Source organism: Hippopotamus amphibius, chromosome 4, assembly GCF_030028045.1.
Source record: "Hippopotamus amphibius kiboko isolate mHipAmp2 chromosome 4, mHipAmp2.hap2, whole genome shotgun sequence".
NCBI lineage: Eukaryota > Metazoa > Chordata > Mammalia > Artiodactyla > Hippopotamidae > Hippopotamus > Hippopotamus amphibius.
Window position 1 is genome coordinate 4,715,879 of NC_080189.1, and position 497,727 is coordinate 5,213,605.

A 497,727-nucleotide genomic window follows, 5' to 3' on the forward strand; every position below is an offset into this window, starting at 1 on the left:
GACATGGGTTTGATTCCTGGTCCAGGAAGATCCCACATGCCCCGGAGCAACTAAGCCCGTGCACCACAACTACTGAGCCCATGTGCTGCAGCTACTGAAGACTGCACACCTAGAGCCCACGCTCCATAACAAGAGAAGCCACTAAAATGAGAAGCCTGCACACCCCAACAAATAGCCCCCTCTCTCTGCAACTACAGAAAGCCTGTGTGCAATAATGAAGATCCAACGCAGCCAATAAAATAAAAATAAATAATTTTTTTTAAATGATTGATACTTTAAAAAAAATAGCATGTATATATTAATCCCAAACTCCTAATTTATCTCTCGCCCTCCCCACCGCCATGAACATGCTTTAGAAACCAATGACGCACTTGTCAAATGTTAAGCTTTTACAACTGGTGCCTATCACAGTGTAGAAAACAAAATAAATGCTCAATAAACAGTAGAATATGGATTGATTATTACTTGCCAGCCAGCCAGGCTGCTTCAGGGAACCCTAAAAAGACACATATTCAGTACAAATTATTTTTAAAACACTTCACTGTCAACACCAGTACCAAACTGTCCATTTTGTTTAAATTTCCAAATCAACCTTACAAAGAGTCTTCACATGAGAGTCAAACACATGGTCCACCTATTCAACTGGGTCGTGGGCCAGAATGGGCAGGATTAAGTCAGAGAGAAAAAAGCCACAGCTGAAGTGTGGGTGGAAGGCAGTCCTCTCCGCCTGACAGCAGGTTACCATGAGCAGGGAGAGATGGGAGCAGCTGGGGGTAACGTGAAGACCATGCCTGGGACCTCGTTTAGCAGAGGAATCTTTTCCCATTAAGGTCAGCTTGACCCTGGCTGTTGAACAGAGATATTTTTTTCTCATATGCATGTTTTCATCTCTCTGATTTCACAGTTCTTAACTTTAAAAAAATATCTCTGGTATTTAAATTCTAGCTCTTCTCTACGGTAATTTTTTTTTTTTTATTGGCTATATTGGGTCTTCATTGCTGTGTACGGGCTTTCTCTAGTTGCGGACAGTGGAGGCTACTCTTTGTTGAGGTGCGTGGGCTTCTCATTGCAGTGGCTTCTCTTGTTGTGGAGCATGGGCTCTAGGTGCATGGGCTTCAGTAGTTGCAGCATGGACTCAATAATTGTGGCTTGCGGGCTCTAGAGCACAGGCTCAGTAGTTGCATCGCATGGGCTTAGTAGCTCTGCAGCATGTGGGATCTTCCCACACCAGGGATCGAACCTGTGTCCCCTGCATTGGCAGGCAGATTCTTAACCACTATGCCAGCAGGGAAGCCCCTCTCTATGGTAATATTTAAATCCAAAAGTTTTCTGTAAAAAGAAGCAGTTGTAAATCTGAAGCTGCTTGAGATTTGATGTCCATTAATAGAAAATTTTCTCCTTCTTCTTTTCTCTCCTTCCCTTTTCCATTCATTATCCCTCTTCTTATCTCCTATTTCCTCTATTTCCTAGGATCACCAGTCCACTTAAAAAATTAAGGTATTATGCACCACAATGTTCATGGCAGCACTATTTACAATAGCCAGGACATGGGAGCAACCTAAATGCCCATCAACAGAGAAATGGATAAAGAAGATGTGGCACATATATACAATGGAATATTAGCCATAAAAAAAGAACGAAATTGAGCTATTTGTAGTGAGGTAGATGGACCTAGAGTCTGTCACACAGAGCAAAGTAAGAAAAACAAATACCGTATGCTAACACGTACATATGGAATCTAGAAAAATGGTACTGATGAACCGAGTAGCAGGGCAGGAATAAAGACACAGATGTAGAGAACGGACCTGAGCACTCAGAGGGGGAAGGGGAGGCTGGGACCTAGTGAAAGAGTAGCACTGACATACATACACTACCAAATGTAAAACAGATGACTAGTGGGAAGCTGCTACATAGCACAGGGAGATTGGTTTGGTACTTGGGGGTGACCTAGAGGGGTGGGATAGGGAGGGTGGGAGGGAGGCTCAAGAGGGAGGGGATATGGGGACATACGTATACATACAGCTGATTCACTTTGTTGTACAGCAGGAACTAGCACAACATTGTGAAGCAGTTATACTCCAATAAAGAAGTATTAAAAAATTAAGGTATTGCTTACTGATGATTAGAAAAGCTTCTTAGTATCAACCTCTTCTGTAAGTAGACATAAGACTAGAATTCTCCTTCTGCTACTCACTTGACCCTGATCAACTCACTCATCCTTGCTGCCAACAGGGGGGCTGAGGATGCCTCCCCACCTACCTGAAGGGATTATTGGGAGGTCAAATGAGATAACAGTCGTGAAAGTGCTCTGATGAAATGAGAAGAGTGATACAAATGTCAGGTGTTATTATTAATAATTCATGAACTGAAACACTGGCTAATATTCTCTAACCAGAGAAAATTGGTTCTTGGATTTAGATTTTTTATTCCATTTAGTCTTATTAGACAATGGCTTTCACTCAAAACTGGCGACGTAAGGGTGGCTCATTCTCTGCAAGTTGTTTGCATGCAAGACACTACAAATTGAAGACTTCATATGTCAACAGAGGCAATTAACTCAAGGCTAAAGCTTATTGTACAACATCCAAAAAAAAAAGTTAGAACAAAAGGCTTTTAATAATCTTCTGTGTTGAAGCTTTTGGGAAGGTGCTGATTGCCAAAGGGAAATCAACAGTCGTAGAGCAGGATGTGATGACATCAGTGTGAGTCAGACTAGTTTTACATACTAGTATGAGGTCATTTTAAGCTAATCAGATGGGTGGCTGGAGAAAGGTGCTATTCACTATTTATTACCTCAACCCGCAACAAAAGGACTGGATTTAGCTAATGGAAACCAAGGGCTTAATGAAGCGGACTAAATGAGGAGGGTGGTGGTAATTGTGTCATTAGGGCCCTAATACTGAGAATCTGTCTACCTCTTCTATTGGCCCTAAGGCAACTTTTCCAAAGGTGATTCTATGGTCATTTAAAAAGCTTTCTGCTTCCAACTGTAGAGCTTTTCTTATAGCAGTCACTGAAAAGTGGTTTCTGGGTTACTGGGAGTTTGTTCTGGGTCATTGGGGATGTTTGTGACTCGTTTGCAAAAATGTTGGTGATGGTCAGATTCTCTTCCAGTGCTAGGTGTCTAATCAGCCAGTTGAAGTGACTACATAAAAAAACAATCAAAAGCTGGTTATACTGAATGGCTTCTGGAAACGAGTTTCATTTTCTTCCTGCACCATCACACCAGACAAGCACACAAATTATTACAATTCAAGGAAGGCGCCGTAAAAGACACACAAAGGGGTGTGGGGGAGGGGGAGCCCAAAGGACCGAAATTTTTTTTATACCTGATTGGTGGGCTCTGGAACTGCTTAAAGTGACGCTTACAGACATTCTAGAGTTAAAAGGCTAGAAGTAATAAGAATCTGAGAAACCTGGTATTTGGGCTAGGAGAGCGGGATGCAGGAGATTGTATAAGGTGATATAGATGGGGTAGCAAAAGCAACAAAAGCCAAAGAGAACTTCGGATTTCAGTTTGAGTATATGGGAAAGAAGTGAAACAATTAACCAAAATGAAGAAGCGAGGGAGGGTCATGTTTGAGGAGGGGAAAAGGTGGTTGGGGTTTGGGACATGCTACTTGAAAAGGCACGGATACCCAGGGAGAGAGAAAACAAAAAGGCAGGGACTCAGAACCAGGATGCAACCTGCCCTGTGCGGTGATGTCCATATCCTGATGCAGCGGGAGTGAAGAGGGCATGATTCTGCTTAGGGACCATCTCAGGGTCCAAAATCACAGTTGCCAATTCCAGGAGGTAGAGAAGGCAGACAGGGTTGTACTACAACATGGTGGGAACAGTGGTTCTCAAACTTGAGTGTCCATCAGAATCACCCCGAGGGAGGGTTTGTTCAAACCCAGATTGCTGGGCCCACCCCTAGAGTTTCAGATTCAACACATCTGGGGTGGCGGGGCCTAGAATTTACATTTCTAACCAGTTTCCAGGAGCTGGTCTGGGAACCACACTTTGAAAACCACTGGTGTAGAGGAAGAAGCATGGGCTTCTGGTTCAGAAGAATCTGAGATCGGTTTCTAACTCCACCAAGTTACCTAACCTCTCTGGAAGCTTCAGTTTTCTCAAGTGGAAAATGAAGAAATAAACTACTGACCCTGAAGACTGAAGAGTATGTCGTGTATAACCTATTAGTAGTGTCTGGCACAGAGGTGGCGTGTAGTGTGTGAACTTATAGGCAGGTAAGTAGGAGGAAGATAGGTGGGCTGGTAGGTAGGTATGTAGGTAAGTAGACAGTCATATGGCAGAGTGAAACCTGCCAGACACGGGCAGGAAGAGAGGATATGACAAGTTGTACAAAGAAATTTGTGTTCACAAGGAGATATGTCAGTAGAGAACAGACTTGTGGCTGCCAAGGGGGAGGAGGCATGGGGGAGGGATGGATTGGGAATTTGGGATTGGCAGATGCAAACTGTTATATATAGAATGGATAAACAACAAGGTCCTACTGTGTAGCACAGGGAACTAGATTCAATATCTTGTGATAAACTGTAATGGAAAAGAATATGAAAAAGAATGTACATATATGTATAACTGAATTACTTTGCTGTACAACAGAAATTTACACAACATTGTAAATCAACTATATTCCAATAAAAAAAATTTTTTTTAAAAAAAGGACATATGTCAAAATAGTAGCCTGAGTCAAAGAGCATTCAGCCAAGGTGCTTCTTTACCTGATACCTTGGTTTGCCAAGCAGTGTTACTGACTGTTTAAAGATACAACTGGGAAGCAAGAATAAACATGGTAGCCAGACAGGATCCAATAAGAGACGATGGGTCCAAACTGTGATGATGCTTGGGTTTCTCTGTCTAGGCTGTGGGGTGACCACAGTAGGTGCGCTTCAAAAGAAGACACACACTCTTAGTCTCAGAGGCTGGGGTTGGGAAGCAAAAGATGGGCCCAGACTACCATCACCAAGACTCTTCTCTTTTTCCAGACAAGGCTTAGGGTGTAGCAAGATGCCAAGAACGTAGAGTAGGGGCAAGAAATGGGGAGAAAAGAGAGAAAGGTAACAAACTCTATTAAATGGAGGACCAGCTACATAATTTGCAGGTCTCACTGCAAATGGAAAAGATGGGGTCCATGGTTTGGAAAGTATTAAGAATTTCAAGGTAGCATCAGCAAGGTGAAACCATCCTAAGTGAAGAGCCTTGTGTGAACCGGTCATGCATCCTGGTTACAAGACCACAGTATCCCTACCATGCTGTGTGTCTGTGGAACGTGTGGACTGGCAAAACAAGTAGCCTGTATTTGCAAACTCTGGAGCTCAGTTCACTGGCTCTGGGAACCTCTTAGGGAAAAAAAATCCGCAAGAGAAAGAAAATCTCTTTTCTCCCTTGAAGAATCCTTTAAGTGCAAACTGGTGACTTAGCATCTGATGTGGTCCTCTAAAGTGGGCTTCATGGCACTTTAAACACTGAGAAAAGTGAATGCCTTTGTAAGGGGCAGGCCTCTGCCACAGCTCCTATGATCTCAGCCCTACCTGCCAGGCTCAGGAAGGGATGTGAGTTGGAAGACCTGATTTGAATCTTGGTTGTGAAAAGTCAGAAGTTCCTTGTTTGGGATGCAGTTTTTGATCAAACTTTTATCATCATTAAGGGTGTTGCTGGCGGATATATACACACTCAAACCTACTCCAGAACCTCCATCTGCAGCCCACGTTGGCTGCCTGTCCGTGGATGTGATGCAGTACCTATACTAGACACTAGGACGCAGTGTTGTCTAGTTGTCTGTGTGAGGCTACATTTCAAGGAATTTTTTTTCCGTCTCGGTTCGGTTCCACGTGCTAAAGGACTTTGAACCCTTGCTGTAAAGAGATGAAGGGACACTCAATTGTCTACTTCACAGCAATTTAAATATATTAGCTTTAGGAGGCGCACTGCAAAAAAACAAAAAGGCAAAGATACTTCTCACTGCCTTGTGCCTTTATTAACTCGATTACAGAAACCATTCGACCTAAAACCACTGGGTCAAATTCTGGTTTCAAGACAGGCTGAAAGAGGTTCTAGTGAATGACAGTCCTGAAGCTGAAGAAAAGCTCAGATTTTCTACCCCCAACCCCCACCGCCCCAGGTAAATTTGGAATACAATGTAGCCCAAGGACTGGCTTTCTGATTCTTATGGCCTGAGGCTGAACAGCTTCCTTTGTTGGCAAAACAAAGTAGAAGTGATACATCCTAGGCTGTTCATTCACCCCCACTGGGGCCACGTGTCCCTCCCAATCCCACTTCCCAAGAAAGTCAGCACTCCTTGTCTTCTGGAAATCCTCATGGAGTTCCTGTGACGGGTATAGAAAGAGCCGCACACAGTTTTCTGCCATCTTCTAGGGTATGAAAGGAGATAGTTCACGTACACAAATAACTATACATGATAGTGTATTTAGGAAATAACATGAATTACACTCTCTGCCACACGATTTCCAGGCAGAGTAGCAAGAAATCCCTCCAGACAGGAATAATCTAGCTCCACAAAAGGGTGGCCCTTGAGAAAGGCCTTTGGGGCAGAGGAAACAGAAGAGTAGAAAAAGCACAACTCGGGTTCAAGGGGCAGTATAAGGGTCCGTCTCTACGAAATAATCTAGAGCTGAGTGGGAACGTATGGTCAAGGCGTCGAATGCCAGGTTAGAAATGCAGACTTTAACATGTGCAAATCAAAAGCCAGCTGAGACTTTTAGAAAGGAAGGATTCGATAAGTGTCTTGTAGGAAGATGTGTAAAATGGAATCAAGGAAATAGAAGCAAGGAAGTACTTTAAAAAAATTATCCCTGGGGACTTCCCTGGTGGCTCAATGGTTAAGAACCTGCCGGCCAATCGATCCCTGGTCCGGGAAGCTCCCACATGCTCTGGAGCAACTATGCCCGTGAGCCACAACTACTGAGCCCTCGTGCTGCAACTACTGAAGCCTGTGTGCCTAGGGCCGGTGCTCCGAAACAAGAGAAGCCACTGCAACTGAGAAAGGCGCGCACCAAAAGGAAGAGTAGCCCCCGCTTACCGCAACTAGAGAAAGCCCGCATGCAGTAAGGAAGACTCGACGCAGCCAAAAAAAAAAAAATTATCCCCCAAATACCCCTGAGTTGGGGGTGGGGAGGCCCAGGCTGTTTGCCTGTGAATTTCCACTCCCTCACTTTGGGCTCTGTGACCTTGGACAAGCTAAGTCACGCCTCTGAGCCTGTTGTTCACCTGTAACACAGATCCTCATGCACTTGGTGTGTACATTACTTAGATCTTCTCTGTAAGGCACTTAATACGGTGGCTGGCATATAGTAAATGCTCACTAAATACTAGTGTAGTGATACGATGCAGATAATGGTATTGTGAGGAAATTGCAGCTCAAAGAGATAAAAAACTAACAAGAGGTAAATCTGGGACACAAACCAAAGTCTTCTGACTCAGATCCAGTATTTTTCTTCCTTGCACACACATTTTAAGAATTTGAGAAAGTCCTAAAATATCTCCTGCAATCTTGTGTTTTGATCGTTGTGTCAAAGCACAAATTCTTTCATAAATATAGATCCTGTCGAAGCTCCATTTTCAAAACTGGGGAGGAGAGATGAATTAATTCCTACAGTTAAATGATTTCCAGTTCATAGAGATTTTATATAGCTGGGAATTTAAATCATCTTTCAATGGAATCCATTTATTTGCACTTCAATAAGAAAATTTGATAGTATCTATAAACATGCTATACAATGGAATGCATTTAAACTTTTTTCCACTTTAGGAGATACGCTCTATACTTTTTTTTTAATTGTCTTGATTTTGAAAGTTTACTTGTGCAGCTGCAAAAAAAATCACATGGGTATCTGACTTATTTATGCAAGTGAAACAGATAATTGTGATAAAGTCTTCAGAAGATAACCATCTATAATCTAATGCTATGAGAGCATACTATATGCTATATAATGGTATAATAAAGTTATAATAGCAAAAACAAAGCTTTTACAAAAGTGATTAACTCATTTTATTTAACTTCAAGCAAGCTTACTACTCTGAAAGTTTTTCTTTGGCAAGAAATATGTACAGTTAGTTTAGTTCCACAATGCCCCATGAGGAATAAAGAAACTCAAAATGTTTTGGCCAGAAATGAATTGCATGGTAAAGGGGTGGGTGATGGGAAGGATAGAGGTGCAACCACCGCTCACCACTCAGCAGCTGATAGAGGGGCAAACTTCAGTAGAGAAGAAAGGTGCTTTACTCATAAAGGCCAGCAATCTGGGGAGAAGGTGGACTTATGTCCAGAGACCAACCCCAAAGATTCTGCTCAGTGATGACAGATTTTTAAGGGAAAAAAATCTCATTTACTCATTAAGGCAGAAGGTCAGAGTGTCATTTTTCCATTGTGTGCAGGACAGCTGACTTCTCCCAACCTTCCTTGGGATGCTGTCCTCCTCACTGGGCCACCTGCAATTGGATGCTCTCTTGCCCACGTGGTCCACCTGCGTCTGCGGGGTCCATCTACAAACTTACTAAGTGGAAGCTAGGGGTAGAGGGTCATTCTCTAACTGTTTAATTCTTCATTCTTATGCCTTCTAATCCAGGAAAGGAATCAACAGGTTAAGGTGTTGTGTATATTTAGAAAAGCAGAAATCAGGAGCTACATTAAATGTTCCTAATCATCTCATCTTTATGATTAAGGTCTAAGGAAAACAGGGATGAACAAACAGAAGAGGGGCAAAGGAGCCGCTTACGGAGGATTGGAGAAGATAAATGAGAGAAGATCACAGGCTTGAAATTCTTGCAGAATCATCATTGCATAGAAGTGTTCAACTCATTCTGTAAAGTTCTAAAAGCCCAAACAAGGACTTAACCATTTGAAATTCACAGAAATTCCAGTTCAATTTTAGGTACAACTTTCTGTCAATTAGAGTGCTCAAAAAGGAACTTAATATAGAGTTAAGTTGTCATTTGTATTAAAAAAAAAAAAAGTATGTGTGGGGCTGCTTGAAAGAAGCATATGTACGCACATATGAACACACGTACAAAACACTCCCGTGACGATACAACAACAGTTCCACGAGGAGGAGGCTGAGGTAGGATGCAGAATTACCCTGTTCAGCGTACTCTTTTGTTCTGCATGTTCTTTTTGTTTTGGTTTGGTTTTGTTTTTTGTTGTTGTTTTTTTGTTTGTCTGTTTGTTTTGACTGCACCACACAGCTTGCAGGATCTTAGTTCCCCCACCAGGGATTGAACCCATGCCCTCGGCAGTGAAAGGGCAGAGTCCTAACCACTGAACCACCAAGAAATTCCCTGCATGTGTTTTAATACAGAGTAAAATGAAAATAAAAAGAATCCCCTAACAGTTTTTCAGACATTGACGTCGCTTAAGCAGACTCTCGTCAATGAGTCGAGGAGAATGCTTTACGAGGAATTCCTGCTTTGGGTAAGGCCCAGCTCATGGCAGCATCAGTACACGGCCTTCTGATTTAGAGATGCTATGAAAGAGGTAGAGGAGGCAGGGGAGCCAGGGAGAGCGGGGAGCCCTTGATCTACCCCATTTCCTTCCAGGCTCCAGGAGAGAAGGTGCCTTAGCTTCTCAGATGCACAACCCAGACTCGGCAGTGGTTATCAGAGGCAGACAGAAGCCTGCAACCCTGTCTTGATTTTTTCCTTATGCTTTTCTGCTTGAACATTTAATCCCTCCTTTAGTTTCACATCAGCACAGTGGCAGATATTATCAACAACCATTATCCCTGTCCTGAGGTAGTTGTCAACCCAGGGAGAGAAACAGGATCAGCTCTGGGGAAATACTGCCTGGACTTCGCTTCTGGAGGCTGTAATTGCCTCTGTCAGGAGAGGGATAAAATTCCACTTCCCTCTCTGCCCACAGAAACCAGTGTGAAATTCTCTTCCTTGGCATTCCTCTGGGCTGGTCCCATTGAGAATGAGGCTGGGTCTGGGCAAGAAGGAAATTCAAGCAGGCTGCCCCAGTTACAAGGTCTCACCGGATCCTTCCGGCTGCCGTGGCCTCTCCAGGTCTGCTGACCTCCCCTGGGGGACCACGGTCTGCTGACTGCCAAGGCCATCGCACATTCTTAGCTCGTGTCCGCCCTGACGGACTTACCTGGCCCAGGTTGGACTGATGGGTTTGGCACCGATGCCTGACTTGACCATAGTCTCTCTGATGAGGTCACCTGCCTGGTTTTCAGCTTCGGCCTGGTGCTGCCTCCCCGCACCACACCCCCCTCACACCGCCCCCGCCCCCACCCTGGGGAGACATATGGTGTGCGCAGCCACAGGTCGTTGAAGAGGCAAGCTCTGTCCCTCTTGATGAAATACCTGATTCCTTTAAGCTTTGCATAAAGAGAAATTTGCTTCAGGGAAGAAATAACATAAATGCTGAAAATGGGATTGCCTTTTAAAAATGAGAATGTCTGTTCAGCCTAATTTGGGGGATGTTCCTCTTATCACCCATTGTTCAGGCTAACTATACAGTTTGTGAGTTAACTAGATCTTTTCCTTTCTCTTGTTTGGCCATCTGCCTTGCTTCTCAGTTATTTAGAAAGTGTTTTAATAGCATCTTCATCAATGAGTAAAGAAACAGAAAGTGACGTTTTTTTAAACAAAAGGTTTTTTTGTTTGTTTGATTTTTACCGTTAGGTTATCTAGGACGAATAACATTTTACTAAGGATTGAATTGGAGATCTGAAAATGGCAGACTAAATAACGGGGAACAACTCTTTCGCTGAGAACATCTAGAAAAGCTGCACAAAATATGAGAATACTTTGCTTACAGGCATCAAGGGAACTAGTGGCACAGTTTGGACTTTACAGGGCTGAGATCTAGACAAGCACTGAACCAGAGGAGGAGCATTCAGCTGTAGGCCTACTATTGTCCCAGGGCATCTGCTAACTCCTGAGAAAGTAACCGAAAGATTGAGCCGCGGAGCAGACATTGTGAGAGCCTTGTGCAGGGATCTCCCCTCTTCATGTCCATCCCTGTGCCTTCAGTGAAATCCTGCATACGGCAGGCTCAGTGCAGACTTAATGACTGGTGAGTGCAGGTCACTGATCTGAGCTAGTCTAGTCTCCCTTCCTCCAGCATAACTAGAAAGTCAGACTTTGCTCTAGGAATACATGGTAGGTCCTGGCTAAGCTCAAACTAGAACTCAGAGTAAGGGATGGGCCTCTGGGAATTCCTCCAGGTGTCCTACTGGCATGAATTGGTCTGCACACAGGCCTTGGTCTGGGGGCTGGTGGGGGATGAAGGGTGGGATGCGTGGATGCCCGGGGAGGATGGGCAGGATGAGGATAAAGAGTGAGGGTGGCTAAGCGCGTGTCCCCATCACTCTTCTGTTGTTGTTGTTGGAGTGTAGTTGATTTAGCTTGTTGCGTTAGTGTCAGGTGTACAGCAAAGTGAGTCAGTTACACATACACATGTATACACTCTTTTAGATTCTGTTCCCATGTAGGTCATTACAGAGTATTGAGTCGAGCTCCCTGTGCTATACAGTAAGATCTGTCTAATTATCTGTTTTGTATATAGTAGTGTATGTGTGTCAATCCCAGTCTACCAATGTACCACCCCCCCCCCACAGTCCCTATGGACTGAGGGGTTAGACTTCAAAGAGTTAGAGATGTGCTCCCAAAAGGCTCTGAGAGCTGTGAGGCTCTAAGGACCAGCTGACAGACTGAAACACAAAACTGGTGGGAGGTCCATCCTCTACCATCTGCACATTTGGTCCTCCAAGGACTCAGTGTGGCCACCTGCAGAGGACAGCAGGACCCAGTTGAGCTGGATACCCAACTAGGGTACCAGCTGCAAAGGCCAGGGCAAGGTCCCACAGAAAAAACCTGGGAAGAAGGATATAACCTAACCCTGGTGGGTCCCAGAAATTCCCTGGGGAGTGAGTGGGGGTGGGGAGAATAAAATGTGCTAAGTTATTTCCTGTGTGAGTGGGAACTGAGGCTCTTCATGTTTGTGGTGTTAATTCAGTTACACCCTGAGTGGGGCCTGGGACCTTCAGCACTGGATAAAAAAATAATAATTTTATGAATGAAAATTTTTCAGATAGAGATCACTCATTCATAAAGGTATAGAAATTCAAGTTTTAGAAATTATCCCTTTTTAATTGGGTTATTAGGGTTTTTTCTATTGAGTTGTAGGAGTTCCTTACGTATTTTGGAAATTTACCCCTTATCTGATGTATGATTTACAAATATTTTCTCCCATTCTGTAGGTTGACTTATCATTCTATTGATTGTTTCCTTTGCTGTGAAGAAGCTTTTTAGTTTGATGTAATCCCACTTGTCTATTTTTGCTTTGTTGCCTGTGCTTTTGGTGTCACATCCAAGAAATCATTGCCAAGACCAATGTTGTGAAGCTTTAAAAAAGATGAGCTAAAGAGTCAAGTAGACATTTTTCCAAAGAAGACATACAAATGGCCAATAAGTATATGAAAAGATGCTCAACATTACTGATCATCAGGAAAATGTAAATCAAAACCAAAATGAGGTATTACCTCACACCTGCTAGGATGGCCATTATAAAAAAAAGAAAGAAAGAAAAAAGATAAGTGTTGGTGAGAATGTGGAGAAAGGAAACCCTTGTACACTGTCAGTGGGTATGCAAAATAGTGCAGTCACTATGGAAAAACAGTGTGGAGGCGCTACCAAAAAAATTTAAATAGAACTACCATCTGATCCAGCAATTCTACTTCTGGGTGTTTATCCAAAAAGAATTGAAATCAGGATCTTGAAGAGATATCAGCATGCCAGTAATTGATTAGCACAGGAATTCTGGGAATTCAGAAGTGCAGCACCACGGCACTATTCACAATAGCCGAGACATGGAAACAATCTAAACGTCCATGCTGGACGAATGGATAAAGTAAATGATGTAATGGAATATTATTCAGCCTTTAAAAAGAAGGGGATTCTGAATGTGTGACAACATGGATGAACACGGAGGACATTGTGCTTAGTGAACGAAGCCAGTCACAGGGCAACACTGCATGATTCCACTTACATTACACTACCCAAAAGAGTCAAACTCATGGACTCAGAGAGTAGAATGGTGGTTGCCAGAGGCTGCAGGAAGGGGGAAGGGTGTTGAGTGAATCAGTGGGCATGAAACGTCAGTTTGCATGATGAATAAATTCTTGAAATCTTCTGTACAACGATGTCCCTATGTTAACAACACTGCATTGTACACTTAAAATTTTATGGTTGTTAGATCTCATTGTTAAGTGTTATCATAACGAAAGTTAATTTTTAAATCAATCTTTTTCTTCAATCCATTTTGAGGTTTCTGCTCTCAACAAGATTTTGTTGAAATTAGAAAGGAAGATTCTATCCTCAAAGAGGCTATGGTCTTACCAGAGAGACACGTAAGGAGTTTTTTTGAGAATAGCAAGGTACACTGACTGTTTAACTAGCAGTGAAACTGACAACTGCTATTCCTCTGGCTGCAGTCCAAGTCTCATACTTCTAATCCACAATGTCACTTCACTTCCCGATTCCAAGTGACATCTTTTTGATGTACATTTTGGGTTGATGCCTAAGGACATTTAAAAACAATTTAGCGCTGAGCATAAGCTGAATATATTCCCAGAATTCCTGTGCTAATCAATTATTTATCCTTTACAAATGCTAAGATCAAAAATGAAAAAAATTCTATATTTCAGCTTGACAGGAGGTTTTAGGAGACTAGCAGGAACAAAATTTTTTTCAAGTCTTAAGCTGGTAAAAATGAGCCTCCCAGTTCACTTATACTTTATCTAAACAAGGCAAAGAATATTCCTTTGCCACCAGTATGTGAAAATAAATTTATAAATTATGAGGAGCTTATAATTTGTATGGAATGTCTTAGTCTTTTAACATGAGAGTTATCGGTATTTCCTAATACAACTAGTAAACATATTGTGTTTTTTAATTCAAAAGCTAAGAAAAATGCTAAATTGCCGCTTCATAGCATCTTTTTATCCATGAGCTTCTTATTTTCGTATATATACATTTTTTTAAAAGACCTTATTTTTTTTTGGCCACACCCATGGTACATGGCATCTTAGTCCCCCAAGCAGGGATGGAACCTGCGCCCCCTGCACTGGGAGTGCTGGGTCTTAACCACTGGACCACCAGGGAAGTCCAATGGACCTTATTTTTTCAAGTAACTTTACATTCACAGGAAAATTGAGAAGCTACTACAAAGAGTTCCCATGTCTCTGGCACCACTTTCACCAAATATTAACATCTTACTTTGGTATATTTGTTACCTTTAAATAAATCAATATTGATACATTATCATTACCTAAAACCTATAGTTTTTTGGGATTCTCTTAGTTTTCCCCAATGCCCCTTTTCTGTCCCAGGATCCACCCAGGAAACCACGCTGAATGTACTTGTCATCTCTCCTTAGGCTCCTCTTGGCTGTAACAGTTTACAGATTTGCCTTTTTTGGGTGACCTTGGCAGTTTTGAGGAGTACTGGTCAGGGATTCTGAAGCATGCCCCTCTACTGAAATGTGGCTGGTTGGACTGAGGTTGTGGGTTTGCGGAGGAAGACCACAGAGGTAAAGTGCCCTTTTCATCACATCGTATCAAGGGTACATGCTGTCAACGTGGTTCACCACTGCTGATTAGATCTTGATCATCTGGCTGAGGCGGTGTTTGTCAGCTTTCTCCACTGGAAAGTTTTTTTTTCCCCTCTGTGCATACTCTTCCTTCTGGAAGGAAGTCCCTGTGCACAGCCCAGTCCTAAGCAGTAGCGAGTTACACTCACCCTGAGCACAGAATATCTACATAAATTATTTGGAATCCTTCTGTAAAGGAGATCTGTCTCTTCTCCCCCGATAAGTAGTTTATTCAATGATTTTTTTTTATATCAGTATGAAATCATGGATATTTATTTTATACTTTGGGTTATAATCCAGTACTACTTATTCATGTTATGGCTCAAATTGCTCCAGTTTTGGCCACTGGGAGCTCTCTCCGTTGGCTCTTGTGCACCTCTGACACCCCTCCATCAATGTGTGGATTCCTTTTTTTTTTTTTTTTTGAGCACATTCTTACTTTTAGCACAACAAGATGCTCCAGGCTCATTTTGTATATTTCCTGTTAGAGTCACAGAATCAGCCGTTTCAGCCATTTCTCCAAGGAGCCCTGCTTCCTTTTATAGCAGAAAGGTAATAACAAACCAATATACATGTGATCATTGCTGCTGCAGTGTCCTTTCTTTCTTTCTCTCTCTCTCTCTTTCTTTCTTTCTTTCTTTCTCTCTCTCTTTCTTTCTTTCTTTCTTTCTCGCTCTCTCTTTCTTTCTCTCTCTCTCTTTCTTTCTTTCTTTCTTTCTCTCTCTCTTTTTCTTTCTTTCTTTCTTTCTTTCTTTCTTTCTTTCTTTCTTTCTTTCTTTCTTTCTTTCTTTCTCTCTTTCTTTCTTTCTTTTTTCCTCTCTTCTTAGTTCCCTGACCAGGGATGGAACCTGTGCCCCGTGCAGTACAAGCAAGGAGTCACAACCACTGGACTGCCAGGGAAGTCCCCTGTCACTTCCTTTACACCCTCATACGTGAGTATACTAACCTCTCTGTCTCTCTCTGCATTTCATATTTCTGTATGTTACTATCTGTATCTGTATTAAGCTAAACATGAGTGCTTACTAATGTCTCTGATTCTCAAGCATCACCGCATTGATGACTCCAAGACTAAGAAACCTGGCTGCGATCATCTGCCACCCATGGACTTCACTGTTCAGTTCCAGTATAGACACCAGACCCCTCACCCCCACGGGAAACAGCTTTATCAACTAGACTGCAACACTTAAGTGCAATTCCCTTTGGCTTTAGCCAAAGAATTACTAAAAGCAGCACAAATCTTCCAACCTCGTGGGTTTTTTCTTGCCTTTTAGTATGCTTTGTACTTTTTTATTGAAAGTGAGACACGATATATTGGGAAATAGGAACAGAGGTGAATAGGCCTTTAGTGTGAGGCTTTATGTTAATCTGTCTAAGAATTGGCTGCGTTCAATGCTTGCTACAGTTGTGATTGAGTCTTCGATTTCCTCCAGTGTCTTTTTTTTTTTTTTTTAGTTGCAGTGAGTGGGGGCTACTCTTCATTGTGGTGCTCAGGCTCCTCCTTGCCATGGCCTCACTTGTTGTATAGCACAGGCTCTAGGCGCATGGGCTTCAGTAGTTGCAGCACATGGGCTGAATGGTTGTGGCACACAGGCTTAGTTGCTCCGCAGCATGTGGGAGCAGAGATCGAACCCGTGTCCCCTGCGTTGGCAGGCAGATTCTTAACCACTGCGCCACGTAGGAAGCGCTCCTCCAGTGTCTTTGATTTTGTCTTTCCTGTTGGCTTTGGTATTCCCTGGAGATTCCTTTTTTTTAAAAGTATCTTTTATATATTTAATATGTATGTTTTATATTAATATGTAAAATTTATATTAATATATAAAATATATTTATATTTTATAAATATGCGGGGCCTTCCCTAACCAGGGATCAAACCCGTGCCCCCTGCAGTGGACTGCCAGGGAATTCCCCCGACTCTTTCTTTCTTTTTCTTTTTTTTAAATTAATTAATTAATTTATTTATTTATTTTTGGCTGTGTTGGGTCTGCCTTGCTGCACACAGGCTTTCTCCAGCTGCGGAGAGCAGGGGCTATTCTTGTTGCGGTGCACGGGCTTCTCAGTGCAGTGGCTTCTTTTGTTGTGGAGCACGGGCTCTAGGCCTGCAGGTTTCAGTAGTTGTGGTGCATGGGCTCGGTAGTTGTGGCTTACAGTCTCTAGAGCACAGGCTCGGTAGCTGTGGCGCACGGGCTTAGTTGCTCCACGGCATGTGGCATCTTCCCGGACCAGGGATTGAACCTGTGTCCCCTGCATTGACAGGTGGATTTTTAACAACTGTGCCACCAGGGAAGTCCCCCCACCCCACCCCACCCCACCCCTCACTCTTTCTTAAGGCATATTCTTTGCCTCTTTTTTAGCTGTTTCCACTGTGTTACACTGGAGCCTATTGATATGGTGGGAAGATGTCAGGAAGGGGAAGGTCTCTATAGTCTTATGATTAAATATGTTTGTTTGTTTGTTTTGGCCACACTGCATGACTTGTGGGATCTTAGTTCCCCAACCAGGTGTTGAACCCATGCCCCCTGCAGTGGAAGGGCAGAGTCCTAACCACTGGACCACCAGGGAATTCCCAGATAGTAGTCTTCTGGTGAACCTATATTCACAAATCTTTTTTTAGCTTCCCTCTACTCAGTGTGACAGGAAGGCTAGAGAAACTGGGAAATGCCCTTTCCCAAGGCTGGATGAGGCTCTGGTAAAGACTTTTACCCTGGAGAGTAAACCTCTGTAATGGAGAATGTTGTATACTTCACAAGGTTACTTTTTCCCTCCCCCTGCCAGAAACAAGAAGGGATCTTTCTTGAATCTTCACTATGAGAATTCCTGGAGGTAAAAACCTACAAAAGTGTGGGAGTCCTCTCAGACTACAGCCCCTGCAAGTTTCTAATTTTCACACTAGTCCCCACTCAGCCTCCAGCAAAGCGTCAAACTTACCAGAGTTTATGACTTTGGCAGCTGGGGGCCCAGTAAGCAGATCTCAGCTGTGCCTCTGCTTTTACCCGCTTCTCCAGATTTCAGAGGGATTTCCCCCTAATATTTTAGTTCTTTCACGAGTCTAGGAGAAGTTATTGATTTTCAATTTATTCAGCTTTTTTCTTGTTGTTGGGATTGCATGGTGACTTCCAAGAACTTTAGAAGTCGGAGCTGAAACAGTTAAAGCTGAATTACTGTATGTTTTCATGGAAGCTAAGTAATAAATGAAAAGCAGTGCGTCGTAGAACAGGAGGATACAGATTCCCAGATGTGGCCCTGCTTATGGCTGTCAAAGAAATCACTGTCCCCAAGGCCTACCATTAGCCGAACATGAAAATAAAAGACTTGAAGCCCTCAAGGACCCACATCCTTTCTCTTCCTTCGAACCAGGTCATACTAAATATTTCAGCCAAATAAAAACAGGGCGGTCTTGGGAGTAATATGTACACACTGCTATATTTAAAATGGATAACCAACAAGGACCTACTGTACAGCCCAGGGAACTCTGCTCAATAATATGTAACAACCTAAATAGGAAAATACTTTTGAAAGGAATGGATATATGTATCTGCAAAATTGAATCACTTTGCTGTACACCTGAAATTATCACAACATTGTTAATCGACTATACGCCAATGTGAAATAAAAAGTTAAAAACAACAAAAATAAATAAATAAATAGATAAATAAATAATAATGGCATAGTCAATGTAGTGTGTGTATGTGTTTTGCGGGGGCTGCTTACAAGTAAAAGAAAAGCAAACTGAAACTGGCTTGGTTTCTGTAACAGAAAGTTGAGGTCTAGATCCAGGTGAGCTAACTGCAGTATTCAGATGATGTCACCCGGGATCCAGCATCTTCCTGTCTCTCTCTGCAAGTCTGGGTTCTGCCCCAGGCTCCACCGCCAGCTGCCCTCCCTGTCGTGCCTCCTAGGCGTCCCCTTTGTGGTGACAGCGGCTGTTGTTTCAGAGCTCAGACCCTCTGACCACGCCATGCTCTGCCTCTTGCTTTTCTACTGAACAATATTGTGTTCATATCTTTTTCATATTCATATATAGGGCTACCTTCCGCTGTAAGTGAATCACCATAATTTATTAAATAACCACCTATTTACGAACATTTGTATCATTTTACTTTTTTTCTATTACAAGCAAAGCACTAGTGTTATCCCTGCAAATATTTATGTACCTTAGCTGGTATTTTTGAGGACAAAGTCTTACAGGGGAATTAATAGGTCTAGGGGTACTGGTCGTACTCCTTTCAACCTCCCAGAGATAAAGATTTGACAGCAGTGAACCTGTTTTATCAGTCAGCTTTTATTTCCCTATTTTATGCACAAACTACTAAATGCTTGGTTTAATCAAAATGTATTGGGTTGGCCAAAAAGTTCATTCGGGTTTTTCCATAAGATGTTACGGAAAAAGCCTAACACATTTTTTGGCCAACCCAATATTGTGTCTATGACAATTCCACGATGTAAGGGACTTAGTCATGTTTGGAGACATCTTCCTCTGGTCTTGTTCTCTTTTAAATTGTCTACCCACAGGGTTATAGTTTTTTTTCTCCTCTAACATTCTACTATTCTTAGGTTTAGGACGTATCTGAGGAGACCCAATGTTTCCTCTACGATAACGTGGTCATTTTCCCACGTGGTCAGAACTAAGCTCTATATAGCAGTTGCTCTCATTTAACATTTAAATGTGAACAGCTTGGGAATTCGCTGGAAGCCCAGTGGTTAGGATACGTCGCTTTCACTGCTGGGGTCTGGGCTGGATCACTGGTCAGGGAACTGAGATCCTACAAGCTACACGGCATTGCCAATTTAAATACATACACACATTTTAACAGTTTAATTTCCAACCAGGAAAGTTAAGGACATATCTGATGCTCTGCTTTCAACAGAATGAGACTTTCATCAATGAACAGACGGTTCGATCCTCTGTGTTTCTTGTGCTGGTTTTGCATCTCATTTTGGGAAAACATGACTCATTTTCTCCAAGGGGTCTGGTGGTCTCCCTACAACAAAGCTCTGGCACCCCTCCCGCCATTTCTGCTTCCCCAAATGCTTCCCATCATTCCCCTACTAGAATGTGTATTTTTCCAACAGGTGTGTAAGTTTTGGATAGAAAGTACCAAGTCACATCTCTCTTTTAATAAATGTGGTTTTTCAGGACAACGTGTACTCCCTTATTTTCTTATTCATGTCATGAATTTGATATACCTCATTCTCAGTGACTTTTGAAGATCATTTTCCATATCCATGTATTCAAAGTTTACTTTGTTTGGTATCCAGGGTCTGGATCACTCAGCAGATCACGTGTTTCAGAGGTATGGATTCATTTAGACCCTGTTGTCTTGTCCCAAGAATTACTGGAACAAGTGTTTCTGCTCTTTTGTCCTATATGACTAACATCTGAACTAGCCTGGAAAGAAATCTGCCTCTTTGCTGCTGTATTTTCAATCTGTCACACAAGGACTGAAAACCATCATGGGCTCCTACCAGAAAGCGTACCCAAAGTTGAGTAGAAATGCGGCATGCTCTCCACGTGGAGTTGTCGACTGCAGACTGTCAGGTCATCCAGAGGGATTTTCCTCCCCCTCCAGCCATACCTCCTCCGTGACTAAAATGGTTTCCATGTTTTCACAGAGCGAAAGTAAATGTTTAGTTTCGAGGCACAAGCCTTATTACTTAATCTTTGTACATATACCTGGGCATCTGTGCACATATTTTGAAAGGTAATTATTAAATAATGATCCTATTAAAAGAAAATGTGAGGGACTTCCTAGGTGGTGCAGTGGTTAAGAATCTGCCTGCCAATGCAGGGGACTAGGGTTCGATTCCTGGTCCGGGAAGATCCCACACGCAGCGGAGCAACTAAGCCCCTGAGCCACAACTATTGAGCCTGCATGCTGCAACTACTGAAGCCCACAAGCCTAGAGCCCGTGTTCTGCTCAAGAGAAGCCACCGCAATGAGAAGCCTGCACATCCCAAAGAAGAGTAGCCCCCACTTGCCGCAATTAGAGAAAGCCTGTGGGCAGCAACGAAGACCCAACACAACCAATAAACAAATTAAATAATTAATTAATTAATTTTAAAAAAAGTGAAACCTAGTTACAGGAACTGCTATCAGGAATTTAGTGAGCACTAAACCCCCAGTTCCCACAGTATGATCTAAGAGCCCTGGGGAGCCCCAAGACCTTTCAGGGGTTCACAAGATCAAAACTATTCCATGAAAGGACTAAGCTGCCACTTTCCTTTTCTGTGGTGTCTACATTTGCGCTGAGCTCACATCACAACAGATTGAATTCAGAAGCAGGTAGGAGATTCTGTCATTTGATTCAGCCAACCATTACAGAGATTTGCAAACATGTGGACCAATGCTCCTCCTCTCGCTGGTTTTTTATTTTAGAAAATAGTTTTTTAAATAAAATACATTGACATGTAATGGGTTGAGTAAATATATTTTCAAAACTGTTTTCAAGTTACCTTGTAATACAGTAAATATCAATAGATATAATTCACACAAACAAGAGCTCTTTAGGGTCCTTGATTTTTAAGAGTGTAAAGGGTTCCTCAGCCTCCAAATTCTGAGAGTATTTGCAATAAAAGGATTATTCAAATTCAATCTAGATAGTTATCTTAGAACGTCCTTTGAATTTTTTTTCAGGTCACAAAAGTGGGAAAATTCTATCTACTGTTTTTATCCTCACCTATATCATAGGCTCTTATAACAACTCTTGTTCACGTATGTCATGTATAAATATAAATAAAAAGGAAAAAGGAAAAGTGATTTGGAAGCCCCATCCCATAGAACCCAGAAAAGACAAACACATGAGTCAGAAAGCTGTCTCTGAGAAGCACAAATTTCTTCTGCTATGAGCTGAAGTGTACATAATTGTATGTCAAAATAAATAAAATGTTCCTTTTTTAAAAAAAAAGAGGATAATGTCATCCTAGTCCATTCCCAACTACCATTTCTCTAAAGTCACAATCTCATAGCCTTTTTTTAAACAGTTTTCCTGAAATATAACTCATATGTCATACAGTATGTAATTAGACGGCTTTTAGCATATTCAAGAATTGTGCATCCGTCACACAATCAATTTCTGAGCATTTCCACCACCCCAAAAGGAAATCCTGGACCCACTGACCGTCACCCCTCAACTCTCCCACACCCTCCAGCCCGTGGCAACCATTAACCCACTTCCTGTCTCTACATTCACCTATTCTGGACATTTCATGCAAACGGAAGCATGTCGCATGTGGTCCTTTGTGACTGGCTTCTTTCACTTATCATATTTTCGACATTTGATGTAATATGCGTCAGTATTTCACTTCTTTTTATTGCCAAATAACATTCTACTGTACGACTATACCACATTTTATGTATTCATTCATCAGCTGGTGGATATTTGGGTGGTTTTCCACTTTATGCCTATTTTGGAAAATGCTGCTGCGAACATGAGTGTACAAGTGTTTGCGTGAGCACGGGTTTGCATTTCCCTTGGGTGTAGACCTAGGAGTGGAAGTGCTGAGCCAGATGGTGGCTCTGTGTGTGAGATGTTGAGGGACTGCCAGGCTGTTTTCCACAGGCGCTGAACCATTTCACAGTCTCACTAACAACATGCGAAGGTTCTAACTTCTCCAGACCCTCATCGACGCTTGTTATTTCCCCTTTTTTTTAAGTTCTAGCCCTTCTGGTGGGTGTGAAGAGGCATCCCATTGTGGCTTTGGTTTGTCGTGGCCTTTTCATTGGGAAATGAAGATTGTCAACTGGTAAATTCTAGCATCTCAGGCTTTAGATGCCCTGATTCCTCAAAACTCTTATTCTAATAGGGATACTAATCTCAACTGTTTCATCTCTTAAACAATTAAATTAAGTTTAGCGCAGTTTTATTTCTCTAGGTCATTTTGATAACCCTATTATCTGTCGGCATGATCTAGAGAATTCAGAAGCCCCACGTGTAGTCACAAGCTCTTTCACTTGGTTCTTTGCTCTCCCGGACACAGAATCTATGAGGCAGCATTGTGTGAAGTCAAGAGCACTGGCTTTTGGTCAAACCCAAGGTCCAAATAATCTCTAAATCTTCCCAGCTATGTGAACTTCATCGTGTAACTTATTTCCTCTCTCCAGTCTCAGTTTCTTCATCTATAAAATGGGTCATCACCACCTATCTAAGAGCAGTATGCTGTTACAGTCAGTCACGAGCTCTGGAACGGATCTACCTGGCTTTGTAATCCAGCTCTGCAATGTCTCAGCTATGTGACCAAGCTGCTTAACCTCTCTGATCCTTTGTTCACAAATTGGCACCTATCCATAGAACTGGGATAAGGACTAAAGGATGAAACTACGTAAAGTGGCTGGCATACAGTAGAGCATTCAATAATTGCTAGTTAGTGCTATTATCTCATACTAGTATTATTATGAAATTAAATAAGGCAAAAAGTGGAAAGTTGGATGACACCAAGAGTTGGGGATACAAGGAAAGAGTAACTTTTGTTGACCAACCTGGCAGAACTTAGTCAGGTTAAGCATGTTTACTTTATGACCCAGCCATCTCATTCCATTGTATATATTGCAGAAAGATTCTCAGAAAAGACCCACGAAGGAACCTAAGTATGAGAATTTCATCAAAGTGCCGTGTGTGGGAGAAGGAGTTGGAAGTAGTTGCTATGAAGGATGGATAAATAAAACGTGGTGGATACAGTGTGGTTCACCATTCAGCAGTTAAGAGAGCTACATATACAAATAAGAACAGAGATAGACCTTAAAATGTGGTGTTGCACAAAAAAAGGGGAAAACCAAATGTATTGGCTGGGGATTTAACCAGGAAAGCAGAAAACATGTTGGGCATTTTAAAACAGAGAGGGAATTTAATGTGGGGAACTGGTTACACAGGTGATGAAATATTTTAGAAACCAACACGGGACAGGTGAGGCAGCCTATGCTTCCACAACAGCAGAAGTCATCACCACCTCCCAAGGTTGGAGGGACAAGAGGATGAAGTGATGTGACCTGAGTCCAGGGGCCGAGGTCCCTGGGCAGCAGCTGGCCCTGTGGCTGGGTTGTGCTGGGGAACTGGAGCCATGGCGAAGACACAGCTGCTGCAGGAGGAGAGCCTGAAAAAGGGAGACGGAGGCGCGTCCACCGGATTCTCCCTTCCTCCGTCCTCCAGTCTCCCGCCGTGCCTCCCACTGGCTAACCTCAGCCAGAAGCTGACCAGGGAACCTGGCGATGCAGCGCGCAGAGGTCCATCCACCGCCACCCCCTCCCCTCACACCATCCTGCACTGCCCTGTGGTACAAAGCAGAGCAGGGAAAGAACAAGGGATGGATTTGAGAGTCAAAGATACCAGCCAGCACACAATTAGTTATGTAAATTACAAATACATACACATTCAAAACAAAACTACTTATGTCACAAGGAACCTACAAACTGAGGGACACATAGAAAACATAGAATAATTGCCCATGCAGGGATGCGCAAGGGAGTACGAAATGGGGCTAAAAGGGAATAAACAAATACATGAAACAAGAGCAGGGCTCTGCAGGAGCAGATAGATAGATACCTGCTAACAAACCGAAAAGTACAATTAACTCACCCCGAGGTACATTAAAAAGAGGTTGAGCTGAAAACGACTACAGGGTAAGGGAATGTGATACTCATCAGCTGTTGTGTAATTCCCGTAGAAAAAGAGAGGGAACATTTAGATTGTGAATTATCAGCGCCTTAGCGGATACATCAGTTCCCACCATCTTCTTGCTTTTTGATAAAGAATCACAGAATGTAGAGTTGTAAAAGAACTGAGAGGCTTTGCATCTTCTGGAAAGAACTTAATGTGTTAGGAAGACCACAGGCTTTACCGTCAGGTAGACCTGGGTTCTTTCTAGCTGGAGGACTGTGTGCTTCCTTTACCTCTCGGAGCCTCAAAATCCTCACCTATAACATCAGAGTATGATAAATACCTTGCAGGGAAGGGCTGGGAATGGTACACATAGAACAATAAGCAGTGTCTGGGACACAGTGGACTTCAATGAACGCGAGCTATCATTTGGTCCAAATCCCTCACTTTGCAGAGAAAGAACGGATGCTACCATCTTATGGAAGTTGGAGGCGTATCCAAGAGACTAGAGGCAGAGCAGAGTTGATTATGGATTTTACTTATTTGTTTTTATTGGCTGCGTTGGGTCTTCGTTGCTGTGCACAGGCTTTCTCCAGTTGTGGCAAGCAGGGGCTACTCTTCATTGTGGTGCACGGGCTTCTCACTGCCATGGCTTCTCCTGTTGCTGAGCACCGGCTCTAGGCTTGCAGGCTTCAGCAGTTCTGGTGCACAGGCTTAGTTGCTCCTTGGCACGTGGGATCTTCCTGGACCAGGGATTGAATCTGTGTCCCCTGCATTGGCAGGCGGATTCTTAACCACTGCACCACCAGGGAGATCCCAAAGCTCTGCAATTCTTTTAATATTGGCAGATCTAGGACCATGCTACCATCAGGTAGTCTATAAGTATTATTATCTACTCCCTTAGGCAGGGAGGTAGAATCAAGACTCTCCTTTGGTCAGTTTTGACTTCTTTCCCACTCCCGGTTTCAGGACTTAATGAAGTTCAGGTTCTTGATGGCTTATCGCAGAAAGAATTCGGTGAGCAACAAAGTGATACTGGATAGTAAGAAGTGGATTTATTTAGAGAGAAACACACTCCACAGAGTGTGGGCCATCTCAGAAGGTGAGAAAGGCCTGATTATGGATTTTAAATATCCATATATAAAGTCTATTTAGGGAATTCCCTGGGTGGTTAGGACTTGGCGCTTTCACGGCTGTGGCGCAGGTTCAATCCCTGGTCAGGGAAGTAAGGTCCCACAAGCTGCAAGGCACGGCCAGAACAACAACAACAACAACAACAAAAAACCGCGTGTATGTAAATAGATTTCGTGAGTATATATCTAGGACTGGAATTGAAGGTGTGACTTTAGGATAAATTCCTAGAAGTAAGATTGCTGTGTCAAAAAGTTAATAAACGTATAGTTTTATTATTCCACTATTATTATATTCCATTCATTATAAATTCCACACCCCCAAAAGACTGTACACGTTTGTATTTCTACCATAAATTTATGAGAGTGCCTCAAACACTTTTTAAAAGAGAAGTGATGTCTCTAGAGCGTGAAAACTGAAGTAATTTCAAAACCATGTTGTGCAGGACGGCGCACACAAACAGGTGTGCACTTAATGGACCAAACTAGTTCAGATGACTTGTCATCTTCATTAGGGACAGTGTGAGGGCCAAGACACTCGTTTAGCACAGAGCAGCTATTCACTTGTAAAGCTTTCTTTCTTAAATATTGATTTCCTTGTGTGTGAGGGACGATCTCCTCTGTAGAGAAGGAGAGGAATGGGGTGGGGGTGACCTAGATGTGCGGCTTTGTAAACACGCATCCTCTTTACGGAGGTTTAACGAGATGGAGGCTGCCTCCCAGCCCCCCGCCGCCCCCCGCTTCTCCTAAGGACTCTGATTGTGTTGTTGTTTTGCTGTTTTTTGTTATCCACTCCTGTCCCCAGAGCCCTTATGCTTTGAGAGAATTCACCTCTGCTCCTGGATGTAGGGGTGACCCATGTAACTCGGGCCTCAGCCAACCAGCCCAATCTTATTCCCTGATTGTGTAGTTGTTTCAGGGGTGGACACATAGCCCCGTGAGGGCCAAGGTAGAAAATACGAATCTGACAAGGGAAAAAAGAAAGTAGGCACGTGTTTGCCTAACTGAGCCTCTCGATAAATTAACCTTGAAGCCTGTCTTACCTCTGGACCTCCATCTGCATGACCCAATAAATCCCATTTATTATTTAAATCAGTAAGTGTTGGGTGTTCTGTAAATTGCAAGTAAAAATGTTCTGACTTATACAATGAGCAACATCAGTATTACCTACAAGAAATATTTCATAAGTACATGGTATTCCCTAGGTTTTTTAAAGAATAGGTGGGTGAAAAAATATATATATATATATTTTTAATTGAAGTATTATTGATTTACAATGTTGTGTTACTTTCTGCTGTACAACAAAGTGACTCAGTTACACATATTTACATCCTTTTTTTAAATTCTTTTCCGTTATGGTTTATCCCAGGACATTGAATTTAGTTCCCTGCGCTATGCAGTAGGACCTTATTGTCCATCCAGAAAAATATCTATCTTTGCATGAAGCTTTTTCATTCCAGAAAACAGTCTGTCATCTTGATACTAACGGCCAATGCTACTAGTTCCAGATTCCTGCCTCTTAGAACTTAAAGTAGGGGTTAATATTGCTAGGTCTCAATTTGTAGTTCTCAAATCCTAGAAGATAGATTCAAAACTTTATCAAGAAAGTTTAACAAAGCATGAAACATCTTTAGGTGAGAATGAAAAACATATACATCTATATTGGCTACACTTTCCCACCATTGTGAAATAGTCTTCCTGCCATTCTCAGTTACAATTATCTCCCTGCTTCTCTGAGCTTCTGCTTTGCCCACTCAAAACCCTTAACCTATCCTGTTACAGATTGCTTAGTGTGGGTTGTCAAGACCTATAAAAAGCCTGAGATTTTACTCTTCCTACAAAGCTAACAAGTTAGCCTACCACAACTTCATGGATGCTGACGGACCACACAAAAGTCCAGAAGACTTTATTAGTCACAGTAATAGCAGCAGCCAGAATACCAGCATTTCCTGACACTGCTCACCAGAGCCCCAGCAGCCACAGGGCAATGGGGGAGGGTAGCTGTCACCTGCACGTGGAGTGGGTTGCATTACAGGAGAGGAGCCTTTGGCTTAAGGAACCCAAATCTTTTATAATGGGCAGTAAACATGGCTTTGCTCTGTTAACTCTATGAATAACTTTGACATCTTGTAGAATTAAAAAAAAATAGATTTAACTTTTCTAAGACAGGAAATCTAGGATCCCAGTACAAAAGGGGTTATAGCTCAAGTCACCACCATCATCAATACCATCTGAATCAGATTAAGATTTACAGGACTTCCCTGGTGGTGCAGTGGTTAAAAATCCGCCTGCCAATGCAGGGAACACGGGTTCTATCCCTACTCTAGGGAAGATCCCATATGCCACGAGTGACCAATCTTGTGCATCACAACTACTGAGCCTGAGTGCCACAACTACTGAAGCCCATGTGCCTGGAGCCCGTGCTCCGCAACAAGAGAATACACCACAATGAGAAGCCTGCACACTGCAATGAAGAGTAGCCCCCTCTTGCTACAACTGGAGAACGCCTGCACACAGCAACAAAGACCCAATACAGGCAAAAAAAAAAAAAAGAATTAATTAATTAAAAAAATATTTATGGACTTGGTTGGGGGAGCAAATAATATAATTTGGCATCTTAAAAATATTTGTCTATTTTCTAGAGGTTCAGAATCCTGCTTCCACGTGTGGGAGTGGATGGGGAGAAGGCTGAGGAGGTGAACTTCGGTGGCGGGAATGCACCAGCTTGTTGACCTCGCCGTTTATCCCAATCTGCTAACCCTACACATGGCACTCTGCTGTAACTCAGGCACATCTTTTCTGGTGTCTCTTTCACCCTCTTCCAAGTGCCTTTTCCTCGTAACTGCATACAGTATTCTCCTTGAAAAGAGTTGCAGTAAAAACTGGTTTTTTTTTTTTCCATATCATATTTCTGTGGCATTTTGGTACCTAGAGAAGTTTTAGCACTCTTTATCGTGTGCCGCTCTGGACAACTGCCAGACTGGCTCAGCTCTTAATCTGGTCCTAATCAGTACCATCACAGTAAACAGGAGATAGCTACTGAATATTTATTGTCTCTTTGGTGCTATGTTAAGTGACTATCTAAGAAAGGTAGGGAGGTAGGAAGGGAATTGGTATTTTGTGGGAGGTGCTGTGCTAGCCATTTTAAGTATTAATACATGGTTTCACTTTGTCATCACAGCACTATGCTAACTAAGTGACACAACCAGGCTCAAAATTCTAGGTTTATCTGACATCAAAATCTGTGGTGAGTTGAGAAAATTCATCTTGGAATTCAAGAACAGTAACTCAGGGAAGAGCTCTGTGCAGTGAAAGAATATATGTTGAATATTAAATGTGATCATAGACAATTACATGACAATTCCCTTAGAACAATTACTGCCACATTGTACTGTAGTGTAGTAGTTAGGTCTATCACCCACTGCTCTGTGTACTCAAATGGACCAAGAATGGTTTTCTGAGGAAGGTTTACCAGAGTGCATCGGTGGGTAACATTTTTTTCGGGATTTGACTTGGATGCTCACTTTAGTTTTCACAAGAGGAATTTAAACTTGAATCTTGGATTTCTACCATCTTGCTTTTTACCTCAGAGAAAAAAACGTTAAGTCCTCAGATTAGAACTTCTTCAACCTCTTTGAGCTCTCCACCCCAAACTGTATCCGGCATCTGCACCCATTATTTTTTAAATTGAAATATCATTGATTTACAATGTTGTGTTCATTTCTGGTGTACAGTAAAGTGATTCATTCTATATATAATAGTGTGCATCCGCTAACCCCAAACTCCCACTCCATCCCTCCCCCACCCACTCTACCTCCTGGCAACCACAAATCTGTTCTCTATGTCTATAAGCATGTTTGTGTTTTGTAAATAAGTTCATTTGTGCCATGTTTGAAATTACACATATAAGTGATATCATGTGATATTTGTCTTTCTCTGTTTGACTTACTTCGCTTAGTATGATCATTTCTAGGTCCATGCATGTTGCTGCAAATGGCATTATTTCATTCTTTTTTATGGCTAACATCCCATACACACCATCTATTGATGGACATTTTGGTTGTTTCCATGTCTTGACTATTGTGAATGGTCTACACCCATTCTTGACTCCTTGTCCCTACTCACAGTGGAGAGATGCCCTTCCCCATCTAAAGCTGATTCTTAAACCCACACTCTCCTTCCTCTCCCAGTCCAACTACATCAAGTATCCTTCCTCAGCTGGTGTCTTTAACCATTAGGTCTCTACCAGCTCTTTCCTATCAGCATTTAACCGTGAACCAGGCTTTGCCTTCTTAAAAGACTCTTTCTCTAGCCTATATATTTTTTCCTATATAGTATGTTATTTCTTTCCTTCAAAGCCACGTTTCTTTGAAGAACTGCCTGTATTCCTGGTCCATGCTTCCTACTTCTCATTAATGTGTTGACCCACCACAATCATTACAACAAAGTAAAATGGGTCAACATGGTGCCTCAGTTTCCTCACCTGTAAAATGCAGATAATAACAATACCCACCTCAGGACTGCGAGGATGAAACAGGGTATTGTATATAAAAGACAGTGCCTTAGGACAGGGCCTGGCACATACTAAGCTCTGGAAGTGTTAACTATCATTACTAATCATATAATCATGTCTTAATTACACATCTGCTAGTGTAGAGATAAGAAAAAGAGAAATTTAGAGTGCCAGCCTCACTGTTTTGCCCAACTACACAGCTACAGCTCTTGGGAAGCGAGTTTTTTCAAGACACATTCCAGTAAATGACTTAATAGGCTGTAAACCCCATTCAGGCATGTCTCTTATTCTTTGTTCTGTTCCCAGAACTCGGCGCAAGTTCTGGCATATAGCAAATACTCAACACCCATCTATCTTTCTATCATCTGTCCATCTAATATTTATCTATCTTAAAGGATAGACACTTGATAATAAGTAGTAATAGATTCTTCTACTTCCAAAAAGAACGGGATATATCTGCTAGCTCGCTATATGTTAAAAATTCGTTTGAATTTAGTGTACTGTTTTCTTTTATTCGGAATCAACCGTGAACCACACGTACAGCCAGCCAGCGGGTTTTAACCCAAGAATGAACAAAAAGGCCCGCTTGCTCAGTAAACGTCCTGTTAATACTTGGGGAAAAAAAAAAAGGACATGCTGCTAGCTTTACCTAATAAAAACAAATTGAAATTTACGAGCGAGAAGAAAATAAAACCCCCAGCTGGTCCCCCGGTCTCCTAGGAGACGGGGTCTGACGTCACCGAGCGCGGGGTGGCCCCCCCGCCGCGGCCGCACGCCCTACTGCGCATGCTCGCCGGCCCCGGGCGCGAGTGGACGCGGTGCGCATGCCCGCGCCGGGGTCATCGGGTCAGCGTCTCTGACTGGCTGCGGGGCGGCCGCTGCGCGGTACGTAGCGCTGCGGGCGGGAAGGTTGAGCGGCCGGTGCGCCGAGCCTGCGGCGTCATGCGCGGTGCCTTCCACAGGGCTGAGTCTGGGACGGAGGTGAGCGGCCGCCGGGGTGGGGGCCGGGGAGGCGAGGACAGGGCCGCGGGCGGGCGCGGGAGCCCGCCCCGCCACGCCGGCGTCCCCGGAGCCGCCCCCGGGCCCGGCCCCGCCCGCGCCCGTCGCGCGCGCAGGGCGTCGCGGGCGCGGGGCTCGCAGGCTCTTCCGGGACGGGCGGCTCCCCCTCCCCGCGCTGCTGTGGGCGTCGCGGCTCAGCGCCCCGGGCCGCGCGAGCCCTGCAGGGCCGTCGAGGGTTTCTGCGGGAATCGAACCGGCCAGCGGCCAGCCCTTGCTGCGGGTCAGCCGCCGGTTAAGGAAAGCGAGGAAGAGACGCAAGAATCAGCTTCTGCTCTTGCAGGGCTTGTCAGGGTAGCTGCCGTCCAGCCGAGGGGCGGGCAGCCTGGAAGGCTTATCCGGGAGGAGGAGGGGACCGCTCCTCCTGTTGAGGTTGTAGGAACCTTATGAAGGTGGCTTGTCAAGGAGGGGGTGGCATTCGGGGCGGGGGGCTGCAGGCATGCGGGTCCTGCCTTAAGCCAGAGCATCGGTGAGTCAGGGCAATTGCAGGTAGTTCTTTGTAGTTGGAACAAAGCTAGTGGGGAAACAGTGTTGGGAAATAAAAAAGCCCTGAGAAATGGGCAGAGGCGGCCGACGGAGGATCTTTTATACAGAGGAGGGAGAGAAGAAGCTATACCCTAAAATGATCAGGGTGAAGGGCCAGGTAGTCTGTGTTTAGGCTTTGCGGGCCCTTCCGTCTCTGTCACGACTACTCAGCTCTGCTGTTCTCATGTGAAGGCAGCCAGAGGTGTGTAAACAAATGAGCGTGGCTGTGTTCCAAAACCCTTTCTACTTGTTAAAATTCAGAGTTTGGCCTGCTGGCCGTCGTTTGCCAACCTTTGCTCCTCCAGAGTAGAGGCACTGCTCCCTGTAAGAAACTGCTGCAGTTACAGTCTTACTGATTGAAATAATTTGAAACGCAGGTTCATCTCAGATGACTGTTGCAGTCAGAACAAGCCTAGCATCCGAAAAAATGAGAGCGAAGCACAGTCGAATGACTGAACAAAGACTTCAGCATCGTGTGGTTTGCCTGCCACGGCTGTCTGGAGCTCCTGAGCGAGACAGCCTCACTCCTGTGACTTCGGAGTGCGGTGGGGTGCCGGCAGAAGAATAGAGAGCTGGGCAGTTGGTGCTGCTTTATTTTTGCTTTTTGTCAGCAAAACCAGCTAAGCAGGCCTGTTTTCCCTTTAGTGCTGGGCGTTGTGTGACCATTGCTTAATTCGTTTGGATTCTGTTTTCTTTCTTTGTCCGTTAGTCTATTACATGGATTCTACTTGGAGGCATTGTGTTGAGGAAGATACCTGAGGTCACAGACTATCCCAAGAAACTGAAATAAACGACTTCAAGTTTTTAATTCACAAGAATAACCACCTTATTTTAATAGCTAACACTTCCTACATCTAGTGAGTAGCAGGGAAAAGACATTTCCTACAGGGTCTTCCAAGGAAACAAAATGGCAAAGAATATTTTCATTTAACAGATTCTAGGGATGTAGTTTAGGGTAGGCCAGATAGTGAGTGGAAAACTTACGTAATGAGCCCTTGATTTAAAGAAGACACACATTGGAATGCAGTTTACAATAGAATGAATGTTCTTTACCTAACTTTTGCACAGTAGCAATGGCATTTTTACTGTTATATTCCTCTGAGAGTATTAGAAAGATTTTGGCAGTATTTTGGTATTATCCAGCAAATGGCTTCATTTGCACGTAGTTGTTAAGTAGTAGTGTACTTTATATTTTCTCAGAAATGCTAATATGCCTTGAGTTTAAGAGGAATCGATGGATAAAGAATTCATAGTGTCCAGTTTTGGTTGTCATGCAGAACATACTGTTTCCTCTCTTTTCTTTGTTTATTATAGTTTCTACTATGTTTATTATTAAAGTAGTACATGCTTATGACAGAAGGTTCCAGTAGTACTGAAGTGAAAAGTAGGAAACTTCTCCACCCCAATTATCATTTCCCAAGGTGAATTTTTGTACATTTTCCCCAAAGTTTTCTAATGTCATCATTTTAGAGGCTGAGATGGAGTGTGCTGGACCATGCTTCTGGTCTTGGCTCTGCCAGGAGCAAGCTGGGTGATTTTGGATAAGTTATTAAACTTTGGCTTCTGCCTTTGTAAAAGGAGGGCAGTAGTGGTGATTTCTCAGTTCCCTTTCAGCTGTACTTCTAGGAGGTGGGTCTTTATATTTCTTTGTATCCTTTCACTAAACACAGTATTCATTGCATAGGAAACACTTGGTAAATATTCATTAATAACAGTGACTGATTTTCTTGTCTTAGAAAAGGTACGGGGTGGCCTTTTCACCAGAGGCAAATATTTTAAAAAAAGATAAATATTTAGTATTTATTAAACAGTAATATCTTGGTCTAGTGGCTTAGAACAGCATCTGTCCCCTTCTCTCTTTGCTTCCCTTTTTGCCCGGGATAGAATCAGAGCTCCATCCTTACTGTTACGCCATTATGAGTACCTTCAGTTCCTGTCTCTCTACATCCTAACCTACTTCCTGACTGGTTAAACCCAGCTGCTTACTTTCGTTGTCTACGCACTCAGCTGGATGTTGCTAGAGAAAATCACAACCAGGCTGACTGATTTCATTTTAAATCAACTTCAAGTGGACTCCCAGTCTACCTGTGTTTTTATAGTAGTTAGTTCACTTTCTCCCTACAAAACACTTGTCATCAGATCCAACCTTACGCCTGAATTCTAGCCACATGTGTTCTGGTATCTTCTTGACCTACCCACATGGATGTCTAATAGGCATCCCACACGTAACATGCTCATCATGATTGACTCCTGGATCCAGAGAAAATATGAGGAAAACTTTAATATGCCCGAAACTGCAGTCTTAGTTTACCACCACACATGTACACCCGGCCCCAGCCTGCTTCATCCCAAGCTTTCCCTATGCTGTTAAATGGTGAATTTGTTCTACCTGTTGCTTAAGCTAAACACCTTGAAGTCATTCTTGAATCCTCTTTTTCCTCTCATATCAGCCCACCTTCATTAGCACATTCTGTCTTCTCTGCCTTCCGTATAGATCATGGATTGGACCACGTTGCACTGCCTTTACAGCAGCCCTTCCTACTCCTAGTAACCATCCCGGCTTGGTCCCAGTACCCTGCTAACTGGTCTCTGCTCCTTGCTGTTCGCACTTGCTTATTCTAGTGTATTTTCCACGTGGTGTCCAGGGTGGTCCATTCACAACATGAGCAGACGCTCTGCTCACAGCTCTCCAGAGGCTCCTGCATTATGTGTAGTAAAATCCAGGATCCTGTATCCTATGTGACGCAAATTGTATGATTTGCCCTTCAGCCCCAGCCGTAACCTCGGATCTCTTCTCCTGCCTTTCTGACCTCATCGTTCACTCTCTCCCTCACTCTTCCTCAGACACACTGTTGTCTTTGCTGTTCCTTGGATGTGCCAAGTCTGCTTCAGCCTCAGAGCCTTTGCAGTTCCTGTTGATCGGGCTCCCGGAGACATTGACACAGTTCACTTGTATCTTTTTTGATGGCATGCCAGCTTAGAGGAAAGCTTTCCTAGCCAGCATATTGGAGGTCCTTCCTGCTATTAATCTTTATCCCTTTTACCCTGTTTCTTCTTCACACCAGCCCTGTCAGACACTTTGCATTGTTTGTGATGTCTTCCTCCCCACCTCCCACCCCTGCCATTTAAGAATCAGGATTGCAGATTTTGTTCTCTGTTGTGTTTACTCCGTTAAGTCTCAGTGTTTAGAACAATATTTAGCCCACAGTAGGCGCTTAATAATTGTTTAATGATAAATTTCATGCCTTCCTCCTCTTCCTTGTCCCTTCTTTCTGCTTTGCCTCATGTGTCATTGAGAAAACAAAAAAATTCACAGGAACTCCCTTATGTTTTCCGGTTGTCTGTCACTGATGTTTAGTTTATTTCCATTACAGTGGGACACACTCTGTGTGATTTCAGCTCTTTTACTTTGGTTGAGGTTTGTTTCATCACTCAGGGTGTGATCTGTCTTGATGAGTGTTCTGTGGGCACTTGAAAAACACGTGCATTCTGCTGTTGTTGGGTGGACTGTTCTATATATGTGAACTGGATCCTGTAGGTTTTCTTGTTCGCATCTTCTAGTAAGTCTGTTGGTTGCTGAGAAGTGGGTGTTGAAGTCCCAACTCTAATTGTGGATTTGTTAGTTTCTCCTTTCAGCTGTGTGAGTTTTGCTTCATGTATTTTGAGACTCTGTCTGATCTGTACACATTTAGGATCATATGTCTTCCTGGTGGGTTGGCCCTTTAATCATTATGTAGTGTCCCGCTTTGCCTCTAGTAATTTTCTTTGCTCTGAAGTCTACTTTATCGAATGGTAATATAGCAACTCCTGCTTTTTCACCAAGTTTCTGTTGATAAAAGTGTATGTACCGATTTTCTCTGAATTCCCTCCTGTAAAAGAGAGTAAATATTTTTGTTTCTAAGTAAGGGCAGCTTCTCCACTCGTGATATGGATTCCATCCATTCCATTCCCCTCCTCAAGGACATCACTCCTGCGGGTATTCCTGCTCCTATGACCATTTTTCTCTGTCTTCTGCATCTTCAGTCTTCTTTCTACCAGTCATTTCCATCAGTATCCTAACATAAAACAGTAAACACAACACAAACCAAGGAAACCTCCCTAGATGTCAAATCCCCATCCAGCCCCATTCCCTCAGTGCTCAGCACAGCGGAGTTGTTTGTGCTCTGTGCCTGAGCTTGCTTTTCTCTCATTCCCTCTTTAGCCCACTGTAATCTGCTTCTGTCTCCATCTTCCACTAAAAGTCCTCTCGTCAAGGTTACCATCGAACTTTCCATTGCCAAATGGTCGTTTCTAAGCACCCCTCCTCCTAGACTAGAAAGAGCAGAATATACACTTCCTGCAGGCAGGCTCTCAGGACCCAGAGAGGGGCTGATCATTGTGAGTCTAGTTCTTGCTCTCAAAATAACCCAGTAGAAGAATCTCTTTCCCTGGGGAAGAGAGAACAAGAGGATGGAGAATACACCAGAAGTGTTTCTCCAGTGGAGGTCCTCACGTGAAAGGGCCGGGCGGAGGGTGGGGAGTGTTCCTCTGATGTTAAGCTTCTGCAGTTTTGATTCTGTGCTCTGTTGTCTCTTTCTGGGATCTTGCATGTAGTTGATTTTCTGTCTAAATGAAAACTTGAAGCACAGTCTGATATAACTTCCTAGAGAAATCTTAACTGTACATTTAATGAAATTACTAATTTGTGGGATGTCATAAATTTAAAATTTAGTCCTTATTAATTCTACTAGAAGTTAATTCTGCTTAGTCAGGTACATAGAGTAGTTTTTACTTGACTTTTTATATATTTTTCCTTTTCTTATAGGATGATTGCTTTTTTAAAAATATTATTTATAAAGGGAGCAGCTCTTCAGGGAATATACTTAGAAACAATGGCGTTTACTATGTAGTATTTGCGTAACAGTTGTCTATTCCATGTAATTTAGATGAAAGCTGTGTGGAGAGCCAGGCCCAGTACTCTGCTCTGCAGGGCAGTTGAGCTTTCTAAGTGGTAGAGGAGCCTGATTTCATGAGGGAAGAAGAATTAGGCCTCCCGTTCAGGGACCGCCATGATGAGGGCCGGAGTTTGCATTGGTCACATACGTGTTAACACAGCTGTGCTCTCCCTGCCGTCTGTGTTACAGTTACACATACTTGCCGGGAGTGAGTCTTCTCCATGTACATGGAGTAAAACTACTAAGAATTGTATCCAGTGTGTAGTGAAAATCCAGCCCTGTGATAGGGCCGGGGAGGGAATATTTGGTTCAGTGTGTTTACATCTTTAGGTAGGCTTTTACACTTAACTGGTTTGAAACAATGCTGCTGGGATCCATCTGCAAAGAGATTTAATCACAAAAGGTCAGGGGAAATGAGCCTTTATCCAAATGACAATTACATACACACATTTGCCTTAATGTCATTCATTTCAGGTTAATTTGATCCTTAAGCACTCCTTCCTGCTGTAGTGTAAGCTTTTCCATAACCAAATGATGTTTTAATATAACATCTGTATGATATGTATTCTGCTTAACAGGCATTGAAGGTACGTGACTGTCTGTAAAACAGACTTTTGTTAATGAGTATTAAGAACTTTGTGGTAGCTGTAAGAATACTCATGGACTTTTGTTTAGTTGAAGTTTGCATTGATTGTCCAAACATACGAAAAATCTATGTAGTTTGAGGTTCTTTTTACCCTCCATCCTCCCCTAATTCTACCTACCTGTGTCCTGTTTACCTTCGGCGTAATAGGCAGCTACTAAGTTTCTGCCAAATGGAAAGCATTTTGGAATTGGTGGTGAGCAGAGGTAGATACCTCTCCTTTTAAGCTCTTATGTGCAGATAAGGGAGACTGGCTGGTAATGTGTCCTTAAGTATAGGAATCGCTTCTCAGAAGGAGGTGGCGCTGACTGTGAGTAGAATTTTCGTTCATTCGGCAGTCTAGGCCTTAGAGCATTTGACTGAGAGACCCGGGAAAAGACATTTCTCTACCAATGAACATTTTGTATGTGCCTGAAAAAACTACATGCTGAATCTCGCTTTCATACAGTTGCACAGATTAGAATTGACCATCCCTTTTTTATGCCTTCACAGTGCCCCATTTTATTTCTGTTATAGTACCTATAATACTTTATTGTACTTTTTAAACTTTTGACTCTCCTGCATTAAATTCTTTGAGGATAGGAACTCTGTCTCTTGTATCTCTGTATCCCCAGCACCTTAGTCAGTTTCTGGAATACACTTGACTTGCCTGAAATATTTACCAATGAGTCTATGTATAATTGAGTATTACCCCTTTTGCAGACTGTATACTTGCTCCAGTATTGATGTTGCTGTTGAGAACACTTGGGCCTCCTTTTGGTTTTAGAGGGAGTACTAAGAGAGATGGTTGAGAGAGACCAGATAATTGCCTAGACAGGAGCTCAGATTGGTTTGATCTTCAGCTGAGTAGGTCCAAAACTGTCATCCCTGTACTCAGATTTTGTCAGACTCATGGTGCTGACTCTGAGGCTCTGTAGCACAGGGGAAGGATTCCAGGCTTGGGGAGCCAGAGATCTCAGTTAAATCCCGACTCTGGCGCCTACTAGTTTACCCGTCTGAAAAACAGAATGGTAACAAATAAAGTTAATGTGACAATTAAAAGAGATAATGTATATAAATTATGTACCACTGATACCACAGCAAGTACAAATAGTAGCTATTATTAGATAGCTATTGTTATGATAATAAAACCTGGCAGATACTGATTTACTAACCAAGTGCCAAATCTGTTAATTTACAATATTAATGTAACTGCCAAATAGACTAAAATTGTTGTGTCCACTGTGTATTCTTTCCCAGTTAGGAAATTTGGGCTCTGAAAGGTTGCTTAGAGAATCAAGAGAAATAGTTAAATTATCTTAATAGCTACCATCACCAAGCTACGTTTGCCTGATGTGTTAATCTTCACTAAAAGGACTAAACTATCATGTCAAGCAGGACTTACTTGGGATCTCTTTACCCTGGCTTAATTTACTCTTTGCCCTTCTGAAACTCTAGATTGATTGATTATACCTTGCTCCCTCAAATCTGGACAGCGTCATTCATTGTAATTTATATAACAGGTTTATGCTAGATTTTTAGGGTATTTCCTGCTCAGGTTTGGAAGATATCTCATCCCATCAAGTGACTTCTATAAATTGTTAATATTATCCATTTTTAAGGATTAATCTATTTCCAAGTTCTGGGAGGTACTTTCACTCCCTCTGTAATTCAGTATACTGTGCTTTTGGCATTGGAAAACATTGTTTTGAAATTTCTCAGTGATAGTTAGTTTTCATCCTTTGTAAATGAATTTGGGGCTTCCCTGGTGGTGCAGTGATAAGAATCCACCTGTCAATGCAGAGGGTATGGGTTTGATCTCTGGTCCTGGAAGATCCCACATGACGTGGAGCAACTAAGCCTGTGCGCCACAAGTACTGAGTCTGCAACTCTAAAGCCTGCGAGCCACAACTACTGAGCCCGTGTGCCACAACTACTGAAGTCTGCTTGCATCTAGAGCCCATGCTCCAAAACAAGAGAAGCCACCACAAAGAGAAGCCTGCACACTGCAACAAAGAGTAGCCCCTGCTGGCCACAACTAGAGAAAGCCCATGTGCAGCAACAAAGAACCAATGCAGCCAATAAATAAGTAAATAAATTTATAAAAAAAGGAAATGAATTTGACTTTTTAATAATGGTGGAAAGTCAGATGCAAATTGGCAAAGTCAGCTGGTTTGGTAAGAGGAGTAATACCGTCTTTGTCTAAGAGTCATGTCAATAAAATCCTAACCCTTTTTGGGGAATACTATCTTACAAGAAATTCTCAGAGAGGATTCTAAGATGTCTTGGGTAATGACAGTAAACAGTGGAGTAACTTCTCAAGTTATTGATTCTGGTGATGATGTTAGTCGTTTGTGTACATGCTTTTTAAGACATTTTATGGTCATTTCATATGTTACGTCTCCTCCACGGAAGTTTCTGTCTCCTTCAAGCTGCATCCTCAGCCTCCTCAATCCATCTCAGTGGTTCTCATCCTTTTTGGCCTTAGGGCTGCATTACACATTTAAAAATTATTAAGAATTCCAAAGAGGTGTGTGTGTGTTTTGGCCATGCTGCATGCAGGATGCCACTTCTCCCACCAGCGATTGAACCTGTGCCCCCTGCAGTGGAAGCGTGGCATCTTAACCACTGGACCCCCAGGGAAGTCCCTGTTTGTTTGTTTTTTGAGTATAATAGGCATAACATTTATGTTAGTTTCGGGTGTACAGCATAATGGGTCAGTATTTGTATGTACTGAGAAATGATCACCACAGTAGTTCCAGTTAACATCCATCACCGAAAGAGCTTTTGTTTATGTGGGTTTTATCTGTCAGTGAAATGGAGAAATTTAAAATATTTACATTTGTGTACTAGTGACAGTAATAAACTCATTGAATATTACCATAAATATTTTTATGAAAAATAGCTATATTTTCCTAAACAAAAAATGTAGTGAGGAGTGATATTGTTTTACATATTTGCAAATCTCTTCAATGTTTGCTGAATAGAAGGTAACTCGGTTCTCATCTCTCCTTCTGTATCCAGTTACTATATGTTGTTCTGGTTAAAGTATATAAAGACTGGTCGCTCACAGATACGGAGTTGGGAGGAGTGTTTTAAGATCTTTTCAGACAATTGTGGATACTCTTCCTTGATACTATACCAAAACGTGACAAGTAACTGTTTTCCTAAATGCAACATAGGATATGAAATTATATCAGTGAACTTTTCATACATTACAACCCACTGATCTTTTTTTTAAAAGATTTATTTATTTATTTATTCTTGGCTGTGTCAGGTCTTAGTTGCGACACATGGGATCTTCGTGGGGCATTCAAGATCCTCCACTGCAGAGCTTGGGCTCCTCGTTGCGGCACGAACACTCCAGAGTGCATGGGCTCTGTAGTTGCGACATGTGGGCTCTCTAATTGTGACCCAGGGGCTCAGTAGTTGCAGCATGAGGACTTAGTTACTCTACGGCATGTGAGGTCTTAGTTCCCCAACCAGGGATTGAACCTCCATCCCCTGCATTGCAAGATGGATTCTTAACCACTGGACCACCAGGGAAGTCCCCCATTAATCTGTCTTAAACTCTCTGGGATGTTTGCCCAGGAATGATTGGTCATTTGGAAATACTGGTTCACTTAGTTGTGTCCCTCTTCCAAGTATTTACACATTTTGTTAAATAATTATCCCCCCAAAATCACATTCATTAAAACCACCAGTGATTTCACCAGTGCCTTAAGTTTGGGGATGCTGTCAAGCTCACAGTAGTAGATAAAAGTTTTCCAAAATTCACATTTTATCATTGGCAACAAATACTGTCAGTTATTTTCCTTAAAGTGGCTGGCTCACTTTCTTCATTTTCAATAAAATGTCTGCCAGGTGCCAAAGGCTGTGTAATCCTAATTTGTCAGTCATTCTTTCAAAAAATGTGTTCTGTGAAAAAGTATCCAGTTCAGATAATCACACAAGTGCTTTTCCTAGAGATAAACCATTGCATTTCAGTTTGGAGCAAAAGTGTTTTCATCGGCTGTGTGTGAAGTTAGGGGAGATCCCCAAGACTGCCTTCACTTCAGACACCAACTGCAGAGTTCCAGGTCCCCATGACCTCACTTGTTCTGACATCAGTTGCATGTTAGGGGGTCCCCAAGACTACCTGCAGCTTTAGTGGTTTAATCAGCTGGAAGGACTAAACAGAATACACTGAAAGCTTAGTCATGGTTACAGTTTACTACAGGGAAAGGATACAGATTAAAATTAGCCCAGGGAAGAGATACAATGGGACAAAGTCCAGAATTCCAAATATGGAGCTTCCAGTTGTCCTGTCCTGGTGGGGTGTGGACAGTGCTAGCTTTCCCCAGCAACAGTGGGGGACAGTATACCAACCGAGGAAGCTCCCCTGAACTTAGGTGCCCAGAGTCTTTATGGGGGTTTGTCATCGACATAGTCACCCACCCAACCAGCTGGTCTCAGTCTCCAGCCCTCTGACAGAGGGTGAGCTGGCCCAAAGCCCTCACCTTCACTCACTGGTAGACTGTCTGGTGTGGCTTAGGGCCCCCAGGTAAACAGAAACACTTTTATCTGCAGGATATTCCAAGAGGCTTGGAGATTATCTCCCTCCCTTTGCCAGGGGCAAAGGCCAGACCTCTTGTTTGGTCAAGGTTAAATTCTTTCCTATTAGTATGCTTCCCACATCATTACAGGGAATATTTTTAAAAGTACTCAAAGGTTATGATTTAATAAAATCAGTACTTCTTGCTGCTGCATCAAAAACATCCTTATGTACAAAGTTTTGCTTGTTTTTCTGCGAGTGGTGAAGAATACCGTGTATACTAATGTGGATTGATGCCGCTACCTTGATTGTGCCGGAGGTCGGCAGTTTTACCCACCTTTGCTGCTGTACCATCAGTGCAAGTGTCAGCTTAGTGAGGACGACAGATGATGTCTTAGTGTTTATGAAAATAATTGACCACAGGTACGCCCTCAGAATCTCTGCTGTAACTCAGCACGCTTCATTGTAGTTAGCAGTCTTTGCCTTGTTTTGTAATAAAATCTCATCTCCTAGAGGATCTGACTGCAGATTCTCTGAGGGCAGCTTAATTATCTTCATCTCTGTAGTCTGCATTTTACCTGCCATAGTGCTTTGTACATAACACACATTCAATAAATATTTGCCAAATTAGTGTATAGAACCTTTCCATCATTGCAGGAAATCTTTCCAAAACTTTTGCTTCTATTTAAAAAAACAAAAAACTTCATTTGTGATATGTTTTTTTGTTGTATAGAAGGGTTGTCAAATCTGTACTGTTTCCCAACTTTGATTGTATTTCCCACATTGACATTCCAGTCTGTCTTGGAATTCTGCTTCCTGTAGTTAGTTCTAACTCCTCCTGTCTTGGTCCAGACGCGCCTCCTCCAGGCTAGTGGATCCATCCCCTTGTAGCCACGAAGATGATCTGTTTGAAATGCACATAACCATAGCTCATGCTTACCCTCTGCCAGGCATTCTCAGAACACGTTGAATCTTCAACAGTCTTTACTGATGAGAAACCTCAGGCCCAGAGACCTAGCTCTCTACCCTTAACTGCTCTAGATTGCTGCTGCTTTTCTTTTCCTTTTTTTAAAAATTTATTATTATTTATTTATTTATATTTTTTGGCTACATTGGGTCTTCATTGCTGTGAATGGGCTTTTCTCTAGTTGTGGCTAGTGGCTAGTCTTCGTTGCGGTACAAGGGCTCCTCATGGCAGTGGCTTCTCTTGTGGAGCACGGGCTCTAGGTGCACAGGCTTTGGTAGTTGCGGTGCATGGGCTCAGTAGTTGTGACTCACTGGCTCTAGACCGCAGGCTCAGTAGTTGTGCACGGGCTTAGTTGCTCCGAGGCATGTGGGATCTTCTCAGCCCAGAGATCGAACCCGTGTCCCCTGCACTGGCAGGCAGATTCTTAACCACTGCACCACCAGGAAAGCCCTAGATTGCTTCTTAAAACCCCTTGCTCTTATCTACAAGCCCAAGAGCAAACTCCTAAAGGTGACATCCAAGACCTTTTGTGATCTGACTTCTGTTCTTTTAGGACTTCATTATCTCCTGCCTGTTTTGTGCCACAAGCTCTGGCAATTCAAATCTGCTTATAGTTCACCTACACCCAGTTTACCTACACATGCTGCTATTATAACCTTTGCACCTTGGCTGCTGTCTCATCTGCCAGATACGCCTGCCTGTGCCCTGTTCATGAATTCAAATGGGAGCATCTCCCTACCTTTCTCCATTGTCCTCTCCCCTCCCCTAAGTATGAAGCTGGCAATACCGTGGGCAGCTGGTACCTGTGTGGCAAGTGTGGTAAGCTTAGAGAGAGATAACTGTCACGTAAGGAAGGTAAACACTGTGCAATTAGCAGTTTGGTCCTGTGTCCCAGACTACACTATCAGCTTCTTTGAGGGCGGGGACTCATATTATACCAACAGTATTTTGGTACATGAACAATAAAGTATTTTCTGAATAAATGAACACAACTTTTCTCCTAAATTGTATTTCCTGTTTCATAATTTCCTCCAAATCCTAAAAACAATGAAAAGTCTCTTACAGACTTTTTTTTAAATAAATTTATTTATTTATTTGGCTGGGTTGGGTCTTAGTTGCTGCAAACGGGCTTTCTCTAGTTGCGGTGAGCGGGGGCTACTCTTCATTGTGATCCACGGGCTCCTCATTGCCGTGGCTTCTCTTATTGCCGAGCATGGGCTCTAGGCGAGTGTGCCTCTGTAGTTGTGGCACATGGGCTCAGTAGTTGTGGCACACGGGCTTAGTTGCTCCGCAGCATGTGGGATCTTCCTGGAACAGGGATCGAACCCGTGTTCCCTGCATTGGCAGGTGGATTCTTAACCACTGTGCCACCTAGGAAGCCCTTATAGACTTTTGGAAAATTGTATAAGTGTCAATTTCTAGGATTTTATATTTTTAGATAATGAGTTTTCTTTCTCTTTTTTTTTTTCCCTTTTGAAAGCTCCTTGCCCGACTGGAAGGTAGAAGTTCCTTGAAAGAAATAGAACCACAGCTATTTGCTGATGAAGATTCACCTGTGCATGGTAAAAAACACAATATCAGGCCAAAATATAGTGTCATAAATTAGGTTTTATAAAACAAGTTCACCCCCCACATGTATTCATATATATACATACACTTCTAGCAAAAGCCTGTATAGGTTAAACTGTGAAATTAAAAACTGAGAAAGAGATGAAGATAGAACACTTTTAAGCCTTCATTATCTGTATCAGATGGGGAGGAGTTTGGTTTATCTGCAGTAAGTCTTCAGTATAAACAACTTTTTTTATCCTAGCACAGTATTTGTGGGAGTTTTGTTATTTATTTTTTATTTACAAGTTTGAGAATCACAGGAAAGTACTTAGGTACTTGGTAGTTACGTTAATATTTTACAGTAGGGAAAATACCCATTTGTTCTATTAGCACTTCTACACTAGGTAAAACTTGAAAAGAAGGTAGTGTGTTTAGGTGGTTTTTCCCTTTTTTAATGTAACAGCCTTAAAGAGGTATAATTCACCCATTTAAGTGTACAGTTTGCACACTTATGCATCTGTCGGCACAATCAATTCTAGAACGTTTTCTTTATCCTGAGAAGAAGCCCATACCTAATAGTAGTCACTCCCTATTTTCTCCCACATCCCTTACCTTGAGGCAACCACTAGTCTACTTTCTGCCTCTGTAGATTTGCCTTTTCTGGACATTTCATATAATTGGAATCATACAGCATGTGGTCTTTTGTCACTGACTTCTTCCACTTTGCTTAATATTTTCAAGATTTATCGTGTTGTAGCATACATCAGTTCATCACTTTTTATTGAATAATATTCTGTTGTATCCACTCACCAGTTGATGGACGTTTGGGTTGTTTCTACTCTTTGGTTCTTATGAATAATGCTGCTGTGATCATTTTGTGTACAGGTTTTTCTGTGGAGAAATATTTTCAGTTTTCTTGGATAAACCTGTGAGAGGGACTGCTAGGTTATATGGCAACTCTGTGTTTAACCTTTGGTGAAATTGCAAGACTGTTTTCCAAAGCAGCTGCTTGGAAATTGCCATGTTTTACTTGCCACCATCCCTGAATTGTATAATTGTTTCAATTTCCCCGCTTTCTGCAAACATGTTATTGTCTGTCTTTTTGATTATAGCCTTCCTAGTGAGTATGAAGGGATACCTCACTGTGGTTTTGATTTACATTTCCCTGATGGTTGATGATGTTAAGCATGTTTGCATGTGCTTTTTGGCAATTTGTAGCTATAATTTGGAGAAATGTCAGCTCTTTTGCCCATTTATAAAATTGGGTTGTCTTTTTATTATTGAATTGTAAGAGTCCTTTATATGTTCTAGAGACAAGCCCTTATCAAATATATGATTTGCAGGTATTTTCTCCTATTCTGTGGTTTGGCTTTTCACTATCTTGATGGTCTCCATTGAAGTACAAAGTTACTAATTTTGATGACGTCCACCAATTTATCTATTTTTTCTTGCTTATGTCTTTGGTATCATAGCTAAGAAGCCATTGCCTAATCCAAGGTCAAGAAGATTTAGGGCTTTTGGTATTACTACAGATTTCTGTTTTCATTATTTTCTAATCAAAGAACATACTTCTGTGATTTCAGTCTGTTTACATTTATTGAGACATGTTTTATGGCCAAACACATGGTCTCTTCTGGAAAATGTCCCATGTGTGCTTGAGAAGAATGTGCATTCTGCTGTGCTTGGGCCACATGGTTTATTGATGTCCCTTAGTTCTAGTTGGTTGTTAGTGTTGTTCAAGTCTTGTATTTCCTTGCTGGTCTTCTGTCTTATCATTCTGTTACTGAATGTGGGGCATTGAAGGCTCCAACTCTCGGTTAATTGTCTGTTTCTCCCTTTGGTTCTGTTGATTTTTGTGGGCTTCATGTATTGCTGGGCACATGTGCGTTATCATCATTATTAGATCTTATTGATGGGTTGACTAAGATGTTCTTCTTTGTCATCTCATACCCTTTAAGATGGCTACTATCAAAAAAACAAAATCACAAGTGTTGGTGAGGCGGTAGACAAATTGGTACTCTTGTGCACTGTTGATGGGATTGTAAATGGTGTAACCACTATGGAAAACAGTCTGGAGATTCCTCAAAAAATAAAAATAGAACTACCATAGATCCACCAATTGTACTTCTCGGTATATTTCCAAAGGAACCGAAAGCAGGGTATTGAATAGATATTTACATACCTGTGTTCATAGCAACACTATCACAATAATTGCCCAGAGATGGAAGCAACCCAAATGTTCATTGACAGTTGAATGGATAAACAAAATGTATGTACATATAATGGAGTATTATTCAGCCTTGAAAAGGAAGAAATTCTGACATATGCTGCAACATGGATGAACCTTGAGGACATGCTAAGTGAATAAGCCAGGCACAAAAAAAAAAAAATACTTTCTGATTCCCCTTATATGAGGTATCTAAAATAGTCAGATCCATAGATTCAGAAAGTAGAATGGTGGTTACCAGGGGCTGGGAGAGGGGAGAAAGAGAGTTGCTGTTTAGTGGGTACAGAATTTCAGTTTTAGGAGATGAGAAAGCTCTGGAGAACTTCACAGCAATGTGAAAGTATATAACACTACTGAACTGTGCACTTAAAAATGGTCAAGATGGTATAAACTTTGTTATGTCTTTTACCACAGTAAAAAACAAAATGTCCTTCTTTGTCTCTAATAACACTTTTTGTCTTAAAGTATATTTTGTCAGATAGTAGGCTGGCCACTTCAGCTTGTGTTGATTACTGTTTGCATAGTATTTCTTTTCTGTCCTTTTGTTATCAGCTTTGTAACTTGGGATGTAAAGTGTGCCCATTGTAGACCACCTGTAGTTGGATCATATTTTTTTATTCCATTTTGTCAATCTCTGCCTTCTGTTTGAACTGTTTAATCCATTTATTATTATTAGAGTTTATGACTGCCATTGTGCTGTCTGTTTTATGTGTGTCTTGTGTCTTTTTTGTTTCTCTATTCATCCTTTACTGTCTTCTTTTGTGTTAAGTAGGTATTTTCTAGATATTTTAATTCCTTGTGATTGCTTTTACTTTTTTTTTTTTTTTTTGAGTTATTTACCTCATGATTGCCCTGAGGATTACAATTAACATCTTAATTTATGACAGTCTGGCTTGGATTAAATACCATCTTAATTTCAACATTTTATAAAAAAAACTTTGCTACCAGATAGCTCCATTCCTGTCCTCTTCCTCTGTGCTGTTATAAATTACATATTTATACACTGTATGCCCTTAAACACACTTATAATTTTGTTAAGTTAAAATCATTAAAATTACTTAACGTGGTTGTTTCTTAAATCAGATGAAAAATAATTACAAATATAAAACATTTATACTGTCTTTTATGTTAACCTGTGTAGTTATATTCTCCTGGGTTCTTTATTAACTCATTTGGATTTATTACTGTCTACTGCTGCCTTTCATGCAGCCGGAAAGACTCTCTTTAGTATTTCCTATAGAGCATATCTGTTAGTTAAAAAAAATCCTAAACTATCAATAATAAATGACAAGTTTTGATCAAACATGTTAGACAAAAGATTGAACTGTCTTTTTATTCTATTAGAAAGGATGTTATTAAGTTGCACTTTATAAAATGGACATTAAAACATGGATTTGAAGCACAGCTTATACATTTGAATGTTACATATTTATAGAAACTTTAAAAACACCATTATGTTCAGTCACCAACACAAAAGTTTACCTAAAACTGTGATAGATCTTAGAGCTATAAAACTGCTTCAATGAATACTCATTGGAGCAACAGCCTGTGTAAGACTGGGATCATGGGAGTCATTTATCAACAGCAGCAGTTTCTCGGAAGCTGTTGTAGGGAAGCTCAGGTTGAAGCAGTAAGAGCTTTAGGTGTCACAGGAGTCTCTACTGCTGTTGTAAACCATCCCTTAAATGCTTTTTTGGATAGCAGTTATTCAGTACATATACCAGTGTACGTATTACTCACACAGTGTAATGCTTGTACTCTGCAGATTCAACACATTTGTTACACAGTTAGTAGGTTGGTACCTAGATGATGTATTTTTGGCTTTTCTTTCTTTTTCTTATCTTGAAGGCTCTTTAGAATCGTAAACTCACTCTGACAATCTGTTACCCAAACCCCTTACAGCATTCCTTTTGTGAGAGTAACTGTCAAGGCCAGACCTTCCAGATTTCCTGATTTAGTTTAATTTGTCAAGTGTCTAACTTTAGAGGTGATTTTGGGGGGAATTTTTTTGTTTTTGTTTTTCTTTAACTACCGGTTGTCATAGTCAATACCTTGACTGGACTAGGGTGAGAATTTTGTAACAGCTTGCAGAAACTTAGGAGACAGTGATTCAGATGCAGTTAAAAGGACTGTGTCTCCTCTATAGAACATAATGTTTGCATGTTCTTTTTGTTCTTATGATTAGATAGTACATGTTTACAAAATCAATGAAATTGATTTCAGTTCATCAATAAGCATATTTGTAAGGAATCTAGTTTAAGAAATTATAGTATTCATGTGTAATTTCCAAGTTTGCAGATTTTACTTACCCAGTTGTTACAAATCACTGCCCTCCCCCCCCCCCCCCCCCCCAGTGCACTTTGCTATTAATCTGTAAAAATGAGAGGAGTATTTCTATCTACCTAATAATCTCTGAGCTGGTCTTAAACTTTGCCTCAGTTTAATTCGTGCTGAACCAAGGCTCTAAGGAGTCCATATTTACACCACACCGGCTATTCCTTAGTTAATGCGTGAATTCAGACAGCCTTGTTAAACCATGCAGGAAAATGCTCCCAAAGCCTTAGTACTGAGTTATGCTGAAAAATGGTCACGAGCACCACTCCTCTCTCCAAGAAGATACTTGACAAAGTTTTCACTTTTTTCCCCTATTCTGAGGATTCCAGAAAATATCCAGAGACCCCTCACAGTTACCCTCTGACCAGCCTCAGGTGTCTCTAGCTCCCTGTGGAGCCCCTCCCCTTGTACTACAGAACATGTTACATTTCTCTTACCCTAATTTATCTACATTTGACTCCCCAGCCACATGAAACTGCTGTTGAATTTTTTACTTTTTAAATGAGCCTAAACCATTGCCTTCTTTTTCTGATTCCTCATGTTTCCCTACCTTCCTCCAGTCTGATTTCCATCCTTGCTCTTGCTCTAAAGGCAGTGACTGCTCCTGTGGTGCCTTTTCAGCCTATCTTCTGAGTATCTCAGTTTTTAAAGTTTGGTTCGTCAAATAATGTTTATAGTAAATGTGCTTTTGCAGACTAGACGTTTACTGCTGCAGCATTACTATGCAGGACTAGTCCAGTGATCTGTTCCCTACCTCTCCCCTGCCATCATTTAGTACTGTTTCTATTAACTTTGTTTTATCTGTCTTTACGCCGATTCCTCTAACTGTGGATTTATCCCAGGAATTGAGTTTTGCCCCTCTATCTTAGTTTTAGGTTCACTCCCACCCCCGAAAGAGTTTTCTGTTCTTAATTTCTGTGTAACTTATTCCTAGATTGCTATATCCAGCCTCTTAAATCCTAGTGGCTGTAAGATGTGTTTATTTGTGACACCTAGAGATACATCTTAACATGACATTTTGAAAGCTAAATTATTGTTAGAATATTCACACGATTATGTGAATTAAAAATTTCTACTCTGCTTATGTATTTTTTTTTTACATAGTACTTCCAAGCCAATCTCTGAGAACTTTTAAATTACTACCTTAGGTTTACCCTTACCTTCTAAGTGAAGGAGGCTGAAGACTTGATAGAAATGAAGTGTCAGCACACTTGGGCACAGGGGCAGCTGGCAGGGTCTGAACCACTCTGGACAGCTTGTTCCTGTTCTGGCTTCTCTCTCGTGTTAGCCTCTCATGCCAAGCCTTGATCACCGGCCTTCCCACCTGCCGACTCTACTGACCAGAGCCACACCCCTACCTGCAACGCCCTGCCACACCTGCTCCCTTTCAAAATGCCATGTTCGAAAGTTGACTTTCTTTACCAAATGAGAACTTACGTTTTCATTTTTTAGATTACTTTCAAGAAGTTCTTAAAGAGAAAGTAGTCGATGCAGTGCATTCAGAAGATACTGTACTTTGTGCGAGGGCTAGAGTGTTCATGCTCCCACCTTAAAGAGGCAAACAGGAAATACAGTCAACCCAAGCACATCGTCAGAAATGATGTAGCACATTTTTTTTTTTTTTTTTTTTTGCTGGATAAAAGTTGAGAACATAACTTTTATTTTATTTATTTTTATTTATTTATTTATTATTTTTGGGGGGGGTACACCAAGTTCAATCAGCTGTTTTTATACACATATCCCCTCATTCCCTCCCTTCCTTGACTCCCCCCCCCTCGAGTCCGCCCCAGTCCTCCAAGGCATCTTCCATCTGATGTAGCACATTAAATGTAATGGTGGGAGACGGTACATTTGCTTTCCCACCTCAGAGTGTGGTTGTTAGGATCCAACAAGACGTGCAGCCGCCCCTTTGTGTTTGGAGAGCGCAGTAGAAAGGTCGACTGCTGCTCCGCTTGGGCCTCTTGGGCCGGCTTTCCCGGGGAAGGAGAGAGGGTGCCTGTGTGCGGTCTGCTTCGCAGTCTCCGTGTCGCGTTTCTGCGTGGTCCACTGTGTCCTCCAGACCACCCTCAGATTAGTCTTGCTAAGCTGTGTTTCAGCTTTCCTTCACTGCAGTTAGTATTGGTTTGGTGTTAATGTTTCTTCACCTAGTGCATGTGGCTTATTCTCTATTATATAGGGTGGTGACGGACTTTTATTTGGGGGCAGGGAGGATTTCCACTTAGCTCCTCAGTTATATGGTGGGAGAGAGTACCTGAACATCTGGGTTGAATATAGTTTTAGTCACTGTTCACTTTTAATAAGAACATCCACGAACAACTGTTAACGTGAACATAGTTTTACTCCTTGAGGCTGGAATCGTGGGGGTGGGGGCGAGGGGGATCTTTTTAATTAACTTTGAATTGCAAATTGTATGTAAGATTGTAGTGGAAATTGGCTGAAGTTTTATACCACCTTCAGTGTGGTCTGGTGGCAGATTGCTAGCTTTCTCACACATCGTGAACGTCCCAACATAACAGTGGTTTGGTAGTGGTAACAGGAAGTAACGTAACTGGGTTCTCAGATAGGCTTTGTGGTTTGTTTAGGGCCTTAGAGTCTGCGTTTTCACGCGGTGCTTCCAGTTATGTAGTTCAGCCGTGAATTAAATGACAAACAAACAAGAATTGAAAGGCCACAGTGTAGGGTGGATTTTGAAAAACTCTGGGGCCAGGACAGTTTCCTCAGGTGTTGTATGTGTGCTGTCCTCAGTGAAAGAGAGTTATTGAAACTTATACAGAAAGAGATTTGGAGTCTTCAGAGTTCAGAGTAGTTGACTTTGATTTATAATGCTAGCAAAATAATTCACAATGCAGGTGTCATTTCAGCAAGACAGTGGCAAGTGATATTCATATAGCAAACTGAAGGCAGTTTGGAAACATGCAGGGGTGTTCTCAGCTGAGGGATGCAGTTGGCACTCAGGGCCCGAGAGCTGTGGGCCCTCACTGCCCTGCGTGTGGGAAACTGCAGTCAGGAATTGTTCCACCTCGAACGCCAGCAGCTTGGAGGATCCCTGGTTAGGGATTGTTTCAACCGCACGTAGCAGAAGCCCAGCCTGCTGGCTTACTTTCCTCACGTGGGTGTGGAGGCAGGCCGTGCGTGGCTGGCGCGCGGGGGTCCGTCTTGTCACTGAAGTCCCAGGTGCCTCCTGTCTTCCTGCTCCACCCTCTTGAGGGTCTACCCTGTTCAGCGTGTACCTGTCGTCCTCGATGTTTCAAGACGACCATTAACCTCCAGAGAAGGGAGCGGCAGAGCAGAAGTGGTGCCTGTGTCAGGACAGCACAACTTAGAAACCCCAGCAGATATCCACCTGTGTCTCATCGGCTACAGCTGTGATACCTGCAGGCCTCTCTTTGCAAGGAAGACTGAGAAAAATCATTTTTAAGCTGGACACATTGCTTTTCTCCCCAAATTTGGGTTTTATACTTAAGGAAAAAGGAGAAACTGGATATTGGATAATTAACTACCAGAAATGGTGTGTACCAGTAGTCAGTAGCTTTTTAAAAAGCCCTACTAGGTCTGTGGCACTTTACCCTTAGTGCTATAATATCACCAGTTCAGGTGTGAGGGTGTGTGGGTCCATCTCAACCATGTTATTTTGTTTTTCAAATTTTCTTGGTGTTAATTAATAGCCAACACCTTTCTCAGAGGTGAAATTTAATGATTTAATTTCCTTATTTATTTGTATTTGCTTATACGAACTCATTTTGGCAAATGGATTTAGATTTTCTTTCAAAAGAAAAAAATTTCAGTATATGTGCTTTTAAACATTTTTTGCAGACTTTTCATTTTGAGCCTGTTGTTATTGTGCTGCTGCATTTTAACCGACATTTTTAAATTTTACACAGGTGATATTCTTGAATTTCATGGTCCAGAAGGAACAGGAAAAACAGAAATGCTTTATCATTTAACAGCACGATGTATACTTCCAAAATCGGAAGGTGGACTGGAAGTAGAGGTCTTGTTTATTGATACAGATTACCACTTTGATATGCTTCGGCTTGTTACAATTCTTGAACATAGACTATCCCAGAGTTCTGAAGAAATAATAAAAAACTGCCTTGGGAGATTTTTTTTGGTGTACTGCAGCAGTAGCACCCAGTTACTTCTCACACTGTACTCACTAGAAACTATGTTCTGCAGTCACCCCTCTCTCTGCCTGTTGATTTTGGATGGCCTGTCAGCTTTTTACTGGATAGACCGTGTCAATGGAGGAGAAAGTGTTAACTTACAGGAGTCTACTCTGAAGAAATGTTCTCAACTCTTAGAGAAGCTCGTAAATGAGTACCGATTGGTTCTTTTTGCAACAACACAAAGTATAATGCAGAAAACCTCAAACTCAGCAGAAGGGCCTTCTTGTGCCTTTAATCGCCAGAGCGATGTGGATGTAGACTATAGACCTTATCTCTGTAAGGCGTGGCAACATGTGGTAAAGCATAGAATATTTTTCTCCAAACAAGATGATTCTAAAACTAGCCACCAGTTTTCTTTAGTGTCACGTCATTTAAACAGTAACAGTTTAAAAAAACATTTTTTTATTATTGGAGAAAGCGGTGTTGAGTTTTGTTGACATATATCATAAAATGGTCTTCTTGTAGGATATTATGCAAATTTTAAAAATGATTTGTTCCAAAGTTTTCAACTCTAAGGGAATTTAACATAACTGTGTCTCTACACAGAATGGATTTCTTAAACTATTGCAGTAGAGCCTCACGCTGTTCTGTCCCTAGGTTGTTGGAGGTTATTCAGGGTGATAATAACAATGCAACTACATTAAGTCGTTTTAACCTAAATAAAATATTTATAGATACATTTCAGTCCAAATAAAATGGAATTTTATAACTTTGTGTCACATTTCTGGAATTTAGTTACATACTTGTTTAGGAAAGTTGAAATACATGTCTGATTTTTCATATGTAACTCCATTAAGAAGCTGTGAATTTGGAAAATGATTCTGTAGAGCTGTTATTTCTGTAAAGGGGATGAAAACAAGGAGCCCACCCAATCTGCCTTTCACACCAAAGACCATGGAAAGTCAGGGAATGTCAATGTGAGTTGCACTGAATTCTAGGATGGGGCTGCGTTGTGGTTGCATTTCTGTATAATCGTTAAAACACAAGGAAATAAGATACCCATTCAAGGAATTCTGTGAAGACTGAAATTTTCATCTTTCTTGTTAAGTGATAGGTAAATGCTAAAACTATATTGTAAGAACTGTATGTTACTGGTGTTTTCTTTCCCACTTAGAATGTAGTTCAGATATACCCTGAAATGAATCACAATGTTTCCAGCTGAGAGTTGCACAAGGTTCTGGATACTTTGGTCCAGTAATGGCCAAAGAGGGGGGGCATGCACCTCCAGGGGCACACAAGGTCGTGTATTGTGAGGAGGAAGAAACTGTTGGAACTTTGATTCATATATTTTAATCTAAGAAAAGGTTAAATTATATCAGCATTTGATATTTGGATTGACCCTGGCACTCACTCAGCCTGTATATCAGATTGCCTTACGTCACATGTACGTTTGAGGTGTCCTGTGGGAAAAGTGGATAGAATTGACTGTGGTGTTCTCAGGGGTCTGCTCATGTATGTGTAGCCTATTTAGCTTACACTAACTGTAGGTTCACTTATCTCACACAGATTCTTTATAAGGGCTTAAAAGATCATCTTCATAACGCAGGCATAGCAGATGCAGCACATGCTGTCGGTACCTGGGGCTCCTCCAGCTTACCTGCAGTTCCCAAAACCCAGAGACGTCTGAAGGTGTTTTCTGAACGCCAGAGGCTGCTGGGCTGCATGTGGGCCAGGCTGGGCAGTCCTCAACCAGTGAGGGTCAGGTTGTGGTAGATGAATACTCCTGCCTCCTCACCTCTCAGTGAGGACACCTAGGTATTTCCCAGGGTGGCCCTGGTGGGACTGATTTCCAGTTGCTCACAGCGGTAATCTGCTCATCAGCTCACCATGTCTCGCCTTCCATCCTTCCCCCTCGCTTCCCCACTCTCACGGCGCCTCCTGGGGTTGTCTCCTTAATGAACAAATCCTTGTCCAGGAACTACTTTTGTTGTGGGTTGAGGGGCAACCAAACTGTCAGCAGGCAATAAAAAAGTCATCAGACTAACAGCCCTTCCAGGCCCGGTATTTGCTTTTCAGCCACATTATGGGATTTGGGAATGACAGCATTCTCATTGGCAAGCGAGTTAAATTACATTGGGTCATGTTGCTGCCATTCACAGCCACTTACTGTGTGCCTTCAGTGCTATCTTGCCATTAATATACTTTAGAATATTTACATATTTTATCCATAGTTCATCCTTTTCAGTTTATATTTTTGTGTATCTTATTACATGCACTACATGTTACACATAAGTAATTTATAAATATGTTTGTTGGGGAAATACGCTTATTTTCCTCCCCTGATAAGAGTGTGTAATCAGTAAGAGTGACAATCTCTTGCTGTACTTGAGAGGTCTTCTCCTTTTAGCTGTTGAGATGTGAAAATTCTGTTTGTTACCTTCCCTGTGAAGCTCTGGGCATGTGTTACATGTGTTTATGAAAAACTTAGCAACTCTTAGCAGAATTATGGCCTTGACTATGATGAGAGTTTCCATTTCTCCTCTGTATAAATGAAGTGCTAATTTAATGGACTGTATTCACAGATTTGTAACTTATTCCTCAGGAACATGATTAAAAAATAATGAACTTTTATATTAACTTAAATTATCAATTATATATTAATGTGTCAGACCAAAGACTTAGTTATCTTAAAAAGATTTGTTATCTGACATGTTGGAAGGAATTAAGAATCCTGGTTAATAAAAAATTCTTTTAAACTAAGTTATACCAATGGGATTTCTTGAACACTGTGGGAACATTAATACTTGTAAAGAGAATCAGCCTTAGAGAGAAAGAAGCGGCACATCTTAAGTCACAGATGGCAGATAACGGGGATGCTGGGTAGAACCAGAAGAACAACAGGAGTGAGGGGTTACAGACCTTAGGACATTTATTCCATTTAGCTGTTTAAAAAGGCGGGGCGGGGGGGGGGGGATCATAAAATACGCTTCTTATAGGTGAACAGGAGGGTCAGTGTGAGATTCTGATTTTTTTAAAATGTGCATGAAAGATATTTCAGACATGCATCGGATACATGCTATACAAAATCAGATAGCGCTCACCTTATCACTCCCTTTGTATAAAGTTTTCAGTTTTCAGCTCTTAAATGCTGGATTATTAATATCATTCCAGAAAACTCTGATGAAGACCACTTTTCTGTGTGGATTGTCTAAGAATGAGGATGAACAGACATTGTCACATGAACAGGAACTGAGAATTTCCCACAAAAGTTGTCTTACTAAAGAAGCTTCTAAAAGATGGACTTCAAGGAGGAAGAATATTATCCCAAAGCCTGAAATGTAAGAAGTAATAGTGAGTAGAGAAAATAGTAAGCACTTGAGTAAATCTAAAGAAATATTGATAGTATAAAACAACATCTAATTTATGGGAGAAAAAAACAATATAAAGTAAAAATTCTAGACAGTCCATTGCCTATAAGCCTAGTACGTATAAGGTAGGTAATTGAAGTTATATCAATCTAAGTAGCTTGTGTTATTCTGAAGGAGAGTAAAGATAAGGACCAACTTTAGACTTAAGTATTAACTTAGTTTCAAGAGCTGCCTCTTAAACAGATAGAATGTGTTGAGGCAAAAGGGAAATGAGAAAAACAAAAAAATGAATAAACAGGAGAAAAGTGGATAGGACAAATGAGCACTGGATAATACAGTAAGGATAAATCCATTTATAGATGTGTTGAACTCTTCTGTGAAAAGTCTTGGGTCATTAGACTAGATTGTTAATAATCTGCTATATGCTTTTTAAAGAAATGCATCTAGAACAAAGATACAGAAATGTTGAGAGCCTAAAGATTAAAAAGACCAGAGAAAAGGAAAAAAAAAAGAGGTTGAGAAGAATGAGTGGGAAGAGGCCCTATTTAGTATAGTGAGATAGTAATGTTCTACATTTTGTTTTCGGTGGTGGTGACATGAAGGTCCTCAATTGTGAAATCTCCAAGAATGTAGTTCTGTGCAATTCATCCCTTGATAACTGCATCTCAGCAAAGTAAATTAATATTATTAAAAAAAAAAAAAAAAAACAGAGAGATATCAAAGGAAGCTCTTGTGTAAGTAGACTTTACCTGTGGTAGTATTTTCTGCTTTAATGAATATCACTAGATAATGATAGGAGGTTAAGTTTATATGTCCTTTGTAAGGTAACTTCAAAAATATAAAGCAAAAGTGTAGAGAACTACAAGGAGAAATTGTCATCATCTTGGTAGATATTTTAATATACCTGGTAGACCAAGCAGTTAAAAAAATGAGTTAAAGATAGAGAATCTAAGCACATGATCAGACTTGATCTAATGAACATATGTAGAACTCTACAGACAAAATAAGAATGCATATCTTGAACACAAAAGGAAAATTTATGAAAACTGATCACGTGCTATGAGAAGACATCAAATTTAAAAGAATCAGTATCATGGAGTCATTTTTCTTCATCATAAGGTAGTTGTCAGAAGTCAACAACAAAAAGGATAACTAGAAGTTTTCCAAATTTAGAAAAAAGTGCAAATTTCTAAATCAGAGGTTGCATAAGAAATCATATTCACAATTAGAAAATACTAACATACGAATTGTTAGAAAAAGAATAAACTCAAAGGACACAGGAGAAAAACTGAGTAGAAATTAATGAAATAGAAGACACAGTAGAGGGACTTCCCTGGTGGTCCAGTGGTTAAGAATCTGCCTTTCAGTGCAGGGACGTGGGTTCGATCCCTGGTCGGGGAACTAAGCCTGTGTGCTGCAACAAAGAGCCCACACACTGCAATGAAAGATCCTGCATGCCACAACGAAGATCCCCCATGCCATAACTAAGACCCGACACAGCCAAATAATAAAATAAAATTTAAAAAAACAACAACAAAAAACAAGAAACAACAAAGTCAAATGACCAAGAAGAGCAACAACTCAAGTTTTAGGAATGAACAAGAAGACATACTATAAGTAGAGCAGAGACTTTAGAATATTAACAACTTATACCAATAAATTTGAAAACTGAGACAATGGACACATCAAAACAATCTCAACCCCCCCCCCCCCAAAAAAAACCCCTGAAAAATACTATAATCATTACAAGACTTGAATCAGTAATTTGAACTCCCCCTGCAGTCATTTAGGGGGACTTCCAGTAATAGCAGAATGTGTCCCTACCGAAACAGAAGTCCTCTCTGGAGGATGACAATATTATTCATAGGTCTCAAGTTATTTTTAAAAGTGAATTCTTAAATGCAGTGTCCAAAATACAATCTAAGGTAATATGACAAAAAAAACAAGTCTCAATGGGTGAGAAACTGCAGAAAGAAATGGGACCCACCCCCCCCAACAGACATGCATGTATCTCCACAGTCCTGCGGACTAAGAGCACGTGGGAGGGGCAGCATGAGGCAGGAACGTGGGCAAATGGTGTGGGTGCTCCACGGTCCTCCCATCGTCTGGGGGCAGGAGAGGTGTCCGTGTTCGACGCTGATAAGAGGTTGCATCTTATGACTCAGAATAACCGTTCAAGAATAGAAAAAAGGTGAAATTCTTCACATTAAAGGAATGGACAGACATCCTCCATTATGCAAACCAAGAGGTAAAATACTTTTTTTTTTCTTACAACTTCCATAACAAAATGCAGAGCTATCAGATACCCCTGGAAAAAATATGTATATTATACATGTATTTCTATAACGTTACATCATATATACGTAATATATATATGCAAAAAATTGAAGACTTTATGGAAAGTGGGACATCTAAAAGGCACTGCACAATGGAGTTAAGATTACTTACATTTTGGGCGGCGAGGGGGCGGGCCAAGCGCTGGAGTCCATGTGGGCGCCGGCGCCACTGGGAGCTGTGCGGGGTCGCCATGGCGGAGCTGCAGCAGCTCCGGGTGCAGGAGGCGGTGGACTCCATGGTGAAGAGTCTGGAGAGAGAGAACATCCGGAAGATGCAGGGCTTTATGTTCCGGTGTAGCGCCGGCTGTTGTGAGGACAGCCAGGCGTCCATGCAGCAAGTGCACCAGTGCATTGAGCGCTGCCGTGCACCTCTGGCTCAAGCCCAGGCCCTGGTGACCAACGAGTTGGAGAAATTCCAGGACCGCCTGGCCCGATGCACTATGCATTGCAATGATAAAGCCAAAGATTCAATAGATGCAGGGAGTAAAGAGCTTCAGGTGAAGCGGCAGCTGGAGAGTTGTGTGACCAAGTGTGTGGATGACCACATGAACCTCACCCGAACCATGACCAAGAAGATGAAGGAGTCTCTCTCATCCATTGGGAAATAGATGTCTGCTATTGGCCATCAGGACTGAGGGCAGGGATCTGTTTTAAAAGAGGAATGGGGATTTGGATCCTTTAAGGAACGTTTATGAATAAGGAAATGAAGGATGGCAGCAAGTTTAAGGCCTGTGTTACTTGCCTCTGGACACTCATTCCTTTGTGTTTCAGTTCTAGAAAGTGCAATGGAAAAAAATGGTGCTAAAGTTTGGGTCAGATATAGCACAGGAGAGTTTCTGTGAGTTTGAATTTCATGTGGCAAGTACTTATCCTGGCAATAGGGAGTCTTTCTTGTACCAAACCAGAGCCCTCCAAGGTACCAAATTCTCTTAGTACACAGATACCAACAGGCTGGCGGGTTCACGTAACCTGCTTATGATCTGATGGAGTGAGGAGAGATGTTTCTACTTGTTGCCAACCTCCTTAAGGATCACTACAGCATTTTCCACAAACAAAATTCATGAGGTCACTAATTTAGAAGTGGAAAGGGGGTTTCTGAGGTTTTGTTTTGCTTGGTATTGTTTTATATGCAAGGGCATGAGGTTAATTTAAAATGTAGAGTTGGGAGAGGTAGTTTGGATAAAAACTTTGAAAAGGTCCTTGCAGATATTCATTTCTGGCCATCAAGATGTGGATGTGCATTTCTTAAATTTCTCACACATGACCTCTCTCAGCCTGGAGACCCTGCAAAAATACAAGAAACACTACCACGCCCGTAGGGGAAGCAAACCTTCCCTCTCACTGACAGCCATGATGGGCCTTGAGGCTGTCTATAGCAGAGTCAGCCAAGTGACAAGACAATCTTGCAGTGACACTCACCCTTGAAGGGAAAGGGGATTTTGATTGTGCTATATGCTAGTGTTCAGGAATGAACGTTGAAAGAGGAATTGTTAGCTGCGTAGTTAAGAGAGTTATGAAGTACTGGGTTTGGAAAAATCTAGTTTTCATAAAACAGAAGAGAATGAACGCCTGAACCCAGTATTGCTTACTTTGCCCCCTGAAATAACAGAGCTCTACTGAGACAATCCCTTGGCAACACAAAGGTCAAGGGAGAAAAAGTCAGCAACTCGGGGGCAAGCTGTGACTCCTTTAGAGCAAAACAGGGACAGCCCTCCGTTACCAAATCCCACTTTTGCCAGGGTCTTCACGACATGCGTTGTTCTTCCCCCAGTTCTGGCACCTTATCGTTTTGATAAGGACCTTGTTGTCTTTTACCCACTTGTTACTTGAAATGATAATATAGCCTGTTTGCTGTTTCAAGACTGTGATATATTTTCCTAGTGGTTTGGTTTTAAAAATAAATAAGACTTAATCTTTAAAAAAAAAAAAAGATTACTTACATTTTATGTACATATACATTATTCTGCTTAAGCGGGTAACAAGTAAAGTCATCTTTCACATATGAATTCTCAAAAATCCCTGCATCACAGTTTTATAACTCAAAGAATGCCTAAATATTTCAAAACAAATTAACTCGTAACTTTTTTTCCATCCAAGAAGAAACAAAAAATGAAACAGTTCTTGAAAGATTGGGTCAAAGTTCTTTTTATTTTAAACAAAATTTAAAAGTATGTTCCATTACTGTCTATGAAACAAAAAACACAAACATAATTATGGAATAAATGAAAAACAAGGGACAAACAGCCAACTGACTACCCACTTGGTGAGAAGTGATATACTTTCAAATATTTTTTTACCTCAGAAATTAAATTAAAAAATACTTTGAAAAATGCAAACCAAGAGAAAGCTGGTGTATGTATAGTAATATACAAAAGATACCAAGGTAAGAAGGCTGGAAGGTATCTTTACTAGAGGTGATGAAAAAGTGAACTTGCAATTCACCGGGATAATATGAAGTTTACAGATGTGTAAGGGGAATAGAGAACTTGAGAATTGTGTCTGGAGGTTTTAACACCTGAGTCATTGGCAGACAGTAAACAAAACAAAATCCATAAGGATACTAAAAGAGCTGGATGAGCCTCAGACACCACACCACTCATCACGTGCAGGAGATATTATTTCCAGCAGGCTCACAACATGTTTTAGTGACCGTATCCTGGGCCATAAAGCTGTGCCAACAAAATCCAGAGGAATGAAATCACAGAGTAAATTCTCCAGTGATGATACAATTAAACCAGAAATCAATAATGAAAAGATAATTAGAAAATCTGTATAGATTTCAAAAGTAAGGAATAAAACTTCAAGCTAAAACAGATTGGAGATACCACAATAGATCATGTAAAATATTTCATTCACTAATGAGATTTTTATCAAATTTGAGGCATATCATTAATATTTAGGGGGAAATTTATAGCTTTAGACCCTTTTATTAGATGAGAGGGAAGGCTAAAAAAGGAGCTAAATAAGCATTTCCTTAAAGAAGAAAATGAATAGCAAATTAAATCCCTTTCCCCAAATAGAAGAAATGTAATAACAAAAGCAGAGATTAATAAAATGGGAAAGGGACTTCCCTGTTGGTCCAGTGGTTAAGGACCTGTGCTTCCACTGCAGGGGGCACGGGGGTTTGATCCCTGGTGGGGAACTCCCGCCTGCCAGCGCGATGCAGCCAAAATAGAATAAAATGGGGGAAACGTAAGGGGTCAATAAAGCCAATGCAGAGGAGGCAAGAGTATACAGTGGGGAAAAGCCTCTTCAATAAATGGTATTGGGAATACTGGATTACTTTCTCACACCATGCACAAAAATTCAAAATGAGTTAAAGGTTTAAATGTATTGATAAGACCCATAAAAATTCCAGAAGAAAACAGGCCTGATGCTCTTTGACATTGGTCTTAGTAATATTTTTTTTTTGGATATATCATCTCAGGCAAGCCAAACCAAAGCAAAAACATATGGGACTACATCAAATTAAAAAGCTTTTGCACAGTGAAGGAAACTATAAACAAAATGGAAAGGCCACCTACTGAATGGAAGAAGATACTTGCAAACAGTATATCTGATGAGGCGTTAGGTTAATATCCAGAATATACAAAGAACTCATACAACATCAGAAACCCAACACAATTTAAAAATAGGCAGAGGATCTACATAGACATTCCTCCAAAGAAGACATACAAATGGTCAACAGGAAAAGATGCTCAACGTCACTATCAGGGAAATGCAAATCAAAATCACAATGAGATACCAGCTCACACCTGTCAAAATGGCTGTTATTAAAAAAGACAACAAATAAACGTTGGCGAGGGTGTGGAGAAAAGGGAGCCCTCGTGCACTGTTGGTGGGAATGTACATTGGTGCAGCTGCTATGGAAAACAGTGTGGAGATTCCTTAAAAAATTAAAAATAGGACTACCATATGATTCACCATTTCCACTCCTGAGTATTTATTTGAAGAAAACAGAAACACTAATTAGAAAAGATATATGCACTCCATGTTCACTGCACCATCATTTACAATAATCAAGACATAGAAGCAACCTAAGTGTCCATCAGTAGATGAATGGATAAAGATGTGGTATGTATACGCACATACACACACAAAACAGAATGTTACTCATAAAAAAAGAATGAAATCTTGCCATTTGCAACAACATGAATGGATCTAGAAGATATTACACTAAGTAAAATAAGTGAGACAGAGAAAGACAAATACGGTATAATTTCACTCATGTGGAATCTAAAAAAAAAATGAACAAACATAAAAAAGAAAGTCATAGATACAGAGAACAAAGAGGTGGTCGCCAGAGGGGAGGGAGTTAGAGGAATGAGAGAAATAGGTGAGGGAGATTAAGAGGTACAAACCCCCAGTTGCAAAATAAATGAGTCACAGGTATGAAATGTGCCGTGTGGGGGATACAATCTATAATTAATATCTTTGGCGATGGGTGGTAACTAGACCTATCATGGTGATCATTTTCAAATGTATAGCAACATCGAATCACTATGTCATGTAACAGGAACTAGAATAGTGTTACAGGTCAATTATACCTCAGAAACAAACTTGTAGAAAAAGAGATCATACTTGTGGTTGCTAGAGGCAGGGTGTGGGGAGAGAGGGAATTGGATGAAGGTAGTCGAAGGTACAAACTTCCAGGTATAAGTACTAGGGATGTCGTGTCAATATGACTAATTAACACCACTGTATGTTGTGCATGAAAGTTAAGAGAGTTCTCATCACAAGGAAAAAATATTTTTTCTATTTCTTTACCTTTGTATCTATATGAGATGATGGATGTTCACTAAACTTATTGAGGTAATCAGTTCATGATGTGCGTAAATCAAATCCTTTCGTTGTACATCTTAAACTTACACAGCGCTATATGTCAATTATATCTCAATAAAATTGGAAGAAAAAATATATATATATTCTTTATATATGTACAAGAACACCAAAGACAGTCAAACAATTCAATGAAATGTAAATAGCATCATGACCAAGTTGGGTTTATCCCAGAAACACAAGGTGGTCTAGCATTTGAAAATTGGTAGTTTGCCACATAAACTAGATTAAAGGCGGAAAAGTTAGGATACCAAACAATGCAGGTAAAGTGTTTGATAGAATTCAGTTATTTCATGATAAGTTTCTCACAGATTAAAGTAAAAAATAATGTGAGTACATCAGTAGATACAGGAAACCTTTTAATAAAATTCAGCATCTTTTCACAATATTAACTTTTACTGTGGAATAGAAGATAACTTCCTTGAACTGATAAAAGGTATCTACAAAAATCCCACAGTAAATATTACTAAATAGTGAAACAGTGGAAGCATTCCCTTTAACATCAAGATCAAGACAAAAATGTCTGCTGACACTTTCAACATTGCACTAAAAGGGTTAGCACAGTAAGGCCAGGAAAATGAAGAAAAGGCATGAGGAAGAAACAGAGTTGTCATTGTTGTAAGATTGTACGATTGGTACGTGGAAACCCAAAAGCCATCTATAAATAGATATTAGAATTAAGAGTTCAGCAAATCTGCTAGTTAAAAGATCAACATTTAAATATTTCTAAATACCAGCAACAGGATTAGAAAAAAGGAATTTTTAAAAGTATGCAATTTCAGTCATAACTAAAAATATACCTAGAAATCTCACCAAAATATGCAAGGCCCTTCTGGAGAAAATCACAAGGCTATATTGAAAGAAACTAAAGAAAACCTAAACAAATGGAGAGTAGAAGCATGCTCATAGACTGAGAGACTCAATATGATAAAAACATCAATTCTGCAACTGATAAATTGATCCAACGCAATTCCTTTCAAAATCCTAACAAAGTATTTTTGTTTTCTTTCATTTTGGAACTTAAATGATTCTTAAATTCTTAAATGTAGCAGAGCAAGGAACCAAGAATAGCCAGGACCCTTGTATCAGTTGAGGTCTTCTAGGACACCAATGCTAAAATGTGATTAGAAGTATAAGATGTGGGACTTCCTAGGTGGCACAGTGGTTAAGACTCTGCCTGCCAATGCAGGGGACTCAGGTTCAAGCCCTGGTCAGGGAAGATCCCACATGCTGTGGAGCAACTAAGCCTGTGCGCCACAACAAGAAAAGCCACCTCAATGAGGAGCCCACGCACCACAGTGAAGAGTAGCCCCCACTCACCACAACTAGAGAAAGCCTGTATGCAGCAATGAAGACCCAATGCAGCCAATAAGCAAAATGAATAAACTTATTTTTTTTTAAAAAGTATAAAATATAAAGGATAAAGAGAAGGCAGGGAACACCTTCAGTATGTGCTGCAGGTCTGACACTTGTGGGTGGAGGAAGGAAGGAAGGAAGAACTGGCAGGAAGAGCTTCAGGCTGGCTGCACAGCTCTGAGAAAATCTTGGCCTGAGCACATCGAGCTCCGGTGCAAAGATTGTAGAGGGGGTCCCACATTGGGCCTGGCCTTAGTACTCCTGCCTTGCTCGGGCATTGGTTAGCTGCCTGGGAAGGACCTCAGCTCAATTGCTACAGCAGATCCAGAAGATGCTTAAGGTGGAGGCTGTCAAAGGAAATCTGAGCTGTGCACTTCTAATGCTGCTCTGTGTTGTAGCCTTACCCTATTATATGGAAAGATATTATGTGGCTAAAGTAATTAAGATTGTGTCTTACTGGTGCAGGGATAAACAAATAGAACAACACAGAGCAGCAGAACAAACCCACCCATGTATCAAGCTTAATACATGTCAGAAGTAGCCAGTCACTGTGGGAAGAATGGACTGTTCAAACTGTAGCAAGGATGCATGACACCGGTGGGAAAAAATGAAATTGGATCTTTACATTATATATACATTTTTTAAAAATCCATTCCAATGATTAAAGACAAATGTAAAAGCAAAATATTAAAAACTACAGAAGACTGTATATAAAAATATATTTGTGATCTTGGAGTAGGGAAGCACTTCTTCAAACACACACAAAAGCAATCAGTAACCATAATGGAAAAGGACATTTTGACAACATTAAAACTTGGAATTTTTATTCATCACAAGATAAAGTGAAAAGCTACAAACTGAAAGTACATCTGCAACCCATGTGAGCAGTGTATGTTTAATATCCAGACCAAATTAAATACGTACACATAGGAATATACACATTATAATTTTTTTCTGTTCATTAGCTTTTCTAATTTATTATAACTGTGTATACATATGGTGTACACACAAATCAAGAAGAAAATTACTGCATAGAAAAATGAGCACAACATTTGGCAGCATTTCACAGCAGGAGAAGCAGGAATAGTCAAAAAACATGAAATGAGGTTCAGTCTCATTGGTAACTGGAAATCCAGGTTAAGATCTTCATAAGATGTCATTTCATACACACGTGGATGACAGGAACTTGAAGGATGACAATACTAAGTGCTGAAGAAGACAGGCAACAAAGAGAAGTCCAATTCGGTGCTGGTGGGAGTGCAAACCCAGGTGGAACAGCACTTAGCACACACAGCCCTTCCGTCTTCCATATGTCCTTGAGAAATTCTTGCTCATGTGCAGCAGGAGAGATGAACAAATATATGAGCATTGTACCAGCAAAAGCCAGAGCCGACCAAAACATCCACTCACCGTAGAATGGGTAAACAAATGCTAGTATATCCATACTGTGAAGCTCTCAACGGCATTAAAAACAAATGCACTACTGCAAGATGCATAAACGTCAGAGAAATCTTAGAAACCTAATGTGGAATTTTCTTAAAAGATTGCAGAAGAATACATTCAGCATAGTACCTTTTTTGCTAGCTTTATTAAGATATAATTCACAAAACATAAAATTCACCCACTTAAAGTATACCCTGGTTGTTTTTAGTTTATTTAGAGTTGTGCAACTGTTTAATTTTAGAAAATTTTCATCATCCCCAAAAGAAACTCCATATCCACTATCAGTCATTCTCCTCAGCCGCTGGCAACAACTAATCTACTTTCTGACTCTATAGATTTGCCTATTCTGGACATTTCCTATAAATGGAATCAGCCTTTTGTGAGGCTTCTGTCACTTAGGATAATGTTTTCAAGATTCTTCCATGTTGCAGCAAGTGTCAGTACTTCATTACTTTTTATTGCCATATAATATTATGGAAATATATATAACACTTTTAAAAAGATTCCCTCAGTTGCTAGACATTTAGGTTGTTTCCCGTTTGGGGCAATTATGAATAATGCTGCCATGAATACTCATTTGCTTTTATGTGCAAATTCTTTTAAAAATAAGGTTCAGAGAGGGAATTCCCTGGCAGTCCAGTGGTTGGGATGCCAAACTTCCACTGCAGGGGGCCTGGGTTTGATCCCTGGTCAGGGAACTAAGATCTTGCATGCTGCACCACATGGCCAAAAAATAAAAAATAAATAAACCAAGTATTAAAAGAAAAAAATAAGGTTCAGAAACAAGCAAAACTAAATATTGTATGCTAAAGTTAGAAAAAGAAGGGGATGGCAGAGTGAGATTTGGGGATGTTCTAATCAGTCCACCAAGGTTCATTTTTAATGTCTCTTAAGTCATCCTCATAGGTTATGGTGATTATAACATATACACACGAACACATAGGAATAGGGCGCTCTGGCCTCAACATTTTGTAGAAGTTTAATGGTTGGATGTGGGGGAGACACTAGCCTCTAAAGTCTCCTGTAGGTTCAGATTTCTGAGGGAGACCTGGGTTCTTCTCGTTTTCTCATATAAATTCCTCCACGGCACTCCCACTTTCCAAACCTGTTCATTTTTTGAGTATGTTTAGCATTCTGCTGAGTCAATAAGCCTCTTTCTGGGCTGCCTGCTGAGCTCTCCGTGTCACCTGTTTCACCGGATCCGCAGACCCGCCTCCATCCACTGCTTTCTAGCTTCAAAGATTGTGTTGCTGTTGTCTCCTCCCCACTCTTGGTCTTCATGGGTTTTTCCTTTTTCCTCTTTTCTGTCATTGCAGTTGGGTTTCAGGAGGAATTAGAAGGAAGTGGGTATGTTCGACTGCTGTGGTTACCCAGAAATTTTATAGTATAGGTTGTCAGGGTTTTCTATTACCTGCAGCTAAGGAAATCCTGATCTGACATGTTGTCAATAGTATTTTTGCACAGAAGTATTCTACAACATGATATTTAGTATTCCCTCTTATAGATATATAATATATAATTAATCATTCTTGAACATGAGTGGTTTCCAGTTTCCTGAATATTTTAAAAAACAGAACATAGAAATAGATTTGCTGCAACGTTTTCATATTATCAACTGTCTCAAAGAGGTTTTTTCCAGTTTATACTCCTGCTCTCAGTGGAGAAGAATATCAGTATCTTCACACCGATAACATAGAGTACTTACTTTATTTACATCTTATACTTTATTTTCTAATATTTATTTGAAAAAACTCAGAAAAATAACATCAAGAGATAGAGCAGTCATAATCCCACCATCCAGAGATCTCTACTATTAATATTTGGAGTATGTCATTCTAGACTTTTCTCTGTACATGTATACACATTGTTTGTGAGATAGTGTTTGGCTTTTTGTTTCTCTTTGTTCTGGTTTTTCCCTTACTGTACATGCTGTTTTATACTTGCGTTGTTTACTTGACAACGTGCTAAGGAAACCTTTCCACATCAATATTGATCTAGTCATTGTCAAAGGTCTGTGTACTGTAGTATGCTTAACTTACCCTATTGATAGACATTTAGATCATCTACATTTTTTTTTCTAAATTCCTATACATATAGCTTTGTAGTAGTCCAGTTTTTTCCTTTAGATAAATAAAGAGATATTGCTTGGTTAACAGATGTTTACTTTTTTGAGTTCTCAGTACATTACTGTGTACTGCTGAAGCGTGTAGAAAAAGCAGAGCCAGGAGGGCTCTGACAGTATCGTTTGATCTCCTACATAATTCAACTCCTGGACTTTTAACTTGTGTGAACTAATGAATTTACATTTTGCCTGTAATTTCAAACTCTTGCTAAGCTAAAGAGAAGGGCAATTGACTCTGCCTATATTCTTCTTTACATAACATAAAGTTCAGATTTCAACCGTGATGGAAACTGCAAAATGCTATAATTCATGTGAATGCTATTAAAAACACAAATTATTCAACAACAGATTATTCAAAATTTAGGAAGTTTGCATCTGTTTTATGTAGTATGTCTAAATTAAGAATATAGGTTAATATTTAGCGTATTCTTAGCCTGATATATTATATTACATTGTATATGAAGTCTTAAATTGACATGAATTAACCTATACATCTTTAAATATTTGCAAAATTATATTTTATATGAGCCTGTAATAAATGACCATATTACAATTCAGAAGCTGAAAAGTATAGTGAGAGTTGCCATAGGAACCTTAATGTGATATCCCCTTGCTTTCATTTAAATTTCATTTTTAATATTGCATTAACATTTTTGCATTTAATGGATAGATATTGGAATTAATATTGAAGTGTTCTCTAATATAAATAAAATATAAGAAATGAAAATGTGATTTTTCTTCCAATGAACAAATGAACATATAATCCAAGATCTCATAGAAATAACAGCACTTGAGTTTTAAATTACTGGATTTCATTCATTGATTTTGAAGTTTTTTAAGGATACCTTTTAAAAGATTAAGAAATATTTATGAATAGCCACAGAACTCATGTCTTTAATGTTTCAAAAATGGTTCAGAATTTCCTGAAGACTATTTGCAGGCAATTTACTTCACTGTGCCTTAATTTATTCTGTACTTTTCAGGCTAGATGACCTCTGCAGCCTCTCCTATCTCTATAAGTCCGTATTAGTGTACTTATCATTTATAGGTTGATACACTTAATCTTACTTAAAACAAAATACCATATTACCAAATACAGATTCATCTATTTAAGTTTATTATATAAAAATCTAACTTATGCCAGAGATATAGGGTATTTTTTTATTACAAAGGATTCTTGACTATACTAAGTATTCACACAGATTATACGTGAATAGTGTGGTTAAAATTGAAATAAATGTATAAAATTTGTGGACAACAGAGTCTGCAGTTGGAAAGGGCTCTTAGGTATCAGGAGTCTTAGGTTCTCTTTGATGCACTACAGTCAACTAGGTCTTGACTATATGGAAATCACTTAATCTCTTGTGTATAAAGCAAAAAGAGTAGGGAATTCCCTGGTGGTCCAGTGGTTAGGACCCCACACTTCCATTGCTGTGGCCCAGGTTCAATCCCTGGTCAGGGAACTAAGATCCCACAAGCCACACAGTGCAGCCGAACAAACAAACTAACAAACAAATCACTGGGCTTCTTTTCTACTCCATACTCCCTAAATGAAATTTGGAAAACTAAGTATTGCCTTACACCTTTTGAATTGACATTCAGAACTTTAATTCATAAGTTTAGATAGTGGCAAAAGGTTTGATTTCTGATATACTAACAATTTAAAATAAAATATTTATTAAATATATCCAATGAAATCTACATATCATAGGAATTTTGTACCCACCACCATTTTTTTATATACAAAAGTACAGCTTGTATTAATACTGTGTGATTCCACTTACATGGGTTTTGTAGAGTGGTCAAATATGTAGAGACAGAAAGTAGAAGGGTGGTTGTTAGGGACTGGTGGGAGAGGGAGATGGGGAATTGTTTAATGGTTATGGAGTTTCAGTTTTGCAAGATAAAGAGTTCTGGAGATTGTGTGAATGTGCTTAACACTACTGGACTGTACACTTAATGATGGTAAAGGTGGTAAATTTATGTTTTGTGTATTTTAGCACCTTTTTTTTTTTAAGAACTTTTATTGAGATACAGTTAACATACAATAAACTGCATATATTTAGAGTGTACAATTTGGTATCCCAATCTCCCAATTCATTCCCCACCAACCCTCCCCGCTTTCCCCACTTGGTGTCCATCTGTTTGTTCTCTACATCTGGGTCTCTATTTCTGCCTTGCAAACCAGTTGATTTGTACCATTTTTCTGTAGTCTGCATATATGTGTTAATATATGATATTTGTTTTTCTCTTTCTGACTCACTTCACTCTGTATGACAGTCTCTAGGTCCATCCATGTCTCTACAAATGTCCCAGTTTCATTGCTTTTTACAGCTGAGTAATATTCCATTGTATATATGTACCACATCTTTTTTATCCATTCTTCTGTTGATGGACATTTAGGTTGCTTCCATGTCCTGGCTATTGTAAATAGTGCTGCAGTGAACATTGGAGTGCATGTGTCTTTTTGAATGATGGTGTTCTCTGGGTATATGCCCAGCAGTGGGATTGCTGGGTCATATGGTAGTTCTATTTTTAGTTTTGCAAGGAATCTCCATACTGTTCTCCATAGTGGCTGTATCAATTTACATTCCCACCAACAGTGTAAGAGCGTTCCCTTTTCTCCACACCCCCTCCAGCATTTACTGTTTGTAGATTTTCTGATGATGCCCATTCTAACTGGTGTGAGGTGATACTTCATTGTAGTTTTGATTTGCATTTCTCTAATAATGAGTGATGTGGAGCAGCTTTTCATGTGCCTCTTGGCCATCTGTATGTCTTCTTTGGAGAAAGGCCTATTTAGGTCTTCTGCTTATTTTTTAATTGGGTTGTTTGTTCCTTTGATATTGAGCTGCATGAACTGTTTATATATTTTGGAGACAACAGACTATCCTTTGTCTGTTGATTCATGTGCAAATATTTTCTCCCATTCTGAGGGTTGTCTTTTCGTCTTGCTTATAGTTTCCTTTGCTGTGCAGAAGCTTTGTTTCATTAGGTCCCACTTATTTATTTTTGTTTTTATTTCCATCACTCTAGGGGGTGGATCAAAAAAGATCTCGCTGTGATTTACATCGAAGAGTGTTCTTCCTGTGTTTTCCTCTAGGAGCTTTATAGTGTCTGGCCTTCCATTTAGGTCTTTAACCCATTTTGAGTTTATTTTTGTAGCACCGGTTTTTCAATTATAGATTTAAAAGTAAAGCTTCTATTTAGTAGTCAAAATTTTACATTATTACTAGTTTCTTGAATTCCCTCCCCCTACAGAAGTTTACTCTAACATACTTTTTATACTTAAAAGTCCATTACTGACTTTGTTGGCCTGATCATGTGTCTGTAAAAAAAAATATGTATATAAATTTAAATTAGAAGCGATTTTCTCCTGTGATCTTAAGGCTCCAAGTATTAAGTAATTGAGTAATTACTACAGTTATTAGTAGAACACAGTTGGTTGAACAACCTACGTATTTCAAATATTGATAAATAATGGGTAACACAAAGTAAGTGTGTTGGAAATACGCTTCTTCATAAGCTCTGTAAGCTGAATCTACATAGAATGAGTACATAGTAGTTCTGAATAAATGAACAGCATTAGTTGATAAGTAGCATCAGGAAGGAGACTTGCCCCGATTTAAAAAATAAGTATGGATTATAAAATCCAGTAATCTAAAAATTAGTGAAACTAGAACATTAACATGAAGCTTTAACTTAGCTTGAGTATATGTTTCTTTCACCGGAAGTTCATGTCAGAAGTAAACATGGAAATATTCATCCTTCTTCTTTGAAATAGACAACTGAGACAGGCACGTGGCCAAAATTCCTTCCCTTTGTCAAGAACTCAGAAAGTGCATTCTGTAACAGACTGAGATTTCTCAAGATGATGTTTGCAGATCTTGACTTTTTGAATTATTGGATGGATAGGTAGGTAGGTAGGTAGGTAGGTAGTAGGTGGGTAGTAGGCAGAGGACATAAATCCTTGCCATTTTATTGCCTGGATGAAGGAAGCATCCTCTGCCTTCAGTATTTTGTGTAGATGCCTCTTTGTTCACTTTATTTTCCTTCAGAAGTTATGTCTTCTCAGTAATCAGAGGTGTTGGTTAGGTCATTAAAAGAATTGTGTTTTCTCTGCTGACACAGTCTGTAAGCTATCCCACCATTAACAAATAAGAGAGGGGAAAACATGAAACCCTGCTGTGGGTTTATGGTTCTTTGATTAAAGGAATCCTCACAGACACCAGTATTTCAAATTGATCCCCCCAACACCAACCGCCCACTCTTCTTTTTTTGGGGGGGGGTGCAATGCCTCAACCGCAGTGTACTATAGTATGCCTTTCTTGTGTAAAGTGAGTAGATACACGTTCTTGTATGAAAGGAAGGTATCTTGTGATGTTTCCATGCCGCTGATAACTGTACATGAGCAACTGAAGCATCCATGGCCCAACAGGACAAGACAATGGTTGGCTCAAACCCTGTCCGGTCAGCAACTTGGGACCAGCCAGGATGCTGGGCTGAAGCGGAGGGCAACCTGGAGTAGGTGGCAGGAAATGACACCAATACTAGTTACAAATTTGGGGCAGCTACAGCAGCAGAGAGTGGGTCTTGGTGTGTTTCAAGGAGATGAGTGGTTATTACCATTAAGATGACTCTTTCCTTTCTTCTGGAGAGGAAGTGAGGGCATCTTACTCTGTCAGGAGCTCTGGATCTCATGAGAGGATATGAGTAGATCCAAGTGGTGCAAGGGGTGGACTTTACCATACTCTGTGCCAAGCAAAAGCTGCACAGCCATGCCTGTTTCACTCCACCACCCCCTACCGCCACTACACATGCACACTTGGAGCAACACTAGCCGTGGCTGCTAACTCTCCGTGGTTGTGGACTCAGTAGCAGCTGCTGCCACCAGAGCCCTACAGATCAACCTGACCATGAAGACCATCTGCCGTGCCTGCCCACTGGCCTCCCCAGTAACTGCCTGGAGGGGCCACGTAACACACCCCGGAACTTTACGGGCCTTAAGTCCTCTGAGGCTGACTGGCCAATGAGAGTTCAGGAAAGGAAGGGACCTGTTATGTCAGTTGTTTTCCCTCCCCACCCCCCAAACGCACTGCTCCTAGACGAGTGCTTTATATCAGTGCACGGAAGACACCTGTGAGTCCAAGCCGACTCTGTTAGGATGCTGTTAGGATGCTTGCCACGCGCCCCTGCGTATGCTTTCCGGACTCCCCTCGCCCTCACTAATAACGTATCAGCAGGTTCCTCATGTTCTTCTGGGGAACATGGGCTAAGGCAGTGCTTGTACAAACATTTCTCTGTATATCTGTGATTAATTCTTTAGACTAAATTCCTAGAAGTGTTAACGCTATTTAAAATCAGGCCTTGAGAATTCCCTGGCGGGCCAGTGGTTAGGACTCCGCGCTTTCACGGCTGAGGGCTTGGGTTCCATCCTTTGTGTGGTAACTAATATCCCACAAGCCATGCAATGTGGCCAAAAATGAAATAAAAATAAAATAAGGGCATTTTTTTGCAATTTGTAAATAATTGTTTGTTTGCTATTCTGATTTTAAAGTAATATATATTTATTGCAGACATTTTACAGAATAAAGAAAATTAAAAGTTGTTAATTTTATTGGTATATATACTCTGTCAGATTTTCTTAAGCATTATAATAGTTAAAAAAGATTATTTCACTAGTTGATTCCAGAGTTTCTCATAAGGAAAAAAATGTATCAGCTTAGAATTAGATCATTGTTAAATGTGGGAGATGAGCCCTAAAGGCATAATCTGGAAACAAACAGGAAAACAAAGATCCTTTTTTTCTTTTCGTTTTAAAAATCAAAACTGGAACCATGTTGACTGACAGACTTTTATACCATGCTTTTTTTCCTCACTTAATATTTTGTAATTTTTTTCACATCATTAAATTTTATGTGATTATAATTTTTAATGCCACATGAGATTTCATGGATCCATAATTTATCAACCAGTCCTCAACTTTTGGATATTCTTTCTTTGCTTTTTCCTTTTCAATTTTATTTATTTAATTTAATTAATTTATTTTTGTTGGCTGTATTGCGTCTTTATTGCTGCGTGCGGGCTTTCTGTAGTTGAGGAGAGTGGTGGCTTCTCTTGTTGTAGAGCATGGGCTCTAGGCGTACGGGCTTCAGTAGTTGCAGCCCATGGGCTCAGTAGTTGTGGCTCTCAGGCACTAGAGCATAGGCTTAGTAGTTGTGGCGCATGGGCTTAGTTGCTCCGAGGCATATGGGATCTTCTCAGACCAGGGCTGGAACCCGTGTCCCCTGCGTTGGCAGGTGGATTCTTAAACCACTGCGCCACCAGGGAAGCCCACTTTTTCCTTTTAAAAATTGGTTTGTGTTTTGGTGACATTCATACAGATACAAGCTTTGTACTACTGTGTAACTATTTTCATAGGATAAATCCTTTGCAGTGGAAATGCATTTCTAAAGGAAAAGTTGTACCCGTTTAAATTCCAAATAACTGTATATGAGGGCACTAGTTTCTTTACATACTTGCCAACCACAAGTATTGTCTCTCGCTGTAATCTTTGTCATGCTGCTCTCTGCAACAGGGTGTGTCATTCTACTGTGCATTTCTGTGGTTATTAGCAAGACCAAATACGATTCTGGGTGTTCATCAGCCATCACTGTTTCTTTTGTGAATTGTCCACAGTGTGGGTCTGCCTTTCGTAATATTTTTAACCTCAATTTAATCTCAACCAATTTGTCACTTGTCTTTGTTGATAGTATCACATGTATTTTTCTACATAATTGGAGTCCTTTTGAGAAAAAAACATAGCAATCCTTCACTTATTGACAGTCATTCCTCTTAGAGAAATTTTCAGTCAAATGCATATTAAATCCTTCAAGGCCCAACCTAAATGTCCCTTTCTCCATGAAGTCTTCCATGACTTCCTCTAATTTAAGTCTGTCACTCTTTCTTTCCTGTGTGTTTCTACATGTGCACTAACACTTCATTCAGACTTTCTTGTATTCAGTGTGTTTGCAAAGATATCTCCCTGTCATAAGCTTTTAGAAAGTAGGACCAATATCTTATTCCTATTAGTGCAACTCAGGGCCCAATAAGGTATCCTGCTCACAATGTATACTCAACACCGGGGGTTGAATTGATTTGTTAGCTCTTTATTTTTATTTATTTATTGGCTGTGTTGGGTCTTCGTTGCTGCACACGGGCTTTCTCTAGTTGCAGTGAGCGGGGGCTACTCTTTGTTGCAGTGCGCGGGGTTCTCATTGCTGTGGCCTCTCGTTGTGGAGCACGGGTTCTAGGCGCGTGGGCTTCAGTAGTTGTGGCTCACAGGCTCTAAAGCACAGGCTCAATAGTTGTGGCACATGGGCTTAGTTGCTCCGTGGCATGTGGTATCTTCCTGGGGCAGGGCTCAAACCCGTGTCCCCTGCATTGGCAGGTGGATTCTTAACCACTGCGCCACTTAGGAAGCCCTGTTAGCTCTTTAAATACCAACACTTTTACATTTGAAAGTATTTTCGATAGAAGTAGTTTTGAATTATATGTTTGCATACCTTCTTGAGTAGAGTTTATTAAAAAGCAATTTAGGGTTTTTGATAACTGAGTCATATAAAGATGATTTATAGGACATGACTATAAGACACTGATGCCTTCAGAGGTTTATAGTGCTAAAGCCTTTAGCTAAGGGGCCCTAGGTGCTTACAGATTATGTTTTCCTCTCTAAAGGCGCCTCTCTGCTAAAGTATGACAGTGTTGGGCTTGTATTCTCCAGACAAGCAAGACTGTTAGAATTAAATCTAAAATTGGACTTAAATACCCTTTAAATTTATATCTATGGGTTCCCAACTGGGTTCCAGATCACTGAGGTTGCCATGTAGACGACCTCTGTGCTCATTAATATTCACTGGAACATTTTTTTGTGCCCTACTTCTCTAAGTCTTGTCATCACATAAATCAAATCATATTATCTCAAACTGTAAAGAATGAATACCTGGCCTAACAATGTTCTTTTATAATCGCTACTATGTCATATGCATTATAAAGATCTGCATACTATTCTGTTGTGATGCTGGACCTTTGCCATTACCTTTGGAGAGCCTCTTCTGAGTGTCAGAACACTTATTCAAAACTGGGAATATGGGAGGGAGTCGCAGGAGGCAGGGGTTATGGGGATGTATGTGTAGATACAGCTGATTCACTTTGGTGTACCTCAGAAACTGGCACAACAGTGTAAAGCACTTATATTCCAATAAAGAGCTTAAAAAAAAAAAACTCGGAAAATACACAAGAGATGTGATTACTGGATGCTCTTCCAATGCACTGCTGGGCTTGCACCTTTGACTATCTGTTGACTAGGTTATTTGACAACTCTGTAGGAGCAGAGATTAACTTGTAGACTTTTGTCTGGTTAGAGATACAAATAATTTCTGTCCAGTGGGAAAGATAACCCTAGAGGTTGTGGCTTGTGGCCCTTTGGGACATTAACTAGTTTTATATCTAACCTAGAAATCTTAGCCTAACATTCCTTTTTCAATGTATTAATACTTAGCTCCTCCAGTTCTTATCTGAACCACTTTTACCATTTCCCTCATTAACTGAGTTGAATACAATCATGCACCACATGTTTATTTTATATATGTATGAGATCATGTTTTTAGCCTTTTAAAAATTATTCTTTGGCATAACGTTAGGACCCCTCATTTTTACTTTAGCCTCCAAGTAGTTTAGGTTGTTTGGTGAACAAAAAAATATACTATTGCTAACAAAGGCAAGTCAACTGGTAATCAAATCCCAGCCTGCCTTTTTTTCTCCTTCTTCTTTCACTGTTGAGTACTTTTTCTGCTTTTAACCTAGGAAAGATGAGCTAGAAAACTGCACCAGGCTCATTGTTTTTGTTATTCCATCTGCCAGCAACATTTATTAAGCTCCATGTATGAAGAGCATGGCCCTGGAGGACACAGCGAACATGCAGTAAAAGGGGGTTATTGCTGCATAGTTTCATGTTATTGTTTTCAACTAGAATCCTGCTTGGCCAAAGCAGGAGGGAAAAAAATCCACGAGGATGGTGAAGTGACGCTAATTCATGAACATTTTGCCAGATAAGCAGACAGAGCTCCATGTAGCATTCGCTAAGCTGTCATCCAAAAATGATCATTTTGTTGCTGGTTTTTTTTTTTTAATTGAATGGCTAATAATATAGCGAGACTAACACATTTGGACCTTAGAATCAGATCTCTGACATGAGAGAGTTCCAAGAAAATGTTTCTTTTGGGAAAAGCACTACGGGAACTATGGCTGACGGAGACTGTTTTACTCCAGACAGATATCAGTTCTATCATTTGATCCAACTTAGACTGAGCTTCAGCGCCCAGCTCAAATCCTGTGTGTGTGCTCTGTGACGCTTCAGTGATGGATGCCCCAAGACCAAAGTCAGCTTCTGCACACTTGTCCATATCCCTTATTTGAGACATATATACTATCTTGACACTTATTTTTATGTGCATCTAGTTTTTCTCTCAGTCTAGACCATAAATTCCTGGGGAACAAGTTTTCTTTCCCATACTTTTATATCTTTCACAGTGTTGACTATATAGTAGCCACTCAATGATCAGTAGCTGTTGGTTGGTTCGTAGGAGAGCAGATTACACTTGGCATATGTAGCTAGAAAAAGTGCTATAAGCCTGACTTTTTTTTTTTTTTTTAAGATAACCAAATTCATTGGCAAATGATACAGTTATTTCTCTGGACGATCTTGAAGTAATACACGCAGTCTCCTGCACAGCATTTTCTAACTATGTATAGCCATTATTGCTATTTTCTTTATACAGCAGTATGCTTAAAATTGGAGTTGTATTTATTTAGCAGAGAGCTTATGAAACTACTCTTGAATTTTCAATGTAGTATTTAAATTTGGCTCATCTAATGAAGAGCAGGATGTGCACAGGGAGAACAAATCTAATTCCACAGAACAACATGCATTTTACATTTGGTTGAATAAAACACTTATGAAAGCAACATGCCTTGTTTCTCATGGCAGCTGGCTAGGGTCTTAAAAAGTCTTTTACGTTAGAGAATTAGAGTAGACCCTCACAGGATACGTGGGTTATTTCCTATTTTAAGGATAGCCCAGTCATAAAAATTAAGGTTTTGTAAAGGCTCTATATCCTGCGTAACACATATCTTAGTACTTTGCTCATAGGACTTTATTAAAAATTCCTTGACCGAGTCATTAGGGTAAGCTGTGAGCTAACACAGGGACAGCATAAGGGACCACGTTATCCTATGTGATCAGGAACCCTCTTCCAGGTATTTCCAAAGGCCAAGTACATTTTAGGGTGACTCTATTATAAGGGTTCTAAATAAGGGAAGAACATTATGGCATAAACGGATAAAACTCTTGGTGTTTTTCAACCAGTGATTCTCAAACTTTACTGTGTATACAGATTACCAGAGGATTTTGTTAAAATGCAGATTTTGATTCTGTGTGTCTGAGGCCCAAAATTCTTTATTTCTAATAAGCTCCCAGGTGGTGCTACTGGTGTTAGTCTGGGATTGCACTGTGATAATCATTGCCTTAGAGAATCTGGGACTTTCAGACCCCGAAGTGCTGCCCTAGAATCTATCCTCTTCCTGAAACTCTTTATCATTTTCTCTTCTTCAGGTTCTAGCCCGTAGGGCCATAATAACTTCTCCCTACCAGGGATCCCTATTATTTCACCAACACAAAATAGGACTCAGCCCCCTTCCTTTTCAATAACAAGCTACTTGTGATGAAAAAAATGGAGCCACATTAGAAAGTGAAGTATCAGATGCTCCCCATGCATGAAGTCACTGCATTTGAGATTATTCAAACAAAAAAATGTTGGCTATTTTACATCATAGACAAGGATTTACCTATAACCCGTAGTAGAATTTAATAGCAGTTACTGGGATGAAACATCAAGCTAAAATTCTGTCCTACAGTATGGTTTTGTTCATATGGAAAATTGGAATCCTTGGAGGATAGTAACCAGAGGACAATTTATCTGTAGATTTTCATTTGGAAAATAACTCCAAGTGTACTACAATAACATACAAGTGGAAAACCTCCTTGATGCCCTTTAAAATTCTGGCTCCAAATATAAATCTCAAATATGTTTTAATGTGAGATAGTGAAGAAGAGCCAAAAGAATGAAAGAACAACACTAAATAGTCTTGAGCTAAATAAGTGCTTTCTTGCATGGATATAGGTTTAATTTTAAGCTTCTTTATGAGCTACCCTGGTTACCTAAGACCTAGAAAACTTTGTGAACAGTCTGCACTGTGATCCTTCTTTCGTCTTTACTAAGAAAAAAAATTGAAAACTAAGAGCACTCTTGCACTGACATAAGGAAACATCTGAATAAGAACTGGGAATCTCCCCTAGAAAACTCCCCTCACCTGGCCTCATACTTCTTTGGTTTCCACTGGTACTCTGGAACTACCTGGGGGAGTATTGCCGTGTTGAACAGAGTACCCATAAGATATTAGTAAGATGAAGTTTTTCTACTTTGCCATTTCCAAACACAGAACTTGGACCTGGCACAAAATAGGCTTGGTAAGGATTTGCCACAGGTGGAGACACATCATACAAGTTCAAGGTCTTCCTACTTCTAGGCCTGTGCAAGGCTGGGATTGAGCGTGACTGTGCCTCCCTCATCCAGTCTCTTCATCTCACCTCCCTCTGGTCATTGCAGCCACTCACATCCTTTTCCCCTTTCAGATACTCATTGTCCAAGCCGAAACTTCTAGTTCCACACATAGCTTCCTCTACTTTGCTTCCTTTCTCTCCACTCACTACGGTGTGTGGTTAAGGAAGATGTGTGATATAAACGCTTCACAAGATACTTTATGTGCATTTTCATAATCCCCCTCAACCCACCAAGCATCCTTCGGAAAACAATACCCTCTTTTAATAGTTTGCTATCTGAGATTCAGAAATTAAATAATTCATCCAAGAATAGCAACTAATGAATTGAGTTAAAATAAAATGTAAATTCATTTAAATCTAAGCGCTACCAGAAGAACTTGGCAGTCCACTTCTGATGGGATACAAACCCCTGGGCTAAATGTCAGCACTTTTCCCTGACATGGTGCCTGTGTTAGCTTTCCCCAAGATGTTGGTCTGAACTCTGTTACTGAGACAGTTTCTAGGAGCACACATCCAAAGAGATTACATTCACATTTCTTTTTTTTTTTTTAATTTTATTTACTTTTATTTTTGGCTGCGTTTTTTGGAGTCTTTGTTGCTGTGCACAGGCTTTCTCTAGTTCTAGAGAGCAGAGGCTACTCTTCATTACAGTGCTCAGACATCTCATCGTGGTGGCTTCTCTTGTTTTGGAGCACCGGCTCTAGGAGTGTGGGCTTTAGTAGTTGTGGCACGTGGGTTCAGTAGTTGTGGCTTGCAGGCTCTAGAAACCAGGCTCAGTAGTTGTGGTGCCTGGGCTTAGTTGCTCCGTGGCATGTGAGATCTTCCTGGCCCAGGGACTGAACCCGTGTCCCCTGCATTGGCGTGGATTCTTAACCACTGCACCTACCAGGGAAGTCCCTACATTCACATTTCTACAGGTGTCAATGCAAGGTGGACACTGTTCTGGCCTCTCTCAGACTCACCTCACACCCATTTCTCAAGTGAGGGAAAGGCACATTTCATTTCCCCAGAGGTTTTTGAGGGAATTGGTAAAGTGAGTTTGTTGGAGAGCTGAGTTCCCCAAATTCCAGCTTTGAATATTACGTTCACTCTCTTCTATTTTGTCCTCTGCAGTTTGAGCAAATGTATTTTTGAAAGGTATTAATCTAATCATCTGTCTATGTATATTGATCTATTTATCCATCTGTTTATTTCCTATCCCTCTGTACTAAAAATAATAGTCTCATACACTGAATTATTTGGATCACATTTAGGTTTTCCTACTTAATTTAGACGAATCTTAAGAGAGACATTTTTTAAAAGTGGCTATGACGTTTAGAGGTTCAGAAATTTCCTCATTTAAAGAAACATTGGTTAACTAATTTTAAAAAGAAAAGAGTAAAGGGAGATTTGATGCCTAGTCTCGAATATTTGAAGAACTGTTTAACACAAGAAAGATTAGACAATTTATTTGCTTTCAAAACTGTTATCAATTGCAGGCATATTTCCAGTCAAAATGACCTTCTTTTGGGACTTCCCTGGCAGTCCAGTGGTTAAGACTCTGTGCTTCCACTGCAGTGGGTGCTGGTTCCATCCCTAGTCAGGAACTAAGATCCCACATGCCCATGCAATGTGGCCACAAAATAAAAAATAATAACCTTCTTTTAACTTAAGCTGTCCAGCGTCAAACCATTTGCCTGTGTAGGAAGTCACAAACTGTCACCAAGCAGAGATTAAAGGACTGTGAATCAAGGATGTTTAGGTACATCTTTATTAATTGGGAAGTTGACCTTACTGACAATTAGAGGTCCCTTCCAAATTTTAGGATTCAATTTAAGAAAATGAAAACACTAACTTTAAAAGATAAATATACCCCTGTGTTCATAACAGCACTACTTACAACAGTAAAAGATATGGAAACAACCTAAATTTCCATCAACAGATGACTGGATTAAGAAGATATGGTATATAAATATGATGGAATACTACTTAGCCATAAAGAGGAATAAATAATGCCATTTGCAGCAACATGGATAGACTTAGAGATGATCATACTAAGTGAAGTAAGTCAGAAAAGACAAATATCATATGATATCATTTATATGTGGAATCTAAAAAAAAAAAAGATACAAATGAACTTATTTACAAAACAGAAACACACTCACAGACTTAGAAAACAAACTTATGGTTACCAAAAGGGAAAGATGGTGAGGGAGGGAAAAATTAGGAGTTTGGGATTAACATATACACACTACTATATACAAAATAGATAATCAACAAGGACCTATTGTATAGCACAGGGAACTATACTCAATATACTGTAATAACCTAAATGGTAAAAGAACCTGAAAAAGAATAGATATATGTATATGTATAATTGAATCACTTTGCTGTACACCTGAAACTAACACAACATTGTAAATCAACTATATTCTAATATAAAATAAATTTTTATAAAAAAAAAAGAAAGGAAAGGGGGGAAGGAAGAGGGGAGAAAATAAGTGATGTAATTGCCAAACAATTGGTTTAAAAGAAAAAAATTATGTCATTACATTAAAATACCTCTTTATGTGAAAAATATTCAGCTGTAGAGAGATGAAAAAGTTAAAAAATTTAAATACCAAGTAAAAAATATAAAACATATACCATCATGTTGTAAACTAAAAAAAACAAAAAACAATTTTATCCCAAACAAAACATGAGATTTAAAAATAAATCTAGGGGAATTCCCTGATGGCCCAGTGATTAAGGACTCGGCACTTTCACTGCCAGGAATCAGGTTAATCCCTGGTCAGGGAACTAAGATCCCTGCAAGCCATGTGGTGTGGCCAAAAAATAAATCAATAAATAATAAAATAAAATAAATAAAATAAAAATAAATCTAATCCATGGAGATGATTTCTGGAATAATGGCATGAGGAACTCTTCCTAGTGAAACCGCTGTAACAGGTAAAAACTACTTTTAAGAAACCAACTATGTTAAAGTCTCTGGAAATGTATTAAGGGCATACAACAAATGAAGAAACATTGATTCAAGAAATCTCAATCTTTCTAAGAGAGCACTTGAGGCACGACCTACTTCCTTCCCCCTCCTCCCTGGCCCATTTCAGTATGATGAAGCTCTACCCTGGGCAGATACAGACAAGAACCTAAGGCTTTCTCTCCCTCAGCTCCCCGTTATCAGCTATAGTATGTTTCTGGGAAGGACAAGGCACCAGCGTTTCTCATTTCTCCCAAATACATGTTAAAGAAGCTTGATTCCTGGCAAAAGTGGCTGAGAGATCTGGGTCTTTCTTCCCTACCTAGTAACTACTGATAGGGTGAAAACTCTACTCCCAGGCACAACAAGCCAAGAACACTGGGGCTCCAACAGTCTTCACCCCAGCTCATTTAAAGGGCAGATGATTTATGCCAGGAGAGAAAAACCACGAAGACCAGAAACTACTGCCTCACCCAGTACCCTGCTTTTAAAGCAGGGCTGTCACTCCAAGAGAAGCTGGCACTGTCACTCTGAGAAGAGCTCCAGAGTAGTGGTACAGAGGCAAGCTATAAGAATAGAGAGCTCCAAAGGAATCTGACTTTATTTGGAACAGAATGTGAGGGAGTTCAAGCCAAAGGGTGTGCCCCAAGATAAAGGAGTTTTTGATGGTAAACACTTAAGAGGAGACTGGTAGATTCAGTAGAGCAAAAAGTTAAATTATAAACCAGCTATAAGTTTACCAAAAAGAACCAAAGAATGAGACTGCTAAGAAGAGCCTTCTGGGATAAGAACAAAACCCAAAGACTGACCTTAAAGACTACTCCTGCAAAGTGGCCTGAATTTAGTTGAATCAGAATGTGGCAAAAAGTATGCCCCAGGCCATTACTAAAAACAGTAGAGCATTTTGCCAGCATTTATTGAAGAGTAACAGCTGGGTGTGATACCAAACATGGCAGACAACTTTAAAAAGATCAGAAAAAGAGAGATGACTATGTATGCCTAAGGCTGTACCCCCTGATGAGCAACTTCACAGGGTGCACATAGTGAAGGAAAATAGACTTAAGTAAAACAGCCCAGCCAAGTCATTGAGAAAGCAAGCAAAACACAACTTTCCTTTAGGGGTGAGGGAGAGGGAATTAGCACTGGGGCTACCATAATATATTATCTAAAATGTCAAATTCTTAAAAAGTTACCATCTATGCAAAGAAACAGGAAAGTGTGACAAATATACGTGAAAACACACACACACACACACACAAAAACAGGCAACAGAAATTGCCTATGAGAGGGGACAAATGTTGGACTTCGCAGGCAAAAATCAAATCAACTATTATAAATGTTCAAAGAACCGGAAAAAAAAAAAAACCCAACAGAAAAACAAAACAAAACAAAAAAGGGCTTCCCTGGTGGTCCAATGGCTAAGCCTCCACACTCCAAATGCAGGGGGCCCAGGTTCCAACCCTGGTCAGGGAACTAGATCCCACATGCCACACTAAGAGTTTGCATGCAGCAACTAAAGATCCTGCATGCCACTACTGAAAGATCCCACATGCCGTAACTAAATATCCTGCATGCAGCAATGAAGATTCCATGTGCTGCAACTAAGTCCCAGTGCTGCCAAATAAATAAGTATATATATATATATTTTTAAATGATTAAAGAATTAAGGAAGATATGCTCACACTGTCTAATCAAATGGAGACTATCAATAAGGAAGTAGAAATCATAAAAAAAATAACCAAACAGTTCTATGAAATATTTAAAGAATTAATACCAATCCTCACACTCTTCCAAAAAATAGAAGAGGAGAGAACACTTCCAAACTCATTTTATGAGGCCAGTTTTACCCTCATATACCAAAACCAGACAAGGACACTCCAGGAAAAGAAAATTACAGGCTAATATCCCTGATGAACATAGATGAAAAATCCTCAACAAAATATTAGCAAACTGAATTCAACAATGCATTAAAAGGATCATACACCATGATCCAGTGGGATTTACTCCAGGGGTGCAAGGATGGTTCAACATCAATCATTGTGATACACCACATTAATAAAATCACATGATCATCTCAGTAGATGCAGAAAGAGCATTTGACAAAATTCAATATCCAATTCATGATAAAAACTCTCAACAAAGTGGGTATAAAGGGGCCATTCCCCAATGTATCAATAATAAAGACCATATATGACAAGCCCACAGCTAACATCAAATTCAGTGGTGAAAAGCTTTTAGCTTTTCCTTTAAGATCAGGAACAAGAAACGATGACCACTCTTGGCACTTTTATTCGACATAGTACTGGAAGTCCTAGCCAGAGCAATTGGTCAAGAAAAGGAAATAAAAAGCAATCCAAATCAGAAAAGAAGTAAAACTGTCACTATTTGCAAATGACATGATATATATAGAAAACCCTAAAGACTCCACCAAAAAAAAAACTGTTATAACTAATAAATTCAGTGAAGTTGTGGGATACAAAATCAATATACAAAAATATTCTGTGTTTCTATACACTGACAAACTGTCAGAAAGAGAAAATAAGAAAACAATCCCATTTAAAATTGCACGAGGGGACTTCCTAGGTTGCACAGTGGTTAAGAATCCACCTGCCAATTGCAGGGGACAGGGGTTCGATCCCTGATCCGGGAAGATCCCACAGGCCGCGGAGCAGCTTAGTCCATGCACCACAACTATTGAACCTGTGTGCCACAACTACTGAAGCCCTCATGCCTAGAGCCTGTGCTCCACAACAAGAGAAGCCATGGCAATGAGAGACCCGAGCACCACAACAAAGAGTAGCCCCCGCTTACCACAACTAGAGAAAGCTTGTGTGCAGCAACGAAGACCCAGTGCAGCCAAAAATAAAATAAATAAATAATTAATAAAATAAATCTTTAAAAAAGAAAGAAACTATATTACAAATCTATAGTAATCAAAACAGTATGGTATTAGCATAAAAACAGACACATAAATCAATGGAACAGAACAGAGAGCCCAGAAATAAGCCTGCACATATATGGTCAATCAATTTACAACAAAGGAGCCAAGAATATATAATGGGTAACGGTCAGTCTCTGCAATAAATGGTGTTGGGAAAACTTGAACAGCTACATGCAAAAGAATGAAACTGGACCGGTATTTATACCATATACAAAAATTATTATATACAAAAATTAACTCAAAATAAATTAAGGACCTGAGACCACAGAACTCAGAAGAAAATATAGGCATAAGCTCCTTGAAATCAGTCTTGGTGATGATTTTTTTGATCTGACAGCAAAAGCCACATGGCACTGCCAAAAAAAACAAAAAACAAAAACAAAAAAGAAAACAATTGGGGTTTTTAAAGGAAAAAGAAAGAAAAAGAAGAAAAGAAAGGAAACTGAGAAGCCCTGAGGTAGTGGAAAATAAGCCAATCAAAAGGGAGACTGGAATAAAATAGACTTTCAAGGATCAGCTTAGTCCTACAAACAACACAGCACGGGAGTGAAGACCCTCAGCTCCAGAACCTTTAAGAGTTGCCTAGGATTCAGAAAGGCCTTCCAACTGCAGTTTTTACAACAGCCAGCTCTGTCACGTCTCCTTGACTTCCTGAGCCCAGCGGTTCCATGTTTCCTAGCTTCTGAGGCACACATAACCTTACCCCCAAAATCTTCCTAATTACATGAGGCTTACCCAAATATCTACAAAAATACAACATAATGTTTTCTTCAGTCTCTGCTCAAGAAACCAGTACCCTGTGTAAAAACACAGTTTACTTTGATGCAGAGCAGAGAACTGGGTGCTAGTTTGGTATTTCACAAATCTTAGCTTGGCCATCAAGCAATATTACCTTCCAACTCCTTCATCCTGAGAAATGTCTTACTTTCCCACCATGTCAAACCTTTGGAATTAATGCTGCAAATCAACAAACAAATTTTTAGAATTAGACATATAGAACAATGGGATATAACTGAGAAGCCAGGACTTCACATTTTTGGTCAAATGAATTCTGACAGGGTGCCAAGATAATTCAATGGAAAAAGAATAGTCTTTCAACATATGGTGCTAGGACAACTGGACTGGTGAATGGATAACTAAAATGCGGTGTATGCACGTAATGTGATATTGTTTGACAGTGAAAAGAAATGATCTTTTCCTGTAGAGCACTGATACATGCTCAGGGCCCGGGTTCAGTCATCCCTGGTTGAGGAACTAAGATCCCACAAGCCAAGCAGCAAGCAGCCAAAAAGAAGAAAGGTTAGTGATTGACTGGAGGTGGGAGGTGGGGGGAAATGGGAAGTGACTATTAATGGGTGTGAAATTTCTTCTTGGGTTGATGAAAATATAAAACTGATTGTGATGATGTTTGTAGAACTCTGAATACACTAAAGCCCATCAAATTGTATACTTTATTTTATTTTATTTTTTGGCCGGGCCAGGATCTTTGCTCCCTGACCAGGGATCAAGCTGGGCCCCGGCAGTGCAAACACTGAGTCCTAACCATTGGACCACCAGGGAATTCCCTGAATCGTATACTTTCAATGCGTGAATGATACCTCTATAAAGCTGTTAAAAATGAAAAGTATAACATGTGATACTGTTTAAGACAGTGGAGAGATATTACCTAATCTTTAATCAGCATTCCGCTTTTCTCAGATGTTAAAGAGGAGTGTTTTGCCAGGATTTCAGATGTTCAGTGCTGCAGTTGCCTTTCCCAGCACAGAGGCAGACCCTCTTTGTGAGCACCTGCGCGCGCTCAGGGCTTGGTCCCAAGCTCTCTGCCTTGTTACTTTAGTGTGAGTCTTCTGAGCCTTTGTTTCCCACCAACTGCGGGGTCTGCTGCTGTCACTTAACCTCATACACTGAAGTGGGCGTTTCTGAGTCCGGAGTCCTCTTTACTGTGAAATGAAACCATGGCTTTAAGGAGGACTTGGGGATTCTTAGAACGACAAGAGTTCAAATAAGGACAGTGGAATCAAAGCAGAATACCAAGTAGCCAGCAAGTCCTGCTCTACCAAGGAAGGTGAAGTACTCCTAAAAAGAGGGCAATTTAAATACCAGCTGGATTTCAGAGTTGTCCACTTCAAACTGAGATTGCCAGAGCTCCTGAAGTACAAGGACTTCCCTTAAAAGTTAGGTGAAAATAGAATGTGAACGTTTAAGATCAAGACCTCTTAGGATCTAGATTTTTATTTCAGAATTCTTCCTTGTTAACTGCACAAAACTTAAGCATAACCAAATATATTGAGTTTGAATGATATTCTAGTTACTAAAGTGGGATTCTAGTTACTAAACAGTAAAACTGTCCTGCAGTTTTGACGTAGCAAAGCCTGTAACACCCTGATACATCTGTTGATGCCTTTGTCAATGCCTTCTCATATCCAGATTTCCAGGTAGCTCAGCAATTTCTGGATTACAGGACATTTACATAATTGAAAGGAAAAGAGAAGAAAAAGTAGAGGGGAGAAATCAAAAGCATCCAACTGAGGTAAAGCATAAATAAAGAATGAAAAAAATAAAAAAGGAAATAAAGAATAAAGAGACCAGGAACTCCCTGGTGGTCCAGTGGTTATAGGACTCTGTGCTCTCACTGCAAAAGGCCTAGGTTCAATCCTGGTCTAAGATCCCAAAAGTCACGGGGTGTGGCCAAAAAAAAAAAGAACAAAGACTAATTTAGGAGAAAAAGAGCAAAGTCAAGAGAATAGCAAAGGATAAGCAATGGATTAGAAACTGAGAGAATTAGATTCTAGGACCAGCTTTGCGATTAGTAAATTACATAATCTAGGGCAAATCACTTCCCTTCTTCCAGCTTTACTGGCCCATATGTAATTAGTGATACTTGTCTTTCTTTGGGTCAAATGACTAAGTATGAGTTCTGAGCATAAAGGAATGAGATTTGTTTTCCTTTGCAGTTTATAAAACCAGTCTCCTTACTCTATAATTGGGCTATTTTATGAAAACACTCTGAAAAAAAAAAGGTACTTAAAAAAAGTAAATTTACTATTCACTGACAAATTCTCTTCTCTTGACTGCTTCCTGAACCTAGTCACTGAAATTTATCTGTCACTTTCAGGTTCCTGCGTGACCTCACGCCAACTCAGCAACACAACGTAAAGGTAAGAATTCCCTCCTACCAGTCTTCTAAATGGGAAGAGCTGTGATAACCAGTAACCTTAGAGACGTAACTGTACGGCAGAGTCCGGGTCATTCCCTCTGGGCTGTTTCTGTTCCCTTCTACAGCACTTCTCCTAAAAAACAAAAGCAAAAAACAAAAGGCCTCTAGGAAGTTTAAAGATTTCTTTATAATGTGGTTATGGCATTTGAAATCATCTCAAGTCTAAATTGAACAGCAGTACAGTACTACTTTGGGAAAATCTGAATCTTAGACTATTTTAATAGAAAGTCAGTGAATTATTACTTTCACATATGCACAGGGGCTTCAGTGGGTTGTTGATGTCTGACTTTAATAAATGGATCCTTTGTAATGAATCTGATTTTAACACAAATGAATACTCTGAAGTGCTTTAAAAAGTTGTTCTAGATATATTTGAGGTAAATAACAAGTTAAAAACACAGCAGTCCTTCTTTTACAATAGTTTTTCTTTAATGCCTTTCAGACTTTTGCATTCAGTGCAAGAGGATCAAGAATTCGCATCTGCACAAAGTTGCAAAATATTAGTGTGGTTCTTCTCTTGTCTGATTTTCATAAGCTCTTTAAAAGAGGCATTTTATTTCTGGAGAAACAGATTCACATTAAATTCGCTTGAATTTAATCTAGTCTTTATGTACAATACATGGAGGAACTTTTAGTTCCTGAATACCAGGTAAGCAAGGACTTTTGTCCTACTTGTGAAACTTATCTAAAGTAAGCTCACAAATGTATTTTCTCAAATAATACCATCCAGACTTCATTATAATATCCTTGAATTTCAAAATAAGTTAAAACTCAGAACTCCTTGTGTGTATGTGTGGTGCGTTTTAACAAAAAATTCAGTTAAATGAGAATATGTGGCGGTGGGGTTAAAAATCCTCCTTATTTTGTTCTCATGAGCAGTTTACGTAGTCTTTCTGTGATCTCTGTTTTTGAATTCGCATAGATTGTAGGATTCCTTGAGTGTAAGGACCAGCTTACACATCTTTGTACTCTCAGAACCCAGCATGGAGTCAGTTGAAATCGTTCCCATGAAAACTGCCATCATCTCTGGTGTCCAGTCACAGATTTCAGACTGGCAAGGATCTGAAGTAAGTTTTTTCAGTAGCTGCCAACGAGCCCCTAAACTGAACCTACTTAATGCAGAGGAACTGTTTTTGAGTAAACTCAGAAGCGCGCTGAAATCCCACACCTGCGCGCAGCCTGTCCGGCTCCCGGGCCACCGCGCGCTCCGACCGCACCTTGTATCTCCAAGACACCAGTCCCGATGCCACTAGGGCGGAAACAAGCTTTTTTCAGTGACAGGCCAAAATCAAGGGGGAAAGAAGATTCTCTTCGGGGGTCCAAAGGAAACCATGAGAGGGTTTCACAGTGTAGCTTCCCAGTGACGCCGGCAGGGTGGGGTGCGTTTGGAGCGCTCGGGGAATCCTAGTAAACACGCCTGCATCGCCGCCTACGTGCGTGCTCACCAGAAGGCAGTCTCTCCCTGCACGGCCTTTCCCTAATGGATTTCCATTTCTATCGATCGGGGACTTAGATGCTGGCTAGCAATTAGGCCTAATCAGGCAGCGGGAGTTTCCTAAGGGGACTGCCAGCCAGCCTAATTGCGCGCAGCCGCGGGCACGGGCTGTTAACCCCTAGCGTCCCAGGCTCCACGAAGATGCCTGACCCAGCAAAATCCCCGCCGTGTGTGGCAGGTGTTGGGATCAATGGCTTATGTTTATTTTACTCTGACTTCATTTCACTCACAAGTGCTTTAGTGTATGATTCTAATATAAATATATATTTTTAACTGTAACCACAAAACTATTACTACACTCAACAAAATAGCTAATAATTCCTTAATATCACGCAATATCTAAGCAGCCTCCTGTTTCCACAGTGCCTCAAAAATGCCTTTGGGTTTGTCTGAATCAAGAATCTAGTCAAGGTCGCACATTGTATTTGGTTGTGACTGAATTCTGTCGAGCATTTTTCCAATAGCATTTCATACTCTAAATCTGGCAGGTTATATCCTCAAGGTGTTCTTTCACGTGTTCCCCATATCTTCTGTAAGTCCACAGGAAAATCTAGAAACTTCATGAGAATTAGATTTGGGTTTTTTCCAAGAATACTTTACAGGTGGTGCTATGAACTTCCTTTTGCTTCTTACTCAGGAGGCACAAGTATCTAAATATCCAGTTTCATTGATGTTAACATTGATCAGTGAGTTCAAATGTGATCAACCTGATGCATCCAGTACAAAGTACCCCCCCACCCCCCCCCGTTAACTTTACGTGATCGTTCTAGCAGACATTACTAATCATTGCCGAGAATGATTGTTTCATTAAGTGATGATATTCTTTTTTTTTTTTTTTTTTTTTTTTGGCTGCATCTGGTATTAGTTGTAGCAAGTGGGATCTTCATTGAGGCATATGGGATCTTTCATTGCGGTGCACCGGTTTCTCTATACTTGTGGCACACAGGTTTCAGAGCACATGAGCTCTGTAGTTTGCAGCATACAGGCTCTCTAGTTGAGGCGTGAGAGCTCACTAGTTGTGGCATGTGGGCTTAGTTGCCCCGGGACATGTGGGATCTTAGTTCCTCCACCAGGGATCGACTCCACGTCCCTTGCATTGTAAGGCGGATTCTTTACCACTGGACCACCAGGGAAGTCCCTGAGTGGTAGTATTCTAATGTTTTCATTCCTTTGGCATGTATTAGCCATGATCCTTATAGAGAAGGATTTCCCCCTCGTGTTTGTAAAGATAAGATAAATACTTGATTCCTTTCCTTTATTTATTTATGGGATTCTTCTACACATATAATCGTATATTTCTCCTTTGTAATAACAATTCTTTGGCTTTCAGCCGTAAGAATTGCCTTTTTTAAAAAAATAATAAATTTATTTATTTATTTATGGGCTGTGTTGGGTGTTCGTTGCTGCACGGGCTTTCTCCAGTTGTGGAAAGGCAGGCCATTCTTCACTGAGGTGCACCGTGCTTCTCGTTGCAGTGGCTTCTCTTGTTGTGGAGCACAGGCTCTAGGCACATGGGCTTCAGTAGTTGTGGCACATGGGCTCAGTAGTTGTGGCTTGCGGGCTCTAGAGTGCAGGCTCAGTAGTTGTGGCACACCAGCTTAGTTGCTCCGCGGCATGTGGGATCTACCCGGCCCAGGGCTGGAACCCGTGTCCCCTGCATTGGCAGGTGGATTCTTAACCACTGCGCCCCCAGGGAAGTCCTGACTCCTTTCCTTTATATCAGATTGATTTCCTAAGCCACCTCATAATGTAACCATGAAAAAAAATTTTTGAGTATTATTATGAATTCATGGATTTTTATGTTTAATGTATTTCAAGCCAATGTAATCCTAGTTTTTTTTAATGGCTAAAATTATCCCAGATTTAATCAATGGTGCTTTTCAAATGCACCCTTTTGACTTGTCTCTATCAGTCTATGAAATTTTTCTGCCCTACGCCTGGAGTGACAGTATTCCAAGGAACCCTGGTTCTTTAGTAAACTAGGCATGATGGGTATTCCTTGCTAATGGATTGTCATGGCTTCTAGTCCAACGCACTATGTTTATTTGCTTATTTTTTTGTCTTTTATCTATCTGTTTATTGGCTATGTGTTGCTGCATGCGGGCTTTCTCTAGTTGAGGAGAGAGGGGCTACTCTTCCTCGCGGTGCTCGGACTTCTCATTGTGGTGGCTTCTCTTGTTGCAGAACACGGGTTCCAGGCATGTGGGCTTCAGTAGTTGCAGCAGGTGAGCTCAGTAGTTGTGGCTTGCAGACTCTAGAGCGCAGGCTCAGTAGTTGTGGTGCACGGGCTTAGTTGCTCCATGGCATGTGGGATCTTCCCGGACCAGGGCTTGAACCCATGTCCCCTGCATTGGCAGGCAGATTCTTAACCACTGTGCCACCAGGAAAGTCCCCAACACACTATGTTTAAAGAAACGAAATGAACCTGTATTAAATTCAGGTTGGTATTAGTCTCCTACAGATGTATATACACCTGTACTCATCTTAAACTTCCTCCTTTCTGTCCCAAAGGAACAAGTGTGTGATTACACTGCTGGTATCTCCAGTCCCAGGACAAACTGTCAGTTCCCTCCTCACTGGGCTCCTTCTCCTTCTTCATCAATGAGTCAGAGGTGGCTACCATTGCTTCCCTGTCCCCTCTCTTCTCTCCCAAACTAGACTGAATGCTTTCTGAAAGCAATAATGTTTTCTACTCATTTTGGAATCCTCCGTAATGCTGAGCACAGCATAGGTTTTCAATAAACTTTTGCACTGTTGTCGTCACAGGTGCCAATCTGTGCTGCTAATTCAGTGGTGCTATTCCTTTCTTTGCTCTACATCAGTCTCTCATCCAGGGACTTTTTTTTTTTTTTCCAACATGAAAGAAGCATCATTCCACAACCATTTTATAGTGAGGGAATAAAATAAAATTCTGTAATTGATTCTGTTGCAAAGAAGCCATGCATTAAGGAAGAAAAATCGTGCCTTGAGGAGCTGTCGGCTTCATCACAGGCTCTGTGGCAAGCACGTGGGAGGGCAGTCAGACTTTGTGGGAAGGGGCCAGTTAATGACCTCCACCGGTCCCGAAGCACACTCCAGCCCCACACCTCCGTGGTGCTGACAGAAGCCAGTGGGGGCAATCTTTGCTCAGTTCCTTGATATTTCAGAAACAATATGCCATTAATGATTTCTCATGTTTTCTAACTCTGTATTTAAGATTATTTCATAGAGCCAAATAAGATGATCCCAAGATAAACCATCTGTATACCCAGATAGCCACTGAACACTACCTATGGATGTCCAGTGTGGGTCTTAGCAGTGGGAAGGCCTCAGGAGGAGCAGATAAAAAGAGCACCCAGTCCTCTACCACAGAGTGGCTAGGACCCCCCAGGTAGGAGTTCCATAATTAACCCCCATTGCTAGTTCTTCACTGAGTTTCTAATCAGACTCTTCGACCATTGCATTATTGATTTTTTTCCTGTTTAATTAGTAGGCAGAGTCTTTATGTACTGTGGATATTGTATGCTAAGGACAGACAGCCCTTCCAAATTAGCTTAAGAAAAGAGGGAACTGTGGACTCTCACAATTGGGAGTCCAGGAGTAGCTCTAAATTCTGACACCAGTGCATCCAGGGACCCAAACAATTCCGTCGAAACTTTTCTGCATTTACCTTTCACTTCTGCTTATCTCTGTTTGCCTTGGTTTGATCCTTCTGAAATTAGGTTTTCCTTATGTAGCGAGGAACATCCATGGCAACAGGAAACTTCAAACCCCCAGCTGAGGTATGTTTTTCTCTAGCTGGAAAGCTTAAAAGACTCTAATTAGCTGACTTGATTCAAATGTCTGAGGAATGATGGGACCAAGGATGGGGGTCCTGGACAACTCAACCTATTACAGATATCAACCCTTTCAGTATATATATGACCTTTCTAAGCCTCAGTTTTCCCACCTGTAAAATGGAATAATCAGAATCAGAATCATAGCCATCGATTGTAATTAGATACTTCATGTAAAATGCTTAGCATACTTCGTGGCATTTAACCACCCCCATATTAATGTTGTCTCTTATTATTTTTTAATCATTGTATACTTTTCCTAGATGGTCATATTTTAATGTTATTTATGGTATCTCCCACTGAACAGAAGTTTAAAGTTTTTCTGTTGCCAAATCTAAAAATGTTTTCTTTATGGTTTCTGCGTGGTGTCTTGCAGGAGCACAGCCTTCCCTATACCCCCAAAGTACAAAAATATCTTCCTGAATTTTCTTCCTGTATTTTTGTAGTTTTTAAAGTTTGAATCTTTACTTCATGAAACTAATATAATATGTCCATTATACCACAATTTTTTAGAAAGAGGAGGGAAAAAAATTCTTCACCTTCTTTACCCCACTAATTTGAAATTTAATCTTTATCCATTGCTAAGTTCCTGCTATGAACTGACTTGTTTCTAATGTATTCTGTTTGATTCTTTATTTCTTTCTCTGTCAGTTTTCTCATAGTTTTATAGTAAAATTTGAAATTTAGGAGGGCATTTTCCCCACCATCGTTCCTCTCTTTAAAAATGTAGTTGGCTGTTCTCCCACACTCTGCTGTTCCAAATAAACTTTTTTAAAAATATTGATTTATTTATTTACATTTATTTTGGCTGTGCCAGGTCTTAGTTGCAGCATGCGGACTCTTAGTTGTAGCATGCAGACTCTTAGTTGAGGCATGCAGATTTTTAGCTGTGGCACGTGAACTCTTAACTGCAGCTGCATGCGGGATCTAGTTACCCTACCAGAGATCGAACCCAGGCCGCCTTGAATTGGAAGCTCAGAATCTTAACCACTGGACCACCAGGGAAGTCCCCAAATAAACTTTAGAATCAACTTATAAAGACACAATTAAAAATCGTTAGGATTTTATTTAAAATTGCATTGAATTTATGGAACAATTTGGAAAGAATTAGTATCTTCATAATAACAAGACTTCTTTTCTAGAAACCAAAATAAATCTCCATTTTTTCCAGGTATTCTTCATGTTCCTGAGTAAGTTTTAGAACATTCCTTTACAGGTAACATAGGTAACCTATTATTGTTATGCTTATACCTAAATACTTTGCTTTTTGTGTTTTTTGTGGGTTTTGTTTTTGTGTTTTTGTTTTGTTTTGCTTTTGCTACTGAATAGAATTCTTCTTTTCCATTAAATTTTCTAACATGTTATTATTGTCATGGCTATTAATGTTTGTGTTTTACTTATAATTGGTTACCCTGATATGCTGTCTTTATCTGAAAGTCTTAGTTTTTCAGTGGATTTTCGTAGATTTTGTAAGTCAGGTGTCAATAATGATAAGGAGGCCATTCCCTTCGGTAGATTTCCTACCCCTCCTTGTTTTACCAAGTCGTCGCTTGTGTCCTGCAGTGAAACAGTGGCAGTGAAACAGTGGCAGTGGTCGTGATACAACATTCCTGTCTTGTTCCTGGCCCCGTCTTTTCACCTTTAAGTACGGCATGTGTGTTGACTTCTTTATCAAAGTGAAGGGAGTTTGTCTATTCCTAGGTTACTAAGTGTTTTTCAGGACTGATTGTTGCATCTATTGAAATACTTTTGTTTTTCTGCTTTTCTTTAATAATACAGTGAATTACATTGGTAGCAGGTTTCACAACTTTATGTCTCCCTGCATACTTATCTTTTTTATTTTTATGTTTTATTGAAGTATAATTGACATACAATGTTACATTAATTTCAGGTGTATAACATAGTGATACAACATTTATATACATTACAAGGTGATCACCACGATAGGCCAGTTACCATCTGTCACCATTTAAAGTTATTACAGTATGATTGACAATGTCATTTGCTGTTCTCTAGGTTGCGACCCCTATTTTGCCCTGCACTCCACTCCTCTCTGGCACCTACTAGTTTGTTCTCTGTATCCGTAACTCTGTTTCTGTTCTGTCTTGTTCATTAGTTTTATTTTATTTTATTTTATTTTATTTTTTAGATTCCACATCTAAGTGAAATCATATGGTATTTACTAATCTTTTAATTGATTCCTGGATTTGATTTGTTAATATTTTATTTGACATTTTTGCACCTATGTTTATAGTTTTCCTTTTTGCATCTTCAGCCAATTTTTTTAATCAAAATTATGCTAGCCTTGTAGAATGAATTGAAATTCTTTCTGTTTGTTTTTTGTTTTTGCTACGATCTAGAACTGCTGAATAACAAAAGAATTACACTATCTATAACTCTTTGGAAGATTTGATACAGTTTACCCATTATAACATGAAACTGACTTGGAGTATTTTGGGGAGATAAATCTGTGACTACATTTTCAATTTTTTTCTAAACTTATTAGTTTATTCGTGTTTTCCTAAAAATTTTGAAACAAGCGTATCTATATTTTCAAATTTATTGATACAGAGTTACAACAGATTTCCTTATCTACTTGATCTTTTATAAGTTTTTTAAAGATTTAATGTCTCTACTTGTCATTGCCTTGTGGAATTTTAGTATTTCTAGCAGTTTTTGCTTTATGATTTTAAAGCTATGTTGCTCAATTCATAAATAACCATTATTGTTATATCTTCTTAATGAATATCTTTTATTAATATATCTATTTGTAGTCCCATTAATGCTTTTGCCCATTAATGCTTTTGCAAGTCCTACTTTCTTTGTTTTTCCTTGTCTTTATCCATCCTGTATTTTCAACCCTCTTGTGGTATTCTTTTTAAATTTATTTTATTTTATTTATTTGTTTGTTTGTTTGTTTTTGGCTGCATTGGGTCTTCATTTCTGCGAGCAGGGTTTTTTCTCCAGTTGTGGCAAGCAGGGCTACTCTTCATTGTGGTGCATGGGCTTCTCAGTGTGGTGGCTTCTCTTGTTGTGGGGCATGGGCTCTATGTATTCGAGCTTCAGTAGTTGCAGCGCATGGGCTCAGTAGTTGTGGCTTATGGTCTTAGTTGCTCTGCAGCATGTGGGATCTTCCCAGACCAGGGGTGGAACCCGTGTCCCCTGCATTGGCGGGCTGATTCTTAATCACTGGGCCACCAGGGAAGTCCCCTCTTATGGAATTTTATTTTGGATGTACTTCTTGTAAAAAGCATATAACTATTAAAAATGCAGTTTAAGAATTTTTGTGTCTTAATAGAATTTAGTCTATTTAATTTTTTACTTAGCCTATTTACATTTTTAATGATCCTCGATATGGCTGGTCTGATATTTAATATCTTTGTGTTTTCTATTCCAGTGTGTGTCTTGTAAAAAACGTATAACTTTTTAAATACAATCTGAGAGTCTTTGTATTTTAATAGAATTTAATCTATTAAAATTTTTAATGATCCTTAATATGGTTGACCTAATTTTTAATATCTTCATGTTTTCTATTTATCGTGCTTTTTTTTTTAAAGATTTATTACTTATTTATTTATTTTTGTGTTGGGTCTTTGTTGCTGCATGTGGGCTTTCTCTAGTTGTGGCGAGCAGGGGCTACTCTTCGTTGTAGTGCATGGGCTTCTCTCTCGTTGCGGAGCATGGGCTCTAGGCACACGGGCTTCAGGAGTTGCAGTACACGGGCTCAGTAGTTGCTCCATGGCATGTGGGATCTTCCCGGACCAGGGCTCGAACCCATGTCCCCTGCATTGGCAGGTGGATTCTTAACCACTAGCGCCACCAGGGACGTCCCTGTCTTGCTTTTTTTTTTATACTTTTGCTTCTTTCCCCCCTGCCTTTTGCTGCATTAATCTAATTTTATTTATCCCCTTGCCCCCTCAATTTAGTAATTCTATTTCATTTTCTTATTCTACTAGCTATATTGGTTTCCCTTGTGTTTGTAGCGAAAGAGAAAAACACTGTATACCAATAAGTACTTAGTAAATTCTCTTAAGCAAAATGATGACTACAGGGGCAATAACATCAACAAAACTATCTAAATCTTCTAAATCCACTTCACTTCTTTGGCATCATCTAATACAAAGCTCCTAATTTTAAGGTTCTCCAAGTTGACTATCTCCTTCTGATTCTCTCGCTGCCCACTTGAACTCTGCTGCCTTTCTTAATGCCTCTTCCCACACGTTGCCCGTGACGTTACATATTTGGATGCTGTTCTTTGAAATGGAATTCTCTTATCATCTATCTTATCACTTAGCTTCCTCCATTGCTGACACAGTCGATTCACTCAAACTTAAAAGTGGAAAGCATAAGTAGTGTCAAAAATTCATTCATTTGGGACTTCCATGGTGGTGCAGTGGTTAAGAATCCACCTGCCAAAGAAGACATACGGGTGGCCAAGAGGCACATGGAAAGCTGCTCAACATCACTCATTATTAGAGAAATGCAAATCAAAACGACAATGAGGTATCACCTCACACCGGTTAGAATGGGCATCATCAGAAAATCTACAAACAGTAAATGCTGGAGAGGGTGTGGAGAAAAGAGAACGCTCTTGCACTGTTGGTGGGAATGTAAATTGATACAGCCACTATGGAGAACAGTATGGAGATTCCTTGCAAAACTAAAAATAGAACTACCATATGACCCAGCAATCCCACTGCTGGGCATATACCCAGAGAACATCAGACTTCAAAATGACACATGCACTCCAATGTTCACTGCAGCACTATTTACGATAGCCAGGTCATGGAAGCAACCTAAAGTCCATCAACAGAAGAATGGATAAAAAAGATGTGGTACATATATACAATGGAATGTTACTCAGCTGTAAAAAGCAATGAAACTGGGACATTTGTAGATACACGGATGGACCTAGAGACTGTCATACAGAGTGAAGTGAGTCAGAAAGAGAAAAACAAATATCGTATATTAACACATATATGCGGGATATAGAAAAATGGTACAAATCAACCGGTTTGCAAGGCAGAAATAGAGACCCAGATGTAGAGAACAAACACATGGACACCAAGTGGGGATAGTGGGGAGGTTTGCAGGGGAGTGAATTGGGAGATTGGGATACCAAATAGTACACTCTGAATATATGCAGTTTATTGTCTGTTAACTGTATCTCAATAAAAGTTCTTTAAAAAAAAGAAAAAAAGAATCCACCTGCCAATGCAGGGGACATAGGTTCGAGTCCTGGTCCTGGAAGTTCCCACATGCCATGGAGCAACTAAGCCCGTGTGCCACAACTACTTAGCCTGCTCTCTAGAGTCCTAGAGCCACAACTACTGAAGCCCATGTGTCTAGAGCCTGTGCTCCACAACAAGAGAAGCCACTGCAATGAAAAGTCCATGCACTGCAACGAAGAGTAGCCCCACTCACCACAGCTAGAGAAAGCCCGAGCACAGCAATAAAGACCCAACGCACCCAAAAAACAAGATGAAATAAAAAAAAACAAATATTAAAAAAAATTCATTCATTCAACTAATACTGAATTTACTGAGCAAATGAGATGGCCAGATGGTGTTCTAGGTAGTGTAGGTACAACAGTGAACAGATGAAGGTGGGGTGGGCAGTAAACAGATAATAGCAAAGACATAAACAAATAGGCACATAAGACGATGTCCAATGGCAACAAGTGCTGTGAGGAACAGAAAAGAAGAGCAAGGTGGTGGGTGATGATGCAAGTTGCTGTTTTAGATACGGTGGTGAGGAAAGGCCCCTCTGAGGAGGTGACATTTCAGCAGAACCCTAAATGCAGTGTTGGAGAGTCTTGCAAATATCTGAGGAGAGAACGTTCTAGAGAAAAGAAGCAGCAAGTGCAAAGGCCCTCTAGGGGGAGGTGAGCTGGCATGGTCCAGGAAGAGCAGGACGTCCTCAGCACACGCGAGGGTGGTGGGAGGTTAATTCAGGGGTGAGTCCGGGTGGGGCATGGAAGGTCTTGGAGGCCACGGGAAGGATTTGGGGATTTTATGTTAACTGTGATCAGAAGTCAGTGGAGAGTGTTGTCCTGCCAGTTACACAGTTACACTGTCCGAATCATGTTTTGGAAGATAAGGCTGGCTGTGGCGTAGAGTAGATGGCCAGGGGCACGAGTGGCACAGGAGCAGTTAGGAAGCAAGTTCAACAGGGAAGATGCGTGGTGGTGGCCCAGACAGCTGGGAGCAGGGGGCAGAAGAGACATCGTGCGATCCAGCAGGTATTTGTAATGTTGTGCTGATGATTTTGACGTGGAGAGAAATAAAATAAATAAACATTTTGTGAGAGAAAAATAAACATCAGTCAGAGATGACGCCACAGTGTTTTGTTTTGGGGTTTTTTCTGTTGTTGTTTTGTTTGTTTTGGCCATGCCACACGGCTTGCAGGATCTTAGTTCCCCGACCAGGGATTGAACCTGAGCCCTTGGCAGTGAAAGCCCAGGGTCCTAACCACTGGACCACCAGGGAATTTCCAATGCCAGAGTTTTTGACCTGAGGAAAATGATGATGGCATTTACTCAGCAAAAAAATGATAAAGAAAAAGCTGGCTGCATGATTTCATAATCATGAAAAATTTGATTTTGGTATACATGTGCCCAAAGAGGATGATGAAAAGAAAAATCAGAAAAGAAAGAGGGCTTCCCTGGGGGTGCAGTGGTTAAGAATCCGCCTGCCAATGCAGGGGACACAGGTTTGAGCCCTGGTCCAGGAAGATCCCACCTGCCGTGGAGCAACTAAGCCCGTGCGCCACAGCTACGCCACAACTACTAAGCCTGTGCTCTAGAGCCCTCAAGCCACAACTATTGAGCCCACGTGCGGCAACTACTGAAGCCCGTGTGCCTAGAGCCCAAGCTCCGCAACAAGAGAAGTCTACACACTGAGACAGAGAGTAGCCCCTGCTCACTGCAACTAGAGAAAGCCTGCACGCAGCAACAAAGACCCAACACAGCCAATAAATAAATAAATAAATAAATTTATATTTAAAAAAAGAACAAATTTTCATTTAAAAAAAAAGAAAGCAAGATACTGGCAAAACAAAACTCTGGCAAGATTGTGGAGCCACAGGAACTGTGGGAATGCAAAATGGTGCATAGATAGCTAGTGGGAAGTTGCTGTATAACAAAGGGAGATCAACTTGATGATGGATGATGCCTTAGAGGGCCAGGACAGGGAGAGCGGGTGGGAGTCACGGGAGGGAGGGGATATGGGGATATATGTATAAATACAGCTGATTCACTTTGGTGTACCTCAAAAGCTGGTACAAGAATGTAGAGCAATTATACTCCAATAAAGAGCTTAAAAAAAATGGTGCAGCCACTTTGGAAGGCTGGTTGGCTGTTCTTACAAAACTAAACATACTCTCACCTTATGATCCAGCAATCACACTCCTTGGTGTTTATACCAATGAGAAGAAATCTTATATCCACACAAAATTTGCATATGAATGAGTATAGCAGCTTTATTCATAATTGCTGGGACTTGGAAATAACCAAGATATCCTTCAGTGGGTGAATAGATACACTGTGGTATATCCATACAAAGGAGTATTATTCAGTGGTAAAAGTAAGTAATGAACCACAAAAAGATATGGAGGAAGCTTAAATATATATTACTGAGGAAAAGAAACCTATCTTAAACAGCTTCATGTGGTATAATTCCAACTACGTGACATTCTGGAAAAGGCAAAACTCTGGTGACCATAAAAAGATCGATGGCTGCCAGGGATTTGGGAAGAGAGAGGGAAGGATGAATACGCAGAACAAAGGGGAGTTTTAGGGCAGTGAAACTATTCTATGTGACAGTATAATGGTGGATATGTGTCATTATACATTTGTCCAAACCCACAGAATGTACATTACAAAGAGTGAACCTAATGTAAACTACAGACTGTAATTAAAACTCAACTATGGACTTTGGTTTTATATATATATATATATATATATATATATATATATACACACACACACACACACACACATTTTATTGCTGTGTTGGGTCTTCATTGCTGCACACAGGCTTTGTCTAGTTGCGGCGAGCAGGGGCTACTCTTCGTTGTGGTGCGTGGGCTCCTCATTGCCATGGCTTCTCTTGTTGCAGAGCACGGGCTCTAGGCACGTGGGCTTCAGTAGTTGTGGCACGAGGGCTCAATAGTTGTGGCTCATGGGTTCTAAAGCACAGGCTCAATAGCTGTGGCACACAGGCTTAGTTGCTCTGCGGCATGTGGGATCTTCCTGGAGCAGGGATGGAACCCGTGTCCCTTGCATTGGCAGGCAGATTCTTAACCACTGTGCTACCTAGGAAGTCCCTGGTTATATATTAATAATTATAAATACTGGCTCATCAATTATAACCAAAACAAGAAAAAAAAAAGAAAAAGAAGCAAGGAAGTATTATGCATCTTCCATCTTCTGTTAGGTTCACAACCAGCAAAAGCAAGCTCACTCAGTAAATGTGGAAGACTGGAGAACCTGCCCCAACCAGTGCTTAGAACTTCCTGAGAGCTGACCAGGAAAAGGAAGTGCCGTTACTCCAGTCTGACTTGGTGCTTTATCCTCTGGCCTCTTTTAAAGATCAGCTTCAGATCCTTCCAATCATTGCCTAAACAAGGCCACATTCTTCTTCTTCTTCTTCTTCTTCTTATTATTATTATTATTTTTTTTTTTGGTACTAAAAGCAACCTTTTAGAAATCAAGATCTTCCATGGAGGCCAACACCTTCATCTGTAATTCACATGTGCTGTCCCAGGCCTTTGAGTCGCTCCTGAGACTCAGATATCCTACTCTTTACAGAGAAAGTGATCACTCATGATAGGCAGGCCAGGCTCTTACGTCCCCTACTTTTTGGTAGTTTATCACACAGAAACATCCCTCAAATATCCTGTTGATGTCAAATCTGAGAAAATTAGTAGATATAGTGGCTTTGGGACTGTATCATTTTTCAAAGACAATAAATTACTTATAATTCCAGAGTCTAAATAAAACGGATTTGTTACATCACTGCATAAAAAATAAATTTATGATATTGATTCCTTCAGATTTAACATATCAAGCCATGCAAGCAGAGCACATTTTAAATGAATTGTAATTTATTATTCCCACTGTTTGAAAAACATGTTCTTGCTACACAGCCTTTGCTTGAGGTCTCTGTGCATGTAAACGCTGTCGCGTCTTTACTTTGGGATTACCAGAATGCCTTGGGGGATAGGGTAGCAGTCCCTTGCTATGACTGCCAGATGGTTTCTAAAGGCCAATGGGCAGGTTAGAATGGGTGCAGTAGCACAAATTGCCTTGGTTAAGAGTTTTTATAAATTAATAGGAAAAACACTAAAACGCAATAGAAAAATGAGTCCAGTGTATAAACAGACAATTCTCAGAAAGTACACAAATCACTTAAAAAATCATTAAAAATGATCAGCCTAACTGGTTATCCAGAAAAGCAAGTTAAAATAATATAGAACATAATTTTTAGTCAATTAAAGATAATAGTCAATATTGGGGAGAGTGAAATTAAATTTTCAAACACTGTAGTAGAAGGGAAAGTCAGTACAAATGTGAACAGCACTTTGGAAATCCATCTCTAGATCCTTAAAATCCATATCCTAAAGGATTCATCTCCAAAATATACAAGCAGCTCATGCAGCTCAATATCAAAAAAACAAACAACCCAATTCAAAATGAGCAGAAGACCTAAATAGACATTTCTGTAAAGAACACATACAGATTTCCAACAAACACATGAAAAGATGCTCAGCATCACTAATCATTAGTGAAATGCAAATCAAAACCACACTAAGGTATAACCTCACACCAGTCAAAATGGCCATCATCAAAAAATCTAGAAACAGTAAATGCTGGAGAGGCTGTGGAGAAAAGGGAACCCTTCTGCATTGTTGGTGGGAATGTAAATTGGTACAGCCACTATGGAGAACAGTATGATGTTCCTTAAAAAACTAAAAATAGAGTTACCATGTGACCCAGCAATCCTACTACTGGGCATATACCCTGAGAAAACCACAATTCAAAAATAAACATGCACCCCTATGTTCATTGCAGCACTATTTACAATAGCCAGAACATGGAAGCAACCTAAATGTCCATCAACAGATGAATGGATAAAGAAGATGTGGCACATATATACAATGCAATATTACTCAGCCATAAAAAGGAATTAAATTGAGTTATTTGCAGTGAGGTGGATGGACCTACAGTCTGTCATACAGAGTGAAGTAAGTCAGAAAGAGAAAAACAAATACCATATGCTAATGCATATATATGGAATCTAAAACAAACAAAAAAATAGTACTGATGAACTCAGTGGCGGGGGAAGAATAAAGATGCAGATGTAGAGAATGGACTTGAGGACGCGGGGCCGGGGGTGGGGTGGGGAGGGGAGGAGAAGCTGGAACAAAGTGAAAGAGTAGCACTGACATATATATACTACCAAATGTAAAATAGATGGCTAGTGGGAAGCAACTGCCTAACACAGGGAGATCAGTTCGATGACGGGTGATGACCTGGAGGGATGGGATAGGGAGGGTGGGAGGGAGGCTCAAGAGGGAGGGGATGTGGGGATATATGTGTAAATACAGCTGATTCACTTTGTTGTACAGCGGTGGAAACTAGCACAACATTGTAAAGCAATTATAATTATAGTCCAATAAAGATCTGGGGGAAAAAATCCATATCCTTTGATCTAGAAATTCCCCTTCTCAGACTATCTCCAAAATTTTTTTTAATTATGAAAATCATATATAAAAATGATCTTTATTATTTATAATAGCAAAATAATTGAAAACCTTATTTAAAAATAAAAATTGGATAAATAAGTTAAAATGTGTTCATATAATCAGATATTATGCAGCCAATTAAAATGATGGTTTTTAGCTATTTTGCTTTTGATGATTCCCCAAGTTTCTGCCATCTGTGTAACACCAAGAGTCTTCTTCTCTAAATGTACCATAATAAATTCAGCCTGTTTCCTGTTTAGGTTCTTTCCAAGTTTTTTTCTTTTCTTTTCTTTTTTTTTTTTTTGATGTGGACTTTTTATTTTGTCTTTATTGAATTTGTTACAATATTGATTCTGTTCTTTTATGTTTTGGTTTTTTGGCCTTGAGGCATGTGGGATCTTAGCTCCCCAACCAGGGATCAAACCCACACCCCCTGCACTGGAAGGTGAAGTCTTAACCACCGGACCGCCAGGGAAGTCCCTTTTTTCCGTTTTAGACAGCACTCAAGAAAGAATTTATGTGAACATTCAGATGCACACTACGGACCAAGAAACATCTTTAAAGATGTCTCCTAAAGCAGATCTAGTCTTGGGATCCCTCGCAGAGCTGCTGGGTCTCTGAGCCAGTCCCGCAAGCTTGACGAGAGCCCTAGCCTCCATCACTCCTTCCAGACCCAGAAGAAATGTTTAGTCACTCTTATGATCACAGCTCCCAGGACGTCATATTTGTATCAAAATATGTTTATCTTCCCTAAAGTCTCCACAAGCAAATCAGGAAACTGCTCAGGGACAAGCGTACTTGCCCCTGGGAAGAGAAATAAATCCTTCTGAGGTGTTTGCGGGCGCCTGAGCCACAGGAGACGAGGAGCAAACACCGAGTTCTTGTCTAGGAAGGAACTGAAGGATGCCCGAGTATAGTTGAAGATGCAAAGGGAAATAGGCAAACGGGGTTACCTGAGGGGGGCCCTGGGCAAGACACCACATTAATACCCTTGTACCATTTATGTGCTTTTCGGTTGGTTCGTTTCTTGTGCTCGCCAACTGTTCTGCCCCATCCTCTGCCAGCGATGCTAACCTGAACTAGGAGGCCCGGGGAAAGCAGTAGGTTAAAGCTGCGAGGGTTTCATTTTGTTGTGCTTTGACAGAAGAGCCAGCGTTACAGCAGGAGCCTAAACGTGGCATCTCCTTAGTTTAGGGCTCTGGTTGCAAGTAAGAAAAACCAATTCAGCTAGGGACAGGCTGGGAAGTGAGTGTACTTACCAGTTTAGAGGCAATAAGGGGAACGAAGGTTTAGCCTGAAGAGGACTAGCTTACTTTTGCGTCTCTTTTGAGTCCATTACAGGGTCTCCCAGGCAGAGGAGAGGGGCAGCCTCTTCTGGGAAGGGGTGCTCAGTGAGCTAGGGGTTCAGCAGACTCTGAGGCTCCCAGATTCCCTAGGTGGCCCCGTTCAAGTACAGGATCCTCGACTCTCCTGATTGGAGCCCTGACACTCATGTAGTAACAGTGCTTGGCCCGTTGCAGGTCGTTCATGATAGGACCAGAGCAGAGGCTGCAGAAACCTGGCAGCTCCAGCTGCAGTTGTTGCAGGGGAGAAATCCCCTGGTCCTTTGAAATGCCTTAAGCCAAAATGTAAGACTTTGAGTTTATAGTCTCTCTCTTTTCTGTCCCCATTGTATTTAAAAGCACCTGTACAATGCTGCAGGGTTTGACCTCCTTGTTACTGTGTATTGTTCCATGGCTGTGGCCATTCATTCCCCCAGACCTCACCTTCCTGGACATGTCCTTCCAGTCAACCACAAAGTGATCATGAAAGTAAGAGTTTTGCCACTGATGCTGTGAGTGCTGGAGCCCCACCTGTAACACTAAATGCCTTCTCATTGTCCTCAGACCACTCAGATCAGACAACAAACCTTGGATCCCCATTTTCTCAAAAGTCTGTTGCCTCCCACCGCTCCTGGTACCAGTACTGTAATTACCAAAAACCAAAAAAAAAAAAAAAAAACCGAATCCACCATGGCTCATTTAAGCAGAAGAAGACATAAGCAGAAAAGGATTTACTACAGGCATCAAGTGACTCACAGGCTCATTGTGAGGCCGGAGGAATGGATCTGAGGCGAGGCTTCCCGAAGCAAGCATCTCTCAGAGCCATCTGCCAGCCCCAGCCACTACTGAGAATCAAATGCGGGAAACCCGACTCCCCTGCTGGCAGGCGTAACAGCTTCCCACACAGATGCCACTTGCGCATCTGGGACTCACTTTCAGCACCGCGGCTGTACCGCCACCAGCATCAGAAAGCAAATCCGCACGCAGAGCCTATTTCATCTACGGGTCACAGTCACGTCAGCGCCTAGCAGAGGTGCACCTGGCGGGTGCAGCCTGGGAACTCTGTCCATATATCCGAAACGGAGAATAGGAACTTGAGTTCTGACTCTGGGGAGGAGAGGCACGTTTCATAGGGTGGGAATTTATCCGACTGGAGGAAGACATTCCAAAAGTAGTGGGCAGCCCCAAATACGACAAACATCCACTGCCGGGACAGACCTGGAGCAGCTCACGTCAGCACTGCTGGGCGCAGTCATGCTCAGGTTGCATTATCCTTTGGAAGACGGCACGCTGTGGGGAGCCCTCGGGGTCCTGCTTCTCCCCAGCAGTGCGCTGCCGGGCAGATGCTTGACCGCCCTGGGTAAGAGGCCTCACCTGTACATGAGAAATCTGAATTAGATCGTCTCCACAGGGCCAGAGTTCTACTATCCGATACGTCTCTTGACGTAAATCCATGATACTGTCATTGTGAATGGAAGGGACAGCAAGCCGCTATATTCGCCCTGTCACTGTCTCTGGAACTATGCAACTTGTCCAAAGCAGACATGAATCTTTCCCTCTAGAGGTCTGCTCAGGGACCAATGATAATTACGAGACAGGGACACTGGGGAAATGCGTGGTACAGCTATGTAAGGAGATGAAGCAGTCATTGTGAACATCGCCCTAACAGAGAATTCAGTGATGGGACTTGCATGATGAGAGGAAATACTGTTTTCCCCCCGTTCATGGGGCGTCACAGGTCTCGTTGCTGGAGGAACAGCCTGGAGCACTGAGGCAGCCACTTTCCTGGAGATGTCACGGTGAGGATTCCAGCTGTAGATTGTGTGATCAATGCACCAAGATAACCTTACTTTTTCTGGGAAGCATAAAAGAGGTGAGGGAGATGAATGCACGAACACGCAGAGGCAAGGGAAGTTAAAGGGCAAAGGCCAGTTTGGGGAATAACTGGAGCCACTGAGCCTTCAGCTGGAAGGCACCAGAGAACTCCACCTCCAAATACCAGTCCAAGCCATGGACCCTAAATTTGCCCCGGGCTATTTCAGTACACCTACAGATTACCAATGACACGAACGTTAATATTTTATGGCTCCAACTTGCCCTCTAAAAGTTCTAATTAATCTCACTAGATAAAAACTGGCAGGCATGCTGGTGCAGATGAGAAGTGCAGCCTCCTCGCAAGGCCGTGTGCCTGCTCGTCTGGGACCCTGCAGTGACTTGCCCTCACTGTCTCAGCTCCATAAAGGGGCTAATAATTAGCATTTGGAGGCTAAGTCACACGTCCCCATTGGATGCCACTTGCTGATTGTTAATTAATTAATTGATTGATTGATTAGCAGTTCTGCTAGCACTGGCTAGTAAAGACCTCCGAGGCACTCTCCCCCTACCCCCACACACACCGTGGTGGGAGGAGAATTTCCATAACCTCCTTGAAAGCTGGGCTGCATCTTAGACGTGTGTGTGTGTGTGTGTGTGTGTGTGTGTGTGTGTGTGTGGCTTGCACAGTGCTCTGCACACAGAAAACACTTGTGGAGTAAATGGATGGATATATGGATGAATAGCTAGATAGACATATGAAAATATATGATATACATCCTAGTTTTCTTCCATATCATAAAATTATTTTTAAACTTTACTTTGAAAGAGAACTTAATATCACCCAATCTGATCTCATTTTAAGGCTAAGGAAACAGGAGAATATATACGTGACCTCAGCTATTAAGAACACTGACTAACCTGTATGGGAAAACAATCTGTAAAAGAAGAGATACGTGTATATGTATAACTGAATCACTTTGCTGTACAGCAAAAAACTAACACAACTTTGTAAATCAACTATACTCCAATATAAAAACAACAACAACAAAAAACCCCACAGACTAGACCATAAATTCAGTCTTTTTCCACTAGAGAAAGGTGCATGACCTACCTACCTTGAGCCCCTGCACAATGCTGTGTAGACCCTTTGCCTCACCCAAGCTGGATATCCTGACACTCCTACAGCAGGCGATTGGAAAACGAACCAGAATGAGACAGAGGCTGGGGGTGTGGGAAGATCACTCACAGAGGAGTACCCTGGCTCATGGGCTGCACTGACCATGAAGAAAGGTGAGACTTGCAACGTTCTGAAGGATTCTATAAACCTTTCCAGGTAATTGCAACATAGAAATGAGAATGGCCCCATCGCAAGACTTTCCATGCAACTGCCCCTGCATTTGAGAGCTATTTCAGACTATTTTCAGACCATTTCAGAGTCTCTAGTTTTAGAATTCAATATCATTGTAGATTATTTAAAACCTATAATGGAATTAATTTTAAGATGATGACTCTTATTCAATGAAAAAAAAAGTTAAATTCAAATTAGCTCATTGAGGTTTCCTAGAAGATTACAAAGATTTAAAATTTTAAACTGTTGACCAAAATTAGGGAATGCAGCCTGGGAACATTTACCTTTGCTTCCATGAGGCACAGATGATAACCACTCAGATGGATATTGCACTTTCAACATTTCAAGTGTGTTCTCTTATTTGATTGTCTGAGATGGATACAGAAAATGTCACTGTCCCATTTTAACAGATAATGAAACTGAACTCTGGAAACAGAAATAAGTTCATCATGAAAACACCAAGTCAGAGTTGGGTAGTTAAAATGGGAAAGGACTTGAGAAGTTATCTTTCTCAATACCTCTCTTTAGAGATGAGGAAACAAATTCCCATCCTCTTTTTCATCTTAAAACAGCTTTTCTCTGGATATCAACATCTTCACCATTTACAGTAAATAACCTTGTATATCATTAGCAACTAACCAACCTCATATAACACTTTGATTAAACAAAGCCTGTACCATGAATTCTCGTCACTCTGTATTAAAAGATAATTTTAAACGTATTATTATTTTAAAGGTATAAATTATTATTCTTGGGCGAGTCTAAAGTGAACACATGTCAAAGTTTCTATTTAACAGGGAACCAGTAAGGTGTTACAACTGATTCAAAGGATAATTCAAAGAACAAGAAATCATATAAAAATGATTTTATAGAATAAGCAAAATAGGTCTGTCTGCCAGGCAGTAATAAATTACATTCCACCAGACACAATTAACTTGCATTTCTGTGGAAAAGAATCATTTGCATTATTACCAGTTTTCTGCAATTTACAGTTGTAAAACAGCTCAATAGCAAAGAAAGTCTAAGAGAGCCTAGAAATATGAGCTACACAGCACACACCCAGTAATCTTTGGGTCCATTTCAGTCTTCCAAAATTTTTTCCTATACTTGTAAGAATTCAGCTTGAATACTACCAAATATTGAAAGGATAGATATTAGTAATTCTATACAAACTTTTCCAGAAAATCAAAAAGGAAGGAACATTCCCCAACTCATTCGATGAGGCCAGCATTATTCTGTTACCAAAGCCAGACAAAGACATTTCAGAAGAAAAACTATCAACCAACATTCCTCACGAACATAGATGCAAATATTCTTAACTACCTAAACATACCAATATATAACAAGGATAATACATCATGACTAGGTGGGCTTTCTCCCATAATGCAGGTTTGGTTTAACATTCAAGAATTGATTAATGTAATTCACCAAATTAACAAATTCATTAAAAAAATATCATCTCCATATTGAGATGCAGGAAAAGCATTTGACAAAATCCATGATCCATTCCTAAGAAGGGCACTTCTTCACACTGAGAATGGGCATCTGTGACAAATATACAGTTAACACCGTACTTAATGGTGAGAGACTAAATGCTTTCCTCGAAGATTAGGAAAAAAGCAAGGATGTCTACTCCTATCACTTTTTAAAATTAATTTATTTATTGGCTGCATTTGGTCTACGTTGCTGCACACGGGCTCTCGCTACTTGCAGCAAGTAGGGGCTACTCTTTGTTGCAGTGCACAGTCTTCTCAGTGCAGTGGCTTCTCTTGTTGTGGAGCACAGGCTCTAGGTGCACAGGCTTCAGTAGTTGCGGCACACAGGCTCAATAGTTGTGGCTCACAGGCTTAGTTGCTTCACGGCATGTGGGATCTTCCTGGAGCAGGGATTGAGCCTGTGGGCCCTGCATTTACAGATGGATTCTTAACCATTGCACCACCTAGGAAGTCCCCCATCACTTCTTTTTAACAGTGTACGGGATGTTGCAGTCAGGGCAGTACGACCCAAAAAGTAATAAATAAAAGAGAGGAAAAAAAAAAAAAGAGAGAGGAAGCAGTAAAGGAAAGGAAAAATAAAGCTCTCTCTATTCATAGATGACATGATCATCTATGTAGAAAATTTGATGGAATCTATAAAAACTAATAGAACGAGTAAGAATTTAGCAGTATTTTAGGATACAATATCAGTTTACAAAAATCAACTGTATCTCTGTATGCAAACAATAAACAATTGGGATTTGAAAAATAATAACATTTATGATAGCACCAAAACATCTGAGACATTTAGGGATACATCTGACAAAAGATGTGCAATATCTGTACACTAAAAACTAATAAAACATTGCTGAAAGAAATTAAGGAACACCTAAATAAATGGAGAAATATATTTATTTGGGAGAGTCAATATTGTTAGCGTCAACACAATCCCAATCAGAATCCCAGCAGGCCTTTTTGTAGATATTGACAAGCTGATTTTAAAATCCATATGGAAATGCAAAGGACCTACGACAGTTGAAACAACTTCAAGGAGGAAGTTTGAGGAAATGCATTACCTGACTTTAAGACTTATTATAGGGACTTCCCTGGTGGTGCAGTTGTTAAGAATCTGCCTGCCAATGCAGGGGACACGAGTTCAAGCCCTGGTCTGGGAAGAAGATCCCACATACTGAGGAGCAACAAGGCCGTGCTCCACAACTACTGAGCCTGCGCTCTAGAGCCCAGGAGCCACAACTATTGAGCCCACATGCTGCAACTACTGAAGCCCTTGCGCCTAGAGCCCATGCTCCGCAGCAAGAGAAGCCAGCGCAATGAGAGGCCCACGCACTGCAATGAAGAGTAGCCCCCACTCGCCACTACTAGAGAAAAGCCTGTGTGCAGCAATGAAGACCCAACACAGCCAATAAATAAATTAGTTTTTTAAAAAAGATTTATTATAAAGCTACAGTAATCAAGACAATGTGATATTCGTGTAAAAGTAGACAAACAGATCAATAGAACAGAAGTCCAGAAATAAACCCATACACTTATACAGACATCACTTGATCTTCAACAAACTAGTCTTTTCAACAAATGGTGCTGAAACAATTTGACATCCATAAGCAAAAACAATAACTTAGACCTTATACCATACAAAAATTAACTCTGAACCAATTTGCAAGGCAGAAATAGAGGCACAGATGTAGAGAACAAACATATGGACACCAAGGGGGAAAAGGCGGGGCAGGAGTGGGGGGGCGTGAGGTTGGGGGGGGTGAGGTGGGATGAATTGGGAGATTCGGATTGCCATATATACATTACTAATAAAATATCAAATTGTAAAAAAAAAAATTAACTCTGAATGTAAAACCTAAAACTTCTAGAAGAAAACACAAGAGGGATTTCCCTGCAGTCCAGTGGTTAAGAACTAAGATCCTGCATGCCACACCAAGCAGCAAAAACATAAAAAGAAAGAAAAGAAAGCACAGGAGAAAAATCTATTGACCCTGATTTCATCAAAGATAGAAAACCAAAAATATAATCCACAACTGAAAGAAAAAAAATATATATATATATCTGAAAAAGGACATATATATATATATATTTTTTTTTTAAACTCTCAAAACTCAATAATAAGAATGTAAACGGAATTCCTTGGCGGTCCAGTGCTTCCACGGGTTCGACCCCTGGTCGGGGAACTCAGATCCCACAAGCTGCCCGGCATGGCCAAAAAAAAAAAAGAAAGAAAGAAGCCAAATATAAGAGAATCCATGTAGCCTGATTATATTTATACAGATTTCTGGAGAACACAAGCTATTCAGCAAGGAGTGGGGAGAGGCAGGAGGTCTGGTTTATAAGAGGGCATGAGGGAACTTTGGAGGGGGGTGCATATGCCCATTATCTCGTGTTGGCAGTTCACAGTATATGTCAGAATTTATCACATTGTACCTTTAAGTATGTGTAGTTTATTGTCTGTCAATTATATCTCAGTAAAGCTATTTTTAAATAAAACCTGAAATTGGAAGGCTTTGCTGCTTTTTTGGTGCAATTTAGATTGCCATTCCAACCCACCGCACAGTTTATGAAGCTTGCTTTGGAATTTTAAGATAATTTTAAGATGATGTAAGATGACAGCCCCATCCCCAAATCCCAACGCCACGCCCATTTCCTTACCTTTGAGAGTGGACCCATGCTGCTGTCCCCCCGCGAAGGGTGGGGTAGCCTTGAAGTCATCACCGGGGACGGTGCCTACTGCAGCCCCTAGGGAGGGGCGACCCAGCACAAAGTCGCCTTCCACCTTGGTTTCCTGGATGTACTGAGCTACTCTAGCTGCTGTGGCAGTAACTCTCACGAGTCCTCATCTGAAGAGAACCATGTTCCCTGATGGAGGAAGACTGTTTCTCCGCAAGAATATGACTCAGCTCCACTTCAGGGAGGTCTCCAGGCAGCCACCACCATCATCCAAATGGAGACTGTGGAAGAGATGGGCCTGGGTGGGGAATCAGGACAAGGCCCGGGCCCTACGGTTTGGAGACTTTCTGTACTTGCCATGGCTTTGGAAGGTGGAAGTGGCCTAGGGTACCCGTTGGAAAAGGAAAAGAATGAGCTCAACTGGATTTTTTTTTTTTGAACTTGAGCCTCTTCGATATAAAATCAGCCCAGAATGTTTGTCACCAAGATAAAAAGGTCGGACTAACCCTACTTCCTTTCCACATATACCTGTCAGATTGAGTTGCTCGGTTTAAATTTTGTTCCCTTCCATGTACTTTTTAACTGTTTTCTCCTGATGAAAAGGTTGGGAAACGTGATGGCCACACAGTCTACCCCCCATGATTTTAAGATGAGGTAAGAAGACAGCCCTATCCCCACATCCCAATGCCATGTCCATTTCTTTATCTCTGAGACTGGATCTTTTGTCTGCAACATTCATAAGCAGAAAAAACATGCAAGACATATATCTGAGTGGCCAAGTCTGAGGTTTTAAAAAGTCAGCAAGGATATCTTTCAACATCCAAAAGAAGTGAAAATGAAGAGAAATCATAGTGGAAATGAAATCACTGAAGAGAGCGGGCTTAGGCTGCCAGAGAAATGCTTCCCTCTTAATTAGCAGCCAGCCTAGGACGCTTCTTCCCAGCTTCATGAAGTCATTCAGACCGTGATTCCCCTAGTAGCTGCATCCACGAATAGAGAACACTGGAAATTAGGCAAACAGTCCTCGTGTCCCAGAGATGAGCAGGGTCCCTCCCTGTACAACTGCACATCCCCGTGTCCAGAAGAGCGCTGCTCTAAGGGAAAGTCACAGACAAAACTGCCAGAACAGCTGATTAACCACAACCACAGCAGCTACAATAAAAGCTACTTACTGATCATTTACTGCAGCTCAACACCGTGCTAACTGCTCCAAATACATTCTTTTATCAAACCTCAGCAATCTGTGGAGTTGGCATTGATGGAAAGGACATCTCCAGCTCTATTTCCAGATGAAGAACAAGAAACGAGAGGGATTAGGATGGTTTTTCTAACTCTGATTCCAGAGGAGTTACGGAGAGCAACCTGGTGTGGGCGTACAATAACACGACACAGTACGGATTTTTAGAGAGTTGCAAGCACTTAGGAGGCAAACAGGCATCACAATAAAGGCAGGTGAGATGCAAGGGAGGTGCTGGGCTGGTTTGGCATTTGGACCCAAGCCAGACTGCTCTCAGGTCTCAGTTTCTCTGCTTATCTTCTTGATACAGAGATGTAGGCTCTGTCTTCTCCAAACCAAAAGCCGTGATAACCACAGACATGTAATTACAAATCCCAAATTAATTCAGTTCACCGACTTGTATGGAGGACTCACTTTAATTCAAGCCCTGCAGCAGGCACAAAGTTACAAATATATGTAAGGACAGCTTTCCAGGCTTGCTGTGACTGGAGAAGACACAGAAATAAGCAGAGAATCGTGATGCAGTGGGATGAGTAAGTGGGCAGAGCCTGGCTTGATGTCAGGGAAGCCGGCTGGAGGTCCCGGTATCTTAGAGGAGGGGGATGCCTTAGGCGGACCTTCTTGCTGTTTGGGGGGGGGTGGTGGTTTGTTCAGTCTGTGTTCAGGGGGAGCGGCTGGAGGAACGGATTAAGCCAGCGAGGAAGTGCAGAAACAGCAGTCAGGTGCTGCAGGACAGCTGACTGTCACCAGGGTGGGGAGCCGCAGGAATGGGGCTGCTTAAGACCCACTCGTGGAGGACCTTCTGTGCTCTGTTAAGAGGCTCTTTTTTCTTTTTCTTTTTGCTTTTAATTATACTTGTGTGGTTTTTTTTTTTTTAGTAAATTTATTTATTTTATTGGCTGTGTTGGGTCTTTTTTGCTGTGTGCGGGCTTTCTTTTCGTTGTGGTGAGTGGGGCTACTCTTCGTTGTGGTGCGTGGGCTCCTTACTGCCGTGGCTTTTCTTGTTGCAGAGCATGGGCTTTAGGCACATGGGCTTCAGTAGTTGCAGCACATGGGCTCAATAGTTGTGGTACACGGGCTTAGTTGCTCCGCGGCATGTGGGATCTTCCTGGAGCAGGGATCGAACCCATGTTCCCTGCTTTGGCAGGCAGATTCTTAACCACTGCGCCACCTAGGAAGCCCTGTGTGGTTTTTTTTTAATTGAAGTATATTTAATTTACAGGGTGTAGTTTCAGGTGTACAGCAAAGCGATTCAGTTACACATATATGTAATATTATATATAATTCCGTTATATATATTCTTTTTCAGATTATTTTCCCTTATAGATTAGTACAAGATGGTGAGTATAGTTCCCTGTGCTATCTAGAAGGTCCTGTTGGTTATCTGTTTTATATATAGTGCTAGTGTGTATGTTAATACCAAACTCTTAATTTATCCCTCCCCTCCTTTCCCCTTCGGTAACCATAAGTCCTCTTTGTCTGTGAGTCTATTTCTGTTTTGTAAGTAAGTTCATTTGTATCATTTTTTTAGATTTCACCTAAAAGTGATATCATATGATTTTTATCTTTCTCTTTCTGACTTAATTCACTTAATAATATTATCTCTAGGCCCATTCATATCGCTACAAATGGCATTATTTCATTATTATGGCTGAGTAAAATTGCATTGTATATATACACCACACCTTTATCCATTCATCTGTCAATGGACATTTAGGTTGAAGAAGCCTTTTTTCTTAAGGGCAGGGGGAACCTTAAGAATTTTAGGCAAGGAAGAGCTTTAGGCAGATAATTTTTGCTTTAAAATGGTCACTTTGGGGACTTCCCTGATGGTAGAGTGGGTAAGACTCGGTGCTTCCAATGCAGGGGGCCTGAGTTCGATCCCTGGTTGGGGAACTAGATCCCACATGCGTGCCTCAACTAAGAGTTCAAATACTGCCACTAAAGATCCCAGTGTGCTGCAACTAAAAATCCCGCATGCCGCAACTAAGACCCAGCGCAACCAAAATAAATAAATAAATATTTTTAAAAAAAAGATCACTCTATTGACTGTGTATAAAACTCACGTGAGAAAGACTGGCCACTGCATGATTGATGATGGAGGGAAAGAAGGTGGGTCTGGAGGTGGCTCGGAGACTTGTCCAGGAGGGGACAGAAGGTGCGAGGCAGCCAGCCCCTCCCCCACCTCCCCCAACACTCCCCCCCCCCACCCCCAACTCGCCAGGCCAAGGTGGGCACCAGGCCACGTGGCACTGAGTCTCTGTCCACCCTCCCCGCTGGGCTCATTGCAGGCCTTCCTGCTCCTCCAACAATACGAGGAAACTCCTGGTAAACAGTCAGAAATGCTTTTGAATAGCTCAGTGAATGGAATAATTAATTGGTTAATCACTCTGCTGGGTAAATCACAGCTGAACATAGTCCTTTTTTTCCCCTTTTTGCCAGCGTGGGCGCGGTGCGGAGAGAGGCTGAGAGTGTGTGTCACATTATTGTGACGGACATTAAACATTTATGGGGTTCTCTGTGGTTGCAGAAAGGGGCTTCTCCTGGGGGAAGCAAGTAGACAGGGCAGGGATTTACTCTCCCTATTGTCTGGGTAAGCTTGCCCAGGGCAGCCTGGGTCTGAACCCTGCAGGGCAGATGTGGGTGGGAGGGTCTGGGGAGGGTCCAAGGACTCCCTGGGGTAAAGGTGGTGCTTAGGTGTCTCCACTGTTTTTCTGTTTGGCCTCAGGTGGATCATGGTACCATTGAATTTTAGATCCTCTGATAGGCTGACCCTTTGTTTTGGGGTTTGTTTGTTTACAGCTGAAAGAAATGAGGCCCAGAGGTTGACTAGCCCCAGGTCACAAAGCTAGTTAGTGAGGCAAAGAAGCCTCAACTCCAGGATCAGCAAAGGCTTCATAGGCCAAGGACAAGCTTTCTGGTATCCTGAAAGCTGTCTGAGTCATTAAAAGAAAAAAAAAAAAAAAAAAAAAAGGAAGATAAGAGCCCAGTGCAGTTATTTTGTGATCTATGCAAATCCCTCAATGCCCGCATTGTAAGAAGCAGGGCAAGCCAAGAGCCAGTGCTCTGAGCACAGCTGTGTCTGGGGTAGGGGGCCTCAATTGTCCCTAACAGTCCTATCTGAGCAGAGATTACTGTACTGTCCTTCGGTATAAATCATAGGCAATCTGGAAGAAATCTAAAGGAAGGGTACCTGATGGACAAAGTAAAACCACCCACATCTAGAGGCAACTGTTGTCAGCATTCCAGCCTACCCTGTGCAGTGATTGCCAAGCCCGTATAAGGCCGTATGCTTTTAGATCTGTAAGAGACCTCTGAGGTAACCTGGGCCAGCTCTCACTTTACGGATGCAAAAACCGAGGCGTCAGGAAGTGACATGGCTGTGATCAGTTCTGAGTGTAGTGGCTGGCAAGGACCAGCATCTCAGGACTGTCACCCAAAAAGTGGATTTGCTTCTTGGTGTGTCAGCCAATAGACACAACCCAGCCAAAGCGTGGGAGAAGGAAGGTTTTATTACTTGCAGCAAGTAAGGAGAACACTGGGATCTTTCCCAAAGCAGGGTCTCACCAAACAGCAAAATTGGGGAAGTTTTCAGCTAAGGGTACATGCATATTCATGAGGGGGCTTGAGCAGAGGAGAATTCAGCATAGAACTGGGTCCAAGCTTTAGCTGATTGAAGTCTGGATAATCAGCATATCATTCCATCCTCCACCTGGGTGGGGGCCTTAGTTCCACAGTAGAACTCAAAGCTTTTGTTATGTGCATCCCTTGAGGAGGAACCAGGACCTTGCCCCCAAGGCTGCACTGTTGTTTTTTGCCTGCTCCTCCCTAGTTTCTGCATCCCCTCCCTTAAGATCATTAATTCCTGAGACCTGTTCTGGGGCAAGCGTGGAGGCCAGGCTTACATCCCAAAATGGCTTAGGCCAAAATGGGTTCTCCTAGGTCAAGAAAGCCATGCCTGTGTTTCTTCGGGGACCCCCAACCTATCTGCTTATAGGACCTTGGGGTGAGAAGGAAACCCACGACTTGGCCTCCCCCGATGCAGAAATGCCCCTCTCTGGCTACTTTCCTTGTCACTGGGGGCTGGGTGCCTGGTGGAGATGAAAGAGTGGTGGTCCGAGTCCCGTCCCCTGTCGGGGAAAACGTGTCATGTTCACTTTCCCGCACTTTATGCTCAGGCAAAGCTTAAAAGTGTAAAAGGTAACTCCCCTTCCCAAGAAAAACCCTGAGATATGCTCCAGCATATTTCATATATGAAAATTATAATTTTTCTATAGCTCTGTAAAAATTATTTTTAGTAAGCTCAGAGGCTAATCAATAGGTTATTGGGGAGAGAGTTCGTAACAGAGAAAACAGTTGAGCCGCAGCACAGCAAAGACCGGAACGTCCTCTTAGCTCCTCAGACCTTTTCTTCCACAGGAAGGGGACTTAAAGCAAATGTGCTCACACTGTGAGACCCTCCTGATACATCTCACACTCAAGGGCAACACGGGACAGAGGCAGGCAGCAGAAAGTGGAATATACATATCGGGAAAAACAAAGATTTTGGTTTTTTTTACAAACCCTTCATTAAAATTTCCTTGGAAAGAAATACTAAAGTTTTTAGCAAGCAACAGATGGTAAAGAGAATTTAGTTGTACTTTAACCACCATCACAAATTTAAGATGCAGACAATGTCATTGATATTCTGTTGTTTGAAAATGCTCCCTTTGATGCTTGATCTTATTGAAGGTAGGAAATATTTATAAGGTTTCATATAGATTCATTCAAAGTTTACATCCCTCTTCTCCGTTTTCGCTCCAGAGGTCTCACGTCCTCAAGTGCAGGTTGTAGAAGCTGTAGAAAGATATTCTACCTAAAATAAGGACAGTTGACAGAAATTCTCATGTATCAAAGGGAGTTTGAAAATTACCCAGCTCCTGTAGGCAACTGCCAGTGTTTTGAGTAGGCAGTGAAGGGATTAAAGCAATATTTTAGGAAAATTTAATCTCCCTCAATCTGTAGAGTGGATTAAGTGGGGAGGGGGAGAAGCTAGAAGGAGCAGGGTGGGGTTTGGAGGCACAGCTACAAGAGAGGGGTATTTTTCTACTATTAAGAGACAACATGGGGGAATTCCCTGGCGGTCCAGTGGTTAGGACTCAGCACTTTCACTGCCGAGGGTGTGGCTCCAAGAAAAAACAACAAAAAAAAAGAGAGACAACATATTATAATGATGATGAGAACAGGCTTTGAAAGGAACTACAGCCTCCTTCAAATCCAAGCTGTTCCCCTTGCTAATCATGTGACCTTGAATAAATTACTTAACCTAGTGCTTCGGTTTCCATTTATAGAAATGGGTAATAAAACCTAAAACTTCTCTCACAAGCTTATTATGAGAATAAGAGAATACATTCTAAAAACCCGAGCATAGTGCTTGGAACATGGTTTTTACCCTTAAGTAAACTGGAACTTTTTATTATAGCTATAGTGCCGTTTATTATATTATGTAAAACCTTAGAAAATTCTCTTAATATTGCCAACAATAATAACAAAAATGTTCCCCAAATGCACCCACCTATAATCTATTTTTTCATGTCAGTTCCCTATCAGAAGGAAGCACAGATTTTTACTGGTCTGGCCTGATTACTGCCCCACAGCTTCCTCAAGTTAAGCATGGACCCTTCTACTCCCAACAGCTCAGTCCTCCCTGACTCTGTAAGTTTGTCCTGGAAAGACTGAAACAGGTAGAGCAGCAGTCCCCGGAGCAGGCGTCAGGCCTGGGACCCCAGTCTCCCGGGCTCCCAGCAGAAACCTTGTGCAGGGGTTCAGGTTTTCAAGTCTGGGTGAGAAGGATGAAACATTTGGGGGTCGCACTCCATTCTCTTCCTGAATCTCAGAACAATGGGTGGGTGTATCAGAGTCAGCTACATCAATTACCTGTCAGATATCCAATCAGCAGTGACTGTTTGCAAAGCTGAAAAAGATAATCATTTCCAGTTCCAGCCACGGGCTGATTGACCTAGCACCAGGCTTTCAGATGAAAATGGGGGAAATCAACTAAGGATCCAAATATCATTAACTCATTTAAACCTAAGCAGTATGGTAATGTTTATTGGGTAACTATTCACGCAAAGTAACTGAAGTTTGCATGTATTTGCTTAGTTTTGTTTTTTTCAACTTGTTAGAAAACCAGTAACAGCTTATCAGAAACGCCTGCAGAACAAGTGGAGTAGCTGCAGGCCCCATACACATAGAAGATTCTCTCTTTAGCAAGAGGAATACTTGGGCCTGATAATCTCAGCTTGGTTAGCACGGTTTGACTTACAGGCACCCTGGGCCGTCGCCCCACACTGGCTGGGGGTGGGGCCTCTTTTGTGCAGCCATGTCCAGGCTTTCTGAAAGCGTGGTTGGCGGGTGCCACGCATTCTCTGGGCTGTGACTGTAAAAAGAATCTGTGGGGTGGAATCAGACATGTGTTCAGTCAACAGTCATTTATTTAGTGGAAACTGTCTGCTGGAAAGCCCCAGAGAATGCAGGAAACAATCTTCTTCCCAGGGCTCCGTCTGTAAAGGCACAGATGAATCCCCACAGCAGGAGCGTAAGTGATGCGCAGGGCACCAGGGCCAGTCGCTGCAGATACAGACCAGAAGCCACTGTCCTCCCACTCCCTTTTTTTTTCAAGTCCCCATAAACGCTTTGAGCCTCAGTTTCCTCGTCTGTGAAATGGTAATGAAATACCTAATTGGTCGAGTTACAGTAAGTCCTGAAACATGTCTAAGACGTGGTGGGTGACGACCATCTGTCATTTCCGATGATCATTTTAACAACAGAGGGATGGTCGAGGCCCTAGAGGGAGGAGGGCTCGCAGGAGCCAGAGAGGCTCAGTAGAGAAGGTAGCATTTGAAATGACTCTCAAATAGGACTTTAACCTCGGGTCCACGGGCCTCTATGGAGTTCAGGTTATAGACTTCGGAGAGCATATGGCGCCTCTGCAATTGCATTCTAGACCGCATGTTGTCTGCATCCCCAGTTGTGGAGGGGCAGAGGGCCCATTCTTTGCAAAATATTCTTAAATGGATTAATGACCATCTCAATAGGTTAAGAACCACCATGCTGGTCTAGAAATATAACTAGAAGTTTGCCACGTAGGCAGCGTCAGGAAAGTCATTCCAAGCAGAACAAACAGTTCACAAAAAACACAAATGGGTGGAAGAAGTGGAGAGGCTTCATGGATGTGCAGGGCCCAGAGACCCATGCTCAGGAGGGTCCTGCACTCAGGTTAAAGCTTGGCCGTCACTGCCTTGAACTTCTTGGCTTTAGTTTTTGTTTTGTTTGTTCTGTGTGGCGTGTAAGGTCTTAGTTCCCCGACCAGGGATTGAACCCATGCCCCCTGCAGTGGAAGCCCAGAGTCTTAACCACTGGACTGCCAGGGAAGTCTGAACTTCTTGGTTTTTTAAGAAGAAGCCCTGTGTTTTCATTTTGCACTGGGCCTCGCAGATTATATAGCCAGTCCAGAGAGGAAGCATGATATTTTCAAAGAACTCCCAGTAGATGGCAGGGATGGGGACTTGGAGAATGGCTTGAGATGAGGATGAAAGGTAAGAATAGCCACATGAAGGATCTTCTATTCCAGGTAAGAAACTTTAAAATTGTTGTATGTGTGGAGACATGGAAGGATTTAAAAAGTAAACTAGCATGGCATTTTGCTGTTGAAGAGATTCATCCGGTGTCTTATAGAGGATGAATGAGGGGTGGTGGTGAACAGTTGTAGACTGTGGCATCAAGGAGGCAGCTCCCATGGTAGCCCAGGCCAGCAGCAGGAGGGCTTGAATTAAACAGTAGCCACAGGAGAAGGGAGGAGGGACAGGTCAGGAGGTAGAACCAGGGGAGCCAGCGGCCCCCTGGATGTGAGTTTAGTGGAGGAGACCAGCATGACTGTCATGGACCTCACCAGAGGGGTGGATTTTGAAAGAAAATTAATTCCGGTTGGGACCACGTTGGGGTGTCTCGGAGCATTCCAGGTCGGGAAGTCTGCTGGGCAGTGGTGTCTGAAGGTTGGAGAGGGAGGGCGGCAGACGTCTGAGATGGAGAGTTTTGAGTCATCAGCAATAGTGGCAGCGGACGCGCCGGTTGTGGAGAACATTCGAGATGCCCACAAGTAAGAGCCTCGAAGACCCAAGCCCAGAACCCTGGGGACACCAGTGAGGGTGGAGGGGCCAGAGTTCGAGACTCTTCCGTGAGGCAGATGGACCAAGGGGCCTAGGTCCCGACAGAAGAGAGACGCCTTTTCAAAAAGGAGACAGCGGCCATCTAGTCAGAGTTGAAATGAGAGCAGAAAAAAGCCCTGTGGGCCTGGCTGCAAGAGGGTCGCTGGTGATCACGGGCAAGAAGGGCCTCCAGACAAGCCAGCCCAGGAGTGAGAGACGGTGAGAGCCACGGAGCCGGTGAGCGGGGACCACCTATCCTGCCTCTGGGCTCTGAGCGGAAGGGGCGCACGGCACAGAGGGACGCAGCCCCGGGCAGCGGCTGTGTGTGTGTGTGGTGGGCACAGCCCTGAGGGCATCCACAGGGCGCGGCACGAGGGAGGGCCAGGACGTGAGCCGCCCAGACCTGAACGTGTGCAGTCGATGCGGACACCTTGTGGGGCAGGAAGTGGCGAGGGTCACCGGGGTGGACCCACCGCACGGTCCCCCGCAGGCAGGAGGGAGCAGGCAGGACAGCAGGCTTCCGGAAGGATGTGCCGAGCGTGTGCAAGCTCAGCAGGGACAAGAGAAAAGGTGTTGGCATCAACTGAGGATTTGGTCCAGATGGAAAATGCTCCTGCGGTTTTCTTCCCAAGCGACCAGCAGCAGTGTCGCGTGCCCCATCGGGTGCTCCTCACCTTCTCCGGACTCACCTGAGCCCAAGCTGCCGTGACCTGTGGGCTCCCCCTGCGGTGCAGCCCTGCACCCCGGGCAATGAGTTTTCCAAAATATAAGTCAGGTCACATCACATCCCTCGTTAAAACCATCCAGTGGCTTCCACTGTACCTGGACTAAAACCTGAAGCCCTCACTTTGCATAAGGTTCCAAGGTCTGTGTGCTCTGGACGCTCGCCCACCTCTCCAGGCCCCTCTCCACGTGTCCCCTCCTTGAGCCCCGGCCACAGCGGCCTTGCCTTCCCTCAGACATCCCGAGCTCTTCTCGTCCCAGGACTCTGGTGGTTGCTGTTCCTCCTGCTTGGAACGTTCTTCCCCTGGATCTCCAGCGAGGCTGCTCGCTTCTCACCAGTCACATCTGCCCCCAGTAGTAATTAATACCTAAAATTATTCGGTATTTGTTTACACGCTTATTGTCTGTCTTCCCCCCAAAGAATATAAGTTCCTGGCAGGAAGGGCTCTGTTGCTTTGTCTGTGGGCTCACACTGTTTGGCACAGGACAGGCTATAGGTGAGTATTTGCTGGCCGGTGGCTGTGAGGAACAGAGAGGGCAGGTGGTCCTGCTACAGCAGGAATGTGGTTTGAAAGTGGCCGTGGAAGTTGTGAAATTCTTGCCAGAGCGCATTCAGGTGTATTTAAAAATGAGTAAATGAACAGGTGCAGCAGTGGGAAACTAGGAAAATATTGCAGCCAGAATATGGTGAATCATACAATTTTAAAATTGGAAAGAACCTTAAAGATAGAGTCACAATGTTCTCAACAGATAGCTTAGCAAACGGAGTCTTCTCTGGAAAGGTAACTGACATGGCCCCTTCACACTGGCAGTGAGGTGCCAAGCCAGGCCAGACCTCCTGTTGGTCTTGCCTTGATTTTGAACCCAATAATTGTGTTAGAAATTAGTTGGGATATTCAAGATTTCTCCCCACTCTTTCTAAGCGATTGCAATGACCTCTTCCTGGGAAATAATGGGTGGAGTTTTCCCTCCCCTGGCCTTCTTCCACCCCGAGTTAGGAGAATGTGAGTGAGTGGCAGCTTCGTTTGGACTTGGCATCAAGATGCTTCCCTCCATCTGAAACCCATGGTGTTGAGGTGCAGCCCATCTAGGCTCCAGGTGATTATTTCTTTTCTTTTCTTTTCTTTTTTTTTATAAATTTATTTATTTATTTATTGGCTGTGCTGGGTCTTTGTTGCTGCACACGGGCTTTCTCTAGTTGCTGAGAGTGGGGGCTACTCTTCATTGTGGTGCGCAGGCTCCTCATTGTAGTGGCTTCTCTTGTTGTGGAGCACGGGCCCTACGTGCGTGGGCTTCAACAGTTGCGGCACATGGGCTCAGTAGTTGTGGCTCACGGGCTCTGGAGCACAGGCTCAGTAGTTGTGGCGCACGGGCTTAGTTGCTCCGTGGCATGTGGAATCTTTCCAGGGCAGGGCTCGAACCCATGTCCCCTGCATTGGCAGGCGGATTCTTTACCACTGCACCACCTAGGAAGTCCCTCCAGGTGATTATTTCTTGTGAAAGCTCAAGTTCGAGTGTCAGAACCAGATGAGGTGAGGAGACTTTTGATTCATTACACGGCTTTTGCATGAAGCAAGAAGTGAGGCTTGCACAGGAGAGGCCGACCTGTTTTGTGAAGAGAGTCTAGACCTGATCTGGAACATGGAGAAAGAACGCCCGGAGTGGTGCAGCGAACAGGAGGCATGTGCTCTCCAGACACGCGGCTATCCTCTCCTGCTCTCACTCAGCAGCAGAGGGTTTGCTCAGGGGTTCTTGGCCTCAGGCCTGAGATCAGGGCTGCCAGACAGAGGCATGTTCCCAGGAGCCTTGGAAGCAGCGCAATGCAGACTTGTGTCTAGAAGAGGCAGGCAGCGAGACCCTCCCTGGCCGCGCCTGTCCCAACCCACGGCTGTCGTAACCTCAGTGGAGTCATGGAGGTGGTAGGTCTCGCTCTACGCAAAGGCTAAAATCCTGGAAAGGCCACATACTGACAGAATCATTCATCAATCCATGAATTTCCTCTTGCAGCCAGCAGTTGTTAAGCACACGTTTTGTGTCCGTCCGGCCCAATGCTGGACGCTGGAGGACAAAGGTCTGCAAAATAAGTGGTTAGATGCTCTGACTTAGTAAGTGACCCTTCCTCTCTAAACCAGTTTCCTTCTAGTTACAGACTGTAATTCTGAACCCTCAAAACAATTCACGATCAATACTTATTGCACAAAATCCCTTTTGCTAATTTCTTAGCACACGTTGGCTTCTTGCAACCCGTTCTCTTCCAAGATTCCTTTTTCTTCTTCTTGGGGAATGTTCATCATTCATTCTCTCAGAGAGGGTTTGTAGGTCATAAAACGTCTTAGCCTCAGCAGGTCCAAAGATGTCTTCATTTTCCTTCTAATGTTGAATGGGAGGTTGAGAATGAGAGTCTAAGATCGGGAATTCCCTGGCGGTGCAGTGGTTAGGACTCGGGCTTTCACTGCTGCGGGCCCGGGTTCATCCCTGTGCAGGGAACTAAGATCCCACAAATCACGTGGCCAAAAAAAAAAAGATTCTAAGATCCAAGATGGCTTCCTCAGCACTTTGCCACTATCTCCCCATTATCTCCTTAGGGGCCAGGTGGCTGATAACGTGTCTGATCCTCCTTCTTTGTACATAATCTGCCTGTTTTTCTCTGACCGCTTTAGGATTTTCTCTTTACTCTTAACATGTCTAGATGTGGAGATTTTGGTTTGTGTGTTTGTTTTTATTCTTCTCAAGACTCAGAGGGCTCTTCAGTATGAAAACTCTGTATTCTGGGACATTCTGTGGTCCTTATTTCTTTAATTCCCATCTCTCCCATTCTCTCCTTCTGAAATTCCTATTTAAGGAATGTTAGAAGTTGTGTATCCTTCCTGCGTGATTCTTACCTTCCGCATAATAATAGTGTCTGTTCTTACACTGTTGTTGTTGTTTTGGCTGCGGGGCATGTGGGATGGAACCCGGCCCCTGCAGTGGAAGGGCAGAGTCTTAACCACTGGACCACCAGGGAAGTCCCAGTAGTGTCTGTTCTTATTTTTGCTGTGGTCTTAGAGAATACTTGCACAAGATCTTCCAGGTTTACTCTTCAGCCCTTGTCCAGCCTTTTGTTTATCCTATCCACTGACTTTTAAATTTTAAATTTGTGGGTTTTTTTGTTTCAAAGATCCTCTTTTTAACAATAGTTTTTGTAATTACTTAATTTCTTTCTTTATTGGATGAGATTCCAGCTTTTCACATACTAACAATATTAAATGTACTTGTTCTAAAGTCCTCTTCATTTTGTGTTAACTCTGTTTCCTGGGGTCGAAGGTCTTCTATTTGTTGTTTTTTTCTCTTTAATGGTGTTGATGTGCTCAAAAGTTCAATGATCGGTGGTAGAGATTTGGGGGAGTGCGTTCTTATCTTTAGCAGCCTAAGCTCCTTGTACCACCAGCCTGTCCTGGATGGGCAGGCACTTCTTGCCTTAACCTCAGCAGCTTCCTTCTGTCGTCTTAGGGCTTTCCTGCCATCACTGGGGCCTCCTGTCTCCTTTCCTTCTTTTAGGGATCATCATAGTTTTTTGTCACAAAATATTTACTTACTTCCTATGTGACAGTGACCATATACTTACTGATTTTTACATCTTTCCCATCTTTTTTTTTTTTAATTGACTGTGCCACATGACTGGTGGGATCTTAGTTCCCCAACCAAGGATCGAACCCTGGCGCTTAGCAGTGAAAGTCTGAGTCCTAACCATTGGACCGCCACGGAATTCCCTCCCATCATTCCTGTGTATGTGAAGCAGAAAGAGATTTCAGTGTGTGACTCTCCACCTTTTTGAAACAGAAAGTCTGTCATAGGGTTTGGGTTTTTTCAGCTTGAAGAGGGAATACCAGGTATGTGTTTTAGAAAAAGTATTCAGTTGGTGTTGATGGTAGACTCGAGATAGGCATAAAGTCTTAAAATAGGAAGTCATGTCAATAGCCCAGATGAAAAACGATGTGTCTGAATAAGGGCCATGCCGGTGGGACTAGAGAGGAAGGAATGGACCCAAAATTTGTAGAAATGACAGACCCAGGAGCCTGGTTGGGAGAGCAAGGGTAAGGGGGTTGGTATGATAACCGTCAGATTTCAGACTTGGCCCAAAAGGTTAATAGTGATGCCATCCTCTGAGAAAGATTATACAGAAGAAAGAGCCACAGTGAGACGTGAGTTCAATGTTTGCCACGTTAAGTCCGAGTTGGCGGTGCCTACAGCGTATCCATCTGTAAGTGTAACTGGCAGTTGGAAGGGAGGGTCTGAGCCGGAGACTGGACGTTGGGCATCATCAGTGCACAGGTGATGACTGAGGTCCTCAGTGTGGAGTCAGTCAAGCGGGGAGAATGCGCAGACTGACGAGAAGAGAGAACACAGGAGACACCAGCATTCTGTGCGTGAGTCAAGGAAGAGAAGGCAGAAAGGCATGGCTTGAGGACCAGGATGGTGATACCGAAGAAGTCAAGGAAGGAGGGATTTCAGGGAGGGAGTGACCAACAATGTCAGGGATGCAGAGAAAACTAGGCAGATAAGGACTGAAAATATGCATGCCCTTTGGCAGCTACGAGGTGTTGACATTCTTTTTTTTTTTTTTCTATCTATTTATTTATTGGCTGTGTTGAGTCTTTGTTGCTGTGCACAGGCTTTCTCACTGCAATGAAGAGGGAATGGGCTACTCTTCATTGCAGTGCACAGGCTTCTCATTTTGGGGGGTTCTCATCGCGGAATATGGGCTCTAGGCACGCAGGCTTCAGTAGTTGTGGCACATGGGCTCAGTAGTTGTGGCGCACAGGCTTAGTTGCTCCAAGGCATGTAGGATCTTCCCAGACCAGGGGTCAAACCCATGTCCCCTGCGTTGGCAGGAGGATTCTTAACCACTGTGCCACCTAGGAAGTCCCCGTTGACGCTCTTAACGAGCAATTGTAGTGTATTTGGGGGAGTAAAACCAAATTTCAGTGGACTAACTAGGAAATGGAAGGTGATCATGGAGAAAACAAGGGAGGGATGCTCTTTCCAGAATCTTGGCAATGAAGAGAAAAGAGCCAGGGTTAGAAGCTAGAGGGAGAAGCAGAGTCAAGGAGGATTTGTTAAGTAAGGAGAGGTTGGGACATATTTAGAGGCTTATGGAAGGTAGATTTTGAAGATCTAAGAAACTAGAGGAATAATGTTGGAGCAGGGTCACTGAGGAGGTTGTAGGGAATGAGGCTAAGGTATAGGAATTAGCCTTGGGAAGAGGGAGAAAAACTTCTGAGATGAAGTAAGAAGAGGTAATGTAGGTGAGCTAACAGTGGAAGGATTGATGGGAAACCACCCCCAGGGTCTGTCTCCTCTGTGAGGAGAGATCGGTCCCCTGCTTACATCCCATCACCTCTTCCAACCGTCTCTCCTCCCTCCTTCTTCAAAAACCTCAGCTCTTTAGAAATTCATTCTTTCCTCCCTGCTCCCCCTCTTCTCTTCCGCTGTGCCCTGTGGGATTCCCACCCTCTGCCGTGGCACTCCAGCCATCAGATGCTAATGACCGTCACACCTACCTCCAGCCCTGATCACTCCCCGCTGCTCCAGACTCACGCCTCTAACTGCTCCTCAGCGTCGCCATGGGAAGGTCTAAGAAACAGTTCACACAGAGCATAGGCCAGGCCTGTTCTTCCCTTAGTTGTCCATGACTCCTCACTTTCTCCCTTCCCCATATTCAGTTCATCTCCAAGTCCTCTCAGTGCAACTTTGAAGACAGATGCTAAACCAGTCTATCTGCTGCTCCTCTAGCGTCTCCCTGGTCCAGGCCCATCTCCCGCCAAGACGATGGCAACAGCACCCAAGTGCGCCCCTGCTTCCTCCCTTTCCTTCTACAACCCGCAGGCTACACCACAGCACGTTACCTTCCGAAGTAGAAATCAAAGTTTGTCACAACCCCACTTAAAATATTCCACTGGCTTCCAGCCCCACTTGGAATAATACCTAAACTTCATAGCTCGCGTTACAAAGCTCTACCTGCCCGCTTGCCCAGACATCATCCTTGCTGCTGGTCCCCTCCCCACTCTGCCTAGAACGCTCTTCTCCTGAACTTTGAAGAAGTGGACCTTTTGTTCATTCAGAACTCAGATTAACCATGAGGTCCTCCTAGAGACCTTGCAGACCACCTGGTGTACAAGAGGCACACATCACTCTGTCACATCACTCTTTCTTTATCAACTTTTAAAACGTGTGTGTTTGCCTGTTTGTTGTCTGGCTTTCCCTTGGCCTCCACCGAGATCAGAAGCTTCTTAAGATCAGGAACCTTAGCCTGATGAACTGCTGTAACCACTGCTTCTGGAGCTGTATCTGGATGTAGTAGATGCTTAACAGACATTTGTTGAATGAAGACAAGGTCAGTTAGAAGAATGAGTTTGGGAAAGGGGTAGAAAAGGAGAGGAGCAAGAGAAGGCTTTGGATAGCACGTGAAGGGGGCAAGGGATCAGCGGGCAAAGGAAAAGGAAAAGGTTCCCGAATCACCCAGCAGAGCCGAGGGCCCAACTGGAGTTGACCCTCACTTTGGCAGTGACACCCATCCATCTGCTTTGCTCTGTGATTCTTTTTCTCCCACAGGGCTCAGGAGTCCTGGAATAAGAGGGAAAAAACAGATGGCCTCTATTTCTTCATTTGTAAAATGCAAGTGTTAAAGTAGATAAGCTTTAAGATCCCTCCAGCTTTAAAAATGTGTGATAGTTCAAACATACTCAGGAAGCTAGGTATTAAAAAACCCTTTTGTTAAATGAATAATCAAGGATTCCCTACCTATTCTCCTGAAGTTCTGAGTTTTACACATTCAGTTTCCTTGATAGACTATCCCTTTATACTTGTGGGTATATTTCCCCCCAGCTTTATTGAGGTGTAATTGACAATTTTCAATTGTATAAATTTAAGATGTACAATGTGATGATTTGATATATACATTGTGAAAATTCACCACAATCAAGCTAATTAAAATATCACCTCACAGTCACCATTTCCTTTCTTTCTTCCTTCCTTCCTGCCTTCCTTCCTTCCTTTTCTTTTTCTCTTTCTTTCTTTTCCTTTCTTTCTTTCCCTTTCTTTTTCTTTCTTCCTTTCTTTCATTCTTTCTTTCTCTTTCTCTCTCTCTCCCCTTCCTTCCTTCCTTTCTTTCTAAATTTTGTGCTAGATAGTCTTCAGATCTACACTCTTAGCAAATTTCAAATAACACAATGTTGCAAACTACAGTCACATGCTTGTACATAAGTATACTTTTAAAATGTTTTCACATGCATTCTAAGAGTAGGTGAGCTTTCTTATAGCAACATATTTTCATTTTGATTTGGCATGGATACACTTTACTTCTCCCTGTATGGTGCAAATTCCTGAAGGGCATATTCTGGGTTGAACAGTTTTCATCCAGCTTCCCCCATGAGCACTAGAACAGTGCCACTGTGACAATTGATACTCAGAAAAAAGAGGTTCCTTATGTCAGACTCCATTAGTAGAAGTGGTCCAAGGGGCAGGGGCCCAAGGGGACGCTGTGCTGTACAAATGGAAGGTATTCTCAAGCCAGAAGCCTTGGCACAGGACAAGCTTAAGTTTACAGGCTAAGAGGTAATATTTAATGGGACTGCTGGAGAGCAGCCTGAACTAGGTTCCTGATTAGAGGGAACAGATACTCAAAACACCAGGCAAACAGGTATTATACAATTATGGAGAACTTTCTATTTCTCAGTGTTGTCGTGTATATGTGTGTGTGCATGTGTGTATATGCATGATACAAAATGTACACAATTCATTCTCATATCTTTCATTGATTCATTCACTAAAGATCTGTTAAACATCTATAATATGTAAGACACTGTGGAAAGGGCTAAGGAGAATACAGATGAGTTAAATACACGTCCTTCTTTCAAAAAGCAAAAAACAAACAAAAAAATAAGAACAAAACAAAAGTAGGAGGAAGAAAGATGTACACCAATGACCAGAATATGCAGCCAAATGTGAATTGCTTATGATAATGGCAAATCCGAGAAAAAGAACCATCCGGGTCACCTGGCAGAGAGACTGTGTCGTCTATAGACCTGACTTTTCTGTGCAAAGATGATCAGATGGTATCGATAGTCATTGGAGGCTTCTAAGAGATCACATCCATTTGACGAATGCCATTACATTCCCATATTTGGGCTACACACACGCACACGCACGCACGCACACACTTGACTGCCACATGCCGGCTTCCAGGGTCCCAGAGAGGAAAGGGAGGACGCCCGGGCCAAGAGAGGAGCTCCGCGTTAGCGCCCTGGGGAGGAGCGCGGGGGCTGTGCGGACGCCCCGCAGGCCCTCCGGGACGCGGTCTTGCTTCTCCCCACGGGTCTCAGCGCAGACCGCGGTGCGTCCTGGCGCCTCCAGCTTCGGCCTCCCGCGCTTCCCGGCGCTGGCAGCTCACACGACGCGCGCTGACCCTCCCGTGTGTCGCTAAGCATCCTTACCCTCCAGACAGGACCCTGGAGCGGGATTCAAACCCGACGCAACTTTATTAACCGAAAGACTTGGCAGTTGAGGGGGAGAAGAGGTCTTGTTACAAAGTGGAATTTGTCCGGAGACCCTCGGTCCCCACGAAGGGATTCCCTAGAAGCGGCTGGGATGTACACTTCCCCTCCTCGGAAATGTTGATGGAGACAGAAACAGAGCTCACCCTCAGTCCTCCAGGGATTCCACACTCAGCTGTGAAACTCCGGGACGCATTTCAGGAAGGTTCCTGCCTGTGATTCCCTCAGCAGCAACAGTCTCCTTTACAAGAAAATTACTCCGTTCTGATGGGAGTTTTGTTTTAATGGTGAGACAATACCATAATCATCATTTCTCAGAGACCCCACCTCACCCCCCGTGGGCGCTGACAAGGCACCGTGGGGGACGGTAGCGTCCCAGGGGGGTCTTCATTTTAGAATTTTCTGCTTATCTTTGCCGTCCTATTTTTAATTAAAAATAACTTTTATTTTTCCTATCACTGCATTTTTTATGTGTTGACTTTAGAAAAAAATATTAATACAATAGACTCAAAGAAGCATTAACATAGCCATTACTCCACTGCTTAAGAGGTAACCATTATTCACAGCTTGGCATGTCTCTTTACACTCTCTTCTCACTGCATGTATAAACAATTGTTTTACTTACCAAAAAGAAGGAAATAGTGGTGTATTCCTTTTTTTTGTGAACCTTTTTTTTTTTTGTAAGTCTTTATTGAATTTGTTACAATATTGCTTCTGTTTTATGTTTTGGTTTTTTGGTCACCAAGCATGTGGGATCTTAGTCCCCCCACAGGGATCGAACCCGCACCCCTTGTCCTGGAAGGCGAAGTCTTAACCACTGGGCCTCCAGGGAAGTCCCAATAGTGGTTTGTTCTTATATAGAAACCTGGGTTTCTTTTTTCACTTACATCATATATATTTCCATGTATTAAAATTTCTTTTACACGTTTTTCTGTTGATTACCTGGTATTCCACTGCGTGAACATGTTCTGCTTCATTTGATCAATCTCTCAGTGTTGAACATTTGTATTTCTTTTTCTAACGTTTCCTGGGTTCCACCTCTGTCTCATTCATCAACTGTTGAGTCTCAAAGAGGTAACTGCACTTCAGTTTCTATGTCTGTAAAATGGGGATAACATGTACCTCATGGAGCCATTGTAAGAATTCCATGAGTTCATACATGCAAAGCACCCCAGTTCATGGCAAGCACTTCATGGAGTGTTACCTATTCTTTTCCCTTTTAAAAAAAACAGATGTATAAGAGCACATTATTGAGAATAATATACCTTTAACATATATCTTATCACTATTAGTTTAATATTTGCATCTCCTAAAGGATTTGGTCAGGAAGGTGAACTTAGGACTTGGGCTGGAAGTTTTTTCTTGCTGAGAGTGGGAGGGATACCCCTAACCTCAGCGGACTCGGTACAGCATGAATTTTCTTCCTCTGACTTTCATCTGAGAAGAGAGTATTTATAGGGACTAGTGACTGTCTTCAACTGCTGGAAAGGCAACGACGTAGAAGGAAAAGGAATAGAGTTGCTTTTATTACTCCAAAGGGTAAAAGTTACCAGGAAGTTAGCTTAGGCCTAACCTAAGAAGGGACCTTTTAACCCAGGCAAGCGCCTGTGAGGCCTGATTCCTCTTGAGCAGATGCAGGGTTGGACGCAGAGCAGGAACGGCGGTGGCAGGTGGAAGCTGGCTTAGAGGAGGCTCGATGTCTCCTTGTAACCTAAGATTTATGTTCCCCTAAACTCAGTCTGTGCTCTGATATTCCTGGCTCTTCAGCTGCCTGATCAGAAGCTGAATCCACCTTCTCTCATCTGCTGCTCTTGCTCCCCAGACTCCCAGACCCCCGAGGCCCTGCTGAGGCAGTGGGGTTTCCAAGGCAGAAGAGGGGACCCCCGGTTTTGCTTTTAGCTATTTGTACGCGACCACATTGTCCCAAGCTCTTGTCTCCATAAGTTTTCCCCAGTATTCCAGAGAGCTCCCTTCTTACCATTGTTGAAACTCAAGGAGGGCTTCCCTGGTGGCACAGTGGTTAAGAATCCGCCTGCCAATGCAGGGGACATAGGTTTGATCCCTGGGCCGGGAAGATCCCACATGCCGCATAGCACCTAAGCCCGTGCGCCACAACTACTGAGCCTGTGCTCTAGATCCCACGAGCCACAACTACTGAAGCCCATGTGCCTAGAGCCCCTGCTCTGCAACAAGAGAAGCCACCACAATGAGAAGCCTGCACACTGCAACAAAGAGTAGCCCTCGCTCACCACAACTAGAGAAAGCCTGTGCGCAGCAATGAAGACCCAAAGCAGCCAATAAATAAATAAACATAGAAAGAAAGAAAGAAAGAAAGAAAGAAAGAAAGAAAGAAAGGAAGGAAGGAAGGAAGGAAGGAAGGAAGGAAGGAAGGAAGGAAGGAAGGAAGAAAGAAAGAAAGAAAGAAAGAAAGAAAGAAAGAAAGAAAGAAAGAAAGAAAGAAAGAAAGAAACTCAAGGATTTCAGTATTTGTACCCTCCCCCCACAACAAAAGCCACAAATGACAAGCCAAGTAATTTATTTGTAGAGATATTCAGGAAGCGTTAGTTACATTCTCTGTATATGTACATAGTACAGTCTATGTAAGTGTCGGTAGAAATCCCAGACCCCAGAGAGCATCCTGTTCCTATCTCCAGTGAGGATAAGCTGAGACTAAATAGGGGGTTACTCCTAAAACCTCACTACTGTGAGTTCTAGGTGGGGTATCTACATGGTGACAGCTGTAACCCTGCTATTTCTTATAGCATTTAAAACTCCTGAAAATAGATACCATCTCAGAAAATGGATTGCCTTAAATCAAGTCTTGGGAACGGCTCTTGACAGAGCTATCCCTACTGTATAAGAAATGGGGTGATTGGATTGGAACCCACAAATGAGGCAGTTGAGCCCAGCACTGGAGAGGAGTCTGCAGGGGGGGAAGTGGTGAAAAATACTTCCCCACCCACTGCCACCGAGAGGTCCTTCCCTCCTTTTCATTATCAAGGCTCTTCTCTAAGCTGCTTTCTCCTTCACTTTAATCTGATCACGGAACATTAAAATGTAGTTAGGAAAGGAGGAAGCAAACAACCCTCCTCCAGAGCTCTGAGTCCTGGGGGAGCACAGGCAAATGTAAATTCTCATCCTCTTAACCATCACTGTGGCCTGGAGCCCCGGGGCCCCCCAGGGCAGCTCTTCAGTCAGTAAACAAGAGGATACAAACCCCCAAACATTTCTCGACTCATCAGAAACACTCACAGAAAACAATCTCTTGGAATAGTCCATCCTCAGCCAGGGGCACGCAGGCCTGGCCGTGGTCCTCCAGCTCCTCCTCCGCTGGCCTGCCTTTCTGTCACTCACACCCCCAGGTGGCCATCTTGCCAGTTGAGAATAATTAGCCTTTGATTAGCACTGGTTGTATTTTCATCAGCTCCATTTCCAAATTCCTGTAATTTCCATTTCATCCAATTAGTATATTTTGGTCCATTCTCTTCCAGCAGCCTGGGAACAGAGACATCACCCACACAGAAATAACAGCCTTATTTCTAATAAATCAGATGGCCCTGCTGTTTGGGGTGCGCTCCAGCCCCATTTTTCCAAGGCCTTAAAAATTACCTTTAGTTAATCAAATATTCTAATTCTATTCTGAAATGGATGCCATCTCAAGAAAGAGATGACCTTATGTCATGTTCCTGGGAAGACTATTTTGATGGAACTGTAACATTCTAGTTCTGGTTAAGAAGTCAAACCGCACATGCATGAGCAGCTTCTCATGTCACCCCTACCCCCACCCCATGCTTACATTTTAAGAGGGGCCTTCAGTACTGCAACCCAAAGTGTGAGCTGCAGGACTGGCCCTATGAGCTCTTCCTCCACTGCAGGGCGTGACTTACGTTCCATTTGAATGAGTGTCAGAAGCCTGAGCTTTGTTTAATCCAACATTTCTCAAACTTACTGGACAGTGGACCCTTTTGTGAAGGCAATACTTAGCCCACTTCCAAGCGCTCAGTAAACATCTGTCGAAGGAATAAATGAACCTTCCAAAGAATACACGCTGGGAGATGCTGCTTTAAACCAAAGCACTAAGTAGTATGAGGATATATTTTTTTATTTATTTATTTATTTTTTTTTTGGCACACGGGCTTAGTTGCTCCGTGGCATGTGGGATCTTCCTGGAGCTGGGATCGAACCCGTGACCTCTGCATTAGCAGGCAGATTCTTAACCACTGCGCCACCTAGGAAGCCCGAGGATATATTTTTTTAAAGGCAGGAGATATTTTTTCAGATAGGTGGCCTATTACTACCCCTTGAAGTCACACTCAAAGGTGGGTATGCCCCCAAAGTCATCCCTGCCCTGTTTCGGGCTCTCTTCCACTAGCATGCAAACCCCTTGAGGGAAGAGACTGTGTCTTTTCATCCTCACTCGTCTGTTTGTAGCATGCAGTAGAGGACCTGGTGGCTAGTAGATGCTCTTAAGAAATCAATAAGTTAATTAATAATTCAATTAATTAATGCTTGGGGGATGCAGAAATTAACAAATATCACCCTGTGTGTCAGAGACTGTCCCAGCTAAGAGCGAATACCTTCTAAGAAATCCTTGGAAGTCATCTATTCCAGCCCTTATTTTATAGTTGAAGGAGCTGAGACCCCTAGAGAATTGAGTGGTTTGCCCAAGGTCGTGCACGGAATTAGTCAAAAAGGTGCTTTATCACTGCTCTTCCCAAAATAAAACCTAATGCTAGGGCGCTTATCCGGCCAGCTTGGATTGTTTTCAGCTCTATACTAATAACATCCTACCATGGTACAGCAGCTGCTTCAGTTAAGCAAACACTGTATGTAGGAACCATTGTTAACCCCTAATTAAAATACCAACAGCCGTATTATACACACATGTATAGTATTATTAGCTCCCAACACAGAAATGTTCACATGTCTGAGGGATTTTTAACTTTGGTAGATTTCAACAATCAGATTATGCAGGGATTTTTCCCTTCAGTATTTCTTACATTTTGTGAAAGGCGCCCCCCCCCCCCCGCCTTTTTTTGGCTCCCCATTAAGTCCTTTGAGTGCTCAGAAGAACTCACATCTATTCCCTTCTGAGACTGACTGATTCTCCAGGGAATAGTGGGAGGTTTGTTTTGCTAGAAGAAGGATGAATGATCCTTGACAAACTTCTGGCCTTTTCCTGGTAAAAACTGAAGAGGGATAATTGGTTTGGTCACTGGAGTATTGAATTGGTCTACAGAAGGCCTGAGGGACGCTCTCTAACCCATCCATTCCAATTTTCTTACTTTCACAGTTGCCAAATCCAAATAAATAAGAGATCAGGTGATGAGGAGCAACAAATTGGCCCTTATGTCCAAAAAGATTTCCTCACTTATTTTCCTCAGTAACCAAATTCTGCAATACGATTTGAATAATTTGGATTCAAGTTTTGGCCATGCCTTCCAGTCCACAAAATATCATGGTGTGTGAAAGAAAGTTGGAAGTTTAGAGTAGTGGGTGAGAGAACAGCTTTAAGCCAGGCAGCTAAGAGTCTGTATTCTAGCTTTGCCATTTATTAGATGTGGAACTATGGGCATATCATGTCAGCCGCTGTTTCCTGCCCTGTGAGAAGTGGAAACACTGTGACGTCCACCTCAGAGAAATGCTGTGACGACTACAGACACAGCACCTCAAGTAAAATGATTAACACGGTTTCCGGCTCAATAAATAGTGGCTGTTGTAATCCTGTTTCTCTCTCTCTGTCTCCTTATTTTGCCAAATTGAGAAAAGAAGCTTTCAAAATTCCCAGCTCCATCTAGGATACACTGTAGAGCAGAGGTGTCAGTGTCCTTTCAACCTGAAAGCTGAACCCATTCGTCATATGTTTCCCAACCTGAGGACAAGCTGAGAAGAAGACCTTTTGAGAAGCAACTAAAATGTAAGAGGCTATGCAGGTGCCTGGATTAGTGAGAAGGCCACAGAAAGCAGGGGTGGGGAGCTTTCAAGACACACTTCAAAAGCAAAAACAGATGTCACCAACCTTGCAGTTTTGCTGAGGGTCTGCTCAGGCTATCTATGACTATTTTCTAATTGTTCAAGCCAGTCAAGGATCAGTTAAACCAATCCATTACTCATTATTCAAGCAAAAAAAATCAGTAGATATATGGCATTGGGTTTATGCCTAGAGAGACTGCTTATCTTTCAGATTCTTTCATTTACTATTGATTAAACAGGACTCGAGCATAGTTATAAAGTCTGCTGCATGCCAGGCACTGTGCTACCTCCTGGGGATACCAAGATGAACGTGACCTGAACCCTGCCTCACAGAGGTCACAGCAAACGATGGGACAGACCCCTAAACAAATCACTGCAGTGTAACAGGGTAAGCACTGCAGGGTTGGGGCGGGGGTGGCCACATGAAGTGCTGTGAGAAAGAAAAAGAGAAGTGCTCGCATTTCTTGAGCTCCTCCAGGAGACTAGTGACTGTGGAGAGTGTCTAGGTGAGCGAGAAGCTCTTCCCAATTAAGAAGGAGGAAAGTCACTACTGGAAGAGAGAGAAGAAAAGCTATCAGAACAGGCTATGCAGCCAGAGTGAAGACCCAGGCTCTGGTGCCAGACTGCCTCCGTGTGACGCTAACTAGCTGTGTGACCTGAGGCAAATCATTAACGTCACCGTGCCTCAGTTTCTTCATCTGCAAAATGGGAACAAAAAAGTATGTCCTTCGTAGAGTCACTATTGGAGAGAAAGTGCTCACAGTAGTGCCTGGCCAAGGAAAACGCTTACAAATGTAAGCCCTCATTATTAGCAAATAAGCTTGCAATATAGTCTGAATCCAGTGCAGTTTAGTTTGAATAAACAAGTAAAAGTAACAAGTTAAATAAGTTTTTAAAAAGTCTCATTTACTTATCTAAGTAGCTTGTATGTCTTGCCTAACTGGCCAGCACTCAATAACATTTAAATCCTATGTATTTTTACTAAAGAAAAAAAAAAAAATCTGGTATCTTGTATTGTCATGTTGCCCATAAACCCAATCATTCTTCTCGAAGGAGTGATGTAAATGGTTGTAAGCAAGTCTATTCAAACTCTAGGTCTGCTTTTCATCTATAAAGTGAGAAAATTGTACCGTTTTATCTTGAATGCTTTTTCACCTCTGACTTCCTATGCCCCTCTCTCTCTTTTTTTTTTTTTACTTTATTTTTTGGCTGTGTTGGGTCTTTGTTGCTGCACATAGGCTTTCTCTAGTTGTGGAGAGTGGGGGCTACTCTTCTTTGCAGTGTGCAGGCTCGGTAGTTGTGGTTCTTGGGCTCTAGAGCTCAGGCTCAGTATTTGCAGCTCATGGACTTAGTTGCTCCATGGCATGTGGGATCTTCCTGGGCAAGGAATGGAACCCGTGTCCCCTGCATTGGCAGGCGGATTCTTAACCACTGCACCACCAGGGAAGTCCCTACGCTTCTCTTATTACTGGGTATATTCGTGATTGTAGAGATAAGGCAAACCCCAAGTTTATGGAGTAGAGAAATTAAATATAAATTCCAAGAGAAAAGACAGAAAAAAAAAAAGAAATAAAACACATCTTAGAATGGTAGATTACATTTTGGTTTCCAAGATTTTACACAAATTACTCTCTAATAACTGTTTGGCAGTTACACATGGTATGTATTGCCTTGACTTTTAACAGGTTGGAAATGGTGCCGGTTCTGAATGCACTGATGGGAGTCCTCCATCAAAGAGCTCTGTTATGGATCACAGACTTGGGCAAGGAACCAAGGTGAGCCGCAGGAAGGCTGGGTGTGCCTCTAGGGAGGAGAGCATGGGAGTGGGGCAAACCCAGGTAACACCCAGGGGGCTGTGGCCAGAGGGGAGCCAGGGCTGCCGTCCAGGTTGACGCAGTGATGGCTCAAAGTCCACAAAGTCATAGGGACAGGGTGGCGGGTACAGAAGGAGGCACTGCTGTGTATGAGCAAAGCGCACGAACAGGAAAGCAGGCCACTGTCCAGCACCCACAAGGCGGGCTAGCATGGGAAACCGAAGAAGAACAGACTCCAAAGAAACACTGATTCTGACACACACCCCAGGGCCTGCTGCTTGGAGTCTTCCTGCCACACAGAACCAGCTTAAAGCCTTGGCCAGCCTCAGGCCTGTGAGCAAAGGCAACAACACAGTGGCATCCAGATAAAGCGTGTGGATTGAAAAATAGGGACAGACCTTCAGTGTTTCACAGCCAAGGGTGAGGCACCTGGTTAGACTGTTTGGAATGGGCAGCCCCACAGCAAGGAGGACTGGGGGGTGAAACTCAGCTGCAGTGGAAAACAGAGCCGCCACAGGGGAACGCGGGTGGACACGGGGCAAGAGCCGGAAACGGGTTAGCAGCCGTATGGATCCAAGTTTAAATTGAAAAACTAAAATTTAAGAACATGTATTTCCTCGTGCAATAAATATTGACTGAGCAACTTCTTTGTACAAGACAATTAATCCAGTGGCAAAACAGACATGTATTGTTCATGTCATCGCAAGACACTGAGGATTGAAGGGTTCCTTTTTACACTGGAGGATTCCGACCAAAAAAATAAAAAAAGATTATAGGGAATTATAATGCAATGTGGTAAGTGTCTTAATTCAAGTTCACAGACAGGGCTGCAGAGGATCACCTCACTCAAACCTGGAGGATTAGGGAAGAACCAAAACTAACCTGAGTTCTAAAGGATGAATAGGAGTTGGTCAGACAAAAAGCCTGGTGGGAAGAGTTAGAGAGGATGGACAGAGGGTTGGGAGAAAAGTGTTCTAATATTGAAGATGGCTGCAAATTTCAAAGGGGAGAGGCACACATTCTAAGAATCATAAATAGAAAACTAATAAAATAGATTCATGTTCTGTAATTAAATAAATAATTCAACAGAAATATGAGGAGAAATAGTCAAATCTGCTATTATTCTGGGAGATTCTAACACATCCCTCTTCAGTAGCTTATAGAATTTTAAAAATCAGTAAGAAAAATATGATTTGAACAACAAGATTAAGAAACTTACCTAAGGGACATAAATAGAACACTCCACTCACAAATTGAAGAACATATGCTAGTTTCGAGCACACAGAGAACATTTACAACGATTGGTCGTATCCTGCTTCATGAAGGAAGGCTCAACAATTGTCAAATGATTGAAATAAACAGAATGCTTTCCCTGGCCACAATGCAGTTATGCTAGAAATCATTAATAAAAGCTTTAAATCTCTATCTTGTGTGGCAAGTAAAAAAAAAAAAAAATCTAAATAATTCATGGCTTAACAAAAAGAAAACAGTGGAAACTACAAAATATTTCAAACTGAATGATAAGGAAAATACTATATGTAAATCTAGTGGAATACAACCAAAGCAATATTTGGGAAAAGACCTTAAATGCTATATTAACAAAGAAGAAAGGCTAAAAGTTAAGCTTCTATTTCTAAAGTTAGAACAGGAATAGCAGCAAACACCAAATGAAAGTAGAAGGAAGAAAATAACATGAATAAAAATATACATTTAGTGAAAAAGAAAACAAACAGAAAATAGAAAAAAATCAGTAAAGTGAAAAATTGATTCTTTAAAAATGTTTGTTAAATTGATAAATCTCTGATGAGGCTGCCCAAGGAAGGAAAAGGAGGAGGAACCAAAAGGTATGCTTGGAATGAAAATGAGACTTCACTACAGATCTTGCAGGCATTAGAAAGGTAATAAGAGTATACTATAACTTTATGTAAAAGATTTGAGGGCTTCCTAGGTGGTGCAGTGGTTAAGAATCCGCCTGCCAATGCAGAGTTCATGGGTTCGATCCCAGCTCCAGGAAGATCCCACATGCCGTGGAGCAACTAAGCCCGTGTGCCAAAAAAAAAAAAAAAAAGATTTGCAAATTTTGTTGAAAAAACTGACACAAAAAGAAATAGAAAACCTGAATAGTCCTATAACTAAAACAAATGAAGTTGAATGTGTAATTTAAAACCTTCCCCCAAAGAAAACTGCAAGCTGAACTGGCTTTCCTTTTGAACTCTATCAATGTGTAAGAAAGAAATAAAATCAACCTTACACAAGCTCTCCCAGATAACTGAAAAAGAGAGGACATACCTCAGCTCATCATATGAGACGATCATAACTTTGTATCGATACCAAAACCTGTCAAAGATATTACCTGAAAAAGCATAATTAAAAAATTGCAGGCCAAAAGCTGAAACTCACACATTATAAATCAACTATATGCCAATATATTTTTTTTAATTTCAGGCCAATATAATTCATAAGCATATACGCAAAATCCCAAATAAAATATTGCCAAAGTGATTGTGAAAATGTATAAAAAGTTAATGAATTCTGCCCGATTTGAGTATATCATGAATGTAAAATTTTTATTAAAATACAGTGTAATTTAGCATGCTAACAAAATAAAGGAGAAAAATCATTTTAATCAAGGCATTAAAATGTTTGATAAAATTAACCTATGCAAAAATACTTAACAGAAAAATGTTTAGTTTTCCCTTTGAAATTAGGAATAAGGAAATATGGCAATTATCACCACCTGTATTCAACAATGTACCGGATGAGGGGTGGGGGGGTGGGGTTGGATGAATTGGGAGATTGGAATTGCCATATATACATTACTAATAAGAAAAAAAATATCAAATTGTACACTTTAAATATATGCAGTTTATTGTACGTCAATTGTATCGCAATTAAAGTTCTTAAAGAAGAAAAAAAGTAATACAACCAAAGGGCAAGCCTTCAGGGAGCACGAGAAGCTTTATACTGGGGTGAATGTGTGGTGATTTGGAAGGCTGGTGGGTAGCAACAGCCAACAGAACACAGCTCTCGCATCCCTGTTACCAGGGGTTTGCATCAACAAACCACCTGACGCATCACAGTTCTAGAAGGAGCCTTTCATCACACACGCAGGTAAAGGGCTCGCCTCAGATGATGTGTGCACAGCGCCTTCCGCGGTGTCTGGCTCCCAGGAGGTGTTCAGTGAGTGGCGGCCAAGGGGCTCTGTGGCCAGGGAGGAGGGTCCTGATGGACGTGTGTCGCGGGGGAGGAGGCGCTCCCCAGCAGGAGAACAGGAAGGTAGCTGGGTGGTGGTGCCCGTGACAGGGATGTGAAGCCACGTGGAGTTATCTGACCTCACAGCGGTCCTTGCAGGTTCAAACCCTTTGGGGATAGTGTCTGGAAAACTGACCCCGGAGTCAGGTTCTCTCTGAGGAGCTTGTGTGGGCTTTTGTGTTTACTAGTTACTGAGTTCTTCAGTGTCCAGTTCCGGAATATCTCTTACGTCTCTTTTTCCTTTGTATTTCTGTTAACAACAGCAGCAACCCGATCCAGGCACCCACGGTTTCCATCCTGGGCTACAGTCGCCCAGCTGTTTTGTCCGCCTCCGTGTCGTTTCTTATAAAACTACTTCAAAGTTAATCTTCTGTCACTTCCCTTCTCAGAACGCTTCAGTGCCTCCCAACTAAAGTTAAATCTCCTCACTTAAAGGTCAAGACCTTCCACAACAGGCTAATACATTTTTTTAATATTCCATTGAGCGGATGGACCACATTTTATTTATCCATTTACAGGTGACAGGCATTTAGATTGTTTCTGCTTTATGGCTGTTGTGAGTAATGCTACAGTGAACATTCATGTGCAGGTTTTATTTATTTACTTATTTTTTCATTTGGTTGTACCAGATCTTAGTTGCCACAGGTGGGCTCCTTAGTTGCAGGAGGCAGGCTCCTTAGTTGTGGCATGTGCATTTTTAGTGGCGGCACACATGTGGGATCTAGTTCCCTGACCAGGGATTGAACCGGGGCCCTCTGTGTTGGGAGCACAGAGTCTTAACCGCTGCACCACCAGGGAAGTCCCCATGCTGATAATATTTTAATCCTTGGTTCCTACCATGTCACCAGTTCCCACTCACCATTCCCCAAATCAGTGTCTTATTTTGTTTCTTCCCTGCTTTCACTCGTACTGTTCCTCCTCTCTGAAACACCCTCTCTCTGACTTCTACTTGTCAAAATCACACTCTTCTTGTCAGGTTCGCTTAGGACACCAGCAAGCTTACGAAGCCCCTCATCTGTCACACACACGCAAGGATGATGTTGAAAATATTTAACCACTGCCACACTTAGGCACCATCCAGTCAGACAGAACTCCGGCCCTGGATAGAGCAGGGCCTCCAGGTCCCTGCCATGATGGGCGCTCACCCTTTGCTGCTGGACCGGCGGGCGTCAGTGGGTTCCAGGGGAGGAAAGGAGAGTGCGGTTCAGAGGAGCTGGGGCTCCACGTTCTGACCGTGGGCACGGCAGTACATTCCATGGGACATCGGCTCCTCGGACGCCCTCGTGCAACCCTCCTCTGTGGGCAACTTGGGCTTCTGCAGCATCTAAGCCACGCTGCCTCTCACATAAGCGGTGTCCACTTGTCCATGCCTTCACCCCACCTGCAACAGGAGGATAAATCCCTTCATCCCTGTGCCTCTTCACTGCCTCTGGCACATCACAGACACTCAGTGAACCAACAAGGGGAAATGGTTAACTTTCAAATGTCAACAGAGCAGGGTTCCAAAGGAAAAAGGAAAGGATAAATAATTCTTAATGAATGCCTGCTCTGTGCATGTTAATTCCTTTCATTCTGGCAGTAAACCTTAGAGGTTGGTTTTCTTATTCCCATTTTACAAATGAGTAAATCAAGGCTTAGACTTACTCGGTTGGTCCGGGACCACCCAGCTGGAAGTGGCAGAGAGGAGACTGTCATCCTGTTTGTCTTTAAGCCCATGGCCTTTTCAGAACTTGTGCGTCTCTTCTGAAGGGCAATCGTTTTGTTTATCCTGTGGCTCAAATCAGAGATTATATGGAATTTACCTTATTAATCTAGAGGCTCTTTTCAAGATATGCTTTTGAGATCCAAACAAATTTCTCATGTTGGACTAGTAACCAAAATGAGCCTTAATGACAGATTGAATGGAAAGGTCCCTGTATTCAGCCTTTTCAATGATCTTACCACCATTTTCTCTTTCACCAACTCAGTTACATTTGATAGGGTTCTCTTGAGAGAGATCTCTTCCTGAATCTTCGCAGAAGGAAGAATTGCAGCACAGTCGAAAAGTATAAAGGGAAACCGGTTTAATTTTTAAATTCAGGCCGTTATTAGCTCCCCTTGCATCAGCTTCTTCTAATTACGCAGAAGTGCACACATCTGACAGAGTTCCTGGCCCTGACTCATGACTTACTAATGAGATCATATTTTTCATTACAATTCCAGAATCCCATCAATCTTTTCTTAATTATTTTTAAGTGAATTTGCTGCTTTAGAAAGGAAAGGGCGCATGTGGCACTAGCAGGGAACTAGGAAAGTTTCATGCGATTTCAATTTCAGAAACTTTGTTGGCAGGATGGCCTGTAACTGTTGCCAATGTTAATAAATCAAATTGCGATGTCTAGGAACGGGTTTAACGCCATGCCCCCCCACCCCAGCGTGTACCAGAACTCACTCTCAGATTCAGTGAATCCGACCTGCAAGCATTGCCGCAGCAAAGTTCCTTCCAAGTATCTCTGCCAACCCATGTTATAGTTATGGGTATAGCCGGGGTGACACTCACAGCGTTTGACAGCGGATACGCGCTGTAACACGGACATGGGGTCCTGGACACCAGCTAAGCCAGGCTTCATTAACCCTTTAGCAGCTGGACTTGAAGAAGCTCCCGGAGGTGCTCAGAGGGGCCAGAGCAGACAGATTTTGAGGAGGTGGGAGGGAGTTGGCGGCGGCAGCCTTGTGAACGACTGCTAGAGGTGATTTTGACGATGTTACTGTGCGGGATGGTGCAGGCGTTGGCCAGTGTGAGCCCTGCCTGCGGCAGCCCAGGCATCTCAGCCCAGGCCTCTCCGAAAGCTGACCGGGGTCCCCATTCCCAGCATGTTGTTGAGCTACACCCAGCACTCTGGATGGGCCCTCACCGACCGTGTCACGCCCAGTAATTGCCCCCAGCTGCCCTCCACCCTTTTACATGTTTGTCAGCTGCCGAGTACGTGGGTCACCTACTCCCAGTCCTCACGTAGTACATGCGGCAAATACCCACTCGTCTGAGGTGTATGTAAAGAGGGGGAAAACCGAGGTGGCCCGGGAATTTCATCTTCCTTGTTCAGGCTGAGCTCTGTTCTCCATGTTAACTTTCACAGGTCCCCCACAAAATCTAGATCCTCAGAAATGAAACTCCACTTGTCTGATTATAAATTTAAAAGGTCTAATTTAAAAAAACATTTTAATGAAAAGCAGATGTTTGATGCTAATGCAATGGGATATAGCTCTTGGGGGTTCCAGAACCCTTTGAAAATGTGACTGAAAGAGGAAGGGACGTCTCAGGGTAGGAAGAAGGCCACCATGGTCATGAGTTCCAGGTGAAGCTGGCGGGGCTGGTTTGAGCAGAGAGGAGAGGAGCACCTCACTGCACTGATTCCATCCACAGGCAGAAAGCCCCCAGTCCCTGACTGGCAGCTCTGCTTTCATCTGCTGCAACAGCAATCCTTTGCCTTTAACTGGAGCAGTTTTCTTTTTTGTTTTCTTTAAATTTTTACTTCTTTATTTACTTATTTAGGCTGCATTGGGTCTTTGTTGCTGCGTGGGCTTTCTCTAGTTGCAGTGAGCAGGGGCTGCACTTTGTTGCAGTGCACAGGCTTCTCATTGGAGTGGCTTGTCTTGTTGCAGAGCACGGACTCTAGGAGCATGGGCTTCAGTAGTTGCGGCACGGGCTCAGTAGTTGTGGCGCACAGGCTAAGTTGCTCCGAGGCATGTGGGATCTTCCTGGGGCAGGGATCGAACCCGTGTCCCCTGCGTGGGCAGGCGGATTCTTAACCACCGCACCACCAGGAAAGTCCCAGTTCTCTTTTTCAAATGTGTTAATCTTATCTCTTGAACTTTCTGCCTAGGCTGAGGTTGAGAGGTTTGCCTCACAACCTCTCCATACTCAGTACTCTTTTTAGAAATGTCCTAGGCTGGCAGGGGCCAGAGCCTTGACAAAGAAGCCGGCTACCGGAGGACTGGCTCTGCCTCTACCCCCCGTGATGGAAAGGAGCCCTGGAAGGTGGGCCCAGGGTCCGGTCAGCAGCAGTGTGACCGAAGACCTCCCAGTGATGTCAGGGCAGTCCTGTCTGACTCCGGTGCCAGGCCCAGCCTCCAGAGTCTTTCCTGCCCCCGTCCATGCACTGTAATAACTAAGTCAACTGGAAAAGAAATACTGAAGAAAGACTAAAGGAGAACAGCGCACGGGGGCAGCTGGGGCCAGGAAGGAGAGCACGCAACGTGGCATAAAGGACCATTGTGCTGGGCTCCTTGGCCACGGCGGGGACTTGGCACCCTGATCGGCCGAACCCACGATGATGTGCTTTCCGTGCAGGGAGATCCTTGGATCGCAGCTGAATAAAGCGCAGCGTGGGGGGGGCGGGGCGCGTCGGGACAGCCGGGGCAAAGAGGGCTGAAGCAGGACAGAGCCCCGACTCTCACTGCTCCCTCACCACCCGCATTAGCCAGGTCCCGTCACCTTGACAGCTCTCGGCAGGAAGAGCAATTTTCCAAATGACTAGTCAACAAGTGTTAAAAGCATGTTCTCGCAGGAAGGGGGAGAAAAGGAAAGAAACTTGGCCTCCATTGCTGCCGTGGTCCATTGTGAGACCATGACCTCGAGGCTTTAACATTCTTTGAATGAATGTATAGGGAAAGGAGGAAGAGGACAGAAGAAGGGGGAGGGCGGGTGGGGGGTTGTAAGATGCAGGATTGTTTTTTACATCTTGAATAGCAGCAGCTCCTTCTCAGCTTCCGGGTTTGGGTACCTGCTCCCTGTCTGCCTCCTGCTTCTCTCTGGGGAAGATGAAATAGAGCCAGGAACTGTCCTCTGAAAGTGACAACAGTTGTTCAGAGCAAAATTTACTGAGGAATCAAGAGACTCTCAGAGTGAAGAGTCTAGGTAGGCCTTGAACTTGAGCTCCCCTCCCTTGTAACGGCTCCTTAGCCCCTCACCTCAGGAGTGGTGTGTGGGGTGACATTCAGCCCCTCCTGCCCTTCCAGGGAAAAACCCAACGCATCTTGGACCCATGATTTGCCCCACGTTGGGGGTGGGGGAGACTGGGACCAGCCAAAAAAAAAAAAAGTGTTAAGAGAAGGAAAGAGCTGGCACTGCTAAATGGAGAAAGGTTCCAGCAGCTTAATCCATCTTGAACAGAATCATTAATCAGGTGCAAACTCCTAAAAGGAGCAAAATTAGGACCCGTGCCTTCCAAAGGCAGCCTGCCAATTCCCCTGCTTGCATGTTCCTTTCCAAATCCTTGGTGTCTTTGTATCGGGGCTGGTCCAAGCCAGCCTCGCCAGGGGCCACCTGTTCACGTCCCCTCCCAGCTCCCTGACCTCGGAAGTGAGAGGAGAAATGATGGGAAACCCAGACAGCTGCTGTGACCCCGCCTCCCCGCCCCCCACAAAACAAGCCACCCGATTCTAGGAACTGGGCCAGACCCTGGCAGATGAGTTACTCTGTGGAAAATGCTTCTGTAAGCACATTAACTCTTTCCTTCACTGAGTAACTCCCTTGTTTAATAGAAGACAAAGTCAGGGTGGGAGGGACCTCACAGCACAAACCGAGCCCGTTCCCTGCTGTTCCAGCCCCGAGGGTTCCCGTGGCCCGCCCACGGTCAGGGCACGGCTTACTACCAGGGCCACAACAGCCAGCCTCCAAGGTGGTCCCCAGCGGCGCCTGCCTCCCTGGGTCCACAGTCTTCGCGTCTCCTCTCACAGTGACGGGGGCTGGCCTTGAAATCAACAAAATGCCGCAGAAGTGACCACGTGTGACTTCCAGGGCTAGGTCATAACAGACATGAGACTCCCGTCTCCTCTCTCCGCACCGTGCGGGGAGCCAGCTTCCGTGTCACAAGGACACTCAAGCAGCCCTGTGGCAGGGCCCACGTGTGAAACGGGAGACCTCTTGCCGACAGCCGGCGCCGTCCTGTCAGCCAGGCAAGGGAGCCTCCTGGGAAGAGCCTCCAGCCCCAGTCTCTGTGTCTTGAGAGGACTCCATCCAGAACTGCCGCCCAGCTGAGGCTCTCCTGAGCTCCCGGCCCGTTGAAACGGTTTGAGTTAATAAGTGTTTATTGTAGTGTCAAAGAGAGACAGAGCTGGACATTCATTAAAAGTGGCAAGACAGATTTCATGCAGACTGCTGCAGTCGGGGAGAGAGATAAACAGCTCAGCTCCGAGCTGAGCAGAGGGACTGGGGGTTTTGAGGGAAGGAGGAGGGTGTAGGGAGGAGGCACTGTCGAGGGGCCTGGGCAGAGCCAGAGAAGTGGAAGACTACAAAAAGGGGGGAGGGGGCTGCTTGCTGAGAAATGTTAGGCACGCTAGGTGTTGAGCGAGGGTAAGCCTCACCCAGAAAATTATTTTGGCCACCTGAGCTTTCCCAGGTGGGAACCCGGGAGGGCCGGGTCAGGCCAGGGGCACAGCTGCGAGCTGTTAGAAAGCAGACTAGTGTTTGTTCCAGATGGTGCCAAGGCTTTGCGGTTCTCACAGGTCACGACTGAGATCTGGTTGAGAAGCCTCAGAGACACTGGCTGAAGCTGGTCGAGGAAAGAGTCTTTGTCATTAGCTCTCATCTCTATGGGTTCCGGGGGAGTCTGGTTTGCAGCGATAGATAGCTACACCCAGATGTAAACGCCAATTTCCAGAGTCCGTGTCTTGTGCTTGTTCTCCCACGCTACCTAACCCTCCGTCGGAAGACAAGCCAAGAATGGGCCGCTCTGGTCTTGATACCAGACATTTCCTGTGTTACAGTAATTACAGGGCTTCAGCCCAAACACGCAAGGCCGTTGGAGGTCATCACCTTCCCACATACTCACGACCACTCAGGGTCCAGCAGATACTCCAGTATGTTTCTAGACCTAACGGGCACAGCAGGCTCCTTCCTCACAGCAGATACCTCCCCAGATGAAATCCCTCCAAGTCGGTGCGTATTCCTAGGAACAAAAGCAGTGACAGGCACGTGTCACCAAAGCCATCATATAACCAACTTGCTGAGCACTTTCATGTGCCAGGTGGCACTGATGACACAGAAATGAGCGTGCAGGGAGCAGAGTGCCGGAATCCAGTGAAAACCTCTCCTTTAGATTAGGTGTCAGAGCAGGAATCAGGGTTTGTCAAATGCAGCATGAATTCCCTTACCTATTTTTTTTTTTAACTATTTCATCCCAGCTGAGCTGAGGGGCCCCCAGGAGAACACTGACAGCCGGAAACACTTATTCACTTACTTCATGTTTTAACCGTGGGGCAAAGCAGCGACCAGCACCATCATAATCCCGCACAACTGAGCCATGACATGTTCACAACACAGACGCCAAACGGTCTTTATCTTCTTTCTTAATTGACGATGCTGCAGACAGGTATGTGTCTGGCCTTAGGACCACTGGACATCCATCCGTAAGCACCCGCATTCAAGATGGAGCGACAGTGGTGGTTACCAGGCGGCTTGAGGAAGCAGGTCCTCAACAAGACAGTGCAACTACCACTTCCTCTTGGGAGCCTCCTCCGGCCTCTTGGAGCAGAACTAAGCGCCTGCCCCTCTGAGCTTCAGGTCCCTGTCTTGCCTCCTCTTACCACGCGACTGTAACTCCTAGTCTCCATTAGAGCAGACCTCCGGTTTCAAGGACGCTGATGTTCATCCCGGTGCCCAGAATAGTGGCTGGCAGCTAGCAAGCCCTTAGCAACGAGCAGAGGATGAATGAATAGAAAGAGTGAGGGAATAAAGAACAAGACGCGTACAGGCTGAGAGCCAGTCATCCTTGGAAGCAAATTCTAAGTAGACAATAAGTATGCAGCCTCAAGGGCAGTCCACACATTATCAGAGCGATGGTCTAAAACTCAGGCCTAAGACCATGCCTTAAATCTGGACTGTATTTTTCCAAATGAAAAATGTAGTAATAAAACTGTTGGGAACACAGTGGTCAACCGACTCCTTCTGTTAACCCATGATTTACCTCAAAAAGGCACTGCTTCAGCAACACTTATAAACACTACTTTTAGTCCAGGTTCCAAACAACAGACTTACAAAATGGACTTCATTCCTTTGTTAATTAATTTAGCAACAAAAAAGAATGTGTCAGTTATTCATAGGAAACACCGCTCTTTGCCAGGGACGAGTGCTAGATGGTGGCCCCTGAGAGACGAAAAGCAGAGCTTCACCCCGAGGGAGCCCACCGTCCGCTGGGGAAAACACAGGTGTCAAATGTAGCACGCGGGTGATCCCAAGGTGCCCCGAGCAGAGAGGCCCCTGAGGCTGAGAGTCAAGGAGGTTTACTCGGAGAAGATACTTGAAGCTTAAGAAAAGCAGACAGAGGAAACAGCATTTTAAAAGGCATGGAGGTAAAAGAGAGTTCAGCGACGTAGAACCAAGCTGTTGAGTCAGACAGACGCGGGTTCCAGTAATGCCTCTACGTTTTCCAGCTGTGCTGGCTGTGGGTCTTTGGGCGAGTTCCTTAGCACTCCCAAATTCATTTTCCCACCTGTAAAGTGGGTGACACCAGCCTCACGGGGGTCTGAGTGCTTGAGCTGAGATGACACATGACAGTACTGACTGCAGCACCTGACACAGGATCTGCGCCTGCTCAGTTTCAGGGGAGCAGCGGCACATGGGATGACATCCTCTGGACAGAGGGCCGCCCCTCCGGGTAGGAATCAGGGCGGGTGGAGACCAGGCTGGTGACAAGCGTGGTCGACGTCATGCACAGAAAGGCTCACAGGCAGAGCGTGCAGGCAGCAGACAGGAGAGGAGACTTGGAAACAGAAGAACCTGAAACGCCACGTGGTGAAAATAAGCGAGCCGTGAGCCCATCGCCAGAAAAAGGAAGCCAGGAAAACAGAGGAAGGTTCTGTGCATTTTGGTCCAAAACCCTAGCAGGAGAAACCAGGGAACTACTGTTCTAGCTGCTTCTAATTTCAGCTTCCCTGCACCTTTATTTTAGGTGCAAATTACCCAAGTGATTGGCAGTTTTTCTCAGGGCCGCAGATAATATGCCAGAAGTGGAAGAATTAAACTTTGAAGACGAAAGATTTAATTAATTTTTAAGGTTCCCAAATGGGCTCTTAAAAATGAAACGGCTCAAAAGGACATTTAGATCACAGCCCGATCTCAAAAGGAACAGAAGATGGTAGAGGACGCTTTTCTGTTGGACTCAGGCTTCGCCTCGCGGGCCAAAAACTATAAAATTCATTATTACCTGTTTTGGTCACTTTCTTAAAAATAAAAGTGTCCAATTTCATTGTGAAAAAAGGATACCCAGACATGTATATGTAAATATAAAATCAGTACTGGTTACCATCACCAAGTCATCCTAGCTGCTCCTGTGTGGAGCCGGGATGGTAACGGTGCCGACACCATCGCGGTGCCGGGAGGATTAGCAACACCCAGTGACTGTGAGCAGTAATAATAATCTAACTCAGGCTGGCAGCCTTGCCTCCGAGATGTCTCCTGAGTCCAGCGTGTGTGGCCCGGGTGCCTGAGGGGAGGGGTGCTCCGGAGACCTTTGCAGAGCATCCACAGGCCAAAACTATTTCCACACGCATGCTAAGGTGTTATTTGCCTTTTTCATTCTCATTTTCTTCCAGGTGTACAGCAGAGCCTTCCAGAGGCCACATGGCAGAGAGACTGCGACAGATTAAATGCAGAAGCAGATACAGGGATTCTCCTGCCTACCACTAATCCAGACATAGAAGAGATTTGTAAAAACATAAAATAAGGTCACCTGTCACTAAGTTTTGTTCTGTTTGGGAAAACACAGTTATTATTTTTCATAAAAATTAACTTATTGTATAATGGGTTTATTGTTGTTCGTTTGAAATCAATTAATAAAGATTTAAATTTTTTCTCAGTTTTAATTTCTAATTTGGTAAATCGCGATCTCTGTAATCTACATAAACAGAAGTCATTAAGGGTCTCAGTAACCGTGGCGAGGTAAAGGGGGCCTGAGCACTGCTGTTTAGCCCTGCCTCCTCCCTCGCTTCGTCCCCGTCCCCGCCTCTGCCATCACCGCCTCCCCGCTGGGCCCCACCCGAGGTCCACTCTGACCCAGTCACCCTCCTACCTCCGGAAGTGTCTAAGCAGCCACTTTGCACCAGACGCGGTATCGGGCAAAGGAGATGCAAACAGCCATGGTCTTTCCCTCGTGGATCTTACGTGAGGGAGATTAGAAACAAACAGAAGTCAGATAAATAAAAGTATTGCAAAGTATAATAAGTGCGAGGAGGGAAAGACTCAGAGGCCTAAGGGAGAGGACAAAGAGGGCGAGCCCGGAGACCTCCGGGAGGAGGCGGCTTTCTGGTTCAGACCTGGGCAACCTGGTCCTGGAGGCGGAGCTGAGCAAAGGCCGACCACGTGGCACCACCAGGCTACATCCTCCCGTCTCCCATGTTCCTGCCAGAAGGCCCTTGCACCTGCTCAGGTCACCCTGGCTTCTTTCGCTGGCTTCCTGTTGTTCTTACAAAGAAGAAGACCCTTAATGTGGCCTTCAAGACCCTTAAATCTGATTGCTGCCTACCCCATGCTTCATTTCACACTACTCTTCACACTCTCCACCACTCAGGGGTGTGCCCTGCTATCTTCTCTCAGTTCCCAGAAGCCAAGCTCCTTCTCACCACAGGGCCTTTGCATGTGCTCATCCCTGTGCCTTGAAAGTTTTCTCATCTCTTCTCTCCAAGTTGCCCAGTTAAATCTTTACCCAACCTTCAGAGAAGGCCAAGTGCTTAACATCCTGCACTTTTCCTTGACAACACTTAACATATTTGGGGGGTATTTTTTGGTTTTTTGTTTGTTTGTTTTAATTTATTTGCTTTATTTATTTATTTATTTATTTCATTGGCTGTGTTGGATCTTTGTTGCTGCACATGGGCTTTCTCTGGTTGCAGCGAGTGGGGGCTACTCTTCATTGTGGTACGCGGGCGTCTCATTGCGGTGGCCTCTCTTGTAGAGCACAAGCTCTAGGCGTGTGGGCTTCAATAGTTGGCGGCACATGGGCTCAATAGTTGTGGCTCACGGGCTCTAGAGCGCAGGCTCAATAGTTGTGGAGCACGGGCTTAGTTGCTCCGCGGCATGTGGTATCTTCCTGGAGCAGGGATTGAACCCGTGTCCCCTGCATTGGCAGGCGGATTCTTACCCACTGCGCCACCAGGGAAGTCCTGACGTTTTTTGTATTATGGAGCTGTGTAATTACATAAGTAGTATGTCTCCTCTACTGAACTGTAAACATCTGAAATGGTTCCTATGTCTACTTTGCTCACTGCCATATTCCTGGTACCTAGCATGGTGCCGGGTACACAATGCTAAATACATAATTATTGAATGTGTAAATGAACGAATGCCGTTTTATGCTATCTTTAGAGATCCTTTTACAATAAATTCACTCTTTTTTTAAAAAAGAAATTTATTTATTTTGGTTGTGCCGGATCTTAGTTTCAGCACACGGGATCTTCATTGCAGCATGTTTACTTGCGGCATGCATGTGGCATCTAGTTCCCTGACCAGGGATTGAACCTGGGCCCCCTGCATTGGGAGTTTGGAGTCTTACCCACTATGCCACCAGGGAAGCCCCCATAAACTCACTCTTGAAAGCATTTAATTAATTGGATTGTGTGTCCCATCAAGATAATCACAGTCTATCCATGTTTGTATCACCAGCCTCTGATCCTGTGCCTGGCATGTAATAGTCAGCAAGTATTGAGGGAATGAATGAATGTGAACAAATGAGTGAAATACTAGCAAATGCTTGCAGATTTTTTTGAAGTATGGTTGATTTACAGTGTTGTGTTAGTTTCTGCTGTACAGCAAAGTGACAGCTATACATATACATATATCCACTTTTTTTTTTTTAGATTTTTTTTCCCACATAGGTCATTACAGAGTATTAAGTAGAGCTCCCTGTGCTATACAGTAGCTCTTTATTAGTTATTTTATATATAGTGGTGTGTATATGTCAGTCCCAATCTCCCAATTTATCCCTCCCCTTCCGCTTCCCCCCGGTAATCATAAGTTTATTTTCTACATTTGTGACTCTATTTCTGTTTTGTAAATAAGTTAATTTGTACCATTTTAAATTATTTATTTTTTAAATATTTATTTAGTTATTTTTATTTGGTTGCACTGGGTCTTAGTTGCAGCACGCAGGCTCCTTAGTTGTGGCATTCGAACTCTTAGTTTCGAGGGGCTCTAGTTTCCTGACCAGGGATCGAACCCAGGACCCCTGCATTGGGAGCATGGAGTCTTAACAACTGCACCACCAGGGAAGTCCCTGTACCATTTTTTAGATTCCACATAAGTGATATCATATAGTATTTGTCTTTCTCCTTCTGACTTACTTCACTCAGTATGACAAACTCTAGGTCCATCCGTGTTGCTGCAACTGGCATTACATTCTTTTTTTATATCGTTTTCCATTATGGTTTATCCCAGGTGTAATGGGACTGAATACTGAATATAGTTCCCTGTGCTGTACATTAGGACCTTGCTTAGCTTGTGGGATGTGGAATGGGAATACAAAGAAGTCGAAGTCACATTCTCGGTCCTCAAGCAGGTTACAGTACAGATCAGGGGACAGGTCATGGAAAAAAGGTTTCTACAATGTAAAGAATATGATGAAGTGTGGAGTTCACAGTGTAGGCAGTTTTAGTCCTTTGGGAGGTGAAGGAGAGGCACTGAGGTGGTTCCACGAGGGGAGGACGTCCCACCTGGTGGGCAGCCCTGGGCGGGTGGCGGCAGGAGCTGTGCCAGCCGAGGGGTGCAGGGGAAGGATAGAGCCTCTGGCACGGACTTCAGGGCACTAGTCTCAGAAGGAGGAGGGTGTGCTGAGTGAAGATGCAGGGAGCGATGGCAGGAATGAGCAGAGGTGCACAGGCTGGAGGGTTCCGGAGCACAGCTGGGAGCCTGTGGAACGTGCCGGATTCTCACGGCCCACCTGCTGGTTGTGAGTAAGCAGGGCTGGGTCCAGACTTTGCACTTAAACAAGCATGCTAGGTGCTTCTGAAACAGGTGTTCCACAGGCCGCACTCTGGGAGACACTGACAGATTTAGCTCGGGTCCTGGGGCTGGGTGAGTGAATCCCTTCCTGGGGGCAGAGCCTGAGGCAAGGATTCCGTGCTGGGATTTGTGGAGGGATGGGCTTCAGGGGGAGCCTGTGAGGGAGAGGGAAGCAGGGCAGGAGGAGGCCAGCGGGCAGAGATGTGAGTTTTGGAGTCTATTCTTGAGACAGAGGCAGCCTCTGTGCCCCGGGCCAGTCAGTAGTCACTGCCGGTGGGTGACCCTTTGTTTGGGAGTGGGGACAGCAAACACCCAGGCAGGGGCTCCCCTAAGAGAAAGGGGCAGTTGTGAGATCTTGGCAACCACCTCCCTCACAGCGGCCAGGGTGGGCGCCCTGGCCCAGGAGAGGAATCTGGGTGGGCACCACGGCTTCCAGCCCACTGACTGAGAGAACAAAGTCCTCGTGGAAAATCCTGAGGAGAGAGTGAGGCTAAAAGATGCAAACCGAGGAGGCCGCCGTGAACATGCCCTCTCCCAGTCCTGAGGGGGATGTGCATTCTGTGTCCCTTTGAGGGTAGCTATCCCAGCTCCTGGCCACCCCCCGCCTCTCCCTTTCCCTCCCAGCACCTGCCATCTCAGAGCTGAAACCCGACTTTCTTTCACACACGGGGACCTTGTCTCTCGCAGACAGAGCCAAGCGCCTGGGGTAGCGACTCCCCCACCCCCCATCCCCCCATTCTCCAGGGCCTGCGTCTGGTTATGGTGGGCACGGTGCTGCTTCTCTTGCCCTGTGGCAACTCCACAATTCTCAGAGCAAATGCCAAGATGGAATTCCAGGTCTGAGAGGCAGACGGTGAAGAATGAAGGGCAGCGGGGGGGGGGGGGGTGGGGGTGGGGAAAGTCTTCACACCACATGCAGGGCGGACACCTGTGGACGGATGGCAGGAAGGCGAGGTCAGGTAGGAAGTGAGCCCTGAGAATCTCCACCGAGCCGATGGGGGCCCAGAGCCGAGCTCTCGTACCTGCGTTACCTCCTCTGATTCCTGTTACCACTCAGGTGTAGGAGCAGTTCCTCCACAGTGGAGCTGAGGATACAGGCTCTCAGGGGTGACGCCCTCTCCCCCCATCGTGCAGCTCAGCTGGGGCTGGCATGCGACCCAAAGCCCCAGTCCCCCAAATCCGTGGCTAAATACTTGTTTCTGTCTTGTTTTTGTTGTTGTTCATCTGTGGATGTCCTCATATTTCCATTAGTTTGTGTATTTTTTTAAATTGGAGCATAGTTGATTTACAGTGTTTCAGGTGTACAGCAACGTAACTCAGATATACATGTATATTCTTTTTTCAGATTCTTTTCCATTATAGTTTATTATGAGATATTGAATATAGTTCCCTGTGCTATACAGTAGGACCTCGTTGTTTATCGATTTTGAATATGGTTCATATTACCATAGTTTATAAATTCCTTGAGTTTGGGCTCTGACTCCTGCTTCCTTTCTAAGTGCAAAAGTGGTTCTTCTGTATGTCTCCACCATACAGCGAGTTTAACGAGGCAGAGCAGGAGAAAGCCTGAGGGGTACTTCGTCCTGGCTGCTGCTGCTGAATAAGGCGTTTTAGTGTCCCCACCTCTTCCTGCACAGTCCCTAGTCCTTGTCCTCAACGACCACACCCAGAGCACCTCGATTTCTCTGGTGGCCGCTCCTTCTGTAATAGCTTCCCAAGGCACACTGACCTCACCCAAGTGCAGTAGCACATAAGCATCCCAAAAAAAGTTGGCTGCAGATATGAGGGGACATTGCAGAGGGCAGCCTGGGGGTGCACGGGAAGCTCGTAGGAAAGGGTGGTGCCGGACCAGCTCCCCTGGAGCAGTGTCACTGTCCACCCTCTAGAGGCACTTGCCTAACAGATGCAGGTTTGTTGTTGTTTTTAGTTGAAGTATAGTTGATTTACAATGTTGTGTTAGTTTTAGGTGGTGAACAGCAAAGTGATTCAGTTATACATACATATATATCTATTTTTTTCAGATTCTCTTCCATTATAGGTCATTACACAATACTGAGTATAGTTCCCTGTGCTGTCCAGTTGCTTATGTATTTTATGTATAGCAGCTTGTATCTGTTAATCCCAAACTCCTAATTTATCCCTCCCTCAATTTCCCCTTTGGTAACCATAAATTTGTTTTCTATGTTTGTGGGTCTGTTCCGTTTTGTATATAAGTTCATTTGTACCTTTTTTTTTTTTTTTTTTAGATTCCACATCTAAGCAATATCATATGATATTTGTCTTCCTCTGTCTGGCTTATTTCACGCATTATGATCCTCTCTAGGTCCATCCATGTTGCTGCAAATGGCATTACTTCATTCTTTTTAATGGCTGAGTTATATTCCATTGTATACATGGACCACATCTTCTTTATCCACTCATGTGTCAGTGGACACTTAGGTTGCTTCCAGCAGGTATTTATTTGAGTTTGCACTTTTAAAGGAGTGATTAGGCTGTATAGGCTCTGGATTCTTCCTGCCCGGGTTTGAATCTCCATTTCACCCCTTATAAGCTGTGTGACCTTGGCCAGGTTCCTTCACTCTCTCTACTTCCTTTTCTCATTTGTAAAATTGGGATGACTACAGAATCTTCCTGATTACGTGCGTTAATAAAAGAAAAATTATTGAGGGCGCTGCTTGCAGCACAGTGATGGCGATTTATCATCATCCCCAGGGAAACGTCCTCCCCAAAAACGCAGCAGAATTTTACACACAAGTTAGATATTTGTCCCTGTCCTGTATTCCACCCGAAATTGTCATCTCTATACTTTCTCTCATATGTGTTTCAGATTTCTTTCCTCTTTATTTTGCCTTGAGTATAGAGATGAAGTTATTCAAAGTAGGAAAAGGAAGAAAATCTTCAGAATGCCTCATGACCCTTATTTGTATTGTTTGCTCTTTTACTATATACACTTGGTAACTCAGGAATTTTTGCTTTGGTTTGGATTTTTTAATCCAAGAGAACATAAATCCGCACATTCTTATTGTAGACGATTCAAACATAACACGAGCCTACCGGAAAAAAAAAAAACGTGAGCGTCCCCTCTATACCCCCCTCCTTTGCCCTGTCCCCCCCCCCCCCCAGAGTTAGTGGCATCCTCACCTGGGGTGACTCGCAATCCACACTTTTTGTGTCCCTACATGGATAGAGCTTAGCTTTTTCCCTACACATAAAATTATCTGAATACTGATCTTTCAGCTTGCTTTTTCCACTTCATACATCATATAGAGCCTTCCATCTCAGGATCGACTGATTGACGGATTGATAGGTAGATATTACTTCTTTAACTACCGTTTAATTCATAGGTATTTGTTTCCAGTTGTTGCTATTGTGAGCAGTGCTGCAGTGAACATCCTTGTGCATATATATCTGCCTCATTCTGTTTTACACTTTATTTATTTATGTGCTGCTTACTACTAAAAAGGATTTTTAAAAGCTGAAAATTATTTTCTAAGTTGAATCCAAATCGAAAAAATGCCAGTTGTGATTTTAGATAACAAGAGTGGGGGAAATCAAGTGAATGTCAGGAAATTCATAAGTGAATTAAGCGAAAATGCTAATTTGGAGAGGATAAAACAGATGGGGCTTTGTAATACGGGATCCAAAGGTTTCTGGAGACACTTATGTTTGAATTAGAAGATACAGCATGAGCTTTCTTGGCAGCAGAAATTGAAAGCAAAGTGATGTTAAATTGATTTTTTTTTCCCCAAACAATTACTCCCACCAAATCATCCTTTATCATGCTATTTTTAACTAGCAACAAGAATGATGTACACATTGAAAATAAATGAATGTTATTTAATGAAGTTTTTATTTATGCACATTTTCCTTTTTTATAAATATTTTTATAGTTTTTCTATCTTTTCATTTCTAATGTTAATACTCTCCTCAATATTAGAAGTGTGACGAGAGCTTTGCCCTGTCCTCCAAACTAGCCAATTCAGAGAAAGGAGTAAAGTCTGCTCCTTTCTCCCCGCAGGGAGATATTCGCCCATGAAAAATCTATCCAAAGGCATATAGAACAGACTCAATCAAATGCGTGCCTCCTGCCTGCTCCCAAACTCTATGAAGAGGTGTTTGGTAGAGATGTCGCCCTAAAGGGCAATCCTTCCAAGAGTCAGTAAGGGCAGAGTGTGAACGTAACGCCATAGTCTGAGGATACACAGTAAATCCCAGCAAGGATGACGCCAGCGGTGAGGATGTTGGGGAAAGGGCAATAGGGGGACATTCGAGAGAAATCCAGTTAACAGTCAAATGGGTTTTTTTTTTAATTGAAGTATAGTTGACTTACAATGTCATGTTACTTTCAGGTGTACAGCACAGTGATTCAGATATATATATGTACATATATATACATTTATATATCTATATACACACGTGTGTATATATACATATGTGTGTGTGTGTATGTGTGTATATTCTGTTTCAGATTCTTTTCCCTTATAGGTTATTACAAAATGTTACAAAATATTGAGGATCGTTCCCTGTGCTATACAGTTATGCAGTGCAAATGGGATTTTAATACAAAGGAGGGACAAATATCTTCTTCACTATTATACTTTTTCTACAATTAAGTTAAATCGTTTGTCACTTGTCCTTGTTACCCTCCTGCCCAGTTACTCCCTGTCTGCAGGCCCAGAGGTCCCCTGCCCTGGGACCTGCTCCGCCCCTTTCAAATCACACCATCAGGCCTCCAGTCACTCCTGCCTCCTGTTCTCAAGAGCCCCCCTCCCTAAAGCCTGTGGCCCTCGGGGCGGCCAGCCTCAGCCATCTCCGAGCCAAACTCATCTGGGCGACTGCGGCTGGACGCTTTCAGCATCACGCCTGTGTGAAGTCTGGGTCTTTGCCTGGCACCTGCAGCAGACTCCTCTGTGCTAGAGTCTTAGTTCAACAGTAAAATCGGTATTACTAAACTAGCTCCTTTTCCTTGTCCCCCGGTCATGACGGCAATGACGACACTCACCTAAACCCCTTCGGGATGCTTGAAAGAACGGCTGTGCCCGCCGGCACGCTGGCACTGGGGAATGTGCTGGCCCCCCAGCCTGCAAGAGCAGACTGGTACAAGGTCAGGTATTCTGCAGGCAGGGGCACATCACCCTGGTGGCCGAAAGTCAGCCACGGTGTGGTGTCTATGCCACAGAAGTCATCAAACTGCAGATCAAGGCCTTAAAAAAAATGCATGCCAGAGAGCTATTTATTTAAAATTATCTGCGTATCACTGGTTATGTGTACGTCATTGCGACAACTTTCCTAACTTCCTTCTCGAGGATAACAACAGTAACTATGGAAACGCGGATGGGCCAGGGGAGTCCGCGGTCCTTTTGAGACTATTTTCAAAGAGCCTACCCTCTTCCGGGGAAGTAAACCAGAAAGCAGACAAGGGCCTGTGGGCACTGAAGGGCGCTGCGGTAAAGCTCTAGAAGGTTCCTCTAGGAGGTTCCTGGCTGACTCTTGCACCTGCTCATGACGTCCCCCTTCAGCCCAGTTGACCAGGGTCTTCACTTCACGCCAGACTGTAAACCCGCAGCAGGAAGCCGCTGTGCTGCTGAGCTAACTGTCGAAGGCAGGGGCGGAGGGGCAGGCCCCAAACCAGCCCGTCCAGTTTCAGTTAACTCCACAGGGAGGACAGAGGCCCTCAGGCTCCTAAACTCATACCTCACATGGTTTTAATGTTCCTATTTCTGTTTTGGGAGAAAATTAACAACAACAGAAAAACAGTTTTAGGTAGGAAAAAAAGAAAGAAAAACTACAGTGGGGACAGGGCTTCAATGCAGCTAGACTAGAATGAGGCATAAATATTTGGCTGTCTGTTCTGAATTTCTACCTTGTGCACATATTCTTTTTTTTTAATTTAAAATTTTTATTTTTGGCTGCGTTGGGTCTTCATTGCTGCGCATGGGCTTTCTCTAGTTGCAGTAAGCGGGGGCTACTTTTGGTTGTGGTGCACAGGCTTCTCATTGCTGTAGCTTCTCTTGTTGTGGAGCAAGGCTCTAGGCTCGCAGGCTTCAGTAGTTGCGGCACACAGGCTCAGTAGCTGCGGCTCACAGTCTCTAGAGCACAGACTTAGCAGTTGTGGTGCACGGGCTTAGTTGCTCCATGGCACGTGGGATCTTCCTGGCCCAGGGCTCGAACCCATGTCCCCTGCATTGGCAGGTGGATTCTTAACCACTGCACCACCAGGGAAGTCCCTTCAATATTTATTTATCTGGGAGTTTCAGTTAAATTTCTTGGTGCCAATTTTATTTTGATTTAGTCTCCTTTGCAAATCGTGTAATAGTATAGCTGCCATTTTTCTAAACATTCATGGTAAGAAGAGTAATTTGCTGAAAACATCAAGGGCTTTAGAGACAGGCAGAGCTTGTTCAAATCCAAGCTTTCCCAGATTAGGAGCTTATTAATGTGTCAGGAAGGTGGAGATAATGACACCTGCTGGCAGCGAGGAGAGTGAGGGTCAGCTGCAAGGGACAAGTGCCCCTACAGTGGCTTAAGTAGAGAGAGCTTCATTTCTCTCTCAGGTGAAATCCCAGGTAAGTGGCTAAGGCAGGGGTGGTGCTCCGTGGTGTTTAGGACGCAGCCTCCTTCTACCAGGTTCTCTGCTGAGCATTGCCAGGTTGGCCTCAAGGGTCTAAGCTGGCTGCTTCAGCTCCTGCCTTCTCCTCTGCAAGTTGGTTAGAAGCCAGGGGGGAAAAAAAGGCCAGTTTCTAGAAGCTGCACACACTAGTTGTAAGAGGATTTGAGCTGGGAGTTCCCTGGTGGTCCAGCAGTTAGTACTCCACACTTTCACTACTGAGGGTGTGGGTTCAATCCCTGGTCAGGGAACTAAGATCTGGGGTACCGAGTGGTGTGGCCGAAAAAAAAAAAAAAAAAAAAGCTGAGAAATGTAGTTTCACAGCCTTGTGTGCAGCAAAAAATCAGGGATTCTGTTGCTAGAAAAGAAAAGGGGTGGAGTGGGGAGGGATACATTAGGAGATTGGGATTAACAGATACACACTACTGTATATAAAGTAAACAAACAGCAAGGACCTGCTGTATAGCACAGGAAACTATTACATCTTGTAATATCTATAATGGGAAAGAATCTGAAAAAGAATAGAGAGATATAAATATGTATAACTGAACACTTTGCTGTACCATTGAAACTAACAACATTGTAAATCCACTCTACTTCAGTAAAAAGTCGTTTGTTTTGAGAAAAAGAAAAGGAACACATATTGGGAAGAACTCCTTTAGATTATATCTGTACGATACCACTATGAAGCTGTACAAAGATAGTCACACGCAGGACGCTAATCTTTACTACCTCCACTGTGTGTACTTCTGCGGCCCTTAAACACCTAATGAAACCCTGACAAGTCAGCCATCACTCTTACTCTTGTTTCTTTGGACGTGCCACGTCACTGTCTCTCACCACGTTTACACTTTCTCTTTTACCTTAGTTTTATGTGCCTTTATTATGATGGGCCTCCACGCTTCAGCAGCGCCCTCCCTCCCCCACGGGTGAGATTTCTTATTTCTTTTGCTTGGGCTTCATTGTGCTTCTCGCGTCTGTGGGATTACAGTTTTCATCAAATTCAGAAGGTTTTTGGCCGTTATTTCTTCAGGTTTTTTTTTGTCCCTTCCTCTTTTCTCTCTGCTTGAGGACTCCTCTTCTATATAGCACTGAAGCTCTCCCATCTACTGAAGCTCTCCCATGTACGGATGTTCTGTTCACTTTTTAAAGACTTTTTACTCTCTGTGTTTTGTTTTGGATTGTTTCTACTGATATCTTCAAGTTCACTCCTCTTTTCTCCTGTAGTATCTAATCCATTTATTCCTTCCAGCGTGTTTTTCATCTCAGATGTTGTAGTTTTCATCTCTCCACATTTAATTTCAGTCTTTTTTATTTCTCTTATGTCTCTCCTTAACATGCTTTTGTTTTCCTCAACCTTCTTGAACATATAGAATTCTGCTATAGTAACTGTTTTAACGTGCCTGTCTTCTACATCCATGTTGTCATAGTTGGTGATTTTCCCTCACTATTGCCATTTTATCCTGTTCTTTGTATGCCTGATAATTCTTTTTTTTTTTTTTTTAATTTTTATTTATTGGCTGTGTTGGGTCTTCATTGCTGCACAAGGGCTTTCTGTAGGTGCGGAGAGTGGGGGCTGCTCTTTGTTGTGGTGCACAGGCTTCTCATTGCGGTGGCTTCTCTTGTTGCAGAGCATGGGCTCTAGGCACATGGGCTTCAGTAGTTGCAGCACACAGGCTCAGTAGTTGCAGCTTGCGGGCTCTAGAGCGCATGGGCTTAGTTGCTCGAAGGCATGTGGGATCTTCCCTGACCATTGCTTGAACCCATGTCCCCTGCAGCATTGGCAGGCGGATTCTTAACCACTGTGCCACCAGTGAAGTCCTTTTTTTTTTTTTGAAATATTCTTTATCTTTGATCTGAGACACAGGTAAGTTGCTCTGGGACAGTATGACCCTCCCGAGGCTTTATCAGTTAGAACCAGAGCAGCCATTAGCCTCAGGCTGATTTTTCTCCACTTCTGAGGCAGTCTCTGGGTCCTCTACCTGATGTCCCCATACCTTCTGTTGTTTTTCTTGCTGGCTGGTGGAAACACCACTTATTCCTGGGCCTGTGTGGACTTGGATTCTTCTGTGTGCTCCTTTCAGGTAGTTCTTTCTCTGGCCTCAGGCAGTTGTCTCACCTACATGCTCTGGTCAGTGAGGTCAGTGAGGGGACTCTGCAGATCCCTGCAGGCCTGGCTCTGGGCAGCAATCTCCTCTCCAGCACTCTGTGTCGAAACTCTGTCTTGGCTTCTCTGCACTTTCAACTCTACATCCTCAATTTAGACAGACCTCCGAATTTTCCAGCTCCAGTTAGAGCAGGACTCACAGCAGGCTCTCCGCACATCCGACCCCCTCTGGATACCTGCACACCAGCCTCAGCTCGCCTGCATCCTGGAGACTGTTTCCAGAGCCCTGCTGACATGACACCAGGCACTCTGGGCTTTGAGCTTGCAGCAGCCCCCTGGCTCCCCGTGCGTGTGCCCCCTCTGTGCCCACCTGTGCGCTCAACCACCATCAGGGTTTCTTCCGCTTACCTAGAGACTGTGACCAGACCTGGTCCAAGCAATCCCAGAACTTCTCTGCCATCCAGTGGGCTACAACCATACCTTCTTCAAAGAGGTCTGAAGCCCTCTTCCAAGTTGGTCCATTTGGGTGTCTTTTAGAGCTTTCTCCCCATCTTAACAGTTTACTCGCCTATCATAGCCTAATAAGCCTTTACATTAAACTTTCCCCACTGAAGTTGTTATGAGCTGTCTCCTGGTTGTCCCTAGATTGATAGAGACACTCATTCTTTTCATAAGTCAATCTTGAACCTGGCATCATTGCTGAATCACTTTGTTATTTCCAATAGCTCATTGATTGTGCTGACTTTTTAATAAAGGTGATTATATCGTCTCAAATACTGACAGTTTTAATACTGTCAACGCCTCTTCCTCTTATTCTTATCTTTTCCATCCAGTTCCACTCCTGTTGTGTTGGCTAGGGTCTCCAATACTATGTCCAGTGCTGGAGACGGTGGACAGTTTGGGCCCTTGTCATGTTCGCTTTCTTAAAAAATGCATCTAAGGGGCTTCCCTGATGGCACAGTGTATAAGACTACGTGATCCCAATGCAGGGGGCCCGTGTTCGATCCCTGGTCAGGGAACTAGATCCCACACCCATGCCACAACTGAGTTCTCATACCACAACTAAGGAGCCCACCTGCTGCGACTAAGACCTAGTGCAACCAAATAAATAAATATTTTTTAAATGCATCTAAAATTTATCTATCACCTAGAATATCTGCTACAGATTTTTGGTAGCAGGTTAAGGAAGTTTCTTTCCATTCCTAATTTTATAATAATTTTTTTTTATCACAAATGGGTATTCAATTTTTTCACATGCTTTTTCTGAAGCTTTTGAGATAATCCTGAGGATTTTCTCCTTTAGACTACTGTAGACTTATTGATAGATATTCCCTTGATTGGGAGAAGGACAAGGACTTCAATAAACTGTGGAGGAGATGCCAGTTAATATTTTAAAATATTGTCTTGTAATCCATAGCTGTAGAATCTAAAAAGTATTAACCTATTCAAGAAAAGAGGTTCTGCTGTATTTAGGATCTACACCTGCTTTAAGATCTGACTCTTGATTTTAAAATATCCACTGGGAATAGTTTTTATTTCAAAAAAGTCCCTACTATAACAGTATAGTATTATAGCTAACACTTTGAAGTTAAGATTATTTTTTCCAGAATAGTATTCAACAATGGGGAAATTTTTCTTTTTTGATTGAAAAGTCTTGATTACAAAAGCAAGGCTTGCTTATTGCCTAAAAATTGAGGCAGGGGCTTCCTAGGTGGCACAGTGGGTAAGAATCTGCCTGCCAATGCAGGGGACATGGGTTTGATCCCTGCTCCAGGAAGATCCCATATGCTGCGGAGCAACTAAGCCCATGTGCCACAACTATTGAGTCTTCGCTTTAGAGCACGTGAGCCACAACTGTTGAGCCCATGTGCCTCAACTACTGAAACCCACATGCCTAGAGCCCATGCTCCACAACAAGAGAAGCCGTGGCAATGAGGAGCCCTCACACCACAACAAAGAGTAGCCCCTGCTCGCCACAACTAGAGAAAGCCTGTGTGCAGCAAAAAAGACCCAACACAGCCAATAAATAAATAAATAAATTTTTTAAAAAATTGAGGCAATTGTCAAGGGACAAAGTAAAAATGGAAAGTCTTGAACCTCCTATTTCTACCCTCATTCCTGTTACAAAGGGGTGGTTTATAACCTAGAACTTGGGAAAATCTTTTTTACTATGCCAGTTTGACAGTATTACCCATCAATTTTCTGAAATCTAAAGAGATGTCATAGCAAAGAATGTATACTTGAAAAATGTAAGGAAAGCTCTACATAGTAATCCTTTAAAAAAAATGTTAAGTTATTATCATCTCTGTTGAGCTCTTATTTTTATATGATAGCGATAGCCCAGAGGAGAGTAGGGAGGACAAAATTATCTTTTTCAGCCCCAAGGAAACCTGAAAGTATGTGAGAGAAATAGTAGTACCTTGCACTGGTACGAGACGTGACAGCATTCCCCAGACGGGAAGCCGAGGTGTAAATAGAACAGAGGGGTAAATGTGGAGAAATTCAACAGAACTCAGAGTCCTCCTGTACAAGCCCTCCACAGCGTGAGCGCATTATTTTGTTTGAAGGATTATGATTTCCCCAAACTGTAGACAGACTCAAACTCTTATGCAGTTATGAAGAATACTTTACCAGCCAACGATAAATAATTTATGATTAGCTGACACTTTGGGTTTACCCACGCTGCTGTAAACACTGCAGTAAGATAGAAGCCAAGATGTGTCGGTGAACATTCTGAATAGTGTCAGCCCCATTGTAAACACTGAAATAAATGTTACCTCGTAGCAGCAGCAGCAAACAACAGCCCAGGAACCCTTGCTCCATAGCCTTTCATTAGTGATGAAACGGGAGCAGCTTTTAGCAGGGGCACAAGGCAGAGGGTTTGGGAAACCTGCTATAGGTTCCCATTAGTCTGCATTGTCCAGCTTCCTTCTCGTCACGTTCAAAAAGAGGATAGAAAAATACTTGGGGCTTCCCTGGTGGCGCAGTGGTTAAGAATTCACCTGCCAATGCAGGGGACATGGGTTCAATCCCTGGTCCAGGAAGATCCCACATGCCGAGGAGCCCCTAAGCCCGTGTGCCACAACTACTGAGCCCGCACGCCTAGAGCCTGTGCTCTGCAACAAGAGAAGCCACCGCACTGAGAAGCCCGCACACCGCAACAAAGAGTAGCCCCTGCTCTCCACAACTAGAGAAAGCCTACGCACAGCAATGAACACCCAAAACAGCCAAAAAAAAAAAAAAAAAAAAAGAATTTAAAACACATTAAAAAACAAAACAAAACAAAACAAAAGAAAAATACTTGGAAGGAAAGCCAAAAAGATAGGCATGTGTTTGAAAGACTCCCAGATTACGGTGGAGGCTCCACAAGATTAGTTGTTTGTTTTTGTTTTTGTTTTCTTAATTTTTAAAAAACTTTTGGGACTTCCCTGGCAGTCCAGTGTTTAGGACTCTGCACTTTCACTGCCAAGGGCCTGGGTTTGATCCCTGATTGGGGAACTAAGATCCGGCAAGCCGCATGGTACGGCCAAAAAAAAAAAAAAATTATTTTATTAAAGTATAGTTGATTTACAGTGTTGTGTTAATTTCTGCCTAACAGCAAAGTAATTTTCAGTGGTATGTATATATATATACACACACACACACACACACATGTATATATACATTCTTTTTCATTTTCTTTTCCATTATGTTTTATCACAGGCTATTGAATATAGTTCCTAGTGCAATACAGTAGGACCTTGTTGTTTATCCATTCTCTGTTTAATAGTTTGCATCTGCTAACCCCAAACTCCCAATCCATCTACCCCTCCACCATCAGTTTTAATTCCTGACCTTTATTTACCAACCAGGTTATCTTAGATAAGTCAGATATGACTCTGAGCCTCAGTTTCTTTAACTTTAAAACTGGGGTAAGAATTCCTGACTACATCACTGAGTTGGTGTCAGACTCAAAGAAGCTAATGTTTGAATATGGAAATGTTTGTAATATATGAAATGCTACACAATCGAAGGGTAATACTACTAAATCCTACTGACACTGCTCTATGCAGTACATTTCTTTTTTTTTTTTTTTGAAGGACATTAACATTGTTTATTGATATTTTTTATTTGATGAGATATTTTCATCGTAACTTCCTATAATTATTTTTTTATTTATTTTTTGGCTGTGTCAGGTCTTAGTTGCAGCATGCGGGATCTTTCATTGCGGTGCATAGGTTTCTCTCTAGTTGTGGCATGCGGGTTTTCTCTCTCTAGTTGTGGCATGCAGGCTCCAGGGCACAGGGTGCATGGGCTCTGTGGTTTGCAGCATATGGGCTCTCTCATTTAGGTACGCGAGCTCAGTAGTTGTGGCACGTGGGCTTAGTTCACCTGCGGCTTGTGGGATCTTAGTTCTCTGACCAGGATTGAACAGGCTACTCAGTACATTTCTTAAACTTGCCTCAAACTGCTCACTTTGAGTGCGCCATGTTTTTCCTACCAGGAGCCCAATCAATTGACACTATGTTAACATTTTTACTTTTATCCTAAACTGCAATGGGGAGCTATTGAACTGTTCAAAGTAGAGGGAAAATGATCACATTTGCACTTAGAAAAGATGATTCTGGGAGTTCCCTGGGAGTCCAGTGGTTAGGACTCCACACTCACTGCTGAGGGCTGGGTTCAATTCCTGGTCAGGGGACTAAGATCCCACAAGCTGCAAGGTGCGGCCAAAAAGGAAAGAAAAGATCATTCTGACTGCAGTGCAGTGAAGGGTGGAAAAGTAAATGAATAAATGAGGGGGCCTCAAATATTCAAAAAAAGGGACTGTGGCTGGGACTTGAGTGGGGGGGCAGCGGGGATTTTCTGAGGATGCCCTCTGTAGTGCCCCCGTCCTACATGGTCCTCTGCACTGTTCACAGCTCTGTTTCGTCCCCCATCCCCTTGAGCCGGGGTGGGCACTGGGATCGCTGTGACTGTTGCAGTACGGTGGAAGGGACACTGCCAGTTATGGGCAAAAACTGGAACTGGCCTGGCCGCTCCCACTGCCTGCCCTCTGGGGTACTGCTCTCAGCCCTCGGCTGCTGTGCTGTGAGCAGCCCTCGGCCAGTGGAGAGGCACGTGGGGACTCCCTCCCCCCGACAGCCCCGGCCAAGTTCCCGCCCACAGCCCTGTGGGGGCCCCATCTTAGACCAACCCAGTCAAGCCTTCAGTTCTTCTATTCTGGGCAAGAACCGCCCTGCTGAGCCCAGTCCACCCACCGGCATGAGAGAGAACAGCTGCATTAGTTTACGGGGCTGCTGTCACTAACAGACTGGGCGCTGAAACCACAGAAATGTATTGCCTTGTAGTTTTGGCAGTTAGGAGTCTGGACCTGTGGCTGTGAGACAGGGTCTGTGCCAGGTGTCTGTCTCTCTGTGGCCTGTAGAGGGCCATCTCCTCATCTTCATACCATCCTCCCTCTGTGTTCCAATGTCCCCTTTCTAACAGGACACCAGTCACATTGGATTAGGGCCCACTCTGATGACCTCAGTTTGACTTGATTACCTCTATGAAGACCTTATTTCCAGATCAGGTCACATTCTGAGATTCTGGGGGTGAGGACGTCGACATAGGAATGTGAGGGATACACAACTGACATGTAACTATAATAAACTGCTCTTTTTTGGGGGGGGGGGGCCGCATTGCATGGCTTGTGGGATCTTAGTTCCCCAAGCAAGGATTGAACCTGGGCACCTGCAGTGACAGCACTGAGTCCTAACCACTGGACGGCCAGGGAATTCCCAATAAATTGTTCTTTTAAGCTACCAAGTTTTGAGGTGGTTTGCTTTGCTCAGAAGATAAGTAGAACAGATAGTTGTGGAGATGGAAGGGAGCACACATTTCAGGAGATGTTAAAAATCCCTAAAACATGGAAATTGGGTTGGACGTGAAGAAAACTCCACAAGACACCACAGGTTTCCTACCCAGCCCCCATCCTTCTTTTTCTTTACTATAACTTTGTTGGGTTCAAGCCTCCATTCTTTCCTTCTGGTTATGTCTTCACTAAATTCTGGTCCTATTTACCTCCCAAAAGAGAAACCCTAAATAACCTAAGCAAATCACAATAATTACGTTTCTAGTCTCCGTGATTGGATTAAGGCATGTGGCTCAATGCTAGGAGAGAGAAATGTGCTGCAGGTGCTTCTGGGGAAAGTTTCTTATCTCTTAAAAGAGACACATGGAAACGATGATCCTTTCCCTCCCTGGCATCTTCCTGTGTGAGGGTGTGATGCCTGGAGGTGCCCAGCAGTGCACTGAGGACGGCAGAGAAGAATGCGGGCGGCTCCCAGGTTCTTGGTGATATTGCAGAGTCACTGCACTGACCACTCTGGAGTCACTCCAGCTCACGACTTCTTGTTATGAGACTCTAAATCCCATTATTGTTTAAGCTCAAAAGCTGAGTCATCTGTTATTTACAGTTTACACTTGTTTGTCAAATAGATAACTGACTATTCAGGACCTCAGACGTTTGAGATGGAAATAGAAAATTTCTGGTCATTAAAATATGAATGGATTTGGGTGCTGGTAGGACAAACATCAATAGAAAATACACAAAGGATGTGTATGGAAAGTTTCCATTCCTTTACCTAATAAATATTGACCGAGTGCCTAGTATGTGCCAAGCACTCTTCTAGGCTCTGGGAATAAAGCAATGAACAAAAGCATGCAGAAATCCCCCGTGTCATGGAGCTTCACTCTAGCATTGCTATTCAGTGGGGAAAACGCAAAAGCACACTCGTGTCGCCTGGAAAAAAATGCACAACCTAAGAGTTGAGAATTCTGCTTTACTTGGTGGACAAAACTGAGGACTTAAGCCTGGGACGCAGCCTCACAGATAGTGCTGTAGGACCACTCAAGTAGGTAAGGGAGGAGCCAGGAGAGATAGGAGTTTTTGCAACAAAGACCAGGTAGTTGGAACATCAAAAGATTACTATTAGTTAAAGAAAACCAGACATCTCAAGGTAAGGGATTTAGTGCTTCTCTATGTATGGGAGGATGCAAAAGTCGGGGCTCATTGAAATCATTCCTTTGATGTGCACCTCAGATATCTGGGGCCAGGATCCTGTGCTTTCTCATCCTGAGTGTCCTCAAGGTGCACCCGCAGGGGTGGCTGCAGTGGCTGATGGCTTGATGGCTGGCATCCTATTTCCATCCTGAGTTCCCTCGGGGCTCACCGTCTGGGCGGCTGTAATGGGATGGCTTGACGGATGCAACATCCTTTGTTTACTGATATGGCAGGCAACGTGTTGTTCACTCACACTAGAAAATGCTTGACCTCAACCATTATTGAAGAGGTACAAATAACTTACATATTTACACTCACTTACTTACCAACTTGGCAAAAATGTAAGCCCTTGATAAAATCCAGCACAGCTGGTGGGACTACAGCCTTGTGCGACCTTCTGGAAGATCAACTGGGCAACAGTTCTCAAAATCGCACCAGGATGTTCATTTTAACAGTAAAACCCTGGACACCAGCAAAGCATCCAGCAATACAGCACTGGCTGGAGAGCTTATGCATGGTACATCTATACCATAAAGTAGATCTGTATATGCAAATTTAGAAATGCTTAAAGATATATTATTAAATGAATAGCACAAAATGCAAAACAGCATGATTCCATTTGTATAGCAATTTTTAAAACACCATAGAAATCATATATAACAACATAGGCCTTAAAGTTTTGTTCCCCCCGCCCAGAAGGAATAGCAAGAAGGTGCTATCAGCGTTTATCCTTTAGGGACAGGAAATCACGTCTATTTATTTTGCTTTTAATTGTAGCCAATTCTGTGGCTTGGTTCCCTGTGTCATTCGTAACCCCCGCCCTGTTGCCTTCCCCTCCAGTAGAGGTGGGAGAGCAGAAATGCTCGTCTTTTAGATTCCCCTGCAGCTAGGCTGGCCTTGTCTCTCTGCAAATGTTCTACCCAGGACAGGAAGGAAAGGGCTGTGGGAAAGCTATTCAGAAGGGACTCACTTGAACTCCATGCAAGCACTTCCCTGCTTTCTCCAATGAGCAGGATACGGAAGAAGGACTGACCTTCGCTCCCGTCATGACTTCCCGAATGAATCTGGATTACAGCCACACCGGAGCCTCTGGGGAAGAGTGCAGAGGCAACTGGACCCTCCACTGCTGCTGAGCCCACCTGTGATGTGTCAGCCACAGAGGCCATTGTTGAATTTGATGCCATTTGCACAGAGAATATTGGAGTGAAGATGGTACAGTTGAAGTTACTGTGGTTTATTTGAAAGAACCAATGGCCAGAGCACCCAGAGGAAATTCAGCATCTCTAGGGAAGCAACAACAGCACCGCCAGTCATCCTTGAAATGCAGCAAGTACTCTGTTAGCTGGAGCCACTAGCCTGCTACCCACTACTTTCCAAGAAGATTCTGAGCTTCAGAACCCTACGTCTACCAAATACAGTTGATTGGTTTTTAGTGTTAGTAAAGTATTACAGAATAGGACTCCCAACTGAGGAGACACATTTTTCAACAAGGCATCCATCCTGGAGAGGATGTAGGGTTATGGACCTTTCCAAATTCTTGGGGAGACAGATATTTCTGGACTATGTTACACAAAGATGGACTTGACAGATGCCTATTTGAACTGAAAAGAGAGAGGCTTACCTGTACCTGCAGCCTTTGCCCCTAGTCTCTACCCTTCTCCCTTTCTCTTCTTGGAAACAAGAACACTCTACCTTAAGGTCCAGTAGCCAGATTAAAATCCTGGAGACCAGGACTTTCCTGGTGGTCCAGTGGCTAAGACCCCATGCTCCCAATGCACGGGGCTCCAGTTCGATCCTGGCTCAGGGAACTAGATCCCACATGCATGCTGCAACTGAGAGTTCACATGCCGCACCTAAAGATCCCACGTGCCACAAAGAAGATCCCGCTTGCCCCACCTAAGACCCAGGGCAGCCAAAATAAATAAATAAATATTTAAAATCCTGAAGACCCAAGTCCAGTGCTAAGGATGGCAGAGGAGGCAGGGGAAACAATTTGGAGCTTGGTGACACCCTGGACAGCCTGCACCTGTCCTGGACGGCTCTCCTCCAGAACCTCTCTGTTTAAGGCACGCTGGCCTGGTTTTCTGATGCTTGCAGCCAAGCGTGTTCCTAACTACACGAGATGTTTTCTGTTTGCCTCTCCAGGTCCACGCTCCAGCCTTCTCTCCTGCACCGCATCCCAGGAGGACACCCTGTCTGGACTGCATCAACAGAAACAGGCCCACTTGCCCTTCAGCTTCTGCTTGGGCTCGGCCCACAGATTCTACTGCCAGGGGTTTACACTGTTTAAATACTTGTAGGAGTCCACCAAGATCTATTTACAAGGATGATCACTGCAGTATTGTTTAAAATGGCAAAATATTGGAAGCAGCTCAGATGTCCATCAATCAGGGGACTAGTTAAATAAAATATAGCATAGCATACATTGGAACACTTTACAGAAATTAAAAAAGAGGTAGCTCTGTGGGTGCTGACGTCGAAAGTTCTGCAAGATATATTTTATTTATTTATTTATTTATTTTTATTTATTTTTGACTGTGCTCCACATGGCATGTGGGATCTTAGTTCCCCGACCAGGAATCAAACCCATGCCACCTGTGTTGGAAGCTCAGAATCTTAACCACTGGACTGCCAGGGAAGTCCCAAGATACATATATATATATACACACACACACACACACATACATATATATTAATAAATTTGTTTATTTATTTGTTTATTGGCTGTGTTGGGTCTTCATTGCTGCATGTGGGCTTTCCCTAGTTGCAGCAAATGGGAGCTACTCTTCATTGTGGTGTGTGGGCTTCTCACTGCGCTGACTTCTCTTGTTGAGAAGCGTGGGCTCTAGGTGCATGGGCTTCAGTAGTTGTGGCATGTGGGCTCAGTAGTTGTGGCACACGGGCTTAGTTGCTCCGCGGCATGTGGGATCTTCCTGGACCAGAGATCGAACCCGTGTCCCCTGCATTGGCAGGCGGATTCTTAACCACTGCGCCACCAGGGAAGTCCCCAAGATATATTTTATATGGGAAAAAAAAGTATAGTATCAACCAATTTATATAAGTAAATAGGAGCATATATGGATATATATATATATATCCTTTCTGAAAGGATAACAGGAGACTATGGAAATACTTAAACATTGTTTGTGTTACTACTTTAATTTTTTATTAATACGTTTCTGAACTGTCAACAGGGCTATCTGTTTAAGGACTGTCTTATCCTTGGTTCCCCAGAAAGTAGAGCCGGAAGCAAAGGCTTAGCGCTCCTGCTTTAGTAGGTGATGTAATCCCAGGAAAGGGGGAGGGAGGGGCCCAGGAAGGAGGCAGGGAAGGGGCCGGTGTCCATGTGTGTTATCACACTGACCACGGAGAGCGACGGATTGCTCAGCCTCACGGAACATTCTCAGAAAAGCTACAGAATCTGCACCTCAGGATAATCTTCCCACGGCAGAGAGAGAAGAATTTATTCATTGAGTCCAAAGTCCCACCTTCGGGGCTGTGTGTGCATTCGGTGCTGAGCAGGGCCACTTGACAGCATGGACAAGGAGCCCTTAGGACAGGAGCTGGGAGCTCCTGTGAGGACATGAAGGTGTTCAGGGCCCTTGCAGGCCTGGGTGTGGGAACAGGGGCAGCAGCAAGAAGCAGAGGGGTCAGGAGAATTGGAGGTAGCACACGGCAGCTGATGCTCGAGCCTTCTTCCATTGCCTTTTTTTTTTTTGGCCGCACCACACAGCTTTCGGGATCTTAGTTCCCCAACCAGGGATCAATCCCAGGCCCTCAGCAGTGAAAGCACCGAGTCCTAACCATAGGACAACCAGGGAATTCCCTCACTGTCTTCTTGAAATCTGTATTCGTTTCTGAAGGCAGTCTTAACAAATTATCACAAACCGGGTAACTTAAACTCAATAGGAAGCCAGCGGGGTTGGTTCCTTCTCGGGGGCTGAGACGGAGATTCTGTTCCATGCCCTTCTCCTAACTCCTGCTGGTCACCACCAACCCTTGCTGTTCCTCCGCCTGCAGTTGCAGAATCCCAGCCTCTGTTCTGTCTTCACACAGCATTTTCCTCTCTGTGTGTGTCTGTCTCTGCATCTCTTCTCCTCTTGTAAGGATGCCAGTCATATTGGATTATGGGCTCACTCTATTCCAGAATGACTTCATTGTAATTTGACTAATTATGTCTGCAATGACCCTGTTTGCAGATAAGGTCACATTCTGAGGTTCTGGGAAGGACATGAATTTAGGGGGTGGGGAAACACTATTCAGCACAGGACAATATGTTTAGGTACTATTTTTGAAACTAAACAATACTACTTTACTTTTTTAATTTTTTAAGAAAAATTATTTATTTATTTATTGGCTATGTTGGGTCTTCATTGCTGTGCACGGGCTTTCTGTGTTTGTAGTGAGTGGGCTACTCTTCATTGCGGTGCGCGGGCTTCTCATTGCAGAGGCTTGTCTTGTGGAGCCCAGGCTCTAGGCGCGCCAGCTTCAGTAGTTGTGGCACACTGGCTTAGTTGCTCCATGGCAGGTGGGATCTTCCCGGACCAGGGCTCAAACCCGTGTCCACTGCATTGGCAGGCAGATTCTTAACCACTGCACCATGAGGGAAGTCCCTAAACCATACTATTTTTAAATTGAAATAAAAAGATGTTACCAAAACACAAACTCCCCAAAAGGAAATTTGTGTTGGATGTGAGGGTGATTTGGTTGTTTCGCCTGTCACCCCACTGCTTCCCTGGACAGCATGCATCCATCTGAAGGGACACAAACTCTCCTTTCTCTTATCACTCCAAGGATCTATGAATGGCTTAGCCTCCCACTAATACCCACCAAATTTTTGTTTCTAACTAAAGTTTCAAGCAAAAATTAGTTTACTTAATGGAGCTGGCAAAATAGTTTGGGAAAAAATCCTAGAAGCAGTAACCTAGACCAGTGGTTCTCAAAGTGAGAGCTCTAGACCAGCCGCAGGAGCACCACCTGGGAACTTGTGAGAAATGCAGATTCAGAAGCACTGAAATCTACTAACCTGGAAAATCTGCTAGAACAAGCCCTCCAGGTGACCGTGATGCACATGTAAGTTTGAGAACCACTGGTCTAGATGCTACACCACGGCAAGATCCTGCTTGGAGCTGGAGGAGAACTCTTCATGTTACAGTTTTGACTTCCTTCCATCCAATATGAAAACCATTTGCGATGTGGTAGATGTATCTGCTGGAGCAGAAAGTTCTCAATAGAAAGTTTTCAAGTTTTTGGTTTCAGGACACTATACACTGTTAAAAATTACTAAGTCCCCAAGGAGATTTGTTTATGTGGGTTATATTTATCAATATTAGAAATTAAAATTGAGAAAAATGCAATACTTTTGTGTATTAACTCATTTTAAAGGAAGAATAATAAACCCCTGGTGTGTTAATTTAAATAACACGTCTTATGAAAAATAATTATATTTTCCAAAACAAGAAAACATTGAGAAGAGTGGCATTGTTTTACAGTTTTGTAAATCTTTTTGCTATCTGGTTTAATAGAAGACAGCTGGATTCTCATATCTGCATTCAATCTACTGCAGTATAATGTTTTGGGTTAAATTATGGGAAGAAAATCTGGGCTCGCACAGATACATAGTTGGAAAAGCGAGGCCCTCACAGACCCCCTAAAAGGGTCTCCAGGATCCCGGGGGTCCTCTGACCACACACTGAGAACTGCTGTGCTGCAGAAGGGTACATCTTAATAAAAATCAGACAGTGGTAGGGAATGGAAAGATTTACCATGAGAACTTTGTGTTAATTACAGTTCACAATTCAGTCACTTCCATGATACTACAGTTGGAGGTTGGAAAATTCTCTACTTGTCAATTCTTCCCCATTTCCAGCACACATAAAAATATACTTCAATATCTTAAATAATAAAATGAAATAAAGGGCTAAATTTAATCATTTAAAATACTGTTGTTTGGAAATTACTTGGCTGTCCAGTGGTTAGGACTCTGCGTTTCCACTGCCTTGCAGCGGGCATGGGTTCGATCCCTGATCGGGGAACTAAGATCTTGCAAACCTGGTGGCACAGCCAAAAATATAAAATAAAATAAAAATACAGTTGTTATTTAATGGAGAAACTGTATTTAATCATTTCTCTGAAAATTAAAAGTATGAATAAATGTATACATATTTTTCAATCTGTAAGGTAGGTAAGACATATTCAGACATAAACTGTCATTCACATTTTAAACATTTATTTTTAAAATATATGAATTGAATAATAAAAATAATAAAATTGTAGAACTAAACAGGCTAAAGATTAAAAAAAGGCAACTTCTTTAGCAGATAAGGAAACTACCTCAGCAAGGTTCCAATACTTGACCAATTTAATTTACAAATTAGTTGAAACTCAGCTTATTTAAAAACAATTTGCTTAATAAAAATTATTTCATTGCATAAATCCTGAAGTAGATAGAGCCAATGGAGAAAATCTTAAGGGAGAGGGTTTTATGAGGCTAATTTTGAACTCAGTAACAATAAGAGCTGATATTTAGTGGTGCCAGGAATCTTACAAACAGCATATGATTCAATTTTCACAAGAACCCAAGTAATATGTGTCTTGTTTAGTTCAGCTGCTCTAACAAAGTACCGTAGACTAGTAGGCTTAGCTGGTTCTGGAAACTGGAAGTCCGGGATGAGGGTGCCAGCATGGTTGTGTCCTTACGAGGGCCCCTCCCAGGTTGTGAGTGGCAACTGTGTCTTCACAGGGCGGAAACAGAGGGAAAGGGCTCTCTGGGGTCCCATTTATAAGGGCACGAATCCCATTCATGAGGGCTCCACACTCATGACCTAATTGCCTCCCAAGGCCCCACTTCCTAACACCATCACATGTGGGTAATATGAATTTGCGGGGGACACAAATTCAGTCCATAAGAATATAGATATATTTACCCCATTTTACAGACCAGAGAAGTGAATGTAAATAAGTTTAAGCAACTTCCCCACAGTCACACAGTCTGAAAGAAAGGCCTGTCCCTCAGATTTCCAGATCCATACTGTGGACAACACTGCCTCTCAACACAGTGTTTGTTTAGTTTCATATTTTTTAAAAAAATATTTTATTGATTTATTGATTTATTTGGTCATGTCAAGTCTTAGCTGTGGCAGGCAGGCTCCTTAGTTGCAGCTCACTGGCTCCTTAGTTGTGACATGCGAACTCTTAGTTGCAGCATGTGGGATCCAGTTCCCTGACCAGGGATTGGAACCAGGGCCTCCTGCATTGGGAGCTCGGAGTCTTAACGTCCCTAGTTCCATATTTTAAAAATCATATAACTCACATAACTTTCCTGGATCTTAGTTTTTGCTTCTGTAAAGTGAGAGGTGGACCCATCTCTAAAAAAACGTAATGATTTATGAAATCCTCAAATAAGCTTGTCACTTCATTTTTGTAGACTGCGTTTGTCAGTTTATAGATAAGATAATGTTGCATGTCACTTCTGCAGCAAAACAAAACAAAGATTTATTCCTATTTATACTTCAGTTATTAAATTGTTGGTTTAAGTCAGAACTGCAAAGGCTGTGTCAAACCTCACAGGGTTTTGTAAACATAACCTGGTAGTATCACATGAAAGTCTGGATTTCCAGCTCGATGGGAGAATTGAAAGACCAGGCCCTGCTTGCTCCTCATTCTGAAATGGAAATAACTACCCAGAGGTGAACAGCAGAGACCCTCCTGAGTCCAGCATAGTCCTACCACTTCTTGTGACCTCCACAACACGGAGGTCGAATTTGACCTACTTCACTCATTTACTCAAACTGCCTGTCCTTGTACGTCATGTAAGTTTTCAATCCCCTGTGTAAGAAAAACTTTATACAGTTTTCAGGAATGGTAACAATATGCTACTCTAGGCCATGCTTGGAATTATATTATGAAATTCCAACAAGTCAGCGTATTCATGGACCCAACTGACATGAGATAGAAAGACCTCCTACCTCAATAATGCCCGAGTATGGTCTTCAGGAACACCACCTGTGTATGTTTCTGCTAGAGCGTCAGTTCTCAGACTTTGAGAATCTCTGGATATTGGCCTAGGAATACGCATTTTAACAAGCTCCCCAGGTGACACTTATGTATACTCAATTTTGAGTACCGTTGTCCTGGGAAAGCAAGTAAGTAGCTCTGACTATTAAAGTAAAAGCAGAGAGAGAATTCATTAATGTGCAAATTGTTTTCCTTGCAGTGGTCCTCTGACAGGACATACTAAGTTGGAAGAAAATTCAGAGGAGAAAAAAAAGTACTCCTTGCTGGAAAGATCAGGGAAGGCCCTTGATGAATATGTAGGATGCAGACGTGTGGGGTAGAAGGAAGGGTGTTTCAGCGAACAGAAACTGTGAGCAAAGGCTCAGAGGCAGGAAACTTGACAGCATGTCCAGCGAAGGGCAAGCAGTTTGTTTTGGTCATCGTAAAGCGTTCCTTAAAGGGAGTGGGGATAAGCTTGATCAAGACACACAGCAGCTGGAAGGCTTTGGAAATGAGGGCTAAAATGGTCAAAACCATGTATGAGGAGAATTTGTCTGGTATGAGTGGAGTGGAGAAAACAAGAGGTGCTTTAATGATGCCTAAGCTAAAGGGAGAATACTGGGACAAGAAAGGAGGAGAAAGATCTGGAGACACTCTGGGGGTGAGTCACAGACTGGACTTGCAGCTGCTTGGTTGCAAAGGGCAGGGTGAGTGAGGCAAGGCCTGGAGAGGCGGTTCTCAACCTGGGCTGCAGGTTTGAATCATCTAGGGAACTTAAAAAATGCTGATGGTTGCACCTCACCGCTACAGATTCCGATACAACCAATCTCGGGTGAGGCTTATGCACTTTTTCAATAAGATTTTCCCCCATGCCATCCAGTATGCAGCTGAGTTGAGATCCCCCTAGAGAGAGCCTGGGTAACCAGAAATGTCAGAAGTCGAGTCACGGACAGAAATCGGGAACACAGGAGTTGCTGCTTTGGAAGGAAACAGAAAGTCCTCTGGGCTCCGTGAGTCCAAGGAGTTGGTGGCATTTCCAGGTAGAAGAGCCCAGTAAATGTTGGAAGCATAGACCGGGAGTTGTTGAGAAGGTTAAATCAGAAACGTAGATTTAAGATTCACTGCGTAGAGGTGCTAATTGAAAATGGCTGCTCTGAATATTGTTTGAAAGTAGGTCGGGCATTTGGCAAACAGTAAGTAACTTACAAAATTGTCATGGGAGACAGAGAGAGACAAAGATGGGCCAGTGCTAGAACCTGAGGGGTATCGGTACGTAGGGACTCAAGAAGGTAGACCACTGTAATGTTTAACACTTGAACTCCCTCCATCCCTCCTTCCCTGCCGTCCTCCCTTCCTCCCTTCCTTCCTTCCTTTTTATTTTTTCTCATTTTGAGGATTTGTATGTTAGGAAAAGTAGAAAGTGCTGAGTTACACGCTTACATAATTAAATTCCCAACTTGCACCACTTTGGCCTCTCTCCTGGGTTGACTTTCCCAAAACATTACACCATCCCTTGAAAAAAACCTACTCTTTGCCATAGGTGTGGAATTGACTGTGGACATTGGCCAGGGTGTGCTGGGCTCAGCTGAAACCCATTAACCTCTCAGATGCACAGCGAGGAGAAACCCAGCGCGTTCTGGGGCTCGGTCACGGAGACCAGAATTCACTTGTATTGGGGAAAACAGTGGCCTGTCTGTCGTGTGTTAGCTGTGCAGTCAGGCCACTGGTCCGGGTCAGAAGGGGCCTCTCCCTTCCCTTCCGCTGGCTCTCCTGTGTCTGTGCTGGAGGCGCGGCCAGACTTGGCCTCGACCCAGGCTGTCATTACTTCTGCACAGGGACTTCTTCATGGGCAAACACCTTTATTAATTGTCTGGTGGGGGAGTTCCTGAGGGGAGCAGGTTCTGAAGGGAGCATAGCAGCGTCTGGAGAAGGAAGTCTACCTGCCACCTCTTCACCCAACCGTCCAAGGAGGTGAAGGAGCACCTTTAGGCACCTTGGGGTCGTAAGAGCCACCTCTGCCTGCGTAACCATTGTGAGTGAAGCCAGTCGTGGCCTAAAAAGCCACCCCCACACAAGTCAGTCAGTTTTGCCAGAGGCTGACCTGGGTGCAGCCACGAAAGGCACCACAAAGGGGGGCAGGGCCTCATCTGTTTGTCATCCAAAGGCACGTGGGTGCCCTGTTCTCTGAGACCCAAATGACAAGGTTGAGACTTTTATGATGGCTCTTATCGACACTGACGTTTTTTAAAATTTATTTAATTAGTTAATTTCTTTTTGGCTGCATTAGGTCTTAGCTGTGGCACGTGGGTTCTCTTGTTGAGGCACACGGGCTCAGTAGTTGCTGCACTCGGGGGCTTACTTGCCCCATGGCATGTGGGAGCTTAGTTCCCTGCAGGGATCGAACCTGCATCCCCTGTATTGGAAGGTGGATTCTTAACCACTGACTCATCTGGATTAAATTTGTTATAAGATTTTAAAACCCTATGCTCTTTTTTTAGTGTCCCCACACTCACCTCAGCCCTAAGAAGTGTGTAGGGCAGGTCCTGGTAGAAACTCGCCTTACGAAAGAGAAATCCCAAGTCTGGAAAGTGCTGAGTGATTAGCCCAAGGTCACACAACTAGTTACCGCCAAATTGAAATTGGAGAACAGATTTCCAGGATCTAAGCTCTGTACGCTATTCACAACAAACAGTAAGTTGTCATATACGTGCTTGTTCACCATCATCGTCTATTAATTAACCTGTGAGCAGACTGTGAGCAGATTCTCTTTCCTACCCAGTCTGAGCCTGTTTTTCTTTTTAAAGGTTTCTACTTTTATTTTATATCTATCTATCTATCTATCTATCAATCTATCTATCTATCTATATCTCGGCAGGGAGGTCCCGAGCATATTTTGAATGAAGTAGAGAACCAATTCAAGAGAGCCCCGACTCACTGATTTCAGAAGTTAACTGTCTAACCTACATTTTAAAATATTTGCTGCTGAGACATCCCTGGTGGTCCAGTGGTTAGGACTCCAGGCTTCCATTTGCAGGGGGCGCATGTTCAGGTCCCTGCCCAGGGAACTGAGATCCCACGTGGCAGGGCTCGGCCAAAAAGAAAAAAAAAAAAATTTGCTACTGTCCTCACCTAGTAAATGTCCTTCATTGTGACTGGAAAACTAAAAAAGTCCTCAGGCCCTTTTTTTCACCGAAACGGGCACAGTTGCAGTAAAACAGAGCATTTACCTTACTGCCCACTGCGTGCTGGCTTCTGCTTTGCAGTGGGGACAGGACAGAGGGCAGGGCAGGGGCGTGGCAGGAGGGTCCCTGTGTTGTGAATCCTCCATGCTGGTGTCACTGAACGTCAAGAAGTCAATGAAAAAACGCGATAAATACAGACTGCAATAAATGCTTTTTAAAAAGTGCTCTGACAAAGAAAAAGAAGGAACTTATTTTCCCCAGGGTGGCCTGGGTGGAATTTCTCCAGAAAAGAAGGTAATGAAGAGGTAATTAAGGTGCAGACTTGGAGGCTGAAAAGGAGACAGTCGAGGGTTTAGACAGGTCGTTTGTATCAGTCAGCGTGGGCTGCCGTGCCGTAGACTGGCAGCCTGGACAGCATTTATTTTCTCGCAGCCGTGGAGTCTGGGAAGTCCAAGATCAACCTGCCAGCCGATTCAGTTTCTGGTTTTCTGGGTCCTGGCTTTCAGAAGGCTGCTTCCTTGCTGTGTCCTCACATGGCAGGAAGAAAGCTAGCTCTCTATTAGACACACTTCCTCTCAGTGTCTCTTCTTATAAGGACACTAACCCCGTCGGCTCAGGCCTCCACCCTATGGCCTCATTTCACCTTAGTTACCTCCAAAGGCCCTGTCTCCAGAGGCAGTCACACCGGAGGTTAGGGCTTCAGTGTATGAATCTGGGTGGATGTAATTCAGTCCATAGCATCATTGAAGCTTTCTGTGCCTCAGGGCTTCTGCAAAATATAATTCCTACGAGGCCTAAGTAAAAAAGTACAGTGGAAGAGAAAGTCAAAGTTGACCTAGTATAAGTCATTTGCTTATGCTGATTGGTTTTTTCTGCGTTTATACTGACGGATACGGATACCAAGCAGGTGTTTTGTTTTTTAAAGGTTTGCTTTAGTCCAACTAAGCAATTTAATATTGAAATAAGGACGAGGTTGCTGCTTGCATGTGCGGGTTTTTTCTACGACGGCAAAATATGGTGATACTACTTATTCATGGTACGTACCCTTGCCTTTTCCAAAAGGGACTGGGGGCTGCTACAAAATGAAATGGAGAATCCTGTGGTTCCAATTCAAAATTCTTTTACTGCAACAAAGGCCGTCAGGTTGGAATTTGCCTTGTTGTTTGTCGTTGCTATACTTGCCCTCGTTTTTTATTTTACCTTCTTTTTTTTTTTAAATAATTTTATTTATCTGTTTACTTATTGGCTGTGTTGGGTCTTCATTGCTGCACACGGGCTCTCTCTAGCTGGGGAGAGGGAGAGCGGGGGCTACTCCTCATTGCGGTGTGCAGGCTTCTCATTGAGGTGGCTTCTCTTGTTGCGGAGCACAGGCTCTAGGTGCGTGGGCTTCACTAGTTGTGGCACAAGGGCTCAATAGTTGTGGCTCACAGGCTCTAGAGCGCAGGCTCAATAGTTGTGGCGCACGGGCTTCGTTGCTCCGTGGCATGTGGGATCTTCCTGGGGTAGGGATCGAACCCGTGTCCCCTGCATTGGCAGGTGGATTCTTAACCACTGCACCACTTAGGAAGTCCTATTTTACCTTCTTGAGACTCAACTTCATCTTTCACTGTAGGCAACACAAGAAACGTGCGGGGATACATGGTGCTACTTTGCATTCACTCACATAGATGTGAGTTCTTCAAGTGCAGTTATTGGCTGGTGTTGTACGTTTACTTTCTAGTGGATCCCCCAGGTAGGCATGATGCAATTCCTATACATTAAATAAAAGGAAGTATGAAAAAGGTCATTTAGGATATTCAACAGATCTGCTATTGTCGCTATTGTCTTACCTTCCTCAGTCCTGATAATCTTTTTTTTTTAATAAATTTATTTATTTATTTGGCTGTGTTGGGTCTTAGTTGCTGCACATGGGCTTTCTCTAGTTGCGGCAAGCGGGGGCTACTCTTTGTTGTGGTGTGCGGGCTCCTCATTGTGGTGGCTTCTCTTGTTGTGGAGCACGGGCTCTAGGAGCAGGGGCTTCAGTAGCTGTGGTTCACAGGCTCTAGAGCACAGGCTCAATATTTGTGGCACATGGGCTTAGTTGCTCTGAGGCATGTGGTATCTTCCTGGGGCAGGGATTGAACCCGTGTCCCCTGCATTGGCAGGCAGATTCTTAACCACTGTGCCACCTAGGAAGTCCTCTGATAACCTTCTAAGTAAGTTTTTCATGACACTGTTGGAAATCCTATCTAGAGGTAGGCCTTAAAATTGTTTTCTTCCATCCTACAAAATTTAAATAGAACCAACTGGCCAAAAGTTTCTGAAAACACAGCTAACTGCTCTAATCAGACTTTTCCTTCTTTCCTCTTGAAGGCTGTCCCCCATTGTAGTCACACCACTTTTCTTTTCTTTTTAATCTTTCTTTCTTTTTTTCCTTCTTTCTTCCTTCCTTCCTCCCTTCCTTTTCTTTTTTCTTTCTTTCTTTCTTTTTCTTTCTTTCTTTCTTTCTTTCTTCCTTTCTTTCTTTCTTTCTTTCTTTCTTTCTTTCTTTCTTTCTTTCTTTTTCTCTTTCTTTTTCTCCCTTCCTTCCTTCCTTCCTTCCTTCCTTTCTTTCTTTTTCTTTTTCTCCCTTCCTTCCTTCCTTCCTTCCTTCCTTCCTTCCTTCCTTCCTTCCTTTCTTTCTCTCTTTCTCTCTCTCTTTCTCTCTTTCATTCTTTCTTTCTTCAGCTGTGCTGGATCTTAGTTGCAGCACACAGGATCTTTGCTGCTGCATGCGAGATCTTTAGTTGCAGCATGCAAACTCTTAGTTGCAGCATGTGAGATCTAGTTCCCTGATCAGGAATTGAACTGGACCCCCTGCATTGGGAGTGCGGAGTCTTAGCCACTGGACCGCCAGGGAAGTCCCACCTCTCTTCTTTTTAGTACCCAAGCAACCTCCTCTCCATCCTTCGGATTCAAGGATAATCACCCAAGTGTGTTGATAACTTTTGCCGCCTTCTCCAACCAGCCCCTCACCTTCTGTCACGGGTGCATTGTGCCACCCCAAAACTCATGTTCAAGTCCTAACCGCTAGGGCCTCAGAATGTGACTGGTTTTGGAGATAGGTCTTTAAGGAGGTAGTGAAGTTAAAATGAGGTCATTAAGAGGGGCCCTAGTCCAATCAGATTGGTGTCCTTATAAAAAGAGATTCAGGCAGAGACACAGAGGAATGACCACGTGCGGACACATCAAGAAGGCAGTCACCCACAAGCCAATGAGACAGGCCACAGGCGAAATGAGCCCTGCAGATGCCTTGATCTCAGACTTCCAGTCTCTGGAATTGTGATAAAATAAATATCGGCTGTTTAAGCCACTCAACCTGCGGTAAAAACTTTGTTATGGCAGCCCTGGCAAGCTGATGGAACTTCTCAGATGCTCTGGATCATGTACTAATCCTTCTTGAAAGGAAATGGGAGGGCTTCTCTGGTGGCACACTGGTTAAGAATCCACCTGCCAATGCAGGGGACATGGGTTTGATCCCTGCTCTGGAAGATCCTACATGCAGCGGAGCAACTAAGCCCGTGCTTACTACTGAGCCTGTGCTCTAGAGCCCGCAAGCCACAACTACTGAAGCCCACTCACCTAAAGCTCGTGGTCTGCAACAAGAGAAGCCACCTCAATCAGAAACCCACACATCAGAACTAAGAGCAGCCCCCGCTCGCTGCAACTAGGGAAAGCCCACGCACAGCAACACAGCCAATAAATTAAAAAAAAAAAGAAAGAAAAGGAAATGGGGGCCAACACACTTTAAGAGCTACAGTAGGGGAAGATATTATATGCCATCCTTCTCTGCTCAAAGCTGATATCACAGATGTGGCATCAGTAGAACATGTACTTCAATTTTCTTTTCCAGCCCTTGGGACTAGGTTCTGCTCAACCGTCTGTCCTCTCTCGCCCAGTCCTCTTGAGACCATTGGAAAACATTTTTGAAATCTGGAGATGGTAACATCTGTAACGGTAGTATAAATTTTTAGTTTCTTTCATGGAACTAAAACTCAGTAGGTACATTGTCAGCTTGATTTTTTAAAAAATATTTATTCATTCATTTATTATTTTATTTATTTATTTTGGCTGCGCTGGGTCTTCGTTGCAGCATGCAGGATATTTAGTTGCAGCATGCAGTCTTCTTAGTTGCGGCATGCATGTGGGATTTAGTTTCCCAACCAGGGATCGAATCCAGGCTCTGTGCACAAGGGGCGCAGAGTCTTACCCACTGGACCACCAGGGAAGTCCCTCAGCTTGATTTTCAATTTCTTCCCCTGGTTCTTAATTATTTTATCTTTTTTTGTTTATATAAGTTCTTTACGATCACTAGAAAATTTTTGGAAATTCAGAACCACTACTATTTTGCCATATTTCCTTCTAGCCTTTTAAATATATTTATAGAATATTTTAATCAATTAAAAATCTAAAACAGTATTTTAACTCCTAAATATGGGGTGTGTGTGTGTGTGTGTGTGTATTTGGGGTTTTGGACGGGGGGGGGGGGGGGGGGGTTGGTTTTTTTGTCAGTCTTGCAGTGCCGTGTGGCTCACAGGATCTTAGTTCCTGGACCAGGGATTGAACCCAAGCCCTGGCAGTGAAAGTGCCAAGTCCTAACCACTGGACCACCAGGGAAATCTCCTAAATATGTTTTTGTATATAATTTTATTTTTGGCTTTTTCTTCATCTGATAAGGTATTGAGCCTTATTAAAACTTTCATAAACATTCTATTATATGAAAGTACACATTTTATTTAAACTCTCCCCCATTGGTGTATTTGGACTCTACCTGAGTGTAACTCTGCTGAGTTGGTCTACTTCACACTCCCAAGAATCATCAAACACATAATCTGTCTGGACTCAAGCTTAGGGCCTTTTCTAGCTGCTGCTCTACTGGGTTTGCTGTTGATTTTGGTGGGCGGTGGCTGTTGTGTGTCTGTCTCCCTTTATCTGCCCTTAGTGCTATCCATCTTATTTCTCTCTCTTCCTATCACATTTGTTGCCCCAGTATTGGCCAATTCTCCCTCTTCTCTGCCCTAGAAAGGGAATATTTCTTGCTGAGATGAAAAGTGTGATTCTAATAGGAAGACACACAGACCATGGCAGGAAAAGGCCTAAGAGAGGACAAGGCTGGAGTACAGACAGGGAAAGGCAGAAAAGAAAGAACATCTGAGCACTTTTAGGACCAATAATAGCCAAAGGTTAGTGCCATCCTAAGCTACAGTAAATTAGACCCCTCACCTCATGCCCAGGTCTTAGAGGGTTCAAGGCAGCTTCAACAAGAAAAGAAAGATGAGGTAGAAAATAGGAAACTAAAATATAATTATGAGGGAATTCCCTGCTGATCCAGTGGTTAGGACTCTGCAGTTTCATTGCCAAGGCCAAGGGCTCAATCACTGGTCGGGGAACTATGATCCCTCAACCTCTGCAATGTGGCCAAAAGTGAAATAAAATATAATACAGTAACAAGACAGAATTCAGATAAAGCACTTACAACAATGTCCAGCACATGGTAATTGCTCAGTAATGTCAAGACATGGCTGTCATTATCATTATTGTTATTCTGTAGCCTTTGGGGGATCCCTTCTTGCACAATCTTTCACAACTGACTACTATTCCTAGGTTCTACTAGCCACAACCTTCAGTGAAATTCATTTTAACCAAGGCAATGACTTTTGTAAGTGGAAAGTTCAGCACAAAAAACATTATTTCCATTTTTAATTAACAATTTAACTTCATACAACCTGCCCTTTCCCTGTGCCAGGGAACCGATAAGTGGAATCATAGGATGCAGCCAGTTGCCACATATAATTCCACTAACTTTTCATTTGTGAGCTCATTATATTTAGTTAGAACAAACACGTAAGATCATCTCTTCTTCCTAAGTCTAACTTCTCTCTGTGGTGAAGACTTTCCAATTTAACATAACCTAGAGCAGGTATTCCAAACACTCATGCCTCCATTGGCCAGGTAGCTAAAATAAATGACTGCATGGAGCCCAACATATAGCATGTACACCCCGTCTAAAGGGGTTAGCAGCTAGTCAGCTAGAGCAGCATGTAACCAGGCAAGAAATGAGCCATATTTGTCTAATCTTCAAGAGAAGCTACAATTCTATAGATTTAAAGTCTCCCATTTTTTCTTTTTTTTTTCTTTTTTTCTTTTAAAGTCTCCCATTTTTTAAATCTTGGAAACTAATTTTAAAATTTCTAAACATTGTGAGAGGCAAGCAAAACACCTCTGCAGACCACTGGTCTGCAACCTTTATCTCAAGGCATATTTGCTTCCCATTTAGAATCTTCTACCTCTTTTGGTCCAAGCTGAATTTCCAACTACGTGGCCTAGGCTGCACTGCCGGGAGGATGTCTTTACCCTGTGGTAAAGCCACCCACCCTCCTTCCCAAAAGAGGTAAAGAGGTTGCCTACTCTTTCCTTCTGGTCCAAGAAGTGTACTACCAACTGAGAAATAAAACTGTTCCAGAACATGTGAGTAGGGAATGATAAAATCCTCCTTACAGGAGGGAATTACACATGAAGTGTTTAGACAAAACTGTGACTCCATTTATAAAGATAATTAATTTCCCCACTCTATTCCAAAAGAATTTGCTAGCAAGGGATACAACAGAAGAAATAACTAAGGCAGAGTGTTTTTAATTTTCATATTTGAGAGAAATGGAAGGAGTTAGCTTTCTTAGGAAATTAGAAGTTAAAAAAAAGATGTGACACATCATATCAAAACATTCATTTTAGGAAATGCCGTTTTTAACCCTTTGTTAAAGGACTGAAAATATACCCCCAGAGGCAGCAAGGTGATTGTTTTAGTATTGCACTTGTTTAAACCTAAAAATCTCTGCTTTCACTTATTAATGAGATATAATGTATTCAGCTCTAGTGGCTAAATTCCAGCATGCAAGTTTTGCATAAGGATACCGAATTCATTCTCATGTTTTCAGTGTTGATTTTCAGTAGACAATCCTGTGGTTCATTTGTTGAAGAAACACGTGGTTTTATTGTCTTCTTAGAGAGTATTAACATTAAAAATATGACCCTCAAAAAAAAAAAAAAAAAGACCCTCCCCTCCCCCCGAAAAAGACCACCTTTCAGTCAGAATTAATTAAAAAAAACCTTCTAAGTACAAAAAGATGATTACTTTAAAAAAAATATCCCCAGTGTTGGCTAAAAGCGTCTAACTCTGTTGGGTTGCCAATTGGTCCAAACAGAGAACTATTCCCTTTGGGAAATTAACTGGCAATAAGGTATTAGCTATAGTGAAACCTAAAAGGTCTTTTTTTGTTTTCTTAGATTTTAATTTTTTTTTTTTTTTTTTGCCACACTGCATAGCTTGCAGTCTTCGTTTCCCAATCAGGGATTGAACGTGGACTGCTGCAGTCAAAGTGCCAAGTCCTAACCGCTGGATTGCCAGGGAATTCCCAGGTTTTAATTTTTATAAAAAAGCTTAGATGTCTTTCCCAACTTTTGGTTGATAATCCTATATTATAGAATAATACAGTAGCTCTTCAGACTAATTAATGATTAGGTTCGTGTATGTTGAACTTAAAGGACATTTTACTTTTTTTTTTTTTTTTTACTTTCTCCATAGTTTTCTTTTTTGATGACCATGTTTCTGGTAAATGTAAAAAATGTACATCTGTAATTCTGTACATAGATGACATAGTATATTGTTTTCTTCCCAATGTGGTAGCTAATATGCACTTAAAGACTGAACTTTAAAAGGAAAAAAAATTATTTTACTGATGAAATATGCATTTGGTAAAATAAAAATGAGCACAATGCTTCGCATACAAACATGCAAATGTTCAAGCACAGTGCTTGCATGTATTCAAGAAACATTGGTGTAAAGAAATGTTAGGGGAATGAAAAATTTTCTTCTTTGTTCCATTTCACAGTAATATTGCAGAGAAACCCTTCAAATAATTGCTATGTCAAAAATTTAAATTTATTGTTCAAATGTTAACGTTTTTAACGTACACGTCACCCTTAGTTCATGTACAATTTGGGAAAAGAGTAGAGGAGTTGGTCATCGTTACCGAAAACAAGGCATCACCTTGTTCTGGGGCGGAAATTAACATAATGTGAATGGCCGAGCGGTAAAAATTAAACAAAGCCTTACATTTACTGTCCATTTAACGCAAACATCCTAAGCAAATGTGCGTCGAGGAGGATAACGGAGGAAATCGGTATGCGAACAGAAGCACCGCTCCACGAGCGTGCGCGTCCAGAGCCCGCCCGCAGGCCTCAGGCGCACGGCTGGGGGCTGCGTCCCGGGGCCACACGAGCCGCGGGCGCACGGCCCGCAGGACGCGCCGGGAGCAGCGCGGCCTCCTCACCGAGGCTTCTCCTCCACTCCCCTCACCCTGAGATCCCAAGCGCAGGGACGGGGGCCCGCGCGTCCCCGCCACCCGTCCCGCCGCCGCGACCCGGAGCGCCGTCCGCGGGCCGCCCGCCGCCCGACGAGGGAGGCCGCGGCCCCCCCGGCGGACGCAGGGGATGGGCACGAAGGGCTGCCCTCGGCGCGCGCCGTCGGGGCCGCGGTGGGAGGTGGGGGGCGGGGCTCGCGCGGGATCCCTCCGCCGTCCGCGGGTCCTTCCGCGCAAAGTAGTGCGCGGCCGGCCGCCTTCCGCAAACGCGGGCCCGCGGGGACGCGGCCGTGGCCTCCCGACCGAGCGGCGTGAGGACGGCCGGGGGCGTGGGGGCTGCTCGATGCTGAAGGGCCGCCCGGAAGACGCCTCTTCGACCGCTCAGCCGCGGTGGGCCCGGCTGTCAGGGAGAGACCGTACGAGCCGGCGCCGGGGAGCGGCGCGAGGACGAGGACGGGGCGGGCAGCCGGGACACCTGCCTGCCCGCCCCCGCGGCCGCTCGCCCCGCCCCCGCCGCCGGCAGGAAGAGGAAGCGGCCGGGCCGGGCCCCGCGGGCCACCCGCCGGGCCTCGCGGGGCGGGGGCGCCCCGGCTCGGGGAGGCGCGTGACCTGGTTCGTCCCACAGTGGATTTGACAGGTTGTCAGCCCGGCTCCCCGCCCCCACCGCCTTCCGGGTCCCTCTCCCCGGGCGCTGGGCCGGCGGCCGCCCGCGCTCCCCTCCTCAGCCTCCTATTGGCCCTGTCGCCTCCTGGCGCCCCGCCCTCGCCCCGGCTCGGATTCCCGTTGGCCTCGAGTCTCCCGGCGCCCCGCCCCGCCCCCGCTCCCCTCCCATTGGCCCTCGAGCGGCCCGGCGCCCCGCCCCCGCGCCAACTCGCCCTCCCATTGGCCTCGCGCCCGGCGCCCCGCCCCTCCGCGGCCTCTCAGGGCTCGCGGTCCCAGCGGGCGTCCGCGGTGGCCGGCCTCCCCCCGCCCTCCCGAGCGCTACTACTGTCCGTTGCTTCTCCTCTGCTAGTAGTTGCTGCGTCCCCTGCGTCCCTCTCCTGGCCCTGCTCCCGTCGCTCCGGGAGCCTGAGCCCCGAGCCCGGCGCCCCCCGCGCCCCCTGCCCCGCCTACCCTGGGGCTCCGCGCCCAGCGCTGCCCGCATGCTCCATCCGGCCCCTTCCCTCCTCCTCGCGTCCCTTCGCGTTTCCCTTTCTTCCCTGAAGTCGCTGCCGTCGCCAGGTTCCCTCCCGGTGTCCAATCCGTGAAGCCTTCCCCGCGCCCCCTTTCTCCGCCCCTCCTCCATCCGCTCCTTCCCCGCCTCCCACCCCGTCCCCCGAACTCAGCGTGTCGGGGAGAGGCAGGGATCAACACGATACATGTCAACGTTAAGATGGTTATTGCTTTGCATGTTTGAAACGGAAAGTGAACTGGAACGCCCAGATCAACCCAGCCCTGGGATCAAGATTGAGTTCTTAAAGGACCGTGTGAGACTGGAATGACAAACTTGATTAGCCCAGCAACATAGTTTTTTCCTGAGGAACCTACTCTTATATCGGTTGTTTATGCAGTATTGTTACTGTAACAGTTTAAATTTCGTGTGTTTTTAATTTGTGCTAGTTCTGTAAGTGAATGCTTTTGACTGTAAGGATGAGTTGACAGATAAAGCTGAGGGTTGGAGCAAATCCCACAGAGGTCTTTTGGCTTCAGGCAGGAGAAACCCTTGATTATTCAAATGGGAAACTCCAGTAGCTTTCCCAAGGTTATTAAAGAGGGCAATCTGAAACTTAAACTCAGGTCAGACTCCAGAGGTCCATCAGGAGACTGCACCATGCCTCATTAATAGCCACAGAAGAACGGCACACTGGTGTCTCCAGCTGCATTCCCACCTGGCACAGGGGGTCTTCACAGAGCTCCTGCATTGACCTCCAAGGGTCTGCCTTAGAGATTCTTGCCTACCTCTCCAGCCTCTGGTCACTACACCCCAGGCGCAATGACCACCAAATGCTTCTTGCCACAGGGCCTTTGCACTTACTGCTGTTTCCTGACCTGTCTGGATCAGCTGTTCTTCAGACTTCTCATGTGGTTTAGCTCATGTCAGCCCAGGAGGCATTTCTGACCCTGTGTCTAAAGTAGGACCTCTCCAGCCTGACCGTTTGCTCTCTGTCATATCACCCTGTTATTTCCAGTCTGCAGTCATCTTGTTTATGTACTTGTTATGTTCTGTTCCCCTCCACCTTCCCTCCACCATTAGGAGTGAGCTCCTGGACACAGGAGCCTTTTCTGTGTTTTTTTCCAGAGCTATATCTCCAGGGCATAAAGTAGGCACTCAGTAAATCCTTGATGAATAAATGTGAATGGTACATTAGCTGTGATCAGGTGAACTCCCCAAACCATCCTTCACGTCTGGTTCCACCAGAATTGTATAGACACGCCTATAAGTAAGTGAGTTGGAAAAATAGCTATTCTCTTGGTAACTATTCTGTGTTCCTTTGTGTGCTTTACATCTGGCAGTTCTTTGAAGAGAGTGAGAAACCAGGCCTGTTTCCCCAAAGGCCACCCATTTGCCCACCTCTTCTCCAGCTGTCACAGCGTGTTGTCACTGCCTTGCCCTCACCCTGACCCCAGGTGGGCATGTACTTGGCTGGCAGTGCCTTCTTCCTCCAGCACAGCCTGGGAGGTGCTTTGCTTGGCAGAGGGCTGGGTGGGGGAAGGGAAGGAGTCTCTCTTCAGTGTTGTCACCACGCTCAGCTGCGGCCCTGTCTCGGGTTCTACATCAGGCAGGAAAGCAGAGTATGAGGAAGCGCCTCCTAGATCCCTGCCCCCCTGCCCAGACATACTGATGGGGTTCTGTCCAGCAGGGAGCCCCCGGATTGGCCCCTGCACAGGGCTGCATCCCCTACCTGCTGAGGCTCAGAGAACCCTCTGTCAGTAGCTGGAAAGCTGAAATCTAGTCTCAGCCGCCCCAAACAGGTGGTGTGAGTCTGGCCAAGTCTAGTAATGCCCTGGTTCTCAGTGACCTCACAGGTCTTTACCTCTGTTGTTTGTTCATAGTTTTAGAGATATAGACATCCCATAGATTTTAGCTGTTCAAAACTATCAGCCCCAAGATGAATCCTGCGGCTTCCCCTCAGGGCACAAAGAGGCTGCTGGTGCCATACAGCCAGTGCTTCCTAACTTATGTTCAGTAGGAGAGAGTGCACTTGCTGTCACGTGTTCCAAGCCAGAACCCTCCAGTTCACCCTGCTTGGATGGCCTGGGCCCGGGCCCAGCCCTCAACCAGTGACTCTGGTCAGGAGAATAGAAAACCTTGATCGGGTGAAACCAACCAGCCAACCAGAGCATATGCTTAGAGCAAGGGTGGGGTCAGCTCCTGATAAGTGTGTGTGGAACTGAAATCTACGGGGGGTACTGAAGCGCGCAGCGGGGGTGGGGGTGCCTAGTAGGTATTCAGCGGTGCCCCTGCGAGTAAAGCACAGGGCCCAGTAAAACAGGGCCAGTCAATAAATGTTAGGCATTGCTGTTGTCAGCAAAGACAGCACGGTGTGGGGGAATTCGCCTGGCAGCCAAAAGCATTCATCTCAGATCCCTAATCCACCACTAACCACTAGCTTTGTGATTCAGACAAATTATGGAAATCGTACCATCTTAGAAGTGGAAGAGGCCTTAGAGGCCATAGGGTTCAAGACTTCATTGGGCACACTGGGAAACTAACACCCTCAGAGATCAGTCTCGGTCTTGGTTTCTTCGTCTGTGAAGTAGGCCATTAATACTGGTCCTGGCTCCTCTCACAGTTATCATGTGGATCAAATGAGGTAATGTTTCTACAGAGGGCTCAGGAAAGTAACAAAAATGCTGTTCTTATGCAAGAGATTTTATTTTTTATTATTCACATAGTAATAATGCCTTAATAAGAGGAGAAAGGGGGAGTGCGTTCAAAGGATAAGCTTACTTGGCTCAAAGAAATGAATATTAACACTTGCAAAAGAGGAAGGGGTGTGTGCGTGCGTGCGTGCGTGCGTGCGTGTGTGTGTGTGTGTGTGTGTGTGTGTGTGTGTGTGTGTGTCTTTGTGTGGTAGGTGAGGTGGGGAAGGTGTAAGGCTACAGTTCAGGCGTGGCTCTGTTCTTCCCTTAGGGAGTGGTGTAGGGAGTGGCTGATAGGGTGGGAGGTTGGATGAGGTAGTTGGTTATAAATTGAAGTTATCTCTCCTTGAATGACTTTTGAGACGAGGAGGGTCACTCACTTGGGAGGACAAACCTAGGTCTCAGAGTAATCTTATGTTTCTGTAGTCCAGGTCCTCTGCAACATCGATGCCAGGACAGGATTGTCATGCAAGACAGTGATAGGAGGAAATATCTGTGAGGGAAGAAAGGGGAGAGAGTTGGAGGAGGCGGGGAGATCTGACCCCTGGGAAGGGGAGGCGGGGCAGGCAGAGCGGGTAGGCAGGTCTCTACTTGCAGTGTGGCTTTGAGATGGCTTTGGCCAGACCCGCCAGAGTGCCAGAGCCCAAGTTCCCTTGCAAGGATCCTGGTGGTGGATTCCAAGGAAGGTGGCTGAGGTACTCAGTCAATGACTCGCCCTGCTGCAGAAGACATGAGTGGGGTATTTACACGGCCCCACCCCATCCCACGAAGCTTCAGGACAGCTTCATTTGTTCGTTCATTCACATTCATTCACTCAATACGCTCATCAGTTACCAAGTGTCACGTGTGGGTGGCTGCAGCAACAGAAGCATGTGACCCTTGTCTTTCCTGGGTACCGCCCATCTACTTTCTAATATTTCTAAATGGTGAGTTTGCCTGATGGAGATTTCTTGCCTGTTGGCCAAGTTAAATCCTGGTATCTGGGTAGGTCCTAACACTGAGCTGGCACTTAATAAATGTTCAAATTGCCATAATAAATCCAACTATCCCCCACTATTACTTGAAATATACATATTTACATTTACTTCTAGAACTCTCCACTGTTTCCTATGAAGAATGAGAGGACATTTTAAACTCTCAGCATTTCTAGAAACCTATTTTTGGATAAGTTCAAAATAAGAGTTTATGGAGGGTTCAGTAGAGGAAACATTTTATGAAAGAAGCTGAAGAGATCAGTAGAGAGTAGGGAAAAAATGAAAGAAGAGAAATTTAATTGATGAAAAGGAAACCCAGATCTTGGGGAGAAAAAAGGGAATTATCTTTCTGAAATTGCCAGGAAACAAATGAACAAACAAACAAAATTACCCAAGATGGAAAAAAATAAGGTTGAGCAGGCATTTCAAGAAGCCAGAGAAGAAGTAAAAGGCAAAGAAGATTAATTACTTGTTGTAATGAGAGCCCATAGGAATTGATGGAAAAGTAGAAACCATGGGCAAAGAAATAAAGAAATGGATGAGAAATATACAATTAGGGGTTTGAAATAAACTAGCGAGAAAACAACACAAAATAAAATGTGGGAGGGAAGAGAAAAGCAATTATACCTAATGAATTTGTAGTATAATAGAAAATGGAATAAAATTCACCAAAAGGCAAATAGGAATATTTTCTCTGAATAAATATTTATTGCATTACTGGGAGTTCCCTGGTTGCCTAGTGGTTAGGATTCTGGGCTTTCACTGCCATGGCCCAGTTTCAATCCCTGCTCGGGGAATTGAGATCCTGCAAGCTGTGCGGTGAGGCCAACAACAGCAAAATTAGGACTTACCTGGTGGCGCAGTGGTTAAGGATCCACCTGCCAATGTAGGGGACATGGGTTTGAGCCCTGGGCCAGGAAGATCCCACATGCCTCAGAGCAACTCAGCCCTGTGTGCCACAGTTGCTGAGCCCATGTGCCACAGCTGCTGAAGCCCGCACACTTGGAGCCTGTGCTCCACAACAAGAGAAGCCACAGCAATAAGAAGCCCTCGAACCACAGTGAAGAGTAGCCCCTGCTCGCTGCAACTAGAGAAAGCCCACGCACAGCAACGAGACCCAATGCAGCCAAAAAAAAGAAAAAACAAAATTTATTGCATGACTATTTCTATATTTCACATTGATGATAGTCTCATGCTCTACTACTTAGTGCCTATTATAGCACAGGGCAAAATAAAAATTTACACAGAAATAGGAAAGCTTGATTTCCGACTGCGGCATTAGGACATCAGTCTCTGTGGTTGCACCTGTGTGTTGTGATGCTGAACGTCTGAAGAGAGGCTTTACATTTCAGTGAAGATGGGATGTCCCTGCTGGTCCAGTGGCTAACACTCCGTGCTCCCAGTGCAGGGGGCCCAAGTTCAATCCCTTATCCGGGAACTAGATCCCACATGGAACAACAAAGACCCAGCGCAGTCAAATAAATTTTTAAAAAATTTAATGAAGAACTCATACAACTCAATAGCAAAACAAAACAAAACAAAAACAGGGACTTCCCTGGTCGTCCAGTGGTTGAGAATCCACCTTCCAGTGCAAGGAACTCGAGTTCAGTCCCTGGTCAGGGAACTAAGATCCTACATGCCACGAGATAACTAAGTCCGAGCCCTCTAGAGCCCATGCGCCACAACTGGAGAGCCCACGCGCCACAACTGGAGAGCCCACGCACCTCAACAAAAGATCCAGCATGCTGCAACTAAGACCCAACACATCCAAATAAAACAAACAAGCAAAAACAAAAAACCCAAACAATCCAGTGGGCAGAGGAACAGACTTATTTTTTCAAAGAAGACATACAAATGCCAACAGGTACATGAAAAGGTGCTCAACATCACTAATCATCAGAGAAATGTAAATCAAAAACCTAATGGGCTATCACCTCACACCTATTACTTGGCTATTATCAGAAAGACAACAGTAAGTGCTGGTGAGAATGTGGAGAAAAGGGAACACTTGTGCACTGTTGGTAGGAATGTAAATTGGTGAAACCACTACGAAAAACAGTGTGGAGGTTTCTCAAAAAATTTAAAATAGGGTTACCTTATGATCCAGCAATTTCACTTCTGGGTATTTATTGGAAGAAAACAATATCTCGGAAACACCTCTGCAACCCCCATGGTCTCTGCAGCATTATTTATGATAGCCAAGACATGGGAATAACCTAAGAGTCCATCAGTGGTTGAATGGATAAAGAAGAGGTGCGTGTATACACAGTGGAATATTAATCAGCCATAGAGTAGAAGGAAATCATGCCATTTGCAAAAACGTGGATGGACCTTGAGGGTATTATGCTAAGTGACATAAGTCAGAGAAAGACAAATAGTATATGTTGCACTTACGTGTGGTATAACAACAACAAAAGACAAAAACTAACTCAAATGTATAGAGAACAGATTATCAGTTGCCAGAGGTAGAGACATTGTATGTACATGTGGAGAGTGGGCAGAATGGGTACAAACTTCCCAAAAGGTACAGACTTCCAGTTATCAGGTACATAAGTCCTGGGATGTACTGTATAGCATGGTGACTCTAGTTACAATATTGTGTACTTGAAGTTTACCAAGAGAGTAGATCTTAGAAGTTCTTATCACAAGAAAAAAAAATTTTGTAACTATATGTGGAGATACATGTTAACTAATTGTGGTGATCATTTCACAACATATACATACATCAAGTCATTTTGTCGTATACCTAAAACGAATGCAATGTTATATGTCAACTTTATCTAAAAAAACAAAACCACTAAATTTCAGTAACATCTGGATATTTTGAAATGTTTTCTATTTAGTTACAGGAATTAAGGCATGTGTAGATTTTTCTCAAAATCTAATGTAAAAAAAGCATTGCAAGCTGTTTTGAAAACTATTTTTTCACATGAAACAATATTGCAATGGATTATTACAACTTTTGTAAACACATTACATTAATAAAATTGAAATAAAAGAAGATTTTCGATCAAAATGAGTGTAGGAATGAAATGTGAAGCACGTAGTATTTGGCGTCTACACAGGGAAGATGGAGAGTGGCTGATAGGTCAGAGTGGGGGGGGGGGGGCGGGGCTGCTGGTCCAGAGCTTGAGTGTGCCCCTGGGGGGTAAGCTCAGGTGATCAGCTGCAGTGGGAGCCTTCTGGAGTCAGTGGGCACAGGAGGCAGAACACACAGGGATGAAGGTGTTTTTAAAAATTTATAGAGATCTGGACGTGAAAATGTTTTCCATTGTGCATTCAGTGAAGTTTAGAGAGGCATATCTTCCTTAAACTCACTGGGATTCACCTCAGCTTTCTGATGCACTCAGTGAGTTAGAAAAAAACTTTTCAAGCCCCAAACGTGAGGGCCATGATTTTGTTTTGAACTTGTATAATGAATAAAACTGCATCTCAAATCTGTGCTGTATTACAGGAAGATTGCTGCTGTTTTGCTAACCAGCCTCTATTCTCTTACTTTGCTCCGCAGTAACCGACGTAAGCTCTGTTAGTGACTCATGCTGCAGTGTCTGAATTCCTCATTCAGTCTTTACATTTGTAGAAAGTTTGAATTTTCAAGCCCCCAATTCAATGTGCTGGAAGTATGTGTTTCTGTAATTAAATGATCTTAAAATTTCTTTTTCCAGCTCCCTTTCTGCCTGATAATAGAATATTTAATTTAGTTAATTCCAGGTAAATTTAGGCCCTTCATGGTTTTTCTTGATCCGTCCAGACTAAAGTCGTCAATTCTTTTTTTCTTTTAAAGTTGATTGAAGTGTAGTTGATTTACAATGTTGCATTAATTTCTGCTTTACAGCAAAGTGACTCAATTATACACATATATGCACTCTTTTTTTTTTTTCATTCTTTTTTTTAAAATGTTCTTTCCCATTATGGTGTATCACAGGATATTGAATATAGTTCCCTGTGCTGCACCGTAGGACCTTGTTGTTTATCCATCCTATATATAATAGTTTGCATCTGCTAATCCCAAACTCCCAATCCTTCCCTCCCTCACCTCCCCTCCTGCTTGGTAACCACATGTCTGTGAGTCTATTTCTGTCATAAATAACTTCATTTGCATCATATTTTAGATTCCACATATAAGTGATATCATATGGTATTTGTATTTCTCTGACTTACTTCACTTAGTATGATAGTCTCTAGGTCCATCCATGAGGCCACAGATGGCATTATTTTATTCTTTTTTATGGCTGAGTAATATTCCATTATATGTATATATGTATATGTGTGTGTTTGTATATATATATATACACCCCACACCTTCTTTATCCGTTCATTTGTTGATCAGCCAAGTCAACTCTTGATCCCCTCCTGGGGCACAGGGAGACCTGTCTGCTCTCCCCGGTGAGCCCTTTCTTCCCTGCCCTTCCCCCACAGTCATTTCTGCTCCATCCTGTCGGTACTTCCTGGGGGCTCCAGCTTGCAGATGGGAAGCAGAGAGCCCAAACTTTCCTGAGATTCTACAGCCTTTTTCCTCATCTCACTCCTCAGAGTCCCCGGGGAGGTGAGCAGCGCCATCTCAGATCCTGCCAGCATATCTCTCATTCCCCCACTAACCATCTTCCTCTCCCCTCCTCCCCTGTTAGAACGGGGATCTTTAGCTTGGTTGGTAGGGAGGTTGATTATTTTGGGAGAAAAGTTGACTTCAGCTGCTTTTGGAATCACAGAGATTCTGGGGTTTCTGTGTCTACTGAAGCTTTTAGCATTTTAGCACTTTGGGGACAACTTTCCCTGGGGTAGTTACCTTAACAAGGTAACTGAGTACAAAGGGAAATTTTCAATAAATCAGTGGGAAGTAGCCCATCAGTAAATACTTAACAATGCCACGCCCCTCACGTCATGGTGAAGCATCATCCGGAGTTGTTCTCTTCCGGAAAGGCTCAAGCAGAAATGGGAGGGGTCTGGGGCCACAAACATGTGCATTTACATCAGTCTAGGTGACAGGGTTTGAGCAAGTCTCATTCATCCCCAAAAGAAATCGTTGAGTCCCCCTGAGCCCCAATCTTCCCTTGTCCTCCCATTCAGATGTCCCAGTTTGGCAGTCTTCTGTTTTCTCTCCTGAGTCTTAGCTTTCTCTATCCTTTGGCCTCTGCACTAAAGGGACTTCAGACTCATAGGCCTAGAAAGCAGAGCTCCTGGTATAAGGGGATCTCCTGAGGAAGGCCTCTTGGGAAGAGGTCCGTAAATAGACAAAGGATTGGAACAGACCACTGACAGCTCTTTCTTGTTGTTTCAGTCTCCTTTTCAGAGTTTGGAAGCAATGACTTTCTTCCCTTTAGGACTCCAGGATCTGTGTAGGTCCCAGTCTTGGGTCTGTGCTCACAAGTGCCCGAATGGGTGGGGAGTTCTCCCAATTCAGCCCCAGTCTCCCCCACGCAAGCCAGGCACCATCTTCTTCATCCTCCAGGACTCAGAAGTTCTTGTTTTCCTTCCGTGTTTTCTCCCCATCTTATTTCTTTGCCCTCTGCTTTCCAGATCAACTCAGAATCCCACAACACAATGTCACTAAACTGGAAGGATTGGGGGATAGAAAAACAGACAAGGCCACCGGGTGCAGGTTTCACAGAGCATGTGCTCTCGAAATTGTTGTTTTTGAAATTCAGCTACTTCTGGAGCGGAAGACAGCACATCTTGGAAGAGAAATATGTAACCAAGTCCTTGGGCCCTCGGAGAACTTGAGACCCTGCATCCTAGGGGAGCTTGATCCTGGAACCTTGGAAGCAGGATCTGGACCCATTAAAACTGAGGTCAAATTCTGGCCAACTTCTCCATAGTCAGTAGGAGAAAAGACACAACTTGATGTCTGAGTCATATATGTTGACACTTAGAATATTTAAAGATGCTGTTAAGAGGATACTTGATTTCTAGGCATAATCAAGATAGAGCTACTGGGAATGTAGCTTAGATCAGTGCTTCTCAGACTTTAATATGCCCCCCAATCACCTGGGAATCTTGTTAAAGTACGAAGTAGGTTGTTGGGGCAGCGGGGAGGTGCCAAGATTCTGGATTCTAACGTACTCCTGAGGATGCCAGTGCTGCTGCTTCAGGGATCACCCTCTAAGGAGCAACAGCTTAGAAGGCTGTAGAGTAGGACATGACCCTCCACTGATGCTAAAAGGAACCGGACACCCAAACACTTTCAGCTTGTACTGAACTCTCCCTTCTGGTCCTATTCCCCAAGCCCTGTCTGCTAGCTGACCATGATAGTCACCTTAACTACTGCATGACGTTTCCTTCTCTTCTGGAGCAGCTAATGCTCTTTATTTTTCATTTTTTCATTTTTTGGCCACATTGCAGGGCATGTGGAAATTCCCCAACCCTGCAGTGGAAGCGTGGAGTGTTAACCACTGGACCACCAGGGAAGTCCTAATGCTCTTTAGATAACAGGAAGGGGAAGCCAGCTCTGGCTCAATCAAGCAGATGTATCTGAAGGATACTCTGCAGTTTACAGAACTGAAGAGCTGGCCAACCAGTCATGGGACAGATGGGAACCGTGGTGATTCTGGGGCCTCCTGAGCACAAGCCCTAGGACCTCGCCAGCTTTCCCATGAGATGCCCAAATTCTCTGGGTCTTTAGGTTTCAAATTGGGGTCAGGTGTTTTTACGTTTAAAGCTCTCAGCATAAGGCAGTTAAATTTGTATCTGCCGTACCTTTCTTCATCACTTGTAAGGCTGTCATTGCTAATTGTGTGTTATTGTATGTGTGTATCTGTCTGTCTGGGGAAAAGGAGATGGTAATGTTACAGTATGATTTCTCTGCAAATAAATTATCAAAAAAATCACTCATATATCAAATTTAGGGCATTTAAAAGATACTAAGTTACACTGTTTGCCCTGCGTATGTCTTGGATCTATGACTAAGATGTTTTCTGCAAGCAAGAGCTGTCTTTAATTATTTTGCAAAGTAAACATGGCTTTTTGTTTAATGTAAAAAACACTAATGGTAAATTTTCATGTTTTAATTGTACATTTGTACAGTTGTAAATGTACATTTGAGACATACTTTCTTCATAATCAGGGGTTATATCTCTGAAAACACAACAGAGGAATTTGATTGGGGCAATAAAATAACGAATAAGAGGATGGGTTTTCCTCTTCTATTTACTGTGTAACTTTGGCCAGTTACTTAAGTTCTCTGGAGCTCAATTGTGTCTCCTGCAACAAAAAGATAACAGACTTCTTTCTTGTAAGTTTGTTTTGATGATTCAATAAAATGAATACAAAGTGCTTTTGAACTGCTTTAAAAAGTTAACTCTCTCTACCATCATCACTATGATTATGGAATTTCAGACTCTATGAGAACAATATGGAACCTGAAGGCAGGGGAGAAATATGACAGCACGTAGTTATATTCGCTAAAATGTAACAATGAAAGACACATTGAGGATGTTGTATAGATCTGAAGTTAGTGATAACGAGTATAGTTCTATACATTTCAATCCTCCATCCTTTGTTCACTAACAGCTTCTCAGGATTTCACTTCTGGGTTTCAAAGAACCTTTGCAAATTTGTTTTGCGTTGTTGCAGCTGATATGGCTGCTGTAAGACAATTGTTTCTTGAGTCTTGTTCTCTCTCCAAATGCTTAAGCTTTTTTTTGTTTTGATTCTAAGAGACTGCAGCTTCCAGTCACCTCAATTCTGCCCCTAATTTCTGCTCTTTTCTCAGAGGCAGAGTAACTTGGATGGTTAAGTGGGAAAGGCTTTGGGTAACATGCTCCCAGCTGTGCTCAAACTCTCTCTTTACTGCCCAGGGATACCAGGTCATGATCACAGCCTGGCCAGGGCACCTTGGTGCCAGGTGCTTCCCAGCGCTCCTCACCCACACCAGAACTGTAGTGCGGGGCTAAGGTGTGTGTTCTTGTCTTTTGTTGTATATGCCAAGGATGCTTTTTACTATTTCTGCCTTCCAGCTCATTTTCCTCCTTTATATTTATTTTTTGCCTAAAAATAACATTCCCCTTTTTAAATAATCACAACAGGAATGGGCAGCCACTCTTTTAAGCTGAAACTCATGTTTTCAGATTGCTAAACTGACATCTAGATAGAAATTCACATATATTAGAATTCATGCAAGACTACCCAAAGAGTTGGAAAGAGATACCTGCACATTTTGCATGCCCAAAATCCAGGTACACAATTTAAAAATCTTTTATAGAATTGAATCTTGGAGGAAAGAACAGAATCTGATGGAGAGAAACAGGAAATGAAAAAAGCCAAGAATCTGAAAGGAAGTAAATCAATGAAAAGGACTTTTACAGTTCTTTGTGTTGTTTTTATCTAAAGAAATGGACCCAAATAGTAGCAAAGGTGGAGGCAATACAAGGCAAACATTCATTTTTGGGGTGAGGATGCCCTCCTTGGCAATCCCATTTTATTGAGGATGTTGCCACTTATTTGTTCCAAGCACTCATTTTCACAGGGGATGGGCGATCCTTTGCCTTCTTAGGCTCAGGGTTCAGGTCCTGCTGAGGCATGGGGCTTCTCTTGGCTACTACAATGTCATCGATAGTCAGGAGCTGTAGTACCACGTCAGCCACGGCTCGAAGTCCTTGGGCTTTGGCTGCCAGGGTGTCCCACACCTCTTCCTGGGCCACATTTATTATGCCTTCGACCCCCACTCCTATTAGGAAGTTTCCAGCTTGGTGAGCTCCGTTCATTTCCGCCATCACGTCTGAGACGGCTAAGCCTGCGTTCTCTGCCAAGGTTTCGGGAAGAGACTGCAGGGCCTGCGCAGATGCCAGGAAGGCGGGACCACTGGGCCCTTCCAGTTTGGCTCCTTTCTCTGAGAGCATTTTCGCCAGAGCCATCTCCGTGGCCCCAGCTCCTGGAAGCAGCCTGGGATCCCGGCACAACTGGAAGTAGGCATCAATGCCATGGTAGGCAGCCTGCTCCGCACCCCGCAGCCCCTCAGCGGCGGCCCCCCGAGGACCAAGGTGAGGGCGGGGGTGTCTGGACTTCCCCACTCAAATACCACAGCCAGACCCTCTCCCAGCTCCTGCCCGTACACCCTCTGACACTTGCCGGGCTCCAGCGGAGGAAGCAGACAGGGCATCAGAGGTGTGCCGAACACCTCGCTCAGGTACACCATTTCCCGCCGGGACTCCACCTGAACCACCATGAGGCCGTGCCTGTCAGCCTGCGTTAGGGTGTTCTCGTCCACTTCCCCCCAGACCACCACCACGTTGATGGCCGCGGCCGCCAGCTGGGCCACCCGCTTTCCTATCAACGTCTCGCTGCCTTTCCTGAACTGGGTCAGGTCGTCAGGACGGCAGAGGCGAGCCGTGGCCGGGGCCCGGGGGCTGGCGGGACCGAAGGCGCAGGCCAGGAGAGCCACCCTGGCGCCGCTCAGCACCGTGGTCACCCGGCCGCAGGGCCGGCCGCGCAGGGCCAGGCCGGGCAGCAGGCACGAGTCCTCCAGGCGCGCCCCTGGCAGCGCGCACACGCGCACGCGCTCCGGCCGGAAGCCGCCGTCCAGCTCGCGCGTGGCCCAGCACGCGCGCGCCCCCATCCTGGCCAGGGGGTCCGCCTGCCCCAGCAGGTGCGTGGCCGTCACCGCGCGCAGGGCCCAGGCCGGGTCCTCCAGGGGCCCCAGCGCCCGGATGGCCAGGGACGGCAGCAGGGCCAGCGTCTCGGCGGCCGCCGCGGCGAAGGCCTCCCGGAGCTGGGCGCACGGCAGGCCGGCCCGCAGCAGGCGCTCGGCCTGGGCCAGCAGGGCCTGCGCCAGGAGCACCACGAAGGCCGCGCCGTCGCCGCTCTGCTCCGCCTGGCTCTGCGCCGCCTCCCGCAGCAGCCGGGCGGGGGGTGCTCCAGCTCCAGCGCCCGCAGGATGGCCGCGGCGTAGCCCGTGAACACGGTTTCTCCTTTGGCGGTGACCAGGAGCTTCTGCCGGCCCTGGGGGCCGTAGCAGGGCCGCAGGACTCTGGCCAAGGTGTGCGCCGCGGCCAAGCTGCTCAGCAGGCGCTTCTCCTCGGCCGCCGGCATCCCCAGCCCCTCGGGCAGCTCCGGCGTCGAAGGGGCTCGGCCGTCCATCGCCCGCGGGGGCCCACCGGGCCGCAGACACGCTCTAGAACAGCCCCGAGGCGCCCCGGGAGGCGATCTTTGAAGCCACTCGAGGGGTCAGTGGGAAAAGCAGCCAAATGCCCATCAGCTGGTGTCTGGAGAAGCAGGCGCTCCGGGCCGGGCGCAAGGATGATCTGCTGAGAGCTCAGCCCTAAAACCACCCCCAGGTTGATCTGAAAAGGCACGGGGCCCTTGGGGCCTCTGAGGCTTAGTAGCTGAAACAGATCTTATCTTGATTAAGTCACAGAGTGGCACATGGAACCAGGGCAGGGAATGAGGTCACAGAAGGATGGACCGTGAGTTGGGAGGCCCTGGGGCAGGCGGAAGTCAGGCCCGGTTGTCCAGCAGAGGAGGGACACGAGTACACGGAGCCCCAGAGTTTCGTTTAAACTTTAAAGACCTGGAAGATGAAACCAGGTGAAAACCCACCCACGTCTAATTCCTGGTGAAGCTGTGGCTCCTGTTGTTTGCTTGGTTGGTTTGGGGGTTTTTTGAGAGGGAAGCTGTTTTGTTTACTTTCTCTTGCAGTGCTCTGTAATCCTAGCCACGTTTGGTTACCTGTATGCCTCGGCCTCCTTGGCCACCTTATTCGTTTGTGCTGCTCATCAGGTTTCTTAAGGTGTCTGCTGGTCTTTCTTTCCGGTTGCAGGTGTGTGAGGCTGCACAGCGTGGGACAGCTCTTCGCAATAACAGTGATGTCACTGAACTAGCAAAGGCAGGTCAAGGCAAGGGAGGGAAAGAGGCCGACAGCCTGCAGACAGAGTAATAGACATGGAGGCAGAGGAGTGAAAGTGACCAGGAAAGCAGCAAACCAGAGTGAGTGGGGCTGGGGCTTCCCACCTTTACCCTCAGCCCTTACAATTTGAGCTCCCTCTTTCCACCCTCCCTCCTTCCTTCCTTCCTTCTCTTCCTCCCTCCTGTCCTCAGATGGCACCTACTGGAGTAAGGATTACTTCTTTTTTAGTTGCACAAATATTTATGAGCATTCACTCTGTTCAGGGTACTGGGGTCACAAAGATGGCAGGGATGTGGGGCCAGTGAGGGAAAGAGGTTGGTACCAGGTGAGTACAACTTCCTTAGGTGTTGGGCCAAGCACCAGCTGGAAGTGATGAATATATCTATTAAGATTAGGGTAGAGACTTCCCTGGTGGTCCAATGGTTAAGACTCCACGCTCCCACTGTAGGGGACATGGGTTTGATCACTGTTTTAATATTTCCACAGACAAGAAGATAGTGAGAACGAAAAGGAAAAGACTGTCACAGTAAAATTTAAACATAATTAAAGCTAAAAAGGAGATAAATTTGGAGAAAAAACTTTTTCTTTGCAAAACAGCTTGATTGCTTTTGTGAAAATGATACCCATTCATTATACAACTTACAAGGAAAAAATACAAAGAAAGTAAATGTCATTTGGAACCCCAGCCAGAGACAGTCGTTGTTTATATTCTGATGGACATTATCACTTTACTTACATATGCGTACATAGATTGTTGTGGATTTACACAGGTTTTCATAAGTAGGTTGTATGATACATATTGTATATGCTTGGCTGTAATAATTTTCTCCTCAATATTATCTTGGCTGAGAGATGTTTCTAAAGATATATTATGTTGTTTGAAGACTGGACAATTTTTTTTTTTTTTCCTGAGCCATGCAACAGCAGGAGCTTAGCTCCCCCACCAGGGATGGAACCTGTGCCCCCTGCGGTGGAAATATGGAGTCCTAGCCGTTGGACCGCCAGGGAGGTCCCCGTGGACAACTATTTTCACCTCTTTTGATTTTAGAGACTCCCTTAGAAACAAACATAATCCTCCATGCCCAGGCTTCTGAAAGCCAATAACACTGAGAAGAGTGTCTCGGTTGGTTGCAGAGGGCAAAGATGACTTGCCTGTTTCCTTATGGAAAAGTAAAATGTAAAAGCCCTCACCAAATGTAGCAAAGTATAGGTGTATACCTTGTCTATAAAGATAGGGTTTCTTTTTTAAACATAGACTCCTGCAAGGGATCACCTTAGCTCTTTTTCTTAAAAGTAATATACATTTTCCCATTCATTTCACTTATTCAGCAACTCTGTTGAGCCACTGCTGAGTAATAGAGATAGAAGGTGAATAAGGCAGATAGCTGGGGTCGTCTCCAGTGGGCTTAGGCTGGGATTCAGACAGTTAAGGGGGCAGTTCATTACAGGCCATAAGAGCTGTGATGGGGAAAGCATCCAGGGGACACGCAGCCTTCATGGTGGGGAGAACAGTGGGCAGGGTGAGGTGAAGTCTAAAGAGAGCTGGAAGGGGCAAAAAACAAGAAGTGGGAATTGGCCAGGTAAAAGGGGCTGGAGGGGTGGGAGGGGTTGGGACAGCCTGGTGAGGTTTGTAGCCCACCAAAAATAGTCCTGAAGGCTGGAGCTCATGGTCTGGAGGGAAGGAGAGGGGCGCTTTGGCTGGAGGGTGGCAGGGCCCCGCCAGGACCTAGTGAACCCTGCCAAGGAATTTAGAATTCGACCTGCAGAGTGATGCATGGGACCGCAAGTTCCATTGCCATTGTAAAAGTAGATGATTTTCTGTTGTGAAATGTGTACCTGTTTAACTGCACAGCACAGGGGAAGGTGATGATGTAATCACTGTCTTGGACTCTTAAAGGCAGTCAGTTCATAAAACACCCCAAACAGTAAATTTTGTTTTTGTTTTGGCTGTGCTATGCAAGGCATGCAGTATCTTAGTTCCCCGACCAGGGATTGAACCCGTGCCCCCTGCAGTGGAAGTGTGGAGTTTTACCCACTGGCCTGCTAGGGAAGTCCCCAAACAGTAAATTTTGGACTGAAATTTTTTGATGTACCTCTAACAGAGATCAAACTAACCGAGGCTCTACTAAATCTCAATTTTACTTTTTTACTATGTGGACACTGTCATTGTTAAATTCACTTTGATTTTATGTATTCTTTAGATAAATTGATTAGATGTAAAATAAATGTAAATAATTTTTTTTTTGTGCCAAGAAGAGTCTGCATGCAGTTAATGCATATAGACGTTTCTAACAACATACATTTTGATCCACTAAGATGGGTAGGCATCACTATAGGTGGTTGGTGGTTGTATTGGGTTGGATATTACCCCCCAACATTCACGCCCTTCCTGGAACCTCAGAATGTAACCTTATTTGGAAATAGGATTGTTGTGGATGTAATTAATTAAGATAGGTCATACTAGACCATTAATCCAATATGACTGGTGTCCTTATTAGAAGAGAAGACACACACACACACAGGAGAACATCATGTGTGAGGACACAGAGACATGCAGGGAAGGTGGCCATGTGACGGTGGAGGCAGGTTGGAGGGATGCATCTACACCCCCAGGAACACCAAGGATTGTGAGCCACCACCTGAAGCTGCGAGGCGTGGAACAGATTCTCCCCCAGAGCCCACTGTGAGGAACCAGTCCTACTGGCACCTTGATTTTGGACTTCCAGCCACCAGAACTGTGAGAATACATTTCTATTGTATTAAGCTGCCTATTTGGGGTAGCTGTTTTGTAGCAGCCATAGGAATTCAATACAGTAGTCTTATATACTGATGAAGGAAGGAGCCTAAGAAAGTGTGTGTGTGTGTGTGTGTGTGTGTGTGTGTGTGTGTGTGCGCGCGCGCGCGCGCGCGCGCGCGTGAAGGGCTGGGGGGGTGCTGTTTGCTGACTTCTCCCATCCCTGCCCTTCCCCCCAAATTCCCAGATGCATTTCTGTGGTCTTGTACACAGTAGATGTAAATAATGATTCTATTTGTATGTTTTGCCATGTTTATTTTTCAGTTGCCCCCTTGCCCTCGCTGTTTATCCTGTTCAGTAGTGCCAGCTTTAAAGTAGAGACCCTTGGAGGGCAGGGTTCCTATCTCTGTAAAATGTGCTATAGAACATCTACATATGCCTCATACTCTCATACACAAATCATTTCTGGAGGTGATTGTTCCGTTTATTTCCTTATTGGACTCTTCCTTTAATTTTTCTATCACACATGTGCATGGTATGCATTACTGAAATATCTTATGTAAAGCAATATGAATTTATAAAGCTAAAAATGGACAATGGACTAAATAGGAACTAATTTTAAGTGGTTGAAATTCTTTTAAAAACATCTTTTCTATCGAAAAATAAAGGGCAAAAAATGATAGCCTATGACTGCAACTTTTTAAAGTGCATTTTTTTAAAGTGCAATTTTAATAGTAAAAATATGAACACAAATCTTATAAGATCTAGAATTTATGTTTTCAGTGGTCTTTTTACACATCTGTAAAAGTTTGGTTCCTAAAAAACCCTGAGGAATTTAAGACTTTACGCAAAAAGAAAAAGAGAGGGATACCCTTTAGTAGTGAATCTACAGGAAAGCCTTATAAATACTTTTACATACACTAAAACAAAGTGATAAAGACAGCTCTCTGAAGAAAGACATATCAATGACATTTTATAGGCCTTTAGTTAGTAAGAATGTCTACTGTACCAGGAATTTTTATTCACTGTTGCTTGTATGCTAGACTCTAAGAATCTCCTTTGCTTAGTTTCATGAGATGTTGCTTTTTCTTTTTTGCACATAACCCTCACTCCCCACTCACATTTGAAACATCTAATATATATCTATGATTCTACTACATGTGATCTGAGTGATTGATATGTTATAGAAACGTAATATAGAAAGTGAAAGTCCCTTGTAATCCAACCCTTTAGAGTCGATTGCTGTTAACACTTAGGTTCGTATCTTCCATATTTTTAAAGTGCCTGTTTAACATATGTACCTATTAGAAAGTAGACATTCTACTTTTTTTTTTCTTTGCATTTGGTCCTTCCAGATGCTTGTCTTTCTGATTTTATAAATTTGAGGAACCTACCTTAGCTACCTGCCTCCTGGATTTTTGCCATTGTGGGCTCAGAGCTGTGTAATTTGGATGCCAGAGATGGAAAAACCTTTGGAAGACCTTTATTTATGTTGAATGAGTATTCCTTGAAGACTTCCTCTGCATCCCGGGTCATATGTTGTTTGCTGTGCCCACAATAACTTCATGCTGAGGAGCCTCCTGTCAGTCCCTACAAAACAGCTCCCAACAACTTGTCTGCTCACAGTAGCCAAAGGAATGGAGACTTAAGGCTGGGTTTGCCTTCATCATCTTTTATCTTAACAGAAGCACCACGTCACAAACCTCTCTTTCTACGCTTCCATTTATTCTACCCGCTTTCCTGTTCCCAGCCCCTAGCTGTTTCTTTTTAAAACTTGTCTCCAGCAGGAGTGACTTGCAATTTGCACATCCTGACAAGTACACTGAAGTAAATTGTCCTCATGTGGAATTTTGTGCATATGAAACACAGCTGGAAATGACTCTTCTGATTTCAGTATTGAACACAGATAAACATTCGGATCCCTAATCCAGTTTTTGGAAGTATACTTTATTTAGTGTAATGTACAGAAAATGAAAAAGGGCGAGTAATAATAAACTTTAAATATGTCACTTCATAAACATCACTAGTCATGTATATGTTGTATTTCTGTGTATAATAGACACTTTTAATTTATTGTTTGCATTTACCAAGCAAGCTTCTCCCCAATCTCAAATGTTAAATTTAGTAAACTTGGAAAAAGCCAGCAGGAACTGAACCCTGAAGGAATTCAAACGACTATCATTGCGGTCCTCATTTCAGCCATTTAAAAAACTCTGCTTTAGTCAGAATAGGCTCTGGAAATCAAACTGTGTATATTCGCCCAAACATACACACATATTCGATGCAAAGTTTATATTCTGGCTCTTGGGAAGGGAAGGCAAATAGCACAGCAGGGAAAAACTGCATGTTGTCCTTACCTTACACTAGAACCGTGCTGTGAAGACGGGAAGAAATCAGAAAGTGCCGGGGGTGTCCGGCCTAGGGGGCATGCCTGCAAAGTGATCGTTTACCCCAGTCCTCTTGCAAATGGTTGATCGGTCTCAATCTTTTGTCCCCATTCAAACCTATAATTTTTTCACTCCCCTAGTGAACAGGAAGGGAATCAGAGAAGAGCACGTTGTCCAAATGTTGATCCCTGGGAGAGTTAAGAACCCCAGGATCCCACATCCGCAACTCTTCCCGGTCAAGTGCCCATTTCAGATTTCTGCCTCCAGCCCCATTTTTCTTGTACCGTTTTTAGGTTTTATGACTTGGACGTCTGGGTCTCCATCACAACGCACCCCGCTTGAACACCAAGCTGTCGGGGTTTTAGTGGTTACGTCTTTCAGCGTTTGCTCCCCCCAGGCGCCCTCGTTCTTTCTGCCTGACAGCTTTATAAACCCTTCCTGGAGCATCTGAAACACGACGCTGGGATAACGAAAGTATCCCTGCAACTGGATCAGAACGAAGTTGCGCTCCGTTTCTCTTCCTCCACAGACGCGCACGAAAACGAAACAAGGCTGAACGCGCGCCCGGCGCGGTCCCTCCGGGCCGGTGCCCGCGCCCCGCCAGGGAGGGGGAGGGGGAGAGGGCGGGGGAACGGAGGCGGGGGAGGGGGAGGCCCGCGGGGGAGGGGGCGCGGAGGGGAACCCGGCCGGCCGCGCGGGGCGGGACGAGCTCCGCAGCCGCCCGCCGCCCGCGGGGACCGAGCGCCTCCGGAGCGGGGACGCGGCCTTCCCCGCCCCCGCCCTCCCTGCGCGCACTCCCCGGACCCCGATCCCGGACTCCCTCGTCCGCAGCTTGGCGCTCTCCCGAGCCGGAGCCGGAGCCGGAGCCGGAGCCGGAGCCGGAGCCTGAGGCGCGGCGCGGCGCGGCCCGGCCCGGCCGCCGCGTCAGAGGAGGAGGGAGCGGGGGCGGGGGAGGGGCGGTGAGGTCAGCAGCGGCGGCGGCGCGTCCGCGGGCGGCGCATGCGCGGAGCGAGCCCCGTGAGTGGCAGCGGCGGCGCGCGGGGGGCGGCGGGGCCGGCGGGGCGGGGGAGGGGCGGGGGCGTCGCGGCGGCCGTGTGTGGGCGAGACTGCCGCGCGTTTGAGAGGCCTGCGGTGCGGGGCGCTCGGGGAGACCCGGCGCGGCCCCCGCGCGACGGCCGCGGCCGGGCGTGTGTGACTGTGTGTGGTACACGCACACCCGCAAAACTTCCTCCTCCCTCGCCCGGAGGGCGGGCGCGGGCGCTGAGGGGCCGGCGCTCGCGCAGCCCGGAACCCACCACAACAACTGGAGCAGCTGTCAAAACTTCGCCGCCGCCGCCGCCCGGCCTGAGGCCCGCGCGGGGGAGAGACAGCAGGCGGGGGCACGACCCCCTCCCCGCCCCGCGGGCCCGCCGCTCCCCGCGCCGCGGCTCCTTTCTCCTCCGTCCGCGGGCGGCCGGGGGGAGGGGCGCGGGCGGAGACCCCGGGGCCGGCGCCCCGCGAGCGCCCTCCGTGGCCCCGCCCCGCCCCGCCCGGCGCCGCCCGCCCCGCGCCCGCACCCGCGCCGCCCGGAGCCCGCCTGCCCGCCCCGCCCGCACCTCCCCGCCCCGGCCCGGCCCGGCCCGGCCCGGCCCCTCCCGCCCGCCCCGCCCGCCCGCCCGGCCGCCCCCCGCCCCCCGCCCGGCCCTGCGCGCCGAGGTGCGCGCGCCCGCGCGTATGTGTGTGAGTGCGTGTCCTGCTCGCTCCATGTTGCCGCCTCTCCCGGTACCTGCTGCTGCTCCCGGGGCTGCGGGAAATGCGAGAGGCTGAGCCGGGAAGGAGGAACCCGAGCAGCAGCGGCGGCGGCGGCGGCGGCCGCGGTGGCGGCGGGAGGAGCCCCCCAGGAGGAGGACCGGGATCCATGTGTCTTTCCTGGTGACTAGGATGTCGTCGGAGGAGGACAAGAGCGCGGAGCAGCCGCAGCCGCCGCCACCACCCCCCGAGGAGCCCGGAGCCCCGGCCCCGAGCCCCGCAGCCGCAGACAAAAGACCTCGGGGCCGGCCTCGCAAAGATGGCGCTTCCCCTTTCCAGAGAGCCAGAAAGAAGTAAGTTGAGTGTGAGCGAGCCAGGCCGGGAGCCAGCCGCGGCGCCGGCCCGGAGCTGTCACCGGCGCGCCCGGCCCCGCCGCCCCCGCGCGCCCCCGGCCGCCCCCGCGGGGTGGGGGTGGGGCCGCCCGCCCCGCGCGCCCCGCGCCCGGCCTCCCGCGGCCGCCCGCACGTCGCGCCGCCGGCCGGGCTCCGACGGCTCGCGCCGCCGCCGCACTTTACTTTAGAGTTCGGCCCCGGCGCCGCGTTTGCCGGGGCTTCTCTTTTTGGCGAGACGTGTGGTCGACGCCTCCGGGCCTCGCCGGGTCGTCTCCTAGGCGAGCCCGGAGCCCCGCCGGCCGGCCCCGCGCTCGGCTGCGGGCGCTCGGCCCGGGGACGCTCGCCGAGCTGTCAAAGCGCCGCGGCCAGGTGGTCCCCCGGCCCCGCTGGGCGGGGGCGCAGGACGCCACGCCGCCGGAGCCGCAGTTCTTTGTCAGCCGGTCGCTCGTTTAACTTTCCTCGCTGCCGGCCCGGTGCCGCGGGGCTGTGGCGGCGTGTTAGGAGGTCTCTCGCCCCCCCACACCCCCCGCCCCGGCCCCGCACTGCCCGGCGCCCGGCTGCACGCGTCCGTGCGGTCGCTCCGCGTAGGCGCGGCGCGCGGCGACTTTTGGAAGCGGCGCTCGCACCGCAGGCCGGACGCGAGGAGCACATTTGCTCGCAGGCGGACAGACGTAAATGTGGCCCAGCTCACCCCGGAGTAGCCGCTCCGAGCTGTGACCGGGTCGGGAGTAGCTTTCGCGTGCTTCTGAGCAGACGCTGGGGCTGTGCACCTCCGGCGATTCGACTGTGAGAAGTGTGTCTCTAGCAGACGGTGGTAGGACTCCTCTGCTTGCGAAGCCAGGACCCCGTTTCAGGGCCAGGGAGTCGCTGGGCGCGCGTGGTTCTCGAGGGTGCTGCGGGAGGTCCGTGGCTGGCTGTCGGAATTGCGGGATGGCGTGGGTTGCTTACTGAGTTCATTACATGCTTATCCCGTGGGGCTGGCGGTGCTGGAAGGCTGCACCGGGACGCCGAGGAGAGCAGCACGTTTATGGAGAGTCCGGTGTTTTGTTTTGTTTTGTTTTTTAATCCGGTGCATTCGTTTAGTAATAGCATTGTTACGTTTGGTGATGCAGAGTAAAAATAGTACTGTTAACCCCAGGCAGAGAAGAGCAGGGTTGTGGGAAACCCGTGAAGCCCTGGACTGGATGTGCTCTCTTTTACTTTGCCATCCTTTTACTATGAACATGATTCAGGGCCTTCAACTTCCCTCCATATTTTATTGCCAGCTCTTACCTAGCTGTGACAAATCGGGAGGGAAGCGAGTACAGGAGGTGTATATTATTACAGTAGCTGCTTTGTGATACAAAGTTAGGGTTTATTGTACCACTTGCATCGTAATGTCTGGTATAAAATGCCATTGTTATTCCTGTAGTAACTGAAACTTGGAGAAGGAAGGTGCAGTTTTAAGTAATTTTAAACTTCTTTGCAACTTCTTTGGTATCCTTTAAAGCAACACATATGAAGCCATAGTAGGGTTTTAACATGATTGGTTCCTGTTTTCACTGTTTTTTGGGTTTCTTTCTGAACATTAATTTGGGATTATTACATGTTTTAGGTTGGCTTTTCAATTCTTACTCTAGAAAGAGTAGACCTATCTGTGTTGCTGTGCTTCTTACCCCGACACATGCAAGTGTGTGCTTGTGTGTGCGTGTGCACACTTCCCCTGAGATTGCAATGAGCTCATTTGTATTAGTGCAACTCCTGGGTGCACCGGAAGAAAGGTTGGTTTAGGGTACTGTCACTTTATTACTTTAATTTTTATCTCTTATATTATGAATGAGAATAAGGTAGCGCTTGGAGAAGTTAAAACCTTTCTACAGAATGATACTAACATAACAGTATAAAAACCTCAACACTTTGGAAAATGTTTCGAACAACTCTAAGTCTTAAGAGTTTTCTTTTTTAGATTTGAAAACTGGTACAGCGTTCCTCATAGGTAACGAAGTCTAGTGGTATCTTTGAGGGTTCCAAACTTTTTAGTGAATTCTTTAAAATTATGTGTGTCTTTTGCAGGAAATGGAGTCTCCAGTTGTTTTAGAAACACGTAAATGGGAACTACTATCTGAAATGGAAAGCAAAGAGAGGGGTTTTCAATTGTGTATCTCTATACTGTATTAGGATACATGCAGAAAAGACCCTGTAGTTAGCTGGGTAGTGCAGACCCTGAAAGTGAAACTGAAGTGTAACGAATGTGAATTAGGTTTGTAAATGTTAAAATTATGTGGAATTGCAAATAATTACCTCAGAAATGAACATTAAAATCTTTGTGGAATTCAGTGGATAAAGGTGTTTAAAGATGGTCAATAAGTGGGTTGTTTTACCCTAGAGAAGATGTCTTGTGACACTATTTTTTAAAAGTAGGCTTGTGTATTTGTTTTTGGATTTAAAAACAAAAAAGGTGACTATGGACTAGTAAGTACACATTCTCTGAGTTTAAATGTTTGATTTTTTAATAATTAGGTGAATAAGCATTTTTTGTCTTACAGTGTTAGATAATTTTTGTGTTTTGTCATGTTTGAAAAGGATATGTGGTTACTGGTGTTACATTAACTATTATTACTTTAAAATTATGTTTACGATCTAAAATCAAGATTTTTGAACTGAAACTATTAATCTTAGAGGCAGAGTTTGAAAAGTAGATATGTAAATAGGGAAATAGCAAGTGGAACAGTGAAATTTGCACATGTCTAAAAGCTCTTTTGCACAGTAAGGTCTGTCTATTACTTGGTCTTTACCAGAGGCGCAGGTCTTCCCATTGGTGCAGAAGCTCCTGCTGCAGGGCAGGCATGTACTAGAGGTTGGAATTATTTTTCTATTAAGGTTAAGGAAACTGTTCCCAAAGCTTTGATTTTATCTTTTCTTCCTTAGAATATATCTTCACATTACTAAGTTGGGAAGCCAAGGAAACATCCTACCATGTTTCTTACCAAGAGGACAAAGTTGATGTTCAGGGTGGGGTGGGTATGGGGGTGGCGCAGAAGCAGCAGGTGGTGGGGATAGGATTTCTGAGGCACTATCCTTGACCCTTTCTGAATAAACTCTTTATACCCTGAATCCCTTTCTTTTCAGAGGTCAATTACTATTATTAGAAAGTCACCTTGAGCATTATTGTAGAAAAAATTAGGTACAGCCAGTGATGTCATGTAAGGGACCAGCATAAAATGGCTATGCTGCAGGGGACTGTTGCTATTCTGTATTTGTAAGCACTCCCCTCCCCACCACCAAAATTTCTCATTTCCATAGCTGTGAACTTGAAATTAGCGAAACAAACAAAAAACTGTATTGCAGTATAGTATATACCGTTTCGTAAAACAACAGTTTATATTTGAGAGACATCACTATTGTTATTTGTGCTTTTTGAGATGATGCAAATTTGTAATTTTTATAATATTCTTTTTCTTATTTTTTCAAGAAATTAGATGCATGGAAGTTTTCAGTAATTACTGGCCTCTAGCACTTAAGGTAAATTAAAATATTTCAGTGCCCATTAACAAGTTGGTCCTGGTCTTCTCTTATCTGTTAGGTGGCCTCGTAGTACTTTGCTGTTGTCCTGTTGCTGGCGGTCTTCATGGAATCGCTAGTCTTTGAGGATATGATGTTTTTAGTGTAAAATACAAATTATATTAGGTATAATGTGGTTACTAACATATAAACCTGATAAACATAGATTTCCATGTAAATGTAAAAGTATCACAACAGTTTATTTTCTCATTTTGAAAATAGTGTTTTAGTACCTTTTCCTATTATCAGTTAATTCGACAGATTTGTAGCCACTTTGCAGGGAGACAGGACACACTGCTCTGACTCTCTCCTTCTCCCCCACCTTTTTGCAAAACTGCATGTTATTCCCCAGGCCACAATCAGATTTCCTGTGGGCAGATAGTGATTGCGCAACCTTGTATTCTTAAGACACTTATGGTTATGACTGAGGGGCTTCCATGAAACTTCACTGACCTTCCAAAATGGAAATGGTCAGTTTTTAGTTATGGAGAATTTTACATGCTCTCTCATTGTTCTTACCCGGTGGGGAGGTATGTGAAACCCTTGATAGGATTTGATATAGTTTTTAATCTATGAGACATTTGGACTGAACATAATTTTTATTTTATTTTTTGTTTTTGTTTTTGTTTTTTTATGGCCACAGCCCACAGCATGTGGGATCTTAGTTCCCTGACCAGGGATGGAACCCACTCCCCCTGCATTGGAAGCATGGAGTTTTAACCACTGAACTGCTAGGGAAGTCCCTGAACATAATTTTTAGCTGATACAGAATAAACTTTCCAATCAGAGTGTGTGTGTGTGTGTGTGTGTGTGTGTGTATGTATGTATGTGTGTGTCTGTCCCCATGTGTCCGTCCCTCCCTCCTTTCCTCCATCCCTCCCTCCCTCTTTATTTATTTACCTGTTTTTGGCCCATCTTTTAATTTCAACAAACTGATTAATCCCTTCCTTTATTCTAACACTTTATCATGTTCCTGCTACAGGGGCTATTTTCAGAACTGCTTAGCGTATAAGTTCAAAAGTTATGAAGTGAGATAGGGATGATTTCTTCTTTCTCCTCTTCTCTCTTGCATGTAAATGTATGCTTGTGGTTAGTGTGAAAATCTAGTAGAAAGATTAATCTTGAGTTTGTAATTGGAAGTGTCAGTCTCTCTATTTGCGGAATTTGAAGGACTTAAGAACACAAGTTAAGAGAAGCAGGAATGACACAGCTCTTTTTGCACTTTCTCTAGAAAAAGCCTCCTGTAAAAGACAGGAAAATTGTTTGACTTTGCTTCTGCTATTAATTTTATGATAGCAATAACTATGTATGATGCACAAGTGCTGCAACTGTTTAAGTCGGAGAAATACTTTTCTGTAACTTTTAGATCTTTGGTTTGGTACATGTTATTCAGAGAGCATGTAAGCGCTAAATATATGCTGGGATGGACAGTCAACTCTGGAAGAAGGTTCACTGTGGCCAAGAAGGGTCCCCAAAGATTTGGAGGAAGCAGTACATGAATTATACCTTCAAGGGTCAATAGGATTTAGCCAGATGAAGTAAGAGGAAAGTGAGAGGGTATTCCAGGGTAGCAAGGTGAATATAATTATTGAGGGAAGTGTGAAAGGTGTTTTCTTGGTGGGGTGTGACTAGAACAGAGCCTTAATGTGGCGGTTGGGGCCAACATGTGATGGTCCTTGAATGTCAGGCTAATGAGTTTGGGCTTTACAGTCCAAGGGTTATAAACTGTTTACGGGACCAGGTAGGTAATTTAAATGAGTTGCATGCGGCTTGTAAGCTCCTGAATGACAGCTGACATTTTTAAGGCCTCGAGTTGGGGAGAAAATGGTGAGTTAAAAACAGCCTGAAGAGTCCTAGGAGTCTTTATGACTTGCTGAGGAGAAACTGATAGATAATTCTGGCTGATGTCTGCTAAGTGAGACTGTGAGATGTTTCTGTTATAGATACTCTGGGTTTTCAACAAAGGCTCGTAACTTGGACTTTAATGTGAAATCTCTTGATTTTTAAGTGTTTTCAATTGAGATCTAAAACACTGTCTAGAACTATACCTTGTGGGCTAGGTTTAATCTGTGGACCACCAGTGGACTACAGGTCTTCAACCTCTGCTTTATGCCTAGATTTAATTAATTTTAATAATCTGGTTTTAAAAACATTATTTTTCTTTTTTTGGCTGCATTGGGTCTTTGTTGCTGCGCACGGGCTTTCTCTAGTAGCGGCAAGCGGGGGCTACTCTTCTTTGCAGTGTATGGGCTTCTCATTGAGGTGGCTTCTCTTGTTGCAGAGCATGGGCTCTAGGAGCATGGGCTTCAGTAGTTGTTGCTCGTGGGCTCAGTAGTTGTGGCTCATGGGCTTAGTTGCTCTGTGGCATTGGGGTCTTTCCAGACCGGGGATCAAACCTGTTTCCCCTGCATTGGCAGACAGATTCTTAACCACTGCACCTCCAGGGAAGTCCCTATTTTATTTATTTATTTTTTAGAGAGACTTTCTTAAAGATAATACTCAAAGTTGGTAAGCGTGTTTTTTTTGAAATTAATTAATTTTTGGCTGTGTTGGGTCTTTGTTGCTGTGTGTGGGGTATCTCTAGTTGTGGTAAGTGGGGGCTACTCTTTGTTGCAGTGCATGGGCTTCTCATTGCAGTGGCGTCTCTTGTTGCAGAGCACAGGCTCTAGGCGTGTGGGCTTCAGTAGTTGTAGCATGTGGGCTCAGTAGTTGTGGCACACGGGCTCTAGGGCTCACAGGCTTTAGTAGTTGTGGGGCCCAGGCTTAGTTCCTCTGCGGCATGTGGCATCTTCCTGGACCAGGGATCAAACTCTTGTCCCCTACATTGGCAGGCAGATTCTTAACCACTGTGCTGTCAGGGAAGTCCCTATTTTATCTTTTAAATTAAAGTTTTATAAGTAGATATCTGGAGTCTTCCTGGGGACAGGAATGTTATTACATTATAATATTATGCTATTACATAATACTATTTTGTATTCTATGTCCATTTTATACGGTTAAATGTAGGTGCTCTGATACTTGAGGATTTGATGATGCCTATTTTAAGAAAACCATTCTTCATATTCATAATATGAAGAAAGGAGTTATGTGGAGGCAGAGATTCAGGATGTTGCGTAGTCCAGGTGTGAGGTGATCAAGGCAGAGGGTAGATTGTTGGTAGTGTGTGTGGAAAGGAAGAGAGATGTCAGTCAGTGCACAGGAAGAATTTGGAGTTTCTGGCAGAGGTGTCTACAAGATAGAAATGTCTGGGAGTATCTGGGGATTTCCAGGCAGAGTTTAGGAGCTAGATTAGGATAGGTGATTAAAAATGTGATTTGTTTGAAATCACTGAGAATATGGAGAGTGCGTGGAGAATAGTAAAAGGATTATGATGCTTACTTACCCTTAGGAGATGGGGAAAAAGGATCAAGAAAGCCCATAAAGATGAGAAAGGAATTCAGAATATATTCCCAGTACAAATGGACCAGTATATATGTGCAAACATGCTCATGGTAGCAGAGAAAAGTAGAAAACCAGAAGAGAAAAATTGGCAAGAACAAAATGCCCATGGGTGGACTATCATGTATTTTTTTAAACCGTTTTTCTTTTAAATTCAAGTATAGTTAATTTACAGTGTTGTGTTACTTTCAGGTGTACAGCAAAATGATTCAGGTGTGTTTGTGTGTATTCTTTTTCAAATTATTTTTCGTTATAGATTATAAAATATTGAATATAGTTCTCTGTGCTGTACAGTAGGTCCTTGTTGTTTATCTGTTTTATACATAATAGTGTATACATGTTAATCCCAAACCCCTAATTTATCATCCACTCCCTGCCCCCCCCCCTCCTCCCTGCTATCCCCTTTGGTAATGATAAATTTGTTTTCTATGTCTGTGAGTCTATTTTAAATTGAAGTATAGTTAATTTACAATGTTGTTATTTGTTTTGTAAGTAATTTCATTTATATTATTTTTTTAGATTCTGTATATAAGTGATATATGATATTTGTCTTTCTCTGTCTGGCTTACTTCACTTAGTATGATCATCTCTAGGTTCATCCATGTTGCTGCAAGTGGTACTATTTTGTTCTTTTTTATGGCTGAGTAATATTCCATTGTATATATGTACTGCATCTTCTTTATCCATTCATCTGTAGGTGGACATTTAGGTTGTTTGCATGTTTTGGCTATTGTAACTAGTGCTGCTGTGAACATTGGGGTGCATGTATCTTTTCAAATTAGAGGTTTTTTTGTTTTTGTTATCAAATTAGAGTTTTCACTGGATATATGCCCATGAGTGGGATTGCAGGATCATATACCATGTAGTTTTTATCAGGACAGAGAGGTAGACCTCTGGGTTCCAAAGTGGATGAGTGTCTATGATACATTTGTTGACTTGAGGAAAAATTTTCTGAGAGTTGCAAAGCAGTAAGTTTAGTACTAACTCTGTTTTGTAAAGAGCATACAAACCCAAACCATATGTGTGTGTGTGTATTCATAGAAGGATATGTAATAAGTATTAATATTGGAAGGATATGTAATAAATATTAATACATATACTTTTATATGTAGATCTATGCAATTTTTTTTTTTTTTGGTAAGGAGAGCTTTATTTGAGTATCTTCTTTTACTCGCCAAGATCTATGCAATTTTAAAAAGCCAATAAATTTAAAACTGTAATCTTGGTTTACAAATGAGAAAAAGTTCTAGGGACATCACTGATTCTGGAGCCAAGATTACTTGAATTCAAATCCAGGTTCTACTGCTTACTATTTGATCTTGGGAAGTGACTTAACTTTTTTGTGCCTTGGTTGCCTCATCTGCAAAATGGTCATACTAGCACATCTAGTTAAGGTTGTTGTGAATTTATATATGTGAAGAATTTAGACCACGTCTGGCACAGACTACCTGCTATCTTGAGTCTGTAGTATAAGAATTTGCTATCACTGTTATTGATGCTGTCATCAGGTATCATCAGATGTTATTCTGACATCATAGAATGTTACTGGTGACATGTAATGAGGTGCCAAACTCACTCTAAAAACACAATGGCATAAAATAATGTACTAGTTATGGCGGTTGAGGTGAGGGGGCAGTAAAGATTTTCTTTCTGCTCAGCTGTCCCTAATAAAGAGAAAAAAGATAAAAAAGCTGAGTCAACAGAAATCTCTATAGCGTGTTTCTTATTATGAATAACACATGAAAAACAACCAAAGCAATTCCCTAGGAGCTGTATATGTAGTAATGTTATTACAAAATCATTAAAAAAAATTTTTTTTATTACCCAAACTTGTTAATGTTATCATAGTGGTTTCTTCATATTACACCTCTGCTGATCATGGTTTTATTAGTAGGTCTCCCTAAATGAGATGTATTATTAGGTGGTTTTAAAATGATTTCTTATGTCTTTTTATACAGGATGACTTTTAATCTTTACACCTCAGTGTAACCCATTTACATTAGAAGCAACATAGTTGGTGGTTATAGTGAAGTTTGTGTGGTTTTGTCCTTAAATGTCATCATCTAGTGGAGCCTAGCAAAAACACTTCCCTGATTTCCTGATCTTTGGGAGCCTAATGACATGCACACATTGGGAGTAAGCACCCAGTTGCATAGGAAATAACAGCATGAAACACAGGAAACCTTTACCTTAAAACTCTCATCAGTGAATTATCCTGCTAGGGTTGAAGCATTTGGTTAGTATGGCCAGGTTTTTCTCATGTTAGACTTATGTACTTAGAGAGTTATAGAATATTAAAACTGGATGAGAATTCCAGGAACATTTACTCTAACCCCTTATTTTACAGATAGTTGAGCCCCAGCGAGCTTAAAGCATGTGCGAGGTCACACGTCAGGGTATTACCCTGCTCAGTAAATAAGTGGGGAGAAGTAGTCTGTTGTGTTGGTGGCCCCCAGTGAGCGCCTGTGGGTGTTCCTGCTGCTGTGTGTATAGTCACCTCCCCCTGTGTCTTGGCAAGCCCTGTAATTCAGTTGAATGCAGGAAAAGTGACACTGTGGGGACTTCCCTGGTGGCGCAGTGGTTAAGACTGTGCACTCCCAATGCAGGGGGCCAGGGTTCAATCCCTGATTGGGGAACTAGATCCCACATGCTGCAACTGAGTTTGCATGCCACAGCTAAGGAGCCCTTGAGCTGCAACCAAGGCGCCTGGCTGCCACAACTAAGACCTGGCGCAACCAAATAAATTAAAAAAAAAAAAAAAATGACTACGCTAGTTTGAGGCTTAAGTTTTATGAAGGCCTGAAACTTCCACTTTTGCATGCTTGGAGTGCTGTCACCATGCAAGAAGCTAGGTTCTACCTTGCTGGAGAGCCCAGCAGTCCCGGTGCCCCAGCTGAGGTCAGCCCCTAAGCAACTTGCCTGTTGAATACAGACAGCTCCAAAATGACGATCACTGAGACTAGCGGCGGGACCAACCAGCTGAGCCCAGCCCAGACTGCAAGGTTGTGAATAAATAAAATGGTGGCTGTTTTAATCTGTTAGATTTTGTGGGGTTTGTTATATAGCAGTATAGAATGGAAGCAGGTGATTTTGTGAATTAAGAGACTCTAAGAATAGAGAAGAATAAAAAGTGTTTGAGATACAAATGATAAAAATCGTTATTGTTTTACACCTTTTTTTTACTGAGATAGTTAAGTGAGGTTGCCCCCTACTTTCTGCCTCTCATTTCACTAGGGTATTTTGAAGTAGAGATGGATTTTTATTATTGAGGAATTTCAATGGTATTTAAAAATATAGTTGTCACAGTATAGATTGAATTTACACACACACACACACACACACACACACACACACAAGGGTGAGTCAAAAATTATCCGCACGCTGGCTGTAGAAATTCTGAGTGTGGATAATTTTTGACGCGTGCATGTATGTGTGTGTGTATTTCTTTTTTTAAAGAACTTTTATTGAGATACAGCTAACATACAATAAACTGCATATATTCAGAGCATACAATTTGGTATCCCAGTCTCCCAGTTCATTCCCCCCCAGTCCTCCCTGCGTTCCCCATTTGGTGTCCATATGTTTGTTCTCTACGTCTGTGTCTCTATTTCCGCCTTGCAAACTGGTTGATTTGTGCTATTTTTCTATAGTCCACATATATGTGTTAATGTATGATATTTGTTTTTCTCTTTCTCACTTCACTCTGTATGGCTGAACTGTTGGGCTAGTGGGATCTCAGTTCACCGACCAGGGATTGAATCTGGGCTGTGGCAGCAAAAGCCTGGAATCCTAACCACTAGGCTGCCAGGGAACTCCCTGGACTATAATTAGATAATGTATAATGGAAAGATAAAATAATTAAGAATATCATCCTTCAAAAAGGTATGATTTTACTTTGACTTACACAGAGATTTCACGTATATATATTTGAAGTATCATGAACTCTGTCAGAATACTTGGGTTCTATTCCTGGCCCTGGATTAGGTTTGTCTCTATGTGATAGAAAACCCTTGAACAATAGCAACTTGAACAGGCGTGTGTATTTCTCTCACCTCAGAGTCTGAAGAGTAGGCGCTAAGTGTCATGCCTCTGCACTGCAGACTTATCAGGGACTGGCTCCTTTTATCTCACTGTGCAGACATCTCTAGGATATGGCTTTTGGCCTCAGATTCCATGGTGGTTACTAGAGCCCTAGTCATTACATCCACGATCCATGAAGTCGGATGGAGGAAGAGTAGACCAAGGGCACAATCCCTCTGTTTTAAAACATCCTTCTAAGACCGTGTGCTTCAGCTTGTGTCGTATGGCCACATGTAGCTGCAAAAAAGTCCGGGAATGTAGTCCTTTAGCTGCGTACGCTCCTGCCTGTTCAGAACAGATCTGTTTATTTCCCTTCCAGTTTTATTGAGTTTTAATTGACATACAGCACTGTATAGTTTAAGGTGTACGGCATAATGATTTGACTTAACTATATTGTGAGATAATTACCACGATAAGTTTAGTGAGCATCCATCACCTCATATAGATACAAAGGAAAAGAAAAAGAAAAAATCTTTTTTCCTTGTGATGAGAACCCTTAGGACTTACTCTCTCAGTAATTTTCATGTGTAACATATAGCAGTGTCAGTGATATTAATCATGTTCTACGTGACCTCCCCAGCACTTACTTATATTACAACTGGAAGTTCGTACCTTCTGAGCACCTTCGTAGCGTTCCCCCTCCCCCACCCCCTTCCTTTGATAACCACAGATCTGGTCTCTTTTTCTGTGAGTTTGTTTTTGAAATATAATTGACCTGCAGCACTCTGTTAGTTCCTGGTTTACAGCACAGTGGTTCAGTATTTCTGTCCATGACGAAGTGACCGCCACTAGAACAGATTTGGGGCCTTGTTACTAAGGGTGGGGGGTGAACATTGCAGAAACAGGCAGCAGTCTCCATAGGCCGGGCTTTCTGGTGTATGAGAACAATGACGTTGAGCCACTTGGGATGGCAGATAGATTTCATAATGGATTGGTAGTGACTGCTTATAATGCTCTGTTGTACCCTGAGTCCCTGGTTTTCAGCCTCTGCAGTGAGAGGAAATAGTAGAAGTAGTTATTTTGGGTAAATAGGGGAGTATTAGCATGCTGCTGTTTATATAGCACCCCTTGGCGTTTTTAATGTGCAGTTACTTCAGTTTTTAAAATCTTTTCATTGAAAATATTTGACTCTTCTACTAACCTTTGGACCATCTTTTTATCTAAAAAAAAAAATCCTAGTATTTAAAAAAGCGTGCTAATAAACCTGAGTCCCATCTTGTGCAGAGCATTCTTAGAGCTGGAGATGGGAATGATGTAGAGAAATACTAAACTCCTTTTCGTGTGTATGCCAGAATATCTGGAGTATGCTAGGGTCATGAACAACCTCAGTTCTTAGTGGCTTCAGGCAACAAACATTTATTTCCTGCGCATGTGACGTGTTCATCATGGACTGGCTTGGGAGCTTTCCTCTACAACATCTGCATCCAGGTGGAAGGAAACACCATCTCTGTCTTTCACAGTTGCCAAGGCAGGAAAGGGAGAACATGGTAGGCTGTGCTCTGGCTCTCAGAGACTCTGCAGAAGGGGCACGTGTTGGTTCCGTTTACATTTTGTTGGCCTGAGAGAGTCATGTGGTAGCATCTAACTTCAAGGGGGCAGGGAAGTGAAACCCTGTCATTCTTCTGGAGGGAGAACTGGAAATATTTGGTGAAGAGCACTGATAAATACCACACAGAGTAACATTTATCTTAGTACAAAAATTCTTTTCTTTTTTTTTTTTTTGCTTTTTGTATTTTTGGCTGTGCCACTTGGCATGCAGGATATTAATTTCGCAGCCAGGAGTGGAACCTGAACCCCCTGCAATGGAGGCGTGGAGTGCTAACCCTTGGACTGCTAGGGAAGTCCCCCAAAATTCATATTTGGCTTTGGTGTCTGTTATGTTACCTATAATTGAATATGACCGTCTGGTGGACTGTTGTATTACAACATATTAATTAAAGGGTGTGTTTATTAACACCATTAAATATAAGAACCATTTTCCAGAGGTAGAAATAATACAGAAAGCCTAGGGCTTGGGCTCTTGATTCTTTCTTTCCCTACTGTACTTCATGCTTTCTTCCTTTCTCCCACCCACATGAAAGGAGGGGAGGAATCAAATAATAAAATTGCTATGTGATATTAGTGAGATGATAGACTTAAAATCTACCCCCCCCCAAAGTAAGTTCTTAAAGCATAGGTTTTATTTTCAGTCAGAGTTTCTTTGTCTATTTGTTTTCTTTCTTTTTAAAAATATTCATTCATTCATTTATTCATGTGGCTGCATCTCAGGTCATAGTTGTGGCACACAGGATCTTCGTTGTGGCACGTAGGTTCTTTTGTTGTGCTGCAGGCTTCTCATTGTCGTGAGCAGGCTCCAGAGTGAGGGGGCTCACTAGTTGTGGCGCACCAGCTTAGTTGCCCGGCGGAATGTGGGATCTTAGTTCCCTGACCAGGGATTGAACCCACATCCCCTGCATTGGAAGGTCGATTCTTAACCACTGCACCACCAGTTGAAGTCCCTATTTGTTTTCTATTAATCAGCCAAGCAGATGTTACTGAGCATATACTGTGCACTGCATACTGGAGAGACCAAAATAAGACACAGTCCCTACCCTTGGTTTCTACCAATTTGGAGTAAACTGTAATACAAAATGATAAATGCTGCAGTGAAAGATTACACGAATTACTGGGGAACTTAGAAAAGGAAGACTTTGAAGGCAGGGGAACTGAAAAAAGACTGCATCTGAGTTGAGTCTTGAATGAAAGCAAACTTGATTGAAGAGATTGGGAAGATAAGGAACAGTTAGTACATGGCCGTTGTGGGTGGCACTGTAGTGCTCACCAGAAGTTACACGCAGTAACATGCAGTTACAAGTACTTAACAGTAACATGCAGTGGAATCATTAGTTCCAGTTTTACAGATGAAGGAGCTAAATTTCAGGAAGATCACGTAGTTGGTATTTGATGGAGTCAGGATTTGAATCCAGGTGTGTCTGACTCTGGTTTCTGCTGTTTAAGAAACTCCAGTCCAACTTGCAGCTATAGGGTCTGAGGTTCTAATGCGCAACATGATTTCTATAGTTGATAACACTGTATTATATAATTAAAATTTGCTAAGAGAGTAGAAAGGAAACGTTCTCTCTCACTGTATATATGTGAAGTGATGGATGTATTAATTAACTAGGTGGGAGGAACCCTTTCACAGTGTATATGTATATCAAATCATCATGGTATCTTTCAGTTTTGTCAATTACACCTAAATAAAGTTGGAAAAAAATGCTCACAAAACAAAGAAAGAAGCTCCAGCCCATTTTGTGGGTAAATAAGGGTAAGTTGGGAAGTTTGAATTTTTACTGTAGGTGACAGGGAGCCATTGAGGATAGCTACAGAAGAATAGCCTATCTTTTTGTTTTTAAAATCTCTATTGAATTTGTTACAGTATTGCTTCTGTTTTTATGTTTTGTTTTTTTTTGGCCACAAGGCATGTGGGATCTTAGCTCTCCCGCCAGGGATGGAACCCACACCCCCTGCATTGGAAGAGGAAGTCTTAACCACTGGACTGCCAGGGAAGTCCCAGCATTGTATCTTTGTTAGAAAAACAACCTCATCAATAACAGTTGGGAAGATGGTGTGGAGGGAGTATAGATACCCCATTTGTGGTGTTACAGGGACCAGAATCAGTATTTAATTCTTTTTGATGCTGTTAGGAATGGAATTTTTTGAATTTTATTTAGAAATTATTGCTGCTATATATAGAAATACTTTTTTTTAAAAAAAGATAATAAGGCTGACTTTACTTAGGGGGGACTCTGCAATAGGTTTTGTTTTGTTTTTTTAATTTATTTATTGGTTTTGTTGGGTCTTTGTTACATCATGCAGGCTTTCTGTAGTTGCGGCAAGCGGGGGCTACTCTTCGTCGTGGTGCACAGGCTTCTCATTGCGGTGACTTCTCTTGTTGCGGAGCATGGGCTCTAGGTGCGTTGGCTTCAGTGGTTGTGGCACATGGGCTCATTAGTTGTGGCTCACAGGCTCTAGAGCACAGGTTCAGTAGTTGTGGTGCATGGGCTTAGTTGCTCCGCATCATGTGAGATTTTCCCGGACCAGGGATGGAACCCATGTCCCCTCCATTGGCAGGTGGATTCTTAACCACTGTGCTACCAGGGAAGCCCTACAATGGGGTTTTGCAGTAGGGGAAAGAGATTGGACTCAACTCCTGAAGTATAATTTACATGTATGTCATATTCTGTTATCTTGCTAAACTCACTTATTAGTTTTCATAATTTTTGGTAGGTTCTTCTGGATTTTCTACATCCTAACAGAAATCTTGTAACTGATCAGATGCTACCTTTTTTTTTTTTTTAAAGATAACTGTTTTTTTTTTAAAATTAATTAATTAATTTTATTGGCTGTGTTGGGTCTTTTTTGCTGTGCGTGGGCTTTCTTTTTAGTTGCAGTGAGTGGGGGCTACTCATTGCCGTGGCTTCTCTTGTTGCAGAGCCCAAGCTCTAGGTGTGTGGGCTTCAGTAGTTGCAGCACATGGGCTCAGTAGTTGTGGCTCAGGGGCTCTAAAGCGCAGGCTCTGTAGTTGTGGCACACGGGCTTAGTTGCTCCACGGCATGTGGGATCTTCCTGGAGCAAGGATTGAACCCGTGTCCCCTGCATTGGCAGGCGGATTCTCAACCACTGCGCCACCTAGGAAGTCCCAGATGCTACCTTAAAAATCCCAAAACAGGTTTTATCCTGGGACAAAATGTCTTTCAAATTCCTCTTTCAACACTTGCGGTACTTAAGGTCTTTCTTGACTTGAGTGATCTATCTGTGTAACTGGCAGCCTAGCTAAGATGTGTCTTTTGACAACAAAATCAATTTTCTGTCTGACTCAGGTGAGGGTTAGACAGAAAGACCCACTAGCTAAGAGGACTAGGAAATGTGTACACAAGTAAATAGTCATATTTCATTTTGAGAAGTTTTAAAATTTTCGAACAGAACAGCATTGTGCCTTTTGGCAGATGACTTCTCCCGCCCCCCAGTGGTGCTTGATATATTTTTTTAAGAATGTTTATTGAGATATAATTGACATACAGTAAACTGCATATATTTAAAGTGTACAATCTGGTATGTTTTTTTCTTAGTAATGTATATATGGGAATTCCAGTCTCCCAGTTCATCCTTACCCACCCCCCCACTTCCCTCCTCGGTGTCCGTATATTTGTTCTCTCCATCTGTGCCTCTAATTCTGCCCTGCAAACCGATTGATCTGTACCATTTTTCTACATTCTGCATTTATGTGTTAATACACGATATGGCAGATGACTTCTTGGTGCTTCAATTGCTTCATCTGCTAAGTGGGATAATAATAATACCTACTTCACTGAGTTGTAAGAATTGAGTTAATGTATATGAAGCACTTAGAATGGTGTCTGACATAATCACTTTATATGTTTGTTAATTTTATTAGCATTAAATAGGCAGGAATTAAGCAGGAGGATTATGAAAGGGGAACTGCCTAACGGATCTGAGTTCATCATAGTGCAAGTGCAGTTAAATCTTGGGTGGTTCTTAATCTTGTTTGGATTACAGATCCCTTTGGATAGATCCTCACTTTCCACAGAAGAATGCATACATGAATATAGGTATACACATGTTGTATAATTTAAGGGGGAGAGTTCAGTGACCCCCTGAAGCTTCACCAGAACCTTTGTACAGGTTCATACCCCGCAGAATAAGAACCTCTCCTCAGAAAGTAAAGAGCTGTCTGAAGGATCCTGTCTTGGATGTAGAAGGGGATGGAGGTTCTTTCCTCAAAACTGAGTTCTCCAAGGGAATAGTTTACGAAGTAAACACAGCATTAGTGCTTTTTTCTTGTAGGAAGTTACTTGATGATGATATTCAAGGGAAAGTTCTCTTATTAGTATTATCAGATTTCAGTGGACTGTGAGTAATGTGCATTTCAGAGTGTATATCGTGATTGTACCCAAGAAAGCATGTTGAAATGCACGTGAGTAGGAGTGAGGTTGTTACAGGGATAACCTTAAACTGCCCTAACTTATTTCTAAGTAAATTTTCATAAACTTCAGTACTTCAGATCATCAGATATAAGTAGTAAGAAAGTACTTGTGACAAATCGTATGTTGCAGTAGTGAGATGGAGAACTGCCATCAGGTTCCAGACTCTCACAGGTTGGCCAGGACACAGCTGAGGGAGGTGATAGATCAGACTGCGAGCTTCTTGAACGTGGTGCCTGTGGGTTTTCAGTGTTGTATCCCCCGTAAGCAGAGAGTGCAGAGTTTTGGATCGTCTCATGTTTTTGTTTTTGTTGTTTTTTAAAGAGTGATGAAGGTTGAGAGTAAAACCAAGATGTAGATCTTTTTTTCCCTCAGTAACTAATTTATATCAGGAATCATTCTCTCTTTGTATTGCTGGCTTCATTTCTTTTATTTTTCCTTTGTCTTTACCATTCAGCCCATTTATTAGTCTCTTTAGTGGCTCTTTACTCCTCCAATTAACCCTTCCTTTTGAACCCCTTTATCTTTTGGTCCATTCTTCCTGGTAGCTGATCTGTGGTGTAGTGTTGTGGCAGGTGCCCTGAGATTCTTGATGCTGTGCTTGGTACAGTGCTGCCATTGGAAAATGATACTGGATGAAAGGCTTAATGATCATTTCAAGTTTAAAAAAATTGTTTTTAGGCTGTCTTTATTGCCAGAATTTTGTATTGGATGTGTATTTATGAGATCTCATTATACTTCTCAATACTAGTGTTTTTGAATCCTAATACAGTTCATGGTAACTTTTACCTACCTGTGTTATTAAGAAGCTACTGTCAAATGTAGGCCTTTTCTTTGGAGTAAAGGTCATTGGAATCATATCGATAGGTTGGACTTAATTTGACCTTTGGTTAAAATAGAATTTGTTTCGTTTAAAATTAGCAAGACTGGGGAACTTCCCTGGAGGTCCAGTGGTTAAGAATCCATCTTCCAACGCAGGGGACTTGGGTTCGATCCCTGGTCAGGGATCTAAGATCCCACGTGCTGCTGGGGCAACTAAGCCCGCGTGCTCTGGAGACAGCATGCCACAACTAGAGAGAAGCCCGCGTGCCACAGCTAAGATCCCGCATGCCACAGCTAAGGTCCTGCGTGCCACAGCTAAAATCCTGCATGCCACAACTAAGACCTGATGCAGCCAAGTAACTAAATAAAAATTTAAAAAAATTAGCATGACTGGGATTATGTTATGATGTACATAATTCTTTTCTAAAATTTTGAAATAAAACTAGATTATCTTTTTACTTACTGAAACATGTCAAAACATTGCTGTCTTTTTTAGTTTGAGCCCGCATTTCTTCTGCTGTCTTCATATAACTTGTGGATTTCTTTTAAAAATTTATTTATTTATTTATTTATTTATTGGCTGCCTTGGGTTTTCGTTGCTGTGTGTGGGCTTTTTGTAGTTGCGGTGAGTGGGGTCTCCTCTTCATTGCAGATCACGGGCTCTGGGTGCGTGGGCCTCGGTGGTTGTGGAGCATGGGCTTCCTTGCTCCCTGGCCTGTGGGAATCTTCCTGCACCAGTGATAGAACCCGTGTCCCCTGCATTGGCAGGTGGATTCTTAACCACTGTGCCACCTAGGAAGCCCTTTATCACTTTCTAGTTGTTGGGCTTTGTATAAGCTATTCAATCTCTGTGTTTGTTTACTCATCTATAAAATGGGGATGATAATAAAATCCATGTCATAGGATTTTTGAGAGAGTTAAAGAGGGTACATGATCAGAAAGCCTTTAGAACAGTGCCTAACTCAGTAAGTTCCTACATAAATGTGAACTCTTATTTTTATTAAAACTTTAAAATGCTCCCCAAAAGGGATGTATCGAATTATGATGCCAGCAGCACTATGTGTTAGGGCCAGTTTCACCGAACTTTGACATGCATGGTGTATTAAAACCTTTATACAAATCTTTTTACTTCTTAGTTTAATGATTGAGAAATAGTCTGAAGTTTTAAATTTTTGCTTACTTGATTAGTAGGGCTATTGAACATTCCTGAATTTTGTTTACTTGTATTTCTTGTGTTTTGCTCAATCATGTTTTGTCCATAGTTTATTGGGAGGGGGGGTGTACCTAATGTTTTTCATATTATTAACTTAAGTTCTTTAGATAACATTTTAAGACATTTACTCTAAGTATTTTGCCTCTTGGCTGTATAGAAAATTATCTTTTGCATAGTTAGGGTCCTTATTTCTTTCAATGCATTATGGTTTTATTCAAGTCTTTGTAGAAGGAGAGAATTAGGAAAAAAATTTGTAGATTAGGATAATAACACCTTAGGATTTTTGAGTCTTTGGAAAGTCAAAACATTTGATTTATTGTCCTTTTTTGGTCAGTCTTATTCTCTGTCTCATTAGTAGGGCACAGTACTGGAAGGAGAAACTTCTTTAAGTTTTAATCATGGTATTGTTCCTGTATATATATATTTATATATATATATATTTAGAACTTTTATTGAGATACAGTTAACAGACAATAAACAGCATATGTTTGGAGTGTACAATTTGGTATCCCAATCTCCCAGTTCATTCCCCGCCAACCCTCCCTGCTTTCCCCACTTGGTGTCCATGTGTTCGTTCTCTACATCTGTGTCTCTGTTTCTGCCTTGCATTTCCTCTTTCATAGCTGTTAGCATTTGCCTTATGTATTGAGGTTCTCCTATATTGGGTGCATATATATTTATAATTGTTATCTCCTCTTCTTGGATGGATCCCTTGATCTTTATGTAATGTCCTTTCTTGTCTCTTGTAACATTTTTTATTTTAAAGTCTTTTATCTGATATGAGTATTGCTACTCCAGCTTTCTTTTGATTTTCATTTGCATGGAATATCTTTTTCCATCCCCTCACTTTCCGTCTGTATGTGATTCCCTAGGTCTACAGTGGGTCTCTTGTAGACAGCATATATATGGGTCTTGTTTTTGTATCCATTTAGCCAATCTGTGTCTTTTGGTTGGTGCATTTAATCCATTTACATTCAAGGTAATTATCGATATGTATGTTCCTATTACCATTTTCTTAATTGTTTTGTTGTTGTTTTTGTAGGTCCTTTTCTTCTCTTATGTTTCCCACTTAGAGAAGTTCCTTTAGCATTTGTTGTAAGGCTCGTTTGGTGGTGCTGAATTCTCTTAGCTGTTGCTTGTCTGTAAAGCTTTGGATTTCTCTGTCAAATCTGAATGAGGTCCTTGCTGGGTAGAGTATTCTTGGTTGTAGGTTCTTCCCTTTCATCACTTTAAATATATCGTTCCACTCCCTTCTGGCTTGCAGAGTTTCTGCTGAGAAATCAGCTATTACCCTTATGGGAGTTCCCTTATATGTTATTTGTCATTTTTCCCTTGTTGCTTTTAATCATTTTTCTCTGTCTTTAATTTTTGTCAGACTACTATATGTCTTGGCATGTTTCTCCTTGGGTTTATCCTGCCTGGGACTCTCTGTGCTTCCTGCACTTGGGTAGCTATTTCCTTTCCCATGTTAGGAAAGTTTTCAACTATAATTTCTTCCAATATTTTCTCGGGTCCTTTCTTTCTCTCTCTTCTCCTTCTGGGACCCCTATAATGCGAATGTCGGTGCGTTTAACATTGTCCCAGAGGTCTCTTAGGCTGTCTTAATTTCTTTTCATTCTTTTTTCCTTATTCTTTTCCACATCAGTGATGATCACCATTCTGTTTTCCAGGTCACTTATTCGTCCTTCTGCCTCAGTTAATCTGCTGTTGGTTCCTTCTAGTGTATTTTTCATTTCAGTTATTGTGTTGCATATCTCTGTTTGTTTGCTCTTTAATTCTTCTAGGTCTTTGGTAAACTTTTCGATCTTTGCATCCAGTCTTTTTTCAAAGTCCTGGATCATCTTCGCCATCATTATTCTGAATTCTTTTTCTGGAAGGGTGCCTATCTCCTCTTCATTTAATTGTTTTTCTGGGGTTTTATCCTGTCCCTTCATCTGGTACAAAGTCCTCTGCTTTTTCATTTTCTCTATCTTTCTGTGGCTGTGGTTTTCAGTTCCACAAGATGAAATACTGCTGATACTGCTTGATACTGCTGTCTGCCCTCTGTGTTCCTGTATATATTTTTAATAACCTAGGATTAGTAGTGAATTTCTCTTTTATCAGTGAAAATATTGAGAAGTTAACTTACTTCACAGTCTTAATGAAAAATGGTTAAACGTACTACATAAATGCAGAGCAGTTCTATTTCTTTATTTACTGCCACACATCTCCTGTTTTCTGTAAGTCTTATTGCTTTTTCTCTCTTAATATTTGTACTGGCAAGCTGCTAAAGAGCAGCCACATGCTTCTGCAAGGTACTTGACTGTGTTGTGCCTGTAGCTTGTTGTGTAGGTGATAGTTAGGACTTTAGGGGAAGTAGTGGGGGAAGTGAGGGGAAACATAAAGTGGGTGAGGGGAAGTGATAAGTTAATTAAAGCCAATACACTTGATTAACCTGCTGCTGCCAACAAGATTCTGTGCAACATATTAGAGTTTGTGCATCGATGGAAGGACACAAAAATGATTAAGTGAAGGAGTTCTGTTAAGTGATATTAGGAATGATTTCTCCAAATACTATATTTTTCACTAAATCTTATTGAGTAGTTTTCACCATTGACCAGTCTCTGCGCTTCATATACATTTTCTGAAACACTTTTGTAAATTTAATTTAATTAGGGTAAAAATCTTGAGATTAACTTGTGTAGAGTTTTATTCATATTTGAAACTAGGCTACAGTTGAAATAAAAATAGAAACTTTTAATTAGGATAAAAATCTTGAGATTAAAACGTGTAGAATTTTATATTTCAAAGTACATTACAGTGGAAATTAAAATAGAAACTTTTGCATGTGTGTTCTAAAACCATTTAGAATAATTCCAGAGTTCATTATAGATAATTCTTTGGAATGATATTATTTAACTTTGTGGTAATGAAAGAATAGACTTCTGTTTCTTAGTTGTTTTCTTCTGGCCACAGACAGCCTGGCCTGTCTGTCTACAAGCATCAGTCATGCATTCAGCATTTTTTGTAGAAGGGCTGCCTTCTTGATTGTGTCGTAAATCTTAACTCCTTTAATTTTATTATTCTGAATTCTATTGGGAGTACTGTAATATTGTAGGTTTGGAGAATATTTCATGGAAGATGATGGTCTATAATCAGTGAGTTGGTAAGATTTTACAGGATACCAGATCTGGAAAAATAAAAAAGTTTCTTGACCTGGCCTTTATGGAAACAATGCTAAGAACTTGATTCCCCCATATTGACAGTCTTATTTTAAAATAGGAATTCTTTAGTAACCAAGACTACTGTTAAATCATAATTTAAGCTAGTTTATTAAAACAACCAGAAGTAGACTGGAGTTACATAATGTTTCTTTTTATTTGTTCAGTGCCAGGAGTGGAAAACACTTGGCCAGCTTCATAAAAGATTAGAAAGTTTGAGGAGGAAAAGTAGAATTGTTTGTTTATTGAGCAGGAGGGTAATTGTCCATAATTACAGATGGTTATTTTGAGGCTTGGAAAAGGTGGTTTAAAAAAAACTTACATTTAAAAAAAAACTATGATAAACACCTATAAATAAAAGGAGTAAGAAAAAATGGTTGCAGCATCTTAAGTAGACTTACTACATGAAAATTCCTTTGTTAAATGAGGGGGTGAGGGAGGAGTGGCTCTGGTTTGGGAGAGTAAGACCCAAGTAGGACGTTTTTGGTAGACATTGAAGACCATTTTAGGTGGTTAATGTTTCAGTTTTGACTTCCTCACTCCAAATAGAAAGAATTTGGAGATTTACCCTTAGGGTTAACGTAAGGGTTTTTTTTGTTTGTTTTTTGTTTTTTAAACAGTAAACTGCATATATTTAAAGTGTATAATTTGATAATTTTTTTTTATTAGTAATGTATAAATGGCAATCCCAATCTCCCAATTCATTCCTTCCCCCAACCCTCCCTGCTTTCCCCACTTGGTGTCCATGTTAACACAAGGTTTTAATGTTGTGATGCAAAATAATGCAAAATGTGTTTGTTTCCCTTTGTTTCATATTCTCAGCTCCCAACAAAATTTCATTAAATAATATAAAATAATAAAATGGACTTGGTTTACTTGAAATTAAACGATGGAGGGGAAAGTTCCTGTAAATGGTTCACAAAGGGTTAACCCTAGGGGCTTTCTCTGTTGGCTGTCTCCAGCAAGGTTCCCGGTCTGAGCTTTGGAGAAATCCATCCCACCTTTTTGAGGCGCCTGCTACACACGGATCTACTTTCTCTAGCCGAGCTTTTTCCTCCATCTACCTTACCCCTCCTCTTTCTTGTAGTCTCCGCGCCGGGTGTGTGTCTTGCTTGTGTTTGGTGGTGGGTGTGTGTTGGTGTGGCGGGAGAGTCTCAGAGCTGTAGGAGAAGCTGCAAGAAAGAATCTTAGTGCTCATTTGTTTTGTCCTGCGAGGATGGGATCAGGTTGGCCGGTCTCGGGAGCCAGGGAGCCTGCCCTGTTGAATCGAGCTGCCGGAGGGTGATGGTGAAGCTGAAAGTGTCCTTATCGAGTGACTTCGGATCTGGCGGGTGATATGGCTGGTCGCAGCAGTGAGGCAGTTTCTGTAAGATGATTTAAGTACACGAATGTAAAATGACAATAAAAAGAGCCTGAACCCCACATGCCCTTAAGGGTAAAAGTTTTGTTTCTTTTCAGAGGAGCATGTTTTTGCATCTGGCTTGGCTTGGATTGTTACTGTTAAAAATAAAGACAGAACTAACAGAAGTATTGCATTTCTCTATTATGTGTTTAACTGTATTAAAGCATTAAATATGATGGCACTAGATATTGAGATGTGTATTTTTATTGTGGAATCAAATCTGGGTTTGTAAATAAGGAAAGAACAAATCATACAAGTTTTATATTCTGGATTTGGAATTTGATAGTGTGGTGGGAATAAAGTAACATCTTTAACCTCCCTCTGGTTCTCAAGATTTTTCACTTTGTTTCTAAAGTAGTTATTAGCTATTCGAGAATAATGCATCATTTTGATTCTAATTCTGTGTAAATTGTCTGTGTACATAAGAGTAGATATACTTCTGTAAAATATTTAAATCATAATATGAATTTGACACATTTTGAAATATTTATATAATTTGAAAACCCTGAAAAAACACTTGGACTCAAGTATTCGATGGCAGGTTTGAGGATTTTCAACATATTTCATCATGTGTGTTTAACTCCTAGTTATAATTAGAAAAGAAAAGGAAAAAAAATGAAATCTTTGATCCCTTCACCAGCATTTTAACATATTTCTTCTGGTAATCTACTAGAATTTAATTAGATAAGAAGAAGAGAAAAACAAACAAAAACAACCAAAACTATTTTGTAGCTAGTGTGTTTTAGAGAACTTGTTTCAAGCTGAGAGAAAAGCAGTTTGGTGAATTTAAATACATGTTCCCTTTTTGGTAAGTAAAAATATAATATAGGGTTAACTTCATTATGCTACACTTGAACTCATATTTAGACTGCAACTTATTCTGAGATACTTAACACATAACACGTTATATGTAATAATATGTTTAACCTCAGCTAGCATTAGTTATGCCTTTTTTTTCTTATAAAATCTTTTAGTATATGTTAAGTAAGATAAACTGTCTCTTCTGGAATAATTTTTATTATATATTGAAGCTACAGCAGTGCCTAATTTATAAGTAGATTTTTTTTTAAACCCAGGGCATAAAATCCTGCCTGGCCACTTTTCTAAAAGTAAAGTGAAATGATACTGAAATACATGTTTTATTTTCTGTAAGGTCCATTGAATTGGAAACAATGTATTTTAACAAGTGTAAATTTGAATTTTAACTATTTGATAGTATATATTTCAGAAGAAACAGTTGCTGCTTCCAATGTAAAATGTTATATTGGGTGGGCCAAAAGGTTCATTCTGGTTTTTTGTAAGATTGCTCTAGTAGCACTTACTTGTCTTTAGCTTCATTTGAAGCAATTTTGTTAGATTGTATATGACAGCTGTCATACCAGCATGGATTTAAAAAAAGACATATCAAAATTGGTGAATTTTTGTGTAGCCATTTTAATATTGAAGATGGAAGGAAAAAAAGCAACATTTTCAGCATATTATACTTTATTATTTCAAGAAAGATAAAAACACAACTGAAACTCAAAAAGATTTGTGTAGTGTATGGAGAAGGTGCTGTGACTGATCGAACACGTCAAAAATGGTTTGCAAAGTTTCATGCTGGAGATATCTTGCTGGATGATGCTCCACGGTCAGGTAGACCAGTTGAAGTTGACAGTGATCAAATTGAGACATTAATTGAGAACAGTCAACATTATACCACACGGGTGATAGCCGACATATTCAAAATGTCCAAACCAAGCGTTGAAAATCATTAGCACCGGCTTGGTTATGTGAATCGCTTTGAGGTTTGGGTTCCACATAAGTTAAGCAAAGAAAACCTAGACCATATTTCCACATGTGATTCTCTACTGAAAGGTAATGAAAACATACCGTTTAAAAAACAAATTGTGGGCTTCCTAGGTGGCACAGTGGTTAAGAATCCGCCTGCCAATGCAGGGGACACGGGTTCCATCCCTGCTCCAGGAAGATCCCACATGCCGCGGAGCAACTAAGCCCATGCGCCACAACTATTGAGCCTGTGCTTTAGAGCCCGTGAGCCACAGCTAGTGAGCCCATGTGCTGTAACTGCTGAAGCCCACGTCCCTAGAGCCCGTGCTCCACAACAAGAGAAGCCACGGCAATGAGGAGCCCACACACCACAACGAAGAGTAGCCCCCATTCACCACAACTAAAGAAAGCCTGCGCACAGCAAAGAAGACCCAACACAGCCAATAAAATAAATAAATAAATTTATTAAAACAGAACAAAACAAACAAACAAAAAAACAAGTTGTGATGGGCAGTGAAAAGTGGGTACTGGATAATGTGGAATGGAAGAGATCATGAGGCAAGCGAAATGAACCACCACCAACCACACCAAAGGCCGGTCTTCATCCAGAGAAGGTGATGTTGTGTATATGGTGGAACTGGAAGGGAGTCCTCTATTGTGAGCTCCTTCCAGAAAACCAAACGATTAATTCCAACAAATACTGCTCCCATTTAGACCAACTGAAAGCGGCACTCGGCTAAAAGCGCCCAGAATGAGTCAACAGAAAACGCATAACCTTCCATCAGGATAATGCAAGACCGCATGTTTCTTTGATGACTAGGCAAAAACTGTTCTGATTCACATGCTGTATTCACCAGACATTGCACCTTAGGATCTCCATTTATTTCAGTCTTTATAGAATTCTCTTTACGGAAAAAATTTCAGTTCCCTGGAAGACTGTAAAAGGCACCTGGAGCAGTTCTTTGCTCAAAAAGATAAAAAGTTTTGGGAAGATGGAATTATGAAGTTGCCTGAAAAATGGCAGAAGGTAGTGGAACAAAAGGGTGAATATGTTGTTCAATAAAGTTCTTGGTGAAGATGAAAAATATATCTTTTATTTTTAACTTAAAAAACTGAGGGTACTTTTTGGCCCACCCAATATTTATTATAAAATCATGATTGTTCTAGTTGTGTATCTTTATGCACATATGTTTTTAACATGTAGACATACATGCAAAATGTAAAGTAAATACAAGACTAATGTGATATAGCCAAGTGCTTTCCAAACTACCGAATGCCTTTTTTTTTAATATCAATTTATTTGTTTATTTTATTGGCTGTGTTGGGTCTTTTTTTTTTTTGTGCTGTGCACGGGCTTTCTTTTTAGTTGTGGTGAGTGGGGGCTACTCTTCGTTGTGGTACGCGGGCTCCTCATTGCCGTGGCTTCTCTTGTTGCGCAGCACGGGCTCTAGGCACATGGGCTTCAGTAGTTGCAGCACATGGGCTCAAGAGTTGTGGCACACGGGCTCTAAAGCACAGGCTCAATAGTTGTTGCGCATGGGCTTAGTTGCTCCACGGCATGTGGGATCTTCCTGGAACAGGGATCGAACCCGTGTCCCCTGCATTGGCAGGCGGATTCTCAACCACTGCATCACCTAGGAAGCCCTATCTAATGCCTTTTTAAAGAACACCGAACCATTTTTTTCTTTGCTTCATTTTAATGATAAGAAAGATGTAATTTCTCTGAAGTGTCACATTATGCAATAGCTTCCTGCTTTTTGATTTGAGAGGAGTTTGTTACATTATTATTATTTACAATAAACTGCATATATGTAAAGTGTACAACTTGATATTTTTTTTCTTGTTAGTAATGTATAGGCAATCCCAATCTCCCAATTCATTTCCCCCACCCCCACCCCTTCCCTGCTTGGTGTCCATATGTTTGTTCTCTACATCTGTTGTCTATTTCTGCCTTGCAAACCGGTTGATTTTGGTACATTATTTTTTAATGTTTCTTAGCTTTTTGTTATACTTCATGGATAATGGAAAAGTGTCTGACTTAGCTGAAATGTGATGTATGATGCACTCATCTTGTTCCATCACAGGCAGTTGGCTCTTAGTGCTGAAGTGGAACATGAACTGTTCTCCCTGCGAACAAGTGCACTCATTTATGCTGTTTAACTGGGACTGATGACACTTTGTGATGTTAAAAATGTCATCATCGTGTGGAAGCTTCCTCACAATGTAATTTGTATTTCGAAGAAGTTAATCCCAGTTTTTGTTTTTAGATGTTTTTGAAAAAACTGTTTCTTAAGTAGAATATTGTTAAACAAATGGTAAACACCATAAACTGTAATGCTGCAGCATTTCCCTTCAGCTGCATTCTTCTTACAAAAAAGAAGCCACCACCTCTAAGAACAGTGAAAAGGGGAAAACAGAACAAAACAACCCCCACCCAGAAACCAAAAGCCTTTTTTAATCTGGGAAAACTAATGGCTTACTTAACATTTTCCTATAGCCATTTTTGATATCTCAGTTGAATCTTCCATCATGGGTTAGAATTGGCTGTGTTTCTCTTAGAATTTGGTCTTATGATTGTATTTGGTCCTGCTATAAGCCTATTACTCTATAGTTTTGCATAAACATCCTTTGTTTTAACTAAATTGTCTGTTTTGAATAGTAGTAAACCATAACTTGTTTCTTTTTGTATCTTGTATTAAGTATAGACTTTAAGAAATACTTTTCCCTTTTCAGGCCTGACAGATTAAAAATAAATAATGAAATAAACTTTATATTACCTAAAAGTAAAAAGGACAAAGGAAAAGAAAAGATGGAATGAAAACTAAAGTAAATTTAGGTCTTTTGAATTTGAAATGCTGTTGTATATACTTCTAACACCAATAAAACCTAAAGCAACGTAGAAAAGGTGTTAAAAATGCATTTCCATATGTGTGGTAAAATAATTATTAAAATTGAGAGACCATAGATAAATGTGGATGTTTTGGCTTGTTTGAAGTACTGCAAATTAAATCCGTAGTTACATGTTACTTTGATATGGAGTGATGGTCTAATAATTTTGATGATAGTAATATATACATCCTGTAACTTGACTTATTAGGTTGTCTATAAATTCCTCTAAAGATGGTGGTAAAGCTTCGGAAATTATTTAACCTGGCACTTAGGAATATTAGGAAAAAGAAGTTTTATCTATTACATTATAGGGAAAAATGTAGGCAGGATGTGTTATTGTGTTTTCATGAAGAGGTCAGTATTCTTTGATGTTTTTTCAAATCCATTGGAAAATTTTACAAAGTTATCTATGTGCATCTGTTGAAAAGTCCAGATGCTTATAATAAAGGCCAGCACCCCCCTCATTCCTTAGCACCAGCTCTCCAAAGCAGACTTTAAAGTGTTTTTTTGTGTGGCTTTGTTGTGTCTAAACAATAAGCTTGTTTTATGATTTGTTGGTTTTAGATTGATTTCTGCGCTGGTAGATGAGGATTTGGTTCCTATTTTTACTTGCCCAGTACTTGCATCACTTTTAACTTCCCTGTTCTCTTTGCAGTTTATGTAATATAATAGACTTTTTCTTCATGTTAATATAGATTGTCTATTTTGATTTTCCGGGAGTAAAATTGAAGCTGTTACTACTTCTACTTTTCTTTTCACCTTTCCTTTCCCCTTTATGCCCTTAGGTCTGTCATTTCTACTTTGGTATTGTTAAGGCTGAGAACATTTACACTCTGTCCTGTACTCCTTTATATTTTGCCTGTGACTTAGTATTAGTAGTTGGACATTGATGAATAGTTTCTACATTATTGTGGTGGTATAAATATTGTTCATAGCAGAGGCAAGGAGAATACAGTTACATTTCCTGTATTGGTTCTTGGTTTTTGAGTCTGTAATTGCCTTTTTTCTTGTCTTGTCACTCTTCTTTCTTCCCTGTTATCAGCTTTCCATGCTGTTTGTTTTTATTACTGTTATTTTACATATGTGAGTACTTTTCCCCCTGAGGAAAGGTTTCTCCTAGTCTTTTTCCTTAGTTTGGACAAGATGTTATCTAGACCTGTTACATGTTGCTCTTAGTGCTGGACAGTTGCTTCACTGCTTTTGCACTTTGGCTCTGCTCTTATTGAATCTTTATTCTTTGAGTTACTTCCTTGTTTTAATGCAGTACATCTCTCACAGAAATTTCTAGAAAGAATATATGGAAGATAAATTTTTGAATCCTGGCATATTTTTGAGTCTCCATTAACTCTTTATGGTTGACTGGTATTATTTTTATTCCAGCCAAACTAAGTGAAAAATTATTTTCCCTCAGAGCTTTGAAGGCATTGCTCCAGTGTCTTTTAAAAAGTATCCATTGTTGTTGTTGAGGAGAAGTCTGATACAGTGTGATTCTTGTTCCTTTGTGGGTGATGTGTTTTATCTTCCTCTGTGGAAACTCTTTAGAACTTTCTTTTCATCCTGTTTAAATAGAAATTTCTCAAAGATGTTTAGGGGTGGTTCTTGTCTATTATTATTAAACTAAAGGCTCATGTAGTTTAGTTCTTGGCAGTTCTCTTATTATTGCTTTAATTCTCTTTGTAACTCCTTTTAGTTGGTTGTTGGGCTTCATTAATTCATACTCCCACCCGCTATTTTTGTCCTTTTGTTTTGTTCTTCTGGGCAGTTCCTCTATTTTATTCTCATACTCCTTACTTTTACTTTGGCAGTCATATTTTAAACTTTCAAGAATCCCCCACCCCCACCCCCAGCATCCTTTTTCCATTTCATGGGTTCATGATCTTCTTGTATCTCTCTGTTAATAGAGTTTTCTTTAAAGTCATCAGCCTTCCTCTTATCTGTTTGCTCTAGGGTAACTTTTGTTGTTTATCTTGGTCTCATTTATGTTGTAGGCTTTTTAAACAGACATCTGCCATCCTTATCACACATATTTAAGAACTAGTGGAGGGGCTCACAGTGAGCTCTTGGTAGGAATTAATGATTAGCTTGCAGCTGATAATCCTCCTATAAAGCAGTGGATTTGGGAGTCCATTGTTTTACCCCAAAGTGCCATCCCCCCACACTCTTTTCACCGGTTTCCTTCCCCAGCCCATGATTTCCTTTTTTTTTTTAAGAAAAGATCTCTCCATTTCATTTCATTTTTTAAGTAATTATTTTTCTTAAAAAATTTTTAATGCCATTTCAATGAACTTTTGTTGAAGGGAGATAACGTGTATGTTTGATCTGCTGTTTGAACCAGAGATTCTCCTTAAGCTTTTAAGTTGGACTAGACGAAAATCTAGTAAATATTCAGATGTATATTTACTCAGTGTTTCAGAATGTGTTAGGTTGTAGAAATATAATGGGAACTTTAGGTTGTGTACAGTGTCCTGGGTGTTTAGAAAAGAGAGTAGCCACTCTGTGTGTGTTGGGCCTTTTAGAGCAGGTGGAGGAATAGGAAAAAGTGTCGCAAAGTTATGAATGTGATACATGCTGGTGAAAATATGCAAGGAGCTCAGGAGAGCATAATGAATTAAAAAGTGTAAGGCTTTCTTCCCCTCTCTTCAGCCCCACATTTCAGAGAGAATCACTGTGAACTCTGTCTTGTATTCTTCTTGACTGTTGCTGTGCACATATGTTTTCTACTTTTACATAATGTGCTTACATTCATTTTCACACAAATGGGATCTTTTTATATGTATCGCTTTGTGATTTTCTTCTGTCACTTAACAGTTTATCTTGAACATTTTTCTGTTTTAGCATATATACATCAGTATCATTCTTTTCAAAAACTGCATGGTAGTCATCCAGCGGATACAAATTGAGTGCTTGCTTTACGCCAAGGAGTGTTTTAGATTCTGGGGATTCAGTGGTGAACAAGGGAGACCAAGCCCTTTCTCTCATTGGATGAATACTTAAGTAGTGAGAGCAACAAAATAAATGCATTCCTTATAATTAATTTCAGACAGTGAGAAGGACCATAAAGACGATAAAACTGTGGTAATGGTATCGAGAGTGTCTGTTAATGGTTCTGAGAGACAGGAATGCATGTAGTGAGGTTGTCGGGAAGGTCTTGCTGAAATGATGATATTGAAATAGACCTGGGTGATGCAGAGGCAGTTATGAGAAAATTTAGAAGAATGCTGTTCATTGTGAAGCCTCCAAAACAAGAACGAGTGAGTGAAACTCAGAGGACCCTCCTACCTCTCAAAATAAAAGGCTGGTGTTATCTCACATTGAGGAGCGCTTAGGAGATGATGTCTGAGAGGTAAGCAGGAGCCAGATCACGTGGTGCCCTGCCTGCCATGGTAAGGAGCAGGAATTTTATTCTCAGTGCGGTGGAAGCTTTGGAGGATTTTAAACCAACAAAGCTGTTGAAGTAATCTTGGCAGGTATGGCTTAGAGTAGGCTTGTGACAGAGGAGAAAGGTGATTAGGTTTCATATGCATTTTGAAAGCTACTGTGATAAGGTCTGCTAAAGGATTTGATGAGAGGAGTACGAGAAGAAGTAAAGCTGTTTAGATATTTGGCTTCAGCAGCTTGGGTGGACGGTAATGTCACTTAGATTAGAGAGCTTAGTGGAAGAAAGGGTTTTTAAACTAGCTTGGAGTACCCTAATTTATTTAACCATTCCCTTATTGATGGTCATTTAGTTGATTTACAGTTTTATTTTTATCTTTGTAGTGAACATCCTTGTGCTTGTATAGTTTTAGCTGTTGGCGTATTCTGGAAGGTAAATTCCTAGATGTAGAGTTCTCTTATTAAAGAGTCCTTGTGTTTCAGGTTTTGATAGCTACTGACCAGTTGCCCTCCACACATGGGGTATTGACTTGGACTCCCACAACAGAGTATGTCTTTTCCCTGGCATCCTCGCCAGCAACATATGCTGGGCAGGGCTGGGGTGGGGAGACAGGGCATACAGTTCTGAACATGGGAATGGTAGTTCTAATACAATTTTTCTTTACTAAGTCACTTAAATACTCTGTTCCCAGAATGAAAATCAGCACTCGTCCTTTTCTTTTTGGTAACTCCAAAGTGATAACAAGTCTCTGGCCATAGTTTCTTCCAGCTACCGGTCATGTAGTTGTTGGTCAGTCCTTCTAACCTTGGCGACATTTGTGAAGCCCGTCATCATAATTATGATAATATTGGTGAAAATAAAAACTGTTGGTTGTTTAATGTATCCCTTCCTAAGTGTGTCACATGTGCTGTATTAAGCTATTCAGTCATCACCAACAAGCCAAAAGTAAATACTATTATATCTCCATTTTTTTCAGTGGAGAAAACTGAGACAAAGGACTTCTACCAATCTTTGATTGTCTTTTCATTTTTATCTTCTTTTTCTGTCAGAGTGTTTCTTTCTGGTAAGTTTGGCACCGTCACTTGAATACCTTTTTTCAGTCATTATGGGTCAAAACACAGACACATAATAAGTGACAGAAAGAGAGATGCGGGTGGAACACGTGTGTAGCAGAACACATTGACTTTGGGAGAAAGCCCTGCTCGTTGGGTTCTGCTGTCAAACTGCCTAGGTGTAAATTCTCGCTTTCTGGTTAAGTAGCTGCTTGATTTGGGGCTGGCCATTGATCTTGTAGCTCAGTTTCTTCAGCTTTAAAATTGCATAACAGCAGTACCTGTTTTGTGGGGTTGTAGTGGGCAGTAAACGGTGCATGTAAAAGTGGGTGGCACATGGCTGGGGCAGGGTAAGTGCTTCATCAGGGTTAGCTACTGCTCTTATATTACTGGTCAGGAGTGAGCAGTCCTGCCTAGCTTTCAGAGCATGGGGAAAAATACAGGCAGTGGAATATCACACTCTTACGAATTGTATGTTTATGTGTAAAATTAAAAAATAGTAAACACCACTAGTGTTTTTAGTGAGTAAATGGGGACATACATGTATTAAACTTTTCTGTTTTGCCGGGTGACATGTTATTTCGTGGTTATTTTAATTTGCATGTCTTATGATTGTGTGAAATTGAGTATATTTGCCACTAGCATTTCTTTTTTTGCAAATCACCTACCTGTGCCCGCTACCAGGTACCTTTTGACTTCAGATAACAAAAACCTCAATTTTAAAATGGCTGAAATGAGTCAGATTTCACTTCATATGACCAGAGTCCAGATGTATTTCAGTACTCAGTGAAATTATCAAGGACCCAGGTGCTGTCCCCTTTCCTGCTCTTTTAAATCTTCAGCGTGTTGATGGTTGCTGGATTAAGTCACTTAAATAATTATTGAGCACTTGTAATTTACCAGGCAATAGTCTATAAGCATGGGAAATAACAGTAGTGAGCAAAACAGACCATGCTTATCGCCCTCAGAAAGCTTACCTTTTGGTGGGAGTAGGGGAGGAGGCAAACAGGGAGGTAAAATATGTTGTATGTCAGAAGATGTTAAGTGTTAGGGAGAAAAATAAAGCAATGCAGGGGTTAGGGAAAGGCTCGGTTGGGTTATTTTGATGAAGTGATCAGGGATGGCTTCAATTGCAGTGACATTTGAGTGGACTCTTAAAGGTAGTAAGAGTGCAAGGGCAGAGGTGCTGGGGAAGAGCATTTCACACAGAGGGCCTCTCCCAGAGTGTGCTGGCCCGTGGCAGGAGTGTGCTGATGTCTTCAGAGACCTGGAAGGAGAGCCTGGGCGGTGGAGCTGAGCGACGGCTGGCAGAGAGGGGAGCAGGGAGCCAGAGCGTGCAGGGCCTTGTAGACCATTGTGAGATATTTTGGCTTTTATTCTGGGTGAGATGAGATACCTTTGGCAGCTTTTGAGCAGAGGACTGACCTTATCTGGCTAACACTCTAAAAGGTTCATGCTGGCTGCTGTGTTGAGACTAGCATGAAGGGGATAAAGGCTGAAGCAGGCGTGGTAGTTACAAAAATATTGCAAACAGCCAGGTGAGAGGTATTTTGGAAAGAGAAGTCAGAGAAGTGATTCTGCATATACCTTGAAGGAAGAGCTGAGAGGATTTGTGGAGGAGTTGGGTGTGAGATGTGAGAAGCAGAGAAGAGTGATGGTTCACGTTTCTGGTAGTCCCCGTGACCACAGCTGTAAAGATGGGGTATATCTATTTGTGTATGTCTGTTTAATTTGGAATAAAAACCCTTCCTGGATGCCCTCAGCAGATGCCCCCTTGGATCCTGTTGGCTGTGGTTGGTTATGTGCTACCGTGGTAGGTGCACTTGAGGCCAGGAAAGCCAACATCTGTTCCTCTGAGGCCTTATAATGGGAGGTGGCCTCTGACAGCAAGGACAAGTTGAGGGGGGGGGAGCCGGGGTGCGGGGTGTGGTGGCTGTTGGTTGGGTAACAGCAGTGGCTTTGGTATGTCACTGCCCACTTTTCTGTTGGGTCAGTCATCCTTTAAAAAAATTTTTTTTAAAAAAGTGACTTGTAAATACTGTTTGCATGTTAAGAAAATAAGCAGTTGTAATAATAGATTCTAAATATTTCCAAGCCATGTATTTTAATGAGGTTTTTTACTCTGCGATCAGTTTTCTAATTTTGAAATAAATGAATCATTTCAAAGTTGCAAGTGGGGGCACGTGAACGCAGAGACTGATGTGTAATTTATAGTTTTTCCTACTCTAGGTGCAAGTGTCGTTTTAGCTTGAATGCTGGCTCGTCATTCTTTGTAAAACCATCATCTGTGGTCTTGTAAGGCAGCAGTGAGGTGGACACGAAGAACAAAACCACCTTGATTCCTCTGTTCCCCTGACATCTCTATTGTTACTGCCTCCCAGCACTGAAGAAGTACAGCTTCATCTGAGGCAGATTCTTCAGTAAGGTTTTCTTCTTACAGTTTCTTCTTCTCTCTTCATTGGTCACTGTGTACTGACTTCTTCCTCCCTCCCTCTCTCCCTCTCTTCCTTCACCAACAAAGCTGATAACTGGCTTATTACAACAAGAGATTTTTGTTTTATTATATGATTAATTGTTCATTCTTCAAGTTCAACATGGGAGGCAGTGTAGCTTTAAGATTTTGAGTGTGCGTTTCCTCATCAGGCACAGCAGCGTTTTGAGCCTCACCTCCACGACTTCCCAGTGGTGTGAGCCAGACTTCATTGCACAGCTCCATGCCTGCTGTGCTGGGGGTGGCATTCTCATACAACACAATGCACATGGCTGCTTCCTGGAGTTGTACAATGTGATGGTTCTGATGTGACTTTAGGCATGTTAATTAAACCGTGAGCTTTCAATGAGATCATGAATGTGGAATTCTAAGAACACTGCCTTTAAGAGACTTAAGAGGAAATGATGAACAGTCCCATAGACCTTTGGTTTTACATTTAACTAAGGGTTGATTACTAATAACTAACCAAGTGAGTTGTAAGTGGGGAAGTAAGGTCACTGTGAAGTAGCTGTGAGGTGTTATGGAAGGCATGTTATAAAAAGCGCTATTTTTCTCCACTCTAGCTACATACTTCATTGTTAAGAAAGAAACTGAGTATGTGAGTTTGGATCACTTCCACAGTTCAGCAGGAGGTCTGAGGCCTGTCCCAGGCTCGGTTGTGTTGATACACAGGGTGGGGGGCACAGATGGGTGAGATACATTTACAGTTTCTGCATGATAACTTATCAGGGCACAGCCAAGAGAGAATTCAGTGCAGGCAAGTGAAAATATAGTTGGTCTTCTTTTTCCAAAGCATTCATTTTAGTATACTTTTGGTACGATATTAGAATAATTTCTAAGTTGCAAGTTCTGTACTTAAAAACAGGAGATTCTCTAAGGAGCCCCTGGTTTAGTTTCTGTGCCATAATTCAGATAGAGTTGCAACACAATGACAGTAGTTGTTGGGAATTTAGGGTTTTAGGGCTCAAAATAAATGCACATTCACTTATGGCCTTTTTTGTGTGGAATACTTTTTTGGGGGGAAGGTTTAGGTGTAGATTTACAAGGAAAATCAATTTAGTGCATGTTAAATATCGTGTATTCCTTCCGATCGAAACTTGCCTAGAGGACTGTTTTTCCAGGAGGCGCAGGGGGGAGTGTCATCATAAATAAGGTGGTTTTATTCCTAACGAAGTCGTGTCTTAGCGCAGGAGAGAGGTACAGACATTCTTCCTTACAGCAGCCCTGTGTTGTGATTTGACTTCTAACCTCGTAGCTTTAGATTTGTAGAGTGAGTCCCAACCACCTGCACTATGCGGATCTGTAAAGACTCCATGGTCAGATGAATGGATGTTTGCGGAGAAGGGTAGGAGCTATGTGCTAGTGGACGTCCAGGCAGAAGGAGCAGCTTAAGGATCGGTGGCACAGACCTGTGAAATTGCTCAATCTATTTGTAAAGTGTTCATTGTGAATAAAGATACAATATACTGTATATCATAGTTCCCACATTCAATTTAACCGTAACTAATAATACAATTGTGGCTCTGAAGCAGTTGTCTCCAAACTTGTATTTGAATCATGCTTCCATTAGTAGGAATTTAAATCCTTGGTCTCAGCATCTGTATCCTGTTTATTTTTCTTTTTGAAATAAATATTATACATCTATCACAATCCTTGTATTAATGTGGGTTGCTAAATTTTAGGAGATCTAAAGTTAACATTCCTTATTCTCAAGTTCTAGGATTTTCAGGCCTATGATTACGACATTTAACTGTCTTGTGTGCAGTCTGCTTTGGAGACCACTGCTCTAAAAGACCATGGTATAAAGAAGATTAAGAATATTCATTTTTGTGTCTTGAATGTTAAGTTGTAGGTAGTGTAGATGGAGGGGATAGAGAGCGATGAGTGGGATCTTTGAATCCCAGAGAGGTCACTGAAGAAATCAGAGCATTGGGGAAATAAAAAGCTTGAGTTGAGTCCGCATTCTGTGAAGGTTGTAAATGAATATTCATGTTTCCTTAGCATTTATTTAGTATCCAGTGTGCGCCAGGCACTCGTCCAAGCAATTTCATATATGTTACTTAATCCACAATCCTTTTACTGATGAGGAATCCAATTTGTTAATTTATGTAAGTGGAAAAAAGCCAGAATTCTTCCAGGACTTTGACTCAAAGCTCTTGGTTTTTCCCTTTTTACTACAGCTCTTTTGAGGAGCTCTAAAATCTAGTTGAGGAGGTAGGAAAAATAGACACGCAACAAAGTGTTAAAGAGGAAATGCTAAGTCCTTGGAATTGTGACTGTGTTTCTTGGGTCAGAGCTGTATCTAGCAAAGTACATACAGCAGATGTTTAATAAATATCTGTTAAGCATTCAAGGGCTCTTAGTATCAAGCAGCATGGAATTTTAAGACATGTGGACTTGAGTCTCAGCACTTAGGTTTCCTAACTGTACACCCTTGGCCAGTTACTTACTTTCTCTGAGCCTGAGTCTCCTTATCTAAACAATGGGGGACTCAATCTCAGCTGCACTGGGTTGTTATGAGAATTAAATGATAATGTATCAGATTCCTAACTCACAGGGTCTGTTGTATGGTACCTAGCTTCTATAATGACTTTTAATACAAATAGGAGAAGGTTCTGTACTTTATTGTAACTGTTGGTTCTCTAATCTCCAGGGAGGTGGGTAACAACAGTGCTCTCCTCCAGTTTCTATCTCCACCAGTTCCTTTTGGAGCTGGTAAAAATTAAAAATATCTTATTTTAACATAGTATATTATTTTGTTTCAAAATGATAAATAGTAACATAAGATGTGGTTTTTGTGGCCAGTGTATGTAAACTCTGATGTCTGGGATATTCTGCTATGTCATTTAATTTAATAGCTTTTTTTGGGGGGTGGGTAGAGTTAAATTCAGACCAAGACGAAGAAGAAAATGGAAATGTCCACAATCCCACTGTTCATACAAACCCTGTTGGCTTAAAAATATTCTGTGATTAGGAAATTAAAATTCTATAAACCCGGAGCCCCCTCTATTAGTTTGGGTGTCATAACAAAATACCACAGACTGAGTGGCTTAAACAACAGAAACTTATTTTCTCACAATTCTGGGGGCTGGAAGCCCCAGATCGAGGTGTCGGCAGGTTGAACCTCTCCTGAGGCCTCTCTCTGTGCCTTGCAAGCGGCTGCCTTCTCACTGCATCTTTACCCAGTCGTCCCTCTGTGGTGTCTGTGTTCTTATCTCTTCTTAAAAGGACATACTGGATTCGGGCTTACTCTAACAACCTGATTTTAAGTGAATTACCTCTTTAAAGGCCGTATCTCCTAATACAGTCACACACTGAGATACTGGGTGTGGGGGCTTTGACTTGTGAATTTGGGGTTGAGGGGAGCACAGTTCAGCCCGTAACTGCCCTACCCTTAAAACCACTAATAACTGTTGTAGTTATATATTTCCAGAAAAAGTTCCTATTTATATATCTGTGGGCATATGAGTTTATATGATTGGGGTAATTAAATTAGTGTCTTTGAACCCAGTGTGAGCAGCATACAGAGCAGCAAGGAATTACTGTTAGGGCTGTGCTGGGCTGGGGATGTGAACCTGTTATGTGGAATCAGACATGATGGTATATTTTTGGGGGTGTGTGTGTAGTATGTATGAGTTGTGTATGTAAATACCAATATATTAAAGCCTCTTCAGTGTAAGGTTGACTAGTTTCATTCAGTCCTTATTGAGCACCCTCTGCTATGTCAGGTAGTCTGTTAGGCATTGGAAGTATGCAGATTTGTAAGATGAGATCCTTGCGCATCAGCCCTAAAGTTGGGTGAAGGGGCACGGGTGGAGAGACAGGTGGAGACACGGACAGGCTTCTGAGTCCTGAAAAGAGAAGGAGCCCTTTGTGCCCTGAGGGCTACATGATGCTTTTCTAGGGGAGGTGACACTGAACTGTGACGTAGGTTGTATCATGAAGGGTCTGTTATGCTATGTTAAGAAGATTGTATTTCTTTCCTTTTTTTTTTTTTTTTCTTTTTAAAAGAAGTTTGTATACCTGTCTCTAAGACTTGCAGTATGCAACTGTCATATTTCCTTTTTCAGAGTATCTGTCTGGCATTGGCATGAAGGGTAAACGGAGGGAGATTGGAAGTGGTTGGGTGTTGGCAGGTCAGAGAGGAATGAGTGCCTGAAAGAAGAGAGTTTGGGGAACGACAGAGAGGCTGCAGACTGAAAAGAGGTTTCAGAGGTAGGATTAATAGGACTTATTTAGGAAGAGGAGAAAAATGAAATGATTGAAGTTTCTAGGCGGATGGAACAAATGTGGGTAGAAGGCAGATGATGACGGGTTGAGTTTTGGATTTCTTGAATTGAAGATGTCATTCCCCAAATTCAGGCGAAGGCGCTCACTGGGAATTTGGATGTGTGGATAGTGGGTGTGGACTGGAGCCGAGACTGAAGGTGGGAGTTGAGGGCAGAAGAACCTGTCTAGTGGAAAGAAGCGATTGGGAGGAACTGTACTTCAGGGAGTGTTAGTGTTTTCACTGGTGGTCAGAAGGAAACACTGTGAAGCTGGCCAGGGAAGCCAGGAGATAGAGATTTCTGGCAGGACTGTGAATCATGTGCGTTGCCAGCTGTTCTAGGGAAAACTGGGGTAAGGTAAAGGTGTCTGATAGAGTTGACAGTCTATCTGCTATCAGTGGAATAGTGGGTTTGTTAACCAGATTACAGAAGTTTTTGTGGTGAATTAGAGATGAGAAAGAATAGGCACAAATAACTGACGAGGCTTTCTGAAGAAGGTAAAGTATGTGGTGTCAGAGAGGAAGGAAGCAGGGCTCTGGAATTATGGACATTTAGGGGTAGGTTTTAAGGCTGGATTTACAGGTGAGAGACAGTGGCGGGAATGGTGGTATTGGGGAAGGCTAGAGATAAACAAAAAAGGGAGGGCGTTTTGGAGAAAGGGGTTAACTTGGGATGCAGAGCATGTGCTGTTGGTAGCTATATAAGCACACGTGAGGATGGATACCTCGGTACTGCACTCATTTGATTTTTAAAACTGTGCTACTGTGAATGTTTTGGTGAGCTTTTGTCCTTTATGTTTTCTTCCTCTACTAAATGGTTATCTTGGATAAACTCTGAGTGTGAATTGGAATATCCTCAGTTTGTCTCAGGAACAAAGATATATTCTGGTATCAGGAACTAGGTTTTTTGTTTTTTTGTTTTTTGTTTGTTTCATTTTTAATTACACTTAAGTAGGAAAAGCTGAATTAGTGAATCTATTACATAGCGTTGAGATACTTTTCTGGTGATGGGGAAAGGAATCTAGCTAGCACTCTAAGATAGCCTATTACACTGGGGAAGATGATAGCTGTATAAATTTCCTAGGGCTGTTGCAAGAGAGTACCAGAAATTGGGTGGCTTAAGACAACAGAAATTTATTGTCTCACATCTGTTGCAGGTCTTTCTCCGAGTTTCTGGTGGTTCCTTGACCTGCAGCTGCATCGCTCCAGTCTCTGTCTCCCTTGTCACAAGGCCTTCTCCGTGCATGTCTGTGTCTCTATGTCCAAATTTCCCTCTTATATGGGCACTGGCCATAGTAGATTTGGGGCTCACCTTACTCCAGTATGACCTTATCTTAACTTGATTACATCTGCAAAGACCCTATTTCCAAATCAGGTCATCTTTCTTTTCATTCTTTTCTTCCTTCCTTCCTTCCTTCCTTCCTTCCTTCCTTCCTTCCTTCCTTCCTTCCTTCCTTCCTCTCTCTCTCTCTCTCTCTCTCTCTCTCTCTTTCTCTCCTTCCTTCCTTCCTTCTCTCTCTCTCTCTCTTTCTTTCTTTCCTTTCTTTCTTTCTTATTAATTTATTTTTGGCTGCGTTGGGTCTTCATTGCTGCGCATGGGCTTTCTCTAGTTGCAGCGAGTGGGGGCTACTGTTTTTTTTGTTGTGGTGCGAGGGCTTCTTATTGCAATGGCTTCTCTTGTTGCAGAGCACAGGCTCTAGGCACACGAGCTTCAATAGTTGTGGCACGTGGGCTCAGCAGTTGTGGCGCACGGGCTTAGTTGCTCCACAGCACATGGGATCTTCCCGGACCAGGGCTCGAACCTGTGTCCCTTGCATTGGCAGGTGGATTCTTAACCAGTGGACCACCAGGGAAGCCCCTCAGGTCACATTTCTCAGATTCCACATAGACATGAATTCTGGGGACAGTATTCAAACAAATATGGTAGTTTTAGAAATGAATTTCTAAAGTGAAATTTTATGCATTAAAGTTGTATAGAGGGTTTTACTGATGAAACTGTTAAAGCAGGCCCATTAGAATTGTTTTAACCTATTTAGGGCTTAAGTCGCTGATATTTGGTGTTGTAAACCAATTTCAGATGAAATCCTGTAAATCTAAATCCGAAATATAAATGAAAACTTCCCCAATTTTATTATTTGTAAGCATAAGAATACCATTATTATCAAGGAGAGATCATTGAGGATAATCTTTCCTGTTGGGAAAATGGTGAGAAATGCCATTGTATGTTTTAAAGTAGATGGTTGTAAAATGCTTACTGTAGATTTCCCTCTGTCCCCCAAATACCAGAGTGGTTTGTGGAAAAAAATAAATAAATAAACCTTTTTATTCTAAACATAGTAGTAGAAAGAAATTTAACCTAGTCTGGGTAGATATCACCTGAAGATTTAACTTTTTTTTTTTTGCGTTTCTCTGTAATTTCTGCTTTTTCTTGTGTTTTCAGTTCTCAGGTGTGGTGGACAGGTACATTTTCTTTGTTGTCCTGCCTTTTTTTAAAATTTATGTTATCCAGGTCTCTCTGCTGTATTATAGCCCAGTGCTGTCCCGTAGTGCTTTCTGTAGTGATGGAAATGCTGTGTCTGTGCTGTTCGCTGTGGTAGCTGCTGGAAATGGAGCTCGTGGGAATGAGGAGCTGAATTTTAATAGTATTTAATTTAATAGTATTTAATAGTATTTAATTTTAATTAGTTTAAATCTAAATAGTCACATGTAGCTAGTAGCTACTGTGTTGCCCAGCCCAGTTCTAGACTTCCATCTGTTTTCTCTCTCCAGTCCTGCCTTCCTTTTTTCTCAGGTGGTCATTGTTAATAGTTTGGGGTCTGTCCTTCCAAAACTTTTTGGTCTATATGTAAGAAATACATGCATATGTTTAAGTATATACTGTTTTTAAAACAAAAAATGTGATCATGCTCTGTACATTGATCTGCAGCTTGTATTTTTCACTTTGCTGTATCTGGATCTGTAGAACCTCCCTTATCCTTTTCAGGGGCTGCTCACTGGTCTACCCTGGATGGTTTTCTCAGTCAGTATTTGCCTTTGCTGTTAGTATTTATTCATCACTTTTAGTGTGTGATGAGTCTTAACTTGATGATCAGGTATGGAAGATCATTAATTCCAACTGAAATCTAATAGTAGAAATCACTCATTTTAAGATGTGAACCTCTTTATTAGACGTTGAATAAATAGATTGAGTAGTCCTCCCTGTTTCTTATATTTTGGCTTTGTCTTGCTCCCACAATTTTATTTCAGTTTACCCCTTTTTCAGACTATAGGTAAAACTCACATCAGAGCTTATTAATTCTTTTCAGTGAAACTTAGTTTTGAGTGATGGCACCCAATTCTAATAATCAGGTAGACGGCTTTTCCTGCTTGTGATAAAGTAGGACTTATAATCCAGACTTAAAGTTATAAAGCTGCTTGTTTTGGGGAGAGAGGGGAGCAGGGTCGAAGTAGAAGGGAAGCATATAAAATATTCTTTCTTTCCTCATACAGTTGCTAGAATCAAGGAGGCTGGGTTAGATTGAACCATGTGAAATTGCCCATTTTAAAAAGGATTAAAATGGTCAAATATTGGCAGTTTTAAGAAGTTGAAACTAACATACTTTACTTTTTCAATTCACATAGGAAGCCTTAACTTCTCTAACTTCAGGAAGGTTGCACAAGTAAGGTGATTCATGTAGCAAAGCTCAGTTGAAGGTTGTACAGCAGTTTGAGGTTCAGTTACTAGAGCCGGAAGCAGGGTCAGGACCATATTATAATTTATACCTTTTGCTGAATCATCTTTTTTTCCATAGCATAGCTTTAGTTTTAGACATATTTTGATTTTGGTTTTTGAATTTTCAAAATATCAGAATGTTTCTCATACTTAAGCAAATGGGTTAAAAAAACATTTTAAAGCCAAATATATTACATTAAATTAATTTATTTATTGCCCACACCCTGCAGCTTGTGGGATCTTAGTTCCCCCACCAGGGATTGAACCAGGGCCCCCTGCAGTGAAAGCTCAGAGTCCCAACCGCTGGACCACCAGGGGATTCCCCAAATAGAGTTTATTTTAAATGCTTGCTGTTTTGAATTATATTTATCATAGTCTCTCCCCCCAGTTCTATTAATATATGTAATAAAAATTTGTTTCTTGTTTCACTGTCATACAGTTGTATAAAGTTCTAGGTTAAGAAACATTTATCTTAATATATTTTAATTACAATAATAACTACTTCTGGGCTCTTGACAAATGCTATTTTTGATAAATGTGATGTAATTTTATATTAATGGGTCTAGAATAGTGCTTAAGACACAGTGAGGTCCTTGACAAATGATACTTCAAACTGCTCTTTTATCTTGAAGGGACTGAAATATTTGAAGAAAGCCTAAAACTAAAATAGTCCTTGCAGCATTATAAAGTTTGAACCCCAGTTGAGACTGCTTTAAAATTCTGATACTATTTTGTTTTTCCTGATGTAATCTGAGGTATTCTTCATGTTGGAACTACATTTCACAAAAAGGAATGTGCTTATTAGTTAGCCATTATCAAAATCCCCTGATTAGAATGTGCCTATTTGTGTATATGTGTGTGTTTGTTTAAAAGTATTAAAAGACATTTACTTACAGGTGTGTAAACACATGTGTATCCGTGTATATGAGTGAAATTGATCAAATGATATATACATTATAAAGGGCTACATTTTTTTTTTCCAACCTAGATGCTTCACTCTACACATAATGATAATGTGGGTTTTGGGGAGTTTAATCCCTTTACATTACTGTAAATCATAGATATGCATTTATTTTAAAGTATTTCTTATTCAAAAAGTACACATGCTCATCATAAATTCAAACTCTAACAAAAGGTATAAGTCACAAGCTCACAAGTAGTCACTGGAAACTTTCTTGAATTTCTTTCCAGATGTTTTTCATTTGTAGGTAAGAGATGTATGTGTGTAGGAAAAAAAAAAAAAGACATAGGTATATATTTTTTGCAAACAAATGGAATTATGATGTAAACACTGTTCTGTAATTTGCTTCTTTTGCTTAACAGTGTATCTTGTACATCTTTTCATAGGTACATGTTGATTAATAATGTAGGTACAATTCAGTGAAAATTGAAATAAAGTGTTTTTCTATTTACTGAATCCTATTTTTAAAAATTACTGATATTATTAAATCATGTTACATAATTGTCAGTCAATAGGGATGGCTCAGGTAAAATCTTTTCAAATGTATTTATTATTTTTATTTATTGGCTGCGTTGGGTCTTCGTTGCTCCGCGCGGGGGCTTTCTCTAGTTGTGGCGAGTGGGAGCTACTCTTCATTGCAGTGCCCATGCTTCTCACTGAGGTGGTTTCTCTTGTTGCAGAGCACAGGCTCTAGGCGCGTGGGCTTCAGTAGTTATGGAGCATGGGCTCATTAATTGTGGCTCATGGGCTCTAGAGCATAGGCTAAGTAGTTGTGGTGCACGGGCTTAGGTGTTCCGAGGCATGGGGGATCTTCCTGCACTAGGGATCGAACCTGTGTTCCCTGCAGGTGGATTCTTAACCACTGTGCTACCTGGGAAGTCCCAACTCAGGTAAAATCTAATACGGAAGGTTGGATTAAAATTTTAAACTTGTGGGATTTCCCTGGTGGTCCAGTGGTTAATAAGACTTTGTGCTTCCAGTGCAGGGGCCATGGGTTTGATCCCTGGTTGGGGAACTAAGATCCCACATGCCGCATGGCACAGCTGAAAGAAAGGTTGTTGGGTTTTTTTTTTTTTTTTTTGTAAACTTGTACTGTATATGGCTGTTTGCAAGGGTAAGGAAGTGTGGTCTTTTTAATGTATGTGGCCTTTTAAAAATCTTATTCTGATGTCTTTTGTCTATTGTAAAACCACACTGAAACTTTCGGGAGCTGATTTCTATCTTTTTGCTTTAAGGTACCACTGTTCTGTAGTTATTCTTCTGAGAGAGTAAAGTGATTTTTTTTTTTACAGGAATCCATAACAAAATTCTGTATTAAGTGTGTTCATTGTAAATTAGAATCCTGGTTCCACTTACTGGTTTTATGATCTTAGAAAATGCTTTAAGAGACTGAGCTCTGTATTAATCCAGTTCTGGTTTAAATCCTGGATGTATCACTTAATAATTAATTGTGTGACCATGATCCTCTCTATGCTTCACTTTTCCTGTTTGTAAAATGAGGAATAATGATTGTTGTGATGGGTCCATGAAAAGTGCTGTGTTAGTTGAAGTTATGTCAACTGCTGTAGCAGATAAACCCTGAAATCTCAGGGGCTTAAGAAAATAATAGTTTATTTTACTGGGACTTGAGTTAATCTGTTCTCTGATGTCTTCTACACATGACTTCCAAGATTGCCCTGGGCATTGATATTCACCTGGCAGATGGCGGGGCGGGAGGAGGGGAATGACAGGATTGTGTGGGAGGTTTGGAGGTAGGGCCTGGGAGTAGTGAAGAGGGATCCAGCACTTTTGCCCACGTTTCATTGTCTTGAACTCAGACACATAGCAGGGAGGTTGGGCAGTGTAGCCCAGCTGCTTGCCCAGGAGGACAGGGAAGCACGTTTGGTGACTAGCCAGCCAGTCTTTGCAGTAAGTACTCAGCCTAGAAGGTGGTTCTGAAGTTGTTGTAAGCTGGTCACTTTACCGCTTGGGGTCAGTGTTTCCATCTGTGAAGTGGGGAGGGTGGTGATGATGAGCGGAGCAGTTAACATTTGCTGAGAACTGTGATGAAGCACTGTTTTAGGAGGACTGTATATTATAACTGTATTCGTTCCATTCTTTACGAGGTCCTCTGAGGTAAAGGCTATTATCCTTTTTTTCTTTTTTAACATCCAAGGAAACTAAGGCACAGATGGAGTCATGCATGGAGTTAGGATTCGAACCCAGGCAGTGTTTACTGCTGGGTCTGTGCTTTTAACGAAAGTCCTGTGCAAACACAGCTTCATTTCACCTCCTGGACTCTGCTCTGTCCTCAGTCTTTCTTCTCTTGGTGTCTTCTCTTCAGCAAAGGTCTTCTTTGGGCCAAAATAATTTCAAGTTGCTGCCACCTCCATCTGTGATCTTTTTTCCTTCCCTCCACTTGCCCTGATATTCAGTCGGCTTATAGTCACCCCTTTTCCCTTTCCACCTGTTTTTTTTTTTTTTTAACTTTCTATTAGAGAAAATTTGCCCAAATCCAGGTGTGTAGAGAATAGTACAATGAACCCTGAAGTACCCATCTTCTAGCTTAAACAGTTATCAGCACATGGCCAATGTTGTTTTGTTTCTACCGTTACCCACTTCTCTTCTGTTATTTTGAAACATTCCAGGCGTAATATAATTTCATTTATAACTGAGAGTGTATCTAAAAAGTAAAGACTTAAGAAAACCCAGATATCACCATCATACCTAAAAATAGTTAACAGTTAAGTCCATGATACCACCAGATATTGAATGTTCAGCTTAAGCAGGTGTCTCAATTAAAACAAACAGACAAAACAAAACCAGTTTGTTTGAACCGGGAGCTGAATAAGGCCCACACATTGTGATTAAGTCTTTTTTACTCTATAGGTTGCTACTTCCTTTTGTCCTTGCAATTTATTTGTTGAACAAACAAGTTATTTGCCCAGTAGAGGTTCCTGCTGTCTGGATTTTGCTGATTGTATCCCAGAGGTTTAACATGTCTTTCTGTTCTCCATGTGTTTCCAGGTTCTACTTCACCCTTGGACAGCGCTGAGGTTAGGGCGCCAGTCCTCTCCACAGTTGAAATTCTGTGTGTAACTCAAGTCAGCCTTCGTGTGGTTCTGCACCCATAGGGTCACCCGGTTACGGATTGTATAGCATTGCAGTACCTATTCACTGAAAGACCTGTGTGGTTCAGGAGTCAACTAAGTAGTTGGAGCTAGAGGCTTGATCAGATTCAAGTTCAGTTTTATTTTCTATGACTGCTGCTTATGTGGTGGTGCATTCTTTTATCTGGAGGCTCATAATGTCTGGTTGTCTCTTTGCGTTACTGGGAGCTGTTGATGGCCACTGTCAAGGTCTGATTCATTTACTAGGTTGTAAAGTGATGATGTTCTAATTCTGTTGTGCCTTCATTTTATTAGCTGGAATGCTTTTTATAAAGAGAAACCCCCCCTCCCCTGTTATTTGTTTGTAACAGTTTATATAGGAAAGGCAGGGTAAATGTTTGATTCTCTTTACCAGTTTGTGGTATAATCAGTGGGTTCATGAGCATTTTCCAACCGTGCTTCGTGCGTTTTTCTTATTCTTATTTTCTTATGTATAAGTCACTGTGCAGGAAAATGTGTGAAAATTAACAGATAAAGGCAGGATCCCACTACAGAGTCACTGGCTGGTGGTGGACCAGTGCAGTGCGGCAGAGGTAGTGTTGTGCACATACGGGGAAGCCCCGGGGAGCCCGTAGCAGAGGTGCTTAGCTTGAAGGTTGGGAGAGGGCTCCGTAGTTGATCTTGAGCTGAGTTTTGAAGGTGGAATAGCAGTTTGCTTCTGGAGGAGGTGATTCCTTTCCAGGCAGAGGGAGCAGCACACCTGAAGGCTCTGGGGAGGGAGTGGGTTCGTAACTGTGGGGATTTCGTACGGCTGGAGTGTGCTTGGTGTAGGAGAGTCAGATGAGACTGCAGAGATAGTGGGGATTTTAAGTCATTTAAGGAAGAGTTTTGACTTAACTCTGAAGGCCATGGGGAGACATTGAAAGGTTTTTATCTAGGTGAATGACATAGGAAACATCTCTGGGGATCACTCTGGCAGCACTGTGGAGAGTGACTCATGGTGCCCTTTTCTGAACTGCTTATACAGATTTGGCTTCTTTCTTGGTATCACTCCCTGATTACCCCCCCAACACACACACACACACACACACACACACACACACACACACACACACACACACACACACACACACTGTCTCAGGCCGCCTTCTAGAGTCCTGGCTCTTGTTCTTTTCAGAGCTTGGGTAACTGGCAAGGCTAGAAAGGAGGCTGCGGGGGCGGGGCATGGTTGCAGTAGTTGAGAAGTCACTGCTGCTGTGCAGACAGTACAGCGCTGGGTGTCATAGTCATAGGAGAGATGATGACTGACGAGCACTTAACTGTGGTGCCAGGCACTGCTCCCAGCATGCTGCTGTCCCCATTGTGCAGACGAGCAGATGTGCGGGGGAAGTTAAGGGACTTGCTCAAGGTTGTACTCCAGTAAGAGGCAGAGGGGAGGTGGAACCTGAGCACTGGGTCTCATCCGAGCGTATGCTTTGTGCCCGACGCACACCAGCCCGTCCTCATAACGCGTCCTGTAATCCCTCCCCTCCCCCTTAGTCTTGTATCAGCAGAGTCTTTCCTAGGGTTTCTGGTGCAGTCGCTGCCTACCCCATGGCAGAGTGAGAATCCCCAGTGTGGCTGGTGATACAGCTTAATCACTGAACTGTGGGGGAGATGTTCTGGCATTCCTACTGGAAAAAAGTTTTCTCACACATACATTAAATCAAGTTTTCTTAGGTTTTGTAAGACTGCCATTCACCTATAAATAGTTGAGTTAAAAATGTTTATTATATCAGAAAAATATTAATACATCTAAATTATAAATGTTCATCAACAAAAGAAAATAAAGATGCCCCACTATCTTAAATTAAGGTTTACAAACACTTAGTGGTATATATTTTTTACATACACATACAAATTATGTATGCATATATACATGTATGGAAAACATTTAGAAAAAATAGAAAATAAACCACCAAAAACTAACTCATCAATGTAGTCATAAAGTTGCAGGATACAAAATTAATATACAGAAATCTGCTGCTTTTCTATACACTAATAGCAGACTGTCAGAAGGAGAAATTAAGAAAACATTCCATTTATAATTGAATCAGAGAATAAAATAGCTAGTGTAAATCTAACTAAGGAGGTAAATGACCTGTACTCAGAAAACAGTAAGGCACTGTTGAAAGAAATTGAAGACAACATTAATAAATGGAAAGATGTACAGTTCTCTTTGTGGATTGAAAGAATTAATATTAAAATGACCATACTACCCAAGGGAATCTACAGATTCATTGCAATCCCTATCAAAATACCAATGGTATTTTCCAAAGAACTAGAATTATTCTGACATGTTTTGGAAACAGAAAAGACCCCAAATAGCCAGAACAATCTTGAGAAAGAAGAACAACCTGGTGGAGGTATGCTCCCTGATTTCAAACTATATTACAAAACGACAGTAATCAGAAACACTGTGGTACTGGCACAAAAACAGACACATGGATCAGTGAAACAGAGTAGAGAGCCCAGAAACGAACCACACTTACGTGGTCAGTTAATCTACAACAAAGGAGGCAACGATATACAATGGGGAAAACATAGCCTCTTCAGTAAATGCTGTTGGGAAAACTGGACAGCTACATGCAGAAGAATCAGACTGGACTACTTTCTCATAACACACACACACACACACACAACAAATATATAAACTTAAAATGGATTGAAGACTTAAGTGTAAGACCTGAAACCATAAAACTTCTAGAAGAAAACATAGGCAGTATGTTCTTTGACATCAATATTAGCAATATTTTTTTTGGATATGTCTCCTCAGGCAAGAGAAACAAAAGCGAAAAAAAAAAAAGGTAGTAAGGGACTACTCAAACTAAAAAGCTTTTGTACAGTGAAGGAAACCATCAAGAAAACAAAAAGGCCTAATGAGTGGGAGAAGATATTTGCAAAAGGTATATCTGATAAGCAGTTAATATCCAAAATATCAATATACAAAGAATGCATACAACTCAACATCAAAAAACCAAACAACCCAAATAAAAAACAGGCAGAGGAACTGAATAGGCATTTTCTCAAAGAAGACCTACAGTTGGCCAACAGGCACAGGAAAAGATGCTCAACATCACTAATCATCATGCAAGGGCAAATCAGAACCACAGTGAGGTATCTCCTCACACCTGTCAGAATGGCTCTTCGCAAAATGACAACAAAGAACAAGTGTTGGCGAGGATGTGGAGAAATAGGAACCCCCATACACTGTTGGTGGGAATGTAAATTGGTGCAACCACTATGGAAGATAGTATGGACTTTCTTCAAAAAATTAAAAATAGAACTATCATACAGTCCAGAAATTCCACTCCTGGGTATTTTTTCAAAGAAAATGAAAACACCTACTTTAAAAGATATATGTACCCCCATGTTCATAACAGCACTGCTTGCAATAGTCAAAGATATGGAAGCAACCTAAATGCCCATCAATAGATGAATGGATAAAGAAGATGTGGTCCATATACACAATAGAATATTACTTAGCCATGAAAAAGAACGAAAGCTTACCATTCGCAACAACGTGGAAGGGCCTAGAAGGTATTATACTAAGTGAAATAAGTCAGAGAAAGACAGATACCACATGATTTTACTTATATGTGGAATCTAAAAAAACAAAAGAAAGGAAACAAACATGATAAGACAGTAACAGAGTCATAGATACAGAGAACAAACAAGTGGTTGCCAGAGGGGAAGGGGCAAGGGGATGAGAGAAATAGGTGAGGGAGATTAAGAGGTGCAAACTCCCAGGTACAAATTCAGTGAGTCACGGGTATGAAGTGTGCAGTGTGGGGGATACTGTCAATAAGTATGTAATGTCTGTGTGTGATGACAGGTCATAACGAAACTTATTGTGATTGTTCTGAAATGTATAGAAATATTGAATCATTATGTTGTGTAACAGGAAGTAACAGTGTTGTAGGTCAATTATACTTCATAATCAAACAAAAAATACATAGAAAAAGATATCAGATTTGTTATCAAGGGTGGGGAATAGGGGGAGGCGGGAATTGGAGGAAGGCAGTCAAAAGGTACAAATTTCCAGTTTATAAGATAAATAAATACTAGAAATGTAATGTACAACATGATAAAGGTAATTGACACTCTCTGTGTGTTATATATAAAAGTTGTTGGGACTTCTCTGGCAGTCCAGTGGTTAGGACTCTGTGCTTCCACTGCAGGGGCCAAGGGTTTGCTCCCTGGTGGGGGGACTAAGATCCCACATGCTGTGCGGTGTGGCTGAATAAATTAAAAAAAAAAAAGAAAAAGTTTTTAAGGGAGTAAATCCTAAGTGTTCTCATCCAAGGAAAAAAACTGTTTTCTTTTTTTCTTTTTAATCTGTGCAAGATGATGAATGTTCACTAAGCTTTCAGGATGTATGTAAGTCAGATCATTATGCTGTACACTTTAAACTTATACAGTGCTGTATGTCAATGATATCTTAATAAAATAGGAAGAAAAAAAGAGCATTAAAGATTGGCTTGGGAATGTAAACCCTCCTGTCCCCCACTCAGCTTACAAATGAATCAGTCCCAATTTTAGCTATGTGAATGTAACACAGAGCTAGTGAAAATGGCCTGAGAACCACAGGTACGGGGGGGGGGGGGGGGGGGGAGGGGGGGCAGGTGTGGGGGGTAGAGATGACTCTGTGTTCCTGTGATGTGGGAATTGTTTAAAAAGATGGCGAATTTGAAAGGTAAGATGAGTTCAGAGAGGGGGAATGGTGAACAGAGGATGTTTTGGATAAGGGCAGTGAGCCAAGGGGGTTATCTCTCATAAAAAAGACCTATGGGTAGATCAAGATTCCCAATAAATTGATCCTATAGCTGTTCTGAGTTGAAAGCTTATCTTTTAACTGAATGAAGCCTGAGTGGCTTTGGGTTTCACTGATCTGGAAGGGTTGTTTGTGTGCCCCAGTAACTCATTTTGCTGAAGAAGGATATTCCTGAAGGGAGTAGTGGGAAAAAGAATTGGAAAGGGGGATTGTGGCCATTTGAAAAAAAGGCCTTGAATGCCAAGCTTCAGGAACTGGGTTTTTATTTGCTGTGTTGTACGCAAACTTACGGAATTTTGAGCAGGCGAAAATGCAGTGTTAGTGAGTCAGATAGCTAGGGAGGGAGGGCGGGAGGCATAGACAACACCAAGAGCTCCAGAGAAAACATCGAGTGAAATAGTTCGGATGATGGCATGGGGCATAGAAGGGGATACATTGAAAGGAGAAGCATTACATGGAAGGAGGTGGCAGAACGTGGTGATTAACTGCAGTAGGGATGCGAAAGGAAAGGGGTAATCAAACATTACTCAAAGCTTTTAGCCTGAATTTTTGAGGATAGATGTCAGGAGAGGAAGATAATTTTATTTCTAAAAGTTATTCTAAAATAAAAGTAGCTTATAAAAATTTTTAATACCAAATCTTGAGATTCGTGGTATGTTTAGTTTCACTTGCCAAGTTATTAAAATGGTGTTGTGCATTTAAGATATTCGAAGGCCTCTATTGTAGAATAGAAACAGGAGAAAGTGGGGGTAACATGCTTTAAACAGTCAGAAATAGAGAGCAGACTGTGCTGCTCTAGGGCAGGGCTTCTCATCCTTGGCCGATTCCTTGCTGTGGGGGCTGTGCTGGGCGCTGAGGGCTGTTGTGCAGCATCCCCGGACTCTACCCCTAGATGTCTTCAGACATTGCCAGTAGCCCCCCCACCCCCACCCCCCGTGGAGAACCACTGCTCTGGAGTACAGAACCAGGACTACTAAACAGAAATTACTGGCATGCTTAGCAGTGTCCAGCGCAGAGTCAGCACTCAGATATTTGTTTAATAAATGAATAATCACATTTCATTTTGGCTTTGAATGAAAAAAATCCCAGAACCTGGTGAGTGACAGCTCAAGCTCCTTTACCACAGAGCGAGATGTCTGTCCATTGAGCAGTTCTTTGAAGTCTCATTTTCTAACCTGGGTTATTAAACTGATGAGGTTTTTCCCCCTCTTTGTATATAGTTAGTTCTGATGCTTTTTTGCTGTAAAACTTTCAGAGCCTCTCTGCTGAAATTTGTTGAGACGTCTCAGGTTGGCGTTCAAGTCCTTTCTGTATCCTGGGTGCATCTTATCTGTCAACACTTATTTGTTCTCTTCTGAATATGACTGAATTTTCCCCCCACTTCTGCCTACTCTGGCCATTCCTGCTGCCTGAATTACTCTCCTCTCCTCACCTTCCCCACTTTCATTCCTTTCCTGTCTTCTGGGCTGAAATCTTACCGATCCTTCTTCGTGAAGTCTTTACTAATCATAAAGGGGTCTGTCCTCTCAGATTAGTTACTTTCTTGGCACTTGAGACATTCTATGTATAATTTATATCCCATGTGCACATTCCTTAAGTTTGATGAATGTCTCTTATTCACACTCGTATCTCCATCTGGGTGTTATTGTTATATGCTGTGTGTTGATTGAAGGAGAGACTAGATGTCTTGTCTGGGATGTTGTAGGAGGAATTCATTAATTGGGGAACAAGTCCTGCTAATATTGAGATTTTATGTTATTACTTTAGATACCCTTTTAGTCATACAGTTTTGTGGTCAAGTAGTAAATAACTGTTTCTAAAACCTTTTTATCATGGAATTTTAAACATATATGAAAACATAGGTTTGTTTGTTTTTTTAATTTTTTGGCCGTGTGCTGCCCAGCACGTGGGATCTTAGTTCCTCTACCAGGGATTGAACCTGCATCCCCTACATTGGAAGTGCAGATTCTGAACAACTGGACAGCCAGGGAAGTCCCCGATTCCCCGATATTTTTATATTGAACCCATGCTCCCATCGTGTAGTTTTTTTTTGTTTGTTTAATATTTATTTATTTAGTAGGCTGCACTAGGTCTTAGTTGGAGCATGTGGCATGGGGATCTTTAGTTGCGGCACGCAGGATCTAGTTACCTGACCAGGGATTGAACCAGGCCCCTGCAGTGGGAACGTGGAGTCTTACCCACTGTGCCACCAGGGACGTCTCCCCATCCCCTAGTTTTGACAGCCATCCCCTGGTGTCAGTCAGTCTCATTTCATCTGTGCTGTCACTCCTCCTTTCTCTCCTCCCCCCTCGCAAATTCTAGATTTCAAATTATCAATAAATATTTTGGTATGTGACTTCTGTAAAATGTTTAACATGACTTCTGTAAACTGGTTCATCTGAAATAATGTGAAGATGGGTTTAGGAACTGCTCAAAAAGTGGCCTTGAAGATGTTTCATTGGTGTTGTGAGGGCTTTATTAAGGGGTGAATGGGAGATGAGGAAGTGAAGGTAGGCAGTGTGTGGATTCTTTCCAGAATTCAGGAGAGGTTTCTTTTTCTTTTTTTGGTCATGCCACACGGTACATGGGATCTTAGGTCCCTGACCCGGGATTGAACCTGTGTCACCTGAGTCTTAACCACTGGACCGCCAGGGAAGTCCCAGAAGAGGTTTCTTTAAAGATGGAAAAAAGCTGAACAACTTTTATACATTTCACTTTATTTGATCCCTTGTAAGTTTTTAAAGGAGGTAAGAGAGTTTGTATTCTTACTTCATTGAAGTTGAAAAAAAGAGTACAGAAAATTAAGATGCAATCCCTAAAAAAAAACCTCAGGACTTCTGACTTAATATAATACACTAAAGAAAATATTTATTTCAAAGTGAGGAAGATATTGGAACTTGAGTTTCTTAATTGGGTTGTGTGGTTCATAATTATAGTTTCATGTGAACTGGTTAGGAAACATGAGACTGGGATGTAAATACCCAGATATATGCAGATGTAAATCTAGAATTGGGTACAAAAATGAATAAACATCTGAACATCTACTTTGTACAAAGAAAGATTCTTGCAGGTTTTGGGCAGGGCAGGAGGCTCAAAAAAGTATGTCTGCTTTAGAGAGTATACAGGCTAGATAGGAAACAAAAAGTAAGAAGAAAAAAATTTGAATAGTTAATTAACAAATCACAGTTTAAATAACAGTGAAAGGCCTGTGTAAAAAAGATGTCGTCAAGGTAGGACATAATTAATGGTACTAAGTGTATAGGCCTTGGGGGAAGAAGAGATGTGTAGTTAAGGACATTTTTGAAGTCTATAATTAAGGATTGGAGGAATCTGGGATATTTGGAGTGGAGGGAGATTCCTTTCTAAATTAGCTTTCTAAATTGTGAAATTCCATATTCTTTCTAATACATGTAATTTTATCTATAATTATATAGTTTAGTTTAAAGAATAACAAGTATTTCTGTACCTACCTTCTAGTGTTAAAAAAAAAAAAGAATATTACCTAGTATTCTTTGAAGTCCCCTAAAGGCCTCTCCCTGATCACACCCCTCCTTCCCCTCCAGAGTAATCATTCTTAAGTTTGTTTTTAATATTTTCTTTAATATTTTTCTGAAGTTTGTTTTTAATATTTTCTTTTAATATTTTTCTCTTTTTAGTTTTTAAAAACCATATTTTTATGTATCCCTATATATGTTTAGATGTGCCTGTTTTAAAGCTTTATCTCGGTGGAATCATATATTGTATATACTGTATGCAGTCTTCTCCAGCTTTTATCATTTTCTGTGATTCATCTGTGTTCATATACAAATTACAGCTTACTCATTTTCACTTCTGGATTGAAGTGTTTTCCCATGTTCCAGCTCATTTTCACTCTTCCCCTTTGGTAGTTATACATTCTATGTGTACTGTTTTTCTGGTTACCTAGAAATATTAGCGTAAATATATAAAATGTAACAGAATTAGTAATTTACCTTACTCCTGAGCAGTAGTAACTTTAAAATGCTTTGCCTCAGATTACCCTGCCTCCTGATTTGCATGTTCTTGTTGTCCATTCTCTTAGTCCTTTTAGTAGCCCCATAAATCAGACATTAATATTAGTCTTCTTTCATGCAGTCAGTGCTTGTTTAGAAATAGTGATAAGTTCACTCTTTTTTTCCCTCACTGTTCCCTCTTACATCTCAGATTTTCCTTCTGGGACAGTTTTCCTTCTCCTGAAACTTCAGAAGTTAATTGGTTGCTGTCTTCGGGTGGTATAAAAATCTGTTTGGTTTTTCTAAAAACTTGTCCTCTTCTTTGAAAGATAGTTTTACTTCTGTGTAGTATTGATATTTTGTGTATGTGCTTGGTCACAACTTAAAATACATTTCTCGACTATAATTAGAAAGCATGCCAGTGCATCTAAGGTATGTACACAGGTCAACTTTACTGGGTAGTGTTGAATGTTTTTTAAAATCATTATATCAATTCACATTCCCATCAGTTAGAGTCTAAACATTTCTGTTGCTTTAGTTTCTTACCACTTCTTGCTATTATCCGATTTAAAACATTTCCAATATAGTAGGTGAGAAGTTTCTTTTAATATTGTTTTAGATTTCATTTTTCTGATTATAAAATTGAACACCTTTTCAGTCTTATTCGCTGATTTTATCTTCAGCTGTTCTTTGCCTTTATGTGAGATGTCTCTTCATAGCTTAAAAGTATTTTGTTTATAAATCTAGTCTGATAATTGTCTTTCTGCTGGAGACTTTCATTTACATGTTTTATAATTATTGATATATATCTGGATTTACTTCTACCATTTTATCTTACACCTGTTATTTGTCATATCCTTTCCACCCCGTCTGTGTTTTTTATTTTTTTAATTTTTTAATTAATTTTATTTATTTATTTAATATTTTTTGGGGGGGAGGTACACCAAGTTCAATCATCTGTTTTTATACACATATCCCCGTATTCCCTCCCTCCCTTGACTCCCCCCACCCTCCCTTAAGTCCCCCCCACTCTCCCCACCCCAGTCCTCTAAGGCATCTTCCATCCTTGAGTTGAACTCCCTTTGTTATACAACAACTTCCCACTGGCTATTTTACAGTTGGTAGTATATATGTGTCTGTGCTACTGTCTCGCTTCGTCTCAGCTTCCCCTTCACCCCCCACCCCCTCCCAAACCTCGAGTTCTCCAGTCCTCTTTTTATTTTGATTGTTTTCTATGTAAAATATTTCTCTTGAGAAATTTGGTATAGTTTTGATCCCTTTTTTTTTTTTTTTTTTTTTTGCTGCACTTTACAGCTTGTGGGATCTTAGTTCCCCTACCAGGGATTGAACCTGGACCCAGGGCAGTGAAAGTGCGGAGTCTTAACCACTGGACCTCCAGGGAATTTCCTTGATACTTGATCCTTTGTAAATAAATTTCCCTTCCCCATAATAATTTTAGTACTTTCCTTTATCTTGTCCTTCTAAATATAGTTCACCACAAAACATTGTTTTGAAAAGTTTATTAGAACACAAAATTAAAAAAAAAATGAGTCAGCATATTTTCTTAAAAAAAAAAAAGACTGAATTTTTAAGGCAGGTTTAGGTTTATGGAATTGCACAGAAAGTACAGTTCCCACGTCACCCCCCCCCCCCAAGAAAATTTATTTCAAAGGAAATGTCAGACAAATAAAATAGATATTAAAGTTTGTAATTATTTTTATTGGTAATGCAAAGACCTTCTGAAAAATAGATCCTTGTGTGGGTTTTTTTTCCTATTTTTTGAACTATCATTGTTAACAAACACTTAAACTTCACAATTATCCATCATTACAGAATTCCATACTACTATAAATTCTTTGATTACAAAGTCATAAAATAATAAAAACGATATGTTTAGGTGTTTCTTAGAAAGTTTTATTTATGGTAATTATATACTTCCCCCTTACTCCAAATGTTCTAGATTTTGTGAAATTTAAACTTTAAACAGTCACACCTGTACACACTACTAACTGTATGTAATTATCAGCTGTAAGCACCCCTGACTATAAGGAGTTCACACTTATTTTGTAGGAAGGATGATGCCAGTTTAATTGATTATGCCCATTTTGAGCTGCTTTGATGATTATTGGCAACTTAATGGGAATGTGGTTACTCAATTTTTCTTTGCTTTGTGTTAATGTCCTTATTGCCTTGACAGTTTCTTGCGTAGTGTTTTAGTCTTTATAATTTTCCTCCAAACCCTTTTGACACATGAGACTAAATAAGAGCTTTATTCTAGGCTCTATATTTAGAATATCTTTGGTATGTTTGTACAATTTACACTCCTGCTGCTGTTTTGTTTTCCTGTAACCGGCACAGCTGAGGGTGTTATAACTCCTTGCTAATTTGATACGTAAAATGATATCTCCTTGCTTTTATTTCCATTTCTAAAATTGTTAGATTGAATGTCTCATGTGTTTAAAGACCATTTCATTGTCTTTTTCAATTGCTGACCATATTCTTTGATTTTTCTATTGAGAATTTGTCCCCCCTGCCTTTTTTTTAAAGTCCTGTGGTGGATAGTCGACTTACAATGTTGTGTTAGTTTCAGGTGTACAGCAAAGTAAATCAGTTATCCATTCTTTTTCAGCTTTTCCCATATATGTTATTACAGAATATTGAGTAAAGTTCCCTGTGCTATACAGCAGGTCCTTATTAGTTATCTATTTTAGATATTGTAGTGTGTATATATTAATCCCAATCTCCTAATTTATCACTTCCCCCTGCTTTTCCCCTTTGGTAACCATAAGTTTGATTTCGAGATCTGTGAGTTTGTTTCTGTTTTATAAATAAGCTCATTTGTATCATTTTTTATTAGATTCCACTTATAAGTGATCATATGGTACTTGTGTTTCTCTGTCTGACTTACTTCACTTAGCATGATCATCTCTAGGTCCATCCATGTTGCTGCAAATGGCCAGAATGACCACCATCAAAATAGCTACAAATAGTAAATGCTGGAGAGGATGTGGAGAAAGGGAACCCCCTCTCCTACACAGTTGCTAGGAATGTAAATTGGTACAACCATTATGTTTTTTTCTCATAAAAATATTACTGTTACTGCATTAGTAATATTATTTAGGAAAAATTATTTAATGTTACCTAGTAAGTGACATATTTTAGGTGGCTTAAGGGTCAAATTGTACCCTAACCATAAAACAGTAATGCTGTGGCTTGACTTTTTATTATGTATGTATGTGGATGTAATCATATATGTAGATGTAAATCAAGTTAGTAAAGTGTAAGTGAATGTGTGCTCTTTATGAAGCTCATGGGGAGAGAAAAATTAAAGCCATTCCTTGGCCCTCATTTTCCTTCATGTCTCCAGAAGAAACCACTGTTACCAGTTTGGTGGGTATCATTCTAGGTATCTTGCTCCATGTGTATGTGCATACACACACACAAATATGCACGGTATGAAATATATATGCATATTTGTACATTTGTACACACTTATAAAAATCCATGCACTCATATACTCTGTAGTGCACCTTTTCCTCATGAAACTATGTCTTAGAGATCTTAGACAGCTTTCTGTTTTAGCACAAATAGAAAGTACAGTGCATTGTTTGTAGTGATTAGAAACTGCAAATCATTGAGTGGGTAGAGCACACTTTATTTAAATATTCCCTTGGCCAGCTTTTAAGTTGTTTGTGCTATAGTCAGCATCCTCATATATATCCACATCCATGTCTTTTCTCTATATATTTGTGCACACGAGGTAGGTAGATTTCTAGATGTGAAATTGATAGGTCAAATGGTGTGCATGTTTTACATTTTGATAGATATTGCTGAATTGCCTTCCAGTATACGCTGTACCATCTACCTCCTTGCCAGCTGTTCTGAGTGAGCCTCTGTCTCTCCTGTACTCCCACGATCACTGAATGTTACCAGTATTCTTCATTCTCCATTTCATTCTTTGATTTCCCTGATTACTTGGTGAGGTTGAACTTCATCATATTTTACAGGTCAGTTCATTTTTGTCTATGAATTGCCTGTCTGTATTCCTTGTCCGTTTTCCTGTTAGGTTTCTCTCTCAGTTTACTTGGTTCTTCCTTGATGTCCGTAAGTAAAGTTTTATTATATTTCTCATTAAAGTTAGTCCTAGTAACTTGATTGTTATTGCATCTCTTTTCATTACATTTGAATTGATTATCACTGCTGTTTGTTCAACATGAGGTATAGGAAAGCCTTTGATGTTTATGTGTTACTGTGCTGATGAATCTTACAGAACACTCTGTTAGCTTTTCAGTTGATTAACTTGTGTTTTCTGAGTAGATGTTGGTGATGTAATCTGTCAGTGATGACAGTTTGGTCTGTTCCCTTGTGGTGGTAAAACTTCTCATTCCCCTTTATCCACCTTAATGACATAACATTCAGCATTAGATTACACGGCTTTCTTTTAAAGTTTGACTCCATGTGAAACTTTATTTTTCTGTCCAGTGGGAAGCAGGACTATATCTTGCTTATCTTTAGATGGTCGTTATCTCAGTTCTAGTTAAGTTCCTCTTTCTCCTGCGTTGTTGAACCATTGTATTCGTTCATCGAAGCACATGTTGAGTGCCTGTGTAATGGCTGGTGCTGTTAGGTGTGGGGAGTGCAGTAGTGACTAAACATAATTCCAGCCCTCGTGGAGGTAAAATTCTGTCTTGAGATAGATTAATGAAACAACAAGAAATACAATGTAATGTAGGGCACAGACATGGGAAGAGCAGGGAAATGGATAGCAAGGGACAGGCCCTATTTTGTGGATTTGCTGATAAGAAAAGTCCTCTCTGAGGATGTGACATTTCAGCATAAACCTGAGTGAAGAGGAGCCTGTGACTATCTGGGAGGAGTGTTCTAGGCAGAGGAATCTATAAATGCCAAGGCCCCGAAGTGGAACATCTTAGGTGTGTTTCTGAAGCGCTAGGTGGCCAGTACAGCAGGTTGGCAGTGTGTAAGGAGCAGAGTCTGCACGTGTGAGGCCAGAGGTAACCAGGATAGGCACATCGTGTAGGGCCTAGTAGGACACGAGGACTTCGGATTTTGTTCTAGATGTGATGAGACACCGTTGGAGGATTGAGAGGAAGAGAGTGACCTGTTTTTAATTTAATGTTTAAAAAGATCCTTCAGAATTGTTTGGGGAGCCTGTAGGCCAGTGAGAATGGAAACGGGGAGGTTGCTAGTTACGATATAGTCAGTGGTTAAGAATGTTGGCTATGGTGCTAGACGTATTAAATTCGAATAAGTTTGAAGATCCATTATCTTCTCTGAGCTTCATTTTATTCATCTGTAAAATAGAGACGGTGCTTCTTACATACTAAATGCTCAGTAAAGGTTAGTTGTATGATTCCCAGTTGTAGCAGTAACAAAAAGAGTGATGGTGACTTTAGGCTGTTAGCAGTTGTAACTGGTGAGAAGTTTGCATATTTGGAATACAGGTCTCTTCTGCTATCCAGAAATAGAGGGTTCTTATGAAACTGTTCATAAGCCGAGATGGCATAAGGCGAAGAAGCAATTACCCTGTTTTTTAGAAAAGTGAAAATCCCCTTTGGGTTTCTTTTAGTTGGTGAAAAAAAGTACTTACGTAGGTCTCTTGTAAAAGTGAAGTGGCGTAAAGCGAGCTTTTGAAACGTGGGGATGCCTGTGTATCTTGAAGGTAGAGCTGACGGGATTTGCCGACATCATATATGGGGGATGACAGAAAGGCGTCTAAAGTTACGGAGCTGGGTTACTCCGGTGATCGATGCACTATTGACCGAGGTGGGAAATACTGGAAAAAGCAAGCTTCAGAGGGTAGGGGGTGGCATCACATTTTTTTGATGTCTTGTCTCAGAGATGCTGTGTTGAGTAGACAGTTAAATATGAGTTGTGATTCAGTAGAGAGGTAGGGAATGGAGGAATTTGGGAGGTAACAGCATATACATAGAGAGACTGGGTGGGATTACCCAGGGAATGAGCCTTTGCCTGTAGAGAAGAGATTTAATGACAGCAGCACAATCATTATACGGGAGTGACAGGCCTAAACTGGTACAGTCTAGGCAAACCCAATTGTATGTTACCCTGTTCTTTAGTGACCCTGATCCCAGCCCCTTCCGTGGGATGTGCAGAAGGACATTCCCATGGAGAGGCATGCAGCTGAAATGAATGGGAGACAGAACTTTGTCACGGAGTGTTGTTCTAAGGGTGGTGTGGAGAAGTGGAGCAGTAGCTGGGAGACAGTGTGGAGTCCAGAGAGGGTTTCCTTCCTTCCTTCCTTCCTTCCTTCCTTCCTTCCTCTCTCTCTCTTTCTCAAGATTGTTGTTACTGCAATAAATGTGTATGCCAACGGGACTGATTTTCAGAGTAGGAAAGGTTGGTGAGTTAGGGGAGGCAGGGAATAATGGTAGGTGCAAAGGTGATGAACAGGAAAGAGAATGTGATCCAGAACACAGGAGGAGGGATTGGTGTTGGCTAGAAGCATCATAGTATGTTTAATAGGAGGGAATGTAGAGTATATGGGAAAACACTCAGGAAAATCGGGGGGTGTGGTAGGAGGAGGGTGTGGAAGTTCTTCTAACTACCTCTGTTTTCCTATTGAAATAACAAGCAAGTTCTATCAGTCGAAGGGTGTAGAATGGAGAGTCTTAAATGTTTGAAGACAGAAAAGGTATGAAATAACTATCTAAGGTAATGGGAGAGTAAACTGACCCAAGTGGAGATTGCTGGGCAGCAGTGAGGGGCTGCTTGAGGTGTCAGGTTAGAAATACAAAGTGAAGTCAGTAGCCTGGCTGTGTCTTTTTCCCTCAGCTGGAATTCATGGGCCAGAAGTAGTGGAGGGTTAGTTTTCATCAGGATTGAGGCTTTCCCAGGCAAATATAATGGAATGAAATGAAGGCAGGAAGTATTGAGGGTCTGTGTATTATAACAGAGTGATTTTAACTGCTGACCATGGGATCCAAGCTGGGGAAGGAGGTAGTAAATGTGCCAGGCCGAGAAGAGGATCACAGTGAGGTTAGCTAACATGAGTGCCTACCAGGGAACTAGCGTTTACATTCAGTCCTCAAAGTAGTCCTGTGAAGTAGTGCTTTTATACTACCGTACAAGTGAGGACACTGAGGCACTGAATTTAAGCAGCTCACACTTGGGTCGTGCAGCTGGTAATTAGCCTCTTAATCTCTGCAGTCTGGCTCTGCAGTCCGGCTCTGCAGTCCGTGCTTGTCACCATGCGAAGTCGGCAGGGGAGATGAACTGGCAGATTCTGGAAGGTTGAAGAATTATTGGAGTGAGGTCCCAGAGGGCGTAAAGTAAAGCTCCTGTGGACATGGGTGTATAAATACCTGTTCAAGTCCCTGCTTTCAGTCTCTAGTTTTTTGGAGAGTGTGTGAGTCAACATGTCCTGGTCCAGTGGAGTGAAGTCCTGAGATACTTACTTAGAGGAGAGGTGGTCTTGAGATGGTAAGAATTTTTCCTTTGCCCATTTTGATGCAAGAGGGGCTGAGTAATAGAGTTCTGACTAAAGTTATGTTTGGTAGCAAATACAGACGCTGTCTCAAGATAGCTCCACCACTCCCAACAAATTTTTTTTTTTAGCCATTAAAAAAAATTATTTATTTATTTATTTATTTACTGCATTGAGTCTTCGTTGTTGCATGCGGGCTCTCTATAGTCTCAGAGAACCGGGGGCTACTCTTTGTTGTGGTGCGTGGGCTTCTCATTGTGGTGGCTTCTCTTGTTGAGGAGCACAGGCTCTAGGCGCTCGGGCTTAGTAGCTCCACAGCATGTGGGATCTTCCTGGACCAGGGCTCGAACTCGTGTCCCCTGCACTGGCAGATGGATTCTTGGCCACTGTGCCAGCAGGGAAGCCCAACAAATGTTTTTCTAATGAAAGTTTAGGAAGAACCAGTTGTTTTCCAGACCTCAACACGGGAGGTTCATGGATCTTCTCCCCAGCACGTTGCTCTCACTGTAGTTTAGCTCTAACCAATTGAGTGATTTGGGTAACTTATTTAACCTTTCTTAAATTCAATTTCGTTATCCGTAAAATGAGAACAGTAATGACTACTTCAATAGGATAGTTAAGAGGATTCAGTGAGAATAATATACTTTAAGGTTTTTTCTTCTTTTGTTGTTTGTTTTTGCTTCATGTATGTTGAAGTTCTGTTGTTAGATATACATACATATTTAGAATTACAATTATGTGTTGTTGGGAATCAGTATTATCAGTGTGTAATATTCTTCTTTGTCCCTGGTCTTTTTTTTTTTTTTTTGAAGTCTGCTTTGTATGACGTTAGCATATCCACTCCAGCTTAATTTTGATTAGTGTTACACGGTGTATCTGTTTCCTTAAATATGTCATTGTATTTGATTTCAGTTTCAAGTAGATAGCATATAGTTGGGGCATATTTTTAAATTGATTCTGACACAATCTCTGTATTTTGATTGGAGTGCTTAGGCCACTTATGTTTAATGTAATTATTGCTTTGTTTCGGTTTAGGTCCATCATTTGTTATTTATTTCTAGTGAGCCTTTTATTTTGGTTTTGTAATTTTTTATTTCAGTAATTTCCTCTTGGTTCTTCTTTATTTCTTTATTTGCTATTACTTTCTATTTTAAGTTTTAAGAGTGTTCAGAATTGCTCATTTGAACATTTAGTAATAGCTGCCTCAAAGTGCTCATCAGATAATTCCAGCCTCTTTCATTTTATCGTTAGTCTTTTTTGTTCATTGTATTATTTCATGTGATTTGATATTTTTGTAGTTCTTTGAGTATCAAGTAATTTTGGATGGTTTCTTGAACACTTTAGATATTATAAGACAGTGGGTTTTAAAAACATCTTATGGAGAATGCTGGTAATTTTGATTTAGCAGGCACTTGGCCTGGGTAGGTACAAGCTACAGGTTTCAACCAGCTTTTGTGGGCTGTAGTAAGGTCAGTTTAGTTTTCAAAGCTTTTTGCAGGACTGTTTCTATTTGTACTGTGTGTGCAGTACCAAGTGATCAGTCTGGGACCTGGCCATAGGTCTGTTAGCTCAGCTCTGAAAGGCTTTCTTATACTAATTAGGATCAGGTCCACCCATGGGCAGGTTGTTGGTCAGCTCAGGTGAGATCTTTCTTTTTCTGCACTTCATCACTCACTCCCAGGTTTCAGACTTCTTTGGGTTCAGGCCAGGGGATATTGGAGAGGTAAAAGAGTAGTAAACTTAGTGATACTTTGGTAGTGCTTTGTTGGTGTCTGTTCCTGAACAACCTACACTGTTATTTGTTTTTAAGGAAACTCAGATAGTTGATGGATGAATTATTTACATGTTTTATCGTTACGTTCAGTGGGAGAAAAAGTTTGGCATATATTCCTCCAACTTATTTAGAGCTGGAGCCCCGTTGTAATCTTTTGTTTGGGATTTTTATGTGTGTTTTTAAAGTGAAAAATAGGCTGTAATTTCATTTTCTTTCATTACCCTTGTTTTGACTTGGTATGTATGACAGTTGTAATATGTGCAAAAAATGGTGTTAGAGTGTTCCTTTTTTATTCTGTGGAACAGTTCTATGTTTATGATGGATACTGGGTTTATAGAATGTCTTTGATTTTGCTGTCAGTGGAGTGCCAGCCTCATAGAATGAGCCAGAAAGTGTTCCATTATTTACAGAAGATAGTGTAGGATTAGTATTATTTCTTAAAAATTTGATAGAATTCATCAGTAAAGCCATCTGGGATTAGATTTTCTTTGTGTGAAGGTTTATACTTACAAATTCAATTTTTAAAATAGATAATTGGCTTATTCAAATTTTCTATTTCTGTTCTTAAGTCATTTTTGGTAATTTGTGTCTTCCAAGGATGTTGGTCCATTTCATATAAGTTGCTGATTGATTGACATAAAATTATGTATAATATTATGTCTGTGCTTTTAATGTGTATCTCTCTAGTGATGACCCCTCTTTCAAATTTTCTAAGTTTGTGAGGGTTTTTTTGTTTTTCTTTTTTTGATCATTTTTACTGGAGAGCCGTCTATTTTATTTTTTGAACGAACTATCTTTTGGTTTCATTGATTTTTAAAAAAATTCTCTGTTGTGTTTTTATATCATCAATTTCTGCTCTTTATTATTTCTTCCCTTCTACTTTTTTTTTTTTGTGTTTTTTTTTAAATTTTTCTTTGGGGGTACACCAACCTCAGTCATCTGTTTTTATACACATATCCCCGTATTCCCTCCCTTCCTTGACTCCCCCCCCCCTCGAGTCCCCCCCACCCTCCCTGCCCCAGTCCTCTAAGGCATCTTCCATCCTTGAGTTGAACTCCTTTTGTTATACAACAACTTCCCACTGGCTATCTATTTTACCGTTGGTAGTGTATATATGTCTGTGCTACTCTCTCCCTTCGTCTCAGCTTCCCCTTCACCCCCCACCCCCTCCCATACCTCGAGTTCTCCAGTCCATTCTCTGTATCTGCATCCTTGTTCTTGTCACTGAGTTCATCAGTACCATTTTTAGATTCCATATATGTGAGTTAGCATACAATATTTGTCTTTCTCTTTCCGACTTACTTCACTCTGCATGACAGACTGTAGTTCTATCCACCTCATGACATATAGCTCCATCTCATTCCTTTTTATAGCTGAGTAATATTCCATTGTATATATATGCCACATCTTCTTTATCCATTCGTTTGTTGATGGGCATTTAGGTTGCTTCCATGTCCTAGCTGTTGTAAATAGTGCTGCAATAAACATTATGGTACAAGTTTCTTTTGGGATTATGGTTTTCTTTGGGTAGATGCCTAGTAGTGGGATTACTGGATCATATGGTAGTTCTATTTGTAGTTTTTTAAGGAACCTCCAAATTGTTTTCCATAGTGGCTGTACCAACTTACATTTCCACCAACAGTGCAGGAGAGTTCCCTTTTCTCCACACCCTCTCCAACATTTTTTGTTTCCAGATTTTGTGATGATGGCCATTCTGATCGGTGTGAGGTGATACCTCATTGTGGCTTTGACTTGCATTTCTCTGATGATGAGTGATGTTGAGCATCTTTTCATGTGTTTGTTGGCCATCTGTATGTCTTCTTTGGAGAAATGTCTATTTAGGTCTTCTGCCCATTTGTGGACTGGGTTATTTGCTTTCCTGGTATTAAGCCTCATGAGCTGCCTTCCCTTCTACTTTTTACAGGCTTGATTTGATTTTCATTTTTTAATCTTTTAAAGTGGAGGCCTATATTACTGTTAGAGTTGAGCTCTTCTTTTTTTCTTTTAAATAAATTTATTTATTTATTTTTATTTATTGGCTGTGTTGGGTCTTCATTGCTGCACATGGGCTTTCTCTAGTTGCGGTGAGCAGGGCCTAGTCTTCATTGTGCTGTGTGGGCTCCTCATTACAGTGGCTTCTCTTGTTGTGGAGCATGGGCTCTAGGCGCATGGGCTCCAGTAGTTGTGGCACACAGGCTCAGTAGTTGTGGCTCATGGACTCTAGAGTGCAGGATCAGTAGCTGTGGCGCACAGGCTTAGTTGCTTCGCAGCATGTGGGATCTTCCTGGAGCAGGGGTCAAACCTGTGTCCCTGCATTGGCAGGCGGATTCTTAACCACTGAGCCACCTAGGAAGTCCCTTAGGTCTTATTTTCTGATATAACTTTTTTTACTGTTTATTTTTATTGAGGTATAGTTGATGTACAACATACGGAAGTTTCAGGTGTACAACATAGTGATTCATAATTGATTTGCAATTTTTAAAGGTTATATTATTCCATTTTTAATTGCTATAAAATATTGGCTATATTCCCTGTGTTGTGCTATAATATATATCCTTGTAGCTTATTTATTTTATACATAGTAGTTTGTACCTCTTAATTTCCTACCCCTATCTTGCCCCTGATATAACTACTTAAAATTGTAAATTTCCCTCAATCACTGCTTACCTGAATCTTAAAAGTTTTGAAATGCTGTGTTTTCATTTTCATTTAGCTCAAACTATTTTCTAATTTTCTTGTCATTTCTTTCTTGACTAGGTGGTTTGTTTAGAGTTGTGTTGTTGTTTACTGAATATTTGAGGCTATTGCATACATCTTTTTTGTTTGTTTCCAGTTTGATTCTGTTATGGCCCGAGAACATGCTCTATATGATTTCTGTTTTTAAAATTTGTTGAACTTTGTTTTAAGGCCTACAGTATGGCTTATTTCTTGGGATCATGTGCTTGAAAAGAGTAGCATTCTATTGTCATTAGGTAGGGTGTTCTGTCCATTGGGTCCATGTGATTGGTAGTAGTCTTAAGTCTTCTGTCTCTTTACTGAGTTTTGTGTCTACCTGTATCAATTATTGAGCAGAGTGTTGCAATATCCAACACTGTACATATAATTGTATGTTTATACAGTTATGTGTTTAAACAGTTCTTTCAGTTATCATGTATGTTGAAACTTTGCTATTGAGTGCATACAGATTTAGGACTGTTATCTCCTTGATGAAGGTTCTTGTTTTCTTAATTTAATCTGATAATTTTTGCCTTTTAATTGTTGTGTTAAGACCATTTACCCTTAATGTAATTATTGATGTGGATGGGTTTAAATCTACTTGCGTGTTGTTTTGTATTTGTTCATTCTCCCCCATTTTTTCCTCTTTCCTTTTATTCATTTTCTGTCTTTTTTTGGTTAATTGAATATTTTTTTAGGATTCTGCTTAACCTCCATGTAACTACTTAGCTGACTCTGTGTGTACAAAGGAGTAGCTCTAGGATTCACGTTCCACATATTTAACTCATCAGAGTCTACCTTTAATTAATGTAACTTCAGATGTAATATAAGGCCTGTATATCAGTGTACTTTTACCCTCCTATGTTTTGAACTATTGTTGCCGTACATTTAAATTTTATATATATTATGAAATCCACAATAAATTATTTTTGCTTTGAACAGTGAGTTAATTTTTAAAGAGATTTAAAAATAAAAGTCTTTTATATTTACTCACATACTTACCATTTCCATCACTCTTTATTTCTTTACATATAATTTTGATCCAAATTTTTATTGAGCATTATTTAACTTTTGTCTGAAGAATTTTCTTAACGTATCTTATAATGAAGGTTTTTTGGTGAAGAATTTGTTTAGCATTTGTTTGCTTGAAAAAAATTTTAGATTACTATTATTTTTAAAGGATGCTTTTTGCTGCACATTTTATTCAAGGTTTATGGGTTTTTTTTTGTTTGTTTTTCCTTTAATTTTCTTCCAAGTACTTTTAAATATGTTGTTTTGCTGTCTCCTGGCTTATATAGTTTCAGATGAAAAGGTTGCAGTCATTATTTTTGTTACTCTGTAAACAGTATGTCCTTTGCTGGGGGGGGGGGGGGCTGTTTTTAAGATTTTCTTTTTATTACTGTTTGTCAGCAGATTGACTCAAGTGCCTTACTGGTGTGTTTGTGTGTCTCTCTGTTAGGGATTTTGTTATGCATCTTATTTTTGTTTTTGTTTTACAAGATTTGTAACTTATTTCACTGAATATTTTTTCTGTTCCTTTCCCTCCAGCTCCAGCCTCACACATATTAGACTGGTTGTTGTGGTCCCACAGGGCACTGCATGCAGCTGTGTTTGTCTGTTTTCACTTTGTCCTTTATTTGGGAAAGTTGGTTTTTGTTTGTTTGTTTGTCTTGTTATGTCTTTAAGGTCAATCATCTTTTCTTTTGCAATTTCTAATCAGATGTTAATCCCTCAAAGTGAAATTTTCATTTGATGTCATCTTTTGATATTACCTCTGTTAGTTCCACTTTCTTAACGTTCTAAAATATCTTCCATTTCTCTTTTCATGTTTTCCATATTCAATAAGCATATGAGGCATATTGATAATAGCTGGTTTAATATCCATGCTTATCCCTCTATCACCTCTGTTGTTTTCTGTTTCTATTCCTTGATATTTCTTCTGGTTATGACTCATATTTTCCTGTTTTTTTTTTTTTTTTTTGTATATCTTATAAATTTTTATAATGCCACCCATTGTGATTTTTTGTTGTTGAGTAGGTAGATTTTGTTATAATACTTTAACAAGTGTATGTGTTTTTTGTTTTTTGGGATTTTATTTTGCTCCCAGTTGACTTAGTTGTGGGTTATTTTGATTCTGTTGATACCTTTGTCAGCTCTTTTCTAGGTTTCATTTAGCCCTATTCCTAAACGTGTGTTCCGAATACATTATATATAGTCATTGAGGTCTTGACACTCTGGCTAGAGGGAACATGATTGATTCCTGGCTCTCTCTGAGCTCTGGGACTTGTTCATATTGCAGCTTTTCTGTAATGGTTCTTTCCTTGGAAGCTGTTTCTGTTCAGTCTTGTGGGGTTTTACACCACAACCATACAGTTTGGTATTCATATAAAAACTCAAGTACCCTTATGCAGATTTCTGGAGCTTTTTCTCTGTGCAGCTTCCTCCTATTGTGTACTCTGTTCCACAAATTCTAGCCTTTTTTAGTACCCTTAAGTGATGATTTCTTTCTGCTCATTTCACACAATTGCCAGCCTTTGAGTTCTCTCTCTGTGCTACAGTCTGTAAATTAACCCCACCAAGAAAGCCTTTGTGATGGTAGGGTTCACCTTGTTTGTTTCCTTTTTTTCCCCAGGGATTACAGTTCTCTCCCTGCCTATGGTCCAGTGTCTGATAATACTGTTTTTTATACTTTGTTTTTCTAGTTGTTTATGGCTAGGGGGTAATTTTGAACCTTCTTATTCCCATGTGGCTCTAAGTAGAAGCCTTCTCTGTTATTTTAGGAACTCAAATTAGTTTTAATTTATAAGATTAACAAGGAACATTGAATTTTTGATGGAAAATTTTTCTCAAGTAAAGTTAGTTGTATTATTTTACTTCATATTTCTTTGCAGCAAAGTGAAGCAAGGAAAAGTAAAATGAAAGGGTTAGGAGATACAAAGGAAAAAGAGAAGAAGGAAGAAAAACCAAAGAAAGATTGAAGTAAATAATCTTTGCGTTGTCATTTGTAATTAGACTATTTAAAACCCAAACTGAGAACATGTGAATGCAATATGGGAATATAAAATGTATACATCTGTTTTCCTGTTTGTTTGGAAACTGGCAACTGATGTGGGTTTGACGATATGACCATCATCTTGTGCATTCAGAAAACACAAATTCGTGATGTTGGTCCATTGACCAGAAGTAGAAATTTTTTTTAAGATTGATTGATTGATTGATTTATGTTATGGCTGTGTTGGGTTTTCTTTGAGACGCATGGGCTTCTCTAGTGGTGGCTTCTCTTTTTGAGGAAAACGAGCTCTAGGTGCACAGGTTCAGTAGTTGTGGCGCACGGGGCTTCGCTGTCCTGGAATGTGGAATCTTCCCAGACCAGGGATCGAACCCGTGTCCCCTGCATTGGCAGGTGGGTTCTTAACCACTGCATCACCAGGGAAGTCCAGGAATAGAATTCTGATGGATGGATGAATGTAAAAAGCATGTTTTCATGGGTGCCAAATATCGAGACTAGGAGAAATAAGAAGATGAAGGGAAAAAAGCAAAGCAAAAATTAAAATTTATTTTTTAGGAGTAAATGCCACAGTGCAGACAACCAATATATTGAGCTATTAACAGATAAAACACGTTTGAAATGAAGCCAGTTGTACCCAAAACTAATTAACTTGTGATGCTCAGGATAGTGGTGAGTGAGACTTAAAATAGAGCAGGACATTTGCCTGGAAGATTAGGGTTAGCCAGCAAAGCCACATGTGTTTCAGTTTCTTTAACAATGGGTGTACATAATTATGAAGAATATAACAGAAGGATTAAAAGTAAATTTTACTTCCATAATATCTCTTGAGTTAATTTCTTATTCTCTGTCCCATTATAGCAGTCATGTTGGGATTATTTCAAGAATTTCCTGTCTCCCTGTACGTAGGCATTACATTGGTCTACAAGTTTCTAAACAAAAAAATCACTCCCCCGCTGCCCCCTTTAAAAAAATTCCTTAGACTTCGTGTCTCCTTGCTGCTCCTTTCAGTCCATCTGCTCCAGCTGCAGTGTGTCCTTGCTGTCTAGCACTCCTCACGTAACTTAAGAATTTTGCATTTGCTGTTCCTTCTACTGCAGTGCTCTTTTACCAGCTACCTGCGTGGTTTGATTCCTGTTCTATTTCACATCTGTACTGAAGTGTCTCCTTATTTAGATAAAATTTTACTTCATAAAGTTTATTTTGTAAATGTCTTATTTAAAAAGATAGCTAGCCCTTCATGTTTGCTTTATTTTTTCTTAGTATTTTCTTGATATTGTGTGTGTTTCATTTGTTTACTAGAATAATATGTCTTCTTATGCCTTCTTATGTAATTTAGTGAAGGCAAGGATTTTGTTTTGTTTACCTCAGTATCCAGTGTTTGAACAGAGGCAGACACAAGGAGGATTGATCGAGTCATGTACTGATGCTTGTTAAATATGTAGTCTAAATACTTGCTTAAAGTGCTTTTAATATAGTGTTTCATCTGTCAGTTTCTGAGAGTGAGGTGTTAAAATCTCCCATAATGAATGTGAAACTATCAGTTTCTCTTTGTTGTTCTTTAAATGTTTACCTGATTTGAAGTTCTGTTGAATTATATTACCCTGGTGAATTAATTTCATTGTTAAATAATGACAGCATTAAGTTTTAAGCCATTTATATTTACTGTGGAAACTCGTATTTATTTATTTATTTATTTATTTTTTGGGGGGTACACCAGGTTCAATCATCTGTTTCCATACACACATCCCCGTACCGTATTTATTTTTTATCATGTCATTTTCTATTTACCTTTTTTTTTTCTCCTCTTCTGCCTGCTGTGGGACTGATCAGACTTCCTCATTCCTTCTTTCTCCTTTGATTGTTCAATTCAACATAACTACTTGCCTTAATAAATTCTAAAGATGATTATCCTCTCCCTTTTTCCATGAACAGTAAATCAACCTTTAGCCCTAATCGCCCTTCCCCATCAAGTTTTTGTCATCTCTTATTTGTTCTGCCTTCTTTCCCCCTTCCGCTCATGAATGATGCTGTTTTGGGTTTGACTTGGTATGTTATATTGGCAGGTTTCTGATATTAAATTATACTTGCATTCTGATTATATTTATTTAGATTTTTTTTCACCCATAGATTTTGGATGTGTTAGGGTTTTGGTTCAGATATTTCTTTTTGGTTTTTTTGGGTGGTGTGGGGATGACTTTTTGGCAGTTTCCAGTAGCTAACTTATGAAAGTATTTGGACTTTGATCACTTTAACTTAAAAAAATTTTATATCTCCTTTATTGGTTTTGATGGATTAATATACTTTTAAAAATATGATTTAAATGGGTTTCCTGTTGTTTAAAACAACCTTTTCCTTTACTTTTTCATATTATTTCTCTGTTTCTTATTATCATCTCTTTCAGTATTTTTCAGATAAATACTGAGTTTATCTGTACTTTTTCTTTTTAAGTAATGAAATAATTTAAAGCTCTGAAATTATCTGAATACTGCTTTGTCAATATCTAAGTTTTTAAAATATGTAATGTTTTTTTTTAATGTGTTTAAAATTTTTTTGACTCATTTCTATCCTTTATGAGATTTCAAAAACTTTAAAGGCCTTAGTTGTTGTTGTTGTTGTTTTTTAATTGCATTGAGTAAAAGAATCTTTACCATGATTCTTATGTTTATTTTACTTTACTGAAGTGTTTATAAATTAAAATTCATCACACTTGTAAGGCAGGTGTGATTAGATCATGCTTAATATCAAGTTAGTTTTTTTTTTTTGAGAGGTTTGCAGGGGTGTGCCTCACTTTGTCCTTAAGGGGTAGGTGTCTTAAAAATACAGACATCGGGACATCACTCCTCAATTTCATTGGATCTAGAGGTATAACTTGGTGTGTGAACTTCGAAAAGAACCCACTGGATAGTTTAAAAACCACTACTGTAGACAGAGGGAGTTATCTCAAGGTCTGGTAGAAGAGGGGAAAACCTAGTCTGAAGAATACTTACAGAAGTGAGTTATGATGACACAGACATATTAATGTGGGCCTGTCTCCACATTTAGGTATAAGGAGCAGCTGAATTTGTGGGGAAAATGACTGTAAAGTGTGATATTTACTATTTGATATGATAAAATGAAGGAAGAATTGCCTAAATTATTTTATTTTGTGTACCTTCAACTTGTGCTTTATTTTGAGTAGAATTCTAAGTCTTAAAATGTAACATTTAATTATATATGTTTATTTCTTTGTCTGCAGGCCTCGAAGTAGAGGAAAAACTACAGTGGAAGATGAGGACAGCATGGATGGGCTGGAGACAACAGAAACAGAAAATATTGTGGAAACAGGTATCAAAACTTAATTGTGTAAATTTAAAAATTTTAAATTTGCACTATTAGCATTTGTCTATACACCGAGTTCTAAAATTTGCATGTGCTAAAGAAGTTTGATAAGTAATGACACAGTGAAAAAACTGACTTTTTTTTCCCCAAAGCACTGATTAGTAGAAATCGTTTAATCTCTGTAGAGAAATATTTTATTAGTGCAAAATTAAAACTGGAATAAACAGTAACCCAGGCCATTCATGTGATAGCTCATAGTAGGTTTCTGGCTTATGGACCATCTAGTTTGTTGTGTTAGTATGTATGTGAGGGAAAAAATATGTTCCATTAGCAAATACTACTGTGAAATGCTGGGTTTTTCTCTTATACTGGACTCAGAGTTGCCTTAAAGAAGGTAATGTGTGTTTTGCGTCTGTGAAAGGAAAATAGAATAGGTTGCCCAAAGTAGTTTCCAAAATTTACACTAAGTTAGTGATTTAATGAGCTGTCAAAGGGACTAGGTTTCGTATTGTATTCAGAGGATATCTATTGCGAGATGGTCTTTCATTGTCAGTATCTTTACAGTTGTCGGATAGAGTTTAGACATAGTTGATAGACTTTTTCTCTGAAGTTGAATGTCATCTACTTGATGCTTTCAGAATGTCATACAGCTTTTAGAGAAAATTAGAAATGCTATATCTTTTAAAATATAATTTTCCATGAAATACTTTTGGTTTTCAAATGTGTTGCTATTATATGCCTGTAATTTTTGGAAAAGCCTTCAAAAGTTCTGCAGTTCTCATTCCTTTTTCCTATTGGGTCTAGTTAAGTAGAGTGACAAGAGAGAGGCTTGGAAGTTCAGAATTCTACATTTTACCCTTTGGTGCCCATTCATTGCCACATTACTTTAACCTCGGATTTATATAAGTTCCCAACTAGTTATTTTTCCTATATTTTTCTCTTAATTTAAATTTTTTCTGTAGTTTGTGTCATTACTTTCTTGTGAAAAGTTTTTTGTAGTTTAAGTGACATTTGCGGTGTAACGATTACTTACAAGTCCCTTTAACTCGGTGCTCTCAGGCTGTCCACAGGTCCCGTTGTGTTGCACTTCGCAGCATTCTCCCTGAGTACTCTGGCTCATTCTGTGAAGATTTAGCACCTCCCTTTCCATTTTCCTCTTCTTCTCCCATTGTCAATTTTAATAATCTATTCAATACCCAGACCTCGTGGCTGCTTGATTTCCTCGCGAATCCTCTTCTCCAGCCCACCTCAGCCACTCCTTCTTATGGCCATACTTCAGCCTTTATCATTGTATCAATATCACTTACTAGGAAGCTTGCTGTTTCACTTCCAAAATCTCAGTTTCAACTGTGCGACTATAGCTCTTCTTCTACCAGCTCACTCTTTCTATCCACACCACGGTACTTGTCCAACCATACTGACTTCTCCACCGCGGCCGTCTTACTGCTGCAGTTTGGCAGCCTCCTTTTCTAACAGACTCTGTGATCCGTTATTGTAGTCCCTCTCGTATGCACCCTAAACTCTTTGCCATCCTCCCACTATTTTGCTTTCATAACAAGACCCAAACTCTGCATTTTAGTAGCCGAAATTGCTGGAGAAAATCATGAACTTGCTGACTGTGGCATTTTAAATTTACGACCTCACATCTCGAGTGGGTGATGATTGTGACCCTCCACTCGTTCTGTTCTTTCTTAGAATTCCCTTTCCCGTTATCAGGGATAAGTCTTTCACCACCTTCTCTTCTCTCCTCAAACTATTGACACCTCCTTTTTCCTTTTCTTCAGTTGATGATCTTGCTTATTTTAATGAAGAATAAATAGAAGCAATCAAGAAAGAACTTCCACATTCATCCACCATCAAATCTTCTTTCCTGCTTGCTTCTCTATGCATCTGCTTTACCTTACCCTCTGTTAAAAGGAAATGAAGAGTCTCTGGGGTTACCCACGGCCAACTCTTGTACATGCGTCCCGGCATCTGTCCCCTTTGCGCCTTTGGGTTTCCTTACTTTCCGGCGTGGTGACTTTCCTCTCTCAGACTCGTTTCCATTAGTGGTAGCACTGGCTGCAGTGCCACCCTTCTTAAGCACAGGTAACTTCTCTTGATCAGATGCTCCTTTTGCCAACTTTGTTGCTTCTTTGCGCATCTTTATAGCAAAAGCCCTTGAAAGAATTGTCTGTACTTATGGTTGATACTTATTTTTGACCATTTTCTCCTGAATCTACTCCAGGAAGGCTTTCTTCCTCCTGCTCCACTAAAACTGTTCTTTATCTCATATTGCCAAAACCACCGTTAAGTCTTTGTCCTCCTTAAATATTCAGTGTTGTTTCACACAGCTAACCATTTCAGGAGTGAAACTTTCTCTCTTTTTTTTTAATTTGACTTTCAGGACATCACATTCTCTTGCTTTTTCCTGTCTCACTGATCTCTCTTTCATTCTCTTTTGTTCATCTTCTCACAAATTAGGTGGTCTCATTCAGTTTAGATGCTTTAAATATATCTATGTGCCGGTAACTCTGAAAATTACATTACCAGCTCTTTTCTTGCTTTGAACACAATCGCTTTCTTCAGCTTACTTTTTTTTTTTTAAGCTCTTTATTGGAATATAATTGCTTTACACTCTTGTACCAGCTTTTGAGGTACACCAAAGTGAATCAGTTGTATTTATACCTATATCCCCATATCCCCTCCCTCCCATACCTCCCTCCCACCCTCCCTGTCCTGGCCCTCTAAGGCATCCCCCATCATCGGGTTGATTGATCTCCCTTTGTTATATAGCAACTTCCGTCTCACTACCTCTTTTACAGTTGGTAGTGTAAATATGTCTATGCTGCTCTCTCACTTAATCCCAGCTTCCCCTTCGCCCCTTGCCCCCCCAACCCCGTGTCCTCCAGTCCATTCTCTGCATCCTTATTCTTGCCCTGTCACTGGGCTCATCAGTACCATTTTTTTTTTTTTTTTAAGATTCTGTATGTATGAGTTAGCATACAGTATTTGTTTTTCTCTTTCTGGCTTACTTCGCTCTGTATGACAGACTCTAGGTAATCTGCTTACTTCTTAACATCTCCTTTTAGATGTCTAAAGAGGATCTCAAACTTAATATGTCTTCTGTGGAACTGTTTATTGTTGTTCTGGAACCTTCTCTTCATCCAGTGTTCCCACCTCAGTAAATGCCACCATGTACTGTTCAGGATAAAAATAAGGAACCTGTTGGAAACACCTTGGGCTTTACCTTTATAATCCCTCCTGATTTCAGTTGCCTCTCATCTCCCCCTCTGCTGTCACTCCAGAACTGCCACCACTGCTGCGTGTGTGGACTGCTGCAAGAGCTTCCCAACTGGTCTTGCTGCTTTTACTCTCACCCCCATTCTAGTTTTGTTCTCCACTTAGTAGTAGAGTGAGCTTTTAAAACCCAAGGTAAGAGTCTTTTACTTCTGTCAACTGTCCAAGGCCTCCAGGGATGCTTAAAATAAAACCCACAGTCCATCTATGATCTTCAAGCTCTGCTGATCTTGGCTACCTGTCCAACCACATCTCCTATCTTCCCCTTGCTCTCTGGGCTCCAGCCATATTCCTTTTTCAGGCACTTGCACTTTCTGTCTTCTTTGCTTGGAACGCCTTCCTCCCAGGTACTCATGGAATTTATTGCCTTACTTCAGTAGAATTTCTACTCAGTGCTTTCTCATCAGAGAGGCCTTTCCTGACCAATCTGTCAAAAAGCAGCACTTGTCATATTCTGTCCTCTCCTGCTTTACTCTTCCTCCTGGTATTTAACAGACATGACAGTATATTACATACTTGTTTCTTGGGTGCCTTTCACACTAGAACGTGAACTTCATGAGGTCTGGAATTTGTCTTGTTTGTTGATTTATTCCCAGTGCCTAGATACTTCCAGGCACGCAGTAGGCATGAATTCTTTGGTTGAAGCAGTAGTACATCCTTATATTTTCCTTATGGATTTCCTAAACTACTGCTGTTCTTGGAACATCACCACATAACTAAAATTTTGGCATTTAATTTTTTCTTACCCTAATTGCCCCACGAATAAACTATCTTCTCATACTATCTCCTATGAGATGTCAAAGCAAATAAAATTTAAGGAAAGGGTTTAAAAGAGCGGGATGCTGTGTGTGTGTATGTGTGTGTGTGTGTGTATTCCTGTTCTTCTGTGTGAAAGTTGTCAGTTGTGTTAGTCTTTGCTCTATCTTTGTGCTTAGAAAGACCTTTGTCCAGTTCCTTTAGTGAACACTCAGGGCAAGGAGAATAGCAAAGAAAAGGATAGAGAACAGTTGTGAAAATTACCAACCTGCAAGCAAAGAGAAGAAAGAGTTCTGTAAATTCTCGTCAATTAAAAAAAGCACATTCCAGTTGACTGCAAGACTTAAACATCTCTGTACGTCTCCAGGCCCAGGATTTATTTGACGGTCTCTTACCCTGCGATTGTGTGCCTTGACACATTTCTTTAACGATTTGTTGTAATTTAAGAGTATTTATTAAAATGAGAACTCTTTTAAGATGCATGTGTGTGGGGTAAGTGATGGGAATGAATATCCTACAAATGGTCATTGGGAAAGTAGCAAGAATTCTCATAAGTTTTTATGGTAAGAAAAATCCTCATTCTTTTGGAGGTAGTGACTGTTGCCAGTTCTGTGTGCGTTTTTCTTTGTGAATAAAATCAACTTGAATGAAGGGCTGGTTACTTGAGGAGAGAAATTCCACTTTTCTTTTAGAATCATTATGTAATGAGGGCTTTGCAAATGTGTTTTAGTTAACTATAATTGGTTAATTATGATTTAGCTAATTATAATTAAACCTTTTTTAAAAAAATTTTAAACTGTTGAAGTTGTCAGTGTGACTAGTGGGAGCCCCTTTTTGGCTGGCTTCTGAGTCTGTCTTCCTTCCTTCTTTCCTTCCTTCCTTTCCTTCCTTCCTTCCTTCCTTCCTTCCTTCCTTCCTTCCTTCCTTCCTTCCTTCCTTCCTTCCCTCCCTCCCTCCCTCCCTCCCTCCCTCCCTTTCCTCCCTCCCTCCCTCCCTCCCTCCCTCCCTTCCTTCCTTCCTTCCTTCCTTCCTTCCTTCCTTCCTTTTTTGACTGCATCGGGTCTTAGTTGCGGCATGTGGGATCTTTCGTTGCGGCGTGTGGGTTTCTCTCCAGTTGTGGTGTGTGGGCTTAGTTGCCCTGTGGCACATGGGATCTTAGTTCCCTGACCAAGGATCGAACCCGCGTCCCCTATGTTGGAATGTGGATTCTTAACCATTGGACCACCAGGGAAATCTCCTGAATCCTTTTAAATATCATCTCAAAATGTTTCAAAGCTGTTGCTCATTGGCAAGAGTATTTTTCAGGCCCATCTTTAATACTCTCTGCCTCAGGATATGAAATGGACTACTCCGTGAGAGCTACTAATTCTTTTTAGTGGAGAATAGTATGAGAGATAAAAGTCTAGGCTCTAGGGATGTGTATCATACTGTTTCTGTTGAGAATTCGTTATGTTAGTCTATTCTAGTGATATACTAGTAATTACATAGATGTGAGGCTGTGTATACATGCTTATAAATACTAGTTCACATTGATGCTTTCAGTTTACCTCTAGCATAATTTTGAAAATAGGCTTTAGTTTTTAGAACAGTTATAGGTTCACAGCAAAACTGAGTGGAAGGCACAGGAATTTCCCATTTACCTTCTGCCCCCCCCACACGCAGAGCTTACCCGTGTATCAGCACCTCCACCAGCACTGGCACAGTTGTGATGATTGATGAAACTGCATTGACACATTATAATCACCTTAAGTCCATAGTTTATGTTAGGGTTCGCTCTTGGTATTGTGCATTTTGTGGGTTTGGGAAAGTGTATAATGACATATATCTGTCAATATAGTATAGTACAGATATTTTTTACTGCCGTAAAAATCCTCTGTGCTATGCCTATTCATCCTTTCCTCTGCTCTAAGCCTTGGCACCCATTGTTCTTTTTACTGTCTCCATAGTTTTGTCTTTTCCAAAATGTCATATAATTGGAATCATATAGTATGTAGCCTTTTTATATTGGCTCCTTTCACTTAGTAATATATACTTAAGGTTCTTTTCATGGCTGAGAATTCATTTCTCTTTTTTGCTGAATAATATTCTGTTGTATGTATATACAGCAGTTCTTTTGAAGAACATCTTGGTTGCTTCCAGGTTTTTAGCAGTTATGAATAAAGCTGCTATAAACATTTGTGTGCTGAGTTTTATGTGGACGTAAGTTTTCAGCTCCTTTGGGTGAATACCAAGGAGTGTGATTGCTGGGTCATATGGTGAGAGTATGTTTTGTTTTATGAGAAACTGCCAAACCATTTTCCAAAGTAGATGTATGATTTTGCATTCCCACCAGCAATGCATGAGAGTTCCTGTTGCTTCACAACCTCACCAGAGTTTGGAGTTGTCAGTGTTCTGGATTTTGTCCATTCTACAATAATAGGTGTTTACTACTATCTCGTTTTTAATTTATACTTCCCTGATAGCATATGATTTGGGGCGTCTTTTCATATGTTTATTTGCCATCTGTATGTCTTCTTCCACTGCTTGTCTGTTAAAGTCTTTGGCTCACTTTTAATCAGGTTGTTTATTTTCTTATTGTTGAGTTGTAAGAGTTCTTCGTATATTTTGGATAACAGTCCTTTATCATATATGTCTTTTGCAAATATTTTCTCCTAGTCTGTGGCTTGTCTTTATATATCTCTTGGCAATGTTTTCTGCAGAGCAGGAAATTTGAATTTTAATCAAATCTAGTCTATCAATTGTTTCTCTCATGTATCATGATTTTGGTGTTGTATCTAAAAAGTCATTGCCAAGCCCAAGGTCATCTAGATTTATGTTATCTTCTAGGAGTTTTATAGTTTTACACATCACATTTTGTGATCCATTGTGAGTTAATTTTTGTGGAGGATGTAAGGTTTGTGTCTAGATTCTTTTTTTTTTTTTTTTTTAGTGCTTGGATATCCGTTGTTATAGCACCATTTGTTGACAAGACTGTCTTTTCTCCATTGTATTGTCTTTACTCCTCTCTGAGAGATCAGTTAGCTCTATCTAGGCCTATTTCTGGGCTCTCTGTTCTGTTCCACTGATCTATTTGTTTATTCTTTTGCCACTACTATACAGTTTTGATTACTGTAGTTTTATAGAAGTCTTTAGGTCAAATAGTATCTCCACCTTTGCTCTTCTCCAGTATTTTGTTGTCTATTCTGGGTCTTTTGCTTCTCCATATACACTTTAGAGTCAGTTTGCTGATATCCACAAAATAGCTTGATAGATTTTGATTAGAATTGCATTGACTCTAGATCAAACTGGGAAGAGCTGACAACCTGGTAATATTGAGTCTTCTAGTTAATGAAAGCAGAATAACTGTTTAGTTCTTCTTTGATTTTCTTCATCAGAGTTTTGTAGTTTTTGTCCTGTAGATCTTGTGCATATTTTGTTGGATTTATATCTAAGTATTTTGGGAGGGGAAGTGCTAATATGAATTTTTTTTTTTAAATTTCAAATTATACTTGTTCATTCCTGGTATATAGGAAAGTGATTTACTTTTCTATATTAACCTTATATCCTGAGACCTTGCTGTATAATGTTTTTTGTTCTTTCAGATTTTCTGCATAGACAGTTATGACGTCTTTGAACAGAGACAGTTTTTTATTTCTTCCTTCTAAATCAGTGTACCTTTCATTTCTTTTTCAGGCCTTACTGCAGTAGCTAGAAGGTGATGTTCAAAAGGAGTTGTGAGAGGGAGATATCCTTACCTTGTTCCGGATGTTAGTGGGAAAGCTTTAAGTCTCTCACCATTAAATATGATGTTGGCTGTACAGTTTTTGTTAGCAATTCTATATCAAGTTGAGGAAGTTCCCCTCTATTCTTAGTTTACTGAAAGTTGTTGTTGTTGATGTTGTTTAAAATCATGAATGGGTGTTAGATATTTGTCAAATGCTTTTTCTGCATCTGTAATTTTTGTTTTTTAGCCTATTGATGTGATGGATTACATTAATTGATTTTCAGATGTTGAACCGGCCTTGCATACCTGCGGTAAATCCCACTTGGTTGTGGTGTATAATTCTTTATATACATTTTTAGATTCAATTTGCTGATATTTTGTTGTGGGTTTTTGGCATCTGTGTTCATGAGAGATATTGGTCTGTAGGTTTTTTGCTTTTTTGTTTTTTTCATTGTGATGTCTTTGTGTATTTTTGGTATTATGGTAGTGCTGGCCTCAGAGAATGAATTGGGAAGTATTTTGTCTGCTGCTGTCTGCCAGAAGAGATTGTAGAGAATTGGTATAATGCCTTCCTTAAGTGTTTGGCGGAATTCAGTGAACCCATTTGAGCCTGGTGCTTTGTGTTTTGGAAGCTTGTTAATTATTGACTGAGTTTCTTTAATAGATATAGGCCTGTTCAGAGTGTTTCCTCTAGTGGTGAGTGTTGGCAAATTGTATCTTACAAGGAATTGTCCCATTTCATCTAGGTTTTAAGATTTGTGGGCATAGAGTTGTTTGTAGTATTCCTTTATTATCCTTTTAATGTCCATGGACCTATAGTGATGGCCCCCTGTTTAATTTCTGATATTAGTAATTTGTGTTCTCTCTTTTTCTTAGTTAACGTGGCTAGAGGCTTATCAATTTTACTGATCTTTTTAGAGAAGCAGGTTTTGGTTTCATTGATTTTTCTCTATTAATTTCCTGTTTTCAGTTTCATTGATTTCTGCTCCAATTTTTATCATTTCTTTCCTTCTGCTTACTTTGGATTTAATTTGCTGTTCTTTTTCTAGTTTCATAAAGTGGAAGCTTAGTTTATTGATTTTTAGATCCTTCTTCATTTCTTATATATACATTCAGTGTTGAATTTCCCTTATTCCCGTTGTGGTCTGAGAGCGGACATTATATGATTTTTATTATTTTGAATTTGTCTCAAGGCACAGAAACAAATTTATTTGGTCTGTTGATAAATGTTCCATCTGATCTGGATAAGAATGTGTATTCTGCTATTGCTGGACAAAGTAGTCTAAAGATGTCCATTATATCCAGTTGATTGATGGTGGTGTTGAGTTCAGCTAGCTGCTTACAGAGTTTCTGTCTGCTGGATCTATTTTTGATAGATGGCTATTAACGTCCCTGTATATAATAGTGGATTCATATATTTGTCCTTGTGGTTCTATCAGTTTTTGCCTCATTTATTTTGACACTGTTGTTAAGTGCATACGTGTTAAGAATTGTTATGTGTTCTTGGAGAATTGACCCTTGTAATCTTATGTAATGTTCCTCTTCATCCCTGTTAACTTTACTTGCTATGAAGTCTGCTGTGTCTGAAATTAATTATAGCTTCGACTTTTTTTTTTTTCATCTAAAGTCTACTGTCTTAGCAAATTTTCAGTATTTAAGTATTACAGTATTATTAACTATAGTCATCATGCTGGTGCATTAGATCACCAGACATATCCATTCTATAAAACTGCAACTTTGTACCCTTTGACCAACAGCTCCCCATTTCCCCCACCCCTAGCCACTGGTAACTACTGTTCTTCTCTCTGCCCAACTTTACATTTTTAATTAGAATTTTGATTTAGTTTGTTAGTTTCTCTAGGCTATAGGCTTTTCAAAGTCCCACCGGAAGCAACTTTTCTCAGATTGTCCTTGGTACATCAATTCCATTCTCAGGAATCTAGAGTCAGTGAGAATTTGCTTGAGTCCTTCCTTCCATATTTTAATTAACACAAGGTTAAATGACACCTTCAGACTATATCATTAATAGTTTTATCCAGCACTCTTAGTTTATACTAGACTTCAGTCTTGCCCAAGGAACCTTATTTCTCACAAAGGAAGAACATCATCAACCTGGGTGCATGCTTGTCTTGGCTTTCACTTTGCATAGACCAATCTCTCGATTTTCCAAGTCTTTTTCTAAGAGTTACCTCAGCTCTTCTCTTTGTGAATACCCACCTCAACTACTTTTTCAGAAACTCTGCCTTGATCATTAGACTTCACTAAGCCTGTTCTCTAGAGTTTTTGTGTAGCCAGAAGTCTGTACCTTAATTCTATGTGGAGACATTTATAATGGATATTGTGTTTTACCTGAAAGTCTAGACATGATATTTAATCATTCTTTTTCTCTGAATGAGTTTAGCAGATCTGGAGGCAAAACTTCTCACTAAAAGCCCTAAGAAGGGGAGCTATTGTAAATGATATATTAAAAAAAAAACACCCAAAAAACAAGAACCAAAACTGGCTGCCAATTGTACATTACAAATATATAAAAATATGATATATATTTGTATGTTTGCTTTGTATTAAACTTATTTGTAGCATATTAACTGTAGGAACTTTTGTGGATGTCATTTCCAGCATATGGAGTAAATGTTTAACTAATTTTTAATCAGTCACTAAACCAAAAGGGAAAAAAAAGGTGTTTAAGGCTGGTGTGTCTTTTAACATGATTTCTAGTGTTTCCCCTAGGTTTGGAAATTAATTATTTTTATTATCCGTATTTTCTAAATGGTTTTTAAAATTGTAGTTTTGGTCCTGTCTTTGACTTCTGAGCTGTTTAAGAGAGTTTTAAAAATTTCCAAATATTTGTGTGGATTTTCTGCTTGTTTTTTGTTATTCATTTTTTTTTAAGAACTTTTATTGAGATACAGTTAACATACAATAAACTGCATATATTTAGAGTGTACTATTTGGTATCCCAATCTCCCAATTCATTCCCCACCAAACCTCCCCGCTTTCCCCACTTGGTGTCCATGTGCTTGTTCTCTACATCTGTGTCTCCATTTCTGCCTTGCAAACCGGTTGATTTGTACCATTTTTCTATATTCCACATATATGTGTTAATATATGATATTTGTTTTTCTCTTTCTGACTCACTTCACTCTGTATGACAGTCTCCAGGTCCATCCATATCTCTACAAATGTCCCAGTTTCCTTGCTTTTTACAGCTGAGTAATATTCCATTGTATATATGTACCACATCTTCTTTATCCATTCTTCTGTTGATGGGCATTTAGGTTGCTTCCATGTCCTGGCTATTGTAAATAGTGCTGCAGCGAACATTGGAGTGCATGTGTCTTTTTGAAGTATGGTGTTCTCTGGGTATATGCCCAGTAGTGGGATTGCTGGGTCATATGGTAACTCCATTTTTAGTTTTGCAAGGAGCCTCCATACTGTTCTCCATAGTGGCTGTACCAATTTACATTCCCACCAACAGTGCAGGAGAGTTCCCTTTTCTCCGCACCCTCTCCAGCATTTACTTTTTGTCAATTTTCTGATGATGCCCATTCTGACGGGTGTGAGGTGATACCTCATTGTAGTTTTGATTTGCATTTCTCTAATAATTGTTATTCATTTCTAATTTTACTATACTGTGTTGGTTTTGCATACCTTTTACATTCTGGAATTTGAGGTTTCTCAATGTATTCATTGGCTTTGGAAAAATCTCAGCTATTATATATCAAATATCCCCTTTGTACCAGTCTTTCTTTCTTCTGATTAAATGTTTATTAGACTGTTTCACTGTGTTTGTTGTCATTTACCTTTTTTAAGAAATTTTTTTATACTTTTGTCCCTCTGTCTTTTATCCTAGACAGATCATTCTAGATAGATCTTACAGTTTTCTTATCCCCTAACCATCTAATCTCTTGTTAAACATAGCAGTTGAGCCCATTTATTGTGTTTTAAAAATACTTTATTATTCTTTTTCAAGTTTGCAACTTTTTGTAGTTTTTAGTTTCCTCCTACAAGTTTTAATGCTTAGATTTTATTACCTTTAGCATAGTAAATACAGCTGGTTTAAAATTGTTGTTCGATTTTTCCAATATCAGGAGTCCGTGGTTTTGTTTCAGTTGTTTCTGCTCATATCATCTTGTCTCCTCATGTAACTGATTATCTATGCTGTGTGCTGGACAATATACTTGATAGTTTATTTGTAGAAATAGAGTGATGATTTTTTTCCCCCTCAAAGATGTTTTTTCTTTGATTCCCCTCCCTGCCCCACACCAGTACCTAGGGGTACTAGTATTTTAGAATGACCTCTGTTCAGTTTCAGAGCTCTATTTTCTGTTCCAAGCATGTGACTCAAAGCTGTGCAGCAGTCGTTGCAAAGATGGGTTTCTGGTTCACTCTTCCTGTTAATGTCCAGCTCTCTGGGGTTCCTGCCATCCTGAGTTCTCATTCCCTGGATGGTTGTAGAGTTCTAGGACCATCCATGAGTCTGTTGAAAGTCCAAGTGCATGCTCTTAGTTGCCTCTTCCTGGGCAGCTGACACCCCCATGGGAAATGCAGCCCTGAATACCAGGCTCACATTCCTCTCATAATTCTTTACTACCTTGTTAACTTTTTTGATGCTTTTAAGACTTTTTTACTTTTAAAAAATATCTCACTCAGTTTTTGTATTTGTCGTCAACAGGAGAGTTGTTTCAAATTACCTAGTCTGCAGTTAGTGAAGTAGACGTTTTCTAGAATTTTCTCTGCATTCTAATATGTGCTAGTTTGTGTAAATTTTTGGAGGCCTTGAATAGAATGTGTAGCCTCTTATTGTTTCCTTGGATAGTGTATGAAACTTGATATCCACTTATTAGATTCTGTCAGCCAGGATGTTGTTATTAAAAGTAAAATAATGCAGATTCCAAGAAAGGACGAAATCGATGGTTCATGTACTGTTGTGTTCAGAGGTCAGATGGGTTTGAGTTGGCTCAATTCAGGCACGCTGTTGTCACTCAGTGCCTGGTTCGTTGCATCCTGTGGCTGACTCCCCTTGAGGGCAGATGGTTGCCTGCAGACTTGGGTACTGCATGGGTTCTTGTCCGTATCCCTGGAGAGGGAGAGTGACTCTGTATCAGCTGAACAGAATTCTAGGACCAGTTTTCATCACATGTCTGTCTCTGACCCAGCCTGTTTTAAAAGTAAACCAGTCTCTGGTATCCACGTTCAATTGTCAAAGCTCACTCCTAGAGTTAGGAATGGGGGCAGCATGATGGCTTCAGTGGCAGAGGGATGAAATGGGTGCCTAGGGGGTACCACGTAGGTGATGCTTGTAGATTATGCTATGGGGATCCTCTGCCTGTTTCTTAACCTTTTATCTGCTTCCTCTTTTAAGGGCTGAGGCAGCTTATTTTTTCTGCTGCTTTGATTGAGCTGCTTTAATATGTAGAATTGATCCTTCCTTTGTTTCAAGAATGCGTTTTTCCATAGAATCCTTGAATATTTTTTCTGTTCAGTGTATTTTCTTTGTCAAGTAGTGGCGATTATACATGTTTGTTGTGTGTGTTGTTTTCTTCCTTGACTAATCTTCTTTCATCGCTTCCACTGTTTTAGATTCTTCTGTGTGTTTTCTCCAGTTCGTCCACCACATTACCAACATTGTCTTCAGAATTATTGTTGTTGCTTCATGTGATCCTCTTGTTTTCAGTTCTGCAGTTATTTTGATTTCTTCGATTTCTTCACTTCGACTCACTCTCAACGATGTAGTGATTAGCAGTTAAAGTTCTGGAGCCACACTGCTTGTGTTTGAATCCAGATTCCTCTGCTGATTGTGTTCTTGAGCAAAGTTCCTTAACCTCTTACCTTGCTTCCTCCCCTGTAAAGTGGAGATGATGATAGTAGCTACGCTTGGGGGATACACCTCCATGGGGCTCTTGCACCTCACACGTGTTGCTGGATATGCCAAGAGTGGAAGGCCTTGACTGCTCCTTATCTAGGCCTTTTCTCAGGGTTGTGTTTGCAGTGAGCAGCCTTGAAGAATGAGGTCATGTCTCCCTCTGGGACAAAGGGAAGGCTTGTTTAATGCCTACTGTAAAAGGAGGGGTTCCCCATACTCTTTGTTCCTCGTAATACAGTTCGCTGCAAGTGCAGGCATTCATTTGGTCACATGGTTTTGTCCCCATGACACTTGGGGGCCAGAAGGGACTGGCAACAATATCCTCTTACTTGTTCTGCTTGCTGTGCAGTGAGTAGTGCCGTCTTTGGCCTTTGATCCAGGAGTCTTGTGTCTTCTGCCAGCATCTATATGAAACAGTAACATACTAACTTACTAGCTTGTGTAAAGTCCTAGGCCCAGAAGCCATCTTCATAAGGTGGTTGTGAAGTTTAAATGAGTTAATGCCTCTAACCACCTACAACATTGCCTAGGACTTCGTAAGCACTTACTAAATGTTAGCCATGAAGATGTTTCTTAAGTGTCATTTGCATTAGATTTTTAGGCCTAAATAAAGATAAAGGCTCAGAAGAAGATGAAGATTGCTATAAATAACTGTTATTATATGGTGAAGATGTATGTTGTAATTTGTTGGGTTTATTTAGTTTCTTTTATTAGTTGTGAAAAATGAGTACCCATTAAAAACACACTTAAAAAAAGTCGTATAGAAGAACTAAAGGAAATATATTTTTTTTAAAGGAAACATTTTTAATTAAATGAAATATCCAGAGAACAGTTGAATTTTAACAATTACTATTTTAATTAATGTCACTGTGGTTTTGAGTTCTTGATATAAGTATTGGAGTCTTTTTCTTAATTCTTTTGTGCTTGCATTAAAAAAATCACATTAAATGTATAGTGGTAATGCGTATTTGTGAAAATTTATAAAACTAAGGATGAGTATAAAGAGAATAAGTTAGCTGTAAAAGTGTTAACTCCTAGGGAACCACTATGTGACATTTTTGTTTATTTATCATCACATTTTAAAGGCTTTACATGTCCTGTGAAAGTAGTGACTATCTTGATATTATTAATGAGTGAAAACATTTGAAGTAGTTTAGTGAATAAAGATAAGGTAAGTAAAATATTTGCTCTTTCTAATGTTGTGCTAATCCTTCAGCCCTATAGCACAGTTTGGATGTAGTGGATACATTAGATTCAGTAAGCTACACCCAGAAATGGAAAACATAACTGTTGGAATGCAGACTTTCTTTTGAGCACTGCTGTTCAAAAGAAGGAAAGGATGTGATCACACAATTTCTTAGATATGTTTTCTTCTGCAGTCTTAGTAGTATAAAGGAAGCAAAAAAATATTGCCAATTCTGTGGAGGTTAAGTTAGGAGAGAGAAAGATAACTTTTATTCTACTTAGTAGTTGACTGAAGCACAGCAGCATGCATATGGTTTGGGTAACTAGTAGAAAACGCATGTTGGTGTTGACTAACGTAATTACCAAATACTAGCCCATTTAAAAATGTAGTTTATTTTTTTCTGTGCTTTTTCTAATTTATGTGTTTGTGTATAATAAGATTTATCTGCTTGCTTTATATTATACAGTGTATAATTAATTAATTAAACGATTATTGAACATCATCCAGATTTTGTGATAGGCTCTGGTTTGTAAAACAGATAAAGTAGCTGCTTTCATAGAGTGTATAGTCTAGTGGGGTTCCACCTCCTATGAATGGTACATGTTTTTGTGCCACCAACCCCTATGGCAGGCTCTTTCCCAAATAATGTTTTTAAATGAATAAAATAAAATTGCAGAGATAGTTATTTTAAAATATTATCAAAATAGAAAAAAGCAAAATTTGTAATTTTGTAACGTGTTCTTTTTATTTACTCTTCAGTCATAAAATCTGATTTATAATTACTGTAATTTTGAAGCAGTGATGAGGGTGAATGATATCTTGGGGATATCTGCAAGCACTGAATGTGGTGGCAGAGACATGAGTATTGCTATACCACTCTGCTTGTGCATATATTCAGGATGAAATGGGTTTTTTAGAATTCTAAATCTCAAAGGTTAGCAAAAATAAAGATGTCATTTCTCTCTCCAGCGTCCTGGAATCCCTGATTAAATACATTCTAAAAATTAATTAAAAGATAGGGTGCTTTTTTTTTAATTGATGTATAGTTGATTTACAATGTTGTGTTAGTTTCTAGTGTACAGCAATGTGATTCAGTTATACACATATATTCTTTTTTTTAAAATTTTTATTTATTTATTTGGCTGTACAAGGTCTTAGTTGTGGCACATGGGATCTTCATTGCAGCACGTGGGATTTTTTAATTGTGGCATGCGGGATTTTTAGTCATGGCATGCAAACTCTTAGTTGCAGCATGTGGGATCTAGTTCCCTGACCAAGGATTGAACCCAGGCCCCCTGTATTGGGAGTGCAGAGTTGCCACTGGACCAGCATGGAATTCCCGATATGTTCTTTTTCAGATTCTTTTCCCTTATGGTTTATTACAGGATATTGGCTACAGTTCCCTGTCCTATACAATTGTTGTTTATCCATCCTATATATAATAGTTTCCATCTACTAATCCCAAACTCCCAATCCATCCCTTCCCTGCAACCGTAAGTCTGTTCTCTGTGTGTGAGAGTCTGTACACAAATAAATTTGTGTCATATTTTATTTATTTATTTTAAATTTATTACTGTTATTATTATTTTTGGCCATGTCACGTGGCATGTGGTATCTTAGTTCCCCAACCAAGGATTGAACCCACGTCCCCTGCAGTGGATGTGTGCAGTCTTAACCACTGGACTGCAAGGGAAGTCCCTGTATCATATTTTAGATTCCACATATAAATGGTATCATGTGGTATTTGTCTTTCTCTTTCTGACTTACTTTGCTTAGTATGATAATCTCTAAGTCCATCTGTATAGCTGCAGATGGCATTATTTCATTCCTTTTTATGGCTGAGTAATATTCCGTTGTATATATACCACACCTTCTTTATCTGTTCATCATTTAGATTGTTTCCACGTCTTGGCTATTGTAAATAATGCTGCTCTGAACATAGGGGTGCAAGTATCTTTTCAAATTATAGTTTTGTCCAGATATGTGCCAAGGAGTGGGATTGCTGGTTCGTATGGTAACTCTATTTTTAGTTTTTTGAGGAACCTCCACACTGTTCTCCATAGTGGCTGCACCAATTTACATTCCTGTCAGCAGTGTAGGAGGGTTCTCTTTTCTCCACACCGTCTCCAGCATTTGTTATTTGTAGACTTTTTAAAAAAAGTAAGTTTATTTATTTATTGTATTTATTGTATTTATTTATTGGCTGCATTGGGTCTTCGTTGCTGCATATGGGCTTTCTCTAGTTGTGGCGAGCAGGGGCTGCTCTTCGTTGCAGTGTGTGGTCTTCTCTTGTTGCAGAGCATGGGCTCTAGGTGCATGGGCTTCAGTAGTGTCACACGGGCTCAATAGTTGTGGCTTGTGGACTCTAGAGCACAGGCTCAGTAGCTGTGGCGCATGGGCTTAGTTGCCACGCAGCATGTGAGATCTTCCCAGACCAGGGCTTGAACCTGTGTCCACTGCATTGGCAGGCGGATTCTTAACCACTGCATCACCGGGGAAGTCCCTGTTATTTGTAGACTTTTTGGTGATGACCATTGTGACTGGTGTGAAGTGATGCCTCATTGTAGTTTTGATTTACATTTCTCAAATAATTAATGATGTTGGGCAGAGAGATAGGGTGCATTGAAGGAATGTACTGTGCGTTGGTAAGGAGGCCGTAATTGGACTCTAGAATATTTTCAGCACCTTATAGTCTATTATGCTGTCATGTTGGTGAGTTTGCTGAATATATTTGTAGGATAACATGCAGCTCTTTCAAAGAATTATTTAATTTTTTGGGAGAAAATTTTCACATTGTCCAAGATCAAAATATTTTATTTCCATGAACTTTACTATGAGGTAAACGTTCTTTCTACTTTATAATTTTATTCAGTAGTGCTTAAGAAGTAAAGAGAAAAAAATCTTTATTTTCAGCTTTCATCTCATGTTATTCATATTCAACAAATGACTCCTTAGTAACGTGGTCCTAGTAAAATGTTAACATTTCTCTTTAACATTAATTTATTTATAAAACTTAAGTGCCACGATCACATATTGTGCTAGGCAGTGCGTAGTAGTGGAATGAGCACCTTTGGGCTTTGGAGTTACACAAATCTTGTTGTGTATCCCAGCTTTGCTTCCTATTAGTTATGTGACCTCAAGCTTGTTGTTTAACTTTCAGACTTCAGTTTTTTTAAATGAGGGTAATATGTTTTATATATATATTTCTTTTTTTTTAAAGAGAAGAATTTTGTGAGAGAACTATTAGGCACACTTCTACTTGTCTTTTTAGTTTCATCTGGGTTTCTGATACCTTTCGGAAGCCTTTCTAAGCCATGTTTCCCACCTTGTCTCGTAACTCCCATGATACCTTGCGCCTTCACCATCACAGTTACTGTGTCCTTTTGTCATCATTTGCTATTTCCTGAACAGATCCGTTAAGGATAGGAATCGTGACTCTATTTTCCCCACAATACAGTTTAATAATGTGTGATCTGACATCAAGAGTTTGAGATCTGGTGGGTAATATCCAACTCGGTGTAAAGTCAATACATAGCTGCAGTGAGTGAATGTAGATAAGCGGAGCAGCAGCCGCACACCTGCACTTGCTGTGTACCTAGGGAGTTAGGCTGTGCCCAGTGTATTGTCTTTTTTGGTCCTAGAGACAGTCTCATAGTAGGTGGCATTAGCTATCTTTTAAATGATTAGCAGACTGAAACTGAGATGAGGTTAAGCAAGTTGCCATGGCCACATTGCTGGCCAGTGACTGAGCTATGATGCAAATTCTGGACCATTGGATTCCAAGCCTTTGATTTTATTTAACTAAAACAGTAAAACAGCCTTTGCTAATTTTTTTTCAACATAATAAGTTGTTTATTTGAAAATTAATAAAACAGATAAACCTATCATGATGTGGAGCCGTAAGAAAAGACAAATAACATTAGAAATGACAAAGCATACGTTGCTATGGGTCCAGAGGAGTTTGTTTTTTTGCAGCATTTGCTATTAATTTTAAACTTTTGTGTGTGTCATGGAGCCAGCTATTTAGGATTAAGTAAGAGTCTTGGGAGGTAGAATGGCATTGTGTGAGCAGGGCCAGAGCTAATTTACCGCTGCATCCCATTTGCCTTTGTGGGTACAAAGATTTGCCCAGCACGTAGGCGGCACCATTGCTGCAGGTGCGCAGGCTGTCTGAGTTCTCCCAGGACCTTCCTCACACATGGTTAGGTGCTTCAGTGTAGTTACCACCCACATGGGACACCTCATGGTTTGAGAGTAAATACAGGTAGGTGCTATGAATACCACCCCCCCACCACGGTCTGCTCATCCCCAGGGCTGGAGAGGACTCCACCCTTCTGGTTTTAGAGCATTTTGTGACCATCTGGCATTGTCAGTATTTTAGGTCAGGTTCAACATAAGGAGAAAGATACACTAGAGATTTTATATCAAAGAAAAATATAACACTTAAATGTTTTAAATGTTTAAAAAAAGTATCTGCGTGTTCTAATTTGCACAGTCCTGGACTGTAGGCATTTGAATGAATAGAATCCCATGAAAGGCAAAAACTCTGTAAAGGTTGAATGGCTAGCTTTCTTGTGTTAGGCATAAGTACAGGTTGTTGTTTAAGAAGCATTTTCATTAGTGAGCTGCAGTTTACCAGGTACTCACATCAGAGCTGTTCCCTCAGTTGTCTCTGGGTTCACAGGCATTTCATCCAGAGCGTCTCTGGGTGGCATCTCTTGTTGGATATTTGGGTATCAGACAGAGTTGTCTGTCTCTCATTCTGCTGCCAGATTCTGACAGTCTTTCCAAGACTTCGGCTAGGAGAAGAGAGAGAGACACACACTAGATTAATTGTCCTGCCTTGACTTTGACGGGTAGTGAGATCTAAGTTATTCTACTAAATGAAGAGTGACAGCTAAAAAAGGTGCGTTCTATTATTACATATAGTTTCACATATTTAGGGATACCTTTTTCTATTTCTATTTTGTGGCTGAAACTGTTCCCTAGGAAGCAGTTATAAGATTCTTCCTTATTCCTTAAAAAACTAACGATTAAAACAGTAAAATCCAAACCCCAAATAAGACCAGAACCCACTAAACCCTTACTGTGTCTTTGGCAGAGCCAGTAGGAGTAATAGCTAGAGGAGGAACGAGAACTCTTAAAGCCTGCTTCACTGCTTCCTCCTCGGGGCTCAGACCTGCTCCTGGTCCCAGTTCTTAGAAAGAAAAGAAAATCCATTTGTCTGAATCTCTTTATTTTCCCTCTGAAATTTCAAAAGGTTGTGTACCTGAAGACCCACCAACCTACCAAGAAGTCATATTTAACCTTACCTTTCCTTTCTAGGCCTAATGTGAGAGAGAGAGAGAGACAGACAGGCAGACAGATTGTCCTCTTATTTCCTTCCCCTTATTTATAAGCAACAAACAAAACCCACAAAATGTTTAAAGTGTTACATATTTTCTTTTTCAGGGAGACAGAAACAAGGGAATTCCTGAGATTGTGCCTCAGTTTGCCAGAAGAAGAAATTTGACTAGAGGCCATAGTGGTAGTTAGCAACATACTGAGAGAGAGCAGACAGGTCATACCCTATTGGAGGTACCCTGATTTGGGGTGGGGTGCAGGCTACATGAGCTGGCTCTTAGCAGAAACGCGTTCCCAGGGGACATAGTGACACGACCCTCGTCCATCTGGCTCGTTGTCTGTAAGCTTCTGAGGCCCTCTTCTCACTCCTCTTTCATTGTTCTCCCCTCCCCTCTCCTCGCCCCTCCCCTCCCCTCCCCTTCACTCATCCGCTTTCTTATCACCTCATAATAGAAATGGTACAAAAAGGGCATATCTCACATGTGCTCTGGGCATCTCTGGGTAGAAATTAATGCTTCTTTAAATATATTTTATATATAGTCATTTTAGAGTACTTTGAATATTATAGGCAGAGAGAATCTCAAGCAGTACCATATTCCTTTCTTTCTTTAGTTGTAAAAGTGCTAGAGGGCAGGCAACAGAGTAATTTCTGGCTCTCTCCAGATGCTTTCCCTAGAGCTCTGGAGGCAGCTGGTCTGCTTTTCAAGTTACTGCAGGTCACAGCACGACCAAATATTTTGATACCGCGTAAAAGGTGTCCGTGGACTAGCAGACGCTGCCATCGCTATCTCTGGCCTGCTCCCCAGCCTGCCTGTCGTAAGTTCTTGTTATGGCAGTTCTCCACACCTGTGCCGGTTTCTGTGTTAATTAGAGCATAGGTTAAACTGCTGTCACACAGATGCCCAAATACAGCAGTGGCTTAAATAAAACATGCATTTTTCTTTCAGGTAATATTTCTGAGAGTGAGAGGTCCAAGCTGATGGGGTGTCTCTTGCTCCCTGTGGTTATTGATAGACCCAGGTTCCTTCTGTCTTGTTTCTCTGCCCTCCTCAGAGTGTTGTTCCCCTCTGCAGCATTGCAGCTGGGTTACTGACACGTCCATGGCCCAGTCCATAGGAAAGAGGGAACAAAAGTTAGTCCAGAACAAACCCCTTCCTTTAAGGTGATGTAGAAATTGCATGGTTACTTCTGGTCATATTCTGTTGGTGAGAACTTGCCATGCTTAGCTGCAAAAAAGATTGGGAAATAAAGTCTGTGGCTCGGCAGTTATGTGCTCTGCTAAGACTTGAACAACATAAAAGAAAGAGAGGGACTTTACTGGTGGTCTGGTGATTAAGACTTAGCCTTCCACTGCAGGAGGTGCGGGTTCAGCCCCTGGTCAGGGAGCTAAGATCCCACATGCCTTGTGGCCAAAAGACCAAAACATGAAACAGAAGCAATATTGTAACAAATTCAATAAAGACTTTAAAAAATGGTCCACATCAAAAAAAAAATCTTAAAAAAATAAAGAGGATGGATTTTTGTCCATTGTCCATTTTTCTATAGGGTTATATACCTTATTCATCTGTGGCGTTCTTTACATATTCTGGATTTGAATACCTTTTTGGGAATACAAATCGCATGTGTTTTCTTTCAGGCTGTGATGTACTTTTAAATTTTGTTCATGGGGTTCTTTGTCTTTCAATCTGTGACGTATTTTAAAATTTTGTGGGGTCCTTTGTCATATAGAAATTAATATTTTTATATAGTAAAATTTGCAGATCTTTTTATAATCCTTCTTTGATACAAAGAATTTTTGTATTTGTATTTTGTATTTGTGGATTTGATTCTATACCAATTTTGTGGCTAGGGGTAGATAATTAATAGGCCCCACAAGCACTTACTTTATGGTCAACTCTTCTATTTCAGCTTTGAAAAGAAACATTTTAAATAGGAAAACCAAAACCATCTGTTTGATGCCTCATTTCATCATTAGTTTTATGATTTGACAGGACTTACAGTTATTTATAGTTTTTTGTAACTAAAAAATTAATAGTTCCCAAAATCATTCGTCAGAATAGTTCCTGAAAATTCATCTTGAATCTAGAAGACTTTGGTAGGGAAGTCATATTGAAGTGCTGATCTGAGAGGTAAGAGATCAAATTTGGTGTGAAAGTGAGTGTTCAAGCTGCTAGCTATGCCTCGTATATGCAGTTAAAGTATGATCTGGAGCTCAGGAGAGGAGTTAGAGGTGTTGGTTTAAAAGTCAGTAAGTCCAGAGGAGATTGCTGAAACCTGGATAATAATTAAGTTCTTCAAAGATGAGCATGTAAAGGACATATAGAGAGCTGTACTCACATTTAGAGGTCTCACACCAGTGAAAGAGACCGTTTAATATATTAGACCATTTAATCTTTGTTAACAACCTCATGAGATATAGGTGGTTTTCTAATTTTATGAGGGGTAAATTGAAGCTGAGTGATGACATCTACATAAAGTTGCCTAGTTAGTAGTTTGTTGAACTGGTACTTCGGAACAGGTCCTCATGACTCCAAAGCCCATAGTAATCCATGATGTCTCCCTGCATTTAGAGGGAAGAACATTTCACTGAGGAGGGAGTACTCCTTTGGTGCTAGATGAATTTCTGGAATGTTTGAAGGCTTCTGAGTGGCCCCAGAATTATGAGTTCTTTTGTCACCAGTGGAGGTGGAGAGAACAGTGCTGTGGTGGGAGGATGATGCCTAGTAGGAAGGGTCAGTTTAGGGACAGGGTAGTGGAGGGCAGCCGCTCCAGAGTCCCATTGCCTGCAGTTTGGTGGTGAAAGGAAGAAAAGACAGGAGGAGCTTAAACGACTGTAAGCTGTTTGTTTTGTTTTGTTTTGTTTTGTTTCTGGTTTGTGGGTAGTGGTGCAGAAAGGTGTAAGTAAATTTCAAGTAAGAAAAGAAAGATGGAGCCAAGAGCATGGGATTGCATCAGGAATGCCAGTGCAGGGATCATGCCTGCTCCTGTCTAACAATACAGCATGAGAGGCAGGGTGGATATATTGTTTCATTTAAAGAGAAGAATGGTATTAGGGGTAATGGTGTTTGAAAATCCTCTCAACAGTTAGGTTGCCTCCTAAGAAAGTATGTGTGAGCTGTCTGGGTTGGAGTCTTGAGGATAACAGAAAAGGGCCCTGGAGTCAAGGTGTGTTCTTTCCAGTCATTTAGCTTTTAGAATGGCTGATCATTAGAGGCTGTAATGTTTGTTTTAAATTAATTATAATTTCAATTTATAAATTATGAAGAAACTTTTTTATGAGTCATATTTGTTCTGTAGAGGAACTGCTATAATCCTGAAAATAAGGTTCTTAGCTGTTATTACTAAGATTTAAACGTCTTTCAGTCAATTGTAATTTGGAAAAGTATGCCATGTTTTACATTATTTTATCATTGTATAATAGAGAATAAATATAAACAGTGCCATTAATTATATATATAAGCTTTTCCTGTGTTAGCTAAGTATTGTCATTTGTTGTTTCATTTTTCCTTTACGATATATGCTTTATAGATAAATTCACTAAAGATTGAAATAATGCAACATGACTTTTTTTTTTCCCATTGTCAGTTTTCCTACTCTTTTTTTTTCTCAAGAACTTTTATCGAGATACAGTTAACATACAATAAACTGCATATATTTAGAGTGTACAATTTGGTATCCCAATCTCCCAATTCATTCTTCCCCAACCCTCCCCGCTTTCCCCACTTGGTGTCCATATGTTTGTTCTCTACATCTGTGTCTCCATTTCTGCCTTGCAAACCGGTTGATTTGTACCAGCAAAATGACTTTTTATATTCTCTTGTTTACTATTAAGCAGAAATCAAAGAACAGTCAGCAGAAGAGGATGCTGAAGCAGAAGTGGACAGCAGCAAGCAGCCAGTCCCAGCCCTTCAGCGTTCTGTGTCTGAGGAATCTGCGAGCTCCCTGGTCTCTGTCGGTGTAGAAGCCAAAATCAGGTTAGAGAATGAATGCAGCTGAATTGGAGACTAGTGACGGGAAGAAGAGCAGTGAGTTGACTGTACAGGAAATTCAGAGAGTGCAAGCTTCGGACGTAAATCTGGGTGGAATTTTAGAGCTGATAGCTCTGTGTGTAGCTGGGTGGAGTACATCTGTGGGCTTGGGTGGCTGTGGAACAGAGCGTGTTACTCTGCTCTCCAGGCCAGAACAGAGTGTTTCCAGTATGCGGTTCCTAGAAGAAGTAGTCTAAACTTTTAGCATAAGGACCGGTTTTTGATTTTCTTGTAAACTTAAGTTTATTCTCTTGTTCTTTACCCTCTCTTCATTCTTTGAAAAAAGAAATACAGGTTGTATAACCTCTCTGTGTATAATTCAGCTTAAGTCTTGCAAGTAATTTTTTAGATCTTACCTGGAAGACATGAATAAAACTGAAACCATCCATCACTTGAATATTCCCATCTTGTTCAAATGTTTTCTTTCTTTTCCTTTTGGCACATTTTGTCGGCTTCTGTGGAGACCCCCCACCTTTATAATATTGAAGTCCTCAGGTCGAAGTCCTTGGTGTGTTTACTTTTATTATTCAGTCTGATAGCAAGGCCCTGTCTGTGTGCTAATGAACTTCACATTTGTATTTCCAGGGCTGACCTTTCTCTGATCTCTAGACTTTCCTATCCATCTGTCTGCTTGACATCTCCATTTGAAAGTATACTAGGCACTGCAGCCATAACATGTCCGAAACCACTCTTGAGTCTGACCCCACACCTGCCCCAAATCTTCACCCCAGTATTTCTTCATTTCAGTAAATAATACCAGTATTCACCCAGTTGCTTAGGCTAAAACCCTTTGAGTTATTCTGTGATTTCTATCTTTTCTCATACCCCACATCGTAAATTTTGTAGCTCAACTTTAGAAGATACCTCAAACAAGTGCTTACCCTCTTAACTTGCCTGCCCTGTTAGTTCAAGTCCCTCTTATCCTTAGGAGGCTGTAGTTTCCTTTTAAGTGGTCTCTCCACTTCTCTTTGCTTTCCCCAGTCCAGATTGTTCTTAGCACAGTTGCAAAAATGATCACTCTAAAACGTGTCAAGTTTCCCCCAAACTCTCTTTAATCGCTATCTCTTATATTTAAATTAAATATTTAAATTATATTAAAAAATTCAAATCCCTACCATGTTCTGCATCTTGGGGAAGGTTTGAAAATTTTCAAAATAAAAGAGTAGGATGAAAAATAAATAAAACATCATCCCCACCACAGTTACCCACTCTTTCCGCTTTGTTTTTCTTTGTTGCACTTTTTATTTCTCGACAGTTCATCTGTTTGTCTCCCTTACTGTCATGTGAGCTCTGTGACAGCAATACTTTTACCCCCTTTTCCTGCTTTTTGTTGCATTGATAATTTCTTCCTATTGATTATACATTGTATTTTGTTTTTGAAATGGTTTCCCTTAAGACTCATGTTTCTTTACCCTGTTGAATTTAATTTTGAAAGAATTTCAAACTTAGAGTTCTAATTGACTTCTTAGTCTTAGCAATATGTATGCTTTATCATGTTTTCATATCTCTTTGTATCTATCATCTAGCATTTCATTTTCTAGTTACTTAAATATGTACTTCCTATTTCTGTTTTCTTTATCTTGGCCCCCTAACCTTTTTCTTAGTAAAACACACACACACACACAGTAAAATTTACATTACTGTAAAATTCACCCATTTAGTGAGTTTTGACAGTTGTATACTGTCGTATCACCACAAACACAACAAGATAAGGAGCAGTTCTGTCACACTAAGAAATTCCCTGATGCCCATTCGTTGTCATTCCTGACCCATCTTCTGTCCTGGGCAGTCGCCTACCTATTTTCTGATCCTGTAGTTTTGCCTTTGCTATAACATCGTGTGAAGGGGATTGTGAAGTATGTGTCCTTTTGATTCTGGCCTTTTTAACTTAGCATCCTTAATGCTTTTGAGATTCATTTATACCATCGCATATATTAGTAGTTTCCTTTTTTTTTTTATTGCTGAGTGGGATTCTCTTTTATGGAGGTGCCTACCCCATTTTATTTATCATTTCCTAGTTAAGGGATATTTGGGTAGTTTCCAGTTTGGGGCAGTTATGAATAAAATTGGTAGAAATATTCACTTGCAGGTTTTGGTGTGAACGTAGGGTTTTTATTTCACTTAGGTGAAAATACCTAGGAGAGAGGTAATTTTTAAAGGAAAACGCCAAAGTATTTTCCAGTGTGACTGTACTATTTTGCATCCCACTAATGATGGAGAGTGGATGGGCAGGACACTTCTTATTGTTGTGATTCAACTTTACCCTCAGGTGGGCACCGTGTCCCTAGGTCTCGGGGGTCCTGTCATCACCTCAGCTAGTGGAGACCTGCGGTGCTCTGGGTCTCAGACGGAGTCCTGCTCCTCCTCCAGGGTGGAGGTTCATCCCCTCCCACTTCATTCCTCCGTCTGCAGCTGGTCTTGACCATTGCAGGGCAGAGCCTTTTGCTCTCCTTCTGCCAGTCTGGGGCTCTTCTTCCCTAGGGAAAATGAAGGAGAAATATCTGGGTGGGTCTTTGTGTCTGCCTGCTGCTGCTGTTCCCCTCTCCAGGCTTATACCATGACTGGTGCGCGCTCAGGACTCCTCAGGTGGGCACGCGCACCTGGGGAGGTGCACGGAGAGAAGCTCGTGAGTGGGTTAGAATTCCCCGTGTGTCTGCGCGTCCCGGGTGTTCTCTACTCTCATACTGCCTCACACGTGGCCTTTAGCGATTTATAAAAGTTTCACTGAATTCTTAGCCTGCTCGTATGACATCCAGTGGCCTCTTCCTCAGATTAAGCAAGCTCTTGTGTCTCCTCTCTTCTTGGAAGTGACTTTCATTCAATTGCAGGTCAGCTGGTTGCTCTGAGACTTCTCTAAGCTGATATGCTCAAGAAAAGTGAATTTGTAGATTGATGAATTTTTGTGGTGACAGTGGGAGCAGAGCTCTTTGCTACTTTCTACTACATCCAAAGCAGAAACCAGGAATTTCCCTTGCGCCACCCTTTAAAGTTAACAGTACATTTCTCTGAGATATTTGGCTGTCTTTACTTCCTACATGATGCCCTGTAACATTTCCTAAATCTTTAATAATCTGAATACTTCTCTAAAAATATTTTCATTGTGGGTCTGTTGTATGGTGAAATTTCTTATAGAAACCTGGGAGTAATTTTATTATACCTTCACATTTGAGCTATGGTTTTGGATATTAAATTGAAGGTTAAGATATACTTTTAAAGTATTGACAGAAATTTTCTCCATTCCCTAATCAGTGTTGTTGATAAGGTTGATGTCCATTGATTGTCGCTCCTCATAGGTAATGTTTCCAGGGGGAGAAACAAACTAGAAATGGGTATGCTGAAAGGAATGTAAGTTTAATAGCTTAGAGAAAATTATAAATAAGAAAATTTAAAAATTAATAAGATACCGGCAAAGGATATTGATGGATAATATCCTTTAGGCAAGAAGAAAAACATTTTCCCTCCCATTTGACTTTATTTTTCTGAAAGTAGACCACATTTAACCGTGTGTGTGTGTGTGTGTGTGTGTGTGTGTGTGTGTGTCAGTGGGCAACACAGTTTATCATGAAATTGAATTAGGTAATATTGGAAAAACGTACCTAGGTGACTTTTATAAACAAAAGGCAGTTAGTTGAGAGAGGTCCAATATGAATTTAACTTAAGTTAAACATTACCTGAAAAGATTATAGATTATTTCTATCACCTGTTAATGTAAGACATTATGAAAGTTCCTGGCGTGCATACTACAGAGGTGATTGTGGGAACTTTAATGCTTGAGAAGAAAGATTTGAGTACAGCAGCCATAAATGTGTCGTGAAGAGAAAATATATCCAAGAGGAGCAGTTCTTTTAATTCTGGGGTTTTTTCCCCTAAGATCCCTTATTAAGCATATATTCCATAAGTATACATTGTTTTTTGTCCTTTAACTTTTTAAGTGGTTTCTTATTTAAAAAAATTAAAGATTTTGTTGTTTAGAACAACTTCAGCTTTACAGAAAAATTAAGCTCCCTGTCCCAACCTTCCCCTGCCTCAGTTTCTCCTGTTATTAGCATCTTTCATTAGTGTGATACATTTGTTACAACTGATAAAGCAGTATTGATACATTATTATTAAAGTTCATAGTTTACATTAGAGTTCATTCTTTGTGTTACATATAATTCTGTGTTTTGATAAATATGTAACATCGTGTATTTGTCATTAATTATTATTGAACTTAATTGTTCTTATGGTATAGATATATTTAAACACTTAGCTTGCACTAAAGACATAATACTTAATTTTAAAACAAACTTCTGCAATTGTCTGGAATTTGAAATAGTTAAGTAAAACTACTTCTTCTCTGTCTTCCTTACTTTTCATTTCTACCAGTGAACAGCTCTGCGCTTTTTGTTACTGTGGTGAAAAAAGTTCCTTAGGACAAGGAGACTTAAAACAATTTAGAGTAACGCCTGGATTTATTTTGCCATGGAAAAACCAACCTTCTAACAAAAAGGATGTTGATGACAACAGCAATGGAACTTGTGAGAAGATACAAAACTCAGCACCACGAAAACAAAGAGGACAGAGAAAGTAAGCAATTTTGAATTTAAATGGTTCGAATGCATTAAGACTATATATGGTTTATTTTCATTGCAGTGTTTATGAACATACGAATGGGATTGTTACTGAACAATTTATGTTTCCAACATTCATGTGATGCTTTATGACTCACCATTAATGCAGCAAACATCCTTTCTCAACATTTCTTTCTTATTTACAAAAAAGTTTACCTTAGTTGTATGTTAACAAAAAAGAAGAAAACTTTACAGAACATAATATAAGCCTAGAGGGGATTCATGGAATTTATCTGTATATGGAATGAAAATTTTAAAAAATTAATGAGATCTTTCTTTCCTTTTTCTAAGTATGTTTTAAATAGTTTGTAAGAATATAACATAACAGAATAGCAAAAAACCAAAGTGGTTTTTCTACTCATGTCCTTTATGTGTCATTTATTTATTTGTTTTTATGGTTCAGAGAATGTTGAACTTTACTGTAAACTCTTATCAGGATACAGTGTTAACTTTCCTTCTAAGTAATCATGTGCTGAGAATGCCCTTTCTAAAGTTAAAGAAGATGCTCTATTTTTTTTTAAAGAATTTACGTATGTTGTATGCCTGAAACTAATATATAATATTGTAAATCAACTATAATTAAAAAAAATTTACTATTTGTATAACTATATATGTGTGTCTGTATTCATGGACGTTATATTTCCCCAGAACTCTTGTCTAATACATTTGCTTTTGGACTTACTATTTTTTTATATGTTGTAGTTTTGTTTGAAGGCCATCTTAATACGTGGACTTGGCTGTGGTAGTTGAGGGAGTAGAAGTTTCTGTGGTTGATGAGAAAGTGTAAAAATTAATTTAGCTGGGAAGGCTAACCAGCTCTGCCCCTTGAGGGTGATGATGTAATCCATCCAAGTGCTTATCTGGCTTTTATCCAGAGTTAAGTACTAAGGCATTGTGTGCTGCGCTTATTTGATTGGCTTCTTCTTTTGGACTGCTGCCAATGCCTTGAAGCCCTGAAGTAGGAAATGAAACAATAACAACAACAAAAAAAACCCTTTTAAAAGAATTTAAGGTAGACCAGCTTAAGGAAGTTTAGAAGTACTGTGTTTAGAGTTTTGATGTTTTAAAGGCCATAGCTAGCTTTACCTTTCGTGATCAATTGAGTGCTCACATTCTAATAAAATATATCAAAAGTCCAGAAAACTTATAAAGTCTATCAGTCACTAGTAAATTTAATGGACTGGACCAGGGTATATCTTATAGCCTCATGTTCTGCCTTGAATAATGGCAATTATTAAACAGCTGTTTTGGGAAATACAGTTGGGCTTTATTTATTTATTTAATAAGCTAAGTTAATTTTTAGTGAAAACTTTCATGAGCTAAAATAATTATGTAAAAATAGCCTTGGTTTAATGAAAATCTTTAAAGTTATTAAGTGGTGATAACAAGCCAGTTAGTGGACCTTAGGAATAAAGCATGTTTATGAAATTTGGACATCATTTAGGGGTGAACGGTTAACTTAGCTTGGTAATGATTTCAAATATTTACAAAATATGTTACTAATGAGCTATAAACCAGATAAACAGCTAGTTAATTTTTTAATTTGAAAAGGAGGATTTTATAATAGCTTTCCCCCATGGTGCACTAAATGTAAGAATATATAATCAAGGATTCATTTCCTTTTTTTTTGTTTGTTCATTGTTTAAGACTTAAAATTTGGGGGATACGTAAATATTTCAGCTAACTTCTCTTGTTTCCTAAGCCGGGCTCCTGTCATCTGAGGGTTGACATCAGCTTCTTACCCGTTTGTTGTGTACATACAAACTGGTTGTAAAACCTTAAGGTGAAATTTGACTAACATGCTGGTTAAGAACTGGTTAGTAATAAACTGGTTAGTCATTCCATTGGTTTTTATACCTGTCCCCCCATCAAATTACTGGTGTAAAGAAAATACGTTAAAACCATACATTCATCTTCGTCTTTTTTTCCTCCCAGTAAATTAGCAATGATTAGTAATGAGGATGTATTTGTAGGAATGGAGATTATATTTATAGGAAGGTTTGTTCTCATTTCACTGTGGGCATTTATAAAAAAGAGAATTCAAAGTTAGCATAGCATGGTAAACTTTTTTAAAAAAAGTGAGTCTATGCATTTCTAATGCTAAACATAAAAAATCTTGGTTATTTTTCATATGGTTTGATATTTAAATGTACTTACTGAAATATGTTAATACTTTTTTTCTTTCAATGATTCCAGGTATAAAAAAGTTGAGTACCCTGGTCATTGTGCTGATTTTCTCTTACTAGGAATCATGATAAATAGCCAGCATACAGAAGTGCAGTGAGTTATAATCTGTATTCAGTAGTGATTTAATCCAGAATTATGCTCAGGTTAAATACTGTGCTATCAGGAGGAGATTAAAGTCTTCATGCCAGCCATCTGATTTCCCATGTTGAATGCTAGACACAACAGTAGTCATTGTTTACTTCTTGATCTCAATTAATATCTGAAGTTTTCGGGCTCTGAAAGTCTGAAATCTCCCATATGTTATTCAGTGAACACTTATTCAGTGTTCATTTTTATACTGTATTTTTTGCTGTTACACTGTTGTCCTTATTTCCAAGTCACTAGTAGCTGTTTTGTTTTTGCTTTTTACTTCTGGTTTGTGAGGTAAAGCCGTAGCAGAGGGTACTTGCAGCACGATGCCACAGACCAGCTGTCGAGATTGCCGAGGGGACCGTAGGAAAGCTCCAGCTGACACATTTCACTCCCCTTGCCTCCCTCTTCACACTTCATAGTGGGTTTTCATTCCCCCTGGGAAATAACCTTTCTTTCCATAACATTAACTGCCAGCTCTGATGTGGTAGTCCTTATCATGAAGCAAATTACAGATTTCTGATTTGATCGTTATGTTTTTTAAGCATTTAAGTAAGGCCAAAGGCAATATTCATTTTATGTGATAAAGTATGGTTCATGACTAGAATATTAGAGTGTCAATTAAAAAAACATATAGAATGGTAAACTAAGTTTGCAGCTGTAATTTGTAACACTTTCTTATGGATTTGGAGACTTTTTTTTAGTTGTTGCTTACATGATATAATGAAGCTATCCAGTTGTATATTTATACTATGAATAACAACATATTCTAAAAGTTTATGCCTAATAAATTAAAATTGGTTTGGCAATACGTTATATTTAGGTTATTATAAAACGAAACAATTTTCTACTTGTTATCACTTCCACTTATTTGGTTTTATTTTATTTTCCAGGGAACGGTCTCCTCAGCAGAATATAGTATCTTGTGTGAGTGTAAGCACGCAGACTGCTTCAGATGATCAGGCTGGGAACTTATGGGATGAACTCAGTCTGGTGGGCCTTCCAGATGCCATTGATGTCCAAGCCTTATTTGATCCGACAGGTATGAGCCAGTCTTCAGTAATAACCACCCCCTTTTTTTTTTTTTAATTATTTATTTATTTTAATTTTTTGGCTGCGTTGGGTCTTCGTTGCGGCATGTGGGATCTTTTGATGCGGCATGTGGGATCTTTCGATGCGGGGCGGTAGGCCCTTCACCGCATTGCATGGGCTTCTCTCTAGTTGTGGCATGCGGGTTTTTTCTTCTCTAATTGTGGCACGCAGGCTCCAGAGCTCATAGGCTGTGTGGTTGTGGCATGGGCTTAGTTGCCCCGTGGCATGTGGGATCTTTGTTCTCCGACCAGGGATCGAACCTGCGTCCCCTGCATTGCAGGATGGATTCTCCTGATTGTGTAGGCATTTTAACTTTAGCGAATTATCAACATAATAGTATATACTGTTCATCTAGAAATAATTATCACATTGTAAAAAAAGTCACTGTTAAGTATGCCTACTTAGGTAAAATAAATTGTCTAATTATGTTTACTTATTTAGCATCTGTACAAGGCTATCACTGGGCTGGATGCTTTTATAAATATTTGCATTTACAATTGTGTAGACACCAGTGCCATGGATATCTGACAGTTGTGGAAAGAGAAATTCTAAAGGGATCTGTGAAAATTTGGGGAACATGGCCGTCTGGGTATACTTAAAGTAGGGGTGAAGGATAATAGATCTTAGCCGTGGGGATGGCCTTTAATACAGTGTAGTAGTAACCCATACTCATGATTTGGTGCTGTTGGGGCTTTGAGTAAATTTCATTCTGCAGTTGAACTGCATGTAATTGTTCAAGTGCTCTGTGATAGAGAATTTAAAGACTGAGCTGGTAGTGATGATTGATGTGGGCTCTTGGTGTGGGATGCAGTGGAATAGAGGTGTGTATATAGCTTATTTGTCATAAACAAAGTATTGAATAAATTTCCTTTATATTTTATGTAAATACAAGAAATAAAATAATAGTAATATTTAAATAAAATGACGAAACTAATTTCTTTATTGAGGAAATGATCACTAATTCAGTGTGCATCAGAATCACTTAGAGGGCTTGTTAACACGTAGATTTCTGGGCACCATGGCAAGAGGTTTTGATTCAGTAGGTCTTGGGTGTGATCTGAGATTTGCATTTATAACAAGTTCCTAGATGATACATTTTGAGAAGGGCTGCTTGAGTGGTATCACAAATATAGGATGTCATTGTGTATTCACACATTAGAGTTGATTTGGGGGTTTTTCATCGTTACTTATTAACGTTAACATGTTTAATGTTTATTCATTTGCTTCTTTTCACTTTAACGATTTTAGGCACTTGTTGGGCTCATCACCGTTGTGTGGAGTGGTCACTGGGGGTGTGCCAGATGGAAGAACCGTTACTAGTGAACGTGGACAGAGCTGTTGTCTCAGGGAGCACAGAAGTAAGTAGAAGAAACACATTTTGAAAGCACAGCTTTATAACATTTACTGTGTCACCGTAAAGATTCATTTGCAAGATGTATTAAATGATTATTATAATGTAAAAACCCTTAAAATAGGAAATTTTTAATTTATATCCAGGAGTAGTTTGTGCACACCACTAGGATATAGTATGTTGTGCAATAAACGCAAATCTTTAAAATAAATATTTTACATTTAAACAAATTAAAATTTTTAGAAATGGGAATTACTGACTGTACTTAACGCATCTTACTCTTTAAGACGAAACTCCTTGATGAAGATTTCAAGTAAGAGAGACAGGATTTGACATGTCTTTAGTCCAAATGTGAGCTAGCTCTATTTGCTATTTTAAAAATTGATTAAAATATTTCTTTTCAGTCAAGTTGGCAGTTCGGTTTGTCTTTTTGGCCCTATCCCAAAGTAATATCATATACACAGTCTGCCATCTTTCAAAGCTTTCACTGTGATTTTCATGTGATTTTGAATCGAGAAATAAATGCAACGTTTACCTTCTTTCTATAATGGCAGCAAACCCTATGAAGTGAAATTGCTTTGCTGCCTACAAATTCCATTTCTAAAATATTTAATTAACTAATTTGTTTGTGCTGGGTTTTAGTTGTGGCAGCCAGGCTCCTTAGTTGCGGCTTGCCTGCTCCTTTGTTGTGGCATGTGTGCTCCTTAGTTGTGTCTCACAGGCTCTTTAGTTGTTGCTTGCTGTTTCCTTGGTTGTGGCATGCAAACTCTTAGTTGTGGCATGCATGTGGGCCCTAGTTCTCTGACCAGGGATTGAACTCAGGCTCCCTGCATTGGCAGCTCAGAGTCTTAACCACTGCGCTGCCAGGGAAATCCCCCTTTTGGTTTTTGACAAGTATATTTGGGAGAAGTGAAACAGGACTTCCAAAGGAATATTGAAAATGGAATTTTTTTGCCATAGAAATTATACGGGCTTTAATAGATTTAATATAGGTAAACCTTTCAAAAGTATAATTGAGACAAGGACTTAGATGTAAGTAACTTTTCAATTATTATGTTTTCTTTGCTCAGATGATCAAAATGACCTAATTTATATGGATGAGTAACTCTCATCTCAAGCTTAGTCAAGTTAGAGTGTTTGTTTTGGAAATGTGACATTATGTTTAAAGGCTTACATTACCAAATTTTGAATGATATAATGCATGCTAATAATTTTCCCACAGTCTGAACTTACTTAGATGGCCAGATCATGACTGTGATAGATCAGTGAGAGCTGTTTCTTCCATGAACTACTTTAGAAGTAGCTTTGGAATATCTTGTGACAGTGAAAAGCATTATAGGAAAGACAGTGAACAAGGGCTAGGATGAACTTTGTGGAGTTGGGTTGTTGAACTGTAACGGCACATTTTTGACAAGGCGGAGGGGAAATAGGCACTCTTATGCCTTGGTGGTGGTGATGTAAATTGGTGCATATTCTCCGGAGAGAAATTTGGTAATGCCTAACTATATATGCACTTATCTTTTGACCTTTCTGAGATTCTGTCCTGAAAATATGCCTCCAATAATACAAAAACATGTGCTTTTAAAAGTTAATAATTGCAGCATTGTTTAATTTGCAAAATATTGGAAACAACCTAAATGACCACACAGAATAGAATGGTTGACTGAACTGTGGTGTGGTTCATAAAGTGCAATACTGTGCAGCTGTAAAAATACTGTGAGGAATATTCTTATGAACTAATATGAAGTGGTTTCCAGTGTTATACTTTTAAGTGAAATTAAAAAGTGCAAAAGACCTTTTATGGTGTGCAACCCTTTATGTAGGAATGAATGCGATGTAAGAAAATACACATGCATATGCACATTTGTGGAAAAGAAATACAGGAAGAATAAACCAGAAACTAGAGAGATTGGTTACCTATCTCTAAATCGTGGGTGGGAAAGTGGTGGAAAGAAAACAGGATTGGAATCAGTGTAGCAGGGATGAGGTATGACACTTCTCAGATATATCTTTTTGTGTAGCTTTGACTCTTAGAACCATAGGAGTGTTTCACCTACCCTGAAATAAACAGTTACAGCCGTCTAGGCTGTGGGGGAACCAAAAAAGGAATAGCAAAATGCACAATGATGGGGGTAGGGAGGAAACTAAGTAACTGAAAAATAGTATCTTGACTGGATACCCATAAAGCTAAAGACAAACAAAACCCTGCACACACATGCTGTCATCTAGTGAGTAAAATTCTAAAATGATTTTTGTGGTGTTGGAATGGAGGTATCGGAGGTATCAATATAAACTCATGGTTTTTAATATTTATATGGACAGATACAGAAATATAGATATGTGTGTGTGCGTGTTAGTACGTATGCGTTTCTCTCGTAGCTCTGTCCCCTGTGAAGGCCTAGAGGCAGTGACCTGCAGTAGCAGTGAGCACAACTAGTGTCCAGATCTTGGTTTCTAACCAATGTTCTCCAATAAAGAGGACCAGGGCTCCTTGAAAAGTGGCTCATGGTGCAGGGAAAATATAAGATGAGGTGCCAGAAAGCAAGGAAGTGCTCAAAGAGATGGGGACCTATTTGAAAGCACAGGAGCCACCTGAAGGAGCTCCTAAGAGCTGGACCAGCTTGAGCAATAAGAGAAAGTAGTGGTAGTCTTGGGTTTTCATCTGTAGAATAAGCCGCACTGATAAATAGATAAAATAAATAATTAGTGTAGGTCAAGTCACATCACTTCTCTGCCTGCCCATTTCATTAAGAAAGTGAAGCCAGTCTACTGACCAGCAGGTGGTGATCTTCAGCGTCCCCACGAGTGCTTCTAAGAAAGGCATCACTCAGCGTAACCCTTCCCCTCCCTCTCTTCCTTCAGCCTCACTGACTTCCTTGATCTTCCTCAAAACACCCACTTCTGGGCCTTTGCAGTTCCTGTTCCCTTTCTGTTGAATATCCTCAGATACCTGCATGGCTTCCTCCCTCATTTCCTTGAGGTATTTATTCAAGTTACCTTATCTGTGAGAGGGCTTTGCGGGGCTCCCTGTTGAAAATGTCAGGTGCCTCCCCCTCCCGCCGTAGCCCTGCTGGATTGCTTTCTCCTTTGGTACTTACCAGCATCTAACACAGTGTGCATTCACCTAATCATCTTGTCTGTCTCACCTCGCTAGATAATAGTGCCATTCTGAAAAAGATCTTTTTCTGTTTTAGTCATTCCTCAATAAATACTTGTAGCCTAAATGAATAGCACTAAAGATCCTCCATGGAATCATTCGTAGTTACAAGAAAGAGGTCACAAATAAGTGCCGAAGTGTTAAAGGAGGTCACCAGTGTGGCTAATTGTATACAAGTTTATAAATTTATAATTGCCAAAAGAACCCCTCCAAAGCTGAGTAAATCTTTACAGTTCTACATAAGCAATGGGGGTGGGATGGTGTGAAAATGAAAATCTTTGGTATCTCAAAAGGTTCCCTAGGGGCAAAGTGTGTAAAAGTGCTGTTGAACGTAGAGCAGGCTTTTATTTTACCAAAAAAGAGATGTTAAAAATTTCTCGACCACTGTTAGGATGATATGTGGCTGAATGTATTACGATACCTCCCTCTGTTTTCAAAGAAAATAAACATTTCATCTGCCTCTTCAAGATAAAGGTGACGTTTCAACAATGAGAATGCAATGACTTTTCAAAGAAACGTGCTGGGGGTTGAGTGTTTTGAAAACAGATGTTTGAAACTATTTCTATTGGTAGTTTATTGCCAGAAACAATGAAAGTTTGTAATCAGACAACAGAAATATTCACATTTGTTGCCAAAAGATCGTGGACACAATTTCCTGCTTAAAATGTTCTAAAGAGTTTATGTATGATTTAAAGCCATTTGTTAAATGTTAATATTTTTGGACTGTGGAAGGTGAAAACCTGCTGGCTAATTCTTGATAGTTTGGTTGGGACTGAAAAGTGCTTGTGGAAACATGTACTTCTGTTTAGACCTCCCTATTTTTGTGAGCGTCATCTTTTCAAAAACCTTTGACAGATACTGAAATAAACTGAAGTTAGAATTGGACCTCTCAATCTAAAATGATGGAAAAGAACAAAATACAGAGCTCAGATGGTGTTGCAGTACTCTCTAAGCTTTTGGATTGTTTACATCTTTAACTAAGAAACACTTGAGGATGTGTCCTTAATATACATTGTCATTGGACTATGTATCTCCTCTTTATGTCACTTACCAACATGTGTAAATTTGTCGTTTTTGTGAATATTTAATTACTTTTGGTCCCCCCCCCCCACTAGGGCTGTAGGCATCACTAGGGCATGGATACTGTCTGTCTGTGTTGGTTTGTCATTTTATCTCTAGTGCCTGACAAAGTACCTTGAACACAGGGGAGTCGTTCATGGGATAAATGGATGCGTGAGCGGAGTTTGCTGGTGAAGGGCAATACCGAGTGCCGTGCTCCGAGGGAGGGGAGGGTGCTGCTGGCACCTAGTGGCTGCTGCTAACTGTGTGCACGGCGCAGAGCCGGATCCAGCTCCAGTGGTGCTGAGGTCCACAGATCCTCCTGTAATCAGTCACTGTTATTCCTGAAGTAAAACTGGTACATTTAATACATTTCTGCAGTTGTTAAATGGCATTCATTATCAAGCCGTTCAGTTTTTCTGGTATTTCCCACCGATTGTTTTTCAGTTTTTCCCACTGATTGTTTTTCAGTTTTTCCATTGGGAACTTTATTTATCTTTTGCTAGATGAAAGAGTATGCCAAACTACAACCTGTGTTTCAGGAAGGGTAATGGTGTTTCTCTTTCAGTTTCCTCTTTGGAGCCCTGGGGGTGCTACCAACATCTTGGAAATCTGGATAATTTGAATATTACCAAAGGAATACTTTCATCCTGAATTCTACAGATGTTTGGTCATTTTTTTACCTAAAACCCCTCTTTCCGGCACTTCACTCATTGCCCTCCAAAGAAATATCTCATAAACCTCCAACATGTATTTCTGTTCTTTTAGCTAGTTCTGAATCGAATGTTCAGTCTTACCCTATAAATAAAACATTAAAACATTACTTATAACGTGTCTCCATTTAGCATTGGTAATTTCTCACGTTTTCTTCACCCTCCTCACCTGCCACAACCCCATATTGCAGTTCCATTGTATTCTGCTGATTTTGTGTCACTGGTCTTTGTGTAAAAACCAAGTTCTGCAAGAAGAGTTGTAAGTTTTTTTATATTTTGGGCTCTTTTTTGTAGACTGAAAAAGTAGCTTTTCTGTAATGAGGTGGGAGTACGCATTAAGAATGTGGACAAGTAGTGTAATGTAAATGTAATTTTTGTTTTAAAAAATGATTAACAATATACAGTAAAAGTCTCTCTCCATGTCCTTCCCCTAACCAGCTGAAAGTAGGTTTATATAAGATTACTTTAAAATATGGTCTGTATCTTTATGTAAGATGATTTCCAAGTACCTATTTTATGAATAATGTTGTCTCATACTGTTATTTCTTATATAATCCTTGTGCTTTGCAATGTAAATTAAAAAATTATCAAAGTTATATATTCTTCATTTTGCCCTACAGTTTTTTAAGAGGAAGGAAACATTCACATATCTGAATTCTGTATTTGTGCTGAGGGGTCCACAAGATACCTCTACACTGGAGACTGACTAGGACTCATGGGACTCAGCATGGAGTTGTAATTATGGCTGAGACTTATTGCCTTGATGTGGTAAAAATACACAATGAAAAAACCTTAATGAGAAAAGACATTGACAAGGTCTGGAAGAACCCATGGGCAGGCTTCCTTAGGTGCTTTCCCCTCCCGGAGGGGCCATGCAGAGTACGCCCTTCCTCCAGCAAGAGAAGTACAGTGACATGTGTGTGATGCTTCTGCCCTGAGAAGCTCAGGGTTTTTATTGGGCGCTAGTCCTGTAGGCACAGTCTGCCTGGCACGAACCAGAAGGAAAGCCACATTGTTTGCACAGATAATCTAGGGCCAGTAGACTGCTGCCGCGGCCCCCCCCCCCCCCCCCCCCCCCGCCGCCGTGCCTGTCTTTTCTTTGTTTCCCTTTTCCTGCATTCTTCTGCACTGGAATCCTTTATGACTCCATTTTATCTCCTTTGCTGGATTATTACCTGCACAGGCACACCTCATTTTATTGCGCGTTGCTTTATTGCACTTTGCAGATATTCTGGTTTTTTACAAGTTGAAGGTTTGTGGCAAGTCTGCATCAGGTAAGTCTTATAACCACCATATTTTTTCCAACAGCGTTTGCTCACTTTGTGTCCCTGTGTCACATTTTGGTAATTCTCACAGTATTTCAAAGTTTTTCATTATTATGTTTGTTATGGTGACCTGTGATTGGTACCCTTTGATGATGCTATTGTAATTGTTTTGGGATGCTACGGACTATATGCCCATGTAAGACAGCGAACTTAACCCGTAATGTTCTGTGTGTTCTGACTGCCCCATCCACTGGCCGTTCCTGTCTGTCTCCCTCTCTTCAGGCCTCCCTATTCCCTGAGACACAGCAGTATTGAAATTATGCCAGTTAATAACCCTACAATGGTCTCTAAGTGTTCAGGTGAAAGGAGGACTTTCATGTCTCTTTGAATCAAAAGCTAGAAATGATTAAACTTAGTGAGGAAGGCATGTGGAAGGCTGGGACAGGCTGAAAACTAGGTCTCTTGTGCCAAGCAGCCAACTGTGGATGCAGAGGAAAGTTCTTAAAGGAAGTTAAAAGTGCTACTCCAGTGAAGACACAAATGAATAGAAAGCAGCACAGCCTTATTGCTGTGGTGGAGGAAGTGTTAGTGTTCTGGATAGAAGGTCAAGCCAGCCACAGCAGTTCCTGAAGCCAAAGCCTCATTCAGAGCAAGGTTCTAATTCTCTTCAAGTCTGTAAAGGCTTCGAGAGATAGTGAAGCTGCAGAAAAACACCTTGAGGCTCGCAGAGGTTGGGTCCTGAGGTTTGAGGGAAGAAGCCATCTCCATGACAGCAGAGTGCAAGGTGAAACAGCACTTGCTGACGTCGATGCTATGGGTCACCCAGAAGATCGAGGTAAGGTCATTAATAATGAAGGCGGCTACAGCTAACAGCAGATTTTCAATACAGATGAAACAGCCTTATGTTGAAAGAAGACACCATCAAGGACTTTCATAGCTAGAGAGGAGACGTCAGTACCTGATTTCAGACCTTCAAAGGACAGGCTGACTCCCTTGTTAGGGGCTAATGCAACTGGTGACTTTAAGCTGAAGCCAGTGCTCATTTACCTTTCTAAAAAATCCTCGGGTCCTTAAGAATTAGGCTGAATCTACTCTGCCTGCGCGCTGCCCGTGGGACAACTCAACCTGGATGACGGCACAGCTGTTTACAACATGGTTTACTGAATCTTTTAAGCCCACTGTTGACACCTACTGCTCAGAAACGAAGACTCCTTTCAGAATACTGCTGCTCACTGACCGTGCACCTGGTCCCCCGAGAGCGCTGATGGAGACGGACAATGAGACTCATGTTGTTTTCATGGCTGCGAACACACATCCATCCTGCAGCGCGTGGATCAAAGAGTGAGTCTCACTTTCAAGTCATTATTTAAGACATGCATTTCGTGAGGCTGCAGCTGCCACAGATAGGGATTCCTCGGATGGATCTGGGCAGAGTCACTTGAAGACCTTCTGAAAAGGACTCACCATTTCTAGATGCCGTTAAGACTGTGCGTGATTCGTGGGAAGAGGCCAACATATCTACATGAACAGGAGTTTGGAAGAAGTTGATTCCAGCCCTCCTGGAGGACGTCGAGGGGTTCAGGACGTGAGTGGAGGAAGTAACTGCAGATGTGGTGGAAGTAGCAACAGGACTAGAGTTAGACGTGGAGCCTGAAGATCTTGACTGAAATGCTGCAATCGCGTGATGAAACTTAGCAGATGAGGAGTTGCTTCTTACTGATGGGCCAGAGAACGCGGTGTCTTGAGGGCGCATCTTCTCCTGTGAAGGTGCTGTGAGGATTGTTGAAATGGTAACAAAGGATTTAGAATATTGCATGAACTTCAGCAGCAGGGTTTGAGAGGATTGACTCCAATTTTGAAAGAAGTTCGACTGTGGGAGAAATGCTTTCAAACAGCGTTGCATGCTTGAGAAGTTGTTTGTGAAAGGAAGAGTCAGTTGACTCTGCAAACTTCATTATTGTCTTATTTTTAAAAATTGCCATAGCCACCCAGCCTTTGGCGACCACCACCCTGATCAGACAGCAGCCATTAATGTCAAGACATCTTTTGACTTGCTTAAGGTACAGATGATGGTTAGCATTTTTTAGCAATAAGGCATTTTAAAATTAAGGTATGTACATTGTTTTTTAGACAGAATGCTATAGCACACTTAATAGACTACAGTACAGTGTAAATATAACTTTTATATGCACTGGGAAACAAACAGAATTGTATAAGTGGCTTTATTTTGGTGGTCTGGGATTGAATGTATGATATCTCCGAGGTATGCCTGTAACCCTTGTTTTGTTATTTTATTGGTTACTTTAGGGTTTATAATACACATCTTTCACCACAGTCTACCCCGAAGTGATATTATGTAGTTGTGTGTATAATAAAAGTGACTTCCATCCCCCCCTCCCCCCCCCCCCGGACTTTGTGCTAGTGCTGTCTTGTGTGTCTGACTTTCACATGTTATGAACTCCGTAAGGTATTGGTATATTCGAGAAAACAGATATCTTTTAAAGAGATCTAAATAGTAAAACTAATTTTAAATACATTTACCCATGTGGTTACGTTCTGGTGCTCTTCGTTCCTTTGTGTAGGTCCAGGTTTTCACTTTGTGTCATTTTCTTTCTGCCTGAAGAAGTCCTTTAACATTTCTTGCAGTGCAGGTTTGCAGGTGATGGCTTCTTTCTGTATTTTTATTTCCAAAGTGCTTTTATTTTACCTTCATTTTTTTTCTTTTTTTTCTTCAGGTCTTTATTGGAGTTTAATAGCTTTACAGTGTTGTGCCAGTTTCTGCTGTACAACAAAGTGAATCAGCTGTATTTATACATATATCCCCATATCCCCTCCCTCTTGAGCCCCCCCCCCCCGCCATCCCACCCTTTACCTTCAGTTTTGAAACACATTTTTGTCAGGTGCAGAATTCTAGGTGACTTTTCCTCCCAGTACTTTAAAGATGTTGTGCTGCAGTCTGCTTACATTGTTTCTGGTGAACAGTCTGATGCCATCCTTGTCTTTGTTCCTGTGTACCTGTCGTGTCTTTTTATATGGATAATTTTAGTACCATGTCACCAATTTTGGACGATTCGATTATGTTATGTCCTGGTGTAATTTGCTTCATGTTCCTTGTGCTTGTGGTTTGTTGTAGTTTCTGGGATCTGTGATTTATAGTTCTCATTATGGTTAGAAAGTTTTTAGCAGTTATTTTTTTTTTAATTAATTAATTTTATTGGCTGTGTTGGGTCTTTTTTGTTGTGCGCGGGCTTTCTTTTTAGTTGCGGTGAGTGGGGGCTACTCTTCGTTGTGGTGTGCAGGCTCCTCATTGCCATGGCTTCTCTTGTTGCGGAGCACGGGCTCTAGGCATGTGGGCTTCAGTAGTTGCAGCACATGGGCTCAATAGTTGTGGCTCACGGGCTCTAAAGCGCAGGCTCAGTAGTTGTGGCACACGGGCTTAGTTGCTCCGCAGCATGTGGGATCTTCCTGGAGCAGGGGTCAAACCCGTGTCCTCTGCATTGGCAGGCGGATTCTCAACCTCTGCACCACCTAGGAAGCCCTTGCGGTTATTTCTTAAAATATTTCTTCTGTTCTCCCTTTTTTTCCTCTTCTCTGGGGACTCCAGTTGCCTTAATATTAGGCCATTTGAAGTTGTCCCACTGCTCATTAATGTTTTTGTCCCCATTTTTTAAAAAAAGATTCTTTTTCTCTTTGTGCTTTATTTTAGGTAGCTCCTAATTTGGTCAAGTCCTTTTTTTAAATTGAGGTAACATTGGTTTATAAAGTTACATAAGTTTCACATGTACAACATTATATTTTGCCTTCTGTATACATTACAGTGCACTCACCACCAAAAGTTTAGTTTTCATTTGTCACCATTCAGCTGATCCCCTTTTACTCACTCTGCCATCCCCAGCTCCCTTCCACTCTAGTAACCGTTACTCTTTTCTCTGTATCTTTGTGCTTTGATGTGGTTTGGTTTGTTCATTTATTTTACTTTTATTTATTTATTTTTAGATTCCACATATAAGTGAAATCATACTGTATTTGTCTTTTTCTGTTCAACTTATTTAACTTAGTATCGTACCCTCAAGGTCCATACCCATTGTCACAAATGACAAGATTTCATCTTTTTTTTTTTTTTTTTTTTTTTTAATGAATGGCTGAGTAGTATTCTGTTGTAGATGTATGCCATATCTTCTTTATCCAGTCATCCACTTAGGGTTCTTAGGTTGTTTCCATATATTATCTACTGTAAATAATGCTTCGTTAAACACATGGATGCATATATCTTTTTGAATTTGTGTTTTTGTATTGATTAGTGGAATAGCTGGATCATATATTAGTTCTATTTTTAATTTTCTGTGGAACGTCCATACTGTTTCCCGTAATGGCTGTTCCAGTTTACATTCCTGCCAACAGTGTATGAGGGTTCTCGTTTGCCACATCCTCATCAAAACTTGTTATTTCTTGCATTTATGATAATAGCCATTTTAACAGATGTGAGGTGATATCTCATTGAGGTTTGATTTGGATTTGCCTAATAGTGATGGCGAACATCTTTTCATGTGACTATATTGGCCATCTGTATGTCTTCTCTGGTAAAGTGTTTATTCACCTCCTCTGCCCATTCTTTAATTGAATTGTTTCTTTTTTTAAAAATATTGTTGAGTTGTTCATCTTTTCTTCTGCAGTTTCCAGTCTGCTGTTGATCATACCCAACATAATTTCATCTTAGGTGTTTTTATTTTATGTTTAACTTGGGCCTTTTTATATCTTCCATGTCTCTATTTAGCCTTTTTAAAAATTTCTTTCTTTCTTTATTTGTTTATTTATTTATTGGGTCTTTGTTGCTGCACACAGGCTTTCTCTAATTGCGGTGATCAGGGGCTACTCTTCGTTGCGGTGAGTGGGCTTCTAAGTGCAGTGGCTTCTCTTTTGTGCAGCACAGGCTCTAGGCATGCAGGCTTCAGTAGTTGTGGCACATGGGCTCAATAGTTGTGGCTTGTGGGCTCTAGAGCACACACTCAGTAGTTGTGGTCCAGGGGCTTAGTTGCTCCTCGGCATGTGGGATCTTTCTGGCCCAGGGCTCAAACCTGTGTCCCCTGCATTGGCAGGCAGATTCTTAACCAGTGTGCCACCAGGGAAGCCCCATTTAGCCTTTTGAACATATTCAGTACACTTTCAAGAGCTGTTTTAATGTCCTTACCTGGTAATTGTAACACCTTTGTCAGTTTGGGGTCAGTTTTGAAGATGGTCATCCATTTGGATTGTGTTTTCCTGCTTATTTGTATGCTAGTAATCTTTATACGGGTGTCAGACATTGTGAATTTTACCTTGTTGGGTGATGGATTTTTCACAGTAGGAAATGAGAAGTTATGATGGTGAGTAGTTCAGTGGCTTCATGATGCCAGGTTGCCGGGTTCTTACGCTGTCTTCACCTTGTGCGTCCACGGCATGTTGGTCTCTTCCTTGGGCCAGTTTCTCTCATACTCAAAAAATGGTGGGCAGGAGCTCTAAGGGTCATACCCTCATTATATAACATTCAGAGAGAAAAAAGAAGAACCTTTTCTATGTTATTTTAATTAAGGAAAATCCTTTATATATGCTTTCCTGTACCCTAGCAGATTTCTCCTAACATCTCATCAGCTAGAATTACCTCCCATGATATGCTTTAATAACCAATACAAGTGTTGGGACAGCCACTGTTAGGTTAAACTGTGATTCTCTTCTGGGGCCAGGGATGGTACCTACCCCTCTAAAGTTCACTGCTGCTTAGAGGAGAGTGGCTATCTGAACAAAATTGAGAGTCTTAGAAAGGAAGAAGGTGGAATGGATGTTTTGTAAGTTAAATAATAGTGTCTTTATTGAAACGTATTTTGACTGAGACAACCTGAAGATATCTTAAAAGTAGGAAATATTTAAGATGGTGTTTAGAGGATGGGCTAATTTTCAGTAGGTTGACATATGAAATCGAGAGAAAGGGTCATCTGTTTGTTATTTGTAGACTTTTTGATGGTAGCCATTTTTACAGGTGTGAAGTGATATCTCGTGGTTTTGATGTGCGGTTCTCTGATGATTAGCAATGTTGAGCAATTTATATGCCTCTTGGCCATCCTGTATGTCTTCTTTGGAAAAATATTTATTCCAGTCCTCTGCCCATTTTTAAAATTGGGGTCTTTGTTGTTTTTGATGCTTTGTGTGAGCTGTTTGTAAGTTTTGGATTTTGACTCCTTATCTGTCATACTATTTGCAGATACTTTCTCCCATTCAGTAAGTTGTCTTTTCATTTTGTTGATGGTTTCCTTTGCTGTGCAAAAGTTGTAATTAGATCCCATTTCTTTATTTTTGCTTTTATTTCTTTTTCCTTGGGAGACAGGTCCAAAAAAATACTGCTGTGATTTATGTCAAAGAGTGTGCGGCCTATCTTCTCTTGTAGAAGTTTTATTGTTTCAAGTCTTACATCTAGGTCTCTAATCCATTTTGAGTTTACTTTTGTATGTGATGTGAGGAAGTTGTTCTAATACCATTCTTTTACATGTCCAGTTTTCCCAGCATCACTTATTGAAGAGACTGTCTTTTCTCCATTGTATATTCTTGCCTCCTCTATCATAGATTAATGGACCAAAACTGTGTGGATTCTCTATTCTTTTCCACTGATCTGTGTGTCTTGTTTTGTGCCAGAACCATACTGTTTTGATTACTGTAGATTTGTAGTATTGTCTGAAGTCATGGAGTGTGATAGGCAAAGGATCATCTTGAACAAAATTTGGGGGTATGTGGATTCTGGAAGAATGATGCATATGACAGTGACTGGTGAATGAGTAGGGTGTGGGGTGTGGGATAGTGGGAAAGGGAAATGGAAAATGTCCTTAACTTTACATTCCAAACTGAGGAATTTCATTAATGAAGTTCGTTAATAAGAGCAGCATTAACAGGTCTTAACCCTCCCAGTGTTTTGTAGTTAAATTGGACGACGTTTACCTGAAGACAAAAATATCTAGGATTACTGTGGTAATCAAAGGTCAATAAATATGTCTCCGAATTTAGGCATTACGTATGAAATATGAAGATAGAATGTTATAGGGATGGAATGAGTTGTGTTTTATTCTTTTTGAACTAGATGGAGGCGTTGTAAATGTCTCCATAGTTTCAACCCTGAGTATATGGGAAAACTAGAAGCTTGTTTTGACTGTAATGAGCCTTACATCCCATAAAATGTCTTTGGGACTAAATGTCAAGGTTGGAATCTTAGATAGTGTTCCTAATGAGCAATGACAGCAAATCAAGCTGCATGTGGAGAACATTAAGCAAAAGGAGGAAAGAAGATGGACAGTTGACCCTTTTGGTTCAGAGGAAGAATTCCAGTGAAGAGATGGATATGACATGGAGTGAAAGTTGTAAGGAGTGTACTAGGAATTACTGAGTATGGATTAGTAGATGTAAGGAGGTATGGCCATTGATTTCACATGTCTTTTTATATTATAAGGTTTCCTAAAGATATTTTCTAAATGAAACATAATTACTATATTGAATGGGGGGAGAATCAGGAACCTTGACTTCTTTTTCTGTATCTGACATTGTTAGCTAATGTTCAGTGACAGCCTCACCAGGCAGTACTGTCTAGTTTTTTCACTTTGCATAGTAAGAAATTATATGCTCTTTTCAGTATAAAATCCAAGGCTGTGAGGAGGACATCAGGATCAATTATGGATTATTTCCTCAGAATACTAAGTGCAAAATCTGGTTACAGCAGGATAATCCAAGATTTGACCATAGAATGCTTTAGGTATATATACCTGGATATAAAAATCGATGTGTTTGTTGTCTTTCACCCTGCCAACTTGATTCTTAAAATTTATTTAGGATTTAAGTTGGGTGGAAGCTAAGAGGTTACAGAAAAATTAAGAGTTTGATATGCCTATTTGGTAACACATAGTTAAATTTGAAAGGCCCATTTAGTGAAAATGTCCTTGGCCTTAGTGTTTTCCTGAGTAAAAGTTGTATATTCTTTTTAATCATTTTTTTTTAGTTTTAAGTAAGTTTGATATAAAGAAATGAACTTACCTTTGTGTGGTGGTATTCTATAATGTTATAAAGAATCCCTTTGATGTAAAATGTGGGCGTGGGGCAGAGAATATCATGAACTTACATGTGCATAAAATATTATTTGAGGGCTGCACAGGAAACTGGTAAAGTTCTTAGCCTCTAGGAAATTTATCCTGTGTGGCTCTACACAAAGTGACTTTTCGTTGTATACCCTTTAGAATATTTTGAATTTTGAATGATGATGATGTATTTTTTTTTAACTGAAACACTTTCAGTAATTTCTAATGTGTTCCAGAGAATGTATTTCAAAAGTTAATTTCTATAGTTTTGTCCTGTCATTTACATGTTTTTTAAATGTATTGTGTGGTATGGGAATCCAGCTTCATTTTTCTCGCATATGGAGAGCCAATTGTTACTACATCATTTATTGAAACCTCATTCCTTTCCCCCCTCATTTGAAAGATAACCTCTGCCATCTAGCAGATGTTCAGTAAATGTGTAGGTTGTTTCTAAGCTCTCTGTTTTAGTTTGTATGTTTATATATCCCAGTGACAATGTCACACTGTCATGGTTACTATAGCTTTATAATAAGTCTTGATATCTGGTCAGACATGTATTACTTTCATCTCTACCTGTTGCAGAGAAGCTTGTAGTAGATCAGCTCTACCACTGTGAATAACTAGAAAAGCTTGACAAAATCTGTTTTCAAAGAAATATTTAAAGGCATTACAGAACTGTCAGAGAGGTGAGGACTGGAGGGAGTTGAGAGCCCAGAGGGAAAGATTATGTCAAGAGGTCAGCTTAACATAAACTTTCCGTTTTCTTTTGAGGCATTTATCCAGTTCAATAAAGATCAGCTACAGGTCTGGAAGGCTGAGAAGAGTTTATGGCAATCTATAGAGCTGGGAAGACAAAATTAGGCTTTAGGGGACATTAATATAATACCTTTTCACTTGGGACCCCTAAAGGCTGCATTAGAGATTAGCATATTATATATGCCCTGATCATCAGATCCAGCCCACCACCTGTGTTTATATGGTCCAGAGGCAAAGATACATTTTCAAAGGGTTAAAAAAATTAAAAGAGTGTATTTCATAACACATGAAAATCATATGGAATTCAGATTTTAGTATCCATAAATAAGTTTTATTGGAACAGTTGCATATTGTCTGTGGCTCCTGTGCTCTGTGGTGGCAGCTGGGTTGTTGCTGCGGAGACCACATATGCCCTGCATTGCTCTAGGCATGCTGCATGTCTCAGTGGCACAGTTATAACATCTCAGTTCTTGATTGCCACATGTGTTCCCTTGGCGTCTTATTTCTTTTGTTACTGGTCCATACCTTTCATGTTAAAGAAGAAGAAAAGAGAAGGGTGGACTTCATGTATAGAGCTTTTGAGGCGTAGCGGCCTGGATTCTGTTGCTGCAAAGCAGATGGCAATGCATTATATTTACTAAGTTGAGATGCTATAGCTGTGCTAAAAGAATGCAGTATGTGTCACTGTTACCTGCTGGCGCACACACCACATGAATCCCAACTCACAGGAGAGTAATGATCAGAAAAAAGAGTAAGTTAAAATGGACTGTCTAATCATGGCACACAAATCCTTTACAAAAGTGAAGAATGAAAATGTTAGCCAAGTGAGGAAAGCCATTTATCAGTGGGGGTTAATTAAGTTATATTTGACTACAACAGTCAAAGAAATGTCTACACAGAAAATAAACTTACGACTATTAGCCTTTCAGTAAGAATAGTTGTTTGAAAAGTCGAGGACACTGAGTAATAGCAATAATCATTTAAACAACAAGGCAGATGATTTCTAGTGGTTTTTATAGATTCTTGATAAGTCAGTAGATGTTACAGTACTGCTCAGTTGTTTATTCCAGCAGTGGTGAGTTTCATTTGCTCTTGTGGATGTCGCCATCTCAGTTCTAGGAATTTTTGTTAGAAATAAAAGCTGAGTGTACAGAATTGTCCTACTGTGCAGCACTTTGATGACAACATTGGTAAGATTTTATTGCAGTTTTTAAAACTTGGGGCTGAGATTAAATTGTTTCTGAATAAGAAGATTGCCCTTAAACTATAAATCACATACTTAATGGATTTGGAAGTTAATTGTTGTTGCAGACTTGATAATGTTTCCTAATGAACTCAATCTAAAATTTTAAGACAGACTACTGCTTTTATGTGAAACTTACACCATGGTAAATTCATTTGTACTACTAGTGTTTGAATCACAAGTAATGTCAAGCTGCTTTATATACTTTTCATGCCATCAAAATTTAAAGTAAAAAGCAAGATCTCCATTTCTACACATAAATTTGGTACAGAAATATTTTCCAAGCTCAGACTACAGTTCCAATAGCAGCTTTTGGGCCTTGAGGCAAGTACAAAGGAAATTTCCATATTTCAAAACCCATTTAACTGTGTAATTGAGAGACTTCAACCTGTGCTTTAATTGAAATATAATTACATGCTAAAAGGAGAGATCAAGACTCTAATAAAATTTTATAAGAGCCTTTCAAAGATGAATATATTCAGATGAAATTATATGCTTGTAAGTTGATATCAGTATGTGGCAGTACCTCAGTGTGAAAAGATTTTTTCAAAGGTGGATATGTAGGGACTTACCTGGTGGTCTGGTAGGTAAGACTTCACGCTCCCAATGCAGAGGGCCAGGTTCGATCCCTGGTAAGGGAACTAGATCCTGCATGCATGCTGCAACTGAGAAGCCCATGTGCTGCAACTAAGACCCAGTGCAGCCAAAAGTAAATAAATACGTACATACATACATACATTTTTTAAAAAAGATGGATATGTGAAATTTCCTTGTATATCAGAATGAACAGATGAACATTTACAGTCCATTTTTGATAGAGAAGTATAGCTTTGAATTCCAATTAAGTGAAATGTTATCCTCCTTTCAAATCCATTCTCATTAGTGTTGTTACCACCCCAAATTATATTCAATTATTATCATATTTTGAATAATAACAATAGTTATTTAAAATTTGTGGAAATTTATTTTGTCTCTTAGTAGATGAATACTTACATAATATTCTTAATTTTGCCTCTTGTTCCACAAAGCCTAAAATATTTACTCTCTGGCCTTGTTTTCTTTCTTTTTTTTTTTAACTCTCTGGCCCTTTTCAGAAAGGTTTGCTGATCCCTGGGTACCCTCAGACTAAGAGAAAACTGGGGTGGGGGTGGGGTGGGGGAGGTATGTGCAAAGACTTGAAACTCAGCTTCAAAGCAGCTCATGTGCAGATTGAATTAAAATGATCTTCTCTAGCCTTTGTGCCTGTCTGAGAAATAAGTTAAATCCTCTCTGGTAGAAAATAAGTTCATCTAGTGCCTAAAAATATCTCTATAGTTTAAAAAAAAGTTTCAGCAATAAATCTGAAATTACCAGGCATACTAGAAGATAAGACCAAATCACTGAAAATCAAGAGAAAGAACAAATAATAGGAAAATGTCTTTGAGTTCTTTTTGGCCTTTTGCATTGCTGCATAAAATTATAAAACTTTGAAAAGAACATATAGGAGAATATGTTTGCAAATCAATTCTTAAGACACAGAAAGCACGTACTGTAAAGTATTGCAGAATTCAACTACATGAGGAAGATAACTTCTGTGAACAAGATACGGTAAAAGTGAAAACACAAGCCCTAGAGAAGAATATAATGGCAACAAATATGGCCAACAAAAGGAATTATTTCTGTAATGTATAAAATAACTACAAGTCAATGAGAAAAACAAAGACAACCCAATAGAAGAATGGGCAGAGGACTTAACAGGCAGTTTACAGAAAAATTATTTACAGGGTCTTCCCTCGCGGTCCAGTGGCTAAGACTCCATGCTTCCACTGCAGGGCACGCAGGTCCCAGCGCTGGTTGGGGAACTAAGATCCCGCATGCAGTGCAGCCAAGAAAACAAAAACCAGAAAACAAAAAAACACTAAAAAAATTACGTACAGGTAATCCAAGTGACAAATAAGATTTTGAAAAGAAACACAGTCCCGTTTGTAGTCATGAAATGCAAATTGAAATTCCATACCTATTAGATCAGCAAAAATTAAGTCTGAATGTAGTGTTAGTCTGGTTTGGATCATATTCTTAAACTCTGCTGGTGAGAGAGTGGAAATTGGATCAGTCATTTGGGAAAACAGATTGTAGTTATCTGGTAAAGTTGAAGAGACACCTTTTTTATGACCTAACAGTTTCATTCTTGTTTATATACTGTGAAGACATACCATTCTTCAACTTTTTGGTCTCAGGACACCCTTATACTCTCATTTTGAAACGTTAATGTCTAGCTTAATAGAGGACAGATGAATTCTCATTTCTGCTTCTGCATTCAGTGTGTAAAAATATGCCGATTTGGTTGAAGTATACAAAAAAAATCCAGCCTCAAAAAGATACATACTAGAAAAGGCAAAATGATTTTAATAATCATTTCAGGTGATTGTGAATATTCCTGTTTGATGCTACACCAAAAAGTGTGGTTTGACAAGCAGTAGTTTCTTAAAGATTTGGTCCAGTGCAGAATCTGAAACCTTATCAGCAAATGTTTCTTTGCTCTTTAATACCGTGATCCATTACCTTGCAATTTCAGTGGATCTTTTACCCACCTTTGATTTTATAATATTATTAATTGGTCTTCCGGAAAATATTGCTTCATTGAGTAATCCAGGTATTTAAAATATTGACACATACTGATAAATAACAAAAATCCACATTTGTTATAACTGTGATATTAGAAAAGTCCAAGTATTAGGAAGCAGTGAAGCTCACTGTGGTGGATATAAGTTTTCTAAATTTTGTCATTGGTCACAAATGTTCTCAGTTGTTTTCCTTTAAGTGACAGGTTCACCTTTTTCATTTTTAAGGAACTATCTGTCAGATAGTCAAGCCTGAATAATCATTGTCAGTTTTTCTTCTACGTAAAAATAATGTTCCCTGAAAAAGCAGTTATTTGTGTTTACAATCAGGTGACCATAGAAGCGCGTTTGCTGGAGAAAACCTTCACATTTTGGTGTAGCGGGTTACTTGATGCTTTACTTCCCATTTTCTCACACAGGTATTTAAAAGACATATATTCATAGATTGAGATTTTAAAAAATTAATAATTTTATTGCTTCATTAGTGACATGCTTAAATGACACTGGCATTATTTTTAGTGCAGTTGTAGAGCTAGTTGAGAATATAGTAGCTGCTCGTACAAATTAGTGCCACTGTTGTGATTATTGCAAAGGCACTGGCAATTTTACCCACCATTGTTTTTGCACCATGTGCAAATATCAGCACATTGAAAATGGTAGATAATGTCTTATTACAAAAACAGCTTTTACCTCACAGATTCCTTTACAAGATCTCAGGGACCTATGCATCCAAAGGCCCATGGACTACTCTTTGAGAACTCCTACTCCTCTGAAAAAGATTTGCACGTATGTGTCAGGATACCTGTACGAGAATATATAGGGTAGCAGCTTTTGTTGTTGTTGTTTTCGAATATGATAGCTGTGAGCTAGAAGCAATGCAGATTTCTAGATAATTAGATCATGGTATGTTCATCCAAAGCCATACTGTATGGCAATGAAAACACATGAACTACAGTGGCAGAAATCAAGTAGTTGATTCCCTCAGATGTATGTTGACTTGAAGCTAAGTAACAAAAGAATTCCTATAGTATGTTTCTATTTAAATTCAGTTCCAAGCAAAACTAAATTACATTGTGTAGAGACATAGATGTAGCTTTAGCGAGTAAGAAATGTAAAGAAAAGCAGATTAGTTACCACAAGCCATGTAGTGGCTTCCTGTGGAGAGGGCACAGGAATAATCACTTGCATGATTTCGCTGGCAGGATTCCTTCTCCTATCCTGTGTGTTGGCACACAGATATTCTCTTGATAAGTCTTTAAATTGTAAAAATACGCTCTCCTATGTCTGTGATGTTTCACAATAAAAGAAGGAGGCAAATAGGATAAAAACACATGTCCTTGAATGGGACGCTGCTAATGTCCTGTAACTTAATCTGTAAACTTAGTGCAATTTTTGTGACATTTAAATTTCTGTAGGAAAAAAAAGAGAGAATAAAAACAATTGGGCACATCCTTAAAGGAAAATCAAGGAGGAGTAGCCCTTACAGATGTTAAAACATATTGGAAAGCTACAGTTAAAACTGTGGTATTAGGGTCATGAATAATTAGATTGCTGGAATAGAATAGAAAGTCCAGATGTAGACCAAATACATAATAAAAAGTTCCTTGATGGTAGAAGTATTTCAAATCATTGGTCTGTTGTCTTACTTGTTCAGGTTGGGTAACTTCTCCATTCCATTGTTTAGCCCTTTCAGTTAGTGCTTTATTTTTGTTATTACGTTTTTCAGTTCTAAACTTACTTGTTTCTTCATGGTATCTTGTATTTCTTTGCCAAGACTGTTTCTTTGCTGAACTTTGTAATTTTTTTCATTTTCTTCAAATGTCATCATTTTTTGTGGAAGCAGTTTTATAATGTCTACTTTAAAATATTTGGCAGATATAATTCTAACATCTATGTCTTCTCAGTGTTCACGTCTGTTTATTTTCTTTTCTCATTCTTGTTGAAGCTTTCCTGGTTCTTGTTACGGTATGACGAGTTATTTTTCCATTGAATTCTTTATATTTTGAGGATTATGCTATGAAACTCTGCATTTTATTTAACCCCCCACCCCACCCGCTTCTCTTTTGGCAGGTCTTATCTGAAACTGTGTTTTGGGTAAAAAACAAAAAGGTGGCACCCCTTTGTTACTCCTGATGTGTGCAGAAGCTCCTGTCCCGTCATCAGTCTACCTGACACAGTGCTGGGCAGGATCCGCTAGTGAACACCGGGCGGAAGCCAAGTGGAGACTCTGCTTCATGCTTTGCTGATGTCACCCTGGCTCAGAAGGTCCCTGCTCTTCACTTGGTCTCAGTGTCGCTGAGGCGTGGGGGTGGGCACGTCGCCTCTGGACAGTGGTTCAGTTCTGATTCTCCAGTAGGCATCTCCTGCCGCCGCAGCAGTGGGGAGGGATGGGGTAGGGACACCTTGTTGTCATTGGGCGGCTGTCGAATTCCAGGCCCTCCACATTTCTCCACTGTTGCTGTGGAGGGAGGAGGCCTTGCTCCTGTCCAGCAGGTCTGCACACCCTCTGTGACACCTCGCTGCTGGGAGGAGAAGGGAGGGATGTCTGGGTTCTCCCTTTGGCCTTTGCTGGTGGGTGTAGGGCTTGGGCTGCTCTGGTGTTTGGCTCACAGAGGTTGATAATCACCTAATAGTTTTCTGTCTTGCTAGTCTGCTACTTTTCCGTTCTTTTGGTTGGAGACAGCAGGTATCTCTTGGGCTTGTTCTGTGTGTATACCTCTTATTGTTTCTGGCTCCTTTAGCACCTCTTCTTATGAGTGAATGAGAAAACAGACCTAGGGAATTTATCAGCACCTGGGCTCTACTTTGGCACCTTCTCCCTACCTTTTAATGTTTTCTTGTGTTTGTCGTATGTGTCATGTCCAAGGTTTTTAGCTGTACTTAGTGTAAAGTATAGGGAAAAGTGAATCTCCTCAATTTTGTCTGGAAGTGGATGAAGTCTGCATTCATTTTTGAAGGTTTTTGTTTTGTTTTGTTGCTGAATATATAGTTCTGGGTTGATGTGCTTTTCTTTTCAGCATTCAAAAGATGTTCTTGCGTTGTGTCCTTTCTTCCATTGTTTCTGATGAAAAGTCAGGTGTTAATAGTATCATTCCTGTCTGTATAATGTTTTGATATTCTTTGGGTGCCTTCAGGACTTTATCTTTGGTTTTCAGCAGTCTCACTACGATGTGCCTAGGTGTGGTTTTTTTTGTTGGTTTTTTTTTTTTTTTTTTTGGTAGTCTTCCTGCTTGGGGGTTGCTGAACTTCTTAAAACTTAAAATTGTAAGCTGATTTTTTTCACCAAATTTGTGAAAAGGTTAACTTTTATTTTGTGTTCTTTTTTTTGTCCAAGTTTCTCTCTCCTCTTCCTCTTCAACTCCTATTAAATGCATATTAGTGCATTATATTGTCAAATATTGTCATAGGTTACTGAGGCTTTGCTAATTTTTCAGTAATTTTACTTTCCATTCCTCAGAATGGGTGAACAATTTATTTGCAAGGTCACTGACCATTTCTGCTGTCATTTCCAGTCTCTTATTAAGCACATCCACTGTAATTTTTGTTTAAATTGCTGTAACTCCTAGGGGTAGAATTCCCATTGGGCTTCGCTAGGTAATTTTCATGTCTCTTCTGTTACCTACCCCTGCTTATGCCCAGCTTTTCCTGTGTGTTGTGGAACATATTTCCAATAGCTGCTCTAAACTCTTTATCGTGTCATTTTCTATTGGATATTTTGTTTCTTCACTGTGGGTCCCACTTTCCAGTTTTTTTTTGTTTTTTGTTTTTCCTTCTTTCCCCATATGTCTAGGAATTTTTATTGAATGCTGAACATTTTAGATGATGGGTTACAGATACTGGATTCTGTTATCTGATTTTGTCAGTATCGGGTTTTTTTTCTGGGAGACTTTTATTATTGCTGGCCTTACATTCCAGACTGCATCATCTCAGCATTCCGTGACATCATAAATCTCGCCTCAGTTCCTTCAGCAAACAGCTCAGCTGTTGCTTTCCCTGAACTGCTTAGAGTCCCTCTCTGAATGTACATTTCAGGGGGTGTGACAACGATTTGAGAGTTTTTTATTCAGTGTGCAGGGCTCTCTTCTCTGTGGCTTCTACTCTTCAAGGTTTCCCCTCTGGTTCCATCCTTTCTGTCATTGTTGAACTTTACCTGTCTTCTCACACCAGTAAGACTTATGCTGTCTCTGTGAGGTCTAGTACCACTCTTCCCCTTCTGTGCACACGAGGAGGTCTTAGCAGAAATCCTTTTAGATGCAGTGATGTGATGTTCTTTTCTGTCAAGAGTCAGATGTCCTTCCACTCCAGGCTTGGTTGTTCATAAGTGACTTCAGTTAGTTAGGTTTTGTATTTTATTGAGATTTTACAAATTTTATTTCCAAGAGAGTTATTCTGATACTGGCATGTCTGCCATTACCCAATAAATAAGTAAAAATTTTTTTCCTGTGTGAGAGTCATTCTTTTATTAAGGTATATTTTATACACAATATAATTCACTCCTTCCAAGGGTACAGTTGAACATATTTTGAGAAATATGTACAGTCATGTATGTAACTATCATCATAGTCACGGTGAAGACTATTTCCTTCACCCCCAAAAGTTCTCTCATGATCCTTTCAGGTCAGTCCCCTCCCACCACTCTACCTCCCCCCAATCACGATTAGAGCTGTTCCTCTCCCATTAGTTTTTGTTTGTTTGTTTTGTTTGTTTTTTGGGTTTTTTTTTTTACCTTCTCTAGATTGATATGTAAAATGGAATCATACAGAAATCTTTTCTGTCTGGCTTTTGTACTAAGCTTAATGGTTTTGAGATTCATGTATTTACCAGGTGGAGGATTTCTTCCTGTTTAGGGGCTATGATTATGAAGTTGCTGTGAATAACACACAACCCGATGTTCTGCATTGATGCCAGTGCTGAATATTGTCAGTGTTTCTACATTTCAGCCGTTCTGGTTGGTGGTTAGTGATATTTCATTGTGGGCTTATTTTGCATTTCTGGATGAGTAATGAAATTGAACACATCTTCACTGAAGTGTCTGTTCAAAGCTTTTGCCCCACACTCCCCTTTTTTCCAGTTGATTTGTTTGTCTTCTGCTTACTTTTCAGTTATAAGAGTCCTTTGCATAGTTACTATAGAAGTCATTTATTAGAGGTGTATTTTGCCAATATTTTTGTCTAGTCTGTGACTTGTTTTCCTTTTCTAGTGTTTTTTTGAAAGAGCAGAGGGTTTAATTTTGATGAAGTTTGTCGTTTGTTTGTAAATTATTTCTTTCATAGATTATGCTCATTATGCCTTCTATAAAAAATATTTTAAGTTTTCCTGCATATTCCCGAATATCCAAGGTTACCTTTCGATTATTGATCCATTTCACAGTCCATTTGCATGTATGATAATGAGAATATGAGGTCAGGCTCAAGGTTCTTTGTTTTCGATGTGGATATTCAGTTGTTCCAGCATCATTCTAAAACTTATTCCCTTGAATTATCTTGACTCTTGGTCAAAAATAAACTACACGGGCTTCCTAGGTGGCGCAGTGGTTAAGAATCCGCCTGACAATGCAGAGGTCACGGGTTCGATCCCAGCTCCAGGAAGATCCCACATGCTGCAGAGCAAGTAAGCCCGTGTGCCAAAAAAAATAAATAAATAAATAAACTACACACACACAAAAGATATATTTTTTCAAAAACAGGAATTCATATTGATATTTTAAAATTTAATTCAGTAGCTCTTTGTAACATTTTAAAAAATTTGTATTCCCCTACCCAATCTATAATTGTATCTTTTCTCAATTTTAATTAATATTTCCTCTAACTAAAAATGTTATTAAAAGAAAAAAGGAAATTGTTTATTTTGTTCATCAATTTTAAAGAACTCCAGAATAACTACACTAGTATTAACGTTCAAAGCTAGTAGATCAGTAAGGAGATGTAATATTTTCATTGTTTTTTGCCATCATCTTTTGAGCCTACTAGTAGTTTTGAAGATTCTTTGAGTTATTTGATAAAATTAGGTAAATAGTATTTGATACATATTCAGCTGCTACAAGCATTTTAGTTGATGGTATTAATATTTTTACTGATCGTACTTCTGTGAAAATTTTTTCCAGTAGCTCTTACTTGTCAGTGGAGAGTAATGGAAATCTGCTCTGTTGCTTCTCTTGTGAGGCAGGTGGAAAACACAGAAATTCCTTTCATGCCTCTTGGGTCACTACTTGCAACTCCCCGAAGGCAAGCTCTGTTATCACTGCCAACACCTAGATGAGTCTTGCCTGTTTTGTACTTCATATAATTGGACTCATACAATAAATAGTGTTTTCTATCTGTCTTTTTCACACACCATTATACTTGTGGGATTTATTCAAATTATTGCTTGTAATTATTGTTCATTTATTCTCATTTCTGTATAGTGTTTTGTTGTGAAAGTACCATTATTTACCCATTTTTATTGTTGGGCATTTGGGGGCTTTTCAGTCTGGGACTGTTAAGACTTATGTTTTGTGAACATCCCAGTATATTTCGGTAGGCACTGAGGATTAACATTTTATGGAATTCTAACCCCAAAGTGGCTACCTTCTTTTCTTATAACCTAAGTGAGGATGATTATGTAAATGAGACAATATTCAGTATGTTCTTGTGTTCAGTTAGTGGAATTTGCGTTATCTATATCTAATTATGAACTCCTCAAGTTACGCTCCTCTTCGTGTCGTCGTGAGTGTGGACAAGGAACTTCACCTTTGTGCTTTGTTTACAAAAATCGGAAGTAATGGCACCTGCCTAAAATGGTGGTTGTTAGACTTAAATAACGTAATTTTTGTTAAATCCTTGGCCTAGTTGCTCACTATATCCTGTATATTTTATTGGCCAGCTTTCTGTCTTCCTTAAATTATTGACATCTGTAAAGTGTCATTGTCTATTTTTGTTTTCATTTATATAATTTATAAGTTTTACTAAGATGGAATTTAACACATTTACCCTATTTACTTCAAAATGTTGAGTAAGGAAGACGTTGTGTAATGTAAGTACAATGTAAAAAATTTTTCCTAAAAATAAAATAGTGATTTGGCAGAGACCAAATCATGGAGGGCCTTGAAATGCTCTGTTAGCTCTTGCTGTATAAATAATTGTGATCAATTTAATAGCTTAAAACAGCACCCATTTGTAGATGAGAAGTTTGGGCAGTCTCAACTGTGCGTTATGCTTAGGGTCTCACAGGGTTCAAATTAAGAGATCTACGAAGCTGATATTTATCCAGAGGCTCTGGGGAGGAATCCTCTTCTTAGCTCACTTGGCTTGTGAGGGCAGAATTCAGTTCTGTGCAGTTGTAGGACCAAGGTTGCCATTTCTTTATTTTTTTCCTTTTTTGAAAAAAAATAATTTATTTTTGGCTGTGATGGGTCTTTGTGACTGCATGCGGGCTTTCTCTAGTTGTGAATGGGGCTACTCTTCATTGCGGTAGTGCGCGGGCTTCTCATTGCAGTGGCTTCTCTTGTTGTGGAGCACGGGCTCTAGGAGCGTGGGCTTCAGTAGTTGTGGCACATGGGCTCATTAGTTGAGGCTCGCACGCTCTAGAGCACAGCCTCAGTAGTTGTGGTGCACAGGCTTAGTTGCTCCACGGCATGTGGAATCTTCCAGGACCGGGGCCCGAATCCGTGTCTCCTGCATTGACAGGCGGATTCTTAACCACCACGGTAGTCCCGAAGTTTTGTCTTTTTCAAGTTGTATTTTTTTTCTTCTGAACTAAATTTGCCATATCTCAAGGATTTTTACATGTATTTTATTTAATCACTTCAAAAATAATAATGTTTTTTCATTTGATTTAAAGAAATCTGCAGCTAGATTGAAGGGAGTTTTCAATTTTTCTAATGGGTAGATTGAAGGGAATTTATCCTTATATTGTGAATTTATAATTATTAATGTGTTAGGTTTAGAACATATCTGCTTTTTTTTTTTTTTTAATATGGACCAGGAAATACCTGAGTTTTTGAATTTGTAAGACTTTCTTATGGTCATATATATTGTGAGTTAAAAAGAATTCCAGGGGGCTTCCTAGGTGGCGCAGTGGTTAAGAGTCCGCCTGCCAATGCAGAGGTCACGGGTTCGAATCCCAGCTCCGGGAAGATCCCACATGCCGCGGAGCAACTAAGCCCGTGTGCCCAAAAAAAAAAAAAAAAAAAGAATTCCAGGTACATTTGAATAGAATGTATACTTTCTATTTTTGGAATGTGGAGATCTGTCTCCGTGTGTTCAAATCAAACTTGACCATCATTAATAAATTAACTTGATTTCTGAGAGCTGTGTTAAGTCCAGTCTATTTATATATTTCTATTCAGTTTTACTTTTTTTTTAAGCATATGTAAATTTTTATTGTAGGATTAAAAAGTTTTTTTTAAGTTGAAGTCAGATTTACTTTTCTATGTCAAGGAAATTCATTAGGCATGTGAACTTTAATGACTCTTTCTTCTTCTGTTGGAATTTTCACTGTAATATTAGACTCATTTTAATATGTACTTTGTCTTTGCCGTGCTCACTGCCTTTTGGCTTGGATCCTATTTTTATGATCAATATTGCTATACCTGCTTTCTTTTTGATAGCATTCATCTGTTCTTTTCCCCCAGCTCGTTATGGTTTTTTTTTTTTTTTTTGGGGGGGGGTACACCAAGTTCAATCATCTGTTTTTATACACATATCCCCGTATCCAGCTCATTATGTTTTAATATCCTCTGTCACATATACACGTGTGTGTGTATATATTCGTATATGTAAATAAAAGGTGTATGTGTATTTACATCTAAAGTGTGTGCACACGTGTGTATGTAAAGTATATTTTGCACATTTTGAAAGTTAATGTTTTTTAATAGGGAATTGATCTTATTTACATTTATTATCCATGGACTTGAATGTTATTGTAGCAGCTATTAAAATTTTAGTTTCAAATAATTTTTTTGTAGACCTTGGAAGATACAGCTCTATTTTGTTTTTGCAGTTAATGTTGCCAATGAAAAGCAATGCCTGGTTCTCCTTTCTTTGTAAATGACCTGTTTTCTCTTTGGTGGGGCTACTAGAGTTTTTACTTATCCTTGTTATCTTAAAATTTTGCCAGTGTTTCTAGGTGTAAGACATTTTAATCTGAAGTTAGTGTTTTGTGTTTGACTGGGTGTTTTTGTAGTGATGCAGATAGCAGTGGAACAGAAAAAAAGACTCTTGTCTTTCAGCTTCCTCATCTGTTAAATGGAAATTATGCTTAATAAATGTTACCTCTTATTATTAGATAATTTCATAAATTTTCTTTTAATTTCTTTGATTATAATCCTTCTATTTTCTCTCTTTCTGGTACTCTTTATAAACAGACCTTGGACCTTCCTGATCAGTTTCCTTTGTCATTTTATTTTTTCTCTTACTTTCTATCTTCATTCTTTATTACTGCATTCTGGGAGAATCCTAGCTGACTAATAAAAAGTTTGATAAAAGATAAAAACAGTTTGGTGTGTAGAAAACTAATGGTATTTGATATTTCTCAGAGCACTTAGTCAAATGCAGTAGTTGATATAGAATAAATACTTGATAATTAATTGAATGAGCTTTGAAATACCCTGAAACTTCTTGTTACTATTTCATAACTCATCTTTAATCTTAATCTCTGAAATTTTGTTGATTCTGTTTTGTATTATAGATTTATTTTGGGAGAGACTTCCTTATTTTAGTCTAGTGAATAAAGTTTTGAAAGTTCCTCAGACTCTTTCTTGCAGGTGGCAATATGAACTCTCATTGAGAGTTTTTTCTTGGATATGTTCTTGGACTAAAATCAAAAGATATTCTAACATTTTTCTTTTTATCTCTCCCTCTCCTTTTTTAAAAAAAATAAATTTATTTATTTATTTAATTTATTTATTTATTTTATTTATTTATTGGCTGCGTTGGGTCTTCGTTGCTGCACATGGGCTTTCTCTAGTTGTGGGGAGCAGGAGCTACTCTTTGTTGTGGTGTGCAGGCTCCTCATCATAGTGGCTTCTCTTGTTGTGGAGCACGGGCCCTAGGCGCGTGGGCTTCAATAGTTGCGGCACATGGGCTCAATAGTTGTGGCTCATGGGCTCTAGAGCACAGTCTCATTAGTTGTGGTGCACAGGCTTAGTTGCTCCGTGGCATGTGGAATTTTCCCAGAGCAGGGCTCGAACCCGTGTCCCCTGCATTGGCAGGCGGATTCTTTACCACTGCGCCACCTAGGAAGTCCTCCTTTCTTTTTTAATGATTAAAAAAGTAGAAAAAAATTATTTAGGAGTTTTAAATATTGAGTCAAATAAACTGTTTAGTTGATAAGAGCTATTTATCATACCTTCCTCTCCCAAAATGTTAGTTAGCTTTGTAATTGTTACATAGCTTATAACTTGTTTGATTTCTGACATGCGGTATATGAGGGTGCTGATGTTAAAGTTCCTTGTGAAAATTTATTCTTTGACATTTTCTACAATTTTACTAAATGCTTTTTATTTGGTTCGAAAAGATATATTTCAGCCTATATAGAAGTATATATTTTCTTTCAATGCCAAACGTCTTTCATTAGCTATGTAGTTATAACAGATGGGTCTGAAGCATTCACATAAATGAAGTTAGTATTTTATTTCCCTTCCTTTATTCCCTAATCTCTTTATATGTTACTGTAAATTAGTATGTTGGGTACATTCCAGGACTTCTCACAGTAGTTTAGCTAATGTCATGTAATATTTTCTGTTGCAAATATGATTAAGAGAACATGTTGATGTTTCTAAAATGATACAGTGGGAAAAGGATCGATTTAAATTATTTTGTTTCCTTATTATACACTTAAAGAAGTCATTATATGTTATTGGCCAAAATTATTTTTGAAACAAAAGGCTTCCACGTAACTTGCCATATGCTATAAAAATAGTGGAGATTCTAGATTTTAACAGTTGAACAGAAATTATTTTGCGATGTTAATGAATTAATAATAAAAACTTTTCATTGGTTGATTGGACATATAAATCCACTTTCCTCCCTCAACATTACCTTGGCATTTCCAGTACGCCTCAGGGATACTCAGACCATCTAGATGTTATACATGTCCTTAATTCTGGGCTCTATTAATATAGTAAACATATGTAGATACCAAGGGAGGTTATGACAAAAATATATTCAGTTTGGAAAAAGCTGATTACTTTATCAGTGAAGATAAAGAAGGCTTTATTTCTTTTCTTCAGTTTTTTTTTAATGTAGTAATACCTTTGAGTACAAAAAGACAACTGAAATGTGTGTTAGTCTGTGAACTTGTGGACATTATATAAAATTAAAATATCACAGATATAACTAGGGTTTATGAGTTACTTAGAAGCTACAGTGGTCTTGCTGCCTGCAGCCAAAATGTGTAGAAGACACACCGAGAGACACTTAGCTTTCTAACATTGGTTCCGTGCCATGGACTGACGGCTACGAGGAAGAGTTTCATGGCGTGTGATATCTTATGTAGATTTACATGCAAGACATTGAAATTGTTTATAATTTAAAAACTATTGTATTCTGCAGTTGACTAGTAGAATATGGATTCAGTGTATCAGCGTGTGAGCAGCTTTCCGCGTTACATGGGCCTCAGTTTTGTCATATATCATCCCGTTTGGCTCCAGTTATTCCAGCTCTTCTCTTCACGGCCACACCTACAATGAGATTACCAAAAGTGAAGTTCATTTAATATATATAAATGTGAACACCAGTTCATTAGGGCCTTTCTATGTCAAGCAGCATTCACGGTTCTAAGAATACAGAGTACAGTCTGGTTCCTCTACTCATGGATCTTGGAGTAGGATGAAAAAAAGACCAATAAGTAATTACCATGCAATAGCATAGACGCTAAAACAGAAGTATATACAGGCAGGGCCGCTAGGCATCTCCTGTACACAGAAAGAGATTTAATATTGTATGATGCAGGCCATCCCACAGAGGCTCCTCAAAGAAAATGATGCCTGAAGTGGGCCTGGGAGGATGAGGAAGTTTACTAATCCTTCTTAGGGAAAGCTGAGCAAGTAAACTTGGCACTGTAGATAATTCATACTGACTTCTTACACATTTCAGGTGTGCTCTACTTCCCCTGTTGTTCACTTGAGACTTATTTCTTTGATTTTACCACTTGCAAGAGATAAGAGACGGATTGGAATGGGGCAAGGAGAAAGTCAGATGACTTAATTTTTCTTCACATTCCCAGCTTTTTAAAGAAACTTGAAACTAACTGCTGCAGGGAAGTGTATAGATGTGTATGTGTGCCTTTAACCATGTAGTTGCCTCTCATTAAACTTATTCTGTGATTGACTGGCTTACTTCATATTGATTTTTACGCAGGGTAAAAATAGTAAGAGATTTTGGAAATAGTATATATTTTATCTATTTATTAATGGGATTAAAATAACCCTCAACTAGAGGGTTAAAAATAACTCTCAACTAGAAATCTGTCCTTTTAACCATATTGTTAATTTTTAAAAAATGGTAGTTGTATGTTTTGACATTCAATAGAAAAAAAAGTGAAATGCTAACTTTCTAAACTTGAATGAAAGGATGAGCATGTATAAGGGTGAGTCAAAAAGTATCCGCACTCTGGCTGTAGAATTTATGTTAATTAACTTTTAGAAAAGGCAGATACATCATTGTTTGACATAATCTCCTTGCTTTTCGATACACCTGTCCATCTGTCAACATGCTTTCATATTCCCTCATTAAAAAATGTTTTAGGCTGAGCTGTGAGCCACGAATGCACCGCTGTCTTCACTTCATCAGAAGTGAATCTGACTCCTCACTGATGGCTAACACTTGTGCTACCTTCCTTGAACTTCTCTATCCATTCAACACACTTCTTTGCAACAAAACATTCTCTATACTGCACACAAAGGCTTCGATAAATAATGGCACCAGGTACACCCTCAGACCACAAAAAAAACGAATCGCTTCATGCTGCTCTTCTTTCAGGCACATCGCAAGTGGGGCATTCATTTTTGCTCACACCACAGTTACAAACGAACTGATGTAACATGTTCACATCTGCACAGCAGTGACTGGGGAGACAGAAGCCTTGAATGGAAAGCACCGATAAGATAGTGTGGCCAACAGAAGTTTTAGTATAACCGAAGTGCGGATAACTTTTGACTTACCCTGTATTATACCAAGCACTGAATGAAGACCTTAGATTTTATCGTTTTTAACTGATCCTTTATTTAGTGTTCTGCAGGCTTCAAATTGTTTTACTAGTAATGTACAGAGACTTCTTAATCTCTTCCTAGCCCCACATTTGAATGTTGCTTTTCCAGGTTTTATATTTCTTTATCCTTTGCTCCCTTCCAGCGATGTGCATTTTGTAAGCACCTTGGAGCCACTATCAAATGCTGTGAAGAGAAATGTACGCAGGTGTACCATTATCCTTGTGCTGCTGGAGCCGGCACCTTCCAGGATTTCAGTCACTTCTTCCTTCTTTGTCCAGAACACATTGACCAAGCTCCTGAAAGATGTAAGTTTACTACAGATACATTTTAAAACATTTATCAATGTATTTACTTAAAATAACAAATGTTGTAAGTTCCCTAAGTGTTATTCTGCTTGTGGTAAAAGGTAGTATTACATAATCTTGATAATCTGAGAGCTCTTCACAAGAGATCCTTGGGTGGGGTGGGAGGTGGGGGAAGGAATCTGTTATCAACAGTATCGTTGACGTTATGTCTAAAAAATTATTTCCTCAAAAATTCAAAGATAGTTTGCATGTTTTTTATTCTTATTTAAAAAACTTACTGTAGAAAGATAGACTTGCAGAGTGTATGGTATTTTAATGTATACTATAAAGTAGGTCATTTAAAAAATTAAACAGTGTCTTTAACTCAGTGTCTTTTACACTTGAAAAAAAAAACTACTCGGAGATTTAGAAGATGGTTCACTCAGGTGTTATTTCAGGATGCATGTTAATAGGACCACTAAACACTTTTGAAAATCTTGGAAAATGTATAGTCCTGATGATCAAAATAGAAATCTGTTAGTGCTTCTTCTTGATTCATCTATCTTGCTTATGGTTATCTATAATCCTCAGTTGTCTTTTTTTTTTTTTTCCTCTTTTCCAAACAGTACTTTATATTAGGTGAAAAGGTTTAAATGTTTGACATCTATGTTATACAGAGAATTATAACTCTTTCCTATCCTTATCATTAGAAATCTTACTTTTTTCTTAGTATGTGGATTTCCAATGAGCATGCATGATTTGGGATCTTTTTATGCCTAGTAAATTGAATTTCCAGTCTGCTTGTGAAATCTCTGTGATGCTTTATTCAGTCTTTTTTAATGTCATCTCTTTGTTACCTAATTGTTAGCTTTTACCTGTTTCTTAGCAGTGCTGATAAAGAGTTTTTTCCTGTCTTTTCCAGCTTTGTGAAACATAAATATAGCTACTTCAGGCTTAAACTAATCTCAAACACAGTTAGATTTCATAATCATTATTTTTTCTTTATTCAGTACCATAATATTATCTTTAGTTAAAGTTATTTTGTGTCTACACGTATAATCATATCGCCCTTAATCACTGTACAAACATAAATTATATGTAAGGCAAACTGAAATGTCAAATTGTATTTAGGCTAATAAGGGATTTGAAATGTTAAAAATGTTTTGGATTACACATTGTTAAATTGGGGAGAAAAAGAACATTCATGCACAGCTACTGTTATGGGTGTTATTTTAAGACCTCATGTAGTGAATTACTTCACTAAGTGCACAGACTACGATGTCAGTCATCAGAGCTGATTATCTTCTAGGTGGTATAACACACTTCCCAATTGAATAAAACAATTGTGGGTGTGTTTAAGAATTTAAATTTTATTCAGCCTTTTGTACATGGTTTAGACCTCAGTAAACAACATGCAAACTTTTCTATGACTGTGTTTCTAATGCAAGAAATTTTATTGCTTAATGGCAGTACTACTTTCTTTTGTAGACTATGTTCACATAATGTATATGATTTATATACATTTGTATGTTAGGGACATAAATCATTTTATAAAATAATGAAGTGTAAGCACTGAGGTGAGGTGATTTGTCATCATTTATCATGCATATAGTGAAAGGTTCATGCTGGCAGCATAAAGCTAAAAGATATACTGGAATTATTGGTACCTTGCCTTGTTCCAAGGTGGACTTATGGAGACTCATAAAAATACTTGAACAGTAGGACAAAGTAAGACTAAAAATAAGCAAGAAAATTTGGGCAATGGGAAGGGAAAATAAGGATAGGATAAATGGAAAGGTGGTGGTGAGGCTGATACCCAAAATAAATGCATGCTTCCCAGACCTAAGCCGCAGATCTGGCTCCAGAGCCTTCCGGCAGTCCGCAAGGAGAAGGGGACATGGCAGTTGCCTGATCTGTAGTAATAAGAGTTCACTGGATCCTCATACCGTAGATAACACTGTATATGGCAGTGAAAAACTGTCTTCAAGTAGCCATCTTGCAGTATGAACAACAAACCCCACAGGGCAATTTCTTATAACAGCCCTCAAAATAAGTCAGTGGTATAAAACCAAAGCCCAACTGAGTAAGTTTTATTCCTTGGGGATCTTAAACAACGCAGTCTAAATATACAGCTTTCGGACCATCTGTTTTAATCCAAGAACGTAGAGAATATTGCAGACAGATTATATTGCAGTAATATACAAGACTATATAATAGTCATAAAATCTTTCATTTGTGTTTTTAGCTGTCCTAATTGTATGTCATAGCACATAGCACTTTTTTTTATGTTTTAAAAATAGGGATATCTTAAATGACAGTTATTATGAAGGTTAAATGACAATTAGTGAAAATCATATAGCATTGTACCATTTATTTATGAATTGCTGCACTAAAAGGCAGTTACTTTAGCTCTTATCTAAGGCTCAGGTTGTGTGTATGCATTGAGTATAATACTTGATGCTGCTGGCTCAGAACAGAGCAGCATGCTGTGGTAGCTGAGTTAGGAGTAAGGTTGACATCTTTTTATAAAAATTGAAAAAAATCTAACAAAAACTTGGACTTCATTAGAAAAACAGTCCCAGCAAAGAGAGCACCTGTGAGCAAGATAAAAATTTTCATCAGAAAATAATTTTGGGGTGCTCAGTCCTAGAAAAATGCTGGTCATGGCTCTAACCTTATTTTCACAATGATGCAAGTATACACTAACCTTGCCTGGAAATTTTACACTAAATGTCCATCTAAGAGACACAGCCACATATACTTCCTGAGTAGTATTTTGCCTTTCGTGGAAGGCTGGATGGCAGAGAGCCAGTCTTGCAAGATCAGAGGAAAGAACATTCCAGGCAGAGCAAACAACTACTTCATAGGCCTTGAGGCGTGAGCCTGGGTGACTGTGGAACAGGCAGCTAGTCACTGCACCCGGAACTTAGTGTCTGCCGGGTAGGTAGTAGAGACCACATCAAGGTGAACAAAGCCTAGATCAAGTAGGCTTGTAAACAAGGGAAAGGGGTTTGGATTCTATTGTCTGCAGTGAGAAGTCTCTGCAAGGTTTAAACCTGGGAATGCTACATCTCTTAATCCACTCCCTCTCCCTCAGTGTATTTACTTTCATCACTCAGCTTTTGCTTCTTTTACTTCATTTAACTTTTAACTCCTACCTCATTTTCTTAGTTGTCTGTCTCTCGACGCCAAGTCCTACTTCTTTTTTCTGTTACCTTAAATTCTGTCAGTTTCCTGACCTTTTTTTCTTACCTACCTGCCTACTGTGTTGGCCAGCCTCTCTGGATAACATCCATGATTTATTTTTTCTTTCTAGAGATTCCATTTTGAAAGGCAGATCAAGGCAAATCACCTAGCATAGTGTCCTACCAGTGACGAAAGCATAGATCATAGAAGTTGTAATGTCGATGGAAGTTACAAAGCTGTGCTGATTCAGTCTTTTTAAATTTACTGAGAGTAATTTGACTTCTGTTGCTCTTCACCAGTGCTTCTATTATGTGCTGCCTAGACTTCCTTAGTAGTCTCATCTTCCAACTTGACCATGTTTAAGGAACTGTGATAAGCTCCCATCTGATTTAAGCTCCATGTTTTTGTCTTTTCCTCCATTTCTTCTCTTGTCACAGCTGTCACTTGTGAAGTGACCTGTCCAAAGCCTGTTCTTCTATTTCTGCCACTATTTTCTTGCTCCCTCTACATCATTTTGCTTCTTCATGCTATGCCTGTGTTAGCACCTTTCCTTTCTACTTTTGAACGTTCTACTTGTGTACATACTCAGGTATTCTTCACCTTCTCTACCCTTCCAGTGGGCATCAATACTGATTAGTGGTAATGAACATGAGCTTTTAAGCCAAACTGACCTGGATTTTACTCCTGTCCTCTCTTAAATTATATTCAGCTTTAGTCTTTCAATCTATTTTGCTTTCCCAACTGCTTAAAGAAAATATTCACTTAGTCGTTTGATTATTGCTTCAAACTTAATGCCTCTTTGGCTTTCAGACATATATGTAAGTATATGTGCATATGCTTATGTCTGACACGACACTTAAGCTATCCAGTAATGTCATCTTCTTATGCATGACCTCCAAAAGGCTGTTTTAGTATTTCTACATATTTATGTATATTCTCCCAGATTGGAAAAATGATTGGAACCAACAGTATTGTCATCAAGGAATTGGTGGAAACTGTCATAGAATAAAAAGTAATCTCTGCAGTAGTGATACACACAGTTACCTTGTTGCAGAATGAGCTTTGCTGTATGTAACAGTGCTGTGCTATAGAAATAGGATGTGAGCAGTATATATAATTTTAATTTTTCTGATGGTAATGTTAAATTTTTTAATTGAAATTAATCTTAAAAATACATATTTAACCCAATATATCCAAAATGTTAACATTTCAACTTGTAATCAATAAAATTTTTGAGATACTGACGTTAATATTTTTTTCCTATTAAGTCTTTGGAATTTGGAGTGTTTTATATGTATAGCACATCTAAATCTGGACTGATCACACTTCCATTGTGTTTTATATGTATAGCACATCTAAATCTGGACTGATCACACTTTCATAGCTATATGTAACTAGTAGTTACCATGGCATGTTGAAGTGGCAGAGTAGCAACTCTAGAAAGTTTCACAAAAGTATTTATGTAGTGTTCCTGGCAAATTGCAACAGAAACATGAACTGATTATCTGATAGAGTCTGGTTTTTGCCCCAACTTTTGTAAGCTTTGAGGGTAGGCAAAAATCAAAGATTAGTTTGTAAATGTACTTAGCTTGAGTGAGTAAATATGGTACTCTCTTTTAGTTTTAAGAAAAATAATTTGCTCTGTTTTGCCATTTCTGTAAAAAAAAAATGAACTAATACATGTAATTTCCTTTTTAAAATTAATGCTTTCTTTTAAATGCCTATCATTTAAAGAGCCACTTAAAAGTAATTTTAGAAGCAACTCCACTTAAAATATAAGAATTGATATGTGCTAGGCAATTGATATGAAGTTGAAAAAGACAAGGTTACTGCCCTTCAAGCGTTCACGGTATTGTGTTATAATTCATTGATTATGTAACAGTTTCTTCTAAGCATGTGGGGAAAAGAACAGTCAGCAACTAAATGGGCATTTAGGTGTGGTAACATCAGATAGTCAGGGTTTATGTCTGATCAGGAGTTTTAAAGGCCTCTGGAATAATAGCACAACAAAGGAACAAAATTACAGGCAGAAGGAACAGAATGTATACAAGCACATAAGGGTTGAATAGTCCGTTGTGTTGTGTTATGTGCACACCAGACTGCCTTGAACTGACCAGGAAATAGTGAGTGTTCTGAGATTCAGTTGGAAAAGGAGATAAGCTCCCCACCCCTCCTTTTTTTTTTTTTTTGCCTCAAACTAAAATTTTTTTGATTATTTTAAAGTGAGAAAGGGGATATTGATAAAGTTTTAATTTAGGCAGGGCATAGCAATTGCAGAAAATTGCTCTGGATATTTAGGTGATTTAGGAAGGAGGTCAGAACCCTAAGCAGGCATTCCATTCAGAAGATAACTGCAGTTACCAAGACGAAGCGCAGTGGACTGAACTGTACCAACAGCTGGAAGAGGATGTATAAAAAGTTTGCTCAGTAATAAGAAGTCACATCCAGTTGGATGTGTTGGGTCAGGGAGGAGTTAAGGGTCATTAGTGACACTAAAGTTTCCTTACCCAGCAGGTCGAGAAAGAAGGGAGAGGTTTAGGTTTAAAAGAAGTTTTATGTTCGAAGTATTGAGTTTGAGCATTTTTAGAACATCTGGCTATTGAGGTCATAGACTTGAAAATAACATTTTGAGGTTTAGAAAGAAGTTTGGGGCTGGTGATAGAGCTCCGGGAATTGTGGTGGTGTTTTATGGTATAGGAGTTGATGTAATTACAAAGAAAAACCATGGGGGATTAGGAAAGAAGGAAGAGGATGAAATCCTAAGAGACTCTAGCATTTAGAAGGCTTGGGGAGGTACAAAAGCCAGCACAGGAGGATGAGACAGAGGCATGGGAAGCTTAAGGAGAGATCAGGAGAACTGCCATCATAGAAGTCAAGGTAGGAGATTGCAGTGCGGGTGTGGATGTAAATGCTGCAAATGGCAGATAAGGTAAGGCCTGAAAAGTGACTAGGGGATTTCACAGGTCACTAGGAGCGTCATTAAAGTAGCTTCAGTTGAATGGTGGGTGGGCCGCCACCAGGGGCCCAGCTTACAGTCTAGATGCATCCTAGGGCCTGGTTGTGTACTGCCCTCAAGTTGCAAATGATTTTTACCATTTTAATAGAACTCTAAAATAAAAACAAAAAGTCTGTATGCCAAAGACTTCTATGGCCCACAAAACCAGTTTGCCAACTCTTGGTGTAAGGAAGAGGAATTGGTTATTACTGTTTCAAGATACTTGACTTCAGAAAGAAAGCAGGTAGAGAAAGGGCTTATGGCCAGAGAGGACTGACTAAATCTTCAAAAAGTGAAAGAGAAAAAAAAATCACATGTACAATTTAAAACGGTCCTAGGACAATCAGCTAATCAGACCATTTAGTTGAGAACCTAAGTGTCAGTTATAGGCATATTTATATATATCATCACATTGGTATGATTTTAGGATACATTCTTTTCCTTATTATATTGTAATATGCATGAGTTTGTATACTCGGCAGTGCCGTTTATTCTTACATTTATTGTTTGTTTTAGATGGTACAGGAACTGTTAAAAAGTGCCATTCGTTTCAGTTCACATTTAGCAGTAGATCATGTCCATAATTATACAGATTTTCATGCTCTTTTCAACTGGCAGTTAACATAGATGAATATAGAGTTAGTGTGTGAGGTGGTGTACGTGTGTATGAGTATCTAGCTTCCATCTTTAATGTTCTCCCTCATATGATATTTTCCAGTATTAAAAATCCCTTATTTGATTTGAATAAAAATTAGTCTGTTTATGCTTAAGAAGCATCTTAATCTAATTGATATTAACATTTCTCAGTTTTGTCTCTGATTTTGTTAATTTCAAAACCTATTTAACATTCAAATAAAAATGTTTATTTTTGCACTGCAAAGCGTCTCTCAGTTGATATTTTCCTTTTTTGGTTCTTTTCAGCAAGCGTATGTTGAACATTAACTAGGTTCCCAGCATTATCATTGGTGCTAGGGATATAAAATTAAATAAGAACTGCTTCTGGTCTCAAGTAGATGTAGGTACAAATCATCGCAAAACTATATGATTAAATTTAATGTGATTAAACTTAGATGAACGATATGATGTTTTAATTGAGACCTTATTCTGATTGGATATCAGTTCAATGTGGATAACTTCAAGTGTCTGAAAGATTTACCATGAAAATTCCCTTCAAGTGATTTTTAAACTGTAAAGTCAGAAAAATATTAAATTCTTATACAGCAATTTCGTTGTTTTACTGTTAATTATAGCAAAGGAAGATGCAAACTGTGCAGTGTGCGACAGCCCGGGAGACCTCTTAGATCAGTTCTTTTGTACTACTTGTGGTCAGCACTATCATGGAATGTGCCTGGATATAGCGGTTACTCCATTAAAACGTGCAGGTTGGCAATGTCCTGAGTGCAAAGTGTGCCAGAACTGCAAGTAAGTTTTAATTTCAACTCAAAGGTGTGTATTGAGTTTAAGTGAGACCCTATTCCTAGGTGCTGAAGGTTTGTGTAATATGATAAAGGTTGTTCATACTGCAGCTCTATTCATTCACACTGACTTCATCATGTCTTTAAAAATTGCTAGATATTGATTAACATTCATATTACTTTGAAACAAGTCTAAATAAAAACTAATTTTAACCATTTAAATTCCTCTGGTTGCCTAAAAACCTAGTTTAAATGTGCCAACACTTTTAAATGAAGTATATTAACAATTAAAAATAAATAAGCATTAGAAAAAAAGCAGGCTTTTTTCTGAGGGAGAGTGGGGAGGAGATTTAATAGGAAAATAAACCTCTAACTATGGAAAGTAGTTATTGGAGTGAGCCGAAGAATCAGTGATAAGTTTCAGTTCCTATTCCAGGAAGAACAATTTATATGAAGTCTACTGTTTTAAAAGGAAATCTGTATCTATCTGAAAGGCAGTTACCTTCACCATAATACTGAAACAAAGTATTGTATGGCATTTAAATGTTTGTGATGGGGTTATCTTTTCCTATTTGTTTTATTCCATCCTTTGGTCATTTCTCCAGTCTTTTCTGTGATTATTTTTTTCTCATGCTGCTAGTTAATTAGCATGATATTTCGGGGATGTTACCTGCATCTGTCTGTAGCAGTCTTCAAATTGTTTACAAGCTGAGGACTTTTGTAATCAGGAGAAATGATGCCCACCACTGCCATGTTCAGTCTGTTTTATTTGTAATTTAATTTGATAACAGTAAGCATCAATAACTTAGAATTTTGTGGAATAAATAGGACCACATGCTTTTATATTTTAGTAAAAATGAAGGAAAATATCAGTAAACATTTATTTGATAACTTGTATCTGTGCCTAGCTTCTTGAGAAGGAATAAGAGAACTTGAAGAAAGAATGCTTTTCCTCCAAGATCTTTCCATGTAGCTAAAGAGATAAAGTGTGCAATTTTATACGTAGAATTTAAATTAAATAAGAAAATACTGGAGGCCAACTAACTCATCTTCCTTTTTACTTCTGTTTATCCCCAGGTTGTATTCAGCGGTTCCTCTCTCAGCTCTTCTTCTTGCATTCCCTAGTTTTTCTTTTCCCCTCCTCTTGAATTAAATTCTTAGTATCTGAGAGTGATTAACAGCCAAGAGTCAAGGCAGAGATCATGGACAGGAGAGGGGCCCAGTCTTTGGGTCAGAAGAGTGTTTAGGGAAAGATTTTAGGTTTTCAATTACAATTCTTAATAATTATAGCAAGATGATAATCCTTATGTCTGTTTAGCACTTATTGCTTAATGGAGATTCTTAGCTCTTCAACCAGAATTATATTTAATTCTCACAGTAATCTTTGATTATCATTCACGGTTTGTACCTGAAACTAAGAGGATAAGTCTAAGTTATTCAGGAGTCACACAGCTAGAAAAACAGAAGTCTGAACACAGATATAGGTCTGATCCAAATTCAATCCTCTTTTTATTATATGACAGTGTCTTCCAGCTCACTGTGCCAAGATTTGTTCCTTTCCATGTAGCATCACCTATCAGTTACCGCTCCTTTCCCAAATAAGGATGGGTTTGGGATATTTAAAAAGTAAAGATCAAAGTCATTCATCTTGCCTTAACCCCTCCTCCTTTGCAGGAATCCTAAAATGACTAAAGCAGGTTCACCATAGGTGAGCATTCAGTAAGGATAATCCTTTAGGGAAGATGTCTGTCTCATCCTCTAGAGGGTTAACTCTGTCATTATCTGTGCATAGACAAAACAGACACCGAGAGTATCTATGAACCGGGCAGTTCCCAGGACAGTTTCTTTTTATGATTACTTATGTTTCAAACATAAGTTTAAAGATAAGGCATCATTAATGCTATCTTATTTTTTAGACAATCGGGAGAAGATAGCAAGATGCTAGTGTGTGATACGTGTGACAAAGGGTATCATACTTTTTGTCTTCAACCAGTTATGAAATCAGTACCAACCAATGGCTGGAAATGCAAAGTAAGTTGTTTATTTTTTTAAGAAAAGTATCATCTGTATGTTTTTTATATAGAGCAGACAAATCGGATACCTATTCAAATCTATATATTACCTTCAACTTAAAAAGGAAACTTTATTGATGAATAATTGGTATACAGTAAACTGCACACATTTAAAGTCTGTAATCTAATTTGACACATGTATATGCTCATGAAACCATCACCACCTTCAAGGTATTCATCACCCCTGAAAGTTTCCTGGTGCCCCTTGGGAATTCCTCCTTTCTGACTGTTCACTGCCCTACTCCCTCCTATCTTCCAGGCAGTCTGCTTTCTCTCACCATAGGTTAGTTTGCATTTTCTAGAACTTTATATAAGTGATGTTGTATCGTATGTATACCCTTTTCTTTTTTGCGGGGAGGGGGTGGTTTAAAGTCAACATAATTATTTTGAGATTCACCCATATTGTTGCACATACCAGTAGTGACTCCTTTTTATTGCTGATAGTGGGAGTACCACAGTTTGTTTATTGAGTCATCTGTTGGTGAACATTTGGGTTGTTTACAATTTTAGGCTGTTATAAAAAATTCTGCTATGAACCTGTTAACTAGCATGTATGGTACTTAATGGCTTAGAAATTGTTTTTGAATGAGTCATCTTTAATCTTCGAAATTCTTTGAAATAGGTAGTATCCCTATATGCAGATACCAAAACAAATATATTTTTTAAGTCTATTAATTTAGAATCCAGAAATAAAGCAGATTGCATTTTGATCAGATTGGCTTTTAGATGATTTTACTGTGGTTTTATATGTATATATATGTTATGTGTGTGTGTATTTCTATATAAACGTATTAAATATTTGGAGTCATATTGTAAATGCATATGTGTACGTACATTGTTCCTCCCCCATGGTGGTTTTAGTAAGTGGTTATTGACTTAGAGATCTATTTTTTTAGATGCCTTGTAAAGTTTCTTTTGGATTTTGAGAGTTAGGATCTAAAGACATTTTCCCACTTTTTCATTACTTATCAGTCTTTCTGCTTGATGGGACGCTTTTAAGATGTGTTTTCAGCTATTTTAATTTTTTTTTGGATATTCTTTTAGTCAGCGATTCTCCTCTTTTCCATCTATTTTTGTATTTGCATCTTTATGACTTGAGGTATTCCATTCTGGTCTTGCTAAGCTTCCTGAGGAATTTATTGAGGCTCTGTCATCTGTATCTCTAAACCCTGTAGGTTGGCTGACAACTCTACCTACTGGGCAGAGTTAGTATAGTACCAGGCAAACAACAACAAATTTTAGAGTTTTTTTGTCCATGGAAGCACAAAATATTTAAATTCTTAAAGGGAAAGTAGAAGCTAAGAATAACTTCAAATTTACCTTTAATTCCCCACTGACTGAATAAAACTTTTTTTCTGTTAGGAAGATGTTTACAAACAGTATTTACTATGACTTTTCTTTGAATGTTCTCTAGGATGAGTCAGTCATAAAAGTAGTTAATTTGCTTCCTTTGAAATCTACACAGGTAAATAATAAATTCTGGATTAAGAATTGGTGAGGGACTAGTGATTAAGTGAATTGCCCGAGTTTACTAATTTGCAGAGGCAGTTTCCTGTCTTATATTGTAATGTTTTATCCAATATATTATGCTTCCTCTGCTTCCTACTGTACTTACTTGAGTAACAGTGCTTTTCTCCCTAGACTAATTAAGGAATATTTCTTAATCTAATTTTTATCTGTGTTAGGATTTGGGTCCTAGGAAACTTGTGGGCCATCTCTACATACCCCCCAGGCTGGTTTGTTTTTGTTTTCGTTTTTGTCTTTTTGTTTCTTTTAAAAATAATCTTAATTTCACAGAATAGACATGATGAAGCTAGGCATAAACTTCTTTGATCTACAGTAATTACACTGGCTTAACTTTGCTTTGAAACTAAATTGCCAAGACCTGGTTTAATACTGTTCGTACAGAGAATGCCGTTTGTATTAGTATTTGCATAAAAATAGTTTGATAAAAACACAACTGTGTATACGGGTTCAGAGTAATCAGACCTCAAAGTGCCTTGAACATCAGGTGTAATGAAGTACCACCCAAAAACTCGAGAAATCTTTTGGTTCACAGGCGCACCGTAATGGCACAATTAAAATCCATAGTAAATGGGGTATCCATCTAGTTATTTCTGAAATAGCGAAGCTCCTGTTTTAAGTTGCGGGCATGCTGCTTGCAGGGTTTGCTGTCAGGTGAGGGGTATGAAGAACCCGTCTGCTCCGCGCTGCGGAGGGGGTGCCTCTGCGCTCCAAGGCGGCTCATTCCTTTCACCACGATTCTACGGTGGGAAATCTTGCATCTTTCACACGTCTTTGACAGCACTTGGGACTAACATAATAAATACAAATGCTAAATGCAGTTACATTTTATATTAATTTTTTAAATTTTAATTAGTTAATTTATTGGCTTGCGGGATCTTAGTTCCCCGACCAGGGACTGGACCCTAATCACTGGGGAGCCAGGAAATTCCCTATATTAATTTTTTAAAGTTAGCATTTCTGTGAAAACTTTCAACTTCTCAGAAAACATATAGACCGCCAAGAATGCACTTGTGGTCTCCCTGCATCCTCACATTCTACTCCCATTGGCGCAGAAAACACGATCCTGTTCCCTCTGCCCTTCTATCTGCGCTCGGGTTTGTTGTGTTCTCCGCATCCTCCCCCGCCAGCGGGGTGGCTTCCAGGAGCGGTGGGGTGGCGGGGGTGGTCGGTGGAAGCCGAGGCCACGGGCAGCCTCCCAGTGGAGGCTCCCCCACAGCTGGGCTCGCAGGCTTCGTGGTGGCGCCGGCCCGAGGCGGCTTCCCGGGGCGGCCTGCGGGAGGGGCGCGCTGGCCTGGTGGCGGGGTAGGGGTGGTGGTGGTGTGTGCCCTCCTCCGTGGGTTCTGGGAAGGGGGGCGAGCTCGCTGGCAGGTCCCTGGGGATGGGGGGGCGGGTGAGGGGGTGGGAGGAGGCGCTGGGGGAGCCTTGCCCCCGCGCGCGGTGTGCAGCGGCACCAGGTTCGAGGGCGGAGGGCGGCGAGTTCCGTCCCGCCGAGGCCCGAGGGAGGGGCCTGGAGGGGAGGAGCCTTCTCGGAAACCGAGCACCTCGGGGCCACTGCTCTCAGGTGTGGTCGCCCGGAGGGCGGAGCCTGAGGGCTGGGGGGGTCGAGCTGCAGCCTCCCCGAGAGCAGTGTCTGCCCGGCTGCCGGACGGGGTGCTTCCGCGCGTTCTCTCCTGGCTTGATTCTCGGTCTACCGAAAAAACCTGCTGTCGGTTGGATTTGTATTGTTTATACGTTCATCTCCTCTAGTGCGCGTCTTTTACTTTTCTGAAATAGGAAGTTGAATTCGTAATTCGTTTCCCTCACTTTCCTAAGGAAAAAAGTATATTTAAGACTATAAATTTACCTTTGATTATAGCTTTGGCTGCGTTCATGTTTGTTGTGTTGCTAACTTTATATCTATGTACATTTGACCGAATAATTTTATCCTTTTTTAGGTTGTGCTTAAACGTATTTTCGCTTTAATTGTATTTAATCAGATAATTTAATTATGACATAAATTTGTATGTTTGAAATAGTGACTTTTTAAAGCTGTAGCATTGTGTTTATTTCATTTAATTAGATGAAGTTTTTACCTTATTTTTTGACTGATTCAGGAGCATATTAGGATGTAGATAAAATTGACCTCTTATTTCTCATGTCAATTTCTCCTTGTATTTTACTTTTTTTTCTTTAAAACATTATTTTGTGCTGGTTATTTAGCAAGTAGGTCAGGCTAATGTTGACATATTGTGTTTTTTATCAATGCAAAACTATTCTCTTCTGTGTAATGCATTTTTTTGGGGGGGGGGAGCAGACATTTTGCTTTGCCTGACAATATGGCCTCCTGAGGTTTTAGTTTACCAGTTGAATGTGGTCTTTTCACATCTTTTAATTTTGGATTCTTCTGTGTCATTTTAAGTGTTCCTTTTGAAAGGTTTAATAGTCAAGTATTTAGATTAATGGATGTAATTGAAATGCTTTGCTATTTTAAAATAAACTTGTTCTTTTAATTTCTTTTCTATTTTTCAGTTCCTTTTATTCCCTGCAATGATTTACAGTTCAGAATCTTATTTTATGAATATTAAGTTATGAATGTTGAAAATATAAATTTTTCTCTTCCCACTTCCTATTGAAAATGAAGAAAGCGGAAGTTTTCTCCTTTCTCTATGTCTTAACCCAGACTGTAGACCATGTCACTTTTTCTTTGGGAGGAAAAAATCTGTATAAATTCCAAACTCATCTCCCAGTCTTTTGGAGACTTGGTTATACACCTCTGCAAAAGAATTATAAATTTTCTGGAATCTTGCAAACCGGAAAGAGATTATTGCCTTCGGACTACCACAAGAACTTGGTTTGGTATAGTTTTGCATTCCACCTTGTTTTTCTCTGGAAACTTTTTTTTTTTCCAACTTTTCCCGATTTATGGTATCACAGAGAAGTCTTTTTTAAAAAAAGTTTAATTAGTTAATTGTTTTGTGCTTGAAGGCCGTGAGATCTTTATTTTTGTCAGTTCTTCGTATTTGCTTCCAGGATGTGTCTGATCACGGTCTGCACTCATTAGTGTTGTCTGGAACATGTCCATTGTCATTCTCCCTTTAGGCCCATGGAAAGGTCTAGAGGAGTGTTGGTTAAATTTGCCTTTTTTCTTTTAAAAAAATGGTCACCTTCTTTACGCTCCCTTTAGGGATCCTTAGGCAGTTTTGTTTCCTGCTTTAAATCATTATCTTCTTTTTTGGGGTTTTCATTATCTTGGAAGATGGGTTCCGAATTCCAAGTTTATTTCTCGAGATTGTCTTCTAACTTCCTTTTGTTCTGCTCTCTTAATAATTTGCTTTCTGCAATAGTCTGCTGTTCTCTTTCACATGACAGAATTACTTATAATACTGCTGAGAATATGAGTGGATAGTGTGTGTTTTATTCTGTTCCATGGAGGATTATAAGGTGATTAAAAAGATTAGGCCGTGGAGTCAAATCTCAGGTTTTCCAGTTGCTAAATACAGGATCTTTGGCAAATTATTTGACTTCTGTAAGCTAAATTTCATTATGTAGTTAATAGTACTTACCTCGCAGGGGTGTTGGATTTAGTGAGATGATGCCTGTAAAGTACTCGGGGTAATGCTCAATTATCATGGAGTTTATCACAGGAATGCTTATGCTCTGAGCAGTTTGAAGAATGATACTCCCTCTACTGTTAAATTCTTTCATAGTTGTTTGTAGTCTTTAGTCAAATTCAAACACTGTGGTAGAGGCTGAAGGTGCAGGGGCAGACGGGTGTGCCTTCCCCGGGATGTCAGTCTCGTGAGGCTGCTTGCATTGAAGTTAGGGTGATCTTTTTAGGAACTTTGCTATATACCAGTCATTATCCTTAGGTTTATTTTCTCTGTTTCTCTTTCAAGAATGCCGGTGTGTTGGTATATGATGAATTTTAAAAGGCTTTATTTGGAAATAATTTCAAACTTTAAAAGTTGGAAAAATGAAAATGGTACCCATGTGCCCTTTATCTAGGTTCACCTGTTGTTAGGCTTTCAGAGTAGTCTTCCATGCCCTTTCTCTCTCCTCCTCCCCATCCCATGTATATTTTTTTGGCGTGAACCATTTGAGGGTAAGTTACACACACCGTGTTCCCTTTACCCCTAAATAGTTAAATGTGCATTTCCTAATAACAGGAATATTCTTACATAATCACAGCACAGTTATCATCCCATACAATAACATCAGTGTATCTAACCTGCCATCTGTATTTCAATTTGTCACTTGATCTAATGTCCCATATAGCATTTCCCTCCTTCTCTGTAGGTTCCAGGATCTAGTCTGGGGTTAGGTATTCCATTTAGTTGTCATGTCTCTTGACTCCTTTAAACTGGAAAATTTCTTAAGCCCTTGTCTTTTTGATATTGACAGTTTTGAATAATAGAGTTTTTCCTCACCTCCCTGTTTGTTTGTTTGTTTTTAAATCACCCAAATAGAACTTACCTCATTTTGTCTTTGTCCAATATTTACTCACGATTGTATAGAGAGTTATTCATTCTTGGCCAGAGTATTGCGTAAATGATGGTGCGCCCTTCTCAGGCTCTCAGTTGGATGCACCTGATGCTTTGCTCTCCCTCACAGGTGATGTAAATTCTGATAATCTGGTCAAGCTGCTGTCAAGTTTCTCCACTGTTTTCTTTTTCTCTCTCTTCTATCTGATAAAGCAGTATGTGAGGAGACACTTGAAGACCATGCAAATAGCTTGTTGCTCCTCAAAATTTTCTCCAAGATGATAGGAACCAATACCTAATGAGGTTTTTACCTGTTTGTTAAATGGCGCTTTTCTCTCTTCCCATTTACCAGTCAGCCTTCTGCATTCTGTTGTAAGCGAGAACCCTCCCTTCTTTCACATGTTAAAATTATTTCTGTGTTGTCAGCATTAACTCATGGAGTCTTGTTATTATCAATAACTTATAACTTATTACTGTACCTAATTTGTTTTGTGCTCAGTTGTCCCATTTTTCCTCGGGCTTTCTCTAGTTGCAGAGAGCTGGGGCTACTCTTCCTTGCGGTGCAAGGGCTTCTCATTGCAGTGACTTCTTGTTGCGGAGCACGGGCTCTACGTGTGTGGGCTTCAGTAGTTGTGGCGCTCTAGGGCTCAATAGTTGCAGCTTACTGGGCTCAGTTGCTCCAAGGCATGTGGGACCTTCCTGGAGCAGGAATCAAACCTGTGTCCCCTGCATTGGCAGGTAGATTCTTAACCACTGCGCCACCTAAAAAGTCCCTCTGGTAGCCTTTTCCAGCCGGCTCCTATGTCTTTGTGACATGCCCTCACCATTTATTTGAGTACTTCATTACATTTGGGCATAACAAGATATTCTAAGACCATCTTATACCTGCCCTGCCCCAGCCCTGGAATCAGTCCTCTTTTCTATAAATTGGCCAAGTTCCTTTAGTGGAGATTGGGTGCTAGGTGTGCTCATTGCTTTGAGGGTGTTTTCTGCTTTGTCCTTTCAGCAGATGAGGCAGGAAATACATGCATGTATATACACTTACACATACTCATATATACAAATACACACTTAAGTATGCATATACTCACACATGTACATCATTTATAAATAATGAATTTATACCACTACCTCCAATTCTGATCCCTCTTGCTGAGTTCTTTGCCTTCTCCCATTCTTACATATCTACTTTTGTATAGTAAGATCCTTATGTTTTGCCTGTTATTTTTGAAGATTTTGGTTTCTTTTAAATTCCCCATTCTTATTGATTTAATTTTTAAAAATACATAGGCTATTAACATGCTTTCAAAAATTTCTGGTTCATTCTTCCTGTATTTTTTTGTAATGATAAGCAAATATATTTGTTTCCCTCTTCTACATTGAAGATAGCATGTATGCTCTTTCGCATGCTTTTGGTTTTTTTTTTTTTAAATCTGGGAGTCATTTCATATCAGTTCATAGAGATCTTCCTCGTTCCTCTTTCTTTCCCCTTCCTTTCTTTCCTCCCTCCCTCCCTTTGTATTTGAACCATAGTTTTTCAACCATTATCCTATGCTTGAATATTTCAGTAGTTTCCAATATTTTACATTAGAAGTGATTCTGTAGTCAGTAACTTCACGCAGATGGGTTTTTGAATTGTTGGGAGCGAATCTCTAGAATAAGTTCCTAAAAGTGGGATACTGGCTCATAGGGGTAAGTGCTTATGTAGTTTTGTTAGGTATTTTCAAATTCCCTTTCGTGAGACTTGTGGTAGTTTCTTTTGCCACCACTTACGCATGAGAGAACTTCTTTCTTCTCTACATCCTTGCCAATAGGGTGTCATGTTCAGCTTTTGATTTTTTGCCTGTCTTATGAATGAATGAAAAATGTTATCTCAGTGTAGTTTTTCTTTTCTCTTTTGAGTGAAGTTGGTCATTTTTTTGTTTAAGGGTCATTTTTACCCCTTTTTGTGAATTATCCTTGCGTTTTGCCTGTTCTTGAAGGTTTTGATCCCCCCTCCTCCGTTTGAGTTCTTTATATAGTGAGGATAGAAGGCCTTTATCTGTTATATGATGCGAATATTTTCTCCCACTTTATTATTTGCCTTTTAACTTTGCCTGTGTTATTTTTTGCCGTGCAAAATTTTATTTTTGTGTAGTCAGATTTATTAATCTTCTGTTGCATCTGGATTTTTCAGTTAAAATTAGCCTTTCACTATACTGAAATTATAGGAGAATTCACATTTTCTTCTAGTTTTTGCATTATTTTTTTACATTTAGCTCTCTACTCCATTTTTAGTTGATGCTTCTGTGTGGTGTAAGTTATCTTTTCCCAGTTGGCATTTGTCCAGAATCCATTCACCAAAAAGACAGTCATTGCCCCAGTGACTTGAGAGTCCATACTAACATTGATTTAGGTGGGTTTATTTCTGGAATTTCTTGTGTGTTCCATTGCTCTGTCTTTCTGTCTTCATGAGCCAATACCATACTGTTTTAATTATAGAGGCTTTGCAGTATCTGGTAGTTTTGCTCCCCCTTCAGAGCTTTTCTATTTCACAATTTTTCCTAGTTGTTCTTGTGTGTTTTTCTTCTGAACCTTAGGCTCCGTGAAAAAACATCACTGGAATTTTTATCAGGGTCGCTTTAAATTTATTCATTGATAGTGAAATCTTGACGTTAGGACATCCTAACTAAGAATAAGGTATGTCTTTGCATTTGTTCAAGTCTAGTTTAGTGTCTTCTAGGAATGTTTTCTAATATTCTTTGTATGGGTTTTGGACATTTCTTAAGTTTATTTTTTAAACATTTTCTCCCTTGTTGCTGTTACAAATGGGATTTTCCCATTCATTATATCTTTTAACTGGTTATTATTTATGTATGTGAATTTATTGAATTTTCATTACTAATTTTATATCCTGCTACTTTGTTAAATTCTTTTATGAAATTTATGATAAACTGTCTGGGATTTTCCAAGCATGCTATCTTGTCATCTACAAATAGTTTTATTTCTTCTTTTCAGCCTTTGTTTTCATCTATTTCAGTGTTCCCATTGGTTCAGAACCATGTTAAATGGTAGTGGAGATAGTAGGCATCCTTGCTTTGTTTCTGACTTAGTGGGAATGCCTCCAGGGTTCCCCAGTTACATGAAACACCGGCTTTAGAATTGAGGTGTGTGTGTATATCACATTAAGGAAATACCTACCCATTTTAATTTTTTCAAGAGTTTTTTTAATGAGGAATGGGTTTTAATTTTTTTCCCAAAGGTCTTTTCAGCATCTAGTAAAATAATTTATCTTCTCTCCTCAGACCTAATAATATGTTAAATTTTATCAATGGGTTTTCTAATATTTAACCATCCTTAGGTTTTTGTATAATCTCCACAATAAACAGCTTGGACATGGTTTATTATTTTCTTGGTTTGCTACTGGAGTCTGCTAACATTTTACTTAGGGTTTTGGCATCAGTACTTACAAGTACACCCATTTTAAATCTGTAAGACTTCAGCAGATCTGTGGTTCATGCCAGTTTCTCTTTTTTAGTGAATATCTCTTTTGTATCAAAAGGTACCAGCAGCTCAGAAAGATGAAGTTCCTTTTTATTGTTTTTTTAGATTGTAGAGTTGGGGGGGTGATGAGAGTCCCATGGTTTATCAGCCTCGTGCCCAGGATTTTAAGGCAGCCTGGCTCACATGCGCAGAAGGAGGTTTGGCAGGCCTCTGCCAGGCTTTGCACATCAGCAGTTCTACTTTGCTAAGGGTAGTGCCACTCTCTGTTCTGAAAATACGAGAAGCCATAATTGAATTTTGATGTTGAGCGATTGTTTTCACCATTTCAAACGTCTGATCATTTGGAGTGGGTTATATCTCCTTAGTGTGAGTTCTTGTTTTTAGTTTCTAAGCTACCCATAAACAGAATTCCCTAGCAGGACCTTTTTGCTCTTACAGTAGGGAACTGAGTAGACTTATTTAACACCAGCTACTTCCTGATTCTGGAATGTGTTTCTTTTTTGAAGTTTGGATTGCCACATTCTTGTTTTTCTTCCTGCCCTATTTATGTTTTCTTGGATGTCTCTATCTCCTGTTCACACTTTCCAGGAGGTTTCAGTGTAAATTGAGTGATATCTCATCAGATGTTCAAAACAAACTTCTTGTTCAAAAACATACACCCTAAATTAGTGTCATAAAAATTAAAGCTTAATATACAATCTACAAATGTGTCACTGATTTTAAAAAAGGTTTATACCGGAACTGCAGTACAAATGCATAACAGACTGTTTTTGTTTTCATTTTTCCTGGCGTTTAGAATTGCAGAGTGTGTATAGAGTGTGGCACCCGATCTAGTTCTCAGTGGCACCACAACTGCCTGGTATGTGACAGTTGTTATCAACAGCAGGATAACTTATGTCCTTTCTGTGGGAAGTGCTACCATCCAGAATTGCAAAAAGACATGCTTCATTGTAATATGTGCAAAAGGTAAGAAGATATAGTTTTTCCACCTAAATGTGTCAGTTCTTCTATCCATGTGATCATCTGCTCTACCACGTATTTTGAGATGCAAGCTTTTGTCATTCCAGTAATCCTTTTAGTACTGAGTGCTGTTATAGATGAAATTAAAGTATGTTTTTATGAGTCTGAAAGGCATAATGATGTAAGTGGGCAAAAAATAAGACAAGACCAGAAACAGGCATTGAGGGAAAAGTAAAGAGAAATAGTTTAAAAATGTGTTAAAAAAAAAAAAAGTCAACACCTTTGATGACATCCAAAAACGACAGCTCCTTTTCTAGAACCTTCAGTTGTTAACCCTATAATCTCTCTTCTGCCGTCCTTACCCCTTGCTGTATCCAGTTTTCCAGCAATTCTCTCTCCTTTCCCTAGATAATTTGACTTTAAGTTAGAAAATTTTATTTAAATATATTTATCATCGCAGATGGGTTCACTTAGAATGTGACAAACCAACAGATCATGAACTGGATTCCCAGCTCAAAGAAGAGTACATCTGTATGTATTGCAGACACTTAGCAGCTGAGATGGGTCCTTTGCAGCCCGGTGATGAAGTGGACATGGCTGAACTCACCACAGGTACGTTGGAGAGAGCTTTTGTTTTCCAGTATGTTACTTTAGTGACGGTGAGGGAATTCTGTGTATCAGAGCCCGTCTTATTTTTAGTTTGTGTACCTGTGATCTCGGTCATCTCTGAATCTGATGGCTAACATCTAAGCTAGCTTCTTTATAGTTGTTTGCCTAATGTGTGAATTCCAGGACTGGTGTACTCTCCTACAGTTGTGTTTTTTGGGCCAACAGTGGAAGTTTCTTACAGTTTGGCTATATGACCTAGTTTGCACTTCGTATCTGGGTTATTTTACTCCAAACAAATTTTGGTTTTATTAAATTTTGTTCATCTAGTTTTATAAGTATACCATTGGTTACAAACATATTAACAAGATTCTTAGATCATAAAGGAAACAGACCTGCTAATTAGATCATTTTTCATTTTCATTGATATGAATGGCAACGTCTGTGAAGGTTCTGTTTATCACCCACAAGGGGTTTAAGTAGATACATCTTGGTTACTGACATTTTGTTTCTAGTATGCCACCAGTATACAGTTGTGCAATATCCTTCTAAAATAGTAAAATGCCGGTTACCTTTTAATTCATTATATTTTCCATATTTGAAAAAATGTAAATATATGTTTGGTTCAAAATAGAAAAATCTGAAGAACTTATGTCATTTTTAGTGGTAATTTACTCCCATTAGAACAAGGTAATAATTGTTGACTTTGTTCACAAAAACTAAGATAAATAATTTTCTGTTAAGATTATAACAATGAAATGGAAGTTGAAGGCACTGAGGACCACATGGTATTTCTGGAGCAAGCAGTTAATAAAGAGGTCGATGGTCAGGAGCCTGCACCTGGAATTGTTCCAGATGGTAAGGATATTTTCGGTGATGGATATAGTCCATTCTCTGAAGACAATGTGTATCTAGAGTGCATATGTGAACATCTGCTGAAACTTTAGTGTCCTAAATAAAAATTCCCGATACATAGTCATGTAGGGAATTATTTAGAGAGGAGCCTTTTTAAATAAAATAAACTCAGATTAATCAGGGAAAGGGCATGTATATATTGTAGTTCAGCTGTAATCCTAGACTTAATCATGAATATATACTTTGTTTAGGGATCAAGTGATTTTCATTAAAAGGCAATTTCTTTCTTTAGTTATAATTACTAACTAGAGCTGCTGCTGATTGTGAGCTGTTTCGTGCTGAGATACTGAAAAATTCATTGTTTCAGATTGTCTAAGCAGCCCTACTGAGGGTTATTTCAGTTATTTCAGTGATATTTCAGTTAAGCTTTTTGCCATATTGGTGATAGCTATTACTGTACCTGAAGATCTGGAATTAATGAGAGACCAGGTTGGGGAAAAACTACTTATTAAATTTAATCTTGGTCTCACCTCAAAGTCTGTGGGATTGTATGTGATACTGTATGTTATATAGGCTTTTTTAATACATAAAAAGCCCTTGAGATTTTTTGAGGTTAAGTTTATACTTAACAACTCTCATTAAAAATTATACTTCATAAAGATGTAAAATGAAGAAAAAGACAAAACTATCTATAGTAATCGTATCATAGCACAGAATCGGATTCCTTATTCCGTCTTCGTATCCTACTTACAAATGAATAGTGAGAGGATGTTTTATGCTTATATTTGAAATTGACATTTGGCAGTAGGATAAATATCCTACTCAAATTATTGCTGAGAAAGCAGCGTTTGAGAAATGTTGACTCCTCGTTGGAGGTTCCACAACTGTGTTTTTCACGGCAGTTCACATCCATGCTGGAGAGCCGCAGAGGAGTGATCCACCAGGAAGTCGGGACATGCGTGGACTTCTCATTCCTGGTGAGTGGCATGGCCGTGTTGTCTAATTGGACTGAGTGACAATGTAACGCCTTTACGATTGCTGCACAGATTCGAGTCATTGTCTGCTAAGTTAACTTTTCAAATTAGAGAATTGTTTGCCATTGCTATATTCACATTAAGGTAGTGAAATCTATGGTTAAGTGATCCTTTTCTTGAAAACAATTGGCATTGGATTTGTAAAGCAGAACTGGGGCGTTTATGCTTTTATCTTAATCCTCCTGCCTAGCACAGAGGAGGAGAACGTGCTTCTGTGCTGTGTGTATTGCACACGTTCCTCGTTGCCAGTGAGACTTGAGGTAGTTGGTCTCCTATTAGCACATAATTTAGGCATCATATAGCATTAAGGTAAGTTTGTTTTACTTGAGTCGCTCAAATGGTGGTACTTTTGGTTTTAAAGCCATTAATGTTCACTTTAAACATTAAAGTATTTTTGAAGAAATTTTGTTTACAAATATTTAGTATGATCAGATCTTTTATTTGATGTTTTATTCCTTTTCAACTGCCATCTTTCAACAGAATGAGAAGTGAAATTTCATTTTTATATCAGAACATATTTCAGTCACCATGGTAAATAGTAAGTAAGGAAACTAGTGTCTTTATTAATGTGCCTTAGAAATTATCTTGATGGCATTTGAAATAACTGTTTTTTTTATCATCAGGGGTCTTACTTAATAGAGCCACTTAGGGCTCATGTCATTTGGACCTTTAACCTTACTCTTAAATAATATTGGGGTAAAGTTTTAACACACTAGTACCCTGATTTAAAATTTACTAGTCAGTGACTGTAGATACCTCTGATATCTGATTATGTTTATTGATTTGCTAAGGTAAGTCTCTTTGGTTATAGATGATGAGGAAGAACAAGGATTATATCCATAAAATTGTGTTAGCAGGTTTAGCTAAGCAAGATAAGTCTTTTCTATCTATGGTCATTATTCATTTGAGTGTACAGAAGCTTTGTCACAGCTTGTGTCTGCTTATTGCAAAATTCTTTTTATTCTAGATTGATCTTTACTTTTTTAACTTGGACATATCACTGAACCTCATTTTCCTAGCTGTAAAAAGAGTATACTGTCATCTACAAAATTTTAAATCCTTTTGTAAGTGCACAAACTGTAAAACATCATATATGTATAATGATTATATTAGAAATTAATTCTGTTTTAATATTCTTACCAGAAATTACCTTAAACTCTGAGGATCCTATTAAGGCAATGTTTTCGTAGGTTTTCTGGACTGATCTTGACTGATTCTAACCCATAAACCCTGGTTTAGTTTGGCCTTTACTAAACTTCATAATCGCCTTTCTTGGTGATACCTTCAGATTTAAGGCATGGTTTTAACTAGAAGTATGTTTTGGAAGCCTCTGGAGCTGTGTGCCACCCCCGGCCCCCCCACTTTTTTTATTCCCAAGCCTATTATTTTTAAGCCATAGAGCTACAGATATGTAAGACATTGTTTTATACCTACTCAGTAGAAATTTAAAAGTTCATATGTACATTAACATAATAGATATTCCAAATTTTGTAGAGTCATCCCAAGATAAAATGAATCCTGAATTAGGAAATCAGATTTCTCATGACGTTGACAGTGAAGAAATGGAAACGTGTGCTAAGGTGACGCGTACTTGCGATGAAGATCAAAATGAGAACAAAATGGATGTGACAGAAAGCACCGAAGCCCTTGCTCCCCAGGTCGTTGTGCAGGAGGAAGTGCAGTTGTTGGAGGAACCTAACGTGGTGGTGTCCTCAGATGCATCCCGGCCTCCAGAAGTCATCGTTGAATCTGTCACTGTTGCGTCCCTGGGTGGGAAAAGTACTTCTCTGTGTTCTAAGGAACAGTTGGCTGTAGAAAGGGTACCAGAAGAAATGGAACAGAAAGAAAATCCTGAACCTTCTACTGCATTTATGGACTTTGAAATGGCTCCTGCAACTGAGAGTTGTGTGAAAGATGGGTTGTGCCAAGAAGGCAAATCTGTAAAATTACCATCTGAGACAGAGTCCTCGTTTTCATCAGCAGCGGACATAAGCAAGGCAAACGTGTCTTCCTCTCCAGCACTTTCTTCCGACTTGCCTTCCCACGACATGCTGCATAGTTTCCCTTCAACTCCCAATGCTTCTGTTGGAAACATCATGCCAACAACTTACATCTCAGTCGCCCCCAAAATTGGCATGGGTAAACCAGCTATTACCAAAAGGAAATTTTCTCCTGGTAGACCTCGGTCCAGACAGGTATGGTGATTTTAATGATGTTGACAGAAAAGATGTTGGGGCAGTTATATAAAGTAAAAAGGTGTATGTGTAGCTTTGGTTTGCAGGGCAGTATTTTCCATTTTTAGGTGAAACTTAGATATAATGTTGACTTATATGTTTTGGTCACTTAAAAAAGAGCTGTTAATGAAGACTAATTTATTGAACTTCAAGTGATCTTACTGGAATTTAAATGCAATGTATTTGATTGTAATTTCTAATAGAAAATACTTTAAAGAAGTTTTTAGTTCTTTGCTATAGTAACAACAGAGCCTTAAAAAAAAAAAAAGATGAGTTTTGGGTATAGTGTAGCGAACATTTATTTTTCCCCTCAGGTATGTTTGTTTATTGGTATTCGTTGTACATATTTTTAACTGCTTAAACATCAAAATTTATGAAGGGAGTTTTTCATGCAGGGGGATTTCTCATTTTAATTTTTCTGTTGTTGACATTTTGTGGGCATTTTTTTGACGTTAATATTTATTTCAATGGTTTCGTGAAAAAAATTTTAGGGTTGTATTGTTCGTCTTCAGGACATAAAGGGAGTTCTTCTCATGATTGTTCTAAGTTATGTGGACTCTGCCCTTTAAGGGTAAGTTCCAGATCTTTTTCAGTGAAATTTGAGTGAAACCGCAAGGCACAGTGAAGGTATTGTAGCCAAGAGTTATGTATTCTACAAAATTTCTACTTTCTGAAGTTTTTTTTAATAAAATAACAAGATATCAAACAAGGCAAAAGTGTTTAGTCATAATAGTAATTTGGAGTTTTAAGTCTCATGATTTAAATTGCTTTCAGTGATTGAAGTTTAACTTTTCATAGAAATAGTAATATCTTGATCACCTAAGTTAGGAATCCTAAGACAAGTAGAAAGGTTAAATCGAACTTTATTTTACTGTGAAAATTAGTCTCCTCTAAGTAAAATCCAGATATATTTTATTCTCTAAAGAGAGAAACTCACACCAAAGGCAAAGGAGTTGCCACGTGGGATTTACCTGTGTCACTATGGCAAAGACATACAGAAAATGCAAACACTCTGCATATGCCTTTCTCTAAGTGTTTTACTTGATATTTATTTTCTATTCTACCAAGAGAGAGTTTTCTTCTCAAACTAGTTCTCTTCCTCCTCAGTTTTGTCTCTTATTTTCCTTTCCTTTTTTTGATTAGCATATACTAATTGTGTAGTTTTGGCTCTGAAAAGACTTTAGGAATGGAAATTTGAATCTCAAATTTAATTTTGGTTCAGACATTTACATTCTTCAAGGATATTGCATCATAAATATTCCTGTTAAATTTTACTGGCATCTCTTCTTATTTAGAGACTTCTGCTTCAACTGAGTAACCTGAACAATTATTTTTCTGTTGACCAATGTTCCAAAATAGTGTGGGTTGTGTATGTGTGTGAGAGTGTGTATGTGTGTGAGAGTGCGTATGTGCATGTATTTTGTTTTCTTCCAGGTTCATCCCGTTTTATATGAGCCATGTCTTAATATTCATTACTGCTGTGCTGTGTTCCCTTTCAATTCTGGTAGTCTCCTTTCTGTTTAGCTGCCACTGTCTCATAACTACCTCACCATTTGCTGCTGATCTCATGAGCAGCTTGTAGGCCATGTTTTACCTCGCAGTTAGTTTGGTTTTAGTTGTACAGGAAATGACGTCTACTTGGTGATTCAGAGCTTGTTGATATACTGCTGTTTTTGTGGAGAGTACGCGTTGGATAGAACAAGATACCCTATTTGTGTCATTTTATGGGAAAATACGATTATGATCTACTTCAGACACTCATGTACTAATTGCTCTCATGATAATGAAAGTTTTTTATTGAATATGAAATATGTTTTCCTAGAAACATCTTCTTGAAGTATTCTTAAATATTTAAAGAAAATTTCATAAAGAAAGCATAAGTACTCTTAAATATATTTTGATAACTTTCAAATTCAAAGAATTTTTTCCTCATTTTACCTTTCCAGTATCTTTTCATTGTTGCTAACATCGTATATGTGGAGAGCTTAGGAATTTACTTATGTTCTGAGACACCTGTTGAGAGGTTCTCATAGAGAAGGTGATATTTTTTCAGTAGAGTAGGTTTCCAAAAATAGTACTTCATTAGATCATAACCACTTTCCCATTACGTTGTGAACTGGATTTCTTGTTTTTCATCAATTTAAGTAGTTTATTAAGAACCCTAGAATTTTATAACATGCTTGTGTATTGCAGTAGCATTTTAAATGAAGTGTTTCGAATTAACATATCAGTTTCATAATCTATTCCTGTGAGAGCAAAACAGGACTCCAGTGATGAGCTGTAGAGGATTGTGGTTTCGTTAACTGTTAATTACAAGTAAGCAGTTCCTCCCTCCCTCCCTCTCTCCTTCTCTTTCTTCCATTTCTGGTTTCTAAACATAAACCTTTTAGTAAGAAGCACTGTTGGCATGTCTTGGGGGTTTTGTTTGTTTTTGCTTTTAAAATTATAAAAGGCAGATTGGTAAATCATATCATCCAAATAAACAGATGCAGTTCTTGATAAATTATTTCATATCGAGCTTTTAACTAAAATATTAATTTTGAAATACTACTTTATATAATGTATACATAATGATATTCATTAAAGGAAGTTAACCTAATAGTTGTAATTGTCTATTCTTGGATACCTATGAGTTAACCGTACATACTTATACTTTGTGTTAGAACCTATATAAAAAGCTTTTATTAGTAAATAGATAAATTTTCCCTCTTCTTTATGGGGAATAGAAGATGTAGAGTACATGCCAACAGTGATTTTTCCACATATCCTCTAGTCTAAATACTATTTACCACACTTCATTTTATTAAAGTGACTTTTAAGGAGACTCTTTTGTATTATTTATATGTATTTGTACTGTGATTAGTTGATACTAGGAAAGAGTGATTAACATAAATTCAGCATGAACATTTCCACAGTGCAGTTGTTTGGGCTTCAGAGTCTTATTCTTCCGTTACTGTGTGTGGGACACCAAGCAAGTTACCTTGTGAACTCTCTTGATTTCTTCATCTATAAAACTACTGCATCAGGTGGTTGTTAGAATTTAATGATGGTATATATAAAGCCCCTGACTATAGCAAACGTGGTGCTGCCCTGCTTTCTTTCTTGATTTGCAGAATAATGCAGATATTATGTGAAAATGGAGACTTGAGAAGGATGTAATATTCATACGTTAAATGTAGCTCTGGAGAGGGGGTCCTGAAACCCAGGCGGTGACTCATAACCATTTCTAAAGAAACGTGCCAGTGAGGATAACTGCAGGCCTGCCCGAGTCAGACACAGTGAACACAAGATGAAGTAGGTTTTCAAGTTTAAAGCCACATAATGGGTGCACAGATTAGAACTAAACTGCCTATTTAATTATTCTCTGTGTGATACAGGCTACAGTAGAGGAAACCACAGGGCACTGTGGGAAAACAGAAAGGGCAAGAGGAAAACTCTACTCGGGCTTACAGGCTTAGGCATGTTTTCTAGGAGAAATGAGTAAACCACTGCTACTCAAAGTGTGACCTGCAGGCCAGGAATATCAGTGTCATCTGGGAATTTGTTACACAGAAATCTCAGGCCCCACCTTAACTTGAGTGAAAATGTGTATTTTAAGAAGATCCCCAGGCAGCCTGAAGTCCAAAAAGTACTGCTCTATAAACCATTGAGGAACTGTAGTTTTCATCCTAAAAAAGGTCTAGCCCTTTGGGGTGTCAAGCTACAGCACACACAGATCAGAAGTATCATACATCCCTTGCAGTTTTCTCGTGCCTGTTACACTTTTTAAGTGATTACCAAAATGATTGCTAGTACCAGCCAAATTCATTCTTAAATTACTGAAGGCAACAGCTGTTTTTGTACTTACATAGTATATATCTTACCAGATTTCTTGTTCTATTTGATATTGATCTCAGGTTTATGTATGCGTTATTTATATTCAAAGAATTCTGTAAGTCATAAAAATGAATTCTTGCTAACAGTGGCTGTCATGTACGTGAGTGAATGTATGCACCAAAAAGACAGATTGTAAATGCTTATGTTTTCAGTTTCTCTTACTAGTTGCCCTCCTTTCTGCTCGCTCTCCGCCGTTTTCACTTTCTCTAAATCAAACTCACCCGTTAATAGCAGTCTTGGTTTTGCATAATATGTTGGGAGAGGGTTGACTTAGGACTTGGAGGAGTGAATCTACCCAAAAGACAGCATCCCTTCTCTGGCCATTTAAGTTGATTCAAGTCATTTAAACTGATTCAGCAGGTGAGGACGCGTGTGGGCTCTATTCAAGACATTGAACGTATTTAACAGCCAGCAACAGGATTTGACTTCTTATAGAAAGTTGCCCATAACAGCCTCCCTCCACCTGCCATCACTGTCCCGTTTCCCTATTCCCACAGTCCTTGTAATAGCTTGTAATTTACTAGGTTGATGAATTTACCTGAGAAATTGGCCTCAAAGCAGAAAAGTGAATGCCAACTTTAAACAGTAATAATTACTGTTGGAATCTAATTCAGTCTCCTCCGAGTGGTATTTTTAAAGTTTCTGTGGCATTTGAGACCATGTCGGTTCTATTTAGCTCTCTTTGTAACTGAAATTCTCCTGATGGTTACATTTTTTTTTAACGCTTTTGTTTTTAATTCAGTTTGTAGATAGTTTACGACTAACAGTGCATGGTATAAGTTGATAATTTTTTAATAGGTGAAGAAATCCAAGATTCTAGGCTGCAGCTGATGGAATTGGTATGTTTCATATCACAGTACAGTTTTATTGATGCATTTTGTGCAAAAAAATGCTTGGTAGAAAAAGTAGACGTTTAATAAGTGCTGAACAGAATGCTTACTTAACATCGCAGTGAACGAAAAGAGCAGAGTGTCTCCCATCAAGCTTATACTCCAGTGGCAATAGATAAATCTCGGTTTGGTGCAGTGAAAGTAAAACCAGGTGTAACAGCGGTGTACACTTTGTTGCAGTAGACGGGGAAGCTAACCTCTCCTTGAATGGTATGTGTAAATCCTTCCTGATCTAAGCTGAGATCTGAAGAATAATTTATAACTAAAGTTGGTAATTACAGCAATATTTTAGTTTTAAGGTCTGAAGAATATATTAGGTAATTTCTTCTTTGTCAAAATATCTAAGTGTAATCATAATTTTTCTTCATTTCCTATAAAATTGCAAGTGCTGTACCTTCCAATGTCTTATGATAACATACTTACTAAAATTCATAATGTAAATACCCAAGCTTTTATTATATAAGTTTTTCATAGCAGTTGAATGGTTGCCTAATTATCCCTGAAATGGCATCTAAACATTCTTAATCTGTATGGCACTTCATTTTATTCATCCATGTTATATGAAGTGTAAACACTTTTTGAAATGAAATACAGTTTTGACATCGAAGCTAACTTCTAAATTATGATGAATATTACTTTAGAATATGACTTTTTATGGCATATTTTAGGAACTGTCTACTGACATACCATTAAGTGATCTACCAAAAGGAATTGAAGATGCACACTAGCCATGTATCCTCAGAGAAAAATATTGAGTGGAAATAATAAGAACTAAATTTAGATATCTCTTGCTCCCACTCTACCACTAAATAGTTATAAACAATAAAACATATGACCCTGCATTGTGTTCAAAATGAAGATGCTAAAGGTGTGGTAAGGGAGACAGGTTCACTTGGAGTGCCAGGGCAAGGCCTCTCTGATGAGGAAGCGTTTAAGGCCATATCTGCAGAATTGGAAGACGCCAGCCATTAGGCAAGTCAGTGTAGTCCTGAGTCAGTAGGTCCCCATTGGTGAAGAGCTCAGTGTGTGTGAAGGATCGCAAGGAAGCCAGGGTAACTAGGGCGTATCTGCAGCGAGAGATGTCACAAGGTGAAACTGAAGAGAGGCAGTGGGAAAGCTTTGATTTTAAGGGTACTGTGGAGCTACCAAAGGGTTTAGAACAGGGTAGTAGAGCCTTGCTTGATTAGATTCACATTTTTAGGAGCCCCTCTGGTTGCTGAGTGGAGAGAGGCTTGAGGGAGGTGCAGGTGAGAAGGACGCGTAGTGAGCTGCAGACCTCTGCAGCAGGCTAGCCCAGAGGTGGTGCTGGCCGCGAGAGTGCAGGGGAGCAGAAGGGCCAGAGACACAACTTGAAGATACAATGCGCTGAATTGACTGATGGTTTGGATCAAAGGAGTGGTGAGGGAGAGGATTGAAGGGGCAGGGGAGAGTGATTAGGGAAAAGAACAGGACTAATGGCTCCTAGTTTTCTGACTTGGGGACTGGAATCCCGTTTCTAAAGATGGGGAAGATGGTGAGTTGTGACTCATTAAGGGAGAGATTTTAGACGTGGTAAACTGGAGAGGTTTTGTGTGACAGAATGGGAAAGCTAACAAGGAAGCTGAAAATCATAACAACTTGGAGCTCTCAGGACACGTTAGAACTAGGAATGTGAATTTGGGGACAACAACATCCAAAATGGTGTTTACAGCCCTCATTATAGGTAATACCATTTAGGACAAGACTGCACAGAGAGGAGAGTGGTCCAGGCTTCGGCCCAGGGAAACGCTGGGGCTTCAGAGATCGCGTGGAGGGAGGACTTGCATGGGAGGCTGAGGAGGGTCAGTGAGGGAGGGTGGCGCAGCATCCACCGATGTGCTGCTCAGAGCCCCGCAGAGCTGTACGTGGATGTTGAGACTGAGTAAAATGACAATAGAGAAATTGCTCTGGCAGCGCCGAGGTTACAGAAGACCCTGGGCACAGTAGGAAAGAAGACAGGTGTAGACGTAGATGCCAGGTGATCTGTTGGTGGGAAAGCTATTTGTCAGTGAAATCAGCATAGCTGTTAGCTGAGCTGAGGGTACCTTAATTAAAGGGAAACCAGTCTCTCCCTTGTGTGGTCTTTCTCAGAATACTGTTACTTCATTAACTATCTCCTCCCCAAAGGGTAGTCAAGTTCTTTATTTCTAGTTGATTATTGAAATTCTCTGGTGGTATTTTAATGTGATTAATAGGCTACTGCTTGTTAGTTTGTTAGTATTCTAGAAACCTGGTAAGTACTGTTTCTTTGTTTTTGATCATTTAATTGGTAAAATTATAGCATGCATTGTTGAATTGTCTAATTCAAAACAGGTTCTTTATTGTTTGACATTTGTTCTGTTTTTCTTTAAAATGTTATCTTTGTGGAGTAAACTTCCTTTATGCTGCTTAGCACCTTCATCAGATTAGTTCAGGTTATTGCTGAATGTGGTTATTTGGAAGCAAAATGTCTTAGTTGTATTTTAACTATTTTAATAAATACTATTTCTCGTATAAATAATCAGATACTTCAGGCATTTTAATTTGCAGATTTAGGACAATTTGCTTTCACATTTTTCTACTTTTCAAATTAGTTCCTTGGATGTAATCTAAGTGTAGTCATCCCCTAAATAAAAATAAAAATGAAAACCCACAACTAGCGGGCACTGAAGGAAGGGTAATTAAATGTTAGGCTTATGATGGTATTTGCATGTAAGGTCACGAACTAACTTTCCTTATTTTAAAGTGAATGTGTCTGTTTCCTCACGTTTCTGATTGCATTTTTGGCCTCCTGTATTGGTGGTTTATAGCAAGAAGCATACGTTAACGTTCTTTCAGTTTATTCATTTCTTCTTTCTGGTAGAGTGATAATTGTTGGAAGAGAATAATCCCCAAATAGTTTCTTGTAGTTTTAATTCTTAAAGTTTGATCGCCATTTATTTATATCTTGGTGCCCTAATTGCAGTTCATGCATGAGTCAATGTTGATGTCATATAAACCTTAATTTTTTAATGTTTCACTGTACTGTTTCAACCAGAATAAAACATTTATTGTAAATTGTAGCTGCAAACATTTAAGTATAAAGTCACTGTAAGTGATAAGCTTATTTTCCTTACTACCTTGAAGCAATTTGTCCTAAATTTCCATACGTCTGCATTTGTTTTTGCCGTTCTGAAATTCTTTAGTTGCTGGCTTTGACCTTTTATGTTGCGGAGTTTTATACATCTATTTTCTCACCTGCCATATCCTAGGGGGCTTGGAGTACCCATAATACAGTGAGCCCACCTTCCTGGTCCCCAGACATTTCAGAAGGTCGGGAAATTTTTAAACCCAGGCAGCTTCCTGGCAGTGCCATTTGGAGCATCAAAGTGGTAAATAAAAATGCGTTTACATTCATATATCATTTCTCTCTGGTTGGTTTTGTCCGAGTAGAAGTTAAGAATTAAACCTTTCTTTTCTAGATAAATAGTTCACTTTCCAGAGCCACTTTTTAAATCTAAACTGTTTAATATGAGGAAGCAACATGCTTGCCTTTAAAAACCTGGACTAAGAGGAAATTAAATTGCCATTTTATTTGACTGATCTTAAGTGTAAATTTTTAATACCTTTTTTTATGGTTGCTTCCTTTTATGTTGTAATTACCAGTATTTCTATGGGGGCAATCCTTGTCACATAGGCTATAAAGTAATTAAGGACTCATTCATGATACCATAAAATTTAGTTGCTTAGAAAAGAGCAAAAGAAAAACTACATTAATCTGTTGTGTACTAATGGAGAAGAAATAGCAGAATTGCAGCAGGTTTCATTGTCTGTGTTAATAAAAATTACAGGATCTGTTTTTCATGTCATTGGTGGATGACTCTGCTAAGTCCTTGAAGTATAAGTTAAGCAGTCTGATGCATTTTGAAAGGTGAAAAATTAATTTGAAGACGTGTTAATCATGTGAAAAGTTAAAATATTTTACTGACTAGAGAAGACAGTATTTCTTCATTTTCTGTATTTAATATAATTCTGGGATAAGGGTTTATAATTTAGACTAATTAAGGATTTCACAGGAGTTCTAGATTCTGTTTTCTTTTTTTCTGTCACCATTGGAAGAACTATTTTTCAGCTCACTCTGATATCATGCAAAGTGTTGAAAGTGTAAATATTTGTTTTGAGAGTTAAAAGAGGCCTTGTTTGACCATTTTGAAGCATATACCACTCATTTTCACTTATTCTTACGTGTATCATTGGATGTTGAAGAAAAATAAATTGAGAGATTACTATAGTCTTGATTCAGTCACTGACTTTTAAGAAGTCTTTTATATCTATTGAAAACAACAAGAAAAACTATCCAATTCAACCCTACCTTGTTCCGGGAAGCTCGAGATCTGAAGGTGAGCAGCTTAAGAGGATAAGGAGAGGCAGCTGGAGCAGTGGAAGATGGCTAAACTTAGTAAAACTGAGGAAGAACAGAGCCCCTTCCCTTTTGTTCATGTGGTCTTTTTTATGCTCACTGTATAACCATAAATTACTGACTTGGAAACCATTCTACTCAATAGGTAATGAGCTTAGTATGTCAAACTACTATTAGTGATATCAGTTGAAGATGTGACATGTTATTTAACTTTTTAGGAAAGGAAAAATCAGGATTTCCTGAGCATTTTAGTAATCTTAAATCTACATAAGTGGGTGTAGATGCCAGGTTTTTTCAGGTAGTAATACATAAGTCTGAGAATAAATAAGAAAACAACAACAACAAAAAACCCTTAGTACTTATTTGTTAAAATATCAGGAAATTCAACATGTTTTCCCATAGAATTTTTTCCTGTTTTGGGTAAAAATTCAGATAAATTATTTCCTCTTCAGGTAATTATTATATAGGTGATTAAAAGCAAGCCTTTTACTTTTTCATCAGCTTTCCTGTATGGTCAGCTATTGAACAGTTAAAGGACATTGACAGTTTTAATGACAGAAAAGATACTGTAAAAATTAGCTTTCATGCAATGTAGCAGTACAGAATAGTGCTTAAGAATGTGGATGTTGGCTCCAGACTTGCCAGCTGTAGGACTTTGGGCAAGTTTTTATTCCTCAGTGTGCTTATCTCTAAAATGGGGATAATAAAATAGTATTTACCTTATGAGATTGCTGAGAGTAACAAGTACTTCGAGCCCTACAAAGTAAGTACTCAGCATATGTTAACTATTAATATAGTTACAAGAAACCAATTAGCGAGAGAGTCCTTCCTTGTACTTGCTCTCTATACAGTGCGATTTGTTGCACATGAAAATACCTGGATAGAGTTGTGGCTGTTGCAGCCACCTAGGATGTGGGGATAGGAAATACAGTGCCAAGGTTTGCTGGTGCAGGGCATTTACAATGACTGACCCACGTTTGATTCTGAGATTGTAGGTGTCTAAGTTGTAGAATACATATTGAAAGATGCAAATAATAAGCCTGGGCTCTTAATATTTATCATCCAATCAGAATAAAAGAGAGAAGCAAATATTTGTGTAACATTTAATAAGATGGTTTATCTCACGTTTGTATTTAAAATTCTTTTGGGCTCTTACAGAATGCTGACTTTTCCGTCTCTGTTGTGTAGGGCCGTGGGTCAGGATTTCCAGGAAAGCGGAGACCTCGTGGTGCAGGATTGGCAGGACGAGGCGGCCGAGGCAGATCAAAATTGAAAAGTGGAATTGGGGCCGTTGTGTTACCTGGGGTAAGGCCCCCTCCCCTACATTTGCTAGAATCCTTCATGTGTCAGCTGAAGATGACCTCCTTTCTTCCAAGTTACTTAGATCTAAGAGTCACATAATGGACTAACATTTTTCTCTATTTGCATTTCTTTTTAAACCGCTGGTGAGGTTTTCTTTTATGTTTGCTACTTTCTCATCCCTGTTTTCTTACCTTCCTCTTCTTAATTTTTCTATGCCAACCCTTCTCCCAAATCCAATATGCAGTCTATTTGCTCTCCTATTATAACAAAGCAAAACAAAACTCCTGTTATGTTCTTGAGCTTATTTGAAGAATTATGTTGGTGTTTTAAGTTGTTGATGGTAGTTGCTCTCAGTGTTGTAATACAGTTAACAGAAGAAATTATAAATGTTGTAGATGAGCGTGGACTCTAAAAATGGTGAAGATTTTATGATTGACATTTGAATTTAAGATTGATAAATATTTGCTCATTGGCACATTATGAGGCTTTATTTAAATGTGTATTGAAAATACTGCATTTGGCAAATAATGGCAACTATTTCATGCAGTAACTACTATTTTACTGTTACCCTGTTTTTCAGATTCTAATTGTCACTTTAAGTTCAGGAAACAGGTGGAGTTGTTCAGTTTTGCTACTAAAGGAGTAAGAAAACTTGGATTCTGATCCTTTTCTAAAAAAGCAAATCCCTCCCTCCCTCCCCAACCCCCAAATTAATAGGCTTATTGAGGTAAAAGTGATATATAAAATAAGGTAGAAATATTTGAAGTGTACAGTTCCGTAGGTTTTGACATGTGCACATCCTTGAAAACCACACTGCAATTAAGAACATACTCAGCCCTCAGAGATTCCGCGTGCCCCTCTGAAATCCCTCTGCCTGCCTTCCGGCCTTACCCCCAGGCAATGACTGATCTGATTTACATTGCTGTCGATTCGTTTTTATTTTCTAGACTTTGTGTAAGTGGAATCATACTGAATATGCTCTTTTTGATATGATTTCTTTCGCTCAGCATAAGTATTTTGATACTGATTCATGTTCTCGTCACTGTTAACCGTGCATTTGTGTTAGTTGCTGGAGTGTGTTCACAGTACGAATGTGCCACCGTTGGTGCATCTGTTTGCCTGTTGAAGGACATGGTGGTTGCTTCCATTTTTTGGCTGTTAGAAAACACTGCTCCAAGCTTTTCTGCATAAGTGCACATGTGGTCATGTTTTCTTTTCTCACGGGTAAACATCTGGAAATGGAATGTCTGGATATGTGGTAGGTATGTGCTTAGCTTTTGAAGAAAAGGCTGGTTTTCAAGTTGGGTGTGACATATTTGCAAGAGTGTGTAAATTTCCGTTTCCTCCACATACTCACCCACACTTGGTATGGCCAGTCTTAATTTTAGCCATTGCAAGAGGTAAATGTTAATACTATCTCATTTGCATTTCTTTAATGATTTGTGATGTTAATCAGCTTTTAAGGTGCTTATTTGCTACCTGTATTATCTTTGATAGAGTTACTTTTTAGATTTTTAATACATTAAAAACTTGAGTAGTTTTTTAATTTACTGAGTTTTGAGATTTATTTATTCTGGACACAAGCTCTTTATCATATATTATTAAGTGTGACCATATATTATTATTATTATTATTATTATTATTATTATTAGGCTGTATTGGGTCTTCATCGCTGTGTGTGGGCTTTCTCTAGCGGCAGGGTGAGCAGGAACTATTCTTTGCTGTGGTGTGCTGGTTTCTCATTGTGGTGGCTTCTCTTCTTGTGTAGGACTGCTGCGAGAGGGCAAAGTTGGGGTGCTTGGGGCCCCGGGGCTGAGAAATGAGCTGGCTGCCGTATTTTTTATGCTATTGTTAGTGGTAGTGTTGTCTTAATTTCAAATTGTGTTTATGAGTTGCTGGTATCTAGAAATACTATTCATTTTTGTGTATTGATTGTGTATACAGTAAGGTTGTGTATCCTACAGTGGTTTTCAACTCCCTTATTGTAACTTTTTATTTGTAGAATCTGTTGAATTTTCTATTAATACATAAATGATCATGTTGTCTACAGATAAAGTTTTATGACCTGGAGTCCTTTTGTGTCTATTTTTTATTGCATTTGCTATAACCTTCAGTATAGTGTCAAATAGAAGCGATGAGCTCAGATAACCTTGTTGTTGACCTTGAGAAAGCATATAGTTTTTCATAATTAAGTATGGTGTTAACCTTAGTTTTGTTTTAATAGACATCCTAAATCAGTTTGAGGACGTTCCTTTCTATTGATAGTTTGCTGAGATTTTTTTTTTTTAATCAGGAGTAGATATCAAAAAGTAGATTCTGTCTAATATACTTTTTGCATTTGTAGAGATGATCATGTGGCTTGTTGATAAGTGAGTTATATCCATGTGTATGTGTGCTAAAGCAATCTTGCATTCCTTGGATAAACTCTGCTTGGTCATGATGTTGGATTCAGTTTGCTAAAATTTTTGACTTTTTATGTCTATGTTCATGAGGGATATTGGTCTCTAGTTTTATTTTCTTATGTCTTTGGTTTTTTTATCAGCATAATGAATTGGGAAATATGTTCTGCTCTTCAATTTCCTGGAAAATTGTGTAGTGTTGGAAATTTCTTTCTTATAGAATCATTAGTGGAGCCATTTTGACCAGGAGTTTTCTTTATTGGAAGATTTTCAATTATAAATTCAGTGTCTTTCATAGGTATAGGGCTGTTTTGGTTTTCTGTTTTTTCTCTCATGAATTTGTCTTTTAAGGAATTTATCTGTTTCATGTAGGTTGACAAATCTATTTTCCTAGAATGGATGATAGTATTCCTTTACTATCCTTTTTTTTTAAAATAAATTTATTTGTTTATTTATTTTATTTGTTGGCTGTGTTGGGTCCTCGTTGCTGCACATGGGCTTTCTCTAGTTGCTGCGAGCAGGGATTACTTTTCATTGCGGTGTGCGGGCTCCTCGTTGTAGTGGCTTCTCTTGTTGCGGAGCCCAGGCTCTAGGCACGTGGGCTTCAATAGTTGTGGCTCACGGGCTCTAGAGCACAGGCTCAATAGTTGTGGCACATGGGCTTCGTTGCTCCATGGCATGTGGGATCTTTCCGGACCAGGGCTTGAACTCATGTCCCCTGCATTGGCAGATGGATTCTTAACCACTGCGCCACCTAGGAAATCCTACTATCCTTTTAATATCTGTAGAGTCTGTAGTGATGTTACCTTCCTCATTCCTGATATTGGTAATTTGTGTCTTTTCTCCATTATCCTGATTAGTCTTGCTTGATGTTTATCAATCTTATTCATCTTTTTGAACCAGCCTTTGCTTTCATTCATTTTTCTATATTTTTTCCTCCTTTCTATTCCATTGATTTCCACTGTAATCTTTATTGCTTCCTTTTCTCTCACTGTGAGTTTAATTTGCTCTTCTTTTTTTGTTTTCTTTTTTATGTCCCTTCTTGGAAGTGCCCAACTTTTGAGGTTTAGGTTAGAGCTTTCTATCTTCTTAGGCTTATATCTGTGGTTCAGGAAAATAAAACTTTTCTAACCTGTAGAACAGATTAGACTAATATCTACACAGGCACAGTAGCACATTCTTTGTCAAAGATTGCCTTACTCACCCTTGAGGTAGATTCTGTTTTTCTAACAGGTCATGAAATAAAGTATGAAATGAAAACAATGGGTCACTAAGCTAGATGATAGTTTCCTTTCTTGCATGTACGAATTTCTATTTTTAAAAAAATCTTGGTTTTTCAGCACTTATAATTAAATATACCTGTCCCCCTGCTTGATCTACGGGAGAGGATACAGCAGCTTTCTACTACAGACTTTGTTTCTTGTTTGTACAGGGAATACTATGTTCTATCCTTGTTTTTCATTTTAGCAGAAGCATTCTCTGGGTAAATTTTCCTTTGAAAATAGGAATAACATTTTTACAATTCGTGAGCTACTCACTATGTGTTAGCCAATTGTAAAGACTGTTTTGTGTTCCATGTTGGAGATGAGGAGGTAGAAATGGATACTTATTTCAGTATACTTTTGTTATCTGTATTTTAGCTGTCTTCAGTTAGGTATTTTAATCATGTTCTCAATATATCATCAGTCTTGTGGTTGAATTACTGGTTACTCTACTCTCAGTAGGCACTTTATTTCTGATGGAATGATTATTCTACTTTTTTGAATCATCTTGTTTGACTAAAAGCTAATTTGGGGATACATGTATAACATATGGATACATTTCTTCAATTTAAAAAATGAAAACATTATAGATCAAAGTTTTGTCTACTACCACTACTTCCTGAGTTCTGACTTTCTCCTTTCACCAGTTTTGGGCTTTTACATTTTAGGGCGATCCATATGAAATTGCCAACATTCAACCACCTTTGACACGCAGAACAGCAATTTCGTATGCTTCAACCTATGATGTGTGCCTGTGGGCAGACACGTAATTGTTTTGTGTGTTTTTGTACTATAGTACTCTAGCTCACATATTACTCTGCAGCTTAGTTTTCAACTCAGCAGTGTAGCATGATGGTTTTCTGCATGGAAATCCATACAAATTTCTGACTTGCTATTTTTTAAATGCTGCCTGATTTTCCATAGTTTGGATTTTTTGTAGTTTTAGTCGTTCCCTAGTGCTGACTCATTAGATTGCTTACCCTTTTCCCTTGTTGTCTTTAGGCCTTTTTGACTGTAAATTGCTTTTATTGTTGACTATCGTAAAACATTAAAACTGAGTTTAAACTCATTTATATTGAAACTTTTTATTACTGAATATATTCCTTCTATTTAGTTACTCTTCTTTCAGTCATTCCTCAAGAACTATAATGCTGTTACTTTTTATTTTGACTGTGAACTCTTGTGTTTCAGCTCAGTTCTTCCAAGCTATATTGTAAGCTTTTAAAGCAAAGAGGGTTTATAATTTGGCATTGGCTTCCGATTCTCTTTTTTTAGCATCCAATTCAAAGCTTTTTTTCATGATAGGCACTCTGGAAATAATTATCAACAGGCCAGTGTGTGCTTAGTTGATTTGGTCAGATTTAATCAAGTCCATAATTGAACGGCTATGGTTGATAATCCTTTGGCTAATACTGAAATTGTGATAAGTTATTCAAAATAATTATATTCTAGAGCATTGTTGCCCAAAAGGAAATATGTGAACCATACATGCAATTTAAAACTTCCTTGGGAATTTCCTGGTGGAACAGTGTTTAGGACTCTGTGTTCTCACTGCCAAGGGTCTGGGTTCGATCCCTGGTCAGGGAACTAAGATCACGCAAGCAGCTTGGCATGGCCAAAATAAATAAATAATTAATTATTTTTAAAAAGAACTTCCTAGTAGCTACATTAAAATTAAATTTCATCTATTCCTCTCTTTTTTAGTATATATCTTTTGACCCAGTATATCCAAAATAGTATCATTTCAACATGTAATTTATAAAATACGCAAAATTATTTTTGACCTATATATATATTCTTTTTCATGATACTAAGTCTTTAAAATCTGGTGTGTATTTTATACTTATAGCTTTATACATCTCAATTTGGACTACCCCCACTGCAGATTGAGTCACTAAAATAGAATGATACATGCATGTGTGTGTGTATACATGTATACATACATATATGCACACACATAATTTTTTTGTTTGTTTCTGGTTAATCAAGTCTTACTAAAGAGAGTTTTATGTTTCCTCATTACTTCCTGATCTCATTACTTGTAACTCTGAAGAGACAAGTGAGTAAAAAAATGCCATAATTTATACTTTTATAGCAGTATCTTGGCAGTAATAATCTAATTTGGAATTGTTAGCATAGCCTCTGGCAAAAAAAGTTGTATTTTAAATATGAATCTTAAGCTTTCTAGTCAGGTATCATACAAGTGAAAAATAAAACTTCTCATTTTGTGTATTTGGCTTTTTATAGGTGTCTGCTGCAGATATTTCATCAAATAAGGATGAAGAGGAAAACTCCATGCACAATACGGTTGTGTTGTTCTCTAGTAGTGACAAGTTCACCTTGCATCAGGTTTGAACTAAATTGTCTTCCACTTTTGAACTCCTTGCCCATTTCTGCTTTATCCCATATCTACTGCAGTCATCTAATATTTAGCTCTAGAGTTGTATCAACTAAGAAGGTGCTTTATAAAAATTATAGAGTTAGCATATTAGTATACTCTCAGTTTGGTCTCAAATTTAAAATATGTTAATGTGTTCTTAATTTCAGGATATGTGTGTAGTTTGTGGCAGTTTTGGCCAAGGAGCAGAGGGAAGATTACTTGCCTGTTCTCAGTGTGGTCAGTGTTACCATCCATACTGTGTCAGTATTAAGGTAAATACACTTTAAATATTAAGGTAAATACGCTTCATGTTAACAAAAATGTATTGAGATTTGATCTGAGTAGTATCATGTGGCTTCCAGTTCTTAAAATTAATCAGTTATTATCTGTTACAATTATTATACGTATGTGACAGTATTTAAGTACTTTTAAATGTTGCCTTTAAAGTGTTACCCCAAGAAATTAGCGCCTATCAATCTATGGTCTTAAAGTGTAGTAATTATCCTGCTTTGTCTTGAGGAAGTAAAACAACAAATGCATGCATTTAATTTAAAAGATACTTTATAGTATTTCTTGTTAAGGCATGAAGTTGAGTTGATTCAGTCTGTGTATTGGTCATAAACGTTGAGAACTAGAGGACGTAATAAAAACCTCATTAGTCCACCCTGTTCACTCACCACATTCGTTCTTCTCAACCCTCACCCATATACAGAAGGACAGTTTCTGTTACCTGGTCGAGTGGGTTGATATTTTCCATCAGTTTTGGAGCAATTTTGGCCATATTTCTTAGAGATTTTTTTCTGTTCTCCAATTTACTCCTCAACCCCCTCCCTTCATTTCAAACCCCCTCTCCCCCCTACTACCTTCTTTCTGGAATCTCAGTTGTGTGCGAAATTGTGTGATATTGTCTTTGGGTGACTGACACCTTGTTGGGTTTTTTCCCCAATTATTTTTCTTCCTGTGCTTTAGTTTGTATAGCTTCCATTACATTCCCAAAACTCACTATTATAATGCAGTATCCAATCTGTTTTTAAGGCCATCCAGTGGATTTTTTAATCTCAATTCCAGTCTATAGTTTATACTTACCTTGTAAAATTTTTTCTTCATTATGTTTTTTTCTTTCAAGTCCTTGAAGAGTTCATAATTTTCTGCTACTTTTGTCATCGCTGACATTTCTCATTGTATTAACTATTTTTTCTCTTCATTAGGATATGTTTTCCAACCTTTTTTGAACACCTAGTAATTTGTTATTGCATGTGGGTGTTGTATATTGTGATAGTATATTGTTGAGAGCCTTCATTTTGTTCCTTGAAAAAGTGTTGAGGTTTTGTTGTGGCAGGCAGTTATTTGTGGTGACTTTGAACCTTCTGAAGCTTCTTTTTAAGCTTTGAGTCCACAGAGCCTTCACTCTGAGGTGGCTATTCTCAAACTTTCTGGTCTTAGAACCCTTAACACACTTAAAAATTATTGAGGACCTCAAGGAGATTTCGTCTGTGAGGATAATAGTGATTGAATACTTACTGTTCTAGAAATTACAACTGAGAATATTTTAAAACACAAAAATATGCAGACATACCTTGTGTAATGTCAGTGTAATGATGTTTTATATCAATACATCCTGTAGCCTCTACAGAAAATCACTCAGGAATTAAAGGAAAGAAAGACAAATAATATCATAGTATTATTATGAAGATAGTTTAGACCACACTTTCCTAATTCTGTTCTAGCACCAGTTTAGTACTCGAGGCATGGCCTTTATGAGGTTCTCCCTAAACCTTCCCCTCGTGGCTCCCTGCAGGCCCCCATTCATCAGAGTCTCTTCAGTCTGATTGGTTGAGATTCAGATGTCTCCCAGCATTGTGTGAACTCTGATAATATTACAGATTCCCGGCAGCTCTTCTCTGCCCTGGTTTTGGGTCCTTGTTTGACGGTGTTCAGCCAGAGACTTCAGGGAAATATTGTATAGATTCCTGGAGTTCTTTCTCACTGCTCTGTTCTTTCCACTGCTCTGTCCCGAAGATTCCAACTGCCTCAGCCCTCTGAACTCTGTCAGTGTGTCCTAAACTCAGTGAGCCTGGGCTCATCCTTCCCTGGGGATCATTCTGGAAAATAAAGTGTCTGTAGGCAAAATACCATAGGACTCACCTTGCTTGTTTCCCTCCTCTCAGAAAAAGTCTTGTAATGCCTTTTGTCCAGTATCCGAAAAAAGTGCTTCATACATTTTGCCCAATTTTCTAGTGTTTTATGATGGAAGACAGGCCTCGTCTCAGTTATTCCATCATAGTTGATGCAATTATAGACTATAAAACACATCTCTCATACCTTAGACATGGTACCATGGATAATATCTTGCTTCAAAGAGCCCTTAAAAGTGAAGTTAAACCCAGTTCGATAAGAGGAAAAAAAGTTGATAGTGGAGCCCTGAAATGTGTACTAAGAGAGAATTTCAAAGGGTGGAGGGGGATGTTGTTCAAATGCTGAAATACTGCAGAGAGCTCAAAGGATAAACACTATTATGTCATCTAGATTTGAGAGTAAGGAGGTCTTGACTGACTGACTTCAGCAGTTTCAGTGGTGATGGGCAGAGTGACCAGGTTGTACTATATATATATATCTTTTTTTTTTTTTTAAAGAACTTTTATTGAGATAGCTAACAGACAATAAACAGCATATATTTAGAGTGTACAATTTGGTATCCCAATCTCCCAGTTCATTCTCCCCCCAACCCTCCCCACTTTCCCCGCTTGGTGTCCATGTGTTTGTTCTCTACATCTTTGTCTCTATTTCTGCCTTGCATTTCCTCTTTCATGGTTGTTAGTATTTGCCTTATGTATTGAGGTGTTCCTATATTGGGTGCATATATATTTATAATTGTTATCTCTTCTTCTTGGATTGATCCCTTGATCTTTATGTAATGTCCTTTCTTGTCTCTTGTAACATTTTTTATTTTAAAGTCTATTTTATCTGATATGAGTATTGCTACTCCAGCTTTCTTTTGATTTCCATTTGCATGGAATATCTTTTTCCATCCCCTCACTTTCAGTCTGTATGTGTGTCTAAGTCTGAAGTGGGTCTCTTGTAGACAACATATATATGGGTCTTGTTTTTATATCCATTCAGCCAGTCTGTGTCTTTTGGTTGGTGCATTTAGTCCATTTACATTCAAGGTCATTATCAATATATCTGTTCCTATTACCATTTTCTTAATTGCTTTGTTTTTGTTTCTGTAGGTCCTTTTCTTCTCTTATGTTTCCCACTTAGAGAAGTTCCTTTAGCATTTGTTGTAGGGCTGGTTTGGTGGTGCTGAATTCTCTTAGCTGTTGGTTGTCTGTAAAGCTTTGGATTTCTCTGTCGAATCTGAATGAGATCCTTGCTGGGTAGAGTGTTCTAGGTTGTAGGTTCTTCCCTTTCATCACTTGAAATATATCATGCCACTCCCTTCTGGCTTGCAGAGTTTTTGCTGAGAAATCAGCTGTTAACCTGATGGGAGTTCCCTTGTATGTTATTTGTCGTTTTTCCCTTGTTGCGTTCAATACCTTTTCTCTGTCTTTAATTTTTTTCAATTTGACTACTATATGTCTTGGCATGTTTCTCCTTGGGTTTATCCTGCCTGGGACTCTCTGTGCTTCCTGCACTTGGGTAGCTATTTCCTTTCCCACGTTAGGGAAGTTTTCAACTAGAATCTCTTCCAATATTTTCTCGGGTCCTTTCTCTCTCTCTTCTCCTTCTGGGACCCTTACAATGCAAATATTGGTGTGGTTTTTTGTTTGTTTTTTTTGTTTTTTAAATTTTATTTATTTATTATTTTTTGGGGGGTACACCAAGTTCAATCATCTGTTTTTATACACATATCCCTGTAATGGTGTGTTTACATTGTCCCAAAGGTCTCTTAGGCTGTCTTCAGTTCTTTTCATTCTTTTTTCTTTATTCTTTTATGCGTCAGTGATTATCACCATTCTGTCTTCCAGGTCACTTGTTCGCCCTTTTGCCTCAGTTAATCTGCTATTGGTTTCTTCTAGTGTATTTTTCATTTCAGTTATTAGTGTTGCATATCTCTGTTTCCTCTTTAATTCTTCTAGGTCTTTGGTAAACTTTGCGATCTTTGCATGCAGTCTTTTTTCAAAGTCCTGGATCATCTTCACCATCATGATTCTGAATTCTTTTTCTGAAAGGGTGCCTATCTCCTCCTCATTTAGTTGTTTTTCCAGGGTTTTATCCTGTCCCTTCATCTGGTACAAAGTCCTCTGCTTTTTCATTTTCTCTGTCTTTCTGTGGCTGTGGTTTTCAGTTCCACAGGATGAAATACTGCTGACACTGTTTGATACTGCTGTCTGCCCTCTTGTGGAGGAAGCTGTCTCAGGTTGTACTATATTGAGGAGTCAGTTTAAACTGAGGAACTTGAGAGTTTGGCTGTAAAGGACCATAGTCTGTGAAATAAGAAAACTTATTGGAAATGAAGATATATTATTTAAAAAATATCCTACTACTTTATGTTCATCTTAGCTTTCTTCTAAGGCAGGGATTGGTAAACTGCCACACACAGGCCACATCTGGCCCACTACCTATTTTTTAAGTGAAGTTTTATTGCAACACAGCTATGCTCTTTTGTTCACATATGTCTGTAGTGAGCTTCACACTACAGTGGCACAATTGTGTAGTTTAACATAATACCTGGCCAACAAAGTCTAGAATATTTATTATCCTGTCCTTTATAGAAAATGTTTTCTGGCTATTACTCTAAGCTGCCCCGTTCTTCGTACCCTAGGCTCTTTCCTCCATTTGGTTAAATACTATCACTCGATAATCTGAGACTAATTTAAATAAATCAGTAGGCTAATGAAAGTAATAAACATACACACTTAAGAAGCATATGTCTTTAGGAGCCTTGTGTTAACTGACCCATTTTCCTCTACCTCCACATCTGAGTCCTGTTCCCACAAGGCAGCCCCTTTGAATTCTTTCAGGTCCTTCTTGTAGTTTACTGTACAACTGTAAGTAATACACTGGTATTCCTCCTTTATCTGTGACAGATTTTGTTGCCTTGCTGCTATAAATAAATGCTGATTCAGCTCTTAAAATACACCCCTTGCCTTCTCCCGGCAGCTTCCCAGTGTAGTTGTTTCACTACGTTTAGTTAATAGACAATGTTGGTTGTGACTCTGTCAGTGTTCCCTGGAGATCTAAATAGTGTACTGTGACTTTATTTTATTTTTCATGGAGTTTTTAATAGCAAGAAGAAAATAGTGATTCATGGTTCTCCTTTAGTTTTTGATATCTGTTTTTACCTATTGTAGAAGCATGATCGTATCAGATTATTTCAGCAAGTACCTGTTTTTCTGGGAAAGGCCTACCCCCTTCTACACTCTGCCCTGTTCTGGGCTGGTAGCTTCTAGGTCTGTTGCTCAGTTCTCATCCTTAAACATCTCTGGGCTGACGTCCTCTGTTGTGGGATCCAGAAAGCAATGAACCCGTTTTTTTCTTGATATACACCCTCACTTTGTTCCTCATGTCTGTGAATAACTTTGTTAGAAAGGGTACTTGGGAGCTGAATTTTGAGTCTTTGAATGGCAAAAAGGCATCCCACTTTAACACTTAATTGCTTGTTTACTTAGGTTAAGGACTGTACCTTGAAAGTATTATCCTGTAGTATTGGAAACTATTACTCTAAATTAGCATCCAGAGTTGGAAAGTTTGATACTATTTTGATAGTTGTTCATTTATTTAACTTCTTTCTCTCTCAGGTAGCTTTTAGATATTCCTCATGATCTGAATTTTTATTCTGTATCTTGATTGCTTGCTATTTTATTATAACACAGGGTCTTTGTGGTCCTTTTTTATCCATAGACGCCAATCTTATGAAATCTTCTAGTTGGTTCCAAATTCTTCATACTACATGATGTGGCTGCTTTGAGGAATTTATCAGAAGTATCAAGATTCTCAAACTTTTCTACTAAGTTAGATCCTTGAGGCAAAGGAGAATAACCAGAGGAACGAATGTGGGCTTAAGAAGTCCTGGCTTCAGAGCCTGAAATCCTCCAAGATCATAAAAGGGCCTTGGGAACTCATTTTGTACCTTAATTTTCTTTGCATTTTTAATATTGATTTTATTGGGTTAACTGAAAAGTTGGTTTGAGTTTTTATGTAACGTCTTATGGAAAAACCCAAACTAACTTTTTGGCGAGTCCAATAGTATTACAAGTCCTTATGGGATGTACACAAGTTTCAAAGTCATGAATTCATGAAGTGTCATAGATTGAAACTATATCAATACATTTTCTAGTCCTATATTAACCATCATGGGGTCATTTACTTGATTTCTTTGAAGTCCAGTTACCACCTCTGTCAAGTGCACATAAAATCCAGAGCACCAGGTAGTTATATAAACTAAAAAAGGCATTAAAATATGAATCACTTCATATTATTCTGTCCGATAGGCAGACTCCTAAAAGTATACAGGTACGCCCAGCCCAGTACTGGCCCGCCGCTGGTGTGCAGTAAGCGGCAGTTGCTCGCCTCTTTTCTGCTCCTGGTGTGTAATCTACGCCTTATGTGGCGCATTCGATCATGCTTCGTGAGGCGTGGATTGACATGTGGCTCATGTGGCTTGGCCCTTTCTTTTGCAGATCACTAAAGTGGTTCTGAGCAAGGGTTGGCGGTGTCTCGAGTGCACAGTGTGTGAGGCCTGTGGGAAGGCGACGGACCCAGGAAGACTCCTGCTGTGCGATGATTGTGACATAAGCTATCACACCTACTGCCTCGACCCTCCACTGCAGACCGTTCCCAAAGGGGGCTGGAAGTGCAAATGGTACCCGAGGATTTATGTTTCCCTTGTTAGACTCCTGAGTGCAGAACTTTCCCACATTACTTCAGTTTTCACAAGTTAGCCGCGGCTGCTTAATTGTGTGCTGTGTGTTTACAGTGATAGATGGCACTAATCAGAACATTTTCCAAACATGTTGGGTTTCAGGTGTGTGTGGTGCCGACACTGTGGGGCCACGTCTGCGGGCCTGAGGTGCGAGTGGCAGAACAACCACACGCAGTGTGCGCCCTGCGCCAGCCTGTCCTCCTGCCCCGTGTGCTACCGCAGCTACAGAGAAGAAGACCTCATTCTGCAGTGCAGACAGTGTGATAGGTATTGTGCTGGGTTTTGTTTTGTTTTGTTCTCCATCTTCTGTAAGCTTTTCTCTCTTAATCATAGCAAAAGGAAATTGCAAAATAACTTACTTCTATCTTAAATTTAAGAAGTAAAATTTTTCCTTTCCAGACTTTTTAGTCAGCTAGAAACTGAACAGAAGTTTTCTGTTTCATGTTCTCAATTCCAGGCTATTTTCACGTGGTGCTTTCTGAGGGTTGAGGTCTTTGATTGCAGTGGCCTGTTACTGTGGTGTGTTAGCACCATACATGTAATGTTAGGAGTCATGTGACTTCACCAGTAGTACAGGATTCTCAGGACTCTGCCTACCAGTTCTTTGTTCTAAGGCAAGATAACAACTTCTGTCTCCCAGTGACCATTCAGTATCACTTACACGAGTTCTGTCTACTCGGCAGTAGATGCGTCACCCGAGCACATACGTGCCGCCCCCGCCCCGCCTCACAGTCTTGTGAATTCCTTTCTACTTGCCCAGCTAGCTTCCTTGCTGTCTCTGAAATACTCAGTATTTGGTCATAAAGCAGTTATCCCATCCTCCTCATGTAATGTGCTTTTGCTTCCTTCATAGTACTTACTCTCATTCCCTTTTCTTCTCAGCTCTGACAGTTTTTCTCCATCTGTAGGAGAGGTTAGGAGAGAGGGGTAACACGGGCTCGGTGGGAGGAGCACGTCAGACTGGGGGGCTTTAAGGCTGGAGGTTGTCAGCTCCTGTTGTAGTTTTCAAAAGGAAACCATCCTCAGTATATTTTTTCTTTTTTCTTTTTAATGTATGAATATGATCTTTTTAGATGGATGCATGCAGTTTGTCAAAACTTAAGTACTGAAGAGGAAGTGGAAAATGTAGCAGACATTGGTTTTGATTGTAGCATGTGCAGACCTTATATGCCTACATCAAATGGTAAGAAAATGATTTAAATGGTGAGTCTTTGCTCTTGTACAGCTCACTTGTGCCTGCTGTCCCTAACCAGTGAGTGGGCTTATCTCTACTTTTTCTCTTTTTGTGAAGCTATTACTTGGACAAGTATTTTATGAAAAATAAGTTACTTTTTGTTGTAAATGAACTCTTATTACCCCAACTTCATATATTAAAACAATCTACTTACATAAAGAAAGTAAATTAAGAGTATATTGTAGCTATAAGATATAATTTTTGCTCTCAAGACTCATAATCTTGTTAGTAATACGTAGAAATCCATTACATTGATTCTTTTTTTAAAATAAATTTATTTATTTATTTATTTATTGTATTGTATTGGCTGTGTTGGGTCTTTTTTGCTGTGAACAGGCTTTCTTTTAGTTGCGGTGAGTGGAGGCTACTCTTTGTTGTGGTGCGCAGGCTCCTCATTGCTGTGGCTTCTCTTGTTGCAGAGCGTGGGCTCTAGGCATGTGGGCTTCAGTAGTTGCAGCACATGGGCTCAATAGTTGTGGCTCACGGGCTCTAAAGCGCAGGCTCAGTAGTTGTGATGCACGGGCCTAGTTGCTCCACGGCATTGTGGGATCCTCCGGGAGCAGGGGTTGAACCCGTGTCCCCTGCATTGGCAGGTGGATTCTTAACCACTGCGCCACCTAGGAAGCCCTGATTTCTTTATCTTTACCAGTTTTTCTTCCATGACGTGTGTATTTCCTTCACTGTGTTGTTTTGTTGTTGTTTTAAAGACAGCCTTTATTCTATTTAGTGTTCAAGCATTTATTTCCATAAAGTGGCTACAGCAGTAGAAACTTTAATCATATGTAAATCTTTAAATACACTTTACCTTTTCTGAAGAAATTACATGAGTTTTTTTTCCCATTTCAGTGCCTTCCTCAGACTGCTGTGAATCTTCACTTGTAGCACAAATTGTCACAAAAGTGAAAGAGCTAGGTAAAATCTGAAATGCTTTCCTTCCCTGTTCCTTACAAAAAGCAAAGAAATGCTTGCTTTTTATGTAACTGACTTGTCACGTTACATGAATGCTGCCTTAATCGTGTGGGTGTTCAGTGTAAATTCCCTAATGTTAGTAATCATTTTTATAATTACATACAAAATGTCTTTTCCACCATTAGTGGGATGCTGTTCCTACACGTCTGAACAAATTGGCAGTGGAAATAACCACTTTTGAAATAACTGTTAACTATTGATACACACTTGCTTTGGTTTCATCGGTACATTATTGTGTTTAGTTATCAGTTAGACAGTAAGGCCTAGTTCGCAAACAGAGATGCCTTCAGAATTCATTCTTATTATTTTTTCCTGTAATCGATCAGCCTTAGAATAGTGATAAACATGATATTCTCATTAGACTTTCGTTCTTTTGCCTACTTCTGTTTGATAGTATCTGATACAAAAACATTTGGATAGTACAGAGATTGTTCTAATGAACAACAATTTTGTAGACTTAAAATTTTGCAGGATTGCTACTTATTTACTATCTCTCCTTATAAGTGATTATACTGATACTTTGATTTCCAAGTGTGCTTCTGGAGTATTCTTATTGACCCTCACCTTTTAGTCTGAAAGGATACTCTAGGGAAAGGCTCATAGTCAAGTGGCTGAAGCATTGCTTTTGGCTTCAGTGCTTTCCTTTTAAATACCTGTATCGATACATGAAAAAAGAAATGCCAGGAAGACCATTTTTTTAAAAACTTAAAACCTTTCTATAATTCAAGGAAGTTTGGCCAACTATTCTTAGTTTTAATTGAGTACTGTTAATTATTTGTGCATTTCATAGGTAATTGGTTTATAGAAGTCACATTCTCTAGACATGGGCCTTATGGCACAATAATCAACTTATCAACCAGAATTTAAGTGAGAGTTTTAATTTGTATCCTTGGGATATTGTAATTTTAGATCCACCCAAGACCTACACCCAGGATGGTGTATGTTTGACCGAATCAGGGATGACTCAGTTACAGAGCCTCACAGTTACTGTTCCAAGAAGAAAACGGTCAAAACCAAAGTTGAAATTGAAGATCATAAATCAGAACAGCGTGGCTGTCCTTCAGACCCCTCCAGACGTCCAGTCAGAGCATTCTAGGGATGGTGAAATGGATGACAGTCGAGGTAATATTTGTTTTCCATGGAATGTGTTTGCAAAAATAAAGAATATAAAAGGGCTTTTAAATTATGTGATTTATGTACGGGTAAGTCCTGCTGACTTAGAAGATAACGCTTGGTGTGACACTGCCCTAAGTGAGTGGTCTTCTTAGGCCTTGCCTTTTCAGGTTCTCCTCCTTTCATGTGTCCTTTTAGAACAGACATAGGTTATAGAAATTTCCAGGAGCACCATAACTTTGAGGGTCACAGATCTGAAAATTCAGGATTTGCTAGATAGCTGCATAAACCTCCTCAGATGCTGTGAGCTTGGATCCCATGGTTGTTAAAGTACACATAGACGTCCGTCTGTGCATTCTAGAAATGAAAAACTGTCATTAATTGTCAAGTATGAACTTCTGTTCACAGCTATTCATCATAAACCATCTGTTTATACACATTTTCTTGATCAGAATAAATATTAAGGTTTTTCTAGCTGAATTCTTGAGGTGAAAAATAATTTTAGGGGCATTAAATTCACTGTGTTTTATTTTTGCTTATTTCTGAAGAAGATCACCATAGGCCTCTTTATTTTTAGGGTGGTTACATCCTTTCAGCTGATTCAAAAATAAAGTAATAATTACTTTTGTACCATCACATATGATCATTCACCAGTATTGAAAGCCTGCTGTGGGCCAGGTGTTGGAAGTCATGTCAGTGCACAAAGCAGATGTCATTCTTCACTCGTGGAACTTACATTTTAATGTTGGGAGAGAAGATCATTAAAATATATATAACATGATAAGTTAATAAAAATGTGTTTGCCAAGTGCCGTTGAGAGAACTTGGGAGCACAGACAGTGGGGTGAGGGCTCAGAGGAACTGAAGGCCATGTTTGAGCACCGGCTTTGGAGAGCTGAGTGAGCCGGTCGGTTGTCTGAGGGGAGAGACAGCGTGAGAGCCAGTGCAGAGCCCTGGGTGGGGCGTGCATACACGTTTGCTCAGTGTTATGGAGACCAGTGCATCTAGCAGAGTGAGCGAAGGGGATAGAGGCTGCTGATGAGATCAGAGATGTGAGCATAGGGCGTGGCTCAGTAGGTCCTGCAGGTGATGCTTAAGGAATTTACGGTAAGTAGAATGGGAGGTTGTTGGAGGTTTCTGATGAGAAGAGTGGCATAATCTTATTTATATTTTCAAAGGAACAGTCTGCTGTGATGTAAACAGACTTTTAAGCCCAAGAGTTGTAGCAGGTAGTTCAGGCAGAAGGCCCGTGCAGTCATCCAGGTGAGAGGTGATCATGGCTTAGAATGGGTTTGGGTGTGCTCCTGTTACTTTATCGGCTAATCCTTGTTTCTTTTGCAGTAGTGTGCTTTTGGGTCTGTGGGGTTGGGAGAAAAGCTTTCTGATGCTTATGTATAACCCATTTTCAGGAACCATTGAACAGAAGTTCATTTTGAAGTTTTAAGTGATTTGGGGCTTGTGAAGAAGTAGTCTGTGTATCTGTATTGACCCAATTACTATCAGCCAAAGTACAGTGAAGGATTGTAGTTTCTGAGGACATTAAAAAACGCCTGAAAAATGGTTTCATAGTCCCTTAAATATGGAAATGCTGCAGTTCACAGAATTTGAAAGGTTTCTTGATAGTACACATTAATTCCCAAAATATGAGATTATAGAGGCTTTTAAAAACAAAAGAAAACATCAATGAAAAGACCTGAGAAGGTTTTCCCTATGGCTATGGTTGTGTAAAACAGTGCCATGAGAAATGGCAGGTATTTCTGCAACTGTACAGTTTCCAAATTGAGGCTGCCAGCAGGGATATCCCCATAGAAGTAGTACTGTACATCATATTGTACACATAATACATAATTTTAGATTCCACAGGAGTCTACAGAGTCCAGATGAACTTGTGATGCTCCTGAAATATTGCAACAATACTCACCTTTTGGGGGTTCTTTTTGTTAATTTTTAAACTCTCTTGATAAATGTTTCTTAAGGAAAGTAAGTCAAGCAATCACCTTAGCGTATCAGAAACAAACCCCTTGTGCAGTAAAAGCAGGCTTCTTGCTGGAATCTGGGTACCCTGTTAGTGCAAAAGAAAAAACCAAGTCTAAAGATAACAAAACCGCTCTATGTGTCTCAGGAGTGCTTCCCTGTCAGTTGCTGCTCCAACCTGGACCCTCACAGCAAGGCCTTCGTGTCGGAAGTGGGGAGGTGGGGTTGCACCCAAGCTGTGGCGGGCGGGGGCGGGGCAGACTCCGAGCCACCGGAGGCAGGAAGCAGCAGGGTGGGTGGGTGATGACCTGCGATTTGCGAACACTCATTCCCTCGACTCTTTAAATTTTGCTTTTGGACAAGAAATATATTCACGTTTTAAAACTGCGCAAGAGTAAGGGTGTTCCTCTTTTCCCTGTCCTGCCAGTTCACTTCTCCAGAGGCAGCCATTCTGTGTGTCCTTCCAGAGGTGTTTTGTTCATGTGTAAGCACAAAGATACCTGTTTTGTGTTCCTTTTGTCTTAATGTTCTTTGCCTTGCCATTATACTGTTCTTCGCCTTGCCATTATACTGTTCTTCGCCTTGCCATTATACTGTTCTTCATTTTTCAGGGCCTCATTTTTCACTTTTCTTTGTATGGATGTAAATAACTCAGTTCCCATATTGATAGACCTGTAGGGGTTTTTGTTTGTTTGTTTTTTCCGTCGTTTATTGTGTATTTTCTGAGATTTCATGTATTTCTCCTTGTCTCTCCCTCATTTGGTGGACATACCTTCTGTTGTTTCTGGAGAGAGAATGCACAGAAGGTAAATTTGAGAGGTTATGTACTTCTGAAAATGTATCCTCCCACTTGACTGATCTTTTCCAGGTTGGAATTCAGTTTTCCTTCAGCATTTTGAAGTCACTGATCCAGTGTCTTTTAGTTTCTAGTAAACAGGGAACTTGATACTTTTTATATGATCCTTGTTATCTCAGGAAGCTCTTAGGATTGATTTTAGTAAATTCTTTGTCTGCAGTGTTCTGAAATTTCACGAAACTGGGTCTGTTTCGGTCTGTTCTGGATGTTTTTCCTTTCTGTTGTCAGGCACTGTGTGGTCCCTTCTGTCTTCTGTCTCACGCCCCTCGGTGTCGGGACATGTTCTTGAAACCACTGATGATCCCCCCCAACCCACCCACCCTGGTGCCCCCTCTTCTTTTCTGGACCCTGCTATTCAGAGTGAAACCCTCAGCCTGTTCCCTCTGTTTTTTTCTCCTTCTTTCCAGTGCAGGTCTTTGCATTTTACTCTAAAGTAAATTTTCTATCTTATCTTTCTACCCCTCTATAGATTTTCATTTTTGTTTTGTTTTCAAATATTGCCGAGACCAGCTCGGCGACTCGAGGTGAGTGACGGGTGCCGCAAGCTTGAAGAAGACACAGACACAGACTGAAGAGAAAAGTGGGACCGGGGGGCTCAAGACCTCTCGGATCAAGAGCCCCGCTGACTCATCCCAGGCTGCTTTTATTGAGTTCATGGGCTTACATTCTCAGGTTACACTCATAAATAATCAAAGGCCTCACATGACTGAGGCAATTATCTTTGTTTACTTCCTGGGTCCGAGTTGAGCAGGTGTGGATTTGAGCTGGGGGTGGAGAGCAAAACAGTCCTGGGGGCAGGAGACCTTTCTCAGATATTGGGGGTCTGTGCCCCACCCGTGTTGGCCCCTCTGCGACTGTGCCTGTCTTAGGTTGTTCCTCCCTTGAGGAATCTTACCCGTCTCTGGCTAACCAGTCATCCTCCAGGGCCAAACACGGTGATATAAGGAAGGTTCTATGCACCACCCCTGTTGGCCCCTCTGCGGCTGTGCCTGTCTTAGGTTGTTCCTCCTCTGAGGAATCTTACCCGTCTTTGGCTAACCAGCCATCCTTCAGGACCAAACAGGGTGATATTAGTCTCCACGCCCCGCACCCTCAGCTCCTCCACTGCTCAAGCAGGACATTCTGAATCCCATCGCTCGGCCCACATACTTCAACATTTTCAATGTTTCAAAAAGGTTCCAGAATGTCTTCCCACAAAATATCATGCATTAATTTCCAGGAGCTTTCTTTCATTCCTTTGACTGTTCCTTTTCATAGCATCCTATTCTTGCCTCATGAGTGTTTTATCTTACCTCTTGGAGGATTAAAAAACTTTTTTTAATGTTTTCTTTTTCCTACATAGTCTTTCAATTCCCAGTTGCTTTTTGTGATCTCGGGTCTCTGCCTTTCATGTGATGGATAATCCTTGGTTGTCTGTGCGTGATTAGAAGTGAAGACTAAAAGTAGTGATTGGATAAATAATTTTTTTTAAAAAATAGGGAATGAGTGATTAAAAACTTGATAAAGCTTTGAGTTTGTGGATGGTATTTGTTGACTAAGCTTTTAAAAAAATTTTTTTTATTTACTTATTTGGTTGTGCTGGGTCTTAGTTGCAGCTTGCCGACTGCTTAGGTGCGGCATGCATGTGGGATCTAGTTTCCTCACCAGGGATCAAAGCCCGGCCCCCTGCATTAGAGCGCAGAGTCTTATCACTGTGCCACCAGGGAAGTCCCTGACTAAGCTTTTGTGATCTGTGCTCGCTATTTGGAGAATGCCCTAGTGTCAGTACCTTTAGACATTTCCCTTGGAGTAGTCAGGTTTCCCAGAAGAATCTTCATGTCTCCTGCTTAGAGAGTGGAGGTTTAGCTGCTGGCTTTCTGGGCGTGTAGTGGGCAAAGGCCCCAGGGGAGAGAGGGTCAGCATTTAACATACCTGTAGTCACTTAATCCTGTTTTCAGTCCATTATCCCAGGGTTGAGTTTAGGAATGTCCAGGAATCCCAAATTCTGTGAGTGTGCGTAGCAGCCTCCCAGTGTGTGAAGTTGGAAAGGTCATAGGGATGATGGCTTCTGTTAACGTGAATGAAGTTCTCTTTGTTTTAGCTTGCCCTCTCCCATTTCCAGAGGCACCTGGTTCTGCCAGTTCCTCAATCTTTTGAGGATTGTGATATAAATTGGATTATTTTCTTGGTTCCTTCCACTTTCAACTGAGAATTTGCATTTCCTAAGTCATTTATCCTTCATCTTTATGCTTTCTCCTTCCAAAATTGTGGTTTCTCTTCTTTCCTGTTTTCTCTGTCTTTGTGGGTTTATCTTTTAAAAATAGATTGCTTTACTATGTGTAGGGTTTCAGGAGAGTGAAGTTAGATATATGATTTTAGTCTATCATCTTAACCCTAAATTCCCTCTCATATGTATTTCAGCGGGTTTATTTTAAGGTAAATAATTGCTATTTTGTTTTCTTCGGTGTTTGCTAAGTTTCAGTAAATAAATAAAAATTTCATAGTTTACTCTTATCTATAGAAAGCAGTTATCAGATTCAGATAATTGACCTCAAATATTGACCTAATATTACTGAAAACAAATACACTGCTCATGGTATTACAGAAATGTGTTATACGTGATACTTAGGATATTGAAGAAAAATGTTAATTTATTCTTAAATGTATTTGATAACTTTTTTTTCCCCTAAGGCACAGTGTAAAGCATATACAACTTGAAAAGGTTTGACTACCATGGTTTTATTTTATTTATTTATTTATTTATTTATTTTTGAGGTACACCAAGTTCAATCATCTGTATTTATACACATATCCCTGCATTCCCTCCCTCCCTCGACTCCCCCCCACCCTCCCCGTCCCCGTCCTCTAAGGCATCATCCATCCTCGAGTTGAACTCCCTTTGTTATATTCCCTTTGTTATACAGCAACTTTTGTTTTAAAATAGCATTCTTCTCTAAGAACTGAGCTTTTATGTGCATTATTTAATTCCATCATTTACTTCATTCGGTGAAAAATTTATTGAACATCTATTATGCTAAGGATGCAGCTGTACATAAGAGTTTTAATACCTGTTTTTAAGGAAAATATGATCAGCAAGGAAACGGATATTAAAAGAACCAATTAAAATGAGGTGTAAGGTTGATGTACAGGGGCAGGTAACTGTGGGAGCTCTCTAAGAAAGCGACGACGGTGAAAAGTCTTGAAGGTTGGGTGGGTGGAGGGCCGCAGAGGCCGGGGAGGCAGTGGGAGAAAGAGCTTGACGTGTTCAGGGAGCTGAGTACAGCTTGCAGCAGTGGGCGCGAGCTGAAGCGGGGACTTCACGGGACACTACTATCGCGGGCCTCACAATTTGAATTGTGTTTTGAGGCCACTGGGAAGACATTAAAGGATTTTTAAAGCGGAAGATTGATATGTATCTATAGAAAGATCACTTAGGCTGCAGTTTAAAGAACTGATTTGAGAGGAAGGTAAGCTTGGAGGCAAGGAAAGAGACAGGAGGGGAGGGAGCTGCAGTAAGTCAGGACTCGCTGAGGTAGCAGTCGAGAGAAGGAAAATGCCTGTGGGAGATGTTGAGGAGTCTTGGCTGTATGAGAAAAGAAATTAGGAGTTGTCAAGGCTGTCTCCCAGGATTCTAGCTTCTGCAGGGTACATTTCTATGCCTTTCAATGGTGATAGGTAAGTCCTGGGAAAGGGAGAAGGTTCATCTCAAATTAGTGGTTCCGTTTTGCACATAGAGTTTTCAGTAACTAGGTAATATCTAATTACAGATTCGTTGGGTCTCAGGAGAGTTCTAGGCTAGAGAGACAGCCTTGGGGTCCTGGACCTGAAGACATAATTAAAAGCAAGGGAATGATAAGTGCAGGTTGATTTATAATTGTCTTTCCAAGCATTCTCTGTGTTTCCCCTTCCTTGATTGTGTGTTTCGTTTCCTGAGAAAAGTGCACTAGGTAGCATGGGTTCTGCAGCCATCAGGGCCTTTCCATCCCTCTCTGTACTTCCCTGTCAGCCGGGGTGTGGGATTAGAAGACTCGGCACCCTCTTGGCTTTGTATTTCCTATTTACATAGGAATTGTGTTTTTGATGGTTTTTTCAATTTCATCTGTACATTTACTTTTTTCCAGAAGGAGAACTTATGGATGGTGATGGAAAATCAGAATCTAGTCCAGAACGGGAAGCTGTGGATGATGAAGTGAAGGGAGTAGAAGGAACAGAAGGTGTCAGAAAGAGAAAAAGGAAACCATACAGACCAGGTATAGTCCCTGAGCCAGACATCTTAGTGCGTTGAAAACTGAGTCAGTTGGAGAAAAATACAATATTGAGGTCTTGAAATACAGTGAAATAATCAGGATGAAGTATAACTTCTTTTTTTTTTTTAATTTTATTTATTATTTTTTTGGGGGTACACCAAGTTCAATCATCTGTTTTTATACACATATCCCCATATTCCCTCCCTAGTATAACTTCTTAATAACTCTCTAAACTCAAACTTGTATGTGTAAATGAAAGAACTGAACTATATTAATACACTTTTTAGGTGACAGATGCCTTCGTTTAGATATGTGAATAACTCACAATAAGCCAGTGTTTTCGTGCTTAGCCCAGGTGTTCTCCACATTATTCAATGCTTTGCTAGATTTGCTTTTATTTATACTTGGACTTTTAAAGCCATTTATATATTTCCCCTTGATGTGTATGTCTGTAATTCTTCTACATTTTAGCATTCACTTTCTAATATTTTTGCTTTTTAATCTTACTTCATTGTTTGTGCAGGAGTGCCAGTAAGTGTATAATATGAAGGTGACATGACAGGTTCTTAGGCCCCCTAAAATTTATTGTCTGGTTAGTAATGTGACTCGTTAAAACGCTCTTAATTTCCTCTCTGCCTCGGGGAGGGGAGAGAAAAGCTATCTTGCTTGTCAAATTTTGTTTGCCTTACTAGAAAAAATTATTGACGTGGTCACAATACAGAACTTGTAGGCTTTCTTTGTGCAATTTCTTAATGTCTGTTTACCAGCGAATGAGGTATTGAATCAGTTCAATCTTTATTCTTCTGATTGCTTATATTTTATTGATAAGAGTGATCTAAATACCTTTTGATGTATAAGGAAAAACTGTGTGTTTATTTTCTGCTAGACCTTAAAAGGCAATCTTCCTTACAGATGGGCCACATCTATAACAGGGGCCTAGATTCGCTTTGTCCAGCTCATTGTATGAAAATGATTTTATTTCTTTGTAATTATGATGCTTATAAGTGCACTTAGTTTTTTAGACACTGACAGATTCCTTCCAGGAACTTAGAGTTAAATGTTGCGTTTTTTTTTTTTCTTTTTCTTTTTCTGCCCTACATGGAAATCATCCATGTAAGGGATCCATTTGAGGGGCCCATTAGGTCACAAAGTATGTTAGACAGCTGTATCATATGACAAAAGCTGTCAGTATTACTATGTATGTGTCAGGTAGTATTCTCAGCACTTTACATGTATGTATTTATTTAGTACTCATAATGTGTATAGGAGATGCTATACATTATGCTTTTTTTTTAAACCAGTGAGGGAACTGAAGCAATGAAAAGTTAAATGAATTGCCCAAAGTCTAGTAGTAACCAGAATTACATTTTGGCTCCAGATTCCATGCCCTTACTACAGAGCTATGTACATCTCATGTGTAAGAGCTTGAACTGGGAGTAATTAGACACATTACCCTAGAGGTCATGTTGAGTTCTGTTTGGATTGTCTGGTTTAGTTTGTGTCTTGCATCTGCTTTCTCTCAGCTAAGGTGCAGATAATTTGAATGATGATCAATGAGTTACTAACGTTAAACAAGCATAATTTACTATAATATACTGTTTATTCTGACATTGTTTAGTAGAAGAAATACATGCAGTCTTCTGTATTTTAATGAATTTTTATTCCCATTTGGTTAGTAGTAAGGTAATTTTGACCTCTTCTGTTTGCTTTTTTCCAAGCTCTTGTATTTTGTTAAAATGAGATTATTAAGTTAGCCCATATAGAATTTGGGAGATGCTTCACTGTTTAAGACTAAGCAATTTCACTCTGCTTACTGTGGAAATACAGGGAGAACTTAGTTATTTACAAGATTATCTAATTTCTGTTTTGGACAGGTATTGGTGGATTTATGGTACGACAAAGAAGTAGAACTGGGCAAGGAAAAACCAAAAGATCTGTGATCAGAAAAGACTCCTCAGGCTCCATTTCTGAGCAGTTACCTAGCAGAGAGGATGGTATGGTACTGACTTTGTTTGATTTAGCCCCTGTCCTAATATCCCATTGAAAAGAACTATCTTAAATAATGCTACAGGTACAACCTTATGTGTCTTAGTGATCAAAGGATTTGAGTGCCTGTAAGGTTTATATCTGCAGTGTAGAAATCTGGTTTGATAAGAAAGTTATTTAAATCCAGTAGATTATATTGCATTGAAATTTTTTGACAAGTGGCTTTTTTTGTTTGCTTGCTTTGTTTTTGTTTTTGCTCTGTGTTAAGTGTAAACAGCTTAGGGGCTGAATCAGTTACATCTGGTACTTTCTGGTCATCTCACAAAAGGCCTTTTTTTGCCTGCCTTAGCTATTTGGTGTAAAATTGGAAACTTTTTAGACTATGTAATTGAAAGTGACAGGGTACCCCAATAATTTATAAGAAAGTAGTATATACTATTTTGGAAATATATCTTCCAATTAATATTCTGTCATCCTTACTTAGAGTTTGAAAGAAAGCTAAATCATTGCTTAAGCTGTAGCTTAAGAATTGGTTCTAATGAAGATTTTACAATCAGTATGGTCATGATCTGTATGCTTTCTGTATTTTAAATATTTTATAGAGAATGTGAAGCAAAATGAGATGTTTTTATCATGTTCTTTGTTTTTTAGAATTAATTAATTAATTGGATGCATTGGGTCTTTGTTGCTGCACATGGGCTTTCTCTAGTTGCTGTGGGTGGGCACTACTCTTCATTGTGGTGCATGGGCTCCTCATTGTGGTGGCTTGTCTTGTGGAGCACAGGCTCTAGGCACACGAGCTTCAGTAGTTGTGGCACACGAGCTCAATAGTTTTGGCACATGGGCTTAGTTGCTCCGTGGCATGTGGGATCTTCCTGGGGCAGGGATCGAACCCGTGTCCCCTGCATTGGCAGGCGGATTCTTAACCACTTCGCCACCTAGGAAGTCCCTTATCATGTTCTTTGAATAAAGTTCTTCCATTACTGTGTGATAGGGTTTCGGCCTGTGAATTAATTTTAAAAAATTGCTACACGTTTTTGAAAGGAAGCACCATAATGGTTTTAAAGAAGTTTCTAATATAACTTAACATGGCTATAATAAGTCCCAATTAAGAAGTGTGATATGTTCAATGAAACTATTTTTTGTGTTTTCCATCTGTCTCTATTCTGTCTTCTAAATAATTTTAGTTTTATCATTTAGTTCAATATTTTTCTTTATTTGTGTCCCATTGAGTTTTTAATTTATTATGCCTTTTTTCCTTTTCTGAATTGCTTTTTGTTATTTTAAGACTTTGTAGTTTCTTCTTACAGTGTATTCCTCCTAGTTTCAGTTGATTTAGAATACAGTATTTCTAAAGCCTTTGCACATCTGATTCTGCCCTGTGTCTCCTGGCCCTGTCTCCTAGTGTCTCATTTCATTGTTTATTGTGTGAGATAGATACATATACATTCAACAACAACAACAACAACAATTTCTTTTAAAACTGGGAACTCATGTTCTTTAGAACATTCTCTAAACTTTTTGAGGACTGAATTGAAGGTTGGTGCCTTCAGAGAATATTTGCATTTGTTGCTGCCAGGAACATGAAGTGCTACTACCCCAGGATTCCTTTAAGCCAAATTCTTAGCTTGAAGTTTTTTGGTCCACCTGTGCTATATAAATTCAGGTATCTTACACATCAGGGCTGTATTGAGTTCATGAACTCTGAGGGAAGATGTTCATTTTTTTGCCTTTCTACCCGGCAGCGTATTCAGTGAAAGATGACAAGCTGTTTTCTTTGCCGGGGGTGGGGGGTAGGGAGGTGAGCGAGGACCAGCGGACAGGAAGGTGTGTTTCTTGTTAAACCAGCCCTGGGCTTGGAGTCCTTCAGGGTCTCATCTTCATACCAAGCACCTCTGGTTAATCTCTCCACCTTGGGAAGAGGCTGTAGGCTTTGTCTTCTATTCCTCATTCCTCATAAGGTGCTGAAAACTGGAGTTCAAGGACACTAGATTTTAGCAGTATTACAGAGAGCTTTAGTTAGTTCTTATTTCTGTGGTTCCGTTTGACCTTAATTTTTGATCTTGGAGAATTCTTCATTTTCTGATTAGATTACTGGTATGTTTTTAAAAAATTGTTAAAAAAATGATTATCCACCATATTTAGTGGTTTTCAGTCCACCCATGTAGTCTGAATCAAAAGTGCCCTCCTTGGTTTTCAGAAAGCTTGTGCCTCTTGCTTTAAGTGTGTGAGTATCATTTACCTGCTTGAAGTGGTGTGCTTGTCTCTTTGCTAATTTCATAGTCCAGCATTTTGTATTTTTGCATTTCTTTGATGGATTTTAAACTTGAGCACGCCTAGCATATTTATGATCGTATTCATAGATAGTTATATACTGTCACAACATGTATGTACTACAGATTCCTAATTTGCAGTAAATCCTTGAACTTGAAATTGCTGGATTGAAGGCCACGTGTTTTTTTTTAAAGACTTTTGTTGAATAATCCCAGTAAACTCTACCAAAAGTTGTATCCGCTAAATTCCCTTTAGTCGTGTACAAGTAGCCATTTCTCCATCCTCATTAGCATTGATGTGTATTTTCTTTTTTTTTTTAAATCTTTAACAAAATGTCAGCATTAAAAAAAAAAGTTTCTCATTAAGAAACAATAGGAAGCATGCTGATACTAAGTAGACATGAAATGATATTTTTTATGATAGTTAAAAATTAATAAACTTGCTTTGAGATCTTTTAGTGAAAAAGCTTGTTTGTTAAGTCATTATACTGTATACTTTAAACTTGGACAGTTGTATGTCAATTATATCTCAAAACTGAAAGAAAAAAGAAAAAGCTTGTTTATGTGGAACTGTGTGTATGTTGGTAAGTTATTAAATTACTTTTGGTGGATTTATGTGAAAATTTTAAATACCACATATTTATAAGTGTGACTGTTGTTTCAGGCTGGAGTGAGCAGTTACCAGATACTCTAGTTGATGAATCTGTTTCTGTTACTGAAAGCACTGAAAAAATAAAGAAGAGATATCGAAAAAGGAAAAATAAGCTCGAAGAAATTTTCCCTGCTTATTTACAAGTAATATTTTGCTTTATATTATGTATTTGTTAATGAAAGAAATGTGAAGTGATATATTGAGTTTTTAAATATAGTTTTGTTATTTATGTACATGTTTTAGTCATCATAAATGCCATTTTTTTTTTTAACCTTCCAGGGGCCCTTAAAAATTATATTTATCTTTTGCACTTTGATGCTTTTCACAAAGTTTTTTTTTTTAATCCCAGTTTTTCACTTCTAAATTTCATAAGACACACAATAACTCTTTGTCTGGGAAAAGCTCATTCTTCCAAACCAGTCACACCTGTGTGCTCTGCAAACCCAAGTCTGGTGGACAGCTTCCTTTGCCAGCACAGGTTACAGTAATTATGTTCACTGAGCGAAGATGGGTTTTTAGGAGCCAGAGTTACAGCTTTAATAATGCTTACCCCTTTTAGAGACCCAGTGAACCAAAAGTTTAGGCTGAACTGTTTTTATTTTCTAAAACATACATCACGAAAATATCCCTCAACATGAAGAAATTGTGTTTGATAGATGTAGGCTACATGAAAATAGTTCATCTTGTAAACATTAAGTCACAGAAGAGTTCAAGGCCATGTGATACATTGGAAAGAGCCCTCCATCAGAAATAGGACTGAGCTTTGATGGCTGGCCCTGCGGTAGCTGAGTCTAGGTTCTTGAGCATGTAATTCATCGCTCCTGGGCCTTTCCTCTTTCATGTGTGGAGAAAGAGGAAATTGAATTGGATCAGACTGTCATAGAGTGTCCATCTGATCTGTCCCTCCCACACAACTGTGGCCAACATAGATACCTCTTCATTGCTTGAGTTGTAATTTTTTTTAACCTTAATTTTCCAATTTGCTGTTACTAATTTAACTGGTTTTAAAATGCATTTCATTTCAATTAACATACAGCTTCCTTGATTTTTTTGTTAGTAATTAGAAGTATTCAGATACTCATTTGAGTAAAACGTCTTGTATATTTAATAAATAAGACTTTAAAGCATAGTACCTTAAGTATATAATAATATTTACGAGTGTTAATTTTTATTAGACAACTGACATCGCAAGGGCAGTGTCCATTTTAAGGAGATCAGTCTTGAAAGTCAGAGTCCTGGGTTTGAATGCCACTCTGCTACCAGTTAGCTATGTGACCTTGTTCTGTTTAATATCTCTGTGCTCCAGTTTTCTCATCTATAAAATTGTGGTAATACCTACTGCACAGAAATGTCGAGAGATGAAATATGAATTGTGTATGTAAAGTGCTTAACTCTGTGCCTTACATTTTATCTGTCTTTAATAAATGTTTTATTTTCCCCTTATTTGCTTCACGTACCCATTCATTGTAGTTTGTACCTTTTAAAAATATGTAACAGTAATATTATTGTTCAGGAAATAGACCCATTTGCATCCTTTGTGTTTGTTGTTTCCTGTGCCCTTCACCTCCCATCTTAATCATCCTTCCCGGGAGTATGGAGCAGATGGCCCGCCCTCCCCCTCCTCCCGTCCTGTTGATCCCTCTGTAAAGTGTAATGCACATTTAGGAAGCTTTCTTCCGCTTTTTAATGAAAGTATGAAAACTGACCATTTCATACTTTCGCAAAAGAACCTTTAAAAATAGTGGGTCTGGTTTCCTAATCACTGCTGTAACCGTAATCTGTGATCTGGCATGTTTCTCCCGGTGAACAGGTGTCATTCCCCTGGTGTCCATCAGTAATATATAGCTATTTTGATGTGCAGGAAACTTTTGTAATAGTACTGTTTCTTGGACGTCTTTTGATAGCAGTTGTATTTTTTTCCGCCATTGTGTGGGGGTGGGGTGGGGGATACAAAATACATAGTGATCAGAACCCACCAGGAGCTCAGTAACAGTTTTTTTCTAGTTTTTCATTATGAATCACAACAGTGTCAAGATAAGCGATAAATAATTGTATAATCTACCCAGTAGCAATAGCTGTGTGGTCTGTTAAGAGCTGTTAGTGCCACGTGGCCGCAGGAACCCTGTGGAGACCCGAAGTCTCCAGGTTCTGGTCATCACGGAACATTATCAAGTCAGAAACCAGGGGAAGCCACTCCCTTATGTGAAGTGCAGGAAATAAAAAGCCACCAAAGCAGTAAGAATGGTACAGTTTTTGATAAATACCACTAAATTCATTGTGGGTCATATTAAGAAAAAACTTGCTAACGGTGGTCTCAGATTTCTTGAATTTATACTGAAGTCATTACATAAATGATCTCTGAAGCGCTAAGATGCTTTCTGCTATTCACCATTTTTCCTAATGGTAAAAGCATTGCTGGTGTAAGACACAAATCATCTCCTGCCCAGTGCTCTATCTCTGTGGGTTTTCACATTTCTTTTTCATAGTGAAACAACTTGTTCACTTAAAAGAATATTCATCTCCTCTACCAGACTTCACATACGTCCTCCCCTTTTCCTTTTCAAAAGTTAACAGCTTGGTGTTTTTCCTTTCAGAACTTTTTAAATAATTTATTTTCGCATAGTCTTAATAGTCTTGGTTTGTATTTTATGTTTTGCTGGACATATCACTCAACTTGCTTTCTTTTAATACTGTATTTTAGAGCTTTTTTTTTTGACAGCATAGTTCTACATCATTTTTAAAAATTGATGTATTTTATAGCATGGATGTCTATAATTTATTTATTCATATGCTTTTTGACAGACATTGAGGCTGTTTTCACTTTTTGGTATTACTAAAAAATGTTGCAGTGAACCTTTTTTGTGTATATATCTTTGGCAAGAGTGTATTAAATGTTGGTAGTTACTGCAAAAGTGTTCTCCACCAAGAATCCCCTTTCCAGACAGACCATGTCATAGAAAATGGAGTTTGGGGGTTGAAGTATAAGTGAAGGGGGTTCCCAGTGCTTCCTTTCATTCTCTTTATTGATGCATGAGACGTCTGGGAGAGGTCCTAGAGTTGTAAGGAACTCAGGTTGAAAGAGTGGTCTCTACAGTAGACAGAGTATATTGAAATGGAAAAAAGTTAATGTGAGTAGATAAATAAAAAGCCAAAGCCTTTAATAGCAGTAAGTTTTGTACACATAGTTTGTTTAAAATGACTATAAAAACCCTCTGAGATTTATAGCGTACAAAGTCTTCAGTGTGGTTATGTGCATCAGTATGAGAATACTAAATCTATCTGAAGTATATGAATATTAAAGCTGTAGATCAAACCCTTGTGCTACCTTCTGCAGATAATCTATAATACTAATAATATTCATGAAGTTTGTTTTTCTTATAATATGATTAAGGTGCCATAGTATTATAAATTTATCCATTTTTAAATTTAATTGTAGTCTAATCTGGGATTATCGAATTATTATACTGCAGTTGCTAGAAACATATTTGACAGAATTGTGGTTTTATTTGCATAATTTCATTTGATTCTAGTAAAAAAAAACAAAAAAACCTTACTTTTAAAATAAGGGAAATTTATATAAAAGAATTGACAGGATATCTCTGTATTATATATTTCTATATTCAGTTTTTATATTGTTAAATACTAAGCTTTTCTGTTATTTCTGCCTTATCAAAATGATGACAGAACTATCTGTTTTCATATTAGAATTTTATAACAAGACAGTCGTTTTCATATGTGCTTATCTTTATCTAGGAAGCTTTCTTTGGAAAAGACCTTCTAGATACAACTAGACAAAACAAACTAAGTTTAGATAATCTATCAGAAGATACAGCTCAGCTTTCTTACAAAACAAACATGAACACAAATTTCTTGGATCCTTCCTTAGATCCACTCCTTAATCCATCCTCAACGCCAGCAAAACCTGGAACTCACGGTAGGTGGAATAAGTGACAAGTTTTTCTTTATCACATTACATTCATCTTCCTTTTAATCAAACCGTTGAAATGCTTTAGTTTGGCCTTATATGCATTTGAAAAATTAACCTTGTTGAAGTGTAACTTGCATTCAGTAGATGTAACTATTTTAAGTGGACCAGGTCTGTAAGATTTAGCTAATCAGTTTGTCTTTGTAAAACTACCACTAAATCAACTCTTCTGTTTGCAGTTTGCTGAGGGTGATGTTAGGGAGTGTAATTAGGCCATAGCTGGTGCGTTATAAATATAATAATCTTCAGCTTCAGGCAGATTTTTCTTAATTACATAGCCTCAAGAATTTCAAGAGAGGAAGAAAGTGTGCTGTGGTTGGGAGCTGGCTGATTCACTGTGATAGTAAAGTGAAATATAGTGCCTTAGATCAGTTTCTCGCTACTGACAGTTTGGGCCAGAGGGAGGCCGTCTGGTGCATTGTGGGATATTTAGCAGCATCTCTGTCCTCATGATGTCATGATAATCAAAAATGTCTCCAGACACTGCCAGATGTCCCCTGCAAAACTGTCCCCTACTGAGACTCACTGCCCTAGATGTAGTGATTATGGGGACTACTTAGAATCAGAGAAAAGTATGAGAACTTAATGTTTATTAAGTAATATTAACGTCACCAAGGCTCTCAGAGTTTAACTAGTTTGGTATCACAAAGTTTTTCCTCCACTTCTGTATTTTTATCTTACTTTAGTTATAAATTTAATGTTCTTCTGATAGGCTTCCTTTTTGCCTTTGAATTACATTTATTACTCATTTAATTTTATAAACTCAGGAAAATAATCTTAAGGCAATAGCCTTCCACTGAAACATGACTTTTGATATATTAAGTAGTTACAACTTCATTAACTTAGCATTATCCTGGATTGAAATACAGACTCTTATTTTTTATTTTAACTTCTTAAAATAATTAGAAGCAGTCTGATCCCCTTGTTACTCGAAAGCACATGTCCAGCACAGGAGTAAAGGCTGTGATTTGTTTAATGTTAGCAGGTCATTTTACTTTTACTTTAGTTCTGTTGTTTTGAGTACTTACCTGCTCTCATCCATGTGAACATGTTGTTAAAATAACGTATAGTGAAAGATTTGTCGGTCGCTCGGAGGATGTCTTACTCTGAAGGTATCTTACAAGAATCTTGACTAGCCGTTTAAAGACTTCCAGAGAAGTAAATTGCCCTTGAGTTTTTATAAGGAAGAGAACTGAGATTGGACAGGAGACATATTGTGACAGGAAAGACATTGATATACACTATTTTTATTCCTATTTCCTTTATTTGAAGTTGTTTTTTCCACAAAACTCCTGAAGAGAGAATAGTTTAATGATGAAGCCAAAATGTAGAGGAGTAAAATAATACACATTTCAAAACATAGGTTACATGTAATGTTCTGTGAAGTTGACCACTGTTTTGCCTTTATAATGGGGAATTCACAATAATAGCTTCCTTTTTAAAAATATTTTGTTCAGTATGGTCCATTACATCAGCTTTAATAATTTATTGGTAAGATACAAAATCTCTTCAGGTATAGGAGAACTTTTGAAACATGGTCTTTTTAAAAACATTGGTTGTAATTTGTTTAGTAGAATTCCATTGGTTTAAAACAAACAAGCCCTCAAACCCTAACCCTGTAACAGTTATCCAAAAATTTTTTTCTTTTAAGTGTACTGATGTCTAGAGAATACATTACTGAAATAATTTTATTTCTTAAAAATTTACAAATATTTGGGCATACAAAATATACTTTAGCTCAGTTTGAAAAATTATATTTTTATGTATGTATGAATTCTATTTGAGAAGTATATGTTTAATGGGACAAGACTATACTTTCGTAGAAATATTTGCTCTAGAATCTGGAGTATTTTATGTCTTCCCCTCCTCTCCTTTTTTTTATTTTTATTTTTAATTGAAGTATAGTTGATTTACAGTGTTGTGCCAGTGTTTGCTGTACAGCAAAGTGATTCAGTTATACACACCTCTATATAGTCTTTTTTAAATATTCTTTTCCATTATGGTTTATCATAGGATATTGGTTATAGTTCTCTATGCTATATAGTAGGACCTTGTTTATCCATTCTAAATGTAAATGCTGTTTTGTTTTTTTTTTTTTAAGTAAAAATACAGTCAAAATGGATTAAAATTCAGATATCCCTCAACTTAAATGTCTACTAAAGTTACTAAAAGTAACCTAAATATTTTCCTACTTATCAGGTCAGAAACCCTGTAGTTCTCCTTGGCCTTTCATCGTCTCACGTACACCCACAAGTTCGTCTCTGCCTTTGAGCAGAGGCAAGATATCCCAGAGCCCACCGCTCCTGACCTCGCCCGCCCACCATGTAGTGCAGCACCGCCTCTCGCTCAGACCCGGCCCCAGTCTTGCCAACACACCTTACCCCCTCCTCCACCCCCATCTTTTCTGCACCTGGCAGCCAGCATTTCCCTGTAAGATGTCAGTCACATCCTCTTCTGGCAGCCGTCCAGCAACTTCCCAGTGTACAGTTGACCCGTGAACAACAGGGGTTTGAACTGTGAGGGTCCACTCATATGTGGATTTTTCCGACTGATTCCTACAAGAGCCCTGCCATCTCTGGGTGGCTGAGTCTGCAGATGTGGAAATGAGGGTGGAGGGGCTGGCTGTAGGTCATACGCGGATTTTTGACTGCGTGGAGGGTTGGTGCCGCTCACCCCCATGTTGTTCAAGGGTCAGCTGTACTTTACACTTTAGAATAAAGCTCAGTCTTCCCCTTGGCTTGTAAAACCACCCATAATCTTGCTTAACTATCTTTTTGATTTCCTGCCCCTCTTTCCCTTTATTACTGAAACCACTGGCCCCTGTCTTGACAAAACTCCTCACACTCTGGTCTTTGCACCTGCGTTTCCCTTTGTCTGGGGTGCTCTCTCCATCTTGGGGCGTATGTTCGCATACTTCACTTGGGTTCATGCTTGGTCACCATCTTTAAAAGGCCTTCCCTGCCTGCTTTATCTCATACAGTGTTTTCACATCTTATTCTTAATCCTTTTTTCCTTATTGCTTATCTTTATAGCACTTATACTGTTGTCATTTATTTACTGTCAAACTCTCTCTGAGAAAGTAAGCTCTTTCTCAGAGGGCACACACTTTGTTTCAGTCACTTCTGTATTCCCAGTGGCTAGACATAATTCTGTGGGTATGCATGTATTTTCTTGAATAAATAAGGGAATTAATTAATCAGTATTAAGAGTAAAGCTGAAAGTAGTCATTTAACTAGATGGTATCTGGTTTATACTTTACAAGGAACTTCTAAACAGTAGGTTTGTCTTTAATGTTTTATTTATCTTCTATTGTGTTTTCTAGATGTCACTTTTTAGCAGTGCCACTTAATGAATTTTTTGCTTTGTTTCTTATAGCATTCTATTTCACTTTTATTGCCTATGGGTTTGTATTTTAAATTTTATTTTATTGTTAATATACAGTAGTCACAAAAATAAAAGTATTAATTTTTAATGTTTTGTTATTCAAAAGGTTGGAGTGCCTTTTCTATGAGAAATTCCTTACTTTAGAAGTAGTAATCTTTGTATGATTCTAGCACTTCTCAGTATCTGCTGTATGCTAGGTACTTAGTAAATGGTTCAGTCAGTGAGTTTTAGAATTTAATGTCTAGGAAAATACTGACACTTTAAAAATACACTTACCGTACTTAGGTACTGCTGATGATCCCTTAGCTGACATTTCCGAAGTCTTAAACACAGATGATGACATTCTTGGAATAATTTCAGATGACCTTGCAAAATCAGTTGATCATTCAGGTATATATGAATACTCTTTGCCTAGTGTCTATTTTATGATGTGAGTGAGAGGTGTATGTGTGTGAAACAAGCTTAGTCTTTCCTCTGAAACTGAAAAAAAAATTTTTTTTTCTTTCTTTTTTTTTTTTTTTGGCATTGTCAAAGAATTCATCATTTTATTCGATCTGCCTTGGCTTTCCTGCTTTGAGGGGAAGTAGCAAGTTAGTTAATTTCTGCTGTCTTTCTGATTGCCTCAGATTTAAGCCTGACTGCCTTAGAGTGCTGCTGTACCTTGCTGCTTTTGTTCGCACCACCCCACCCCCGCTCCTGTGGTAACCACCCATTTTATTTGGTTTGGGTCTTGTAGGTCTTGATTTATGCACTTTCCAGGTTGAGAGCTCACCTTGTCCGTTTGGTAAGAAACTGAGCAATGGATGACGGCTGACTAGAAGTAGTCTTTCTTTTTTTTTTTTAATAGTGATTTCAGCTCAAACAACCTGTAGGTGCATGTGTATTTGTTATAGTGCTAATTTGTCACTAATCCAACTTTGCTTTTACCTTTGTGCGTGCAGCTAAAGCATGGTACAACTGTACTGTGCTTTGGATGACTTTCTCTGTAGTGTTGTTTTTTTTTTTTTTTTTTTTAAAGGAATGTTTTTTTTTATTCATGTTAATATGTAATTTATAATACTACCCAAATATTATAGAGTTAGCTCCTAATATAAGATCAGATAAGAGCAGATGAAATTTTACTTTTTGATAGTGGTACTGAGGAAGCATGGTAAAGTAGATGATAAACCAGTTTTAAATGTGACTTGCCTAGAAACCAATTTATATGAGATAAAGTAAAGCATGTTATAAACATAATCTATATCTTGTTTTTGACTATAGAATATTTCAGAAATATGATCTGTAGTTGAAATTACTCACAAAAGGATTTTTACAAAGCATTAAGAATTTTAGATCTTCTCATTAATTTTTATGAAACTTGTTTCACGAACTGCATAAGTTGAACCATACATTTGAAACCACTGTTTTCTAAGTTTAAGCAGTTAATTGTACATCGAACATTGAATATTGATTCTTCTTGGAGAGTCCTGTCTTAATGATATGGTACTTATTTTTTTTTTTGTGGAAATTAGCACCTTAGAACCATATGTATTCTTTTGTTTCTCAGGAAATGTATTTGAGTTGATTAAACTATAACTTTAAGCAGCCCCTGGGTTTACAAATACATTGTGCCTAACTTTTACTGATTGACTCTCCAGAGTGATTTAAGAATCCAGATTAATTCAGAATTACAGGCTTTTCATTGCTTTGTTTTAATCATGTTGTGGTGTCTTAATGCAGGTAAATACTGCAGTACATTGTGGGAGTGTTCAGAATTCCCTTCCTAATGTGCATACCTTGCTCCTCCAGCTGGAATAGACATTGGTCCCGGCACCGATGACGCCTCCTCTTTGCCTCAGCCAAGTGTCAATCAGAGTTCACGACCATTAAGTGAAGAGCAGCTCGATGGCATCCTCAGCCCTGAACTAGACAAAATGGTCACAGATGGTAAAATATTTGCCCTACATCTAGGCTTTCTAAAAGACATGAGTAAATATGATTTTCAAAGATTTCTGCATGCTTATTTACAATTTACCTTCCATTCTGATAATTTTTTGTCAAATGCTATTTTGTGTCAGTATATTGAATGGTAGTTGTTAATATTTCCATCTCTTTATTTTATCCTAGGAGCAATTCTTGGGAAGTTATATAAAATTCCAGGTATTTGTGTTTTAATTTTTCAGTTGATGAAAGTGAAATCCCCTGTACTTTGGCTCTATGGTCTTTTAATCATGCTGTCATTGTAATTGTATCTCCTAGAACTTGGAGGAAAGGACGTGGAGGACTTGTTTACTGCTGTGCTTAGTCCTGCAGCCACGCAGCCGACCCCCTTGCCGCAGCCTCCTGCGCCCCCTGCACCGCAGCTGCTGCCCATGCACAGTCAGGGTATGTGGCCTCTAGGAAAGTGTCGTAAGTACGGCTCTGCAGTGTGTCCCCCAATAACAGTGCGGGCAGACTGACACAGAAAGTCCTCTTTTGTGATGACGGAAAGTACTGATTTCTGAATTTCACTCAGTTACACCCCTGCCTCCCTGACATCCTCTGGAAGTTGGCGATTCACTTTACGGGCAGAATCTGTTCGCTCACTTGATGGGCAATGCTGCTGTCAACAGTGCCTGCCTTCTTCCCTTCCCCCAGTCCTCGTCCCAGCTCACTTTCACTCAGTCCTTCCTGCAGAAATGCTTGGAGAACTGCTCACCCCTCACATGGCTGCCTTGGACACCTTGATCTGGTCTCAGTGTCACTGTCACTTCCTCAGTAGTTAGCACCTCCACACCTACCCCATGCTTTTCATTTGTAGCATGTGCTACAAATATAAATGCCTGTTTTCCCTTTAGATTCTGAGCTCGTTGAAGGTCACATCTGTCTTCACCGCTGTATACCTTGCCACGGAATATGTCCTTAGTACATACTTTCAGAGTAAATCCATGGCCTTTCTCCCACTGTCGACTATGAAGTTCCTAATTCTGTGGACATTTGCCTATTTTGTTGAATCCCCTTTCTTCTACCCATTTGTAACTACTTGCAAAACAAGTTTAAGGCTTTCCTTTTTCCCTCTTCTTGGAGAGCTGAAGTCTGATAGGCTAGAATTAATATTTGTGGGAGTAGGTGGGGGGGGGGTTGCTGCAGAGGTGGGAATCTCCTGTACAGAAGGGAGGTGGCGGTGTGTATTCTTGATAATTTGAGTATTGGGTCATTTCTCTGTATCCCATTGTCACTGTTTCTTGATTATATACTGAATTGAATAATTTATAATGTTACTTTTATAAGCTCATACACTGTTTTTGTGTAAGTGCTGAAATGTGCAAATAATTTAATGTTGTCTTTACTACCAATTTTGTGTATACGTGAAAAATTCTGTAATGCACATAATTGAAATATTTTAGTTTCTACCAGTTTAGTCTCTAAACATACATTTACCTTGATAGAAGACTTTGGATAAAAGACTCATCATAAGTGCTTTTTGTCTTAATTGTTCCCATATATGCTTTCTTAATGATTAAGAACTCTTCAGTATTTCTCTTCTCAACATTAAAAAAAGCTGTCTCCATGTTTTCTGATACTAAAAGTATGTATTTCAGAAATCAAATCAGTTAAAGAAGTATTCCTTTATAAAAGGTTTTATGATCATTGCTTAAATCATTTCACTGTGTAGTCTCATTTTTAATAAGGTTTTGAGGGTTGCGGGATTGATGGATTTTTTTTGCATAGGAGTCGCTAAGGTTTCAGCATTCATGTTTGAAAGAATAATAATTTAAGGATAAAGCATGATCAGGTCACATACAGGGAGACACATAGATATTCAAGAATGGCAGCTCTTTACATTTTCTAGAGCAAAGGAGGAGAGGTAAGTGGGCAGTGTTTAAGGAGGCAAAACTTAGAAAGCACACATTGGGGCTAGATTTTGTCTAGACAACTAGGCATTGGCAGTCGGCTTTTTTCTTCCAGGTTTCTGAGAGCCATTGGAGACCTCACACCAGTGAAATGACCTGATGAGTTCCATGTTTTGGCAGAATAGCTCTGATGTCAGTATTGGAAATGGATTTGAGACGAGAAGGGTTGTACTAATGAGTTTATTGCAGTGGGTTGTATGTAAATACATCTGCAGTGCTAATTGAAAGGAGGAGATGAATTGAGAGACAGTGATATTAGAATAAGTAGGATTGTGCTACCACATGGATATAAGATGTGAGGAAAAAGGAAATACACACTGAACTAGGTTATATACAAGCAAGGCTTGCCTAGAGAATAATCAGTCATGCTGTAAACTAGAAACAGGGAACAAAGAGGTGAGGGGGGTTGGTAGGGGAGGGTAGTGGAGATGTAATGTTTGTTTTAGACCATTTTTCGTTTGTTAGAGATGGGACGTATACATTGTTCTGACTTACAGGCTATTGAAATTGTTCAAGGCTATAGATGAAAATTTAGGAATTATCTGTGTAGTGGTTGGAAGTGTGCAATTTCTCAAGAGAATATTCTGCCAGTAGAGTATAGAATCTTGATGAACTCTTTTTTAATTAAATGTATTGAGTTCTATATTTAACTCAACTGATTTATATTAGGTTTGCAATTATATGCTCCCTTTCTTCCCCCCTCCCTTTTAAAAAATTTGTTATCTTTTGGCTGCATTGGGTCTTCATTGCTCTGCACGGGCTATCTCTAGTTGTGGTGAGCAGGGACTGCTCTTTGTTGCTCTACGTGGGCTTTCTCTAGTTGTGAGCAGGGGCTACTCTTCATTGTGGTACGTGGGCTTTTCATGGCGGTGGCTTCTCTTGTTGCGGAGCATGGGCTCTAGGCATGCAGGCTCAGTAGTTGTGGCTTGTGGGCTCAGTAGTTGTGGCTCGGGGCTCTAGAGCACAGGCTCAGTAGTTGTGGTGCACAGGCTTAGTTGTTCCATGGCATGTGGGATCTTCCCCGACCAGGGCTTGAACCTGTGTTGCCTGCATTGGCAGGCAGATTCTTTACCACTCTGCCACCAGGGAAGTCCTCTTTCCCCTTTTTAAGGATTAGGTGAAAATGAAAAAGACTGAGAGATGGAGACACTGAATGAGAGGTATCTTAGCAGTGACAATCATTAGACAGTTTGTAGGGTCAAGTAGGATGAAGGGTGTTGTGTCATTGGGTGATAAGACTGTTGTGATCTTCAGTGGAACAACTTAGTAGGAGTGGTGAGGAGAAGGACGGAGTGTGACATGTTGACAGTTTTACAGAAAGTCAGAAAGCGGAGAAGGGAATTTTTAAGACGATTGAGACAGTAACTTGAAATCACTTTAGGTGAAAGTTCCATGAAGTGACTGACTTACCATGATGCATGCCTTGCAGAAGATATTAGTATGACCAGATATCATAAACTTGAGAGGAGGGGGGGAAGAAAGACCACCTCCTAATTAAAATAATAATAAAGGAAAAATGCTTTGCATTTATTTATGTGTACTTAACAAGGTATTTAATTTCTCTGGGTCTTTTTCCGTAAATGGAGCTACACATAATAACCCATTTCATAGGGTTGCTATGAGGACCAGAGAGTTAATTAACACGTGTAAAGCTTTTAGAACCGTGCCAGGCATGTAGTAAAGGGCTAATAGGTAGTAGCTATTGGTATTATGTAAGGTTTCAATATGGTCGTATTGCAGTTAGAATAGTCAGTGCTGATAGAGAACTCTAGGAGAGATCACATTCTCATCAACAAGAAGGGAGCTTTTGTTTATCCTAATTACATGGAAGACATTTGATATTTCTCAATAAAATAACATATTCCTCAGGGGAACCTACTTTTCTCTAAAGTTGAAAATAGAAGTAGCATTCTACTTGGAATAAATGCAGACATCTTCTTCCTTAGTCTAACCCTTGGAGTGAAGTTAAGTGCCCTGAAACACTTGTTGTGGAGTCCAGATCCAGTAGGCCCAGCTCTGCAGGAGAAGCCCTATCCTGGAAATCAGATGGTTCCAGGACCATTGTCCTTGAGACAGTGCCTGAAAACTGCAGTCAGCCCGCCCCAGTGTCCTCAGACAGGAACTTAGAGTTGTAACGGAGGGCCTGGTTTAGCTGAAAGGACATTATGTGATGTAGAACATTAGGTGGGCAAGACACTTCCCTTGGTTATTCTTTTTTCTAATAGTTTGGCAACTGATTGGGTTAGGAGTTCTCTGTCACCGAGAGTTGGCTGATTTCCAACTAGTTTAGGAAAATAGATGGTCACAATAAAGTTCGGAGGTATATGCTTGTGGAGAGTTTGGGGAAACACGGTAGTCTTACTATGGTTTGCCTAATGTCTATTGAGAAAGAAGATGTGAAGGTATTGGAATGAGAGTTAAAATGGACTTGGCGGCTGAAACTGCAAGTAATGAAAATTAGGTCAAAAACAGAAATGATATATTTTTAGCAGTAATCGTCTATTATAACAGTAGATGAAATACTGCTTGTTCCAAACTACTTTAGAGAAAGTACCAATTTAAGAATAATAGGTGGGGTGTGTGTTTTTTGTTTTTTTGTATAAAGAATATCTGTTTGTAAATTTTGAGTGAAGAGTATTTGATAAAACTTACTAGCATCTGTTGAGATTGGTTCTTCTTTCAGAACTCATGTAATGCATAATTATTACATAGCAGGCACTGAAAACTGCACACACAGTTTGCCGTTACAGACAGAATAGCTTCATTTTATAGAAATAGTGATCGGTTCTGCTTCTAACAAGTAGCAGAATTAAGATTCAAGCCCAGGGCTGTCAGACTCCAAAGCACATGCTACTTGCATTATACCATGATGAAGTAAACAGAATTATAGAGACCATATTTCAAAATTTTATAACCAAAAGTCACTCTTTAAGTGATATCTTACAGTATAATATGGGGGGGGAATCCTACTTTTAAATAGTATTACAAATTTTTATTTAGAAATATTTCTGCTACTTTTAAATTATTTTTTAATAGTATGCAAACTGAATTACTGTTTTTCTCTTTTAAGATGTGTTTTCACGGATGCCACTCATGAATGGCCTTATTGGACCCAGTCCTCATCTCCCACATAATTCTTTGCCTCCTGGAAGTGGACTGGGAACTTTCTCTGCCATAGCCACGTCCCCCTACACCGATGCCAGGTATTTAAAAGCCTTCACTTTATAGGGAAGCATGAATCGCCTGTGTTGTATCAATGCATGTGAGTTACTGTGCACAGTGTTAGTGTGTGACAGTTCATTGTGATCCTTGCTAAACATCATCCAGCATTTTAGCTATTTTGTAGTAATAGGTTTAATGAAATTGTACTTGACCATAGTACTTAGAAAGTTATTTTATGTTTATGAAGTAAAGTTGTTATTTATTTGCCAGGGATAAAAATCCAGCATTCAATCCAGTGGCAAGTGATCCTAGCAGCTCTTGGACCTCATCGACTCCCACTATGGAAGGAGAAAACGATACAATGTCCAATGCCCAGAGAAGCACACTCAAGTGGGAGAAGGAGGAGGCCCTGGGGGAGATGGCAACAGTAGCACCAGTTCTCTACACAAATATTAATTTCCCCAACCTAAAGGAAGAATTCCCAGGTAAGTCGTGGCTATATCACTGCTTTCCATGTGACCAGCTTTCCCACATGTATAACAACAGGCTTTTTTTTGTTCTTGTTTTACTATAATAGAGAGCCCGTCTGTCATCATTAATTTTCATCTAGTATGACTCTGCACAAGGAAGATTCTCTAGATATCTAGAAACCTCTTGCATTTTCTTAGTCCTAAGCCTTGTACCCATGTGCATATTTCCCAAAAGTTAATTTCAGTTAATGAAATGATTCCAGCTCCTAGCAGTCTTTTTCAAATACATGGAAGTGGGTGTTGTGTTATGTGTGTAATTCGACAAGAAAATTCCTAGAATAGAAGCTTATCATTTAATCAAAAGTATTAAATGAGGCTAAATCAGAGTCAATTCTAAGTATTGTTCACGTTGAAACGGAGAATGACTTCCCCTTCTCCCCAACTGTGCGGCCCATTGAAAAAAGCAGATGGGACAGTGGTGCCGTTTTTGAAAATTCTCATTAACCAGAGGATGAAACATTTGGATTAATGAAATGTCACTAACAGAATATTTGTAAGCAAATGTTGATTTATTATGTTGAGTTCATGTTGCAAGACAAACCAGGATTTGAAAAGGTCATTTAAGCTCTGTCTTGCAACAGTTTCCCCAGCTGTCAACATATGGCTCTTTTAAGTTACTTGGGGTACCTAGGAGTGGATTTTCTACAGACGACTCCTGTTTTTAGGTGCCTTTTTGGTTTGGCCACCTTGTAGCACTTTATTCATCGTGCATAGAAATAAATGCCACCTTAGCTAACAGTGGAGATCAGTGGTTTCATGCAGGGCTGTCTGTTAAAGCAATATACACATTCTACAAGTATCTTTTTTTAACCACACTTTTATTTGCTGCTTAGTGGTGAGTATATCTGGTTCTATTAAGTCACTTAGTGTCAGTGTAAATTGTCCTTATATTGGAGCTATAGGTTTCCTTTTTTTAAAGTAATTTTCTTTAATAGATGTACTGTGTGATTGTAGAGCCTCATGAAATATCATGTTAAAGCTGTTGGTCTATCAACTGATTTCCATTTTCACTGGCTTTTTTGAAGTTTTCTTTTTTATAAATATGGACAAAATCGTTTCTACATTCATTGCTAACTGTCGAGCTCACTTTTGTCAAACTTCATTTTGTGTTCTGTCCTGACACTGAATTTCAGAGGAGTGGCTTGAAATCATTGCTTTCCCCTGTCTTTGTTGTGAACAAATGCTGATGAGATGCTTATTTTTAATAATTACTTTCTTTTGGTCAACTTGATAGACTTCTCTCGGGTGCAGATGTTTTCCAATAATTTTAGCTTTGGTTTTGGTAGCATCTTACGTGGTTGAGGGAATTTATTATATTTGGCTTAACATTATCTTGGCTGCTTAGAACTTTTATTTAAAAACTTCCCAGCCCTGCAGATGAGATTGCTAATGAGGCAGTGCTCTCTCCAGAAATATGTTTGGTCTGCTGTCTGCCAGGAACTTTCTACTGTACAGAGGACTAAATATAGCACTATTCATTTTGAAAATGTGGGCAGAATAAGTTTACCTGTTAGCAGTTTACCAACCTTTTTAAGACACATCATCGTCGTGGCGCTGTAAACGTCTGTGCTGTGTTCTTTTGCTGCAGACTGGACTACTAGAGTGAAGCAGATTGCCAAGTTGTGGAGAAAAGCAAGCTCACAGGAAAGAGCACCATATGTGGTATTTAAAAAACTCCTATGTCTTTACACACAATACGGGAGCCTTATTTTTATTCTCTTAGTTTAATAAGAAGATTTTCCATTACAAAAAGCATATGTTAAATACCTGTACAGCCAAAAACCAGCTTTGTTTTATGCTTTCCTAACTTATGATGTCTTAATATAGAGGATGACATTTTCATAAGCTGGTTGATAGAAGCAGTACGTTGAACATTGAAATCACTGAATTTAGGAGCATGGTTAATTCATTTCACTTTTAAACTGTTTTATCTCTTAGAAAGAGTATTACATGTTACAGCGGCATTAATGTGCCTCAGTTTCTTCCACAGTAAGCTCTTTTTGTGTTAGGTTTAGTGAAGAATCTTTGTGTATCTTGAGAGAGAGATATCTGGACACCTTTAAGGAGCTTTTGAAACAAGGACTTTGCCAGGAATTATTAGGGTATTTTATAAGATTCACAGTTCAGATGGTGAATTATTTTCTCCCAAAGAGCCAAATTAAGATTGTCAACTGGATCCAAATCCTTGCTTTCATTTAAAGCATGTTATATCTGCATGATCATTTTGAAAAATATATGCAATTATTTTCTACTTTGATCTTCAAACATATTCTCAGTCATAGTGACTGCTTGGATAAAGCAAACAATTTTGGTGGGGGATGTGTTGATGTTTTGTTTTGTTTTACCTTGACTGGCAGAGGTAATGGCAGGATATTTTTTTTATACATCTTTATTGGAGTATAATTGCTTTACAATGTTCTGTTAGTTTCTGCTGTACAACAAAGTAAATCAGCTATATGTATACATATATTTCTGTATCCCGTCCCTTTCGAGCCTCCCTCCCACCCTCCTTATCCTACCCCTCTAGGTCATCGCAAAGCACAGAGCTGATCTCCCTGTGCTGTGCAGCAGCTTTCCACTAGCCATCTAATTTAGTCATACATTTGTTAGTGTATATATGTCAGTGCTACTCTCTCACTACATCCCAGCCTCCCCTTCCCCTCTGTGTCCTCAAGTCTGTTCTTTATGTCTGTGGCAGTATTTTTTTTTAATGTTTCTTAGTGATTTTTTTTTATGTTGAGCTTCAAATTCCAAATTTTATGTCATTGTTTGCAGAAGACATGACACTATATATATAGAAAACCCTGGGGACTTCCCTGGTGGCACAGTGGTTAAGAATCCGCCCGCCAGTGCAGGGGACACGGGTTCGATCCCTGCTCTAGGAAGATCGCACATGCCACGGAGCAGTGAAGCCCATACGCCACAACTATTGAGCCTGCGCTTTAGTGCTCGTGTGCCACAACTATTGAGCCTGTGCTCTAGAGCCCGTGAGCTGCAACTATTGAGCCCATGTGCTGCAACTACTGAAGCCTGCGCACCTAGAGCCCATGCTCCGCAACAAGAGAAACCACTGCAATGAGGAGCCCATGCACCACAATGAAGTGTATCCTCCGCTCACCACAACTAGAGAAAGCCCGTGTGCAGCAATGAAGACCCAAGCAGCCAGTAAATAAATTTTTAAAGAAAAGAAAACCCTAAAGATGCTACCAGAAAACTATGAGAGTTAATCACAGATTTTTTAAAGTTGCAGGAAACAAAACTAATGCACAGAAAGCTCTTGCATTCCTATATACCAACAATGCAAAATCAGAAAGAGAAATTAAGGAAACAGTCCCATTTACCATTGCAACAAAAAGAATAAAATACCTAGGAATAAATCAACCTAAGGAGGCAAAAATACCTGTATGCAGAAAATTATAAGACACTGATGAAAGAAATCAAAGGTGACACAATCAGATGGAGAGATATACCATGTTCTTGGATTGGAAGAATCAGCATTGTGAAAATGACTATACTACACAAAACAATCTGCAGATTCAGTGCAATCCATATCAAATTACCAATGGCATTTTTCACAGAACTAGAACAAAAAAATTATATATATAATCTATATGGAAACACAAAAGACCCCGAATAGCCAAAGCAATCTTGAGAAGAAAAAATGGAGCTGGAGAAATCAAGCTCCCTGACTTCAGACTATACTACAAAGCTACAGTAATCAAGACAGTATGGTACTGGCACAAAAACAGAAATATAGATCAATGGAACAGGATAGAAAGCCCAGAGATAAACCCACGTACATATGGTCATCTTATCTTCAACAAAGGAGGCAGGAATATACAGTGGAGAAAAGACAGCCTCTTCAATAAATGGTGCTAAAAAAACTGGACAGCTACTTGTAAAAGAATGAATTTAGAACATTCCTTAATACCATACACAAAAATAAACTCAAAATGGATCAAAGACCTAAATGTGTAAGGCCTGACACTACAAAACTCTCAGAGGGAAACATAGGCAGAACACTCTATGACATAAATGATAGCAGGATCTTTCTTGACCTACCTCCTAGAGTAAAGGAAATAAAAACAAAAATAAACAAATGGGACCTAATGAAACTTAAAAGCTTTTGCACAGCAAAGGAAACCATAAATATGATGAAAAGACAACCCTTGGAGTGGGAGAAAATATTTGCTAATGAAGCAACTGACAAAAGATTAATTTCCAAAATATATAAGCAGCTCATGCAGCTCAGTATCAAAAAAAACAAACAACCCAATCCAAAAATGGGCAGAAGGCCTAAACAGACATTTCTCCGAAGAACACATACAGATTGCCAACAAACACATGAAAATATGCTCAACATCAATAATCATTAGAGAAACACAAATCAAAACTACAACGAGGTATTACCTCACACCGGACAGATTGGTCATCATCAAAAAATCTAGGAACAATAAATGCTGGAGAGGCTGTGGAGAAAAGGGAACCCTCCTGCACTGTTGGTGGGAATGTAAATTGGTACAGCCACAATGGAAAACAGTATGGAGGTTCCTTAAAAAACTAAAAAATAGAACTACCGTATGACCCAGCAATCCCACTACTGGGCATATACCTGGAGAACACCATAATTCAAAAAGATACAGGTACCACAATGTTCATTGCAGCATTATTACAATAGCCAGGACGAGGAAGCAACCTAAATGTCCATCAACAGAGGAATGGATAAAAACGTGGAACATATATACAATGGAGTATTGCTCAGCAATACAAAGGAATGAAACTGAGTAATTTGTAGTGAGGTGGATGGACCCCTAGAGTCTGTGATACAGAGTGAAGTGAATCGGAAAGAGAAGAACAAATACTGTATGCTAACACATGTATATGGAATCTAAAAAAAATGGTATTGATAAACTCTGGTAGAGGAAGAATAAAAACGCAGATGTAGAGAACAGACTTGAGGACACGGGGAGGTGGGGAAGGAGAAGCTGGAGCAAAGTGAAAGAGTAGCATGGACATTTATATACTACCAAATGTAAAATAGATGGCTAGTGGGAAGCAACTGCCTAACACAGGGAGATCAACTCGATGATTGCTGATGACCTAGGGGGGTGGGATAGGGAGGGTGGGAGGGTTGCTTGGGAGGGAGGGAGGCTCAAAGAGGAAGGGGATATGGGGATATATGTATAAATACAGCTGATTTGCTTTGTTGTACAGTGGAAACTGGCACACAGTATAAAGCTATTATATTCCAATAAAGATTGAAAAAATAAAATAAAAAAAGAATAAAGTTCCAGATTTTAGGTTCGGAGGATTGATTTGGCTTTTTCCTTTTCTCTAAATTGAGAGAGATATTAATCTTTCCATTTTTTGAAGAGTCGTTAAGAAAATTAGGATTGAAAGTATTAGATTACACCTGGGTTCTCTAGCCTGGTTCAAATAGAGAGAGATGGAAACCTGTCTTTAATTGAAACATGCCTTATAAAAGGAAGAAGATGGGTTAGTGTCCAGATCTTTTCACACAGGAGGCTGTAAGTTCTCAAGGATAACTGTTCTCAACTGTTCTCAACTATTTAACCCGACTTTTTCTTACTTTTGTATGATAAAGTTTGTCATAGTTTTATTTAATTTTAACATATCCTGGGAGATAATTTTCTTCTCCTTTTTCCACAGCAAAAAGCCAGAGATAACAGAGCTGCTTTACGCATTAATAAAGTACAGATGTCAAATGATTCCATGAAAAGGCAGCAGCAGCAAGACAGCATCGATCCCAGCTCTCGTATTGATTCAGATCTTTTTAAGGATCCACTAAAGCAGAGAGAATCAGAACATGAACAGGAATGGAAATTCAGACAAGTACGTGTTTTCATTTCTTTAAGAATTTGCTTTTTAGAGTTGAATTTTTGCTTTTTGAGAAAAGTGCTGTTTATGTCATCATTTCAGATATAGTTTTTTTTTTTTTTTTTTTTTTTTATTTTATTTTATTTTTTTTGGGGGTACACCAGGTTCAATCAACTGTTTTTATACACATATCCCCATATTCCCTCCCTTCCTTGACGCCCCCACCTCGATTCCCCCCCACCCTCCCTGCCCCAGTCCTCTAAGGCATCTTCCATCCTCGAGTTGGACTCCCTTTGTTATACAACAACTTCCCACTGACTATTTTACAGTTGGTAGTATATATATGTCTGTACTACTCTCCCGCTTCTTCTCAGTTTCCCCTTCACCCCCCGCCCCCTCCCATACCTCGAGTTCTCCAGTCCATTCCCTGTATCTGCTTCCCTGTTCTTGTCACTGAGTTCATCAGTACCATTTTTAGATTCCGTATATGTGAGTTAGCATGCAATATTTGTCTTTCTCTTTCTGACTTACTTCACTCTGTATGACAGATTGTAGTTCTATCCACCTCATTACATATAGCTCCATCTCATCCCTTTTTATAGCTGAGTAATATTCCATTGTATATATATGCCACATCTTCTGTATCCATTCATTTGTTGATGGGCATTTAGGTTGCTTCCATGTCCTGGCTATTGTAAAGAGTGCTGCAATAAACATGATGGTACAAGTTTCTTTTGGGATTATGGTTTTCTTTGGGTATATGCCCAGGAGTGGGATTACTGGATCATATGGTAGTTCTATTTGTAGTTTTTTAAGGAACCTCCAAATTGTTTTCCATAGTGGCTGTACCAACTTACAGTCCCACCAACAGTGCAGGAGAGTTCCCTTTTCTCCACACCCTCTCCAACATTTGTGGTTTCCAGACTTTGTGATGATGGCCATTCTGATTGGTGTGAGGTGATACCTCATTGTGGCTTTGACTTGCATTTCTCTGATGCTGAGTGATGTTGAGCATCTTTTCATGTGTTTGTTGGCCATCTGTATGTCTTCTTTGGAGAAATGTCTATTTAGGTCTTCTGCCCATTTGTAGATTGGGTTATTTGCTTTTTTGGTATGAAGCTGCATGAGCTGCTTGTATATTTTGGAGGTTAATCCTTTGTCCGTTGTTTCATAGGCAATTATTTTTTCCCATTCTGAGGGTTGCCTTTTAGTCTTGTTTATGGTTTCTTTCGCTGTGCAAAAGCTTTTAAGTTTCATGAGGTCCCATTCATTTATTCTTGATTTTATTTCCCTGATTCTAGGAGGTGGGTCAAAAAGGATGTTGCTTTGATGTATGTCAAAGAGTGTTCTGCCTATGTTTTCCTCTAGGAGTTTGATAGTGTCTGGCCTTATATGTAGGTCTTTAATCCATTTGGAGTTTATTTTTGTGTATGGTGTTAGGAAGTGTTCTAATTTCATTCTTTTACATGTTGCTGTCCAGTTTTCCCAGCACCACTTATTGAAGAGGCTGTCTTTTTTCCATTGTATACTCGTGCCTCCTTTGTCAAAGATAAGGTGCCCATATGTGTTTGGGCTTACTTCTGAGTTCTCTATTCTGTTCCATTGATCTTCCTTTCTATTTTTGTGCCAGTACCATACTGTCTTGATCACTATGGCCTTGTAGTATAGTTTGAAGTCAGGAAGCCTGATTCCACCAACTCCATTTTTCCTTCTCAAGATTGCTTTGGCAGATATAGTTTTTACTAGAATATAAAAGTTTCATTAAAAATACTTCTCTTTCTCCGTAGAATATATTTAAGTTGATTTGGGGAAGTTTTAGTAAATATTATAAACAGTATCCTGCCATAGACACTAGGAATAATAGCCTCCCCTCTTGAGGAATGTATAATCTAATAGGGGAGCACTCTGGAAACGGGCGACGTCACGCACACCCATTTTGTGTTGCTTCTCCCCCCAGCTCCCGCCCCATGACAGCTGTGTTCTTCCTTAACCGCGTGATTGGTTTCTCCCCCCCGTTTCAATAGCAAATGCGTCAGAAGAGCAAGCAGCAGGCCAAGATCGAAGCCACGCAGAAGCTGGAGCAGGTGAAGAGCGAGCAGCAGCAGCAGCAGCAGCTTGGCCCCCAGCCCCTCCTGGGTCCGTCTGGCCCGGACACGCCGAGCAGTGGCATCCAGAGCCCCGGGACCCCTCAGCCTGGCAGCGGAAGTGTGTCTCCTGCACAGGCATTCCATAAGGACCTGTTTACAAAGCAGCTGCCCAGCACCCCCACGTCTGCATCATCAGATGATGTGTTTGTAAAACCGCAAGCTCCACCTCCTCCTCCAGCGCCGTCCCGGATGTCCGTCCAGGAGGGCCTGTCGCAGGCTCAGACTCCTCAGCCGCCTTCCCCGCAGGTGTTTTCCCCTGGATCTTCTAGCTCCCGACCACCATCTCCAGTGGATCCTTATGCGAAAATGGTTGGTACCCCAAGACCGCCTCCTGGGGGCCATGGTTTTTCCAGGAGAAATTCTGCACTGGTGGAAAACTGTGCACCTTTATCATCTGTATCGAGGCCGACGCAGATGAGCGAGACACCAGCTGACAGGCCATCCCCAGTCAGAGATCTGTGTTCTTCCTCCACAGCGAGTGGTGACCCCTATGCAAAGCCTCCAGACACACCTAGGCCTGTGATGACAGATCCGTTTCCCAAACCCTTAGGCCTACCGCTGTCTCCTGTAGTTTCTGAACAAACTGCAAAAGGTCCTCTAGCGTCCGGAACTAGTGACCACTTTAGTAAACCATCTCCTAGGGCAGATGTGTTTCAGAGGCAGCGGATGCCTGACCCATATGCTCGACCCTTGTTGACACCTGCACCTCTTGATAGTGGTCCTGGACCCTTTAAAGCTCCAATGCAGCCCCCACCATCCTCCCAGGATCCCTACGGGTCGGTGTCACCGGCAGCGAGGCGATTGTCTGTCGACCCTTATGAGAGGCCTGCTTTGACACCGCGTCCCGTAGACAGCTTTTCTCACAACCAGGCAAGTGACCCCTACGGCCAGCCCCCCCGGACCCCACACCCGGCCGCGAGCGACTCTTTTGCTCACCCTTCAAGGGCTTTTCCCCAGTCTGGAGCCGTGTCAAGGCCAACATCTCAGGACCCGTATTCCCAGCCTCCAGGAACTCCACGGCCCATTGTAGAGTCCTATTCCCAGCCCCCAGGGACATCTCGCTCCAATCCAGACCCATATTCTCAACCTCCTGGAACTCCCCGGCCCGGCACGGTCGACCCTTACAGTCAGCAGCCACCGACCCCGAGGCCGTCTGCACCAGCAGACTTGTTTGTTACATCTGCAGCTAACCAGAGGCATTCTGACCCGTACGCCCATCCTCCTGGGACACCAAGACCTGGAATTTCTGGTCCTTACTCTCAACCACCAGCAACACCAAGGCCAAGGATTTCAGAGGGTTTTACTAGGTCCTCGATGACGAGACCAGTCCTCATGCCAAATCAGGACCCTTTCCTACAGGCAGCACAAAACCGAGGAGCAGCCTTGCCTGGCCCTTTGGTAAGGCCACCTGATGCGTGTTCCCAGACCCCCAGGCCTCCTGGACCCGGTCTTGCAGACACTTTTAGCCATGGTTCCCCCTCTGCTCCTCGCGACCCCTACGATCAGCCTCCCATGACTCCGAGATCTCAGTCTGACTCTTTCGGGACAAGTCAGGTTGCCCGTGATGTCACCGACCAGCCGCGGCCTGGGTCAGAGGGGAGCTTCGGTGCGCCTTCCAACTCGCCCATGAGTGCTCAAGGCCAGCAGTTCTCTGGCGTGTCCCAGCTTCCCGGACCCGTACCAACCTCAGGAGTCACCGATACTCAGAGCACTGTAAACATGTCTCAAGCAGATACAGAGAAATTGAGACAGGTAAACAGGTTGAATGTTCTCGGATGTTTTAAATGTATTATTTGAGAAAGCTATTCGTTTTTATCGAATTTGAGTAATTTATATACAGATGTTAAAGTTGATCTGTTCTGTAGAATTTGTCATACTGCAGAGAAGAAAAATGAAATCAGTAAAATCAACACCAGTGAATTGGACTTACTCTTTATCTAATTTCAATCTTCATGAGTTCGTAGGAGAATTCTTCAATATGAAAGCTTCAGTTTTGTGATGGTTGTATGGCAAGAAAAAGGACCCGTATCAGCACTTTATTTTTTTTATAATTTAATGAATGAAGTGTAGCTAGTGTCTTATACTTCGAAGTGTTAAGACATTTTAAATATTACCATAGTCAAGTATTAGAAGCATTGAGACTTAAAAAACCATTACTTATCAGAAATCCAAGTCATTTTTTGTTTCTTTCCATTCAGCGACAGAAGTTACGTGAAATCATCCTCCAGCAGCAGCAGCAGAAGAAGCTGGCAGGTCGACAGGAGAAAGGGTCACAGGACCCAGGAGCAGTGCCTCATCCTGGGCCCTTGCAGCACTGGCAGCCAGAGAGTGTCAGCCAGGCTTTCACCAGGCCTCCACCCCCCTATCCTGGGAGCATCAGGTCTCCCATTGGCCCTCCTCTAGGGCCTAGATATGCTGTCTTCCCAAAAGATCCCCGTGGACCCTATCCTCCTGATGTCACTGGTATGGGGATGAGACCTCATGGATTTAGGTAATGCTTTTAATTGCATGCCAGATTGACTTGCTAATAGGAGAAGGGAATACACAACTGAAATTACCTTTTTTTTTTTTAACCATTTTTTAATTGAAGTATAGTTAATTTATAATGTGTTGCTTTCAGGTGTACAGCAAAACAATTCATTATTTTATATATGTATGTGTATGTATATACATTCTTTGAAGTTACTCTTAAGAAGTTGTTGCTATTTTTTACTTGATCCCTTTTAGATATAATCAGTGTTATTTTCCACTAATGAGAGGTCATGGATTTTTTTTTTAAAACCTCTAAGTACTCTACAGACTCTAAAAGCATTCCCTTTGCTATTAAATATTGATTGTACTAGTGTTACATTACAACCGCAATGATGTAGTTTATCATAGCAGTCAAATCTCTGAACTGTAACTGCTGTATTCAGTCACAGCCTCCTGGGATGTGAGGAGTGAGGAATACTTTCTCCTCAGATTTTTAATTTTAATTTGCATTGTAAATACTTGTGGAAATTTCCGAATCGAAAGGATGTTTTCCTGTAGGAACTTTTCGTGATGAGACAGTGTTGTAAAGTTAGTGGTTTCCATTTTTGTAGTGGTTAGTAGACAGGTCAAAGCCAAATGTGAGCCTGAGTTATAATAAGGAAGGAGGTATTTCTTTAACATAGGCTTTTCGTTTTATTAGGTATATTTTTTAGTCTAATACCTACCTCCATGTTAAAGTCTTACCCTTATTTTCCTTTTCTTTCTCCTTACTTTTGCTTGTTGCTCTGTTTTATGTTTATTTGTAAATTGCCTTTAGTTTTTTCTAGAATGAGGTACACTGTAAACTATTTCTGTGATTTACTCATTTACTAAATCTTAACAGATAATCCCTATCATTGTTTGTCTTACTACACCCTGTCCTCATTCCTTTCACGCAAATAGGTTAACCTGTCCAGTCATCGTGCCTTTATTTTCTTATGTGCAGAGGCCTATAAGTCTGTGTAGTACAGTTCGTTAGACCTGCGGTCTTCATTCAAGCATCCCCTCAAATCACCTTCCTCCCTATCATAGCCTCCCCAGTATAGAAAAGAGGCATGGACTCCTTTGCAATTCCAATAGTATATGCTGATTGCTAAATATTGATTCCGTCTGCTTGGTGGCTTTGCTTTGTCTTCTTCTTTGTTATCTGTTAGGTCATAGGTCATTAAAGCTCAGATATGGTATTTATTATAGGGTACTTGGCAAAAATTTATTTGCATATAGATGTTTTATAAGTAGTTTCTGATGGTGATAATTGTGTTTTTGGTAAGTCGTATTTGGCACATGATTTTGTGTCTGTGTTTAATCTAAAACTTTTCCTTTTTATCAATCTAACTCTAAATGCAACATAATACTTTATATTAACTGCATGCTTTTAAAATTTCTTCTTTTAGATTTGGATTTCCAGGAGGTGGCCATGGCACCTTGTCAGGTCAGGAGCGCTTCCTTGTGCCTCCTCAACAGATACAAGGACCTGGAGTTCCTCCACAGCTGAGAAGATCTGTATCCGTAGACATGCCCAGGCCTTTAAATAACTCACAAATGAATAATCCAGGTGGACTTCCTCCACATTTCCCACCACAGAGTCTGCCAGTTCAGCAACATAACATACTGGGCCAAGCGTTTATTGAACTGAGACACAGGGCCCCTGATGGAAGGCCTCGGATGCCCTTCACTGCTTCTCCTGGCAGCGTTGTAGAGGCACCTTCTCATCCAAGACATGGAAACTTCATTCCCCGGCCGGACTTTCCAGGCCCTAGACACACAGACCCCATGAGACGACCGTCCCAAGGTCTCCCTCATCAGTTGCCTGTGCATCCAAATTTGGAACAGGTGCCACCATCTCAGCAAGAGCAGAGCCACCCTGTCCATCCATCCTCTGTGGTCATGAGGTCTCTCAGTCACCCCTTGGGTGGTGAGTTTTCAGAGGCCCCCCTGTCAACATCTACGCCAGCTGAAACAACATCTGATAATTTACAGATAACCACCCAGTCTTCTGACGGTCTCGAAGAGAAGCTTGATTCTGATGACCCATCTGTCAAAGAATTAGATGTTAAAGACCTCGAGGGGGTTGAAGTCAAAGACTTAGATGATGAAGATCTTGAAAATTTGAATCTAGACACAGAGGATGGCAAGGGAGATGAACTGGATACTTTAGGAAATTTGGAAGCCAATGATCCCAACCTGGATGACCTCTTACGGTCAGGAGAGTTTGATATCATCGCCTATACAGATCCAGAACTTGACCTCGGAGATAAGAAAAGCATGTTTAATGAGGAACTAGACCTTAATGTTCCAATCGATGACAAGTTAGATAATCAGTGTGTATCTGTTGAGCCCAAGAAAAAGGAGCAAGAGGACAGAAGCGTGGTTCCTTCTGAGAAACGCTCTCCTTGGAAGAAATCCCCTGTTAGCAGTGAGATTAAAACAGAAGTACCGTCTCCACATTCTACCGGGGAAACCACATGTGAAAGTGAGAAGAGTGAGGAGGGTAAAGATACTGTTGACACGCCCTGCACACAGGCCTCTGCTCCTGCAGCCGGGGGCGATGGGGCAGAGGCCGCCCTGCCATCCTGCGCTGCAGATCTGCCCGCGGAGAGCAGGGACCGAGAAACGGCTGGCTCCGGCTCGGGCGCTGGCGGGTCTGCTCCGCGGCCTGCTGAAGACGCGAGGAGCTCTTGCGGGATACCTGGGTCAGCTCCAGTTCTCACAAGTTTGCTTGCTAATGGAAACCCCGATAATGCGGACGCTAGGCCGCTGGGGTCTCCACCAGCCCCCTTGCCGGCCTCACCGGCGCGTCACGGGTCGAGTCTGCCCCCGCCTCTGATGACACCGCCCGGGCGTGTTTTGGATGGTAGCCTGAGTTCTCATGTGGCAGTGGTCCCCAGACGAAACCATACTTTCCCTCAGGGCGTGCCGGTGAATGCAGGATTCATCCAGGGTCAGCCAACGGGGAATCACAGTTTCGGGACAGGAAAACCTGCGAGTCAGGCTGTGCCACTGACCGGTCAGTCTGGTACCAGTGGCATGTCTGCACCCCAGCAGCTCATGGTTCCTCAGACGTTAGCCCAGCAGAGTAGAGAGAGGCCCCTCCTTCTGGAGGAGCAGCCTCTCCTCCTGCAGGATCTTTTGGATCAAGAGAGACAAGAACAGCAACAGCAAAGGCAGATGCAAGCCATGATCCGTCAGCGGTCTGAACCGTTCTTCCCCAACATCGGTAGGGGTTCCTCAGAGTTTCAGAAATAATTACTGTGGGCATTGGGTGGAACGCAGTATGCTTACAAGATTTCTGTATTAAATTGCATGTGGACTAGAGCACTGAGGGGGCCATATTTCTATGCCTCCTTCAGCTTTGAAATGAAGGTGATTAAGAGTTTTAGATCTCTCCCAGGTAAATCAAGAGATTCAAAACTCTGAATTTTAGACCTTCTCAGTGTATCTTTTATGGGATTGTTTAATAGAAATAAATCTCTCTTAATTTCTGCCTTCTAACCATTATTACCATGTATTTTTAGAGTCATTGGAACGTGAATTATGCACAGTGAATGCTTGGCAATTTTTTTGGTCATATAAAGCTCTGTTACTTAGTTCCAATAGCTTAGTAATCTGGGGAACCCCCCGCCCCCCAACAAAACAGCAGTGCAGTAAAAATACCTCTTTCTAAGAGAAAGAATTTGCACAGGACACACGTCCAAGGCATGCTTTCTTCTGAACAGTAAAATTGACCTGTCCTGCGTACAGCACCAATTCCATCATATTGGTCCATTTCTTTTTTATTCATATGCAAAGAGGGCTTTTATCAGTAGTCTATCCTTATTGTTAGAAATTGATACATTTTTTTCGTAAAGAGTAATAACCAGTTTAGTGGAATTCCTTGGTATTGGTAGTAACTGCAGATTCTCATTCATGGTGGAACATTGCTAAAGAAGCACTTCTGCTTGGCATTGTGAACGTTTGGATGGAAGGACTTGCACTGCTTTAGATTATTGCTGTAATCTGCCTTATATTTGACAAGCACCTTATTGTGATTCTTGCAGGACTGAGGTATTAAAAGTGTGGATCATTTAGATGGGATTAAATTCAGGATGAGGTTCTTGCCATCTCATAATTCCTTACCTAGTACAGAGACCTGTAATAGTGATTATTAACTAGGAATAAGTGTAAGTTACATAATGTTTGTGATAGTAATGTTACCTCTTAGTGTCACTTGAGTCAAGTACTATGAAATAAGTAACTTTAAAATATGTTTCTTCTTTAGATTTTGATGCAATTACAGACCCTATAATGAAAGCCAAAATGGTGGCCCTCAAAGGCATAAATAAAGTAATGGCACAAAACAATATGGGCATGCCGCCAATGGTGATGAACAGGTAGGTGGAGGCGTTTCTCCTTCTCACTGGGCACCAAGGAGTGCATGAAACTAGTACTAGTTACTAGAAGGAGCATGTAGTAACTCCCAACTTGTATTCTAGGAATGAACAAGAAATATTTCAGTTGGTTGTAATGTCACCTGAATATGGTCAAGTGCAAAGTGCTGGACTAACGTAAAGTTTGAATTTCTGTCTGTTTCAGGGCAAACATAATAGAACATCATAGGATGGTTTGAAAGATTGACATGATTAAGCAGGAAATTCAAAGTATTTAAGTGTCTGCTTGTTTAAATACCTTTAGAGTAGTTAATGCTGACCAGAAGCTGCTTGGGACAGAGAGCCTTCATCCCGAATAGGTGTGGAGGAGAGGATTAGCAGGAAGAAAGAAATTAAACTGTTCTGTGCTGAGAGCAGAAGATAGTTTATGTCAGCCTGTGAATATTTTTTATTCCATCAGAGGACATTTCAGAGTTAGCATTTGAAAACTTTATAAACCTTTTCCGTATTGGTAGAAAAAATGGAAAATTATACATTAGGGGAGAAGGTGAGTTATTTGACTATCTGAATTTCTGAAATTAGGGTATTTATGCCCCCAAGGGGTATTAAGTAACTGCAGGCAGTGTTTCTTAAGTTTTGATCATGGACCATCATCAGAATTATATGGTAGTTTTTAAAAAAAAATGCAGGTTCGTTTACTCAACCACAGACTTACTGAATCAGAGTACCTGGAGATGGTGCTTGTACGTCTGTAGTTTTAGTGACCGCCATGGGCGACTCTCATATATATTGCTGTCTGAGAACCTCTGTTGATAGAGTAGGCGTAGAGACTCAGTTTAGCCTAATTATCTTGTTGAACGTGCATGGTTATGGAGTTGAATATGAAATCTGCATGAATTTAAGATAAACATGATCCTTCAAATAAATTGGGAATCCATAAAGGTACTTCGTTGAGATACTTGGGAAGTGGTTAAGAAGCATTGTTGAGATGAAAGAAGAGATTGTAGTTTCTAATGGTTTTCATTATTGCATAGTGTCTATTAATGCTATTTTTCTGTCACAGGGCTTCTTAACTTTTTTATGTCATGAACTTTTTTGACATTCCAGCGAATGTCTGAAAATGAACTCCTCAGAATATTTTAATGCAAAACCAAAACGTAGTATTACAGAGGAGATCAGTTATACTTGAAATATAGTTATTTAAACGTAAAAGTTACGGCATATGTGCTTCTCTGATACATTAATACATTTGGCAGTAGGTCCAATAGCTACTATAATTTCAAAATAGTGATGCACCTAAATGACCTACTGGGTATGTGCAGCAACTGTTGCTATGGAAGTGATGTGAGTTCTATTGGTGAAAAGTCACAGTACTGCTGATAATATTGTAGTTTGCTGTGTATAGTCAGACTAGAAGGAAATGCTAAATTTAATTCCACCCTTTACTTTAAAATATGGACCTGAGAATCAGAACCCCTGCTCCTTCAGCATCATGTCTAGAAAGTGGAGATGTTGGTCCCTCCTTCAAGTGGTGTCATGAGTTGACTGAGGGTGATAGACAGTGAGTGCTGTCTGCAGTAAGATCGTTCCACACCAGGGCTGCAGTGGGGCCAGGGGCAGCAGATGAGGCAAAGAGCTGAGTCAAAAAATTAAGAAGCATGTGCTCCAAATTCTAATACTACATAGATATTAATGTTCAATGTTTGATAAATAATTTGAAAATATATCGTGTTATGTTGAAGCATTTGGTAATTGTAGGGACAGTGTTATCATCAAAGCAGTAATGTTTCTGTGAAGTTTTTAATTAGAATAAGCAACATTTTGCCAGATATTTTTAGCCAGATAGACTTTTTCTTGGTCAGCGACCAGCTTTTGATTTGCGTCAACATTTATATATAAAAATGTATGAAACTTCTTAATTGAGATACATCTTTTGTTTTAGAGTGCAAAAATCTAAGCTGCCAACTATTTTTAAATAAAGATTGGAACAAATAATTTTCTTAGAATTTGTGTAATAAAACTGTGTCCTCATTATTATTTTTAATCTAAAAGACTTGAATTAACTGTAAGGTATGATGAGGCGCGTGACAGAGTGGAGTCTCTGGAATAGCCTCACTGCATGGCAGCCCCACTAGCCGCCGTGGGGAAGGCTTCTTAATCTCCCTTAGTCTTCCTTTTCATCATGAGTAAAATGAGGGCAGTAAGAATCCACACTTCACAGAATTGTGTAGTGCGGTTGGGACACAAAAAACAGGGCTCAAGTAAATGTTTTTGATGAGGAAGACATGCCATTACCCTTTCTTCCCTGAAAGAGAAAATCGTTTAGCACTTAAAAATAATGTTAGTTCCAAATGCCTATCATTTGATGCTTAGTACTTGCTTTTCACAGGTTCCCCTTTATGGGCCAGTCGGTGACTGGAGCACAGACTGGGGACGGCCAGACTCTCCTTCCACAGGCAGTTACTCAGGTATTGCTACTTGTCACTAGTCACTGCAGAATGCACGTTTTCCTGTGTCTCTCGCTATTCTTTATAGTGAGGCCTCTTCTAGAAAATAGTAGAAGTCCTAGAACACTGCCAGAATGTATTTATATTATTGGCTTAGCAGAAATAAAGGCATTTTATTATTTTTTAAGGGAAGACAAGTTAAGGTTAAAAAATTGACAATTTCTGAAAAGGATCTGTGTATTTAAGGGTAGAAGGTCACTTGGAGGGAAACCAGCTGCTTAGGGTTGGGGGTTTGCTTTTATTTACTTCTAACTCCACAGAGACATATTCACATCCTGCATTTTAGAATTCATTCATTACATTTAAATGTAAAACGGCTACAAATTATATAAAATAATGATTATAATCATTTTATTTAGACACAGACAGTCATGTTCTATAGTTTATTCCTGGGAATAATTTAGTTTTTGAAGTATTTACTACTCAGCAGTCAGCTTTAAAAAGTGTAAATATTTAAATATTTACTGTCAGACAATGTCCAGGAAAGTAGAGTTGCTCATTTCATACTGTGTTTTCTTCAATTTTTTTTTCCCCCCAATATCTGCCTGGATGGGGCCTGGGAAGAGCAAGCTACCTACTTTCTATATGTCTTTTTGGCACTTTCTTTTTTGCCCTGCCAGTTATGCTTTAGATTAATTATGCTGATAAATATATTCTTTTCATTAAGAAAGAGAGACTATCTGACACAGTGGAAAAAGCATAGGCTTCATAACTGAGTTTTAAAATAATCTGAGTTCCACTGTGAGCTTATTGTGCAACTTTGGGCAAATTTTTTACCTTCTGTTTTCTAATCTTTCAAATGTTACAGCACCTGCTTTGCAGGAGTATATGGTTTACATGTAGTGCGTTCTGGGGGCTGGTATCCTTTGTGGTGGTTACCTTGTGTACAGCTCGTGTCTAACAGAATTTGTGACAACTAGGTAAATGCTTTTTCACAGTTAACTTTATTTATCAGATGGTTGCCAGGGAATTGTGAAGTAACTATTTATTTTAAGATCTCCCTGGAAAAAATAAGACATTTAATGAGAAAATAAGAGTAACATTTTAAATTAGTATATATTTGTTTTATTATTTATGTCTGAACAAGAGACATTGGTTCTTGTTTATAAATAACTTCGTGCTGTGGAGTGGAATTTAGTAAATCTGGAACCCGTGTTTGTGTCTTAGTTGTAGAAGAAACCAGGTAGATGTCATCAAAAAGTGGGGTTTTACGTGGATCTTTAGCTAAGTATAGTACTAGCACTATTTGATGTGCCCTACTATTACATTTCTGATGAATGACGCTTACTGCAAACCTACTTGTTTTTCAGTTGAAATCTAGCAAATATAGCAGTTCAGAGATAGTTTAAAATTTTCAGAAATTAGCTGTCACCACAAAATTCATTCTACTTTTTATAAAAATGAAAGCCTTAAAGATGTGATAAGAAATTAAAGTTCTTTTCCGCTTCCATTTCTTTTTCTTTTTTCTTTTTTTTTCATTTTTTTTTTTAAAGTTTTTTTCCCCTTGAACTGAAATGTGGAATAAACCTATTTGTAAATTTTACTTATTTTAGGATGGCAGTATAACACATCAGATTTCTAGGCCTAATCCTCCAAATTTTGGTCCAGGCTTTGTCAGTAAGTATAAATCTAATCAGTTACATGTTTTCTGGGGATTGCTTGTTTGCACTTTGTGTTCTCTTAAAATCTTGGAGTTAGTTTAGGTGTGTTATTTTAAGTGGAAGTGCCCTCATCTTTTATTAAACATCACTGCCCTATTAGGCATCTTTTCCTCAAGGCATGTATTTCTTTTCGTTGCTTTTTTTTTTCTGTGCATGAATAATTATGGTTAGAGATAAATATTTTAATACAGAAAAACCATCTTCCCCATTCTCTTGTGTTGCTGCTATTTTTGTATGTAAATTGGGCACTTTACAATCTGTAGAATTAAACCACTTCTTTTCTAATGACTGTCTGCCTAAGTGACAAGGACACTAAATGGGAACAACAAAGGGAGTATGCTTGGAGATAAGCTGGGTTAGCAGCATGGTGTGAAGTCAGGGATGCAGGATGCCATTGGATGCTTTCTAGTTACCTTCAGGGGTCCCAAGGTGGTTCAGGCTAGCATTGACAGTTCTCCCCAGACTGAACCTTTCTGAAATCTTCAGACTGTTTAGCTAACTTTTTTTTCACCATTATTTTTCATTTTGCTCACCTCTGCTCTCCTGGTTCCAGAAACCAGAAAGGCTTTCCTTGCGGTAGGTCTCATTCTACCAGAAGCAGAACTTCTGAAATCTTGTGAAAAAGCCTGTTCTTGAAAAATGCCCTTCAAATTTAGTAGACTAGATTTCAAGTTCATACGTGTACTGGAACTTCTGGGTTTAAGAGCAAACCCAAAGTCTGACCTTTTGACATTACCCCTGCATTAATTATTTTAATTTGAATACATATTTGCATTAAAAACAAGTAAACAACTATAACCAACTGGCTTTTTCTGGCTTTATTGTGCCCATTGGCTTTGGTTGGATTCTTATTGTATGACAATATTCTGTTATCATTGATGTAATTTTTCAGCTGATGTCCTTCTTGGAATTGTATTTATTCATTTCTTTGTCTTAAAGTGAGTCCAAAAGGTATATTCTGAATTTCACAACCATAAGATGACTTTTTTTTTTTTTTCGAACTTGGCATCAGTGCAGTGGAGTGCCCTTAAAGAATTAAGAAGGAATATTGCTACAAGATGAAGAGATACAACTATTTGGGGAGATATTAATGACAGTCATACAAGTGGAAAAGATTTTACTTGATTAATGGCTTATTTATAGAAGTATAAATGGTGGAATTCATAAAAAATACCAGTGTTTTTAACTTATGGATTTCCTTTATAAAACAGACTTCATGTTGGTCCTTTCTAAAACTTTCTAGGTTCCCTCCCTCTTAGTTTAGGACATATTTTCACTATTGAGAAATAGGGGAAACCCTATAAACTTAGGAAAATTAGCATGGAAAATGATACCTAATCCATGCTCTGGACCTTAATAAGATATGTCTTACTTTGTCTCTTCAAAATCTGTAAAGTTGAATTAATCAAGTACAAGTGTAGTTTAATACATAGTTTGGCTTATGGGTTAGAGAATTTGATAGTTCAGTAGATAAAAAAGTTTCCATTAGATAAGTCTTCTGCTTTTCAGAAATTGGGTTTTTATAGTATTTGTAAGTACAAAGTTAGCCTGTGTCCTAACAATATGCATTCTTTGGTTTTCTTAAATATTTTTCTAAAATCTTCTGCTTTATGGTTACATTATGGTCTAATATTTAGTATTATGTTTTCAAAATATCTACTACAAGGTCATAATGAAACTGTTTCCTTACAAAATAGATTTGTGTAACTTATATTGGACGCTTTAGAAAATTAACACAGATGAATTTTAATTTTTTTCCTCAGATGATTCACAACGTAAACAGTATGAAGAATGGCTTCAGGAGACCCAGCAGCTTCTTCAGATGCAGCAGAAATATCTTGAAGAACAAATCGGTGCACACAGGAAATCCAAGAAGGCCCTTTCAGCTAAACAACGCACCGCCAAGAAAGCCGGGCGCGAGTTTCCAGAAGAGGACGCAGAGCAGCTCAAGCATGTCACTGAGCAGCAAAGCATGGTTCAGAAGCAGCTAGAACAGGTGATAAATAGGTTTGCAAAGCAGAAACAGTCGTGAATGAGTAGAATGTCTTGGTCTGTCATTCGTTAATTATGAATGATTTCGATTGGTGTTAACGGTACACAGAGGGGCACTGTCAGAAGTGACAGCCCTGAGACCTCTTACTGACTGAAGAAGTAACAGCCCCCGTCCTTGCCCCAGAGTGTTCTCAGGTAGCACGCGCTTCTCGTAAGCGCCACTGCTGAGGTGGGTTCTCAGCATCCTGACTTGGGAGAACTGTTTTCATACTGGGTAGAGCCAGTGAGGTGCAGTCACTTCCCCTGTACCGAGAAGTCTTCAGCTTTCCCGAGGACAGCTCATGGGGAGAGCAGAGGCTCTCTGCTCAGACTGGACCTTTGCTTTGCCATGTACTTTGGGTCCCTAGTTTCTCATGGAATTTCAGATAGAGCATTGGAATCATTCTGGTGGTTTGTTTGTTTGTTTATCATAGTATGTTTTTATTAGTATTCCTTCTCAGTATCATTTTGGTCTTAAAGTGCATTGGTGGGCTTCCTAGGTGGCGCAGTGGTTAAGAATCCACCTGCCTATGCAGAGGTCACGGGTTCGATCCCAGCTCCAGGAAGATCCCACATGCCACGGAGCAACTAAGCCCGTGTGCCAAAAAAAACAAAAAACAAAAAACAAACAAACAAAAAAGTGCATTGGTATATCTTATGTAAAGGACTCATTCCTAAAAAATAAGACCTTTTTGCTGTTATCTTCTGTTAGGAATCTGATGTTTCTCAAAATGCTCATACTGAAATATTAGTTATACTTAAAAAAGAAGTAAAATTTAAAATTTTTACTTAAAATAACAATAATAGTGTTCAAAATGTGTTAAGTGGCCACTGTTAGGTATTTACCCAAATGAATTAAAAACTTAGGTTTACACAAAAGCATACACAAATATTGACAGCATCTCTAACATAACCACCAAAAACTAGGAACCCTTGAACTATCCCTTCAGTGGTGAAGGGTTGCACAAAGTGTGGTACCTTCATACGATGGAATACCACACAGGGATCAAAAAGAGTGCCTGTCGATACACACAGCTAGAGTGGGTATAAAGAACGTTATGCTGAGTAAAAGGAGCTCCTCCCGATAGGTTATATACTGATTCCATTTATAGAAAAGTTTTGAAAAGACAAAATTACGTACATGGACAGTAGTTGAATGGTTGCCAGCGCTTCGAGCTGAGGGAGGAGGGTTTGACAACAAAGGGGTAGCCTGAGGGATTTTATAGAACTCTTCTGTATCTTGGTTGTGGCCGATGGCCACGCTAATCTCCACCTGTGTTCAAGTTTGTAGACCTGAACACCAAACAGGGCGGTCTTGCTTTTGATGATCAATTTAAATTTGACTCCCAGTATTCATAGTTGAAAGGGAGGAGTTCGGAGTAGATGAACTCAGTAAAAATCACAGAAGTGCTTTCGGTGTAGTGAGCACGGTCACACACCCTGTATTACCTAAGTTCTCTATGACCTTCTGAACAAGGGAGTATCATTATCATCACTGTCCAACATGTGAGGAATCTGCTGAGTCACTGTGGAGGTAGGTGACATAGCTGATGGTTGCATCAGGGATTTGGACTCCACGCTGCCACAATAATGTCCCAACAATAAGCTGATTACAATATGATTCCCGTTGTTTAAAACTAGGACTATTCCAGAATAAGAGGCTTCCTTTCTATTTAAATTTACTTTATGGGGCCATGTTTATTTCAAGTAAAAATGCTTTTAAGGATTTCTTTATAAGTTATTTTTAGCCTTTTTAATGCCTTCTGGTATTTTTATTTAAGTTTTTTATGATGAGGGCCTACTTTTTGCGTATCCATGGATGAAATCCTACTTAGAAGCTAATACTATACTTGGAAAATAGGACACATCATCTGTTACTGTGTAGTTGCCCGCAGTCCGGTGTGATCTTATTAAGATAAGCCATGTTTCTAAGGGAATTTTAAAATGTCACAGATCACCGCCTTCTGTGTTCCAGTTAGCATCCTGGGTGCTTTCTGTGTGTTGATACTCATTCACCAACCCAGTGGTAGCTAGTAAGCCAGTCAGGAAAGAGATGAAAAGAAGCAGGAGGTACCAGCTACTGGAAAACAGACCAGAACCATTATGTGCAGAGAATATGCAAGTCTGCCTGGGAAACTGTTGAAAATAAGTTGAGAAACGGTTAGAACTGGCTCAGGATACTAGCACAGTATACACAAATTGAGTGATTTGGGAGCTCTGTACAGCACCTTCCACCCCTGTCTCCCAGCTCCCTGAGTGAGGTGGTACGTCCTTAGGACACACTTGTGTCTTTATTGAGACTGGCCCGTAGCATCTGCCCATGGGGTACAAAGGCTTTGGGGATTAATAACTGACACAGGTCAGTCATCATACCAGGGACCTGTTAGGAACTATTCAAAATATTACCTTAGAGCTTTTACGTGTTTCAGAAATTATAATTTGAATATGTTACCCATTAAATTCAAAGAGTTTTACCAATCTAGTCTTTTTAACCCGGAGGGGAGGACATGGCATATGTACTAGTAATTCATCTTGTTTTAACATGTACATTTTTGTATACTTAAGAAATGACGTCTTAACATGTTTAAATGGTTAAAGGTTGCGTTAAATCTGGCAGTCTAACTTTATGCATTAATGTAACTTCTAAGGCATCACAATTTGCTGATTCCTGTGTAGCCTTTGTTTATTGTTTTATTTTTTGTATGTAGTTTAAATAGTTTATGACTTTCAGAGAAAGATTTTCTTAATATTTCAGAAAAATGTTTTTCAAATTTGTTTTTGGTATTTCATATTTAGAACCATCCTATTATTGAAAAGCTTGGCAGCTTTAGTTGGTCAGTCCTTCCCCCACTCCACCCCCGTGGTGATTTTTGCCATTGCCCAAGCAAAATATTTTTGCCTCCAAAAGGTGTAACTGCCTTCTGTGTAACCTCTTCCCTAATCATCAGCCCGTGTTTTTACTTGGTACCTGTAGTACACCTAAATAAGGTTCGGTTTGATCATTCCAGATCCGTAAGCAACAGAAGGAGCACGCCGAGTTGATTGAGGATTACCGGATCAAGCAGCAGCAGCAGCAGTGTGCCGCGGCCCCGCCCAGCGTCATGCCCGCTGTCCAGCCCCAGCCGCCCCTGCTTCCAGGCGCCCCCCCGCCCGCCATGAGCCAGCCCGGCTTCCCCATGGTGCCTCCGCAGCTACAGCACCAGCAGCACACGGCGGTCATTTCTGGCCACAGCAGCCCTGCTAGAATGCCCAGCCTACCTGGATGGCAACCTACCAGTGCTCCTTCTCACCTCCCCCTCAATCCTCCTAGGATTCAGCCTCCGGTTGCCCAGTTACCGATAAAAACTTGCACACCAGCCCCAGGGGCAGTATCAAATGCAAATGCACAGAGTGGACCACCACCACGGGTGGAATTTGATGACAACAACCCCTTTAGTGAAAGTTTTCAAGAACGAGAACGTAAGGAGCGTTTACGAGAACAGCAGGAGAGACAGCGAATCCAGCTCATGCAAGAAGTAGACAGACAGAGAGCTCTGCAGCAGAGGATGGAAATGGAGCAGCACGGCCTGATGGGCTCAGAGCTGAGTAGCAGGACACCTGTGTCCCAGATTCCTTTCTACAGTTCTGACCTGCCCTGTGACTTTATGCAGCCCCCAAGACCCCTGCAGCCGTCTCCACAGCACCAACAGCAAATGGGGCAGGTTTTACAGCAGCAGAATATACAGCAAGGATCTATGAACTCACCCCCAACCCAGAATTTCGTGCAAACCAATGAGCGAAGGCAGATAGGACCTCCCTCATTTGTTCCTGATTCACCATCAGTTTCTGGCGGAAGCCCGAATTTCCATTCTGTGAAGCAGTTACATGGAGGTCTTCCTGGGGCCAGCTTCCAGCCATCCCCGGCAAGGCCTCCTTTTACTCCTGCTTTACCTGCGGCACCTCCGGCGGCTAACAGCAGTCTCCCCTGTGGCCAAGACCCCGCCGTAACCCATGGACAGAGTTATCCAGGATCAGCCCCATCTCTCATTCAGCTGTATTCTGATATAATCCCAGAGGAGAAAGGGAAAAAGAAAAGAACAAGAAAGAAGAAGAAAGACGATGATGCGGAATCTACCAAGGCACCTTCTACTCCCCATTCAGACATAACGGCTCCGCTGACTCCAAGTGTCTCAGAAACTACCTCCACTCCTGCAGTGACCACACCCGGTGAGCTTCCTCAGCAAGGAGAACCCGAGTTGGCGGAACCAGGTGGCCCGTCACCTCCTAACACGGCAGCAGCGGGCCCACTGTGCACAGAACCGGAGAACAAACCGCCCAGCGGTGACTTCGCACAAGGAGCCCCAAATCAGCGGACCTGTGCAAATTCAGAGGCGGATAAGCTCTCCATCGAAACCCCTGCCGCCACCGAGGAGATAAAACTGGAGATGGCTGAGCCGGAGCAGTGCCCGGGCCAAGATGGGCCTGAACCGGAGGAGCGCCCCGGGGATCAGGTCAAAGAAAAGGCTGCGGCCGGTGCCGCCTGCACAGGGCAGAGTCCTCCCTGTCCTGCTGGCGCTCCTGCTGCCAAGGGAGATTCGGGCAATGAGCTTCTGAAGCACCTGCTGAAAAATAAAAAGGCATCTTCCCTTCTAAATCAGAAACCTGAAGGTGGCTTCTGTTCAGAAGACGACTGTACGAAGGATAGCAAACTGGTTGAGAGGCCAAACCCAGCCGACGTGGTAAGTGTGGCTCAGGAAAGCTACAGCCTACTTCTTTTCCCTTTTGTCTTATGTTATGGTTACAGCAGATGAGTGCCTGGTTAGCACGGCCTTGCTTTCAGCACTCTCTTATAACCTTTCTACTCTGGAGTGAAGAAACGTGGACCTCATGTTTTGATTTATACCCATAAACTGTGTCAAGTAATAACTTGTTTACTGTGTTTTTCAAAAGCCAAAGAGCTGGAGGGTAGTGCGTTTCATATGTAACACGTGCCTGTCAGCTGATAATCACCACAGCAAGTGTGTGTGTGTCCTGACTGCAGACGGCGTGCAGTCTCCATGGATCTCTTTGAAATACAGAAAATAGCTCACACACCCCTGGGGACTCAGGAATAACCCACATTGGGAATCCATTCTGTTGCAAAGTATTCATACTTAATATCACATAAACACAGTTTTACATGGAGATGCTATTTTATCTTTGTAGTTTTCTATGTGTCAATATTTTGCCCTTTTTAAGTTATAAAGCATTGCATTTGCTTTTGTTTTTTCATTTGTATGAAGAACTTTCTTGTAAATAGGCCTTTACAAGATTCCTTCTCCTGCGTTTCAGTGAACTTCCTTGACATAGTTCCCAAACTGGGGTTTTCTAGGTTGTAGGAATTGGTCCACTTGTCTTATCTTTCAGAAGCTGCTGTGCTGTAGCTGTTGTATGCGTAAAGCTTTCCCTACAGCGCTTCTCAAATTAGATTTTTAATTTTTCATTGTTTTAATTGAATGAGGTGGAGTGGTATATTTAGTTGTACAGATTTGCAGTTTTAAGATTGTTAATGAAGCCATCAGTTTTGCAGATGTTGGCTTACTCTGTTTCCTCTTACTTGTCTGATTCCGTAGAGGTTGAGTGCTGACCCCATAGGTTCATGTAATTTTTGTGAATTTTGGTGGTGATGCTTTTCCAGTCATAGTTGTCACGAGCAAATAGGCCCGACCTCGAGCCACTTAGTCCGCTGCGTCCTCTGCCGCTAGGGATACGGGGCTACTTGCAGTCCCTGAGTGTCTTTCTCGTTTCACCCTTCTGTATGTGGGCATGTGCTGCTGTTTCTGCCTGCTGTACTCTCCCTTCTTGTTTTTATGTCTGGCCAATATCTTTGTCTTTAAGACTCAGTTCTGGAATCATCTTCTCCAGATACCTTTCTCAGCTCAGCCCGTCTTAAGTAAGTGGATGCCCATGTGCTCACTTAGCAGTTTCTCTAGCACCATTGAGCGTGGACGGCTCCTGGAAGGGTGTAGACTGCATCCTGAGCACCTTTCTATCTCTGTACCTAATGCAGCACGTACCACATAGCTGGTACTCAGTGGATCGAGTCAAGTCCTAATACTGGTGATTGTGAGAAATATGTATATTCAGTGTTGTGATAGAAAAAGGGATGCGATCAGTTAGTATATATATAAATGTTTGGACTGTGTCACATGTTCTTATGTCCATCTGGGAGGGCAGCAAGGGGTGGGGCCCTAGGTTACCAGGGGTGACGCCTCCTTAACCACACTCTAGGGGTTACGCTGTGCTGAGCACTTGCCCTGAGATACGGCAGGCACAAGTTATCATTCCCATTTTACAGATGATGAAACCTATTTACTTCCTAGTCAAACGTAAGACAGTAGTTGTGGCTGTAGCTGGACAGGCCCAGTCTTTCCTCCATGCTGAGGATGTGTGTTTTCTCACACACAAGCTGGCATTAGTTGTAGTGTAAGGGTAAAGCCTTTGGAGGCTTTGAGAGCTCACACCGCTCAGCTTGCGTTCAACCCGTGTTTCTTCTCTTTCCAGGGTGCAGCCTGGGCGGGTCAGGCTTTCTGTGCTTCAGTTTCCTCATCTGTGAAGTAGGATTGATGATGCTATCACTGGGTTGCTGTTCGTGATGTTTATGTAAAAAGGTGTTGCATCCCCGTGACCTGCCAGTTGACATGTCTAGGAATCTGGCAAGGATTATGTAAAATCCTAACATGTGCAAAGATGTGACCACACGAATAGCTAAGAATGGCTTTGTCTTTACTAACAGATAAAAATAAGAGAAAACATCCTAAATCCACTACTGTAGTTATTGCTTAGATTATTGTTCCTGTATATCTGTATCTGAATGATATACAGATTTTTGTAGCCATTAAAAGTTGTTATATACGAATGTTTCATGTCATGGTGAACAAACTGCATGTCAAGTTGAAAAGGCAGCCATCAGAATAAAAGAATACTGAGTGTGTTTCGTTGTGTTTCTAACGAAATTATATGTAGGCATAGATAAGAGATTGAAAACAAATACATTAAAATGTGAACTCTTCCTATCTCAGGCAAACTCTTGGATGAGTTTTAACTCTTTTGTGTTCCCGTGTAATTAAAAGTATTCTTTGAACTGTAGTAACCGCTGCTTTTGAGGGTGGTTGTGAGGATTAGAGAAGCCTGACCCTGCCGCGCCCCTAACAGGCGGCTGCGTTGTTCTCCTGTACGCCAGCAGGAGGTGCTCGGGCCTTGCTGTGTGCTGCTCGCGGTGCAGTCCTTGGGGAGCCGCAGTGGCAGTCTCAGCTGCGAGCTCTTAAGGAGACAAGATCTTGTGCGTCCAGCACAGGTGTACCGGTCAGCGTGTGTTTTTTAACAAGATCCCAGGTGATTCGCGTTCACGTGGACACCAGAGGCATAGCTCTAGGCCAGGGTTCTCTGAACTTTAATGTGTCAGAATCACCTGGAGGGGTTGTTAAAGCACCGCGTGGGCCTCAGCCCCCAGGTTCGGATTCAGTAGGTCCCAGGTGGGACCAGAGAAGGTATGATTTCCACCCGCTGTACGGGGTGCTCCTTCTCCTGCTTCTGGGGACCAGCCTTTGAGAGCTATCTATCTAGCCCGGGATGGGTGCTGAGTTCCTGCTTCCATGTCCCCTCTTTCTTGTATGAGCCAAGGATGGTTTTCACTTTTTTCTTTGTTTTTGGTTTTTACATTTTTTTAATGGTTGAAGAAAATCTGAAACAGAGTAACGTTTCACAACACATGAAAACTATATGACATTCAAGGTTCGGTGTCCGTGAATTTAAAACATCTTATTAGACCATAGCCAGGCTCATTAGTTTATGAATTGTCTGTGGTTGATTTGGCAGTGCCAGGAAGAGAGTTGAGTAGCTATAACAGATGCTGTATGGTCTACAAAGCCTAAAATGTTTACTCCTTGGCCTTTTACATAACAATTTTGCCATCCATGCTCTTAAGTCGTTTAGACATTTATAAATGGAAACTGTAATCTGCAGATCCTCAAAGATTCGATGCAGAGCACGTTAAAATAAGTTTAGCAACTATAGTTGCTTGTAGCAAAGTATAGCTGTCAAGTTTAGAAATAATGGCCCCTAAAAACAGTCCGCCCCATATTTTTAGGTATTGATAGCACTACCCTTAAAAACGTCTTTAAGGACTGGTTCGTTCTTAGCCATAAAGACAAAAGTAAAGAAGAGGCTTATTTGCTATCATATAGGTCCTCTTTCATTGACTTTAAGTATGTAGCAGTTATTATACAGTCGCATGTGTGACCGTGATCTAATTTGAATGAGCAGTGTTGTTTTTACTGATCTCTGAGGCTAGCTGTTCCTCTCAGCTGAGATGCATAGGCTGTGAAGCGTCTCTGGAGCCTGGCAACTGTTCCCGCATACCTTGTATTTCACCCATTCCTAAGGGGAGCCCGAGTAAGGCACCAAGACCACCATGCAGAGACCACCAGGGCCATCTAGCTGTGAGCACCCCCTCCTCCACAGCCACCCGTGGGCAGGAATGAGGCGCTGTGTCTGTCACTGGCACCAGCGTGGGCAGGCCTGAGGAGTGACGCCTCCTCTGAAAGGGAAAAGAGCCACACTTAAGAGTGCTGCTCTCCCGTCAAGCTTTGCAGCATACTGATTCCCATACTTGAGAGTTCTGTTTGGAAAAAAGGATGCTGTTTTCAGGAAACAGGCCATTTGATGCCACCATCTTCCCCCCTTAACTTTGGGTACTCAGGTTAGGAATGTGTGTCTTAGGATGGAACTGGATTAGCAGGAATTGAAAATCAAGCATGTGGATAGTTCACTTACTTCTTAACCTTTCCAATTACATTAGCAAACTTTGGGGGCTCAAGTGCAAGGTGGTTTTGGATGTGGCAACAACCAGTTGCCAAAAACAGATGGAGGAAATGAAACCAAGAAACAGCGAAGCAAAAGGACTCAGAGGACTGGGGAGAAGGCAGCACCTCGGTCAAAGAAAAGGAAAAAGGAAGAAGAAGAGAAACAAGCGATGTACTCTTCCACCGACACCTTTGCCCACCTGAAACAGGTGAGTCTTTTGGAGCAGCCCCTTTAAAAATTCAAGGAAGTAAGACATCAAATGCTTTTTCAACCCTATTAAACTGAAACTTTCTTTTTGTTGCCATCATTTCCAAAAGTAGAGAGTTATAGGGGTAAAAGATACCTCAACAGGGAACCTACTAGATTTCCTGTTTGCAAGCAAACTTGCACCTTATCCTGTTGGCACCCAAAAATTATCGTAAAATCGATGGATTGGTTGGCAATAGCCAAGATTTACCTGTGTTCAAAGGGAGCAGCCTCAGCACCAAGAAAAATTCTGTCCGCATTGCTGGCGACTCCAGATGCAAAGAAACGCAGGCATTAGTCTCTCCCCATAGTAAAGTGCATTCTTACACCTTTGTGGCTGTTACAGAAAGTGGGAGACAGCTGCTGAGAGTGCCGTTGGGGCACCTAGCCTCAAGTTCAGCCCTGATTCTTGCTGAGCAAAGAGAAGGAAGGTGTTTTTCTTGTTAGAGGCCTGGCAGCATCCCTTTAAGACAGATGAGAATAAGGCTCATTTTTAAGTATATTTCAAAGATTCTGTAGTCTCTCTCACTTATTCCAGCATTTTGATACTTGAAAGTTTTAAGTCTTATTTTTCTCAAGCCTTATTTGACTAAGTTGCCTTGGGTCTTAGAAAAATTGAGAAACACTTGTTTTTGTTTATCATGTACATTACTCTTAAATGTGTTTTTCAATAGCAGCTCTCTCTGCTCCCTCTAATGGAACCAGTCATTGGAGTGAACTTTGCCCACTTTCTTCCTTACGGCAGTGGCCAGTTTAATAGTGGGAATCGACTTCTAGGAACTTTTGGCAGTGCTACCCTTGAAGGGGTTTCGGATTACTATTCTCAGTTGATCTACAAGGTATGTTTCTTTGCCAAGGTGTTACCTTGCTTCCTCTTTGGATGCCATGTCAGAATTGGTACAGCTTGTCTTGTTTTTTTCATCGTTTACATCTAATCTTCCAAGTTCCATTTAAACTTTAGTCCAACTAAAAGGTTAAAATTTTACCGGGTAAAGTGTTTCCAATATGAACATTGGAAAGTTTTGTATAGGTCAGAATACAAATTATGAAAAACATCCATTTATGTATTTCTATAGCAGGGAAAATATTTTCCTATAATCTTTATTAACTCTTAAGATGACTCCGAATTCATAGTAAATCGTGAGAATAAAAAAAAAATGTAGTTAGGAACTTACCCTGAAAAACATAATGAAAAAATCTGAAAATGTATTTTGTCTAATAATTTAGGTACTAATTGCAACTTTGCATTAATTCTTAGGCTACTAAAATAAGATCAAACTAAACCAAGTTCTTTTGGTATTATTTTGTTAACAAAGTTTTATGATAGGCTCATTAGGTACTCTTTACTTCACATCTGACTTGTGTAAAGTGGTCTTTTTTGCAAACATATTTGAGAGTGTCATCAGTTGCCCTGAGGCTTCTCTTCTTTAGCGCTAAAGCCGTTCTCTTGTGATGCTGCGTTTATGTCGTAGTTGGCTTTTCTCTTCAGTTAGCCCCTCGCCTGACTCTTGCAAATGGCTTCTCTTCTGATGCAAGCTGTTCTCCACACAGCTTACGTCTTCATCTTCATGAAATCCCAGATCTTTGCAACGTTTATAGTTTTACCTTGCACTTGATTTGCATGGTGTTATTAGTAGAGTCCAACAATCCCTGAGAGACTAGTCAATCTATAAATGACAAACTGGTGACAGATGTTAAACAGGGAGAAATGTTTGGAGGGAAACGACATTTGTTAATGGTTCAGTCAGTTTCGTTATTATTGCTACTCCTTTTGCTTCTTTTTGAGATGGTGGGCAACCCAGATTCTAATATCTAAGATATGAGTTGCAGTTATTAGATCAGGATCTTAAATTCTCGAGTTTTTGATAGAACTGGGGCATATCTTAATTTAATAAAGGAATTTTTGAGAACTTTCTACAATTTATTGGCTGAATTTTAAAGCTGTCCTTCACTGGCTTTAACAGTGAAACTTGTAAAGAGTCGTATAGGATTGTATCAGGCATAATATAAATTTGCTTCTTAACGTCAAAGCTCAGTGCTCAAGCTGAGGAAAGTGGGCCAGCGGGCGATATGTCCAGAGGATTATGAGTATTTGTTCCCCTGAAAAGCCTCCTGGCCTGTACGTTTCTTTTTCTTCTTGGTGTGCATTTTAGGAATGGAGGTGCATCTGATTGCATTTCTGTAGCCTTGCCTCCCTGTGCTAGAAATTCACAGAACTAAGTTTTAGCAAGGTCATGGCATATTTGCTCAGTAGCATATAATTTAAAATTTTTTGGTCTCCTGCAGCAGAATAATTTAAGTAATCCTCCAACACCCCCTGCCTCTCTTCCTCCTACACCACCTCCTATGGCTTGTCAGAAGATGGCAAATGGTTTTGCAACAACTGAAGAACTTGCTGGAAAAGCTGGAGTGTTAGTGAACCATGAAGGTAGGATGTCAAGCCTCCAAGCCTTGTACGTTTGAGGAATTGGCCGGCTGTGCATGGTGAAATGGCAGTCGGGTTGTAAAGTTCTACCCGTTCATCAGTTTTGACTGATTTGTGGTTTTGTGGTTTTGCTTTTCCAGTTACCAAGAGCTTGGGACCTAAACCATTTCAGCTGCCATTTAGACCGCAGGACGACTTGCTGGCCAGAGCAGTGGCTCAAGGCCCAAAGACAGTGGACGTCCCTGCCTCCCTCCCGACACCGCCTCACAACAATCAGGAGGAACTAAGGTAGGAGTCCCTTTCCTCAAATATGCTTCAGTTATTTCATTTATTAAAAAGCGTATATGTGTATGTAGCATAATGTCTGTAGGAAAAGCATGTAAAACACTTAAAAGGTGAAATTTGATGGATATTTTTCTTTAGAATTTAAAGTTTATAAAACATTCTTACTATTAAAATAGAATTCGTTTGTGCATTTTAGACTTCTCATATGATATAGGAAGTTCAACAGATACAATAATCAGATAGATCTTAAGGCATTGGTACTCTCCATGCAGAATGTTTCAAAGATCGTTGTGTTTTATAAGCTGTTAGTGTGATTTACTGGGTATTGATGTTTGCAGATGTCAGAATAAAAGATCAGCAGTCACAGACAGCAGAGAATGCCTTTGTGGAAGAGAATTTAAGGACTATCCTGTCCAGAGTTTGTAGCTCCTTTGTATCTGTTCTTTCGCCCCAAGATTCTGAGTAGGGAAAATCAGCTTCCTATAGTAGATAATAGCAGCCCAGCTAGTTAGATCCAGGAGAAGTTCTTATATATCTCATCAGATTATTCTCTCTCCTTGGAAAATCTGCTAACCACCCTCTCTTTGATGAGACATCATTTAGACTAAGTCCCTTTACGGTATTAATGAGAAAACTGTGGACCCAGGGGAGGGAGCTTGTCCAGAGTTCGAATCCAGGTCTTTGTTTCTCCTGTACCTACCGCTGGATTTGTGGCAGATTTGTGACCTGGGAGCAGTGGTGGGAGGCGGCCTCCTGGGTGTGCCTGTTCGGTGCCCACTCCTGGGTTCACAGGGACTGTCTGGAAGCCTCTTCAGGTCTCCAGTTGAAGCTGCTTCTCACAGAGCCTGTCAGCATGACAGCGTCTCCTCTGCGGGGAGTGTGAGACACTGGGTTCTCTGGCTGCCCTACAGCGTTTAGCCCAGGACCACACTTGCCCTCCAGCATCATTGGCCTTGGTAACCTTTAGCTTCTCGGACTAGATCAGTCTCTTCTTCTTTTCACCTTCTTTATCAGTTAAAAATAAAGGCCTATGAAGGCATAGTGGCCAGGTTTTCCTGTCTCGCCACTGTAAGTAAACAGCAGCCGCAGGAGGGCTCTGTGCGCGTGCATCTGGGTGTGTGGTGGACGGCCCTTTCCTGTTTCAGCCACAGGAGTGTTCCCTAGTCTCAGTGATCTGGAACTTTGCAAAGGTGTGAGTATCCATTCTTTCTGTGCTGTGTAAATCTGAACATCTTCCTTCTTTGGCAGGTCTTTAAACTTGGATGTAAAGCTTTAGTCAGAAGGAAACATACCATTTAAATTACTTTACAGTTAAACATATTTTTTATTTTTTTCCCAAGAGATTTCCTGTTTGGCCCTGTACTGAATCTTTGGCTCCTCAGGTTGTGGTCACACACGTAGACAGGGCTGGGCTGGTGCGGTAAGCCCCCGGCGGCGGCCTCGCACCTGCTCACGTGTGTTTATTCTGCTCCCAGGATGCAGGACCACGGGGGTGACCGGGATACCCCTGACAGTGTTGTGCCCTCGTCCTCGCCGGAGAGTGTGGTCGGGATGGAAGTGAGCAGGTACCCAGACCTGTCCCTGGTCAAAGCGGAGCCTCCAGAGCCCGTGCCGTCCCCCATCATCCCAATCCTTCCGAGCAACGCCGGGAGAGGTAGGGCGCCCAGCGCAGCGGGAGGGTTGACCAACGTGAATGTTTAGAGAAGCTGTTAACACTCAACTCATCCTTCCTTTTTTTTTAAGGGTTGGAATCTAGAAGGAATGACATCAAAACGGAGCCGGGCACTTTATTTTTCACGTCACCTTTTGGTTCATCCCCAAATGGTCCCAGGTCGGGTCTGATATCTGTGGCAATCACCCTGCACCCTACAGCTGCTGAGGTAAAGGTGGACTGGCTGTTGGACTTGCGGAATACTCCCCATTTCTAGAGGAGAGTCAGGCGGCTCGCCGTGACATGTGCAGCTGGGTCATCGCGGGACCAGGTTAAAGTTAGGGGCGGCTGAGCAGTCCCTTCAGAGGTCTGCGCTGCTGCCAGTACGAGAAATTGATCTCAGCCTAAGGCAAGACAAAGAGGGCAAAGTGAAGTTAGAGTTCTCATTTTTTTTTTTTACTGAAGAATGTATATGGTAGAGAACTCTTCAGAGAAAAACCTTTTAATAACTGTTTGCACAGAAAATTAAGCAGTGAAGAGCACTGTCAACAGTGAAAGGTTTCCAGAAGCAGTATGTTCAGGTAGCGGCTCTCATATCAAGCATTAGACCATTGCTGAGGGTTTTTTTTACCCTCTTAATTCTTAAAGACGTTTCGTTGGCACCCAGAGTCCTCGTGCGTTGATGAGGCCTGTGCTTGTGGGCTGAGTCAGACTTCTGCTCAGAGCTGGGAGCGTCCACTTTGAAGGAAGCTTCTAACCAGCTGTAAAAACCATGACACGGTTTAACTCCTTCCTTGTATTAAAACGTCTAAAATAGTTTAAATGCTGTCTGAAGTATTTAACATTAATTGGAACCCCTGTATGAAGAATTCTGTATATGGAAGCTTTATTTGGATATTGGCCCATTAAAACCTTTCTTCCCTCCAAGACGCTTAAGTCTAAAGAAAAATGCTTGGATTTGCTTGCAGTGTTCGCATGGTGCAGAGAGCGTTTATCCTAATGTGAGTTTTTCTCCAGTGGCTCTCGGTTGCCTTCTGGGTGGGTAACGCAGCATTTGCAATTTTGTTGTAGAACATTAGCAGTGTTGTGGCTGCGTTTTCCGACCTCCTCCACGTTCGGATCCCTAACAGCTACGAGGTTAGTAATGCGCCAGATGTTCCATCCGTGGGTTTGGTCAGTAGCCACAGAGTAAACCCAGGTTTGGAGTATCGACAGCGTTTATTTCTTCGTGGGCCTCCACCAGGATCTGCACACCCTCCCCGACTAGCCAGCTCTTACCACCTGAAGCAGCCTCCTGTGCCGTTTCCTCCCGCGGGCAATGGTGAGCTGCTTTACATTTTGTTAACCCCAGACTCATTCTTGATTCTAGAGTCACTTGAACTTTAAGCGAGTAGCAGGTCACGTGTTGGCACGCGGTCCCGGGTGCTGTCTTCTGTGGGCGGCTGGACCGTTAGCGCCTGGCTCATGTTACATCCTCTTGTGGGCCAGGCGTCCAAACCATGTGCTCTGACCTGCCTTCCCTTGCGCCGCCTTTGTTCTTCTGCAGCCCCCACGCCTCCCCCCACGTACCCCCTGCGTCACACTGTGCAGACGAGGCTGCCGTCTCTGCCTGTGCTCCTGTCTTCTTTCCTTCCGCACTGTCTCCGGGCCCTTCTCTCCCGTAGGTGCGCTCACACGTTCCCCGCTGCTGAGAAGGGGGCCCTTTCCTCACACCCATGTGACCTCCCTTCCCTTCCCATCTTCCTGCTTCAGCCTTCCCCCCTCCCCCGATCTCTTCACTCACCAGCGTCTTGGTCTCTTGTTTCCATCCTCACCTGCTCTTGGAGCCCAGCAGCTCCTCAGGTCTCATCTCTGAACCTCACTGACCATTGCTGGTGTTGGAGTTTAAACTGTCAGCCTCCGGCTGCTTCTGTCACCCTCGCTTTCTTCCTGCCTCTCCTTCTGCCTTCATGGCCACACGAGTGACGTGCCCTGAGACCGCCTCTTGCTCTCCAGTCTGAGTCCTTACTTAAGTCTTTATCTTGGACCTGGAACTTCTTCGTCCCTCTTTGACTTTTCAAATCACACTCATTGAAGACTCTTGTGCACTTACCTCTTCATCTTTCCCAAGACGTTTTCGTATCCTCTTCACCCTCGAGCAAAAGTATTCTCTCTCCCCCAACTCACTTTGCACTTAGACTGGAGGTGACCCCCCGCATGTCTCCTGTGCTTCTCACAGCCCAGCGTGTTGTCCCAGCCGTGGGAGAATAGCTTCCTTTATTTGTACCCCAGTGTCGTGCACGTAATAGAGGCCCCGTAACCATTGCTTAGAAAATAAGATTTTCACTAATTACTAAAGAACAGATGATGGGACGTTAAATGAACCGTGTGTTAGTAAACTGATGCAGTGCAGCTTTACACCACCTGTCAGTTTCAGTTGCTAGTGAAAGTCTTTTGCCTTTAGGTCTTTCTGGATACAAGGATACTAGTCACGGTATCACAGAAAGCGCGGCACTCAGACCACAGTGGTGTTGCCACTGCAAAGTGGTTATTCTGGGAAGCGGTGTGAGGAAGTCGGTCAGAGATCTGGCCTTTGTGAACAAGGTACTGGGATATTCCTCCCCTGACTCCCCATCCCCCGCCACCCACCACGTCCTGGGCGGCGCCCTCTCGTGCAGCAGGAGGAGTCCGTCTGTGGAGGCTCCACAGACACCTCCTCCTGGAAGTTGCCATCAGCATGTGTTTGATGTGCTTGAGCTTAAAAGCCAGTAGCTACAGCAGCCCGTTAAGCTGGATCCGATGAGAACCATGCATTTTTAAATACAGTGAAATATGGAAAGTGAAGTTTATTTCTGTAAATGTATTTCCTCTGTGGCTAAATTATTATATGCTAAGTATTGGCTCATGGTTACCTTTTTACTACTTTTAAGGTAGCTACTTGCACTTTTAACAGAACAGAAAAACGACTCCGTGTAAGTCTCGTTTTATTCAATTTCAACTTGCTGAGCCCCCCACACCTTCTCTCTCTGCTTTGCAGGATTCCCGAGAAAGCTCCGGCAGAGTGGAGAAGGACATTGTCTTTTGTAGTAATAACTGCTTTATTCTCTATTCATCAACGGCACAAGCAAAAAACTCAGAAAGCAAGGTAAGATGAGGGCAGTCTCGGTCCGCCAGCACCCTGTGTTCTGGGAGGGCGTCCGCCACCCCCGCCCCCACCCCCAGAGCTCTCCCTGGGGGGTCTGATCCGATGCTCCTCAGGTTGGTCCAGATTGTTTCTGCAAGTTAAATAACTTCAGCTGATTGAACAAGAGTGGGTAGATCTGAACTATGTCTTCAAAGGTCAGAATTGAATAAAACACTAATATTAGAATCTGTAATTTTACTCATTTAATTACATATATCTTAATCACAACTATAAAATATTGCTTTATTAATCTTATCCCAATGGGAAAACCTGTTCACACACACGATGAAAGTCTATTCATGTATTTTGGGGGGAAAGTATCTTTCCTGTAGCGTGTTGGAAGAGGTCTGTTTGATGCTGTGTGAGTGAAGCGTATCTGCCGTAGTTGACTTGGACAGTACAGTTTTTAACCCTTTGCGTTGAAGGAAGTTTTTCCTCTGCTGTGACTCTCGTCACTCCTCCCTCCACATCACTGCACTTGTATCATCCTAGGAAGAAAGTTCTGGAGACTTATTTCTTTAACCGGCAGTAGTGCCCAGTGTAATAAAATTCCAGCTATGTGCCAAATAAACTTAAACTTTAAAATATATCAGCCTAGATGAGAGAAGGAATTTTTTTTTTCCACCAAATAATTTTTTAAGTTGGTGTGCAGTGCCTGCCTGCTTCTGAGTTTTCTGTGAGGCGTCTCTCTCTTGAGAACTGTGTAGAGTGAGGGTGCCTGAGAAGAGGAGAGCCTGTGGGTTTGCTGTTGGTTAATTTATGACGCTTCGTATCTAAAAAGAAACTAGTGGAACTTCTGTCTCAGCTCAGCCCTTTCTGCAGTTGGATCCAACCTGGCAGCCTCTGAGAAGAGTTACATATGATTTGTTTGTGGACAGGGGACGTCTTCCCTGTCTTTCACACTTATGCTAATTAATTAAGCCTAAGATGAACAATTTCAGAGGGTGGGACGAGCATGTAGAAGATTATGATCCAAAGTTCTTATTTGGTTTAACAAAAAACACTGTTCCGTCATATAAATTAAATTAGTTCCTGTGACATGAAAAGTTTAAGAGCAGGATATTCTCCAGAGTTAAGGCTTTGCAGAGAACACCCTCTCTGTCGATAGGTAAACACCGTGGACACACAGTGTCGACCTCTGCTGTGCGTGAATCCTCACCACTTACAGACCTAGAGCCAGACACCCTGGGTCTGTAAGAAGCCTACTGCTTGGCTTCTTGCTTGAACCAGAATTTGCTTCTGGGGCTTTGGAGTTAGTTACTCTTTCGTGTTTCTTTTTATCGTGCAGGAATCCGTTCCCTCGTTGCCACAGTCGCCTATAAAAGAGATGCCTTCCAAAGCATTTCATCAGTACAGTAACAACATCTCCACTTTGGACGTGCACTGTCTGCCGCAGCTCCAGGAGAAAGCTTCGCCCCCAGCATCTCCTCCCATCACTTTCCCTCCTGCTTTTGAAGCAGCCAAAGTGGAGGCAAAGCCAGATGAGCTTAAGGTAACAGTCAAGTTAAAGCCTCGGCTCAGAACTGTCCACGGTGGGTTCGAAGACTGCAGGCCGCTCACGAAGAAGTGGAGAGGGATGAAGTGGAAGAAGTGGAGCATCCACATCGTGATCCCCAAGGGGACCTTCACACCCCCCTGCGAGGACGAAATCGATGAGTTTCTGAAGAAACTGGGCACATCCCTGAAACCCGACCCTGTGCCCAGAGACTGTCGGAAGTGTTGCTTCTGTCACGAAGAAGGCGATGGGCTGACGGACGGGCCAGCAAGGCTGCTCAACCTTGACCTGGACCTGTGGGTCCATCTGAACTGTGCCCTGTGGTCCACGGAGGTGTACGAGACCCAGGCTGGTGCCTTGATAAATGTGGAGCTAGCCCTGCGGAGAGGCCTGCAGATGAAATGTGTCTTCTGTCATAAGATGGGGGCCACCAGCGGGTGTCACAGATTTCGGTGCACCAACATTTATCACTTTACTTGCGCCATTAAAGCACAATGCATGTTTTTTAAAGATAAAACTATGCTTTGTCCCATGCACAAACCGAAGGGGATTCACGAGCAGGAGTTAAGTTACTTTGCCGTCTTCAGGAGGGTCTACGTGCAGCGCGATGAGGTGCGACAGATCGCCAGCATCGTGCAGCGGGGGGAGCGCGACCACACCTTCCGCGTGGGGAGCCTCATTTTCCACACGATCGGCCAGCTGCTCCCACAGCAGATGCAGGCATTCCATTCTCCCAAAGCGCTCTTCCCCGTGGGCTACGAAGCCAGCCGGCTGTACTGGAGCACCCGCTACGCCAACCGCCGCTGTCGCTACCTGTGCTCCATCGAGGAGAAGGACGGGCGGCCCGTGTTTGTCATCAGGATCGTGGAGCAAGGCCACGAGGATCTCGTCTTAAGCGACACCTCACCCAAAGGTGAGGCCCCATCCGATGCTCTGTTACTCCAGCCTTAGGCTGATGAACGTTTGATGTCAGTGTTTCCATGTTTTTTCTCATGTTTGTTTCATATTTTGTAACAACAAGATGTGGATTCTTCATTTGCAAATGCAAATGTTAGCCTCTTTGTATCGTCCTACCTAGCCATCTTTTTCTAAACCCTTATTAGAATTACTCTATATCAGCATACATATTCCAACAGTTTGTAAAATACGTAGGAGAATGATTTGTAGATAACGGTTGCCTGTCCCTTACATTGGGGACCCTCTTCTTAATGTCACCTAGAAGGTGGGAACCATATTTAAAGCCATATTGTCTTATCTCAGGAGCAACAGATATTAAACAAATTTAGAGCCAGAAACAAGACACATAATTTTGGCCTCTAGGGTTAAGCCTAGATTGTCATTTTTATTGATGTAGCAAGTACTGCAGAATTGCTTTTTATTTATTTATTTATTTTTAAAGTTTAGCAGGTTTTTTTTTAAAGTATGAAAATGCTCTAAAGATAATTCCAATGAAAATATCAATTTCAAATTTTAACTCTGAGAGGAAAGGACATATCTATAGATATTACTTAAATGGACTGATCATTTGAAAATCTAATATGCTGCTTGACCAGCACGAAAGTGAGTTAAGTGCTTGTACAAATTTCAGTCATATTTAACTCTTTTCCACTTTTACAGTTTACTTTCCTTAATGTAACATATTCTTTCCCCCACCCCCCGAACTTCATAAAGTCTTTAAAACTCCTGCCACCTGATAAGCAGGTAACACCAGGTTTGTTAGGTCACGGCCCCTGGGCTTGCGTGGACCTGGTACGTCTCCGTGAGTGTGTGGTCTTCATTTCATTCTTGTTTTTATACTGTTTCCTGTTTTCCTCTCTGTTTAGCTAAGAGCAAGTTTGTCATAGAAAAATGTCTTTTTGTGCATGTGTAGGTGTTTGGGATAAAATTTTGGAGCCTGTGGCGTGTGTGAGGAAGAAGTCTGAAATGCTGCAGCTGTTCCCAGCCTACTTAAAAGGGGAGGATCTCTTTGGCTTGACCGTCTCTGCGGTGGCGCGGATCGCGGAATCAGTGAGTGCCAGGGCCACGTGGCCAGAGAGCTGCCCTCCTGTCGCACGACACACCTCACTTAACACGGGGCTGGTGCACGCACAGCACCTCAAGGTAGTGGCTTTGCCGGAGACGAGCCCCTGTCTCTGAAAGAAAGCAAGGCACCCGTGAGTCGCGGGTGCTTCCACGTTTGCTGGGTGAGGCAGCTCGCAAGGCTCAGGGCCTCTGAGGCTGGAGGGCCCCGCGCTGAGTGTCCGGTCGCGCTGGGCGGGTTTATGGCTGCTTTCCTGCCTGGGGCCCAGGGTTGGTCACCAGAGCACAGTCGGGTTTCATGAGCCCTTAGTCTCCGACGCCTGCTTGTTACATGCACGAGTGCCAGTGAGTCTACACACAGCGCTTTTGGAAAACCACATGATTTTAAGGCATTGTTTTCAACAAAAAAAGTCGTTGATGGGTTTTCTTCAGAGAAGCAGAGGACACCCTGAAAGCCAGAGTCCTGTACCCAACTGCTTCCTTTGGTGGAGCCCTGCCTAAATGGTGTGCACCTGTCATGTCTCCAGAGGACTGTGTCCACAGGGACATATTCTAGAAAAGACCTTTAGCACAAGTGATTTTACGAGCTAACCTTAAGGTACTCCCAGGGCCCCGAGAGTGGTGAGCGAGCTCCTCACACACGGTTGGGTTCAGAGTGCAGGCTGCTTCTGTTAACAGAGCTTAAAAGAGCCTCTCGTTACCAACAGTTTGAAAATGTTGACGAGTTATTTTCATGGAGTCAAGATGGGGCCATCCTCTGGCTCAAGGTTGCCCGTAGTCATGATCAAGTGACTTAACTTCTCGTTTATTTTGCTTCTTTCCAGCTCCCTGGGGTTGAGGCGTGTGAAAACTACACCTTCCGCTATGGCCGGAACCCGCTCATGGAGCTGCCCCTGGCCGTCAACCCCACAGGTTGTGCCCGTTCTGAGCCTAAAATGAGTGCCCATGTCAAGAGGTTTGTGTTAAGGTATTTTGTTTTAACTTCACATAGTACAGCCCAGGGTTTCTAGGCCTCTTAGTGGTTTCTGTGCTTCATCCGTCTGCCGCTTACAAGCCCTGCTGTCTCTGGCTGTGTCTGTGCGACCACATCAGGGAGCTCGCCGTGTGGCTCTGCTAGGCGGCTTTCCGTGTGTGCCTGTCAGTAAGAATTTGAACCAGCCTAGGCCGCCTTCGGAGATGTCTTCAGTTTTCCTTTTGTGTTTTCCCGTTGCTGTGCCGCCGTCCACAGGCCTCACACCCTGAACAGCACCAGCACCTCCAAGTCGTTCCAGAGCACGGTCACCGGGGAGCTGAACGCGCCCTACAGCAAGCAGTTCGTCCACTCCAAGTCATCGCAGTACCGCAAGATGAAAACTGAGTGGAAGTCCAATGTGTACCTGGCCCGGTCTCGGATTCAGGTGAGAGGAGGCTTGGCTTCCGGGAGGAGAGGCCAGGCTGGGCTCTCACGGCGGGAGGCTGCTGGCTTCTGGCACATGAGATGGCAGACTGGGGGCCGCGGGGAGAGAAGTCCCATCGGGTGGTGTCATTGTGTAGCCCTGGGCGCCGGCCGCTCCATCCGTGGTCCTGGAAGGGCGGATGCTTTACTCCCCAGACAGAAGGACAGCCTCCAGACGCCAGGTCTTTACATCTTGATGAGCGCTCACGGGCGGGGGGGGGGGGGGGGGGGGGGCGCTGTGGTTTCCCCGCCACGCGGGATCCGTGGCAAGCTCACTAGAGCTGTTTCAAGGCACTTGTGAAAAATACAAACAAAAATATTTTCAAAAGGTGCCTGGTTTTGGAAGCCTTCTTTTTGTGAAATCATCGTGTATTTTCTGATGGATAGATTGTGGAACACCGTACAGGTAAAGCCATCTCTAGGCTGCTAGGCTGAGCATTTACATTTTCGCCTGTGGTCACACTCCCTGAAGAACCACACGTCTGTGCGGCGTCCCCGTTGGAGGCCCGGGATGGAGTGACAGGCTCGCGCACGGCCCGCCTCCTCCGTCTCTAAGGCTGCTCACCCTCCAGGCTCCGCCACTGAGCGGTGCACCGCCTGCTGGCTGTGTGCCCTGGCCTCAGGAGACCAGACCCAGGCACCATCAGGTTCTGCTGCCTTTTTTCTCCGAACAGTTCCCTCGAGTCCACTCCCAGCTCTGCTGCCCTGTTCAAATCGCCCGTCTCACCTGCAGGCACCAGTGCAGGCCGGCCTGGCCCCTCCCGTCCCATCCCCTCAGAAGCCAAGGTGGTCCCTTCAGATAGACATCTGACTTGCACATTGTCTGTATTCATTTATGCTCTTCTTTCTATAGAAACTTTTAGGGTCTTGAGTCTTGATATTTTGACTTTTAACCAGATGGACCTGGGTGAGGGTCGTTTTTACTTACTGCTTTCCCTGTGACGACCCCTCTCAGCCTGAAGCAGTGCGGCCGGCCGTCTGAGACGTGCTCCCGGATTAATTCTTGTGCAGATTCCTGCCTGTTTCTCTCTACACACAAACCTTGGGTCCCTGAGAGCCGGGATCTCGCGGTGTGGACCCCAGACCGTCCGCACCAGCGTCGCCGGGGATTGGCGGGTTTGGGGTCCCCAGCCTTACTGAGTCTGGCCCCCGAGGTGGGGTCTGCAGTGGTTCTGCAGCCGCCAGAGAGGACCTCCTGTCGCAGATCTAACCTCCTGCTGTGGCCTTGCCTCTGGGTTCCTTGTCCTTATTCCGAGCTGCTTCCACTTTATCTGAGTCTGCGCTTTCTGCTCTTGATCTTTTTATCTGATACCTTGTTTTCATGTTACGAATACAGCATCTTTCTGCTCTTTTTGCGGTTGTCTCAAAAATGGAGCCTCAAAAGATTCCACTTCTGGCAGTGGTGTCTTCCTCCTCCGCTCAGTTACTTCTCTGTTTAAAATGTTGCCAAGTAGCGCATTCACTCGTCACCGTTCCTGTTCTTCAGTCTTGGTTTTACTCCCTTACTGCCACATTGAGGGTTTCTTAACTACCTGTGTTCAGTCCTTCACCTTTAACCTGAAGTGTTTTTGAGAGTTTTTGTTGTTGGGTCACCTTTTTCCTTCCTCCATTCTGTCCACCTCCCTCCCACCCCCTCCCAGGTAATCACGTTAACGACCTATTAAGCATCCTGTGTCTTTTCCGTGCTGCTTTCTCAGCACTGCGTGCACACCTGTGGCAGGTGGAGAAGTGGGATTGTCCTGTCTGCACTCTTCTGCATCATCCTTTTCTCGCTAGTATTCAGACTCCTCCAGGCCAGCTGAGGTGGCTCTGCTTCATTTCTCTTTCCTGGCTCCTGATGCCTCGTGGTGCTGATGAACTGTGATTGAGGAAGCCGTCCCACTGCGGATGAGCATGCATTTTGTTTATAATTTTTTCCCGCAACAAACAGTGTTGCCATCAGTATCTCATACAAATATCCCCATGTATTGATAACTTCACTTCTGTGGGGTGTAGGCCCCAAAGTGAGATTTCTATGTAGAAGTACGTGTACTTTTCATTTTAGTAGACATTGTCTGTTTTCTAGAAAGCCTATAATTGCACACTTCTTCCTGCAGTATGTGAGACTGTTTTTCTTGTTTTCCCGTTTCTAGTGTTACCACCCTTTTATATTTTTGCCAGCCTATTAAGCATAGACTGACATTGTCACCTCAGTTGCAACTGTTCGTGTTTGCCATTTGGGTTTGCTCTTCTGTGAACTGCGTCTTCACATCCTTTGTCCATTTTGCAGTTTATAAGAACTTGTATTGTTAGGCAAAGCATGTATGTATTCATCTCTATGCAGACTCTTTTTGTGTGTTCTGGTTTGTTCACCTGTGAGTCACATCTGGAATTGCACAGATAAATTGCATATGAAGTTAATTCAATTCACATACCAAAATCTCTAACAGCAGCCCCTGTACTGTGTGCTCCCAGGTGGTGCTTGATGAGGGCTGTGTCTGGCGGGGATCTTCTGGTCAGTTTATTTGAGAATGCAGAAACTCAAATTATAATAATCCCTTATAGTTAGCCCTGTTTCTGTTTGTTGTTTATTGTTATGTCAGGTCCTTTTAGAAATAGCAGTGGGATAAAATCAGTAGCAGAAGCCATTAGCCTGTTGAGTTGGTGGGATCTGGGAGTGATACTAGGTACCAGAGAAGACAGCCAGACAGAACAGGTGCTCAGCCAGGCAGCTGTGTCACTTTGTAAAAACGCTCTAAGAGTCTGGTGTAAAAAAGACAAAAATACAAGGTAGTGGTATCATAGTTTTCAGTGGGAAGATTGGAGGAGAGCGTGGTCAGTAAAAAGGTCGTGTGAGTTCAGGTGGAGACTTGAGTGTGGCTTCTCCTGTGACCCAAGGGTGACGGCTTTGTGTGAAAGAGGATGCAGGCCTGTTGTCCACGGAAGCAGAGTGGTTCTGAGGTGTGTACGCGCATTTCTGCAGGGGCTGGGCCTGTACGCTGCCCGGGACATCGAGAAGCACACCATGGTCATCGAGTACATCGGGACCATCATTCGGAACGAAGTCGCCAACAGGAAGGAGAAGCTTTACGAGTCCCAGGTGAGCGCGGCGTCCCCTCCTGTGCCATCTCACAGCCCAGGCGCGGGGCCGGATCTGACCGTCATGTGGTTTAAGTTCAGTGTTGAACAAGACTACGTCTGGATATTCTTGTATTTTCCTTCTGTTTTTCCCGTCCGTCTTACTGTCTGCAAGGACGTAGCTGGATCGATGCGCCTGGCTTCACAGGCAACCTGCCAGCGTGGTGGTTCTATTCACAGCCGTAGATGTCACCTGAGGGGCTGGTGGGTGGTCCCCAGCGAGTGTGACCGGGGTGCATGTCGGTGCACGTCCGGCTTCGCCCCCTCACGTGGACGGGAATGCGGAGGGGGTTCTGACCTCTTTCTCTTTCAGAACCGAGGCGTGTACATGTTCCGCATGGACAATGACCACGTGATCGACGCCACGCTCACGGGAGGGCCTGCAAGGTGAGGCGGGGTGGGAGCGGGAGGCGTGCTGGGGCCGCGCGCTCACTGTGGCTGTCAGGCGTGGGAAGAAGTTTTATTTACAGTTGTATGTTAGGGAGTTCCCTGGCACTGCAGGGGTTAAGACGCTCCGCCTTCACAGCCAGGTCCTGGGTTCCGTCCCTGGTCGGGGAGCTGGATCCTGCAACGGCGCCGCCCCCAAACATAAATAAATAAGTAAATAAATACAGTGTGTGTATTCTCTTAATGGGCAGAGAGAAAAATAATTAGGAAAAAGTTTTCCCTGTGAGCTGACAGGTTTTTTTAAAGCTTTTTCCACTTGTTCTATAGTAAGTAGTTTGTGAAATGGTGGCTTGCAGGTATATCAACCATTCATGTGCACCTAACTGTGTGGCCGAGGTGGTGACTTTCGAGAGAGGACACAAAATTATCATCAGCTCCAATCGGAGAATCCAGAAAGGAGAAGAGGTAAGTGCAGGGGTCGCGTCTGTGCGTTCCCTCCCGGGGGCAGCAGCTGACTCCTCCGTGCACGTAACCTCTCAGCCCTTTGCTGTCCGTTGTTGCTAGAAAAGCCCCCCTGGAAGGTCCGTCTCCGCCACCCTGCAGATTTCTCCCCCGATGGTCTTTGTCCTGCAAATTCCGCGTGCCCCCCGCTCGTGTGACCCTGTCCGTTTGGTTCAGTGACCCTCTCTTTAAAAATGATGCCAGTCATCGAGCCGATGACAGACATCAGGCGATGGGTCCCTGAGGTCATTGCAGCTCACGTGAGGTCGCCCTGAGGCTGCAGGCAGCACATTCGGGGGCGCCCTGTGGGTCCCCATCGCTCCTCCTGACACTTAGGGCCAGAACAGTCTCACAGGTTTTCTGTGAACAGATTCCTGAACAGTTTGGCTGTTTCGTGAGTGTTTCTCTCCCTCTGGCCCCACAGATTACTTTGGTCCAACACGCCGCCTGTTAGGTCGCTACTAGTCTTGATCGCCTTGTTTGCGTTTCCTGACTTTGTCACAAACGTGTTGAGCCCAGTCCCGAGGTGCGCTGGAGTTGGGGTGTCCTGGGAGGCACCCCCGAGCGGTGTCGCTCCCGTGGGGAGCTCCCCTCTCGGGGCAGAGGAGCCCGAGGCTCTTGGCTTGGCTGACGCCCCCAGCCCTGTGTGAACAGAGCTGTGAGGTTATACTTGCATTTTCTGGCCATCTTTTTGGAATGTGGTTTTTTAAATCAAGAATTGACCCAGGGCCCATTTTGTACATCTCACTGACTTGATGAGTACATTAAAGAACGTATGTGAGGACCCCAGTGTGGGTGTCACAGCGTGGGGGACCGATGGAGGCCCCACAGCCCCGGCCCTGCTACACCTCCCTGCTCGCAACACCCCTGCGGCCTCTACTTCATCTTACGGGCAAGGAGAAAATAATTCCTCCCAGAGCTCCTCGGAGAGCTCAGTAATTATCCGTGTGTTGCCTTCCAGTGTGGGAAGGCAGGCTTCGCGAATAGTGTCCTGGGATATTTGAATCAGAGGGACCTTGGCGGCGCCAGGTTCCTCAGGGGTCGGGGTCCAGGGGCACGGCTCCGCGACTCCCGTCCGCCTGACAGCAGGGCTCATCTGAGGGAGGAGCAGTGATTGGGTTGCCCCTAAATAGACATCTTTTAAATATGCTTTTACGTGAGGAAAGATGGAGGAAAAAGATGTTCGCAGGCACGGGCGATTCCTCTCCGCCAGACTTGCTGCCCCATTGGCCAGAAGGGGGAGGGGGACGCCTCCTGGGGGCTAGGGCGGGGGAGGGCGCCCGAGTTCCACGCGGTGGGAAACGCACCAGCCGCCCTTTCTCCCACCCGGCCTGGCCCCAGGATATGCCTCCCGCTTGCCGCAGTCCCTGTGGGATCCGGCAAAGCACAGCCTGAGGGTCCTCGACGTCCTGTTGAGGGTCCTCCATCTGCCCGCCCAGGTCCCGCGTCCCCTCAAGGCGCCAGGGCTTCCTTTAGTCCCGTCCGCTGGCGGGCTGGCCTTGAGCAGCGGGCGGGCGGCCTTCCTCACACTGTGTCTTGCCGTGGGCAGCTCTGCTACGACTACAAGTTCGACTTTGAGGACGACCAGCACAAGATACCCTGTCACTGCGGCGCCGTGAACTGCCGCAAGTGGATGAACTGAGGCATCCCCTGCTGGCTCAGAGGGCGGCTCGTCCCTAGGAAGGAGCGACTCAACACACCATTTGAATTTCGCAGACGGAAAGATGTTTTTGTTTTCTGTTTTATGACTTTCTGAGAACTAGCTTCTGGGAGTCTGGCTTCCTCAGTCCTTTAGGTTCAAGGAGCACCGGGAGAAAGCGACCCAAGCACCTTGCCTGAGGTTGCCGCGGTTAAAGAATTACAGGATGGTCCAGCACTTTTGTTTTTTTTTTTTTCTTTCTTTCTTTTTTCTTTTTGTGGGTGGGTTTTGTTTCGTTTTATTTCTTTAGTCTCACTATGGAGAAACTTTTACTGGGGCAAAGAGCCGATGGCTGCCCTGCCCCGCCCCAGGGCAGGGGCCTTCCTATGAATGTAAGACTGAAATCACCAGCGAAAGGGAGATGTCCAAAGTGCTGGCCACGGCCTTATCTGAAAAAGGGGCAGGCCCTCTAATTTAAAAATTTTTTAAAATAAAGTAGACACCACTGAACAAGGAATGTACTGAAATGACTTCCTTAGGGATAGAGCTAAGGGATAATAACTTGCACTAAAATACATTTAAATACTTGATTCCATGAGTCAGTTTATTGTAGTTTTTGATTTCTGTAAAATAAGAGAAACTTTTTGTATTTATTATTGAATAAGTGAATGAAGCTATTTTTAAATAAAAGTTAGAAGAAAGCCAAGCTGCTGCTGTTACCTGCAAAACTAACAAACCCTGTTACTTTGTACAAATATGTAAATATTTTGAGAAAAAAAAATACAGTATAAAAATAGTTATTGACCAAATGCTACCAGGCTCTGCAGCAGCTCGGGTGCTTATAAAACGTTCATAGGGATGTTACAATATAATTTTGTTATTAAATATGCCATTATAATTATGTAATAACCAAAATTTCAACCTAGAGTGTTTGGGGTTTTTTGGAAACTATGGTCTATTAGTACCTAATTGTTTTATACATCTTACTTCTGATAGAACGGAGTGTATGCTATGACTACAACTTTTATAGCTGTTTTGGTAATTTAAACTAATTTTTTCATATTATATTGTTGCATCCCTACTTCTTCAGTCAGGTTTTTTTGTGCTTACAATTTGTGATAACTGTGAATAACTGCTTAAAAATACCCCCAAATGGAGGCTGAATTTTTCTTCAGCAAAAGTAGTTTTGATTAGAACTTTGTTTCAAGCCACAAAGAATCATGTAAACATACTAGGATCATGTAGCAGGAATTCAGATCTAACTCTCTAGTCTTCTATTTAACACAAAAATTTGAAAAAGAAAAAAAGAGAGAGAGAGAGAGAGATGTGACTGCTTGCAGCTGCAGGGCCCCGGCAGAAGGGTTTTGGAAGACGTCATTTTAAAATGTGTGTGTAGGAACTGTTTGTTTACATTTCTTTAATAAAAAAAAAACACACTGTTTTGTGTTTGCCTGTAGAAACTTAATCAGCATTTTGAACCAGGTTAGCCTTTTATTTTGTACTTAAAATTCTGGTACTGACACTTCACAGGCTAAGTATAAAATGAAGTTTCTGTGTGCACAGTTCAAGTGGACTGTAAGCTGTTGGTATATTCAGTGACGCAGTTCTGAACCTGTAGTGTATATGGCATGATGTATTTTTATCTTACAGAATAAATCAATTGTATATATTTTTCTCTTGATAAATAGCTGTATGAAATTTGTTTCTTGAATATTTTTCTTCTCTTGTACAATATTCTGACATCCTACCAGTATTTGTCCTACCGGGTTTTTGTTTTGTTTTCTGTTCTGTATAATAGTATCTAATGTTGGCAAAAATTGAATTTTTTGAAGTATACAGAGTGTTATGGGTTTTGGAATTTGTGAACACAGATTTAGAAGATCACCATTTACAAATAAAATATTTTACATCTATAAATGCTGCCTGGGTCTCTGTTAGCGTTCTGATCACAGCTTGGAAACGGACGAGCTCTTGAACTTAACGGACAGCTTGGCCCGACCTTTCAGAATGACTGGCCTGTGGACATAATCAACTTGGTTCTCTTCCTTTTCAGTTGAAAAGTTCAGATCATGCCTTCTAAGGGGGCTGCTAAGAACTAGGAGCGTTGAGAATCCCACTCGGTTCCTACAGCCGCTGTGCTCCGTGATCAGCCGTAAACAGCTGCTGGGCTGCGCAATTTTACGAAGAGTCTCCACGCCCCCGTCACCTGACCGGTTCTTTTAAATGCGCATCTGAAACACCTCCCGACTGTGAAGCTGTCCATCCGTCCGGACGGGGCTGGACAGGATCGCGTCTGCGCCCGGCTGCTCTCACTCGGGCGGCCTTTCCTTCTCGGACCTCACTCTCGATTTCTCACCATCAGACACGCGAGAAAGGGCTTAGAGTTGCCGCCGCCGCCGCACCAAGGCCCGGACGGGCGAGCAGCGTGGTTCTGGCGTCAGCGCCGCTGACCTGGGTGGACCCGGCCTCCCGGGGAGAGGGGCGCGCAGGCCGAGGAGCTCGTGGGTCCGCGGGAGGAGACAGCGCCGTGCACAGCGTCGGTCACAGCGAAGCCCAGCGGCAGGTGGCTGTGTCAGCGGGGCCAGCTGGTGCCCCAGACCCCGAGCGGCCCCGGCCCCACGGCCCCGCGGTCAGCGGCCGCCGTCGCCCCGTCTTTGACCACGTGCTCGACTCCTCTACTCGACACGTGGAAGGCCCGGACCGTGGCACTGGTCCCTGCGTCATCACTGAGCTTGTAATCTGATGCGGAGACAGAGACAGGTGGTTTTGGAGATGGAAATGGAGGAGGGAGGGAGGAGGGCGGCCCGAGGAACCGGGGCTGGCGGGCGGCCGCGGCACAGGCAGCTCTGTTCCCGCCAGGATGGCCGCACACGCCTCACCTGTAGTTCCCCAGGGTTCTTGGAACGTCCATCGCCATCTACTCGGTAGAAAGAGAGAAGACCCCCTCCCCCGTCGCCGTGTCCCCCGCTCTCAGCCCTCTGGGAACCCCGTCCCCCTGGGCTGTCGGAGGAGGCGGGGGTCTCGCTGGGCTGCGCCTCCGTCCCCGCCCCCCGGGGGGTGTTTTCCGCACTGATGCCGCCCAGGCCTCCGGGGCAGGGTCAGCATTCTCTGCTGCGGCCCAGACCCCCACCTCCCCAGGCAGCCTCCCAGGGTGGCTTCTGACGGTCTCTCCCTGCACATCCGGGCTTGCGTGTTTGAAAACCGCCTTCTGGACCCAGACATTCTTTGAACCCAGTTCTTGCCCCGCCAGTGAGGTGTGAAGAGTGTCTCACTTGCTTTTCTTTGGTGACGTCCGTCACCTACTTTGCTCCATCAAAGGCCCAGCAGGTGCGGCACCCACACGCTCTCCCGCCCCAGGTCCCCCCAACCCCACCCGCTCCCCGCCCCCCCGGCAGCCCCAGCCCCACGCGCCCCCAGGTGTCTGTCTTTAGCTCCCTTGCCCTCTGCAGCCTCATCCAAACCTCCCCCTCGTCCACGTGGTGACAGCTTTCCAAGCTCCTACCTCCTTAGCTCCAAGCCAGGGACGGTCGGCACCTTGTCACTATTACAGCAGCTTCTCCTGTGACCAGAAGAGCTGCACTCCCAAGACTCGGTGTTTAATTTCTTCCCCCGAGCTGCTCCGCCGAGAGTTCCTTAACCCCGGGGGCGGCAGGCCGACCCTCCGGTGCCCCGACCGGGAAACAGGCACCGTCTAGCTGTCCTCTCGGGCCTCATCCTGCAGCCCTGGCCCGAGGCCCCTTCACTGTCAGCAGGAGGTGACCTGCCGACCGCGCCCCGGGCGCGCGTGCTCAGGCCTCTTTGTGGTCCGTCCCCCGTCTCCAACTGGAAGCCCTCCCGCTCTCGTGCCCCGACCCTGTGAGCGCCACGTGCACGTAAAGCTTTAGTTTTACTGGACAGCCTCAACAACTGAAGTTAGTCCTTGGGGGCAGGGCCTGGCGCTTTCAGCACAGAGAAGCAGGACGAGCAGGTGTGCCGGTTGTGTGTGGTCCCCCAGGCCCCGCCGCCAGCAGCCCCTCCATCGCAGAGAAGAGGGCGCGTCCACCTCCTGGTGAACAGCGGATAGACGAACAAAGACAGTCAACTTCTGAAACAAAGTGATACATTACTCTTGACGGTGCAGATTAATACCTGTATAAAAATACTTCTTTTGTAATTAAAATACCTTTATTTTTATTTAGTAAAAATGTTTGAATTGGAATAACGGAATCACTAAATATCAGGCCTAGAGATCATGTAGCTCAGTGGTTTTCAATATTTTTAAGCAACAGAACGTTGACAAAATTATTTAAACCTTTAAGTAATATTTGCACATGGTGAAAATGCACGTTCCCAAAAGCACCTAGTAAAAGCTAGGTCTTCTCTGTGCAGTGTCTCTCAGCCAATTTCCCGATGCGCTGGAAACCACTGTGCTGTTTTCCTGCAGGTTTCAAGCACATTCACTCAGACACACGTATAAAATGTCCACATTTATCCTTCAAAGAGGGGGAGGGGGAACACCAACCACAAAACTAAACTAAAAGATGTTTAGGAAGTTTACCGTTTCCCTCACGAGTAACGCCGTGATGGCTCTATCTTCAGGTCTGTGCCTCAGGTACACTGCATGATAGCAGTTCACTGGACTTTTAGAGCAATGTTTTATTGGGGGATAATTTTAGATGAACAGAAATGTCGCAGAGACAATAAGGAGAGTTTCCGAATCCCCCTCACCCCATCTCCCCTCATGGTAACATCTTACAGAACGTTGGTGCGTTCCTATTTACTAAACACAGGCATTGTTTGGGTCCCACCAGTGTTTTCAGCAGCGTCCTTTTCCTGTTCCAGGACCCCATCCAGGCCACCACGCTGCATTTGGTCACCATGTCTCTTTGGTCCCCTCTGGTGACAGTGTCTCAGGTTGGCCTTGCTCTTCATGACCTTGACAGTTCTGCTTTGACAGTTTCATTCTTCATTATGTTCAAGTTTTCCTTTAAAACGTATAGCACGTTTTTGTAACAACTATATTTAATACCCGTTGTCTGCTAACTCTGCCCTCTCTTTCATTTCTGGGTCTGTTTAGTTGGTTGTTCTTTTTCTCCTGCTGACACAGGTCACATTTTGTTGCCTTTTCCACATCTAGTAATTTGTACGGGACTCCAGAATTTGTGCTTTTATGTTGAGTGCTGGGGTGTGTTGTGTTCCATTCTGAGGCCGTTAAGTTACTTGAGCATTAGTTTCCTCCTTTTGAAGCCTGTTGTTCCAGCGTTTCGGGCGGGGTCTGGTCTAGCCCCGCGGCTGAGGTCTGGCCCTGTGGGGACACACGGACGCCCTGGGTTCAGTGCGGTGTCTCGGCTGGTGTGAGCTCTGGAGGTGGTTCAGCTCCTTGGAACGTGTTCTTGGCTCAGCCTTACGGGGACACAGTGCCCTGTGGGCAGTGACATGGCCAGCCTCGGGCGGAGGCCCCGTCCTGTGTGCCCCACCCCACCGCGTCCTGTGCTGCAGGTGCTGGTGGTGCTGCCCCCTAAGCTGTTCTCAGTTCAGCAAGAGCAGCCGCCTTGCGGGGCCCCTCCCTGCACAGCAGCTGGAAGCTGTCTCTGGGCGGAAAGCTGGGGTGACTTGAGGCTTCCCGTGTTCTCTGGGTGCCGTCCTGCAGTCCTGTGATCCCAGTTTGAAAAGAGTTATGTGTCGTTTCCTACTTTTCTAGTTGTTTACCCCAGGAGGACAAGCCCAGACCACGTTACTCCCTCTTGGCCAGGAGCACTACTTTTCTCATTTTTGATCAAATGTTTTCCTTCCCGTCAAATTCTATTTTCTTTAAAGGCATTATTTACCATGTTTCTTTATACCGCTGTTCCTTTTATTCATGTCTCAAATTATTTTTTTTAATTTCAGATTTCTGCTTGAGTTCTGTCAGTTGTGAGTTTTCAAATTCTGCTTTGCGGTGCCTTTTCAGGTGACTGAATGTCCTCTCACTTGTTTGGAACCAGCGTGTGGTCGTGTTGTTGCTTCTGGAGCCTGTGTGCTTTCATTCTTTCTTCGCCACGTCACCTCAGCGTTCTCCCCTACTTGCTGCCGTGCTCACAGGACCAGGGCTGCACGTACAAATGCTGTAAACAGGGATGCTTTCTTCCTGTGATTTTTGTTTTTGTTTCACCCTTTATGTGAGAAAGCCCAAGGACCTGCAGGGGCGGGACGGACGTTCATCCCACCTGGCACAGCTGGGGCTGGCAGGCAGGCAGCTTTGCTGCCTGGTGCTGAAGGCAGCCCCTAGGGCTGCACCCAGGTGGCCGGACCCTCTCTGAGCGGGAGCGAGTGGAGGGGCCGTGTAGACCAGCACAGCGACCAGACCGAGTGTCCGTCCCTTCCAAAGGTGGGAAAGGTTGGGCGTAAATGAAAACAGGGAAAAGCAGGAGCTGAGGGTAAAGGGCTGAACGGAGGGTTCCGTGATGGGGATGTAGTGTTAGGCTAACACCTCGAGGGACTGGACCGGACGCCTCTGAGGCCACTGCTGACCTTGGACCCTGACTGGGCCGAGGAGCAGCCTTTGTTGTGGCACATGGGCTTTCTCTAGTTGTGGCGAGTGGGGGCTACTCTTCAGTTGTGGTGCGCGGGCTTCTCATTGCGGTGGCCTTTCTTGTTGCAGAGCACAGGCTCTAGGCACATGGGCTTCAGTAGTTGCGGCACATGGGCTCAACAGTTGTGGCTCACGGACTCTGGAGCACAGGCTCAATAGTTGTGGCACACGGGCTTAGTTGCTTCGCAGCATGTGGTATCTTCCCGGGGCAGGGCTTGAACCCATGTCCCCTGCATTGGCAGGCGGATTCTTACCCACTGTGCCACCTAGGAAGTCCACAATCCCATTATTTTTTATTTTGAGCTGTTTGTTGCTGTTATTTTAGAGGTACAGTTCATTTTTACATTGACCATTTATCTTGTGGTCCTGATAATTCCTTTACTATATCTAGTAGTATTTTTGAAAACTCCCTGTGATCTTCTACACACTTGATCACAGTCTGCAATTAAACAGTTTTACTTTTTCCTTTCCAGTGTGCATGCCTTTTATTTCTTTTTGTTGCCTATTGCTTTGGCTAAGGCTTTCCCTACAAATGTTGACTGTGAGTGGTAAGTACGGGCATCCTTGCCTTGTTCCTAATCCAGTCTTTTTAATGATACTACCTATAGTTCTTCATAGATGCCCTTTGAGGAATTTTCCTTCCATTCCTAGTTTGCTGAATTTTTATTGTTAGTGGATATTTAATGCTGTTTTTCCTACAAGATCATAAGCCTCTTCTCTTGTATTATTAAATCATAATTGATGCTCTAATGTTAAAGCAATTCTGCATTTTGGGGATAAAACCCACTTGCTTATAATGTGCCACCCTTTTCACATATTTGATTTGCTAATATTTTGTAAGGGAATTTTACTTCTATATTCATGAAAGATATTGGCCTATAATTTCCTGGTGTATTTATTGCTTTTATGATGAATAGTTAAGGCTTGCTCATAATGTCAAAATTTCATAGACGTGTTCCAGAGAAGGTTGTATATTATTGGCATAATTTTTTCCTCCAGTGTTTGGTAAAATTCATCAATGAAACCATCTGTGCCTGGAGTTTTCTTTATGGAAGGTTTTTAAACTACAAATTCAATTTATCTAATAGGTATAGGAACAGTCAGGTTATCTATTTCTTCTTCAAAGATATTGGGTAATTTGTTTCTTTCAAGGAATTCATTTCATTTAAGATATCAAATTTACTGGCAGAAATGTGGTCATAATCCCTTATTTATTTATAAAAAAAAATTAATTTTTAAAGCAATTTTAAGTTCACAACAAAATTGAACAGAAAGTACAGAACACACTCACAGCTCCCCCACTAACATCCCAGCATGAGCGTGGTACTTTTGTTACAACTGATGAATCTACCCTGACACATCGCTGTCCCCCAAAGTCCACCATTGCCATTACAGTTCACTCTTGGTTTTGTGCATCTGTGGATTTTGTCTTATGTATAATGACATGCATCTACCATTACAGTATCATACATGATAATTTCACTGCCCGAAGAATTCTCTGTGTTCTGCCTATTCATCTTTCTTCCCCTACCCTACCCCCTGGCAACCAGTGATATTTTACTGTTGCCTTGATTTTGCCTTTTCCAGAATGTCATAGTTGGAATCCTACAATATGTAGATTTTTCAGATGGCTTCTTTCACTGAGTAATACACATTTAAGATGCATCCATGTTTTTTTGTGGCTTGATAGCTCATTTCTTTTCAGCACTAAATATCCCATTGTCTAGACGTACCAGTTTATCCATTCACCTACTTAAGGACATCTTAGTTGCTTCCAATTTTGGCAATTACAAATAAAGCTGCTGTAAACATTCATGTGCAGGTTTTTCATCATATGATAAGTGTATTTAGTTTTGCAAGAAACTGCCAAACTATCTTCCAAAGTGGCTGTACCCCTTTCCAGTCCCACAAGCAATGAATGCGAGTTCCTATTGCGTCTTATCTTTTTTAACACCTGCAGAATCTCTAGTGAAGTTGCCACTCTAATTACTGATGTTGGTAATTTGTCTTTTGTTTTTTGACTAGAGTTTTAACAGTTTTCTTAATATTCTTAATCCAGCTTTTGGTTTCATTAATTTGTTATTTTCTCTTTTATTCATGTCCTAATATTTAATATTTCTTCTGCTTCTTTGCTATTCTAACTTGTTCTTCTTTTTCTACTTTAAGGTGGAAGCTTGTTACTGATTTTAAACTTTTATCCTTTTCTAATACAGCTTAGTTCTATAAAGTTTCCAAGTACTGAGTGAGCTATATCCTATAGTTTTTTATATGTTGTGTTTTCATTTTCAGGCAGCTGAAAATAGCCTTTTGATTTCTTCTTTGACCCACAGAGTATTGGGAGTATGTTCTTGGTTGATTTTCAAATATTTGAAGATTTTCCACGTATCTTTTAATTAATTAATTTATTTATTTATGGTCGTACCATGTGGCTTGCAGGATCTTAGTTCCCCGACCAAGGACTGAACCTGGGCCCTCAGCAGTCAAAGCATGGAATCCTAACCGCTGGGCTGCCAGGGAATTCCCCCAGGTACCACTTTATTACTGACTTCTGTTACTGTTACTCTTGTTACTGGTTGCTAATATAATCTGCATGGGTTGAATTGTATACACTTACATAAAAAATTTCTTGATTCTTCTTTAATATACTGGAACATGGTCTGTGTTGGTAAATATTTCATGTGTACTTGAAAAGAATGAGTATTTTATGTCAAGTTGGTTAATAGTATTGTTCATGTTTTTTATATTCTGTTTCTCCACTTGTTTGGTGACATATTTTGAAGTTGTGTTATTATGTACATGAATGCTTGAGGTTATTTACTCTTAATGAATTGACAGCTTTATTATTATGAAACAACCCTCTTTATCCCTAGAAATATTCTTTGCTCTGAAATCTCCTTTGTCTAATATTAGTATAGCTACTCTAGATGTCTTCCAATTGTTCAACATGCAGATTTTCCCATCCTTTCATTTTTAACTCACTTGTGTCTTCCTGAAAGTGAGTTTCTTACAGGCAGCATATACTTGGGTCTTGCATTTTTGTTCAATCTAACCATCTCTGCCTTCTAACTGAAGGCATTTAGACCCATTTACAAAAAAATATATATATTTTTCATTGAGGTATGATTGATGTACAGTGTTATATTATATAAGGTTCAGGTGTGCAACATACTGAGTCACAGTTGTTAAAGGCCATACTCCACTTACAGTTATTATACACTATTGGCTGTATTCCCTGTGCTGTATAATACATCCTTGTAGCTTGCTTATTTCATACATAGTAGTTTGTACCTCTAACCCCCTACCCCATCTTGCCCCTCTCCCCACTGATAACCACTAGTTTGTTCTCTGTATCTGTGAGTCTGTTTCTTTTTTGTTATAGTCACTAGTTTCTTTTATTTTTTAGATTCCACATGTAAGTGATACCACAGAGTATTTGTCTTTCTCTGACTTATTTCATGTAGCATAATGCCCTCCAAGTATACCCATATTGTTGCCAGTGGCAAAATTTCATACTTTTTTTATGGCTGAATAGTATTCCATTGTGTGTGAGTGTGTGTATACACACACATCACATCTTTATCTATTCCTCTGTGGGTGGGCACTTGGGCACTTAGGTTGTGTCCATATCTTGGCATAGTATATAATGCTGCTTTGAACATTGGGGTGCATGCATTTGTTTGAATTAGTGTTTGTTTTTTCAGGTATATACCCAGGAGTGGAATTGCTGGGTCATATGGCAACTCTTATTTTTAGTCTTTTGAGAAAGATCCATACTGTTTTCCATAGTGGCTGCACCAAATTATATCCCTAGCAACGATGTACAGGGTTCCCTTTTCCCCACAGCCTCACCAACATTTGTTTGTGTGTGTGTGTTTGTGTGTTTTCATGACAGCCATCCTGACAGGCGTGAGGCGATACCTCACTGTGGTTCTGACCTGTGCTTCTCTGACGGTCACTGAGGTTGAGCATCTTCATGCGCCTGGTGGCCATGTTTGTCTTCTTTGGAAAAGTGTCTATTGAGTTCTTCTGCCCATTTTTTAATTTTTTTTTTTAATGATGTTGAGTTGTATGAGCTGTGTGTGTTTTTTGGATATTAACCCCTTATTGGTCATATCATTTGCAAATATTTTCTCCCATTCAGTTGGTTGTCTTTTCATTTTGTCAGTGGTTTCCTTTGCTGTGTAAAAGGTTTTAAGTTTAATTAGGTCTCATTTGTTTACTTTTGCTTTTATTTCCTTTGCTTTAGGAGACACATCCAAAAAAACGTTGCTGTGTTTTACATTAAAAAGTATTCTGCCTATGTTTTCTTCTAACAGTTTTATGGTTTCCAGTCTGACATTTAGATCTTTATTCCATTTTGAGTTTTTGTATATGGTATTAGAAAATGTCCTAATATCTTTTTTTTTTATATGTAGCTGTCCAGTTTTCCCAGCACCACTTGTTAAAGAGACTGTTTTTTCTCCATTGTATATCCTTGCCTCCTTTGTTGTGGATTAATTGATCCTAAGTATATGGGTTTATTTCTGGGATGTCTGTTCTCTTCCACTGATCTCTGTGTCTGTTTTTGTGCCAGTACCATACTATTTTGATTACTGTAGGTTTGTAGTATATTCTGAACTCAGGGAGTGTGATTCCTCTAGTTCTTTTCTTCTTTCTCAAGATTGTTTTGGTCTTTTGTGTTTCCACACAAATTTTAAAATTATTTGTTGTAGTTCTGTGCAAAATGCCATTTGTATTTTGATAGGGATTACAATGAATCTGTATACTGCCTTGGGTAGTACAGTCATCTTAACAATATTCGTCCATTCCAAGAACACAGTATATCTTTCCATCTGTTTGTGTCTTCAGTTTCTTTCATCAATGTCACAGTCTTCCAAGTACAGGTGTTTTACCTCCTTAGGTAGGTTTATTCCTAGGGGTTTTATTCTTTTTGATGCAACTGTAAATGGGATGGATTGTTTCCTTAATTTCCCTTTCTGATAGTCTGTTGTAAATGTACAGAAATGCAACAGACTTCTAAATATTAATTTTGTATCCTATGACTTTACTGAATTCATCAATGAGCTCTAAGAGTTTTTCTGGTGGCATCTTCAGGGTTTTCTATGTATAGTATCATGTAATCTGCAAACAGTGACAGTTTTACTTCCTCCTTTCCAACTTGGATTCCTTTTCTTTTCCTTGTCTTGTTCCTGATCTTAGGGGAAGTGCTCTCAGCTTTTCACCACTGAGCATAATGTTGGCTATGGGCTACTCATATATGGCCTTCATTATGGCGAGGTGTGATCCCTCTGTGTCCACTTCCTGGAGTTTTATCATAAGTGGATACTGAATTTTGTGAAAGCCATCTCTGTATCTACTGATGATCGTATGAGTCATTCTTCAATTTGTTACTGTGGTGTATCACACTGACTGATTTGTACATACTGAAAAGTCCTTGCATTCCTGAGATGAATCCCACTTGATCATGGTGTTTGATCCTTTTAATGTACTGTTAATTCAGTTTACTAATACTTTGTTGAGGACTTTTGCATCTGTGTTCATCAGTGACATTGGCCTGTAATTTTCTTTTTTGTGTGATATCTTTGGTTTTAGGCTCAGAGTGACACTGGCCTCATAGAATGAGTTCAGAAGCATCCCTCCCTCTGCAATTTTTTGGAACTGCTTGAGAAATATAGGTGTTAAATCTCTAAATGTTTAGTAGAATTCACCTGTGAAGCCATCTTGTCCTGGACTTTTGTTTGTTGGGAGTTGTTCTTTGTTTAATTGTTGATTCAGTCTCATTACTGGTAATTGATCTGTTCATATTTTCCACTTTCTGGTTCAGTCTTGGGAGATAGCACATTTCTAGGAATTTGTCCATTTCTTCTAGGTTGTCCATTTTATTGACATATAGTTTTTTTTTTTTTGTAGTCTCTTATGATCCTTCTTATTTCTGTGGTGTTCAATGTAACTTCTCTTTCATTTCTGATTTTATTGATTTGGGCCCCCTCTCATTTTTTCTTGATGAGTCTGGCAAAGGTTTATCAGTTTTGTTTATCTTTTCAAAGAACCAACCTTAGTTTCATTGATCTTTTTTACTTTTTTTAGTTTCTAATTCATTTATTTCTGCTCTTTCTTTCCTTCTACTAACTTTGAGTTTTGTCATTCTTTTTCTAGTTCCTTTAGGTGTAAGATTAGGTTGTTTGAGATTTTTTTGTTTCCTGAGGTAAGCTTATATTACTATAAACATTTCTTAGAACTGCTTTTGCTGCATCTCATAGATTTTTGGATCATTGCATTTTCATTTGCCTCCAGGTTTTTTTGTTTGTTTTTCAGTTTCCTCCTTAGTTTTTTCATAGATCTAGTGGTTGTTTAGTAGTTTACTATTTAGCCTCATGTGCTTGTTTTTTGCAGTTTCTTTTTTCCTTGTAGTTGATTTCTAGTCTCATACTGTTGTGGTCAGAAAAGATGTTTGATATGATTTCAGTTTTCTTAAATTTAGCAAGGCTTGGTGTGTAGCCTAGCATGTGATCCTGGAGAAAGTTCCAGGTACACTTGAAAGAATGTGTATTCTGCTGCTTTTCTACAGAATGCTCTATATAAATCTATTAGGTCCATCTGGTCTAATTTGTCATTTAAGGCCAGTGTTTCCTGATTTTGTTTGGATGATCTGTACATTGTTATAAATGGGGTGTTAAAAGTCCCCTACTATTATTGTGTTACTGTGGATTTTTCCCTTTTTGTCTGCTAATATTTGCTATATGTATTTAGGTGTTACTATGTTGGGTGCATATATTTTTACAGTTGTTATATCTTGAATTGAGCCCTTGATCATCATGAATGCCCTTCTTTTTCTCTTTTAACAGTCTGTTTTAAAGTCTATTCTGTCTAGGTATTGCTACCCTTTCTTTTGACTTCCATTTGCATGGAATACATTTTTCCGTCCCCTCACTTTCAGTCTGTGAGTGTCCTTAGAGCTGAAGTTAGTCTCTTACAGGCAGCATGTATAGAAGTCTTATTTCTGTATCCATTCAACCACTCTGTCTTTTGACTGGAGCATTTAGTCCATTTATATTTAAAGTAATAATTGGTATGTACATTCTTACTGCCATATTGTTGTTTTTGTTGGTCTTTTTTATTCCTTTTTTCGTTTTCCTGTCTTGTGATTTGATGACTGTCTTTAGTGTTATGTTTGGATTCCTATGTTTGTATATCTATTATAGAGTTTTGATTTGTTGCTCCCATGAGGTGTGTACATATATGTGTATATATGTATGTTTTCAGTTGCTGATCTCTTAATTTCAAACACTTTTTAACAATCCTGCATTTGTACTCTCCTCCCCTCATGATAACTGCTTATTGTGGATATAAATGATTTTACTACTTCAGTCTTTTAGCCCTACTAGCTTTGTGCATGGATGACTTCCTACCTTTATCTTTGCCTTTCATAATTTTCATGTTTCTAGTTTTGGCCTTTTCTTTTCCATTTAGAGAAGTTCTTGTAAAGCTGGTTTGGTGGTGCTGAACTCTTTCAGCTTTTGCTTGTCTGTAAAACTTTTGATTTCTCCATCAAATCTGAATGAGAGCCTTGCCAAGTAGAATATTTTTGGTTGTAGGTTTTCCCCTTTTGTCACTTTAAATATATAACCCTAACCCTTCTGGCCTGCAGCATTTCAGGTGAAAATTTAGCTGATAGTATGGGAGTTCCATTGTAAGTAACTTGTTGCTTTAAATATTCTTTAATTTCTGCCATCTCAATTACAGTGTGTCTTGGTGTATTCTTCCTTGGGTTAGTCCTGTATGAGACTGCTTCCTGGACTGAGATATCTGTTTCTTTTCCCAAGTTAGGGAATTTTTTGGCTATTGTGTCTTCAAATATGTTCTCAGTTCCTCTTACTCTCTCCTTCTGGGACCTCCTGTAATGTGACTATTAGTGCATTTGATGATGTCCAAGAAGTCTCTCAAACTGTTCTCATTTCTTTTCATTTCTCTTTTTTCTGTTCAGCACCTGTGATTTCCACTACTGTCTTCCAGCTCATTGTTCCTCTGTATCATTTAGTCTACTATTGATTCCTCCTAGTGTGCTTTTCATTTCAGTTCTTGAATTCTTCATCTGTTAGGTTCTTTATATTTTCTCTGTTAAAAACTTCTACCTTCTTACTCTGTGCATCCATTGTTCTCCCAAATTCTTTGATCATTTTTACAATCACTACCCTGAACTCTTTTTTGGGTACACTGCCTATCTCCACTTCACTTAGTCCTTCTTGTGCCTTTGTTAGGAACATGTTCCTCTGTCACCTCCTTGTGCCTAACTTATGTATCTTGTAGGTTAGTTATGTCTCCCAATCTTGGTGAAGGGGCCTTTGGTAGGAGACACCCTATGCAAGTTGCACACTCCCATCCCTAGAGCTATATGCTTTAGGGGTTCCTCCTATGGGGGCTGTGTGGGTCCTTCTGTTGTGGTGGGCTGACTACTGTGGGCAGTCCAGTAGGCTTGACCCTTGTGCAGACACTACTGGTTGACAGGGCTGAGTCACAAGGTGGCTGACGGCAAAACGCCAGGGCTGCTGCCTGCCCACAGGTGGGTAAAGACAGGCCCTGGGGCTAGTGCCAGCCTACTGGCAGGCAGAGCAAGGTTCTGAAGTCTGGTTCTAGGGCCCAGGGCTGGTATGAGATCACTGGTGGGTGGGGCCAGTTCCTAACAATTGGCTGTGGGGTCCAGGATGTCCTGAAACTTATGTTGGCCTGCTAGTGAGCAGGGCCAGGGCCAAGCCAGTCTCAAGGCAGGACCTGGCCTGCTAATAACTGGACTGGGTCTGCAGGCTGCAGTTTTCTTTTGGCTGGTGGATGAGGCTGGTTCTGAGGCTAGAGCTGGCCTCTTGATGGGTGGGGTCAGGGCCCAGGGTCTTTGACTAGAGGGCTCTGGGGGTCCTGGGCCCAGCCCCACCCACCAACTGCATACTGGTGTGTGGGGCTGAGTCCTGGGCCCTCTGGTGGGTCGTGTCCAGGGGCGGCCAAAAGCTCAGGGGGTCTCAGGCAGCCTGTCTGTTGGTGAGTGGGGCTGTGTCTACACCCAGTTCGTTGCTTGGCCTGAGGTGTCCCAGCACGTGTGCCTATAGGCTGCTGGGCCAGACCAGGGCGGCTTTGGTCTTAATAAGCTAGAGGGAGGGTTCCAAAGTGGTGCTTACCAGCACCAGTGTCTCCACAATGGAAGGAGCTTCCACATGTGGCGGCCACCAGTGTCTGTGTCCCCAGGGTGAGCTCTAGTCACCTCCTACCTCTTTGAGAGACTCTCCAAGATCAGCAGGTAGGTCTGACCTGGCTCATTTCAAATTACTGCTTCTGCCCTGGGTCCCAGAGCACGTGAGACTTTGTGTGCATCCTTTAAGGGGAAGTCTCTACTTTCTCCAGCCCCCCCTGGCCTTTAAGACCAAATGGTCTCTAGGTGCTTATCTTCCCAGTGTAAGACCCTCAGGCTGGGGAGTTCAACGTGGGGACCCCTCACCCCTTTTGTAGAAGCTTTACAGTTGTAATTATTCTCCCATTTGTGGGTCCCACAGCAGGGTATGTGACTTGACTATACGGTGACTCCATCCCTCCTACCTGCCTCATTCTGTGGTTGTAGAAGACCTTTTCTGGTAAGTTCTAGTCTTTTTCATCAATATTGTTCTGCAAACAGTTGTAGTTTGGTGTGCCCAGGGGAGGAGGTGAGTGTGTGTGTCCCCAGGGTCTTTCTCCTTTGCCATCCTGGCCAACCTCCTCTTAGCAGCTTC

The 497,727-nt window shown here is 41.1% G+C and overlaps 4 protein-coding genes across 23 annotated transcripts; 3 read left to right on the forward strand and 1 right to left on the reverse strand.

The window, feature by feature from the left end:
• The first annotated feature begins 30,718 nt into the window (after positions 1-30,718).
• On the forward strand, positions 30,719-90,256 carry XRCC2 (X-ray repair cross complementing 2). 2 transcript variants are annotated; one of them, XR_009053373.1, is made up of 7 exons: positions 30,719-30,831; positions 31,809-32,852; positions 43,969-44,050; positions 55,878-56,044; positions 86,934-87,028; positions 88,845-88,887; positions 89,922-90,256. XR_009053373.1 is itself a non-coding variant. In XM_057733593.1 (3 exons), exons 1-3 carry the CDS (start codon positions 30,793-30,795, stop codon positions 53,201-53,203), a joined length of 843 nt encoding a protein of 280 aa, XP_057589576.1. In that variant the 5' UTR covers positions 30,725-30,792; the 3' UTR covers positions 53,204-55,434. The 2 variants fall into 2 exon arrangements, 1 of the variants encoding a protein (XP_057589576.1); XM_057733593.1 differs by lacking the exons at positions 31,809-32,852; positions 55,878-56,044; positions 86,934-87,028; positions 88,845-88,887; positions 89,922-90,256 and adding an exon at positions 52,482-55,434 and having other exon boundaries at positions 30,725-30,831.
• LOC130852521 (protein FAM136A-like) lies at positions 58,584-59,121 on the forward strand. Its single transcript, XM_057733594.1, has one exon. The coding sequence runs from the start codon at positions 58,602-58,604 to the stop codon at positions 59,016-59,018; it is 417 nt and encodes a 138-aa protein (XP_057589577.1). The 5' UTR covers positions 58,584-58,601; the 3' UTR covers positions 59,019-59,121.
• Positions 90,257-204,887: 114,631 nt separating the features above from the next.
• On the reverse strand, positions 204,888-206,526 carry CCT8L2 (chaperonin containing TCP1 subunit 8 like 2). The gene is given in 3 exon segments (XM_057731121.1): positions 204,888-205,423; positions 205,426-206,295; positions 206,298-206,526. Coding segments are annotated over 3 exon segments (1,635 nt in total).
• A 7,559-nt stretch (positions 206,527-214,085) lies between these two features.
• Positions 214,086-482,935, forward strand: KMT2C (lysine methyltransferase 2C). 19 transcript variants are annotated; one of them, XM_057733880.1, is made up of 60 exons: positions 214,086-214,494; positions 288,800-288,888; positions 312,848-312,989; positions 317,409-317,609; positions 320,863-321,011; positions 322,310-322,419; positions 354,624-354,786; positions 362,197-362,368; positions 364,278-364,392; positions 374,700-374,869; positions 375,324-375,475; positions 376,214-376,327; positions 377,227-377,301; positions 378,853-379,553; positions 387,607-387,726; positions 389,943-390,059; positions 395,965-396,066; positions 396,265-396,369; positions 402,721-402,902; positions 403,065-403,229; positions 404,036-404,145; positions 405,043-405,108; positions 406,075-406,287; positions 413,208-413,336; positions 415,208-415,327; positions 418,257-418,387; positions 421,998-422,178; positions 425,899-426,003; positions 427,402-427,581; positions 427,720-427,752; positions 427,852-428,001; positions 432,556-432,688; positions 432,918-433,132; positions 434,766-434,839; positions 438,848-439,030; positions 441,040-442,914; positions 443,361-443,653; positions 445,068-446,890; positions 447,932-448,043; positions 450,430-450,508; positions 452,101-452,164; positions 453,972-454,204; positions 457,248-458,957; positions 463,058-463,270; positions 463,983-464,147; positions 465,595-465,736; positions 465,874-466,021; positions 467,494-467,672; positions 467,762-467,898; positions 468,741-468,990; positions 470,113-470,252; positions 470,686-470,793; positions 472,121-473,240; positions 474,198-474,334; positions 475,171-475,313; positions 475,575-475,743; positions 478,744-478,860; positions 479,212-479,285; positions 479,642-479,750; positions 481,336-482,935. In XM_057733880.1, exons 1-60 carry the CDS (start codon positions 214,334-214,336, stop codon positions 481,426-481,428), a joined length of 14,961 nt encoding a protein of 4,986 aa, XP_057589863.1. In that variant the 5' UTR covers positions 214,086-214,333; the 3' UTR covers positions 481,429-482,935. The 19 variants fall into 19 exon arrangements, 18 of the variants coding, with proteins under 18 accessions (XP_057589863.1, XP_057589867.1, XP_057589866.1 ...); XM_057733884.1 differs by having other exon boundaries at positions 475,171-475,301; XM_057733883.1 differs by having other exon boundaries at positions 465,598-465,736.
• Positions 482,936-497,727: the final 14,792 nt, after the last annotated feature.

Bases quoted from the DNA above. Each gene is read 5' to 3' on its own strand.
- XRCC2 (XM_057733593.1), top strand. From the start codon at position 30,793: ATGCGCGGTGCCTTCCACAGGGCTGAGTCTGGGACGGAG. The intron at 30,832-43,968 runs GTGAGCGGCCGC...CCCTTTTGAAAG, and splicing joins GGGCTGAGTCTGGGACGGAG to CTCCTTGCCCGACTGGAAGG. The intron at 44,051-52,481 runs GTAAAAAACACA...AATTTTACACAG, and splicing joins TGAAGATTCACCTGTGCATG to GTGATATTCTTGAATTTCAT.
- LOC130852521 (XM_057733594.1), top strand. From the start codon at position 58,602: ATGGCGGAGCTGCAGCAGCTCCGGGTGCAGGAGGCGGTGGACTCCATG.
- KMT2C (XM_057733880.1), top strand. From the start codon at position 214,334: ATGTCGTCGGAGGAGGACAAGAGCGCGGAGCAGCCGCAGCCGCCGCCA. The intron at 390,060-395,964 runs GTAAGGCCCCCT...GGCTTTTTATAG, and splicing joins GGGCCGTTGTGTTACCTGGG to GTGTCTGCTGCAGATATTTC. The intron at 463,271-463,982 runs GTGAGTCTTTTG...GTTTTTCAATAG, and splicing joins CCTTTGCCCACCTGAAACAG to CAGCTCTCTCTGCTCCCTCT.